The sequence below is a fragment of the Heptranchias perlo genome, chromosome 1 (assembly GCF_035084215.1).
Source record: "Heptranchias perlo isolate sHepPer1 chromosome 1, sHepPer1.hap1, whole genome shotgun sequence".
NCBI classification, from domain to species: domain Eukaryota; kingdom Metazoa; phylum Chordata; class Chondrichthyes; order Hexanchiformes; family Hexanchidae; genus Heptranchias; species Heptranchias perlo.
In genome coordinates this window covers 173,238,049-173,814,764 of record NC_090325.1, presented here as the reverse complement: position 1 = coordinate 173,814,764, position 576,716 = coordinate 173,238,049, and the positions used below count along the sequence as shown (strand labels likewise).

Sequence of the window (576,716 nt, the reverse complement as noted above, 5' to 3'; positions counted from 1 at the left end):
ATTATACCACAGAGAGTTCCATTATATACTTTATTTGTAAGATCCTCAAAGAAGTCAAGGAGGTTTGCAAGCAGAATATTCTTCTAGTTCCATATTAGTACTTTCTTATTTCTTATACTTTCATTGAGGGAGAAAATGACTGTTCTTGTTTAGTTATTTCTATATAGGTACCCCATTCATCCTACTCCTTAGTATGAGTTCCATTATTTTACCTGCTACTGATAATTATGCTAACGGGGCTATAGTTGTCCCCCTTTTTAAATATAGATAACAGTGATTTTTTTCTCTTTCCTGTACCTGGAGATTCATCATTCTTCAGGTGCAGGGAACAGATAAATGGGGCTGAGATCCATTACATCAGGTCTCCATCTTCCTTCTATTGTCCAGTGATTTCCTTGGGCTTTCCTGTAGTAGGTGCAGGACCAGCCCTATTAGTATAATGAGGTGGGAGGGGATGTTCCTGACTCCCTGCCTGTGTGTTCCCACTTCATTCGGTTGTTGGGTGCCTCAGCAGAGGGGCATCTGAAGTACCTTACTGCAGAGACCTGCTCCAAACCACCATTGGCTGGATGGGGGTCCTGGGTGCAGGACCAGAAAATAATGTGGGCAAGATACAAATTTTTAATACAACCCCACCCAGGACAATTTGAGGCATTCAGGCCTCTCCAAGAGTAGCCGAAAGGCCCCGATGTTGGCGGCCAGGCGGACAGCTGCAGTCCTCTCAGTTTTCTCCCCAGTGTTCAGGCTTAATGCCGAGCCAGAGGATAAGCCTGCATCTGGAATGTGCCCAGAACAGGCAAATGGACCAGGAGAGACAAAATGCAGCAGCTGCGTCCTCACAGGCACAGCGCACATCATGGGCGCAGAAGGTCTCCAATATCCAATGATTCTTTCAGTTAGCCAATGGCCAACAAAACACATCCATGGTCTTCTTCAGCACCCTAGGTTATGTGCCATCTGACTCAGAGGATTTGTTAGTCTGCTGCCATTTCAACCTACTAAGTACCTCCTCCACACCAATTACAAAATTTGCTAGGATATTTGTTATAGTAAAATAATTGGATGTTTTCCGGTTCATCTTTAAGAGGCAGGACTGGGAATTGAACCTGGGGACTGATCCTGGATCCATTCCTGGAATGTATGGTTGATCTACTCATTCACTAAACACACTGAGGCACTGTGGAGCTGGTGATCACATTCCATTATGCAAAGTCTTTCCTCAATGGATTTTTTTTAATCAAAGTAATGACTTAAAGATAATGGGCCTGATTTTGCTCTGAGCAGTGAGCGAACATCTCGTGGGCTTTTGCGCGGCAAGTTCCTCTTATCGGGCCCTCAATCCAGTGCGGCGTCCTCTCCTGAGCATCTGTGACCTGTGTGAATGGGGCAAGTCTACCCTTTAACCAATCAGATTGAAGCATGTTAATAAGCCATGCAGACACAGAACGAGGAAGTGTAAGTTAGAATAGTGAATTCATTATTAAATCAGTTCCAGAAAGCGAAATAAAGAGAAGGTAAGAAATATTGATTTAAAAGACAGATAAAAGAGACAGAAAGAAAAAGTAAAAAAAGTAACATTTTTTTTAAAAAAGCCCAACAACATATAAAATCTGAAGGAATGAGACTCCACACTTGAAAAAGTTAATTTTCAGTGCCAGAGAGGTAGTTTGGCAGTAATTAAGACTTACCACGCCATTAAAAGTTTGCTTAGACTTAAAAAAACTTGACATATGTTTTTCTGGCGAGATTACTTTGTTTCCATCAGGGCAGTAGAGGAACTTGGAATGCACTCATTTCAACATCCAGCGAGATCTCCTTCCCACAAAGCTTCTGGACGAGCAGGGCATCTGGTACAGCAACTTCCGGATTTCTGCGTTTAACTGTGCATGTGCGGTTGCTGGAAGTTGCTGCCCAATTTGCACTGAAATAACAGTGAGCGCTGTTAGGCTCACCTTTATTTTTAGAGCAAAATCAGGCCCAATGTTTTAATTTTTCCATGTTTTAGTGTGTTGCTAAATGTGATACAATACTTCACAATCCGTAGTCACTCCTGTTTCACTTTCAAATTGACAGCTTAAGAAGTGACAATGGACATGACACGTAAATAACAGGATTTCACTCCAATATGATATAGTTGTCCTCAGAAAAACATTCAAAAAGAAATGCAATAAAATCACTCTAAAATCAGTCAGTCATTTTAAGCAGTGACAGCTCGAGCAGTTTTGCTCAGATAGAGAGAATTGCAAGCATCTACCTTTGATTGACAGGGAAAGCAATGTTATATGATGTTTGTAAGAGAGTATGGAGATGGATACATAAATAATTGGTGAAAAGCCTGACAATAATAAACTTGCATTATTAGATAATCTCCTTTCAACATACAGTTTATGTCCATGAATCATATAAAATCGCTCCAAGTTCCTTTGAAAACTTTGTGACAACTGATTCGCATTCTAAAAAAAATACCAGCAATAATCAATGAGGAAATAAAAAGAATAGAGAGTGGAGGTAAAGCAGGAGCAAGAGGCTTGGTAGGGGAGGAACATTTTTTTTATATTCATTCGTGGAATGTGGGCGTCGCTGGCGAGGCCAGCATTTATTGCCCATCCCTAATTGCCCTTGAGAAGGTGATGCTGAGCCACCTTCTTGAATCGCTGCAGTCCGTGTGGTGAAGGTTCTCCCACAGCGCTGTTAGGAAGGGAGTTCCAGGATTTTGACCCAGCAACGATGAAGAAACGGCGATATATTTCCAAGTCTGGATGGTGTGTGACTTGAAGGGGAACGTGCAGGTGGTGTTGTTCCCATGTGCCTGCTGCTCTTGTCCTTCCAGGTGGTAGAGGTCGCGTGTTTGGGAGGTGTTGTTGGAAATGCCTTGGCGAGTTGCTGCAGTGCATCCTGTGGATGGTACACACTACAGCCACAGTGCGCCGGTGGTGAAGGGAGTGAATGTTTAGGGTGGTGGATGGGATGCCAATCAAGCGGGCTGCTTTGTCCTGGATGGTGTCGAGCTTCTTGAGTGTTGTTGGAGCTGCACTCATCCAGGCAAGTGGAGAGTATTCCATCACACTCCTGACTTGTGCCTTGTAGATGGTGGAAAGGCTTTGGGGAGTCAGGAGGTGAGTCACTCGCTGCTGAATACCCAGCCTCTGACCTGCTCTTGTAGCCACAGTATTTATATGGCTGGTCCAGTTATGTTTCTGGTCAATGGTGACCCCCAGGATGTTGATGGTGGGGGATTCGGCAATGGTAATGTCATTGAATGAAGGGGATGTGGTTAGACTCTCTCTTGTTGGAGATGGTCATTGCCTGGCACTTGTCTGGAGCGAATGTTATTTGCCACTTATCAGCCCAAGCCTGGATGTTGTCCAGGTCTTGCTGTATGCGGGTTCGAACTGCTTCATTATCTGAGAGGTTGTGAATGGAACTGAACACTGTGCAATCATCAGTGAACATCCCCATTTCTGACCTTACGATGGAGGGAAGGTCATTGATGAAGCAGCTGAAGATGGTTGGGCCTAGGACATTGCCCTGAGGAACTCCTGCAACAATGTCCTGGGGCTGAGATGATTGGCCTCCAACAATCACTACCATCTTCCTTAGTGCTAGGTATGACTCCAGCCACTGGAGAGTTTTCCCCCTGATTCCCATTAACTTCAATTTTACTATTAAACTAGAAAGAGTGCAAAAAAGATTTACTAGGATGCTACCGGGACTTGATGGTTTGACTTACAGGGAGAGGTTAGACAGACTGGGACTTTTTTCCCTGGAGAGTAGGAGGTTTAGGGGTGATCTTATAGAAGTCTATAAAATAATGAGGGGCATAGATAAGGTAGATAGTCAAAATCTTTTCCCAAAGGTAGGGGAGTCTATAACGAGGGGGGCATAGATTTAAGGTGAGAGGGGAGAGATACAAAAGGGTCCAGAGGGGCAATTTTTTCACTCAAAGGGTGGTGAGTGTCTGGAACGAGCTGCCAGAGGCAGTAGTAGAGGCGGGTACAATTTTGTCTTTTAAAAAGCATTTGGACAGTTACATGGGTAAGATGGGTATAGAGGGATATGGGCCAACTGCAGGCAATTGGGACTAGCTTAGTGGTATAAACTGGGCGACATGGACATGTTGGGCCGAAGGGCCTGTTTCCATGTTGTAACTTCTATGATTCTATGATTCTAGGGCTCCTTGGTGCCACACTCAGTCAAATGCTGCCTTGATGTCAAGGGCAGTCACTCTCACCTCACCTCTGAAATTTAGCTCTTTTGTCCGTGTTTGGACCAAGGCTGTAATGAGGTCTGGAGCCGAGTGGTCCTGGCGGAACCCAAACTGAGCATCAGTGAGCAGGTTATTGGTGAGTAAGTGCCACTTGATAGCACTGTCGACGACACCTTCCATCACTTTGTTGATGATTGAGAGTAGGCTGATGGGGCGATAATTGGCCAGATTGGATTTGTCCTGCTTTTTGTGGACAGGACATACCTGGGCAATTTTCCACGTTGTTGGGTAGATGCCAGTGTTGTAGCTGTAGTGGAACAGCTTGGCTAGGGGCGCGGCCAGTTCTGGAGCGCAAGTCTTTAGCACTACAGCCGGGATGTTGTCAGGGCCCATTGCCTTTGGTGTATCCAGTGCACTCAGCCGTTTCTTGATATCACGTGGAGTGAATAGAATTGGCTGAAGACTGGCTTCTGTGATGGTGGGGATATCGGGAGGAGGCCGAGATGGATCATCCACTCGGCACTTCTGGCTGAAGATGGTTGCAAATGCTTCAGCCTTGTCTTTTGCACTTACGTGCTGGGCTCTGCCATCATTGAGGATTGTAAACAATTTTACAACACCAAGTTATAGTCCAGCAATTTTATTTTAAATTCACAAGCTTTCGGAGGCTACCTCCTTCCTCAGGTGAACGATGTGGAAAATCGTTCACCTGAGGAAGGAGGTAGCCTCCGAAAGCTTGTGAATTTAAAATAAAATTGCTGGACTATAACTTGGTGTTGTAAAATTGTTTACAATTGTCAATTCCCAGGAAGCAGCACAAGTATTTTTAAGAACATAAGAACATAAGAAATAGGAGCAGGAATAGGCCATACAGCCCCTCGAGCCTGCTGCGCCATTCAATCAGATCATGGCTGATCTTTGACCACAACTCCACTTTCCTGCCTGATCCCCATATTGCTTGATTCCCTTAGAGTCCAAAAATCTATCTATCTCAGCCTTGAATATACCCAACGACTGAGCATCCACAGCCCTCTGGGGTAGAGAATTCCAAAGATTCACAACCCTCTGATTGAAGAAATTCTTCATTATCTCAGCCCTAAATGGCCGACCTCTTATCCTGAGACTATGCCCCCAGCTTTAAACTGTCCAGCCAGGGGAGCAGCTGCTCCACATCTACCCTACTAAGTCCTCTCAGAATTTTATACACTTGGTGATAGAAATTTGTCTTGGACTGTGTCGCACTGGCCGCACGTTATATGCCCTGCCTTTGCACAGAACCTTGGTTAGACCACACTCGGAGTATTGTGCACAGTTCTGGTCTCCATACTATAGAAAAGATATAAGGGCACTGGAGAGGTTGCAAAAAAGATTTACTAGGATGATACCAGAACTGAGAGGTTATACCTATCAGGAAAGACTGAACAGGCTGGGGCTCTTTTCATTAGAAAAGAGAAGGCTGAGGGGTGACCTGATAGAGGTCTTTAAGATAATGAAAGGGTTTGATAGGATAGACGTAGAGAAAATGTTTCCACTTGTGGGGGAGTCCAAAACTATAAGATAGTCAATGTAAGAGAGTCATTAATAAATCCAATAGGGAATTCAGGAGAAACAACTTTACCCAAAGAGTGGTAAGAATGTGGAATGCGCTACCACAAGGAGTAGTTGAGTCAAATAGCATAGATGCATTTAAAGGGAAACTAGATAAGCACATGAGGGAGAAAAGAATAGAAGGATATACTGATAGGGCTAGATGAAGTAGGGAGGGAGGAGGCTCGTGTGGAGCATAGACCAGTTGGGCGGAATGGCCTGTTTCTGTGCTGTAGACTTGATGTAACTCAATGTATGTAACACCTGATATTCAGTTCCATTGATGTCAGCCCCAAGCCTTCTCCCGGAAGGTACCCTTCCCTCACAGCCTTACATGCGATCACCTCACTAAAAGCCACACATGTACTCAAATTGTACCTGTCATCACACCCAGAATGGACTGCTTGCTAACACCTGGGTTTCTCAGACTCTCAAGGTAACCCAGAGTAATTCCAACGTTTTCCATTCTTTTTCAAGGAAAAGATAACCCATAATACCAGGATGACAAATGCCATAGGTGGGGCCCCAGCAACTTATGCCCTCTCCATCCCCCTTCCCCCGCCCCCTCTCCATTCCCCAAGACAAAGAAGCACTGGAGCTCCCTGGGAGGGAAGTACTAGAGGAAGTCAGAGATGAGGAAGTGGGAAAGCAGGTGCCAACTGCAGGTTTATCAGAACACTCTGCTTCTCTTCCATCCCATACTTGTGTGCTCCGCAACGCCTGATCATGAAACCCAGCTGACACTCCTTCTATTGAATGTGATGTGCAAATTTGGCTCCTCAGTAACCCATTCAAACTTCTCCTCTTTTCTTCCTCTAGATGTGCAGGCACCAGTGGGATACAGCCCTGCCAGAGCCTCAAACCATGAACTGTCACTCACTCTTTCAATCTCAAGCAACAGCCCTGAGACATCCACCCAGGCTGAATTAGAGAGTCAGGTAGAGAGATACAATCTATTGCTTCTTGGTCTCGAAGAACCCTGCTACTCTGTGAAATTGCAATGTCCTGTCATTGGTGCTGCTGGTTGACCATGAGGAAGGTGATGGACTGTTAAAAAAGCATACGGGATCCTTGGCTTTATAAATAGAGGCGTAGAGTGCAAAGCCAAGCAAGCTATGCTAAACCTTTATAAATCACTGGTTAGGCCTCAGCTGGAATTTTGTTTCTAATTCCGGACACCACACTTGAGGAAGGATTTCAAGACCCGGAGAGGGTGCAGAGGACATTTACTAGAATGGTAACAGGGATAAGAGACTTCAGTTGTGTGGAGAGACTAGAGAAACTGGGATTATTCTCCTTAGAGCAGAGAAGATTAAGGGGACATTTAATAGAGGTGTTCAAAATCATTAAAGGTGGGAGGGAAAGTAGAGAGTGAGGAGGACATAAAAAACCTATGAGGGGATATAGACAGGCTGGGTGAGTGGGCGGAGATTTGGCAGATGCAATACAATATTGGAAAATGTGAGGTTATGCACTTTGGTAGGAAAAATCAGAGAGCAAGTTATTATCTTAATGGCAAGAAACTGGAAAGTACTGCAGTACAAAGGGATCTGGGGGTCCTAGTGCAAGAAAATCAAAATGTTAGTATGCAGGTACAGCAGGTGATCAAGAAGGCCAACGGAATGTTGGCTTTTATTGCTAGGGGGATAGAATATAAAAACAGGGAGGTATTGCTGCAGTTATATAAGGTATTGGTGAGACCGCACCTGGAATACTGCATACAGTTTTGGTGTCCATACTTAAGAAAAGACATACTTGCTCTCGAGGCAGTACAAAGAAGGTTCACTCGGTTAATCCCGGGGATGAGGGGGTGGACATATGAGGAGAGGTTGAGTAGATTGGGACTCTACTCATTGGAGTTCAGAAGAATGAGAGGCGATCTTATTGAAACATATAAGATTGTGAAGGGGCTTGATCGGGTGGATGCGGTAAGGATGTTCCCAAGGATGGGTGAAACTAGAACTAGGGGGCATAATCTTAGAATAAGGGGCTGCTCTTTCAAAACTGAGATGAAGAGAAACTTCTTCACTCAGAGGGTAGTAGGTCTGTGGAATTTGCTGCCCCAGGAAGCTGTGGAAGCTACATCATTAAATAAATTTAAAACAGAAATCGACAGTTTCCTAGAAGTAAAGGGAATTAGGGGATACGGGGAGCGGGCAGGAAATTGGACATGAATTTAGATTTGAGGTTAGGATCAGATCAGCCATGATCTTATTGAATGGCGGAGCAGGCTCGAGGGGTCGATTGGCCTACTCCTGCTCCTATTTCTTATGTTCTTATGTATTAAGGGTTTTGATAGAGTAAATAAGGAGAAACAGTTTCCACTGGCAGGAGGGTCAGTAACCAGAGGACACAGATTTAAGATAATTGGCAAAAGAAGTGGAGATGAGGAGAAATTTTTACGCAGCGATCATTTTTTTCATTCGTTTGTGGGATGTGGGCGTTGCTGGCAAGGCCAGCATTTATTGCCCATCCTTAATTGCCCTTGAGAAGGTGGTGGTGAGCTGCCTTCTTGAACTACTGCAGTCCGTGTGGTGAAGGTTCTCCCACAGTGCTGTTAGGTAGGGAGTTCCAGGATTTTGACCCAGCGACGATGAAGGAACGGCGATATATTTCCAAGTCGGGATGGTGTGTGACTTGGAGGGGAACGTGCAGGTGGTGTTGTTCCCATGTGCCTGCTGCCCTTGTACTTCTAAGTGGTAGGGGTCGTGGGTTTGGGAGGTGCTGTCGAAGAAGCCTTGGTGAGTTGCTGCAGTGCATCCTGTGTTGGTACACGCTGCAGCCACGGTGCGCCGGTGGTGGAGGGAGTGAATGATTAGGGTGGTGGATGGGGTGCCAATCAAGCGGGCTGCTTTGTCCTGGATGGTGTCGAGCTTCTTGAGTGTTGTTGGAGCTGCACTCATCCAGACAAGTGGAGAGTATTCCATCACACTCCTGACTTGTGCCTTGTAGATGGTGGAAAGGCTTTGGGGAGTCAGGAGGTGAGTCACTCGGTACAGAATACCCAGCCTCTGACCTGTTCCTGTAGCCACAGTATTTATGTGGCTGGTCCAGTTATGTTTCTGGTCAATGGTGACCCCCAGGATGTTGATGGTGGGGGATTCGGCGATGGTAATGCCATTCAATGTCAAGGGGAGGTGGTTAGACTCTCTCTTTTTGGAGATGGTCATTGCCTGGCACTTGTCTGGCGCGAATGGTACTTGCCACTTATCAGCCCAAGCATGGATGTTGTCCAGGTCTTGCTGCATGCGGGGACGGACTGCTGGAATGCTGCAATGATCTGGAATGCACTGCTTGAGAGTATGGTAGAAGCAAATTCAATAGTAACTTTCAAAAGGGAATTGGATAAATACTTGAAAAGGAAAAATTTTCAGGGCTATCGGAAAAGAGCAGAGGAGTGGGACTAATTGGATAGCTCTCCCAAAGAGCCGGCACAGGCACGATGGGCTGAATGACCTCCTTCTGTGCTGTATTATTCTATAATTCTATGAACTGACTTCTTTTAGCAAGCAGTACATCATATTGGCTAATGTTATTAACGTTTCCAGTGGCAGCCTGGACTACATAAAAGTTCAGGGTAGTTAGGACCTTTGCAGCCACTGGCAGTGCCATGTCTGTTGTGGAGGTGGACTGTAGGTCAGGTTGAAGAGTGTGGCACAACTGATGGCTTCCTTTGTGAAGCGCAGCCTCTGCAAGCACCGCTCCTGTGTCAGTTGGAGGTAGGAGCAACTCAGTCTGTATATTTCGGTCTGATGGCAGTGGTGGCTGGGTGCCATGTGCTGCCTTCATTTTTGTTCCTCTTCTTAAAAACAAGATACAGGAGTATTCTTCAATGAGAAACCCATTGTGACCTCTTTACAAATGGTGGGGATGGTGGTGGGGGGGGAACATAAACTCAGCAGCAGAAGACACAAAGTTAGATGGCATCGCAGTAATCAGGACAGAACAAATGAAGAAAATGAGTGCATAGAAAAGCTGTGGCCCTTTAAATGTATTCTGCCTTTTTGTTGCTGCCTAGCAACGCTGGATGCTCACTTTATGCAGTTGTTCTTTATGTCAAGAATTGTGCACACCAAACCTTCATTTCAGGGACCCTCCCTCAGTGAAAAATGGATTAGGACTTAAGCCCTGTGCAATCCTGGTGGGCTGGAACTTCCCCCAATTGTCCACATTCGGCTGCCTGATTTTTGGGCAGTAAAAAATGGAAAATCTAGGCTAATACATCTATAACGCCTGTAATTACTCTCTTCTCTCATTGTTTATGAGTCTGTGTTTTTTTTTGTGCTTCTAATTGGCTATGTTCTGCTTTGGTTATCTCAACAATCGCAATGCATAAAAAAACAAGCAATCATGTTCCGTCAAAACAAATTTCAGCCGTTTTGACAGTCCCCACCCAGGTTTAGACTCAAAGGAAGATTATTGATAATGCAGTGACTTTTAGTATAATATTAATGCTTCCTGTCTGAGGTGAATGGATTATAATAAGCTCCTTAGTCAGATTGTTTCTTTTTTATTCATTCTCGGGATGTGAGCATCACTGTCAAGGTCGGCATTTATTGCCTAACCTTAGTTGTCCATTTGATACAACTGGGTGGCTTGCTATGCCATTTCAGAGGGAAGTTAACAGTCAACCACTGGAGTCACATAAAGGCCGGACCAGGTAAAGGCATCAGCTTTTCTTCCTTAAAGGACATTAGTGAACCTGTTAGGTTCCGATCGCTTCATGGTCACTTTTACTGACACCAGCTTTTTAAAATGAAAATGTAATTGAGATGGGTTAGGGTACAGATTTATTTCGCTATGTACTCAGTTGATTTTTATCAAAATTCTCTGTGATCAACAGCACAATAATTGCACTAGATTTTGTTTAGCAGTGCAACACACAGAAAGAAGTTAAGGTTTTGTTCAAAAGGCCCCACTGGAAATAATGAGACTTGATGTATCTGACATCATTAGCTCTGGATAAGATGCCACATGAACCTGTCTTTTCTTGATCTCGATCCCACCCCAGCAGCAGTTTGATAAAATTTAGCACCGCAATAATGAAGGGAGAAGGTGGGATCTGTTCTAATCTGTAACATCGCAAAATTATTTCTTTCTCCCCTCCTCTCCAACTTGCTGGCATGTGCTCCATGGATATGCACAGCCATCTTATATTGCCCGAGTGGCTATTCTTAATGTGTAAGTCCAGACTGTGAGCCTTGGCAGGCTATTTTAACTCGTATCAGTAATGGTGGCAATGAAACTACTGGATTGTCGTAAAAACCCATCTGGCTCACTAATGTCCTTTAGGGAAGGAAACCTGCCGTCCTTATCCAGTCTGGCCTATATGTGACTCCAGACCCAAAGGAATGTGGTTGATTCTTAATCGCCCACTGAAATGGCCTAGCAAGCCACTCAGTTGTAAAATCTCGCTACGAAAAGTCATAATGAGAATAAAACCAGATGGACCACCCGACATCGGACCACCAGGCACTGGACATGACAAAGGCAAACCAAGCCCAGTCGACCCTGCAAAGTCCTCCTCACTAACATCTGGGGACTTGTGCCAAAATTGATTACCACCTACCGCCCTCCATCAGCTGATGAATCAGTCCTCCTCCATGTTGAGCACCACTTGGAGGAAGCACCGAGGATAGCAAGGGCACAGAATGTACTCTGGGTGGGGGACTTCAATGTCCATCACCAAGAGTGGCTCGGTAGCACCACTAATGACCGAGCTGGCCGAGTCCTGAATGGCATAGCTGTCAGACTGGGTCTGCGGCAGGTGGTAAGCAAACCAACACGAGGGAGAAACCAACTTGACCTCGTCTTCACCAATCTACCTGTCGCAGATGCATCTGTCTATGACAGTATTGGTAGAAGTGACCACTGCACAGTCCTTGTGGAGACGAAGTCCCGTCTTCACATTGAGGACACCATCCAACATGTTGTGTGGCACTACCACCGTGCTAAATGGGATAGATTCAGAACAGATCTAGCAGCTCAAAACTGGGCATCCATCTGTAACCTCATGGCCTGGCATATTCCTCATTCTACCATTACCAACAAGCCAGGGGATCAACCCTGGTTCAATGAGGAGTGTAGAAGAGCATGCCAGGAGCAACACCAGGCGTACCTAAAAATGAGGTGCCAACCTGGTGAAGCTACAACACAGGACTACATGCATGCTAAACAGCAGAAGCGACATGCTATAGACAGAGCTAAGCAATTCCACAACCAACGGATCAGATCAAAGCTCTGCAGTACTGCCACATCCAGTCGTGAATGCTGGTGGGCAATTAAACAACTAACGGGAGGAGGAGGCTCTGTAAACATCCCCATCCTCAATGACGGCGGAGTCCAGCACGTGAGTACAAAAGACAAGGCTGAAGCGTTTGCAACCATCTTCAGCCAGAAGTGCCGTGTAGATGATCCATCTCGGCCTCCTCCGATATCCCCACTATCACAGAAGCCAGTCTTCAGCCAATTCGATTCACTCCACGTGATATCAAGAAATGGTTGAGTGCACTGGATACAGCAAAGGTTATGGGCCCTGACAACATCCCGGCTGTAGTGCTGAAGGCTTGTGCTCCAGATCTAGCCGCGCCTCTAGCCAAACTATTCCACTACAGCTACAACACTGGCATCTACCCGGCAATGTGGAAAATTGCCCAGGTATGTCCTGACAACAAAAAGCAGGACAAATCCAATCTGGCCAATTACCGCCCCATCAGTCTACTCTCAATCATCAGCAAAGTGATGGAAGGGGTCATCGACAGTGCTATCAAGCGGCACTTACTCACCAATAACCTGCTCACCGGTGTTCAGTTTGGGTTCCGACAGGACCGCTCGGCTCCAGACCTCATTACAGCCTTGGTCCAAACATGGACAAAAGAGCTGAATTCCAGAGATGAGGTGAGAGTGATTGCCCTTGACATCAAGACAGCATTTGACCAAGTGTGGCATCAAGGAGCCCTAATAAAATTGAAGTCAGTAGGAATCAGGGGGAAAATTCTCAGTGGCTGGAGTCATACCTAGCACAAAGGAAGATGGTAGTGGTTGTTGGAGGCCAATCATCTCAGCCCCAGGACATTGCTGCAGGAGTTCCTCAGTGCAGTGTCCTAGGCCCAACCATCTTCAGCTGCTTCATCAATGACCTTCTCTCCCTCATAAGGTCAGAAATGGGGATGTTCGCTGATGATTGCACAGTGTTCAGTTCCATTTGCAACCCCTCAGATAATGAAGCAGTCTGTGCCCGCATGCAGCAAGACCTGGCCAGCATCCAGGCTTGGGTTGATAAGTGGCAAGTAACATTTGTGCCAGACAAGTGCCAGGCAATGACCATCTCCAACAAGAGAGAGTCTAACCACCTCCCCTTGACATTCAACAGCATTACCATTGCCGAATCCCCCACCATCAACATCCTGGGGGTCACCATTGACCAGAAACTTAACTGGACCAGCCACATAAATACTGTGGCTACAAGAACAGGTCAGGGGCTGGGTATTCTGTGGCGAGTGACTCCCCAAAGCCTTTCCACCATCTACAAGGCACAAGTCAGGAGTGTGATGGAATACTCTCCACTTGCCTGGATGAGTGCAGCTCCAACAACACTCAAGAAGCTCGACACCATCCAGGACAAAGCAGCCTGCTTGATTGGCACCCCATCCACCACCCTAAACATTCACTCCCTCCACCACCGGCGCATCGTGGCTGCAGTGTGTACCATCCACAGGATGCACTGCAGCAACTCGCCATGGCTTCTTCGACAGCACCTCCTAAACCCACGACCTCTACCACCTAGAAGGACAAGAGCAGCAGGCACATGGGAACATCACCACCTGCACGTTCCCCTCCAAGTCACACACCATCCCGACTTGGAAATATATCGCCGTTCCTTCATCGTTGCTGGGTCAAAATCCTAGACCTCCCTACCTAACTGCACTGTGGGAGAACCTTCAACACACGGACTGCAGCGGTTCAAGAAGGCGGCTCACCACCACCTTCTCAAGGGCAATTAGGGATGAGCGACGCTCATTAGGGACGCCCACATCCCATGAACGAATAAAGAAAACATGGATGGCATCACACCCAAGCTCAATCCTGCTCTCACCCAACTGCCACATGGACAATTTCCAACAGGATTGATCAGGAAACGGATGATTTTTTTTTTCGCCCTCGCTATTCTGGGACTACTGAGGTCTATTGTAGCATCCTTACTGCTTCCTTGGTTGAATACAGTTAACTCATCAGAGACCAGTGTCGAGTCTGGGACTTTCCTGGAGCGTATTGTTTTTAATGCCACACATTATGGTATCAACCCCAATTTGTGGCATTGCAGTTGGAATAGATTTTTTGCCCTCATCATTGAGCATAAAGTGGAAAGTGAATTATGTGCAGCTAATTGGAAGAAACACTGAAGTTGTAATGTGCATTAATTATCTTTTTGGAAACTTTGAAGAAATACAGTACACCATGTACTCAGCAGTGCAAGTAATTTTATTTTTAACTAAATAAAACTCTGTAAGTTGGCTAATGATGCCAAGTCTTTAAAATGCATAGTTTAAGAATGTTCCCAGACTACGTGACTGCCTACCAACACCTCCCTCAAAAAAAAAGAAACAAAGATCTATAATGGATTTTACTTGTCACTTTGAAAATTATAACAAGATTAGAAATTTCCAGTTTTATTCTGGGAGCACTTTCAATAGGAAAATGTCTGTTGTCATTTCATACTTCATTCTGTGATAGACAACACACTTTCAGTTCTGCACCCTGCAGTAGCAATTAAGTACTTAAAGTATTAAATCTCTCTTGTAATAATAAAGCTTTCCATAATGCTGGCTGCCTGTAACACTGCAGTGTCAGCTCCATGTTTGGAAGAGGGTATAAGTTCAAGCAGAGCTGATAATTAGAAGGGGAGCTTTATAGCAGACTTCTCATGATAAACCATTTTTAATCACTGTAAATAAAAGTAAGTTAATAGTTTGGAATTAAAATTTGTGAATTTGCAACCTTGCATTTTTTTTACCTTGTCTGGGAATCTCCTCCTTGTGATATTTTACTGGGGCAGACTGTTTGTCTGTTTGCTGATTGATTAATGTTCTGGCTGCCATGACGATGAGACTGTGAGAGTCGCTGTCATTTTGTCTCTTCACTAAATATCAGGGTGGCTGTCTGATCAATGAAGAAAGACAATTTTTGGGTGGTTGCTTCTTAAGCTTCAAAGTATAGACGACCTGTGGCCCAGTGTGTGAGAGAATATTGTTGAGCAATAGGTAACAATGCAGTAAACTGAGATTTTAAAAAGGAGCATTTAGATGCTCTGCATTGCTACAATCAATCCTGTGCCACTAACTACAAGATTCCAGACTGTCGTTGTGGTCGTGTCGGCTCACAGAGATAACTTTTTTGGTGACAGTGAACATAATGTCAACATCTTTGGTGAACCAAAAAAGGAAGATTGGGTTAATAGGCGAATTACCTTGTGCCCCTACCCACCCTAGGGTTGGATCTATTCCTGGAGATTTCGTCACATGACCTCCTGCCTCCAACCAACCCGCCCCCCTGCCTAGTCAAACAGCCTTTTATTCTACTCCAATAATTTTATAACTAATAAATGAAAGTGTTCAAAGAAAACGAAAAAAACACAATGTTTTTAATGCTCCTATGATTTTTCTCTTGGGTTGCTTGCAGCAGAGTCCAGGAGATTAATCTTTAATTCCTGAAGACTCCAGGGCAATCCTGGAAAGTTGGCAACCCTACCCCACTCATTAGCTGATCGGTCTGGTCTGTTCCCAGAGCCCAGCAGTAGGATCCTACCTGCCCCCCTCTCATTTCAAATAAATCAGAAGAGGTCGTTGCTCATGTGTAAAATGTAATTGTTTGATTTGATTTCCTTCAAATTGACCAAGTGCCAATTTTTAAAAAAGGGATTATAAACGAACATACTAACTCTCTCGGTGAGTAAGCAGGGTGTGATATGTTACTAAGCCATACAGATCAGGAAGGTATCAAGATCGATCCCTGATCTCTGTTGAATTGGCACATCTCAGCAGTAGGGGGAGTGGGGGTTGACAACTGTCCTTAGTGTTCCCAGGCAAGGGTGAGGTAAAATCAACCGTAGTTCCCATTCTTGCTAACAACCTAGTGACTCCTGTTGGAAAGTGAGCATTTGTGGCTAGCAGGTCAAGACATGATTAGGCTCAGCTGGGGATTAGTGGGGTAGAATTTCCTCTGGATTGGTAATGCAAAACGAGCAGTAGCGAATCGGCAACCCGTTTTACATATTGAAGTCAATGAAAATCGGACGTAGTGTAAAACGAGTTGCCGATTCGCTAACGCCTGTTTTACACTGTTGTCCAAGGCAAATTTCTACCCCAGTATCTCTAGAAGAGGAGGTGCCAAAAATGAGAAAAAAAATATATAAATATGAATATGCTATTTGAGTTTTTTTGGCTGGAGTGTGCTGGTGCTCACACAGATTTGAGGGCTGCCTCTGATTCCCTACACAGTGAGTTCCTAGTCTCAATCATAGCATCAGGGAAGTCAGCAAACAAAAACGTAGGCCCCTTCACATCGGGAAGTAAAAGAACTGATGGATGGGGTGCTTCAGGCTGCTCTTGTTTATTTCCCACTGGTTGATTTAAGAGTAACAATGAGAAAAGCTTTGGAGTGGGTTGCCTGCCTGATCTCTCAGTTGACCAAGTTGAGTTACGGGGCACCTAAATAGAGAAACATTTTTTAAATGGAAGTTGAAATAATAAAATAAAATAGTATGCTACCAAAAATCATTTACACCATAACACATGATGCAAAGGCAGTATGAAACGACAGCAAAAATATAGATTTGACCGTAAACGTTTCTTTAATGTTTAATTTTAATTCGGGCGGCAATTGGGGGTGCGAGGGCCGAGGCATGCAGCAAATCATCCGGGCCTTCGGAGCATGAGGCCCAAGAGATTTTAACTCCCAGGCCTCATTTGAATGCTCTGATACTGACTCCCACCTGAAGCCGGCGGGCGGGAGCCAAAATTGGCAAGGGAGGGGTCAGGTCACTGCCGGAGAACCATGGAAACGGCCCCAGGCAAGTTAAGTCAAGAATGGGAGGGGGCATCGGGAAAGTCCGTGATTGGGGGATGGGGGCAAGCTTGGGGCGGGTATCCTTGTGGGATCAGAAGGAATATTCCAGCTCTTTCTGGCCCACAAGGAACCTTTAAATAGTTTTTTAAAAAAGCATTTACTTGGATCTCCCGACCTGGATAGTGCCTGCCATCATCGGGAAGCGATTTTGCCATTTAAATTAGGTCCCTGCTCCTCTGGATCAGATGGCCTTCCTGTGCCTGATATCAAGCTAGTTAAGATGGTGGGGGGGTGGGAACACAATGCACCCCCTCCCCATCTTAACCCCTCACCCACACCATTTCCGCCGGGCGGGGGTGGTTAAAATGTCCCCTAATGATACAATTCTTTAAGTACTATATGCCTGCTGTGTAGTTTTGTCAATATGCAAAAGTGACTGATGGGGATTAAGAGTATGTATGACTCACTGACATTACACTAAAGGGGTCATTCTTTCACTAGCAGTGGGGAATCTCGCCTATCAGCTACACATATTGGTGAATTATGGGCATGCTACCCACCAGATCGGTGAGCTTCCTGTCAGCAAGGGCAGCTTGCCCATAACATTCAAATAAAGCCAGACCATGAATATGGTTTGGGCCTCCTGCACGTGCCATCAGTCAGACGATGTGATCAACCTATCCACTGCCCGCCTGATGTGCACTGCATATGAAAATTGCCCCCTCATTCTAAATTGATTTTCCTTAAAAAAAACAAGTAAATTGAATTCTGAAAACAAACAAAGCCTCTTCGAGGGACACAGATAGGAAGGGAGGGGGGAGGAGGAAAATAAGTTGAGGATGAGGAGGCCTCTGAGGTGAGCGAAAGCAGAGCAAGGAGGAGGGAGGATACAGGAGTTGAGTGGTCTTAAGTAGGGACAGTGATGGAAATGAGAGGTGGTAGGAAGGGGAGGAGATGGTGGCAGGGTGAAGGGATAGGTGACATGAGGGAGTGAGGAGGTGGGGGGAAGCATGCGTGATTTGGGATGGGAATGGGAAGGGAGTCACCGCAGACCACAACCCTCACTCCAAATGCAGCTTATAGCCATTGGTGACTCCTTTCCCCATCACACTATGCTTCCCATGGCCCATCACATGAAAGGCCACAAAGGAACCCTTCTTTTGACTTGACCTCAGCCAACTATATCCATGCCAACTTAAATGATTGTGGTTAGATTTCTTTATTCTTTGGTATATTGACCTCTTGTTCCAACCTACTGCAGGTGATGCAGTTATCTTTCTCTATGATGGCAGTTGTGCAAATATATTAAAGCAGACAAGTGTCCAGAAGAGGAATAGGTGTAATTTCAGACACACTTAGGCATTCATGAAGGGGCTTGCGCAGGCACTCTCAGAGCACAGCAGTGCAAAGGCCGAGTAGCAGCAGCAGACATAATGGGTAGATATAAAAAGAAAATGATGCAATAAAAGAGATTGAGACTATCAAAGGTAACTCTGGAACACAGGCTCAGGCTTGAGCGAAAAGCTGTCAGTGAGGCTTTGTACAAAAAAAGGTGCATGAGAGATTGGTAGATGAAAGAAATGCTCCAGACAGTGTGAGAGGGGCTGGCACCTGCAAACAGGCCCTGGCTTGTGACAGGGGCTGGTAGCTGGAATGGAACTGTGTAGACCCACGACATTTGCTGTGTTGATTGAACACTGATAGGATATCTCCCATTAATCTCCTTGAATCTTTTTGTATCAAATGTATCTTAGGGTCTTAATAATGATTATTGCAATAAGGTGTAAAATCGGGCTCAAGATACTTGCCCACGAATTGCTCTGTATTCACCAGGAATGTGAGAGATTATACTGTATATAACTGTAGAAAAAAGGCATAGAGAGAATTACAGAATTTGCAGCAAAGAAACAGACCATTCAGCCCAACTGGTTTATTCCAGTGTTTATGCTCCACACGAGCCTCCTCCCTCCCTACTTCATCTAACCCTATCAGCGTATCCTTCTATTCCTTTCTCCCTCATGTACTTATCTAGCTTCCCCTTAATTGCATCTATGTTATTCGTCTCAACTACTCCATGTGTTAGCGAGTTCCACATTCTAATCACTCTCTCAGTAAAGAATTTTCTCCTGAATTCCTGATTGGATTTATTAGTGACTATCTTATATTTATGATCTCTAATTTTGGATTCCGCTACAAGTGGAAACATCTTCTCTATGTCTACCCTATCAAACCCCTTCATAATTTTAAAGACCTCAATCAGGTCACCCCTCAGCCTACTCTTTTCTAGAGAAAAGAGCCCCAGTCTGTTCAGTCTTTCCTGATAGTTATAACCTCTCAGTTCTGGTATCGTCAGGAAAAGCTGGGAATTTCCTCGGAGCGAGCTCCACTCCACAGCTGTAACTTCGGCAGATGTGTAAACGGGGTTTCTGTCGCACTTCTGGTGAAATCACGGTGGTGGAGTGGAAGCAGATCCGAGGAAATTCCTGGCTGTAATTTGATCTTATTTTTGTCATTCCACACAGAAATGTAATGGTCTATTAAACAATTAAATGGAGGGATAGGAGGAATGACTCCTGAGTTTTTGTTAGATAAGATGGACTAGATATATTTTGCGGAATTGGGCACATCTTCAGCAGGGCAGGGCATCTGCTTGCCACAAAGATATGCCCCTAATCCTGGCCGCTTTTCTGGCCTCGGGCTCAGTTGCAGTAATCTTGGCAGGATCTCTGGGCTTCTCCATAGAGCCTACCTGGAATGGGGACGGAGATTGGCTGCGGCAGGCTTCAGTGTAGCTTTGCCGGCAGTCTCAGTGCTCTCAATGTAAATGCAAAAAAAAATTAAAATGCTTCTTCTGTTGATGCCTAAGCCAATGCAATCAATTGCTCAGTCATCAATTCCAAAGATTTTGGGTGCATTTAACTTCTGCTGACAAATCCCAGCTGTAAGTCTTGACCATGATATTAATATATTGAAGGTTGGCTTGGTTCTTCTAGCTAGAAGGTTGTTACAATTGACAGAGTTTATCCATCACTGTGTCCTGTATTTGTCATCTATGACTTTGATCCCTTCTTGGGGATAGAAAGGGGAGCTTTTGGCTTTCCACTCAAGTAAGACACCAATTGACACAAAAAATTTAAATATGTGAGCAAAATTAGCAGTTAGCTCCTCCGATAGTGTTTTTGAGCATCATACATCCAAATCAAAAAAATACTGGGGAAGCTGGAAATCTGAAATAAAAACAGAAAATGCTGGAGAAGTGAGGCAGCATCTGTGGAGAAAGAAACCGAGTTAATGTTTCAGGTCAAAGACCTTCCCTCAGAACTTATTCATCTATGCCTGTAGCTTCTTCAAGATCAAACTTTTGAAATTGTCATGTAACTTTGTATGGTTCTGACTTGGCTTATACTGGTTCCTGGTGCGCCAACACTTCAAATTCAAAATTCTAATTGCGTTCTTGAAATCCCTTCATGGCCTTGTCCCTTCCTATCATAATCTCCTCCAGCCATACAATCTTCCCTAAACAATTTGGCATAAATTTTAACTGCGAGCCGGGTAGGGAGCAGGGGAGAAGATTTTTGGGTGCGAAACCCGGAAGGTAAGTGGGCAGATCGCGATCCAATGAATTGCACTTCTGGGTTTCGCGCCTGGCAGCCAGCCTGATTGACAGGCTGGCTGGCAGTCGGGCAGGAAGGCCTGCTGCATCAGGCCACAGTCGGGGATCGGAGGGATGGGGAGAAGATCGGAGGGGGGGGTGCTGGAAGAAGATTGGGGTGCCGAGAAAGAGATCGGGGGCTGAGGAAGAGATGGGGGGTGGGGCACGGGAAGAAGATTGAGGGGCCGAGAAAGAGATTGTGGTTGGGGGGAGCCGGGAAGAAGATCAGGGGGCCGAGGAAGAGATCGGGGGGATGAGGAAGAGATCGGGGGACCGAGAAAGAGATCGGGGGGCTGGGAACAAGATTGGAGGTTGTTGGAGGTCAGGTGAAGAGTTGGAGGTAGGTGGGGGTCCACCATAGGGTGGGGGGAGCGGCGTTGGCTAATCGCGGGGGTCCCAAAGGCCAGGTGAGCTTGTTGGGCCTGGAAGAAGCACTCCTGCTCCTCTGGGCCCACAAGCCGTGCAATAAAGGCACTTAACTTATGGATCTGGCCCTTCCCGCCTGCTTTCACTTGACGTGAATGGGAAGCGATGGGAAACCTGAACAGGTAAGGGTAAATTTATCTTATTATTCCAATGCACAAAATATTAAGTACCTCAGGTATCTCAATGAGGTACATTGCCCTTTTAAGTATCCGCCCTCCGGCTTTAAGTGGAGGTGGGACTTCCTGGTGTCTGCTATCCACACGCAGACAAACCTGCCTGGGTTAAACCCAGAAGTAGGAGTGTTGGAGCGTGGATGTGGTGCCGCTCTGGAAACAAAGTATTTTTACTCCCCACACGCCCCCAACCCACCTGTTCTTGGGGGTTAAAATATAGCCCTTTGTGACTCTTGTGCATCCCTCCCTCCCTTCTCCTCACCATTGGTGATCGAGCCTTCAGCCACAAAGACCACACACCCTGGAATGGCTTCTCTAAACCCCTCCACCTTTCTGCCTCGCTCTGCTCCTTTAAGATTCTCCTTAAAACTCACCTTTGACCAAGCTTTTGGCCACCCCTCCTATTATGTCCTTCTTCGGCTTGGCATCCATTTCTTTGATTACACCTCTGTGAAGCACCTTGGTGTTTCTATTTTAAAGGAGCTATATAAATGTCAGTTGTTATTTTGGCTAAAGCTTTTCACTTCATTGCCAATGGTCTGCTCTCCTAGCTGGAAACCCATCTTCCACCATCCATAAACTTGAGCTCATTAAAATCTCGGCTGCCTGTATCCTAAATCTTATTCGCCCATCACTCCTGTGTTCGCTGACCTACATTGGCTCCCGGTCCACTGATGCCTGATTTTAAAATTCTCATCCTCATGTTCAAATCCCTCCATGTTCTTGCCCCTTCCCATCCCTGTAACCTCCTCCAGCCCTACAACCCTCCGAGAACTCTGCGTTCCTCCAACTCTGACCTCTTGTGCATCCCCCACTTCCTTCACCCCAGCATTGGCAGCCATGCCTTCTGCCATCTAGGCCCTAAGCTCTGAAATTCCCTCCCCAAACCTCTTCGTCTTTCCACCTCTCTCTCTTTCTTTAAGATGCTACTTAAAACCTATCTCTTTGACCAAGATTTTGGTAACTTGTCCTAATGGGGGTTATATTGGATAACCTCCAAAAACGGGCGCTGGGATCATGGTGTGTGATTAACCAGCACCCGTTGGTTGTGATGCAGGCAGCACGCAAAATTCATGCTGCCTGATGATTTCTATGATTGCTGCGTGCAGCCAGCGCTACCTGTGCTGTTGAGTGGCTGTACACACCACCAGAAGGCCCCAATATCGGAAGTGGCTAGCACCACTTCAAGGCAGCCTGCACCCCTTAAAGGGGAGGTGCACTATGGCTGCAGGAAGTGCTTTAAGTCCATTGGGAAGTAAATCTGTGCTGGACTATAGTGAAACATGGTGATGATGGGAACTCTGGAATTTATAATGAGCAACAACTTGGCAGCTCAAAGTTTGTGGGACTCTTATATTTTCAAAATATAAGATACGGGTCTGAACGGAGTCTTGAACGGAGATGAGGAATTACACACATAAAACACAGATGCAGGTCTCGTCCTTAAAAACTTTTGTTTTATTTTAAAATATTGAGTAAAGGTTTCACAAAATTACATCCCACATCCTCCAATCTGCATGCCAGACCTCACCAATCTGCCGATCTGAGTTTGTCACGAAAGAGTGTGCACCAAGGTTCTCTGATGATGCACTAGAGGCCTTGGTGCAAGAGGTGGACAGAAGGAGGGGCATCCTATATCTGCAGGAGGGCAAGAGGCCCTCCAGACATATACTCCCAAGGCATTGGGAGGCAGTAGCAGACGAGGTCAATGCCAGGAGCATAGCACCACAAACATGGATGCAGTGCAGGAAGAAGTTCAATGATTTAACATGAGTTGTCAAGGTGCGTTGCATTAGGGTTAGGGTTAGGTTAGGGTTAGGGTTGAGTTCAATTTTCAAGTGGCATATCCTGCCAACTGCACCACTAGCCTCAACCACTGCTCCACACACTACACACCCCATCACTCACCTACAAACAAACTCTTTCAATCAGTACTCAACTCTTCCAATCAGATGCTTCATCTCACCCTCACACATTACCACTGTTGCAAGCTACACGCCCACAACTCACAGGACACACACACTGGCAGCTATTCAACCATGACAGCCATGTCATCCAAACATCTTGCAGGACACTCAACGACAAAGTTCCCACTTTCTTGCAGGAGAAGGTAGCGCATAACAGGAGGCAGCAACTGGCAGTAGCTCCATGGAACATGAACCTGTTGTCCTCTCTCAGGATGATGGCATTTCTGTCGCACCCCTGCCACTCCACCAGTGCCCTTGCTGTAGCCTGTCAGCTAGCAAGCCCACTTCCTCTAGAGTATTGAAACTTTATTATAGGAACATAGGAACAGGAGTAGGCCATTTAGCCCCTTGAGCCTGTTCCGCCATTCAAAGTGATCATGGTTGATCTGCGATCTAACGCCATATACCCGCCTTAGCCCCATATCCCTTAATATATTTGGTTAACAACAATCTATCAACCTCAGATTTAAAATTAACAATTGAGCTAGCATCAACTGCCTTTTGCGGAACAGAGTTCCAAACTTCTATCATCCTTTGCGTGTAGAAGTATTTCCAAACTTTACTCCTGAAACTCCTGGCTCTAATTTTTAGGCTATGTGCTCTATTCAAGTATAAGAGACCTCCAAAAACAGGTACAAAGCCATCAGCAGCCAGAAGCAATAATCCAACAACTAACCTGTAACTCCTGCATGATCCCTTTAAATAGTGCTAGTGGGGGGTTCTCCATGCTGTTTACGACCTGTTCAGCTGTGCGAGGTTAAAACAGTGCGTTGGCTGGAGCGTGGAGTTGCAAAATAACAGCGGTCCCTTTAAATCAGCGTTGCACACTGACTTACCTCATAATTTCCCTACTCTACATGCTGCCGGTGTTCATTAGGTGCGCATTCGCAACGGCCTTTACCAAGATGGCGTCCTGTGCATGTCATGCCGGAAGTGCGCGTCTTGGACGCCATTTTCGGGTCTTAGGTGTCCGCATAGCGCCTACAGAATGGGCACTACGAGGCCCAATTTAGCCCCCAATGTCTCCTTCTTTGGCTTGGTGTAAATTTTTGTCTGATTATACTCCTGTGAAGTGCCTTGGGCCGTCTTACTACGGTAAAGGCACTATATAAATGTGAGGACTTCTTCTTCTTCTTCTTCTTCTTCTTCTTGTTACCAATGTTGCAATGTTTATTACTTTCTTGGAATTGAGAAACAGATAATCCAAATTTCAGGGAATTGTCTACTTAATCTAAGGTAGATTATTAGGACGAATTCATATCATTTTATGTATTGATGTTACGTATTTTAGCTATGGTGTTTAAATATTTTGGCAGTAGGGTTAATTTTGTTTGGAAATTGTAACCTGTAGCTATGCAGGTTGCAATGTAATTGAAGATAGGGGGGCAGAAATTCCATGCCATTGTTTTAGAAATGCAGTGGGCTGGAACTTCCACCATGCTGTTTTGCCCTGCCACTGAACCTTTCTCAAACCCCAGGGGCAGGGTCATTTAAATAGTCAGGGTGGCCAGTTGCTGCTGTAGTGGCACAACAGTGTCAGCCAAACTAGAGAGGAGGAGCATTCTCCCTCTCCAAAAGAGGGAGCTTGAGGACCGGATTGAGGTGAGGAAGAAGGTTGGTGAAACATTTTTGAAACTTCTCCCCTAAACAACTTTCCGATTTTCCTCTTTTGGGCCTTCATTAGGCCCAGAGGATGACATTTAAACCTGCTCTCAGCGGGCAGAATCACTGGGGAAGCCTAGGAACACCTCCAGTCATGCCGCAAAACTACTGGATCAATATAACAAGGCCAGTCAGAAGCAGCACCTGCCTCTCTTGGCTTGAGATTTCTTAAATGGGGCGGAAACCCGATGGATCCAGTTCACCCCAAATTGCCGCCGTCCTCACTGGAACAACCTCCCCTCCACCCAAGGGCAGAATTTCTACCCTATAGTATATTTTCCAGCAACTGACCGATGGCATAGGAAAGGAACAGGCAAACAAGGTCCAGAAAATCAGATACAGATCCATATGACTGGATCTGTGCCACTTCCGGCCAGACTTTTAGGTCCAAAAAGGGCAGGAGTTTCATTTCATTATTATAATTTAAGTATATTATGCTTCTTCAACAGCACATGCCAAATCCGCGACCTCTACCACCTAGAAGGACAAGAGCAGCAGGCACATGGGAACAACACCACCTGCACGTTCCCCTCCAAGTCACACACCATACCGACTTGGAAATATATCGCCGTTCCTTCATCGTCGCTGGGTCAAAATCCTGGAACTCCCTTCCTAACAGCACTGTGGGAGAACCTTCACCACACAGACTGCAGCGGTTCAAGAAGGCGGCTCACCACCACCTTCTCAAGGGCAATTAGGGATGGGCAATAAATGCTGGCCTCGCCAGCGACGCCCACATCCCATGAACGAATATAAAAAAATGTTTCACCTTGTCTGCTCTCCCATCAAGGGTGGATGGGCCTACTCCATATGCAGTGGAGTTCTTAGCAGATTTTTCTTTTTAGCCTTTTTTTATTTTCTAGTTTGACCATACATTTTTAGTGCTAGTTTTTCTTAATTTTTGAGCATTTTGAATGAAAAGAATTTCACCTATGTTTTTCAAAAAAAATAGTTGTAAAAGTATATTGGCTTTCAGTTTCCCCAGCTGTTCTCCTGGTCTACAGCTTCAGAGGGAGATCAGTGGAACCCCCAGAGAAATAGCATTAATAGTTGATAACAGCCATTTACATCATTTCTCTGGGGGTCACAGCGAGAGATCAGGAGTTGCCCACAAAATTTCCAAAATGGAATCTAAAAGAAATGAATATTGTCAGCTAATCCATCAGAAGCCAATTGTAATTGAAGTATTCTCAAGACATTGGCAGAACAATACAAACTTGCATGGGAGCTCAGAGAACATCAAGACACCCAAGTGCAAGACTGTGGCAGTCAGTAAGCAAAGTTAACACTATAATGGTCTATGCTGACCACTACAGTACTGAGGGAGTACTGCACTGTTGGAGGTGCCATCTTTCAGATGAAACATTAAACCAGGTCCCTCGCAGGTCAACATGAAAGATCCCATGGCACTATTTGTAGACGAGTGGGGGAGTTCTCCTGGTGTCCTGGCCAATATTTATCCCTCAACCAACATCACTAAAGCAGATTATCTGGTCACCTACCTCATTGCTGCTTGTGGGACCTTGTTGTACACAAAATTTGCTGTCGCGTTTCCCTAAATTACTACAGTGCCTACACTTAAAAATAAAATTTCATTGGCTCTGAAGCACTATGGGAGTCCTGAGGTCAGGAAAGGCACTATATAAATGCAAGTTCTTTCTTTCTTTGTAACACACAAATGCATATCTCAATCAGCCACAATGCCTTCCTCACCAGCGAGGTCATCACCTGGTAGGTCATGTAACAGCTTGAGGCACAAGACATTACAATGAAATTTGTGACTGCATTAAAATAGGAAATACTGACTACAATGGGTTTTTCAAATAAAGTGGTTAGCTGCTAGTATATACAACAACTATACTTTGGGGGTAAAATTCAATTTTGGCAGGGGCACAAAACAAAATCTCTCAAACAATCAATAAAATTCTTTAGAACAGCAAAATAGTTCAAACCATTAAAATATGAATCTGTGAGGAAAAGTCTGCATGGGACTCACAGTTCGGTGCTGTGAGACCTTCTATTCACAGGAGAGAATAGCCCTGCGTTAGAAGTGAAAGACATACAACACTATCAAATACAATGAATCAGCATCAAACTTTATCAACACTTGTGAAGAAAAGGTGAGAGTTCGATGCCATGTTAGACAATGGGGCTAAAATTCTGCCAGTCTCCTCCGGTGGGAAATTGGTGGATCCTCTAGGAAAACAGGTTTCCCCTGGGTTGTGCCAGATCTTCACTGTTTCTGGGAGTTTCCTCAATGCCTTGTTAGGTCCAAAACTTCTATCTGTCGTTTACAAGGCAAATGGCGGGCAGAGGGAGGGACTAGGAACGGGGATCCACAAGCTGGGAGTTCCCACTCCTGACCCTCAGTCGGGTTTCGGCATTGTAGTGGTGGCCGGGATGTTCAGTGAATGGAGATGTAGGGCCTCTACAAGGACGTCTGTGGGTCCCACTGGTGGGGTCCAGGCTAGTCAAGCAGGCTGAACATCCCCCCGACCCCGAAGAAGATAAAATTTAAAAGAAAGAAAGACTTCCATTTATACAGCGCCTTTCACAGTCTCTGGACATCCCAAAGTGCTTTACAGCTAATGAAGTACTTTTTGTAGTGTAGTCACTGTTGTAATGTAGGAAACACAATAGCCAATTTGCACACAGCAAGGTCCCACAAACAGCCATGTGATAAATGACCAAATAATTTTTAGGTGTTGGTGGAAGGATAAATAGCGGCCAGGCCACTGGGGAGAACTCTCCTGCTCTTCTTCAAAATAACGCCAAGGGAACTTTTACATCCACCTGAGAGGGCAAACCAGGCCTTGGCTTAATGGCAGAGCAATTAAACAAATACTTTGGTTCTGTCTTCACGGAAGGGGACACAAATAACTTCCCAGAAATGCTAGGGAACCAAGGGACTAGTGAGAAGGAGGAATTAAAGGAAATTAATATTAGTAAAAAAGTGATGGAGAAATTAATGGGACTGAAAGCCGATAAGTCCCCAAGGCCTAATAATCTGCATCCCAGAGTACTAAAAGAGGTAGCCATGGAAATAGTGGATGCATTAGTTGTCATCTTCCAAAATTCTATAGATTATGGAACAGTTCCTACAGATTGGAGGGAGGCAAATGTAACCCCACTATTTAAAAAAGGAGGGAGAGTGAAAACAGGGAACTACAGACTGGTTAGCCTAACATCAGTAGTAGGGAAAATGCTAGAGTCTATTATAAAGGATGTGATAACAGGACACTTAGAAAATATCAACGGGATTAGACAAAGTCAACATGGATTTATGAAAGAGAAATCATGTTTGACAAACCTACTGGAGTTTTTTGAGGATGTAACTGGTAGAATAGATAAGGGCGAATCAGTGGATGTGGTTTATTTGGATTTTTAGAAGGCCTTTGATAAAGTCCCACATTAGATGTTAGTGTGCAAAATTAAAGCACATGGCATTGGGGGTAATATACTGGCATGGATTGAAAATTGGTTAACAGACAGGAAACAGAGTAGGAATAAATGGGTCTTTTTCGGGGTGGCAGGCAGTGACTAGTGGGGTACCGCAGGGATCAGTGCTTGGGCCCCAGCTATTCACAATATATATCAATGATTTGGATGAGGGAACCAAATGTAATATTTCCATGTTTGCTGACGACACAAAACTAGGTGGGGTTGTGAGTTGTGAGGAGGATGCAAAGAGACTTCAAGGCGATTTAGACAAGTTGAGTGAGTGGGCAAATACATGGCAGATGCAGATATGGATAAATGTGAAGTTATCCACTTCGGAAGGAAAAACAGAAAGGCAGAGTATTATTTAAATGGTGATAGATTGGGAAATGTTGATGTACAAAGGGACCTTGCTGTCCTTGTACAATAGTCACTGAAAGCAAACATGCAGGTGCAGCAAGCAGTTAGGAAGGCAAATGGTATGTTGGCCTTCATTGCAAGAGGATTTGAGTACAGGAGCAAGGATGTCTTACTGTAGTTATACACGGCATTGGTGAGACCACACCTAGAGTATTGTGTGCAGTTTTGGTCTCCTTACCTAAGAAAGGATATACTTGCCACAGAGGGAGTGCAGCGAAGGTTCACCAGACTGATTCCTGAGATGTCGTAAGAGGAGAGATTGGTTCGACTCAGCCTGTATTCACTCGAGTTTAGAAAAATGAGAGGGGATCTCATTGAAACGTATAAAATTCTGACAGGGCTAGACAGACTGGATGCAGGGAGGATGTTTCCCCTGGCTAGGGGGTGTCCAGAACGAGGGGTCACAGTCTCAGGATACGAGGTAGGACATTTAGGACTGAGATGAGGACAAATTTCTTCATTTAGAGGGTGTTGAACCTGTGGAATTCTCTACCACAGAAGGCTGTGGAGGCCAAATCACTGAATATGTTTAAGAAGGAGCTAGATAGATTTCTAGACACAAAAGGCATCAAGGGGTATGGGGAGAGAGCAGGAATATGGTATTGAGACAGAGGATCAACCATGATCATACTGAATGACAGAGCAGGCTCAAAGGGCCAAATGGCCTACTTCTGCTCTTATTTCCTACGTTTCTAACATCTTATCCTAAAGACGGTACTTTCCGACAGTGTAGCACTCCCTCAGTACTGCACTGAAGTGTTAGCCTAGAATCTGGTACTGCAAGTCCCTGGAATGGGATTGAACCCCCAACTTTTGTGACTCAGAGGTGAGAGGGCTACCAACTGAGCCACAGCTGATACTGCACAGTGTCTGCAGTAAAAGAATTGTGCAGATTGACCACCATTCTCTGGCGACCGATAGGTCTATAGCTGTGGTTTTGGGTGGTGGAGGCCTGGGTAACCGGTCTCCCGAAGAATGGATAGCTGCTGCAGCTTCCATGAGTATGGGGCATGATGGTGACAAAGATGTGCCCAAAGTGCTTGGCCCTGCCTGACCATGCTAATGAGGTGCCCTCCCATTGACCCTGCAAATTGTGGTAGGGTCAATGCTGAAGGGAACAGTTGGATGCGATCCCAGCTTAACCACGCGGATCGCGACCCGAGGAATTTCGGGGCCATGGTATTTATCACTTGGAGTTATTGTTTGAAAAAAACATTCTGTTCAGAACAGATTTGAATTTGCACTGAGCTGAATATTTAAGGAATTCGAGAACAAGTCTACTCTGTAGTTTAATATAGTCACTGTTTGCTGATGTATCGAATTGAAGAATTTGGAATTACAGTTAAAAGGAATTGATAATTAAAGAACAAACTCCTTTTGGAGAAATAAACCATTACTGGCTTGTAAGGAAGCAAAGGAATCAATGACAAGAGTGAAAATATATCAGATAAGAGTCTGAGACCTCTGAGAAGACAGCGTGTTAACTATATAAAAAACACAGTTTGTACCAGAGAAAGAAAAGGGACTATTCAAAGCAGAACAGAGCCAAATTTAAAAGGAATTTGACAACAGGAAGTAAATCAACTAAATAGTCATCATAATTCTGTTGTTTAAAATATATAGTCAATCGCTCATAACGCTGCACACAGGAAGTCAAGACCAAGGGCACTTTTCAGGAGAGGAGGGGTACAAGGAGAAGAGGGCAGGGTGGAAAGGAGACCATAGGAGAGGAGAGGAGAGGCTCCAACCATTTGCACCAGACACTGAGCGGCCTAACCAGTGGTCCTTAAAGCGACTGCTGGAGGTCGCTCAAAAAACGACCCAGAAAATTTAAATATTTATTTTTGTAGGGTCAGGAGGCAGAGGAGCACTCAAAAAAAACTTCTGGCCGCTGCCAGATCCCCGTGGGATCATCTCTCCTCCGTACCCGACCTGCCAGACAGCTCAGTGTGGGAACCTGCTGATTTCCAGTCCTCCAACAACCAGCGAGCTGCAGCGGGGCATCTGTTTGGTGCCAGCAGTTCACCGGCGGCATTTAACTGAGGTCTGAACTGAAAATGGTTCAGACCTCCCGCTGCAATCTTTGGGTGGGCGGTGTGGCCGATTTGCCAACTTTGTGCCGTTTTGGGCAGAAGTTGAAGATCGCCCCCAATGTATCAAAGCTGGAATCGTAGAACTGGAAAAAGGGCTAATTAATTTGCCCCGTCCCCACCCTCAAAACAAAATCGCTGTCACTTTTTGGGAAGTACAAGTTTTAAGAAAAAGAACTTTAGTAAAATATCAATTAGAACAAAAAAGAAGCCTGAAATGGAATCTGCACAGAATTGGGAATTCTGTGATGCAAGGACTTGTACACCTCATAACAGAGAAATGGTACAGTATTGGGGTGAAAGGGAGGAATAAACTCACAAAAGAAAAATAAACTTCAAAGCTAAGGACTGAGTTTTGGCTCAGTGGTAGCATTCTCGCCTCTGAGTCAGAAGGTTGTCGGTAATAGTCCCACTCCAGAGACTTGGGCATATAATCTAGAGTGACACTTCAGTGCAGTACTGAGGGAGTGCTCCACTGTTAGAGGTGCGGTCTTTCAGGTGAGAGGTAAAACTGAGGTCCCGTCTGCCCTCTCTGGTGGATGTAAAAGATCCCATAGTGCTATTTCAAGAAGAGCAGTGAAGTTCTTCTTGGTGTCCTGGCCAATATTTATCCCTCAACCAACGTCACTAAAACAGATTATCATTATCTCATTGCTGTTTATGGGACCTTGCTGTATGTAAAATGGCTGCTGTGTTTCCCTACATTACAACAATGACTACACTTCAAAAGTAATTCATTGGCTGTGAAGTGCTTTAGGACATCCTGAGGCCCTGAAAGGTGTCATATGTCAAATATCAAACCAGATGAAGATCACTGAGGAAACCTGAGAGCTCTGTGCTGAGGGTGGCCCTGAATATCAGCAGGGGTTCTTCCAGTCTCCTGACATAACTCTGGTAGGAAATCGGGAGAAGCATTTATTTATCTGGGGGTTCCACCAATCTCCTGCCAAAGCTATGGTAGCACTTTGGGAAAATCCCTGCAGAAATTCAGGGTGTGTATATGTGTCAATCACAAGCAGACATTCTCTGGAAAAGCAGACTGAACAAAACAGTGAACACTTTTTGGGTGGGTGGGTAGTGAGATCATTCAACCCTTTCCTGCACTGTATGTCAGTTCTTTGGATGGTGGAGGATGCACTGATTGTCATCGTCACCTCCCTCCAGACAGTTTGCATCACTCTGCTAAGAGGCTTCTTGCCTTCAGTGCCCATCAGGTGGTCCCTCCTTAGCCCTCATTTCTGTCAGAAGTACTTCCACAGATGCATTGGAAAATCTGGCGGCCCTCCCAGTTGCTAATACCTCAAGACTCCTTATGCCATCTTGCTAAGAAGTGATGTTGTTCTTTTAAAGGCTGCATCAGAATTGTATTTTCCTCCCTCCCAGCGATGGTAAGCCAATGAAGGGCGTATTTCTAGTTTCCAAATTGCCCTGAATGGCTAATGAGGAAATTGCGTGGGCCAGTGGCAGTTTCACATTGGCAGGTGTTAGGTCTGCCCCACTGCAAACCTGCCAATGGGAGGAAAATTCAGGCCCTCACGTGGAATGTCACGGGAGATGGACTAGGAATATACTAAAGGTATTAGGACTATATTGCAATAGAAGGCGAAACCTTAATATAACGATGCTGATGCAATACCATTTCTTGTGACCTATAACATCATGATAGGAAACTTGTGTCGAAGAGGGGCAGAACTTTTCTTCTCTTGTATGTGGTTGCTTCCATTTTTTTAAAGGGACCATAAAATTCAGCTTTTAACCTACTAGGTATCACCAAGCCCCAAGTGGTGCACAGTAGGTTTAGTTGTTTCAGTGCTCTGATTGATATTGAAAGCTAACTAATTAGCTAAAATCAGTGTTATTATTGCAGCATGTGAATGATCAATATCCTTGATGTTTTGGGTCACATTAGGTAATACTCTGCACCCAGAATCTGTTGATTTGGTTGGGGTGGGGGGCAGGGGCTGGGAGTGGTGAGAGGAGATGTTCCTCCATGTACCTCGTTTACATTATCCGTTACTGCTTTAATTAGAAATAGCTCTGTTCCTGTAGCCTATTGAGGCTCTGGGATATTGTCCTGTTTATGTTCTGAGATGAATTCTAGAACATCAGCCACAACAACAAAGCAACTGTGCTTGCATGGGATTTTGTGTGCATATTGGTGTCAAAGTCACAATTTTGACTTTCACTTTATGGCCATGGACTTTCCCTAATAGTTGGGTAAAGTGCGTAGAACCAGCAATGTGAAAACTGCTGACCTGTACTGGCAGCCTGAGTGCTTAGCTCACTTACAGCCAGATAAATGATGGCCTGCAGCATCTACAGCCACCAGGTGCAGACAATTATATTGTCCGGCAATGGCACTGAATCTCCAACAGTGTGAGGAAAAAACATCTCTTGAGATGGTACTCTATGCCACAGGAGGTACTAGTACCACCTCATTAGCCTTACAACGCTGCAGCTGAAATCAGGGCAGCGCTGTAAGGCAAATGTAGCATTAGACAATCTTATTTTTCACAAGGCCCATTATGCCTGTGTTATCGCTCTTCTTCCTAATTAGGTTACATGGATCATTGAAAGGACCCTACTGAGTTGTGTTGGAACACCATGTTTTGGTCGACACAGCAATATCTTCATCAATTTCTCTTGGGAATAACTACTTCATCAATGTCTTTAGGCACCAAAGCTACAGCAGCAGTTTTGAAGGCACATGGTACGATGAAAGCTTTGAAATCCCAATGTCCTGCACACTCATCGGTAATTTCCAATCAGTAACGTGAGTGATATGGCACAGGAAATAGTTCAGAGGCTGATGGGCTGAAGTAATGTGTTAAACCAACTTCAAACTGTTTCTATTATTTATGAAGAAAAGTCCAACAGTGGACTCCCAGCAAATAACTTGCAATCGTTCTGGTATTTAAGAATCATAAAATCTTTCTGCTGTTGCACATTTCAGAGATGGCTCAGTTTTACACTGTGGATGAGAAGACATTCAATTTCAATTTTTATTGTTTAATTCATTTGGTTGATTTTATCAGTTTCAAATATTCATTCCTTATTTTAGTAACATATATTATAACAGTGTAGATTCTACTGATATCTTTCCTGCTGCGATTTGAGTTATTTGGAACCCAATTCATCACAGTTTCATCAGTATCTACAACAACAGCTTGCATTTATATAGCACCGTTAACATAGAAAAACCTCCCAAGGCGCTTCACAGAGACATAAGGAAAATCAGATGCTGAGCCATATGAACTTGAGCAGTAACAATCCAGCTCCTAGACCCCATAGCACAAATTTAGCCTTAATTCACCATTAATTCATGTAAGGAATTTTACAACACCAGGCTATAGTCCAACAGTTTTATTTGAAAATCACAAGCTTTCGGAGCTTACCTCCTTCTTCAGGTGAGTGAGAGGTTCTAAAATCGCATAGCATATATTAGGCTGGGAGACGGTCACAGCAATCAAAGGTGTCGTTGGTGTTCAGACAAGTTAGCCACGGAAAACATTACATCCCAGTATACTGAATACACAATGGGTCAGATTACACAGACAAAGAGAGAAAGAGACCCGAAAGGCAGAGAGAGAGAGAGAGAATGTCCAGTTGTATTCGACACGGATACCACCATCACACGAGAGGACACCACCCACCAGGTACATGGTTCATACTCCTGTGACTCGGCCAACGTTGTCTACCTCATACGTTGCAGGAAAGGATGTCCCAGAGCATGGTACATTGGCGAGACCATGCAGACACTGCGACAACGGATGAACGGACACCGCGCAACAATCGCCAGACAGGAGGGTTCCCTCCCAGTCGGGGAACACTCCAGCAGTCAAGGACATTCAGCCACCGATCTTCGGGTAAGCGTTCTCCAAGACGGCCTTCGAGATACATGACAACGCAAAATCGTTAAGCAGAAATTGATAGCCAAGTTCCGCACCCATGAGGACGGCCTCAACTGGGATCTTGGGTTCATGTCATGCTACACGTAACCCCACCAGCGGGAAAGAAAAGTTATCTGTTTTTAATACAACTGGACATTCTCTCTCTCTCTCTCTGCCTTTCGGGTCTCTTTCTCTCTTTGTCTGTGTAATCTGACCCATTGTGTATTGGGTCAGATTGGGATATAATGTTTTCCGTGGCTAACCTGTCTGAACACCAACGACACCTTTGATTGCTGTGACCGTCTCCCAGCCTAATATATGCTATGTGATTTTAGAACCTCTCACTCACCTGACGAAGGAGGTAAGCTCCGAAAGCTTGTGATTTTCAAATAAAACTGTTGGACTATAACCTGGTGTTGTAAGATTCCTTACATTTGTCCACCCCAGTCATCTCCACATCATCACCATTAATTCAGGGAGCGAGCCTTTAGGTTAGTGGTAGCATTCCCGCATCTGAGTCAGATAGGTCCAGTAGTTCAAACCCCACTCCTGACAAGTGGAGACCAGAGCTCTGGCTCTGAATTCTGGGTTGAGATCCAGTGGAATGCTTGCATCCAGAGGGTGGGGGCTGTCCTACCTCCAACGTATGGGTTGTGGGAGCCTGTAAAACCCTCCTGCTTTATAGGACTAACCACACCATTGGTATAGTAATGATTACGGCCATGAAAGGAGTGCTCATGTTGCAGCCTGCCAATCTGTTAATCAGCTTGTGAATCCTTCAACTATTTCACACCACTCTCCATGGAAGGAATGTAAAGATACAACAACAACTCAGAAAGGATGATATGGGAAATGTAGTAAAAGATGAGCTTCTGTGTTTCGGACTGAGGCATATTGTTCATGCAGAGTTGAGTGAGCTTTCCTCTGATTCTACTCATGTTATATCTAACCTGGGAGTGCTTGATGTTGATGCTCGAGCCCCAATTTTAACCCCCCCCCACTCGCCGCCCAGTGGGAATGGTGTGTGGGAGGTGTTAAAATTTTAAAATTTTACCGCCCGGCTCCAACCCGCTGCCTTCCTGGCTGCTTAAAGTTTTACTACCCCAAATCAGGCCATCAATGAGGCTCCCCAAAAGGCAGGTGGGGGCCTAGTTAACATTCATCGGTGCTGTAATGTAGAATTAGCTGAACGTCAGGGGGGCGGCCCACGCTGTCGGCTGCTTGGCAGCAGATCCAAGGTGGGAGGTGCCGACTGGCCAAGGTAAGTATTAAAGATCTGGTCCTTTTAGGACTCCTTGTGGGTCAGGAGAAGCAGGAATGCTCCCCCAAGGCCCCTCAAGGAATCCTTTGGCCTCCCCAGCCTCGGCTTCCTCCCTGATCTTGCTGGAACCCCTGATCCCCGATCTCCTGCAAAGCCCACCTTCCACTGACCATCAGGGATCGTCCCCATGGGTCCCCGGCTGTGGCATCCTACCGCTAAACTTCTACTCCTGCCTGCCGGCCAGGCAGTCAATCTAGCCAGGTTGTCGAGCGGGAGTCAGCAACGAATTATTTAAATGAGGCCATGCCATTAAAATCAGCCTCCACGTCCCCAGCCTACTACCAGGCTCCCCCACATCCTTCCCACCCTCCCGTTAATATCGAGGCCGCAGTGTCTGAAATATATTTTGATGAGCACAGAATTACTCCAAAATGTGAATGAATAAAAAAGGCAAGACTTCTTGGGCATGTTTTCTCTTCAGAGAACACCAGCTTCAGTACGAACATGCATGCACCACGTTGCTGTCGGCCTTTACAGAAGAGTAGCCCACTTCAAAAGCTTTGGCTTCAGAGCGAGGCAGCAGAGAGAAAGGGCCATACAGTTCTATGGGGTTCTAATCACTCTATTCTTGCCCGGGTTATTTCCCGGCTCTCACTACAGGCAATGGGAAGCCTAATTGAAGTGTAAAAGTTGCGGCATGATGATGTCATTGGCTCTGCAATTCTATTTTAAACACAACAGGGGGTGGGGGGCTAGGAGGCCCGTCTGGTGCTAAACCCACCAGAGAAACCCAGGCAGGAGGCAGCAGAGTGGCCAGAAGAGGCCAAGGGAATCCTTGGGCTTTTCCCTGCCCCTGCCTTCCGTCTCCCTCTCCACACTGGCATCTGTTTGTAACTATCCATCAGCACTTACCTTATACCAGGGACAATTTCCATGGATCCCCGGCAGCAGTCCGACTCCCACCCCAATTCACACTTCCACCTGCCAGCCTTGATGCCATTCCCACCTGCTTTGGGTGGGAGACAGATGTCAAATATTAAACTGAGGCTCTGCCGGACCTCGTTTCATTCTCTTTTCCGGATGCGCAGCCCACTTCGGGCCCCCATGCCCTGATCTCACCCAAATTAAAATTGAGCCCATTAATAAGTCAGCACCAAATAAGTGCTCCCTCTCTTCTATGACTGTAATCTCCATGAATAACAAAGCACAATATAAGTAAGTGCACAGACTATTTTAATACAATAATTGCAAAGTGCAAACATACTGTCACCCTATTCTTTCTTACCACTGTGCGTCCCCTAGGTGTCTACATGTACCTTTCTATCACCTATTCTAGTGCTCCTTCTTACTGCCACCTGAGAGCCAGGATCGTGGCTCCTCCTGCTGTACAGAAGGTCAGTGGGACTGAGGTGGCCCTTGTCTCATGGAAGCTGGCTCCTGGCATGGACCCAGTGCTGGCTGCATCCATGGGGGGTACTCCTGAGCAGCCTGGTCTTGCCTCCCATGTTCCACTGGCATGGTGCCCTGGGGGATGACAGTATCAGGTAGATCGACTCCAGCCACTGCCATTCCACTGGGCCCTAGATCTGCAGCCCTATTGATCAGTGAGATGGTCTAATGGAAGCCATCAGATCTGTAAAGCCCTGAGATACAGCAGTCACCACAGTCTGGAAGCCACAATCCATGCTGCGCTCCAATCTGTCCACTATTGTCTCCAGGTCTGCATCTGTGTTTCCATGGAGTTGGAGGCCCTGACTGGATGCCTCTTATCTGGGGACCTGCCACAGATTTCAATGCAGCTACTGCTTGCTGCATTGGCACCAGCAAGGAAGACAAAGTTTCTGTGGTGTTTCTGCAAAGCAGAATTGTAGACTTGACAGTCATGCCTGTCAGTTGCCACACATCTTGGGTGATTTTTCTCAGAGACTGAACGCAGCTATGATGTTCCTCAAACATCCTTCTTTTCAGGTGAGTACCCATTAGTTTTGAGTCCCACAACTCTGAAGCCATAGGCAACCTTCTCCTCAGCCCCTGATGCAAAGAGGACACATTTTCACCCACTTCCCACTCCTCTGGATCCCCCATGCCTGGTGAATCATCCAGTGCCAATTTCTCACTACTACCCGCTGGGTGAAGGATTCTGAGGTGGCGTCTGGGAGAGAGGAAGCAAATGCCGACCGAAGGTGGTAAACTGGAGGGATTGGGGCAGAAGAAGATAGGACAGGATGAAGCTGCTGCATAAGATGGGTGGGCTGGTCCTCATTCTCCTCTTCATCATCATGATCAAACATGATGAAGAAGAAAAAACTCCCCAGCTCCTCCTCCTCCTCCGCCTCCTCATCATCACCATTATCATCTTTCTCCAGCTGTGCCCCCCATTGCTGTGGATCTGCAGGAGACGACAGTAAAGGTAAGAATGGCTGAGCATTATCCACTCGGGATTAAGCAGACAGAGAACGGGGATGCAAGGTTGTGTGTATGGTGCTTCACATGAACACCAAGACAACAGTGTAGGTGCTCAGTTACTAACCTGATGTTGGCAAGATGCCACCAATCTTGCCATCTCCCATAGCAATAGCCATGTGTCCAGAAGCTGCATGGACTCTTCCTTGAAATGAGCAACAGGTTTAAAGGTGGGGATGCTGCCTCTAGTGGCCTGTCTTTGGCAGGTATTATGTGCCAATTGCAAAAAGATAAGTCAATGAGGAAAAGCCTGGCAATTGAACAGTTTATAGCAAGTGGCTTTGGAGAGGTGAAGTAATAGATGTGGGGGTATGAGGGTGCTAAAGTGAAGGAAGGGGTTTTGGTGTTGTGCAAAGCAGTTCTTGTGTGTTCACAGAGCTGTGTAGCCATAATGCAGAATAGGGAGTTAGAGCCACCTTTAACCGGAATGCAGTGTATTAGGTTAGTTGTATAAATGTTATCTTATGAGGGTGCAGAATGTGCTGGTGTCTAGGGTGGGCAAGGATTGAGGGTGAGTGTGGTCAGTGTGTTACTTTGCTAGTCCTGGTCTGGTCACACCATTAAACCTTTTGAGGCACTGTTCTGCAGTCCTGGAGGTGAGGGAGTTGGCACTTGGTGCCAGTGCCATCTCCCTCCAGGCACCACAGGTGACAATACTGGCAGGGAAGGCCCACTGCCTTCATACTCCTCAAGTAGTACTCGGGGGTCTTCATCAGTGAATTTCTTTGTTCTTCTGGTGGGAACCCTGTCCTGCTGTCCTCTGAGCACAGATGGCATTTGAGTGGTCATAATTCCGCCTAAGTATAATTAAAATCTAGGTAAGCCAAGCGGTGAAGTAGTCTGAGAGAGAGATGAAAGTGCGAAGCACTGTTACTGTCTTACCTGCTTGTCCCCTGAGTGCTGTTGAAGAACGCAGGCTGAACAGTGTTTTAAAAGACTGTACAGAGGTTTCCTAGTGGTTCAGCTCCTTACACCAATTTTACACGGGGTTTACACCAATACCTGCACCAATTGGTATGCAAATGACGCACCCAAGAAACTTGCATGTATCTCCCTCTGCAGGCCACTGGCGAGCACGGTGTTTTTTCTTAAAGGGGCAAAAGCAGTGTAAAACACATTGAGGACATTCTACAGCACAGTACTTAACTGTCTGTACAAAATGCAAAATACTGCAGATGTTGAAAATCTGAAACAAAAACAGAAAATGCTGGAAACACTCAGCAGGTCAGTCAACATACATGGAGAGAACAGATAAAATGTTTCGGGTATGGACCCTTCCTCAGAGCCTAACTGTCTGTGATGCTCCTAACCATTTTCTGAAACCAAATAACAGTGTTTCATTATACTTAGAGCTCTTTTTACAGAGTCCTTTAATCTGAGTCTTTTGATGAACGTTTTATGTAAACCTACACCATAGCACTCATTATGTTCAGTCTCGTCACAGTGACCAGGAATACAGTTGATTTGAGTAAGCTAAAGATGAGCAGTAAAATCAAGGACTTTATGCCAAAAGATGCTTTTTATGCCACCAGTCCGAACTTTGAGACAACAATGGCTTCCTAACAGGATATCCTCTAATGGAATAGCCATTACAGGTGATGGCTCCTCTCTTTCTCACAGTGGTTATCTCGCATACATTTTCTGAGAATTACATTAAAACAATTTTATCCTGATAAAGGTCTGACCTTTCAAGCTAATACCTATACTCCAGACAGGGTCTGTATATTAGTCTTTCTACAACCCCCCCACCCCTCCGGGAAAAAGCTAATCAGCCCATCCTGAGTCCATGGGGGTAATTTTAACCCACCCCCCTCCCCCCTCCAGGACGGGGTGGGAGTGGGGTGGGAGGAAACCCAGCAGCTAAAGGGAGGTGAGGACTGCCAGATCCAGCAGTTACATGCTTTTCCAGCACTGCTTCTAGGCCAGGAGGAGCAGGAATGCTCCCCCCAGGCCCCTCAAGCAAACTGCCGCGGTCTTCAGACTCCCCCGCGATCAGCCAGCCCCCGCAATCCAATCCTTTCCCTCCCCCACGATCTCTCCCCCTGGCGACCTCTCCCCCTCCCAAGATCTGCCGACCCCCCCCGCGAACCGATCTCTCCCCCGGCTGATCTCTCCCCTCTGCGATCCAATCTCTCCCGCCGCAATTTTCAGACCACCCCCACGATCTGATCTCTCCGCCCCCCCCCCCCCCCCGCTATCTCTCCACCATACCCCCCGTGATCTCTCCTCCCTCCCTCCTCTACGGTCCCCGCGGGGCTGCAGCCTTGTACAGCAGACTTTGCCGCCCGACAGCTGGCTGCTGGGCGAGAAACTGAATACAAAAATTCCAAATTCAGACCTCCGCCTTTCTCGTATTTCCGGGTTTCTCGCCTGCCGACAGGCGCCCCCGCTCCCTCCCCACCTCCCCGTAAATATCGGGGTCCATGTAGGACAATTCTATCATAGACTCTTCCCCCACCCCCCCACCCACCCCCGTCACACATCAACTGTTCAACCCCTACTTTAAGGAATATCAACTTCCTTCCCTAGCTTCCCATAAAAATAAATCCATTTTGTTAAATAGCTCAGTAATCCTCATTCTCACTTTTCAACAGATCTTGCTTCTTTTTAAAGATGCCAATTGACGCCAATTCAACTACGTTCCTTGGGAGTTTGTTCCATATATCCACCATCCTGTGGGCAGAAACTTTTTTTATCCAAACTAGAACCTTGCTCGAGGCTTGTGAATTTTGTACAGAGAAAATTTATATCTTTAAACAGGACAGATCTCTATTTCTGTTACAGACACAGAGAGGATTTTCCTCTCAAATTATGCCAGTTTACCAATGTAACTCCAGCAGGCAGCTAATTGGGCAGAGACCTGTCGCACCAGGGATTCTGCTCATTTCTGCCCCCATGGCAATCTTTTGGTGTCACTTTTGTTGGATCCCAGATGTGCCTGCCCACAAATGAGCGGATGTATTTAAATGAGGCAGTTCTGATGGGACGCTACTATATGCCAAACTTTTCATCATTACCGCTTCAGCAACACTGGACCTGAGTTGTTCTTCTATGCAATACGTGTTCAACTTTTCTAGGGGGGGGGGGGTAGCACAAAGATTCCAGGACCTTATTTGGGCAAAAAAGTCAGTGCAGTCGATGGAAGATTCATCAATGAAGATCTCCTGATTAATAGATTGCTGTCATTTCTGTTGGGCAGACAATTTCCTGGAGTCATTACTGTCTCCTGCCCCTTTAACCGCTGTAGGCCCCTGAGGTGTGCAGCAGCAGCCCCTGCTCCCAATGGACTCCTTGATGCAGGCGGGAGCAATGCTGGGAGCCCACCCAAAATATTCTAATTAGGTTGACTACAGAAAATGCGCTGGAGTCAGTACTTAGTTCTTTGGGTGGGTGGAAGTCGGCTTTACCACACTTGGGTGGCAATGTCACCTGAGAGGAAAACCCTGGTCAATTGTTTTATTAAACTAACTACAGTGATGTTGTTTTGTTTCCCCGCAGACTTTTGCTCAGCGGCCATTTGGTGTTGCAAGTCACATGAAATCATAGAATCATAAAAAAATTCAACACAGAAGAAGGCCATTAAGTCTATTGCACCTGTGTTAGAGACAGCTCCCCATCAAGGCCTGTCGACTCTAATCTCCTTCTCCTGTTCTTTCTTGGTAGCCTTTAATATTTTTCTTTTAATTTCCCTTTAAATGTTGTGATTGGCTCACTTCAATAATATAATTGAAGTGGTAATACATTCTATATTCTAAAAATTTGAAAAAATCATTTTAATTCCCTTCTTTATGTTTTTAGTGCAAATCTGAACATCCTTTCCCGTTGTTGCTGATTCACCCGTCAATGGAAGCAATCCTTCACTATTTACCCTTTAAAAGCCATTCATAGTCTTCAATATTCTATTAGATTCTCCCCATAACCTTCTCTGCTCCCAACAATTCAACTCTAGTCGGTTCTCTCATTCCAACTATATCCTCTCATCCTTGGTGCCATCCTAGCAAATCTACATTGCACTTTTTCTATGGCTGCAACATCCACAGCCCTCTGAGGTAGAGAATTCCAAAGATTCACAACACTCTGAGTGAAGAAATTTTTCCTCATCTTGGTCCTCAATGGTTGACCCTGTATCTTGAGACTACGACCCCTAATTCTAGACTCTCCAGCCAGGGGAAACAGCCTCAGTGTCTACCCTGTCAAGCCCTCTAAGAATTTTATACTTTTAAATGAGATCACCTCTCATTCTTCTAAACTCCAGAGGATATAGGTAGCAGCCAGGAATGGCACTGAGGCGAGGGGAGGGGATGTGTGTGTGTGGGGGGGTGGGGGCTGTGGATATGGAGGATGCTATTGTTAAATGAATGGGGAAGATGAGTTGCAGCTTGAATTAAGAGAAGAAAAGGAGATCAGTGCCAGCTTAGACTGGGGAGACGGAGAGCACCAGCTTGAACTGTGGGGAATGGAGAGAAGTGTACCAGCTTGAATTGAGGGATAGGAGGAGAGGGAGAAGGGTGCCAACTTGAATTGAGTGGGATGAGGGAGAAATTGGAGGAGAGGGCAAGGGAAAAGAGTGGCAGCATGAACTGGGGAGTGGAGAGGAAGAGGAGAAGAATGCCCACTTGAATTGAGAGGGGAGAGTGTGCCAGCTTGACCAGATTGGAAAGAAGAGTTGCAGCTTGAACTGATGGGAGGTGGGAGGGGAGCAGGAAGAAGAGTACCAGCCTGAACTGGGGGGGAGAGGAAGAAGAGTGCCAACATAAACTGTTGGGATTTTTTTTTTATTCGTTCATGGGATGTGGGCGTCGCTGGCGGTGCCGGCATTTATTGCCCATCCCTAGTTGCCTTTGAGAAGGTGGTGGTGAGCCGCCTTCTTGAACTGCTGCAGTCCGTGTGGTGAAGGTTCTCCCACAGTGCTGTTAGGAAGGGAGTTCCAGGATTTTGACCCAGCGACGATGAAGGAACGGCGATATATTTCCAACTGAGTGAAGGTTTGAAGAGTGACTGTGATCTGGTGGGGAGGGGGGGAGAGTCACGGCATTTGGAAGAGAAAGTGCCACTTTGATCTGGGAGGAGGTTGGGAGTGGGTAGTCAGTCAGGTTGGAGAGGAAAAATGTGCCTCTGTGAACTGGGAAGTGAGGGTAGAGTATGGTGGTGAAATTGATCTATGCCAGTAGTGCGAAACTGGCTCATAGCAAATCTGCAGCCCATTTTACACCACGCCTGATTTTCTTTTTCATTGACTGAGTCCCTAAGTGAATTCTGACAATTAATTGCTACTGAAGTCATTTGCTTTACAGGAAATGATTGCATGGCCCCCGATTTTAACCCAACCTGACCAGCGGTTAATGGAGTGGGTGAGTGGTTAAAATAGGGAAAATCGTCTTACCAGCCCATTCTCACCTGAAACTCGCCAACCACCATTTTGACTCAGTAGCTGACTAAGGTAGGAAATGCACCCGCCATAAAGGGGTGGGTGCCTCAGGAATACATTCAAATAGGGGCCCGATGCCATATGGACTCCGACACGATTTTAACTGGGCAGGTCAGAAGTCACACCAGGCAGCAAACTTGCTGAGTAAAACTTCACAATCTGACTGACAAGACAGGAAGTTGCATTTAAAGGGGCACTCACCTGCAGGCACTTAGATTTGTGTGCATTTGTGTGCAATAAGTAGTGCATTTCCAAGCGAGTTCAGAGTTTCCAGTTTGCTTTTTTCTGATTTTTTTGCCCTTATCTACCCTCATTAAGCACTCACTGATTAGTGCGGGTGCTGTTCTTGCTTCGCTCCTTTGGATAGACAAACAGTTGGAGGAAGAGGAGCAGTAGCAGCAGATCGAAGAAACTGGTCAAGCAGCAGCTGGACCTGTTAGAAGATAGCAGGTGAGGAGTGCTGCCCATAGAAGGTGTTACCCAGCCCACAGGTTCTATAGGCCAAGAGTTACTTCATTGGATATTTCTGAGGAGCAGTGCAAAGGAGGTTGCGCTACACCAGCCACGCTGTCGCTGACCTATGCAGCCTCTTGGAGCAGGGCCTGCTGCCTGCTGAACCAGGGGGCTATGCTTTGCCAGTGACTGTCAAAATCATCACCGCCCTTAACTTTTTGCCACTGGCTCCTTCCAGGTTGCTACAGGGGACATCACCCTCATCTCCCGGTCTGCAGTGCATAGCTGTATCAAGCAGATCACCAATGCCTTCCTTGCCAGAGTAACCCAATACATTACCTTTGTGATGGATGCCAACAGCCAGAATGAGAAAGCTCTGGGATTTGCAATGTGGCTGACTTCTCTCATGTCCAGGACACAATAGACTGCACTCATGTAGCTATCAGGGTATCAGAAGATGATCCAGCAGCTTATGTCAACAGGAAGGGCTTCCACTCCATCAATGTTCAACTGCTGTGTGATCATTGGAGAAGGATATTGCAAGTCTGGCAGTTGCCACGACCCCTTCATTCTGCGACACTCATCCATCCCCCACCTTTCCACCCATCCAGGAATGTCAGAGAATGGCTGCTAGGTGACAAGGGATACCCTGTCCACACATGACTGATGACACCCCTCCGTAACCCCATCACATCTGAGCAGCACAAGTACAATGAGAGCCATGAGACCACCAAGAACATCATACAGCACATCACTGTCATCTTGAAACAAATATTCAGGTTCCTTGATCATCCTGAGGGCTTCCTACAATGGCCTACAGGAACATAGTAACAGGAGAAGGCCATCCAGCCTCTTGAGCTTGTTCCACCATTCAATTACATCATGGCTGATCTGTACCTCAACCGAATTTATCTGCCTTTGATCCATATCCCTTACCTAATGAAAACCTATCGACCTCAGTCTTGAAAGTTTCAATTGAGCCATCATCCATAGCCTTTTGTGGGAGAGAATTCCTGATTTCTACTACCCTTTGTGTGAAGAAGTACTTTCTGATTTCACTCCTGAATGTCCTGGCTCTAATTTTAAGATTATGCCCTCTTCTTTTGGATTCCCACAACAGAGGAAATAGTTTCTCTTTATCTACTCTATCAAATCCTTTTATCATTTCAACACCTCGATTAGACCACGCCTCAATTTTCTATACTCAAGGGAATACAAGCCAAGTTTATGCAACCTGTCCTCATAATTTAACCCATTAATCTCTGGTATCATTCTTGTGAATCTATGCTGCACCACCTCCAAGGCCAGTATGTCCTTCCTGAAGTGCAGTGCCCAGAACTGAACGCAGTACTCCAGATGCGGTCTGACCAAGGTTCTATACAACTGAAGCATAACTTCCTTCCCTTTATATTCCAGCTCCCTTGAGATAAAGGCCGACATTCCATTAGCCTTTGTGATTGCTTTTTGTACATGTCTACCAGACAAAGCGTGGCAGCATCATTGCAGTTTGCTGCATTCTGCACAAGAGGATATGAGTTGGAGGAGGCCGAGCAACAAGAGACATCGTCAGATGAGGAAAAATTAGATGAGGGAGAACCGCAAGGAGTGCCAGCAGAATGGGAAGCCAGATAGAGCCTTCAAAGCCCCTATCCATTTGCTTTAGCAATCTGTCCAAAGTAGATGTCTGCCCCTCCAAGGCGGATGTCTGCTTGCCAAGGCGGAGCACAGGTTTGAGCCCAGAGTCTGCCTGGTAGTGAACATTGACTCCTGTTATGAGGGCACATTGCAGCATTCCTGGAGATGGCCACGCTCTGCAAGGTGGACTGCAGAGTGCTGATGCCAAGTGAGATGGCACTACACAGGCTGGAAGGGGCTTCTCCAGACTTTCAACCTTAGTGGTGAAGCTCCTTGGTAGGCTTCCCTATGCAGTCTCCACCACTTAAAACGTCCACGTTTAAAATGGGCAGTCCCTTGTATCGGCCAAAAAACGAAAACCATTAACCATTTGCATTAAAGTCAATTTCAAAGTTGCTTTGTAAGTAATGGAAAGTAAGCCAATAATCGATGCCAGTACTGAAGATTATGGGTGCTCCAAACCTTCTGTGGTAAATCGTTTTATTTTCTAGTCACCCTGATGAAGCAATACATGTCCGAGCTGGACCAGCTCATGGTGAACTCCATTGTTTCAGAACAAGGTATTTTATGGACTGAACTTTAACTTTGTGATGATTAACACCACCGCTAGGAATGCTCAGCACACAGTAACAGAAACAATAATTTCAAAGCTACTTTGGCCTCTCTACTTACCCCAAATTCAAGTGTTATTCCTGGTGTTAATTGCGGATTTCCTGATATTGTGTCTCGAAGTCATTATAATTTCACTATAGTTACTATGTACAGTCAGGATGGGCAGGTGTTGAATTGAAAGCAGGTGTGTGGAGTGTGAAGTGAGGAAGGAACCATGAACGATTGTGCAAAGGCTACTGTAAGAAGAGAATAGTGCTACTGGGTGCTGTGAAGGGAGCAAGGAAGAGATGAATATGTGTTTGGAATGAGAATGAGAAGTGGTAAAGTGTCACCTTGTGTTGGGTGGTAAAGGATGTGATAGAGGGAGGAAATTGTTGAGAGTGATGGGGGAGGGGGATAGGATTGTTGCCATGTTGGCTGAAAGAGTGGTGTGGGAAGCAGGGGTTTCAATTCATGGGGCACTGGGACTGCGACTCATGCTCTTTCTTGTTGCACCTCTTCAACAACAAATCTTGCAGAAGGGAATGCAACCTCATTTGAAGAGGTGCTTTCCTGCTTTATATAGGCCTCTGGCTGACCTGCCAGAAACTGCAGTTTCCGGAAGCAGGCAGGTTTCCCAGCCGGTCAGCGAATTGGGTAGGAAATCCGCTGGTGAGATTATAATGTGGCTCCAGAGTTAAAATACCCCAGGCCTGTTTTTGGCTGTAGTGGGTCAATTTTGAACTGACACTAAACTCACCTGCCGAAAACTGGTCTGGAGTTAAAATTAGGGCCCATTCGTGTCTTTCAGTTTTCAGTACAGTATCTACTGACACCTTGTGTTTTTTTGAAGTATTGCACAATAATTAATTTATTTATTTGTACGAAAATATTTAATCTGTGTAACCTTAAGGTTAACTGACAATTTTCCATTTTACACAAAACTAGAAAAAGTAGCAACTTCCTGCCTGCAAAAAAATACAAACAAAATTGACATTGACATATAAAATTGGAGTATATATTAAAAGCAAACACAATGAAAGTAAGCGGGGTGAACACAAGCAGCTATCAGAAATATAGACAACATTTGCTGAACTGGGAGTGACAGCGGAACTGACTGTTGTTATGTTCCACGTAGCCATACACCAGCTCTAAGATTATACAGTCAAAAGGAAATCTAACAAACAGTGGGGTAGAAATTGGTTATGGCCCATTTTTGGACACATAATCAAGATCATGCAGACAGCTTGCGCTCCAAACGAAAGGCCTGAGATTGGGCCTCGGGCCTCGTCACAATATTTTGGATGAGCTGCCGGCACCTGTGACACCTCCAAAGGCAGCTCTCCCATTTCAAGAGGATGAATTTTGAGCTGCTTGCCTTTGCTGGCCGTGGCTCTCAGGTAAGTCCTAGGGCATGAGTTGGCGGGGGAGGACAACGGGGCGGGGTCCAATCACGGGCCGACATTGGCTCTCGGGAATGCGTCAAAAAAATTACACCATAGTGGCTCTCTCCTTGATAAGACAGAGCCACCCTTTCCATCTACCATGCTTTTATTTGGCCTTCAAGGGGAGTTAGGTCTCTGCATTCTTCCTAAAGGGATAAAATTGGCAGCACTTCTCATGTAGCAGCAGCAGCACTCCTTCACTGGCTGCTGGTACTCAACATTCTGGCCCCTATCTATGACGCTCATGTGCTAAGTGTCAGGAATGCCACTAAACGATGTAAATGAGCTGACCTTGTATCATAGTGAGAGGTCACCTCACAAAAGTAATTCTTTTAAAACAATTTCAAAAGACGTCACTGTGGAATCAAGTTGGGCAGGAGTGCTTCTCTGACTCCACACTACTCGCGATCGGCCTCTCTCCCCGTTGCTGCTCCACCCGTCCCAGGACATATCTTCAGACCATTGCCGGCAGGGCAAGTAGCCTGACATTCACCTTTGTAAAATAGACAAGCTGTCCGTGGAGGTGCGACAGGTGCAGGCAGCTCACACAAATACATTAATGAGATCTGAGGCTCAATTTCAGACCAGCCTCAGGCCTCCGAGTTTTTTTTTATTCGTTCATGGGATGTGGGTGTCGCTGGCAAGGCCGGCATTTATTGCCCATCCCTAATTGCCCTTGAGAAGGTGGTGGTGAGCCGCCTTCTTGAACAGCTGCAGTCCGTGTGGTGAAGGTTCTCCCACAGTGCTATTAGGTATGGAGTTCCAGGATTTTGACCCAGCGACGATGAAAGAACGGTGATATATTTCCAAATTGGGGCACGTGCTTTATGTGCCCGAAAACGGGCCGTAACCAATTTCTACCCTATGGTTTGTTCACCGTTAATGTAGGATACAATTTGATCATGAACCTAAAGCTGACATATGTTGCTTTCTTATTTCCCCATCTGTGGCACCCTCTATGGCTTGTCTCACCAGGATTTGCAGGTCTTTTTCATAGGGGTGAGAGAATTGAGGTTTTGGGGTCGTCACCTGTTGCAGCTCTCTCTCCCTCAAGTGTTATGGGCTGACTTGTCCTTGAAAATGAATCCAAAAAGTGAGAATTAGCATTTATTACTATGACAGGCAATAAAACCCAAGTGCCAGTATGCAGCCTATAATTGATGGAAGGTAAGTGAATGCAACAGGCAATTACATTCCATAAGAGGCATTTTGTGTGATGAATGCATATAAGGATGTGACTGAAAGAACATTTCCAGGTGAAGGTTGTAAGATGGAGAAGTGAAAGGCAACTCACTGCCTCATGGGCATTCGTAGTAAGCAAATAAGCTCCTTTAACACAATGTGAGGGGAGCTCATTGTAAGTGGCAGATATATATTGTACAGTGTATTCTTTGAAGGTGTGGCTTGCTTCACTTACTTCATGCTTTCCTGGCCAGCCTCCCACCTTCCACGCTCTTTAAACTTATCCAAAACTTTCCTGGCCATATCCTATCCCACACCAAGTTCCGTTCACTCATCTCTACTATCCTTGCTGACCTACATTGGTTCGTGGTCCCTGAATGCCTCCAATTTAAAATTATCTTCCTCGTATTTGAATCCCTTCATGGTCTTGCCCCTCCATATCTCTGTATCCTCCTCCAGCGCTTCAACTCCTTCCCAGAACTCTCCATTCTTCTGACTCTAACTTCTTGTGCATTCTCCCTCCCTTTGTAGTGTTTCCTACATTATAACAGTGATTCCACTTCAAAAGTACTTCATTGGCTGTGAAAGGCGCTACATAAATGCAAGTCTTTCTTTTTTCTTTCTTTCTTTGCCCCACCATTGGTGACCGTGCCATTAGCCATCTAGTCTCAACACTCTAGAATTCCATCCCTAAACTCCTTCACCTCTCCACTGCTGTCTTCACCTTTAAGGCCCTCCTTAAAATCCACCTCTGACCAAGCTTTTGGTCACCTCTCCTAATAACTCCTGCTTTGGCTCGATGTCCAATTTTTTCTAATTATGCCTCTGTGAAGCACCTTGGGATGTTTTTCTACATTAAAGGCACTTTGTGAATGCATGTTGTTGCTGTTGTTATTTGAACTGGTAAGATAATCACATTTCTTCCTGCCTGGCCATGCATGGGTGGTAAGAGTTGGCACTCACTGCAATAGCCACCTTCTTCCATTAGCATGCTGTTCCCTTTCTCTGCTTCACTTACTCTAACAACACTTCCACTACTCCATCTGAAACACAACACTCTCTTTCCTTTCCTGCAGACCTTCTAGACATTACTTATTCTCTGAATGATAGATTCATAGAATTTTTACAGCACAGAAGGAGGCCATTTGGCCCATTGAGCACGTGCCGGCTCTTTGTAAGAACAATCCAGTTAGTCCCATTCCCCCGCTCTTTCCCTGTAGCCCTGCAAATTTTTTCCCTTCAAGTATTTATCAAATTCTTTTTCGAAAGCCACGATTGGATCTGCTTCCACCACCCTTACAGGCAGCACATTCCAGATCATTACTACTTGCTGCATAAAAAAGCTTTTCCTCATGTCACCTTTGGTGTTTTTGCCAATCATCTTAAATCTGTGTCCTTTGGTTCTCGACCCTTCCGCCAATGGGAACAGTTTCTCTTTATTTACTTTATCTAAACCTGTCATGATTTTGAACACTTCGATCAAATCTCCTCTTAACCTTCTCTGCTCTAAGGAGAACAATCCCAGCTTCTCCAGTCTATCCTTGTAACTGAAGTCCCTCATCCCTGGAACCATTCTAGTAAATCTCTTCTGCACCCTCTCTTAAGCCTTTACATCCTTCCTAAAGAGCAGTGCCCAGAATTGGACACAATCCTCCAGTTGTGGCCGAACCAGTGTTTTATAAAGTTTCAACATTAACTTCTTTGCTTTTGTACTCTATGCCTCTATTTATAAAGCCCAGGATCCCATATGCTTTTTTAACCGCTTTCTCAACCTGTCATGCCACCTTCAAAGATTTGTACACATATACCCCCAGGTCTCTCTGTTCTTGCACCCACCTCCATTGTATCATTTAATTTATATTGCATCCCCTCATTCTTCCTGCCAAAATGTATCATTTTGCACTTCTCTGCATTAAATTTCATCATGTGGAGATGCCAGTGATGGACTTGGGTTGACAATTGTAAACAATTTTACAACACCAAGTTATAGTCCAACAATTTTATTTTAAAATTCACAAGCTTTCGGAGGCTTCCTCCTTCCTCAGGTGAATGTCAAGAAATCCTCGAACCTCTCACATTTATAAATCACAGAACAATACCCGGTGATTACAGATAGTCTTTTCAACTGCCCGTTGCCAAGGCAACCAAAGTGTTCAGACAGATAGGTGTTACCTACAGGGCCACCGAATATACAAACGGCCAGAACAAAAAAAAACAGAGAGAGAGAGAGGCAGAAACATCCAGAAGGAAAAGACAGCAATTGACCCGTTATATTAAAAGTAGATAACTTTTGTTCGCTGGTGGGGTTACGTGTAGCGTGACATGAACCCAAGATCCCGGTTGAGGCCGTCCTCATGGGTGCAGGTGTCCGCCCATTCCACCAGCCTGTCTATGTCCTCTTGAAGTCTATCACTATCCTCCTCACTGTTTACTACACTTCCAAGTTTTGTGTCATCTGCAAATTTTGAAATTGTGTCCTGTACACCCAAGTCCAAGTCATTAATATAGATTAAAAAAAACAGTGGTCCTAGCAACTACCCCTAGGGAACACCGCTGTATACCTTCCTCCAGTCCGAAAAACAACCGTTCACCACTACTCTCTGTTTCCTGTCACTTAGCCAATTTCGCATCCATGCTGCCACTGACCCTTTTATTCCATGGGCTTCAAATTTGCTGACAAGCCTATTGTGTGGCACTTTATGAAACGCCTTTTGAAAGTCCATATTCACAACATTAACTGTTTTGCCCTCATCAGCTGTCTCTGTTATCTCATCAAAATACTCAATCAAGTTAGTTAAATACGATTTGCCTTTAACAACTCCGTGCTGGCTTTCCTTAATTAATCCACACTTGTCCAAATGACTATCAATTTTGTCCCGGATTATCGTTTCTAAAAGCTTCCCCAACACCGAGGTTAAACTGACTGGCTGCAGTTGTTGGGTTTATCCTCACACCTTTTTTGAACAAGGGTTTAACATTTGCAATTCTCCAGTCCTCTGGCACCACCCCTGTATCCAAGGACGATTGGACAATTATGGCCAGCACCTCTGCAATTTCTACCCTTACTTCCAACATCAACCTAGGATGTATCCCATCCACACTGGGTGACGTATTTACTTTAAGTACAGCCAGCCTTTCTAGTACCTTCTCTTTATCAATTTTTAGTCCATCCAGTATCTCAACTACCTCCTCTTTTACAGTGGCTTTGGTAGCATCTTCTTCCTTGGTAAAGACAAATGCAAAGTACTCATTTAGTACTTCGGCCATGTCCTCTGCCGCCATGTGTAGACCCCCTTTTTGGTCCCTAATCGGCCTCACCCCTCCTCTTACTACACGTTTATTATTTATATGCCTACAGAAGATTTTTGGATTCCCTTTTATGTTGGCCGCCAGTCTACTCTCATACTCTCTTTTTATCCCTCTTATTTCCTTTTTCACTTCTCTGTACTTCCTATATTCAGCCTGGTTCTCACTTGTATTATCAACCTGGCATCTGTCATATGCCCCCTTTTTCTGCTACATATTACTCTCTATCCCTTTGGTTGTCCTACCTTTCCCCTTCATGGGAATGTACCTAGACTGTACCTGAACCATCTCCTCTTTAAAGACCGCCCATTGTTCAATTACTGTTTTGCCTGCCAATCTTTGATTCCAATTTACCTGGGCCAGATCCGTTCTCAACCCATTGAAATTGACCCTCCTCCAATTAAGTATTTTTATTCTAGATTGCTCCTAGTCCTTTTTGATAACTAATCTAAACCTTATGATACTATGATCACTGTTCCCTAAATGTTCCCCCATTGACACTTGCTCCACTTGATCCATTTCATTCCCCAGAACTAGATCCAGCAATGCCTCCTTTCTCATTGGGCTGGAAACATACTGATCAAGAAAGTTCTCCTGAACACACTTCAGAAATTCCCCTCTTTGCCCTTTACTATCCCAGTCTATATGAGGATAGTTGAAGTCCCCCATTATCGTTACACTATAGTACTTGTACCTCTCTGCAATTTCCCTGCAAATTTGCTCCTCTATATCCTTCCCATTAGTTGGTGGTCTAAAGAATACACCCAATAGTGTAATGGCGCCTTTATTGTTTCTTAACTCTAACCAAATAGATTCTGTCCTTGACCCCGCTCTCTCCAGCACTGCAATATTCTCCTTAATCAATACTGCCACCCCCGCCCCTCCTTTTTTCTTTCCTTATCTTTCCAGAACACCTTGTACAACATAGTCCCATGTGGCCATTAGTGCCCGAAGCTCACCAACCTTATTTACCACACTTTGTGCGTTTACACACATGGGCTAGAAATTTGGCTATATTGCACCCATTGTATAGGTGCTAGTTCCTCCCACCCCCAACGCACCCGCTCCATCACCCGAAAATTGGCCCCTTTGTGTCTGTCTTTATAAAAGAGGGGGACAATGCAGAGATTGTAGTTAAGGAGGAGGAGTGTGAAATATTGGATGGGCTAAACATAGTGAGAGAGGCAGTATTAAGGAGTTTAGCATCTTTGAAAGTAGATAAATTGCTAGGCCTGGATGAAATGTATCCCAGGCTGTTAAGAGAAGCAAGGGAGGAAATAACAGCGACTCTGACCATCATTTTCCAATCCTTCTAACATAGCATCCCTTCTCACAGCTGTAACTGTTTCTTTACCAGTATTGCCTTTATTCAATGTTTTAACATAACTCATCAGTTTGTAAACATAGGAACGGGACCTGCATCTGCGTTTTACATGTGTGATGTCTGATCTCTGTTCAGAGTCCGTGTGGACCTGTATCTTATACTTTGCACTTATATATGGTGCAGGCTGCCTTTAAGAGGTGCGAGCAACTCACGCGAGATTTGGGCCACCCCTGCTGGTGAGAAGTGCCAAAGCTGGAGAGAACGTTGCAGCTAGGCCTCCATGCTGCGCTACAATCAGGTAAATAAGGAGGCAGCTCGAATCTAACCTGCTGCCTGCGTCGGAACCACCGGGCGCAGGCTAATCACCAGCCTGCGCCCGGATTCGGGCCTTATCCAATTTAACCCCCATGTACTCTAAATCTATCTTAGACCTTCTCGTATTCTCTCTTAGTCTGATCCCACCTGACACTGTACCATTTCTTACTCCAGTGCTATCTGTTTCTCCCAATCCTTTGTGCACTTTGTTTCTCCTTTCTAATGCTACATCCTGGTCCCCACCCCCTTGCCAAATTAGTTGCAACCCTCCCCCACAGCACCTGTGAACATTGGACCCAGCTCTGTTGTGGTGCAACCTGCCCATCTTGGACAGGTCCCTCCTGCCCCAGAACTGGTCCCAATGCCCCAGTAATCTGAAGCCCTCCCTCTTGCACCATGTCTCTAGCCACGCATTAACCTGCCTTATCTTCTTATTTCTGTTCTCACTAGCATGTGGCACTGGGAGTAATCCAGAGATTACTACCTTTGAGGTCCTGCTTTTTAAGTTCCTCCCTAGCTCCTGAAACTGTGACCGCAGGACTTCATCCATTTTCTTTCCTATGTCGTTGGTACCCACACGGACCATGACTTCTGGCTGTTCCCCTCCACCCCTTCCATGATGTCCTTTATCCTGGCAGCAGGGAGGCAACACACCTTGCAGGACTAATGTTGGTGGTCACAGAAACGCCTGTCTGTCAATCTAACTATCGAATCCCCTATGACTACTGCATTTCTACACTTCACTGTGCCCCCCTGTGCAGTCCTTTGCCCCATGGTGCCATGCTCAGGATTGAACTCCTTTGAGGTGTCGTAGCCCTCACTGGTATTCAATGCTGAATACTGGTTTGAGAGTGCCACACGCCCAGAAGATTCCTGCGCTGCCTGCCTCTTCCTACCTATCTGGGTGGCCATCCACTTGCTATCTTGAACTCTCTGTGGCTGTGGGGTGCCCACCTCCTGGAACATACGATCCAGGAAACATTCAGCCTCCCTTATGCTCTGCAGTGACTCCAGCTCAGCTGCCCCTCAAGCTCAGAAATCCTCAGCTTGAGCTCAAGCAACTGGAGGTATTTCCTGCATGTGTAGCCCTCCAGGACACAGGAAGTGCACTGAAGTTCCCACATGGCGCAGGAATTGCAGGCAATGGGTCCGTTATGCCCGTCCATTATATTTAGAAACCTTTTTTTTCTAAACACCCTTTAGATAATCGATTATTATTAATTTACTTACTGTTTAGTTACTCCAATTAACCTACCCTTTTATTCCAGGTCTCTCAGAGCTCCCCCTCTCTGTTCACTGTGACCTCACTGTTAGGTTACTCTCTCTTAATGAATGGGGAAAGGGCTCCTCCCCTGGTGCTCAGCGCTGCTTCTCTCTCTTCTTTTCCTCCACTGAAATTATTCTGCTGATGCTTGCCCTTTTCAGTTGTTGCAGGCTTTTAAGTCCTACAGCAGCATGTCATTTCCCATTCCCCAAAGGGCAAGCTCCAAATCAGATGCATTTCTGACTCTGAAAACAACAATAGCCCACATTATGTCAGGCAGGTGTGAAGGGTGCTTTGCCCCATTTCTAATCAGGCTCATGTCAGCAGGCAATTGAGGTGGACCACATGTAAGCCCAGTCCTGGCATCTCCTGATGTCCACACATGTGCATTTTATTCCAGTGTTAAACTGGTATCAAAACTCATTCCAAGAGCTAGAAGGGTGGAGTCCTCTTGGTGCCGCCTAGGAATGCTCAGTTCCCAGACACTATGGAGAGCAACAGTGGGGAGAGACCTGTTATGTCAGGTCTCCAACCTCATTACGTTGTCCTGGGATTTATGGGGCTTTTCCAAATGGGTGGATGTGAGCCTAACTGCAAAGGAAATGAGTTCAGAGGGGGTAGTCCTGCCCCTTCCCCACTCAATTTCCTCCACATATATCCATGGATGCTGAAAAGCAAGGAGTCCCAAAAACTTAAGAGGTGGGATTTGTACCAGGACCCTCCTCGGTTAGAGGGTCTGAGCAGGACCCAGGAGCAAGCCGAGGAGGAGGAGCTGAGGCAGGCAAGACGGTTTTTCAACTTCCCTAACTGGATTTCGGGTCTTGCAACTTTATGGCTTGTGCTGGAGATCAGCAGCTAGAAGACCCTCAGACTGCTGGCTAGGACCACAGCTGCAGGCCTGTCTAACTGACAATTACACTCCTGTTTCTTTTCCAGTTCTTGGTGCAAGGCCCTGTGGGGGAGTGGACCTGTGCCACTGGTGCACTCAGGCTATGCTAATACCTGGCACAGCAAAATTGAGCACAGAGAAGCGTTTACTAAATATGTTCTTCGCCTGGCATGAGGGATATGGGGCAAGGTTGGCTGTTTAGTTTCTAAATGGCTTATGCAATCATGGAATAGCTTTTCAACCACAATAAAGAAGGGTGTGAGTCTATCCTTAGTGTAATACCTTAACACTTGAACCTTCATCCACAGTGCTAGCTGGGAACTGTGCATCTGTGTTGTGCTGTATATTTATATCTCAAAGCAAACTCTTTCCTAAAGGCTTTAATATATACTGGACCATGCTCCCTTTATTATCTGACAGATGCATCAAGAGGCATTGATTTGGTATGAGACTCACTTATTTAGGTCCAAAAGTAAATGTAACTGTTATGATTCAGGCACAGGGTACCAGGGCGGTCGCCCTCAGAAGCCTATCTAAGTCCTTCATTCATTTCCAGGTCAAAGACATAAGAGAGAGACTGCAATGTTTTGCACTGAAGAAAGATTTTGCATTTATATAGCGCCTTTCATGACCTCAGGACGTCCCAATGCACGTTACAGCCGATTAAGTACTTTTGAAGTGTAGTCACTGTTGCAATGTAGGAAGTCCTGCAGCCAATTTGTACACAGTAAGCTCCCACAAACAGCAATGAAATAAATGACCAGATGAGGTGGACCCAGGTGTTAGTTGAGGGATAAATATGGGTCAGTACACCAGGGAGAACTCCCTACCCTTCTTCAAATAGTGCCATGGGATCTTTTACATCCACCTGAGAGGGCAGGCAAGGCCTCAGTTTGACAATTTATCTGCAAGACTGCATCTCCGACAGTGCAGCACTCCGTCAGTACTGCACTGTCGGAGATGCAGTCTTGCAGATAAAGTGTCAGTCTAGATTATCTGCTCAAGTCTCTGGAGCGGGGCTTGTACCCACAAACTTCTAAACTCAGAGGCGAGAGTGCTACCAACTGTTTGTTAAGTAAATATACACATGAAGTACGTTGTGTTTTCTACTAAAAGTAGTACATGCGGCTAAAACGGTCTCACTATTGCTACTCCTGTGCCTCGTCAGTGATTTTTATTGGATGATGCTGTGCTAGGAAAGCCATTAGGAAACATTGGTCCAGATTTTCCACTTGAATTATGCAGATTCCCAGGTGTAACGGTATCATCTAGTAAAGGCAAAAGGTGATCTGCAAGACCACTGATTACTGTTTTCATGGAAAAATGCATGAAATTGTGGAATTTGATTCCCAAAACTCCAGTAAAAGTTTCCAAATCTCATGTAATAAAAACACCCAGTATGATTTAGTCAGTGTAAACTAGTGGCCCTGTTGATGGTGTGGGCACCATAACCTTTGAAACAAGATGACAGCAGATTAGACACTTTTATTTCAAAATGCTGATCTTTTTAATGTTAGTAAGTAATTATATAATAAAATCTAATATTTAAAGAAATTATTGGAAGCAAAAGTATTTTATCGCAATATATGCATTGTTGCGGCTGCGTCTGGTTGAAGCAAAGGGGATTAAAGGATGTGGGAACCGAGCGTGCATTTGTTTTTTTTTGTGGATTTTGTAGTGCACATGGGATTGGGACGACTGTTATTGTGGAGGATAAATATCAACACGGATTGGTTGGGGTGTATTCGTGTTGTTATTTCTATGTAAAATAACCAAATATTTAGTGTTTATGTTAGCATAGTCACCGAGTTTTTAAAGCTTTCATTTTGTTTCACCTTACCAAAAGATCATTTTTGGAGTAAATAGAAATCGTATAAAATGAATACCTGTTCATGATTAATTTTAAATGACCAATTATCATCCAATTTAAAGAAGGGGGAATGAACAAGGAGTGGGAGACCAAATGTTTAAAGTACAGGGTTTTTTTTGTTTACTTAAGCATTTTCTAAGTCATTAACTTTATGCTTTATCCTTAACCAATTTCCGGAAGAGCTAAACCCCCGTGCAGAAGATCAGGTATCAAGTAAAGGTAGCAGGTCAGGTTTCAATTATTCAGTAGTGAGCATCCATTCGGTTGAAATAAGACCAGCAGATCTTTAACAAACTATTCCAGGCTCCGGTTTATTGGTTAGGACATTGTTCGTGGTCCGGTTAAACTTTGGAAGAGTGATATGGATCAAGATGAGAGTCTAGAAGAGGACGGCGCGTTCACGACCATTTCTTTAGCTGATGATTCGGGTAATGTCGAGTTAATGAGTAACTGGTAACTCAAAGTACAAGGGAAATGGACCAGCTTTAGCGGTTGTCTACATTTTCTTTCTGATGCTTCTTAAATGGCATTGAATCAATGGTCACAATGCTTGTGTTTTTGTTTGTTGGGACCATTTTGCCTGCTTGCTTTGGACTTGGGGCGGTCTGCACATTTGGTGTCTGAATCATTAGTTCCAAGAATCAGATGGGACAAATCAGAAATGTTGTTTATGCATAAGAAAAATAAAACAGTCCGTGCGTGCATCGTATTTTCTTGTCATGACTTATTTCTGTAACCATTTTGATGCAGTAGGTGTGCTTCTCTTTGTAATGGTTTATACTGATGAGCTCTGCCTGAACATGGTGATTAGACTGTTCATGTCACAGATATGCGTGGTGGCCTCAGAGCTTCAGCTGTACTTGTTTCACAACCAGGCAGTAATGCCTATGACAACCTTTTGGCTTGTTTCCCTTCTCTTTCTAATTTGGGGGGTGGAGATTCACATGACTTTAATTGTGAAGATATAGATGGAAACTTATTTAGTTTGTGTAAGAAAAAAATGTTTTGCAATTTTATTTGTGTGAGTTAGAAAGGGGGAATGTTGGGTGGGGGTCTGCACAGTAGTGAAGTGATAATGCATGTGTGCAACTTTTGGTGCTACACCTGTAAATGAGATTTTCCAAACTGTAACCGGTTTGAGTTAACCTGGTGGGGGGAAAAAAACTAATGCGTTTGATTTTTTTAAAAAAAAGTTTAAGATTTATAGTTTATAATCTCATTTAAACATATGAGCTGTATGTTATTTTTAAAATGGCATCCCTAATAAGTGAAATTGGGCAGAATTTTTAAATTTAACTTTGTTGACTGCAGTTGGGCTTTACTGGATAGAAGAAAAGTTTCCTAATGTTTTTACGGCTGAATATCTGGTGCATTTTGTACCTTTTTTTTGAGCAGGAAGCCTATATCAGATGGATGTGTGCGCTGGGGTTTCTTTGCCTTCCTGTTTGTGCGGCTCTCCCTCTGGTGGCCATCTTGTTCATGCCAGTCCCTGATATATTTCGCTTTCTCGTTCTGTAAAGACTCGACATTTCCCCCCCCCACCCTCTGCACTGGACACAGATCCGGCAATACCTGGTACCCGGTGCGCAGAAGGTGAGTGTCCGCTTCGTGTACCCCCGGCAAGCGGCTGAAGGCAGCAGCGGGCCCACGCAGTTAGCTTTCCACAAACTCATCCCTCTCCTCGCCTAGAAGCGGCTCTTTAAAAATGCCGGTAGTGCTGTGGGCAGGGTAGGCCTTATTCAGCCTGCAGACCGAGAGGAAAAATCCAATAAGGGCAAACCCTTAGGAGGATATGGATTAAATAGGCTGCAAGACCGCCTCTGAGCTCTGTAAAGAGACAGCGCTGGTATCGGATCTGAACAGTGACTGAAGATTTAAACTGGTTACTATGTGTCTCCCTTGATATCTATATGTTTATATATACCTAGTTTCAATGCACTAAATTTTGGCTATTCACAAGGAAAAATGTCCAGTTTAAAAACCTGGTAGAGTTAGGTCCTGGCCCTGTATAATTTTTAATTTAACAATCATGGCTTAGTTCTGTTTCAATGTGTGATGGTGTGTAGTGTTTTATTAAAACCTGGAAATTGGGTGTTCAGCCAGGTTATCCAGTCAGCAGCTGAGCCATACAGACCAGTTAGGCCCAAGGCTCCATCCTTGGTTGTGCTGTTAATTGATCTCAGCCAGGGTAGTGATAAGAGCAATACAGTTGGTCTTTGGGAGCAGAGAGGAAAAATCGTCCACTGCTATCCGGTGCTTGAAAGTGCATGTACACAAATGAGGTCTCCAATGAGCTCCCAACACTTGCTTACCATCAAGATTCATGTAACTGTGCAGGAGGCACCCTGTGTCTGTAGAGCATCATTCCCATCAAGAGTTGATACTGTCCTGTGAGGAAGGGAGAAGAAAATTGGTGGTGGGAGGGAAGGGAAATCCAATATTAGAAAAAAAAATCATCCTAGAAATTGTATAGGGATGAGCATAGTTATGTTTTCCCATCTGTGATGTTGGGACTAGAAAAAGCAAGAAATTCCTTAGATCCTTTGTGGAATTTTCAATGCCCAACAGGGAACTTTCAGCATAGACTCTTTCGTCCTCCCTTTGGCCTTCCATGACTGTGACATGTTCCAGTCAAATGTATGACTATACAGTTGAACATTGCTAATCTGGTTAGACCAGTAATCTGCCCATGCTGACCTAGTGTCCAGTACATACCTTCCTGTATAGCAGTACATCTGGGCAGTCCCAAAAAATGCATATTCCCTTGCTGCCCACACCCTCAAATGTCCAATTCTGCCATAAATGTTTCTACACTATCTGCCTTCACTGCCATTCTGGGCAGTTTGTTCCACAAGTTCACCACCCTCTGTATAAAGTAGTTAAACCTAAACTGTCAGTGTAGCTTCCTTCTAAGCTTGAGCCTATGTCCTCCTGGTTCTAGAATTTGTGGCAAGCTGAAACAAAATCCTTAAGGATTTTGAAGGAGCTATCTCCTGAGCATTCTCTTCAGAGTAAACAGAAAATAGACATTTTCTCAGTAAATTGAAGTTATTGTCATGCTTCCTATATATTTGTAGTATAAGATAAAAGTTCTGCAAAATTAGTAAAAATTTATATGTTCGAGAGAATCAATAAACTTGGGCCTTGCCTACAAAAATTAAACTATCTAATCTAGTGAGCTAGAGGGTGTGTTTTTATACTAAAAATCAATACTCCAAAATGAAAATAATACACTAATTTCTTCAATACTTCTGCAACATGAATTATTGGCACTAAAAAAACTCTTGTATCTTACCTAAATGCTAGACTTTATATACTGGCCTCCCCTCCTTCCTTTAATGTGGCAGTCTTTCCAAGATGTCTCCATTTTAAGTTAACTCTTTGTTTACTGTTTGTTTTTGTGTTCTCTCTGATACTCGTATGAATAATGAATTGACCAACTTAATCACCCTATTATAAAATAAACAAGCAATGCAAAGTTTAACTTGTTGCACATTCTATAATGGAAGCTTGACTTTGGTAATTGATGGCTAATGAGGTGTTATCTCTTTACACAAATGCATTTGAACAGATTTAATATTAGCAGAGCTTCCATACAAGCCTAACTCCTGTGTTCCTGTCAGCTTACTGACCTGTTTCATACTAGGACCAGTGTTTTCTCCCAACCCACTTGCAGGCTCTGAAAAAACAGTACCACCGGATACTACTTTCTTTCCAGTGTGCACTTACATGCAGTGATTTTCCTGACTATCTGAGCCGTTGCCTGGCAGAAGGAGAGACGTTAAATTACTACCAATTTTAAAAACATTTCTCCAGCAATTGAGGGGTAAATTTTTTTTTTGGAGGAGAAGTTAGGTGAGACAAACATGGGAGGGTGGAAGCAGTGGTCAGTTCTCGAACTGTAACATCTGGGAGTGGTGGCTGTTTAGTGACTAGGACAAATTGACCAGCGTCTGATATGGATTCAAACGGACTCCAATTTTAGGCAAAGTTAGCATTTAAGTTTGATGTCCGTACTAAATAGACCTTGTCACTTTTGGATAGTTGCTGTAATAACTTATGTCATCTACAAATAATAAAATCATGACAGTCAGACTCTTCTACACAAAACCCCAGCAGTATAATTGACTTAACAGAATCTACTTCCATTATATGAATATCAAAATACTCCTTTTTTATTTTGTTAAGTTTTAAAAATCTTGTACTGTTTTTGAGGAGGTATCATAACTTTAATCGGTTGACAAGCCTATTCTGACCTGTGTCAGATCTGGAAGCTGGAATAGCCACTTGCTGGCAGATCTGCTGCAGGCATCAGCAGAACAACTTTCTTGTCTGTGCATGACCTAATGTGACTGATCTCTGGTAGGCTGCTGGTGACTGATTAAAAGTTGTTATTTTTCCCTCTTTGCTAGTTACTTCTCTCAAATGAGCGAGTAAGTGAATTATTTGATAAAATACTTTATTACCTTTTTTTGAATGGAGTAGATTGGGTTTTCCTTGCCACTTTGCTTATAGAGCCAAGGAGCTATATTGATTAACACTTGATTTCGGCTCCTATTTGGTTTTGAAAAGTGATTTTTTTTATATAAGCAAAATCCACTGATTGCATTTTCCCCCTTGAAGGTGCTGACTCATGTTGGTTCTCTGAGACATGGCAGACTTTTGGTACCTTCCCAGCTGGCATTCTTCATAGTGGGAGCCTAGATAGTGTGCGTTGACAGGCTTTTTGATATTAAGAGTGTATCATAGCTGAATAATCCTGTTCTCACCTGATACCTCTAAACAGGCACACACACTTTTCAGCAGGAGTCATTGGATAGTGATCATTGTTAATACTTTCCCCATCCTAACCTAGGGGTGCTGAGAACTGCTGTTCCAACTGATATTGGGATCAGCACTTCCACCACTGCCTTGTGCTGAAATCTGATAATTTAGCAGAGACTAGGGATTGAACCTGGGACTTTCTTCCTCTATGGTCTGTTCCCACTATTGTGGTACTTGTACCAACTGAGCATTCAGAGGAGCTGATGTAAATTCTTCTAGTATCTTTGTATCCAAGAAGACAATTGATATTTTTTTTCCCTTTTTTAGTGGATTCTGGATCAACCATCTCTGACTCAAAACTTGTCAGTGAACTGTTCACAATGAATGCAGATATGGAAGGTATGCTCTAAAATCTACATTGGCTATTATTGCATTCAAAGTGCAATCCTTTCTTCCTATAATCTACTTCCCCAGTAAGAAATGTGTTTACTGCTGCTCCATTCACCCATGCATGTTCTCATGGGGTAAGGAAATTTATACAAAATCAGCTGATCTCCTGTGCCATTCACTGACAAAAAAAATTCTTTCTGCAACTGAATCTTCAATCTGACCCCAGCTGGAGTTGTCGGTGGGAGGGAGAGATTGAGTGGGAAGCCAGAACTAGCAGCTGGCTAAGGAACCCATGGGTAATTACAGTAAGCGGAGGAGGTTAGCCCGAGAAATGAGTGTCGTAAGCTCCCAAAGCCAACATCCATGACCCCAGGCCAGTGAAGTCCAGGCAGAAGCAGGCATCAAGATTGGCTACCTTTACTGGGAAAAAAGAAATTAGGTGATTTTCTCTGGCTCTGTGGATTGGGGTGGGTGGGGGGTTGGGAGGGTCAGAGGGGTCAAAGGTTCCCATTAATCTATCAAATTGCTATAAGTGTAATTGTGCCATGGTAGGTGGACCAATCAGATCACCAGAAGAGAACACATTTGTATGGGCCAATAGAAGAAAGACAGACTTTGATTTGTTTTATCTCCTATCAATGTCTGAGATTCACATACTATTCATTACTTTGCAGTGACTGTTATATAAACCAACACAGTAAGGATTTTTGCAGTAGAAGATCTGACAAATAGCAATGAAATGAATAACCAGTTTTTGGTGTTGGCCAAGACAATCCTTGCTCTTTGAATAGTCCCATGAGATCTTTACTTATCCAGTTAGAGGAAACAAACCCAGCATTTTTAATAATCTGAATAGGTGATGTCTGCAGCAGTTCAAAAGCAAAAAAGTGAAGAAAAAAAATATGACTGAGATGCCAGTGTACAGCTAGCTCCCTTTTTTAACATTTAAGGTCACAAGGAAATTTAGTGGAATATTGCTCTCTTATTAAAAAGTCCATTTATTTACACAGTTTTCTCTGATGGCAAGAGCACTGTTGGAGAGCTAACAATGCCAGTGTGGTTGGAGGCTCAAGTTTTCCTAGAGAGGGGGTTTGTGGGATGTCTTTGACCTCTAGGTGCTGGCAGCAGCAAATAGAAATAACATTGGTGATGCCAAAGTCCAGTCTGCTATTTTGAGTTTGGCTGCAGGTGGGCACTTTCAGAATTGTTGGCCTTTAACATAGTAACAGGAGTAGGCCATTCAGCCCCATTGAGCCTATTCTGCCATTCAGTTAAATCGTGGCTGATCTGTATCTTAACTCCCTCCACCCACCTGAGTTCTATAACTCTTAATACCCTGCCTAACAAAAATCTATCAATCTCCAGTTTTTAAATTTTCAATTGATCTAGCCTCAACAGCTTTTTGGGGAGAGAGTTCCAGATTTCTGCTACCCATTGTGTGAAGAACTACTTCCTGACATCACCCTTGATGGCTGCAAAACGTCCATTTCAACTGGGAGTGTTTCCCCCAGTACGGGAAGCAGTCTCAGTTGAGTTGAAAATCCCACCCCTCCTAAAATATCATGTCAATCAGGTCTGCTAACGAGCTGAAGTAACTACTTAATTAGTTTAAGTGGCATCCTGTTGGCTTTAATTGCCGGCAGGAGTCCCACATGCGGGGGCTGCGCGCGCATCTAAGCGCGTCACTGGAGAACCCGGAAGTGGGCGGGTTGGAGCCAGGCTCTGGACCCACCCCGGGAATCCCCGATTTTCGGAGCCCCCCTTGCCACAATCCCGCCGGCTTGGAGGTCCGAAAATCAAGCCCAAAGACTGAGTGTTGTACAAGGCTGTAACACTTTGGGGTTTGAATGATTGCTCAAGCAGTTTAGGCAATTGTCTAAGTTTTGAGTGTTGCAGCTTTGAATATGTTTCCAAATTTTTATATAACCCTTTTTAAATATAAAAATATAACATGACCATTAAAGTTTAGTGTCAGTCCTAATGTGATAGGGTATGTGTGGGTGCCATTGTTGCATTGTGATTTTTTTTTTTAACAGGGTTAATTGACTTGTAGAATTATTTTGATTTATGAAATCAGTGTATGGTACAGTACTACTGAAACAGAACTCAAATATTCATTTTGACTTTAAATAAACATTGTGAGGATATGAAAAACTTTGAAGTCATAGCAGGTTGCAATTATGAAGGTCAGTGCTTCAGTCTTTCTATTAATAGGACCAATCGATGTCTGAGTTCCACTGTCCTTTTTGCTCCCAGTGAATTTGTAATTGCAGCCATGTATTCAGGGAGGTATGTAAGAGACAATACTGAGCAGAAAGCAGGTACTTCTAATCACGAGGGTAATTTGGAGCAAGTCACATTGGGTCATTCTTGCGCACATCTTAATGTCCAGACCAAGAGCTGCATTCTTGGGAATCCTTGCATCCAGTCAGTACTTGAGATCATATAAAGCCTACCACATCAAAATGCCTTTTTTGTGTGCAGTGATTATAGCTATGTGGGCAAAAGAAGTGTGGGAGAAAACGTCAACTTTTTTTGAGGCAGTGCAACCCAGTAATTAATGCGGCTCCTCATCCACTTCACAATTTCATCTATGCCAAGGAATGTATGGTATATAAGCCCAAATAATTAACAATTGTTCATTTTTCCTCTAAGCCTGCCATAGTAGTATCATCTATACAAAGGAACATAGCTAACAGCTACCATTTACACTCATTAGCTGTCTCTGGGTTTATAAGAATTTGGCTTTTAGCTTGAAAGCATCCTAAGTGATGGCTAGAAAGAGTTCATAATTAAAAAGGGGGGAGGAAAAGAATGAAGAATGCAAAATTTATTTTTAAACTGGCTTTTAATGTGTTGGACAGTTGTTTTCTTGAGCCCTGCTCTACTTAGTTTTCAGTCATATGTTTTTGATTTGTAAAATTATGTAATATTTTCATCAATTCTAGTAATTGACCCCGAGAACCAAGTAGAATTAGAAGAGAAGACACGACTGATTAATCAGGTTTTGGAACTTCAACACACTTTAGAAGGTAAATGAATTTGTTTAAATGCTGATGTGCATGCTTTTTTATACCTATGGACAGGCCTACCAATATGCCTGTACTCGGCAGGAGTTTTGTGTGAGAAGCTGTTCTCTCACCTTGCCATCTCAGGATTGTGATCTCTGGCCTCTGGTGATAATTCTTAGCATTTCTATTACTTTCTGTTCCCCTCCAGCAAGACAAAGTGAGACAAGAAACGATACTTGCAAAAGTCACAAGCAAGTAGTCTGTGAAGAGAAAGGGATAAAATGGACGAGAAGAATAATATTTTAATGCCACTTGATTATCTCCGGTTTGTTTTTAGTGAAAAGGACCATCTTCAATATACAGCTTGAAATTTTTAGTCACATTGAGGATTTATCCAATGTAGGTTGTTGTGCTTATGGGGGGGGAAAAAGATGACAATCTGATAAATGTAGAAATATTTCTACTTGTGCATCCTGTGGTAAAATAGAAGGCACTATATTTGACACAGCTCCAATGAACAGTTGGTATTGCAATGAGTCCAACTATGAATTTTGCTAAAATTCTTTGACAGCCATGAAGAGCAAAATGCACAGTTAACTGTTACCACCACCTGAGACCAGGGGAAATTGGAGAACACAAAATGGAGAAACTATATGAATAGAGTGACTTTGGACTATTTTTTGAAAAAGGAGAGCATTTGGCCTTGTTTTCATTTTTAATCATGCTTTTCTCTCCCCTGCCCCCCCCTCCTGATGCCAACAATTTGTATTTCAGAAACTTCCTTCGTTTCTTCTTTGCAGCAGGGAGGCTATCTGGATTACTAGCTGATGTCAGTCAATACTGAACAGAAGTGTAGTGACTCTGGTTCTATTTGATTTGGACTCCTGACCACCCCCCTCTTATGCTTATTAAATGCCTTGCTACTTTCTGGTGGTTTGGCTGAAAACTGACTTAAAGACTTTTTAAAAAAAAAATGAATTTGAATATATTATTTGAATACTGGTTCTACAAGCCTGCTGCCGCTCTATGGTAACCTGATTTAACAACATAAATAGCAGGCTCTTGGAATCCCATTTAAAAGAAGACCTTTTTACAAAAGTGACTTTAATTTGAGTGATCAACCCTAGAATTGAAACTTCCCCATCCTAATTAGCAGTCAAATTGTAATACTATAGGCCTAAGGCCTATAGTATTAATCCCTGTTCTACACTAAGAGATCAATCCCAAAAGTCATAGATGAAATGTGAAAAGTACTGGTTTGATTTATCAACATCATAGTTTGGCTATGTAGAATTGGAAAAGTTTACTTCTGTGCTAGTTTTAAAAATATCGGATGGTAATATTGAACTGAGATTCCATAATTTTACTGTTTTATATTCCAGTGATCAAGTACGCCTTAGTATTTTTCTTTTGCTTACTCAGAGCTGTCTGCACGTGTGGATGCTGTAAAAGAAGAGAATCTGAAACTAAAGTCTGAAAATCAAGTTCTTGGACAATACATAGAAAATCTCATGTCAGCCTCTAGTGTTTTCCAGACAACAGACACAAAAAGCAAACGAAAGTAATGGCCAGTTTGATTTGGTCATCAGATTAGGCTGTACATACATTATATGATCTCTTTCTAGACTGTCATATCTGCTTCAGTTTCTTAGAATATTACAACTAGTAAAACTTGACTGGCCTGGAATAACTGATTTTTAAAGCCGTTACATCTTTTTTCTTTTTAAATTTACCTACATGGCCTGAATTCATCCAAAGAGACATTTTTAGAAAACTTTATTGAACATAGTTTGTTGCCCCTTGTTAACAAGTTTGCACTTGGCAATATGTTGTAGCATAATCCTTCAAACCCGGTAACATCAAAATGATTCCATGATTAACTTGATTATTACGCTACACTAGGCATTTTCTTTGGAGGGGGTAGTCTATAAAGGGATGCTACAGCTTTAATACTGATTCCAGGACTTCAGTACAATTTGTATGTTGCTGTTGACACTAGTTTTAACTTGACCTAGGCACAAGGTATAATTTATATTAAGAAAAAAGTGCAATATAACATTGTCAACACTAGAAAAGTGAGTTGTCTTAACTTTGTATATGCTGATCAGCAAATGCCACCCTGTGGCCTCCTTTGTGTATAGTAATGCATATAATCCTACATTTTGCTTTATGTATTTGCCATAATAAAACATTAGCTTTTTTAAAGCTACAAGGTGACCATGTCTATTTGAATTCAAACTAAATGCATGACTTTGCTCACCAGAGGTGGCGTTTAACTAATTTCTTCTACCCCCTATCTCCAACTCCCCTTTCCCCCTAGCCAACTTTTTTTTTCCCACCCAAAATATGTTTCAATTGTTTCTAGCTGAATTTGAAGCAGATATGTTTCTACTATATCATCAAGTTAAAGTGCAAGGAATGCAGTTTTTTATAAAAAAAAACACTGGATCTCCTGTGGCATTGCCCCCCCCCATGAGTCAGAAGTTACACTGTTATAATGAGGAAGTGGTTATGGGGTGAGAGCAGGCAATAGCACACCTCTCTTGTGAAAGACTTTGGAAAGAAATTTGTAAGATTGGATCCTGAAAAATAAAGGGAGATTTTCCACCTTTGCGCATGCCAGGAGTGCACATGGGGAAATTGCACACCTATGATTTTTTTTTTTGTCCATTTCCTCACAGCTGACCATGCACAATTTCCTGGTGTGCACCAGGAATCCAGATTATTTTCCTTTCCAACTACCGGTAGATTTTAAAATTTGTTCCCTCACATACCGCACAAATAAATCTCCATCTGTAATCATAGAATCATAGAAGTTACAACATGGAAACAGGCCCTTCGGCCCAACATGTCCATGTCGCCCAGTTTATACCACTAAGCTAGTCCCAATTGCCTGCACTTGGCTCATATCCCTCTATACCCATCTTACCCATGTAACTTTCCAAATGCTTTTTAAAAGACAAAATTGTACCCGCCTCTACTACTGCCTCTGGCAGCTCGTTCCAGACACTCACCACCCTTTGAGTGAAAAAATTGCCCCTCTGGACCCTTTTGTATCTCTCCCCTCTCACCTTAAATCTATGCCCCCTCGTTATAGACTCCCCTACCTTTGGGAAAAGATTTTGACTATCGACCTTATCTATGCCCCTCATTATTTTATAGACTTCTATAAGATCACCCCTTAACCTCCTACTCTCCAGGGAAAAAAGTCCCAGTCTGTCTAACCTCTCCCTATAAGTCAAACCATCAAGTCCCGGTAGCATCCTAGTAAATCTTTTCTGCACTCTTTCTAGTTTAATAATATCCTTTCTATAATAGGGTGACCAGAACTGTACACAGTACTCCAAGTGTGGCCTCACCAATGCCCTGTACAACTTCAACAAGACATCCCAACTCCTGCATTCAATGTTCTGACCAATGAAACCAAGCATGCTGAATGCCTTCTTCACCACCCTATCCACCTGTGACTCCACTTTCAAGGAGCTATGAACCTGTACTCCTAGATCTCTTTGTTCTATAACTCTCCCCAACGCCCTCCCATTAACGGAGTAGGTCCTGGCCCGATTCGATCTACCAAAATGCATCACCTCACATTTATCTAAATTAAACTCCATCTGCCATTCATCGGCCCACTGGCCCAATTTATCAAGATCCCGTTGCAATCCCAGATAACCTTCTTCACTGTCCACGATGCCACCAATCTTGGTGTCATCTGCAAACTTACTAACCATGCCTCCTAAATTCTCATCCAAATCATTAACATAAATAACAAATAACAGCGGACCCAGCACCGATCCCTGAGGCACACCGCTGGACACAGGCATCCAGTTTGAAAAACAACCCTCTACAACCACCCTCTGTCTTCTGTCGTCAAGCCAATTTTGTATCCAATTGGCTACCTCACCTTGGATCCCATGAGATTTAACCTTATGTAACAACCTACCATGCGGTACCTTGTCAAATGCTTTGCTGAAGTCCATGTAGACCACGTCTACTGCACAGCCCTCATCTATCTTCTTGGTTACCCCTTCAAAAAACTCAATCAAATTCGTGAGACATGATTTTCCTCTCACAAAACCATGCTGACTGTTCCTAATTAGTCCCTGCCTCTCCAAATGCCTGTAGATCCTGTCCCTCAGAATACCCTCTAACAACTTACCCACTACAGATGTCAGGCTCACTGGTCTGTAGTTCCCAGGCTTTTCCCTGCCGCCCTTCTTAAACAAAGGCACAACATTTGCTACCCTCCAATCTTCAGGCACCTCACCTGTAGCGGTGGATGATTCAAATATCTCTGCTAGGGGACCCGCAATTTCCTCCCTAACCTCCCATAACGTCCTGGGATACATTTCATCAGGTCCCGGAGATTTATCTACCTTGATGCGCGTTAAGACTTCCAGCACCTCCTTCTCTGTAATATGTACACTCCTCAAGACATCACTATTTATTTCCCCAAGTTCCCTAACATCCATGCCTTTCTCAACCGTAAATACCGATGTGAAATATTCATTCAGGATCTCACCCATCTCTTGTGGTTCCGCACATAGATGACCTTGTTGATCCTTAAGAGGCCCTACTCTCTCCCTAGTTACCCTTTTGCCCTTTATGTATTTGTAGAAGCTCTTTGGATTCACCTTTGCCTGATCTGCCAAAGCAATCTCATATCCCCTTTTTGCCCTCCTGATTTCTCTCTTAACTCTACTCCGGCAATCTCTATACTCTTCAAGGGATCCACTTGATCCCAGCTGCCTATGCATGTCATATGCCTCCTTCTTCTTTTTGACTCGTGCCTCAATCTCCCGAGTCATCCAAGGTTCCCTACTTCTACCAGCCTTGCCCTTCACTTTATAAGGAATGTGCTTACCCTGAACCCTGGTTAACACACTTTTGAAAGCCTCCCACTTACCAGACGTCCCTTTGCCTGCCAACAGACTCCCCCAATCAACTTCTGAAAGTTCCTGTCTAATACCATCAAAATTGGCCTTTCCCCAATTTAGAATTTTAACTTTTGGGCCAGACCTATCCTTCTCCATAGCTATCTTAAAACTAATGGAATTATGATCACTGGTCCCAAAGTGATCCCTCACTAACACTTCTGTCACCTGCCTTTCCTTATTTCCCAAGAGGAGGTCAAGTTTTGCCCCCTCTCTCGTCGGGCCATCCACATACTGAATGAGAAATTCCTCCTGAATACACTCAACAAATTTCTCTCCATCCAAGCCCCTAATGCTATGGCTGTCCCAGTCAATGTTGGGAAAGTTAAAGTCCCCTACTATTACCACCCTATTTTTCTTGCAGCTGTCTGTAATCTCCTTACATATTTGCTCCTCAATTTCCCGTTGACTATTTGGGGGTCTGTAGTACAATCCTATCAAAGTGATCTCTCCCTTCTTATTTTTCAGTTCTACCCATATAGACTCAGTGGGCGAACCCTCGGATATATAATATGGGAAAGTAGCTCATTACCTTTACTGTGTATCTGATTGATTAGGGTATAACTTTTCATAGCAAAGGTCAAGAAAATTTAAGTTCTACTTTGAAATTTGGCTGTGCATAAAGTTTAATTTGTCATGTGTAACATGCTGTAAGCAACCACTTAAAAAAAAATAGGTTATTTTATTCAAGAAAATTACCCCTCAAAATGCCCATTCATGATTTAACTTGTTTTTGATTTTATACAAAAAAAATTCCTGTTACTTTCACTGTCTTAAAATGTTTCCCTTGGAAGTCTTCACTAATTTTCCATCGATTCACTGGAGTGGAGGAAGGGTGGGGCCAACAAAACAGGAAGTCTTGGCACACAGTCAATGGTGCCTTACTGCAAATTTTTTTTTTAAAAAGCTGCTACTTGTATGCCCAGCTGTACAATGGCAGTTGTAACCTGTTAACTTTAGTCTTAGCTAACAGCAATGCGCTGCACCTGGGAATCTGCATAAACTTGACACTACGGCTTCTTGCACAGGCCTCCAATGGAAAACATTTGTTACAGGCATTTTAAACACATATGCTATTGTACAAGTGAGTTTAATCTATTTGGTAAGTTTGTGCCTTTCAAACTGACTTACAAATCATATTTCCAATAGTTAGCGCTCAGCAGAGCAGGCAAGATGGTGGCCAAAAGGATTTTCAACAACTCTTTGTAGGGAGTTGATTGGTTTGTCTTGTTTTTATACATTGATAACTATTGCTGACTGCCCATTTTTGATCTGTAGTTTGTTTCATGATTTGGTTTTTATTCCTGTTTGCCATTTGTTGCTATTTTATGAATGATGCAATGTGATAAATTTGCATATAGACAAGTGTGACGTGATGTATACTATTTCACACCAGGGACTTGGTTTGTATCAATGTCTGACCCACCTTTTTAAATGAGCTGAGTTTAGGGCCTCTGAATTCAGTTACTAGCAGCTGTTGCCCAAAGCTGCACTACGTTAGCAAACTCACTCAACTGACTACAAGGATTGAGAAATTAAAAATAAAATACTTTTTGTGCATCTGAGTGCTGTTTTGAGGTTGGGGTTAAACTGAATTCCTTCAGAATAAAAGGTGCTTTATCCTGTTAAGCGGGTTCATCCAACAAGTAGCTGAGCTAAACAGATGAGGAAGGGCTCTGGTTCAATCCCTGCTCTTTGCTGAGCTTGCTAATCTCTACTAGGTTAATGGTAGGGGTGTTATAACTGGATTCAACCCTACTGGGCTATAAAGAACCAAATTGGCCAAAGTTTCTGTTCTTGAACATGATCCACTGACCCCTGCCGGAACTGTGTGTGCTCCATCACCAAGACTGCCTACTTCCACCTCTGTAATATTGCCTTTCTCTGTCTCTATCCCTGCCTCAGCTCATTTGCTGCTGAAACCCTCATCTATGCCTTTGTTGCCTCCTAGACTCGACTATTCCAATGCTCTCCTGGCCAGCCTCCCACCTTCCACCCTCCTGTAAACTTCAGCTTATTCAAAACTCTGCTGCCCGTATTGTAACTCTCACCAAGTCCCGTTTACCCATCACTCCTGTGCTCGCTGACCTACATTGGCTCCCAGTCCGACACTGCCTCGATTTTATAAAATTTTCATCCTTGTTTTCAAATCTCTCTATGGCCTTGCACCATCCTATCTCTGTAACCTCCTCCAGCCCCACAAGCCTCCGATCTCTGCGCACCTCCAATTCTGGCACCTAGTGCATCCCTGATTATAATCGCTCCACCATTGGTGGCCGAGCAATTCAGCTGCTTAGGCCCTTAGCTCAAATTCCCTACGTAAACCTCTCTACCTCCTTTTTAAGACACTCCTTAAAACCTACCTCTTTGACCAAGCTTTTGGTCACCTGTCCTAATAATCGTCTTACGTGGCTGTCAAATTTTGTTAATGCTCCTGGGAAGAGCCTTGAGATGTTTTACTACATTAAAGGCACTATATAAATGCAAATTGTTGTTGTTGTCTATTTATATATGGCAGTGGCAGGAACAGGCTGGTCTATAATTCCTGCCAAAACTTGCTGTCACGTCTTGCACATGAATAATGGCTGCTTAGGTGAGTTACCAGAGGGCAACCAGTATCTATGAAACCACACTCCAGGAGAGAAATCTGCACCCTTAGGAGAGAAGGCGGAAGAGAAAGAAAATTGGCATTGCGAAAAGTTTTATTGTATTTGACTTATTGTGCATGAATTTTTTGTACTTGTCAATATGTAGCTTTGGTACTGCATAACAGGCCGCAACAAATCTTTGATGCTGAAATACCTCGGTTTTTACATAAGTCCTGTTCACACTGAAAATGCTGTTTTTTTTTTTGTGATAAAGTGCTTGCCGAACAAGTTGAAGAATATTGGTACTGGGGAATAGAGCATTTTCCAGTTTGGGCACCAAATGTTAGCATTAGTTACTCCTGGGTCATGTATATTATGATTAGATACAGATTAAAGTTCCTCTAGTTTGCCCCTAGCAATGTGCCTCGGCTTCAATTGTAGAAGAGGACTTCTGCCTACACCAGTGTAACCTGTTTACTATTTCCCATACTGCCAGTTCTAAGTGAAAGTACTGATTTTAGTGCCCATGACTGGCAAATTGTGGGCAGTTTTTTGTGCGTCTATAGTCACTGAAAACTGACAGACTGCACAAACTAATTTCATGTAGGGCCCTTGCAGTCAGCAGAGAGGAGAATCTAGTATTCCAGTGGAGCCCATTCAATGGTTTTATGGTTACTGTCTTCCAATAGCAATCTACTGCTCTTAGTGAGGGAACAGCATTGCCTGTATTCTGGTATTGGTAACATCCCACATGTGGCTGGCCTACCTGTAGAGAGGAAGGAAAAGCAGAAACATAACTTTTCCTTCTGTGTTTCTCTGTTTCCTCCTTCTCCCCCACCCCGTGTCCCAATAATTTGTTGTTCACCAGATGACATGGTGACATGCCTGCCTTGCACTCAGCAATTTCACTTGGCAGCACAGCCAAGATCAGAAGCTCACCACGGGTGGTAACTAGGTGCAGGATTCCTGGTATGTGAGATGTACAATTTGGGAAGGCCATAGAAAATGTAAAAATCTTGCTTGGCATGGTGTGAAACAGAAGTGTTCAGTTTCTCTAGCACTGATATTTATCACCTATGAACATAATTGCCCAAACTTTCAAATGTTAAACTGTCCTAATTAAAATCAGGGTTATGCATCCTGTTAAGATCAAAAGCATCAAAAACTATAATAATGAGCCTCATATTTGTTACATCTGTGTAGGTTTGGAGAGAGTAGAAAGAGAAAAGATGCTGAATTGATTACAGGAAGCTCCTTAATTTGCATAGGTGGTGGTCAGACAGGTAGTTAATTATTTATCTATCTAGTTTACGTGGCGGCTGTTCAGCTCCTGATCCTTTATAATCAGATTAAGTATGTAGTTGTCAGGCTTTGAGTACATTTATGCATTTTTCAAAAGAAACTGGACTTGGCCTTTATGATTAGTAGGTTAATTAAATACACCATTGCATGGTATATTAAAAATAATTAGTTGAAATTTTTAATTCTTAAAATAGGCCTAATCCTGTGTTGGATGACCGGCGTTAACAATGGTTAGAGTAATGCTAAATATGGGTGGATCAGAAACAGGAAGAGTGGAATTTAAGGTGGAAACCACGTGCAATGAATTGCAGCTGGAGACAATTACTGAGGAAAAAACGTGGCTGTGAAAGCAAGTTTTAGTAAACACAAGAAGGGCGATGGATTGCAATGAAGGTGAACAGGGTAAAAGACAAAACAAAAATCACGTTAAAGTGAAGAACAGAACTTCTAAGGTAGGCATTCCAGGAAGAGAAGTGGCAGTGAATTAAACTAAAAGCAAAATGCTGGAATCTGAAATCAAAACAGAAGATGCTGGAAACGAGCAGCAGATCAGGCAGCACCTGTGGAGGGAGGAAGGCAGGGTTGACATTTCAGCGCTCTAGTGAGAACCACTTGTGATCTGGACTGGATCTCCGTGGCTCCTGCACATGTCCTCCTTTCTTTGAAGATGGATGAGGTGAAAATTGATTTGAATTGTAAGATACTCTGGTACGGTGAAATATTCAGAACAATGGGTATGACCAGAGTTGCTTACAATTATTCATGTAATGATACAAAATAAATAATCCACGGTGCTACCATCACAATGGTGGATTGTCTTATTTAACTTAAACAGAATAATCTCCTTGCATCCTGTTATACATCCCAGGGCAGAACCTCTCTGCCTGCAGCCTCATATCTTTTCAACATCTTCACAGTGCTTCGCTGTCTGTCTTTTTTTAAAAATTGTAAACAATTTTACAACACCAAGTTATAGTCCAGCAATTTTATTTTAAATTCACATTTTTTTTTAAAAGACCCGATAACAGTGTGCCCTCTCTCCAAGCAGAATCCAACAGCCTAAATTAGCAATAATCCTGGCTGAGATCAAATGAGTAGAATTGTTACAACAGCGATGAGTGAATGCTTGTTGGAATGTCAAACCTTCTCCCATTGTTGGCAGGATGTTGGTTTCAGCTGCTCTGTTTGAAACCTAATACACACCTGTCATCTCTGCTGTCCTGTGAATTTAAGCCCTTTTAAAATAAGCTTCAATTGACAACACCTTTTAAAATAATTCATATCTGGATCTTTTCTGTGGCCATTTTTTTTTTAAAAAACAAAGAATCCTAAAACATGAAGCATTTTACATTGAGCCAATCAATTAAGTGTGATGGTGAAAGTTATAGTGTGACACTTTTATAAGAAGTGCAGTGGGACATTTTTCTACATTAAAGCTATTATAAATGCAAACTGCTGCAAGACAAGTAATGTTATCGATGTATTAGTAACTGTTACATTTTGACCCCTTTCCACATCATTTATATCATGATACCAAAACTAGATGCAGCCTATGAAATGTAAGTTGTGTTGACATTGTGCTTTCACTTGTGCACTAATTCTGTGTTGGAGAGTGCATTCACAGTTGTGACTGATCAGATCAGTTAGTTGCCTAGCCCATAAATTGTTAACCTGTTACATTTTGAAATATATTTGTACTCGTTGCTGTACATAAACAAGTTTTTGTAGCTGGATAGTGAGGGTTAATATATTTGTACTCTGTTACCCCAAGTAATTAAATGAAGATTGATATTTTTTGTGAATACTGAAAAGTGTTCAATATGTAACAAGAGAATATTTATAATTTGAGATACAACCAATCCTCAGTAACAAAAAGGGGCAGAACTAAAGAAATTAATGTTTAATTTTCCTGCCTAATACAGCTTTATCTAATTACACCTCAAATTACAATACTCTAAATTACAAGTTACTTGGGTATTTCCTAAAGAGTACAATTTACACCAAAAAAAATTATTTGATTTCCCTGGCTTTCAGTCTGATTGCAAAATTTGTTTGCCATGGTGTTGTTGAACAAATACCTCCTTAAGATAGCTTATGTACTCATTCAAAAGTCTTTTATTTAACTAGGCAGCTACCGCACAGTAGAGGTTCAAAGAGGGTTTTACCTTGACATTTGATCTGCATCTGGGTCTCTGAAGAGTAACCTACATTGTTTTCCTGCGTTTACATTGCAAAGTGGAGCTGGACTTTGAGTAGGCTAGATCCTGAAACACAAACCTGCTGTTTCTCACATACAGCAAGTATCTTCAGCAGGCTCTCTAAGCTTTTAAGCATTGGGCATATGTAACGCCAAAAAATCAAGGTGATATTCAGCTGGTGCTGCGATTCGGCATGTTTGTGTCATGACCTGCAGTTAGATCAAAATGTAAAGACATTGTTTTTACAATGAAGGGAGTTTATCTTGCTGGCAGAAAGTCTGGAGAGCCAAGAAAATTTTAGTTTCCATTAGTCAACTGTGTGCAGGCCAGTAGGTTTACATTGACTGCATCAGGAGTTGAGAACTACTGTAACTCTTAAGGTGCCACTAACAGTTGTAGCTGTGTAACCAGTACAATTGTGAATTTTCCCCTATGCCTCATACTATTTAACGATGTGGAGATGCCGGTGATGGACTGGGGTTGACAATTGTAAACAATTTTACAACACCAAGTTATAGTCCAGCAATTTTATTTTAAATTCACAAGCTTTCGGAGACTTCCTCCTTCCTCAGGTAAACATTTACCTGAGGAAGGAGGAAGTCTCCGAAAGCTTGTGAATTTAAAATAAAATTGCTGGACTATAACTTGGTGTTGTAAAATTGTTTACAATTGTCATACTATTTAACAGCCATGCAGATGGTCTGCTACCTGGCCACTAGAAAGTCGGTGACAGTATAATGAAGGGACTTTCCCTCCATCTTAGTATAAGTGGTACTGTGAATTAGCTCTGTGTTACAGAGCATATTTGTAAACAATTTTACAACACCAAGTTATAGTCCAACAAATTTATTTTAAATTCCACAAGCTTTCGGAGGCTTCCTCCTTCCTCAGGTGAACGGTGTGGGAATGGAGGAAGGAGGAAGCCTCCGAAAGCTTGTGGAATTTAAAATAAATTTGTTGGACTATAACTTGGTGTTGTAAAATTGTTTACAATTGTCAACCTCAGTCCATCACCGGCATCTCCACATTACAGAGCATAGACATATGCAGGTTTGACTCCACGTGTTTAGTTTTCATGGTCTGAATTGTATCAGCTACAGGGACCATTGGACACAGCCTGGGAATAGACAATTCATCTACTCTCGTGTAAACATCAGAGCAGGTGGGTAAGAATACAGACTACGACGCAAAAAATATCATGGGAAATCTACCTAAGTACCATCATAAACAATTTGACAAATTGCATTCCTCCTTCACCTGTGTTGAAGTCTTGAATGAGTGCTTTCTCTTTCCTCCCTCGCTGGTAAGATTGGAATCAGAAATAAAGAACTTGCATTTATAAGAATGCCTTTCATATCCTCAAGATGTCGCAAAGTACTTTACAACAAATGAATTCGTTTTGAAGGATGGTCACTTCTTTTACAGACAAATGGGGCAGCCAACGTGCACATAGCAAATTCCCACAAACAGCAATGAAATAACTTATGAGTTAGTTAGTCATTTTTTTAATGTGTTAGTTGAGGGATCAATATTAGCCAGGACACCAGGAGAACCGCTCTCCTCTTCTTCAGATAATGCTATGGGATTTTTTACGTCCACCTGAGCAGGTAGATGAATGTCTTATCCAAAAGAAGGCACCTTTGATGATACAGTATACTCTGTGTTGCACTGAAGTGGCAGCCTAGATTATGTGCTGGAGTGGGGCTTAAAACCATGATCTGCTGACAGAGACAAGAGTGCTACCAGTGAGCCAAGCCTGACAGAGTCCAGCATATAGAGAATTGTGTGTGTAGCATATGCCCCAGCATTTCATAATGTGACACATTAACCTCCAGATGAGAAGAATGAATACAATGACCTTTAGTAGGACATTCTCTACAAGCTTCAGCCACTGTGGGTCTCAAATCATTCTGGAGAAATTCATCATTTTGCTGACAGTTAAGTGATAATTCACATTGATCTTTTATATTCACTAGTGTGAATCTGCTCTTACTCTGTGCAATTATGTTTCTACCCATGGAATAAAAGTAAGCATTGATTACAGTTAACTAATACTGAAAGCCTTATAAAATCACATCACTGCACAGTGAAACTCTGCGATCTTAGCAATTTGTTGCCCTGTTGCACTCAAGGCCTTAAAAAAAAACCTAATTTAAATGATTTTGTATTATGACTGATAGGATTTTAAACATTTTTCACTATATGCACGATTTAATTATGCATCTCCCCCGGAGCCTTCTCATCGCTCTGGGATTCTCTTCCTGAACCCCTCCAACTTGCTCAAAACTGACCTCTTCAACTATGTCTTCAGTAATTACCTTTACCTCCTGCCCCTACCCCCCAGTACATTTCATTAGTTGCTGTATCGGATGCGGTAAAGTGGTCAGTTATAGGGGAAGGATTGTGAAGACATTTAATTTCCCCCACCCACCCACGTCTTTATTGATACAATCTTGTGCACTTACCAACCACCATTTTGGTCTTTGGCATGTCCTGTCATTTTTTAAAAAAAATGGTAACTGCTTGTCCTGTTTGACGCAATTTGTGCATCAAAGACTAGACAATTTTTCTACAAAACTGATTTATTCTGAATTCTCGGCAAGCAGTTGAAGTGATCACCTTGGAATACATGCATCCACTTGAATATAGCACTCAACTCAATATATGTATAAAACACTGGTTAGGCCACAGCTGGAGTACTGTGTGCAGTTCTGGTCGCCGCACTACAGGAAGGATGGAATCGCTTTGGAGAGGGTGCAGAGGAGATTCACCAGGATGTTACCAGGGCTGGAGCGCTTCAGCTATGAAGAGAGACTGGGAAGATTGGGTTTGTTTTCCTTGGAGCAGAGGAGGCTGAGGGGGGACATGATTGAGGTGTACAAAATTATGAGGGGCATAGATAGGATGGATACTAAGGAGCTTTTTCCCTTCGTTGAGGGTTCTATAACAAGGGGGCATAGGTTTAGAGGGGATTTGAGAAAGAACTTTTTCACCCAGAGGGTGGTTGGAGTCTGGAACTCACTGCCTGAGGGTTGTGGAGGCAGGAACCCTCACAACATTCAAGAAGCATTTGGATGAGCACTTGAAATGCCATAGCATACAAGGCTACGGACCAAATGCTGGAATATGGGATTAGATTAGACTGGGCTTGATGGCCGGCGCGGACACGATGGGCCGAAGGGCCTCTATCCGTGCTGTATAACTCTATGACTCTATAGTAAATTATTGAGGTTATTTTTACTGGCTTATGTTGTTCAGTGAAATAGTTAGCCTCTTCCCATGTTAATACAGCTGCTTTTCTAATTAGAAAAATATATTTGTTCCTAAGCTGTGGATGTTTTTACACTTTCCAGACTACCAGAGGTATCAAGAAAGAAAAATGAGGAATGCCAGTTATTAACTTGGGTATTTCTATGCAAATAAACAATGGAGTTTACACCATTCAGTAATTGTGTAAATATCGCTAGACTGGTCTCATATCATCTAGAGTGGCTAAATTCTTTGGTATTTCCAGCCACAGTATCCTTTTTTGTTAATAATCTTGAACCATAAGCACTACTGAATATCTGATTTAAACATACAGCTCCTGAACAAACAAAACCTCACCTTATTCACATTGGCAAACATTTACATTTAATTTTGATTTGGGGACCTTCTGCTTAAAAAATAAAATATACTTTTAATTTACCGTTTTAACTGAGGTGATTGTATCCGACAGAGTTTTAAACTTAAAGGCTGAACAAAAGGGATGCTGCAATGTTAAATAAATGTGATTTTATTAATGCATAGTAACTGAAAGCATTGTTTTTCTATTTGTATTGTGTAAATATTCCAATATGTTATATACTTGTATGATTGGTGGTGCAGTTTGAATCATGAGATTGATTGCTCATTGACATCAAGCTAATTATTTGTCCCTTTCCCTCCCTATATGTTCTTCCCACCTAAAGAACTGCCCAATACAGTAAGGACATGGTAGAACATCAGTTTTTAGTTTAGTTTGGAGCTAAAATTCTTTGTTTTGCCGATCAACTTAATTTCTTAGCCATGATTAATTATTACTTTGGCTCAGTAACCGTGCTGTCTACTTTAAAGTATTAATTGAGTCCGTTACTTGTTAGAGCAACAACACAACTGATACAGATGAAGATATTTATTGTTTGTTTAAAAAGCATTTTAGCTTGAAAAACTCAGTTGGTTGCTTATTTCTTTTGTAAAATAAAATTAAGCTGTGTTATAATCATTATTCTATTAAAATGAAGTCAGCTTATAGTGAAGCTAGATATAGTGCAACACTTTAAATTCACAATCTTATAATGTAACCGAATGTAATGGCACATCTGTTGTATAGAAAAAAAGTACAACCTCACTGTGAAAATCTGTACACTGGTTACTGCTTTGTGCATTAGGAACAATGGAGCATATCCTGTAAGGCAATGAAAGTCAGTGGCCTAGAAATTAGATTGTGCAGCCAATGGGTTCAGGAGGGGGGAGAACAGGGCAAGAAAAAAAGAGATTACTTCACACAAAGGGTAGTAGAAATCTGGAACACTCCCAAAAGGCAGTGGATGCTGGGTAAATTGAAACTTTCAAGATGGAGATAGATAGAATTTTGTTAGGTAAGGGTATCCAGGGATATGGAACAAAGGTGAGCAAATGGGGTTGAGGTGCAGATCAGCCATTATAGAAACTGAATGGCAGAACTGGCTCAAAGGGCTGAATGGCCTACTCCTGTTCCTATGTTCCTACTAAAGGGGCTTTAATAAGGAAATAATGTTGCTGAAATTAATGTATATGGTTTTTTTGCTTTTGAATGTTTGTACTCGTTAAGAAGCATGTCAATTCTAGCAAATAGAACATTTTCTACTTTTTGTACTGAATATTAGTATGCACTAGATCTGGAACAGGGGATGGTAGTACAGTAAAACTCTTGTCAATTGCTCAGAGTGTGGCTCTGCCCCATTTATCTTATGATCTTCCCCTGTTCTAATTGTAGGCCCATTGGAGTCTGCTTTGGAAAGAGACACATTCCCAACTGATGTTGGAAATTAAAACAATTGAGTTAGAAGCACAGATTCAGCAAAAAGGGTATGATATAGTAGCCACTACAATGATCTGGCTATAAGCTGGTCATTATTGGGAGCAAAATACTCCAGGCTATAGGATCTTTAGAAAGGACATGGGAATTGGGAAATGAGGAGTAGCAATATTGATAATAGGCACAATTATAGCCGTAGAAAGAAGGGATTTAAGTAAGGGTGATCAGGTAGTGGAAATACGATGGATAGAATTGTGGAACAGCAACATTCCCTTGAGGAATAAAAACACCATGGGAAAAGTGATCTAACCGTGGCTATCAAGAGAAGTTAAGGATAGTATTAGATTAAAAGAGGCTTACAATGTTGCCAAAAAGAGTAAGCCTGAAGATTGGGAGAGTTTTAGAAATCAGCAAAGGATGACCAAGAAATTGATAAAGAGGGAGAAAATTGAATGAGAGTAAACTAGCAAGAAATATAAAAACAGATTGTAAGAGCTTCTACAAGTATGTAAAAAGGAAGAGATTAGCAAAGGTAAACGTGGGTCCCTTAGAGACAGGAGAAATTATAATGGGGAATAAGGAAATGGCAGAGATGTTATACAAATATTTTGTATCTGTCTTTATAGTAGAAGACAAAAAAATACCGGAAATAATGGGGAACCAAAGATCTAATGAGTGAGGAACTTAAAAGTTATTAATATTAATAAAGGATAAGTACTGGTGAAATGAATGGGAATAAAAGCCAACAAATCCCATGGACCTGATGGCTTACATCCGAGGGTTTTTAAAGAGGTGGCTGCAGAAATAGTAGATACTAGAACAGTCCCCATGGATTGGAAGGTAACAAATGTAACCCCGCTATTCAAGAAAGGAGGGAGAGAGAAAACAGCGAACTATCGGCCACTTAGCCTGACATCTGTAGTAGGGAAAATCCTAGAATCTAGTATTAAGGACATAGTAACAGGATACTTAGAAAATCATAATATGATTAGGCAGAGTCAACACAGTTTTATGCAAGGGAAATCATGTTTGACAAATGGGATTGGGGGTAATATATTAGCATGGATTAATGATTAGTTAACGGACAGAAAACAGAGTAGGAATAAACGGGTCATTTTCGGGATGGCAGTTTGTTATTAATGGGGTGCTGCACGGAGCAGTGCTTGAGCCTCAGCTGTTTACAATAAGAAACATAAGAAATAAGAGCAGGAGCAGGCCATATAGCCCCTCGAGCCTGCTCCGCAACTCAATAAGATCATGGCTGATCTTCTAACTCAACACCACTTTCCTGCCTGATCCCCATATCCCTCGATTCCCTTAGCATCCAAAAATCTATTGATCTCAGTCTTGAATATACTCAACGACTGAGCATCCAAAAGCTCTCTGGGGTAGAGAATTCCAAATATTCACAACCCTCTGAGTGAAGAAATTCCTCCTTATTTCAGTCCTAAATGTCCAACCCCTTATCCTGAGATTATGTCCCCTAGTTCTAGATTCTCCAGCCAGGAGAAACATCCTCTCAGCATCTACCCTGTCAAGCCCTCTTAGAATCTTTTATGTTTCAATGAGATCACCTCTCATTCATCTAAACGCCAGAGAGTATAGGCCTATTCTACTCAATCTTTCCTCGTAGGACAACCTTCATCCCAGGAATCAATCTAGTGAACCTTCATTGCACCGCCTCTAAGGCAAGTATATCCTTCCTTAGGTAAGGAGACTAAAACAGTACTCTAGGTGTGGTCTCACTAAAGCCCTGTACAATCGCAGCAAGACTTCCTTACTCTTGTACTCAAACCCCCTTGCAATAAAGGCCAACATACCATTTGCCTTCCTAATTGCTTGCTGTACCTGCATGTTAACTTAGTGTTTCTTGTACAAGAACACCCAAATTCCTCTGAATACCAATGTTTAATAGTTTATCCCCATTTTTTAAAAAAAATCCATTTTTCTATTTTTCCTACCAAAGTGAATAACCTCACATTTCCCCACATTATACTCTGTGCCGCCTTCTTGCCCACTCACTTAACCTGTTGATATTCCTTTGCAGACTCCCACCTAGCTTTGTATCATCAGCAAACTTGGATACATTACATTTGGTCCCTTCATCTAAATCATTAAAATAGATTGTAAATGGCTGAGGCCCAAGCACTGATCCCTGCAGCACCCCACTAGTTACAACCTGCCAACCCGAAAATGACCCATTTATTCCTACTCTGTTTTCTGTCCGTGAGCCAATTCTCAATCCATGCAAATATTACCCCCAATCCCATGAGCCCTAATGTCGTGTAACAACCTCTTATGTGGCACCTTATCGAATGCCTTTTGAAAATCCAAATATACTACATCTACTGGTTCCCCCTTCTCTACCTGCTGGTTACACACTCAAAAAAAACTAATAGATTACATGATTTCCCTTTCATAAAACTGTGTGGCCGCTGCCTAATCATGTTATGATTTTCTAAGTGCCCTGTTACTACCTCCAATATATATCAATGACTTAGATGAGGGGACAGAGTGTATTGTATCCAAGTTTGCTGATGATACAAAGCTAAGTAGGAAAGTATGCTGTGAGGAGAACGCAAAGAGGATGCAAAGGGAAATAGACAGGTTAAGTGAATGGGCAAGAAGGTGGCACATGGAATACAATTATCCACTCTGGTACGAAGAATAGAAAAGCAGAATTTTTTTTTAAAAGAGTGTCCTTGTACATGAATCACAAAGTTAACATGCAGGTACAGCAAGCAATTAGGAAGGCAAATGGTATGTTAGCCTTTATTGCAAGGGGTGTATAAAAGTAAGGAGGTCTTGCTGCAGTTTCATAGGGCTCTGGTAAGACCACATCTGGAGCACTGTGTACAGTTTTGGTCTCCTTACCTAAGGAAGGATATACTTGCCTTAGGGGGCATGCAATGAAGGTTCACTAAATTGATTCCTGGGATGAGGGCTGTCCTATGAATCATAGAAAGGTTACAGCACGGAAGGAGGCCATTCGGCCCATCGAGTCCACGCTGGCTCTATGCAAAAGCAATCCAGCTAGTCCCACTGCCCCGCCCTATCCCTGTAGCCCTGCAAATTTTTTCCTTTCAAGTACTTATCCAGTTCCCTTTTGAAGGCCATGATTGAATCTGCTCCACCACCGTTCACCCGAGGAAGGAGGAAGCCTCCGAAAGCTTGTGGAATTTAAAATAAATTTGTTGGACTATAACTTGGTGTTGTAAAATTGTTTACAATTGTCAACCCCAGTCTATCACCGGCATCTCCACATTATGTTTTAGAACAGACAAGGGAACTGGCCATACTAGATTTAGTGATGAGTAACAAACCAGAATTAGTTAACAATCTTACAGTAAAGGAGCATCTTGCAAATAATGATCATAATGATTAAACTTGATATTAGGTTTTAGAGGGAAAAGGGAGAGTCGCAAACCAAAGTTTTAAATGTAAGAGAATGAGAAATGAACTGATCACAGTAAACTGGGCTGAATTGTTAATAGGTAAACCCACAGACAAATAGTGGGAAGTATTCAAAAGAAGTATTTGGCACAATAAAATGCTAGTACGTTACCCCATAAAAGCAAAAGTTCGACTTGTGTCAGTAAGCAACCATGGTCAACAAATGAAGAAAGACACAGCATCAAGCTAAAAGAAAAGGCTTACAAAAATGTAAGGAAAAAGAGAAATCCAACAGACTGGGAAAGCTATAAAAAGCAACAAAGGGACACAAAGAAACTAATAAGAGGTGCAAAAAGGGAATGTGAAAAACACAAATAAGGGATATCAAAGCTAACAGTAAATATTTTAATAAATATGAGATAGGGGGATGTGGGCCCATTAAAGACAGATGCAGATGAGACTATAATAGGCAATAAGGAAATGGCAGATTTGCTGAATATATACAAAGAATACTTAAATGAATACTTTGCATCCATTTTCAGAGTGGAGTAAGAGGACAAAATGCCAGTGGTACAACAGAACCTAAAAATAAATCCAATATGTCCTTCTCCTAGCTTAAGTGAAAAAAAAAAGGTAATGGAGAAAATAATGGGACTTAAAATAGATAAATCTCCAAGATTTGATGGTTTCCACCCCAGGGTATTAAAATATATTTGTGAGGATATTGTGGATACATTAGCCATAATATAAGAACATAAGAAATAGGAGCAGGAGTAGGCCAATCGGCCCTTCGAGCCTGCTCCGCCATTTAATAAGATCATGGCTGATCTGATCCTAACCTCAAATCTAAATTCATGTCCAATTTCCTGCCCGCTCCCCATAACCCCTAATTCCCTTTACTTCTAGGAAACTGTCTATTTCTACTTTGAATTTATTCAATGATGTAGCTTCCACAGCTTCCTGGGGCAGCAAATTCCACAGACCTACTACCCTCTGAGTGAAGTTTCCCCTCATCTCAGTTTTGAAGGAGCAGCCCCTTATTCTAAGATTATGCCCCCTAGTTCTAGTTTCACCCATCCTTGGGAACATCCTCACCGCATCCACCCGATCAAGCCCCTTCACAATCTTATATGTTTCAATAAGATCGCCTCTCATTCTTCTGAACTCCAATGAGTAGAGTCCCAATCTACTCAACCTCTCCTCATATGTCCGCCCCCTCATCCCCGGGATTAACCGAGTGAACCTTCTTTGTACTGCCTCGAGAGCAAGTATGTCTTTTCTTAAGTATGGAGACCAAAACTGTATGCAGTATTCCAGGTGCGGTCTCACCAATACCCTATATAACTGCAGCAATACCTCCCTGTTTTTATATTCTATCCCCCTAGCAATAAACGCCAACATTCCATTGGCCTTCTTGTTCACCTGCTGCACCTGCATACTAACTTTTTGATTTTCTTGCACCAGGACCCCCAGATCCCTTTGTACTGCAGTACTTTCCAGTCTCTTGCCATCAAGATAATAACTTGCTCTCTGGTTTTTCCTGCCAAAGTGCATAACCTCACATTTTTCAATATTGTATTGCATCTGCCAAATCTCCGCCCACTCACCCAGCCTGTCTATATCCCCTTGTAGGTTTTTTATGTCCTCCTCACTCTCTACTTTCCCTCCCATCTTTGTATCATCTGCAAACTTTGATATGTTACACTCGGTCCCCTCCTCCAAATCGTTAATATAGATTGTAAAGAGTTGGGGACCCAGCACCGACCCCTGCGGAACACCACTGGATACTGGTTGCCAGTCCGAGAATGAACCATTTATCCCAACTCTCTGCTTCCTGTTAGATAACCAATCCTCCACCCATGCCAGAATATTACCCCCAATCCAGTGATTCTTTATCTTGAGCAATAATCTTTTATGTGGCACCTCGTCGAATGCCTTCTGGAAGTCTAAATACACTACGTCCACTGGTTCCCCTTTATCCACCCTGTACGTTATGTCCTCAAAGAACTCAAGCAAATTTGTCACACATGACTTCCCCTTCGTAAAGCTATGCTGACTTTGTCCTATTAAATTATGTTTATCCAAATGTTCTGCTACTGTCTCCTTAATAATAGACTCCAAAATTTTACCCACCACAGATGTTAGGCTAACTGGTCTATAATTTTCAGCCTTCTGCCTACTACCCTTTTTAAATAAGGGTGTTACATTAGCAGTTTTCCAATCTGCCGGGACCTTTGCCGAGTCCAGAGAATTTTGGAAAATTATTATGTGCCAAAGCTCTCTACATTTGGCAATTGTGTCTTTGGATTGTAAAATTACAAATGCCACTGCATTTATTTTAAGAAGGGAGTGAAGGAGAAACCAGGAAACTACAGCCCTGTCAATTTAACTTGTCAGTTGTGGGGAAGTTATGAGAATTTATCATCAGGGACAGAGTGACTGAGCACTTGAACAAGTATGAGCTGTTCAGAGAGAGTTAACATGGATTTGTGTAGGGTAGGTCATGTCAGACTAATTGAATTTTTTTGAGGAAGTCGCTAGCATGGTGGATACGGGGAGTATGGATCTATGGATATTGTCTATATGGACTGCTAGAAGGTGTTTGATAAGGTTCTGCACATATGAAAGCACATGGAATTCGAGGTAAACTTTGACATGGTTTGGAGATACGAGACAAAGAGTAGGGATAAAGGGAATGTACTGATTGGTGGAATGTGTCAATTGGTGTTCCCCAGAGATCTGTACTGGGGTCTCAGCTTTTTACCATCTATATTAATGACTTGGATGAAGGAGTAGTGTTGTATATTCAAATTTGCAGATGACACTAAGTTAGGAGGCACAGTGCAAGAAGTTACTAAGGGACATAGATTAAATGAGTGGGCAAAATTATGGCAGATGGAGTTCAACATGAGTAAGTGTGAGGTCATCCACTTTGGATCGGAGGACAACAATAGTTTTGTTTACGATGCTGTCGGGATCACAGAGAGAAGGACCTACTTCTTTCAATATAACTAGCGGTTGCTCACGATAAGTTAGAGATTTAATAATAGGGGTGTTATGATAAGCAGCATCGTAAGGGACATGAATTTATCAGCATTTGGAGGGGCCCTGGGGTCTAAGAGCCATATGGAGAGAGATTTTGAGAATATTGGGGCAGGTCCTGTGAACTGGGAGCAAATGTGATGATTCTTGGATCAGGGAATACCGAGAGTGTGGCCTAGAGGTATCTGTGTACAATGAGGGGAGTCCTGGGTTGGAAGATGCTGGGGTCCAGGAAGACTAGGGAGGGGGGATCTGGGAGCATTGTAAGAGGAGTCAATGACCGGCAGCCTTGAATGGAGAATTTAGCTCCAATTGCCCATGGGTCCTTTCAGGCCACCAGGACCCCCTCTTCCTCCACCCTACCACTTTCCTGTCTGTCAGCCTCCTTTTTCCGACAGCCCATTGGGTAATTATGCACTTCCTTATTGCTTTCCCACACTGTCAGCCTCTTCCTATATTAAAGCACTAAAGAACACATTTACCAACTTAGATGATCTTTAATAAACACATTTTCAGGAACAAAACTTTCAGATGCTTGTGTTTGTGCAGTTTCCAAGCTTTTATTTTAAAAACACTCTTAAAATTAACTGTTTTGGGTGCTTAAAGAAAAATGTTAACTGAATTTGGAAACATGGACAGCAGCCAAACAGGAGGAGCCCAATAATTCAAATTAATTCTCCCTAATTTAGTAGGTAAATTTAAGCACATTATTGTAAAATATGAAATTTTTGTATACAACTTTAAATAAAAGTTAGAGGGAAAAAATGGCAGACAATAGTGACTGAATTGGTTCACCTTTTCCATTCTTTTATTGGTACGTTGTCTTAACTGGTCGTTCAGGCTTGGTTATTTTCGTAAGTTCTTAGTTTCTTATTGGTACTTTTCCCAGCCACTTTCCTTACCTTTAATTCATACTTTCCCTACCTTTTCAAGTCTGATTGGTTCAAAAGTAAAACAGCAGTAAATCAACAAAGTGTGACAGCAAAGTGTGACTGACAGAAAAAAAGTGAACTATAGGAATTAAGTGTTAGAACAGGAAGTGTGCACAGATACAAGACTTTGAAATATATAATAGTTTCCTCGATAATGGATTATGGGCAACATTTTTAACTCACAATGTTGCCGTAAGGGTTACACTTTACAAAAAATTAGGTTATCAACCTTCAATAGGATTCTTTGAATTGGTTAGTTTCTTCCTGTGGTATGTGGAGATTAAGGACACTAAGTAGGCCGTGTAGCGCCTGTTGTTTTGGCGCTACGCGGCCTCCCGGAGACCCAAGATGGCGTCTTGGATATGCATGCTAGGGCACCATCTTGGTAAAGGGTTTAGTGCATGCGCAAATAACTAACACCGACATCATGTAAAGTAGGGAGAAAATGCGTTTGATCAGTGTGCAACGCTGATTTAAAGTGACACACACCATTTTGGCACTTAATGCTCTACTCAACCGCGACCATCTAAACATGTCTTAGAGTGCCTGAAGGACCCCCCCCCCCCCCCCCCGCCCGACCAGCGCTATTTAAAAAGGGACCATGCAGGATTTACAGGTTAGTTGCTGGATTATTGCTTCTGGCTGCTGATGCATTTGTATTTGTTTTCGGAGGTCCTCTATACTTGAATACTAGGATGAGGGGACAGAGCCTAACATTTAGAGCCAGGACGTGCAGGAATGAAGTTAGGAAACGCTTCTACACGCAAAGGGTGGGAGCCAAAGAATGTGGCCTAAGAATATCCCTAGGATATTTACCTATTGACACTGTACACAATGTCAGGTTGGTGTGAACAAAAGCTGATGTGCCTGTAGTTTGAAGCCATGACTTCTTGTGACCCTAAGTTTTTAATTTGCAATATTCTTCGCATTAATAAGATAGGCAAGTTATAGGACTAAATCAATCCTACCTGATCTAAGAATAGCACATTCTTTGGCTCACCACACATTCCTCCATTTAATATTGGAATTCTTTTTATCTCAATGCTATTACTTTTCTGATATTCAGCACTACGCATAATTCCTTGTGTGGATTAAAGGAAGGTTTACCTTGTAAAAGCATTTGTAACATAGCCACCTGGAATAATTTTCCACATGGACTGCTTCAAAATGAAGGCTCACCACCACCTTCTCGAGGGCAACTAGGGATGGGTTATAAATTCCGGCCTTGCTCGTGACTCCTACATCCAGAGAATACATTTTAAAAAAGACCCACCCCTCTTCACCTATAGGCCTCAGGACTGTGTCTTGACACTTAAGAGACCCCCCCCCTACTTTTCTCTCACTTGAATATGTTGCAATGGTTCTCAGCCATGGCGGTAATGGTCAAGGCCATGACTCCAGATCCACTGTGACAACAGCAATACCATCCAACATGGAGTTTAAGAACACAGCTATTGGTACACAAGACTTCCTCCTAAGGCACAAATCCCTAGTTTCTCTTACACCCGGGGCAAGATAGAAAAATAAATCAAAGACAAACAAATATATAGAGACAATGGGGGTAAAATGCAACTGCGGCAGGGGTGCAACATGCTGGCTGCAGATCGACTGCCCGTTACACACCTCGCCCGATCCGCTACCACCCGTTTTGTGCCCCCACTGAAGTTGAATTTTGCTCCCAGAAAGTGTGCAACAGCCATTGAGAGCAAGGGGACTGGTAAACAAAACCAAGCAAGACAGAAGGAATTAGTGGTACAGAGACAGACAATTACAGGAAGCAATAGGGGAAGTCCATTAAATGAATGGAACACACATTAGTTAAACTGCTGACCTCACAAACTATTGAAAAAATTGCACATTTCCTTATTCTGAAGATGTCAATTGGGGTTCTTATTGACATTATGTAGAATCATTGCAAATTATTTCAATGTAATGCATGGTGTGTTTCAGTAGAACTATATTGCAATGTAAGTCATCCACCTCTACACTGCTATTGCAGTGGCACTTTAAAAAAAAAAGTTATTTGTTGCAAATAGGACTTATTTTACTGCTCATAAATTAACCTTCACTCACCAAAAGAAAACAAACGTTTACTGGAGGAGATAATTCTTAAAGGAATCAGATGCAACTTTTAGATAGGCATTAACTAGTCAGTTGTGTAAAGAGGAGTTGTAATAGGCCACTAAGGAATGGGTGCAGCAAGAAAAAACAAAAGAATGAAGGATTAGAAATACAGGAAAGAAAAGATAGTACTTGTAAGCTGGATTCCAGGTGAGTGGAATTCTGTCTCAGCTCCTTATTCTACAATGCCAGATTCACAAAATACAAATCAGTCATTACACTTAGGTGAGGATTTAATACTTAGTCAACACAGAAACTTCCATTATATTAAATATTTATTTCAAAGAGCAATAGTAGATTTTGCAAACATCAGTGTAAACAGGGATTATGCCAACCCAGAGTAACATTAAAACTATAAAACTCCAGAAAATTCAGGACACTCCACACCATTCATCTCTTGAATTGCAGCCATTTGGTTCATTAAATCATTCATCTCTGCTTTCATAATAATGAAACTCAGACAGACGATGATTTAGGAATGCCACTGCACTGTAATACAAATTATTTACCAAACACACACGCACACACAAAAATCATCCCATCAGGGAAAAAGAGAATTTCTCACAGTTAAATTGATAATATGGAGTGCAGATGATGTGAGATGTTTTAAGTTGGTGGTAAACTTAAAATGCAATACAACTATTTGTACCACATTGGAGAGAGAAAAAAAGCACATCACCCTTTGTGTGTACCCGAACAATAATATATAATGTACAAAGAAATTCAGTGCATCTTTTTGTTTTGCTACAACAATACAATCCGATAGAGACCTATCTAGGGAAGAAAGCATTGGCACCAATGAAAAAAGAGTTGTGCTAAAAGCTGCATCATTTGAATTAATTTATATATGTACATTGGAATTATCTTCAGTATTGAGTTTTATCATACTAATTTACCCCTCCCCAGTTTTCATACTGGGGCAGAAAATTTGAACTGAACAACATCAAATATCACAGTCATAAAACATGCCAATGCTTCTCCCCTTTCAATTCAAATGTCACCGTATAACTGTAATTAGCATTCATTTTATAATATTTGTACTTTTACCCTGGTTAACACTTCTTTCACAAAATTTATCAAATACTTGCTACAATTTTCCTTGCAATAGTAGAATATGCCTTCACAACTGGTCATTTGGTGTTAGGAAGCATTCTGATACTCCTAAAGTTAAAAACCAACAACATCTTCAAAGTGATTTTTTTTTCTTGCCAGGAAGACTAAGAGGTTTGTAAATGAAGCAGGGAAGAGAAGAGTAGTATGGAGGCTAAGATTAGATAGGTACTTGGAATAGAGATTGATTTATCACCTCAAGCCATCAGCTGAGTAATCTGCATGCTGTCAGGAAGTACAGAGGGTGGTACGTCCACCTGGAAAACGAGAATGCCTCTGTCTGATAGGTATGAACACATTTACTCCTTTCTCACTTTTTTCTTACGCAGCAGTTTTGTGGGGCAGTCACCTGAGCCAGCACCTTCATCAGCTTCTTTCATCTGAAAAATAAAAGCAGAACTTAATACAAAAGGAGCAAGTTTTTTTTTTGGTAGAGACACCGTTATGTAAGTGATGTTTCAAAATAAGATTTTATTCACTCAATTATTACATTCTTAACCAGTGTGCTGGAGAGATCTAATATACATTTTTCTCCCTTCACTAGTCCACCTTCAAGCCACATGCTACTGCAGCTAGCCTATGCCCAAGTGATGTCATCTTGCTGGATTTCAAGCTGTCCCATATTGCTTGTGGACCGAGCTCTGAAGTGTGCTGTTACATTTCTGGTTTTTTTCTAACTTTCTTATCCTAGAATATCTCTCATATCCTAGATCACTCTCATGAATCACAACTCAACGCACCTTCAAGGGAAAATGTCTATCCTTGCCTTGAGATCCAAGTACGTTTTCAGTAATGCCCAGACGGAAGTGGACAGCAAACCTCTTCTGCTAATTGTGTTTAGCAACTGCAGCTACTTTATGCCTTCATAAGATGTCAATTTTCAAAAGCAATAGAGCATCAAGTTATACTCGGTTTCAAATTTAATATATCAAATGAATTTATTTTACAAAAGATGAAGCAAAGTGATGAGTTATATTATGGGTCCACCAATGCCTCAAATTTAAAATTCTCATCCTTGTGTTCAAACCCTTCCATGGCCTCGCCGCTCCCCATCTCTGTAACCTCCAGCCCTACAACCCTCCGAGAACTCTGTGTTCCTTCAATTGTGGCCTCTTGTGCAGCCTCGACTTCCTTCGCTCCACCATTGGCGGCCGTGCCTTTAGCCGGTCCCCAAACCGGTTCACACTTCTTTTTCCTCCTTTTAAGGCACTCCTTAAAACCTACCTCTGACCAAGCTTTTGGTCACCTGTCCTAATGTCTCCTTTGGCTAGGTGTCAATTTTGTCTGATTACGCTCCTGTGAAGCACTGTGAGATGTTTTACTTCATTAAAAGGTGCTATATAAATGTAAGTTGCTATATATTTACAGTAGATAATCTTCCACCTGACTCAATTGGACAAAGTAATAAAATTATTGCAACTTTAAGAACTAAGTTAATCCTTTGTGAACAACTTAAGTATTTCTCCTTTCTTTAAAGGATATTAACTTAACCTAGTAATGACTGGTTGTTTCTCAGTGTTAGTCCTTCAACTGAAGGTACCTGCTCTCTGATCGCATGTTGTTGCTCTTTTCCTGTTTTATATGCTTCCATTTCACTTATCCAATTTTGTTTTAAATATCTGCTTTCTGCCCAGTCATATGTGTCTACCCAGTCTAAAGCAACAAGACAAAGCAGCTTAACAAAAAAGGGAACTGACAGCGAGACATACCTCTTAATTCATTAGTGCAAATTTGCAGCTAATCATTCAACTTTGCAAATATTTTATTTGTTTTCAGATAGATCATTTCCTTACATGGGTTATCAATGATCATTTCCTTATTTGTTTACTGATGCCCAAGTCCACTCCCCACTAACCACAGCTCTATCTAGGACCATCTTTCCCATGGAAAATCCATGTAATTTTTCAAAATAGTGTGTCCTTGCCATTTAACCTGCTGGAACTGCCTTTTGAAAGAAATATCTTTTCTTTGCAAATCAAGCAGGGAATTCATTGAAAAGCTTAAAAAACCGCTGGCAGAATCTTTAGCCCATTTGAGGCGCATGCTTGAAATCTATACAGAGATTAGCATCTTTCACTGCACCATACCATCACTAATGCCAAAAAACAAATCGTATATAGGGATCACAGGTCATTCCACTGGAGCAGAACCTATATCACGGACTAAGAAAAAGGTCACAATAACCATAATTTACAGCTTCCTACCCAATTTCACTGAGCATTATTCTTTGGATATTTCAAGCAAGGAGGCCTGAAATTTTGAGTGACTAAGACTGACTCCTTTAGTAGGCACTGCTGGAGCATCATCCACACACCAAAATCCCATCTGCTCATTCTTAGCTCATCTCCAAGGAATATATAAATGTTACATAGTTATCTTAGCACCCTGTATTTAGCTGCGAAAAGAAAACCAACAGATGCATTTTTAGTACATAGGAAAGTGGGTCATAGAGATGTCAATATCTGGACACCAACTTCAAAAAAATGCATCTCCATGGAGTTTCTTCACATTCAACTGGAGCTCACTGTTATAATACATAGCAAATTATAGAATGAAGAAAGGTTTTTTTTTGCAATACCAACTTTATTTGCATGGAAGAGGAGTAAGCCAGTCAGCCCCTTGACCCTGTACTGCCATTCTATTACATCATGGCTGATCTGTACTTCAACTCCATTTACCCGCCTTTGCTCCATATCCCTTGACCCAGCATCCACAGCCTTTTGGGGGTTAGATTTCCACTACCTTTTGTGTGAAGTATCCAGTTGGGATCTGGCCAAGGTGTCTGTTGAAGCAGACCTAGATGGCAAGAGAAAAAGATGCAACTCTGTTCCCTCTTAACTGCAGGCAATTTGTGCGCCTCACTAAGGTGGTGGCTAGGAGCCCCCTTCACACCTTAAACCCCAAAACTTGGTTAATGTTGGTTGAGAGACTATATAAAATAATCCAGTTAGAGAAAATCATGTACTCATTGGAGGCTGAATCAGGAGGATTTTTAAAAAAGAATCTGATTCTCCTTCCTGGCCTTCTACCAGTCACTGGTCAGAACCCCAACATGACTCCCCACATAATAGACAGCACAAAAGAAAACACACTTCACTGTAACCAAATATAGTAATTCAAAAATAAATGGCACAACCAAAACCTACTGGATTATGACTCAGAGGGCAAGTGAAGTACATCTTAACACTACTGCCATTCCCAGAGACAGTTCTCAAGATCAGTCACATGCCAATCCACACTAGCTACTATATTGTACGACCCACACTGCACTTTGAATACCGTATAATCATTCCTCATTTTTGTTTGCAGAAAAATTATAATTGACCCAGAAAGTTGATTTTCTTTCACTTATATCCTGAGACTACCGTTTCCCAAAATCCTGACATACATGCTGAACATAGTGTGCTGTAGATAGATATTAATAATAGTTTTAAAACCTTGTCTTATCTGATCCAATAAAAAAGGGCAGATTTTAATAAATAGTTACTTGTCCTTCAGAGCACTGTGTACTTACCAATCAAAAGACAGCATTCATTTAAACAAAAAACACTAACCTCATCCTCTGAAGCAGATTTTGATTTATTGGCCTCTTCATCCTCCTCATCTTCTTGACTGCCATCTCCAATATCTTCATCATCTCCACTTGATTTCTCATCTTCAACTTCTATACAAATAATTTTAAAAGCCAGTAGACAGGTACATTAAAAGCCAATGGACATGGAACAAAAAGCAATCGAAAAGGTTAATGGAACATTGGCTTTTATCTCAAGAGGAAAGAGGGGTGGTGTAGGGCTGGAGGAGGTTACAGAGATAGGGAGGGGTGAAGCCATAGAGGGATTTGAACACAACAATGAGAATTTTAAATTTGAGGTGCTTTTTGATTGGGAGTCAATGTAACTCAGTGAGCAAAGAGGTTATGGGTGAGCAGGACTTGGTGTAGGTTAGGATACAGGCAGGAGAGTTTAGTATAAGGAAAGTTTAAGGAGGGTGCAGGATTGAAGGCCAGCCAGGCGAGCATTGGAACACAGTTAACAAAGCTACGGATGTGGATTTCAGCAGCAGATGGGCTGAGACGGAAGTAAGTTGTGATGGTCAGAAGCTCAGCTCGGGATCGAATAGATTGTGAACAGGATAATGAGGTTGCGAACAGCCTGTTTCAATTTGAGACAGTAATCGCAGGAGGGGAATAGTGGCGTGATCTGAAGACAATGGCTTCAGTGTTCCCAATCTTTAACTGGAGGAAATTTAAGCTCATCCAAGAATGGATGTTGGGCAAGGAGTCTGACAACATATAGAGGCAGTGGAACAGCTGAGAGAGGTGTTGGAGAGATAAAACTATGCGCCGTTAGTGTACATATGGAAACTGATATTGGCGGTTCCATTGTAATGTCAAATCTACATGATGTACCCATTAGGTATCCTATGGGAAATTATTGCCCTCCATACAATTTAAAAAGAAAGGAAATCGAGAAGCTGTTCTTTTACCTTTTGTAAGATCATTGCATTCTTTCTTCTCATCCATCACTTCCTCCTGCTCTTCATCCTCCTGATCCTGTTCTTCTCTGACATCAGGTTGCATAGCATCAGTCTTCTTATACTCAGCTGCATCATCAAGTTTCTAAAAGAGTTGTATATTTACGTCAGTTTGGTATCTCTTATTAAAATCAAATTCAAAAACCTTTGTACTTCTTGAATAAATCCAGTTCAGAATCACGTTCAGAGAGACATCATCATCATCATCCAGGAGGACATGGCCAAAACTGCCAAACACTGAAGACAGAGTTCAAAAGGTAGCCCAGTGGCACAGAAACAGAATTATAGAAGTAGGTTCATCCCTTCAATTCAAAGAAGAAAAAAAGCTGAGACCAAAAGAAAAACCTGTTGTTTGTAGTTACTAGAATGCAATTAATCTACACGTATATACACAATACTGTTTGAGGTTGAGGAAAAGCTTTACTATGAACAGTGAAACATTTATATTTCGTTGCATTTTGCCCTGCCCCAAAGACCTTTTCCTTATAGAGATGTAGTTCCGCACAAGCAGGCACCTTTTAGTGTTTGCCCAAGTAGGCATAGGCATAAGTGTCGGCAGACTACTTGACCGTGTAACAGACGCTTATGCGCATTTCCAGCAGTACTTTCTGTATAACAAAATTGAGAGTGGGAACCCTGTCCTATTTTTCTTCCATAAACCCCTGGGGGAAGGTGGGAAGGTTTGATGAGACCAACCATAGTACTTCACCACGCTGAGACCAGCTAAGTCAGCAGAGTCCAGGGATCAAATGTGGGACCTTCATGATCTGCGAAGCTTAGTTACCCACTGCCTGAAATCAGACGAGTCATTAGAGAGCCATTACAAAAGCTTTCAAGCATTTTCTTACCTTGCTTGGCCAGCAGAACAGCACAATTAACCCTAAAGGTAAAACAGCTGTCAGGATGTAAATAATCCAGAGCCAAGGACGCTCTTCTGCAGCAGCCGTCAGCTGACCCAACACACCAGGCTGAAAAGAAAAAAGATAAATCTCCTCAATCAGATCAAGCGAGCTTCAGCATTTCAACCAGATATACATGTTTGTTCTGGAAATATCAGGATCACTGTGGGTAAACTACACCACAGAGTTATACCTTCATGCAAATATGTGGTAACGATTCACTTGATTGCATCAGTGATGCAGTCAGGTCAATTAAGTATGGATTTAAACTAGCCTTTAAAACTGATTTATTTTACCAGTGGAATGCCCATTAAAAAAACACCTCCAAAATGGATGGTGGGAGGCAGGAGGAAGAAATAGAAAAAGTAAAAATACGTAGATTAGGCAGGGGAAATAAGTAAAATTAAAAGACTAATAGAAAATAGGAAACTATAAAAAAGGGCAAGAAAAAAATGCAGAAGAGATATATGACTGGGTAATCAGGACAATTGTTTAGTTAAAATGTAAGTGTGTCTTTTTAGTTGTATAGTTCATAATATTACTTTAATAAAACTACCCCTGATGAGAGTACCTTTAAAATTGGGATTTTGTTTTTTTTTGAGTTTTTAACAGTGCCACACAAAGTAAATAATAGATAAACCAGTCAGCTCAGAAACAGGAATTTCCCCCGACCCATCAGCAATCCAAGGGTTAAAAATGCTGTCATTTGATGCATTTAAAAGAAAACAAAAATGGAAACATATCAAAATCTGGAAATGCAATTGAGAAAATGGTGGGAATTCATGCAAAGCAGTCAACAGCTCATAAAAGAAGAAATACAAGAATATTGTAATCAATAAAGCCCCAAAAATAAAATATTTAAGTGTTACTACAATTATATTTTGGCGTCATTCTGTGGCACCACATAATTTTGTATTTTTTAATGACACACTATAGTATTGGTAGGAGTGACCACCGCACAGTCCTTGTGGAGACGAAGTCCCGTCTTCACATTGAGGACACCATCCAACGTGTTGTGTAGCACTACCATCGTGCTAAATGGGATAGATGCAGAACAGATCTAGCACCTCAAAATTAGGCATCCATGAGGCGCTGTGGGCCATCAGCAGCAGCAGAATTGTATTTCAGCACAATCTGTAACCTCATGGTCCGACATATTCCTCACTTTACCATTACCAAGAAGCCAGGGGATCATCCCTGGTTCAATAAGGAGCGTAGAAGAGCATGCCAGGAGTACCTAAAAATGAGATGCCAACCTGTGAAGCTACAACACAGGACTACATGCATGCTAAACAGCAGAAGCAACATGCTATAGGCAGAGCTAAGCGATTCCACAACCAACGAGTCAGATCAAAGCTCTGCATTCCTGCCACATCCAGTCGTGAATGGTGGTGGACAATTAAACAACTAACGGGAAGAGGAGGCTTTGTAAGCATCCCCATCCTCAATGATGGCAGAGTCCAGCGTGTGAGTGCAAATGACAAGGCTAAAGCGTTTGCAACCATCTTCAGCCAGAAGTGCCGAGTGGATGATCCATCTCAGCCTCCTCCCGATATCCCCACCATCACAGAAGCCAGTCTTGAGCTAATTCGATTCACTCCACAGGATATCAAGAAATGGTTGAGTGCACTGGATACAACAAAGGCTATGGGCCCCGACAACATCCGGCTGTAGTTTTGAAGACTTCTGCTCCAGAACCAGCCGCGCCTCTAGCCGAACTGTTCCAGTTCAGCTACAACACTGGCATCTACCCGACAATGTGGAAAATTGCCCAGGTAGGTCTTGTCCACAAAACGTAGGACAAATCCAATCCGGCCAATTACCGCCCCATCAGCCTACTCTCAATCATCAGCAAAATGATGGAAGGTGTCATCGACAGTGCTATCAAGCGGCACTTACCAATAACCTGCTCACCGATGCTCAGTTTGGGTTCTGCCAGGACCACTCGGCTCCAGACCTCCAGCCTTGGTCCAAACATGGACAAAAAAAGAGCTGAATTCCAGAGGTGAGGTGAGAGTGACTGCCCTTGACATCAAAGCAGCATTTGACCGAGTGTGGCACCAAGGAGCCCTAGTAAAATTGAAGTCAATGGGAATCAGGGGGAAAACTCTCCAGTGGCTGGAGTCATACCTAGCACAAAGCAAGATAGTAGTGGTTGTTGGAGGCCAATCATCTCAGTCCCAGGACATTGCTGCAGGAGTTCCTCAGGGCAGTGTCCTAGGCCCAATCATCTTCAGCTGCTTCATCAATGACCTTCCCTCCATCATAAGGTCAGAAATGGGGATGTTCGCTGATGACTGCACAGTGTTCAGTTCCATTCGCAACCCCTCAGATAATGAAACAGTACGTGCCCACATGCAGCAAGACCTGGGCAACATCCAAGCTTGGGCTGATAAGTGGCAAGTAACATTCGCGCCAGTCAAGTGCCAGGCAATGACCATCTGCAAAAAGAGTCTAACCACCTCCCCTTGACATTCAATGGCATTACCAACGCCAAATCTCCCACCATCAACATCCTGGGGGGGGGGGGGGCACCATTGACCAGAAACTTAACTGGACCAGCCACATAAATACTGTGGCTACAAGAGCAGGTCAGAGGCTGGGTGTTCTGCAGTGAGTGACTCACCTCCCGACTCCCCAAAGCCTTTCCACCATCTACAAGACTCAAGTCAGGAGTATGATGGAATACTCTCCACTTGCCTGGATGAGTGCAGCTCCAACAACACTCAAGAAGCTCGACATCATCCAGGACAAAGCAGCTGGCTTGATTGGTACCCCATCCACCACCACAAACATTCACTCCCTCCACCACTGGCGCACCGTGGCTGCAGTGTGTACCATCCACAGGATGCACTGCAGCAACTTGCCAAGGCTTCTTCGACAGCACCTCCCAAACCCGCGACCTCTACCACCTAGAAGGACAAGAGCATCAGGCACATGGGAATACCACCACCTGCAAGTTCACCTCCAAGTCACACACCATCCCGACTTGGAAATATATCGCCGTTCCTTCATCGTCGCTGGGTCAAAATCCTGGAATGCCCTACCTAACAGCACTGTGGGAGAACCTTCACCACACGGACTGCTGCGGTTCAAGAAGGTGGCTCACCACCACCTTCTCAAGGGCAATTAGGGATGGGCAATAAATGCTGGCCTTGCCAGTGACGCCCACATCCCATGAACGAATAAAAAAATTTTTTAAACATATGGAATTAAAAGGTGAAGAAGCACTTAAGCTGAACCTCAAGTGAGAAGATAGATTAATGTTATTGTTCTTTACTGTCTAGAAACATCTACTTGTAGCTGAAGAGTGCACTGAAACAGTCACTGGTGATCAGAAAAATTAAGACATGCAGATTACAACTAATGATGGACATTTGCATTATTAAAAAAAACAAAATACACCATATGAAGTACTTTCAATGTAAAGAAAATTATTTTCCTCCCACTTTTCAAAACCTGAATCTTCAAAAACAATGTTTCCCCAGACACAAGAACTCATTTAAAGAATCTGCCATCTTTTCAGGAGAGGTGACAATCCACTGATGTCAATGAGATTTATCAGGAAATACTCACTCCATCTGCATGTTCCAAGTGTTTTGGGTGCTTTACAAATATGTATTGGCTAGGATTTTTTTTGTATTCTCTGCTAACCAACACCAAATATGAGCTGGTACATATTTACAAGTAGAACCACAGCTCCCACGTATGGCACAGCAATGGAGCAAAAATTAAATAATTTCTGTTTCAGGCTAATTTTAGGCTTTACTGCCTACCTGCTTGTGCAAATCCAGCTGACAACACTGTGCTGTCTCTACCTGTAGTTTTACAGGGTCAGATCATTTGAGTAATTATTTATTGCTGCCTGCACAACTTTAGCCTTGTGCAAGGAGCTAGTCTAATGGGAATGTGGAAAATTTGGCCAGCAGCTCAAATATAAAGGGACTGGCACAATGAAACATAAATTGCTAAATATGGGGTACAATTATTGTTTCAGCATTTATAAAGCTTCAAATTGATTTTTAAAGATCTGTCAACCTTTGCCAAGAATCGGGGTAGAATGGGAAGGAAGTGCAAGTCAAAACCCAATGTGAAAGCTCGAAACCGATTCTTTTGGCAAAAAATTGAGCATTACAGCACCCGACCCATTTGATGTTAGGCAAAATGGACATGCTGCTGTGGGTGAAGTGGGAACGAGGAGGGTTGCCCTGTTTGGTATTTCAGGGCACCTACCCAGAAGATAGCAGCGCACAATTCCTGCCAGCATGTGGTCACAGGGTTCAACATTGTGTATGTTACCTGCAGAACGTGAGAACAGATGCAGAAAATGAGTACTTTGAGGAATCTAGGAAGGCAAGACTACCACAGACAGTATCATGTATTGGGCAGATGACATAAGATTGGATGCTACAAAGTGTTGCCCAAGCTGTTGTACATTTACAGCTGACCCATACCAAGCCCACTCATAGCTCTTTCATTGCATCTCATGCATACCCATACATCAGTGGGGCACTCCTTCAAGTGGAGTTGAGGTCAAAAATCAGCCATGATCTGACTGAATGGCGGAGCAGGCTCGAGGGGCATGTAGCCTACTCCTGCTCCTATTTCTTATGCAATGTGCAATTGAAAGCCTTGGTCAGGCACATCGTCCAAGGATATCACACCTCAAGTTGTTGTAACACTTCCTAGCTGCATCCAGGTTGGCCTGCAGGTTGTGCACATCTGTCACTGTGCTCTGTCAACTGGTACATCTGATCACAATATTTAACCTAAAATTTCTTCTACACTCTACCTAGCCATGATAGCCTCAGTCAGTATACCCTCTCCTGAAATTGGAAAAGAAAATCTGTGAAACAGGAGGTTTTGAAAGCTGTGGTTGTACAAAGGATGGGAGGGGAAGCAAAAAGTTAAAACTTTACAATGAATGTACCTCTCAATAACCCAATTTATTGAAAATATTTCATAATATATTGACAAGATACCTCATTTGCAGTAGCCACCATCTTCTTCAGCCCCCAACCATCAGCTGCCCACTGGTCAGACACTTCCCTCTCAGTACAGATGATAAAGTTATCAAACAAGATGTCAGAAGTCATGGACCACAGTTCCAGACCAATAGCAACGACCGGAGTCATCTTGTATGGTTGTAAGTCCTCAAAATAATTAGGATTTTGGATTTTCCGTGGATTCCATACACCCTGTATATAAAAAAACACAAAAAAGACTACCCAGCTGTTCTTCTAGCTCCATATTTATCTTATGTTGTTACACCCCCTCCACCTTATTCATAGAATCATAGAAGTTTACAACATGGAAACAGGCCCTTCGGCCCAACATGTCCATGTCGCCCAGTTTATACCACTAAGCTAGTCCCAATTGCCTGCACTTGGCCCATATCCCTCTATACCCATCTTACCCATGTAACTGTCCAAATGCTTTTTAAAAGACAAAATTGTACCCGCCTCTACTACTGCCTCTGGCAGCTCGTTCCAGACACTCACCACCCTTTGAGTGAAAAAATTGCCCCTCTGGACCCTTTTGTATCTCTCCCCTCTCACCTTAAATCTATGCCCCCTCGTTATAGACTCCCCTACCTTTGGGAAAAGATTTTGACTATCTACCTTATCTATGCCCCTCATTATTTTATAGACTTCTATAAGATCACCCCTTAACCTCCTACTCTCCAGGGAAAAAAGTCTCAGTCTATCCAACCTCTCCCTATAAGTCAAACCATCAAGTCCCGGTAGCATCCTAGTAAATCTTTTCTGCACTCTTTCTAGTTTAATAATATCCTTTCTATAATAGGGTGACCAGAACTGTACACAGTATTCCAAGTGTGGCCTTACTAATGTCTTGTACAACTTCAACAAGACATCCCAACTCCTGTATTCCTTAGAGTATTGAAACAGGGGACTCTCTGCAGAGAGCAAGAAGGAAGGAGAATCCAGTTTGATGTGTACAAGTGCCAGGACCAATTCCACACAAAGTGGGGTACTACTTAAACTAGTCTTTCAACTGGGAAACTGCTCGAGTTATCACTTCCCTCTTCTTGTGTGCAGTGTTTATATCCCCACAATAATGGCTTTGGCTCCTTCCCACACCAGTAATAGGTCTATCCCATCTTCAAAGCACATTTATCCAAATAATCCTGCAAATTCCTCTCTCAAACTGCATGCCACTCAGCAATGAGACATTGGCCTTGATTTCTGTGGGTTGGGGGGGGGGGGGGGGGGGGGTAAGAGTGCGCATGTGCCCGGTGGTGTGCGGCACATCTGGACAGATCAGAGACATGAAGGCCCTGCCTATCTTAATGGCAGGGCCTCATTTAAATAAAACTTCCCTGACTACTGCCTCCATTCACTACCTGGCCAGTGGGCAGACAGGAGCAGGAATTTGACCGCAGCTAGAGGCCCATGGGAACGGTCCCTGGCAGTCAGTGGGTGGAAGGGTTCCAGGGCAATCACAGTGGGATCAGGGAAGGCTGCGGATTCCCTTGCGTTGTTGGATTGGCAGTGGGGGCAGGGGGAGGCTGGAGCAGGGGAGACTCGAGGACTACTTGAGGGGCCTTGGGTGAACACTCCTGCTCCACAAGGAGTTCAAAGAGAAGGCAGTTTTTAAAACTTATCTTGGCCTCTTCTGGACAGTCATCTCCTCCTGCTGTGTTTCTGTTGCTGAGTAGCTGAGTGCGGTACCCAGCGTTGTCATTAATATTACATCCTAACTTCTGCATCTTGAGTAGGCCCCCGCCTGCTTTTAGTGGGAGCCTCGTCGGGGGCCCTAATCACCGCCGTTAATATTATGCCGAGGCCACTAAGTCTCTAGGACCCAAAAGACTAGGGCAAATTTGGAACTTTCAAGCTACAGCTATACAAGTAGTTGGAAACTGATTGCTACAGTGTGAAGTACAGGCAAAAAGATCAGACTTGTACTGTGCAGAGTTCTCTCCCCAGCATTTAATTATTAAAAAAATACATGTTGAGGGTCTTAGTATTCATTTTCTTATAACATTAAAACAAATATTAAGTTTATATAATGCCTGAGAGAACCAATGAGCTTACTGAACATTGTTTTCGAACCAAGTTTCCCAATGGCCTAGTGTTATACCCTGTTGATCCACTTTTGTGTTCTCAAAATCAAGTCCTGGGCTTGATTTTGCAATCTATTTTGACCCAATCTGCTTTGCATGGACATAAAAGTGGTTGTATAACTGTAGCCTTAGATATGGGGTTACCTGTGTATGGTCCAATATACATAAATGGGTAATTTTTGGCAGATGAGCAGCAGAAACCCCATAAAAATGGTATAAACGGAAATTCACTTCCATAGAGTCAATAGATGATCCTTCAACTATGTGGATTGTTAGGTAACATTAAAAATAAAACTCTAGCCTAGCACTGTTCCCTAGGAAGCTGTGAAAGTAGAAAAATGTATGAACTTGCACACCAGTGACCTTAGAATCATAGAAAAAGGCCATTCGGCTCACCATCTCAAAGCTAGCACCAGCTTTTGCACTGGAGCTATCTACAGAATAAGAGATCACATAATTGGGTACAACCATCCCCCAACCACCCAAGAGCACAAATCCAACATCTAATTCATCACTACCCCAGTTCCATTTTTCTTCACTTCCTCCATGCCATTTTGTCCATATAAATTAAAGCCTCTTCCTAGCTACATTATGAACATTAATGGTTACAAGAACTTGCTGCAGTGCCAAACAACTTGAAGACTTCCTTCCAGTACCTGGTAGTTGGGATTTTCAATCATAGGTGGCTTCCATTTTCCCTTGTAGTTAGGATTGCTCATCATAGGTGGTTCCCAAACTCCACACCCAGGTGCAGTTTCACACTTTGGATTAGGAATCTGGGGAGCTTCCCACTCACCATCCATTTCTTCATCCCTGGAAAGGAAATGACATTCTGAGTGCATTACACATATATATTATTGTAGTTCCATGTTATTTTGCCAACTTCAAAATTAACAGCTAGAGGATTGAAGAAAAACTTACATGCCTACATATCAAAAATAGTACATGAAAACTTTAACCACCATGGGCTGCATTGTTCAGATGCTACTTTCCCGTCATGTCGTTCTGACCAAATATTGGGGCAACCACAGTATTAACTTTGACCCAGTCCTAAAGCCTTAAACACCACAGAAAATTAGCTCACTAAAGAATTCTCCTGAAAAATCCCACAGTTCTTCCTAGATGTTACTATACACTGGCAGTTACCAGACGATTGTGCTGCAATATATATGCATTGTTTCTAACTTCTTAGAAACTTTTTCATGTTTATATCAATAGTATCAGCAGAAAATACCTGCTAGATAGGATATTTGTCCAACAGGCAGGGCATAGTGTACTTATGATCTATCACTTGTACTTTATTCATCAAGTCTGCTGACCATATTTAATTGGCACCCATCTATGCAGCCTGCTTTTTTTTGGCTGGCTATATATTACGTTTAAGAGCAAGATTCACATCACTTCTTTCATGGCAGATACTCTGAACTACATTTAAATAAATTGTATGCAAAACAAAAAAAAAGAAAATTCAACCGACATTTCCACAAACATACCTAAATTCACTACATTATTAATGAACTAGTTATTGTAACCAAACAGAACATAAAAGTAGAAAAGCCCCAACTTTATACAAAAATGGAAACAAACAAAAAGAAGTGCCTAATGACTTTGGTAGGCCATAATTTGTACAGGATCTACACTTTCAGAATTAATAATCCTGACAACTAAACTATTAAAAGAAAATTACCAGTCTTCTGGTTTCTCTGCACTGGGATCAGGAATATACTCTACTTCATCATGCAGCCAGCCCTCTGGTTTAACAGCATCTGGATCAACTATCTTTGATGGAGCATCTTCATCCCTGAAAGAAGATCCTTTATTTTGAAGATGTAACTGTAGAAGTATTCAAAATTATGAAATATATAAAACAAGTCCGCATTGAAAAAATGCAGAAAGATAGTTTATGACATCACACATTCCAAAATAAAGATCTGAAAATAAACATTAAATGAAAGCATTGCAGAAGTTCCTGACAAGATGGTACTCACCAGTCTTCAGGCTTGAGTGCATCGGGGTCAGGAATCTTTGGTTTTTCATCCCAGTCTTCAGGCTTACTGTCATTAGGGTCATCTATTTCTTTAGGTGGATTAATAGGTGGAGTCATATCCTCCAGCAAATTCCCTTTACCAACAACAGTTTGATCAATCAGCATCTCAAAGCTGTTATCTGGATTCAGCACTGACAGAAAATAAAAAAGGCTCGTTAATTCAGAGATGGCACTCCAGGCACATTCAACAGCGGTCATACAATGCTCTAAGCACATTCTTCTCCATGGCTGCAGTTAACTTTTCAGAACCACATCTAAAAGAAATATTTGCTTGGGGAATACATTATTACGCAAGGGACATCATTTTATGTAGCATTTTTGATATTTTATGATGCAGACATCAAGGTAAAATTACTCAAAGTACATTTTTGAAATGTATGCATGTTTCAGGGTAACACAGAATGTCAAAGAGCCAAAGCTCTGTACCACTGTGTGGTTGGCTGCCACAATTCCCTCAAATAATTATTTAATTTATTAAATGCATTTATTCCTTTTGCACAATCTACCATTCTTTGATCCAGAATGGAGACTGGTGAGCTCTTCCCATTCCGCTCCCAATGCCCATCTCCTGACTTGGCCACAGGAACATGCACAAAAGAATCATCTTCAATTTTACATCTCTCCTCTGTTGTGCACTTGGTCACCTAAACTGCCCAGTTCAGATCAGATGCTCAGAGCACAATTAGTATGTATATTGTAAATGAACAAACTGCATTCATCTTTGGGAAATTTGGAGACACATTCAATGACTTACAATCCATTTCTTTAGGTTGTCAGAATGTATATCCAAAAGATAGCCTATGATTCTACCAGCTTGCAAAACAATTTTACTCCATTTTAAAAAAAAATTATGCACATTTAGAGCATGCTGCACTTCACTGGAACATAGTCTACATAGGAAGCATCAGAAGGTACGATACCACAAAGCACAATTTCTTTAAACAATAATCATCCAGCACGAAAGTTCAGTGAGTGTTATGTCTTTCAAGGTAAATTGCAACTGGAATACTTTGTGAAGTTTCATAATGGAAAAAGATTTATTCGGTATGGAATGCACAATGAATGGATTATGATTTTGTCACATGTAGAACATGATCAAATTCTCTCCCAATATTCCTGCTGTGTCTTTGTCATCAAATGTTCGACTTACTTTTGACACATTTACCACATAATACATATTGGAAAATACAACTGCTAGAAGAAAAAGTACACAACTACAAATGCTAAAAGGAGAATATTTTGCAGAAGCAAAAAGCTAACAAAATCTGGAAATTTCAGCAAATCAGATGAATAGGTCAGCTACCCAGTGTACCGGATGATTATTTAAATCAAAGATATTTAGTATACGTGCATTTGTGAAGGGATGCACTATTATAGTAAAAAGCATAATACAAAGCCTTTATGAATACAATAAACCAATTGATGCTCTGCGATACTTCATTCATGTATTGTAGGGCAATAAAGTCAACCAGCTAAATACTCAAGTTTTATTTACATTTTTTCCCCAAACGTCTTATAAAAACCACTGTCTATTTCAATTTCTAAAATGTGCAATTTAAGTTTTGATTTCATTTTTGAAAATGGACATACCAGAGAGAAAAAAAGTGGAGAAAATGCTTGGATATTCAGTGCAAGTCAGCAAAACTGTATATAGTACCTAGAGTATACAGATGTGTGATCTTGTCTGTATAAAACTTCTTTAGATCTACATCAGGGCGTTTAGCATGCTTTTCCTCATATTCTCCAGTTATAGGGTTCTTGTGTCTGAAGATGAAGTGCAGTTTGTAATCTTCACCACATTTGTCTGGCCCAAACATGATTGAGTAAGGGGTTTTGTCAAATAATTCTTCCTGGAGAAGAAGAAAAAAAGTGATGTATGTTGTAACAGTGGCTATTAATATTGCAACCCTTCCTCCCATATGGCACAGGCTGTCAACTGGATCTGATATGACCCATATTAACAGAGAGCCCTGCCTCCCACTACTACTCGTCAGACTCAGAAAATGGTAGTTTAGTATTGGTGCCCACTGGCTTTTAGTAAATCAGGAACAAGTAGGCACCTTATGTTTTGGGAAAGATTTAGGAAAAAACATCATGCCAGTCCTTTGAATAGTGAAGCAGGTTGGTACCAAAATAAACATTAATATTTTCAATACAATATTATTGTTACCACTTTACAGGCTGACCAAACTAGCTTAGGAAAACTCGCTGGTTGTTTTTTCCACAGTTGGTAGATATTGTCATACATAGAATATAGGGCATTAGTGGAATATCAAATTTAGAACCAAGATTGTCTCATGTTGTAAATACTTGTTCAAAGGCCAAAACAAAACAATTCACTGGAGTACAATGATGACAGGTTTATTGTACAAATAAACTTTAGTGGTCAAAGTTTTATACGGTAGACAGGATGCTTTTATTGCTGAGTCCAAAAATATCAGTATGGCTAATTCCAAAGGATATGGGGCAGAAAGCCTAGATTAGAGAGTAGTGCAACCAGATTTTATGATAAAACATTAGACACCATTGAGAACAAAGTTGCAAAGAGAACATACACAATTGATTTATGGCAATTTGTATAGAATCTGGTGACATGCTGAGGCGATTTTAAAAAATGGGCCGGAGTTTACTGAAAAAATAACGGCGTGTGAACGACGCACGATGTTATTAATGTGCAAATCAGCCAGCAACTTGTGACGAGGAAGAGATACCCCATGAATTGTGAATTGCCACAAGTTGCTGGACGATTTGCGCCACTCCGCCGTTACCTTTGCAAAAATGGTATCTCGCCCTTAAACCTCCCAGTGAGTTTCATGAAGTCGCTACACTTGCACATTTAAACTTGGCACAGAAAGTTAAGACTAGTATTTAATAGCGCAAGTACCCTTTTGGTGACCTGATAATTGTTAATGACTGCCAATCAACTTCTCTGGCCCAGAAAGTGAACAATTAAAAGTGTGGAGTCTCATTCTTTCAGAGAATTGTTGATGGAGATTTTAAAAATGTCAAATTAAAAAAAAAATTTTCTTACTTTTCCTTTGTCTCTTTTTTCCACTCTCTCTTAATCCAATCTTTCTTTCCCTCTCTTTATTTCTCATTCCATACCTGATTTGACGTTCAATTCACCCACTCTAATTCACCCTCCTTCTCAATCCTTCCTTTGTTTATTTCTCAATCCTTAAATCTCATTGGTGAAGGAGATACAGTGTTGGTCCCTTCGTTCACCAAGATCCCAGATGCCATGTTGCCCTCACCCGTTATCAGCTCGCACTTCCAGCAACTTACAAGGCAAAACGTTTTTGAGCTGAAGGGTGCGGGAAAAAGCAACTGCAGATAGCCAAGATGAGAACACTGTGTAACCAGATCCTATGATAATGTAAATATGGTCCTCAAGTATGATACATGGACCTGGACGGCACAAGGCTTTAGATCAGTAGAATTTGACAACAGCACTTTTTGCCAGAATTTCAGGATATGGTATATGAGCAATGTGGCAGTTGTCAAGAAGAGGGGAGATACAAAGTAGACTGAATGGTAATACTATTAAATTCTAAATTGAGCAGTAACACCATGCCAGAGAGCAAAATTACCCAATTGTAGAATCTTCATGCTTTCAACAGCTGTATTCACATTCCACTAAAAGTAAACCCAGGTCACCAATAGGAAAAAACCCTTTAAAAGGCACTGCATCTCAGTATCATGGCATCATCAAAATGATTTTCCCTTCCCACAGCTTACGTCAGAGCCTTGCCTAGTTTCAATTATATTCCCTAGATCTCAAGCTCCTAATTCAAAAAGCAGAATGGTAAATAATTTACACAGACACACAAAAAAAAAACTTGTGAAAGGGATAGAGTGGGACCAGTTGCAAAAAGAGTGTTACTAGTTATACAAATAGAGGACACTTCATTTGAAAAATTAAAAGTTCTACAGGGCGAACATTTCACTTTCTTCTTCACTCAGGTGGACATAAAAGATCTCCAGGCACTATTCTGAAGTAGAGCAAGGGAGTTCGCCCTGGTGTCCTGGCCAATATTTATGCTTCAACCAACATCACTAAAACAGATTATCTGGCCATCATCACATTGCTGTTGTGGGACCTTGCTGTGTCCAAATTGGCTGCCATGTTTCTTACATTACAACAGTGACTACATTTCAAAAGTATTTCATTGGCTGTAAAGTGCGTTGGGACGTCCTGAAAGGAGCTATATAAAATGTAAGACATTCTTTTTTCTTTCTTCATTCCACATTTTACTCAAATCACAATTTAGTGTTATAAATTGAATAGCCAGGTGGTGAAGGGTAGAATACTAGAGCCTAGTCTTCTGTTGCTTCCAAGCCTTTATTCACAGAGCTCCACATTACACCCACACACCCTAGATCAGTGCTCATAAATGGATACATGAGAGTTCCCAATTGCTACACCACCTGAATACAATTAACACTAATTGAAATAAATCTCATGGATACAATTAACATTTAGCACCTTCAAGAGGAAGGCAAAGACAAGGCACAAACATTCAATACACATCTTCCAAAAAGCAAGCCTGATTAGCGAAGAGAGATTCAAAAGTAGTTTGGTGAAAATAAGATTAGTGTTCCAAGGGGAAGCTTTACAGATAATCTCTATATAGGTAAAGCAAGTTGAAGGAAAATGTTTCCCCAATAGTTTCCTCATTGCGAAATGGTAGCAGTACTAAACACAACCTGCTCCTCATTTGGCAAGCTTCAATTTAGAAATTGGAACCATAAACACATTCTCCGTGAAATGCAGACAACTTTCTAACTTTGCAAATCGGCAAGTACTGTCAATTCAGACAGCTAAGGCATATTTAGAATGCTCTGAGTGAAATACATGTTCAACTTTCAAAGGAGTAGATATCGTATTCTTCATTCTTTAAAAGATCAACTTAAACAAATAGAAATTCCATTTGTGGGGTGGTGGACTGTGGAGGGAAGGGGGTAAGGAGGAAAGAAAGCAGTACTTTTCCATGGATGCAGGTTGCTTTCCATAATCTTGTCCCAGCAATAATGCAAGAGCCTGGACAATCAACTGCAGTAGGCAGTTTTTAAAAAAAAATTCGTTCATGGGATGTGGGCGTCGCTGGCAAGGCCGGCATTTATTGTCCATCCCTAATTGCCCTTGAGAAGGTGGCAGTGAGCCGCCTTCTTGAACCGCTGCAGTCCGTGTGGATTCCAAGTCGGGATGGTGTGTGACTCGGAGGGGAACGTGCAGGTGGTGTTGTTCCCATGTGCCTGCTGCTCTTGTCCTTCTAGGTGGTACAGGTCGCGGGTTTGGGAGGTGCTGTCGAAGAAGCCTTGGCGAGTTGATGCAGTGCATCCTGTGGATCGGTGGTGAAGGGAGTGAATGTTTAGGGTGGTGGATGGGGTGCCAATCAAGCGGGCTGCTTTGTCCTGGATGGTGTCGAGCTTCTTGAGTGTTGTTGGAGCTGCACTCATTCAGGCAAGTGGAGAGTATTCCATCACACTCCTGACTTGTGCCTTGTAGATGGTGGAAAGGCTTTGGGGAGTCAGGAGGTGAGTCACTCGCTGCAGAATACCCAGCCTCCGACCTGCTCTTGTAGCCACAGTATTTATATGGCTGGTCCAGTTAAGTTTCTGGTCAATGGTAACCCCCAGGATGTTGATGGTGGGGGATTCAGCGATGGTAATGCCGTTTAACGTCAAGGGGAGGTGGTTAGACTCTCTCCTGGCACTTGTCTGGCGCGAATGTTACTTGCCACTTATCAGCCCAAGTCTGGATGTTGTCCAGGTCTTGCTGCATGCGGGCTCGGATTGCTTCATTATTTGAGGGGTTGCGAATGGAACTGAACACTCTGCAATCATCAGCGAACATCCCCATTTCTGACCTTATGATGGAGGGAAGGTCATTGATGAAGCAGCTGAAAATGTTTGGGCCTAGGACACTGCCCTGAGGAACTCCTGCAGCAATGTCCTGGGGCTGAGATGATTGGCCTCCAACAACCACTACCATCTTCCTTTGTGCTAGGTATGACTCCAGTCACTGGAGAGTTTTCCCCGATTCCCATTGACTTCAATTTTACTAGGGCTCCTTGGTGCCACACTCTATGTCAAGGGCAGTCACTCTCACCTCACTTCTGGAATTCAGCTCTTTTGTCCACATTTGGACCAAGGCTGTAATGAGGTCTGGAGCTGAGTGGTCCTGGCGGAACCCAAACCGAGCATCGGTGAGCAGGTTATTGGTGAGTAAGTGCCGCTTGATAGCACGGTCGACGACACCTTCCATCACTTTGCTGATGATTGAGAGTAGACTGATGGGGCGGTAGTTGGCCGGATTGGATTTGTCCTGCTTTTTGTGGACAGGACATACCTGGGCAATTTTCCACATTGTCGGGTAGATGCCAGTGTTGTAGCTGTACTGGAACAGCTTGGCTAGAGGCGCAGCTAGTTCTGGAGCACAAGTCTTCAGCACTACAGCTGGGATGTTGTCGGAGCCCATAGCCTTTGCTGTATCCAGTGCACTCAGACGTTTCTTGATATCACGTGGAGTGAATCGAATTGGCTGAAGACTGGCTTTAACAAAGCCCAATCTTGTCTTTACCTGTGTACTTTCAGCAGAGGTTATGGAATAGCAATTAAAAAGAATGGAAGAAAGAACTTGTGTTTATATAGCACCTTTCACAAACTCAAGATGCTTTTAAAGAGTAGTCACTGTTGTAACGTAGGCAAATGTGGCAGCCAAAATTTACACACAACAAAGGTCCCACAAACAGCAATGAGATAAACAGCAACACCATGTTTTGGTGGTGTTAAAGGGATAAATGTTCGGTAGTATACCAAGAAAACTCCCCTGCTTTTCTTCGAATAGTGCTTTGGGAATCTTTTGCGTCCACCTGAGAGGGCAGCTTGGAGCAGTAGTTTAGCCACATTTGAAAGATGGCTCCTTCCAACAATGCAGCACACCTCTTAGCACTGCACTGAAGTGTCAGCCTAGATTATGTGCTTGAGTGAGTGGAGTGGGGCTTGAACCCCGACCTTCTGACTCAGAGGTGAGAGTGTTACCAATGAGCCAAGGCTGACACTGGGAAACAGGAAGTCACCTGTGGACTCGTGTGAAGTTTTTAGAAGAACAGTCATTTCAGTTAGGTGAACAATCCCTATTGCCATTCTAGGTGTAATTTTTCTCCCGTCCCAGTACTTGCAGTACTTTTCCATGGATGCAAGTTGCTTTCCATAATCTTGTCCCAGCAGTAATTATTCATGAGCGAGCAGTAGGCAGCTCAAAAAAGCCCAATCTTGTCTTCACCTGTGCACTTCCAGCAGAGGTTATGGAACAGCAATTAAAAGCAAGAGCCCTGGCTGATTTACCTCTTCTTAATCCAGAAGGACTGAAGCCACTTGCAGCACCCCAACCATCACCAATTGATTATCAACTCTAAGCACTAGGGGTCAAATCGGGTACTTTCCTGAACTGTATGGTTCAGCCAGTAAGCAGATAAACTTGCTGAGCCATCATGGAAGCTGACATTGACTCATTCTAAACAGCACCCCTAGTTTTTCAGCCACAGGAGGCAGCTCTAAAATGAATTTCTTGTTGCATACATGGTGTGGTACTGAGCTGAGTCAGCTTTTTTGTATTCATTCTAGCTCATTCAAAAACAATGCAACACACAAGTCAAAAGAATTGAGGGGCTCTGCTTATGTCATCCACTATTTCTGCAGGAGTCTGGGGATGATGGAGAACTGAGAAAATGTACATAGGAAACTGGTGCTCCAAAAGGATTATAAACCCCATGAGCATCTAGGCTCTGTGGTCTTTGTCCCTGGAACAAAACCCATGAGTTTCCAATTGAAATCTGTTGTAGCAGATTCATTCCATATAGCCAATGACTGGAAAAGGAGACCCATGACTAAATCGTGGTCCAGATTGTGACAGTGCAGCAGCATCCTTCAGTGTCCACAACTGTATTGTCCACTTCAGCCAATAATCAATCTGCCAAGTCACTGCAAAGATCAACACCAAAGCAAGGAAAGTACCCTTCCGATCATTTTACCTGGATTAGGTAGGACCACTTCAACCTTTTTCAGTAGCTGTCTTTCCTATCATCCAAGGGCTCCACAAGATTTCACACAGGGTACCAGCTGCACATGTCCTGCAACTCTTTAGTGGTGCCCAATCAAATTATGTACTATCTTGAAAATGCAAAATATTATACAGTATACATGCACTGTCAATAAATAATTTCAATTTTGACATTCACAAAAAATGAGGAAAAGGGGTGGAAAGTGTTCTCTTATGGCTTATTGCATACATGGTGCGATATTGAGCTGAGTCAGCTTTTTTGTATTAATTCTTGGGATGTGGACGTTGTTGGAAAGGCCTGCATTTATTGTCCATACCTAGCTGCCCTTGAGTTTGATACAACTGAGTGGTTTGCTAGGCCACTTCAGAGGAAAGTTTAGAGTCAACCACCTTGGTGTGGGACTGGAGTAACGCATAGGCCAGACCGGGTAAGAACGGTAGGTTCCCTTCCCTAAAGGACATTAGTGAACCAGTTGGATTTTTACGACAATTTGACAGCTTCATGGTTACTTTACTGATACTGGCTCTTTATTCCAGATTTATTTGTTTTAACTGAATTCAAATTCTCAAACTGTCACGGTGGGATTTGAACTCACATTCTCTAGATTATTACTCCGAGCCTCTGGATTACTAGTCCAGTACACTACCATACCCTTTACCCTTGAGTTAATCTCATCCACGATAGTGCAGAGGGATAGGGTCGCTAAGCTGAGGAAAAAATTAAAATTAAAAGTAAAGCTAGGGTTCCTGCTTGTCATCACTAACTAGTGACCCTGTTGAAAAGTGCACATTGATATCAGGAGAGGGAAGAGCATGTGATGTTTCTGCTGTGATGTTTCGCATCAGTCACCATCTAAGCACACACAGGAAAAGGTAGTTAAGGATTGCTAGTGTCCATCAAACTGTATTCCAGCATGACTCACCGCCTTCAAGACACAACATAAGGAAAAAAAAAGCCTTTCAGATATTGATGAAATACTTACTAACTTCAGGTCCTCGGTATGAGAAAGCAACTTTAGGTACGCACCACCACAGTCAATGCCGTTTTGGAAGTTCACTTCATACCTGCAAAACAAGTATACAGAATAGTTGTGCATATAGTCAGCCGTCTCCTTTTTCTGAAATCTGCACTGATTTTTCATCAAGGAACAGTTCAAAGCAGTGCATTTTGCACTTGTTAAACCAGAAAACTCTTATTCTGACCCTCTGATTCATAGTTTTGGCAAGTGTTTCAAACCATGCTCAATTTTGTTGTGCAACAAGCACATCAAAAACTACAGGTCAGAATGTCAAGAGAAGTAAGATTAAAGCATTCTTGTCCTTTTCCTCAATTCTGTTCCTGTCAGGCTCTGTCCACATTTCTGTTACAATCTGCTTGCCAGTTCCTGTTTTACTGCTGCTCTTCATTTGCCACCTCTAAAGAGCAACAACTTCTGCCACCATCAACACAGACCACCCATCCCTTCCTCCAGCTACCCTAGCAGTGCCTCAGCTGCCTACCGGCAGTAACTCCCTCTGAACATTGCGGCACTAAGGGAGATGATTAAACTTAAACCACTTAGGAGCAGCACTTGATAACCAGACATCGGTGAACAGCATAGGAACTATCCTACCTGCCTGTTCTGCTGGCATTTTTTCTTTTCTGCCAAACATCCTACTGTATTTAGTTTTCATAGATTAGTGTAACATTACAGTAACAAAGCTATTATTGTATTAGGGAATTTGATTTTTCAGCATGCAAGTTGAAATTCTTTCAAAAAAGAGCCAACTCAGAAATTCTTGTAGCTACCAACATTCTAAATCTGCTATATTACTGACCATAGATGGGTGCTTGCACTGCCAATTTCTGACCAGTGGGTCTTATGCACGAGTCAGCAGCTCCAATGTAGATTCATTGGGTCTTCCTGGCAAACTATCTTAGCGAGTCTAGCAAATTTACTAGGGTTTTTGGGCACGTGCACATTGGGAACTGGAGGCACAAATACCCCTCCCAGGCCAATGCGAAATCAGCTTTTGGGTTACACACATCAAAACTACAGCAACAGTCCCCTTCCATACCCCTTATAGCCATAAAGATGCTCCTTGATCAGGTGAGCATATGAATTAATTGAATGAGTGAACAGAGATCCAGTTCTGGGGAATGAAGTGGGGCAGGTGGATCATGTTTCAGTGGAGGAGCATTTGGGGAACACAGTGATCATAATATCATGAGGTTTAGAATATTTATGGAAAAGGACAAGGAAGAATCAAATGTGAAAATGCTTAACTGGAGGAGGGCAATTTTCAGAGAGTTAAAAAGGGATCTTGCCCAGGTGGATTGGAATCAAAAATTGGTAGGCAAAACAGTAATTGAACAATGGGAGGCCTCAAGGAGGAGTTGGTTCAGATACAGAATAAACACATCCCTATGATGGGGAAAGGAAGGACATCCAAAGCTAGAGCTCCCTGGTTGACTAAAGATATAGAGGTTAAAATGAAACAGAAAAAAAGAGGCTTATAAGGAATGCAAGGTTCATAATACAGTAGAGAACCAGGCAGAATACAGAAAGCACAGAAGAGATCTAAAAAAGGGAATAAAAGGGGCAAAGAGAGAGTCTGAGAATAGATTAGCAGCTTACATAAAAGGGAACCCAAAAGTCTTTTACAAACATATAAATAGTAAAAAGGTAGTCAAAGGAAGTGTGGGACCGATTAGGGACAAAAAAGATCTTCTCATGGAAGCAGAGGGCATGGCTGAGGCACTAAATGAATACTTTGTATCAGTCTTCACTAGAGGCATAGAGTATAAAAGCAAGCAAGTTATGCCATTGTAGGAGTAAAGGAGGAGGTAGTAGCGATATTGGATAGGATAAAAATAGAGAAAGAGGAGGTACTTCTAAGATTGGCAGTACTCCAGGTAGAAAACTCACCTGGTCCAGATGGAATGCATCCTAGGTTACGGAGGGAAGTAAAGGTGGAAATTGCAAAAGTTGTGGCCACAATCTTCCAATCCTCCTTAGATATGGGGATGGTGCTGGAGGACTGGAGGATTTCAAATGTTTCTCCCCTTTTTTGAACAGGGATGTGTGATAAACCCGGCAATTACAGGCCAGTCAGCCTAACGTCGGTGGTGGGGAAACCTTTAGAGACAATAATCTGGGACAAAATTAATTGGCACTTGGAAAAGTATGGGCTAATAAATGAAAGTCAGCACGGATTTGTTAAAGGAAAATCGTGTTTGGCTAGCTTGATTGAGTTCTTTGCTGAAGTAACGGAGAGGGTTTTATGAGGGTAGTGCAGTTGATGTGTATATGGACTTTCAAAAGGCATTTGATAAAGTGCCATGTTATAGACTTTAGTAAAATTAAAGCCCATAGGATTAAAGGAATAGTGGCAGCGTGGATACAAAATTAATTAGCGGATAGAAAGCAGAGTAGTGGTGAATGGCTGTTTTTCAGACTGGATGGAAGTATACAGTGGTGTTCTGCAGGGGCAGTATTAGGACCACTGCTCTTTTTGATATATATTAATGACCTAGACTTGGGTATAGAGGGTATTACTTCAAAGTCTGCAGATGACACGAAACTCGGAAATGTAGTAAACAATGCGGAGGATAGTAACAAACTTCAGGAGGATGTAGACAGACTGGTGAAATGTGGCAGACACATGGCAGATGAAATTTAACACAGCAAAGTGTGATCAATTTGGTAGGAAGAATGAAGAGAGGCAATATAAACTAAATGGTACAATGTTAAAGGGGGTGCAGGAAGAGAGACCTGGGGGTGCACATACGCAAATCTTTGAAAGTGGCAGGACAAGTTGAGAAGGCTATTAAAAAAGCATATGGGATCCTTGGCTTTATTAATAGAGGCATAGAGTATAAAAGCAAAGAAGGTATGCTAAACCTTTATAAAACCCTGGTTAGGCCTCAACTGGAATATTGTGTTCAATTCCGGGCACCTCATTTCAGGAATGATATCAAGGCTTTAGAGAGGGTGCAGAAGAGATTTCATAGAATGGTGCCAGGGATGAGGGACTTCAGTTATGTGGAGAAACTGGAGAAGCTGGGGTTGTTCTCCTTAGAACAGAGAAGGTTAAGGGGAGATTTAATAGGAGGTGTTCAAAATCATGAACGGTTTTGATAGAGTAAATAAGGAGTGGCAGAAAAGTTGGGTACCAGAGAACACAGATTTGATCGGCAAAAGAGCCAGAGGCGATATGAGGAAACATTTTTTTTTAATATAGTGGGTTGTAAAGATTAGGAATGCTCTGCCTGAAAGGATGTTGAAAGCAGATTCAATAGTAACTTTCAAAAAGAAATTGGATAAATACTTGAAGGGAAAAGATTTACAGCGCTATGGGGAAGTAGCAGGGGAATGGGACTAATTGGATAGCTCTTTCAAAGTGCCGGCACAGGCACGATGGGCCGAATGGCCTCCTCCTGTGCTCTACCTACTATGATACAGTAACTATATTATGTGTTAGACACAAACTTTATTTTTCTTCCCTAAATCTTTAGGTTTACAATTTTGCACAATTGAATATTTTTTCCATTTTGGCCACATGTAAAATTAAAAGACATTCATAAATGGAAAAACTGTCAGACTTAAAATTATTTTTATAGTTTCAGCCCATGGCTCGTGCAGTATATACAAATAAAATCAAATATAGCTCAGAAGTAGAACACATGGTTAACTTTATAAATTAGCAAGTTGTAATGCCACCTCAAAGATGACCAAATAGCTACTTACTGGACAATTAAAGGTTCGCCTTTGAACACAAAAGGTTTCTTCAGCGGAGCTGAAATTGCATGGTGCTTTGCTTTTGACTTCAGCACCAAACCTTTGTCACCAGGCACTTTGTTTTCCATCAACTCCTCTACAGCCCATTTTCCTGCAAAAGGGAAGAACATCAATTAAATTAGGACAGTGAAATTTGACAGGCAAGACTGATACAAATTAACTAAATTGTACTTCCTATTTAACATCCACTTTGAATTTAGCACTCTAGCGTTCTGATTTTGTGCTATAATCTGCAGTACATGGCTAGCTTTACTTTAAACCTTGTTTTGCTAAACAAGGGAGAACATAAATAGGACATGTAATTAACTCTTGCAGGGTCAAGTTACAGAATGTGAATTCTCTCTAGTTTAAGTGTGAATTAATAAAATATGAATTCATGGATATGAGGACTCAAGACAGCGAAGCCCTTAATCTCGGGTGCACCCTGGTAGGGAAGTGCAGAACACAGGAAAGCTGCAGCAGTACAGGTAAGTGATCTTATCAATGTTCTCTGCTGTAGCCATTCTTAACAGGTCAGAAGATATATAAAATCAGAATGAGTGTAACTCTGTCAATTTTCCATTCTTTCCTATATTCTACACTTTCTCAATGGGACATAGCTAAGACCTGGAACTTAGCTGTTCAAGTCCTTGCAGACATGAATCCATATCATATTGCTTCACCCTTAAATTACAAGATTACACATTTTCTGTAACTTGAGTCTATAAGAGCTACTTACATGCTATATTTGTATTGTTTCCCTTTGTTCAGCAGGACAAGATTTAAACTAAAGCTAACCGTGTAGTTATGCAGACTATAATCACAAATTCAGAAAACTGTAACTTTATGCTTTTAGAAAACTATTTTCCAAAGATTCACACACAGGAATAATCAAAACACTGACAGAGAAAAAGGTTTCATTCTTCAATACTCAGGAGCTGAAATTAATTATTCCCTGTGTGTAAAATGCCAATCAATATACACATATAAACAAATACCTCTTTCAACCAATTGTGTATTTCACACACCAAAGACCAAGTTTTATTCTTAAAAGAATACATTATTGACTGCGGTTTCAGGTGCTCAAAACCACCATTCTTAGACATGGATGATCAAAACAAAACCAGCTTTACATTTTTTTTAAGATTTAATTTTAATGGCAATTTATATTTATACTATAAATATTAATAAAACAACCATTAATGTGAGTCAAAAAACAGATGACATATGAAGACTGCTCCACTGAAAGAAACTGAGCAGTGTACAATATGTGGAATAAACTAATGAAACCCAAGGCCAAACAAAAAGGTTATTTATGCAATAAAGATTGTGGCCTGGACAAGAGATCAGACATTTTTAAATTAGATAGAGAATACTTAATTAAATACAGCGCCATTATACTGCCATATGCTAGAGTATATCTTAAAGTACTGCACAGCAGAATATATCACTTGGCCTTGCTGTAGCCAATAGGTGTCCATGGGCTACAGCAAGGCCAAGTGACATATTCCCAAATCTCTGTAAATAGTGCTCTTAAGACAGCCAGCAGAAATAGTCCACTGTGATACTTCCTTTCCCCAAGTCTCAATTTCTTCTAGGGAATCCAGAGGACAAACCTATGTCTAAGCATTCTATGGCACTATTACAGCTGGTGCTACAGTATGCAGTGCCATCACAAATAATTTCACCTCCAGAGCTCTGTGGGAACCCTTTGTGCAACCATTTTAGTATCATGGCACACCACAAGGGAACCCCTTTAAATCGTTCAGACATGTCTATGCCACTAAACTGAATAATCTCAAGGCTTTTGTGTGTACTACTGTAAGGATATGGTTTAACACGAGCATAGAAAATAGGAGGACAAAAGTTCAGCATCCCCGTGAGAACAATGACAACTCACACAGCAGAACAATAGGGAGACCACAGAATAGATAACATTATCAGAAGGTGGTTTACACCAAAACAAGAGATGTGGTTGCTATGAAACCACCATTGGTGGGGCCGTGCAAAGCCAAATAAGGGGGGCTGTACTCAGATAAGAAGGACTCATTCCGCAGAGGAACATAACACCTTGTAAAGAGATGGAGGTAGAGGTCATTAGCTACGTTGCGTAAAACAGCTTATCTTGAGTTGCTAATGTGGTGTCAGCACGGTGGGAGGACTTACAACCATGAGATAAGACCAGCGGTGCTTACATACAGACCAACACAACCGACTAGTATGAAGGTAGGGCATGTTCCCTCCCAAAAATTAGAGCTCTCAAGAGGATACAGTTGGAAGTCCATAAGGTTGTACTGATTGCTTGACATTTAATGTAATCTGTAGACAGTAACACTGTTGAATGTAATGTTGAAGACAGCTGTATCAACTCCATCTATCAAATTTGCTATTTTATAACCACTCAGGCTAGAATCAAGTGGAAGTTATTGTTGATGGATTAACAACCCATAGTTGTGACAGAGAGACCGCCGGCAAGGTGGGGGGGGGGGGGGGAAGAGAGAGACACACAGAGCAAGAGCGAGAGAGATAACCATGACGAGCACACCGGATACTTTATGTTCTAAGCCAAAGAGGGAAAGAAATTGTGCAGGAGGACGAGGAGTTAAAATGAATCCTTTCACAGCAGACAGAGGATGTAATGGAATTGTGTAAAAATCAGTAGAGTGTTACTAGCTGCGGAATGTGTCCTTTGTTTTAAGAGCCTGTGTTAATGCTTTCATTTCACAATGTTTGCTTTGTGCTCTCTTTTGTGTAATGTTACAAAGATTTTGTTTAGCTGCGAAGGCTAACGTGTCCTTCAGTTAAAAGTGGTAGAAATTAAACTTAATCTCCCATCTCTATGACAACAATCCGGAAATGTTAGACTAAGTAAAAATATGAACAAACTGAAATATTATCTTCCCTGAATTGAAAGGTTTTTTTTTGAATTTACGTGAATGCTGCGTTGACGCACGCTGCGTGAGTTGTTTATATTTCTGCCAAGATGTTAACCTTTTCCAAGGACACCGACATCTGTTTTTAATGGCTTCACCAAGTTACGGAACAATCTTTGCTGGAGAAATGTTGGTGCAGGAACATCCAGTGGTGTTGAAAATTTAAGACTTTATCGGCAGACATCAAAAACACAAAGTTAGCATGCAGGTACAGCATGCAATTAGCAAGGCAAATGGCATTTTGGCCTTTATTGCAAGGGGGTTGGAGTACAAGAGCAAGGAAGTCTCACTACAATTGTACAGGGCTTCATTGAGACCTCACCTGAGTACTGTGTACAGTTTTGGTCTCCTTATCTAACAAAGGAAATTCTTGCCTTAGAGAAGGTGCAACGAAGGTTCACTACAATGATTCCTGGGATGAGAGGGTTGTCCTACGAGGAGAGATTAAGTAGAATGGGCCTATACTCTCTGAAGTTTAGAAGAATACGAGGTGATCACATTGAAACATTCAAGATTCTGAGGGGGCTTGACAGGGTAGATTTTGAGAGGATGTTTCCCCTGGCAGGAGAGCCTAGAACTAGGGGGCACAGTCTCAGGATGAGGGGTCGGTCATATAAGACTGAGATGTGGAGGAATTTCTTCACTCAGAGGGTTGTGAATTTTTGGAATTCTCTACCCCAGAGGCTGCTGAGTCATTAAATAGGTTCAAGGCTGAGATAGATAGATTTTTGGACTCTAGGGGAACCAAGGGATATGGGGATCAGGCAGGAAAGTGGAATTGAGGTCGAAGGTCAGCCATGATCTTATTGAATGACGAAGCAGGCTCGAGGGGCCGAATGGCCTACTCCTGCTCCTATTTCTTACGTTCTTATGTAAATATCACAGCATGGTGATGTTTTGGACTAAGACTTAAGCCCTATCAAAAATTCCTAATTACATAGAGAAGGAAAAGCAATCATCAGCCTTGACCAAGTTGCTTTTCCTCTTTTGAAAATGTTTTGCAAAAAGCAATTACAAGCACTTCTGTCTCTACTGTAAAACCACAAAGCCTGGACGTAATTTGTTTCTGAAATTGGAATTGATAAGATAAATTGATGAGTTGCTGTTCAAGCACTTGGGAAGGGAAAATTTACCTGTAGTTTAAGGGGATAATCAAATTAAATTTTAAAATATAAGGAGTCCAGTCTAAATGGTTCCTGTCCAATGTTGTCTATCAAGGAAGCAAGTATTTTGTGCGGTGGGAATAAAATTGTACAGAGACAAGTCCTGTGAGTCCAACAATTCTGCTTTCAAATTGCGATAATGAAAAGCGGTCCAAGAAGAATTTAATTAAAATAAACAAAAAAAAGTATTGAGATATTGGACCAGACCTGTAAATATTGTATTGGATGGTAAAGTTCCACCAGATCTCATGAATGAGATGAAATATAATGGGATGTGTAAAATTGGATGAGAGGAAGTGATTGAGAATATAAGTATAGACACAGAAAAATTACACCACCAAATGGGAATTTCTCTAAAGTCGTCGCTCTGGGTGATGTTGGGTAAATAAATCACTTGGGCATGATTTACCAAAAGATATCAATCTGGTATAAATGTACGATCTAGTGAAAGTCAGGAAAGTGTAGTTGAGAATAGTAAATTGATAGGTTTCTCGGAGATATTTGTGTCCTTGCCTATCCTGAACAATGAGAAAACGGCATTTGATAGCCTGGCCACTACCTGAGACATCGGGACCATGCAGTGGGAGATAAGCAAAGACCTCCAGACACCAACCCCACCCCGAACTTTTGATAAGATAACCTGAAAGCCCAAGAATGACTACAGTGGACATGAAAGATACAAATGTATGTTGCCATCAATTGGAAACGGAGACCAGGATGAAGGACTTGATTACAAAAGCCTACGGCCTGGTGAGCTATTGGAACCACTCTTTAAACAGAGCAGTTGCTCTTACAGGATTGAATCTTACTGGACATATGACATGTGAGACATCCAGTATGTGGAAATACATGATGACGATGCACTAAAGAATGGGTCTCAGACATGCTCAGTTACTTGACAACAGCACGACATGACATGGCTAATATGGCTCAGGAGAGTGAGAAAATCTTTTAAACAAGGCACTGACACATGTTCCATAAAGAAATGGACTAATTAATGAAACAATCAGGAAACACTGGTATCAATCAGAGAGAATGAAATTGAAGTAAAGAGGGACATTGTAATTCAGTTTTCCAAAACTCAGAGTTAGGTTCATTTCAGTTAACAATGAAATTGGGCTAGGGAGAAATAATACATAGCAAAAATATCAATAAAATGGATATTAGTAAAAGGAGAGATGGAGAATCTTTTATGTTTATGATTTCTTGATATTATGATATACTGTAGGTTTCTGTATTAACCAAATGAAACTTAGAAGCAATGTGTTTAGGTTTGTGTATGCTTATTTAAACTTATGATCTTGGGCAAGCCCGAAAAGAGATAATTGAGGGATAAAGTGAAAATTGAATCTGGGTAGAACCAGGAGCTAAGCATGGTCAATATCCCATCTCACATAAAGCTCCCAAACATTTAGCAAGAGGGCGGTATTCATAGGAAGGGTGTGAAGTTGTGTCTTGGTGTGTGTATGAACGACAGTTTATAAGAGTCAGAACATGCAGACACTTCAGAACTATAAACACCCAAAAGGTCAAAAGATGGCCCGTTTCTAGATGCTATAATTGAATCAGAGTGGTTCCACTCAGGTTCAAGAGGAGGGAATGTAAGAATATGATTTAAAACAAGCATAGAAAATAGGAGGGCAAACATTCAGCATCTCTGTGAGAACAAGGACAGCTCACACAGCAGAACTTCAGGGAGACCACAGAATAGATAACATTAATGTAAGAAGGTGGTTTACACCAAAACAAGAGATGCGGTTGCTATGAAACGGACATTGGAAGGGCCTTGCAAAGCCGAATTAGGGGGGCTGTACTCAGATAAAAAGGACACATTCCTCAGAGGAACATAACAGCTTGTAAACAGAGATCGAGGTTGAGGTCATTAGCTAGGTTACATAAAACAGCTTATCTTGAGTTGCAAAGGTGGCGTCAGCACGGCGGGGGGGGGGGACCTTACGACCATGAGATATGACCAGCAGTGCTTACGTACAGAACAACACAGCCGAATAGTATAAAGGTAGGGCTAGCTCCCTCCCAAAAGTTACAATTCTCAAGAGGGTACGGTCGGAAGTCCATCAGGTTGCATTGATTGCTTTTCAATTAGTGTAATCTGTAGACATTTGCATTATAACTATAATACTGTTGAATGTAATGTTGAAGACAGCTGTAGAGCAACTCTGTTGTAAATCAATCTATTAAATGTGCTATTTTATAACCACTCAGGCTAGAATCAAGCGGAAGTTATTGTTGATGGATTAACAACCCACAGTAATGGAGAAATCCACTAACAACTGCACAGTAGTGTCAGTTACGATGCACAGACCATTGCTTCCATCACTCCAGCTGATCTAGAGTAAGGTGAGATTAGTTAGATAAGAAAGTTTTCAAAACTCCAGTGATTTTACACACTCCTCTTCCTTACAACTTCAGCAAAATTCAGCTCAGAACTTTAATGCAGCTTGTTCATGGCTCCTAATTTTAGAACAGGCCAAACTTAATTCATGCATCATGTTATGCACGTGTGACCCCTCATTATGCCAACAGTTACAACAATTAGCAGTAAACAATTGAAAGCCACATGACATAGAATTTCATGATTACACATCCATCCACTTTCATAACTTAGCTGCTCCTGCAGCACTAAACAGTGATGTTACTGCATGTAGTCTAAATGATTCTTACCATCATATTTTGCAATATCTTCATCTGCATCATCTTTCTTTGTTTTGGACAAAACCCATCTTTAATGAGGAAAAAAAATTGAAGAAGGTCATTTATAACGATGATATTTATTCACGGTTAATATCAGTGCATTAGCTCAGTCAAGAGAAATGCTAAAAATAAATGTCTTAAATGAATTGAGTCTCTCTCAATAAGCTTGGTGCAAAAAAAGACTTCTTACCCATCTAAATTTCCTCGATCAAATGTGTCAGCAAAGTATACCTCTTCACTTGGCACTGGTGTCTTGTACGTTACCTGCAAGTTTAGGTCAATTTCAATAACTTATGTACAATAAATAAAAACTTTATTTATAGGGGCACAAGATTTTGTTTATATTAGAAATATACTTTCCCTAAAGTTTAAATTTGGCCTCTGCATTGTCTAAACATATTACAATTCAGAAAGTAAATATAGTTATTTAAATAGTCTGCCATGCTGATTAAAAATAAACACACATTTTTAACTTGCCAGAAAATTGACCAAAAAACTGGATCCAGATTACCCACTCATTGCCTGAATCTCAAACTGCCCATCCTAGACACAGGTTATGGCTAATATTTGTATACTGTAAACATACACATGATGGGATGGAAAGCTCTTCTTTCTGCCAGCTGAAAAAAATCCCATAAGAGTTTGACTAGCATTATTTCAGGTCCCAGTGGGCCTACCTCCACACTAAATGTGCTATCTCGCTCGGATCATTAAGATGTGAGAAATGGAAATTTCACAAAAGCACAGTAGAGGATGCAATTCCTAAACTGGACTTGAGGCTCACTGTTGGGCCATTCTGCATATTGCCATGCTATGCCTAACTTTCTCAATGCTGACACATGCCCAGAAGGGAAATAATCCCACTCCTCTGCACAGTCATCCATCCCTATGATAAGCACAAAAATGAATATATAAACTGTACAATTAGCCAGAATTTCTGTTAACCCAATACTTAGACTGGGTATCGCTAATTTTCATCTAAGTTGTCAGGATATTAGGAAGGGCAGAGATTTTAAATTCAAAATAGGACTATATTTTAATTGCTGGAATTCTGCAAAACCTATTCTGCACTCTCCTCTGCTCTCCTCCCCCCCCTTAAATGCAAGCAGCATTAAAACAGGCCTGTATTTTTCTCACTGAAACATCCCTTGAGCCATCTTTGGTAAAATATTCAAAGCAAACCTTTACCTGAACTGTAGATTTGCTATCCTTAGGTTTACTGTCAGTGTTGGTTTCTTCCATCTCCAAGACATCCACCTCTGCTTCATCATCGTCATTCTCAGCCCAGACTACGGCTACTATGAGCAAAAGCCCAAGAAAAAATTGCTCCCATTTCAGCCTCATATCGATTCCTTGCCTGTGTGGAAGATACAGAACTAATGACCATCACATACCTACATACATATATATTTTTAAAATTGCACCAGTTTTCTTCCCTCCCCTCCAGAAGGCACCAACTCCTTTTTAGCAACCTGCAATAAGTAGTCCTTATTGATGCATGAGCAGTGGAGCAGACTAGTCAACTATATAGGGAGAGGGAGAAAAAAAAAATCAGAGCTGAACCTTATTTGGTCCTCACCCAATGTCCACTCATGCATGTCTAGCAGGGGGGTTACTGCAGCAGAATAGATTTTGCCTTCCCTAGCCCGGGAGAACTGAATTCAATTGCAGGGCAGCTACTACTGCTGCAGCTGAGATTAAACAACCCAGTGCAGACCAGGATTGAACCTGGGACCTTCCTGATCTGTACAGCACAGGCATTCATCGAATTATAATTTGAAACAAGCACCTTAACTGGAGTTGATGAACTATTGTACCAATGCTGCAATGGAGCAAGTTCCAACAGGAAATATGTATCCTTCATTAATGGTGAAAAACACCAAACAAAAAAATTATAAAAAGTCATAACTCACACTAAACCACATACCAAGCATAGAGCTAATGCTATTTCTAACTAGATAAAAATATTAGCTACAATACCTTTCTTAACTTTAACAATGAATATTCCATAGTAGTATATTAATATAAAAAGTTTGGAATGACATACCAAAGTACTGTGCGATAGAGCAGTGGGGCATTACCTCCTCTGAATGTTTCCCCTTCTTTCCCCTCTCCCCAAATGACTGAGTTACCAAGATCAGCCACAATGCTGTGAAGTACAATTTTTCAGCAAAGTCTCTAAACAGGTTATAACATGTATTATGCTCAATTGTTCATATTACCAATAAGCAAGAAAATAAGGCTGGTTTAACACTACAAGTTTAAAATGATTTTATAGTATTAGATTCATCTGATTGTCAAACTGAAATGCACTAAATACAAATTCTAATTCAAAATTTAATGAAGTTTCCCCCTTACAGACTATTTGCCACAACCCATTCTCCTCTAACCAAGTGTGCAGGATAGTATGGGTTTTCAGGAACTTCTTCAAGTACAGTTCATGAATTATGCAGTGGATGGCATAATTCAAACATGACCAGGCTCCCTCTCTGACTCTATTATTGGAGGGGGGGGGGGGGGGAAGAGGCAAAGTATTTTATCTGTAGATTTGGTACTGAATGAAATTGCCACCCAAATGATCTGAGGAAAGAAAACTCAGATGACATGTTCTCTGGGGCCTAAATTGTTTGTGGGAGTCAACTGCACAACACATAGCAACTGATGTGATCCATCAGTAAAAAGTGAATTTTGTCCAGTCCACTACCAATTGAGACCTCGAATAGAAAATCCACCTGGATGAAAATATAGGTACTGTGGCACTTATAAATGTTATTGGGCATTTCTCTTTTCACTAGTCAAAGAATCCCAATGTTTTATGCCATTTTCTTTAAAAGTACCTGCATTTATATAGCATCTTAAACATAGAACAATGTTTCACGGCACCTCACATAGGACGAGAAAGGAGTGGATAACAAAACAAGGGAAGAAAATTATTAAACACCTTACTACATAAAATGATACAACTATGATCAGCAACTGCCAACATCACACTTGTGATTCCTCAAGTGGTGAGATCTAGCTTCACCAATACCACTGGTGCAAACCCAGAAGCGAGGTTAGACACTTTCTTTCTGGATGTATGTGTGCGTGTAGCTCTGAAGAACAGCATTCCTGAATATCTCCACTTACTGTGTTACTGTGGTTAGGGGGATAGCATTGCTCTCACAAATTTAATGGTCAGTTGTGCTGTTCACCATGTCACTCGTGAAGAGCACCTGGTACCTACCCACTGTCCATCTAGTGAGGGTTCATAACCTATGCCCTGGAGGGGCAGCCCTGTCATAGGAGGCTGAGGGGGTAGATCTGTGGTACGAAGTTACAACGGATGATCGGGAGAACACGCACAGAAATTCCAGGTGTGGTTATCTTCCCAGTAAGCTCCAGATAAACCTGCAATCCAATGTCCTAACTGGGGATCCCAGCTGGACAAGCAACAGGAAGCTCACCAGTGCTTTATGCTGGAGTTAGGTTTTAGCTAGTTAGGCTCCACCAGTAGCCTTATGCTCATTTGGGGATCCATAAACCTTGGTTCTGCCAACTTTTTTCAAATTAGATAAGTGGGCTCTATTCCCACAACAACCTGCAATTATATAGCACCTTTAAAATAGAAAAACACCAAGGTGCTTCTCAAGCGTAATTAGACAAAAATGGACGGCGAGCCAAAGAGATATTAGGAGTGATTAAAAGCTTGGTGAAAGAGGTGGGTTTTAAGAAGGGTCTTAAAGGAGGAGAGGAAGGTGGAGATTTTTATGGCGAGAATCCCAGAGTGTAGGGCCTAGATGGCTGAAGACACGGTTGCCAATGGTGAAGTGAGGGGGGTGCACAAGAGGCTAGAGTTCTCGGAGGGTTATATGATGGGAGAAGGTTATATAGATAGGAAGCGATTTATACATAAGGAAGAGAATTTTAAATTTAAAGTGCTGGGGTACTGGGAGCCAATGTAGATCAATGAGCACAGCGGTGATGAGTGAGCAGGACTTGGTGGGGGATAGCATATGGGCAGCAGAGTTTTGGATGAGTTGAAGTTTATGGAGGGTGGAGGATGAGGGGCCGGCCAGGAGAGCATTAGAATAGTCGACTCTGGAGGTGGCAAAGTGTGGATGAGGGTTTCAGCAGCAGGTTGAGACAGGAGATGTTACAGAGGTGGACTTTGTAATGGAGAGAATATGGGATCGGATGCTCAGCTTGGGGTCAAGTAAGATGCCGAGGTTGTTAACAATCAGTTTCAACCTGAAACCGTGGCAGGTGGAGGGGGGTGGAATCAGTCTCAAGGGTACAAAGTTTGGGGCCGAAGCCTAAGATAACAGCTTTGGTTAAACATTGGGAAGACCAAAGGGAATTGTGATTCATCCAGGATTGCATATTGGACAAGCAATTTGACAACACAGAGGCAGTGGAGGGGTCGAGAAAGATAAAACCCGATGTCTTTAGCGTTTACGTGGAATCTGACCCCATATCCGCAGATTATGTCACCAAGGGGCAGCATGTAGATGAGATAGCGGAACTGATGGACACCAGAGGTAATGGTGTGGTGGCAGGAAGAGAAGCCATTGCTGGGGCGCTCCAGCTATGATTGGATTGGAGAAAGAAAATAAAGGAAAGGAAAAAAGGATGTAATGTAGGAAACATGGTATACATGACCAGATAATCTGTTTTTGGTGATGTTGGTTGAGGGATAAATATTGGTCAGGACACTGGGTGAACTCCCCTGCTCTTCTTCAAATAGTGCCATGGTATGTATCTTTTCCATCCACCGGAGGGAACCTCGGTTTAACGTCTCATCCAAAAGGCAGCACCTCTGACAGTGCAGCACTCCCTCAGTACTGCACTGAAGTACAGCCTAAATTATGTGCTCAAGTCTCTGGAATGAAGCTTGAATCCACAATCTTCTGTCTCAGGAGGCGAGAGTGCTACCACTGAGCCAAGGCTGACACTCGAGTGGAGCAAGTGAGAGCAGCCCATTGAGCTGGACAACAGAAAGCCTTTGGAGGTAGATGGTCTGGTCGACCGCGTCAAAGGCTGGAGAGGTCAAGAAGGAATAGTGCACCAAGATCACATCAGATGATGTCATTTGCGACTTTGATTAGGACCGTTTCACTGCTGTGGCAGAAATCTGATTAGAAATTCAAACACAGAACTATGTGAAAGATGGGCATGGATATGGGAGGCGACGAGTTCATGGACAGGGAATGTGTGTGCACTGTATGTGACAAATAGAAATTCTACTGGGGTAGATTTCTCAGAAGCTTGGTTTGACAATCCTAAAACACGTATTGGGTTTCTGTCCATGTCAGATACCTGTCTGGCCAAAAACATGACAGGAAGATCACAAGTCAATAGATCCTTGCAAAACAATTAATTTAGTTTTAACAAAAAGTTTTAATTAACATTGTACATAAACAACCTTCAAACAAGTACTGTTTTGTTAGTACATTATAATGAGAATCTAATCAGCAGATTAAAATACTTCATACCTAAACACATTACATTTAATTAAAAATAAACCAACACTACTGCAAGTGCAATGCTTTCACACATCTGCAGCTAGTTGGATTGCAGATTACACTAACTAGAATAGTTATGTTGCTGTAGAAACTTTCAAAGTTGACAGTTAAGATGATCAATGTTAGCCAGAGATCACAGTACCAATTGGCTAAGCTAAGTATATAGTGCAGACAATGGAAGCTAACACCACAACCAAATATCCTACATTACTACATTAGCAGATTGAAATTCTTAATTTGATCAGGTAATGTCATTATCACTAGTCGATAAAGGAAAAACATTAGTCATTTCACTTGGATTTGATCACTAACAGGACTGGTCTACATAATCTGACCAATTATACTGACTCTGCTGTCATGCAGTGGTTTCATCTTAATTGTGAACCAGGTTTAATTTGTATTTACTGGTATTTTTGTTTACCTAATATACACAGCCACTGTGGGCTGTGAAATGAAATACAGTATAATGAGGCCTAAGATCAGTTAAAACATCCAGAGGCACATTTTTACCTTAATGAAACATTTATTAACATTAACATCCATTATTTTTCCCCCCGTTACATCAGAAATGCCGCTACAATAAATGTTAAACTCTAGTCACTGGTTTGCATTATTGTAAAAAAATGCATACATCACTAACAACTAGCTGTATTACTTGCAACAAAAAAATCCTCACAATCAGTATATATGGAGAAATGATCCTAAACATGAGGATTTTATATTCTTGTGCAGACTGTACCTTGCACACTCCTGTCCTGTAATGAATGGAGATGGAGTAACTGCGGATCTGCTGCTAATACTGCAGAAAATACTCAGCAAGAGCAGCTGGAAAGCCAGATAATTTACCTCAAGATAACAAATGCCCCTCTCCTCGGGGTTTTTCCCCCCTCTGCCCTGCTTTACCGACACGGTCTGCCAGTGCGGTGCGTATCTGCGAGCTCGGTACCGTTTTGGCCCGACTTATAACGCCTACCTAATTCTTCTCCCCTTCACTCACCCTCTTTCCCGTTATCTCTCGCTTCTTGTTCACATTTATAACCGCCAGACTTCTCTCCGCACGCGCCGTGCTAACGCAGGACAATGAGAGGCGTCACGTTAAAAGTTGCTCCCGCCGTCAGATTCAAATTGCAACGAAAGAGGGAAACAAAAGAGACCCGAACGGAGCTTGGCATCGACAGGCCGAACCTAGAGCTCGAGCGGCCTCCACACAAGGATGGGCCGAGCGCGAGACACAAGGCAGACCGAGAGCGAGCAAGCGTGAGCGAGCACAGGAAGTGAGAGCCGTTAGAAGGCTCGGCGCAAGCGCACAGTCTGGCCGAGAGCGAGCGCAGAATGGAGGTAAATAATAGATGAGGTTCAATAAATAGAGAGGAGAGGATAAAAAGTATGAGAGCGGGGATAAAGCACTAAAGAGAAACGGGAAATAACGGGCAGGGCAGATCGAATAATGAGGGGAAATAAACAGAAGGAGGAGAATAAGGGATGGAGCGGAGTAAATAACGGACAGATGTGAGCAGGGCAAATAACAGAAAGCAGAAGAGGGGAAGGTAAATAACAGTACGAGGGTATTATAATAGGGAGAGGGCAGAGGAGGATGGTAAATAACGGAGTGGACAGGTGAGGAGGCAAATAACGTGGGAGGATGGTACATAACAGGGGAGCAAGGTAAATAACAGGAGGATGGTACATAATGGAGTGGGCAGGGGAGGAGGGTACATAATGGAGTGGGCAGGGGAGGAGGGTACATAATGGAGTGGGCAGGGGAGGAGGGTACATAATGGAGTGGGCAGGGGAGGAGGGTACATAATGGAGTGGGCAGGGGAGGAGGGTACATAACAAGGAGTGGGCAGGGGAGGAGGCTACATAACAAGGAGTGGGCAGGGGAGGAGGCTACATAACAAGGAGTGGGCAGGGGAGGAGGCTACATAACAAGGAGTGGGCAGGGGAGGAGGCTACATAACAAGGAGTGGGCAGGGGAGGAGGCTACATAACAAGGAGTGGGCAGGGGAGGAGGCTACATAACAAGGAGTGGGCAGGGGAGGAGGCTACATAACAAGGAGTGGGCAGGGGAGGAGGCTACATAACAATGAATGGGCAGGGGAGGAGGCTACAAAACAAGGAGTGGGCAGGGGAGGAGGCTACATAACAAGGAGTGGGCAGGGGAGGAGGCTACATAACAAGGAGTGGGCAGGGGAGGAGGCTACATAACAAGGAGTGGGCAGGGGAGGAGGCTACAAAACAAGGAGTGGGCAGGGGAGGAGGCTACAAACCAAAGGAAAGTAAATATCAGAGAATATGGGATGGGGTAAATTAGGGAGGAGGCAGGTGAAAAGTTGAAGAGAGTAAATAAAAGAGGAGGAGGGTAAATAATAGGGAGGATGGAAGACGGAGGTAAATAACAGAGCGGGTGGGGGCAGAGTAAATAAGTCAGAGCAGGAGGTGCAGACTTATTTATCACCCTGCTCCTGTGATTTCGAATAGTATCAACGCTGATCTCTCCTGGTGGATAGGAATGTGTACTGATACATTTCTGGCGATAGAGCAGTGACCCCAGGAATTTGGGGCCCATATGTCTGCGCACACTTTGTGTCTTTAAATTACTATGTCCACATTTCTAATGGAAATTGCCCAAGTAAACTTGTCATGTTGTAACTACACCCTCCTGCTAGTGGTGGAACTGTTGTACCTCCACCTATACTGCAAAGTAACTCCTGTCCTCAAACCAACACTTTTTTGGTAAATTGACTCCCTTGTGCAATGCCATAGGAGATTGACTAGTGGAAAGGGCAGTTTTCATTACTGTATGGAGCTTGTGCAGATTGTAACTGGTAAAATAGGATGTTTGCATATATTTAGCTAGATCTTTGCAACTTTGACAAAGTAATCTGTGTACCATCATTTGCATTATGATGATCTTGTCATTTTGGCCTGGTGCCACAGGAGGCAAGATGAAGGAATCGGAGACATCCACACAACCAAATTTGCTCCAGTCACTTTCACAGTGCATGTCTGTTTAATTCTAGCAGCAGGAATGCAGATCACTTGATAATGGCAGCACACTACAAGGTTAGGGAATGCATCCAGGGCAGTTTTCTTAGACAGCACAAAGTTTTTTATGGATGTCCATGTTGCTGCTGCCACTCCGGTGGTGCCTAAGGATGGAGGCATCTATGCAAATACCTTGTAATGAAAGATGCTTGGATATTTTGTGGCTGCTGAAAAGACATTTAGCTCTATGGAGCACAGTTTCAGTGAACATCTAGGCTCTATTCAGGAGTGCATTATCTAGACATCCATAAATATTGGCCAACTGGCTAGAACCATGAAGCAGAGGTTCTCCCAGAAGCACTTTCACATGGTGCACATTACAGCATCAGCCTCTGAGACCATAGCTGCAATGTGTGTAAGGTTAGCACCTGATATGTAGCTGCTCTGGATTTGTTCAGCTTTATGGTGAAAAGAGTGGAGATCCTGAGAGGGAGCGCAGGAGCTGATGCATCCACAAAGGTTCTTGCTCACACAAGCCCAAGTACTAATTGAGGTTCTGAGTTCTGGTTTGCAGAGTGGTACCCACACAAGAGGTCACAGTTGGTACTTCTGTTGATGAAACTCCTGTGCAACTACAGAGTTCTGAGTGAATGGATTTCACAGCTGCAGGCTCTACAAGGCTCTTTGCGTGCAGAAGTAGCATGCTTTCTTTATCCAGCAGCCCTCGGGCTGCAGCAAATATGGCATCGTTTGTTGCTACAGACAATTGGGCTGGGGAACACATGGAGGGAGCGGTAGAGTTAAAAGGACTCCCCTTGGAGGGAGTATGTGCCACACTAGGTAAGTGCATTAAAAGCATTATACTTTAAGTACTTGGCCTTGTCTCTTAACAAGCACTATAATCTGTGCTTCCTCTATAATCATCATGTATGGTGAATGCATGCTTGTTTTGTGAGACAGATATTTGCATGAAATATACTTCTATCATATCCAATTAGTTGATCCTGAAGCACTAGATGTGCTGTCCAGGGTCAGAGAGAGGAGAAAGGAAAATAGTGGAAAGAGGAGGGGTGGGCTAAATAATGAACAGAGAAAGGGGGGAAATAACACTGTAAGGGCAATCTGCATAACTAAGGGATAAAGAGAAGGGGGATGGATAGGGAGGAAAGGAACAGAGTAAATAGAGTATGGAATGACAAATAATAGAAAGGGTAAGTGGAATAAATAACAGAGAGGTGTGTCATTATTAATGACCTAGACTGATGTTGGGCATCTGGTTAATAAGTTAGCAGATGACACCAAAATCTGTGCAAGGGTTAAGACAGTAGAGGAGTGCAATCAAATGCAAAATGATTTATATGTGCTAGGACACTTGGCCACACAATGGCAAATGGCATTTAATGTGGATAAATGTAGTATCACGCATGTTGGTAGGGCCAACACAGAATACACATCATTTGCAGGGAACAATACTGAAAGAGGTTGAGAAGGAAAAAGATCTAGATGTTATTGTGCACAGATCACTGAAGGTTCATGACCAATGTAGAGATGCTGTAGCTAATGCTAACATAGTATTTGGTTCAATTAATACAACAATTCAGTATAAATCAAAGGACACCATTTTGTCACTATATAGGTCGCTGGTCAGACCGCACCTCGAGTACTCTGCCTAGTTTTGGTCCCCCCACATGGTGGTTGATATAGTGGCCTTGGAAGAGGTGCAGAGGAGGGCTACAAGAATGATTCCTAGCTTAAAGAACCTCAGCTACTTAGATAGGCTTAAGGACCTTGGCCTATTTAGAGCAGCGTAGACTTAGAGGCGACCTGATAGAGATCTACAAATTAAGTAAAGGGCTGGATAGTGTGCCTATTGAGAGATTATTCCAGCTTAACAGATTGGGGAGGACCAGGGACATAAGTTTAAACTATCCAAGAGTAGGAATAGACTGGATGTTAGATGGTTTTTCTTTTCCCAGAGAGTAGTGAGCCTCTGGAATATGTTGCCAGCTGGCTGGTGGATGCTGACTCTCTGCATGCCTTCAAGAGGGAGCTGGACCGTTTTTTGACTGAGGCAGAGATTGCATCATATAGAAGGTAAGTGTCTTTATAGATAACACTTGGTCCATGTGACCTCCTGGACTGGTTTTGATCGCCTGAGGGAATCGGAGACAAATTTTAGAGAGTTTTTAATTGGCCCTGGGTTTTTTCCTGTTATTTTTGCCTCTACCAGGAGGCTGCAGGGATGGGGGATGGAGGTTATGTATTTATATGAACATACTTCAATTTCGTTTGTTCGTATAAATAAGAGGGGGGGGGGTAAATAATAGGAGCAGTGTAAATAATGGAGAGGGAGGAGGTAAATAAGGTACAGGGTGGAAGAGCAGCATCAATAATGTGCGAATTGGGTTAAATAACGTGGTGTGAAGTGGGGGCAAATAATAGAACAAGAAGATTAGAGGAGTATACAACAGCAGAGAGCAGGATATGTAATGAACAATGAAGAATGGGGTAAATAATATGCAAGAGGCAGGGGAGCAGCATAGTAAATGATGCACAAATAACGAGTGGGTTAAATGCTAGACAGAGCAAGGGAGAAGTAAGGTACACAATGGATAGAGCAAGGGGAGAAATGTGATTAATGAGAAAGTGGGGAACATAGAGAATAGCAGAATGAAGGGGAGGAAACAGATGAGCAAGAAGGAGGAAAGGGAAATAGAACAACAGATGGGACAAGAGAGAGGAAAGAAGAGGAATCAACAGGAAGACTAAAGATCAGAAAAAGGTGGAACAGTTGATGCTGGGAAGAGGAGTAAACAAAGAGCAAATTGAAGAAGACAGCGCACATAAACTTATGACCTTCATGCACAATCAGACTGTTAGAAATAGTCACAGGGCTCCTGTTAGGCGCAGTATATAAATGAATGAGATGTAACAACCAGGAAAGTTTTATTTTAGGTCTCTGGTCAGTGCAGGTTTAGCTGAGCTAACTGAGGCATCAATGCTACATCTTGAGACGTAGGATACACATATGAAAAGCATGGGTAACGATTTGATCCCTCAAACCTACTCCAATCAGACAAGTACATGATTGGCCCAGCCCTTTAATCATGCAATCTCCTGGGAGAGCCAAAAAACCCAGAAAAACACCTAAGGCCAATTTAGGAAAAACGCTAGGAAATTCCGCTTTGACTCTAAGACAATTAAGCAAAGCACGAGGAGACTGCAGTAACACACAGATGTTTTGATGACATAATAAAGGATTATATAATTGCAATTATTTCTTAATCTCTTGCTTAGACAGAGTAAAAATTAACCGGGCTTCCAGTCCTGATCTTATCCAGATGACCCCCTGAAAAGCATGTATGGAAGATGAGAACAGGATCAGGTTCAGCCACCTTACCTCCTCCCATTCTGGTTTAAAAGCTTGTTATGATTTACTATTTAGGTGAGGTACCTGAGGGTTGCCAGCATTTGTGGAGCATAAGTTGCTGTCTTCAGAATGGAGGGAATTGGTAGCTGTTTGAAATAGGAAGTAGCTATGTATGCCATCTGTCGGCATTTCACATGGGCAGCATTTTTGGTGCCCACTCGATGCAGTAAATTTTCACCCCACGAACGGGTGGGTTAGGGGTGGGTGGGAAGCTCAAAATTGTAAAAATGTAAAACCCAACCCCAACCCGCCCACTTCCAGTTTTAACAGAGACGGGTCGGGGGGGCGGGCGACCAACCCGCTCTCAGGAGGCAGGTCGATCATTAAAATCTTTTAAGGAAGCTGCGGGCCTTTATTTTTAACTCCTGAAGGCCGGGATTCCCGGGCCTTCTGATTCATGCTACGTAAGAGGAGGCGGGAAGGCCCGGATCAACAGGTAAGAGTTTTTATTGTACTGCTTGAAGGCAAGGAGGAGAAGGTGTGTTTACTCAATGCCCAACAAGCTTAACTGCCGCAATCCCTGCCGCCCCCCCCCCCCCCCCACCGCAATGTCTGACCGACCAACTGACCCCCAAACTGATGTCCAACGGACTGACCCCCAACTCAATGTCCAATCGACCACCCCCCCCCACCCCAGATGTCAGACCATCAAAATTGTACGGACTTCCAGGAAACCCATACTTCCGGGTCACCCCCCCGGAAGGGCCACTCTCCACGGCTCGGAGTGAAAATCCAGGCCCACGTGTCAGCATTTATTGACAACAACAATCAGTGCAGATTGGGCCTACCCTACCACAGCACTGCTCCTTCCCGAGTCCTGTTGCAAAGTGAATCCTGTTGCTGCATGTTGTATGCGTAGTTCTTGAGAATGGGAGTTACCGCTTACGATATGCGATGGCAAGAATCACTTTGCAGAAGGACTTGGTTAGGAGTAGGGAAGGGGAAACTAGATGGCAATGAAGGGGAAAGAGAAGGGGGCATGGATAGCAATGAGGGGGGAGGGGAGGGAAGGGAAGGGAAGGGGGCAGAATCTGGGAGCAGTGCTTTGCTGGGATATGAGGGAGAGTGTCAAACAAAACGGGAGTAGAGAGTGAGAGAGACAGCATTAACTGAAGGAGGGGGGCACAGCAGTGCCATCCTGAAGAGAGGGGATAGGGAAAGAGTGCCACTTTGAACTGAGGGGGAACCAGATTACCAGCATGGACTGAAGGAGGCGAGGGGGTTGGGGAGCGACAGAGGGAATTAGACTGGCAGCTTCAACTGGGTTGGAGGGCAAGAGAGTATCAGCTTGAATGTGGGTGGAGAAAGAATACCAAGTTGAATTGAGGGGGTAGAAGGACAAGAGTTTCTTTATGAACTGAAAGGGTTGAAGGAGGAGAGAACATCTTTGTGAAAATGTGGGGAGTTCGATGGGACACAGTGGCAGAGCAGATTGCCCACCTGTTATAGTGGAATCTGCCCAATTTTCGTTCCATTGAAATCCTGGGCCGAAATTTTTACTCGGAGCCGGGAAGACAACGGGGGGGGGGGGGGGAATTCCTGATGGGAAACCCAGAAGTATGGGTTTCCCGGACGTCTGCATGATTTTGAGTTAAGGATGTGTTTTATTTTTTTTGTCTGTTTCCCGCTCGACAGGCCAGCCTGATTGACAGGCTGGCCTCAGTCGGACGGGAGAAGGGGAAGGAAGCGGATGCGAGAAGGTAAGTCTTAGATGGGGTGGGGTGGCGGGGATCGGGGTCAGGGGTTGGGATCACCGGGGTAGTCAGGGTCGGGAGTCATCGGGGGGTTCGGTGATCGTGGGGTGGGGGGGTCGGAGATTGTGGGGGGATCGGAACTCGTTGGGGGGGATCGGAACACGTCGGTGGGGGCGGGGGGGGGGGGGGGTCGCTGCAAGTAATCATGTTGGGTCTGGGAGAAGCACTTCCACTCCTCCGGGCCTACAGGCTGTGTTATAAAGGCACTTACCTGCTGTTTCAAGCCTTCTTGCCTCCTTTTTTTTTTATTCGTTCATGGGATGTGGGCGTTGCTGGCAAGGCCAGCATTTATTGCCCATCCCTAATTGCCCTTGAGAATGTGGTGGTGAGCCACCTTCTTGAACCGCTGCAGTCCGTGTGGTGAAGGTTCTCCCACAGTGCTGTTAGGAAGGGAGTTCCAGGATTTTGACCCAGCGACGATGAAGGAACGGCGATATATTTCCAAGTCGGGATGGTGTGTGACTTGGAGTGGAACGTGCAGGTGGTGGTGTTCCCATGTACCTGCTGCTCTTGTCCTTCTAGGTGGTAGAGGTCGCGGGTTTGGGAGGTGCTGTCGAAAAAGCCTTGGCGAGTTGCTGCAGTGCATCCTGTGGATGATACACACTGCAGCCACAGTGCGCGGGTGGTGAAGGGAGTAAATGTTTAGGGTGGTGGATGGGTTGCCAATCAAGCGGGCTGCTTTGTCCTGGATGGAGTCGAGCTTCTTGAGTGTTGTTGGAGCAGCACTCATCCAGGCAAGTGGAGAGTATTCCATCACACTCCTGACTTGTGCCTTGTAGATGGTGGAAAGGCTTTGGGGAGTCAGGAGGTGAGTCACTCGCCACAGAATACCCACGTGGCATGAAGTAGAAGGCCTGGGAATCCCGGCCCCCAGGAGTTAAAAACAAAAAAGCTGTTAAAATGGAGGCCCACAGCCTCCTTGAAAGCTTTTAGTGTCCAACCTGGCTCCTAAGAGTGGGTTGGTTACCCGCCCCTCATCCCACCTCCATTAAAACCGGAAATGGACGGGTTGGGGGAGGGTTTTAGATTTAAAAATTTTTTACTCCCTCCCCACCACCAACCCACCCATTTTTCTGAGTTGAAATTTAGGTTCTGGTTACTGCCTAGGTGGCAAAGGTGAAAATGACTTCTGGTATCTTTGAACTAAATGTGGAGTGGTTCGATTGACGGGGACAAGAGATTTGGATGCGGGAGAGTGACTGTCAAGATTACTTTTGGGGAAGTACTGATCTATTGAAAATCCAAATGTCACTTTGTTTATCCATTGTTTTTAGATTAAACACTATCAATTGTGAAGTGTAACAGTACTTAAAAATAGCCAGAATGCATTATTTTTAATGTAAAAATTAAATTTTTTTCAGTGGAGCATGCTGCTGCGCCTCCCTAGAAATACATCATCAAATTTTGTGCCTTCAACATTTCAATTTCCCCCTTCAGGCTTTCTAATCCTTATGTTTTTCTCCAATACATTCAATACAAGTGAAGGAATTTTGGTTATACCTACAGCTTAAGTTACGAAGCCTGTGTAACTACTTGCATTTACATGTCATAGGCTTTTTAAACAGAACCATTTTTGAATTGCCAGCCTTCTGAGGGCAGTGTCAACTTTTTAGAAGCTGCTGATCAACTTTAGATAGCTTTCTAAGTTGGCATGTATATGTAGCAATCTATCCTTTTACTGTTGCATTATAGATATTGTACAAATTACATACGTACACTCCTGATCGCTCCAATAGGTGGAAAAATACACTGACAAATCGAGCGATTTTAGACTACACCATGAATTGTTTATTAGGAGACAGAAATATGCACAAAGCAAGTTAAATCAGCAGAGTAAAACATCAATAGAGTTCTGAACTTTCCCAGTTCATTCTACTGTTTTCTAATCTAACATTCAAAAATACTTAGTTCTTTTTCCAAAGTTTCCGATGAAGCAAAACATGACTTGAATGTGCTATTACCAAGTGAACTAAAAATCAGCAGTGATCTCAAAACCTTTTGTGTTAAAATAAGCCAATCATATCATGTATAGGTCTGGATGTTGCTATGGTTGCAGCTTCCGAGCAGGATATCCCTTAATGGGACAGCCATTACAGATCATGGTCCTGTCCTTCTCTTGCAGAGATAAACATGCTTACATAATTTGAGGAAGTAAACCAGTTTTATTCTGATAGGGGTGCATCTTTAAGTAATTAATATAAACAGGTGTGAGCTGCACTTTGATGCTGGCTTCTATACTCCAGATGGTATCTGTATATTTGCTTTCCCCCACGCACACAAAGCCGACATAAATTACCTGCAGAAAGCAGTTAACAAAAATCCGTTTACATTTGTGATTAGTACAGTGCTTCCAGACAGGATTGTGTGTATTTGCTTAAAAAAAATGGAAAGGAATAATAACATTTTTATAATTTGAACCAAGATGGATCTTGCTTTTATCACCATGGGTATTAAGTGCCTTTACAACTGGCAATTCCTTTGTAATAAAAGAGGAGGGGAAGACGAACTGGATGATATTAGGGCTGTGGCCGAAATTTCTGCCTATTGACTATAAATGGGCAAAAATCTAGCCCATCTATTAGGCCAGAATTTGCTGGCAAAATAATGGTGAGTTGAAAGCGCACCCTGTTATTGGTGTAAAAAATCCAGCAATTTGTGGCGAGGAAGAGATACGTCATGACTTGCGAATCGCCACAAATTGCTAGATGATTTGCGCCGCTCGGCCATTAGCCTCGCAAAAACGGGATCTCGCCGTCAATCTCCGCATGAGATTCAAGAGATTGCTGGATTTGCACCATAAATATGAATTAAACTTGTTGCAGATAGTTAGGGCTGGTATTTCATGACGTAAGGACCTTTTTAATGATAAGATTTATCTTCCTGCAATTCCACTCAACCTCGGAGGCCCAGAAAGGGAGCAATTGAAACTGGTTGTTCCTAGAGGTAGTAGATTGTTCCTAGAGGTTTTATAAATTTTTACATTTTTTTGTTACTTTTCATTTCTGTTTCTCTTTTTCCCTCTCTTCATCCGATCTTTCTTTCCCTCTCTTTATTTCTCCTTCTGTATCTAATTTCACTCTAATTCACCCATTCCCTTCTCTGTTGTTTGCTCTGTTTCTTTCTCTTTCCTTAAATTTCATTGGTTAAGGAGATAGATTATTTGTCCTATTGTTCACCGAGGTCCCAGATGTCCCATTGACTTCGCCGCGCCATTATCAACTCGCCCTTCCAGCAATTTGCGGCGCAAAATTAATTGGAGCTAAAGGGTGAGGACAAAACTCCAACTCTTGGTGCATGCTGCGAGATGCCCAGCTCCATCAAATTCTGTGCCAATGCTTCACAGACAGTATGAGTTGCAGTATGATTACGTGTGATTGAAAAGATCCAATTGTTGATTTCTTGATTGGAAACTTTCTTTTTAGAGATTTACAATTGTTGGTTTGGTTCACTCTCACAAACCATTTAAGAGGTGCTCTACCCTAGCAAGCTGGCTAAACTGTACACCTCTGTCGAACATCAGTTTCCTGTATTTATTTCACTCTGCTCAGCACAAACTGACTAGACCACTCATGTATTGTAAACGTCACTATTTCAAATTATCAGCATTTATTTTTTGAAAAGCTATTAGGCATATAAACAAAAGCTATTAGACAGATTAGAAACAATAGACCCTTTTCTCTTATCTTTTATACATAATCTTATCCTCTTGGTATCAGTGGTAGCACTCTTACCGCTGAGTCAGAATGTCATGGGTTTAAGCCTAACTCCAAGGACTTGAACACATAATCTAGGCTGACATCTCAGTGCGGTACCTAGGGAGTGCTGCACTGTCAGAGGTGCTGTCTTTCAGATAAGACTTTAAACCACGAGCCTGTCTGTCCTCTCTGGTGTATGTAACAGATCCCATGACACGATTCGAAGCAGAATAGGGGAATTCTCCTGGTGTCCTGGCCAACATTTATCCCTCAACCAGCATTACCAAAAACAGATTATCTGGTCATTTATTTTATTACTGTTTGTGGGACCTTGCTACATGCAAATTGTCTGCCAAGTTTCCCTGTATTAACAATCACTACACTTCAAAAGTAATTTAATGCCTGTGAAGTGTTTTGGGACATACTGAGATCATCAAAGGTGCTATATAAATGCAAGCTCTTTCTATCTCTAAATAACTGCAGAAAGCATTCTCAAATTGCAGTTTTTTTCCTCATAAGAATTGGTATACAATGTAAGGGAATTTAGCTTCTTTAACAAAAAATTAAAATAAACCTACTCGTTGGATAAGGTGATTTAAATTGGAGTTTTCTGCTTTTTTTAAAACTTTGCACACTGGGAATTTCCAGAATTGAAAAAGATTTTTGTCATGTGCCAGCATAATCCACAAATTGTTTGTTTTCTGTCTGTTCAAAGATCATGAAATTTGACTCAAACTCCAGTGAAAAGCTGATTTTTATAGTTTTCTTCCTAAATGCAAATTCATTTGGTTTTTATATTACCAGTCAACTAATACTTTAATAGTTAACTTAAGACATATCTTCAGTGTAGTAATTTTAGCACTAGTTTTAGCTATTAAATTGCCGTTTTGTTTTGTTGAGACTATGGTATATACAAGCCACAAAATTGTGTCTTATTATCCAGCTATTCATATTTCCACATTCTGTATCAAAAATTAGCAAAAAAACTAATACAAGATAAAACTACTACTGGCATGATCTATTTTCCAAAATATATCTTTTTGTGTGTGGTACTTCTGCAAGAATTAACATCATAATCCTTACATTGTCAGATGATGCTGCAACTACTGAAAAACAAAGTCTGGCCATACAGGAAGGACAGGCCTGTTTTTTTTCCTCAAAAATGCAAGCATTGAACACTGACTTGTTAGGCTCGAGAGTTTAAAATCAGAGCAGCGTCCTACTCACTGGATCCATGTCGCGCTACGCACCATTTTTGCAGGCGCCTTTTGGCTAGCGTGCGAGGCACTTGTCCCAGGCAGGTGAAGGACTTATTGAAATGCAAAGTCGGGGTCTGATGTCATTCAGACATGCTGTGCCAATAGCAATAGGCCTAGATGAGGCCAGGAATTGGGACTATTTAGATGCAATGAAAGATGCAGGTTGGATTTTTAAAAGAAGATTTGATCCATATCTGTGTGGATAATAGTGTACGGCTGTTTGCATTCTGGTAAGCAAAATAGGAGATTTGTTATTCAGTTTCTCACACTGGATTAAAAATCTGTATTGAATTAATAGACCGTGTCGATTTTTAAATATTATTAATTAAGGTATCTAAAATATATGATATAAATTATCTTATATCTACAATAAATCTAACCCTTGCTGAGCAGGTTAGCAATTTTGCTGCATAAAAGAGTTCTGAATGTTTGGGCTTCCCTCAATAGGTTAGACCTGGCTTTCATAAACTAACCAACTACAGTCCACAATGAACATATCAAGTTGCCATAATCTTCTATTTCATTCCAAAAGGTACTTTTCTTTGTACTTTACTGACTGTTTTAGCATAAAGGTTATAGCATTTTACCTCGTGTTAATATCCTTTATTATCAATATATGCTCCTGTTACTTGTGTTCTTATTGGAACCCTTTCCCCCGTGCTGTGACTTTCATAAAATAATTCTTAAGTTGTTGGCTACTGATTCTCCAGGGTATTATACATAAGACTTATTGTATGTGTAAAGCAATATCTGTTATTGTTACTATTTTTCTATGTAACTTTTAACATGTTAAGACTATATGAGATAGATCCATTTATCCAATGATGACTGTTAAAATAATCATGGATGTTCATAGCTGTGTTCTTACCCTATAACAGGGCAACATTCAATACTACCAAGCCTCATATGTGTAAGGAAAGGATTAGTCAGAATGCCTTGAAGCTGATTGATTACTCTTTAATATTAACTTTTAGCTTTTGCCTATTAAGTGAGTCTCTGTTAGAGTGAAAGATTAATTATAGGACAGGCTTGCTTTATTTTCTATACATGTATGTTTAATATAGATGCAGTGACCACACTAAACTGTTGAATAAAGACTGACCTTGAAGCAATGGTCAGCTTAGACAATAAACCTAATTAAAAGACAGTCTAGTGGCATACTACAGAGAACTGTAATTAGTTGATAAGTTCTGAGAAGGAATACATCATCCTTTTCAGAAGCAGGTGATTGTTATGGAATGGTATAAGAACAAAGTTGGGGGGTTATATCGGTCTATGAAAAATAACTTGTTAAAACTGAAGTTATTGCACAGACACAGAACAGGTAGAAAAGCTCTCTGTTAGGAAGGATTGATACCATACTTGAAGATGAACACCTACCTGAGAAAGACCATGGGCTTGATATATTAACAGCCGCTATCGGGTGCGTTCCTGGCGGGGGGGCTCCGAAAATCGGGGAATCTTGGAGCGGGTCGGGAGCCTGGCTCCAACCTGCCCACTTCCGGGTTTCCCACAGACGCGCTGACGTGCGCGTGCAGCTCCCGCATGTAGGACTCCCGCAGGCAATTAAAGCCGGCGGGGTGCCACTTAAAGTATTTATTTAGGTATTTCAGGTCGTTTAGAGACCTGATTAAGGTGATATTTTACATGGGGTGGGATTTTGCAAACAACTGGGACTGTTTCCCGTACTGGGGGAAACACTCCCAGTTCAAATGGACGTGTTGCAGCCATCAGCCTGTGGCAGCTGCAAAGGTCCATTTGACAGGTGCGGGGGTGGGGGAGACCCTCACTCATTGCAGGAGGCCACTCTGTCACTTTGGACAAAGTTTGGCCTCCACCACCCTCCTCCTAACAATAAAATTCACCAACTTGCACACTTACCCCGGTGTCCAGACACATGTACCTACCTTGCGGACCCCCTCAGATGTACATCTTCCGGATGGGGGCCGCCGTAGCTGCAGTCATGACCTCCTCGGAGGGTGAACAGCATCACCAGCCACGCCGTCCACCTCTGACATGTGGAGCTCCACAAAACAGTGCTGTGACACATCCACCTGCACAGCAGGAGGGAGGGCAACCGCAGAGAGAGATGCATCGCAGAGGGCACTACCCTCGCCACAGGGTCTACAGACCGAGGCTCAGCTTCCTGTACCTCTCTGAGCAGCAGTGCACACGGAGGCTCAGAGTCACTCGACATGTAGTCATGGACATCTGCAGCCTCCTTCATGCCGAGCTGCTCCCGGCTGGCCCGAGCACCATCTTCTTACCTGTCACTGTCAAAGTCACCAGTGCCCTCAACAACTTCTCCTCCGTGCCAGGGTGCCACCGGGGACATCGCCGTCTTCTGCACAAAAGAGCCCTGCAAATACACCTACACCCACTCTGCAGTGACACAATGGGTGGCATCAGGTGTGGGTCTTCATTGTGATCCTCAGGAAAGGGCATTATTGCACAAACCAGACAAGATTCGCAAAGACGTGGCAGTAGTGGTGCCAATATAATATGTGATGTGAGTTGCTCAGAAATTAAATATAAGTAAAAACCATGACAAACCCTCAAACACCCTTGTGCATCCCCTTCATGCTCACGATACGTTTGCCTTATGCTTCCTACTGCACATATGTGATGCATGCCCTGTGGCTGCAGCACAGGTAGTGGCAGGTTGATTGAGGCTGACAGTGAAAGAGATGCATGAGAGGGTGAGTATGAGATAGATCCATGAGATTGTATGAGGATTGGGTTGAGTGGTAGTGGCGGGATGAGTACTGGCGAGGTGAGTAAGTGCAGGTAAGACGAGGATGAGGTTTGAGTGGGTATGGGGGTGATGTGACAGAGTAGTGTTGGCAGGGCAGAAGGAGGTGTGGGGTGGGGGCGGTGATGTGGCAGACGGAGTGTAGGGGAATAATTGTACTCACTTTGGGTGACCTACTTGGGTCATTGCAGCGCCTCCTGCACTGTATGCAGGTGGGCGATATGTTGGTGGTGCAGGTGACCTCCTCTGCCACCTTGAGCCAGGCCTTCTTGGTGGCAGAGGCAGGCCGCTTCCTCCCGCCTGCCGGGGGAAAGATCTCTGTCCTCCCCCTTCCTCCTCACCCCATCCAATGATACCTGGAGTGAGGCATCATTAACCTGGGAGCAGCCTTCCCCCTGGGCTTGCTCCAAGCTATAATTTTTCCTATTTCTTGCAGCATCAGTCAGTGGAGGACTGCCCCTTTAAATAGAGCTCCTCCAGCTGACAGACCTTACTGCGCATGCACAGTCCGCCCGACGCACAGCTCAGTAGCGGGGAACCCAGAAGACCAGGTAAGTGGATCCAATCAGCCTGCGATTGCGCGCGGGGCAGACTGATTTCACCGGGCGCGTTACCCACGTGCCCAATAGACCCCCCCCCGCCGCGAACCCGCTGCCCTGGTAATATCGAGCCCCATAGATCTGGAAAGTTAGGGAGTGTGGCAAGCTAGGGAGTTCAGATCTATGGCTGCAAAGATAGGACAATCAAATCAGTGTTGAATGATAACTACGTAATGTAACTATGAAATATGCGAATTGTCACATAGAAGGGTTGGAAAAAAGGTATAAAAAATGGGTGTTGGAACATATACTTTGGAATTCGATTAAAGTCTGATAAGCCAAGTGCACTGAGCTCAGAACTGCAAATCAAGTGTTTTAAGATATCTGTTTCTCCTAAAGCCTGCCTTGTTTTCCTACTGTGGACTAAACCGTCCATAATATTTCAGCTAGCCTTGTGCATTTGAATGTGGGTTTTTTTCTGCACCTTGGGGAAAGTGACCCGGGACCAGCATTTATCTCTGTTCGGGGGTTATGATGGATTACTTAATTGTATCTCTTTTGGATTCTCCGGCTAAAAACTCGCAAGTTTTTGCTGTAAGTGCTGCTGTTATGTATGTTTAATTATTGTTAATTATTATTGTATGCTTAATAAATCTGTGAACATCTAACATTTAATGCTGTGAACCCTATTATTTTGAGAAGTAAATTATAAGTAAGAACACTCCTCCTCTAACAATATGTATACCCAGAGTGCCCACAGGACCGTGGCTGGAAGGTGAGCCTGTGCAGAGTCAAGAATGAGTTTTCTTTAGGTGCATATTTAGTCCATTTGTCAGTGATAGTTAATAATTTCTCTTCTACATCTTATATTAGTGAAAGCAATTCATTTTTTACAGCTGGATAGATAATTGAAATAATTGGATGTGAACAGTCATAAATTTAATTTCCAAAACAATAATTGCCATCCATTCATTTCTTAACCAAGTGTCAACCCATAGCGCTCTTCTTAATAGGTTTCCTAACTCAGTCACTCCTACGAGGTGCTCCCCGAGTGGACTAAACAAAGCTGGTGGAAGGCTGCTGTTGCTCATATTGGGACCTTGAGATGCTCATGGCCAGTGAGTCCTGATTGCTGGAGCCTATGAGAGCTGCTGGGGCAGTCTGGCCCAGCAGACCTGCTAGCACCATGACTGGTATTGATTGAGCGGGTGGTGAAGGAGTAAACATAATGAGAGAGGCCAACATGTACCGCTTCCATCACAACACTGCCACTGCCATGGGGTTGGGGCTCATCACTTCTACTGATCTGCGGAAGATGAGTGGCTCCTTCAAAGCTCCTATTTTTTCAGTCCACCAAGGTGGACACCACTCTGTCCAAGGTGGAGCCCAGAGCCTGTACAACAGCTGTTTAAGCTTCCATAAAAGCTGCAAAGCATGTGAATATGAACTCCTGTTGTGAGGGCCCATCTGCAGCATACATGGAGGTGGCACACTCTCCAAGGTAGACTGCATAGTGTTGATGCCATGCAAGATGACATCACAGGCTAGAAGCTGACTCCTCCAGCATATCAAATACCTGATCTGATTCCTTGTGTGATGCCAGCAGTTTTCTTTGCATGGCTGGGCACCTGAATTTCTCATCTCTCCTCAGCAAAGCTGGGAGAGGGCTTCGCCCTCCAGCGAGCTCTCTCCTGGGTTGTCCCTTCCACCAATACCTGCTGCTGCCCACTTGTGCTCAGTGTTTCACCACTTGCAGATTCCTCTCTCTGACTAACTAACCCACGCATAGTGCCAGCATCTGAGCTGTTGCTTGGGAGGGGTGGAGCATATGATGATGCATCCTCAGGAGGATTTTCCTCCTTCAAGGTTTCCAGAGAATGAAACTCTTGTTGCTGTGAAAGACCTAGAGGAGTGAGAAAAGGGACTACTTAGAGTTAGGATGGTACATAGAAGCCGGACACGAGCAGATGACATTCTTGCGGATGCAGCTTGAAGTAGTGAAGCTTAATGCATATTTGCTGAGGTGAATGAAGGGTTACAAGTAATATGCAGACACCCAGTTCTGGTATGTTGCTAGCCTCGTCTTCCCTGATGTTCATAGCATTGCCTGGGCGACTGATCTCCAGGGGCGTCTGCTCCGCCTGGGTGAGGGAACTCCTCCGCTGGTCTTATTCCTTTCCCTCATATAGTGGGCCATCTTGTCCAGCAGTGAGAGTTAGCGAATGACTGTTGAAAAGATAAGCGATGATGCCTGTGGCTTATGCATATAGTTGTAAGGAAAGGGTTAATTTTCTTTATATTGTAGTAATATTAACTTTTAGCTTTTGCCTGTTAAGTAAGTTTCTGTTAGGACAGTTTAATAAAGGAATTCTAGTCAGAGAGCTTTAGCCAATAACAAGTTACCTCACAGACACAGAACAGGCAGGGACAGTATTCAGCTGACAAGGAGGTTCAGCAGAGGCAATAGAGACTTTGTTAGGTGATGGCTGCTTCAAGCCCCATAGATCTTGCAGCTGTGAGATAGGTGACTTCTCCGGTAACTCGTATTACCTTAAGTGTGCTCTTAAGTATATGTGTAAATGTTATAAATAGTAGTTATTGTATGCTTAATTCCTATGATTGCCAATAAATGCTTTTCAAATCTATTATTTTGATGAGTATCTTATAAACATAAGTAAGAACATCCATTATCCAATATAGTTGAGAGATGGAAAAGAAGCAAGATAGAATGAGGATGGGGAAGTGATGTTCATTCTCTCTCTCCTTGTCCTGAGGATATAAACAAAGTTGAACACCTATAACTGCAAGCAGGAATGCAACCTTGCTTTGGGAGGTGCATCCCTCCTTTAAATAATGGGCAGCGAATCGCAAATGGGCAGCGAACTTGAGAGAGTTCGGCGAGCTGTCTGATTCATGCTGTGGTCGAGAGGGCAGCCTGCCATTTATATTTAAACGAGGCCCAGGCCTCAGGCCGGCTTCCACACTCACTTCTAGTCCCTGGTTAAAATTAGGGCTCTCGTGCAAAATGGCCAATAGCAAATCAGCAGCCTGTTTTACACCAAGGCTGATTTTATTTTCCATGGAAGTAAATGGAAAAGAAAATCAGGCAGATTGTAAAATGGCCTGTTGATTTGCTATCACCCCTTTTGCACAATCTCGGAAGACCAATTCCACCCCCTCGGCACACTCTGCCTTAGACTAAGGCAAAAAGTAAACGGTGGTTATTAGACAACTGACAATTTTGGTTTTGAGACTTTGCCAGCTGGACAACAGATACCAATAAGTCCTCACAAGTGACATTGTAACCAATGCTGCTCACCATAAAATGTGAGAGTGGATTTCACCATCTTCTTGACCATAGCATGGACATATACCATAAGCCATTCAATGTTGCCGTTTTGCACTCTAATCATGATGGGAACCAAATCCTGAATATATAAGTGGATGATTTAATATCCAGCCTTCAGGTATATTTTCCAGCAGTTATTATTGGCAAGCCTCAGAGTCTCCTCATCAGGTATATGATGTTCATCTGCCAATGTATTGGAAAAACTTATGCAGGACAATTTGTGATGTGCTAGCCACCTTGATCTACCAGATGTCCAAGTTCAATGCTGCCTACCAGGCTTACTCTTAATCTAGGTTCTCAGGTGAGGAGCTTCGATAGAGTAAAAGGCTTGTCATGAGACTGACTTCCCCCTCCAAGCTCCTGAATGACTTTCCTTGGAAACATTTCCTCTTTTTACTGAAAATCTGCCACACAGCTTGGTTCTGGACCTCTCAATGGGTCAAAAGAAGCCATTCCACTGTATGCCTAGGAGTTCTGAACCATGAAGGGGACATTTTTGGATATATGTTTTCATGCTGTGTGCATAAACTGCATTGGGATTTTTCTGTTGCAGCCAGGTTCTGAAGGTAAAGTTGGCACCCAACAGAACCCACAGGTATTGATATGTATCAACAATTGGGACAGATGTCCTTTGTACCTTCCAGTCGATACCTTTGAGAACCTTTTTGAGTCATGCAAAGCCACAATCCACATTTTGGGTACTTGCCACTGGTTAGCCCATTGTTTAAGATGGTAAACAGGGTACACTAAGTCTCTAAAGAGTCTGTCAACAACACAGTATCATCTGCGAAATGGGGACTGTAACTCCTTTGGAAATGTCTTGAACATACAGCCGAGGCTGTACTTCATGATGCCATTCAGCACATCTCTGATGAAGACATCGAACAGAATTAGTAACTTTGCCTCAATACTCTTTTGAGAGGAATAAGTTCAGTGAGTCTTCTATGTACCCATACACAGCAATGCCCATTTACCAAGAATTAATTAAAGAACAAACAAACGCAGATCTTGGTGCTAGATACATCCAGGATAAAATTCAAGATATTTCTATGTACTTTCATAGCTTCCAATTTCTTCACTTTTACTGAGTAGACTGAAGTAATTTCCAGGGGATCCAGTGCAAGGGATTTATTTTGTTTGTGTAGATAACACACCTATGGAGATGGCCATCAAGTGGATTTTACCAACTGAACTAAATGGCATAGTTACATGGTGGTGGAGGGGGAATAAGAAAAGTTGCACTAATGAAGTCGCTTTTCCAATTGGTTATACCTGATAAATGGGTGTAAGGGGTAAAATCAATCAGAAAAATAGAAGACCTGTTACACTAGATTTGTGTCAACTTAGTACCGTATTCAATTTTATGATTGGGTTTTGTACGGTGCTGGAAATGCCCACCAGTTTGTAAGTTTCTTATTAAAATCAGATGTTAATTTCCAGCTGTTCACATTGATACATCCACCAATATAAAACGTAACAATCACCATGTGGTACTGGCTTCATATGCTCTGAGTCAGCAAAGAAACTGAAGCAGAGATGTACCGTTTTGTACCAGGACATCTGCAGCGAGCATACACCATAGGGCTGGCACTGCCCATGATTGGCTGCATCTCAAGTTCTATTTGTCTGCCTCCTTCCAGGCGTGCAGCAATTTCTGTCCTATGGGGAGGATGCCCTAGAATGGCAAACAGAGTCACTCTCCTCACTACAATCTCATTCGGCAGCATCTTGTTCAGTGCCACCTCCACTCTGCCAGCCATCAAATGGGATTCAAGCTCCATCATTTGGCCACAGACTCAGTTTCATGCCTCCAAATTTATTGTGCCAGCTATTGGATTTTCCAGCCATTTTTGTTACCGAAACAGCCTTTGCAAAAGCTAAAGTTATACTTTAAGAATATTATTAGCCCTTGTAAGGGTTACAATATTTTTGTCATCCATATGCAGCCACTTACCCTTAAGTAGCGCATCCATTTATATTTACCCAGCAATCCTCTGTTGAGCTCCCATTGTCAGGTCAACATACAAATGGTCAAGTGGGTGCTAATAACACACCGCCTCACTAATGAACAATTAGGTGCCCGCTCAGGATATTTACCCAATGTTGTCGATGTAACCATCTACTTGTACCTTTCAACATCTTAATCTTTATTTTTCATATTTCTTGATATGTTCATTTCAAATATCATTGTGAATGATTTTAGTGATAATCTTCCAAATCCGTGCCTCCGGTGGGGAAACTTGCCTGCTGTAAGCCCATATTGGAAATTCAGGCATGCCGAGTTCAGGAAGTTGGAAAATTACCCCTCAGGTATTCATTTAATAAAGTAATTTATGGTATGTGCTGAAACAAAATAGTACCACATTACTTACTTCGGAGATAGATGGCAAGAATGCAGTGTTTGCCCGAGTTGCCTTGGACAAACAAATGGATAGTGAGTTTGATCTCTTCAGCCTTCAATGCTGACTTGTTTAGAATCTTTCTCATTCCCCAATTTTCTCTCCTTACCTCTCCCTTCTTGCAGATGGTTAGTTGCACAGATTCTTACCCAAGAAGTATTCTTAAGCTAGCAGTACTGAAAACACTATAGTCAAAATCAGCAATAAAACCTGTGTGGCTCACTGTTTCTCCTTGACAAAGATATTTGAATCATCGACAGCAACAGGTGAGGTGCTTGAAGATTGGAGGGTAGCAAATGTTGTGCCTTTGTTCAAGAAGGGCGGCAGGGAAAAGCCTGGGAACTACAGACCGGTGAGCCTGACATCTGTAGTGGGTAAGTTGTTAGAGGGTATTCTGAGAGACAGGATCTACAGGCATTTGGAGAGGCAGGGACTGATTAGGAACAGTCAGCATGGTTTTGTGAGAGGAAAATCATGTCTCATGAATTTGATTGAGTTTTTTGAAGGGGTAACCAAGAAGATAGATGAGGGCTGTGCAGTAGACGTGGTCTACATGGACTTCAGCAAAGCCTTTGACAAGGTACCGCATGGTAGGTTGTTACATAAGGTTAAATCTCATGGGATCCAAGGTGAGGTAGCCAATTGGATACAAAATTTGATTTTTTGTTTTTGTTTATTCGTTCACGGGATGTGGGCGTCGCTGGCGAGGCCAGCATTTATTGCCCATCCCTAATTGCCCTCGAGAAGGTGGTGGTGAGCCGCCTTCTTGAACCGCTGCAGTCCATGTGGTGACGGTTCTCCCACAGTGCTGTTAGGAAGGGAGTTCCAGGATTTTGACCCAGCGACAATGAAGGAACGGTGATATATTTCCAAGTCGGGATGGCGTGTGACTTGGAGGGGAACGTGCAGGTGGCGTTGTTCCCATGTGCCTGCTGCTCTTGTCCTTCTAGGTGGTAGAGGTCGCGGGTTTGGGAGGTGCTGTCGAAGAAGCCTTGGCGAGTTGCTGCAGTGCATCCTGTGGATGGTACACACTGCAGCCACAGTGCGCCAGTGGTGAAGGGAGTGAATGTTTAGTGTGGTGGATGGGGTGCCAATCAAACGGGCTGCTTTATCTTGGATGGTGTCGAGCTTCTTGAGTGTTGTTGGAGCTGCACTCATCCAAGCAAGTGGAGAGTATTCCATCACACTCCTGACTTGTGCCTTGTAGATGGTGGAAAGGCTTTGGGGAGTCAGGAGGTGAGTCACTCTCCACAGAATACCCAGCCTCTGACCTGCTCTCGTAGCCACAGTATTTATATGGCTGGTCCAGTTAAGTTTCTGGTCAATGGTGACCCCCAGGATGTTGATGGTGGGGGATTCGGTGATGGTAATGCCGTTGAATGTCAGGGGGAGGTGTTTAGACTCTCTCTTGTTGGAGATGGTCATTGCCTGGCACTTATCTGGCGCGAATGTTACTTTGCCACTTATGAGCCCAAGCCTGGATGTTGTCCAGGTCTTGCTGCATGCGGGCTCGGACTGCTTCATTATTTGAGGGGTTGCGAATGGAACTGAACACTGTGCAGTCATCAGCGAACATCCCCATTTCTGACCTTATAATGGAGGGAAGGTCATTGATGAAGCAGCTGAAGATGGTTGGGCCTAGGACACTGCCCTGAGGAACTCCTGCAGCAATGTCCTGGGGCTGAGATGATTGGCCTCCAACAACCACTACCATCTTCCTTTGTGCGAGGTATGACTCCAGCCACTGGAGAGTTTTCCCCCTGATTCCCATTGACTTCAATTTCACCAGGGCTTCTTGGTGCCACACTCGGTCAGATGCTGCCTTGATGTCAAGGGCAGTCACTCTCACCTCACCTCTGGAATTCAGCTCTTTTGTCCATGTTTGGACCAACGCTGTAATGAGGTCTGGAGCCGAGTGGTCCTGGCGGAACCCAAACTGAGCATCAGTGAGCAGGTTATTGGTGAGGAAGTGCCGCTTGATAGCACTGTCGATGACACCTTCCATCACTTTGCTGATGATTGAGAGTAGACTGATGGGGCGGTAATTGGCCGGATTGGATTTGTCCTGCTTTTTGTGAACAGGACATACCTGGGCAATTTTCCACATTGTCGGGTAGATGCCAGTGTTGTAACTGTACTGGAACAGCTTGGCTGGAGGCGCAGCTAGTTCTGGAGCCCAAGTCTTCAGCACTACAGCTGGGATGTTGTCGGGGCCCATAGCCTTTGCTGTATCCAGTGCACTCAGCCGTTTTTTGATATCACGTGGAGTGAATCGAATTGGCCGAAGACTGGCTTCTGTGATGGTGGGGATATCGGGAGGAGGCCGAGATGGATCATCCACTCGGCACTTCTGGCTGAAGATGGTTGCAAACGCTTCAGCCTTGTCTTTTGCACTCACGTGCTGGACTCCACCATCATTGAGGATGGGGATAGAATCATAGAATCATAGAAGTTACAACATGGAAACAGGCCCTTCGGCCCAACATGTCCATGTCGCCCAGTTTATACCACTAAACTAGTCCCAATTTCCTGCACTTGGCCCATATCCCTCTATACCCATCTTACCCATGTAACTGTCCAAATGCTTTTTAAAAGACAAAATTGTACCAGCCTCTACTACTGCCTCTGGCAGCTCGTTCCAGACACTCACCACCCTTTGAGTGAAAAAATTGCCCCTCTGGACCCTTTTGTATCTCTCCCCTCTCACCTTAAATCTATGCCCCCTCGTTATAGACTCCCCTACCTTTGGGAAAAGATTTTGACTACCTTATCTATGCCCCTCATTATTTTATAGACTTCTATAAGATCACCCCTAAACCTCCTACTCTCCAGGGAAAAAAGTCCCAGTCTATCTAACCTCTCCCTATAAGTCAAACCATCAAGTCCCGGTAGCATCCTAGTAAATCTTTTCTGCACTCTTTCTAGTTTAATAATATCCTTTCTATAATAGGGTGACCAGAACTGTACACAGTACTCCAAGTGTGGCCTCACCAATGCCCTGTACAACTTCAACAAGACATCCCAACTCCTGCATTCAATGTTCTGACCAATGAAACCAAGCATGCTGAATGCCTTCTTCACCACCCTATCCACCTGTGACTCCACTTTCAAGGAGCTATGAACCTCTACTCCTAGATCTCTTTGTTCTATAACTCTCCCCAATGCCCTACCATTAACGGAGTAGGTCCTGGCATGATTCGATCTACCAAAATGCATCACCTCACATTTATCTAAATTAAACTCCATCTGCCATTCATCGGCCCACTGGCCCAATTTATCAAGATCCCGTTGCAATCCTAGATAACCTTCTTCACTGTCCACAATGCCACCAATCTTGGTGTCATCTTCAAACTTACTAACCATGCCTCCTAAATTCTCATCCAAATCATTAATATAAATAACAAATAACAGCGGACCCAGCACCGATCCCTGAGGCACACCGCTGGACACAGGCATCCAGTTTGAAAAACAACCCTCTACAACCACCCTCTGTCTTCTGTCGTCAAGCCAATTTTGTATCCAATTAGCTACCTCACCTTTGATCCCATGAGATTTAACCTTATGTAACAACCTACCATGCGGTACCTTGTCAAAGGCTTTGCTGAAGTCCATGTAGACCACGTCTACTGCACAGCCCTCATCTATCTTCTTGGTTACCCCTTCAAAAAACTCAATCAAATTCGTGAGACATGATTTTCCTCTCACAAAACTAAGCTGACTGTTCCTAATTAGTCCCTGCCTCTCCAAATGCCCGTAGATCCTGTCCCTCAGAATACCCTCTAACAACTTACCCACTACAGATGTCAGGCTCACCGGTCTGTAGTTCCCAGGCTTTTCCCTGCTGCCCTTCTTAAACAAAGGCACAACATTTGCTACCCTCCAATCTTCAGGCACCTCACCTGTAACGGTGGATGATTCAAATATCTCTGCTAGGGGACCCGCAATTTCCTCCCTAACCTCCCATAACGTCCTGGGATACATTTCATCAGGTCCCGGAGATTTATCTACCTTGATGCGCGTTAAGACTTCCAGCACCTCCCTCTCTGTAATATGTACACTCCTCAAGACATCACTATTTATTTCCCCAAGTTCCCTAACATCCATGCCTTTCTCAACCGTAAATACCGATGTGAAATATTCATTCAGGATCTCACCCATCTCTTGTGGTTCCGCACATAGATGACCTTGTTGATCCTTAAGAGGCCATACTCTCTCCCTAGTTACTCTTTTGCCCTTTATGTATTTGTAGAAGCTCTTTGGATTCTCCTTTGCCTTATCTGCCAAAGCAATCTCATGTCCCCTTTTTGCCCTCCTGATTTCTCTCTTAACTCTACTCCGGCAATCTCTATACTCTTCAAGGGATCCACTTGATCCCAGCTGCCTATGCATGTCATATGCCTCCTTCTTCTTTCTGACTAGGGCCTCAATCTCCTGAGTCATCCAAGGTTCCCTACTTCTACCAGCCTTGCCCTTCACTTTATAAGGAATGTGCTTACCCTGAACCCTGGTTAACACACTTTTGAAAGCCTCCCACTTACCAGATGTCCCTTTGCCTGCCAACAGACTCTCCCAATCAACTTCTGAAAGTTCCTGTCTAATACCATCAAAATTGGCCTTTCCCCAACTTAGAATTTTAACTTTTGGGCCAGACCTATCCTTCTCCATAGCTATCTTAAAACTAATGGAATTATGATCACTGGTCCCAAAGTGATCCCTCACTAACACTTCTGTCACCTGCCCTTCCTTATTTCCCAAGAGGAGGTCAAGTTTTGCCCCCTCTCTAGTCGGGCCATCCACATACTGAATGAGAAATTCCTCCTGAATACACTCAACAAATTTCTCTCCATCCAAGCCCCTAATGCTATGGCTGTCCCAGTCAATGTTGGGAAAGTTAAAGTCCCCTACTATTACCACCCTATTTTTCTTGCAGCTGTCTGTAATCTCCTTACATATTTGCTCCTCAATTTCCCGTTGACTATTTGGGGGTCTGTAGTACAATCCTATCAACGTGATCTCTCCCTTCTTATTTTTCAGTTCTACCCATATCGACTCCGTGGGCGAACCCTCGGATATATCCTCTCTCACTACTGCCGTGATGTTCTCCCTAATCAAGAACGCAACTCCCCCTCCTCTCTTACCTCCTGCTCTATCTTTCCTATAGCATCTGTACCCTGGAATATTTAGCTGCCAGTCCTGCCCCTCCCTTAGCCATGTTTCAGTAATAGCTATAACATCCCAGTCCCATGTACCCATACAAGCCCTGAGTTCATCTGCCTTGCCCATCAGACTTCTTGCATTGAAATAAATGCAGTTTAATCTAGACTTCCCTTGGTCTTTGCCCTGCTTTCTCAGACCATTTGTCCGGTCATGTTCTGTACACTCTCCCTTACTGCCTTTTGTTTCTGTCACCACTTTATTTCCCACTGACTTCCTGCATCGGTTCCCATCCCCCTGCCATATTAGTTTAAACCCTCCCCAATAGCACTAGCAAACACTCCCCCTAGGACATTGGTTCCAGTCCTGCCCAGATGCAGACTGTCCAATTTGTACTGGTCCCACCTCCCCCAGAACCGGTTCCAATGTCCCAGGAATTTGAATCCCTCCCTCTTGCACCATCTCTCAAGCCACGTATTCATCCTAGCTATCCTGTCATTCCTACTCTGACTAGCCCGTGGCACTGGTAGCAATCCTGAGATTACTACCCTTGAGGTCCTACTCTTTAGTTTAACTCCTAACTCCCTAAATTCAGCTTGTAGGACCTCATCCTGTTTTTTACCTATATCGTTGGTGCCTATATGCACCACGACAACTGGCTGGTCACCCTCCCCCTCCAGAATGTCCTGCAGCCGCTCCGAGACATCCTTGACCCTTGCACCAGGGAGGCAACATACCATCCTGGAGTCTCGGTTGCGTCCGCAGAAACGCCTGTCTATTCCCCTTACAATCGAGTCCCCTATCACTATAGCTCTGCCACTCTTTTTCCTGCCCTCCTGTGCAGCAGAGCCAGCCACGGTGCCATGAACCTGGCCACTGCCACCTTCCCCTGGTGAGCCATCTCCCCCAACAGTATCCAAAACGGTATACCTGTTTTGGAGGGAGATGACCGCAGGGGGACCCCTGCACTGCCTTCCTACTCTTCCTCTGTCTGTTGGTCACCCATTCACTATCTCCCTCAGTAATTTTTATCTGCGGTGTGACCAACTCACTGAACGTGCTATCCACGACTTTCTCAGCATCGCGGTTGCTCCAAAGTGAGTCCATCCACAGCTCCAGAGCCGTCAAGCGGTCAAACAATAGCTGCAGCTGGACACACTTCCCGCAGGTGAACGAATCAGGGATACAGGAAGGATCCCTGAATTACCACATCCCACAGGAGGAACATGACACGGCTGTGGGATCTCCTGCCATGACTTAACCCTTAAGTTAGCTTAACAACAACTACAATGTCAAGAGATAAAAAAGGAAAGAAAAACTACTTACCATTCCCTTTAAGGAGTTTACTCCTTTAAATTGTTCTTAATTTAGAGAATGTTAACTACACTAGGGACCTTGATTCACTAAAAAATAAACGCTACTTCCTATAAGACCTGCAGACCTTCCCTTTCTTTTTACTTTAGTTACTGTAGATAAGTAGAAATACTCACCTGAACCTACTCACCAATCAGGTGCCTCCCCTGTGTCACGTCCCGATCTGATTCCTGACGTCACTTCGAACTCGGTCGCAGCTCCGCTCGGCTCGGCTCCTCTCAGCTGTTCTCAGCGCTCTGAAATCCCGCCTTTTATCGGACGCTCCCTCCGCTCGGCTCGGCTCCTCTCAGCTGTTCTCAGCGCTCTGAAATCCCGCCTTTTATCGGACGCTCCCTCCGCTCGGCTCGGCTCCTCTCAGCTGTTCTCAGCGCTCTGAAATCCCGCCTTTTATCGGACGCTCCCTCCGCTCGGCTCGGCTCCTCTCAGCTGTTCTCAGCGCTCTGAAATCCCGCCTTTTATCGGACGCTCCCTCCGCTCGGCTCGGCTCCTCTCAGCTGTTCTCAGCGCTCTGAAATCCCGCCTTTTATCGGACGCTCCCTCCGCTCGGCTCGGCTCCTCTCAGCTGTTCTCAGCGCTCTGAAATCCCGCCTTTTATCGGACGCTCCCTCCGCTCGGCTCGGCTCTTCTCAGCTGTTCTCAGCGCTCTGAAATCCCGCCTTTTATCGGACGCTCCCTCCGCTCGGCTCCTCTCAGCTGTTCTCAGCGCTCTGAAATCCCGCCTTTTATCGGACGCTCCCTCCGCTCCGCTCGGCTCCTCTCAGCTGTCAGGGATGTTTGCAGAGCCTCCTCCTCCCGTTAGTTGTTTAATTGTCCACCACCATTCACGACTGGATGTGGCAGGACTGCAGAGCTTTGATCTGATCCGTTGGTTGTGGAATCGCTTAGCTCTGTCTATAGCATGTTGCTTCCGCTGTTTAGCATGCATATAGTCCTGAGTTGTAGCTTCACCAGGTTGGCACCTCATTTTTAGGTACACCTGGTGCTGCTCCTGGCATGCTCTTCTACACTCCTCATTGAACCAGGGTTGATCCCCTGGCTTGTTGGTAATGGTAGAGTGAGGAATATGCCGGGCCATGAGGTTACAGATTGTGGTGGAATACAATTCTGCTGCTGATGGCCGGATGCCCAGTTTTGAGCTGCTAGATCTGTTCTGAATCTATCCCATTTAGCACGGTGGTAGTGCCACACAACACGTTGGATGGTGTCCTCAGTGCGAAGACAGGACTTCATCTCCACGAGGACTGTGCGGTGGTCACTCCTACCGATACTGTCATGGACAGATGCATTTGCGACAGGTAGATTGGTGAGGACGAGGTCAAGTAAGTTTTTCCCTCGTGCTGGTTCGCTCACCACCAGCCGCAGGCCCAGTCTAGCAGCTATGTCCTTCAGGACTCGGCCAGCTCGGTCAGTAGTGGTGCTACTGAGCCACTCTTGGTGATGGACATTGAAGTCCCCCACCCAGAGTACATTTTGTGCCCTTGCTACCCTCAGTGCTTCTTCCAAGTGGTGCTCAACATGGAGGAGGACTGATTCATCAGCTGAGGGAGGACGGTAGGTGGTAATCAGCAGGAGGTTTCCTTGCCCATGTTTGACCTGATGCCATGAGGTCCAGAATCAATGTTGAGGACTCCCAGGGCCACTCCCTCCTGACTGTATATCACTGTACCGCCACCTCTGGTGGGTCTGTCCTGCCGGTGGGACAGGACATATCCAGGGATGGTGATGGAAGAGTCTGGGGCGTTGGCTGAAAGGTATGATTCTGTGAGTATGGCTATGTCAGGCTGTTGCTTGACTCGTCTGTGGGACAGCTCTCCCAATTTTGGCACAAGTCCCCCGATGTTAGTAAGGAGGACCTTGCAGGGTCGACTGGGCTTGGTGTTTTGCCGTTGTCGTGTCCGGTGCCTAGTGGTCCGATGCTGGGTGGTCCGTCTGGTTTTATTCTTATTATGACTTTTCGTAGCGAGATTTTACAACTGAGTGGCTTGCTAGGCCATTTCAGAGGGCAATTAAGAATCAACCACATTGCTGTGGGTCTGGAGTCACATATAGGCCAGACCGGGTAAGGATGGCAGGTTTCCGTCCCTAAAGGACATTAGTGAACCAGATGGGTTTTTACGACAATCCGGTAGTTTCATGGCCATCATTACTGATACTAGTATTTTAATTCAATTAATTTAATTTAATTAATTAATTGAATTTAAATTCACCAGCTGCCGTGGTGGGATTTGAACTCATGACTCTGGATTTTAGTCCAGTAACATAACCACTATGCTACCGTACCCTGGATTGACAACAGAAGACAGAGGGTGGTTGTAGAGGGTTGTTTTTCAAACTGGAGGCCTGTGACCAGCGGTGTGCCTCAGGGATCGGTGCTGGGTCTGCTGTTATTTGTTATTTATATTAATGATTTGGATGAGAATTTAGGAGGCATGGTTAGTAAGTTTGCAGATGACACCAAGATTGGTGGCATTGTGGACAGTGAAGAAGGTTATCTAGGATTGCAACGGGATCTTGATAAATTGGGCCAGTGGGCCGATGAATGGCAGATGGAGTTTAATTTAGATAAATGTGAGGTGATGCATTTTGGTAGATCGAATCGGGCCAGGACCTACTCCGTTAATGGTAGGGCGTTGGGAAGAGTTATAGAACAAAGAGATCTAGGAGTACAGGTTCATAGCTCCATGAAAGTGGAGTCACAGGTGGATAGGGTGGTGAAGAAGGCATTCAGCATGCTTGGCTTCATTGGTCAGAACATTGAATGCAGGAGTTGGGATGTCTTGTTGAAGTTGTACAAGACATTAGTAAGGCCACACTTGGAATACTGTGTACAGTTCTGGTCACCCTATTATAGAAAGGATATTATTAAACTAGAAAGAGTGCAGAAAAGATTTACTAGGATGCTACTGGGACTTGATGGTTTGACTTATAGGGAGAGGTTGGATAGACTGAGACTTTTTTCCCTGGAGAGTAGGAGGTTAAGGGGTGATCTTATAGAAGTCTATAAAATAATGAGGGGCATAGATAAGGTAGATAGTCAAAATCTTTTCCCAAAGGTAGGGGAGTCTATAACGAGGGGGCATAGATTTAAGCTGAGAGGGGAGAGATACAAAAGGGTCCAGAGGGGCAACTTTTTCACTCAAAGGGTGGTGAGTGTCTGGAACAAGCTGCCAGAGGCAGTAGTAGAGGCGGGTACAATTTTGTCTTTTAAAAAGCATTTGGACAGTTACATGGGTAAGATGGGTATAGAAGGATATGGGCCAAATGCAGGCAATTGGGACTAGCTTAGTGGTATAAACTGGGCGACATGGACATGTTGGGCCGAAGGGCCTGTTTCCATGTTGTAAACTTCTATGATTCTATGACATCCAGTCTCCTACACTGGCTGTCCTCCGTGGTCCACCTGTCAGTACATCTCAAATGTTTTCTGCTCCTGTGACCCAGGTCCTGGATGAATTGTGACTTCTTGCAGCTCAACTCTGACAAAACTGAAATCATGTTAGTGTCTTACCGGCACCTACCTGGTTCTGGTGCTGACTCCATCAACATCCCAGTTTGCTCATGTTGAGCTTAATGGAGTGCAACCTTCATATTCTGTCTGCTAACCTTTCTACCCAATATCTAGTCTGTTGCTAAAACCACCTCTTCCATCTTTGGAACTTTGCCTGTTTGTATGTTTATGTCATTGCTTCTGCTACTGAAATCCTCATTGCACCTTCATCAATTGAGGATCATTTTCTCAAATGGGCTTCTGAGTGGCCTCCACTTTTCACAAACTCAGGCTAATTCGGAATTTTGTAGCCTTATCCTGACCAGCACAATCATTACAAAATCCTTGCCCAGGTCTACTGGCTCACTATGTTTCAGTGAATCAACTTCAAGATCCTCATTTTTAAATCCTCCATTTGTCCCATTCTATTTGAATAATCTTCTCCAGTCATATGTCCCTGTCTTCCCTTTTTTTGACTCTGGACTACTTGTTTTTTTGCTTCTCCAGGAGATTACATGACTCTGGTTGGGTGGGGATTGTACATACTGTGATGCATAAGGCATTACAACTGTGTGGGACAGGCTGGATGGACCAGTAGGTCTTTTCCTGTCCATCATTTTTGTGTGTTTGTATGTACTATTCATCATTCCTGCCTCTTTTGGTCCAACATCAGTGGCTGATTTTTCAGTCATTATACCACTAGAAACCTTTCTAAAACCATCTCACCTGTTACCTCTCTAATTGTCTTTGGAAACTTATCTTTTCAATTGTGTCTTTGTTCACCTTCCCTGCCCCCAATTTCTTCAGTTTCCCAACTTAACTGTCAGTGGTTAAGCAGTGAGGATAGTACAATATGTTTCCAAGTTTTCTTCTGTAAGATAGCATATCATAGTGAAAGCCTGCCTACTGAGTCTTCTGATGCATTAATACTCTGTCTTAATGTCCTGGTCACTCACGGGGTCATAGTAAATGTCCTGCAGGGGGTGTGCCTGGTGCAAGTTACATATCTCCTGTTCCTTCTAGGCTCCTGGGGCATCCTGTCCTCCTCTTCCTAATGCTCCAGTAACCAGATTCCACCAGTGCTAACTATATCCATGCTATGAACTTTAAACTGCTCAAAAGACTGCATTGCTGAGGCAATGACAATTCAAGTTTAATTATTAGGGATAAATAAGTCTGAGCTAATAACCCTGAAGGAAATCAGTAGGTGGTTTATCAAGTGATCCTTAACAAGATCTTAACAGATTTAACAATGCTTTTTCATCCAAATATATATGTATTAAAAATCATCTGTAAGATATGAATGCCCTATTCACAGACTTTACTTCCTGTTGTTACGATTTTTGGTCACACATTTGTATCAGTGTTTGCCATTGTAAATTGCTATATCAACTGTCATGACGTAGTTGCAGGCTTTGGCCACTAAATGGGCTCTGTAGAGTGAGTTTCTGAAACTTTTTCTCCCAACTTCATCACCATCTTTACATACACATAAAAAATATTCATAATTCTTTCTTTGTGAACACCTACAGTTAACACCCTCAATTAGTTCAACAGAAAGGGCTCCAACAGCCTAACTGAATAACTAGATTGCATGTGAACATGCAAAGGATCCTCCATATCAAAGAGTGATTTGCTACAAGCTGCCACAAAGCATTTATCCTTCAGAAATCAGCCATCCGTGAGCTCCTCAGAAAGAAAATGTCAACAGATGGCTTGTGGATAACACAATGTACCCCCTGCTCCATTGAATAATGACCCTAGTAAGAGTTGCATGAACAGCAGCAGAGGAGCACTACAATGAGACATATGCCTTTACCAGACTAGTCATCGAGAGGACCACTGGGGTCTTAAAGGGGGACTATAGCTGACTTCATAGTTCAGTAGGTATTCTGCGATATGCTCCAGCCTGTGCGTCCCTCATAGTTGTAGCCTGCTGATTCCTGCACAATTTTGCTATCCAAAAAGGTCTGGACGTGGACATTCCTGGGAAAATTAACTATGCTGCTTAGGAGGCAGAAATACATGGAAGAGAGCATTAGGATCACTGTCACTCAGAGGACTCCTCATTGACTGCTGCAAGGGGTTTGAGAGTACAACTGAGCAGTGAAGTCTTCTCTAACACAATTTACCTTTGTCACCACTGCCTTAACTCCTTCCCCATCTTCAAATAAAGGATTAATGCTTCAATCCAGTACCCATCCTAGAACATCACAACACACCAGACCTTGCTGCCCTTACATGACGATGCCAATAAAAATTACCTGATTGAATGTCAGTATGAATTAAGTAATTGAGCTACAAATATAGTATTTATAGAAGGGACACTTCTCCCAACTGTTTAATTGAGAGTTTGGTTATATAGGGTTTCATTGTGCTGTATAAATGCCATGCTATCCCAAACCCTCATATCTGCATTTGAATTGAAACAAAATTGATGATTGAAGTAGATCAAGTCATAGAAAAGAAAGGTCCTTGGTTAGATCCATGGTCTGTGTTGACATGGCTAATCTCAGCTCGGGTGACAATTGGCCTCTGCCAAAATCAATCAGGTTTCTTATTCCTTATTGCTGTGCAGGGCTCCCTGCTGAAAAGTGCATATTTGTGTGGTGGTTGGGAAACAACAGGATCATACTTGAATGTGATAATAGCCTGGCACAAAACGTCCAAGCTCGCACATGAAGAATGGTCACTTGGGTGAGGTACAGGAGGGGTGCAGAAGGCTACGGGTCCTTACCTCAGGATGAATCAGTATCTTCGCGAGACTGGGAAATAAGGGGAGGATAATCAGAAAAAAACTTTGGTGAAAAGCAGTTCCTGTGGAAACCGAAATACCTTCTGTAACTTTTGTGATAGTGGATTGAAATGAAGTTTATCATCCACAGAAAATTCCACGATCATTTCGCCACTCTCAGCCATAAAATCAGAGAACCTGCTGCACTGTTAATGTGCATCCATTTTGATAAATCTTACCATGAGATTAATAAAGCTTGTTAATCCTCAAGTGTTTATTGATCCTGGATTTTTTAATATTCATTCTTGGGATGTAGCCATTGCTGGTAAGGTTGGCATTTGTTGCCCTTCAGACAGTTGTGGTGGGCCTTCTACTTGAACCACTGCTGACCATGTGGTGAAGGTGCTCCCACAATGCTGATGGTAGGGAGATCCAGGATTTTGACCCAGCAATGACGATGGAACAAGTCCAAGTCGGGATGGTGTGTGACTTGCAGGGGAACATGGAAGTGATGGTGTTCCTATGAACCTGCTGCCCTTGTCCTCGGTGGTTTAGATTGCGGGTTATGGAGGTGCTGCTGAAGAAGCCTTGACAAGTTGCTGCAGTGTGTTAGGCTAATGGATGAAGTGCTGATCAAGCTTAGTCCTGGATGGTGTCGAGCTACTTGAGTATTGTTGCAACTGCATCCATCCAGGCAAGTGGAGAGTATTTCATCACACTTCTAACTTGTGCTTTGCAGGTGGTTGAGAAGCTTTAGGAGGTGAGCCACTTGTTACAGAATACCCAGCCATTGCTCTAGTAGCCATGACATTTATGCTGATAATTATGTCAAGAGAAAATAAAAATCAGTCATTGGTAAAAGTTTTGAGAATTTCACTATGAATCCAATAACAAGAACTTACATTTAGATAGCACTTTCACATCCTCAGCATGTCCCAAAGTGCTTCACAGCCAATGAATCACTTTTTGAAGTGTAGTCACAGTTGTTATATGCAGCCTATTTGCACACAGCAAGGTCCCATAAACAATATTGAGATAAATGACCAGTTAATTTGTTTAGCTGGCATTGATTCAGGGATGAATGCTGGCTAAGATACATCTCTTGCTAGTCTTCAAATAGTGCTATGGGATCTTTTATATTCATCTGCAGAGGTAGACAGCACCTTTAATAATGCAGTACTCCGTCAATACTGCACTGAAGTGTCCATCTAGATTATGTACTCAAGTGTCTGGAGTGTGTCTTGAACCCATGACCCCCTGACTCGCAGGTGAGAGACTTACCACTAAGCTAAGGCTAATCATTTTCTCATGGATTTCCCAGAGTCTCACTTCAGACCCTCGTTAACCGCTGATGTTATTAAACTGATCAGTCCTGAAATTCCTCAGGGTTCTCCTGGTTTCCTGCTATAATGGCAGTTTTCGCCTATTTGTGCTATTTCCCTGGGAGTTCTGCCATAGTTACAGAAGTAATTATATCAAGAAATAGTAACAGTCATGGATTTTCAGGGCTATCATGTTAAAGATCCTATGATGTAGGGCACCACTTATTACAGATCCAAATTCACAAAAGAAGAAATGTAATTTCGACAAAGTATCTCACCCAATTGCAATGATGTTAACACATCACCTATCATAAGTGCTGAAAAAATGTTATGAAAATTAAGAGAGGTATTTTGGAAAAATCTGAACTCGACAAAAATCTACTGTGGACTTGTTTTCCCAAGAGGTCATTATGGATTCAGGCTTTTTATTAATTGTTCTAGAAAGCAAACTGAATCAATTCACAAAAGTAACTAACTTGATAGCAATGCCCCTTTATTATATTCATAGGTTATATTTTTGAGAGATATTACTTATGTTATTCAGTTTGAACTGATGATCACATTTTGAAGATTTTTTTGTACTCTGTCATTGTATTTTGATTAGATTCCACTAATCATAGCAGTACCATTCTTCATTTGCTTATAATATTTTGATTTACCTTGGTGAAAGGTGATCTTTGTTTATATAGATAACCTATTGCTTGAATGCAATTTCCATAGGAAAGAGCCCTTTTAATGCTGATGCCGTCCAATGCAAAGCTAAATATTTTATTTGGTTGTTTTCATAACAAAGAGTGAAAAATGTATATAGTACCTTATCATGTCTCTCAGATGTCCCAAAGTGATTCATGTCTGCTGAATTACTTTTTGAAGTGCAATCAATTTTGTTATATGGATAAATGTGGCAGCAAATTTCCATGCAACATGGTCCTACAAACAGCAAATCAGATGAAGGACTAATTAATTTGTTTCTGTAATATTGATTGAGGGAAGAATGTTGGCCAGGACACAATAGGACTAATTCTGCACTCTCAGCGGGATCACTGTGAGAAATCACACAGCGCATGATTTTCTGTCTATTAATTTTAATGGATGGGAAATCACGGGCTGGGTGCCCATGATTTCCTGTGATGCACTTCCTGTGACCACTGCTCTCCATTCAGAGCGCTGAGTCAGCCCTAATAAGCACTGTGAAGTCATTCCCAAGCATTGGAGTTCCACAGTGTAATCAGAAAAGAGTAAGCCGGATTTCTTTCTTGTGAGGGATGCATGGGGCCGGTTGTGGGTTTTTATGTTTACGGAACCTACACATTGCTTTCATCAATTTTTGTAGTCTTTCAATGTTGCATTCCATATTGCCCTCAAAAAAAAATCTAGAAGCTATGGGAGTACATGGTTGAATTTTGGATTAAATCTAGTAGATATGTATTTTATCTCCAAGATCTATGTATGGGTAGATGGCACACACATTGGGCCTATCTCTTCTAAACAAGGATCAAAGCAAGGTTGTTCACTGTATCTTTTCCAGGCTTTACTGAAAAAATTGGGGTGCACTTTTCTGCAGATGATGTATTTTTGGTAGATTTGCTTGAGGCTCTAATGCACTTCACTCACCATCTTGAACAATAGGTTAACCAGTGGGATATGATAACGAATGCCCCAGGTACAGTGTTATGGCTCTACATGGCTCAAGAGCGGATCTCAGAAGTATTCATTGGAAGATACAAGGGTGTCGTCTTAATTGTTATTGGTACCTGGGAACTCTGCTGGATGCTAAATATGGCTTGGACACAGCTCTTCGCCAAGAAGGATTGAAAGTCACTGTGGTTTTTCTCATTAATGACAGCAAAGCCATAATTCAGGTTAAACTTGTGGTATATAACATGTAGGTTTTCATGTATTGATTTCCTAGGCATGCAAGAGAAGGGCTTCCTTCAGCTTATGTGGAGATCCGGGATAAAAATTAGGTGGATTTGTGATAAAAAGGGCAAATGGCAGCAGGGAATTAGGGCTCTGGACTATATCGTGCTAATGCTGAAAACCCTGGAGTGGAACATGTCTTCCTCCCAAAAACCCTTACAGGACTTGGATTAAGCACTTGATTTAAACTTCTAGCACATTAAGCTGTCTGATGGGCTTGCTGAAAGTCCTTTCACCATCCTTTGATGTCATTCTCCCTAATGTGTTATTTCTTCTCTTTTCATGCCCAAAAATGCCACGTGAATGCAATGGTATACATGGTATTCTCCATGCTGTTGTTTTGTAGAAGAATATAGTACATTAATGGCGACTTTCCCTCTCCTCCCCAAGCCAGAGTTCCTATTCCTGAGGCTGACTGAGAACCAGTTGTAGTAGTGTCAGCTGTTATGGCAATAGAGATGAGGTGTCCCTGCCTCCACAAGGGTGCATGTGGGCCCCACCTTTGGGATTCAGGCCTGCCAAGTGGCCTAGACCTCCAAAGAAGAAAAAAAGTTAACATTTTTTATCGTGGATCAGCCTTCCTGCTCAGGAACCAATCGGAGCATTGCCAGGGTCAGGAGGCATGGGCAACCCCTCCACCACCCCCCCCCCCACATGTGGGCATCCAGCTGAATTACCACTGGCATGGGGAGGTGGGTGCCAAAGATGCATCCGAAGTGGTGCTTGCACCTGGTGGTCCCACACAAATAAGGTGCCCTCCCGCAAATACCAGCAAGGGTCAGTTGAAAGGTATCAGTGGGTGAAATCCTAGCTGGGATTGCCTCCAGTGGAAATTCAGGGCATTTAGATTCTTGGTCTAGAAAAGAAACAGGTCAATCATAGGCAAGGAAACTTCCTGCTGATTACCACATACCGCCCTCTCTCATCTGATGAATCAGTATTCCTCCATGTTGAACACCACTTGGAGGAAGCACTGAGGGTAACAAGGGCACTGAATGTACTCTGGGTGGGGGACTTCAATGGCTATCACCAAGAGTGGCTCACTAGTACCACCACTGACCGGGCTGGCTTAGTCCTGAAGGACATAGCTGCCAGACTAGGCTTGCGACAGATGATGAATCAACATGAGGGAATAACCTACTTGACCTTATCCTCACCAATCTACATGTCGCAGAAGCATCTGTCCATGACAGCATTGGTAGGAGTGACCACCGCCCAGTCCTCATAGGGATCCAGTCCTGTCTTCACACTGAGGACACCCTCCACCCTGCTAAGTGGGATAAATTAAGAACAGGTCTGGCTGCTCAAAACTAGGCATCCATGAGATGCTGTGGGCCATCAGCAGCGGCAAAGTTGTTTCCCACCATAATCTGCAATCTCATGGCCGAGCATATCTCTCATTCCTCAATCACCAGCAAGTCAGATGAACAACTCTGGTTCAATGAGGTGTGCAGAAGAGCATGCTGGGAGCAGCAGAAAGCATACCTGAAAATGATGTGCCAACCTGGTGAAGCTATAACACAAAACTACATGCATGCTAAACAGCGAAAGCAGCATGCTATTGTTAGAGCTGAGTGATCCCAGAACCAATAGATCAAGTCAAAGTTCTGCAACTCTGCCACATCCAGTCATGAATAGATTTAGACAATTAAGCAACTGATGGGAGGAGGAAGCTCTATAAACGTCCCCATACTCAACTATGGTGGAGCCCAGCATGTGAGTGCAAAAGACAAGGCTTAAGCGTTTGCAACCATCTTCAGCCAGAAGTGCCGAATGGATGATCATTATCAGCCTTCTCCTGAGCCTTCCACCATCACATATACCAATTTTCAGCCAATTTGATTAATGTGATGTCAAGAAACGACTGAGTGCACTGGACACAGCAAAGTCCACGGGCCCTGAGAACATCTCGGCTGTAGTGCTGAAGACCTGTGCTCCAGAACCAGCTGCGCCCCTAGCTAAGCTGTTCCAGTACAGCTACAACATTGGCATCTACTCGACAATGTGGAGAATTGCCTAGGTATGTCCTGTCTACAAAAAGCAGGACAAATCCAACTCAGCCAGTTACCACTCTATCAGCCTACTCCAAATCATCAGCAAAGTAATGGAAGGAGTCATCAACAGTGCCATCAAGTGGCACTTACCAATGTTCAGTTTGGATTCTGCCAGGACCACTCGGCTCCAGAGCTCATTACAGCCTTCATAGAATCATAGAATGATATTACACAGAAGGAGGCCATTCAGCCTGCCATGGTTCTGCTGCCGGGCTGCAGACAGAGCGGGACACTCCTAGTTTGAAGTTAATATTGTGTTGTGGCTCGAATGACATAATTGGGCCTCCCTTTAATGGGGGTCTTGTCATAAAAATCACGGCAGCTGGGAACTTGGTGGGTTGGAGCCAGAGATAGAATTTTCAAATTTTAACTCCTCCTACGCGCCATTCTCGCTGGTTGAGGAAGATTAAAATCTCAGCCACACCCTTTCTCTCTTACTCTCTCCTTATATTCCTTCTCTACCTTAATTGATGGAAGAATGTAATTGTTTACAATCTTCATAGTATCATAGTAGGTACAGCACAGGAAGAGGGCATTTGGCCCATCGTGCCTGTGCCGGCTCTTTGAAATTAGTCTCATTCCCCTGCTCTTTCCCCATAGCCCTGCAAATTTTTCCACTTCAAGTATTTATCTAATTCCCTTTTGAAAGTTATTATTAATCTGCTTCCACCACCCGTTCAGGAAGTGCATTCCAGATCATAACAACTTGTTGCATAAAAAAAATTCTCATCTTCCCTCTGGTTCTTTTGCCAATTACCTTAAATCTGTGACCTCTGGTTACTGACCCTTCTGTCACTGGAAACAGTTTCTCCTGTGTCAAAACCCTTCATGATTTTGACCTCTTTCATATCTCCCCTTAACCTTCTCTGTTCTAAGGAGAACAACCCCAGTTTCTCTAGACTCTCCACGTAACTGAAGTCTTTCATTCTGGTACCATTCTAGTAAATCTCCTCTGCACCCTCTCTAAGGCCTTGACATCCTTCTTAAAGTGTGATGCCCAGAATTGGCCACAATACTCCAGCTGTTTTATAAAGGTTTAGCGTAACTTCTATGCTTTTTTTTTGTTCGTTCATGGGATGTGGGCGTCGCTGGCAAGGCCAGCATTTATTGCCCATCCCTAATTGCCCTTGAGAAGGTGGTGGTGAGCTGCCTGCTTGAACCACTGCAGTCTGTGTGGTGAAGGTTCTCCCACAGTGCTGTTTGGTAGAGAGTTCCAGGATTTTGACCCATCGACAATGAAGGAACGGCAATATATTTCCAAGTCGGGATGGTGTGTGACTTGGAGGGGAACATGCAGGTGGTGTTGTTCCCTTGTGCCTGCTGCCCTTGTTCTTCTAGGTGATAGAGGTTGCAGGTTTGGGAGGTGCTGTCGAAGAAGCCTTGGCGAGTTGCTGCAGTGCATCCTGTAGATGGTACACACTGCAGCCACGGTGCACCGGTGGTGAAGGGAGTGAATGTTTAGGTGGATGGGGTACCAATCAAGCAAGCTGCTTTGTCCTGGATGGTGTCGAGTTTCTTGAGTGTTGTTGGAGTTGCACTCATCCAGGCAAGTGGAGAGTATTCCATCACACTCCTGATTTGTACCCAATGCCTCTATTTATAAAGCCAAGGATCCCGTATGCCTTTTTAACACCTTTCTCAACTTGTCCTGCCACCTTCAAAGATTTGTGTATGTGCACCCCCCGGTCTCTCTGTTCCTGCACCCCTTTTAAAATTGTACCAGTTAGTTTATATTGCCTCTCCTTCTACCAAAATATATCACTTCACACTTCACTGCGTTAAATTGCATCCGCCACTGTCTGCCCATTTCACCAGTCTGTCTATGTCCTCCTGAAGTCTGTTACTATCCTTATCATAGTTTACTTCATTTCCAAGTTTCGTGTCACCTGCAAACTTTGAAATTATGTCTTGTATACCCAGGTCCAGGTCATTAATATATATCAAAAAGAACAGAGTTCCCAACACCGACTCTTGGGGGACACTACTGCACACATCCCTCTAGTCTGATAAACCACCGTACAGCACTACGCTCTGCTTTCTATCCTTCAGCCAATTTCGTATCCAGGCAGCCACTGCCCCTTTAATCCCATGGGCAGTTTGCTAACAAATCTATGATGTGGTACTTTATCAAATGCCTTTTGAAAGTCCATGTACACAACATCAACCACACTGCCCTCATCAACTCTCTCCGTTACTTCATCAAAGAACTCAATCGTGTTAGTCAAACACGATTTGCCTTTAACAAATCCATGCTGGCTTTCATTTATCAACCCATATTTTTCCAAGTGCCAATTAATTTTATCCTGGATTAATGACTCTAAAAGTTTCCCCACCACTGACATTAGGCTGACTGCCTATAGTTACTGAGCTTCTCCCTCTCTCCTTTTTTGAACAGAGGTGTAACATTTGCTATCCTCCAGTCCTCTGGCACCACTCCCATATCTAAGGTGGATTGGAAGATTGTGGTCAGAGCCTCTGCAATTTCCACCCTTACTTAGCAACCTAGGATGCATCCCATCCGGACCGGGTGATTTTGAGTGCTGCCAACTATTTTAGTACCTCCTCTTTATCTATTTTTATCCTATCCAATTTCTCTACTACCTCCTCCTTCACTGTGACATTGGCAGCATCCTCTTCTTCAGTAAAGACAGATGCAAAGTATTCGTTTAGTACTTCAGCCATGCCCTCTGCCTCCACAAGAAGATCTCCATTTTGGTCCCTAATCGGCCTAACCCTTCCTTTGACTACCTTTTATTATTTATATGGCTTTAAAAGACTTTTGGATTCCCTTTTATGTTACCCGCTAATCTAGTCTCATAAACTCTCTTTGCCCCTCTTATTTCCTTATTCAGTTCTCCCCCTGTACTTTTTGTATTCAGCATGGTTCTCCACTGAATTGTGAACTCAGCATTTATCATAAGCTTTCTTTTTCTGTTTCATTTAAATCTCAGTGAGCGCTAAATTGGGCCGTTTGCTGCCCGTTGTTTCGGCGCTACACGGCCTCTCTGACATCCAAGATGGCGTTTTGGATGCGCACGTTTCCAGCGTGACATGCACCGGACGCCATCTTGGTATAGGAGTTAACGCAGCCGCAGAGAACGAGCGCTGGAATCATGTAAAGTAGGGAGCAAATGGCTTCAATCAGTGTGCAATGCTGATTTAAAGTGATAGACACCATTTTGGGACTTAATGCTCAACTCAACGCACAGTCTTAACCCCAACCATCTGAACGTGTCTTAGAGTGCCTGGAGGACCCCCTAGCAGTGCTATTTAAAGGGACCATGCAGGATTTACAGGTTTGTGGCTGGATTATTGCTTCTGGCTGCCGAGATATTTGTAACTGTCTTTGGAGTTCTCCTAGACTTGAATACTAGGACGCGGGGACATAGCCTAACATTTAGAGCCAGGACGTGCGGGAGTGAAGTTAGGAAATGCTTCTACACGCAAAGGGTGGGTGATATTTGGAATGCTCTTCTGCAGACGGCAGTTGATGCTAGCTCACTTGTGAATGTTGAATCTGAGATTGATAGATTTCTGTGAACCAAGGGTATTAAGGGATATGGGGCTAAGGCGGGTATATGGAGTTAGGTCACAAGTCCACCATGATCTCACTGAATGGTGGCACCGGCTAAATGCCTCTGCCACTTGCTGCCTCCTGATATGCGCCACCTTCTCCTGGAAGAAAGTGGGATGTGTATCTGGGTGATGCGCCCATTACGGTTGAATAGCTGCCAGTGTGTGTGTCCTGTGAGTTGTGGGTGGGTAACTTGCAACAGTGGTGATGTGTAAGGGTGAGAGGAAGCATCTGATTGGAAGAGTTGAGTACTGATGGAAAGAGTTTGTTGGTATGTGGGTGATGGGGGGTGTAGTGCGTGGTGGAGTTGATAGGAGATGCCACTTGACAATTGACCTCACTCACCTTGACCACTCATGCCAAAGCATTGAACTTCTTCCTGCACTGCATCCATGTTCGTGATGCTGTGTGCCTGGCATTGACTTCGTCCCCCGCTGCCTCCCACTGTCTTTTGGATATACGCCTGGAGGGCCTCTTGCACCCCCCCCCCCACCCCGCGGATATAGGATGTCCCTCCTTCTGTTCACCTCTTACACTAGAGACCTTGGTGCATCAGTGGAGAACCTTGGTGCGTGCACTCTCGCAGGCCTGGTAGAAACTCAGATCGGCAGATTGATGAGGTCTGGCGTGCAGATTGTAGGATGTGGGATTTAGTAGTGCGCAACCTTTATTCAATGTTTTAACATAACTCATCAATGTGTAAACATAGGGATGGGACCTGCATCTGTGTTTTGCATGTGCGATGTCTGATCTCCATTCAGACTCCGTGCACACAGTAGACTGTTATTTTCAGCAAATAACAGATACCAGCTACCTTTAAGAGATTTCTAAGAAACATCCTCCCTTTAAGAGATTGAACACCCCTTGGTAGTGGAAAGTGCGAATTGCATTGATTACACATGCAAGGCCCGGCATGGAACGTTGATTGCAGGTGAGTCCTCGGGCCAGCTACAACTTGAGTCCTGCCTGTGCAGGGGTCATTGAGCGCGGGGTAATAGCGCATCATGCTACCCGCGCCCAAAAACGGCCCTTATTCAATTTTTTTTCCCCCAATATCTTTAGTCATCTAGTGAGCTGTAGTTTTTGATGCCTTTCCTTTCACCATCATTGGAATGTGTCTAGCCTGTACCCAAACTATCTCCTCTTTGAAGGCCTCCAATTGACTTGGTCCAAACATGGACAAAAGAGCTAAATTCCAGGCCTGCGAGAGTGCCCTTGACATCAAGGCAACATTTGACCTAGTGTGGCATGGAGGAGCCCTAATAAAACTGAAGTCAACAGGGATCGGGGAAAACCCTCCAGTGGCTGGAGTCATACAAAGGATATTGCTGCAGGAGTTCTTCAGGGCAACTATCTTCAGCTACTTTATCAATGACTTTCCCTCCATCATAAAGTCAGAGGTGGGTATGTTTACTGATGATTGCACAGTGTTCAGATCCATTCACAATTCCTCAGATAATGATGCAGTCCATGCCCTCATGCAGTAAAACCTGAACAACATCCAGGCTTGGGCTGATATGTGGCAAGTAACATTCGTGCCACACAGTTACAGGTAATGACTATCTCCAACAAGTGAGAGCCTAACCACCTCTCCTTGACAGTGAATGGTGTTACCATCGCCAAATCCCCCACCATCAACGTCCTGGGGATCACCATTGACTAGAAACTTAACTGGACCAGCTACATAAATGCCCTGGTTACTAGAGCAGGTGTATGCTGAGTATTCTGCAGTGAGTGGCTCACCTCCTGACTCCCCAAAGCCTCTCTACCACCTACAAGTCCATCAGGAGTGTGATGGAATACTCTCCACTTGCTTGGATGGGTGCAGCTGCAACAACATGGGAGAAGCTCAACACCATCCAGGACAAAACAGTCCGCTTGGTTGGCACTTAATACACTAGCCTAAACATCAATCCCCTCCCCACCACCATACTGTGGCTGCAGTGTGTACAATCTGCAGGATGCACTGCAGCAACTCACCAAGGCTTCTTCGGCAGCACCTCCCAAACCTGCAACTGCCGCCACCACCTGGAAAGACAAGGGCAGCAGGTGCATAAAAACACTATCACCTCCGAGTTTCCCTGCAGGTGACACACCATCTTGACTTGTATATCACCGTTCCTTCATTAATGCTGGGTCAAAACCCTGGAACCCCCTACCTAACATCATAGTGGGAGCACTTTCACCCTACGGACTGCAGCCATTCAAGAAGAAGGCCCACCACCACTTTCTGAAGGGGAACTAGAGATTGGAAATAAATGCCAGCCTTGCCAGCAATGCCCACTTCCCAAGAATTAATTTGGGAAAAAAATCTGATAATTAACAATGGCCAGGAATTTCCTCAGAGTTGCCCCTGTTCCACCGCATTTCCGGTGAAGTTATGGAGACGGAGCAGGAGCAGCTCCAGGGAAATTCCCAGCCAGTAGCCACACCTCAAAATTTATCTGGTGTCACAACACAACGTATTGGTGTTCTTAATTATCTGTACACAACTTGGCAGACGTTTAAAAAAAAGTTGTAATATACTCACAAATTAAGTTCTCATTGTATTTGGAATTTTGTTTTGTAAGGTCTGTTTTATGTTTGAGAAATTATAGTAGTCTCAAAACAACAAATGCATTTCTCTTCACTATATTCTTCTGAAGAAGTTGACTTTTGTAATGTGGGGCATAAACTACACTGTGCTTAATTTCTTAGAACAACATTTAAAAAAAAATAAACACATGAATAGGAGTAGGCCATTCAACCCCTAGAGCCTGTTCTGCCATTCATTTAGATCATGGCTGATCTGTATCTTAACTCCATTTCCCGCTTAGGTTTCATTTCTCTTACTACCCTTGCCCAACAAAAATCTATCAATCTCAGATTTGAAGTTTTCAACTGACCTAAGCTCAACAGTTTTTGGGGAACGAGTTCCAGACTTTTACTACCCTTTGCGTGAAGAAGTGTTTACTGACTTCATGCCTGAATGTCCATGGTTATGCCCTTTTGCTCTGGACTCCCCCATCAAAGGAAATGGTTTCTCTCTAAATACCCTATCAAATTCTTTAATTATCTTAAACACCTCAATTAGATTGCCCTTTATTCTTCTATACTCAAAGGAAAACAAGCCTAGTCTATGCAACCTGCCTTCATAATTCAACCCTTTTAGGCCCGGTATAATCCTGATGAATCGGCGCTGCACCCTCTTCAAGGCCAATATATCCTTCCTCATATGCAGTTCCCAGAACTGAGGGCAGTACTCCAAATGTGGTCTCACCAGAGCCTTATATAACTGTGGTGTAACTTCTACCCCTTTGTATTCCAGCCCTCTTGAGATAAAGGTTAACATTCCATTAGCCTTTTTGATTATTTTTTGTACCTGTCCACTAGTTTTTAGTGATTTCTGTACATGGACCCTTAAATCTCTCTGCTCCTCCATAGTCCCTAGCTTCTCACTTTCAATATTATGAAATAATAAATAACTTCAATATTATGGCCCCAAAAAGTCCGTGGGGTAGCATATCTTGGCATAAGTGCCTCTACCACTAACCACCAATGTTTCCGGAATCAGGCGGTGGTCCCTTAATTATCATGCCAATGGTAGATGCCCCAGCTGGGCCAACCTAGAAGGACTTGAAAACTTTTAACATCGATACTACAAGCTGGGAAGATGTGGCTAACAACAGGCCAGATGTAAAGCTGAGCTGTATCGGGGAGCAAAAGAGAGGTGGCTGAGAGAGAGGGGAAAGAGAAGAGAGCAAAGAGGAAAGTGTATCAGGCTTCAATAGTTAATACTGTGCAGGCTTCATCATCACTTAACCCTGTGATTTATGCCTCCACCATCTGTGGCTAGGACTGTCGCTCGAGAATTGGTCCCTTCAGCCACTCATGATGTTACAGCATGGCAAAGTAACTGAACTGCTTTGGAGTTTACAACATGTCTCTCGAGACGGATGGTTGCCATAGGTAGGTGCACGCACCAGTAGGGACATGTGGGGTGCCAGCCATTGGGATAACGCCAGAAAGTTTAGCAGAGGACCGCTGTGCTGGGAACTACGCCGTGTCTGATCAGGCATACCGACTCTACGCTGAGGCCCTGGGGCATAGGAACTTCTGATGTAGGGAGTCCCCGCTCCTGGCCCCAACCACTTGTTGGGCCTTGTAGGGAACAAACAAAGGCTCCACCCACACAATGTCATCCTGGAAAACTTGTACTTGGGTTCCTGCCCAGTTTCCGGCTGTTCCTAGGCATGCAATAATTACAGTGGGATTACACTTGAATGGCTGCTATGTTTTTAGTTCAGGGGAAGCAAAGGCACGTTTTTTTTTGCCAATTGTATGCCAATTTTCTCCCTTCTTTCCTGAAGGCATTGATTCCTGGTGTGGTGTGATTCTGTGAGCACATTCCCCCTCTGGTACCACACTTAATTGGCCATTCTTCATGTGTGAGCCTAGGTAGTGAGTGTCAGTTAACACTTAGCTGGCATTTTGGCCACACTCAATCTTATTCCCATTGTAACATCTATGATTACCAGAAAAGGTCACTGGATAGCAATTAGGAGGTGGAACTTTAGCTCAGTATGGCTCAACTACATGCTGCCTTTACCAATAGAGTCTTTGAGGGAGCCCACACGTGCATATTTTAAAACAAATGCTGTAAGAATGGTATAATTAATGTATCTATAATTTCATGGTTAGTCCTGAAATATAAATTTGCTGAGAACTATCAAATACATCTTCCAGATGACTCAGTGGGTAAAGGCACTGCCTGCTGTGGTACTGAGTCATACAGTTCATGTGGGTACCATAAGTCCTTTGCGGGGGAGTTAACTGGAGCAGCAAGTGGGACTGATATTATTAGCCTCAGTGCTTCTGAGTTGGAAGGGGCAAATCAGTCAGAGTTTCTGCTCTTGGCCACTTTCCAGTAACTTCTGCCATAAAGTGTATGAATGTGGACATTGGGTGAGGGCAGGCTCAGCTGTGATGTCCTTCACAGAAAAATAGTCTCAGAATTCACTGTTCAGGCTCACCCAGGAGGAATAACCCCTTGGGTGATGTACAAGAGGGCTGTTGGGGTTTCTAGAATCATTTCTCAACACTATACATGATGTTCAAGACAGGAAGGCTAATTGAAGAAAATTGGGGCTTTCTGAAATATCAAATAGTTGTATTGCTATTACATGATAATTCCAAAAGGTCCCCCGTAATATTTACATTACATATGCATGTTCACTTGAATGTAAGCTAAATCTCGAGCATTCTAAACAAAGTATCCACATTGATAGTAGCATTCACATATGCATAATATGCATGCCCATAGTGTGCAGTGCAAATGAGAGTGACAGAAATAATCATCAATAAGAAAAATGCACACGCTTGAGGTTGCTTTTATTTTTCCATTTTAAAAAATATTCAATTTGACATATCTATCATCCACTAACTACAAAACTATAAGAAAACCATAATTTAAAATGGAATCCACCAACATTAAGGCTAAAAATGTGCACAAGTCTTTTAAAATGTAAACAGATAAATATCCAATTTGACATTATGGCTGCGATTCTCCTTCATGCAGCGGAATTCCAATTGGACGGGACTCCTGCCCATCACTATGACCCCGCTGTAACCCCGACCCATTTTCTTGGGGTGGGGGTCATTTGGCATGCAGAGTGGGGTCCTGGTGGGATTGCTGCCACTAAAAGAGAACTAGCCACGACAGAAGAAAGCAATTCTCCTGGTGCTGCAACAGGATCATGGCTACAGCACTAGAAGAGGCAGGAGCAGCATTAAAGGGCCATAAGCACTCTGAAGATTGTAAGGGCCTTGACTAAGACCGGGGCATTAAGCATGTAAGCTTGCTAGGGACAAATTGCTCGACTCATCGATCGACAGTTCCGACGGGCCACAGCGAAAAATCGCGTAGACCTCCTCAGAAGACTAACACGGGACACAATCAACAGAGTACCCTTCGTCGTCCAGTACTTCCCCGGAGCAGAGAAACTACGCCATGTTCTCCGCAGCCCTCAACAGGTCATCAATGACGACGAACACCTCGCTATGGCCATCCCCACACCTCCACTACTCGCCTTTAAACAGCCACCCAACCTCAAACAAACCATAGTTCGCAGCAAATTACCAAGCCTTCAGGAGAACAGCGTCCATGACACCACACAACCCTGCCACGGTAACCTCTGCAAGACATGCCAGATCATCGACACAGATACCACCATCACACGAGAGGACACCACCCACCAGGTGCACGGTTCATACTCCTGTGACTCGGCCAATGTTGTCTACCTCATACGTTGCAGGAAAGGATGCCCCAGAGCATTGTACATTGGCGAGACCATGCAGACGCTGCAACAACGGATGAACGGACACCGCGCAACAATCGCCAGACAGGAGGGTTCCCTCCCAGTCGGGGAACACTTCAGCAGTCAAGGACATTCAGCCACCGACCTTCGGGTAAGCATACTCCAAGGCGGCCTTCGAGACACACGACAACGCAAAATCGTCGAGCAGAAATTGATAGCCAAGTTCCGCACCCATGAGGACGGCCTCAACCGGGATCTTGGGTTCATGTCACGCTACACGTAACCCCACCAGCGAACAAATGTTATCTCTTTTTAATATAACAGGTCATTTGCTGTCTTCCTTCCGGATGTCTCTATGTCTCTGCCTCTCTTTTTTTTTTGGGGGTTTGTATATTCGGTGGCCTTGTAGGTGACACCTCTCTGTCTGCTCACTGTGATTGCCTTGGCAACGGGCAGTAATCACCAGGCATTGTTCTGTGATTTATAAATGCGAAGGATTCGAAGATTTCATTTCCACAACATTCACCTGAGGAAGGAGGAAGCCTCCGAAAGCTTGTGAAATTTAAAATAAATTTGTTGGACTATAACTTGGTGTTGTAAAATTGTTTACAAGGGACAAATGGACGGAGAGGAGCCCGCTGCAAGTGTCCTGTTACCAAACCTGTTACCGTTACTTCCCACTCGCTGCAAGTAACGGGTAGATACCATGAAAATCCACTGGGTAGCTGTGCCCCTCTCCCTGCAGTGAGTGGGGAAGGAGCGATGGTCCTGCTTTGGGTGAGAGCAGGGGAGACAAATGCAGGTGGAGGGGTGAGGTGGCTGTAGGCCTCAACTCCCTAATTTTCCATCATTCACCACCGCTATTCCGCTTAGTTTCAGGTGGGCTATCAGTGGAGAATCCAGCCCTATATTTCAGTTGAAGCTTTGAAAAAGTGCTACTGCTGGGGAGTTGGGGGTTTACTTTACTTTGGCAATGGACAGCAACACATCAACCTCAATATCACATGTCTCCCAGCCTAAGGGGTACATTTTTCTCTGCATCTAAAGCTAAAGCATTCTTTTAACAAACTGACATAAACCGATGAAAGTTTAGTAAAGAAATTTTGCTTTTATTTAATTCACAGAGCAAAATATACCCACAAGACTTCATGTACTATCTGGTGCGAACAACATTACCACTGCCTTCGAAGCACCAGAATAATTCTTTTGGTACAAACCATGATTTAACCATTTGGTAACAGTCTAAAGACCAACCACTGCAGTACAAAACTAGAGGATAGTTGTGAAAGGTATATTTTTAAAAAAAACAAGAAGCTGAGGTAGCCTTGCATCTCAAAAGGTTGATTACTTGCACTTAATGACTATTTTATATTTATGAACTCTAGTTTTGGACTCCCCCACCACAAGTGGAAACATTTTCTCTACGTCTACGTTATCAAACCCTTTCATTATCTTAAAGAACTCAATCAGGTTACCCCTCAGCCTTCTCTTTTCTAGAGTAAAGATTCTCAGCCTGTTCAGCCTTTCCTGATAAGTATATCCTCTCAGTTCTGGTATCATCCTTGTGAATCTTTTTTGCACCCTCTCCAATGTCTCTATAACCCTTCTACAATATGGAGACCAAAATTGTGCACAATATTCCAAGTGTGGTCTAACCAAGGTTGTATATAAGTTTAACATAATTTCTTTGCTTTTCAATTCTATCCATCTGGAAATGAACCCTAGTGCTTGATTTGCCTTTTTTTAAGGCCTTATTAACCTGCATCGCTACTTTTAGTGATTTATGTATCTGTACCCCTAGATCCCTTTTCTCCTCTATCCCGTTTAGACTCTTATTATCCAAGCAGTATATGGCCTCCTTATTCTTCCTATCAAAATGCACCACCTCACACTTATCTATATTGAAATTCATTTGCTAATTACACAGCCATTTTGCAAGTTTATTAATGTCCTCTTGCATTTTGATGCATTCTTCCTTTATATTAACTACACCCCCCCCCCAATTTGGTGTTGTCTGAAAATTTTGAAATTGTACTTCCAATTCCCAAATCCAAATCGTTAATGTGAATTATGAACAACAATAGTCGATCCCTGTGGAACACCACTTCCCACCCTTCACCAATCTGAGTAGCTACCCTTAACCCCTCTCTGTTTTCTGTTTTGTCGCCAATTTGCTATCCATTCTGCTACCTGTCCCCTGACTCCACATGCTCTGAGCTTAGCCATGAGTCTACAATATGGTACCTTATCGAAGGCCTTTTGAAAATCCAAATATATTACATCTACTGCATTGTCCTTGTCTGCTCTTTTTGACACTAAGTTTGGTCAAGCATGACTTTCCCTTCTGAAATCCATGCTGACTATTTTTTATTATATTTTCGTTCTCCAGATGTCTTTCTTTTACATCTTTGTGTAAAGATTCCATTATCTTTCCTACCACTGACATTAAGCTAACTTGTCTATAGTTCCCTGGACTTGTTCTATCGCCCTTTTTAAATATAGGAATAACATTAGCTGTCCGCCAGTCCTCTGGTTCTATTCCCTTTTCTAGTGATTTTTTATATATATATGCATATAATATTGCCTCTGCTATCTCCTCCCTAACTTCTTTTAATACTCACAAATGCAATCCATCCAGACCTGGGGTGTTATCCTCCCTAAGTTTGATTAGTTTATCAATTATCTCCCCCCTTTCTACCTTAAATGTTTTAATATCTTTTTTGATCTCTCCTTCTAATGTCCTGCCCACCTTATTAGTCTCCCTAGTAAATAGTGAGGCAAATTAACTATTCAATATTTCTGTCATTTTGCTGTCGTTACCTATGAGTTCATCGTGTGCATCCCTTAGTGGCCCTATCATTATTCTGATTTTTCTTTTGTTATTTATATGTCTGTAGAATACTTTACTATTTCTTTTTAGTTTAATGTTAAATCATTTGTCTTGGGGCCAATTACATAAAGTTACCAAGCATACCTTTTGTTTCTGCACAAACTATGCATTTACAAACAGCACACAATAACATAGCCATAACCCAAATTCACTGAAGTTTTCATTAAAATGGTATTTTTCAGTTTAGTCTTGTGGTGACATTTGGTGATGGATTTATAAAGCAAGATTATAAAACAATGTCATTATCATATAAATAAATGGTTCAATTGTTTTGGTCAAAGATCATTTAAAATTTTGCATTTCTGCAGTGTCGCACCACCATGGTCTTTCCACATAAACTTGTTGATTTTCACCCAATTGCTCTTTTAATGTCGCTACACTAGGTGGCGCAATTGTTGAAGAAATCCACCTCAGGCAAACTTCATTGAAGAGGCACATTTTTGATGGGGAGTACAATTTCTTCCTTGCATTTATGCAGCTGTCTTAATGAATATCTGAGAAAACAATACAGAAACATCAAACTGTTTAATGTATTTTGTAAATTTTATTGCACGAAACCATATCCTGTTCACCTTCTATAATTTAAACAACTTGGCCTAGAAATTGGGCCATATAGCACATGTTTTTCAGGTGCTATGCGGCCACCTAAGGACCTAAAATGGTGGGATCGATGTGCACATGCACGACCAGAAGTGCACAGCCCGCCATTTTGATGTAGGAGGTAGCACTCGCATTAAGTTTGCACACCGGCAGGATTTAAAGCAGCCAGATAATTATGCAGATGAGAATCATCTGCTGCGTGCAGGACTTACTCAGTGTTATGGACTGCCCCAGCTAATTGGATGCCACATGCTGACTTCACTCAGCACAACGGGGTGCTAACCAGAATGCACTTGAATGGTGCAACTGTGATGAGGAGGTATTTGAGCAGTGCTCTGACAACTCTGGTCAAATCATTAAACTTCTTGCAGCACTGCATCCATGACCTGGGAACAATGCTCCTGGCATTGACCTCATTGGCAATCTCCTCCCACACATCCTCACCAGCAGCCTAGAGGGCTTCCTGCCCCCTGGGCGATAAAGGATGTCCCTCCTCCTCTCCACTTACTGCCTCCAGTGCAGTAGCAGAGAACCTTGGTACCTGCTCTATCCCAGCTTCAGCCATTTCAATGATAGGTATCACACAGCACTTCTTGCAGGCAGAATCTACCTCATCTTTAAGAGGCTGGCTGCCTCTAAGTAGCGTGGGCTACTCACTATCAGGCCCCCCCGGTAGGCGTGCAGGCAATGAACAGTGCGGGTAGCACTGGCTGCACACACACATCATTGAAATGAGCAGGCAGCAAGGATTTCACATGCTGCCTGCATTCTATCAACTGGCGTGGGTTAACCTCGCACCCCCTTCCCCTCCACATACATTTTACCTATTGAGTTTCTAGGCCAAATATAGCATGTTTAATGCAGTAAAATGTCCCTCGGCGCTTCACAAGGGGCAAGGGAAAAACACTTTTTAAAAAGTCTGGAAAACACTCAGCATTGGATTATTCTAATTAGTTAGAAATACGTTAACAAATCAAGACTTTACATCAAATAGAAATGATCCTTTTCTTATATCTTAATGATAATTTCAAGTTTTCCTTAACCCAAACAACCTATTCAAAGTAAATTTGAAAGTTTAGATGTTTCTGCATTTGGCAAAATCTTTTTACTAACGGCAATTTTCCTGACTGTTTAAAAGAGATGCCAGGCTGTGCTGGCACAGTAGGTGGCCTCCAGCCCCTGCTCACTACCCACACCTCCCTGTCTGCAGGTCTAAGTTGGCTGCTTCACTGAGAGATGCTTCAGAAGGCTACACTTCCCTCACAAAGCAATAACTGAGTTGTGTCAGCTGCTGGTCACCTGCATGCACAGCTCATGAGAGATCTTGAGCTGACTAAGATCTGAGACCACTGTCAAATGTGCCCTGCCATCATGGTCCTATTTTGACAATAATATCAACTTGGTCGCTTGCTGACATTGAGTTCTCCTCCACAACTACCAAGGCTCCCATTTGGAAGTCATTCTGCTACTCCTTCAGACAGACCATCCCTCCATGGCCTCACCCCTCCCTATCTTTGTAACCTACAACCCTACAACCCTCCAAAACCTCCTCTAATTCTTGCCTCTTGCGCATCCCCGATTTTAATCACTCCACCATTGGTGGCCGTGCCTTCAGCTGCCTAGGTCCTAAGCTCTGGAATTCCCTCCCTCTCTGCCTCTCTACCTCTCCCTCCTCCTTTAAGATGCTCCTTAAAACCTACCTCTTTGACCAAGCTTTTGGTCACCTATCCTAATATCTCCTTATGTGGCTTGGTGTCAAATTTTGACTGATTACACTCCTTTGAAGTGCTTTGGGACGTTTTACTACATTAGAGGCACTATATAAATGCGAGTTGTTGTTGTTGTTGTTGTTGTTGTTGTTGTGGTGGTGGTGGTGGTGGTGGTGGTGGTGGTGGTGGTGGTGGTAGTAGTAGAAGTAGAAGTAGTATTCCTCCACTTTGCCTGAAATCATTCTGCACATATCCCATCTCACTGGCAACAAATCTGACAACCTTTCTATTGTTTAAGGTCACTGTGAATCCTCTTGGGGCCTATTCATGATGCCCTTACTGACTTAGTCTCCTACTTCTCCTACAATGGCAGAAGCTTCTGGGGTGGCTGACTGATTGAGGTGATATTTCCTTGTCTTTGTGAGCAGTTTCCCTTTCAAGAAAAGAGTGTGAATGCACTCTGCATGCTATCATATGGAATGCAATCCAGGTTTCAAAAAGCATTCCTTAATGGGGGCGAAGTGGCAATTACTGCCAAGGCCAGCTCTTTCCATGGGCCTGGATCTTTCCATTTGTGGGCCTCCTTCTGTTGGGGCCAGAAAGCTGGGTCCTTTTTTTCCAAATTGCAGACAGCAATGACTCAACTGAAGGGTTTTTAATTCGTGGATCTGGTCCCTGAAGAAGCACCAGCCTCAGACATTGTATGGAGCCACATTGGTACAAATATTAAGTGGATGCCTTGACTCTTTCACCTACTGCAGCAGAACTGAATTTTCCTCCCATCCTAGAGGCGGACTACCTATAGTGCCTGGAGCCCACCATGAACACGTAATGAAGTTGCTCTGAGCAAAATTAGGCTGGTTCTTGACGGTGTAACACCGGTAGTTTGAAGAACCGTTCTAGTGCACATCTGGTAAATCTGCCGATGAGGAAAATCCAGCCCATGAAGTCAAGCCTCTGATATCCTGCAAGTCATTTGGATCCATAGAGGAGATAGATCTGATGGGAAATTCAAAGACTGATGAAAAACATAGTCTCCACTGCTGCTGGAACAAGGTAGGTTGGACAATTTACATGGGGGAGTGCTGTCAACTGCACGAGACCTGTGGTTCAGAAGTCAACAGCATCTCATTAATATAGAAATACCTTAGGAAAGGTATACCCTTTCTAAAATATTACCTCACTCAGTAAAACCCAAACAGGGGACTCTGAAAGAATGGATAATCGGATAGCCTCAATTTTTCCAATCGACGCATCGACTTCACCTTCTGCAATTCCATTCCTAAATGCACCTTAACATGTAAATAAAACAAAATTACAATTCACACAAAAGGAAAAAGAAATGTAGATTTAACTACCCACAGACTAAACTGGTAATTCATAGCTAAATTGGAAAATTTTAAGTGGACATTGAGTTATGTTTTGGATTAGGACACTGCTTTCATCTCTAGCACCATGACAGGATCAGCAGCATCTTTCCAGCAGTTGTAAGCAAGCTAATTGAAATGAGTCTGGGGCAGTTTCTGTATTTAGTTCTGAATGAGCACAAGTCCACAGCTAAAAAAAGTCACATTTTGTGACACAAATTGGGCAATTTCACTTATAGGCCATAAGCAATATTTCCTTATCTGAATGACAAATCAACCATCTACTTAAAAACTGCCACATACTACAAAATTGGTATTCAGCAAAGAAATAAATACATTTAAATGTTGTCAGTGAAATTAAATATTTCGCTATAGCAACAGTGTGTAAATATTTTGCTGAAGATGTGGAGGGTAAAATTCAACTTCGATAGGGGCACAAAACGGGCAGTATCAGAGCAGTTGCCCATTATACACCCTGCCTGATAATGGAAAGGAATGGCAGGCGAGGTGTATAACAGGCCGCTGATCCACGACTGCCCATTTTGCGGCCCCATTGAAGTTGAATTTTTCCCTCGAAGACTTCACAATTGGGAATGCCCGGAGCATATTTTCACATGTTTCCTTTTGTTAAATAACTGTTTTTAATAGCAGCATTTCTTGTTCCCTCATTGGAACATCAAAGAGCAAATGATCCAATTAAGAAAATAGATTAAAGGGGAGATGCCATGCTCCTGGTGGGAATGTACCTGACAGGAGCATGTACCCTTACAATGTTATGGCTCTAAAACTGTCCTTTGCAGATCCCCACTGCGAGTGCGTGATCATGGAATCAATTTCTACTATCATCCCTTTGAAATACAATTGTCCACCTCTAATTATTTTGGTACATTCCCATTTGTAATAGAAGGTACCAGGAATATGATTTGGACCAAATGAAGAAGTTGAAATGTTATAGGTTTGGCTATTTGAAGATTAGTTTTGAAGTCATGAAACTACCCCATTTCAGGCCCAGTAGCAGCAGCCTTTTAAAAAAGTGCACAGCATATAAAAAGGGGCATGTCTCTTTACATACCTCATCCCATTTACATTCTCCTTCTTTATCATTATTCATTATTCATTTATCATTCTTTATCATTCTTCTGTCGCGACACTACAGACTTCCTACAAAAACTCAGTACCCACGGACCAGTTGAACCAGGAACACTTCTCACCACGATGGACGTCTCGGCACTATACACCAGTATCCCCCACGATGACGGCATCGCTGCGACAGCATCAATACTCAACACCAACAACAGCCAATCTCCGGACGCCATCCTACAACTCATCCGCTTCATCCTGGATCACAATGTCTTCACCTTCGATAACCAGTTCTTTACCCAAACACACGGAACAGCCATGGGGACCAAATTCGCACCCCAATACACCAACATTTTCATGCACAAGTTCGAGCAGGACTTCTTCACTGCACAAGACCTCCAACCAACACTATACACCAGATACATCGACGACATTTTCTTTCTATGGACCCACGGCAAGGAATCACTAAAGAGACTACACGATAACATCAACAAGTTCCATCCCACCATCAAGCTCACCATGGACTACTCCTCAGAATCAGTTTCTTTCTTGGACACACGAATCTCCATCAAAGACGGGCACCTCAGCACCTCACTCTACCGCAAGCCCACGGACAACCTCACGATGCTCCACTTTTCCAGCTTCCACCCTAACCACGTCAAAGAGGCCATCCCCTATGGACAGGCCCTGCGAATACACAGGGTCTGCTCAGACGAGGAGGAACGCGATGGACACCTACAGACGCTGAAAGACGCCCTAGTAAGAACGGGATATGACGCTCGACTCATCGATCGACAGTTCCGACGGGCCACAGCAAAAAATCGCATAGACCTCCTCAGGAGACTAACACGGGACGCAACCAACAGAGTACCCTTTGTCGTCCAGTACTTCCCCGGAGCGGAGAAACTACGCCATGTTCTCCGCAGTCTTCAACATGTCATCAATGAGGACAAACACCTCGCTATGGCCATCCCCACACCTCCACTACTCGCCTTTAAACAGCCACCCAACCTCAAACAGACCATCGTTCGCAGCAAATTACCTAGCTTTCAAGAGAACAGCGTCCACGACACCACACAACCCTGCCATGGTAACCTCTGCAAGACATGCCAGATCATCGACACAGATACCACCATCACACGAGAGGACACCACCCACCAGGTGCATGGTTCATACTCCTGTGACTCGGCCAATGTTGTCTACCTCATACGTTGCAGGAAAGGATGCCCCAGAGCATGGTACATTGGCGAGACCATGCAGACGCTGCGACAACGGATGAACGGACACCGCGCAACAATCGCCAAACAGGAGGGTTCCCTCCCAGTCGGGGAACACTTCAGCAGTCATGGACATTCATCCACCGACCTTCGGGTCAGCGTACTCCAAGGCGGCCTTCGAGACACACGACAACGCAAAATCGTCGAGCAGAAATTGATAGCCAAGTTCCGCACCCATGAGGACGGCCTCAACCGGGATCTTGGGTTCATGTCACGCTACACGTTACCCCACCAGCGAACAAATGTTATCTGTTTTTAATATAACGGGTCAGTTGCTGTCTTTTCTATGTTTCTACCTCTCTATCTCTGTTTTTTTTTTGTTTGTTGTTTTTTTTTGGTGATTTGTATATTCTGTGAGACCTGGCAGGTAACACCTGTCTGTCTGCACACTGATTGCCTTGGCAACGGGCAGTTGAAAAAACTGTCTGTACTCACCAAGCATTGTTCTGTGAATTATAAATGCGATTTCATTTCGAGGATTTCATTTTCACATCATTCACCTGACGAAGGAGGAAGCCTCCGAAAGCTTGTGAATTTAAAATAAAATTGCTGGACTATAACTTGGTGTTGTAAAATTGTTTACAATTGTCAACCCCAGTCCATCTCCACATCATCATTATTCACAGTGGTGAGCAGCTGGAGTTACTTTTATTTCAAACAAAGGCCCCGATTTGGGCGGGTTTTGGTTGGGTGGATGGAAAGGTGAGTGTGAAATTCACCCGCTGCTGCAGAAATGAGACTCGGGCTGTTTTAATTCCCAGGCCTCATTTAAAAGCCTCCCTGCCCAACTTCCCACCAGGCCTCAGGTAAAATTGCAGTGGGGTCCCAATGACATTGGGAATGGAGTCTTCACATACCCTCAACAAAGCCAGTGGTGTGTTTGGCAATGTGGCTGGTGGCAGGGATTCCCAGGCTGGGATTTCCAATGGCCGTGGCCTGGGATACATGAGGAGAGCACTGGTGGCTAATATGCCAAGCCTCCAAAGAAAGAAGTTATTTTTTGAGTACAGTTTGGTCCCCCAGGGGGCAGTTTTGCTTTCATTCCAGATCCAGCACCAGTCCACCGGGGTTCCTAGCCACCTTCAGTGGACGGGTGCCCAAGATGCACCCCTTGTACATGGTCATCTGCAGGTATATTTAAATTAAGGCTCCTCCCTCTGACTCCACAAACTTTGATGGGGGTCAGCGCCAGAGGGCCTGTGCAGTTATATCCTGGCACTTACGCCAAGATACTGGTCCCACAGGTTTTCAGCCCCTCGGAGCTTTGTAGTAGTATCCTGCTTTCTAAATTGTCTGGCAAATTCATGAGTTTCCAAAACTCCATCCAACTCAAAATAAGAAATGAGGCCAGGTTTCTTGAAAATCTGCTTCACAGATGAATATATTGTAAAAACTCAAGTCCATTTTTTCTATTAGTTTTTGTTACATTTCATTTTAATTTGTGTCTGAAGCTTTCAATTAAGTTTTGCTTAAAATAAACTGAATTAATTAAAATTTCAAGGGGAAATTATTAGACAAGATAGAGGCACAGCCCTGCTTCCTGCAGGCTGGTTTTGACGAATCCAGGTGGGAGGGCAGATGTTTGATTGGTGTGTAACAGAGGCAGTGGGCATGTATGTTGGTTTAAGCAAAGTCAGATGGTAGAACTACAGCTGAAGCTGTGGGTTTTCTATTTATTTTCCAGCCTACTTGAGTTGCTTCTATTTTTGGGAAATTTTCCTGCCTGGAAAATCCCTCAGCTGGGGTGAAAAGAGTCATTGCCCAGACTCCGCTGAGGAAAACCTGGCATCACCAACATTTAGATCACAGAACTTGAGATTTTACTGAACTGTCCCCCCCTCAGCGTTGGGTTAGACTGAGTATATGCGTAAATGTTGAGGTCCTGTACCTGTGGTTTGTTCCAATGGAGAAAGTGGACCAAATGAACACAGAGGACCTGGACAGCCTGCTTTTCAGGATTATCAAGAAGTGGATGAGAGCTAGACTAAGAAAAATGGAAGCTCTGGTGTTAACATAGAGTACTGGGCACGGGATATAAAGCCCCTGTACCTTCAACCAGGACCTGAACTTCCATTTCTAGAAGGATAATCCCAGTATTTTAACATTTTCAATGTTAGTATCTCCATAGCAGGAATCATTGGACTGCAATTAGCAGCCGAAATTCCAAATATTATTCCCCTTTCTAGCCCAAGGGCAGTGAGGTCAATTGTAGTGCCCTGACTTTCTTCCCTAGTTGCGATCAGATGGGAATAAACTTGGAACCTTTTTGATCACCATGACCCAATATCAATCACACTATGTGCCCAGTGAGTAAACAGGGCAAGCTGCCCAACAGGTTTTTAAAAGAATTATAAAAAATCATTTAAAGCCATTGCTACTGATAAACTGTACCAACATGTATTGAAATTGGTTGTCAATAATTAACTATTTACTGATCATTGTGCACAGAACACATGAACCTGTTTCCAGGGATCTTTCTAGAAGCTTGTGAAAAGATGTCAGGGGTAATTTTCACTTTAGGCGGTGGCGGAAAATGGGCAATAGCGGATCGGCCGCGCATTGTACATCCTGGCTGATTTTTCTTTCCATTGACTTCATCGGAAAGGAAAACCGGGTGGGGTGTATAATGGTGGCCGATCCATTACCGCCAGTTTTCCACTACTGCCGAAAGTGAAAATTGGCCCCACTGTTTTGATGATTGTCGATGAGGCAATCTAAGCAAATTAACACCCATATTGTACAGATTATAGGGTAGATTTTCATTGACATCACCTGGGCATAAAGCATTGCGTTGGTGGAGTGCAGAGAAGAAAATCAGACATCGGGCAGGAAATTGGACATGAATTTAGATTTGAGGTTAGGATCAGATCAGCCATGATCTTATTGAATGGCGGAGCAGGCTTGAGGGGCCGATTGGCCTACTCCTGCTCCTATTTCTTATGTTCTTATCTCACACCTGTACTGGAACGAATTTTTCAGGTGGTATAGATGAAAATCTACCCGTATGTGTGTAAAGTACAAAGTTGCAGGAACTATAAAAGGAGACGGAGGCTGACATCAGCTCAGAATTGTTCTCCAGCTCATCACTTAACAATAGAATAAAAACAGAATATTCAAAGTCTGGATCAGAAATATCCCATAACAGTTCATTCAAAATTCTAACAAAACTTGAATACACAAAATTGCTGTTGCCAATAGTGGTTGATGAACACTTAACATGTTCATATGATAATGCTTTGTCCATTATTTTAACGGAGGCATTAACGCTTCTAAAATAATCTGCTTAATTCTGTGTTAAAATGGCAAGTCATTAGAACTTTTAAGAGTTGGTCTGCTGATATGACTGACAGTAATTTTTAGCCAATAATTGTAGCTATTCATTTCAAAATACATTTTCAAACCATATAATGTTATTGTTGGATTAGTTTTCAGAAGAATATATTTTAAATAACTTTTTACCTATTCTTAAATAGCCATCATCTGTTTCTTCGTATTTGGGATATTTTGTGTTACTGTTTTGCAAAGATTTCTTCTCAACCTCACTTTTCTGAAAAATTGTGAGAAAGGAGGATTCAAATCATTACAAAGGAATCATTTTAACAAAATTAAACAAACTAATTTACAATCATAGTTGTATGAACACCTCATTTCTTGATTGTCGCCAGTTCAGACTGTTTAATGCAGTGAACGCAATGCAATCATGAGTGGGATCTTTCCACTTTCTATCACAATTATTTGCATTGAGTATACCTTGCATCCCTTTTCGGTATATGCTGGGGTGGGGCGGGGGGGGGGGAGGGGAGGGAAGCTCAACTTTTTGAGGCTACAAAAGCTATCTTTGTGTTGCAATAATTTAAGTTATCTAAGTTTCACCAGCTCCTTCCGGTGTGCCATTATAAAGAAAACAGAAGCAGGAAGTTACAATGCAGGGTTTCATTCTAATGGGCCCTAGATATCCTGAGAGCGTGATTGAGGATGAACGTTTTTGTAATAAATTACTATAAAACAAGCACCTTTAATTTTGTGCATCTTCTGATTGCACAGGAAATAAGCTTGAGAGATGGTGCAAGAGGGAGGGATTCAAATTCCTGGGACATTGGAACCGGTTCTGGGGGAGGTGGGACCAGTACAAATTGGACGGTCTGCATCTGGGCAGGACTGGAACCAATGTCCTATGGGGAGTGTTTGCTAGTGCTGTTGGGGAGGGTTTAAACTAAAGTGGCAGGGGGATGCAGGAAGTCAGTGGGAAGTAAAGTGGTGACAGAAACAAAAGGCAGTAAGGGAGAGTGTACAAAACATGACCGGACAAATGGTCTGAGAAAGCACGGCAAAGACCAAGGGAAGTCTAGATTAAACTGCATTTATTTCAATGCAAGCAGTCTGATGGGCAAGGCAGATGAACTCAGGGCTTGTATGGGTACATGGGACTGGGATGTTATAGCTATTACTGAAACATGGCTAAGGGAGGGGCAGGACTGGCAGCTAAATATTCCAGGGTACAGATGCTATAGGAAAGATAGAGCAGGAGGTAAGAGAGGAGGGGGAGTTGCGTTCTTGATTAGGGAGAACATCACGGCAGTAGTGAGAGAGGATATATCCGAGGGTTCGCCCACGGAGTCGATATGGGTAGAACTGAAAAATAAGAAGGGAGAGATCACGTTGATAGGATTGTACTACAGACCCCCAAATAGTCAACGGGAAATTGAGGAGCAAATATGTAAGGAGATTACAGACAGCTGCAAGAAAAATAGGGTGGTAATAGTAGGGGACTTTAACTTTCCCAACATTGACTGGGACAGCCATAGCATTAGGGGCTTGGATGGAGAGAAATTTGTTGAGTGTATTCAGGAGGAATTTCTCATTTAGTATGTGGATGGCCCGACTAGAGAGGGGGCAAAACTTGACCTCCTCTTGGGAAATAAGGAAGGGCAGGTGACAGAAGTGTTAGTGAGGGATCACTTTGGGACCAGTGATCATAATTCCATTAGTTTTAAGATAGCTATGGAGAAGGATAGGTCTGGCCCAAAAGTTAAAATTCTAAATTGGGGAAAGGCCAATTTTGATGGTATTAGACAGGAGCTTTCAGAAGTTGATTGGGAGAGTCTGTTGGCAGGCAAAGGGACGTCTGGTAAGTGGGCGTCCTTCAAAAATGTGTTAACCAGGGTTCAGGGTAAGCACATTCCTTATAAAGTAAAGGGCAAGGCTGGTAGAAGTAGGGAACCTTGGATGACTCGGGAGATTGAGGCCCTATTCAAAAAGAAGAAGGAGGCATATGACATGCATAGGCAGCTGGGATCAAGTGGATCCCTTGAAGAGTATAGAGATTGCCGGAGTAGAGTTAAGAGAGAAATCAGGAGGGCAAAAAGGGGACATGAGATTGCTTTGGCAGATAAGGCAAAGGTGAATCCAAAGAGCTTCTACAAATACATAAAGGGCAAAAGAGTAACTAGGGAGAGAGTAGGGCCTCTGAAGGATCAACAAGGTCATCTATGTGCGGAACCACAAGAGATGGGTGAGATCCTAAATGAATATTTCGCATCGGTATTTACGGTTGAGAAAGGCATGGATGTTAGGGAACTTGGGGAAATAAATAGTGATGTCTTGAGGAGTGTACATATTACAGAGAGGGAGGTGCTGGAAGTCTTAACGCGCATCAAGGTAGATAAATCTCCGGGACCTGATGAAATGTATCCCAGGACGTTATGGGAGGTTAGGGAGGAAATTGCGGGTCCCCTACAGAGATATTTGAATCATCCACCGCTACAGGTGAGGTGCCTGAAGATTGGAGGGTAGCAAATGTTGTGCCTTTGTTTAAGAAGGGCGGCAGGGAAAAGCCTGGGAACTACAGACCGGTGAGCCTGACATCTGTAGTGGGTAAGTTGTTAGAGGGTATTCTGAGAGACAGGATCCACGGGCATTTGGAGAGGCAGGGACTGATTAGGAACAGTCAGCATGGTTTTGTGAGAGGAAAATCATGTCTCACGAATTTGATTGAGTTTTTTGAAGGGGTAACCAAGAAGATAGATGAGGGCTGTGCAGTTGACGTGGTCTACATGGACTTTAGCAAAGCCTTTGACAAGGTACCGCATGGTAGGTTGTTACATAAGGTTAAATCTCACGGGATCCAAGGTGAGGTAGCCAATTGGATAGAACATTGGCTTGACGACAGAAGACAGAGGGTGGGTGTAGAGGGTTGTTTTTCAAATTGGAGGCCTGTGACCAGCGGTGTGCCTCAGGGATCGGTGCTGGGTCCGCTGTTATTTGTTATTTATATTAATGATTTGGATGAGAATTTAGGAGGCATGGTTAGTAAGTTTGCAGATGACACCAAGATTGGTGGCATCGTGGACAGTGAAGAAGGTTATGTAGGATTGCAACGGGATCTTGATAAATTGGGCCAGTGGGCCGATGAATGGCAGATGGAGTTTAATTTAGATAAATGTGAGGTGATGCATTTTGGGAGATCGAATCGGGCCAGGACCTACTCCGTTAATGGGAGGGCGTTGGGGGGAGTTATCGAACAAAGAGATCTAGGAGTACAGGTTCATAGCTCCTTGAAAGTGGAGTCACAGGTGGATAGGGTGGTGAAGAAGGCATTCAGCTTGCTTGGTTTCATTGGTCAGAACATTGAATACAGGAGTTGGGATGTCTTGTTGAAGTTGTACAAGACATTAGTTAGGCCACACTTGGAATACTGTGTACAGTTCTGGTCACCCTATTATAGAAAGGATATTATTAAACTAGAAAGAGTGCAGAAAAGATTTACTAGGATGCTGCCGGGACTTGATGGTTTGACTTATAGGGAGAGGTTAGATAGACTGGGACTTTTTTCCCTGGAGAGTAGGAGGTTGAGGGGTGATCTTATACAAGTCTATAAAATAATGAGGGGCATAGATAAGGTCGATAGTCAAAATCTTTTCCCAAAGGTAGGGGAGTCTATAACGAGGGGGCATAGATTTAAGGTGAGAGGGGAGAGATACAAAAGGGTCCAGAGGGGCAATTTTTTCACTCAAAGGGTGGTGAGTGTCTGGAACGAGCTGCCAGAGGCAGTAGTAGAGGCGGGTACAATTTTGTCTTTTAAAAAGCATTTGGACAGTTACATGGGTAAGATGGGTATAGAGGGATATGGGCCAAGTGCAGGCAATTGGGACTAGCTTAGTGGTATAAACTGGGCGACATGGACATGTTGGGCCGAAGGGCCTGTTTCCATGTTGTAAACTTCTATGATTCTATAAATGCTCACATCAATCGTTGTTCTGTTTTTGTCATACCAAAGTGTGTAGGTATGTATGTTTGCCTCTAAATTTTGTAAGAAAGTGAATGTAGGAGGGAATAGACGATTTAAAATTAAATTATAATAGATTAAAAAAATGATATTAGCACAGCTCACCAAATAGGAGATGTAATAACATTGAACTCATTGGAATTATTGACATATTATTTCATATCATTAGTGTACAGTGATTTGGTGAATTCAGATGTGTCAGTTGTTCTGCCTTTTAGTAATGAAAGTAAAGTTCACTCTATATGATTGCACACTAGACATTCTGCTTATACTTTAAAAGTAAAAAGAAGGTAAGCGAGAACTTTTTCCTCATTCCACACTGTATTCTTTGGATTTTCTAACCTTTGAAACTAGCATTAATGAATGTCAGGCTAACCTTGTGGTATGTAAGACATGTGCCCAAACAAATCTCTTCCATGGTTCAAAATTCCTAGGCATATAATGGAAGGGCTTCCTCCTACTCAGGACCAAACTGTGAGGTGCATTTGTGGCAAGAAGGGGAAATGGTTGCAGCAAGAAAGGGCTCTGGCCTACATTGACCTGCCACTGAATACCTGATGAGGATACATCTCTTCACTAAAATCCTTCACATAAGCAACCCAGATTAAGCAGTTGGTGATAACTAATCTTGGCATATCGCATTTGCCTTGAAAGTCTAGAACACAAGATGGTTGGCACTTTGCAAGCTGCCCTTAGTGGGTTCTTCCACCGTACTGAAGGCAGATGTCTGTCGTATATTTGATGAGGAAACTTTGAGACTTGGGATGACAGCTGCTTGAAAGAGTTACCTGGGAGCCAAACATGTGCCCATATGTCCAAGATGTCAGTGTCTAGCAGGACTGGGTTGCAGGGAAGCTAACAGATGTTGCTGAAGTTCAGCACCTCCAACTGATGGTTTAATGGATATGGTACGTATCAGTGCTGTGATCAGGAGGATGATGACTTGTACTACTGTGGCTCTTCTTGGTACATGCTGACTGGCTAGTGAAGGTTCAAAATTATATTGCTCAGTTTTTCAATGACCAAATATTGACTATTCTCCTAGGGAAGGAGATAAGTGTGGTCTCTTTAAGGTCAAGGTGGCCCCAACATAACACACCCATTGATGGAAGTTCAGAACAAATTTAACTCTCTGGCAGACTCAGTAATCTGATATGTGAGCCAGGCAGGCTTGCAGAATTTATGGGTACTACTGATTAGCCAACCAGCCTAGTATAGTGATGAAATCTAGAATGATAGACCTGTAACTGGAGGTTCGCAATCTTCCTACCTAATTCAGATAACCATGCAATCCGATTTTCTAACAGTTAGGGTGGTTCTGGCTGAACAAGTGATGGGAAGCTCTCTGCTGGTAATATACACATTTTTAGCAGTACCGTCATGCACACACAGGGTCCCGAAGCCTTGACTTTGCTAACCTGTACCTAAGATCTCTGGACTTCGATAAGCAGGGTATATTCCTATAATAAGGAAATGTGCACTTATATCAGTCAGATAGATACTCTACCTGGGTGGATTTCTCAGTAGCTTGGTTTGCAGATTCATATTTCCATGTATGTCAGATACACAGCTTACCAATAACTCATATGTAAAGTAGGATGTAAATCTAAGTTTCCACGTTATAACCTATGAATTGGACAATGAACCCGGTGGATGAATTAAAGAAAGTAGGTGATAAACCCAGTTTATGAAAATTCAGCAACGCAGAATACTTTATATCAGAAAATCAAATTTGCAGATTATGGAAACAAACGTAGTAAACTGAAGCAAGAACCAACATTTGGATTTTAGAGTTATTAAATGTTATTAGACATAAATCAATCTTTTATCAATGGGGATATCAAAGGAATATAAAGGTTTTATGATCTGTTAGTGAATTTTAAAATTTCAGAGGTAAGAGGTAGATAATTTGCTAATGTTCTGACACACGTGACTAAAATTTACACATTCATAGACTTCCTCCCACCCAATTTTTTCCCATCTTCTCTTGAAGGTGGTGACTTTTGTTGGGGTACAGTTCTACAAGTACCAATCTTCATATGTGAGCTCAGGCAGCAAATGTCAGCAGGCTATTTAACTTTAATCACAGCCAAACCCATGACCACCAGACACAGTGGTCACAAGCAAGAACCCTGCCTGATTCTTCCCTTCCTTAGAACTAGTGGCATTGAGACCAATTTTAGTAGCCCTACCATTGCCTTAGCAGAGGTCAGCTAATGCAGCAGGGAACCTGGACCGTCCTGATCAATACCATCCCAATGTTAATACCTATTGAGTTATTGGGGAGTCTGCCTGGATATTTATTTTTTACCTGGGTTTTTTGACAGAATTTTTCATTCTACTTTGTCAACTAATAAACTGATGTAAATATTGGGAATATTTCATACTTTGATACATGCAAACCTGGAATGACCTTGATATAGTCAAGAATGAGGTACACTGACATCTATAAAAATTCTGCAAGAAACTCTTTCTCCAATTATTACAAAGAAGGTCGGAAGAAGCTAACATTGTCCTTACAATCTTTGACACATGAAGCTCAATTTTAAAGGTAAAAAACAGGTGGGTTAGGGGCGGGTGGGTCATTGAAAATTGCCAGTATTTCTGACCCACCCCCAACCTGCCATTTCCAGTTTTTATGGGGGCGGCATGAAGGGCAGGCGACCAACCCGCTCCTAGGAGGCGGGTCGGGCCTTATAGCCTTTCAAGGAGGCTTCAAGCTTCCATTTTTAACTAATACTCGATTTCAACCCCGGGGGGGCCGGGCTTCCCAGGCCTTCTGTTTTACACTTTGTGAAAGGAGGCGAGAAGGCCCGAGACTGCAGGTAAGTGCCTAGAAAGGCACAGCTTGTGGGCCAGGAGAAGCAGGAATGCTTCCCCCAGGCTCAACAAGCCTACCTGCACTGAGCTGCCCCTCCCCCCACCGATCATGGCCCCCACCCCGATCGCGGACCCCCGACCCCTATCATCCGACCCCGATCCTCCACCTCTGACCCCGACCCTGCTCCTCCGACCTGATCCTCCGACCCCGATCCTCCGACCCGACCCCTGACACCGACCCTGATCCTCTGACCCGATCCTTTGACCCCAACCCTCCGACCCTGACACTGATCCTCCGGCCCCGACCCTGATCCTCCCACCCCGATCCCCTAACCCTCCCCCTCAGCGATTGCGCACCCCCGCGATGACTCCCGATCCCGCCCCCCCGTGACTGACCACAGATCCCATCCCCCATGACTCGCGACCCCCATGCCCACCCATGCCCCTTGCCCACCATTTCCCCTTGCCCACCTATGCCCCTTGCCCACCCATACCCCCCGTCCGCCCCTTCATGCAAACGAAGACTTACCTGCAGACTTACCTTCAGACTTCCTCTCCCTGGCTGGTTTTCAGTCTGACTGAGACGGTCCTGTCAATCAGCCGGTCTGTCGGACAGGAAACCGACAAAAAAAATAAAAGATGTCCTTATGTAAAAATCGTAAGGACGTCTAGGAAACCCGTACTAATGGGTTTCCTGACCTCAAATTGACCCCCCTCGCCCCCTTCCCGGCTCCATTTCAGAATTGAGCCCATGTAGTGGGAGGAAAACATGAATAATACTAAACCAAAAGCAAAATACTGCAGATACTGGAAATCTGAAATAAAAACAGAAAATGCTGGAAATACTCAGCAAGTCAGGCAGCAGTTGTGGAGAAAGAAACAGAGTTAATGTTTCAGGTCGATGACCCTTCGTCAGAACTGGAAGAAGTTGAAGATTAAACAGTTTTTAAGCAAGTACACAGAAAGGGGGAGAGGAAGGAGAAGGGGAGGAAAGAACAAAAGGGAAGTTCTCTGATAGGGTGGAGGGCAGGAGTGATTAAATGACAAAAGGGATGATGGTGCAAGGCAAGGAGGGTGGTAATGGAACAAGTAAAGAAACAAAAGATGGGTCTAGAGAAGCTGTAAATGGCAACATCAGAACCATTACCAGCACTTGCTGTCCGAAAAAATGGGTGCAGTGGTTATAATCTGAAGTTATTGAAATCAAAGTTGAGTCCAGGAGGTTGTAATGTGCCGAATCAAAAGGTGAGGTGCTGTTCCTCGAGCTTCCGTTGAACTTCATTGGAACAGTGTAAGGGGCCAAGAGCAGAGAGATCAGAGTAGGAGTGGGACGGGGAATTAAAATGGCAAGCGACCGACAGGTCAGGGTCACGCTTGCAGACTGAGCAGAAATGTCCAGCAAAGCGATCACCCAATCTGCATTTGGTCTCCCCAATGTAGAGGAGACCGCATTGTGAGCAGTGAATACAGTATACTTAATTGAAAAATGTACAAGTAAATCGCTGTTTCACCGGAAGGAGTGTTTGGGGCCCTGGACGGTGGGAAGGGAGGAGGTGACAGGGTAGGTGTTGCATCTCCTGCGCTCGCACGGGAAGGCGCCGTGGGGAGGAGAGCGGGTGTTGGGCTGATGGAAGAGTGGACCAGGGTGTTGCGTGGGGAGCGTTCCAATAATACTAAACTCTTAGAGATATCAGATGCATTGATGTACAGTGAGATCAGGTAAATGAGGTTATTGTTTAAAGACATTGACATAAGGTGCAATGTCTTTAAACAATAAGCATTTTAAGAAGATACACTTACATCAGCTGGTAGAACTTCCACTGTTGTATTGAAAAGTTTATCTCCTGGATGTTCTACATTGCCACTTCTAAAAAGATATCTGTGAAGCAAAGCAGACATGCATAGTGAACAAGGCAGAATATGGAACAAACTTTTACTGCTGCTTTAAAATTGGACTGTCTGGTGCATGGTCTGATTATGTGTTTGAGATTAAACTGTGTGATACTAGCATGCAAATCCTTGGCTTGTTTCCCAGAACATCCTCTCTCTATGACTTTAGTGGAGTGTTAACCTACTTATTTAAATAGGTTAATGCCTTTGTTAAAATAGCAGAGAGAAGAATTACAGATGTTAAGCATTTATGAACTTATGTCCCAGGACACAATTTCAAGGCTCACTTTTAACAGCATGCCATTATTTCTTTTCTCCTCTCTCATTCTGCACAGGTTAAAAAATGTAGCCAGAAAGGTACAATAAACACAGCAGTGAAAGCATCATCAATCAAGTAAACCTTCAAAACAGACCATGTAATCATATTATTCAAAAATAAATAGTATGCCTGTATATTTCCCAGTTGTTGATTAATTAATAAACCGTGATTTTAACTGGGGGAGAGGGGTAAGCGCAAGAGCCCTGGCTCATCAACGTGAGGCCTGGACCATTTTAGCTCTCAGGCCAGCGTAGCAGGGGGCTGTGGCTGGGGACTGCGAGAAGGTTCCTCGGCAGCCAGGTAAGTGGTCCTGGGTTGGGGGAGGGTAGCCTGGTGCCCTAGGTTTCCTTGTGGGCTCCTGTCTCACAAACCAACCTTTTAAAAAAAATTACTTATCTTTTTGGCCCTCTTCTAGGCCTGCTGCTCCTTCGCGCAGGGTTTCCCTGCTAAGGCTGGCCCAGGTGCATTAAAATAGCATTGAGGTTTGATTGACGTCATTAGACCCCGACTTTTGAATTTTAATGAGGCTCTCGCCTACCTGCGGTGTGCTGCCTCTATTTTAACCCTCCACCCACTGTACTCGTCAAGCATGGGGGTTAAAATCGGCCCTTTAGACTTCAGCGCCGAATGTCTACATTGATTTACTATTAACTGACGTCATGTTGTACTTCAGTAATGTTGGAGAAAATATGCCTGATATACTGGGATAATGGTGAAGTTTCACTTGATTTGCTTAAACAAAATCCCCCCCCGCCACTGACTCTTCTCCCCATCTCTCCTGAAAATCTGACATAAAGTATGCTAGTTATTGGGCTGGATTTTGCTGTGAAAATAATGTTGAGGCTAACAGCGCTCACTGTTATTTATGCGCAAATCGGATAGCAACTTCCAGCAAGCGCACATGCGCAGTTAAACGTGAAAATCCGGAAGTTGCTGTCCGAGATGCGTTGCCCTTCTGTAAGCTGTGCAAAAACGGCATCTCGCCGACTGGCTCCCCATTCAAATGTATTGAGCGGCATGAAGTTCCTCTACTGACGTCGTAGATACAGACTAAATTCTCCACAAAAAGTTAGGGTTTGTCTATTCTGATGTAAGTACCCTTTTAACAGTGTGGTAGGTCTTAATTACTGCCAAACAACCTCTCTGGTACTGAAAATTAACTTTTACAAGTGTGGAGTCTCATTACTTCAGCTTTTAATTATTGTTGGAATTTTTTTTTTAAATTAAATTTAAATTTAAATTCTTTTTTAACTTATTCTTTCTGTCTCTTTTATCTCTCTCTTTTAATCCAATCTTTCTTTCCCTCTCTTTATTTCACTTTCTGTGCCTGATTTGACAATGAATTCACTATTTTAACTTATACTTCCTGGTTCAGACTCTGCGCTGCTCATTAACGATTCTTCAATCTGATTGGTTAATTGTAAACAATTTTACAACACCAAGTTATAGTCCAGCAATTTTATTTTAAATTCACAAGCTTTCGGAGATTTTCTCCTTCCTCAGGCAAATGTTTCAAGAGCTCCTTGAAGCCTATGCATTTATACATATTGAACAATACATGGTGTTTACAGACTGCCCCTGCAACTGCCCGTTGCCAAGGCAATCACCGTGTTCAGACAGAGAGGTGTCACCTGCAGAACCCCCGAATACACATTCAACAAAAAAACAAACAGGGAAAAAAAACAGAGAAAAAAAACACAGAGAGAGGCAGAAACATCCGGAAGGCAGAGAGAGCCAGCAAATGACCCATTATATTAAAAACAGATAACATTTGTTCGCTGGTGGGGTAACGTGTAGCGTGACATGAACCCAAGATCCCGGTTGAGGCCGTCCTCATGGGTGCGGAACTTGGCTATCAATTTCTGCTCGACGATTTTGCGTTGTCGTGTGTCTCGAAGGCCGCCTTGGAGTACGCTTACCCGAAGGTCGGTGGATGAATGTCCATGACTGCTGAAGTGTTCCCCGACTGGGAGGGAACCCTCCTGTTTGGCGATTGTTGCGCGGTGTCCGTTCATCCGTTGTCGCAGCGTCTGCATGGTCTCGCCAATGTACCATGCTCTGGGGCATCCTTTCCTGCAACGTATGAGGTAGACAACGTTGGCCGAGTCACAGGAGTATGAACCATGCACCTGGTGGGTGGTGTCATCTCGTGTGATGGTGGTATCTGTGTCGATGATCTGGCATGTCTTGCAGAGGTTACCGTGGCAGGGTTGTGTGGCGTCGTGGACGCTGTTCTCTTGAAAGCTAGGTAGTTTGCTGCGAACGATGGTCTGTTTGAGGTTGGGTGGCTGTTTAAAGGCGAGTAGTGGAGGTGTGGGGATGGCCATAGCGAGGTGTTTGTCCTCATTGATGACATGTTGAAGGCTGCGGAGAACATGGCGTAGTTTCTCCGCTCCGGGGAAGTACTGGACGACAAAGGGTACTCTGTTGGTTGCGTCCCGTGTTAGTCTCCTGAGGAGGTCTATGCGATTTTTTGCTGTGGCCCGTCGGAACTGTCGATCGATGAGTCGAGCGTCATATCCCGTTCTTACTAGGGCGTCTTTCAGCGTCTGTAGGTGTCCATCGCGTTCCTCCTCGTCTGAGCAGACCCTGTGTATTCGCAGGGCCTGTCCATAGGGGATGGCCTCTTTGACGTGGTTAGGGTGGAAGCTGGAAAAGTGGAGCATCGTGAGGTTGTCCGTGGGCTTGCGGTAGAGTGAGGTGCTGAGGTGCCCGTCTTTGATGGAGATTCGTGTGTCCAAGAAAGAAACTGATTCTGAGGAGTAGTCCATGGTGAGCTTGATGGTGGGATGGAACTTGTTGATGTTATCGTGTAGTCTCTTTAGTGATTCCTTGCCGTGGGTCCATAGAAAGAAAATGTCGTCGATGTATCTGGTGTATAGTGTTGGTTGGAGGTCTTGTGCAGTGAAGAAGTCCTGCTCGAACTTGTGCATGAAAATGTTGGCGTATTGGGGTGCGAATTTGGTCCCCATGGCTGTTCCGTGTGTTTGGGTAAAGAACTGGTTATCGAAGGTGAAGACATTGTGATCCAGGATGAAGCGGATGAGTTGTAGGATGGCTTCCGGAGATTGGCTGTTGTTGGTGTTGAGTATTGATGCTGTCGCAGCGATGCCGTCATCGTGGGGGATACTGGTGTATAGTGCCGAGACGTCCATCGTGGTGAGAAGTGTTCCTGGTTCAACTGGTCCGTGGGTACTGAGTTTTTGTAGGAAGTCTGTAGTGTCACGACAGAAGCTGGGGGTTCCCTGTACGATGGGTTTCAGGATGCCCTCGATGTATCCAGAGAGGTTCTCACACAGGGTTCCGTTGCCTGATACGATGGGACGTCCGGGTGTGTTGGCTTTGTGTATCTTTGGGAGGCAGTAGAAGTCTCCCACGCGGGGATTACGTGGGATGAGAATGCGTAGGATGCTTTGAAGGTCTGGATCGAAGGTCTTGATCAGTTTGTTGAGCTGGTGGGTGTGTTCTTTGGTCGGATCTGCGGGTAACCGTCTGTAGTGTTCCTGGTTGTCCAGTTGTCGGTATGCTTCTTTGCAATAGTCTGTTCTGTTCTGTATGACTATGGCTCCTCCTTTGTCCGCTGGTTTGATGACGATGTTGCGGTTGGTCTTGAGAGCGTTGATGGCGTTGCGTTGTGCTCGGGTGACATTCTGGACTGTCTTCTGAGTGCGGCTGATGAATCTGGCATTGACGCATTTCCTGACAGCTTGAGCATACATGTCCAGCTGAGGGCAGCGACCCTCCGGAGGAGTCCAGTTTGACTCTTTCCTCTTCGGTTGCTGTACCGCGGATCCCTCTGTCTGCTGTTCCGGATCGTCGATTGTCTCATTGGGTTCGCTGCTGAAATCTTGGGGTTTGTGGTAGAATTCCCGGAGCCTCATTCTCCTGATGAATTCCTCTGTGTCCGCCGCGAGACTAGTGGGGTCCATTTTGGTAGTGGGGCAGAAATTGAGCCCTCGGCTGAGAACTTCGATTTCGTCTGGTTGAAGGGTGTGGTCGGATAAATTGACAATAGACTTCCCTGTGGTTGCAACCGTGGTACCAGGGGAAGCTTGGTCGTTGCTGGTGGTGATGCCGAGTTTCTCAAGCTTCCTGCTCTTGGTTTTCATGTAGGCAGCGTAGTTCCGTTGCCTCGTCTGTTTGGCGGTATAACGTAGCTGGTCTGCTGTGTCTTGAGTACAGGTTGAGAGTATGGACTCTATCTTGGTTTCGAGGTTGTGGCGTCTGCTGTAGAGTTGGTGTATGAGATGGTTGCGGAGTGTGCGAGAGGTACGGCGGCAGAGTCTCTCAGCGTAATCCGAGTTGTATGTGGACTTGAGTGGGTTCGTGATCTGGAGTCCTTTCGGGATCTTGTCTGCTTTCTTGCAGCTCTGTAAAAACTTGATGTCTGTGTCTAAATGCGCGATCTTCTTGGATATCCTTTCCACTGTGAGCCGGCAGTTTGTGGTGTCGATGGTAGTCATGATGTGGAGATGCCGGTGATGGACTGGGGTTGACAATTGTAAACAATTTTACAACACCAAGTTATAGTCCAGCAATTTTATTTTAAATTCACAAGCTTTCGGAGATTTTCTCCTTCCTCAGGCAAATGTTTCAAGAGCTCCTTGAAGCCTACGCATTTATACATATTGAACAATACATGGTGTTTACAGACTGCCCCTGCAACTGCCCGTTGCCAAGGCAATCACCGTGTTCAGACAGAGAGGTGTCACCTGCAGAACCCCCGAATACACATTCAACAAAAAAACAAACAGGGAAAAAAAACAGAGAAAAAAAACACAGAGAGAGGCAGAAACATCCGGAAGGCAGAGAGAGCCAGCAAATGACCCATTATATTAAAAACAGATAACATTTGTTCGCTGGTGGGGTAACGTGTAGCGTGACATGAACCCAAGATCCCGGTTGAGGCCGTCCTCATGGGTGCGGAACTTGGCTATCAATTTCTGCTCGACGATTTTGCGTTGTCGTGTGTCTCGAAGGCCGCCTTGGAGTACGCTTACCCGAAGGTCGGTGGATGAATGTCCATGACTGCTGAAGTGTTCCCCGACTGGGAGGGAACCCTCCTGTTTGGCGATTGTTGCGCGGTGTCCGTTCATCCGTTGTCGCAGCGTCTGCATGGTCTCGCCAATGTACCATGCTCTGGGGCATCCTTTCCTGCAACGTATGAGGTAGACAACGTTGGCCGAGTCACAGGAGTATGAACCATGCACCTGGTGGGTGGTGTCATCTCGTGTGATGGTGGTATCTGTGTCGATGATCTGGCATGTCTTGCAGAGGTTACCGTGGCAGGGTTGTGTGGCGTCGTGGACGCTGTTCTCTTGAAAGCTAGGTAGTTTGCTGCGAACGATGGTCTGTTTGAGGTTGGGTGGCTGTTTAAAGGCGAGTAGTGGAGGTGTGGGGATGGCCATAGCGAGGTGTTTGTCCTCATTGATGACATGTTGAAGGCTGCGGAGAACATGGCGTAGTTTCTCCGCTCCGGGGAAGTACTGGACGACAAAGGGTACTCTGTTGGTTGCGTCCCGTGTTAGTCTCCTGAGGAGGTCTATGCGATTTTTTGCTGTGGCCCGTCGGAACTGTCGATCGATGAGTCGAGCGTCATATCCCGTTCTTACTAGGGCGTCTTTCAGCGTCTGTAGGTGTCCATCGCGTTCCTCCTCGTCTGAGCAGACCCTGTGTATTCGCAGGGCCTGTCCATAGGGGATGGCCTCTTTGACGTGGTTAGGGTGGAAGCTGGAAAAGTGGAGCATCGTGAGGTTGTCCGTGGGCTTGCGGTAGAGTGAGGTGCTGAGGTGCCCGTCTTTGATGGAGATTCGTGTGTCCAAGAAAGAAACTGATTCTGAGGAGTAGTCCATGGTGAGCTTGATGGTGGGATGGAACTTGTTGATGTTATCGTGTAGTCTCTTTAGTGATTCAGCCGCACTCAGAAGACAGTCCAGAATGTCAGCCGCACTCAGAAGACAGTCCAGAATGTCACCCGAGCACAACGCAACGCCATCAACGCTCTCAAGACCAACCGCAACATCGTCATCAAACCAGCGGACAAAGGAGGAGCCATAGTCATACAGAACAGAACAGACTATTGCAAAGAAGCATACCGACAACTGGACAACCAGGAACACTACAGACGGTTACCCGCAGATCCGACCAAAGAACACACCCACCAGCTCAACAAACTGATCAAGACCTTCGATCCAGACCTTCAAAGCATCCTACGCATTCTCATCCCACGTAATCCCCGCGTGGGAGACTTCTACTGCCTCCCAAAGATACACAAAGCCAACACACCCGGACGTCCCATCGTATCAGGCAACGGAACCCTGTGTGAGAACCTCTCTGGATACATCGAGGGCATCCTGAAACCCATCGTACAGGGAACCCCCAGCTTCTGTCGTGACACTACAGACTTCCTACAAAAACTCAGTACCCACGGACCAGTTGAACCAGGAACACTTCTCACCACGATGGACGTCTCGGCACTATACACCAGTATCCCCCACGATGACGGCATCGCTGCGACAGCATCAATACTCAACACCAACAACAGCCAATCTCCGGAAGCCATCCTACAACTCATCCGCTTCATCCTGGATCACAATGTCTTCACCTTCGATAACCAGTTCTTTACCCAAACACACGGAACAGCCATGGGGACCAAATTCGCACCCCAATACGCCAACATTTTCATGCACAAGTTCGAGCAGGACTTCTTCACTGCACAAGACCTCCAACCAACACTATACACCAGATACATCGACGACATTTTCTTTCTATGGACCCACGGCAAGGAATCACTAAAGAGACTACACGATAACATCAACAAGTTCCATCCCACCATCAAGCTCACCATGGACTACTCCTTAGAATCAGTTTCTTTCTTGGACACACGAATCTCCATCAAAGACGGGCACCTCAGCACCTCACTCTACCGCAAGCCCACGGACAACCTCACGATGCTCCACTTTTCCAGCTTCCACCCTAACCACGTCAAAGAGGCCATCCCCTATGGACAGGCCCTGCGAATACACAGGGTCTGCTCAGACGAGGAGGAACGCGATGGACACCTACAGACGCTGAAAGACGCCCTAGTAAGAACGGGATATGACGCTCGACTCATCGATCGACAGTTCCGACGGGCCACAGCAAAAAATCGCATAGACCTCCTCAGGAGACTAACACGGGACGCAACCAACAGAGTACCCTTTGTCGTCCAGTACTTCCCCGGAGCGGAGAAACTACGCCATGTTCTCCGCAGCCTTCAACATGTCATCAATGAGGACAAACACCTCGCTATGGCCATCCCCACACCTCCACTACTCGCCTTTAAACAGCCACCCAACCTCAAACAGACCATCGTTCGCAGCAAACTACCTAGCTTTCAAGAGAACAGCGTCCACGACGCCACACAACCCTGCCACGGTAACCTCTGCAAGACATGCCAGATCATCGACACAGATACCACCATCACACGAGATGACACCACCCACCAGGTGCATGGTTCATACTCCTGTGACTCGGCCAACGTTGTCTACCTCATACGTTGCAGGAAAGGATGCCCCAGAGCATGGTACATTGGCGAGACCATGCAGACGCTGCGACAACGGATGAACGGACACCGCGCAACAATCGCCAAACAGGAGGGTTCCCTCCCAGTCGGGGAACACTTCAGCAGTCATGGACATTCATCCACCGACCTTCGGGTAAGCGTACTCCAAGGCGGCCTTCGAGACACACGACAACGCAAAATCGTCGAGCAGAAATTGATAGCCAAGTTCCGCACCCATGAGGACGGCCTCAACCGGGATCTTGGGTTCATGTCACGCTACACGTTACCCCACCAGCGAACAAATGTTATCTGTTTTTAATATAATGGGTCATTTGCTGGCTCTCTCTGCCTTCCGGATGTTTCTGCCTCTCTCTGTGTTTTTTTTCTCTGTTTTTTTTCCCTGTTTGTTTTTTTGTTGAATGTGTATTCGGGGGTTCTGCAGGTGACACCTCTCTGTCTGAACACGGTGATTGCCTTGGCAACGGGCAGTTGCAGGGGCAGTCTGTAAACACCATGTATTGTTCAATATGTATAAATGCATAGGCTTCAAGGAGCTCTTGAAACATTTGCCTGAGGAAGGAGAAAATCTCCGAAAGCTTGTGAATTTAAAATAAAATTGCTGGACTATAACTTGGTGTTGTAAAATTGTTTACAATTGTCAACCCCAGTCCATCACCGGCATCTCCACATCCTGATTGGTTAAGGGGATACACAGCTGTTTGCCTTGTTCACACAGGTCCCAGATGCCCTGTAGAGGGCTCTGCACCGCTTGGATATTTGGCTGACAGCAACTTGCCTTGCAAAACCCCGTAGAAAGTCTATGGGCAAGTGCAAGTTTAATGAATGGCTAGCACCGTTCGTTTGCCGCTCACAGCAAAATCTGGCCCATTGGTTCCACAGGCATTAGTTGCCTTGCAATATCTTGCCCAAGTATCTAGGACCATTTCTACTACCACTATGTTGTAAATGCACACGTTAAAAAACAGATGCCTTTCAAAACAGAAAATATCAATTATTCTGCCCATGCCATGACCATTCTGAATGAGGAGGCAGGCAGGTAATCTATTCCCAAATCGTGACGATGCCACTCTGTAACTTACTGCTCAGAGATTTATGAACAAAGCCCATGGATCACTTGCCTTCCTATTTCACCTCACTCTCTGCAAAGGAGCACCAAACCTCTTTTTGGCACCAGTAGAACATGGAATACTTTGCTACAGCGAACAATAGAGGCAGAGACCACACTATGTTTTAAGGGAAGAGTAAACATTTTAGGCAGAGAAAGATGCAGGGCTATGGGAAAAGAGCAGGGAATGGGATTAGTGTTGGATTGCTCTAGCCAAGTGCTGACACAGACACAATGGTTAGAATGGCCTCCTTTTGTGCTGTAAACTTCTGTGGTTTCCCATGCCAGATCAAGATTAGAACTCAACATGTGAGGAATCATGGGCATGAACCAATTTCTTACACCACTGTGCTGCAACATGGTGGATACACCAGCATATGACATAACCCTACCACAAGCTTAAAAGTTATATTTTAGAACTTCAGCTGCTGTGTTAACTTCTAACCCAATAAAGATTACGAGTAAAATGAGCCATAGTTTGAGGTGAAGAAATTTACTCAAATAGACTGTAAAAAACTATAAAGAAAAGGTAAAATGTCAATTGATGCAGAGTAAACTATTTGCAATCTAGGTTGAAGTGGATAACATAGGTAATTGGTCTTGGCCTACCATACATGAAATACGTGTACAGAATACAATTTTATGCTGACCTTTCTACTTTCAGTGATTGGAAGAACCTGAATTTGATGAAATCCCCTGCCGTCGGAGTAAATGTCCAGAAGAAATCGTCCCCTCGGTAGGCCTTGTCCAGACTGTAATGTTGATAGATTTTCAAGCTACTTGTCAATTCTGCAGTAGGATTTGAATGTCCTTTGTATAATAGCTTTTTCCTAAAATCTTTATCCTTCATTTTAAACAAAATGATTAGAATAAGAGCTTGAAGCCCAAAAATGTTAGACATTGAACATACAAACTGATACACATTATCAGCTCCGAGATCATTGTACTTTTCATAGTGAGTACTGCAAAATATGCGATCCACTACTTTACTACCCTAAAGTTGTATTGTGTCAAGACATCTGGTTCAGTCGAGGGGCAAAGCTCTAAGCCACAGATTTCTTCATAGCAATCATTGGCAGATGTACTTGAGTGTCAGGTAGGCCTGAAACATAAATCCTTAATTGTTTGTTTAAACAGCCAGCATTGCAACTCACATGATAATTACAGCTGAGGAAGGCTATTCAGCCCATCTTGATTCATCCACCCAGAGAGATCCTAACATCCCTCCCCCCCTCCCCTCCACTGCCAATGTAGCATCCGATTGTTTCTTAAAAGATCCTAGGGTTTTTGCCTTCACAACTCTATCTGGAACTTTACTCCAAATGTTGATCACACTTTGTGTGAAGAAGAATTTCCTGGAAATCAGTCCTAAAACGATCTTTTACTAGTTTGAACCTGTGTCCCCTAGTTAAATTTAAAGTAATATTCTGCAGCCTGTTCTGCCATTCTATTAGATCATGGCCAATCTGTACCTCAACTTCATTTACCCGTCTTTTCTTCGTATCCCTTGATACCCTTACCTAATAAAAATCTGTTTATCTCAGTCTTGAAAATTTCAAGTGACTCAGCATCCACAGCCTTTAGAGGAGAGAGTTCCAGGTCTCCACTACTCTTCATGTGAAAAAATACTTCCTGATTTCATTCCTAGTTGGCCTAACTCTAATTTTAAGATTATGCCCTCTTGTTCTGAATTCCCCACCAGAGGAAATAGTTTTTTCTGTATCTACCCTATTGAATCCCTTTAGCATTTTAAAGACCTCAATTAAATCACCCCTCAACCTTCTAAACTCAAGGGAATACAAACCAAGTTTATGCAACCTGACCACATAACCCTTTAAGTCCTGGTATAATTTTGGTGAATTTGCACTGTACCCACTCCACAGCCAATAAATCTTCCTGCGGTGCAGTGCTCAAAACTTAACTCAATACTTCAGATGAGGTTTGACCAAGGCTCTGTACAATCGAAGCATCACCTCTTTACTTTTGTATTCCAACCCCCTTGAAATAAAGGCCAACATTCCATTAGCTTTTTTGATTATTTTTTGCAACCTCTGCACTGGCTTTTAGTGATTTGTGTACACGGACACCTAAATCACTTTGCTACTCCACAGCTCTTAGCCTGTCCCCATTAAGAAAGTAATCGGATTTGTCTTTCTTGGATCCAAAGTGGTTGACCTTGCACTTCCCCACATTGAACTCCATCTGCCACAGTTTTGCTCACTCACTTAGTCCATCTATATCCCTTTGTAACTGCTCCCATCCATACAATGTACTCCTAACTTAGTATTATCTACAAACTTGTCTATTTTTCTTACCCATGTGTAGCAATTTACACTTGACTGCATTGAATTTCATCTGCCATTGTTCTACCCATGTATATATTTTGTCCAGCTCATTCGATAATTTCTGAGCTGCCTCTTCCAATTCCACTGCCCCTCCTTGTTTGGCATCATCTGCAAATTTGGCCACTTTGCATTGAACTTCCTAATCTAAGTCATTTATATGAATTAGAAACTGTATTGGTCCCAGCACTAGGCCCTGAGGTACCCCACTCAGTACTTCCCTCCACTCCCACATAGCTTCTGTAATGCGTGGTTATTGTTTCCGTTCCTTCAGCTAGTCTTTTATCCATTCCCAGAGTTTACCCCAGAGCTTTGAATTCAATCAATAGCTTTTCGTGTGGAACTTTATCAAAATCATTTTAGAAGTCAAGGTCCACCACATTGTAGGGCTTACCACAGTCCACTTGAGTTGTCTCTTCCTCAAAGAAGTCAAGTAGAATGCTTAGCCAGGATCTTTCCCTTTTGAATCCATGCTGACTGCTAACCACTAGATTATTGTTGTGTAGATGATCTTCAAGTTTACTCCTGATAATTGATACCATTATTTTACATGATTATCCATTCACTTGGCCATTCACCTGCAGAAGTACAGTGGGGCAGGACTGTGCCTGTTGTGAGGTTGTGCCCTTTGATCCAGGGCAATTTTCTGATCTTGGTCTTTTAAATATTTTTGGTGGGCTCCCCGTCTTGTACCTGGAGGGGGGTGTAAATTGTGTAATATGGCCAGTGACCTTTGTGCCACCCTTTAAATTGTGCAATATGGGAGGCAATGTCTGTGCCAATTTGTAAATTGTGTAATGTGGCCACTGATGCCTGTCCCATCCTGTAAATTGTGTAATATGACCAGTGACCTCTGTGCCATCCTGTAGATTGTGTAATATGTCCATTGATGTCCGTGTCAATCTGTAAATTGTGTAATATGGTGTTGATGTCTGTGCCACCCTGTAAATTGGGGAAACATGTTAAAAGATGGCACCTAAACCTATTCAATTGATCAGTAAGGTGAATCTCAAATTTAGACGTTTGGGCCACATGGCCAGAACCTGCCAACAGTTGCTGAAGCCAGAGTCTAAAGACCTGTAGTGAATAATGGAAAAAATTCTATGGGATCTGGAGGATCCATCCCAATGTCTTTTCTCCACCCTACAAGCCGATATGTATTGTGTCTTGGTCACTGCATCCTTTTTTCGAGCATTCTTGGGAATGTTCCCTGCTGCTACCCAATTTTCGATTTGACCTGGCAGTGGAAGAATGCCACTGTGCAGAACCAGAACCTAAGGTCTCTCTACATCAGCAGAAATCTAGCTTTGATATGTTTATATCCAGAATAGCCTTTTCAGCAAATGACCTAGTTAGGCCTTGGTAGGCCAATAATGGATGCCATGATATGGAGATGCCGGTGATGGACTGGGGTGTACAAATGTAAGGAATCTTACAACACCAGGTTACAGTCCAACAGTTTTATTTGAAAATCACAAGCTTTCGGAGGCTTTCTCCTTCGTCAGGTGAGTGTTGGATTCCTTGAAAGTTACTGCATATATAGTCAGAGAACAATGCCTGGTGATTACAGATAATCTTTCCAACTGCCCGTTATCAAGGCAATCAAAGGAATTGAATAGTGTTCAGACAGAGAGACACTAGATACAAGACTACTGAATATACAAACGGCCAGAACCAAAGACAGAGAGAGAGAGAGAGAGAAACATGCAAAGGGAAGAGAAAGAGAGAGAATGACCAGTTGTATTAAAAACAGATAACTTTTTTTTCCGCTGGTGGGGTTATGTGTAGCGTGACATGAACCCAAGATCCCGGTTGAGGCCGTCCTCATGGGTGCGGAACTTGGCTATCAATTTCTGCTCGACGATTTTGCGTTGTCGTGTGTCTCGGAGGCCGCCTTGGAGAACGCTTACCCGAAGATCGGTGGCTGAATGTCCTTGACTGCTGAAGTGTTCCCCGACTGGGAGGGAACCCTCCTGTCTGGCGATTGTTGCGCGGTGTCCGTTCATCCGTTGTCGCAGTGTCTGCATGGTCTCGCCAATGTACCATGCTCCGGGGCATCCTTTCCTGCAACGTATGAGGTAGACAACGTTGGCCGAGTCACAGGAGTATGAACCATGTACCTGGTGGGTGGTGTCCTCTCGTGTGATGGTGGTATCTGTGTCGATGATCTGGCATGTCTTGCAGAGGTTGCCGTGGCAGGGTTGTGTGGTGTTGTGGACGCTGTTCTCCTGAAAGCTGGGTAATTTGCTGCGAACGATGGTCTGTTTGAGGTTGGGTGGCTGTTTGAAGGCGAGTAGTGGAGGCATGGGGATGGCCTTAGCCTTAGACGAGGAGGAACGCGATGGACACCTACAGACGCTGAAAGACGCCTCCGTAAGAACGGGATATGACGCTCGACCCATCGATCGACAGTTCCGACAGGCCACAGCGAAAAATCGCATAGACCTCCTCAGAAGACAAACACGGGACGCAACCAACAGAATACCCTTCGTCGTCCAGTACTTCCCCGGAGCGGAGAAACTACGCCATGTTCTCCGCAGCCTTCAACATGTCATCGATGACGACGAACACCTCGCTAAGGCCATCCCCACGCCTCCACTACTCGCCTTCAAGCAGCCACCCAACCTCAAACAGACCATCATTCGCAGCAAATTACCCAGCTTTCAGGAGAACAGCGTCCACGACACCACACAACCCTGCCACGGCAACCTCTGCAAGACATGCCAGATCATCGACACAGATACCACCATCACACGAGAGGACACCACCCACCAGGTGCATGGTTCATACTCCTGTGACTCGGCCAACATTGTCTACCTCATACGTTGCAGGAAAGGATGCCCCAGAGCATGGTACATTGGCGAGACCATGCAGACACTGCGACAACGGATGAACGGACCCCGCGCAACAATCGCCAGACAGGAGGGTTCCCTCCCAATCAGGGAACACTTCAGCAGTCAAGGACATTCAGCCACCGATCTTCGGGTAAGCGTTCTCCAAGGCGGCCTTCGAGACACACGACAATGCAAAATCGTCGAGCAGAAATTGATAGCCAAGTTCCGCACCCATGAGGACGGCCTCAACCGGGATCTTGGGTTCATGTCACGCTACACGTAACCCCACCAGCGGAAAAAAAATAATCTGTTTTTAATACAACTGGTTGTTGGCCAGAGGCTGCAGAAGACTGCTGAGCTGAATTCAAAGTGCTAACAAAGACACTGACCTTTTGAACTGAGGTGACCTGGAGTTCAGTCACTGGTCTGAACTGGCCAGAACCGGTTTGAATTCGTTCCGCTTCTTAGAGAGACAAAGGGACGGTGTGCTACCTGAGCCCTTGGAACAGAGCCAATCAGGGGATGACATCGGTCACTCCAGCAACTTTGAGCCAACCGGAGAAGACAGCATCGTTCGAAAAGACAGACTTGGGGAATAAAAACTGAAGAGTTGCTGGCTTGGGCTCAGTGTGTGTCTTTGTTTGTTTGTGAGCAAGAGAGAGAGAGAGTGTGTGTGTGTGTGTGTGTGTGTGTGTGTTTTTGTTGGTGTGTCTTTGTTTGTGAAGGAGACTCTGGGAGACTCTGGAAACTAACCCTCGTGGAAGTGGGAACCTTACGTCAGGGACGTAAAGACTGCGTCGAGGACGTGGAGACGACGTCGGGAGTAAGAGGGAGAATTGCCTGGCCAGCAGCGTCTCTCTTTTCTGGGTAATATAATATCCTTTCTATTCTGGGACCACTCTGGGAGTGTCGTCAGGAAACCTAGTGGGTGTGCGTTTAAAGCCTGATACTCGGGGAGTATTACTAGAGAAACCTAGTGGGTGTGCGTTTAAATCCTAGTTTGAGTATAAACCTGTATAACCTGCTGTAAACTACATGCCTATATCTAACTAGACGTATAAGCGGTATGTACATGATCTAATAACGTTAATAAAGCGAATTGAGAATTAAGAGAGAATTGACTCTTCCTCTGTGTACTAAGCTAAAACCGTTAACCGGTGACTTCCAGTCAACATGGTCATTCTCTCTCTTTCTCTTCCCTTCGGATGTTGCTCTCTCTCTCTCTCTCTGTCTTTGGTTCTGGCCGTTTGTATATTCAGTAGTCTTGTATCTAATGTCTCTCTGTCTGAACACTATTCAATTCCTTTGATTGCCTTGATAACGGGCAGTTGGAAAAATTATCTGTAATCACCAGGCATTGTTCTCTGACTATATATGCGGTAACTTTCAAGGAATCCAACACTCACCTGACGAAGGAGAAAGCCTCCGAAAGCATGTGATTTTCAAATAAAACTGTTGGACTATAACCTGGTGTTGTAAGATTCCTTACAATACACATCAAGACATTCTGCAGCAAGCTTTCACTACACAAACATTTCTACTTACCCTTAGGGGCTGAAGTTTCCCAGCCAATGAAGAGTGAGTTCCCACATGCTGAAAGAGAGATGGTTTGTAACGAATTCGCAAATTAGCCTTCTGTCTGTCACAGTGTTTCTGAAAGAAAGAAAAAAGTGGCAAACATTAGACTTCCTTTGAATAAGCAACTTCAAACCATTACTTCTCTGATCAGTTATTTTATCTTTCCTTTGTTTCGATTTACTTTGTCAATAGGAAATTGTGTAAATTGTGTAATTATCCATTGAGAACCCATAAGCTTGTTTTGTCAATACTGCATTTAAGTGCAGAATTAAAATAAGCACCACCATCTCCAGAATATTTTGGAAGCTTGGGCTGCAAACGTTTGTAAGATTTCCTCTCAGACACTGTAAGGCAAAATAATTATTTAACACAGTCCCCACCACTTAAACCATCCACGTTTAAATTGGCCTAAAATCACTAACCATTTGCCACTACCATTATTGTCAATTACAAATTGCCATTTACTGCATGTTAAGCCCGGATATTTCGGACAGAAACAGGTGTTCACTCAATAGTTCGCACCTCGTTAAGGTGGGTTCTCTGATTGGGCAGTCTAGCAAGTACTGGAGCTTAAAGGGAGCACAGGTCAGGAAACCGTGAACTGGCAATGCTTGATTTCTATCCATTTAAACAGACAGGAAATCAGGGACTGTTGGCCTGCAGTTCCTTGACTAGCACTCCCTCATGAGCGTTGCTCCTCACTGGGAGCACCTGATCAGGGAGTCAGCAAGTCAGCTCTCAGGTTCATTCCCAGTGTGGAAAGTTCCATGCCAGGAGCGCAAATTCGTGAAATCTACCCAACAATATACTTGTCCCAGGAAAAGAAACAGTTCTCAAAATATTAGATCTATAATAAAAGTGGTTGTGGAGAGTGAAAGTACAGAAGAGATAATGAAAGCTACCCATAAAACAATAAGAGGTCTTCCTGATTGTATTGTATCTATGCCTGTTGATGAAGTACTGGCTCATCAGCAGCAAATATTCACTTCTGCAGGTTACACCACAACTACAGCCTGCTGACTTTGTTGAGGGAGGAGTTATCACAGTGTGTGAAGGGTGTGTCTGAATCCTGGAGAAGCATCAAAGAGTGCAATGTAATGATCTTGCCAATTCTGCTTTTTCTGGCCAAAGGGGGACTGTTGCTATGAGAAACCCCATGCATCACTGGAACAAGTGCATGCTTGGCTTTATTGGGCTTGCAAAGGTCATTGGAGTTTGCCCCCAGATGTGGTGGTGGGGGGAACTAAAACCACAAAGGTATGTGCTTATGTAGCAATGATGTCTGGTAAGAGGATGGTAGATCTACTCAGCTTTCAAAAGCGTGCAGGCCCTCTCAATGCCAATGACATAATTAAAATTGCAACTGCATTGCATCATATTGACTATTTGCACTGGGTTGGTAAATACCTCATATGGGCAGAAATTGGGGATTAGTGCCAAAAGGATAAAAGGGAAGTTAGAAGAATTTTTTTCATAGAAAGAATTAACGGTATATAAGATGCATTACTACAAATGGCTACTGAAGCTGAGTCAATCACGGCACTGAAGAGGAAATTAAATACTTGAAGAGGAAAAATATTAAAGGATATGAGGAAAGAGCATGGATAAGAATGGATAGGGTAATTTTGACTTTGTGCGATAGAACAAGCGATTTTGACTTTGTGTGTAAAACAGGCGATAGCGAAACGGCAGTCCGTTTTACATCTCTGTTAGTGCCTGACATGTCACATGATAAACTCATTTAGCAAATCATGGCACTAACAGGCAGGGAGGACCCTTCAGCAGCACTATTTAAAGGGCTCATTCACGACATACAGGGTTAGTTGCTGGTTTGACATTTTAGGTTGCTAGTTAACTTCTGGGTGTTTTTTTAAAACCTATTTTTTGTCTTCTAGAACTGATTTCTGACTCCCGCAAAGACATTTTTGCTGCTGCTGCACTGCTTTTGTCTGCTTTCAAAACAGTTTCACTGCAGTCATGGGTGGTCTGGTAGGTCTGCCTTTGGGGCTGGAGGACAAGGGCGAGCAATGAGAAGACAGGAGAGAGCAGGAGCAGCTTGGAGAAGAGGGAGGAGGAGGAGGACCCTGCGCAAGAGGCAATACCCACAGCAGGTCTTCAGTGAGCACTTCTCACACCTTAACTTCACTGAGGAGCAATGTGTCAGGTGCCTTCGCTTCACCAAGGAGGCTGTCACCGAGCTATGTCACCTGCTACAGCCACAACTCAAGCCTTGAACAGGCCTATGGACAGCACTGCCTGTGACTGTCATGGTCACTGTAGCCCTTAACATTTATGCCACGCTGTAGTTCCAGGCTGCAGCAGGTGACCGCCAGGAGAAACAGCCACATCTCTTTCCCCGTAGACAGAATGAAACAGGGTGAGAGAGCTTGAGACTTCGCTCGCAATGCAGGCTTCTCCAGGGTCCAAGGTGCCATAGACTGCAGCTACATTGCCTTGCGTACTCCCCAGCACCAGCCTGGCATCTTTCTGAATAGAAAGGGGTTCCACTCCCTCAACGTCCAGCTTGTTTGCCACCACAGGCAGCGGCGCATCATGCAGGTCTGTGCCCGGTTCCCTGGCTGCCATCATGATTAAAACATCCATCCAGCACCAGTCCTCTGTGCCGCCTTTATTCTAACCAGGCTGTCAGGTCATAGGCTGGCTACTGGGTGACGAAAAATTCAGAAAAAAAAATTATCCTACAACTTAATTCCATCAGTGTCTAATATTTAACAGGAATAATTCAGACTGTGTGCAAGATGTGAGGTGTGAGAAAGTGAGGGTTGCAATAGTGGTGAGAGTAGGAGGTGCAGAGTGTATGAGTTTGAGGAGAAGGAGGTGGAGCGAAGTGTGGTGCAGTGATTGTAGGAGAGTGAAGGGAAGCGGGGGAGGGGACATTGTGAATAGTGAGGCTGGAGGTGTGAGCAGAGAGTAAAAGCTAAGAGTTAGGATTCTTAACTTGGCAACTCTGGTGAGGTCATTGAACTTTTTTCTACATTGCCGCCATATCCTGGGAGTTAAGTTTCTGGTATTAACCTGCTCTATAGCCTCTTTCTACTGGCAGTGTTGCCTAGCGGACTTTCTGCTCCCCGGAGGAACAGGATTTCTCTCCTCCTGTCCACTGCCTGGACCCGGGTCTCTAATGCGGCATTGTAGAATGTGGGGCATGATCTACAGGTCTTGCAGCCATTTGTTTCTTCAGACACCTTCCTTTCTATCTACAGTCACAGCGCACCGCCCCTTTAAGATGTGCTGCCTGCCTTTAAATGGCTAAGTGAAATCCTACTACTATAGCACTATAGTGTGTTACATTAGTGACCCAGGGATCATGTCCTGATAATCATAAATCACAAGGCCACTGCAGCCCTGAACTGGGGCAGTCTATCACTCATGAACATTTATATTTTGTCCTCTATTATTTTTAGTATTTTTTTTATTCACTTATGAGATAACCTATAGCTATTTTAATTGAACTTAACAGTGAATATCTGTCTTATATTTTAGAATAGCTTTAAAAGTCATTTACTAGAGCAGGCAAAATGTTCACATGCACCTTAGTAATCTAGTGACATAATCTGGCTAAAATGAATTTGTATCATCTTCTATGATTAAGGTCTTTAAAACTCAGTTAAATTATAGAAGAAATATTTATCTTCATCTTTTTACTTTGATTGATCACTTTAGCCACAAGAGTGTGCAATACAACACAACTCTTCACTGGATAAAGTAGACACCAAACCCAGCAAAATGCTGATGGATATTTCTGCTACATAATATTCATCGATCATATTCTAATATCAAAGCTGCATTAATATGATTTTAGAAGATATGATCTGAGCACTAAGCAATTGAGAAAACCATTAGAATTGAGTTGTTGCATAAAGCATACCATTCATACCTAAATCCCTAATCACCTCAGTGCTATCACAATAAAATCACTGCAGCCTTACTTACAAAGGATGAGTGCAGTAATTCCTAATGGATTACACATAGTTTGAAAGGAGGAAATCAATAGGAAGAAGCAAATCAACATTAAGGTGTTTCATGAATCTTTTAACTGATTTACACAAATACTTTTTGGGGTGACAGGTCACATTTAAAAAGAAAACCCCCTCGAACTTCTGCCCCCTTGATTAATTTAAACAGATAGAAATTGGGGGTTGTGGGCCCAGGATTTCCCAACAATCGTTCCCTGTGAATGATGCTCCTCACCATAAATGCTCAATCAGGGAATTAGATGCAAAGTCCCTTATTTGTTTACAGGAAGCTCTTGCATTTTCTGTGTGTTTGCTCTATATGCCAGCACTGAATGACAGCAGGAAATTCATACAAGCGAAGTTCCAAGCAGGGTTACAAAGACATCTGATTTACTGGTGATATCTATGAGGGTTAAGATTTCTTGGTCTCCAGATGCACAATTGGCACCTGCCGATTGTAATTTCTAGCCCCATATCTCAAATCCTACTGCTCTACATTTAAAAACAAAACTGGAACACAACAGGAAGGCACATCATGCAACAGGTCATACAAACCCAGACATTAGGAACTCACTTCATTAGAGAAAGCAAAGGTGGATTTGTTCAGGTGGGAGAATTTAGAAGGTGTTGGCAATTTGGAGACTAGACCAGAGGGCAGAATAAGTGGCAAGTACCATATTAATCATATATTTTATGATTTACACATGTCAATCTGTCCACACACCACTAGTTGTGTACATGTCCACTAGTTGTGTACATGTGCACAGTAATACATGTAAAGTTAATTACGTACCATGTATTATGTACCATGTGGTCTCTTCACAGCAAGGAGCACAGTCAACCAGTAGCCACGTACCTGAGCTTTAACTGCCAGCACCGCACTTAAAGCAGGTGCCTGGATAAATACACACACCATAGGAGAAGTAGTGATATTGCTGAAGAAGCATGGTATGATGCATTGAGTATTGCAGAGGAAGAGACAGCTCTAGCTGCCCTATTAATGTTTGGCCAACTTTTTGGTATATACTTGCACTTTGTCATCAAAAATTGCAAATCTATAATATTTGTACTGCATTTCCAGATTGCCAGTTTATGTAGAATTAGAGTTGTGGAAAAAATTGAGCAATACAGCATTAGGTTCCCCTAGTATCTGTTAACATATATCATGTTTGTTGTGAAATCATTGTTCAGTGGCATTATTTTTAGATATTTTAATTGTCTGACTAAACAATTCATAGGGCGCTAAATTGGGCCGTGTAGCGCCCGTTGTTTTAGCGCGACACGGCCTCTCCAACATCCAAGATGGCATCTTGGCTGTGCTCGCACGTTTCCAGCATGATGTGCACTGGACGCCATCTTGGTATAGGAGTTACTGCATGTACAAATACCGAACGCCGGAAGCATTTAAGTAAGGAGAAAATCGATACAATCAGTGTGCAACACTGATTTAAAGTGATAGACACCACTTTGGCATTTAACGCTCAACTCAACGCACAGTCTTAACCCCGAACATCTGAATGTGTCTTAGAGTGCCTGGAGGACCCCCACCAGTGCTATTTAAAGGGACCATGCAGGATTTACAGGTTAGTGGCTGGATTATTGCTTCTGGCTGTTGAGACATTTGTAACTGTTTTTGGAGGTCTTCTATACTTGAATATTAGGTCGAGGGGACATAGCCTAATATTTAGAGCCAGGACTTGCAGGAGTGAAGTTAGGAAATGCTTCTACAAGCAAAGGGTTGGAGAAGTTTGGAATGCTCTTCTGCAAACGGCAGTTGATGCTAGCTTAATTGTGAATTCTAAATCTGAAATTGATAGATTTCTGTGAACCAAGGGTATTAAGGAATATGGGGCTAAGGCGGGTGTGTGGAGTGAGGTCACAGGTCCAACATGATCTCATTGAATGGTGGAACAGGCTCGAGGAGCTAAATGCCATTGGCACTTGCTGCCTCCTGATGTGTGCCGCCTTCTCCTGCAAGAAAGCAGGACGTGTGTCTGGGTGATGTGCCTGTCATGGGTGAATAGCTGCCAGTGTGTGTGGCCTGTGAGTTGTAGGTGAGTGGCTTGCAACAGTAGTAATGTGTAAGGGTGAGAGCAAGCATCTGATTGGAAGAGTTGAGTACTGATGGAAAGAGTTTATTTGTATGTGGGGGGACGGGGGGTGTAGTGCGTGATGCAGTTGGTAGGAGACGCCACTTGACAGTTGACCTCACTCACGTTGAGCACTCATGTCAAAGCATTGAACTTCTTCCTGCACTGCATCCATGTTCGTGATGCTGTGCACCTGCCATTGACTTCGTCCCCCGCTGCCTCCCACTGCCTTTTGAGTATATGCCTCTTGCCCCCCACCCCCACCCCCGGATATAGGATGTCTCTCCTTCTGTCCTCCCCTTGTACCCAAGGTCTCTAGTGCATCAGCAGAGAACCTTGGTGCATGCACTCTCACAGGCCTGGTAGCAACTCAGATCAGCAGATTGGTGAGGTCTGGTGTGCAGATTGGAGGATGTGTGATTTAGTAGTGCGCAACCTTTATTCAATGTTTTAACATAACTCATCAGTGTGTAAACATAGGATGGGATCTGCATCTGTGTTTTACATGTGCAACGTCTGATCTCTGTTCAGATTCCGTGCAAACAGCAGACTGTTATTTTCAGCAAGTAACAGGTACCAGCTACCTTTAAGAGATTTTTAATAGAGAGCCTGCCTCTAAGAGATTCGGGCTCCCCCTACTGGTGGAAAGCACGAATAGCATTGAATCTTCGTGTCAATGCTGATTTCGAACACTGCTTGAAGTTAAGTCCTCAGGCCTCATGAAAGTCTTGTCCAGCTGTGCGGGGCCATTGGGCGCGGGGTACCAGCGGATCGCGCTACCGCGCCCAATAATAGGCCCGATCCAAGTTTTTCCCCCTTAGTATACAGATAAGGAATGTGTATAAATAGTACATAACCACAAGTAAAATTGTTCTGAGATATAACGAAGCTTGCTGACCTATTGTTAATAATCAGGGACAGCTCAACTTGCACATGATCTCCATTGATTGTTGTGCTTTTGGGCTGAGTCGTTTCTCTCCTTACAATCTGTCAAAATGGGCTATAAAGTTCCTTGATGATAATTAAGATATACACATGCTTATTTTTATAGACACACAGGTGGATGGGGGGTTGGGGAGGGAGGGATTTTCAATTTTGCCGCTTGGGCAGTAACCTGGCAGAGCAAATCCATCCGCCCTTTATAGACTCCCTATGGCCCCGATTTCTATAAAGGGCAGGTGATTTGCCCAGCCAGGTTATCACCCATGTGGTGAAGGTGAAAATCATCCCCACCCTGGCAGACAGTTAAGCAGATGTGGACGGTGATTCTATTTAAATGCTATAGAACTAATTCTGCGTTCCCCTGCTCCCAGGAGGGAGCTGTGCCTGCAGACAGCGCAGATTGGAAAATTAGGGCTACAATCCTGTAACGCGATCTCCATTCTGTGCTCCCTTCGACTGTGGCTTCTCCATAGGATTGTGGAATTAACTCTCATATCACACCAGGGCTTTTCTTAAAAAATGTAATAAACTATGTCTTTGGACAAGCACATTGTCAGTTATGAAACATGTGCAGTTTTTATAAGCTCTTTCATTAGTACCTTACAGCTACAGCTGCAGCTTTGCTTTGGAGTGGAAACACAATTTCTGTGAGTGCTCTGTTGAAACTTTGAAATCTTGTCCTTCCTTAGTACAACTAACTCCCAGGTATGACTGTGAATAATGAAACCAATCTTCATAATTATCCCACCTGAGCAAAACTGCATCAGTTTCTCTTCATTGCTCTTTATCAAGGGCTTAACGATTCTTAATCTTTTTTTTTGTTTGGGCTAATTTTCACTAATAAATTTCAGCATGGCAGCAAGACGAAGTGAAATAGAAGGAAAGTCCATTACAGTTTTCTACCCAGAATTGCTCTACTGTTTACTCACATCTACTTGTTTGTTAAACTTTATACAGGGAGGAAAATATCAACCTTAGTTAGAATTGTACAAATTACCACCTCATTGGTACCACCTCAGAATGAGGTAGTTCACCCATGATAAGTGATAAGGTATAAGAGAATGTTGAATTCTCACTTGGCGGTAGATCAATAGAAATGATAAGAGATCACTAAAAATGCACCACTCAGAGAACAGAATCCACACAGTGTTGGGGAAAAACTCTTCATTTGCCACAAAATCCTCTGTAAGACTTTCTCTGGAGTACAGTGTGTGATGGATGCTGGCTCCACCTGGCATTATAAGAATATTTTACGTGTTTGTGGTCCCAGCATGGAGGTTCGCTTGCCAGAAGTCCATTGCAGGAAGTTGGCACGATTTTTTGTCCATTGGGTGAGGACGGCATTGGACGCAGCTGTGCTGCTCTCCACAGCCTGCTTACACTTGAGGAATGGCTTCTTCCGATGGGTACTTAAGGGTTGCTGGAACCCCTAGAACCTGTACCCCAGTAGGAATCAGCACCTTAAGAAGAGAAGGCAGAAATCTGGGTAGAAAAAAGATAGTTGCAATTTCCAACCAAACTGAAGATAAGTTGGATGAATGAAGGACAGTAAAGGAGGCTGAGTTGGTCACTTACCCAACATACATGCAAATTACCATTGTTACTATTGAAGCACATCATAAAAGATTTTTAACATTAATTCCATATTTTAAAACTTTTTTTTTCTCAAACCAAATAATTCATTGTTTGTATAGCCCTTCTCCAACTGCCTGTGGATACATTAACGTCATAACAGTGAGATAGTTAGCTATCCTTCATCAGTCGCAATTGTCCTCAAAATACAGCAAAGATATCCTTCAGCTACTAATATTCAAACCAAGATTAATTGAAATAGAGACATCATCAGATGATTATTGCAGGTTTCATTGCTGGTGTTTGAGCTACTGACCATGAAAGAGAAATTAACTTACGGTATCTTTCTCAGGATTGCATACTTTCACCCACAGTATGTGGTCAAGTAACCAGTCTATAGGCTTGTCCTTGTAGAACATGATAATGAATTCTACGATTAGTGTCAGATCAGGAGACTTGAACAACTTTCCTAAATCAAACAGTAAACAAGAGGGAAAAAAGTTTTAATTCAACTCTCTAAACATTAGTGGGAGATTCTACTACCCATATTAGTTGAGGCATACTCATAACTGAAGAAGTCAGCAGAAGATAACAAATGAAATAAGTGAGTACAATTATATACTTTTATAAAAGCAGATGCATAATGAAAAAACAGTTGGATAAGTTTCTTCTGTTTGCTAAATCCTTGTCTGCAGTGGCAAACTTTGCTTCAAAACATGTCACTGTGCTGCAAAGATATCATTGGATTGATTGTAATGTAAATGATGTCTAGTTCTTCTGGTTATTTTTCCTCTCCAGTGAACAAAGCAGCACCTCTTTGAAACTTAGTAGCCTTTCAAAAGTAATCTAAATTTAATTAGTGTGATTTACTGGATTTCTCACTTTTAAATTAGACTAAATATATTGATCATTGTAAAATAGATAACTGTGAAAATGATACTGTAGTTTTAAGTACTGTGGTCATTTGAAATGCAGCAGCTGGTCAATATAGTTTTTTGTGGACTGACATCTGGCCCCATTTTCAATTATGTAAGCACAGGTGCTTTAATAAATGTGAAGAATAGAGAATATCTGAAAAACAAGATATCTATCGTGTGCTCAGGTTACTCAGTAAACAAGTGTCCTTTTTTTAAAAAAAAGAATGTTACATTTAAAAGTTGACTTTCCCTTGATTGTATTATTCATACAACTGGCAGTGATATCTTTATAATTTTACTGTCTATAGTAAAGGACAACTTTAATTCACATTCAGATACAAAGGAGTTACAAACACCTCCAAGATCCTGGAAACAGCATCCTGTTTGATAAGAACAGTTTAAAACGTCTCAATAGCAAAGAAAATTTAGGCAGCATGGCTCAAATATCAGCATTCCTTCAGACTGGTATCAATGATGAGCTCCTTAAAAGCTGCAAGCCTATTGAGGCTGTATAAATGTATGAAACTTGATATGGTTACTGCAAACCGAATTCTACTCCAAGTTCTGAAATACAGTAAAGCCCTTTTGTATTATAGCACAGATAATAACGTTTGGCTTTCTAATATTATTAATAGTTACCATTTTCTTTCAAGACAATGGCAAACACAGAAACATAACTGCTCTGCGCGCAGAGTTAAAGAAGAATTCTTTCACTAAATTTTCATTATAAACCAATGAAAGTTTAGTAAAGGGATCTTTCTTTAACCTTGCACACAAAGGAAAATACACCACTGGATGTTTTGTGTTTTTGAACAACAGAACAGAGATTTATATCAAACTGTGTTTTAATTCCAAACCAAATTGGAATATCCAGCAGGTCACAAATATTCAATGACTGCGAGAGACCTTATAAAGTAGAATCTAATCCTGATTAAAATTTTGGACAGTTTGAGAGCTCAATTACCATTAAATCTGTCTGATGTGTTTGGAGCATTTTTAAAAAAGCACATACCACCTCAAAATCTAGGGTTTGCAACTTCCCCTTTGTTTTTGTCGCTCCAACTCTAAAGCTACTGTTTTACAACATTCTCATCTTTCCCTTACCCACTTCTTATTTATCTGTGCCCTTCTTTGACTGGGAAAATGGAGTACTCCAGACCAGAATATATGCTCCTCCATGACAACTGGCAACAACAATCTCTTGAATGTCCCCAACTTGCTGCTGTCCCAAACCCCTCCTCCCAAAAGATTGTGTAATATGGAGTGAAATGCAATACCTTTCAATTTCTCCTACCACTCAGGCATAAATCACTACTTGTTGAGCCTTTGTTACCTCTAGACTTGACTTTTCCAATGCTCTCCTGGCTGGCCTCCCATCTTCCGCCCTCCATAAACCTGAGCCCATCCAAAATTCTGCTGCCCGTTTCCTAACTTGCACCAAGTGCCGTTCAGCCATCACTCCTGTGCTTGCTGATCTACATTGGCTCCCGATCCAGGAATGCCTCCATTTTAAAATTCTCATCCTTGTCTTCAAATCCCTCCATGGCCTCACCCCTCCCTATCTCTGTGATCTCCTTCAGCCCTACAACCCTCCGAGATCTCTGTGCTCATAGAAACATAGAAAATAGGAGCAAGAGTAGGCCATTCGGCCCTTCGGGCCTGCTCCGCCATTCAAAATTATCATGGCTGATCATCTAACTCAGTTCCCTGTTCCTGCTTTTCCCCTATATCCCTTGATCCTTTTAGCATTAAGAAATATATCTATCTCCTTCTTGAATACATCTAATGACTTGGCGTCCACTGCCTTTTGTGGTAGAGAATTCCACAGGTTCACTACCCTCTGAGTGAAGAAATTTCTCCTCAACTCGGTTCTAAATGGTATACCCCATATCCTGAGACTGTGACCCCCTGGTTCCGGACTCCCCAGCCATTGGGAACATCCTCCCTGCCTCTAGTCTGTCTAGCCCTGTTAGAATCTTATATATTTCGATAAGATCACCTCTCATTCTTCTAAACTCTAGTGAATATAGGCCTAGTCGACCCAATCTCTCCTAATACGTCAGTCCTGCCATCCCAGGAATCAGTCTGGTAAACCTTCATTACACTCCCTCCATGGCAAGGACATCCTTCCTCAGATAAGGAGACCAAAACTGCAAACAAAACTGCTCCTCCAATTCTTGCCTCTTGCGCATCCCCGATTTTAATCGCTCCACCATTGGCAGCCGTGCCTTCAGCTACCTAGGCCCTAAGCTCTGGAATTTCTTCCCTAAACCTCTCTGCCTCTCTAGCTCTCTCTCCTCCTTTAAGATGCTCCTTAAAAACCTACCTCTTTGACCAAGCTTTCGGTCCCTTGTCCTAATATCTCCTTATGTGGCTCGATGTCAAATTTTGTTTGGAAATCAATCTTGTGAAGCGCCTTGGGACATTTTACTACGTTAAAGGTGCTATATAAATGCAAGTTGTTGTTGTTGTGCTTTACTCTGTGGCATGGGACATCCACATTTTGATGAGAATACTCCAGTGCATCAAGAGCTACATTTTTCACACCATGAAACACAATTTCACTGAGCTGTTTTTGTTTTATATATAGGGGCATAACAGAATGTTCCCACTGTTTAAACTTTAACAGCCGTACCCTCTTCGTGCAACTCTTACAGAATAACTACCTACTAAACAACAAGCATTTCCCTAGCATCGACACTGCCACCAAGCTAACTACTTCAAATGGTCCCTGCAGTCACGGCCAAGACTGCAGTATCATTGTTCTTCTCACTGTTTTGAGAAGAAGTCACATTTGTCTTAAACAAAAATCTGAATGCATGATCCTGGCACAGAGTTTCCACCACTGGCAGTGCAAGTTGGAAAATCACTGAGGTACTGGATGGGCTAAAAATTGATAAAGAAGAGATACTTAAAAGGCTAGCTGCACTTAAAGTATATAACTCACCCGGTCCACATGGGATGCATCCTAGGCTGCTGAGGGAAGTAAGGGTGGAATTTGTGGCCATAATCTTCCAAACATTCATAGATACGGGGGTGGTGTCAGAGGACTGGAGAATTGCAAATGTTACACCGTTGTTCAAAAAAGGGTGTAAGGATAAACCCAGCAATTATAGGCCAGTCAGTTTAACCTCAGTGGTGGAAAAACTTTTAGAAACGATAATTCAGGACAGAATTAACAATCACTTAGATGAGGGTGGATTGATTAGGGAAAGCCAGCACGGATTTGTTAAAGGCAAATCGTGTTTAACTAACCTGATAGAGTTTTTTGATGAGGTAACAGAGAGGGTAGATGAGGGCAATGCAGTTGTTGTGGTGTATATGGACTTTCAAAAGGCGTTTGATAAAGTGCCAAACGGTAGGCTTATCATCAAGATTGTGGCCCATGGAATAAAGGGGGCAGTAGCAACATGGATACAGAATTGGCTAAGGAACAGGAAACAGAGAGTAGTGGTGAACGGTTGATTTTCAATCCGGAGGGAGGTGTACAGTGGCGTTCCCCAGGGGTCAGTGTTGGGACCACTGCTTTTCTTGATATATATTAATGACTTGGACTTGGGTGTACAAGGCACAATTTCAAAATTTGCAGATGACACAAAACTTGAAAGGGTAGTAAACAGTGAGGAGGATAGTGATAGGCTTCAAGAGGATATAGACAGGCTGGTGGCACGGGCGGACACATGAAATTAAATGCAGAAAAATGCGAAGTGATACATTTTGGTAGGAAGAACGAGGAGAGGCAATATAAACTAGAGGGCACAACTCTAAAAGGGGTAGAGGAACAGAGAGATCTGGGGGTATATGTAAACAAATTGTTGAAGGTGGCAGGGCAGGTTGAGAAAGCGGTTAAAAAAGCATATGAGATCCTGGACTTTATAAATAGAGTACAAAAGTATGGAAGTCATGACGAATCTTTATGAAACATTGGTTCGGCCACAGCTGGAGTATTGTGTCCAGTTCTGGGCCCCGCATTTCAGGAAAGATGTGAAGGCCTTTGAAAGGGTTCAGAAGAGATTTACTAGAATGATTCCAGGGATGAGGGGCTTGAGTTACGTGAATAGACTGGAGAAGCTGGGGTTGTTCTCCTTCGAATAGAGATGGTTGAGAGGAGATTTGATAGAGTTATTCAAAATCATGTAGGGTCTAGACAGAGTAGATAGAGAGAAACTGGAAGGGTCAAGAACCAGAGGGCATAGATTTAAGGTGATTGGCAAAAGAACCAAAGGTGACATGAGGAAAAACTTTTTTACACAGCGAATGGTTAGGATCTGGAATGCACTGCCCGAGGGGGTAATGGAGGCAGATTCAATCATGGCCTTCAAAAAGGAACTGGATAAGTACTTGAAAGGAAATAATTTGCAGGGCTACGGGGAAAGGGCGGGGGGAGCGGGACTAGCTGGATTACTCTTGCATAGAGCTGGCACAGACTCGATGGGCCAAATGGCTTCCTTCCATGCTGTAACCTTTCTATGATTCTATGATTCAGCGTTCTCAGCTCTCAGCTCTCCCAGTACTCAGCTCTCCCAGCGCGCAACTCTCCCAGCACGCAGCTCTCCCAGCACGCAGCTCTCCCAGCTGTCAGCACTCCCTCCTCTCAGATCTCCTATGTTTGCATTGCTTTGATTACTGCTTTTGAACTATTTTAACTTCATATCGTTGTATTCTGTATCCATGGTGCAAAAAACTTAACAAAGGCCAATTAGATGCATTTTTCATCCAAAGTGGACCTGACATCATTACATATTTGTATCAAATGCAAAATACTACAGATGCTGGAAATCTGAAATAAAAACAGAAAATGCTGGAGAAGCTCAGCAAGTCAGGCAGCATCTGTGGAGAAAGAAACAGAGTTAATGTTTCAGGTCGATGACCGTTCGTCAGAACTGGAAGAAGTTGAAGATTTAACAGTTTTTAAGCAAGTACAGAGCCAGGCAATGGTGGGGGGGGGGGGAGGAAAGAACAAAAGGGAAGATCTCTGATAGGATGGAGGACAGGGGTGATTAAAAGAGAAAAGGGACAATGGTGCAAGGCAAGGAGGGTGGTAATGGGACAAGTAAAGTCTAGAGGAGCTGTAAATGGCAACAGCAGACCATTACCAGCACCTGCTGTCCGTAAAAATGGGAGTAGTGGTTATGATGTGAAGTCACTGAAATCATCGTTGAATCCAGAAGGTTGTAAAGTGCCTATTCGATAGGTGAGCTGCTGTGCCTCGAACTTCCATTGAGCTTCGACTGTCAACCAATACTTACTGTAAGCCCACCGACTCCCACAGCTACCTTGATTACATTTCCTCCCACCCCACTTCCTGCAAGGACTCTATTCCATTCTCCCAGTTTCTCTGTCTCTGTTGCATCTGTTCTGACCATGCCAGCTTCTACACCAGTGCCTTCCTTTTTCCTCAGCCGAGTATTCCCCTCCACTGTAGTTGACAGGGTCCTCGACCGTGTCCATCCCATTTCCCGCACTTCTGCCCTCACTCCTTCTCCTCCCTCCCAGAACCACAATAGGGTCCCCCCCCTTGTCCTCACCTCCCACCCCACTAGCCTCCACATTCAACGTATCATCCTCCGCCATTTCCACCACCTCCAGCGCGATGCCACCACCAAATACATCTTCCCTTTCCCTCCCCTTTCTGAAGGGACCGTTCCTTCCGCCACACTCTTCCATCACCCCCAACAACTGCTGTCCTCCCCACGGCACCTTCCCATGTGAGCGCAGGAGATGCAACACCTGTCCTTTCATCTCCTCCCTTCCTACTGTCCAGGGGCCCAAACACTTGTCATTTTAATTCTCCGTCTCACTCCCACTCTGACCTCGGCCTCCTACACTGGTCCAATGAAGTTCAACGGAAGCTCGAGGAATAGCACCTCATCTTTCGATTAGGCACTTTACGACCTTCTGGACTCAACATTGATTTCAATAACTTCAGGTCATAACCACTGCTCCCATTTTTTCAGACAGTAAGTTCTGGTAATGGTTCTGATGTTGCCATTTACAACTCCTCTAGACCCATCTTTTATTTTTTTACTTGTCCCATCACCACCCTCCTTGCCTTGAACCATCATCCCTTTTGTTATTTAATCACTCCTGCCCTCCATCCTATCAGAGAACTTACCTTTTGTTCTTTCCTCCCCTCCCCTTCCCCCCCCCCCCTTCACCCCTTTCCCTGGCTCTGTACTTGCTTAAAATCTGTTAAATCTCCAACTTCTTCCAGTTCTGACGAAAGGTCACCGACCTGAAATGTTAACTCTGTTTTTTTTCTCCACAGATGCTGCCTAGCTTGCTGAGTATTTCCAGCATTTTCTGTTTTTATTTTACATTTGTACTTTGCTCATGTGTCATTCCCTCATAACAGCCCATTGGATACTTTTGGGGCAGATTTTCATGTTATTGAAATTGTCTGGGCGCAGAACAGATTTTCAAAGAAGGGGGCAAATCAGAGCCAAGAAATTACAGGCCCATTAGCCTGACATCCATCATAGGGACGATGCTTGAAGGGGCCCTTTATGATCACTGGGAAAGAGAAGAGCCCATTAGAGATACTTAACATGGCTTCCGGAAAAAACTTAATTGAGTTTTTTGAAGAAGTTACTAGGTTAGTGGATGAGGGTAATCCAGTTGACATTGTCTCCCTGGATTTTCAGAAAGCCTTTGATAAGGTACCTCACGCTACGTTACTTCACAAGGTAGAATCTTGTGGTATCAGTGGGAATTTGATATGCTGAATTAGAAATTAGCTCCAATTCCTCAAGCAAAAAGTTGTAGCCAACGGTTGTGGTTCATGTTACTACTGGTGTCCCCCAGGGATCGGTGTTAGGCCCACTACTGTTCATTGTTTTTATAAATTACTTGGACAGTGGTGTTGGGGATATGGTCAGTAAATTTGCGGGTGATACTAAAATTTGTGCCACGATTAAGACTGTAGAGGAGTACAATCTTCTGCATAAAGATTTAGATGCACTAGAACAATGGGCTAAACAATGGCAAATAGCATTTAACCAATATAAATGCAGTGTGATGCCTGTAGTTAGGACCAATACAGAATATACATCATTTACAGAATATACATCATATTGAAAGCAGTTGAGAGAGAAAAGGATCTAAGTGATATTGTACACAGGCCACTGAAGACATCATGTACGTGGGGCAGGCTTGATGGACCAGCTGGTCTTTTTCTGCCCGTCATTTTCGTATGTTTGGAGCACAGAAAGAAAAATTGGGCAAAGAGGACTGTGTCCCATTGTGTCCAACAAATCGCTAATCTGTCTCCTTCCTGTCTCTTCCCAGAGTGTTTCAATGGCACATTTTTACACTAGAAAGTACCTTTATCCATATCAGGGAAGCTATCAAAGATTTTCTTTTTTTCCTGTTTTCTCTCCAATTTTTCTCCTCACTCCCCTTCTGACCGCCTCACTAGGGTACTGGCAGTTACCCTCTAGTTGCTTAGTCAAGTGGCCATTTCGCATGTGTGAACTTTGACACAGAGTCCTGACTGTGAATGATGTCATAGCCAAGCCAATTCTGTCCTAACTTGGTGTCCATGCACATAAACTTCCAAGGAAGCCTGGCCAAACTTTCCCTTTCCCTAACTCAGCAACATGGACATTTTTAGCTCTATGGCTAATTGCGGGGCCCCTACAATTGTCCTAGTTGAGATTAGTTACGGTGGCTCTGTGACAGTCACAAAAAGCCAAAGATTTTCTAAAACTCTTTGTGAAACTTCTGCTCACAGGAATTGATTACAGTAGGAATTTCCTTCTGATGGTGCAAAAATCTTCAGTCAGTTATAATAGCAAGAATGGACAATAATTGCCATTGTCGTTCACATCCTGAGAACAAATAAAAAATTCGAATTAAATTTTAGTTACATTGGCCCTGAAATCCTTGGGCCTGGAAGAACATAAAGAAGACTTAGGTCCAGCAAGGAAGCTGGCATTTGGGATGGGACTTGGTTCTACTGGGTCTTTGTTCTTTTTTAAAGTGGGGAAATTCCAACTGGGAGGGTGAATAAGGCATTTTTGTCCTCATTATCCTCCCATTATGATGTTACTCAAAGAGGCGGGACTGGTGGCATGTCTTCTGCTGGCCAAAAAACCTGTCAGTTTTACCTTTACTAGGGCCTAGTAAAAGTGTGCTTTACTTTACCAGTGTGGCGGTGGTGGCCTAATGCCAGTTTCCCAGCAGTAATTGATCGCACCATTGATAGCCATTAGGAAATTGCAATGAACATTTTCAATTGCATATTTCGAAAAAGAAATTGTCCTCGAGTGCCTCGGCCTGCTGTTCCAATGGAGTGTCAGGATGTTACTCCTAAATTTCTGTCCTCCTTCGGATGGATGCCCATACTGCACTGAAAATGGCGTGGGCACTGCCCCTTTTATGCTAGTGACTGAGTCCCCAGGATGGGTCAGGGTTAAAGCCGAATGGCAGCTAGAAATCTTCCAGTGGCAGAGCATGGCTCCAAGAATTTTTCAAAATTTGTCTCATTTTGTATTTAAAAAAATTTGTCAACAGTTACTTAGAACCGATAATATATCTTTAAAAAAAATTAGCAGTGAACAGTGTGGTTTAGCACAAGGCCCTTTTACCTCTGGGGGCCTAGATTGAAATTCAGCCCAGAGTGGTAATATGAAAGTCGCTCATGGCTGGCTGTAAGGGTTACATGTGAAAAAAGTCTGATCAGTCTCAACATAGTGGCACAGTTCACAGCAATACAACTGGCCATCACATTCTGAGGTAAGAATGGCTGGTGTGTGAGGTGGAACAGTCACAATGGTGCAGTAGGGAGGATGTACACCGAGGTTGGGATTGTGGTGCATTGACGAGGCAGATTAGGGAGGAGCTTTAGTCTATAGCTGACCTGACGGAGCGAGATGCTGATACTATGTGGTAAAATTGGAAAATATATTCCATTCCAACAGCACTGATATCCGTTGCTTTAATGAACACAAAAATTCAGAATAAAATGGCAATTTTTTTTCACAGGGTAGAATAGTAAAAGTTAATGACCCTGAATTTCCTCGGATTTTCTGCTGCTGTACTACTGTAACTTCATCGGAAGTGTGCACTTCCAACGGAGTTACAGCGATGCAGCAGCAGGATGTCCGAGGAAATTCAGGGCCAATATTGATTTGCTTCATAACAGAAGGCACTATTACATAAAATACTTATGCTGATTTTACTTCAGATTTAAGCTGTACAGTTAATTTTGAACAAAAATAAGAAAATTTTAAATAAATCTAAAAAAACTGGAAGGGGAAAATCTACTTTGAACTGAACCCCATCACACAAAGTTTCACCCTAATACTAAAAAAAGGCCTAAATCAATATCAAGAGGTGATTGGCTGTCAATCACATCACAAGCTAAACCTGACCTCAAAAAATAGGAATAGATTTTTAAACAGTCCTTATACGAAAGCATTATTATAAATATTAGAGGGGAAAAGCTTCCTCAATGGCTTAAATTAGTTAATGCATTGCCCACTCTGGTGCTGCGCCATACAGACCAGGAAAGAATCCGGGCTTGATCCCGGGTCTATGCTGACTTAACTGACCTCAACTGGGAAGGCAGTGGGTGGGGCGCGGGGGGTGCTACAAATGGCCTTATCAGCCTGGATTACAAAGGGTGAAGTCAGCCTAAATTAATGCCCCTGATTGCTCTTCAATAATGTCTGCTAGAAAGCACGTGTGGCTATTGAGCTTGGCTGTGATGTGCCCATAGTGCATTAGCTTACAGACAAACACTGTCTTGGCTCTCATATTAGGAATTACCCATTGGGTAAGACACTAAAGAGCGACTCTCCCCTGTGAAACTGTACTCCTGCAATAGTCCCTTTAGGGCAGGTGACATTGCATGAAAATAACTAAATTGGGAGAAATATAAGTGATTGAAAAAGATTTCAGCTTTTCAAACATTTCCCTATAAGTGATTTGGGAATGAGATTGTATTATATCTTGACTGTAATTATGTTACTTTAAAATAAAGAACACAAAAAGGCTCTTTACATGAAGATACACCATTTGTAAATTTGAAATGTTTATCTGGTGAAGAACCTTTAAAATTTACAATTCCATAATATGTCATGCGTGACTCAACGTTAGGTCATTTGTAATAAAAGACATTAGTAAATTTGTACTTCCCCAGATATAGTTATTTGTAGGCTAAACGCATTTTGAAAATTTGTTACCAAATGAACATTTCTTTTGTGTATGGAAAATCTAATTATGAACACTTACCAATAAATCCAAGTTGGGAAAACTCCAAAACCATCCAGTCATCAGAATGCTGCTGCTGTGCAAAGTTTATCATAGTTTGCAAATAGTTGGACGTTGCTATAATATCATCCTCCAACTGTTACAAAGACAAAAAAAATGTCATCAGTCTTTATGTAAGCAATATACTTGAAGTAAACATGTAGGGGCTTAATTTCTTTGCGTAGTGCATTGGTTAACACATTCCTTTATGTCCTAAGTTAACAAGAGTTAAAATAGATAGGTCAACAACTAGTAAAATAGTGCACAAAGAATTTTACACATAGATTAACCAGTGCATTACTAGAGGAAATTCAGCAGTTATAGTACACTTGCCCATACTTCCTGTCTGCACAACCTGACGTCCTGTTGTCACTTTTTGTCATACTATTTGTGTCAGCTTTTTCCTATGACCACATTTATAATAGGTTTTGTCTACGTAAACTCATCAGTCCAATTGCAGCCTTGGTCAGACTCCATCTGGAGCACGGCGTTCAATGTTGGGCACTGAACCTCAGAAAGATATATTGGCTTTGGAGCGGGTACAACACAGATTCACCAGAATTATACCAGGACTCAAAGGGTTAAATTATGAGGGTCGGTTGTACAAACTTGGTTTGTATTCCCTGAGTTTAGGAGGTTGTGGGGTGATCTAAGCAAGGTCTTAAAATGATAAAGGGATTTAACTGAATAGATGCAGAGAAACTATTTCCTCTGGTAGTGGAATCCAGACCAAGAGGGCATATTCTTAAAATTAGATCTGGGCAATTTTTGGCATCCCTAGGTGTGCCAAACCCTCATCTCCACCTTCCACAGTTCTGCCAAACCCCGGGATGCCAGATCAAAGGGCCCCTCATGCTGCCAAACTGCAGCAGGCCCACTGCAGTACTGGCAAACTATAGCCCTGTTCTGCCAAACCTAAGGGCCATTCCCCAGTGATAACAAAGCTTAAAAATATACCCAGTGCTATTGAAGCCCAGGACTATCCCCAGTGCTACTAAAGCATAGGACTGCCCCCAAGTGCAGCTAAGTCCCATTCCCCAGTACTGCTAAATGCCAGATAACTACCTCTAATTAATGCAACTTGCATTTGTCTTGCTGAGTACTCACAGCTTTGAAAATGGTAAGGGATAAAAATTAAATACAAACGAGCATAAGTTGTGCTATAGTTGTGATGCCTAATGCATCCCAATACCCCATCCACCCAGCATGCAATCTCCTGGGAGGGGTGAAAAACAAATAAAACATATAAGAAAAGGAATATATTAAACTATAAAGGCCCCACATTTCCTCTTTTGTAGTTTGCACACAATAATAGACAGAGTGGTACAATTCAATCACTAAAGCACGAATAAAAATCCCAGAATAGATTTCAATAAAAATGGACGTTGACTTATTCAGTCACTGTAAATCACTGGTCCTGATATTCTGTTACATGGCGTAAACACCCCTATTGTTTTAAAACAACAAATTTCTCTGACTCCCCGTGAACAATGCCATATATATATATATATATATATATATAAAAAATCTTACGTGTGCACACACTTCCTGTCATCTTTCCATTATTAAATTCCTATGTCCAAATTTATAATGGAAACTACCCTTGCAAACATGTCACACTGTAATGGCCCACACCACCACTGGAAGCACTGCAGTGCCACCACAGGTGGGAGAGTAAAATTACAACTGGAAAAGTTTACATAGATGGTTTCCATTATAAATGTGGACATAGGAATTTATAATAAAAAATGTAACTATAAGGACCGAATGTATAATTTTAAGAAGGTGGACTGAATATCGATTGTGAACTCTGCTCTAATTATTCCCTGTCCTCTAACCCAATTTCAACACAAGACTACACTTGGACCCCAATATTTGGGGGGAGGCGGGATGGCAGTGGGGGGGGGGCAATTGGGCGCGTGGGTAATCCGCTCAGTAAAATCCGTCCATTCCCCACGCGATCGTGGGTAAATTGGAGCCACTTAACGTGGCTTCCGGGTTTGCCGTCCGAAAGTTGCGCAGCGGGCGGATTGTGTACCCGCATCACAGGCTGTCAGCTGGAGGAGCTCTATTTAAAGGGACAGTCTTCCAATGGCTGTTCCTGGAGGAAACACACAAATAGCACAATGGAGCAGCCCAGGGGAAAGGCTGCTCCTAGATTCAGTGATGCCTCACTCTAGGTGCTACTGGATGGGGTGAGGAGGAGGAGGGATGTCTTTTACCCGGTGGATGAGAGAAAGTGGCCTGCCTCTGCCACCAAGAAGGCTTGGCTCGAGGAAGCAGAGGAGGTCACCAGCAGCAGCAACATCTCCCGCACCTGGGTCCAGTGCAGGAAGCGCTTCAATGACCTAACTAGGTCAGCAAACGTGAGTACACTTACTCATTCTCCTACATTCCGTATTCCACATCACCGCCCCCTTCCCCCAATTCATTCTGCACTGCCAACACTACTCTATAACATCACTCCTCACACCCACTCAAAGCTCATCCTCAACTTACCTGTATTTCCTCACCACTTCCTCACCTCCCCAGTACTCACCCCACCACTACCGCTCAACCCAATCCTCATACAATGTCATGGCTCTGTCTTGTACTCACCCTCTGATGCATCTCTTTCACAGTCAGCTGCACCCAAACCAATGCATTCAGCGGTTGACCACATCACCATCACTCACTCACTCACGCGAATCTACTTTCTCCCCAATATAGAAGAGAGCCCAGAATGCACGGGAGAGGGCGAGGACCAGAGGGGGGCCGCATCAGGTGGTCGTGCTCATAGACAGGGAGCAGGAGGCGCTGAAGCTGAGCCGCACCCTCGAGTGCCTGTCCGTCGGGGACACCGAGACTGGCACCCGACAAACGTCTGGTGACAGAACATTAACATTCAGCACACACAATATCAATTGATGTTAACATGCCTTGCCATCTTCAGCACCTCAACATCTGTTATCATACTTAATATTGCCTTCTGTTCTCTTACAGGGCCTTCAGTGACCGCTGTGACGGCAGAGGGTGATTCATCAGAGGACCTGCCAGCCTCTGAGGGTGCACCGTCACATCTGAACGAGCCATCCGCCAGCGCAGATACACACACCTTGGTGGGTCCCCATCCTCAGTTAGTTGGGGTTGCACATGATGAGTTACCACACACATGTGAGCATGAGCAGACACTGGTGGCAGGGGCAGCTGTGGAGAGTCTGCCTCGGTGGGAGCACTCTTCTCCAGGCTCTGCTCAGCTGGACACAGATGCTGAACCATGGGGGCCATCCATTAAAAGGAGAATGATCGAGGGACTGCAGCACATTTGCGAGGTGCTGGAACAGGTACCACACGCACTCTCCACAATCGCGCAGAGGATGGAAGAGTCTGACTCCTGCATGAGTGGAATGGTGGCACAGGTAAGGGAGGGCAGTTCTGAGATACTGTCACAGGGTCGTGAGGGCATCTCTGAGATAGTGGCGCTGGTAAGTGCGGGGTGTCTGCGATGGAGGGAAGGCTAGCCTCCATGGAGCTTCAAGCACGGCTCACAAATGAGTCCATTCAGGCCTTGACATAGGCCCTTTGGACTCAGGATGAACAACATTCTGCTGTCTTAAACAGGCAGGCAGATACTCTGGCACTGGCCTTACAAGGCTTCACACATGTCCTCCAAACTGTCATCCAGCAAAGTGGTAGGAATGGTGTGGGCCTGGCCCAGGGGAGGAATGATGGCAAAAGGGGACATGGAAGTGGAGACGCCACTCAAAGCGCCCCCACGTCTCACCCGTTGCCCCCCTCTCAACCAGTACCCACAATGCTGCCTCCTCTCCAGGTGGTTGAGTCTGCCTCTGCACAGGTGCAGGTGGAGCAGTCTTTGGAGGGGCCCTCACGGGCACCGAAACCCAGAGGGCGTCCACGCAGAGCATCTGATCGGTCAGGGCATGGACAAGAGCAACCTGACACTACCTCTGCTGAAGCCACAGGGGTAGCACCACGTAGGGGTTCCCGTAAACGCAACGCGAAGGTTTTGTGAGCACAAAGGGAGTGCACAAGGGTGTTTGACGATTTGTCATGTTTTTTATTTATATTTGTTTTCTGCCACATGCACAATAAATCCTATTATTATCACCACTACTGCCACGTCTTGCCCATTCTTGACTGGCTTCTGTAACAAGACGCTTTCATGAGGTTCACCATGAATGCCCACACTTGATACCACCCATTGGGTCACTCTATAGTGGGTGCATGTGTAGCTGCAGGACTGTTTTGTGTGGGGGTGGGGGGGGGTGGGCTGGTGTGGCTGCTGCTCTGTCCAGGTGTTGAGGACTGGACTCTTCATTCCGTCTGATGTTAGGAGAACCATTCACAAATCACTGACTCCCTGGCCTGACGAGCAGCCAGTTAAGCCGCTGTTCTGCCCATGGGTTGCTCCTCCGCCTCCTCCATCTCCTCCTCATCCTTCTCCTCCTTCTCCTCTGCCTCCTCCTCCTCCTCCTCTTCAATGTGGTTGGCAGATATGGATGGGGCCTCCTCAAGCGGCACCCCTCTCTGTTGTGCCATGTTGTGTGGGGCACTACACACGACTATAATGCTGTCTGGTGCAAATTGAAGCACTCCCCCAGAATGATCAAGGCACCTAAAGCGCAGCTTGATCAGCCATATAGCATGCTCAATTGTTGACCTGGTAGTGATGTGGCTGTCGTTATATCTACGCTGTTGCTCGGTGGTGGGTTTCCTCAGAGGTGTCATGAGCCACGTGCGCAGGGGGTATCCCTTATCCCCAAGGAGCCAGCCCTTGCGGTGCGTGGAAGCAGGAGCGGGATGTTGGACTCCTGGAGGATGAAGGAATCGTGGCAGCTGCCAGGGTATCTGGCGCACACATGAAGGAATCCCTTGCAGTGGTCACAAATGAGCTGAGTGTTGATGGAGTGATAGCCCTTCCTGTTGATGAACAGTCCTGGCTCGTGTGGAGGTGCTCGTAATGCTATATGGGTGCAATCAATTACACCCTGCACCTGTGGGAAGCCAGCCACAGCGTGGAATCCCACTGCCCTCTCCATCTGGCTGAGGTCATCCACGGGGAAGTTGACGTAGTGCGAGGCCCTGCTAAACAAGCAGTCGGTAACCTGCCTTATGCATTTGTGTGCAGACGACTGAGAGACCCTGGCGATGTCTCCGGTGGCACTCTGGAATGATCCGGATGCGAAGAAGTTGAGGGCAGTGGTGACTTTGACAGTGACAGGTAAGGAGATGCTGCTCGGCCCAACCAGGAGCAGCTCGGCATGAAGGAGGCTGCAGATGTTTGCGACTTCTTGGCGACTGACTCTGAGCCTCTGTATGCACTGCTCCTCAGAGAGGTCCAGGAAGCTGAGCCTCGGTCTGTAGACCCTGTGGCGAGGGTAGTGCTTCCTGCGACGTCGCTCTCTCTGTTGTTGCCCTCCGTGCACTTGTGCAGGTGCCTATGGCGCAGCACTGTGTCGTGGAGCTCCACGTGGCGGAGGTGAACGCCGTGCCTGGCGAGGCTGGTGATGTTGCTCGTCCTCGGATGAAGTGATGAATGATGCCATGGCGCCCCCCCATCCTGACGGTGTGAGTTTCAGAGGGTCTGCAAAGTAGGTAAATGTGTTTGCAGAGCAAAGTTTTGGGTGGAAAGTAAGAATTTTGAGTGAAAACACAAAGGTCTTGTGGCCAAAACTTTGTCTGAAGTGTCAGAGTGCCCTGCTACAATAAATGAGGTTTTCTCCCCACCTGTCAAATAAGCATTTGCATCTCCCACTGGCTGCTGGCTGAAACACGTCTGCTAGAACAGGGAGTGTTTCCCACAGTACGGGAAACACGCTGAGGATCCTTCAAAATTGCAACCCTGCCAAAATGTCTACTCAATGAGGTATTTCAAGTACCTTAACTATCTGTCACGGTATGTAAATCATCAGCCCGCCGGCTTTAATTGTCGGTGGGAGTCCCGCATTCGGGACGTGTGCGCGCACCCGAATGCGTCACTGGGGAACCCGGAAGTCAATGGGTTCAAGCTGGACTCCGAACCCGCTCCGGATTTCTACAATTTTAGGGGCCCCCCCACCCCCAACGCACCCGCTCCGCCATCCGAAAATCAGCCCCTTGGTATCTCATTGTTATCAACAGAAGATTATCACTCAATAAACTTGTGAAAATGAGGTTACAATGTTGGATTCTTTAGTTTGGATAGCATTATCCATCCATACATTGGATAGCATTATCCGTCCATGCATTGACTGTTATGACGCAATGCTGGGAAATTTGAATAGGTGATAATGATCCAAAAAAAACTGCTGTGAAAACTCCAAGGCTTCCATTATAACAAAACTAACTATCATATGCGGACACAAACTCATTTTAGAATTCAGATGAAGGGTATATTTCAATTGAACTATTCTTTAATGGTTCATGAGTCATCTGGGGCCCGATGTTAGCAGGCCTGCAGGTTCTCGGCGGGGTTGCTATCGGGCACGTGGATAACGCGGCCGGTGAATTGAGTGCATCCCCCGCGCAATCACAGGATAATTGAAGTCATTAAGCTGTGGTTACGGGTTTTCCGCTTCTCAGCTGCGCGCCGGTGGAGCTCTATTTAAAGGGGCAGTCCACCAATGCTCCTCCTGCTGCAAACAAGAAGTAGCACACCATGGAGCACCCCAGGGGTAAGGCTGCCCCACGATTTTCTGACCACTCACTCCAGCTGCTGCTGGACGGGGTAAGGAGGAGGAGGGAGACGTTGTTCCCCAGCGACAGAAGGAAGTGCCCTGGCTCCGCCACCAGGAAGGCATGGGCGGAGGTGGCCGCGGAGGTTAGCAGCAGGGGCAACACCACAAGAACATGGATGCAGTGTCGGAAGAGATTCAACGATCTCACTAGGTCCGGCAAAGTGAGTACACGAACGCACTCTCCCACACTCCGTCTTCCACATCACCTCAAAGACCTCACAACCCCTTCTGCACTGCCACCACAGCGCTCCCGCATCCATCCTCACAGCCACTCAACTATCATCCTCACCATGCCTGCACGTAACCACCGTCCCTGTCCCCATTCGAACACTACCACACACCCCAATCCACATACAATGGGACACCCCAATCCACATACAATGGGATGGGCATGTGGCACACGCATCCTCCCATCCATCTCCCACACGCTCAACCCACCCACACCAATGCTTGAAGCGTCTCACAATGCAATCATCACTCAATCACGCATCTTTGTTTTGCCTTGACAGGAGAAGAGATGCAAGAACGCCCGGGAAAGGGCACGCACCGAGGGGGCCAGCCACACCAGGTGGTTCTGACCGACGCCGAGGTGGACGCCTTGGAGATCAGCCACACGCTACATTGCCTGTCCGTGGCGGATGGCGAGGCTGGGGCTGCAGAAACGTCCGGTAACGGAAAGCTGACACTCAGCACTCATGATCGCGAATGATCTTAGCATCACTTGGCATCTGCCGCACCTCAACATTTGTCCACATGCCTGATATTGCCCTTTGTGCTCTTGCAGGGCCGTCTGCGAGCGCCGTGTCTGTGGAGGGCGATTCCTCAGAGGACATGCCGGTCTCTGAGGGTCCATCATCATATATGAGCCAAGCATCCACCAGCGCAGATACACACACCTCGGTGGGTCCCCCTCCTCAATTAGTTGGGATTGCACATGGTGAGTCACCGCGCACATGTGAGCATGAGCAGACCCTGGTGGCAGGGGCAGCCGCGGAGGGTCCGCGTCGGTGGGAGCACTCTTCTCCAGGCTCTGCTCAGCCAGACCCAGATGCTGAACCCAGGGGGCCACCAGTCAAAAGGAGAGTCGTCGAGGGGCACCAGCACATTGCCGAGGTACTGGAAGAGGTGCCATGCGCACTGTCCACAATCGCGCAGGTGATGGAGCAGTCCAACTCCTGCATGAGGGCAATGGTGGCACAAGTACAGGAGGGTATCGGCGACATAGTGTCGCGGGTAGGTGCGGGAACGTCTGCGGTGGAGGAAAGGCTAGCCTCCCTCGAGCGTCACGCACAGCTCAACATTGAGTCCATCCAGGCCCTGACAACGGCTGTTCGGATTCAGGGTGAGCAACATTCTGCCGCCATAAACAGGCTGTCAGATACATTAGAGGTGGCCTTGCAAGGTCTCACACAGGTCATCCAAACTGCCGTCCAGCAGGGTGGAAGGGGTGATGTGGGCCTAGGCCATGAGAGGGAAGATGGTGAACGGGGACATGGAAGTGGGGACGCTACTCAAAGTGCCCCCACGTCTCACCCGTTGCCCCCCTCTCAATCAGTACCCGCAATGGTGCCTCCTCTCCAGGTGGCCGAGTCTGCCCCTGCACAGGTGCAGGAGGAGCAGTCTGTGGAGGTGCCCTCACAGGCAGCGAAACCCAGGGGGCGTCGGCCCAAAGCATCTACCCGGTCAGGGCACGAACAAGAGCAACCTGCCACTACCTCTGCTGGAGCCACAGGGGTAGCACCACGTAGGGGTTCCCGCAAACGTAAGGCCAAGGTGTTATGAACACAAAGGGAATGCATCAGGGTGTATGACAATTTGTTATGTTTTTATTTATAGTCGTTTACTCCACATACACAATAAACACAATTGTTCTCACCACTACTGCCACCTCTTGTCCATTCTTGAGCGGCTTGTGCAATAGGTCCCTTTCGTGGGGCTCATCATGACGACGAACACCTGGTCCCACCCATTGGGTCACACTACAGTGGGTGCAGGAGTAATGGCACCACTCTTCTGTGGAGGGGGCTGGTATGGCCCCTCATCTGTGCACGTGATGAGGTGTGAACGCCTCAGACAGTCTGATGTTCGGAGAACCGTTGACATATGAGTGCCTCCCTGGCCTGACGAACATCCAGGTGAGCCGGTGTTCGGCCCATGGGTCGTTCCTCCTCCTCTTGCTCCTCCTCCTCCTCCTCCTCATTGTCGTCCTCAATATGGGTGGCGGATGTGCATGGGGCCTCCTCCAGCGGCACCCCTCTCTGTTGTGCCATGTTGTGCAGGGCACAGCAGACAACTATAATCCGTCCCACTCTGAGTGGCGTGTATTGGAGCGCTCCCTCAGAACGATCAAGGCACCTGAAGCGCATCTTGAGCAGCCCTATAGCCTGCTCAATTGCAGACCTGGTAGCAATGTGGCTGTCATTATATCGACGCTGCGGCTCGGTGATGGGGTTCCTCAGAGGTGTCATAAGCCACGTGTGCAGGGGATATCCCTTGTCGCCGAGGAGCCAGCCGTTGCCGGTGTTGGGTGAGTGGAAGTGGGGCGGGACGGTGGACTCCCTGAGGACGAAGGCATCGTGGCAGCTGCCAGGGTATCTGGCGCACACGTGTAGGAATCTCTGGCGGTGGTCACAGATGAGCTGGGCGTTCATGGAGTGATACCCCTTCCTGTTGATGAACAGTCCTGGCTCACGTGGAGGTGCCCGTATTGCTATGTGGGTGCAATCGATTACACCCTGCACCCGTGGGAAGCCAGCCACAGCATGGAATCCAACCGCCCTCTCCATCTGGCTGCGCTCATCCATGGCGAAATTGATGTAGTGCGAGGCCCTGTGGAACAACCCATTGGTAACCTGCCTTATGCACTTGTGTGCAGACGATTGACAGACCCCGGTGATGTCCCCGCTGGCACCCTGGAAGGATCCGGAGGCGAAGAAGTTGAGGGCAGTGGTGACTTTGACGGCGACGGGTAAGGAGATGCTGCTTGGTCCATCCGGGAGCAGCTCGTCATTAAGGAGGCTGCAGATGTCGGCGACTACCTGGCGAGTGACTCTGAGCCTCCGTATGCACTGCTCCTCAGAGAGGTCCAGGAAGCTGAGCCTCGCTCTGTAGACCCTGTGCGGAGGGTAGTGCCTCCTGCGACGCATCTCTCTCTGCGGTTGCCCTCCCTCCTGCTGTGCAGGTGGATGTGCCACGGCACCGTGTTGTGGGGATCCACGTGTCTGAGGCGGACAGCGTGGCCTGCGAGGCTGCTGAGGCTGGTGATGCTGTTCATCCTCCGAGGAGGTCAAGGCGGCCCCCATCTGGAAGGTGTAGGTCTGAGGGGTTCTGCAAGGTCGGTAAGTGTGTCCTCGCACCGGGGTTGCGGTTCCACGTCGGTGAATCTTCTTGCTAGGAGGAGGGTGGTGGAGGGCAAGCGTTGCCCTATGTGACGGAGTGGCCTCCTGCGTTGGTGAAGGGTCTCCCCCCCCACCTATGGAATGCACCTTGCCAGCTGCCACAGGCTGCTGGCTGCAACACGTCCGTTTGAAGTGAGAGTGTTTCCCCCAGTATGGGAAACAGTCTCAGTTCAAGGTAAAATCCCACCCTTCCTAATAAAACAGCTCAATCAGGCCAGTTAATGACCTGAAATAGCTAAATAAATACTGTCAAGTGGCATCCCACTGGCTTTAATTGCCTGCGGGATTCCCACCAGCGGGGGCTGCGTGCGCACGCTGGCGCGTCCGTGCGGAACCTGGAAGTGGGCGGGATCAAGGCGGGCTCCGGTCCCGCGCCGGGATTCCCCGATTTTCGGGGCCCCCCTGCCGAGAACGCACCCGATAGCGGGTGGTAAAATCGAGCCCCTGAACTCCAAAGCAACAATCCAATTGAACAGTTAAAATGACTTCATATCATGCAGAAGCAAAGCTCAAGCTATTTGTTAGTCATCTAAACGCTGAGATTGAATTATTGTCTGCTGTAATCCTCTACTGCCTTGTATGCAATCTTATTAACCTTTGCCAGTGCTGCCTCTTCTTTTCTTCTGAAACAAAATGACACGGGACCTCTCAGAATATCAGATGATAAATTACAAAGGAATTGGCTATTTGCCTTATGTATTGCACTGTTTAATTATTTTCCACATTTTAAGTGAAGATTAACATACTCTAACAAAGCAATGCAAATAGTAAAATAGGATTGACCTTGCCTTAGCAGTTATTTCTGACAATAGTATTTTTCACAGATTAGGCATCCAGAATACTGAGACTGCAAAACTGATATCGGCTGTCCAAACATGGAGTAAAAGAAAATGGGTGCAGTTAAATTTGAGACCTGCTTAAAGCAATATGAGACTGGCAGACTCGAGTTATACTACTGATTCTGCATTACTCTCTGACCAGGAACAACAGAGCTTTGCAAGTGCATCCTTTCAATAATGTGCAAAACTTCTCTTGCATTCATATAGTTCAATTTTAACTATAGCAAAGAGTAAATGGGATAGTCAGCTCTCTACGAAGATGAAAAAGGTGAAAAATAAAATTTAAAAGTTCTGAGGGTGTCAGTCGGACCATCTGGGAACTTTTTAGGATTGCCTTCATGCCATCTGTGCTTATACTGCAGCTGGTGCAAGGCCAAAGTGATGCCTAAATTCAATGTGGCTATTTGTGCATTGGAGTTGTACTATACATTTTACATCAATGGGAAGCTGAAATCATTTCACATTAACACAAACTGTACAGTATAATGGCCTATTTGTTGTCAGAAATATGGAGCCTGTGTACCTTTTGAAACACTAGAGCAGATAGTTTGCGCTGCTTTAGAAATTAGATAAATAATCAACCAAAGTAAATAGTTTGTTTGCCCATTCCACTCCTCCTCAGAATATGTAGTTGCATGTTAACACTTGCAGTCGTCAACACTACCATATGTTTGCTGATTTAGCAAAATATACATTTGTTTTCAATTGAACTGATTAAAAAAAACAATAGCATCTGACTTGTGATGACAAGCTGATTCCGACTGGCTCAATTTCCACCCCCAAAAGAAATCAAAAGAAGAAAACCTCAACATTCATTGTGTATATCTATTAAAAGGTGTTTAAATTATAGATTTAGTTTTTTAAAGTGCCTTGAAACCCACTGGGGTAAGTTTTCATCTTCACCGTATGGCCGGTAATCTGGTGGAGCGGGTCACCCGACCATTATAGAACCCGTTTGAATTTCATTCCATTTGTAATGAAAATCAGGCGGCTTCTATAACGGAAGGACAATCTGTTCCGTCAGATTACCGTCCATACGGTGAAGATGAAAATTTACCTCATTGTGCGGTATTAGGAACAAACCTTTTCTCTTTGCTGTTTTAATGACAGCATTAATCCATTTATTTTGACAAATGCTTTGATCTTAGATTGTTTTTATCATTTATTTAGAAATCCGCATTTGCAATAATTCATTATATCGGAGATGATACTTTTAGCACAATGAAAGTTTAACTGTCCAGTTCACCATGAACACCCTTTTAACCAAGCATTCAGCTATCTGAGAGACAATGGGCCGGATTTTGCGGTCAAAATAATGTTGAGGCTAATGGCGCTTGCCGTTATTTGTGCGTAAATGGTACAGCAACTTCAAGTGAGGGGCAGATGCACAGTTAAATGCGAATACCCAAAAGTTGATGTCCGAGTTGCACCACTCCACCATTAGCTTCGCAAAAACAGCATCTCGCTGTCTGCCTCACCATTGACATGCATTGAATGTTGTGAAGTTGCTCTATTTGCGCGGTAGATACGAACTAAGCAGATATTTAGTGCTCTTAATTACAAGCATAAGTACCTTTTAACGACATGATAAGTGTCAATGATTGCCAATCAACCTCTCTGCCACTGAAAATTAACCATTATAAGAATGGAGTCTCATTCCATCAGTTGTAAATTTTTTCAGGAGATTTTAAAAATGTCAAATTTTAAATTTTAAATTGTTTTTTCTTACTTTTCCTTTCTGTCTTTCTCTCTCTCTTAATCCAATCTTTCTTCCCCTCTCTTTAGTTCTTTCTCTGCAACTGATTTGGCATTGAATTCACCCCCTTTAATTCACTCTTCTTCTCAGGTTCTTCTGCTATTTATTTCCCAATCCTTAAATCTTTTTGGTTAAGGAGATACCTTGTTGGTTACTCTGTTCACTCAGGTTCCAGATGCCCTGTTTCCCTCGCTGTGCTGTTATTAGTTCACACTTTCAGTAACTTAGTGGGCAAAATGTATTGAGCTGAAGGGTGCAGGGGCAAGTCTAACTAACAGCAGACACCATTAGATGCCCTGCTACAGCAAAATCTGGCCCATTTTAACTGATTATGGGATCTCTGAATCAAGCCATGTTAAGATGAAAGCATTCACTACTATTCTGGATTTGTAGCATTTTTTTCTTTTGGGAAGATTTTCAGTTAATTTCCTTCAGGTACTATCTCAATTACTTCTTACTGAGACAGGAGCCTATTCATATTTGTTCTGACGAAAGAAGCCAGTGTGTTAATTGTTGAATGGCAAAAGAGAACATTACTGGAAAGCCTTCAAAAGCCACAGAGAAAGAGCAAACATTTGTCAGCTCACACTCTCTGTAACAGTAACAAATAGAAGCATTACGCTTCATAAATAAGTTTGTGTTTATTACATGAATTAAGAATGAGGATGCTAAAAGCAGCTGTCATATTTGATGTTTTAAATTTTTCCTCCCTCTGTCTCGCCAAAAGCCCTGCCGAATAGAGGTTGTAACTGAACCATCTGAAACACTTTGAGCTTTACAACCACACAATTATCAGGAGGAACTGGAGATACTTTAATGGGCACAGGGAATAATAGCATCTCATTTCTTCGCAGAAGGATCGTATGACCTGCTATTATTATTGCATCATGGCTACATTATTAGTCTCTCTTGGCAGGCTCCTGTGAGACTCATGTGGCCATCTCAGTAGACCTTGAAAGGATGTGTAAAGCTACAGCATTTGGACCAGAGTAACACAGATATTAATTGCTTTTAAGCTGCTTTTTGCCTTCTATTGATAGACAAAGACATTATAGAATGGGAAGAAAACACAAAGTATTTGGGCATGTGGACACTCGAACAGAACAAACAGAGTAAATGAAAAGAGATTGTGAAAACTTGCTAAATGCACACATCCAATTTATATTCCAGTTCCTAGTATAACCCAGTTTCCTTGCTGCCAAATTGCCCTATTTACAATGCAGGACAGATTCTGCAACAACAGAATAATTGCATAGCTAATTAGTGCAAAGTTGTTGCATTTGGGACTTGGCTGAGATTATACAGGTCAGCAATGGCAAATGCGCATTGCTATAGTTTGTACCAGCTGTCTGATAGGTCACTCCACCCATGGTGGCAGATCTATTGCAGATGCCATCAGTGCGAGTGAGTTATCCAGCAGTGATGGAGTCAGTGGCGGGTCAGAGGTCATGACACCCCCAACCATTTTGATGTCGGCCAACATGGCTTCAGAGGACCTCTCCATTTTGCTCCAAGGAACCTCTGTCACCCGTCTTCGGCCTCTAGGTTTGGCCTGCATGTCTGCGGGGTTCCTGGCTTGACCTTCAGACTAGATAAGTTGGCATTCCCCAGTTCCCACCCTGCCAAGTTGGCAAAATCTTGAATTCAACTCCCCCCCCCTTCCCTAATCGGTCAAATCTAGCTCTACCACTGACACCCAGTGACACTCTCTACCACGGGGGGGGGGGGGGGGGAGGGGATTCAAAGTACTGCCACCTGGTCTTTTACCTACCAGGTTACCTTCAACAGCACTGCATAACTATAGAGGTAGTGAAAGGTAGTTTTAATGCAAAGTATCAGAAGCAAGCAAATTGATTTTCTCAATAAGGATCTGACTTTAAATAGTTTTTTCCTCCATGATAACAGTTTGCAGTTTGGCAGATTGACCTTTCCTTTTCCCTCCTAACATTGCTCAAATTATATGTCATCCAAACATGGAAATTCCATGTAGAATGATCATTCACTCTGAAAACATAGACGTACTGATCCAAGCGTATACTTGATAAATTAGTTATCAGGATTCAACTATTAAAATGTCTTACATCAGCCTGATCCCCACAGTTGTTCGTGGCAGATACAAAAGTATTGCTCAATGAATAAACAGCCTAAATTATTTACATACTGTCCAGTAATGATAACAATGCTCATACTACAAAAACACTCTGGAGTATGTGGCCACTCTATGAAGTACTGATGATCAATAACTCAGGGCTCCCAGTTTGCCATCAAAACTTTTCAGTATTGCATTTGTTTGCGTTCCTTTATTTCCTTGCTGGTTTCCTATGTGCACACACAAATCAAAGTATACTAAATATACAATAATGCAACCATTCCCATACTCATCTTGCTGTGTCTCATTTGTGTGTACGTAGTAAGATTTGGATATGAGCTTATGGTGTTTATATATTACAGTTTCTCACTTTGCTTCTCAGCTTCTTTATATGTTATTCTCCTTGATTTTCTTCTGTTTCAATTCTCTTCAGTTCACTTACTTTCATTCTCCATTCTCTCTCACTCCGCATCTCATTTTTTCATTTTCTTTTTCTTTCCTTTTTTATTTCAGTTCCCTGCACTGCTCTGAACTGACAACCAGCTCTGAGCACCGTAAAGCGCCTACGAAAACAACGTGCAATTATGGGCTGGAAATTGCTTTAAAAAGAATGGTGAGCTCAACAGCGCTCACCGTTGTTAGTGACCAAATGAAAGAGCAAGTTCCAGCGTCCGCACATGCGCAGTCAAATGCGAAAATCCAGAACTTGCTCTTCCTGGTTCGCCAGCAATTTGACAGGTTCGCCTTAAAGGGATATCACCGCTGCAATCAACAGAATCAACAGACCAGCACCAACTTCCTCTTCTGCCCATCTAGAAACTAACTAATATCGCCACTAAACAGGCACGCTTAAATTACCAGGTCTAAACTAGGTATGAACAGTGCGGTAAGTCTTAAAGACTGCCAAACACTAAAAATTCACTTTAAAAATGTGGAGTCTCATTACTCCTTATTTTAATAGTTCTTAGTCATTAAAATTATTTTTAAAAATTAAAGTTAAAAAAAATGTTTTTTACTTTTTCCTTCTGCCTCTTTTATTTAATTCGATATTTCTTGCCCTCCCTTTTATTCGCTGTCTATAACCGTTTGTACAAATGATTTTATTGTTGTCACTTTCACTTCCTGATTTTTACATTGCAGCTTGTGCTTCAAGATTTTGACTCTTCTCAGCTTTTCAAGGATGCTGCAATCTGATTGGTTGAGGGGAGAGATCGCTTCTCTCACATCTCCCATGGGTCCTAGCTCCCCTGGAGTTAACGCTGGGCTTTTCTCAGCTTCCTATTAGAGGAAGTTCCCGCAGTAAAGAGGTGAGAGTGACTGCCCTTGACATCAAGGCAGCATTTGTCCGAGTGTGGCACCAAGGAGCCCTAGTAAAATTGAAGTCAATAGGAATCGGGGGAAAACTCTCCAGTGGCTGGAATCATACCTAGCACAAAGGAAGATGGTAGTGGTTGTTGGAGGCCAATCATCTCAGACCCAGGACATTGCTGCAGGAGTTCCTCAGGGCAGTATCCTAGGCCCAGCCATCTTCAGCTGCTTCATCAATGACCTTCCCTCCATCATAAGGTGAGAAATGGGGAAGTTCGCTGATGATTGCACAGTGTTCAATTCCATTCGCAACCCCTTAGATAATGAAGCAGTCCGTGCCCGCGTGCAGCAAAACCTGGACAACATCCAGACTTGGGCTGATAAGTGGCAAGCAACATTCGTGCCAGACAAGTGCCAGGGAATGACCATCTCCAACAAGGCAGAGTCTGTCCACCTCCCCTTGACATTCAATGGCATTACCATCGCTAAATCCCCCACCATCAACATGCATGCTAAACAGCGGAAGCAACATGCTATCGACAAAGCTAAGCGATTCCACAACCAACAGATCAGATCAAAGCTCTGCAGTCCTGTCACATCCAGTCGTGAATAGTGGTGGACAATTAAACAACTAATGGGAGGAGGAGGCTCTGTAAACATCCCCATCCTCAACGATGGCGGAGTCCAGCACGTGAGTGCAAAAGACAAGGCTGAAGCGTTTGCAACCATCTTCAGCCAGACGTGCTGAGTGGATGATCCATCTCGGCCACCTCCCGATATCCCCACCATCACAGAAGCCAGTCTTCAGCCAATTCGATTCACTCCACGTGATATCAAGAAACGGCTGAGTGCACTGGATACAGCAAAGGCTATGGGCCCCGACAACATCCTGGCTGTAGTGCTGAATTACTCTCAGCCCCAGGATATTGCTGCAGGAGTTCCTCAGGGCAGTGTCCTAGGCCCAACCATCTTCAGCTGCTTCATCAATGACCTTCCCTCCATCATAAGGTCAGAAATGGGGATGTTCGCTGATGATTGCACAGTGTTCAGTTCCATTCGCAACCCCTCAAATAATGAAGCAGTCCGAGCCTGCATGTAGCAAGACCAGGACAACATCCAGGCTTGGGCTCATAAGTGGCAAGTAACATTCGTGCCTGGCAATGTCCATCTCCAACAAGAGAGAGTCTAACCACCTCCCCTTGACATTCAATGGCATTACCATCGCCGAATCCACCACCATCAACATCCTGGGGGTCACCATTGACCAGAAACTTAACTGGACCAGCCATATAAATACTGTGGCTACAAGAGCAGGTCAGAGGCTGGGTATTCTGCGGCGAGTGACTCACCTCCTGACTCCCCAAAGCCTTTCCACCATCTACAAGGCACAAGTCAGGAGTTTGATGGAATACTCTCCACTTGCCTGGATGAGTGCAGCTCCAACAACACTCAAGAAGCTCGACACCATCCAGGACAAAGCAGCCCGCTTGATTGGCACCCCATCCACCACCCTAAATATTCACTCCCTTCACTACCGGCGCACTGTGGCTGCAGTGTGTACCATCCACAGGATGCGCTGCAGCAACTCGCTAAGGCTTCTTCGACAGCACCTCCCAAACCCGCGACCTCTACCACCTAGAAGGACAAGAGCAGCAGGTACATGGGAACAACACCACCTGCACGTTCCCCTCCAAGTCACACAACATCCCGACTTGGAAATATATCACCGTTCCTTCATCGTCGCTGGGTCAAAATCCTGGAACTCCCTTCCTAACAGCACTGTGGGAGAAGCTTCACCACACGGACTGCAGCGGTTCAAGGCGGCGGCTCACTACCACCTTCTCAAGGGCAATTAGGGATGGGCAATAAATGCTGGCCTTGCCAGCGATGCCCACATCTCATGAATGAATAAAAAAAACGTAAAGACTGCAGTAAGTTAGTGGGTGAGTATAAATCTATGGAGCGGCAAGCACGTTTGTTCGCTGCTCGGAGCAATTTGCGGGCCTACACGTTTTCTGCAAGAAGCTTGCCGTTCATTTTGTCGTTTTGCCAGCCTCGATCAAATCCTGTTAAAATCTGATAGCTCTTGAAAATCATCTCCATGTCCATGATTTAGTGAAATACAAATGGCGCTAACCATTTGCCAGTACCATAGGAGTCAATTGCAAAAGCTTTGGCTATTTTGGGCAGTGACTGTGTCTGTTTAAAAGGGGTGTGCTGACAGTCCCCGTTCATTCTGTGTCTGTTTAAAAGGGGTGTGCTGACAGTCCCTGCTCATGCTGTGTCTGTTTAAAAGGGGTGTGCTGACAGTCCCCGCTCATGCTGTGTCTGTTTAAAAAACATAGAATAGAGACGAAGATGTTGCACTGCGATTGTTCCAATTGGTTAGTTGGTCAAGGAGTAACCGCGGGGACAGAATTGGAATCCAGTCAGCTCTTCGTTTCTTTATCTGTTCCCGTTCTCTCTCGGTATCTCTGAAAGACGATACACTGTTTTGGATCAGGAATCGAGTTCAGATCAGCCCTGTGATGGACAGACTTGAATTCGTCACTGAAAAACAGGTAATGCTGTTAAATCTACCCCGGGGACTCTTTCATGAGTAGTGAGGAGGCTTCATAAATGGTGGGGACTGTTTTTGGTAATACTTGTGACCAACCTATTATGGTTTTACCATCCAATGGGTACAGCGGGCTAATCGTGTTAATACCAACGCGGCCACTATAAGCAGTGGGAACGACATTGAAATGGGAGGACCAACAATTATATCACTGCAACTAACACAATGCTGCGATTCATTTTCTTACTTCAGAAAAATATATGCGAGCCATCGTTATGAATACTTAACAATAGTCATTGCTCTCTACAATAATTCATTGTATGTTAAGTGCTTTCTGGGGGACATGCTTAGATGCGACATATGTGCATGAATTTTTTTTTAGTAATTCTTTATGACAAGAATAAACTGAAAAGGGAATCAAGCATCTAACATTAGCCACAAAACAATTTCATTACAGTACAGTAATGTAGTCTGCAAAGAGATTGGGAATACTTTGTTCCACCTACCCCCCCCCACCCCACCCCACCCACCCAGACCAATCTCAGAAAATATTTTAGCTTCCCCTTGTTTAAATCTATGAATTAGTGATACTACAGGAAGATACGATTGCTGCTGCAGGAAGCATTTACAATTTGGAAGGCAGTTATAAAGGGACTCATAGGGATCTCAGGGCAGCATTATTAACTAATACTAATGGGTTTTTCAACAAGCTGCTGATCAAAAACTGACAGGTTCAGCACACTGATGACTGTAAGCTGAACTTTACTTTTCTTGGGATTTGAAACTGCAACCAAGGGAATACAAAGTAACTATTTCACTGAATTGCATTATACAGGAAATGTCGAGTGATCTGTCATCACTGAGGATGAAGTGAGAAGACATGTTTTGGTTTTATCTACTGCCAAGCCTGTGTGTATACAACTGCAATGGAGCTGCTTACTAACAGAGACCTTCACTCTGTCCCTCATACCACCTGGCTGCTGATGTCACCTGTCAGTGCCAAAAACAATATCTTCTTACATTTCTATTGTTATCTTTGCCAACAGACGGGTCGATTTTAACTTGTCACGCCTAGCGTTAATGGGTGGGGGGGGTTGGTAATGGCCTCAAAATGGGGTTGGTAACCTTAGCGCCCTGTTAACACTGACGATGCAGCTGGCAACATTCTGAAAGGGGCCTACTGCTGGGCACCCAAAGCATCTCCTGGTTTCAGGCGGTGGGCCCCTGAATATGCAATTCGAGGTCTATTTTAGGTGTGAACTGGTTGGAGTTTGCGTGATGCGGGCTTCAATCAGTTCCACAAGCAACGGAGCCGAAGAGGCCCAGCATGGGTAAGTTTAAAATTATTTTTTGTGGGGCCTGGAGGAGTAGGAGTGCTCCTCAGGGCCCCACAAAAATAATCTGGGCCATTCTTACTCCAGGCCCCTCCCCTCGCACTTACCTTGTTGGCAGCATGGACTGCCCAATATTGGTAATCTGAATTTGGTGAGCTGCATTTGGTTGCCTGTTTGGCGCCCTGCAGATTGCTGGCTCAATCCATATAAGGCTGGGGTCTCAAAATTGTGGTCCCCTCCGCATCGGATATGGGTGACCAGCAGGTATACTCCGTGGGTTGGTTAACCAAAAGTCAAAATCGACCCTAGAGAATCATCTCAAACCACTTTACAGAGCAGAGAAAATATTAAATAGGAATGAGTGGGGGAAAAAGAGGAAGAGGCGTTAGAGGATAGAGCTGAAAGCACGGTCAAAGAGATGGGTTTTTAGGAGGCTTTTGAAGGCAGGGGTGGAAGTGACAAGGTGGAAAGGTCTGGCAAGGAACTTCCAGCGAGCAGGAGCATAATAGTTGAAAGAACAGTTGTCGATAATGGAGTGGAGGTGAGGAGTAGACCGCTGCCTAAAGATCGGAGGGTGCGCACAGGGATGGGAAGTCAATGGATCTCGATAAGGGCAGGGGTAATAGGAATGCAGGACAACATGGATTGTGGCGGTTTGGATGAGTTGTAACTTCCAGCAAGAAGAAGCAAAAGAATACTATTAGACAGTGGAGCTATCCTAACATCCAGAGTGTTACTGAAAAAGCCCTATTAACTATGGTGGAACTATAATATCCACTTCTTCCCCCCCTGCTCCCCAACAAAAAAATTCTGCTCTGTTTTCCTCCCCCGCCACTTTGTGATTCTTGCTGGGTACGGCTCTAAAATGTTGGCAGCCCTCAGGTATCTTGTCTAATTGGCTACTCTTCATGTGTAAGACTAGAAAGTGAGGCTCCAAATTTCCTCAGGGTTTTGAACATACTGGGACCATTATCAGGATGGGCCAGGGCTAGCGCGGGCAGATATTGGGTGGGATCCTGTTACGCTGGGTTGCTGCCCCATTTAGGCAGAGCAGAGGTTTCCTCAAGGTGAGGGTGCTTCTTGCATCTGCCCTCTTTGCTGGTAATGTCAGCGAATGAGGCAGGAGGATGTCACCTGAAAGGTGCAAATCTGGTGCACAACTGGCTCAGCCATCCACCTTTGTTCCTCTGACCCTGGCCTCCCTTCACCCACACCATTGGTGTGGCTGTACCTTCAGCCACCTAGGTCCCACTCTATAATTCCCTGTCTAAACCCTTCCACCTCTCCACCTCTCTCTCCTCTTGTAATGCCCCCCTTAAAACCCACCTCTTTAACCAAGTTTTTAGATACCCCCTCCTAATTTCTGCATCTTTGGCTCAGTGTCTGTTTTACTCCTGCTTGCGTGAAGCACATTGGGACATCTTTCCACGTTAAAAGCGCTATATGAATGCGAGTTGTTGGTTTAAAGATTCCTAAGCATGGAAATGGGTTTCTGTATGGATCAGAATCCTGCTGACCAAAAAAAAGATACACATGGTGCACTTTAGCCACTAAGCCATCTGGTGAACCCTGAGAATATAGCTGGAATGTTCCAAGGCCCTGAGCCACCAGTGGGGCCTTGCACGCAAGTGACTTGTTGGAAGCTTTGCGGGCAGTGACACTGTGCTTTTCTGATAAACCACCTGCTGCATGCAAAGCCCCACTGGTGGATCCTCTGTCGGAAACTTTCACCCTCTAATTTTAATAGGGTTTTTTTACATTCAATCTATGGAGCTGATTTTCTGAGTTACACAATCCTGGCAGGGAGCTTTACCCGCTCGTTGTGCAAGCAATCACAGGCAACAAGTACTTGGAAAATCGTTGCTTATAGGCAATGAGGTAGGTTTGGCTCCTAAGAGTATCTCTTTCTTCCTCTCACAGGAGATTAAAAAGGGAGCAATGCTGAATTTTCATACAAGCAACTGACAACAGCAAGCAGGTGGCTTGGAGAATGGCATGGAGATACAAAGGTCACATTGCATACTTTCATACTAGTAAAATTAGCACGTAAATGCACAAGTGAATTGCAGACAGGTGAGATTCACTGGAAATCGTATGGTGGCAAAAATACCAATTTCAAAATGTCAAGCACAGAACATTAAAGTGAGTTATCAGGGATTTCTTGCAAGTCAGGGGTGTTGAAAGTAGTGACAGCTTTACAGATTTATCGCCACTGCCACAGAAAGGATGTTTTGTGGCCCTTATCAGTGTCACAAATGACATCCTACGTGACTGTAACCATGGTAAACTATTCCCCCTCATCCTTCTCAACCTGTCTGCAGCCTTTGACACAGTTGACCACACCATCCTCCTCCAACGCCTCTCCTCCGCCGTCCAGCTGGGTGGGCCTGCCCTCGTCTGGTTCCATTCTTATCTTTCCAGTCGTAGCCAGAGAATCACCTGCAATGACTTCTCTTCCTGCTCCTGCACCGTTACCTCTTGAATCCCCCAAGGATCTATCCTTGGCCCTCTCCTATTTATCATCTACGTGCTGCTCTTTGGCGACATCATCCGAAAACACAACGATGGGTCAACATGTATGCTGACGATGCCCATCTCTAACTCATCACCACCTCTCTCAACCCCGCCACTGTCTCTCATTTATCACACTGCTTGTCCAACGTCCAATACTGGATGAGCAAAAATTTCCTCCAACTAAATATTGGGAAGACCGAAGCCATTGGGCCCGATTTTACCAGGGGTGCGGGTTCTCGGCGGGTAGGCCAGCGGGCGCGTTTGAAATTAGTGGGTTGCCCGCGCGATCGTAGCAGGCAACACACTAATTGGATCCACTTACCTGCTCCTCCGGGTTCCCCGATGCTGATCTGCGCGTCGGGCGGGCTGCGCATGCGCAGTAAGATCTGTCAGCTGGAGGCGCTCTATTTAAAGGGGCAGTCCTCCACTGACAGATGCTGCCACAAACAGCAAAAATTACATCATGGAGCAGCCCAGGGGGAAGGCTGCTCCCAGTTTAATGATGCCTCACCCCAGGTATCATTAGATGGGGTGAGGAGGAGGGGGAGGACAGAGATCTTCCCCCTGGCGGGCGGGAGGAAGCGGCCCACCTCTGCCACCAAGAAGGCCTGGCTCGAGGTGGCAGAGGGGGTCACCTGCGCCACCAACATATCGCCCACCTGCATACAGTGCAGGAGGCGCTCCAATGACCTCAGTAGGTCAGCCACAGTGAGAACACGTAGTCTTTCCCCTACACTCCGCCTGCCACAACACTGCCCCCACCCCACATCTCCTTCGGCACTGCCAACACTACTCTGTCACATGACCCCTCATACCCACTCAAACCTCATCCTCGACTTACCTGCACCTACTCACCTCGCGAGTACTCACCCCGCCACTACCACGCAACCCAATCCTCATACAATCTCATGGCTCTATCCCATACTTACCCTCTCGTGCATCTCTCTCACGGCCAGCCTCACTCCACCTGCCACCACCTGTGCTGCAGCCACAGGGCATGCATCACATATGTGCAGTCGGCAGCGTAAGGCAAACGTGTCGTGAGCATGAAGGGGATGCACAAGGGTGTTTGAGGGATTGTCATGGTTCTTACTTCTATTGAATTAAAGAACAACTCACATCACACATTATATTGGCACCACTACTGCCATGTCTTCGCGAATCCTGTCCGGTTTGTGCAATAATGCCCGCTCCTGGGTATCCCTATGAGGACCCACCACTGATGCCACCCAGTGTGTCACTGCAGAGTGGGTGTAGGTGTATTTGCAGGGTTCTTCTGCGCAGACGACTGAGAGACATCGGGGATGTCCCCGGTTGCAGCCTGGAAGGCTGTGGAGCAGAAGTTCGGGAGGGCAGTGGTGACTTTGACAGCAACAGGTAGGAAGATGGTGCACGGGCCAGCCAGGAGCAGCTCGGCATGAAAGAGGCTGCAGATGTCCACGGCTACATGTCGAGTGACTCTGAGCCTCCGTGTGCACTGCTGCTCAGAGAGGTCCAGGAGCCTGAGCCTCGGTCTGTGGAAGGTGTGGTGAGGGTAGTGCCCTCTGCGACGCATCTCTCTCTGCGGTAGCCCTCCCTCCTGCTGTACAGGTGGATGTGTCACAGCACTCTGTTGTCGAGCTCCACGTGTCAGATGTGGACGGCGTGGATGGCGAGGCTGGTGAGGCTGGTGATGCTGTTCGCCCTCCGAGGAGGTCATGACTGCAGCTACGGCGGCCCCCATCTGCAAGATGTACATCTGAGGGGGTCCGCAAGGTAGGTACATGTCTCCGGACCCCGGGGTAAGTGTGCAGGTTGGTGACTTCGACCATCAGGAGGAGGGTGGTGGAGGCCAAACTTTGTCCCAAGTGACAGAGCGGCCTCCTGCAATGGCTGAGGGTCTCCCCCCACCCCCTGTCAAATGGACCTTTGCAGCTGCCACAGGCTGACGGCTGCAACACGTCCATTTCAACTGGGACTGTTTCCCCCAGTGTGTGAAACAGTCCCATGTTTATCCAAAATCACACACAGTCCCTTAATTAGGTCAGTTGATGACCTGAACAAGCAAAGTAAATACTCTCAAGTGGCATCCCGTTGGCTTTAATTGCCTGCGGGATTCCCACCAGCGGGGGCTGCGCACGCACCCCCGCACGTCATCGGGGAACCCGGAAGTGGGCGGGATCGAGGTGCGATCCGGTCCCGCACCTGGATTTCGGGATTTTCGGGGCCCCCCCGCCGAGAACGCACCCGGTAGCGGGTGCTAAAATCGGGCCCATTGTCTTTGGTCCCTGCCATAAACTCCATTCCTTAGCCACTGACTCCATCCCTCTCCCTGGTCACTGTCTAAGGCTGAACCAGACTGTTCGCAACCTTGACATCCTAGTTGACCCTGAGATGAGCTTCCGATCCCATATATAGCTCCATCATCAAGACCGCCTACTTCCACCTCTGTAACATTGCCCGTCTCTGCCCCTGCTTCAGCACATGTGCTGCTGAAACCCTCATCCTTGCCTTTGTTACCTCTAGACTTGACTATTCCAATACTCTCTTGGCCGGCCTCCCATCTTCCACCCTCCATAAACTTGAGCTCATCCAAAACTCTGTTGCCTGTATCCTAACTCACACCAAGTCCCATTCACCCATAAGCCCTGTGCTCACTGTGCCTCCCCGTCCGGAAACGCCTCAATTTTAAAATTCTCATCCTTGTTTTCAAATCCATCCATGCCCTCGCCCCTCCCTATCTTTGTAATCTCATCCAGCCCTTCGACCCTCCAAGATCTCTGCTCTCCTCGCATCCTGGATTTTAATCGCTCCACCATTGGCGGCCATGCATTCAGCTGCCTAGGCCCTAAGAGCTGGAATTCCGTCCCTAATCCTCTCCTCTTTACCTCTTTCTCCTCCTTTAAGATGCTCCTTAAAACCTACCTCTTTAATCAAGCTTTTAGTCACCTGTCCTAATATCTCTTATGTGGCTTGGTGTCAAATTTTGTTTGATAATGCTCCTGTGAAGCACCTTGGGACGTTTTACTATGTTAAAGGCGCTATATAAATGCAAAAGCAAAATACTGCAGATGCTGGAAATCAGAAATAAAAACAGAAAATGCTGGAAATACTCAGCAAGTCAGGCAGCATCTGTGGAGAAAGAAACAGAGTTAATGTTTCAGGTCGATTACCTTTCGTCAGAACTGGAAGAAGTTGAAGATTAAACAGTTTTTAAGCAAGTACAGAGCAAGGAGAAGGGTGGTGGAGGGGTGGGGGTGGGGGGGGGGGAGGAAAGAATAGAAGGGAAGTTCTCTGATAGGATGGAGGGCAGGAGTGATTAAATGACAAAAGGGATGATGGTGCAAGGCAAGGAGGGTGGTAATGGGACAAGTAAAGAAACAAAAGATGGGTCTGGAGGAGTTGTAAATGGCAACAGCAGAACCATTACCAGCACCTGCTATCCAAAAAAATGGAAGCAGTGGTTATGATCTGAAGTTATTGAAATCAATGTTGAGTCCAGAAGGTTGTAAAGCGCCTAATCGAAAGATGAGGTGTTGTTTGTCGAGCTTCCGTTGAACTTCTTTGGAACAGTGTAGGAGGCAGAAGACAGAGTGGGAGTGGGACAGGGAATTAAAATGGCAAGTGAGCAAAAGGTCAGGGTCACGCTTGTGGACTGAGTGGAGGTGTTCAGCATAACGATCACCCAATCTACGTTTGGTCTCCCCAATGTAGAGCAGTGAGCAGTGAATACAGTATACTAAATTGAAAGAGGTACAAGTAATCCACTGCTTCACCTGGAAGGAGTGTTTGGGGCCCTGGACGGTGGGAAGGGAGGAGATGAAGGGGCAGGTGTTGCATCTCCTGCACTCACCATAGGAAGGTGCCGTGGGAAGGAGAGCAGTTGTTATGGGTGATGGAAGAGTGGACCAAGGTTTTGCAGAGGGAACGGTCCCTTCAGAATGCTGAAAGGGGAGGGGAGGAGAAGGTATGTTTGGTAGTAGCATCGCGCTGGAGGTGGCGGAAGTAACGGAGGATGATACGTTGCATGTGGAGGCTGGTGGGGCGGAAGGTGAGGACAAAGGAGACCCTATCATGGTTCTGGGAGGGAAGGGATGGGGTGAGGGCAGAAGTGTGGGAAATAGGATGAACACGATCGAGGGCCCTGTCAACTACAGTGGAGGGGAATCCTCAGTTGAGGAAAAAGGAAGGCATATCGGAAGCACTAATGTGGAAGGTTGCATCGTTAGAAGAGATACGACAGAGACAGAGAAACTGGGAGAATGGAATACAGGAAGCAGGGTGGGAGGAAGTGTAATCAAGGTAGCTGTGGGAGTCAATGGGTTTTTGGTCGATATTGGTGGACAGTCGAAGCTCAACGGAAGCTCGAGGCACAGCACCTCCCCTATCGATTAAGCACTTTACAACCTTCTGGACTCAACATTAATTTCAACAGCTTCAGATCATAACCACTGCTCCCATTTTTTTCAGACAGCAGGTGCTGGTAATGGTTCTGATGTTGCTCCTCTAGACCCATCTTTTGTTTCTTTACTTGCCCCATTACCACCCTCCTTGCCTTGCACCATCATCCCTTTTGTCATTTAATCACTCCTGCCCTCCACCCTATCAGAGACCTTCACTTCTGTTATTTCCCCCCCTCCCCTTCCTCCCCCTCTTTCCCTGGCTCTGTACTTGCTTAAAAACTGTTTAATCTTCAACTTCTTCCAGTTCTGATGCAAGGTCATTGACCTGAAATGTTAACTGTTTCTTTCTCCACAGATGCTGCCTGACTTGCTATATAAATGCAAGATGCTGTTGTTGTTTTTGATGGGTTTTGAAGAGGTGATCTTTTCAAAAGATTGGCATTCTGAGAGGAGGATGTCTGATAACATTTCAAATTCAAAAGCTAGGATCTGATAAGATCCTGTATGTTGTTTTGGCAGTCTGCCTAGGACAGCAGCTAACTGTTGGCATAGCAACAGGAGGTTATTAGATAGATCTACCCCAGTGCTCAGCTTATTAGTTGGACACTAAGATATTCATATTAGGTGCATACATGCCTATCTGGAAAACCAGCAAAAGCTGACTAACGTTTCAAGAAAGCTGACAACTCAATAAGAGAACTGAAAAGAGGCCAATGACACGTGAAGACAAGTGCAGTAGGATAGGGTGTCCAAAATGCGGCCCGTAGGCCACATACAACCCTCAAGCTCTGGCAATCCAAGCCTCAAAGTCCAAGTAACTCAGTCCTATTTGTGCAGAACATCTACAGAACTGGAGAATGTTTAAGAGGAATAGCTTTCGGAAAAGGCTGGTGTCGGTGTCGGGTTTGGGGGAGGGGGGTGCATGGAAAGAACAAAAGGGAGAGGTCTGCGTTAGAGCCTTTTCCCTAGCTCTGTACTTGCGTAAAAGCTGTTCATTTCTAACATCTTCCAGTTCTGATGAAAGGCGATTGACCTGAAACGTTATCTATGTTTCTCTCTCCATAGGTGCTGCCTAACCTGTTTGATTGTTTCCAACATTTTCTGTTTTTATTTTATGACAATTATTGTTGTTTTCAGTTTCACTTCAGCTGATTGTTGTGGGAAATGGAAAATATCACACTGGAGCTGGAAACGATTTTTGTGGAGGCATATTGTTGGGGCAGATTACGGGGAGCTATGGCCTGTGCCTCAACATGCTGTACCTAACCTGGTTATGCTTCATGTGGAAAATGGATATATTGACATTCCTCACCTTTTCACTGCATATGAAAATTAAATACATTAGGAAATGATCGCCAACAAATAGGGGTAGACTTTCAACTTGCCGCCCGGGCATAAACTGGAGTTGTCAGTTATATAACAGCCTGTTATAGAAACCACCCAATTTTTATGGAAATGAAAATCGGTGGCTGATCCACAACACCAGTTTTGTGCCAGGTTGAAAATCTACTCCGTAATTTTTTTTTTACTTATTTGCTCTCAGGGCAATTTATTACATATCTATACCACCTTCTTCTCCTAAGTGAAGGGGTTGCTAGGGTATTAAGAGACAACCAGGTTGGAGTCACATGTCGGCCAGACTGGATAGGGGTAGTAAATTCCCATCTCTGAAGGACATTAGTGAGCCAGCTGTTCATTTTTCCTGTTGGTGGCCCACAAATTGCCAGACTGATAGAATTCAATTTGCTATGGTGGCATTTGAATTCCTAACCACTGGGCTATTAGGCCAGTACCATGACCATAACTACTGTACTGTCTCCTCAAATATGCTTATTTGGTGAGAAATACTTGAATAATAATTGACAATTAAATTTCCTCCCAATAAATTAAGCGCAAACAGCTAATGATGCATATACCACATATTCAACTTACCTTTTCAACTTGACTTTGCTGAAAAAATTGGTGCCAATTTGTACAAGATTTGTCTTTGTACAAGACCTTAGTCAGGCCTCAGTTAGAATATTGTGTTCAGTTTTGGCCTCTTCACATGCTGTGATTTTGGAAAGGGTGCAGAGGAGGGCCACTAGACTAATTCCCAGTTTAAAGCATCTTAGCATCAAGATAGGCTAAAAGAGTTGGGACTCTACACTTTAGAGAAGCGTAGACTTAGGGGTGATCTGATTGAGGTTTATAAGATGATGAAAGGGATAGAAACAGTTTGTTCCAATTAAATAGGTTAGGGAGGACTAGGGGGGTCACAATTTTAAGTTGTATAAGGCCAGATCTAGGTTAGATGTCAGGAGGTCCCAGAGAATAGTGAACCACTGGAACAGGCTGCCGGCTGGTGTGGTGGACGCCGATTTGCTGAATTCCTTCAAGCAAGAGCTGGACCTGTTTCTGGCTGGAGATCACATCTTATAAAAGTTAGGTAATGCATAGAATTATTGGGGCCAGGGTGATCTTCTGTGGTAGTTTTGATCGCCAAAGGGGTCAGAGAGGAATTACCCAGATTTTATTTCCCCAAATTGGCCTGGGCTTTTATGTTTTTTCGCCTCTCCCAGGAGATCACATGGTTTTGGATAGGGTGGGGAGTGTATATATTGTGATACACAACAAACATATGAACATATAAACAATGACAGAGTAAAAGACTCTCTGGTCCATCCAGCTTGTTCCACACAATTGTGATACACAAGGTATCTTTTACACTCTGTCATTGTATATAATGTCCTTTAGGGAAGGAAACCTGCCGTCCTTACCTGGTCTGGCCTATATGTGACTCCAGACCCACAGCAATGTGGTTGATTCTTAATTGAAATGGCCGAGCAAGCCACTCAGTTGTAAAATCTCGCTGAAAAAGTCATAATAAGAATAAAACTGGATGGACCACCCGGCATTGGACCACTAGGCACCGGACACGACAAAGGCAAACCAAGCCCAGTCGACCCTGCAAAGTCCTCCTCACTAACATCTGGGGACTTGTGCCAAAATTGGGAGAGCTGTTCCACAGACTAGTCAAGCAACAGCCTGACATAGCCATACTGACAGAATCATACCTTTCAGCCAATGTCCCAGACTCTTCCATCACCATCCCTGGGTATGTTGATTGGGAGAGTCTGTTGGCAGGCAAAGGGACGTCTGGTAAGTGGGAGGCTTTCAAAAGTGTGTTAACCAGGGTTCAGGGTAAGCACATTCCTTATAAAGTGAAGGGCAAGGCTGGTAGAAGTAGGGAACCTTGGATGACTCGGGAGACTGAGGCCCTAGTCAAAAAGAACATAAGAACATAAGAACATAAGAAATTGGAGCAGGAGTAGGCCAATCGGCCCCTCGAGCCTGCTCCGCCATTCAATAAGATCATGGCTGATCTGATCCCAACCACAAATCTAAAGAACACAAGAAGTCGGAGCAGGACCCGGCCACATAGCCCCTGGGCCCTCTCCGCCACCCACAGGGCATTGACCGATCCGAACTCAGCTTCATGTCCAATTTCCTGCCCGCTCCCCATAACCCCTAATTCCCTTTACTTCTAGGAAACTGTCTATTTCTGTTTTAAATTTATCTAATGATGTAGCTTCCACAGCTTCCTGGGGCAGCAAATTCCACAGACCTACCACCCTCTGAGTGAAGAAGTTTCTCCTCATCTCAGTTTTGAAAGAGCAGCCCCTTATTCTAAGATTATGCCCCCTAGTTCTAGTTTCACCCATCTTTGGGAACATCCTTACTGCATCCACCCGATCAAGACCCTTCACAATCTTATATGTTTCAATAAGATCGCCTCTCATTCTTCTGAACTCCAATGAGTAGAGTCCCAATCTACTCAACCTCTCCTCATATGTCCGCCCCCTCATCCCCGGGATTAACCGAGTGAACCTTCTTTGTACTGCCTCGAGAGCAAGTATGTCTTTTCTTAAGTATGGAGACCAAAACTGTATGCAGTATTCCAGGTGCGGTCTCACCAATACCTTATATAACTGCAGCAATACCTCCTTGTTTTAATATTCTATCCCCCTAGCAATAAAAGCCAACATTCCGTTGGCTTTCTTGATCACCTGCTGCACCTGCATACCAACTTTTTGATTTTCTTGCACTAGGACCCCCAGATCCCTTTGTACTGCAGTACTTTCCAGTCTCTCGCCATTAAGAAAATAACTTGCTCTCTGATTTTTCCTGCCAAAGTGCATAACCTCACATTTTCCAATATTATATTGCATCTGCCAAATCTCCGCCCACTCACCCAGAAGAAGGAGGCATATGACATGCATAGGCAGCTGGGATCAAGTGGATCCCTTGAAGAGTATAGAGATTGCCGGAGTAGAGTTAAGAGAGAAATCAGGAGGGCAAAAAGGGGACATGAGATTGCTTTGGCAGATAAGGCAAAGGAGAATCCAAAGAGCTTCTACAAATACATAAAGGGCAAAAGAGTAACGAGGGAGAGAGTAGGGCCTCTTAAGGATCAACAAGGTCATCTATGTGCGGAACCACAAGAGATGGGTGAGATCCTGAATGAATATTTCACATCGGTATTTACGGTTGAGAAAGGCATGGATGTTAGGGAACTTGGGGAAATAAATAGTGATGTCTTGAGGAGTGTACATATTACAGAGAGGGAGGTGCTGGAAGTCTTAACGCGCATCAAGGTAGATAAATCTCCGGGACCTGATGAAATGTATCCCAGGACGTTATGGGAGGATAGGGAGGAAATTGCGGGTCCCCTAGCAGAGATATTTGAATCATCCACCGCTACAGGTGAGGTGCCTGAAGATTGGAGGGTAGCAAATGTTGTGCCTTTGTTTAAGAAGGGCGGCAGGGAAAAGCCTGGGAACTACAGACCGGTGAGCCTGACATCTGTAGTGGGTAAGTTGTTAGAGGGTATTCTGAGGGACAGGATCTACAGGCATTTGGAGAGGCAGGGACTATTTAGGAACAGTCAGCATAGTTTTGTGAGAGGAAAATCATGTCTCACGAATTTGATTGAGTTTTTTGAAGGGGTAACCAAGAAGGTAGATGAGGGCTGTGCAGTAGACGTGGTCTACGTGGACTTTAGCAAAGCCTTTGACAAGGTACTGCATGGTAGGTTGTTACATAAGGTTAAATCTCATGGGATCCAAGGTGAGGTAGCCAATTGGAAACAAAATTGGCTTGATGCCAGAAGACAGAGGGTGGTTGTAGAGGGTTGTTTTTCAAACTGGATGCCTGTGTCCAGCGGTGTGCCTCAGAGATCGGTGCTGGGTCCGCTGTTATTTGTTATTTATATTAATGATTTGGATGAGAATTTAGGAGGCATGGTTAGTAAGTTTGCAGATGACACCAAGATTGGTGGCATTGTGGACAGTGAAGAAGGTTATCTAGGATTGCAACGGGATCTTGATAAATTGGGCCAGTGGGCCGATGAATGGCAGATGGAGTTTAATTTAGATAAATGTGAGGTGATGCATTTTGGTAGATCGAATCGGGCCAGGACCTACTCCGTTAATGGGAGGGCGTTGGGGAGAGTTATAGAACAAAGAGATCTAGGAGTACAGGTTCATAGCTCCTTGAAAGTGGAGTCACAGGTGGATAGGGTGGTGAAGAAGGCAATCAGCATGCTTGGTTTCATTGGTCAGAACATTGAATGCAGGAGTTGGGATGTCTTGTTGAAGTTGTACAGGGCATTGGTGAGGCCACACTTGGAATACTGTGTACAGTTCTGGTCACCCTATTATAGAAAGGATATTATTAAACTAGAAAGAGTGCAGAAAAGATTTACTAGGATGCTACCGGGACTTGATGGTTTGACTTATAGGGAGAGGTTGGATAGACTGAGACTTTTTTCCCTGGAGAGTAGGAGGTTAAGGGGTGATCTTATAGAAGTCTATAAAATAATGAGGGGCATAGATAAGGTAGATAGTCAAAATCTTTTCCCAAAGGTAGGGGAGTCTATAACGAGGGGGCATAGATTTAAGGTGAGAGGGGAGAGATACAAAAGGGTCCAGAGGGGCAATTTTTTCATTCAAAGGGTGGTGAGTGTCTGGAACGAGCTGCCAGAGGCAGTAGTAGAGGCGGGTACAATTTTGTCTTTTAAAAAGCATTTGGACAGTTACATGGGTAAGATGGGTATAGAGGGATATGGGCCAAGTGCAGGAAATTGGGACTAGCTTAGTGGTATAAACTGGGCGACATGGACATGTTGGGCCGAAGGGCCTGTTTCCATGTTGTAACTTCTATGATTCTATGATTCTATGTCCTGTCCCACCGGCAGGACAGACTGACCAGAGGTGGCGGTACAGTGATATACAGTCAGGAGGGAGTGGCCCTGGGAGTCCTCAACATTGACTCTGGACCCCATGAAATCTCATGGCATCAGGTCAAACATGGGCAAGGAAACCTCCTGCTGATTACCACCTACCGCCTTCCCTCAGCTGATGAATCCGTCCTCCTCCATGTTGAACACCACTTGGAGGAAGCACTGAGGGTAGCAAGGGCACAGAATGTACTCTGGGTGGGGGACTTCAATGTCCATCACTAAGAGTGGCTCGGTAGCACCACAACTGACCGAGCTGGCCACGTCCTGAAGGACATAGCTGCCAGACTGCGCCTGCGGCAGGTGGTGAGCGAACCAACACGAGGGAGAAACCTACTTTAAAACGGAAATCGACAGTTTCCTAGAAGTAAAGGGAATTAGGGGTTACGGGGAGCGGGCAGGAAATTGGACATGAATTTAGATTTGAGGTTAGGATCAGATCAGCCATGATCTTATTGAATGGCGGAGCAGGCTCGAGGGGCCGATTGGCCTACTCCTGCTCCTATTTCTTATGTCCTTATGTACTTGACCTCATCCTCACCAATCTACCTGTCGCAAATGCATCTGTCCATGACAGTATTGGTAGGAGTGACCCCCGCACAGTCCTCCTGGAGACGATGTCCCGCCTTCGCACTGAGGATACCATACAACGTGTTGTGTGGCACTACCACCGTGCTAAATGGGATAGATTCAGAACAGATCTAGCAGCTCAAAACTGGGCATCCATGAGGTGCTGTGGGCCACCAGCAGCAGCAGAATTGTATTCCACCACAATCTGTAACCTCATGGCCCGATATATTCCTCACTCTACCATTACCAACAAGCCAGGGGATCAACCCTGGTTCAATGAGGAGTGTAGAAGAGCATGCCAGGAGCAGCACCAGGCGTACCTAAAAATGAGGTGCCACCCTGGTGAAGCTACAACTCAGGACTACATGCATGCTAAACAGCGGAAGCAACATGCAATAGACAGAGCTAAGCGATTCCACAACCAACGGATCAGATCAAAGCTCTGCAGTCCTGCCACATCCAGTCGTGAATGATAGTGGAGAATTAAACAACTAATGGGAGGAGGAGGCTCTGTAAACATCCCCATCCTCAATGATGGCGGAGTCCAGCACGTGAGTGCAAAAGACAAGGCTGAAGCGTTTGCAACCATCTTCAGCCAGAAGTGCCAAGTGGATGATCCATCTCGGCCGCCTCCAGATATCCCCACCATCACAGAAACCAGTCTTCGGCCAATTCGATTCACTCCACGTGATATCAAGAAACAGCTGAGTGCACTGGATACAGCAAAGGCTATGGGCCACGACAACATCCCAGCTGTAGTGCTGAAGACTTGTGCTCCAGAACTAGCTGCGCCTCTAGCCAAGCTGTTCCAGTACAGCTACAACACTGGCATCTACCCAACAATGTGGAAAATTGCCCAGGTATGTCCTGTCCACAAAAAGCAGGACAAATCCAATCCGGCCAATTACCGCCCCACCAGTCTACTCTCAATCATCAGCAAAGTGATGGAAGGTCTCGCCGACAGTGCTATCAAGCGACACTTACTACCCAATAACCTGCTCACCGATGCTCAGTTTGGGTTCCGCCAGGACCACTCAGCTCCAGACCTCGTTACGACCTTGGTCCAAACATGGACAAAAGAGCTGAATTCCAGAGGTGAGGTGAGAGTGACTGCCTTTGACAGCAAGGCAGCATTTGACCGAGTGTGGCACCAAGGAGCCCTAGTAAAATTGAAGTCAGGGGGAAAACTCTCCAGTGGCTGGAGTCAAATCTAGCACAAAGGATGATGGTAGTGGTTGTTAGAGGCCAATTACTCTCAGCCCCAGGATATTGCTGCAGGAGTTCCTCAGGGCAGTGTCCTAGGCCCAACCATCTTCAGCTGCTTCATCAATGACCTTCCCTCCATCATAAGGTCAAAAATAGGGACGTTCGCTGATGATTGCACAGTGTTCAGTTCCATTCGCAACCCCTCAAATAATGAAGCAGTCCGAGCCCGCATGTAGCAAGATCAGGACAACATCCAGGCTTGGGCTCATGAATGGCAAGTAACATTCGTGCCTGGCAATGTCTATCTCCAACAAGAGAGAGTCTAACCACCTCCCCTTGATATTCAATGGCATTACCATCGCCGAATCCACCACCATCAACATCCTGGGGGTCACCATTGACCAGAAACTTAACTGGATCAGCCATATAAATACTGTGGCTACAAGAGCAGGTCAGAGGCTGGGTATTCTGTGGCGAGTGACTCACCTCCTGACTCCCCAAAGCCTTTCCACCATCTACAAGGCACAAGTCAGGAGTTTGATGGAATACTCTCCACTTGCCTGGATGAGTGCAGCTCCAACAACATTCAAGAAGCTCGACACCATCCAGGACAAAGCAGCCTACTTGATTGGCACCCCATCCACCACCCTAAACATTCACTCCCTTCACCACCGGCGCACTGTGGCTGCAGTGTGCACCATCCACAGGATGCACTGCAGCAACTCGCCAAGGCTTCTTCGACAGCACCTCCCAAACCCGCGACCTCTACCACCTAGAAGGACAAGGGCAGCAGGCGCATGGGAACAACACCACCTGCACGTTCCCCTCCAAGTCACACACCATCCCGACTTGGAAATATATCGCCGTTCCTTCATCGTCGCTGGGTCAAAATCCTGGAACTCCCTTCCTAACAGCACTGTGGGAGAAGCTTCACCACACGGACTGCAGCGGTTCAAGAAGGCGGCTCACCACCACCTTCTCAAGGGCAATTAGGGATGGGCAATAAATGCTGGCCTTGCCAGCGATGCCCACATCCCATGAATGAATAAAAAAAACGTAAAGACTGCAGTAAGTTAGTGGGTGAGTATAAATCTATGGAGCGGCAAGCACGTTTGTTCGCTGCTCGGAGCAATTTGCGGGCCTACACGCCCACATCCCATGAACGAATTAAAAAAAATGTTCATGTGTTCGTTAATCTTAGTGAAAAGTAGTGAAATATCTTTTTTTTAATTATGTGAAAGAAACAAAGAAGTATGCAACCTTTTTTGTTTTCTGAATTGATTTTTGTTCCCTGCAATCTCCCCATGGGCTTTTTCAAACTGTTTCCACTAAGCAACAAACCACACAACTGATTCTGATGAAACTTCAAACTAATGATCTTCAGTGCAGTTATTATAACCTGATATTTTCTAGCCGTTGCTTTTATTGCATTTGAAAGCTATTAAATCCTTGTCTAAGTCCCGTGAGTTGACCTATTAGTGGAATATACAATACTGGATGTCTTGTCTTGGGATTGAGTGCTTTAGAGACCACATTTATATATATCTATGAAAACTATGTAACATTATGCTGCTGTTACTATACCTGTAAATAGAAATTTCCTTTGGCTTGAGCGTACATCATTAAAAAGCTGTAGTCCAAATTCTGCTTTGTTCTCCACCTGAAAGCAGAAAAGCTCATGTATAAATCATTGAAATAGTCAGCACATAATGATCACAAATGATTTTATTTGTGGGAGCTAAAATAGATTAAAATAGCCATTATTCCACCATCATTTTTTGTTTCACGGTAGACGTTTATTCCTGGTTCATTGAAGTATTCAACTTGTTACTTCTCAAGCACAGTCAAAATCAGGTGGAATTCTTTCATGCTGCTTTAGAATATTATGTTGAGAGTGCACATGGAGGACCTGCAAGGTTTAGCTATGTGTTTCAAACTTTGTCTGAGGAGGGTTCCAAAACTCAATCACGTCAATTTGTCCACTTTTTCCAGACAATATTTTAACAAGATACCACAGTGCCACAAATTAGTGGCCCTTCCAATGCACTTCTGCCAGAACTCTTGTCAGTAACGTGGTGGAAGGGGCTTGGATTAAGTCATGCCGGATACGCTTCGGGAGTTTCTGCAGAACCTTGTAAGGGGCGGAGCATCTATCCACCCCAAACATGGCTAGCAGCATAGGAGAGAATTTGGCCAAGGTTGGGGAGTACCAGCTCAGGAATTCCTACATCCCTGGTCTGGCAGGGTGTCGGTGGGCCGGTATGCAGAGTGAGACCAGGCGTTAACAGCTATCAGAATGGCAGAGGTGGGACTGACCTTGGGCCTCAGACCTTTATAAGGGGGGCTGATGGGCCACTTCCTGGCATTTCCACTGGAATTTGAGACCTTTCCACAATGGCAGGCAACTGTCCCATAAGAACATAAGAAATAGGAGCAGGAGTAGGCCATACGAGCCTGCTCCGCCATTCAAAAAGATCATGGCTGATCTTCGACCTCAACTACACTTTCCTGGCTGATCTCCATATCTCTTGATTCCCTTAGAGTCCAAATATCTATCTATCTCCGTCTTGAATATACTCAACAACTGAGCATCCACAGACAAATATTCATGACCATCTGAGTGAAGAAATTCCTGCTCATCAAAGTCCTAAATATCCGACCCCTTATAAGAACATAAGAAATAGGAGCAGGAGTAGGCCAATCGGCCCTTCGAGCCTGCTCCGCCATTTAATAAGATCATGGCTGATCTGACCCTAACCTCAAATCTAAATTCATGTCCAATTTCCTGTACTCATCCCACTCATCCTGTGGGATGAGTACTGGCGAGATAAGTAAGTGCAGGTGAGATGAGAATGAGCTTTGAGCGGGTGTGAGGAGTGATGTGATAGAGTAGTGTTGGCAGTGCAGAAGGAGATGTGGGGTGGGGGCGGTGATGTGGCAGACGGAGTGCAGGGGAATGAGTAATTGTACTCACTTTGGCTGACCTACTTAGGTCATTGAAGCACCTCCTGCACTGTATGCAGCTGCGTGATATGTTGGTGGTGCTGGTGACCTCCTCTGCCACCTTGAGCCAGGCCTTCGTGGTGGCAGAGGCAGGTCACTTCCTCCCGTCCGCTGGGGAAAAGATCTCTGTCCTCCTCCTCCTTAACCCATCCAGTAGGACCTGGAGTGAGGCATCATTAAACCTGGGAGCAGCCTTCCCCCTGGGCTGCTCCATGCTGTAATTTTGGCTCCTTTCTGCAGCATCAGTCAGTGGAGGACTGCCCCTTTAAATAGGGCTCCTCCAGCTGACAGCCTATGATGCGGCTGCGCAGTCCGCCCGCTGCGCAGCTTTCCAGCGCGAAACCCGGAAGCCAAGGTAAGTGCCTTCAATTAGGCTGCGATCGCTTGTGGAGCACCCTGAATTCACTGGGCGTGTTACCCACATGCCCAGTCGACCCCTCGCTACCAACCCGCCTCCCTCCTAATATCGAGCCCTATGTCCCCTAGTTCTAGACTCTCCAGCCAGGGGAAACATCCTCTCAGCATCTACCCTGTCAAGCCCTCTTAGAATCTTATATGTTTCTCTCATTCTTCTAAACTCCAAAGTATAGGCCCAATCTACTCAATCTTTCCTCATTGGACAACTCTCTCATCTCAGGAATCAATCCAGTGAACCTTCGTTGCAATGCCTCTAAGGCAAGTATATCCTTCGTTAGGTAAGGAGACCAAAACTGTACGCAGTACTCCAGTTGTGGTCTCACCAAAGCCCTGTAAATTGCTGCAAGACTTCTTTACTCTTGTCCCTCGTCCAGGCTAACTTTAGCGAGGTCAGTTTTGGAGGCCACTGATGGGAAGATCCTAGCATTTAGGTGGTGGGTTTTTGGCCACCATGTAAATGACATGGTGAAATAGCTTGTCATGGTCTATATTATCTAGTCCCTTCAGAATCCTAAAAACAGCAATCATATCACCTCCTAGCCTTCTCTTTTGCAGTGAGAACATGCCCAATTTATATAATCACTCCTCATAATTCAATCCCTCCATCCCCTCACTCATTCTAGTGGCTATCTTCTGTATCCTTTCAATAGCTGCAATTTTGTACTATGGCGACCAAAACTATGCACAGTATTTTAAGTGCAGTCGCACCAATGATTTATAAAGTAGCAGGATTACCTCACAATTTCGGCTCAATATTGACATTCTGATACATCCCAACATCTGATTTGCTTTACTCACTGTCGCCAAGCATTGCTGCAATAGCTTTAATTTATTGTCAATCAGGACTCCCAGATCTCTTCCATTTTCCATGTACATTAATTTCTTTCCATTAAATCTTTTCTGCACTCTTTCTATTGAAAGAGTGCAGAAAAGATTTACTAGGATGCTACCGGGACTTGATGGTTTGACTTACAGGGAGAGGTTAGACAGACTGGGACTTTTTTCCCTGGAGAGTAGGAGGTTAAGGGGTGATCTTATAGAAGTCTATAAAATAATGAGGGGCATAGATAAGGTCGATAGTCAAAATCTTTTCCCAAAGGTAGGGGAGTCTATAACGAGGGGGCATAGATTTAAGGTGAGAGGGGAGAGATACAAAAGGGTCCAGAGGGGCAATTTTTTCACTCAAAGGGTGGTGAGTGTCTGGAACGAGCTGCCAGAGGCAGTAGTAGAGGCGGGTACAATTTTGTCTTTTAAAAAGCATTTGGACAGTTACATGGGTAAGATGGGTATAGAGGGATATGGGCCAAGTGCAGGCAATTGGGACTAGCTTAGTGGTATAAACTGGGCGACATGGACATGTTGGGCCGAAGGGCCTGTTTCCATGTTGTAACTTCTATGATTCTATGATTCTATAAGTAATAGTCCATTCCTGTATTTTTGGTCCCCATGTGAAGCACTTTGCATTTCTCTGCATTGAATTTCAACTGTCACCTGTCTGCCCAATTTCCAAGTACATTCAAATCCTCCTGTAGCTTAACCTGTTCAGCTTTGGAGTCTATCACCTTCATTAGCTTTGTATTGTCTGCAAATTTAGCCACTGTGCTTGTGACTCCTAGCTGCAGATCATTTATAAAGATATTAAACAAAAGAGGTCCCAAATCAGACCCCTGTGACACCCCACTGGTAACATTCTCCTAGGCTGATGACAATCCCTGTACCACTAGGTTCTATCGGTCAACCAATTACATGTTCATTTTAAAATATTTCCACTGATTCCTGCTTTCTTTATTTTCAGTACCAGCATTTCCAGATGAACTGTATCAACATCTTACTAAAATCCAAGTACACCACATTCTGTGCCTTACCCCTATCAAACTCCTTTGACACATCCTCAAAGAAAACCAATAAGTTAGAGGTGATGAAGTGGTTTTAGGATCATTTATCTGTACAGAGCTTCCCCAGCGAAAGAAAAGGGCAAGAAAAAGAAAAAGGAACTTGAAAATGATTTTAAAACATTGTACGTACACCAGGATAAAGCTGGATTCCTCCAGCATCAAAGCACAGGTTCGAAAATCCGTAGCAGGTAGAGGGGGCTGCATCCAGGCCATGTGATGGAATGCACATGCTAGGACCTCCTCGGTTGGTGCCAACAACGGTTTGTGGAGTTAGGGAGAGGGTACTTTATTTGAATAGGAATAGCAGGCATCCGTGCCACTAGGAGCACATCTGGGATGCCTGTCTGCTGAAGAGGCCTCGGGTTACAGTGGAAGAGTGGCCAGCTGAGATGGTGGTGTGACAGGATCCACCCCCCCCCCGCCCCCAGAAAGAGGTTTTGACCTGCCTTCAGCGGTCCCCTTTGTAAGAACAAATATAAAAAAATAAAGTGGGGTGCAGCAGGTGGTTGGCCTGCAATAGAGGAGTTGTAAGATTCCTTACATTTGTCCACCCCAGTCCATCACCGGCATCTCCACATCATCTAAGAGGGCAGGGTTTATATGGGTACATCCCACCCTCCCAGCTGGGAAGCCACACTCAAAGGGTGGAAGGGCTGGGGACAGGGCTACAAAACTGTAACTCCAATTCTCTGACCCACCCTCCCTTTGACTGTGGCCCCCACTGCGATCATGGGTTTTTGGAACTCTCCACAGAGGAACTGTCCAGGTGACCGTATCCTGAAGCAAACGTACTTTGCTGGAATGTGAATTCTTTTGGTGGAACGTTATCAGGGAGTAAATTAAAATTTGACAGAAAGGTCTTGTACAACATGAGTGGTGAATAATGAAAGGACAAGATAACAATTAGAAAGGAGAAAAACACAGAGGACTGCTGCTCCATGGGCACTCTCTGCAACTGCACACAAATGAGCTGATCTGGCATGATAATATGAGGTCAAGTGATTTAAGTCGTTTTCTGGCACTCCCATCATGTAGTGCTGGCGGGGGAGATGAGCCAGAATATGGGCACCTGCATACAGTGAAGGGCTGCTTGTTGCCTATGGAGGACCAACACTTTTCATGGCAGAGGGAAGGGAGAACAATGGTGGTAGTGGAGTACCTAAGCTTTTTGAGGCTAAAGTGCAAGAGTCAAGGTAAAATAGGGTGGCCCTGGGAATGTGTAGATATTTTTCTTTTATTGGGCCTCTTCTTCAGCACCCACTGGTCTGATGTTGAGTCTCATTATGGGGAGGCCCTACAATTCTTTTTGTGCATAGGCTCTTAGTGCCCTTCATGCTGGCCCGCTGCAATGGGCTGTGCTGAGTCTTTCGGGCACTTCGTAGGCCTCATACCTCCATCCCTGTCATTGCAGTATTGGCCCTAGAGACCTAACTAATGAAGAAGAAGAAAACTGGTGGACACTGACTACATTTGTGACAGGCGCAAAACTTTTTAGATAGATATTACAGCGCGTAAGTCTTGGTAATTATAACAACGAGTCAAGGGTGATTTTTGAAACTTTTACATGGAATAAGAGTGAATACATCAACTTTTCTTGACATTCAGATTATCAGTTTAATAACAGCCCTACCTTCCTGCTGAATTCTGCAGCCTTTGCAGAGAACAAATAATGAAGTAAGACATTTCAGTGGCTGTAATTACAGTCTCATCATCACTAAAGTAGCAGAGCTCAAAACAGAAGCTTTCATTAACATGTAATTTATAGAATCCTCCTGCCTGGGAGACAGATTCATAATCCATTCTCCTGTGTGAAGAGCCAACTACAATAAGAACCAAGTCATTTTTAATTATTAATCATTTCTTTTTAATAGACGGGGACCATTTCAGAAATTATTTAAGTCACACTTTGGAAAGCAATTTTCCAAAAGTCTAAAAAGAGGACTCACACGTCAGGGCAAACCCCTCAGAGCTAATTTCTTCACAGGTCAATAGGCAATCGACTCAGCTGCTTGGACCAGCACAGTCTCTTAAGTTTGTGCTTCAGTTGATAAAGAGTCTGAAACTACATCCAACTTTAAAACAAGCGCTTTATTCAATTTAATTTTGTTGAACTGTATACTCTTGAAAGCACAGACTATCCATGGAAGGAATGGAACGCCATAGTCATCCCAGGCAAAAATTTCCGTGGGATTCTCCCGATCTTCTGCCTCAACTTTGGTGGAGGATTGGCAGAAATCCTAGTGAAATGACCGTTTTGATCGGTTTCTGCCATTTCTCCTGAGGTTCTACTCTAGGAGAACCCCTTGCAGAAATTCCAGGCACCCATGTTAGTATCAAGCATTTCCAACTCAGGTAGAACACGGGCCAGATGCACAATAAAACTTCCTGTACTCTGAACCAACAGTTGAGTGCAGAAGTTGGGGGGGGGGGAATGATTTTTCTGGCGGGTTTATTGCTACTTCCCAATGTTGGTGTAATGGACATGGATCTATATATTTAAATTCAGTCATTATTTATGCCTGAAATGTGTTATGTCACCAGCAAACAGAACTGGCAAAGACATCTACCCAGCTGTTAATTAAAGATGTGATAGAATTTAAAACAAAACAGAGCTATCTCAAATCCATGCAGCTGAAGGCACAACTTCCAAATGTTTCAGCTGAGAATTCTTGAATCATTTCTACTGAGCAGGGTGGTGATGGGTCTAGATTATGCACCTATTCACAAAACTGAGTTTAGAGGTGGCCCTTGTCACTGCATCAGAAAATTGAAAGCAGGTGGTAACTTGTGCCAACTATGTCTGAATTAGTAGTAAACCATTAGTGTTTATCTATCTTGGTATCCAGCAGAAAATGGTATACCAAGAGGAGACCGTGTAGATCCACTGAAAAAATAAAATGGGCAACGCTGACACATTTCACTCAAAGGTACCTCCCAATAAGTTTTGACCCCAACACCAGGATACCAGCCTAACACAACAATATAACTGTTAAACTGCTAGCAGCTTTAAGGAATCAAGTACTCCCCGGTCTGACCGTTTTTAATAAAACATTTCAGCTCACACATTAAAATACTGAAAAATCTTCTAATTATATTTCTAATGTTGCTGAGATGTTTGGAGTAGATTTGTTGCTGTAATGTTAAGATAATATGAAATCATAAAGAAAGACTTGCATTTATATAGCATCTTTCATGACCTCAAGATATCCCAAAGCGCTTTACAGCCAATGAAGTACTTTTAAAGTATAGTCACAGTTGTAATGTAGGAAATGCGGCAGCCAAATTGCTCACAGCAAAGTCTCACAAACAGCAATTTGATAATGACACCAGATAATCTGTTTTTTAGTGATGTTGGTTGAGGGATAAATATTGGCCAGGACACTGGGGAGAACTCCCTAGCTCTTCTTTGAAGTAGTGCCATGGGATCTTTTACATCCACCTGAGAGGGCAGATGAGACCTTGGTTTAACGTCTCATCCAAAATACAGCATCTCCAACAATGCAACATTCCCCCCAGAACTGCACTGACGTGTCAACCTAGATTTTGTGCTGAAGTCTCTGGAGTGGAACTTGAATCCACAATCTGCTGACTCAGAGCTGAGAGTGCTGCTACTGAGCCAAGACTAAATCCTATGGTTAAATAATGCTAAATTTCCCCTAAACGTCCTGTGTCCCACTATCCATTCCGGAGCTGGAGGCATTTATTCCTATTGGCTCCACATTAACTTTGAAGGGGCAAGACTTCTGTCCCCTCCCCTTCCTTTCCCCCTGATCTCGGCCGATTCACAGGATCAGGATCCCTTAAATATTCTCGGTGACCTCCCAGCAGGATTCCTGCCTCAGTTGCATGTCCGGCTTGTGAGGAAGGAGGAAGTTCACCTGTTCACCCATCACCCCTGTGCTCGCTGACATACATTGGCTTCTGGTCCAGCAACGCCTTGATTTTAAAATTCTCATCCTTGGCCTTGTCCCTCCCCAGCCCTACAACTCTCCGAGAACTATGCGTTCCTCCAATTCTGGCCTGTTGTGCATCCCTGATTTCCTTTGCCCTCTCCGTTGGCAGCTGTGCCTTCGGCTGTCTGGGCTCTACAGCCTGGAAATCCCTCCCTAAACCTCTACTCCTCTCCACCTCTCTCTTATCCTTTAAGAAGCTCATTAAAACCTACCTCACCTGTCCTAATATCTCCTTTTGCGGCTCGGTGTCATATTTTGTCTGATAACGCTCCTGTGAAGCGCCTTGGGACGTTTTACTCCTCAAAGGTGCTATATAAATGCAAGTTGTTGTTGTTGAAGGGGGAAATCACTGCAGCTGGTCCTGGAGGTCCATGCAGCATTACCAGACTGGCTGCCTCTGGGACAACTGAAGAGGAGTCTCTAATTTGTAATAAAAACTGGAAAATCGCTGGGCAGAAGAAGCCCACTCCCTTGTGGACTTTCAGATATAAGCCCCCCCTTCTCACTTTGTACCCATGCTGTGAGACCAGGAACGCATGGCAGTCCTAGCGCCCAGTGTTGCTATGGTGCAAATGATGGGAAATACGTCATATAATGTACTTCTTCCATTTGCAAGCTATTTTAATATGTCTGTCCACATTTGGGCGGATGTATGGGAATACCACCATCATTTCCAGTCAGAAATCCTGGAAATGGCAGCAGGTGATATTGAGCTGGCAGAATGGCTCTGTCCAAATTTTTCCCAATTTATCTGAGTAAACGGAAAAGGAAATTTGGCCCCTTCTTCTCTAATTTGCTGAAAACTGCTCCCAAATGCTACTTTATTAACTAATCGAGTGCCAGTACATTGATGTAGGCCTGACATTTTTTGGACAGACACTAAGCACTCCAAGCACTTACCATGGTAACTTGTTGGGTGCTGCATTCTGAAGTATTTAAGGGATATTTCAAAATACCCCTTAAATACTTGAGCACTACATTAAGAACTTGTATTAATGTGTGTTTTATATTTTTTAAATTCCCATTTTTCGATTGACAATGCGTAAGTTTAATTTAATAGCAGTAGAGAATGGAATTCTTTCACTGTGTGCTGCTTTAAAACTCTTTCCAAAGCGTAGTATTGGCTAGATAGAGCACAGTTTTGCAGAATAGATGGAAAATAATCAGAATGACTTGCATCGGATGGTCTATCACAGAACTACCTCACAATTTTCTGGAAATTTTCTATGAATTGCTAAAATAGATTTTATATGAAATTTGTTGGGGACTTTTTGTTGTTGTAAGTGCCTGAATATTATTTTATTTATTTGCAGGAAATATGCTTTATAATCTATCTGAGAATTAACTGAACCACAGCCTCCTTAAGCTTCCTTATGTGTGGGGTTAATTTACATAGATATTAGTAGTTGCGTTTTAAATAACTTTGCCACCGAGTCTCCAGACAGTCATTAGCAACAGACATCCTCCTTTCTAATTAAACATCAACTGTCCCCGCTGACACAGGTCTCATGCTTGCATGAACACAGAAGATCTGTTTGGACAGATTGTGAGATTTGACTCAATCTACGCCAGGTCATATCTAACCTGTTCCAGCCAATGAAAATTTGTAACATAAACAAAGCATGCCATAGCATCTCTACTTTCCTGTCCCAAGGGCATTCTGGTGACTCATGCTGATGTATAGTTCCACAGTTATAAGAACATAAGAAATAGGAGCAGGAGTAGGCCATACGGTCCCTCAAGCTTGTGCTACCATTCAATAAGATCATGGCTGATCTTCGACCTCAACTCCACTTTCCCGTTCGGTCCCCATATCCCTTGATTCCTTTACAGTCCAAAAATCTATCGCCCTCAGTCTTGAATATACTCAACTACTGAGCATCCACAGCACTCTTGGGTAGAGAATTCCAAATACTCACAACCCTCTGAGTGAAGAAATTCTTCCTCATCTCAGTCCTAAATGTCCGACCCCTTATCCTGAGACTATTCCCCCTAGTTCTAAGCTATCCAGTCAGGGGAAACATCCTCTCAGCATCTACCCTGTCAAGCCCTCTTAGGATTTTATATGTTATTGGCAGCCATCAGGTAGCAGGTCATGTGTGAGCCTAGATGGCAATTTGACCAGAGAGAGCATTCATAGAATACAATCGTAGAATTATATAGCACAGAAGGAGGCCATTCGGCCCATCGTGCCTGTGCCGACTCTTTGGAAGAGCTATCCAATTAATCCCACACACTCGCTCTTTCCCCATAACCCTGCAAATTTTTCCCTTCAAGTATTTATCCAATTCCCATTTGAAAGTTATTATTGAATCTGCTTCCACCACCCTTTCAGGCAGTCCAGATCATAACAACACGTTGCGTAAAACTTTTTTCTTCATGTTGCCGCTGGTTCTTTTGCAAATTACCTTAAATCTGTGTTCTCTCGGTACCGACCCTTCTGCTCCTGGAAACAGCTTCTCCTTATTCACTCTATCAAAACTGTTCATGATTTTAAACACCTCTATCAAATCTCCCCTTAACCTTCTCTGCGCTAAGGAGAACAACCCTAGTTTCTCTAGTCTCTCCACATAACTGAAGTCTTTCATCCCTGGTACCATTCATGTAAATCTCTGCACCCTCCCTAAGGCCATGACATCCTTCCTAAAATGTGGTGCCCAGAATTAGCCAAATACTCCAGCTGGGACCTAACCAGTGTTTTATAAAGGTTTAGCATAACTTCCTTGATTTTGTACTCTATGCATCTATTTATAAAGCCAAGGATCCCGCATGCCTTTTTAACAGCCATCTCAACTTACCCTGCCATCTTCAAAGACTTGTCTCTGTACACTCCCAGGTCTCTCTGTTCCTGGACCCCCTTTAAAATTTTACCATTTAGTTTATATTGCCTCTCCTCATTCTTCCTACCAAAATATATCACATCACACATCTCTACATTAAATTTCATCTGCCATGTGTCTGTCCATTTCACCAATCTGTCTATATCCTCATGAAGTCTATTGCTATCCCCCCTCATTGTTTACTACATTCCCGAGTTTCGTGTTATCTGCAAAATTTGAAATTATACCCTGTATACCCAAGTCCAGGTCATTAATATATATCAAAAAGAGCAGTGGGGAACAGCACTATTGTATACTTCGCTGCCGTCTGAAAATCAATCGTTCGCCACTACTCTCTGCTTTTTGTCCCTTTGCCAATTTTGTATCCACTTAGCCACTGTCCCTTTAATTCCACGGGCTTCAATTTTGCTAAAAAGTCTATTATGTGGTACGTTATCAAATGCCTTTTGAAAGTCCATATACACAACATCAACTACACTACCCTCATCAACCCTCTCCATTACTTCATCAAAGAACTCAATTGAGTTAATCAAACACGATTTGCCTTTAACAAATCCGAGCTGGCTTTCATTTATTAACCCATATTTTTCCAAGTGCCAATTAATTTTGTCCCGGATTATTGTCTCTAAAAGTTTCCCACCACCGGCGTTAGGCTGACTAGCCTGTAGTTGCCGGCTTTATCCCTCTCCCCTTTTTTTGACAGGGGTGTAACATTTTCAATCCTCTAGTCCTCTGGCACCACTCCCATATCTAAGACGGATTGGAAGATTGTGGCCAGAGCCTCCGCATTTTCCATCCTTACTTCCCTCAGCAACCTAGGAACATCCCATCAGAACTGGGTGACTTTTTTATTTTGAGAGCTGCCAACCTTTTAAGTACCCCCTCTTTATTTATTTTTATCCTATCCAATATCGCTACTTCATCCTCCTTTACTGTGCCATTGGCAGCATCCTTTTCTTCAGTGAAGACTGATGCAAAGTATTCATTTAGTACCTCAGCCATGCCCTCTACCTCCACAAGAAGATCTCCACTTTGGTCCCTAATCGGCCCCACCCTTTTACTATTTATATGTTTATAAAAGACTTCTGGGTTCTGTTTTATGTTACCCACTAATCTATTCTTACACACACTTCGTCCCTCTTATTCCCATTTTTTAGTTCTCCTCTGTACTTTTTGTATTCAGCTTGGTTCTCTACTGAATTCTGAACCTATCATTTATTATAAGCCTCCTTTTTCTGTTTCATTTTATTCTCTATATCTTTAGTCATCCAAGAAGCTCTAGCTCTGGATGCCCTTTCTTTCCCCCTTTGTGGGAACGCGTCTAGTCTGTACCTGACCTATCACCTCTATGAAAGCCTCTCACTGCTCATTTACTGTTTTAGCTGCCAATCTTTGATTCTAATCCACCTGGGCCAGAAATCTTTTCAACTCACTGAAATTAACCCTCCTCCAGTTGAGTATTTTCACATTTGATTTTTCCTTGTCCATTTCCATAACTATTCTAAACTGAATGATATTGCGATCATTGTTTCCCAAATGTTCCCCTACTGAAACATGCTCCACCTGCCCCACTTCATTCCCCAGAACTAGATCCAGCACTATTTCCTGCCTCGTTGAGCTGGAATCATACTGATCAAGAAAATTCTCTAGTACACATTTCAGGAATCCCTCCCCTTTTACCCTTTACACTGTTATTTTCTCAGACTACATTAGGATAATTGAAGTCCCCCATTATCACCACTCTAAAGTTCTTGCATCTTTCTGCAATTTGCCTGCAAATTTGCGCCTCTATCTCCTTCTCACTTTCTCACTATTTGGTGGCCTATAGTATACAACCAGCAGCGTAATGGCTCCTCTATTGTTCCTTAATTCTAACCAAATAGATTTTGTCTTTGAACCCTCAAGTACATCATCTCTTTCCAGTGTTGTGACGGTATCTTTGACCAATACTGCCACCCCCCTCTTTTTTTTCTTCCCTATCTGCCTGCCTCATCCTACCCTGCCGGATGGCCACCCACTTACTATTCTTATGATCATTGCAGCAAAGTCCAACTCTGTCTTCACTCAATTCCATGCATGCACTTTCCAGGAGAGGAACACTGGATAATGATCGCTCCACCGAGCCTGGGGTTACTGAGCACAATTGTAGTGCTCCTGCCATGGTAAATCAATAGGGACCAGGGATCAAATCTGCTCTTCACACTAAATCAGATCTTTATGGTCAGTATGGTTTAGTACCATACCATGAGGATAACTTCTCTTATAAATAAAACTCCCCCTTTAAGGAAACCTATAGGGCCCGATATTAGGAGGGCGGCGGGTTCGCAGTGGGGGTTTGACTGGGCGCGTGGGTAACGCGCCCAGTGAAATCAGGGTGCTCCGCACGGAATCGCAGGCTAATTGGAGCCACTTACCTGTGCTTCCGGGTTTCGCGCTGGAAAGCAGCGCAGCGGGCGGACTGCGCATGCACAGCACAGGCTGTCAGCTGGAGGGGCCCTATTTAAAGGGGCAGTCCTCCACTGACTGATGCTGCAGGAAATAGGAAAAATTACAGCATGGAGCAGCCCAGGGGAAAGGCTGCTCCCAGGTTTAATGATGCCTCACTCCAGCTCTTATTCGATGGGGTGAGGAGGAGGGGGAGGACAGAGATCATCCCCCCGGCGGGCGGGAGGGAGCAGCCTGCCTCTGCCACCAAGAAGGCCTGGCTCAAGGTGGCAGAGGAGGTCAGCTGCACCACCAACATATCGCCCACCTGCATACAGTGCAGGAGGCGCTTCAATCACCTAAGTAGGTCAGCCGAAGTGAGTACACTTACTCATTCCCCTACACTCCGTCTGCCACATCACCGCCCCCACCCCACATCTCCTTCTGCACTGCCAACATTACTCTATCACATCACTCCTCACACCCACTCAAAGCTCATCCTCATCTTACGTGCACTTACTCACCTCGCCAGTACTCATCCCGCCACTACCACTCAACCCAATCCTCATACAATCTCATGGCTCTATCTCATACTCACCCTCTCATGCATCTCTTTCACGGTCAGCCTCACTCAACCTGTGCTGCAGCCACAGGGCATGCATCACATATGTGCAGTAGGAAGCGTAAGGCAAACGTGTCATGAGCAGGAAGGGGATGCACAAGGGTGTTTGAGGGTTTGTGATGGTGTTTACCGATATTTAATTTCTGATCAACTCACATAACATATTATATTGTCACCACTACTGCCACGTCTTTGTGAATCTTGTCTGGTTTGTGGAATAATGCCCTTTCCTGGGGATCACTATGAAGACCCACAACTGATGCCACCCATTGTGTCACTGCAGAATGGGTGTAGGTGTATTTGCATGGCTCTTTTGTGCAGACGACTGAGAGACATCGGCGATGTCCCCGGTGGCACCCTGGAAGGATGCAGAGGGCACTGGTGACTTTGACAGCGACAGGTAAGAAGATGGTGCTCGGGCCAGCCGGGAGCAGCTTGGCATGAAGGAGGCTGCAGATGTCCACGACTACATGTCAAGTGACTCTGAGCCTCCATGTGCACTGCTGCTCAGAGAGGTCCAGGAAGCTGAGCCTCGGTCTGTAGACCCTGTGGCGAGGGTAGTGCCTTCTGCGACGCATCTCTCTCTGCCGTTGCCCTCCCTCCTGCTGTGGCAGGTGGATGTGTCACAGCAATGTTGTGGGGCTCCACGTGTCAGAGATGGACGACGTGGACGGTGAGGATGGTAATGCTGTTTGTCCTCCGAGGAAGTCATGGCTGCAGCTACAGTGGCCCCCATCCGGAAGATGTACATCTGAGGGGGTCCGCAAGGTAGGTACATGTGACTGGACACTGGGGTAAGTGTGCAAGTTTGTGAATTCTATTGTTAGGAGGAGGGTGGTGGAGGCCAAACTTTGTCCCAAGTGACAGAGTGGCCTCCTGCAATGAGTGAGGGTCTTCCCCCCCCCCCACCTGTCAAATGGACCTTTGCAGCTGCCACAGGCTGATGGCTGCAACACATCCATTTGAACTGGGAGTGTTTCCCCCAGTACGGGAAACAGTCCCAGTTGTTTGCAAAATCCCACCCCTCCTAAAATGTTATGTTAATCAGATCTCTAAAAGACCTGAAATACCTTAATGAGTACTTTAAGTGGCACCCCGCCGGCTTTAATTGCCGGCAGGAGTCCCACATCCGGGGGCTGCATGCGCATGTCAGCACGTCATTGGGGAACCCGGAAGTGGGCGGGTTGGAGCCGGGCTCCAGAACCGCCCCGGGAATCCCCAATTTTCGCAGCCCCGCCACAAACGCACCCGCTCGGGGGTGCAAAAATCGAGCCTATAGTTTGTGTGATCTCTTAAAGCAAACTTAAATGGTCAGTTCTTGCAAGAGAAAACAATGGCCAATCTCACATCCAGCCTGGCTGGGAAGGCAGAAAGAGACATAAAGGAAGCAGACCAGGGACGAGAAAAATAAACAAAGAAAGATAGAGAAAAGAGGATAAGAAAGAGAAGAGAAGTCTATATTAATGCCACTTTGTTGCCCCCACAGCAACTTGCCGCTTTTAGTGATGTTTAGATTTTTTGGCATGAGGAGATGCCTCAAGAACTGAATATCACACACCTATGGTTTGTTCGATGTTGAGATCCATGGGTGTGACTTCCTGTGAAGAGACTGGATGGATAGTTTATAATGCAGCATCATATAGGTGATGGGTAGCAGTTGTCATCGGGGCCTGGATTCAAAGGAAGTGTTGTGCCTGTATTCAGAATCCCACCTGGATTGTGCAGCATTCCTCCTGTTTACTGGCAAATCTATCCAATGGAATGGAGATGAAGGCCTCTCTCTTCTACACTGCACACATGTGAGGAAGAAGCTCAGATTTCCCTCGATTGATCATGAATCCCAGGTGTTTCAGCAGCACAGAGTTTACTGGGTCTTCTTGTCTGGGATAACATTGGATTGTCCTGGTAATCTGCTGCAACAAGTGCCAGGGTTGATGTCCCACAGGCAAGTCCTGTGATGGGAACCATCAGCAGTCTGAAGGGGCCACTGCCAACTTAACTATGCTATCCATAAACTCTCTATGGCTGAAGACATAGCCATAAAGTTTCCTTGAGAGAGTCCCATTGAGAAAGGAAGTCTCCTCAGTTGATACCTTGCTTTTCCTCTATCCGAAAGTGTTGATGTTAGAGGGCCAGCACCACAGACTGTGCTACTTCTAGTTGGGCATTGATTTCTGAATCAACCTGGATTGACACTTGATCCAAACCAAGGTGTACCTTTGCCCATGTCAACATCTGTGGTACTGGTGATCATCTGGATGCTCTGGTCACTACGCTGGTGTAATGTCACACCAGTGTACAAATCCAGAGGCAGCATCAATCTGTGACCAATGCTACGTAAAGTTGACTGGGACCACAGGACCCATAACCTTTCTCCGAATGTGACTCAGCTGGTGTCTGTTTAATGGAGTGGTCTTGCCAGTGCTCCCTGCTCTTGCTTGATTCACTAAGTGAACTGCAGGTGGATGAGTGCCTTTGTGCCAGAGTTCTTTGCTCCAGAATTAATAAATATGCTGGCCTGACCCTCCATTCCCTGACCCTCGAACTGCTCCAATCAGCCCCCGAGCAAGGAGGCCGAATGATTACATTTTTTTCCAGAAAGTTCTTCGGGGTCTGCTAGCCTGGCCTGCTATCCTGGCCTAGCCTGTGGTGGTCAGTATGCCTCACCTCAAGAGAAATACCAGCTACAACACAATCCCAGGTCCCCTTCCTAGTCCAGGAGTAGTAACTCCTGGCTTAGGGAGTCCCTGGCCCTGGCCCCACCCACTGACTTGTAATTTGCCTTATATGGGGTGGAGGGAAGTTTATGCCCCTTACGAGGCACTAAGGAACGTCCTGGAAATGGCACAGACTGGTGTAACTGGGTTTCCACCATTTCGCTGGGGGTTGCACCAGTCTCTCACTGGAATTATGGAACCACTGAGTCATTTTGTGCCCCTCCTCCACAAATTCTGTAACCTGAGACAACTTTAGCACCTACAAAACCTGTGGGAGCAATTCAATGAGGGCCGAGCCTACTCCTAATAGTTAGAGTGATTCATGGAGGACTGAGCCTGCTGCTAATCATAGAATCATAGAAGGTTACAGCACGAAAGAGGCCATTTGGCCCATCGAGTCCGTGCCGGCTCTATGCATGAGCAATCCAGCTAGTCCCACTGCGCCGCCCTATCCCCGTAGCCCTGCACATTTTTTAGTTTCAAATATTTATCCAGTTCCCTTTTGAAGACCATGATTGAATCTGCTCCACCACCACCTTGGGCAATGCATTCCAGATCACAACCACTCACTGTGTAAAAAAGTTTTTCCTCATATCACCTTTGGTTCTTTTGCCAATCACCTTAAATTTATGCCCTCTGGTTCTTGACTCTTCCGCCAATGGAAACAATTTCTCTCTATCCACTCTGTCTAGACCCTTCATGATTTTAAATACCTCTATCAAATCTCCTCGCAACCTTCTCTGTTCCAAATAGAACAATCCCAGCCTCTCCAGTCTATCCACGTAATATAAGTCCCTCAACCCTGGAATCATTCTAGTAAATCTCCTCTGCACCCTCTCTATGGTCTTCACATCCTTCTTAAAGTGCAGTGCCCAGAACTGGACACAATTGTGAGAGTGATTATGGGGAGCCAAGCCTGCTGCTAAAAGTTGCATTACAATTGGTGAGGCACAATATACAGGTGGACACGTGCTCTGGGAGTTTCAGCTTTGTGCTTGACACGTGTTTGGGAAAAAGTGTGAACAAAGGAATGTACAAACGTAAATGGCCGGATTTACACTGCTCCATGTGAGCTACTCACACCTGGTCCTGTCAGCTGCCATGTCAATGAAGCCGAAGGCAGAAGCAGGACGGTCCAGGATTGTGACACCTTTACCATGTGGTGGAATGTTAAAGCAGCTATGAGTAACAGTTTGTCCCTACCAGAGTTGATCTGTCCAGAAGGTTGAATACCTTTTCCGCTTGATCGAACAGGAGAGGAGAAGGTGGGTTAAAGTGGTGGCAGGCAACTTCCCTCACTTCCCCACAGCCCTCATCATGATCCGATCTTCATGTTTTAAAAAGAGTTGAGAGCATGGAGTGCGGCAGGACAGAGTGAAGCAACTGTGAGTTTGTTGAGTGTGGGAGTTTAAGAGTTAATCTCTTTAAAATCTAGTGTAAATGCTATCAACTGTTTAAGTTTAATTGCTATCAACTGTTTAAGTTCAATTTTATAGTTTAAATTTTTAAGTTTCTGTCAGGCTTCAGCAGAGAGCTGCTGTAGTAAGTTAATTGGTTAGCTAGATTAAACTGGTTCCTGAAGGTGGAGCAGGCCTGACTCATCTGAGTCACAAACTGTAGAAATACAGAGGCCTGTTAGTGCAGCCAGCACAGAGTGCGGCAGGACAGAGTGATGCAACTGAGAGTTTGGTTAGTGTGGGAGTTCGGTGAAGTGGGGGAAGGAGGTGCTGCTTTGCCTTGCTTTTCCTAACTTGTTCCGCAGAGCGGCAGTGGACCTGAGCGGCAGAAGACTGAGAGTGAGGAATAAAAGCAGCAGCAGACCTGCAATAAGAGAAAACTTCTGTGCGACGTCACAGATGAGGCAAGAGAGTCCGAGAGCTGAGCGCAGTATAAAAGGAGAGACCGAGAGCGGGAGGAGAGTCTGAGAGGTGAACTCAGTGTAAATCTAAGGCAAGTCATGGCAGCACAGCTCGCACCCGTGATATGCTCTTCCTGCACTATGTGGGAAGTCATGGACGCTACCAGTGTCCCTGGCGACCATGTGTGCAGGAAGTGTGTCCAGCTGCAGCGACTGGCTAACCGCATTTCGGAGCTGGAGCTGAGGGTGGATTCGCTGTGGAGCATCCGTGATGCTGAGACTATTGTGGATAGCATGTTCAGTGATGTGGTCACACTGCAGGTAAAGATTACACAGGCAGAAAGGAAATGGGTGACCGCCAGGCAGAGTAAAAGGACTAGGCAGGTAGAGCAGGAGTCCCCTGGGGCCATCTCCCTCTCAAACAGATATACCGCTTTGGATACTGTTGGGGGAGATAGCTTATCAGGGGAAAGCAGCAAGAGCCAAGTGCGTGGCACCATGGGTGGCTCTGCTGCACAGGAGGGGAGGAAGAAGAGTGGCAGGGCTATAGTGATAGGGGATTCAATTGTAAGGGGAACAGATAGACGTTTCTGCGGCCGCAAACGTGACTCCAGGATGGTATGTTGCCTCCCTGGTGCTAGGGTCAAGGATGTCACGGAGCGGCTGCAGGACATTCTGGAGGGGGAGGGTGAACAGCCAGTAGTTGTGGTCCATATCGGTACCAACGACATAGGTAAAAAAAGGGATAAGGTCCTGCAAGGTGAATTTAAGGAGTTAGGAGATAAATTAAAAAGCAGGACTTCAAAGGTAGTGATTTCAGGATTACTACCAGTGCCACGTGCTAGTGAGTATAGGAACAGGAGAATGGACCGGATGAATGCGTGGCTGCAGGGATGGTGTAGGAGGGAGGGATTTAGATTCCTGGGACATTGGGACCGGTTCTAGGGAAGGTGGGACCTGTACAAGCGGGACGGGTTACACCCGAACAGGACCGGGACCGATGTCCTCGCAGGGGTGTTTGCTGGTGCTGCTGGGGAAGGTTTAAACTAGAGTGGCAGGGGGATGGGAACCTGAGCGGGGAGACAGAAGGGAGTAAAGTTGAGAGCAGCAAGAAAGGGAAAGACCCAGGGGAAATTTACAATTCAAATAGCACAAACAGTTGTTCAAGAACAAGTGAAAGGGAAAAGCGTAGAGCAGCAGAAAGAAAGTGTTCTTTAGACACTACAGATAAAGTGAAAACTAGAAGGCGTAAGGCGATTAACCCAGCATCAATGCTGAAGGTCAGGCTTGGGTGTGTGGCCCAACTAAGTTCTATATACAAATGCATGGAGTATAAGGAATAAATTAAATGAACTTCAGGTTCAAATTCAAATTGGAGGGTATGACATGATAGCTATTACTGAGACATGGCTGCAGGATGGTCAGGATTGGGAACTGAATATACCGGCTTATAAGGTCTACAGGAGAGACAGGGAAAATGGAAGAGGGGGAGGAGTAGCCTTAATGATTAGAGATGAAATCACTTCAATGATAAAGGAGGATATAACGAGAGGTAAGCAGCCAACAGAGACCTTATGGGTTGAATTGAGAAATAGGAAAGGATCTAAGACTATAGTGGGAATTGTGTATAGGACCCCTGGCAGCAGCTCTGAAGAGCTAGATTGTATAAATGCAGAGATTAGACAAGCATGTAAGAAAGACATAGTGGTCTTAATAGGGGACTTTAACCTTCATATAGATTGGGAAAAGAAGACGAGCAACTGTCAGAAGGGTAGTGAATTTCTTGAGTGTGTCCGGGATAATTTTCTACAGCAATATGTCCTAGAGGCCACAAGGGGGCAAGCCATACTAGATTTAGTAATGAGTAATGAACCAGATTTAGTTAACGGCTTAACTGTACTCGAACATCCATCAAATAGCGATCATAACATGATCGAGTTCAAGGTAGTGTTTGAAAGGGAAAAAAGTGAGTCAGCTGCTAAGATTCTAGACTTGGGTAAGGCCAACTTCAATGGGATGAGACAGAGAATGTCCACAGTAAACTGGGCAAATCTGTTAATGGGTAAAACGACCGATGATCAGTGGGAAATGTTTAAAGAAACATTTAACGTGATATTGAATTGGTTTATACCCCTGAGGGGCAAGAACTCTACTTGCCAAAAAAAACAGCCATGGACAACTAAAGAGGTGAGGGACAGTATAAGACATAAGGAAAGGGCATACAAAAAGGCAAAAAATGGCACAGATCCTGGCGAATGAGAACGATACAAAGATCAACAAAGGGTCACAAAGCAGATAGTAAGAGCTACAAAAAGAGAGTATGAAAAGAAACTCGCAAGGGATATCAAAACCAATACGAAGAACTTTTATAGTTACGTTAGGAAAAAGAGGGTGGTCAGGAGCAGTGCTGGCCCCTTAAAAACTGAAAGTAGGGATATTATCATTGACAATGGGGAAATGGCGGACATGTTGAACAATTGCTTTGTGTCAGTATTTACAGTAGAAAAAGAGGATAGCAAGCCGGAAATCCCAAGAAAACTAATATTGAATTGGGGACAGGAACTCGATAAAATTAACATTAGTAAAGCAACAGTAATGAAGAAAATAATAGCACTAAAGAGTGACAAATCCCCAGGACCAGATGGTTTCCATCCCAGGGTTTTAAAGGAAGTAGGTGAGCACATTGCGGATGCCCTAACTATAATCTTTCAAAGTTCTCTAGATTCAGGAACTGTCCCTCTAGATTGGAAAATTGCACATGTCACTCCGCTTTTTAAGAAAGGAGAGAGAGGGAAATCGGGGAATTATAGACCAGTTAGCCTAACATCTGTTGTGGGGAAAATGCTGGAGTCTATAATTAAGGATAGGGTGACTGAACACCTCGAGAATTTTCAGTTAATCAGAGATAGCCAGCATGGATTTGTGAAAGGTAGGTTGTGCCTGACAAACCTGATTGAATTTTTTGAAGAGGTGACTAAAGTAGTGGACAGGGGAATGTCAATGGATGTTATTTATATGGACTTCCAGAAGGCATTTGATAAGGTCCCACATAAGAGACTGTTAGCTAAGATAGAAGCCCATGGAATCGAGGGAAAAGTACGGACTTGGTTAGGAAGTTGGCTGAGCGAAAGGCAACAGAGAGTAGGGATAATGGGTAGGTACTCACATTGGCAGGATGTGACTAGTGGAGTCCCGCAGGGATCTGTCTTGGGGCCTCAATTATTCACAATATTTATTAACGACTTAGATGAAGGCATAGAAAGTCTCATATCTAAGTTTGCCGATGACACAAAGATTGGTGGCATTGTAAGCAGTGTTTTTTTTTATTCGTTCACGTGATGTGGGTGTCGCTGGCGAGGCCAGCATTTATTGCCCATCCCTAATTGCCCTCGAGAAGGTGGTGATGAGCCGCCTTCTTGAACCGCTGCAGTCCGTGTGATGAAAACATAAAATTACAAAGGGATATTGATAGATTAGGTGAATGGGCAAAACTGTGGCAAATGGAATTCAATGTAGACAAATGTGAGGTCATCCACTTTGGATCAAAAAAGGATAGAACAGGGTACTTTCTAAATGGTAAAAAGTTAAAAACAGTGGATGTCCAAAAGGACCTAAGGGTTCAGGTACATAGATCATTGAAGTGTCATGAACTGGTGCAGAAAATAATCAATAAGGCTAATGGAATGCTGGCCTTTATATCTAGAGGACTAGAGTACAAGGGGGCAGAAATTATGCTGCAGCTATACAAAAGCCTGTTTAGACCACACCTGGAGTACTGTGAGCAGTTCTGGGCACCGCACCTTCGGAAGGACGTATTGGCCTTGGAGGAAGTGCAGCGTAGGTTTACTGGAATGATACCCGTCTTCAAGGATTAAGTTACGAGGAGAGATTACACAAATTGGGGTTGTATTCTCTGGAGTTTCAAAGGTTAAGGGGTGATCTGATCGAAGTTTATAAGATATTAAGGGGAATGGATAGGGTGGATAGAGAGAAACTATTTCTGCTGGTTGGGGATTTTAGGAGTAGGGGGCACAGTCTAAAAATTAGAGCCAGACCTTTCAGGAGCGAGATTAGAAAACATTTCTACACACAAAGGGTGGTAGAAGTTTGGAACTCTCTTCCGCAAACGGCAATTGATACTAGTTCAATGCTAAATTTAAATCTGAGATAGATAGCTTTTTGGCAATCAAAGGCATTAAGGGATATGGGCCAAAGGCAGGTAGTTAGTTCACAGATCAGCCATGATCTTATCAAATGGCGGAGCGGGCACGAGGGGCTGAATGACCTACTCCTGTTCCTATGTTCCAAATGATGCATTTTCCAGCTTTTCATTTCCTTATGTAAAGAACTTCAGGGCTCTTTGGTTGTATGGTGGTGTGTGCTGGGTAGAATAAAAGACACAAGTGGTTGAATGGAAGGAGTCAGATTGGGTAGGGGGATCCCCATGACTAATCTTGCTTGGGGTCCCCCAAATTCTAATGCCAGCTCTATTACTGATCAACAACGTAGCAAATGGTAGCTTCAACTTTTTGTGGTATGGGAGAGAAGAGATAAATCCATTGAGGATTACAGGACAAAAAGAACTGAGGGTGCAATCTAGAGTGGAGGTACTTATATAGCGGAACAAGGAAAGATTACATGACTGTTCAAACAATGATCAATGCACCAGCTTTTATCCTTGGTTGGAGGATGGTCTATCTTATATTATGTGGAGGCTGAATGAAGGAGGAAGAATTTTATTTGCACCTGGAGGTTAAATTAATAAAGAAGAACAGAACAGTTCTTCCTTGGTGTTCCATTTGCGACATCAAGCCCCACAACTCCATTACCAAAACCACCTATCTTCACCTTTGCAATATTGCCCACCTCTGTGCCAACCACCACAGAAACCCTCTTCCATGCTTTGTCACCTGCAGGCTTAAGTTTTCCAATACTGTCCTCGCCAGACTCTTGACGTCCATCCTACACAAACTCCCACTTGCCCAAAACTCTGCAGGCCACTTTCTATCCTGTATTATAGTGTGTTCGTGAGCAAAGTGGAAAGTGTAATGGCGGCTTCCTGGTGTAAAGAGATCCCTTCCAATGCCTGACTCAGTTGTATCATAACATCTGTAGAATTCCTTTTGTTAGAAAATATATTGGTAAGCAGCTTCAGTTTTAAAGGGAGACTTACTTTACTCTCTTTTGGGAGTCTCCAAAAGTTTCCCTCAGATTTGAGAGCTCGGGATAAAAATTAGCCGAAGGGGAGATGATCTCGAGAAGACCTGATTGTATTTCATTGGAGTACCTGTGGGTAACATATCAATAACCCAGAATTATCCATTTTCAAAACAAGCTTACAGAAGACAACATTATTGATTTTGTTCTCTTACACAAGCAACTTTCAGAAACAATTTATTTTCAGACTCTTAAGGGTTGAAACTGCACTTTGTGATATTAGTGACCAATATCGTAATTGACAGCTAATTTAACACAACCGTTGACCAGTTTATTTAAATAGGTTAACATTGTCACTAAGATAGCAGACAAAGGAATTTCTCATAAAACACATTAACAGGTTTATTACTAGTATCCCACAGTGCAATTTCAACCCATTTATTTCACACAAAATGCAGAGTACTTTACAATATTCTTATGATAATAAACCCTTCAAGAAATATTGTGGTAACTAACAAAGTATTTAGCAGAATCCATGAAACAATAACTTTGGAATTGATCTAAGAATAAACGGAATCATGTAAGGTGATTTATACTAATCAGGAAGCATAAGAGTAGAAACGACAAATGCTTGAAGTGCATTGATATGAAATTCCCCTCTGCCCTATGTCAGCGCAGGTGTTAACTCATTAATTTTCAGTTTGGGGTTAACTCTTCTGCTAAGATAGCAGAGAAAGGAATTTGATACGAGCGCATTAAGCAACTGGGTGATAACATCTCGGACAGTAGTTGCCAGGCTCTGGATACTCCCTGCAGACACAAACCACTCTCATATCTGCACAGGAACATGTTGTGATGCAGTGTCTAAAATTGAATCGGTTTCTAATGGAGCCAATCCAAAAAGCTGACAGGTCTACACAGAAATATGTAACGCAAAAGTAGTTTTGCAGCATTCCAAAACAAAAATAAACTGGGCCTCGATTCTAAAGGGCAAAAGAAAAGACCCAAGTTTACGCCATTAGTTGATATAACTAGAATTGAGTGCAAGGTTCATGCTTTCTATAATTAAGTGTTTTGAGTTTTATAGATCAAGGAACTACCCAGTGAATTTCCTGTAAATCAGCCCAAGGAACTGTAAAATGTAAATGCAAGGGGTCATATTTTGAATTTATGGTCCCGCTGAGAGCAATATTGGAAATTCAGACGTGTGCTGCTCATGATTTTTGAACCAGTCATGTTAAATGGTTAGAAAACCACATGCAGTGAGTGTGGGCCCAAATTTCCGATATGAGAGGCTCCTGACTGTGAGTGCAAAATCTGAAAATAACCCTTTAGTGTATGGCCATGATTTCTGATTTATACACTAAAGGGCCGATCTTACAAAGGCATTACCAGCAGGAAGCCTCGCCCTCCAGCTGCACATATTGGGAAATCACGGGCCATCATTTCCAGGTACACTTGGCCTATGGGCATGGCTCCTTGCCAGCAGCGCGCATCTGCAAAACCAGCTCATGTTTAAAATTGGTTTTCCACTTTGACCAAAGTTGTAATTTTTTTAAATTGGTATGCTCCCTACATTTTCCTTCCTGTTCTTCTCTCTCAGCCTCCCAGAGTCATGCACTAACCGTAATAAGGGAGTTGGATGAGTGACCTGCTTTCAAGGTGTCTGCCAACACTATGGTAAACCGGCTGCCAGGAGGTGAGCAAGGACTCTGGGGATCTTCCTCTCCTCCTATCCTCCTATCATGGTGGGGCAGTAAACTTGCATCTCATTAATGAAATGGTACCATGAGCTGGTACTCCAATATGTTGTATTCTACTATCAACAGGTTAAAGTCATACTTACCTACTTTGTAAATTTTCTGCCAGACTATTTACATAATTTTCTTCCACCTGTATAATAGGAACGGAAAAATATATTTAACAGTCGGTACTTCACAATATTTTTTTCATTTTAATTTTTGATGACTATTGGCACACATTTTGCACTTTTGTCATGCAGTATCAATCACTCCTGGGTGAGGTATAGCTGGTGAGATGTAAGACTTAATTCCTGAGTTGGTGCTCCCAGCAACAAAGCATTGTAGCCCAAGTTCCCTGATTCATGCTTCCTGCAAGCGTGGTTCCCCGCTGGGAGTGCTAGATTGCGGAATTAGTCCTGCATAGTAAAGGTCCCTCCACTCTGCCCTAACAATTTACCTTTATTCCTGCCTCTAACCCTTCTGCAACAGTGTGCATGACCCACAACAGTCACTCTTTCACCTATCTGGGCTGTTTTGTGCTATAGGTTCAAGGCCCATTAGAAGCTGGTTGAGATAGCCCAGGCTCATTTCAAACAGGAACCCTACAGCTATCAGAAAGAGGAGACTTTAAACTCATCAATCTAGATTAGATTAGATCCCAGATCTCAAGGGTAAAAGGAAACTGTCCTAGCCACCAGTGCGCTACATTAATCCTCATCTTGCTGAATAAATAGAAATGACAATACAGTTAGGTTAGCATGATGAATGTTCTGGCGAGCCGCATATTAAAGGTCAATGTGCTGCACTGCACTGTACTGGTTTTAGTTATTATGGCAAGTCACAAATCTCCTATAGCCTAATAGATGTTCCAGAAATTCTGGTTCCAGCAATCCTGGTTCGAAAAGTGATGGTTAACCTTTCATTTGAACTTCTGCATACAAGGAGCAGAGTTCCAGGTAATGGCATTGGCTGGGACAGAGTTGCATAAGCAGGAGTAACTGTGGGGTAGATTTTTGTCTTCACTGCTTGTGTGGTAATCTGGCAGAATGGATCGCCCGCCCGTTATAGAACCAACCTGATTTTCATTCTATTGATTTAGAATGAGAATCAGGCGGGTTTTATAATAGGTAGGCGATCTGCTTTGCCAGATTACCACCCAAGCAGTGAAGACAAAAATCTACCTTTGCGTGTGAACCTTTGCTGCTGGTAAATTGATGCAGAATATTGAGGTGTAGGTACCTCAAGCAGCTAAGAAAATATTCTTAATGTATAAAAGTTTTTTAGTTTTCAAAATGTGTCAGCTTCATCATTTAGAATCGTTGAATCATACAGCACAGTAGGAGGCCATTCAGCCCATTGTGTCTGTGCCAGCTCTTTGAAAGAGCTATCCAATTAGTCATACTCCCCTGCCCTTTCCCCATGGCTCTATAATGTTTTTCCCTTCAAGTATATATCCAATTCCTTTTAGAATGTTACTATTGAATCTGCTTCCATCACCCATTCAGGCAGTGCATTCCAGATCATAACAACGCGCTACGTAAAAAAAAACCTCTGGTTCTTTTGCCAATTACCTTAAATCTGTGTCCTCTGGTTACCAACCCTCCTTCCTGCCAGTGGAAACAGTTTCTCCCTATTTACTTTATCAAAACCCCTCATAATTTTGAACACCTCTAGGAACATAGGAACAAGAATAGGCCATTTAGCCCCTCGAACCTGTTCCACCATTCAATGAGATCATGGCTGATCTGTGACCTAAGTCCATATACTCGGCTTAACCCCATATCCATTAATACCTTTGGTTAACAAAAATCTGTCAATCTCAGATTTAAAACTAACAATTGAGCTAGCATCAATTGCCGTTTGCAGAAGAGAGTTCCAAACGCCAACCACACTTTGCGCGTAGAAGTGTTTCCCAATTTCACTCCTGAAAGCCCTGGCTCTAATTTTTAGGCTATGTCCCTTAGTCTATTAAATTTCCCCTTAACCTTCTCTGCTCTAAGGAGAACAACTCAAGTTTCTATAGTCCCTCCACATAACTGATGTCTTTCATCCATTCTAGTAAATCTCCTCTGCACCCGCTCCAAGGCCTTGACATCCTTCCTAAAGTGTGGTGCCCAGAATTGGCCACAATACTCTAGCTGGGGCCTAACCAGTGTTTTATAAAGGTTTAGCATAACTTCCTCGCTTTTGTACTTTATGCCTCTTTTTATAAAGTCAAGGATCCCGTAAGCTTTTTTAACAGCCGTATCAACTTATCCTGCCATCTTCAAAGATTTGTGTAAGTAAACCCCCAGTTCCTGCACCCTCTTTAAAATTGTACCATTTAGTTTATAATGCCTCTCCTCATCCTTCCTTCCAAAAATGAATCACTTCACACTTCTCAGCATTAAATTTCATCTACCAAGTGTCTGCCTATTTCACCAGTCTGACTATGTCCTCCTGAAGTCTGCTACCATGCTCCTCACTGTTTACTACATTTCTGTGTTTCGTGTCATCTGCAAACTTTGAAATTATGCCCTTTATACCCAAGTCCAGATTATTAATATATATCAAAAACAGCAGTGTTCCTAATACCGACCCCTGTATGCTTCCCTCCAGTCTGAAAAACAACCGTTGACCACTACGCAAAAGCAAAATGCTGTGGATGTTGCAAACCTGAAACAAAAACAGAAAATGCTGGAAATCTTTCGTTAGAGCAGGTCATCAACCTAAAATGTTAATTCTGTTTCTCTCTCCACAGATCCTGCCTGACCTGCTGAGTATTTCTAGCATTTTCTATTTTTAATTCACGGCCACTCTCTGCTTTCTGTCTCTTAGCCAATTTCGTATCCACGCAGCCACTGCCCCTTTAATCCCATGGACTTCAATGTTGCTAACAAGTCTATTATGTGGTACTTTATTAAACGCCTTTTGAAAGTCAATAAACACAACATCAACTGCACTACCTTCCTCAACCCTCTCCGTTACTTCATCAAAGAAAATTTGAATAAGGATTTTGTGTCAGCAGTGATTTAAAACACAAATTTGAGTTGATTGCAGCAGTGAAAATAAATCAGCTTTGAACATAACAACATAAGAAATATAAGCAGGAGTAGGCCATTCGGCCCCTCAAGCCTGCTCTGTCATTCAATAAGATCATGGCTGATCTTCGACCTCAAATCCACTTTCCTGCCTGATCACCATATCCCTTGATTCCCCTAGAGCCCAAAAATCTATTGATCTCAGTCTTGAATATACTCAACGACTGAGCATCCACAACCCTCTGGGTTAGAGCATTCCAAATGTTCACAACCTTCTGAGTGAAGAAATTCCTCCTCATCTCTGTCCTAAATGTCCGACCCCTTATCCTGAGACTATGTCCCCTAGTTCTAGAATCTCCAGCCAGGGGCAACATTCTCTCACCATCTACCCTGTCAAGCCCTCTTAGGATCTTATATGTTTCGATGAGATCACCGCTCATTCTTCTAAACTCCAGAGAGTATAGGCCCAATCTACTCAATCTTTCCTCTTAGGACAACCCTCTCATCCAAGGAATCAATCTAGGGAACCTTTGTTACACTGTCTCTAAGGCAAGTATATCCTTCCTTAGGTAAGGCGACCAAAACTGTACGCAGCACTCTAGGTGTGGTCTCACCAAAACCCTGTATAATTGCAGCAAGACTTCCTTACTCTTGTACTCTGACCCTCTTGCAATAAAGGCCAACATACCATTTGCCTTCCTAATTGCTTGCTGTATCTGCATGTTAACTTTTTGTGTTTCATGTAGAAGGACACCTAAATCTCTCTGAACACCAACATTTAATAATTTCTCACCTTTTAAACAATATTCTATTTTTCCTACCAAAGTGAATAACCTCACATTTCTCCACATTATACTCTATCTGCCACATTCTTGCCTACTCACTTAACCTGTCGATATCCCTTTGCATATCCTTTGTGTCCTCCTCACAGCTTACTTTCCCACCTAGCTTTGTATCATCAGCAAACGTGGATACATTACACTCGGTCCCTTCATCTAAGTCATTCATGTAGATTGTAAATAGCTGTGGCCCAAACACCAATCCCTGCAGCACCCTACTGGTTACAACCTGCCAGTCGAAAATAACCTGTTTATTCCTACTCTCTGTTTTCTGTCCGTTAACCAATCCTCAATCCATGCTAATATATTACCCCCCATCTCATAAGCCCTAATCTTGTCTAGCAACCTCTTGTGTGGCACCTTATCAAATGCCTTTTGAAAATCCAAATATACTACATCCACTGGTTCCCTTTTCTCTACCCTGCAAGTTACACCCTCAAAAAACACTAATAGATTTGTCAAACATGATTTCCCTTTCATAAAACTGTGTTGACTCTGCCTAATCGAATTATGATTTTCTAAGTGCCCTGTTACTAAATCCTTAATAATAGATTCTAGCATTTTCCAAACTATTGATGTCAGGCTAACTGGCCTGTAGTGCCCTATTTTTTCTCTCCCTCCTTTCTTGAAAAGCTGGGTTACATTTGCTACCTTCCAATCCACGGGGACTGTACTAGAATCTAGGGAATTTTGGAAGATCATAACCAAGGCATCCACTATCTCTGCAGCCCCCTCTTTTAGAACCCTAGGATGTAGGCCATCAGGTCCAGGGGATTTGTTGGTTTTTAGTCCCATTAATTTTTCTAAAACTTTTTCTTTACTAATCTTAATTACTTTAAGTTCCACACTCTTATTAGACCTTGGTTCCCCCTATTTCTGATATTTTTTTGTGTCTTCTACTGTGAAGACAGATATAAAATATTTGTTTAACATCTCTGCCATTTCCTTATTCTCCATTATAATTTCTCCTGTTGTCTGAGGGACCCACATTTACTTTCACTACTGTCTTCCTTTTTATATACTTGTAGAAGCTTTTACAATCTGTTTTTATATTTCTTGCTAGTTTAATCTTATATTCAATTTTCTCCCTCTTTATCAATTTCTTGGTTATCATTTGCTGATTTCTAGACCCCTCCTGATCCTCAGGCATACTATTCTTTTTGGCAATGCTGTAAGCCTCTTCTTTTAATCTAATACTATCCTTAACTTCTTTAGTTAGCCACGGTTGGATCACTTTTCCTGTGGGGTTTTTATTCCTCAAGGGTATGGATATTCATTGGGAATTACAAATTATTTCTTTAAATGTTCACCATTGCTTACCTACCGTCATATCTTTTAATCTAATTTCCCAATCTACGTTAGCCAACTCACCCCTTATACCTACATAATTGGCTTTATTTAAATTTAAGACCCTAGTTTCAGACTTAACTACATCACTCTCAAACTCAATGAGAAATTCTATCATATTATGGTCACTCTTTCCCAGAGGATCATTTATTATAAGATTACTAATTAATTCTGTTTCATTACATAATACTAGATCTAAAATAGCCTGTTTCCTAGTTGGTTCCTCGACATATTGTTCTAGAAAACTGTCTCGGATGCATTTCATGAACTCGTCCTCCAAACTACTTTTGCCTATTTGGTTTGCCTGGTCTATATGAAGATTAAAGACACCATGATTATTGCATTACTCTTGTTACATGCTCCTCTAATTTTCTGATTTATACTCCGTCCAACAGTATAACTACTGTTAGGGGGCCCGTAAACTACTCTCACCAGTGTTTTCTGCCCTTGTTATTCCTTAGCTCCAACGATACTGATACTGATTTGGTTGGAAGTTTTAGTGGATTTAATAGTTGAGGTTGAAGTTATGTAAAATGCCAGTGTTAGAGTGAAGATTACTTGAGTAGCTTTTGTATGTAGTTTTGGATCAGTGTCACAGCCTATTGATTATGTTAGGTGTTTACTTTGTTAAGGTTTTACTTAACTTTGAATATAGCATACAGATTGAAGTCTATCTTCTACAAGTGTTTTGTTTATTGTTTGGTAGTTTTATTATAAACCAAGAATACACTACTGCCTTTTTTTCTTTGAAACTGCCATGGCTTATTTTTTTTGGTGCCTAGAAAGTTGACATGAGGATGAGCATGGTGGAATTTAAGGAGTCTCAATTAAATGCTGTAGCAAGAGGAAAGTAAATCTTGAACTGGGTTGGCTTTTTCTATAAACTGCTCCATTAGAATCTTGCACAGGATTAATTCTCATTTTCACAACAGTATCCAGTCAGAATTCATTAAGGGACAATTTTACAATATCGGGAGGCTCCCCACCAGCAGTGCATGTTTGTAAAATCAGCCCTTATCTCATGTGGTGTCTTGTAGGAATAAACAAAATCAGAGAAAAATGCTTAAGCGTTTGCTGAAAATAGAGCAGCAGCATCCACAATGGTTCAACTGATAAATTCTTGGGGGTCGATGGAGTTGACCTAACAAAACGTGAGCAGCTTCCTAGACGACTCAATGAGTAGCTAAGTGATGCAGCCCAGGTTTGATGCCTAGTGTGCGTTTAGTTAGATGATTCCTGCTGGAAGTGTGTGTTTGTGGACATTGGCTGAGAACAGGATTATGCCTTCCCATGGTCAAATGGCCTGCTGGCTGTTGCTATCAAGCCTCACGTGTGAATGACGACCACTTGGGCAAGGTATTGCATGATGCCCAGGTCTTGTGCACCTGTACACAAGGAGTCAACATCTTCAAGAGAGGAGGCAAGAGGATAAAATTGTGGAGAAAAGAAAAAGAAAAACAATGATTAAAAACAGAGCAACTTCTCTCCAGACTGGTAATGTTGGCACCTATCTGGGATTCTTCCAGTTTGTTTTGAATCTATCCTGCGATGGATAGGTTGTGTGGTTGGAGGGGGAAGGCTTTGGCCTTTAGTAGCTATAATTTTGTTGGACTTTGTCATTTGAGAATATCAAAGAATTAATAAAATACTATTAGAAGTTTGTGTGATGGAAGCAGAGTTCTTTCTAGCTCCAAGTCACAAAATTGTATCTTTTTCATATGAAATTTTAAATAGGCTGATATTTTGCAAATTGATAATAAAATTCTCTTAGCTACTTTCTGAAATAAATTCTTTTGGTTTTGCATGGAGGAAATGAGCCAATATACAAATATCGTCTAGAGATAGTTGTTTGTTTCAAGAGGAGGTATTGTGCCCTGGATAATGGGGCTGCTTTTAATCAGATTCAGACTGATGTAAAATTTTCTAGTACTTTGGGTCTTTGGAATGTTAAATGTATGCTGATCTTGCAGACACCTGTTGAATATTCAGGCTTTATTCTTGGAGACAAACTTGATGTTCTTGATGTGCTAGCCACGTGTCAAAACCAAACAAATCTCCTCACAATAGCTGGAAATCTGCTGTTCACACTCTTCAACCTGAATGGTACAATTGATTAATGACATAATTGTCTGCTTAACCAGAAAGAACGTCTTTGACCTTGTGTGTTGTACTCTGCCTTGGAGGGGGCTATGATGTGGAGATGCCGGTGATGGACTGGGGTTGACAATTGTAAACAATTTTACAACACCAAGTTATAGTCCAGCAATTTTATTTTAAATTCACAAGCTTTCGGAGGCTACCTCCTTCCTCAGGTGAACGATTTCAGAAAACTCCCAACATACACAAAAAATTTAAATTGATAAATTTCTGTGGACCATTTGTAATTGATCTAAAGTGAACTGCACGCATCTTTTTATAATTTAATATACTGATAGTTAGGAAACACTTTTCAAAGAGTGTTTACTTTAGCTATTGTTTGTTCAATCTACAAAGGCATGAATAGTAACTGTGCTGCCTAAATGATAAGGGCCGATTTTCCTCCCACCCACCCAACAGTTTCCACAAGGCTCCAGACAAGAATGGCATACCCATTGTGCGCTGCACTTGTGAAGGGAACATAGTGCCCAAATTTCATGGCCTGGGAGCACTTCCTGCACAGGTCTGCCCCCGCACAGGACCTTGTGTTTTTTAAAAATTCGTTCATGGGATGCTGGCGAGGCCGGCATTTATTGCCCATCCCTAATTGCCCTTGAGAAGGTGGTGGTGAGCTGCCTTCTTGAACCGCTGCAGTCCGTGTGGTGAAGGTTCTCCCTCATTGCTGTTAGGAAGGGAGTTCCAGGATTTTGACCCAGCGACGATGAAGGAACGGCGATATATTTCCAAGTCGGGATGGTGTGTGACTTGGAGGGGAACGTGCAGGTGGTGTTGTTCCCATGTACCTGCTGCTCTTGTCCTTCTAGGTGGTAGAGGTCGCAGGTTTGGGAGGTGCTGTCGAAGAAGCCTTGGCGAGTTGCTGCAGTGCATCCTGTGGATGGTACACATTGCAGCCGCTGTGCGTCGTTGGTGAAGGGAGTGAATGTTTAGGGTGGTGGTAGGGGTGCCAATCAAGTGGGCTGCTTTGTCCTGGATGGTGTCGAGCTTCTTGAGTGTTGTTGGAGCTGCACTCATCCAGGCAAGTGGAGAGTATTCCATCACACTCCTGACTTGTGCCTTGTAGATGGTGGAAAGGCTTTGGGGAGTCAGGAGTTGAGTCACTCGCCGCAGAATACCCAGCCTCTGACCTGCTCTTGTAGCCACAGTATTTATATGGCTGGTACAGTTAAGTTACTGGTCAATGGTGACCCCCAGGATGTTGATGGTGGGGGATTCGGCGATGGTAATGCCGTTGAATGTCAAGGGGAGGTGGTTAGACTCTCTCTTGTTGGAGATGGTTATTGCCTGGCACTTGTCTGGCACGAATGTTACTTGCCACTTATGAGCCCAAGCCTGGATGTTGTCCAGGTCTTGCTGCATGCGGGCTTGGACTGCTTCATTATCTGAGGGGTTGCGAATGGAACTGAACACTGCAGTTATCAGCGAACATCCCCATTTCTGACCTTATGATGGAGGGAAGGTCATTGATGAAGCAGCTGAAGATGGTTGGGCCTACGACACTACCCTGAGGAACTCCTGCAGCAATATCCTGGGGCTGAGATGATTGGCCTCCAACAACCACTACCATCTTCCTTTGTGCTAGGTATGACTCCAGCCGCTGGAGAGTTTCCCCCTGATTCCCATTGACTTCATTATTACTTGGGCTCCTTGGTGCCACACTCGGTCAAATGCTGCCTTGATGTCAAGAGCAATCACTCTCACCTCACTTCTGGAATTCAGCTCTTTTGTCCATGTTTGGACCAAGGCTGTAATGACGTCTGGAGCCGAGTGGTCCTGGTGGAACCCAAACTGAGCATCGGTGAGCAGGTTATTGGTGAGTAAGTGCCACTTGATAGCACTGTCGACGACACCTTCCATCACTTTGCTGATGATTGAGAGTGGACTGATGGGGCGGTAATTGGCCGGATTGGATTTGTCCTGCTTTTTGTGGACAGGACAAACCGGGGCAATTTTCCACATTGTCGGGTAGATGCCAGTGTTGTAGCTGTACTGGAACAGCTTGGCTAGAGGTGCAGCTAGTTCTGGAGCACAAGTCTTCAGCACTACAGCTGGGATGTTGTCGGGGCCCATAGCCTTTACTGTATCTAGTGCACTCAGCCGTTTCTTGAAATCACGTGGAGTGAATCGAATTGGCTGAAGACTGGCTTCTATGATGGTGGGGATATCAGGAGGAGGCCGAGATGGATCATCCACTTGGCACTTCTGGCTGAAGATGGTTGCAAACGCTTCAGCCTTGTCTTTTGCACTAACGTGCTGGACTCCGCCATCATTGAGAATGGGAATGTTTGAAGAGCCTCCTCCTCTCATTAGTTGTTTACTTGTCCACCACCATTCATGACTGGATGTTGCAGAACTGCAGAGCTTTGATCTGATCCGTTGGTTGTGGAATCACTTAGCTTTGTCTATAGCATGTTGCTTCCAATGTTTAGCATGCATGTAGTCCTGAGTTGTAGCTTCACCAGGTTGGCACCTCATCTTTAGGTATGTCTGGTGCTGCTCCTGGCATGCACTTCTACACTCCTCATTGAACCAGGGTTGATCCCCTGGCTTGTTGGTAATGGTAGAGTGAGGGAAATGCCGGGCCATGAGGTTGGGAAGAGGGCGTAGAAACAGGAATGCAGCTGTAGGCCTGACCACCAGCCACAAGGCCCTCAGGCTGTTGCCACTGCTGCTGCTGAAGAGCTGCAGCCAAGCGGCCCCAAGACCTAAAGATCGTGCTGGGGAGGGAAAAGAAAATCTTACCTGCATCTGAGACAGACTCTCAATCTGTCTGAGGAGGGTCCTGGAACAAGCCTCACTACGGAAAGTAACGTGGGACAGCGGAACTGGAAAGTGATATGGGACAGCAGAAAGTGCTCCCAACCTCATTTCAATATTAATGCTGGGCTTGCATCGATTGCAGACACAGACCCAGTTACATCTACTGGAGGTTCCCCAAGAAATCCTGGGGCAGATTAGTGGGGGGTGGGGGAGGTAGAGACCTGATGTAACAGGTCTCAGCCCCCTTTTTCTCTTCATTGTGCTGGGAATTGAGTGTTGCTCAGGAGTCGCAAGGAGCAAAATCATCCCAATGGAGTTGCTTTAGTTTTCTTTTCAAGTGAGATCTGTCTTTTATAAATGACTTCAAAATTACAAAATGGAGATCTATGACGACCTAATGATTAAAGAATTGCGTCAAACACAAGACCATTGTGAAAGTTAGTTTCACCAAAGCAGAAAAGCTTATTTGAAATATAAACATAAAATGCTGGAAATACGCAGCAGGCCTTGCAGCATTTGGAAAGAGAAAAGATGGGTTAATGTTTTGGGTGGACACCGTTTGTCAGAAACACTTGCTCTGTGTTTCAGTACTTTATAGTATATCAATTAATTAATAAACAGTGATGCAACAGATTGTCCCCTCGGTGTTAAGTGCTATTTATTGTGCTGTGTGGAGCTTGTTCATTCAACATGGTAAATGGCAATAATTAATTTACAACATGGAGAACATACTAAAAATGTTTGGCAGGTGACCAGTTCTCACAGATGTTCAAATTAAATATAAAAATATAGAAAGGGGTGTTGATGATAATAAAGTTTACTAACTCGTTTAGTACAATTCCCAAATAAACTGAAAAATTGAAAGGGTTAAATGCAACTTTAATTTAACATGAAAACAGATCAATTTGAGGCGTAGAAGCTTTTCTAGATTTAACCTCGTAAATTTGAAAATCAATTTTAGACTAACATTGCATTAGTTAAAATAATATTCAAAACTTGACTGACCTCGGCAATGAATACAACTATTATGCAATCTTTCTTTTCCTCGGGAGACAGCTCATAGATAAGGGAGTTCAGTGTGTCCAACAGGTAAGATTGCGATTCTCTCTTTACTGTGGGTACACCCATCACCATCAAGACTAAAAGAAGAAAAAAGGGGGTAAAGTCATACACCACAGCTATAGCTCTAGTTACCTGCAAATTAGGAAACTGCTGTATTGGCATATATGAAATATTTTAATTCCATTTGAATTTTTTGACCAAGACATTATGTACAGATTCACAACTGCGCTTAATAGAAACAATTGAGTCTAACTTTTATTCAAATTGAACCTTTAAAATTTTCAGTACTTGTGTCCAATTTTGCAAGTTATCAGAAAGTAGTAAACATCCAGGGGAAAAAATTGGATAGCGGCTGTTTTTGGGCATAGGTAACATGATGTGCTATTACCCTACGCCCAATGACCCCTGCGCAGGCAGGAAGCAAGTTTCGGCTGGCCCGAGGACTCACCTGCTATCAGCGTTACATTCCAGGCCTTGCACGTGGAATGAATGCAATTCGCACTTTCCACCACCAGGGGAGCTCAATCTCTAAAAGGGAGGATGTTTCTGAGAAATCTTTTAAAGGTAGCTGGTACCTGTTATGTGCTGAAAATAACAGTCTACTGTCTGCACGGAGTCTGAACAGAGATCAGATATCACTTGTAAAACATAGATGCAGGTGCCGTCACTATGTTTACACACTGATGAGTTATGTTACACTTGCTCACCTGACGAAGGAGAAAGCCTCCGAAAGCTTGTGATTTTCAAATAAAACAGTTGGACTATAACCTGGTGTTGTAAGATTCCTTACATAGAGTTATGTTAAAACATTGAATAAAGGTTATGTACTACTAAACCCATATCCTCCAATCTGCACGCCAGACCTCACCAATCTGCCGATCTGAGTTGGTACCAGGCCTGTGAGAGTGCATGCACCAAGGTTCTCTGCTGATGCACTAGAGACCTTGGTGCAAGAGGTGGACAGAAGGAGGGACATCCTGCATCCATGGCGGGGTGGGGAGGTGTTTCGGGGGGAGGGGGGCAAGAGGCCCTCCAGACATATATCCAAAAGGCAGCAGGAGGCAGCGGGGGTCGAAGTCAATGCCAGGCGCACAGCATCATGAACGTGGATGCAGTACAGGAAGAAGTTCAATGCTTTGACATGAGTGGGCAAGGTGAGTGAGGTCAACTGTCAAGTGGTGTCTTCTACCAACTGCACCACGCACTACACCCCCCATCCCCCAAATACCAACAAACACACTCTTTCCATCAGTACTCAACTCTTCCAACCAGATATTTCCTCTCACCCTTATACATTACCACTGTTTCATACCGCCCACCCACAACTCAAAGGCCACGCACACTAGCAGCTATTCAACCATGACAGGCACATCATCCAGACACACGTCCCGCTTTCTTGCAGGAGAAGGTGGCTTATATCAGGAGACAGCAAGTGACCGTGGCCTTTAGCCCCTCGAGCCTGTTCCACCATTCAATGAGATCATGTGGACCTGTGACCTACCTCCATATAACCGCCTTAGTCCCATATCCCATAATACCTTTGGTTCACAGAAATCTATCAATCTCAGATTTAACATTCACAAGTGACCTAGCATCAACTGCCGTCTGCAGAAGAGTGTTCCAAATGTCTCCCACCCTTTGCGTGTAGAAGCATTTCCTAACTTCACTCCTGCAAGTCCTGGTTCTAAATGTTAGGCTGTGTCCCCGCGTCCTAGTATTCAAGTCTAGGAGACCTCCAAAAACAATTTCAAATGTCTCAGCAGCCAGAAACAATAATCCAGCCACTAACCCGTAAATCCTGCACAGTCCCTTTGAATAGCGCTGCTGGGGGGTCCTCCAGGCACTCTAAGACATGTTCAGATGGTTGGGGTTAAGACTGTGCACTGAGTTGAGCGTTAAGTCCCAAAATGGTGTCTATCACTTTAAATCAGCATTGCACACTGACTGAAGCCATTTTCTCCGTACTTTACATGATTCCAGCGTTCGTTATGTGCGCCTGCGCAAACTCCTATACCAAGATGACACCTAGCGCACATCATGGTGGAAACATGTGTGCGCATCCAAGACGCCATCTTGGATGTCGGAGATGCCGCGTAGCACCGAAACAATGGGTGCTACATGGCCCAATTTAGCGCCCCCAATCTTTTCCTAAATTGACCCATGGCTTTTTCCTGTTTTTTTGCTTCTCTCAGGAGATTACGTGGCTGTTGGGTTGGTGGGGGTGGGGGGGAGGGGGTGGGTGGTGGCAGATGGGGGTGATGATGTGTAGAAGCTAGTACCATGACTGTATAGAACAGGTTGGATGGTCTTTTCCTGTTCTTCATTTTTATATGTTGATATATTTATCGGGGCCGATCCCTTCAGTAGTGCAACTCATGTGTTTGCCTTGGAGGTGTAAAGGTATGCACAGCCATGTCAAGAGGTTTGGGAGCCCACTGGAAGAGTTGCTCTGTGGTTGCCACCCCACTGTGTCACTGTTTCTTGAAGAATCGTCTAGCTACAAAGAAAGGTTAAAAGGCAATTGTGTGCAATGGAAGACAAGGGCAGAAGGAGGAGAGTTGAGTGAATATAAATTGTGCCGTAGGGTCAGAATTGACAACAAACCCATACCTTTGGTCTGTTGCACAAGTGCATGCATTCTTCAGGTCAGGCCTTAGAGCATCATCCCTCAGTTTCAGCCGGACCTGCAGTGGGCCTGCAGGGAATTGTGTAGGTGTGGTGCTGGCTGCTAGTGTGGGACGGTGTAATTGTGGTCAAGATTGTTGTGTGTGGGAAGGTTGAGATATTGGAGCAATTGGAAGCTGAGATGGGAATATTATTTTTTTATCAATGACTGAATTGTTTTATGTGTTAATCATGTGGTAAAGTTGATTTTTAGGGATACATAGTGGGTAAACTGCCAAGGCAGTTGTATCTTGGAGATAAAATGTTTTCACTGCAATGTGATTGGACAGAAGTCTTTTTATAGAATCATACAGCACAGGAGGCCATTCGGCTCATCATGCCTGTGGAAGAGTTATCCAATTAGTCCTACTCCCCTGCTCTTTCCCCATAGCCCTGCAAATTTTTTCTTTTTAAGTATATATCCAATTCCCTTTTGAAAGTTACTATTGAATCTGCTTGCACCATCCTTTCAGGTAGTGCATTCCAGATCATAACAACTCGTTGCATATCGATTATGACCATCTTCCCTCCGGTTCTTTTGCCAATTACCTTAAATCTGTGCCCTCTGGTGACTGACCCTCCTGCACTTGGAAACAGTTTCTTCTTATTTACTCTATCAAAACCCTTCATATAGTAGCCACTTTGAGTCTTCGGGTACACTTGCTTTCACTGGGCGTACAAACCGCCATGGATATGCCAGGTTTCTGTGAGGCCAGGGATATGGGAACTTCCGGTATTAGGAGTCCCTATTTCCTGCCCCATCCTCATCTACGCCATTGTCCTTATAAGGGACAGGCAGAGGCTCATCCCCTTACAAGGCCCCGCAAAATGTCCAGCGTAAGACAGATTTCCTCTGTCCACTTTTGTAACAACATTGTAAATGCATTCATTGTACAGATGGTTACAATTTCATCACAAATAGCGAACAGTAGCCTAGAAATTCGTTTGCGCTACACCCGTTTTACAGTTGTAAAACATGTGTAAGGATCCAATATGGCGGGCGGTGTATGTGTACACATTCCGTGCTGGAAGTGTGTCGCCTGCCATTTTGCATTGGGCTCTTATGTTGACATCCAGGACCTGCGCCAGAAGTAATAAAAAGCCTTGTTTTGAAGTGTGATCGAATTTCGAGGCGATAATCTTAGAATCATAGAAATGTTACAGCACAGAAGGAGGCCATTCGGCCCATTGAGCCTGTCCTGGCTCTTTGTAAGAGCAATCCAGTTAGTCCCATTCCCCCGTAGCCCTGCAAACTTTTTCTCTTTAAATACTTATCCAATTCCTTTTTGAAAGCCACGATTGAATCTGCATTCACCACCCTTTCAGGCAGTGCATTCGAGATCATAACTACTCGCAGCGTAAAAAAGTTTTTCCTCACGTCGCCTTTGGTTCTTCTGTCAGTCACCTTAAATCTGTGTCCTCTGGTTCTCGACCCTTCTGCCAATGGGAACAGTTTCTCTTTATTTACTTTATCTAAACCCATCATGATTTTGAACACTTCTATCAAATCCCCTCTCAACTTTCTCTGCTCTAAGGAGAAGAACCCCAGCACCTCCAGTCTCTCCACGTAACTGAAGTCTCTCATCCCTGGAACCATTCTAGTAAATCTTTTCCACCCAGTTTTGGTTATTTCCTCTCTCAATTTTTGGGAAAAAGTGCTAAGAAGGAATTTAAATGTAAACTGATGCAAATTAATGAGGTAGTGGGCTAAGGGATTAAAGGACACCTGAGACAGGGTTGTATAGGACCTCACAAGAGCCAGAATCCCTTGCATACTCTCCTGATAGTGTTTTTCTTGCTGCTAGCAATTTAGTAAAAATTAAACTAAAATAAATTATAGAAATAAGGGAGAGAAGAATATCTGAGGTACTTTGCCTGATTGGGGAGAATTAGATCCCCTTCTCCTTTATATGCAGGATTCATGCTATATTACCCAAAACATGACAACTTCCACATTGGCTGGGTAGTCAAGGACATCATTATTTCAGGGATTAAAGAATATTAAGAGGAAAAGCACTGAGTGGCTCAGTCCCTTTGAGCACTGGGTTTCAATCAAGCCTAGACTGCTGAGATCAATGGTTCCTATCTGCTGGCCACAAAGGCCTCACAGTGTGAAATGAATGTAAGTAGCCTCAACACAATTGCCTGTGGTTGTGAATCCACAGTATAAAAGGGCCAATAATTTGGCATTAGATCAGCAATCTCATTCAGAGAGGCCCTAAGAATTGGTGACATGAGAAATAGAAATATTTACATAGGTGCATTAACACGAAGAGACTTTATGCTCAGGGTTGAGAGAAACACTCCCATTCGCACCTGTCTGGTCTTTCATTATTTTAATATGATGTGGAGATGCCGGTGATGGACTGGGGTTGACAAATGTAAAGAATCTTACAACACCAGGTTATAGTCCAACAATTTTATTTGAAAATCACAAGCTTTCGGAGGCTTTCTCCTTCGTCAGGTGAATGTGGGAGTCCTTGAACGTTTCGCATTTATATTCAGAGAACAATACCTGGTGATTACAGTCATGATGTGGAGATGCCGGTGATGGACTGGGGTTGACAATTGTAAACAATTTTACAACACCAAGTTATAGTCCAGCAATTTTATTTTAAATTCACAAGCTTTCGGAGGCTACCTCCTTCACATCGTTCACCTGACGAAGGAGGTAGCCTCCGAAAGCTTGTGAATTTAAAATAAAATTGCTGGACTATAACTTGGTGTTGTAAAATTGTTTACAATGGTGATTACAGATAATCTTTCCAACTGCCCATTGTCAAGGCAATCAAAGTGTTCAGACAGAGAGGTGTTACCTACAGGACCACCGAATATACAAACGGCCAGAACACAAGACAGAGAGAGAGAGGGAGAAACATCCGAAAGGAAGAGAAAGACAGAGAATGACCCGTTGTATTAAAAACAGATAACTTTTATTCGCTGGTGGGGTTACGTGTAGCGTGACATGAACCCAAGATCCCAGTTGAGGCCGTCCTCATGGGTGCGGAACTTGGCTATCAATTTCTGCTCGACGATTTTGCGTTGTCGTGTGTCTCGAAGGCCGCCTTGGAGAACGCTTACCCGAAGATCGGTGGCTGAATGTCCTTGACTGCTGAAGTGTTCCCCGACTGGGAGGGAACCCTCCTGTCTGGCAATTGTTGCGCGGTGTCCGTTCATCCGTTGTCGCAGTGTCTGCATGGTCTCGCCAATGTACCATGCTCCGGGGCATCCTTTCCTGCAACGTATGAGGTAGACAACGTTGGCCGAGTCACAGGAGTATGAACCATGTACCTGGTGGGTGGTGTCCTCTCGTGTGATGGTGGTATCTGTGTCGATGATCTGGCATGTCTTGCAGAGGTTGCCGTGGCCGGGTTGTGTGGTGTTGTGGACGCTGTTCTCCTGAAAGCTGGGTAATTTGCTGCGAATGATGGTCTGTTTGAGGTTGGGTGGCTGTTTGAAGGCGAGTAGTGGAGGTGTGGAGATGGCCTTAGCGAGGTGTTCGTCGTCATCGATGACATGTTGAAGGCTGCGGAGAACATGGCGTAGTTTCTCCGCTCCGGGGAAGTATTGGACGACGAAGGGTACTCTGTTGGTTGCGTCCCGTGTTAGTCTTCTGAGGAGGTCTATGCGATTTTTCGCTGTGGCCCGTCGGAACAGTCGATCGACGAGTCGAGCGTCATATCCCGTTCTTACGAGGGCGTCTTTCAGCGTTTGTAGGTGTCCATCGCGTTCCTCCTCGTCTGAGCAGATCCTGTGTATTCGCAGGGCCTGTCCATAGGGGATGGCCTCTTTGACGTGGTTAGGGTGGAAGCTGGAAAAGTGGAGCATTGTGAGGTTGTCCGTGGGCTTGTGGTAGAGTGAGGTGCTGAGGTGCCCGTCTTTGATGGAGATTCGTGTGTCCAAGAAAGAAAAGGTACATTGGCGAGACCATGCAGACACTGCGACAATGGATGAACGGACACCGCGCAACAATTGCCAGACAGGAGGGTTCCCTTCCAGTCGGGGAACACTTCAGCAGTCAAGGACATTCAGCCACCGATCTTCGGGTAAGCGTTCTCCAAGGCGGCCTTCGAGACACACGACAACGCAAAATCGTCGAGCAGAAATTGATAGCCAAGTTCTGCACCCATGAGGACGGCCTCAACCGGGATCTTGGGTTCATGTCACGCTACACGTAACCCCACCAGCGAATAAAAGTTATCTGTTTTTAATACAACGGGTCATTCTCTGTCTTTCTCTTCCTTTCGGATGTTTCTCCCTCTCTCTCTGTCTTGTGTTCTGGCCGTTTGTATATTCGGTGGTCTTGTAGGTAACATCTCTCTGTCTGAACACTTTGATTGCCTTGACAACGGGCAGTTGGAAAGATTATCTGTAATCACCAGGTATTGTTCTCTGAATATAAATGCGAAACGTTCAAGGATTCCCACATTCACCTGACGAAGGAGAAAGCCTCCGAAAGCTTGTGATTTTCAAATAAAATTGTTGGACTATAACCTGGTGTTGTATGATTCTTTACATTATTTTAATAAACAGTGAACAAGGAAGAAGTAGTAATGGAGAAAATAAACTACCTCAATTAAAATAAAAGAAAAGTTATTAAAGCTGTGTATCAAAGGCGGAGGGAACAGATGACTCTCAGAATATAAGATCCGTCGGTGTTTCTAAGGTTCAAATAGGCTCCATGAATATAAGGTCCACTGGGTGGTTCAGGGGCTCACAGGCTACATGACAGAGCCAAAACAAGTCAATCGCCACAAAGCTTAAGAGCTGAAATTCTTCTGTGACTGACAGGACAATCTCAGATTTTATAAAAGAGCCATTTAAAATTATCACTCATACTCTCAGGATCATCAAGCCACTGCAGTATTTATGACATTAGCTTGACAAAAGGAAATAAATGAGGGCATCTTAGCAATGAGATACTGTACATATTCCCTGTACATAAATAGATCAGATAAGCTTGTTGAATCATTGAGTTGCATTTTAGCCCTTTTTCTAGGATTTTCATTCCATCCCCAATTACCTTTCTTCCCTTCTTTAAAGCCCTATTCATGTTACAGGACTGTTCTCTTTGGAACTGGTTCCATGTCACGTGCTGGTTCCATTGGTGATACATTTGCTTTCTATGCACAGCAGAAAAGATGCAGCACTGAAACTCCTGCGTATGCATAATATTTGTGGATATGCAGTTGCTCAAAAATCACAGTTGCAATATTTCCATGCTGGCCGTGGACTTTCTCTTACGGTATTGGAGGCGTTAGCCGTTTGTCAGCTCAGTGGTAGCACTTTCACCTCTGAGTCAGAAGTTTGTGGGTTCAAATCCCACTCTAGAGACTTGAGCACATAATCCAGGCAGACACTTTAGTGCAGTACTGAAGGGGTGCTGCACTGTCAGAGGTGCCACCTTTCCGATGAGACCCTAAACTCCTTTCATGTGGACGTGAAAGATACCATGGCACTATTTTGAAGAAGAGCAGGGGAGATCTTTCCGGTGTCCTGGCCAATATTTATCCCTCAGCCAACATCACACAAAAAAAAATTATCTGGTCATTATCACATTGTTGTTTGTGGGACCTTGCTGTGTGCAAATTGGCTGCCGCGTTTTGAAGTGACTACACTTCAAAAGTACTTAATTGGCTGTAAAGCGCTTTGGGATGTCCTGAGGGTCGTGAAAGGTTCTATATAAATGCAAGTTTTTTTTCTTTCCATACAGGCCAGCAGTGGAAAAGGAACCTGAACAAGTGTCACTGGTGGCAGCCATTTTCCCATGACATTCTTTTGACTCTAGAAGTGTGCAGTGAAACTGTCTCTCGAGGAGGGTATCACTCCCTCCAATTCCACTGGTGCCATTTGTACCTTGGTACTTGAGGCAACCTGTGGCTATCTTCAAATCATTGAGTGCAATGTACACTCATGTCTTCGTTGTAATGCAGTACCAACACAAGGAGCAGTTTTGAAATACAACACAGTGCTTTGGAATTTTCCCATTTTACACCGTGGAGCTGGAATTAGGTTCGCCAACCCAACAATTAAAGATTAATCTCCGGGACACTGCTGTGAGCAACTCAGGAGAAAATCATAGGATTACGAAAAAAGATTGTGTGCTTTTTTTCCATCATTGTTGAACACTTCTGTTTATTAGTTATAAAAGTATTGGCAATGGGAAAAATGGCAGTTTGGCGAGGGTGGGCGGTTGGAGGCGGAAGGTCATGTGATGAAACCTCCAGGAATACGTCCAACCCAAGTTCGCCCTCTAGCAGCAGCATTTCTATTGGCCTCTGTGGGCTCAGTAGGTGGATTTCTAGGCCTACATGGGCAGCAGTACTTCATTAACTTTATGGCATCGTAGCTGAAATTGGTAGTGCCGCAAAGTAAAGGAGGCATTATCTTCAGTCCATTATGGTGTCAGGCGTGGCTCAGTGGTAGCACTCTTATCTCTGAGTCAGACAGTTGTGGCTTCAAGTGCCACTCCAGAGACTTGAGCACAAAACCTAGGCTGACACTCCAGTGCAGCACTGTCGGAGGTGCAGTCTTTTGGATGAGACGTTAAACAGAGGGCCCCATCTGCCTTCTCACGTGGATGTAAAAGACCCCATGGCACCTTTCGAAGAAGAGCAGGAGAGTTCACCCCGTGTCATGGCAAATATTTATCCTTCAATGAACATCACTAAGACAGATTATCTGGTCTTATTGCTGTTTGTGGGACCTTGCTGTGCGCAAATTAGCTGCTGCATTTCCTATATTGCAATAGTGACTACACTTCAAAAAGTACTTAAATGGCTGTAAAGTGCTTCGGGACGTCCTGAGATTGTGAAAGGCGCCATATAAATGCAAGTCTTTTCTTTCTTTATTACACTCTCTCACTACAGAAAGTTACTTTGTAGATCTCGCTCATTTAATAATTTTTTGAATGGATGTTGCAGCAAAAGCAACAGGCAGCATCAATGTTTGAAATAAAAAGGAAAAAGTGCAAATGCTGAGAATCTGAAATAAAACAGTAATATGCTGGAATACACAGCAGGTCTGTCAGTATCTGTAAAAAGAGAAGACAGAATATGATGTTTTGAATGTGTGCCCTTCATTAGACTGAAAGACACTGAGGATCTGTTATATCACCTAACTTTTCTTTTAACAGTTTCCAGATCATTTAACACATTAAATTGCTCTCAGTGATTGGTGTATCTGTTGGTGCGCTCTCTCTCGGGGGGTAATTTTGACTTTGAGCGATAGTGTAAAACCAGCAATAGCGATTCAGCCGCCCGTTATACATCTTTCTCGATTTTCATTTGCATTTCATCTCAATCAGGAGAGATGTTTAATATCTGATCTGATATCTCACTATGTTTCTCACTATCACTCAAAGTCAAAATTACCCCCTCGCTCTCTCTCCTCCCCACTATTTGTATTTTCCAAACTTACAAAAATGTCTGTTTATTTAGACTTCAGTCTGTAAAGAGAAATGGCAGATTATGACCTTTCAGGTGTGAACCCTTCATCGGACTAAGACTAAGAGATAAACAGGTATTTTCGTAAATTTGGAAAAATAGAGAGAAATAGTGGGGAGCAGAGAGAAAGAGAGAGAGGGAGCACTAACAGAGACAGCAATGACTAAAAAGAACTTAATGCGTCAAATGACCAGGAAACTGCTAAATAGAAAAGTTAAGTGATATAAAAGATTCTCAGTGTCTTTCAGTCTGATGAAGGTAGGCAGCTGAAATGTTATATTCAGTCTTTTCTTTATACAGATACTGACAGACCTGTTGTACATTTCCCGCATTTACTGTTTTTATATCAATATTTTGAATCAATTTAGACGCATGGAATGTATTACAATGTAGCTAATGTAGGACACCTATGAATCCTTGACAGTTGGAGTTAATTCCTTGCCTCGATTTCACCACAGCAGCAAATTTTTAACTATTTGGACAGCCTGCAACGGGGCCTGCAGTCAATTGGTTTCTTAATGAAATGAGGTAGTGGATTCTGGAGTTGGTTTCTTTTTTGTTTGAAGCACTTCCGTAATCTTCTGCAAGGTCAGAAGTGACTGTCACAGAGAGATGCAAGCTACAAGAGGCATAGCAACTTAAATGATAGGAATGTTAATGATCAAAAATGGCACCAGATCCCATGGAGAAATTAACGGTAGAGTCAAATCAACCAAAATCAGCTTCATATCAAGTAAACTATTCCCATTATTTTTGTTTTTACAGGTTTCTCCCACTCCTAAGGTAAAAGTGTTCTATTTTAAAATGAACTCTGAGCAGGATTAACAACTCTAGGGTCTAGAAATTGGGCAGGATAACGCCCATTTTTCAGGCTCTATGCAGCCTCCTCAGTCCCCAAAATGGTGGGCAAGAAGCAAGCGCACACTTCCGACCTAAAATGCACCACTCACCACATTGGGAAAGGACAAACAAGACGTGTCCTTTACTCACAAGAAGGAATATGCAAATAAGGAGCTTTTGAGGTCCCCGCTGCAAGATTGATTTGCTCTGAGGCAGACAGCGCCATCACTGGCTGCACTCAGGAAAATCACATCTGCAGAACGCCTGCAACAAAAAAAGGTAAGTTATTTACCTGAAGGTGAAGCTGGGAGAAGTAGGAATGTTTCTTCCAGTTAAACCTCCCTCCCGAAATCCCCTCCCCCCGACCTTCAGGCTCCTCGGCCCCACCCCAGCTCCGACCTTCACGATCCCTGACACCTGATCTCCCTCCCACCCCAGCCCTGACCTCTAGGTTCCCTGAACTCCCCTCATCTTCGGCCCCAACCTCCAAGCTCCCCCCTCACCCCGATTTCCCTCCTCCCAGCCCCAAGATCCCCGAACCAGGCCTAGGTCCCACAGGCCGCTGCTAGCTGACACTACTCCTCAACCCCCTAGCCACCGATTGCTCCCCCCCCCACACCCCGATCAACCACTCCTTGGACCATACCATTCGTGCGCCGGGTAAGTATCCTGTGTGGGGTCCAGAATTTCTAGGCCTAGCAGTTTTACTGTGGGAATCACAAAGTTGGCTGTGTTTTTTTATGACCTGCAATATCGGTTTGAAGGGGTGACTTTCCAACTTTGTGCTTCCAACGGGAAGCTTTGCTGCCCAGCAGTCTATATCCTCCGACCTGAATTTTCAATATGTGCTGTCATTGGGCAAGTCTCCCAACAGAGCGTGAAATTGCTTATTACTCCTTCAGTCTCTTGAAATTTGACTGTTTAAACCTGTTGGCCCTTGTGTCACCTTACTGGCAGTGTGTGTGTGGAATGGAGCGTCTCCTACTCCTGCTTCTCTCCTCCCCACCTTGTGCAGTCATTTCTTTTTTAGTCCTATAGGTTTTTTCCTTAATTTTCATTCTAGTGTCTCTAGCTCAACAAACAAGTGATTTTATTTTTAAAATGGTCCTGAAGCATTAGACGGTTGTTTGACTGATTCCCACTGCATTCCTGCTGGCCAAAATGCTTTGCAATGCAATTCAGCTGCTAATGAGGGAGTCAGTGAAACTGCTGTTTTCTCTCACCTCACTGTCAGCGAGAAGATTAAAGGCCAGCCAATTTATCACCAGTCAGGATAGAATCCCATAAAGCTGCACTGATCAGTTTTCTCCCCCTGCCATTCAATTATTTTCACTGCTCCCTCTCACTGGTTTCAATGCAAGAAGATGAAGAAGAGAAAGATGAATGCCAGGGATATCAGATTGGCCATTAGGCAGAGCAGCTAGACCTGGCATCATGCCACCAATTGTATATTCTCTCTGTTTCCTGAATTCTTGCTGGGGTACAGTTATACGGGCGCCGGGCATCCTCTGAGAGGAGGGGGGAGAATTAGGGGAAAAGGTCTATAAAATAAATGTATGGGTTGAGACAGAGACCAGTTACGTGATGCCCATTTCACATCCTGGCCAATTTCATGCCCCATTGACTTCAATGGAGAGTAAAATCGGATGGGGTGTAAAACGTGTGTCCGACCCGAACACGTCCCATTCTCACTGGGCGGGTTAGGTTAAAATTGGGGCTATACGCACACACTTTCCAACTGGGATGACCTAACAGTGATGAAAAACTGGAACCCTGGTTTACTGTTCCCTCCCTATCATGGAGACTGCTACTCCATCTAAAGACCATTTTATACAGGTGTCAATGGGGTATTTGAGCAGCCTATGTCTGAAGCACAGGGCTTGCACAGCTGGCAGTAACCCCAAGGTAAACCTGTTGATGCACTAAATCTGGGAGACCTGGTAAAAAGCAGGCCTCCCAGGATGGATTTGGTGAATACAGCAGGATTGCTGCTGGCTGCATTGAGACCTAAGCTAGGGGAATTGGTGAAGCAAACACCCTTGTGACTTAAGAGGGCCTTAAGAGACGTGAGCTAAAAACAGACCAGGTATTGAACCTGGGACCTTCCTGGTCTGTGGCTCAGCACCATATTGGGTGGTGCATTTATCCACTGAGACATCAAAGTAAAAATGTCAACACCGACGGGTTGCACCTCAACAGAGCGGGAACGTTAATAGTGCTGTGGGGGAAGATTCAAAGTAATTTGGCAAAGTGATAAGCGCCAGAATGAAATATTAGAAAGGAGAAACAAGGTGCGCAGAGGACTGGGAGAGACAAATAGCACCAGAGTAAAGAATAGTTCAGAAATAGGAGGGAACAAACAGGGGGCAAATGTGAGGCAGTCTAAGATGAGTTTGGAGTGCATTGCGTAAATGCACGTAGCGGGGTAAATAAGGTTGGTGAGCTACAGGCACAAGTCGCCACATGGGACTATGATACAGTGGCAATAACAGAGATCTAGCTCAAAGAAGGGGTGGATTAGGTACTTAATATTCCTGGCTACAAGGTATTCAGGAAAGATAGGAAAGGAGTATTGATCAAAGAGACAATTATAGCACTGGAAAGGGATGATGGGTTAAAGACAGAATCTATGTGGTTAGAATTAAGGAACAGTAGAGGAGCTATCACGCTACTGGGTGAATATTATGGGAAGGAGATAGAGGAGCAAATTTGCAGGCAAATTACAGAAAGATGCAAGAACTATAGAGTAGTGATAATGGGAGACTTCAATTATCCTAATATAGACTGGGATAGTAACAGTGTAAATGGCAAAGAGGGGAAGGAATTCCTGAAATGTGTAAAAGAGAAATTTCTTGATTTGTGCATTTTCAGCCAAATGAGAAAGGTAGCAGTGCTGTGTCTAGTTCTAGGGAATGAATTAAAAAGGGATCTTGCCCAGGTAGATTGAAATCAAATAATGGTAGGCAAAACAGTAATTGAACAATGGGCGGCCTTCAAGGAGGAGAAGGTTCAGGTACAGAGTAGACAAGGGGGAAAGGAAGGGCATCCAAAGCTGGAGCTCCCTGGACAACTAAAGATATAGAGATTAAAATGAAACTGAAAAAGGAGGCTTACGACAAATGTAAGGTTCATAATACAGTAGAGATCCAAGCTAAATACAGAAAGTACAGTGGAGACCTAAAAAAGGGAATAAAAAGGCAAAGAGAAAGTAGGAGAATAGATTAGCAGCTCACACAAAAGAGAACCAAAAAGTCTTTTATAAACATACAAATAGTAAAAGGGTAGTCAAAGGAAGCATGGGACCGATTTGAGACAAAAAAGAAAATCTTCTTGTGGAGGCAGAGGGTATGGCTGAGGTACTAAATGAATACTTCATATCGGCCTTTGCTAGAGAAGAGAATGCTACCAATGTAGCAGTAAATGAGGAGGTAATAGCGATATTGGATAGGATAAAAATAGATAAAGATGAGGTACTTAAAAGGTTGGCAGTGCTCAAAGTAGAAAAGTCGCTCGGTCCAGATGGGATGCATCCTAGGTTACTGAGAGTAGTAAGGGTAGAAATTGTGGAGGCTCTGCCCACAATCTTCCAATCCTCCTTAGATATGGGGGCGGTGCCAGAGGACTGGAGAATTGCAAATGTTACAGTCCTGTTCAAAAAAAGGGGAGAGGGATAAACATGACAATTACAGGCCAGTCAGCCTAACGTCGGTGCTGGGGAAACCTTTAGTGACGATAATCTGGGACAAAAATAATTGGCACTTGGAAAAGTATGGGCTAATAAATGAAAGTCAGCACGGATTTGTTAAAGGGATCGTGTTTGACTAACTTGATTGAGTTCTTTGATGAAGTAATGAAGAGGGTTGATGAGGATAGTGCAGTTGATGTTGTGTCTATAGACTTTCAAAAGGCCATTTCATAAAGTACCACATAATAGACTTGTTAGCAAAATTAAAGCCCATGGGATTAAAGGGACAGTGGCAGCGTGGATACAAAACTGGCTAAGGGACAGAAAGCAGAGAATTGTGGCGAACTATTGTTTTCCAGACGGCAGCAAAGTATACAGTGGTGTTCCCCACTGCTCTTTTTGATATACATTAATGACCTGGACTTTTGTATACAGAGTATAATTTCAAGGTTTGCAGATGGCACGAAACTCAGGAATGTAGTAAACAATGTGGAGGATAGTAACAGACTTGAGGAGGACATAGACAAACTAGTGAAATGGACAGACACTTTGCAGATGAAACTTAATGCAGAGAAGTGTGAAGTGATACATTTTGGTAGGAAGAATGAGGGGAGACAATATAAACTAAATGGTATAATTTTAAAGGAGGTACAGGAACAGAGAAACCTGGGGTGTATGTACACAAATCTTTGAAGGTGGCAGAACAAGTTGAGAAGGCTGTTAAAAAGCATATGGGATCCTGGGCTTTGTTAATAGAGCTATAGAGTACAAAAGCAAGGAAGTTATGCTAAACCTTTATAAAACACTGGTTAGGTGCCAGCTGGAGTATTGTGTTCAATTCTGGGCACCACACTTTAGGAAGGATGTCAAGGTCTTAGAGGAGATGCAGAAGAGATTTTCTAGAATGGTACCAGAGATAAGGGACTTCAGTTATGTGAAGAGATCAGAGAAGCTGGGATTGTTCTCCTTAGAGCAGAGAAGGTTAAGAGGAGATTTGATAGAGGTGTTCAAAATCATGAACGGTTTTGATAGAGTAAATAAGGAGAATCTGTTTCCAGTGGCGGAAGGAGAGTCAGTAATCAGAAGACACAGATTTAAGGTGATTGGCAAAAGAACCAGAGGTGACATGAGGAAACATTTTTTTACACAGAGAGTTGTTATGATCTGGAATGCATTGTCTGAAAAGGTGGTGGAAGCAGATTCACAAGGAAATTAGATAAATACTTGAAGGGAAAAAATTCACAGAATTATGGGGATATTGCGGGGAGTGGGACTAATTGGATAGCTCTTTCAAAGAGCCGGCATGGGCATGATGGGCCGAATGGCCTCCTTCAGTGCTGTAACATACCATGATACTATGAATACCAGCTGACTAGCTGACTTGATAGTCTTCTGGCAACAACAGATCATCAAGACGCTGCTTTGCTGACAGCCATCCAGCCAGATATCATTTTGCTGCCGGTATACTACACAGTTGGGAGAGAAAAGCTGCTTCTACTGCTTCTTTGCTTGATGTTCCCCACAACCAGCCTTAATGTATCTGGCAAGTTTAGTCTGGGGTTGTCACTGTCTCTGTGAAACCTGCGTATCAGAAACCAGTGGCCCAAGGACCCCGCTTAACCCAATATAAAAGCAGCTAAACAGGAAGTACTTTTTCCACAGAAAGGGCAGTGGAATTCTGGAACTCCCAAAAGGCTGAGGCTGTGGTGCAGGGTCATTTGAAATTTTCAAGACTGAGATTGATAGATTTTTGTCAGATAAGGGCATCGAGGGATATGGAACAAAGGCGGGTAAATGGAGTTGAGGTACAGATCAGACATGATTTAATTGAATGGAGGACCAGGCTCAAGGGACTGAATGGTCTACTCCTGTACCTATGTTTCTATGTTTCTAAAATGTGATGAGGTCAGCTTTTCTCGATAAGCAAGTGTCACGGTGTGATTGTGGTCCATTAGAGGTCAGACAGTGCAGGCAGTAAATAGGATTTAATAGCTCTTCACATTCTGCTCAGCCATCACAGGCGGGAGGACAGATAGATGAGCTGTGCCTATGACTCTGTTTATTCCACTCAATAAAGTCAACATTATGAGGTAAGAAAAAAGCAGCCTCAGAGCAACTCTTTTAGTTATACTCAAACCAAACAATCTTTAAATCTGTATCACACTTTTTCTTTGGTCTTCCTGTCTTTATTTTGTTGTGATATGAGCGTTATCAAATATGAATTAGATCATTTCAAATGGCATATCTAGCAGCTTACTTAGGTTACCTGGAAGTTAAGATACAAAGAAAAAGCACACACTCTTTAGGTAAGGTTTACTCATGTGTCATGTGTCATGCAATTAAGCAATGCAAGAGGAGATGGTTCGGGTACAGTCTAGGCACGAGGGAGAAAGGTAGGGCAACTAAAGCCAGAGCTCCTTGGATGACAAAAGAGATAGTGAGTAAGATGAAACGGATAAAAAGGGCGTATGACAGATGTCAGGTTGATACCACAAGTGAGAACCAGGCAGAATATAGAAAGTTCAGAGGAGAAGTGAAAAAGGAAATAAGAGGGGCAAAGAGAGAATATGAGAATAGACTGGCGGCCAATATAAAAGGGAATCCAAAAATCTCCTACAGACGTGTAAACAGTAAACGGGTAGTAAGAGGAGGGGCAGGGCCGATTAGGGACCATAAAGGAGGATCTACTCATGGAGAGAGGGGATGGCCGAGGTACTAAATGAATACTTTGCATCTGTCTTTACCAAGGAAGAAGATGCTGCCAGAGTCTCAGTACAGGAAGATATAGTTGAGATATTGGATAAGCTAAAAATTGATAAAGAAGAGGTACTTGAAAGGCTAGCTGTACTTAAAGTAGATAAGTCACCCGGTCCGGATGGGATGCATCCTAGGTTGCTGAGGGACGTAAGGGTGGAAATTGCGGAGGTACTGGCCATAATCTTCCAAACATCAGTAGATATGGGTTGGTGCCAGAGGACTGGAGAATTGCAAATGTTACACTCTTGTTCAAAAAAGGGTGTAAGGATAAACCCAGCAACTATAGGCCAGTCAGTTTAACCTCAGTGGTGGGGAAACTTTTAGAAATGAAAATCCAGGACAGAATTAATAGTCACTTCGATGAGGGTGGATTGATTAGGGAAATCCAGCACGGATTTGTTAAAGGCAAATCATGTTTAACTAACCTGATAAGAGTTTTTTGATGAGGTAACAGAAAGGGTAGCAAAAGGCGTTTGATAAAGTGCTGCATGGTAGACAAGATTGCGACCCATGGAATAAAGGGGGCAGTAGCAACATGGATACAGAATTGGCTAAGGGACAGGAGCAGAGAACAGTGGTGAACGGTTGTTTTTCGGACTGGAGGGAGGTGTACAGTGGTGCTCCCCAGGGGTCGATGCTGGGACCACTTCTTGATATATATTAATGACTTGGACTTAGGTGTACAGGGCACAATTTCAAAATTTGCAGATGACAAAAAACTTGGTAGAGTAGTAAACAGTGAGGGGGATAGTGATATACTTCAAGAGGATATAGACAGACTGGTGGCATGGGCAGACACGTGACAGATGAAATTTAATACAGAAAGATGCGAAGTGATACATTTTGGTAGGAAGAACGAGGAAAGGCAATATAAATGAGAGGGCACAACTCTAAAAGGGGCAGAGGAACAGAGAGATCTGGGGGTATATGTACACAAATCGTTGTAGGTGGCAGGGCAGTTTGAGAAAGCAGTTAAAAAATATACGGGATCTTGGGCTTTATAAATAGAGGCATAGAGTACAAAAGTATGGCAGTCATGATGAACCTTTATAAAATACTGGTTCGGCCACAACTGGAGTATTGTGTTCAGTTCTGGGCACTGCACTTTAGGAAAGATGTGAAGGCCTTAAAGAGGGTGCAGAAGAGATTTACTGGAATGATTCCAGGGATGAGGGACTTTAGTTACGTGGATAGACTGGAGAAGCTGGGGTTGTTCTCCTTGGAACAGGGATGGTTGTGAGGAGATTTGATAGAGGTATTCAAAATTATGAAGGGTCTACATAGAGTAGATAGAGAGAAACTGTTCCCATTGGCGGAAGAGTCCAGGACCAGAGGACATAGATTTAAGGTGATTGGCAAAAGAACCAAAGGCGACATGAGGAAAAACTTCTTTACACAGCGAGTGGTTAGGATCTGGAATGCACTACCCAAGGAGGTGGTGGAGGCAGATTCAATCATGGCCTTCAAAAGGGAACTGGATAAGTACTTGAAAGGAAAAAAATTGCAGGGCTATGGGGAAAGGGCAGGTGATTGGGACTGGCTGGATTGCTCTTGCATAGAGCCGGCGTTGACTCAATGGGCCGAATGGCCTCTTTCCGTGCTGTAACCTTTCTACGATTCTGTGTAGAAATGCTTGATCTAATCCTACCCCTTGAAGAAGTATTGAATCAATACACTTGGTTTGCTTTCTATTTAAGTTCTCAATGTATTATAACAGAACTGATATATAAATAAAGAAGTAGCAGGGAATTGCAATGCAAGTTAAGTTGCCATTTTATATTAGATGTGACGGGAGGTATCCTTTAATATAGATAAATGCAGCATTATGCACTTGGGGGCTACCTTATTTCCCTACATTACAACAGTGACTACACTTCAGCACTTCATTTGGAATGTCCTGAGGTCGTAAAAGGCGCTATGTAAATGCAAGCCCTTCTTCTTCTTCTTGGGTAGGGGCAACGTCAAGCATGTGTACACCCTGCATGATCAAGGCTGCTGAGTGGGAAATGGGCCTGGGTGTTATGGTGCATGAATCATTGAAGGTCAACGACCAGTGCCGTGAGGCTACTGCCAAAGCAAATAGGTGTTGATTTTAACTTTTGGGCGCCCGCCGGCAGAGCGCGCCAGCTGCTCGCACATATCTGCGGCGAAGAAGCGGCCGCGATTTTGAAGCACCGACCTCATTAACATCGAAGCAGCGAGCTGCGGTGGGCCACATGGGTGTCTCAACGCAGCTCGCCAGATTGAGGCCTCCCAATATCACTCCTGTGCCTTTGGGCCCCGCAAAACTAATTCTAAACTTATCTTGGTTGGGCTGTTTCCATCCTGTTAACATCATGCGTTAGAATGTATTGCCAGGATGATTAAATATAAAGCAAGAAATACTATTCCATCCCTGTTCAAGGCCTCATTTAGAATACTGCTTCCAGTTTTGGTTCCCTCACATGGTGAATTTAGAGAAGGGCCACTAGACTGATACCTAGTTTAAGGACCTTTAGTTACCATGATCGAAGCAGAGAGCTGGAGTGTTTGACTCTTGAAAAGCACAGACTTTGAGGAAATATGATTGAGGTCTTTAAAATAATGAAAGGATTTGATTTTAAAATAATGAAAGGATTAGTCCATGTAGATAGGCTTTTAAAGCAGATAGGTTATCGAGATCCAGGGGATATAAGTATAAGTTAAGTAAGCATTGAACAAGGTTAGATGCTAGGAGGTATTTCTTTTCACAGAGAGTTGTCGACCTCGCCAACAAGTTGTCGGCATGTGCAATGATATTATGGGACATGTCTCCCAGTTACCGTGGAACCTGTTTCACGGCCTTTGTGGGGGTCAGAGAGGAATTTCTCAGAGTTTTTTCCTAAATTGGGGTTAGGTTTTTTGCTTCTCCCAGGAGATTATGTAACTGATGAGTGGTGGATGGGGCAGCTAAGGGTGATAGTGTGTAGAAGTCTTACCGTGGCAATATAAGACAGGCTCGATGGACCAGCTGGCCTTTACCTGTCTTTTATTTTTGTACGTTAATATGTTTGTATATAATCTGGCATCGCATGAAGTAAAATTGATCCCGGAGTGAGACATAAGACCAATGTGTGCCTCGTTCATTGATCCCAGTGACAATGCAGAACTAAAGTTTGGGTCGTTTATAATATTGAGTTGAGGTTGAATTTCAGAATGAATCTGACCTCCTTTTGCAACTATAAAATGGGTTATTAGAGTCACACTCAAGCCTGAAACTGAAGAGTGAGAAATGGAAGGGCAACTGTGTTACTGAGGTCCATTAACGTTTCATGCCAGCAGGATTAAAAAAGTATATAATTACAGTCAAAGTTAGTAGTCTGTGCTGACTTAACTGATCTCAGCAAGGGTTGCTATATCAGACGTTTGTGGCTTCAGGGACTTGAGCACAGAATCTAGGCTGACACTCCAGTGCAGTACTGAGGGAGTGCTGCACTGTCGGAGGTGCCGTCTTTCTGATGAGAAGTTAAACCCTCTCAAGTGGACGTAAAAGATCCTATGGCACTATCTTGAAGAAGAACTGGGGAGCTCTCTCTGGTATCCTGGCCAATATTTATCCTTTAAATAACACACGAAAACAGATTATTTTGCCATTATTACATTGTTGTTTGTGGGACTTGCTGTGTGCAAATTGGCTGCCGCGCTTCCTACATTACAACAGTGACTACACTCCAAAAGTACTTAAATGGCTGTAAATCACTTTGGGATGCCCTGAGGTCGTGAAAGGTGCTATATAAATGCAAGTCTTTCTTTTTTTCTTTTACATTTGAATTGTGCTGCCAGTCATGCAAAAATCCAAGGCTTTGACCATCCTGACCTAAGTGGAAGCAGCAGTTGTCTGGCTGCAGTATTCTGGGAGACGAAAAAGGGAGAGTTTTAAAAAAAAACTTGAGAAAAGGAGACAACTTTTAAATGCTGAACTGTTTCAAGTACCACAGGAAAAAATGAAAATCATACCTTTAAATGCAGACATTTAAGGTAACCATTCAGACTGACACATTAGAGAGAGTATTTTATAGTATGTTTAAAATCTGGTCATTTTAGGCAGCAGTTTTAAATGTTCCTGGTTGTTTCTTACCTCCGGTCCTTCCCTGTCCTATCAGTAATTTTGGATGAAGGCTGTCCTCATTAGACATCAGATGAGGAAGGTAATAGAAGATATTTGATGGCTGAACATTATGCTTTCTGGTAAGGTTTAATGCTTTCATCTTCATTGCATCTGAAATCAGGGAAACAAATGTTAAACAAATGCTACGTGCAACCATTCTTATTTTCTAGATTGAGATACTCTAACAGTTTGCAGTATCTGTGTTAGCTGAGCACAGTTTTTAGTAGGACGTGGGTTCAAGCCCTGCTTCAGGACTTTAGCACATAATATAGGCTGCTTAATTGGTAGAGGTGCTGTATTTTGGATGAAGTTTTACACTGAGGCCCTGTTTGCCTGTTTAGTTGGATGTAAAAAATCCCATAGCACTACTTGAAGAAGAGCAAGAAGCTCTCCTGATATCTTGGCCAACATTCCTCGTTCAACCAGCAACACATTAATTGGCCATTCATCTCATTTCCTGTTTGTGCAACCTTGCTGTGTGAAATGAGTTGCCACGTTTGCCCACATAACAGCAGTAACTACACTTCAAAAGCAATTCATTGGCTGCGGAGTGCTTTGGGATATCCTGAGGATGTGAAAGGTGCTATATAAAGGCAAGTTCTTTCTTTAGCAATTTGTTGCTGCTGCAATTTCGCATTTAGTGTCACACAAAGCATAATCGTTTCTACAAATAATGCTCTGCTGGGAGCTGCAGGTTATGTAAAGCTGCAGGCTCTTCCATAGTGATTCCTGAGAAACACAGTGGAATGTAAATGTGCAAAATGCCAAATAACTGAAAGTCTGTAGTGCTGAAATGTTAAAAAGCACTGTAGAATTCTGTTACGTTAAATAATAGTTTTGTGCAAATTCATGACAACAGGCACAAATCTGGATAACTGCTCAGGGGGGTACTGCAAAGCTCCTCCAGAACAGTTCAGATAGCAGAAGCCGATTGTTTGCTCGATGATGTTCCTTGTGGCAGCATGGCTCCCGTTGTTGGCCTCCTCTGCAACTGTGCCCAGGGTTCTGACAGGAGTCATGGAGCCAAGTCTGAAGAGGATAACATTTGTCATCCAGTAGCCAGCCTGTAACTTGATGGTCTGGTTGGAACAAAGGCGGCACAGAGGACTGGCGCAGGATAAATGAATCATGACCGCTGCCAAGAAACCGGGCAGGGACCTGCATGATGCGCTACATGTGGTCACAAAAAATGCTGAATACTAAGGGAATGGAACCCCTCTCTATTCAGAAAGATGCCAGGCTGGTGATGGGGAGCACACAAGGCAATGTGAGTGCAGTCTATGGCACCTTGCACCCTGGGGAATCCTGCAATGCGGTGAAGCAACAAGTGTAGGACCCTTATTTAAATATTTTAATTAGCCCTTTAAATAGCTCCGTGTTACTCCCTCGATGCCTACAGAGCAGCCCAATCCGATATGGCAGGCAGTGCACATCCCGCACATAATGAGTGCCCATAACCGGCTGTATTGAATGCTTAGGTACTTGTTTTGCGCTTGAAGAACAGGCACAGCAACATCAAATTTCTAGGTCGGCCACTCCCAAATTTTACTGGTATTTCACTGCTAATGATGAAGGCTGTGTCTACTATTGAAAGGTGTTTGAGGCCTTTGGCAAAATACTGTCTGTATAGAAGCATTCACTTTGTTCAGCTCATTACTGATCTGTGACAAGGAAAACAATCTTGTGCAACATACGTTGAAAGCCAGCTTCTATGTTGTAGAATGTGGGAGGAATTCAGCCGCTTGTGCTGCTTTCATAATTTGGATCTTCCTGGCCTGCAGCCGAAATTAAACCTGCAACTTTACTTTGGGGTTGCCTCCTGCTGGACAAGACCCAGTTGTCAGGAGCTAGCAGCACTAGCATGGTACTTAACCTAACATAAATGGAACTTCTGACTGATTCAGGAGGATTCTCTTCCTTCCTCCCTCCGTCCCACTCTGGTAAAAGAATTGCAAGCAGGTTTCCCTTTTGTATCTGTAAAAGGCATATAGGCAGCAAAGAATTTCCAGCTTCAGCTGCAAACCAGAAAGTACCATTTATATTTTAAAAAGACTGCTTGTGGCAGCACAGTCTAAGACGTGGCTCTGTTTCCTTCCTGTGTTAGAGTGTTTTTAACCAAGAGTCGTCAATTTTGTGAGACACCTGTTCTTATCAATCATTTCCAGCTGCACCACATCACTATCACAGCTCATATCCAAAAACAAACACTACAAACACAAACACATACCTATGCACCATTGCAGAAGAGTCACTGCAGCTGCCAATGATGAGCAGTCTGAGACTATGGCTTCAGACAGGCGAACACTTGCATTTTCCCAAGTTTGGCTGTAAAAACTCAACTCCGTCCAGGAATCTCTACGGCTGGCTATGGCTGCAATGAAACATGGTCAGCCAAAGAGAAACTTAGAATGTCCAATCTTTAGTACTGTGTGAAGCACAGGAAGATTTGGAATATATAACCCGTTTGGCTATTTTTTTTGCAAAGTCCAAAGCTAAACAGGGACAGGATAGGGGTGGGGAGAAGAAGTGAGATTATGGCTTGAGTTCTGATGCTTTCTTTGGTGACAGTTAAAATTCATTGAATGGCTCTAATTAATAAGACACAGTAGTGGAAAAAATAGATCTCTGTCTTAGAAATCAGGCTTTTGGTGTCTTGATTACAGTCTGTGAGTTAGACATATTAATGTTACTGATTGGATTACACTATATCAATCAATTTCAGCAGTAAAAGGATTAAGGCAAGTACCAACCCATAAAGTCTATCCACCTTTTGGGGGACTGAAGCAAAATAGATAAGGTACTAATTGTCTTTTGTACAACACTTATGCAAATTAAACCAAACAATTTGCTTAATAAAAACAATGGGGATCTATTTCTTCAACCACTCCATTAGACTCTCGCCATAACTCCACTGGGTATCCAGCAGAACAGCTTGGAAAAAGGCCGGGACTCATTGTGCTTGGCCTCGCAATGGATGGATCCTCCACCCATAACTTACATGGCCAACCGTGTCAGAGGGAACAGGAGTGACAACTGGGGCTCCCTACGCTGGGAGTGCTGCTTCCCCAGCCCATATGGGACCTGTAAGACTGGAGATTGGACAGTAAGTCAGCTGAAGCATACTGGCCTCCAGAAGGGTGCAAGTGGGCCCCATAAAAAGGTCCAGGCCACGAAAGCAGCCTTTAAAATGGGAAAAATTAAAACTAAGATACGTTAGTATTGAGAAACAGAAAGTAAGTCTGAATGAGAGACCAGGGCCTGCAGGATTGTAAGGCCAAACCTAGTGAGAGAGAGAGGCGGCGCCTGAGGAGATTGAGGAGTCGAATTGAGATTGGCGTCTGAGCGAGAGAGAGAGAGAGAGACCGCCGGATGAATCCTTTTACTGCTGAAATTGATTGATATAGTGTAATCCAATCAGTAACATTAATATGTCTAACTCACAGACTGTAATCAAGACACCAAAAGCCTGATTTCTAAGACAGAGATCTATTTTTTCCACTACTGTGTCTTATTAATTAGAGCCATTCAATGAGTGGCAGACAGATAAAGCTAAATATTATTTAAGTAGTTATTCAGCTAAGCTCTAATTTATAGTTTTTACTATAGAATGGCTTCATAGAGTAAGAACATAAGAAATAGGAGCAGGAGTAGGCCATACGGTCCCTCTAGCCTGCTCTGCCATTCAATAAGATCATGGTTGATCTCCAACCTCAACTCCACTTTCCCACCCGATCCCCATATCCTTTGATTCCCTTAGTGTCCAAAAATCTATCTATCTCAGTCTTGAATATACTCAATGACTGAACATCCACAGCCCTCTGGGGTAGAGAATTCCAAAGATTCACAATCCTCTGAGTGAAGAAATTTCTCCTCACCTCAGTCCTAAATGGCCAACCCCTTATCCTGAGACTATGCCCCCTAGTTCTAGACTCTCCAGCCAGGGGAAACAATCTCTCAGCATCTACCCTGTCAAGCCCTCTCAGAATCTTACATGTTTCAATGAGATCACCCCTCATTCTTCTAAGCTCCAGAGAGTGGGTAATAATAATAATAATTTAGAATAAGTAATAGAAATAATTCGATGAACAATAACTTAAAAAGATTCTCTGCTGGATTAAATTTATGAAAAGGTATGGCAGGATTGGAGTCTAGAGTGATGTGTACAAACTGCATGATGTGGACCTGCCTGGACTCTCATGCCATGCAGGATGAATACATATGCATGAAGTGTACGAAGCAAGAAGCTGCACAGCTCGAGAGTCAGCCGGACACACTCCACACCATTTGGGAGGGAGAAAGTTTACTGCAGCTGGTGTTCCAGAAGGTGGACACCGCACAAGTTGCTAGGAGTAGAGATGCCAGTAAAGAAGACAGGATGATCATCGGCAGACAGGGCCGGGAACGACAGTTGAGGGTAGAAAGGGAATTGTCTGTGGAGCGGGATTTGTCTAATAGGCATGCCTGTTTAGGCATCAGTGATATGGGCAAAAAGGGTGACACTGAGGAGGGTAACCATGAGCGACTACAAGGTACTGAGCAGCAAGTGGCTACCCATGGGGTCAACAGTACAGGTAGTAAGTATACAGGAGCAATGATTGTGGGAGATTCTATGATCAGAAGCTAGATAGTTTCTTTTGTGGACGTGATCCCGAGTCCGGAATGGTTTGTTGTTTCTCAGGTGCTAGGATTCGGGACATCATGGAATGAATACAAAAGATTCTAGAATGGGAATGCGAGCAGCCAGAGGTCATGGTCCATGTGGGAACCATTGCATACATAGGAGTAGGTTTGAGGTTCTGCAAAGGGATTTCAAGGAATTAAGTGCTTTATGAAGGAGCAGAACCTCGAGAGTAATAATCTCTGGATTGCTCCAAGTGCCATGCGCTAGACTAGACAGAGAGAAAGATTAGGATTGTCAACATGTGGCTGGAAGGGTGGTATATAAGGGAAGATTTTAGGTTCCCGGGACACTGGGACCACATTTGGGGTCAGGGAAGGCTAGACCTAAACCAGAGAGGAACCTACATCCTTGCAGATAGGGCAGAAGAGGGAGGAGATTTAAGGTAATTAGGGGTGGGAAGGGAAAATCCATACTGTAAAGACCAAATAAAGACCAGCTGGGCATTTGGGCAGGGTGGAGGTAGTTACCTAAATAAAAGTTGTGTACACAAATACATGTAACACAGAAATAAAACAAGAAGTTAGAAGCACAAATTCAGCTTAAAAGGTATGATGTAACAGTGATTACAGAGACCTGGCATGATTGACAGCTAAATATTCCAGGCTGTAAAATCTTTAGAAAGGACAGGGAAATTGGGAAACACAATTATGCAGTAGAAAGAATGGATTACAGTTAGGGTAAACTGACGGTGGAAACACAATGGGCAGAATTATGGAACAGCAAAGTATGCAAGACTCTGGTAGGAGTTGTCGACAGACCTGCTGATAGTAGTGACGTAGTGGGGGATGTATAAATATAGAGGCCAGTGATGTAAGAAGAAAAACAATGTGGTTATAATAGGAGATTTTAATTTTCACAAACTGGGAGAAGCAGAACAGCTCAAGAAGTAAAATACAATGAATTTCAAGAATGCATTCAGGGTAATTTTCTCGGAACATATGCTTTAGAATCGTCAAGGGAACAGGCCGTTCTAGATTTAGTGATGAGTAACGAACCAGAACAATCTGATGGTAAGGGAACATCTTGGGAATAGTGACCATAATATGATTGAATTTGATGTTAGGTTTGAGAGGGAGAAAGGAGAGTCACAAACCAGGGTTTTCAAATTTTAGTAGAGCAAACTTTGAAGGGATAAGAAATGAATTGACTGCAGTAAAGTGGGCTGAAATATTACTGGATAAACCTACGAACAGTAGGCTCCTCATTTACACATTGAAGGCACCTAGTGCCTGTTTTAGGTGGCCACCAAGGCTGTTTGAGAAATGGCCCGACTCAATTTTGGTTTGGACGATTTTCAGGTGTCCTTGGGGTGCAGGACGTTGGTCCCTGAGACTGGATCTATTGCATCTGTTTTATGCCTGTAAGTTTGGGCTCATTAAAGACAAGTGCAGGTGAGACTATAATGGACAATAAGGAAATGGCAAACATGTTAAATAAATACTTTGTACCCATTTTCACATGGAAAAAGAGGACATAATACCAACGGTACAAGATAGCCTAGAAATAAGACTATTTCTAGGCTAACTTGCACGTGGAATCAATGCAATACACACTTTACACCACCAGATGGAGCTCAATCTCTTAAAGGGAGGATGTTTCTTAGAAATCTCTTAAAGGTAGCTGGTACCTGTTATTTGCTGAAAATAACAGTCTACTGTCTGCACGGAATCTGAACAGAGATCAGACGTTGCACATGTAAAACACAGATGCAGATCCCATCCTATGTTTACACACTGATGAGTTATGTTAAAACATTGAATAAAGGTTGCGCACTACTAAATCACACATCCTCCAATCTGCACACCAGACCTCACCAATCTGCTGATCTGAGTTGCTACCAGGCCTGTGAGAGTGCATGCACCAAGGTTCTCTGCTGATGCACTAGAGACCTTGGGTACAAGGGGAGGACAGAAGGAGAGACATCCTATATCCGGAGGTGGGGGTGGGGGGCAAGAGGCATATACTCAAAAGGCAGTGGGAGGCAGCGGGGGACGAAGTCAATGCCAGGCGCACAGCATCACGAACATGGATGCAGTGCAGGAAGAAGTTCAATGCTTTGACATGAGTGCTCAACGTGAGTGAGGTCAACTGTCAAGTGGCGTCTCCTACCAACTGCATCACGCACTACACCCCCCGTCCCCCCACATACAAATAAACTCTTTCCATCAGTACTCAACTCTTCCAATCAGATGCTTCCTCTCACTCTTACACATTACTACTGTTTCAAGCCGCCCACCCACAAATCACAGGCCACACACACTGGCAGCTATTCAACCATGACAGGCACATCAGCCAGGCACACGTCCTGCTTTCTTGCAGGAGAAGTTGGCGCCTATCAAGAGGCAGCAAGTGGCCGTGGCATTTAGCCCCTCGAGCCTGTTCCACCATTCAATGAGATCATGGTGGACCTGTGACCTAACTCCATATACCCGTCTTAGCCCCATATCCCTTAATACTCTTGGTTCACAGAAATCTATCAATCTCAGATTTAACATTCACAAGTGAGCTAGCATCAAGTGCCATCTGCAGAAGAGCGTTTCAAACGTCTCCCACTCTTTGCATGTAGAAGCATTTCCTGACTTCATTCCTGCACGTCCTGGCTCTAAATGTTAGGCTATATCCCCGCATCCTAGTATTCAAGTCTAGGAGACCTCCAAAAACAGTTACAAATGTCTCGGCAGCCAGAGGCAATAATCCCGCCACTAACCTGTAAATCCTGCATGGTCCCTTTAAATAGCGCCGGTTGGGGGGTTCTCCATGCACTCTAAGACACATTCAGATGGTCGGGGTTAAGACGGTGCGTTGAGTTGAGTGCAAGACACCATTTTGGGACTTATCACTTTAAATCAGCGTTGCACACTGATTGAAGCCATTTTCTCCCTACTTTACATGATTCCAGCGTTCATTATCTGCACCTGCGCAAACTCCTATAGCAACATGGCGTCTGGCGCACGGATCGCAGGAAAAGTGCGTGCGCATCAAAGACGCCATCTTGGATGCCAAAACAACTAAAGTTCCATCAGAAACTACAAGTGAATAAGCATAAGCTGCCCACATAAGATCATGGTGCTGGTGCTGAGAGCAGATTTAGTGGGGTAAATAGAGGAAATGCTCCTGACTTCATCTATGATTCATCTTAAAATAACAGAGGATACCTTCCCCCTAGATGTTAATGGAAATTACTACTTGGGGGTTAATTTCCTCTGGTAGCACATTGGTTAAGGAGTCCACATAAAATTCTTGGTGCACTACTTTAAATGCAATCATTAATCCTGCTAGAGGAAATGAAACTCCTGAGTGGGGTTTGTAAAACACCGGGTCAAAAAGAATCTGACTTTATTGCCTCACCTTAGTTTGGGCATTCACAGTTTATATTTGGTTAACTGAAGTCATCCATTCAACTGGGGGAAGATTTCTTCTGTGTACTATATGTTACAAATTGTCAATCCCGCATTATTGTTTATGTTGCCCCCCCCCATTGTCTTTACGCACCATTCTTATCTCATGATGGCTGAAGATTTTTGCTGGTAGCTATAAGAAATCATTCATCGGTGTATAAAGAAGGTGTTTACGGTTTCGCTATAAATAGCAAACAGCAGAAATCTTCCCTCATTTTTTTCTGCTTGAGATACCTGTAACAGACCTCCTTTGTTAATCCTGCCCTCTTGTCTTCTTGTTAACTCAAGCTAGACTACTTTGTTTTGTGTCTTCTGCTAAACAGTCAATCAGCTTCTTTAATTTCCAAATTATACTGAACACGTACCGTTTCCTTACTCCTCTGCTGATTTTTCTGTCCTTCCAGATTATCCTGTATCCTTGTATAATGGGAATTCATTCCTATTTCCTTGAGTGAGCAATATTTCCATAGCCTGGAAATTACTGCATTTTTAATTGTTTTTGGAAGTCACTAGGCATGCTCGTTAACCCCTAATTTACTATTTCTTGAAGCTGTCCGAAATTACAAGAGCTATTACATAGTGACTACCCTTCAAAAGTACTTAATTGGTTGTAAAGAGCTATGGGACCTCCTGGGGTCATGAAATTGCGATATAAATGCAAGTATTTCTTTCTTTATCTTTTAACAACCACACCAAAGGCCATTCATTAAAGCTGCAGAATTAATAACATGAACAATCAGCTATGAACCTTATTTTTATTTGTTATCAGGATGTGAGTGATGCTGTCTATTGTTGCTCATCTCCAGTTGCCCTGAGACGGTGGAGGTGGACTTTCTCCTTTGTTGGCTAGGGGCTGCAGAAAGTAACCTGAGATGTCAGCTGCTGATACACGCAGGCAGGAACAACATTTGAACTGAAGTAACCTGAGTTCAGTCACTGACCTGAGTTGGCTGGAACCGGTTTGAATGATCTAAGTTTTGTGAAAGACAAAGGAAATGTGATAAGACACAAGTCCTTATTTAGAAAAGGAGTAATGAGGTAATGCTACCTAAGTACTTGGGACAGAACCAATGAGGAGAAGACACAGGGTAACCGAGGAAGCCTAAACCAACGAAATAGAGAGACAGCACAGCTTGAAGAGATAAGATTCGGAATAAGAATGAAGAATCTGGGGCGTGGAGCCAGAGCGAAGACTCCAGAGACCAACCATCGCGGAAGTGGAAGACCCTACGTCAGGGACGTAGAGACGACGTCGAAAGACAGCGTCAGCTCTGATCACTCAGGGAGTGTCAGAGAAACCTAGCGGGTATGCGTTTAGATCTTAGTTTGGGTATAAAACTGTATAACCTGGTGTAAACTGCATGCCTATATCTAACCAGACTTATAAGCTATATGTATATGACCTAACGGCGTGAATAAAGTGAATTGAGAGTTAAGAGAGAATTGACTCTTCTCTTTGTACTAAGCCAGTAACCGTAACCGGTGACCTCCGGTCAACACCTTAAACTGTCACAGTCCTTGTGCTGATGTCCCACACTAGTGTTATGTAGGGAATTCCAGGACACTAACCCAGCGATATATGTCTATGTCAGGATAGTGTGTGAGTTGGATGGAAACTTAGAGGTGATGACATAGCTGCTTTTGTCCTTCTCGGTGATGGAGGTTGCAGTGGGAGAGGTGTTGTTGAAGAAATCTTGGTGAGCTGCTGCATGGCATCCTGTAGGTTAAACATACAGCACCAAGTGTACCTAAAAATGAGGTGCCAACCTGGTGAAGCTACAACTCACGACTACATGCATGCTAAACAGTGGATGCAACATGCTATAGACAGAGCTAAGCGATTCCACAACCAACGGATCAAATCAAAGTTCTGCAGTCCTGCCACATCCAGTCGTGAATGGTGGTGGACAATTAAACAACTAACCGGAAGAGGAGGCTCTGTAAACATCCCCATCCTCAATGATGGCGGAGTCCAGCACGTGAGTGCAAAAGACAAGGCTGAAGTGTTTGCAACCATCTTCAGCCAGAAGTGTCGAGTGGATTATCCATCTCGGCCTCCTCCCGATATCCCCACTATCACAGAAGCCAGTCTTCAGCCAATTCAATTCACTCCACGTGATATCAAGAAACGGCTGAGTGCACTGGATACAGCAAAGGCTATGGGCCCCACCAACATCCCGGCTGCAGTGCTGAAGACTTGTGATCCAGAACTAGCTGCACCTCTAGCCAAGCTGTTCCAGTACAGTTACAACACTGGCATCTACCCGACAATGTGGAAAATTGCCCAGGTATGTCCTGTTCACAAAAAGCAGGACAAATCCAATCTGGCCAATTACCGCCCCATCAGTCTACTCTCAATCATCAGCAAAGTGATGGAAGGTGTCGTCGACAGTGCTATCAAGTGGCACTTACTCACCAATAACCTGCTCACCGATGCTCAGTTTGGGTTCCGCCAGGACCACTCGGCTCCAGACGTCATTACAGTCTTGGTCCAAACATGGACAAAAGAGCTAAATTCCAGAGGTGAGGTGAGAGTGACTGCCCTTGACATCAAGGCAGCATTTGACCGAGTGTGGCACCAAGGAGCCCTAGTAAAATTGAAGTCAATGGGAATCAGGGGGAAAACTCTCCAGTGGCTGGAGTCATACCTAGCACAAAGGAAGATGGTAGTGGTTGTTGGAGGCCAATTATCTCAGCCCCAGGCCACTGCTGCAGGAGTTCCTCAGGGCAGTTTCCTAGGCCCAACCATCTTCAGCTGCTTCATCAATGACCTTCCCTCCATCATAAAGTCAAAAATGGGGATGTTCGCTGATGATTGCATAGTGTTCAGTTCCATTTGCAACCCCTCAGGTAATGAAGCAGTCCGTGCCCGCATGCAGCAAGACCTGGACATCATCTAGGCTTGGGCTGATAAGTGGCAAGTAACATTTGCACCAGACAAGTGCCAGGCAATGACCATCTCCAACAAGAGAGAGTCTAAACACCTCCCCTTGACATTCAACGGCATTACCATCGCCGAATCCCCCACCGTCAACATTCTAGAGGTCATCATTGACCAGAAACTTAACTGGACCAGCCATATAAATTCTGTGGCTACGAGAGCAGGTCAGAGGCTGGATATTCTGCGGCGAGTGACTCACCTCCCGATTCCCCAAAGCCTTTCCACCATCTACAAGGCACAAGTCAGGAGTGTGATGGAATACTCTCCACTTGCCTGGATGAGTGCAGCTCCAACAACACTCAAGAAGCTCGACACCATCCAGGATAAAGCAGCCCGCTTGATTGGCATCCCATCCACCACCCTAAACATTCACTCCCTTCACCACCGGCGTACTGTGGCTGCAGTGTGTACCATCCACAGGATGCACTGCAGCAACTCGCCAAGGCTTCTTCGACAGCACCTCCCAAACCCGCGACCTCTACCACCTAGGAGGACAAGAGCAGCAGGTACATAGGAACAACACCACCTGCACGTTCCCCTCCAAGTCACACACCATCCCGACTTGGAAATATATCGCCGTTCCTTCATCATCGCTGTGTCAAAATCCTGGAACTCCCTTCCTAACAGCACTGTGGAAGAACCTTCACCACACGGACTGCAGCGGTTCAAGAAGGCGGCTCACCACCACCTTCTCAAGGGCAATTAGGGATGGGCAATAAATGCTGGCCTCGCCAGCGACGCCCACATCCCATGAACGAATAAAAATAAAAAAATATATACAATTTGCTGGTGTTGGAGGGGATGGATATTGAATCCAGTGACTGATCCAGTTCATCTTTTGGGCAATAATGACCTCCAAGATGGCAATGATGAGGGATTTGACAATGGCGGTGCCATTGAAGATCAAGGGGAGATGGCTGGGCTTTCTCTTATTCGAGATAGTCATTAACTGAAACTTAGGTAACGTGGATGTTACCTACCAACCCAAACCTAGATGCCATCCGTGGCCATGCAGCTTAGCGGTTCCAGCGGAAGCAGAACTGAGCATCGATGATTGTTGGTGAATAGGCAATAGTGCTTGATGGCACGATCAATGATTCCTTCCCTGGGTACTCCTTCCATCACTTTACTGATGTTTAGGAGGAGGCTGAGACGTGGGCGGTAACTGGGTGGGTTAGATTTATCTTGCAGTAATGAGCCACTTAAACAACTGAAATAGCACTGGGGATTTCAGTAGGCATATAGGCATATGCAGTGTCCAGGATCCATAGGAACTGGCAAGATATTAGAAAAAAGGGACTAAAATTCCTCGGCTGTTCTGACGGTCTCCCATCGTTGCTTTGGAGGGAGTCCACTGGAACAGACACAAGCCTGGATACACCAGCTCCCGGCTGCGGGGCTTAGTTTCCAGGATGGATTTGTGGGGGACGGATCCTCTGTCTAACCCTAAAGGCCATTAATGTAAGGGATGGCTGGCAGGGGGGGGCAGGGACTCCATTTGTCGGGAGTTCCCATGTCGCGTTCTGACAGGGACCTGATGTAAGGTTGGAAGCTGGTACTCTGAGGGGGAAGAAGCATACTGGCTTCCTGATGGGTGGAAGTGGTCCAGACACATCCCCCACCAGAGCGGTCGAAGACGCCAGATTTCCCAGCAGCTTGGGCCAGTCAGGTTCCCACGATGCACCTGTAATGGCATGGGTGCCCACTGGCCTCATGTAAATTAGATGCCCTCTCCCTTACCCTGCATACTCCAGGGGTTGGTCAGCATTGGAGGACACCAATGAGCGCAATCACAGGGTAGTATCAGGATCACGGCCCATGGAAATCCAGCCCGACAATGTTAGATATGCAAGAAAGACATCTCTGATAACATTTTAATTCTTTCATGCTGAAAGATATTAAGCAGTAAGAGAATTATTGTGCACTATTTACACAATGCAACCAAGGTTTGTTTTAATGGGCACTCTTAGGATGTTTACTACAGTTACAATTAGGAAGTGCATATGGCAATCTGTGTGCACAGCAACAATTTTTAAATGGGCTTCGCACAAGGAATATGTATCATAGAATCATAGAAAATTACGGCACAGAAGGAGACCATTCAGCCCATCATATCTGTGCTGGCCGAAAAAGAGCTATCCAGCTTAATCCCACTTTCCAGCACTTGGTCCGTAGCTCTGTATGTTACGGCACTTCAAGTGCTCATCCAAGTACTTTTTAAATGAGTTGAGGGTTTTTGCCTCTTCCACCCTTTCAGGCAGTGAGTTCCAGACCCCCACCACCCTCTGGGTGAAAAAGTTTCTCTTCAGCTCACGTCTAATCCTTCTACCAATTACTCTAAATCTATGCCCCATGGTCACTGACCCCTCTGCTAAGGGAAATATTTCCTCCCTATCCACTCCATCTAGTCCCATCATAATTTTATACAACTCAATTAAATCTCACCTCAGCATCCTTTGTTCCAAAGAAAACAACCCCAGCCTATCCAATATTTTCTCATAGCTAAAATTCTCCAGCCCTGGCAATATCCTCGTAAATCTCCTCTATACCCTCCCTAGTGCAATCACATTTTTGTGTAATGTGGTGACCAGAACTGTACACAGTACTCAAACTGTGGCCTAACCAATGTTTTATACAGTTCTAGCATAACCTCCCTGCTCTTACATTCTATGCCTCGCTAATAAAGGAAAGCATTCCGTATGCCTTTTTAACCACCTTATCTATCTGTCCTGCTATCTTCAGGGATCTGTGGACATGCATTCCAAGGTCCCTTTGTTCCTCTACACCTCTCATTTATTGTGTACTCCCTTGCCCTGTTTGCCCTCCCCAAATGCACTTCTCTGGATTGAATTCCATTTGCCACTTTTCTGCCCACCTGACCAGTCCATTGATATCTTCCTGCAGTCTACAGCTTTCCTCCTCACTATCAACCACACGGCTAATTTTTGTATCATCTGCAAACTTCTTGATCAAGCCCCCCCACATTCAAGTCCAAATCATTAATATATACCACAAAAAGCAAGGGACCTAGTACTGAGCCTTGCGGGACCCCACTGGAAACAGCCTTCCAGTTGCAAAAACACCCATCAATCATTACCCTTTGCTTCCTGCCACTGAGCCAATTTTGGATACAACTAGCCACTTTCCCTTGGATTCCATGGGCTTTTACTTTTTTGACCAATCTGCCATGTGGGACCTTGTCAAAAGCCTTGCTAAAATCCAGATACAATACGTCAAATGCATTACCCTCATCACCCCTCCTTGTTACCCCCTCAAAAAATTCAATCAAGTTAGTCAGACATGACCTTCCCTTAACAAATCCATGCTGACTGTCCTTGATTAACCTGTGCCTTTCTAAATGACGATTTATGCTGTCCCTCAGAATCAATTCCAATAATTTGCCCACCATCGAGGTTAGACTGACTGGCCTATAATTACTCGGTCGATCTCTTTTTCCCTTTTTAAACAACGATACAACGTTAGCAGTCCTCCAATCGTCTGGCACCATGCCTGTATCTAGGGAGGATTGGAAAATGATGGTCAGAGCCTCCGTTATTTCTTCCCTTGCTTCTCTTAACAGCCTGGGATACATTTCATCCGGGCCTGACGGTTTAACTACTTTCAAAAATGCTAATCCCCTTAATCACTTGGAAAATGTTGGTAAGAGCCTCCAAACTGAGTATCCTTAGTTTGTAGCATGTGTGAATCTGTGTGGCCGTATGACATTATCTCTGTACTATGCACTTTCAATACTTCTGTATTATTCTGTTTGCAGGACAATATGGCCATTAATTGCTGAGAACTGACCTGTACAGGAGGTGGCCCAAACAATTTAAGTCCTTGATCTTTTTAAAGAGGCCAAAATGGAAATCATAGGCTGGGACAGCATCAAGGGAGTGGGGTGTGGTGAAGCTGAAGGTTTACCCGAAGTTCGTGGCTAGTACCGTAACAGTCATGTCATATAATGGTGTCCCAATAGAGAGTCAAGCACACACTCACAAAGAATATCATTTAGTGAAAGTAGCACTTAAAGGTGATTATTCAAGACAGCATTTTGACATTTTGTTTTCTTCTGCTTTCATAGGAATGGAAGAACAGGCTGCAGCCACCTTAGTGTCCGAGAGCAAGGTTGTACCTCACAACACATGTATCACTATTACCTTCTCTGCCAAGCTATACTCACTCTGGAGGTTATAGATAGTGAGGCTGAGGAGGAGTTACAGTGCACAAGTGAGGAACAGCAAGTGAAGTTGGTCAAGCCAGGTACCTGCTGATAGAAATATATAATAGTGCCTGAGTCTGCTATCGCACCTAGGAATTCAGACTCACAGAGCCTGCTTCCAAATGGAGATGCTGTATGAGCAGGATCATCTACATGAGTTAGATGTGTCCATGTAAAATACATTGCAAGGTCTGGGGAGAAGTATGGGGGACTTCACTATCTATATCGGCACAGCATCTGTCCTGAAACATGTGGCAACTCCTGTGGCATCTGCAGCAGGGCCCCAGCTCCCAGTGGGGAACCATGCTCGAAGGGCATGACAGTGTTTTAGCCCAACCTCGGACTTGTTCTCTCTTCAAGTGTGGTTCTCTGCTAGGACCGCAGGATGGGTAAATTTACCCGTCTTGTTCTCTTTGGAAGGCACCTTGAATCCATGCTTGGAACACCAGTCTTCCTTACTGCATTGCTGCTTTAGCAGCTACTTCCTCGCTGTCATTCTCACCAATTGGTCTCACCATCCTGTTCTTCAACCGTCATGGTCACTTTGTAGGGTGAAGTCATGGAGCATGCAGCAGATGACAGTTAGATGTGACGCCCTGAGGTCTTATACAGTAATTGGGTGCTTCAAGATCCCAATGGTATGTTCAATAACCATTCTATTGTACCATGAGCTTCATTGTACCTGAACTCCCTGTTTCTTTCTGTGGTTGGAGCAAAAGTGTCATTAGCTATGGCTACATAGAGCAGCCTTGGTCTCCCACATCGTCGCTGGGTCAAAATCCTGGAACTCCCTTCCTAACAGCACTGTGGGAGAGCCTTCACCACACGGATTGCAGCGGTTCAAGGCGGCGGCTCACCACCACCTTCTCAAGGGCAATTAGTGATGGGCAATAAATGCTGGCCTTGCCAGCGACGCCCACATCCCATGAACGAATAAAAAAAAACAAGAACCACTCTTCTACTCCTCATTTCCTCTCAAATAACAGTGGCAATGATGATTGCATTAAAAGAAAGGCATTGTGTGAGCTCCCAGGAAAGGGGGTATTGACCTAATTGATTCTGCCCTCTAGGCATTGATTGAATAAAATCCCTTTCAGTTCATAAAGGACACAGCATTGCGTACAACAGCTGGAATGTCAACATGGGTGCAATCAATTACTTCTTGGACTCTGGGGCAGACCTATTGGATTGTATTGCTCTATCATTTTACTGCCAATGCTCAGTGACAAAAGTGAGTGCCAGTGACAAAAACTCTGCACTCAGTGTTATCCAGTGCTCGAACCCGATTTGACATTGTCATTTCCTGCGGTTTTCTTCCCGCTTTTCTGAACTGTAGCCTGCTCCCTGTCTCCTCTGTCAGCCTTTTCCTCCACTGTTGCTTTCCTATTATGCCCCTCTGGCATCCATACTCAGCTGGTTCTCCTATTAATTCCAATACCAGCCAAGTAGCATCTGTGAATCTTCCAGGCTCATCAATTTCTCTGAGGACATGAACCCTACTCCCCAGTGCCATTATCCTCTCCTACAGTTTTTTGACTAGCAAACAGCATTCACAATTGCCCTGTAAATTCCTCAGCTGTGATGACTGTAAACATTGTACAGCATATGAAAAACATTCCTCCCATTTACCTTTCATTTCCCGTGTAACTAAAGCTCTAATCAACTTTAAAGTATCCTCAAAAAACTTTAAATATTATTTACACAACTTGAAGTATTTTCCATTTAAAATATTTTCTACTGAATTTAAAGTATTTGTTTAATTAACCTAAAATTGTTTTTTTACTTACTTAATGTTGTTTTTTCTCTTGCCAGATTGAATTGCTGCTGCCCCAGATAGTTCTGTTTGAACTGCCACTCAAATGATCAACTCGATCACTCAGCTCACCAACACTGATGTAGTGGTTTCACTTGAATCTTTTTGGGATCCAGTCTCACACACAACCAACTTTCCTGACTAACCTCCTCTGACTGTATACAGATTAGGTTTTTAATAAAATATAGAAAGTTCCATAGATCTGAGAACACTGTGGCCCCTAAAGTCAGCGGGTCAACACATTTTGGTGTAAGTGCCAAGATACGTCTGCCCTTGACCTCTGCTGATGACTCTGACAAAGTTCACCAGGTCAGAAGGAGATCACACAACGTACATAGCTTTGGTGGGCTAGGCGTAAATCTGTGGCACTCCCCTTGCCGAAGAAGCCGGAATGTCCAGTGGAGAGTTCCAGGCTGGGGAAGAGTAGGGTCCCCCCTCCCCCCGGAAGAAAATTTTAATTAGCCCCATAGTCCCCGTACAAAGGGGACTGTGATCCTGGTCTGGAACCCCAAATGGACCCCATAATCGCCAGTTGGTCAGATACTACACATGGTCTTAACAAGCGCACCAGTGCTGGATCCCTGAGTAGGCTGGAGGCACGGGAGCTGCAACCGTAAGAGGTCCGCCCTCGTAAGGGGCAGGTGAATGCTCTGCCGCCACAAGACCATCCAAGAAACTTGGGTGCATATTAGGACTCAGCATAACTACCTCCAGGTCTAGTTTCCGACGATACCTCCATCTCTCTATAATGAGCTGGAACAACTGTTTACTGTACTGGAAACCTTGCTGACTCAGGGACTGAACAACATAAGAAACATTGCTCCACAAAGCTCTGACTTCTGCTATGTTTCACATGAGGTCTACTATACAAGAAAATCTGAAGTTAGGCTTAGTTTTGGAGAAAGAATACTTTTAACCATAAGGGATGCTTTTTCCAACCTTGTAAGTGCACATTGTTCCGTCATCAGAAAGGTCAGTGGCAGCCTTGAGGAAATGACTAGGGATAGCGTTGAGGCAGGAATGTTGAAATCATGCCAGAACCTTGTCCTCAATGGCATTCTACCATGGCCAGCCAGTGACAACCGTTCAAGGCATTCCTCACACTTGTACTTCACCTTCAAGGAGTCCCAGTGATCCCTCCATTATTTCCTATGATCAATCTGAGGGTCTACCATTGGATTAACAACTTTCCACCAGTGGTACGGCTACCAAAAGGGGAAATCAAGCATATACTCATAGAATGAGAAGTACACGGTTTGCACAAGAAAAGGCCATAAAGTACACACACTTATTTCATTTGTGCAAAGAACACAGTAAATATGTTTATGTCATCATTTTTGCTCGCATCTTCTAATTCAGCAATTTCTGATTAAGGATAGAATGGCAATTACTGCTGGTTATATTAGTGCACAAACGCGAAAAATATTCATGTGACATTCCCTGTTCACTATTTTGGCATTTAAAATAAATGAGCCAATGCTTGTATTAAAATAGGGACAGCAGAATGTCCTATGGACGTTTAGCCTAAATTTCCCGAGCTTGGTCTGCGGTGAGGTACCTGTATTGGAAAATGCTGCCAGTGATCTCTGTTCATTGAAATCAATGGACGGTTAGCCACAGGCAATGTACCTAAGATTTTACAATAGGCACTGCTCAGAAAATTTACTCCATTAGTATCACTGTGAGTAATTTCGAAGTAGCTGCTGCCAATAGATCATGTAATGGAATGATTGTTCTTCCCGACAAAAGGAGAAAGTTATGTCCAATGATTTTGTTGTAAACTCCAATGATAAGTTGTAAGTCTGTGTAAAGTTTGCTGTGGGTGCGAGATTGTCTCCATGGATCAGCACGTGGCCTGGTATCAGCCAGACCAGTATAACAGTATTCAGCTTGGCATGACACAAATCCCCTTAACTGAAATGGGTAATATTCATGTTCTCACCACCGCTCCTCATTTGACAGGATGATAGGAGCCACCATGGGTAGGACATAAGAAATCAGTGTGCATGGATTTTTCTTGGAAATTGCAGGCTTTTCAAGCCACTGTGTGTTTCTCAGGAATCTTACATAAAATTCTGCAGTTTGTTAGGAAAATGGAAACAGTGGCACAATGCGATTGGCAGTCTGGAATTTATATTTCGTGTCAGCAGGGCTCAAAAGACCAGTGGGAGCAGGAGTAAAAAAATGCATCAGTTGCCTATCTTGTAGTGTCACCAAGTGCATTGCTCTGACCGTACTTCCCCCAAATAGACAGCTGCCAAGTGTACTACTGATGAGTGTACTACCACTGATTGTACTGCTGTCAAGTGTATTGTTGCCAAGTGTACTATCAGCAAGTGTACTACTGACAAGTGTACTATCACTGACAGTACTGCTGCCAAGTATACTATTGGTAAGTGTACTGCTGCCAAGAGTACTATTACTGACTGTACCATTGCTGAGTGTGCTACTGCCCAGTGTACTGCTCCCACTCTTCTGCCACCAAATCTACTGCCATTGAATGTACTGCTGCCATGTGGCCTATTGCCAAGTGCACTGCTGCCAAACTTCTGCTGCCAACTATATTGCCATTAGTGTAATTCCACCTTTGGAATACTACCTTTGAGTGCGCTGCAGCTGATTTCTCTCCAAGTCTCCAGCTTTGCAGTCAAATGTGAAGCAAAATGTGTAGAAGTATTGAAGACAGGAACTGTGGGCCATTTGTAGTTTTTAAAAATTGTTTTAATTTATTAAAGTCCTTCTGAAGTACTTGCCTCCTTTTTGAGAATGTTTCTCAAGAATTCCTCCCAAACACTAACTTAGATTTGTTTTTGCCCAGATTTGTTTTTTCAAACTTGTCTCCTGACTACTTAACGGTTGTCTTGCAGTAAGTGCACTAAAAAGTCCCAACAATGAACAATTGAAGGAACTGTAAAGTGAAAGTCCTCGTCTACCGAAGATGGAAATACAGACATGTTTCCTAAAGGATCTGTGCTGCCGATCATGCCGAAATGTATCGCAAGGATGTGTACAGCAGAGGGAGGAATGTCACGCTGTTATTTTCTGCTGCCATAACATTCATTTAATTTGAAAGCAAGCTATGGATGAGTACCTCAGCACTGAAAAATCATAGAGAAAAGAATCAGCTTTAAAAAAATAAAACTGAGGGGGCATCCAGCCTGCAACCCATTGTATTTTGTTTGAGAAAATCCAGAGTCAATAATGGAACGGAAGTCATTTGTCCTGGAGTTTGTAAAGTTGCTGACAAGTGCAAATATTCCAGCGAAAAAAGCAAAGTACTTCAGTGACTTCCTTTGGTAAATATGCCAAGCAGGGAAATCGTTGCCTAGTTCTAATGCAATCCAACTTACCAAACCTACTTGCTTGAACTTTGTCCACAGCAGAAGACAACTGTTTGTGAACTAATCCTAGCAGGACTAGAGTCTATGGACCTCATAAGCCATACCATAATTTCAAAGACTCTTCTCAGTGTTTTGAATGAGAAAAGAAAAGCTCATTTTCACATACTGTTTGTGGTTTCCTCCATCAATGCTCCCTACATTTTTAAGGTCTTTAACACCATACTGGTAGTTGTGCAAGCAAATCCCATTCATGTCACTTGCGCAGCACAAGAGGTGTGGCCCAACATTTTAGATGATCTGACCAATATGGTAAAGGAAATACAGCCCCCCAGATTGTGATCCTGGCCTTTACGCCTGGTTTGTACCCAATGGTGCCCTCCAGCACTGACTCCGTCAAAGTTTGCAGGATCAGCGGGAGAACATCTCATTAGTATCGGGCAGATGGGTGAAAGAGGCACTACGGGTGCATCTCTGGCATCCACCTGCCTCATACCCACGGAGATTTCGGCGTTGCTCCACCTGTGGGGGTTTGCCCAAGCCCCTCCCTGACCCAGGTAATCCTCCTTTCGGCCCCTTGAGCAAGGCGCCCGATCTGGATACATTTCCCCAAAAAAGTTTCAATTTTTGGGATCCAGGCCACATGCTGTAACTGAATACTTGCAATCTTGCATGTGCCTCATGCATTTCTTCCTATCTTCCGGAAGGATGGACTCATAAACACTCTGGTGAGATGAGGCCAGCTGGAAACTGGTTTATTTTACACAAAAGAGATGTGTGAACAGAACATAGTTTTCAGTGAAATTCAATCTATTTCATATTGATCCTTGTAACATGAAAAATAACAAAGTATGTCACTCTAACCCTATTAAAATTCACTTTACAGACTATCAATGTCTGAAGTCAACCAGCACTAACCTTAGAAAGAGCGTTCTCTTTCTCTCTGACTATTTGCCAGTGAAACCTACTTCAGACTCACTTTATTTCAGCTTGAGAGGAAGCCAAAGACCTGACCTCTGACCCCTTTCTCAGTTCTCAGTGTTGAGGATTGGCTTAGTGCGCTCCCATCAAAACTATTAACTCTAGTGAGAAGGCTTCCCACCTCTCTGTGACAGCTATGCTGTCTGGCCAGCTAAACTCCCACCTGTTGGGCTCAGATGAATGAGACCATTCCAACATTATATGTGGGAATATCACTAGAATGTATTAATAATTCCCAGATGCGTGTGTGTTGCGGGGAGTTAACACCCTGTGGACTGAATTTAACTTGGCAGCAACATCTTAATATAAATTAGCCGAAAGTTCCTCTGAGGGCAAATAGGCAAAAAATCTTTAAACGTGACAGCCGGATATGATCCTTCACCAGGATCCTGCTATGGAAACTTTATGAGATATCTGTGTCTGCAGCCCAAGCAAATCCAGAGAGTGGAAAGAGAGATGCAAAAGTATTTGAGTATGAAAATATTTAACTGGAGGAGGGCAAATTTCAGTGAGTTAAAAAGGGACCTTGCCCGGGTGGACTGGAATCAAAAATCGGCAGGCAAAACAGGAACTGAACAATGGGGGGGCCTTCAAGTTGGTTCAGGTACAGAGTAGACACATTCCTACGAGAGGGAAAGGAAGGGCATTCAAAGATATAGAGATTAAAATGACACAGAAAGAGGAGGCTTGTGATGAATATAAGGTTCATAATACAGTAAAGAGCCAGGCTGCATACAGAAAGTACAGATGAGAGCTAAAAAAGGGAATATGAGAGGCAAAGAGAGAATATGAGAATAGGTTAGCGGCTAATATAAAAGGGAACCCAAAAGTCTTTTATAAACATGCAAATTGTAAAAGGGTAGTCAAAGGAGGGGTGGGACCAATTAGGGTCAAAAAAGATGATATTGTGGAGGTAGAAGGCATGGCTGAGGCACTAAATGAACACTTCGCATCTGTCTTCACTAGAGAAGAGGATGTGCCATTGTAGCAGTAAAGGAGGAGGTAGTAGCGATATTGGATAGGATAAAAAGAGATAAAGAGGAGGTGCTTAAAAGATTGGCAGTACTCAAAGTAGAAAAGCCACCCGGTCCAGATGGGATATATCCTGGGTCACTGATGGAAGTAAGGGTAGAAATTGCAGAGGCTCCGACCACATTCTTCCAGTCCTCCTTAGATATGGGGATGGTGCCAGAGGACTGGACGCTTGCAAATGTCACATCCCTGTTCAAGAAAGGGGAGAGGGATAAACCCGGCAATTACAGGCCAGTCAGCCTAACATTGGTGGTGGGGAAACTTTTAGAGACAATAATCCAGGACAAAATTAATTGGCGCATGGAAAAGTATGGGCTAATAAATAAAGTCAGCACGGATTTGTTAAACGAAAATCGTGTTTGACTAACTTGATTGAGTTATTTGATGAAGTAATGGAGAGGGTTGATGAGGGTAGTGCAGTTGATGTGTATATGGACTTTCAAAAGGCATTTAATAAAGTACCACATAATAGACTTGTTAGCAAAATTAAAGCCCTTGGAATTAAAAGGACAGTGACAGCCTAAAGTTGGCTAAGGGACAGAAAGCAGAGAGTAGTGGTGAAATATTGTTTTTCAGACTGGAGGGATTTATAAAGTGGCCTTACCCAGGGTATTAGAATCACTGCTCTTCTTTTATATATTAATGACCTGGACTTGGGGATACAGGGCATCATTTCAAAGTTTGCAGATGACACAAAACTCAGAAATGTAACAACATGGAGGATAGTAACAGACTTCAGGAGAACATAGGCAGACTGGTGAAATGGGCAGACACGTGGCAGATGAAATTTAGAGAAGTGTGAATTGATAAATTTTGGTAGAAAGAATGAAGAGAGGCAATATAAACTAAATGGTACAATTTTAAAGGGGGTGCAGGAATAGAGATACCTGGGGGTGCACATACACAAATCTTTGAAGGTGGCAGGACAAGTTGAGGAGGCTGTTAAAAAAGCATATGGGATCCTGGGCTTTATTAATAGAGCCATGGAGTACAAAAGCAAGGAAGTTATGCTAAAACTTTATGAAACACTGGTTAGGCTGCAGCTGGAGTATTGTGTTCAATTCTGGGTACCATACTTTAGGAAGGCCTTAGAGAGGTAGAGAGGGGGCAGAAGAGATTTACTAGAATGGTACCAGAGATGAGGGACTTCAATTATGTGGAGAGAATGGAGAAGCTGGGGTTGTTCTCCTTAGAACAGAGAAGATTAAGGGGAGATTTGACAAAGGTGAACATGAACAGTTTTGAAAGAGTAAATAAGGATAAACTGTTTCCAGTGGCAGAAGGGTCAGTAACCAGAGGACACAGATTTAAAGTGATCAGTAAAAGAGCCAGAGGCAACATGAGGAAACATTTTTTTACACAGCGAGTTGTAATGATCTGGAATGACCTGCCTTAAAGGGTGGTGGAAGCAGATTCAATAGTAACTTTCAAAAGGGAATTGGATAAATACTTGAAGGGAAAAAAATTACAGGGCTATGGGGAAAGAGCTGGGGATTGGGACTAATTGGCTAGTTCTTTCAAAGAGCCAGCACAGGCTTAATGGGCCGAATGGCTTCCTCCTGTGCTGTACCTACTATGATACTATGAACATACCCCATTGTCTCAAAGCGATATGGTATGTCAAAAACACAATTCTGTTAGACACTTCATCTGGCCCAGCAAACGGGCCTAATCAAAATTCCCAGGTGCTTGTGTATTACGGGGGGTTAACACCCTTTGAACTAAATTTAACTTGGTAGCAACATCTTAATATAAATTAACCATAAATTCTTCCGAGGCCAAATAGGCAAAATTCTTGAAACATGACAGCTGGATATCAATCTTCACCAGGATCCTGCTATGGAAACTTTATGATATATCTATGTCTGCAGCCCAGGAAAATCCAGAAAATGGAAAGGGAGATGCAAAAGTACATGTGTAATACCCAGACTAAGGAAGGGGCAGATTTTGAGTGGCACTGTTACCACTGGCTTTCAGAGTCTGTATTGAAGAATTTGATATCTACATGTACAGGCAGAAGAACTTGTAATTCTTTGTACTGACAAAAGATGTGCTTGGCTCCTAGTGACAGCTATTGATGTTGAATGGAAACAACAAATGCCAAAGTCTAACTAAGGACAATGTGAGGCTGCTTCTGATACTGAGCTCACACAAGCACCATGAACTTAATTTTTTGAGAGGATAAATATAATAAAACTTTTGCATGCAGTAACACGTGTACTTCATTTGACTCCCAACACCTTTATAATTCTGAGGAAGCCTACAGATGTTGGGACAAAATCTCTGGGGGTTTTGGCTCAAATTTCTCCAGATTTCAGATGCCCCTGGCATAGGACAACATTAATGTTGTTTGTCGGAAATTTCCACGAGGAGGTCTCTCAATCTCCCGGCTGTTTATGCCGTCTGTCCAGGGTTTCTGCTGATCTACCGCTGATCTAAAGTTACAACAGGAGATCGGGGAACTCCTTTTTTAAAAATTCGTTCATGGGATGTGGGCGTTGCTGGCTAGGCCGGCGTTTATTGCCCATCCCGAATTGCCCTTGAGAAGGTGGTAATGAACCGCCTTCTTGAACCGCTGCAGTTCCGAGTGGTGAAGGTTCTCCCACAGTGCTGTTAGGAAGGGAGTTCCAGGATTTTGACCCAGCAACGATGAAGGAACGGCGATATATTTCCAAGTCGGGATGGTGTGTGACTTGGAGGGGAACGCACAGGTGGGTTGTTCCCATGTGCCTGCTGCCCTTGTCCTTCTAGTTGGTAGAGGTCGCGGGTTTGGGAGGTGCTGTCAAAGAAGCCTTGGCGAGTTGCTGCAGTGCATCCGGTAGATGGTGCACACTGCAGCCACGGTGCACCCGTGGTGAAGGGAGTGACTGTTTAGGGTGGTGGATGGGTTGCTAATCAAGCGGGCTGCTTTGTCTTGGATGGTGTCGAGTTTCTTGAGTGTTGTTGGAGCTGCACTCATCCAGGCAAGTGGAGAGTATTCCATCACACTCCTGGACTTGTGCCCTGCGGAAATTCTACCGCGTTGTGGGTGTTATTGGGTTTGGCAAATACCTTACTGCATCAGTCTCAGCTCTGAACTGGACTTAAAGGCGACAAGTCCGCAGTCCCCTAAAAAATGCAGAAACTGCAAGGAGGCCTACTTAAATGAATTACATCACTAGTTAGAGAGCTTAATTGATATCTTTTATGACAGCTTCCACATGTTAATGACCTGCCTGACCATATTCAGGTGCTATTGGCCGTGGACAGGTGTAGTACACTGCAAGCATGCTGCACCTCTCCAGCGCCAGGGCAGAGGGGATACTGGAAAATTGGCCTCATGGAGTTAAACCCTTACAACTGTGTTGAACAGCAATGTTAATAATAGTGGGCCAAATCATTCCGGTCACCATTGCCCCAATTCTTTCCCCACCTGTTCTGACTCTTGGGTTACACTTCCCATCTACTCCGAGTGGAGTTACTCTCCCTGTCTACCCTGAGTGGGGTTACTCTTCCTGCCTACCCTGAGTGGGGTTACTCTTCCTGTCTACCCTGAGTGGGGTTACTCTCCCCAGCTGCCCCTGTCTTGGGTTACTTACCCTACCAGCCCTGAGTAGAGTTACTCACCTCATCAGACCCGATTGATGTCATTTTCCACATCTGCTGTAACGTGGGTTACTCGTCCCACCTGCTCTCAGTTGGGTTACTCTCTCTATTTGCGCCAAGTGGGGTTATTCTCCCTGCCTGCCCTGAGCGGAGTTACTCACCGCTCCTACCACGAGTTGGGTTAATCTCCGCGCCTGTAACTGGGTTACACACCACACCTGCTACTCAGATTAATCCCCTTGCCTGTCCCTACTTGGATTAATCACCCCAGCTGCCTCAAGCAGGGTTACTCACCCCACCTGCCCGACTTGGGATACTCTCCCGTCTGCCCCAAGTAGAGTTACTCTCCTCTTGTGCCCCGAGTTGGGTTACTCTCTCCACCTGCTCCAAGTAGAGTTACTCTCCTCTTGTGCCCCAAGTTAGGTTACTCTCTCCACCTGCTCCAAGTAGGGTTACTCTCCTCTTGTGCCCCAAGTTGGGTTACTTTCCCTGCCTGTCCTGAGTGGGGTTACTCTCTTCACCTGCCCCAAGTAGGGTTACTCTCCTCGCTTGGCCTGAGTTGGGTGACTCTCGTCGCTTAGCGTGCGTTGGGTTACTCTCCTCACTTAGCATGAGTTGGGTTACTCTCCCTGCTAGTCTTGAATCTTGTGCTTATCTCTCTGTCTGCCAAGAAACTTGAGCACTTTGTCCTTGACTGATATTGTGTTGCTGTATCTAATTGTTGCTTGCAGAGCCAATGTGGCAGAAAATCTGGACTAGCAGTTTGGATTGCAGAAACTCGAACAAATTTCCTGAGACGTAAATTTCCCAAGCTTTGAAGAAATTAACTATAAATCGGCAAATCTACGGCTTTTCTGTTGCTAACATAACTTGCCCTTGAATGGCGAGCACAAGCCTTTTAAAAGCTGCTGCCTCACCGCAATTTACGCTCCCCAGTTAAATGTGCGACAGACTAAGCAGCAGTGAGGCGGTATCAGAAGTTTAGTCCCAAATTAATTTTTGTCACTAAATGCTGATAATTGAGCACTATGGTGTCTGGGTATGGTGCAACCCAATGAAAAACTGAGTGGACTGGTTGCAGACTGATGGAAGGGAGTATAGCGTGTTTGTTGACAGGAGCTGGGACCCGGGCCTGAGCAGAGGCTTATGGAGGGAAGGAAACAGGGAAAAACATACCAATGCATTCAGCAGCAACTTGGCAGCACCCAAGCATAAAATTTGTTACGGTGTTTCTTTTGTGATTAATGTAATAATCGGGCTGTTGTGGATGAGTCTTTTTCATGTGTTTAACAAAACAATCCTGTCAACCATGGCTCAGTGCAGGTGCGCGTTTTATTTTTGAGAGTTGTTGGCAGGCTTGAGATATGTTCTTGTTTGTGCATGAAGAATGATCACTGTTCATTAAAGCCAAGAATGACTGTGAAAGATTCACCTTTGTGTCCCTGGCACCTATTGTTACTAATGGCTTGAAGAAGGGGAGGAGGGAGTAGATTTCAATTGCCCAGTTTCCCTACTGCAATCAGAGGGGATTGATTACTTCTGAAATCACGGCCTTGAGCTCCCTTAGGAGTTGAAGAATAAATTTGCTGCATTTATTTGCGGCCCCTCTTGGGCCTCTAGGTCTCCCCGTTGGAGCAGCCTGATGCCACTCGAACTTCCGTTGGCAAAACGAGGGCGTGGGTCTCTGACGTAGAGGCGTGGACTGCCCACCCCAATTTTGGTAATTACCCCATCCCCACGATTTGGGGCAGTATCTGTGTCCAGGTCCCTCTCTGCCGCACTGGTGCCAATAGAGAGGGGCTCCTGGAATGCCTTAAAACTTACAAAGAATTACAAAGAATATACAGCACAGAAACAGGCCATTCAGCCCAACAGGTCCATGCCGGTGTTAATGCTCCACGTGAGCCTCCTCCCACCCTACATCATCTAACCCCATCAACATATCCTTCTATTCCTTTCTCCCTCATGCGTTTATCTAGCTTCCCCTTAAATGCATCTATGCTAATCGCCTCAACCACTCCTTTTGGTAGCAAGTTCCACATTCTTACCACTCTCTGGGTGAAGAAGTTTCTCCTGAATTCCCTATTGGATTTGTTAGTGACTATCTTATATTTATGGCCCCTAGTTTTGGACTCCGCTGCAAGTGGAAACATCTTCTCTACGTCTACCCTATCAAACCATTTTATAACCTTAAAGACCTCTATCAGGTCACCCCTCAATGTTCTTTTTTCTAGAGAAAAGAGCCCCAGCCTATTCAATCTTTCCTGATAGGTATAACCTCTAATTTCTGGTATCATCCTAGTAAATCTTTTTTGCACCTTCTCCAGTGCCTCTAAATCCTTTTTACAGTATGGAGATCAGAACTGTTCACAGTACTCCAAGTGTGGACTAACCAAGGTTCTGTACAAGTTTAGCATAACTTTTCTGCTTTGCAATTCTATCCCTCTAGAAATGAACCCCAATGCGTGGTTTGCTTTTTTTATGGTCTTATTAACCTACGTCGCTAGTTTTAGTGATTTGTGTATCTGTACCCCCAGATCCCTCTGCTCCTCTACCCCGTTTAGACTATTATTTTCCAAGCAGTATGTGGCATCCTTATTATTCCTACCAAAATGTACCACCTCACACTTACCTTTTTGAAATTCATTTGCCAATTACATGCCCATTCTGCAACTTTATTAATGTCTTTGTGTATTTTTGACGCAGCCTTCCTCAGTATTAACTATATCCCCCAATTTGGTGTCGTCCGCAAATTTGAAATTGTACTTCCGATTCCCGAATCCAAATCGTTTATGTAAATGGTGAGCAATAGCACGATCCCTGTGGAACACCACTTCCCACCTTTCGCGAGTTTGAGTAACTACCTTTAATCCTCCCTGTTTTCTGTTTTGTAGCCAGCTTGTTATCCATTCTGCTACTTGTCCCCTGACTCCACATGCTCTGACCTTAACCATGAGTCTACAATGTGGTATCTTATCGAAGGCCTATTGAAAATACAAATATATTACATCTATTACATTACCTTGTCTACATTTTCTGTTACTTCTTCAAAGAATTCAATAAGGTTAGTCAAACATGACCTTCCTTTTTGAAATCCGTGTTGACTGTTCCTTATTATATTTCCAATTTCTAGATGTTTTTCTATTACATCCTTGAGTAAGGATTCCAGTATCTTTCCTACCACCGACGTTAAGCTAATTGGTCTATAGTTCCCTGGACTTGTTCTATTTCCCTTTTTAATATAGGAATTACATTAGCTGTCCACCAGTCATCTGGCACTATTCCCTTTTCTAATGAATATTAATATATATATATGTAATAGTTACTCTGCTATCTCTTCCCTAACTTCTTTTAATATTCGTGGATACAATCCATCCGGACCTGTGGTTTTATCCTCTCTAAGTTTGATTAGTTTATCAATTATCTCCCCCCTTTCTATCTTAAATGTCTTTATATCTTTTTTGATCTCCTCTCCAAATGTCATGTCCACCATGTTAGTCTCCTTGGTAAATATTGAAGCAAATTAATTATTTAATATTTCTGCCATTTCGCTGGCATTGCCGGTGAGTTTATTGTGTGTATCCCTTAGTGGCCCTATCCCTATTCTGATTTTTCTTTTGTTATTTATGTGTCTGTAGAATACTTTACTTTTTTTTAATATTCCTTAAAAATTTAATTTCATGGTTTCTTTTTGCCTTTCTAATTGTTTTTTGACTTCTTTCCTATCCTTTTGCCATCCTCTCCTTTATTGTCTATGTACTTAGTGTTTGTTCTTGCTTTTTTGTGGGAAATATTTCTCCTGGACTCTATTAATCACCGTTTTAAATGTTTCCCACTGCTGTTCTATTTCATTGTTTGTCAGTAAATTTTTCCAGTTTATTTTCCCTAGTTCCATTCTTATCCTCTCAAAATCAGCTTTTTTCCAATTTATTACTTTGTTCTTTGTCTTACTTACGTCCTTCTCAATCTTTATCTTAAACCTTATTATGTTGTGATCGCTACTGCCTAGATGTTCCCCTACGCTTACTTCTCTTATCTGTTCTGGTTCATTTCTCATTATTAGATCCAGCAGTGCTTCCTCTCTTGTTGGGCTTTTTACATACTGGGTGAGAAATGAGTCCTGCACACATTGTAAAAACTCCTTTCCCTGTACCCCTTTACGTACCTTTTCATGACGGTTTATTTGGGGGTAGTTAAAATTTCTCATGATTATTATTCTATGCCCTTTACTCGTTTCACATATTTGTTTATATATCTCTTCCTCCATCTCCTTTCCACTATTAGACAGTCTGTAGTATAACCTATTAGCGTGATCGATGCCTTCTTGCCTTTATTTGGTTCCATATGGATTCTGTTTCTATCCTTCTGCTGGTTATGTCCCTTTTTTCTACTGCCATTATGTTATCCCTAATTAGTACAGCTACTCCACCTCGCCCTATCCTCCCCCTTCTTCCTTCCCTATCCTTTCTGATTATGTTATAGCCTGCAATATTTAGTTGCAGTCCTGGGGGCCGATTTTCGGATGGCTGAGCGGGTGCGTTGGGGGCGGGGCTCCTAAAATGGCGGAATCCCGGAGCAGGTTCACAGCCCGCTGACTTCCGGGTTCCCCAATGACGCATTCGGGTGCGCGCGCAGCTCCCGCATGCGGGACTCCCACTGGCAATTAAAGCCGGCGGGATGCTGCTTTAGATCGTTGCTTAGATACTTGAGGTAATTGACAGACCTCATTGACTGGAGATTTTGGCAGGAGTGCAATTTTGAAGGCTCCTCAGCATGTTTCCCGTGCTGTGGGAAACACTCCCTGTTGGAGCAGACATGTTTCAGCCAGCAGCCAGTGGGAGATGCAAAGGATTATCTGACAGTTGGGGGAATACCTCATTTATTGCAGCAGGGCACTCTGTCACTTCAGACAAAGTTTTGGCTGCAACACCTTTGTCTTTCCACTCAAAATTATTAATTTATACCCTAAACTCTGCTGTGAAAACACATTTACCTACTTTGCGGACCCCCTCAAACTCACACTGTCAGGATGGGGGGTGGGGGCGCCATAGCTGCATTCATCACTTCATCCGAGGACGAGCAACATCACCAGGCACGCCGTCCACCTCCGCCACGTGGAGCTCCACAACACAGTGCTATGCCACAGGCACCTGCACAAAATAGTGGTGCAACTACACATACACCCATTGTAGAGTGACCCAATGGGTGGCATCAAGTGTGGGTGTTCATGGTGAACTTCATGAAAGGGACTTATTACACAAGCCAGTCAAGAATGGCCAAGATGTGGCAGTAGTTGTGACAATAATAATATTTAAGATGCCATTAACAAAAATCAAATATAAATAAAAAAACATGACAAACCGTCAAACACCCTTGTGCATCCCCTTTGTGCTCACAAAACCCTTGCCTTACGCTTACGACTACTCCTACGTGGTGCTTCCCCTGTGGCTGCAGCAGAGGTAGTGGCAGGTTGCTCTTGTTCATGCCCTGACCGATTAGATGCTTTGGCCCTACGCCCTCTGGATTTCGGTGCCCGTGAGGGCCCCTCCAAAGACTGCTCCACCTGCACCTGTGCAGGGGTAGATTTGACCACCTGGAGAGGAGGCAGCATTGTGGGTACTGGCCACGGGTGAGACGTGGGAGCGCTTTGAGTGGCGTCGCCTCTTCCATGTCCCCTTTCGCCATCATCCCTCTGCTGGGCCAGGCCCACATCACTCCTACCACCCTGTTGGACGACAGTTTGGAAGACATGTGTGAAGCCTTGTAAGGCCATCGTTAGTGTATCTGCCTGCCTGTTTAAGGTGGCAGAAAGTTGCTCACCCTGAGTCCGAAGGGCAGTTGTCAGGGCCTCAATGGACTCATTGGTGAGCCGTGCTTGAAGCTCAATGGAGGCTAGCCTTCCCTCCATCGCAGACATTCCCGCACATACCCGTGACACTATCACAGAGATGCCCTCACATCCCTGTGACAGTATCTCAGAGATTCCCTCCTGTACCTGTACCACCATTCCACTCATGGAGGAGTTGGTCTCCTCCATCCTCTGCGCGATTGTGGAGAGTGCGCGTGGCACCTGCTCCAGCACCTTACAAATGTGTTGTTGTCCATCGATCATTCTCCTTTTAAAGGATGGGCCCCAGGGTTCAGCATCTGTGTCCAGCTGAGCAGAGCCTGGAGAGGAGTGCTCCCACCGACGCGGACTCTCCACGGCTGCCCCTGCCACCAGTGTCTGCTCATGCTCACACGTGTGTGGTGACTCAACATGTGCGACCCCAACTAACTGAGAATGGGTACCCACCGAGGTGTGTGTATCTGTGCTGGTGGACGGCTCACTCAGATGTGATGGTGCCCCCTCAGAGGCAGACAGGTCCTCTGAGGAATCGCCCTCCACCGTCACGGCGGTCGCTGAAGGCCCTGTAAGAGAACGGAAGGCAATATTAAGCATGATGAAAGATGTTGAGGTGCTGAAGATGGCAAGGCATGTTAACATCATTTGCTGTTGTGAGTGCTGAATGTTAAAGTTCTGTCACCAGCCGTTTGTCGGGTGGCAGTCTCGGCGTCCCCCAGGGACAGGCACTCGAGGGTGCGGCTCACTTCAAGAGCCTCCTGCTCCGCGTCCGTGAGGACGACCTGATGTTGCGGCTCCCCTCTGGTCTTCCCCCTCTCCAGTGCATTCTGGGCTCTCTTCTCCTATAAGGGGAGAAAGTAGAGAGGCGTGAGTGAGGGATGGTGACGTGGCCAACCACTGAATGCATTGGTTTGGGTGAGGCTGACCATGAAAGAGATGCATCAGAGGGTGAGTATGAGACAGAGCCATGATATTGTATGTGGATTGGGTTGAGTGGTAGTGGTGGGATGAGTACTGGGGAGGTGAGTAAGTGCAGGTAAGTTGAGGATGAGCTTTGAGTGGATGTGAGGAGTGATGTGATAGAGTAGTGTTGGCAGTGCAGAAGGAGTTGTGGGGTGGGGGCAGTGATATGGAAGATGGAGTGTAGGAGAATGAGTAAGTGTACTCACTTTGGCTGACCTAGTTAGGTCATTGAAGCGCTTCCTGCACTGGATCCATGCGCGGGAGACATTGCTGCTGCTGGTGACCTCCTCTGCCACCTCGAGCCAGGCCTTCTTGGTGGCAGAGACAGGCCACTTCCTCCTGTCCGCTGGGTAGAAAATATCCCTCCTCCTCCTCACCCCATCCAGTAAGACCTGGAGTGAGGCATCATTAAATCTGGGAGCAGCCTTTCCCCTGGTCTGCTCCATGCTGTACTTTTGGTTGTTTGCTGCAGGAACAGCATTGGAGGACTGCCCCTTTAAATAGGGCTCCTCCAGCTGACAGTCTGTGATGCGGGTGCACAGTCCGCCCGCTGCGCAGGTTGATGATGGGAAACCCGGAAGCCACAGTAAGTGCCTTCAATTTACCCGCGATTGCATGGGGAACAGACAAATTTCACTGGGCGGGTTACCCACGTGTCCAGTCGCCCCCCTCCCACCCCGGCTGCCATCCCGCCTCCCTGATAATATCAGGGCCCTGATCTTTATGTAGCCATGTTTCAGTTATTCCTACTACATTTGGTTCCTCGCTTCAGATTATTGCCTCCAGTTACCCATTTTATTTCGGACGCTGTGTACAGGCAGTTTAATTAATGTTTAATAATTGTTCCTTTTACTTTTACACTTTTTACCGTATGATTTTTCTTATTTATCACTCCCGCTGTGTTTATTTCAGTTATTTTATTGTTTCCCAGACCTGGAGTATTTATGGTTTCTATAACACAGGCCTGGACTTTACGCTTGTCCTTTTTTCTTACTCTTGTTTTAGCTTTTGTACTAATATTTTTGCCTGAACCCTCCCGCCCCCAGCTCCACCCCCCCCCCCACCCCCACCTTTATCGATTTAAAGTCTTACTAACCCTATTGATCCTTTCTGCTAGGACCTTGGTCCCAGCCTGGTTCAGGTGCAGTCCATCCCAACAGTACAGCTCCTTCCTGTCCCACTATTGGTGTCAGTGTCCCATGAAAAGGAAACCCTCTTTCCCACACCAATCCTTCAGCCACATGTTTACTTTCCTGATCTGTTTGTCCTTATGCCAATTCACACGTGGCTCAGGTAATAATCCTGAACTTACTGCTTTAGAGGACCTGCTTTTCAATTTAGTTCCTAACTCCTGCTACTCCCTTAACAAGATACAAAAAAAATGTTCACAAGGATGATACCAGAACTGAGAGGATATACTTATCAGGAAAGACTAAACAGACTGGGTCTCTTTTCGCTGGAGAAGAGAATGCTGAAGGGTGACTTGATCGAGGTCTTTAAGATAATGAAAGGGTTTGATAGCATAGATATATAGAAAAAGTTTCCACTTGTGGGGGAGTCCAAAACTAGAGGTCATAAATATAAAATAGTCAATAATAAATCCAATAGGGAATTCAGGAGAAACTTCTTTACCCAAAGAGTGGTAAGAATGTGGAATGCACTACCACAAGGAGTAGTTGAGGCAAATAGCATAGATGCATTTAAGGGGAAGCTAGAAAAGCACAAGAAGGAGAAAGGAATAGAAGGCTGATAGGGGTAGAAGACAGAGGGAGGGAGGAGACTCGTGTGGAGCATAAACACCGGCATAGACCAGTTGGGTCGAATGGCCTGTTTCTCTGCTGTAGACTCAATGGGCATGATTTTAGCATGAGGCCGGGAACTGAGTGGATGTGTAGATTATTTTGTGGGAAACCCGGAAGTCAAGTGAGCGCGCTCGATTCTGCGATCGCAACTCAATTGAAGGCAATTGATTTCACTTCCGGGTTTCCTGGGCAACAGCCAGCCAGATTGACAGGCTGGCTGGCTGTCGGGAGGGAAAGCAGCTGGGAATCTACCAGAAGAGGTAGAAAGTGATGCAATGGTGGTGCTATGGGGGAGAGATTTATTTTCATTGTTTGCAGTTCTTGCTACTTGATCGCCCATGGCATTGCACATGAGGAGTCAAAACCAATGAAACTTTTCACGTCAACCAAGGGAGATATTTGAACCAAGACAGGGAGGGGAGGGTTGAGAGAAAGGGAGAGGGTGAGAACAGTGAAGGCAGACTGAGTAAGGGGGAGAGGAAGGACAGGGAAAGGAGAGACAGCAAGGGGGAGGAATGGGAAGGGAGAGAGGGTGGACAGATGGTGAGGATAGGAGAGGGGTTGGGTGTGGGAGAGATAAGGGGAGAGGAGGATGGTAAGGGAGAGAAGAGAGGAAAGATGAAAGAGGAGGGGAGGAATAGAGAGGGAGCAGGAGGATGGGGAGAGGGAGAGAAGAAGGTGAGGTGGGGAAGGAGAAAAGTGATTTCATGATCAGTGCAATATAAGTAACATTCATTTTTTGAACTTCCTAACAGCACCAGTACTAGCACAAGCATTAAAAGATGAAAAGCATAACAGATGTCCCTGGCAGTTATATTCCGCTGCATATAGGAAATGTGGTGGGGTCAATCAAAGGGCCTGTCAACCATTGCTGGTGGGAAGACTCAGCTGAGGAAAAAGAAGGACCTTTAGGAACTCTGGTGTGGAAAATAGATTTATTAGAACACATATGACAGAGGAGAACATTAGAGAAAGGGATAAAGTATTTACTGGAAGTGGGGTGGAAAGAAACACAATCCAAATAGTTGTGGGAGTCCAAGCTTGTAATAAATATCTATGGAAAGCCTAGTGCCAAAGATGGAGAGACAGAAAGCCAGAAAAAGAAGGGAAGTGATGGAGCACACAAAGGCAAATAATGGATGAGAATTGGAAATACATTTGGAGTTCTACAATTTTTATTAGCAAAGCAGCCAAGTTCTTTTAAAATGTTATGATTCTTTCAAGCAACTTGACTGTAGAATCTTCCAATATTTCAGACACTGTCATCATTCTTAAAAATATAAAGTTTGTGGACACACTCAAAATTGATTCAGGACATTAACAATTGATTATTTTCAGTTTATTTAATTTAATTGGGTGATGGCCGGAAGAGTGAATAGAGACCCAACACAAACAACCCTCAACCAAATGTTTGTCTGAAAGAACTGAGAGACCAGCTGTAATCCCTGAGCTTTTCTTGAGATGTGTCACAGGTTTAAAGGGCCAAATCAACTTCTGCATGAATCTCACCTCTGTTTCACTGGCAAGTTTGAGAAGCCATGGGAAACCAGTGCCGATAAGGTAAAATTCATTTCAGGTTCAGAATCCACAAAAAAATTAAGTACCTCAACTGTTTAAATGACCTACATTGCCCCTTTAATAAGCCGGCCACCGGCATTAATAGCGGACGCAACTTCCGGGTTTTGGCTGCTTGCTTACATCCAAATGCGCCTGCGTTAAACCTGGAAGTGGGTGTGTTGGAGCCGGGTTGAGGTCCCACTGAGTAAATCAACAATTTTTACTACCTAACCGCCCCCAGCCCACTTGTTAAAATTACCCCCAATGTAACTCAATGATAAAAGACCAATCCAAAGTAAAGTTGTGACCCTCTGTCTAACATCACAGTGAAACACAACAATTCACTTTTAAGTTTCCAGCATCACTCTCGTCTTTAGCTGCTGTTCCAATTTTATAGTGGCATTACTTAGATTGACGGATCGTGGGGTGGAAATGACGGAAAATAGGATTGGTGATGTCAACCTGGCCTACACCCATCATTGGCATGGCGGCAGCATAACTAAAGAGGCTCTATCTTGCACCCTCCCTCACGTTCAGTGGAATTTAGGGCATAAATTAAATGGGCTGTCAAACTGTTGGATCCTGTCTCCTACCTGAGTGTCACCTCCCCCAAAAGGTCTGCTGGGATTATGTCCCACCTAAACACTGGACTTTTGAGGGTCTTTGTCTACTTCCATGCTTGGTATATTGTTCCAGACATTTATAACTATTTGCAGGAAGAAGTTCCTTTTGGTATTTGACCCAAATTTATTTTTCACTACTTTTAGTGAGAGCTCACTGGAAGAGGCAGAAAGGAGGACAGGACACAGATACACCAGGTCTTGGCATTGCTATGAAGACTCTATGATGGTGGTTCCTCCACCTGCCCCAAACATGACCATTGTCGTAAGGGAGGAAGGGCGAGAGCAGAGGAAGGAACTCCCTATATTGGGAGTTCCGATGCTCCCGGCCATCACCGAGACCAGCATATGGTCGGCTGAGGCACGCTTGGTCGAACCAGGCATACTATGCTGCTAACTGGCGGTTGTGGGGCCTTTTTGAAGGTTCAGGGCTTAATCTTGGCCTAGGCCCTGAAAGAGGAGCAAATTTTATTTTTAACGGGGCCACTAGTGGCACCATCAACTTGTTTCCGGGAAGAACCTAGCACCCACCCTCCCAACCTGGCCACCTCCACCGAACTTTCTGGCCTTATGCCTATGGCAGTCATCCCAGCTGTGTCCCTAATGGTATGGGCTTCAACCATTTGTATGACAATTAAGGATCCTCCCCCTGACCTGTGAACTTTCCAAGGTCAGCAGCAGAAGTCCCTGGCGGAAGAATGCTGGCGTTTATCTACAGATTTTTAGGTCATAATCTTTGGTCCTACTATCAAACTTATTTTAAACTAATATTCTGGATTTATATTATCAAAGCAATTCAATATTTATATACCAGGCCTTTAGTCACCTGGATCAATTTTGTTTCCATTCTGGTATAAAAGTATCACATGAATCGGCTTCTAAACCTGTGGTACAAAATGAAAGTAATTCTGGAGAAACTCCATCAAACCCAGGTGACTAATTATAGTGCAGTCTTTTTTGTAGCACCAAGTGCTCTGTGACTGATTGGAAAATCATATCATGTAAAGCAATTAAAATACTTTCAGAGAAAAATAGGTTATCTCTTTGATAGACAAAGAGATAGAACAGCAGTGGGAAATATTTAAAATGGTGATCAATAGAGTTCGGGAGAAATTTATTCCTGTAAAAAGCAAGAACAAACTAGCCAATAATGAAACACCATGGATGAATAAAGAGATATAAGGGTAAAATTGAAACTGAAGAAAAAGGCATATTCTAAATACATAGACAATAAAGGAGAGGATGACAAAAGGGAATACGAAGAGGTTAGGAAAGAAGTCAAAAAACAATTAGGAAAACAAAGAGGAACTACGAAATTAAATTATCAAGGAATATAAAAAGAAATAGTAAAGTATTCTACAGACACATAAATAACAAAGGAAAAATCAGGATAGGGAGAGGGCCACTAAGGGATACACAAGATTAAACTCACAGGTAATGACAGCGAAATGGCAGAAATATTGAATAGTTACTTTGCCTCAGTATTTATCAGGGAGACTAACAAGGTGGGCAAGACATTAGAAGAAGATATCAAAAAAGATATAAAGACATTTAAGATAGAAAGGGAGAGATAATTGATAAACTAATCAAATTTAGAGAGGATAAAATCGCAGGTCCGGATGGATTGTATCCACGAATATTAAAAGAAGTTAGGGAGGAGACAGTAGAGGCACTATTACATATATATAAAAAATCATTAGAAAAGGGAATAGTGCCAGAAGACTGATGGACAGCTTATGTTATTCCTATATTTAAAAAGGGCAATAGAACAAGTCCAGGGAACTATAGACCTTAATGTCGGTGGTAGGAAAGATAATGGAATCTTTACTCAAAGATGTAATAGAAAAACATCTAGAAAATGAAAATATACTAAAGAGTAGTCAGCACGGATTTCAGAAGGGAAAGTCATGCTTGACCAACCTTATTAAATTCTTTGAAGAAGTAACAGAAAGGGTAGACAAGGGTAATTCAGTAAATGTAATGTATTTGGATTTTCAAAAGGCCTTCGATAAGGTACCTCATAGTAGATTCGTGACTAAGGTCAGAGTATGTGGAATCAGGGGACAGGTAGCAGAATGGATAGCACAAAACAGAAAACAGAGAGTAGGGGTTAAGGGTAGCTACTCAGACTGGCAAAAGGTGGGAAGTGGTGTTCCACAGGGATCGGTGCTGGGACCACTGTTGTTCACAATTTACATTAATATTGATTTGGATTTGGGAATCAGAAGTACGATTTCAAAATTTGCAGACGTCACCAAATTGGGGGGTATAGTTAATATAAAGGAAGAAGGCAGTAAAATGCAAGAAGACATTAATAAACTTGCAGAATGGGCGTGTAATTGGCAAATGACTTTCAATATGGATAAGTGTGAGGTATTACATTTTGGTAGGAAGAATAATGAGGCCAAATACTGCTTGGATAATAAGAGTCTAAATAGAACAGAGGAGCAAAGGGATCTAGGGGTACAGATACACAAATCACTAAAAGTAGCGACATAGGTTAATAAGGCCATAAAAAAGCAAACAAAGCACTGGGGTTCATTTCTAGAGGGACAGAACTGAAAAGCATAGAAGTTATGTTAAACTTGTATAGAACCTTAGTTAGACCACACTTGGAGTACTATGCCCAATTCTGGTCTCCATATTATACAAAGGAGATTGAGGCATTGGATAGGATGCAAAAAAGATTCACAAGGATAATACCAATACTGAGAGGATATACTTATCAGGAAAGGCTGAACAGGCTGGGGCTCTTTTCTCTAGAACAGAGAAGGCTGAGGGGTAACCTGATAGAGGTCCTTAAGATAATGAAAGGATTTGATAGGATAGACATAGAGAAAATGTTTCCACTTGTGAGGGAGTCAAAAACTAGAGGTCGTCAATATAAAACAGTCACTAATAAATCCAATAGGGAATTCAGGAGAAACTTCTTTACCCAAAGAGCGGTAAGAATGTGGAACGCACTACCACAAGGCATAGTCAAAGCAAACAACATAGATGCATTTAAGCTAGATAAGCACATGAGGGAGAAAGGAATAGAGGGGTTTGCTGATAGGGTTAGATGAAGTAGGGAGGGAGGAGGCTCTTGTGGAGCATAAATGCCAGCATTCACCAGTTGGGCCGAATGGCCTGTTTCTGCACTGTAGTTTCGATGTAACTCGATGTAAATTCCTGTGGTAGCCTCCTGCCTAGAGGGTGGGGTGGAGCTGACCATCTGTCTGTCCCACAGATGAGCCTCAGCCTCTGCCCAAATCCTGGAGTCAGGAGCATTAGTCTAGTGTGAACAGGCACTCATGCGGTTTACGACACTATTGGCGTGCCTACCTCAGCTAGGGGGAGGGAAGAGATATCACTGTGGCACCTTACTGCATTGCAAATGGGTGGTCAAAGATCATAAGATATTTTTTGAAATCTTACAATTTCATAATTTGTTGGGCAGGAAAAAACCAGTTGGTCCATCACTGCCTGTCACCATGGCAGGCGGAGCACCACGATTAAACATTTCCTCCCTCCCTCGCACTATAATGCAAGGTCAACAAATTGAAATATATTTGTGGTGCTCCCGGTACTAAGCACATGATTTGCTGGGAGTGGCATGAGGTTGGGGACTGAAATATTAGGTGCCAGCAACTATTCCAGGGCCATTGGCTGGCCTTAAAGCTACAACACTTTTTGGGGACCAAAAATGGCCAATTGATGAATTGGCCTGTGGAGGCAAAGCAACAAGAAGGCCAAGAATGAAGCATGAAGGAGAGGGCAACCTATGGGAAAAGCCATAATTTACTTAGAGGTGTCCATTGAAGCACCTGAGCAACTGGAACCCATTTTAAATGCTGCAGCTGCATTATGGGGCTTTGCTCCAATGTGAATAAATTTTGAGGCCTTAACGAATAGTCAAACATGATTTTCCTTTAACAAATCCCTCCTGACTTTCATTTATTAGCCCATACTTTTCCAAGTGCCAATTAATTTTATCCTGGATTATTGTGTCTAAAAGTTTCCCCATCACCAACGTTAGGCTGACTGGCCTGTAATTGCTGGGTTTATCCCTCTCTCTTTTTTTGAACAGGAGTGTAACATTTGCAATTCTCCAGTCTTCTGGCACCATCCCCGTATCTAAGGAGGATTTGAAGATTGTGGCCAGAGCCTCCGCAATTTCCACCCTTACTTCCCTCAGTAACCTAGGATGCATCCCATCTGGACCGGGTGACTTTTCCACTTTGACTACTGCCAATCTTTTAAGTACCTCCTCTTTATTTTTATCCTATCCAATATCGCTACTACCTCCTCCTATACTGCTATAATGGCAGCATCCTCTTCTCTAGTCAAGATGGATGCGAAGTATTCATTTAATATCTCAGCCTCCACAAGAAGATCTCCTTTTTTCCCCCAATCGGACCCACCCTTCCTTTGATTACCCTTTTACTATTTATATGTTTAGAAAAGACTTTTGGTTTCCCTTTTATGTTAGCTGTTAATCTATTCTCATACTCTCTCTTTGTCCTTCTTACTCCTTTTTTTAGATCTCCTCTGTACTTTCTGTATTTAGCCTGGTTCTCTACTGTATTATGAACATCACATTACATAAGCCTCCTTTTTCTGTTCCAACGAACTCTAGCTTTGGGTGCCTTTCCTTTCCCCCTTGTAAGGATGTGTCTACTCTGTATCCGAACCAACTCCTTCTTGAAGGCCTCCCTTTGTTCAATTACTGTTTTGCCTACCAATGTTTGATTCCAATCAACCTGGGCAAGATCCCTTTTTAACTCACTGAAATTTGCTCTCCTCCAGTTAAGCATTTTCACATTTGATTGTTCCTTGTCCTTTTCCGTAACTATTCTAAACCCAATGATATTATGATCACTGTTCCGCAAAAGCTCCCCCACTGAAACATGCTCCACCTGCCCCACTTCATTCCCCAGAACCAAATCCTACACTGTTTTTTTTCTGGTTGGGCTGGAAACACACCCGGAAAAAATTCGATAGGGCCTATTATAGGGAGTAGGTAGCGTGATCCACTATTAACCCGCATTCAATGGCCCTGCGCAGGCAGGACGAGAACCTCATTCTGCTTCAGTGCTCAGCTGCAAGCTGCATTCAAATCCAGGCCTTGCACTTTCCACCAGTGGGGGAGCCCCAATCTCTTAAAGTGAGGATGGCTTGTCAAATCACTTAAAGGTAGACGGTACCCGTTATTTGCTAAAAAATAACAGCCTGCTGTCTGCTCGGAGCCTGAATGGAGATCAGACAAAACACCTGTAAAACACAGATGCAGGTCCCATCCCTATGCTTACACACTGATGAGTTATGTTAAAACATTGAATAAAGGTTGCGCGCTACTAAATCCCACATCCTCCAATCTGCACACCAGACCTCACCAATCTGCCGATCTGAGTTTGTACCAGGCCTGTGAGAGTGCATGCACCAAGGTTCTCTGATGATGCACTGGAGACCTTGGTGCAAGAGGTGGACAGAAGGAGGGACATCCTATATCCACGGGGGTTGGGGGGGGGGGGGCGTAAAAGGCCCGACAGACATATGCCCAAAAGGCAGTGAGAGGCAGCAGGGATGAAGTCAATGCCAGGCGCATACCACCACGAACATGGATGTGGTGCAGGAAGAAGTTCAATGCTTTGACATGAGTGGTCAAAGTGAGTGAGGTCAACTGTCAAGTGGCGTCTCCTACCAAATGCACCACTAGCCGCATCCACTGCTCCATGCACTACACCCCCCATCACTCACATACCAACAAACTCTTTCCATCAGTACTCAGCTCTTCCAATCAGATGCTTCCTCTCACCCTCACACATTACCAGCCACCCACAACTCACAGGCCACACACACTGGCAGATATTCAACCATGACAGGCACATCACCCAGACACACGTCCCACTTTCTTGCAGGAGAAGGCGGCTCATATCAGGAGGTACCAAGCCCCTCGAGCCTGTGCCGCCATTCAATGAGATCATGGTTGACCTGTGACCTAACTCTATATACCCGCCTTAGCCCCATATCCCTTAATACCCTTGGTTCACAGAAATCTATCAATCTCAGATTTAGAATTCACAATTGAGCTAGCATCAACAGCCGTTTACAGAAGAGCGTTCCAAACTTCTCCCACCCTTTGCGTGTAGAAGTGTTTCCCAAATTCACTCCTGCACGTCCTGGCTCTAAATGTTAGGCTATGTCCCCGCGTCCTAGTATTCAAGTATAGGAGACTTCCAAAAACAGTTACAAATGTCTCGGCAACCAGAAGCAATAATCCGGCCACTAACCTGTAAATCCTGCATGGTCCCTTTAAATAGCACTGATGAGGGTCCTCCAGGCCCTCGAAAACATGTTCAGATGGTCAGGGTTAAGACTGTGCGTTGAGTTGAGTGTTAAGTGCCTAAATGTTGTCTATCACTTTAAATCAGCGTTGCACACTGACTGGGCCCGATTTTAGCACCCGCTCTCAGGTACGTTCTCGGCGGGGGGGCCTCGAAAATCGCGAAATGGAGGACCCCGACTGGATCCCGCCTCGATCCCGCGCGCACGCAGCCCCCGCTGGTGGGAATCCCACAGGCAATTAAAGCCAGCGGGGTTCCACTTGAGAGTATTTATTTAGCTATTTCAGGTCATTAACTGACCTGATTGAGCTGTTTTATTAGGAAGTGTGGGATTTTACCTTGAACTGAGACTGTTTCCCATACTGGGGGAAACACTCTCACCCCAAACGGACGTGTTGCAGCCAGCAGCCTGTGGCAATGTGCATTCCACAGGTGGGGGGGGGGGGGAGAGCCTTCACCAACGCAGGAGGACACTCGGTAACATTGGGCAACGCCTGCCCTCCACCACCCTCCTCCAAGCAAGAAGATTCTTCGGCGTGGAACCGCAACCCCTGTGCGAGGACACACTTTTCTACCGTGCACAACCCCTCAGACCTACACCTGCCAGATGGGGGCTGCCTTGACATCCTCGGAGGACGAACAGCATCACCAGCCTCAGCAGCCTCGCAGTCCACGCCGTCTGCCTCAGAGACGTGGATCCCCACAACGCGGTGCTGTGGCACATCCACCTGCACAGCAGGAGGGAGGGCAACCGCAGAGAGAGATGCGTCGCAGGAGGCACTACCCTCCGCACAGGGTCTACAGAGCGAGGCTCAGCTTCATGGACCTCTCCGAGGAGCAGTGCATACGGAGGCTCAGAGTCACTCGCCAGGTAGTCGCCGACATCTGCAGCCTCCTTAACGACGAGCTGCTCCCGGATGGACCAAGCAGCATCTTCTTACCCGTCGCCGTCAAAGTCACCACTGCCCTCAACTTCTTCGTCTCCGGATCCTTCCAGGGTGCCACGGGGGACATCACCGGGGTCTCTCAGTCGTCTGCACACAAGTGCATAAGGCAGGTCACCGATGGGTTGTTCCACAGGGCCTCGCACTACATCAACTTCGCCATGGATGAGCGTAGCCAGACGGAGAGGGCGGTTGGATTCCATGCTGTGGCTGGCTTCCCACGGGTGCAGGGTGTAATCGATTGCACCCACATAGCAATACAGGCACCTCCACATGAGCCAGGGCTGTTCATCAACAGGAAGGGGTATCACTCCATGAACGCCCAGCTCATTTGTGACCACCGCCAGAGATCCCTACACGTGTGCGCCAGATACCCTGGCAGCTGCCACGATGCCTTCGTCCTCAGGGAGTCCACTGTCCCGCCCATCTTCCACGTACCCAACACCGGCAACGGCTGGCTCCTCGGCGACAAGGGATATCCCCTGCACACGTGGCTTATGACACCTCTGAGGAACCCCATCACCGAGCCACAGCATCGATATAATGACAGCCACATTGCTACCAGGTCTACAATTAAGCAGGCTATAGGGCTGCTCAAGATGCGCTTCAGGTGCCTTGATCGTTCTGGGGGAGCGCTCCAATACACGCCACTCAGAGTGGGACGGATTATAGTTGTCTGCTGTGCCCTGCACAACATGGCATAACAGAGAGGGGTGCCGCTGGAGGAAGCCCCATGCACACCCGCCACCCACATTGAGGACGACGATGAGGAGGAGGAGGAGGAGGAGGACGAGGAGGAGTACGAGCGAGAGGAGGAGGAACGACCCATGGGCCGAACACCGGCTCACCTGCATGCTCGTCAGGCCAGGGAGGCACTCATATGCCAACGGTTCTCCTAACATCACACTGTGTGAGGCGTTCACATATCATCACGTGCACAGACGAGGGTCCATACAAGCCCCCTCCACAGAAGAGTGGTACCTGTACTCCTGCCCAATGGGTGGGACCAGGTGTTCGTCGTCACGATGAGGCGCACGGAAGGGACCTATTGCACAAACCGCAGAAGAATGGACAAGAGGTGGCAGCAGTGGTGAGAACAATTGTGTTTATTGTGTATGTCCATTCAAGGACTAGAAATAAAAAGATAACAATTCGTCAGACACCCTGGTGCATTCCCTGTGTGTTCACAAAACCTTGGCTTTACGTTTTCGGGAACCCCTACGTGCTGCTACCCCTGTGGCTCCAGCAGAGGTAGTGGCAGGTTGCTCCTGATCGTGCCCTGACCGGGTAGATGCTTTGGGCCGACACCCCCTGGGTTTCGGTGCCCATGAGGGCACCTCCACAGACTGCTCCTCCTGCACCTGTGCAGGGGCAGACTCGGCCACCTGGAGAGGAGGCACCATTGCGGGCACTGGTTGAGAGGGGGGCAACGGGTGAGACGTGGGGTCACCTTGAGTAGCGTCCCCACTTCCATGTCCCCGTTCACCATCTTCCCTCTCATGGCCTAGGCCCACATCACCCCTTCCACCCTGCTGGACGGCAGTTTGGATGACGTGTGTGAGACCTTGCAAGGCCACCTCCATTGTATCAGTCAACCTGTTTATGGCGGCAGAATGTTGCTCACCCTGAATCTGAACAGCCGTTGTCAGGGCCTGCATGGACTCAATGTTGAGCTGTGCATGACGCTCGAGGGAGGCTAGCCTGTCCTCCACCGCAGACATTCCCGCACCTACCCGTGACACTATCTCAGAGATGCCTTCACGTCCCTGCGACACTATCTCGGCGATACCCTCCTGCACCTGTGCCACGATTCCCCTCATGCAGGAGTTGGACTCCTCCATCCTCTGTGCGATTGTGGAGAGTGCGCGTGGCACCTCTCCCAGTACCTCAGCAATGTGCTGGTGCCCCTCGACGACTCTCCTTTTGACTGGTGGCCCCCTGGGTTCAGCATCTGGGTCCGGCTGAGCAGAGCCTGGAGAAGAGTGCTCCCACCGACGCGGACCCTCCGCGACTGACCCTGCCACCAGGGTCTGCTCATGCTCACATGTGCGCGGTGACTCACCATGTGCAATCCCAACTAATTGAGGGGGGGACCCACCGAGGTGTGTGTATCTGCGCTGGTGGATGGTTGGCTCATATGTGACGATGCACCCTCAGAGACCGGCATGTCCTCTGAGGAATCGCCCTCCACAGACACGGTGCTCGCAGACGGCCCTGTAAGACAACAGAGGGCAATATCAGGCATGTGGCCAAATGTTGCGGTGCGGCAGATGCCATTTGATGCTAAGATCATTCGCTGAGTGTCAGCTTTCCCTTACCGGACGTTTCTGCAGACCCAGCCTCGCCATCCGCCATGGACAGGCAATGTAGCATGTGGCTAATCTCCAACGCCTCCACCTCGGCGTCCGTCAGAGCCACCTCGTGTGGCGGGCCCCCTCCGGTGCGTGCCCTTTCCCGGGCGTTCTTGCATCTCTTCTCCTGTGATGGCAAAACACAAAAGCGTAATTGAGTGATGATTGCATTGTGAGACGCTTCAAGCATTGGTGTGGGTGGGTTGAGCGTGTGGCAGATGGATGGGAGGATGCGTGTGCCACATGGGGATTGGGGTGTGTGGTAGTGGTCGAGTGGGGACAGGGACGGTGGGTACGTGCAGGCACGGTGAGGATGATAGTTGAGTGGCTGTGAGGATTGTTGCGGGAGCGCTGTGGTGTCAATGCAGATGGGGTTGTGAGGTGTTTGAGGTGATGTGGAAGACGGAGTGTGGCAGAGTGCGTTAGTGTACTCACTTTCCAGGACCTGGTGAGGTCATTGAATCTCTTGCGACACTGTATCCAAGTTCGGGTGGTGTTGCCCCTGCTGCTGACCTCCGACGCCACCTCCTCCCATGCCTTCTTGGTGGCGGAGCCAGGGCACCTCCTTCCGTCACTGGGGAACAGCGTCTCCCTCCTCCTCCTTACCCCGTCCAGCAGCACCTGGAGGGCGTGGTCTGTGAAGCGTGGAGCAGCCTTACCCCTGGGTTGATCCATATTGCGCTACCTCTTGGTTGTGGCTGGAGGGGCATTGGTGGACTGCCCCTTTAAATAGAGCTCCACCATCGCTCAGATGTCACTGCGCATGCGCAGCCCGCCAGCGCGCAGCTGAGAAGCGGAGAACCGGTAACTGCCGGCTAATTACCTCAATTATCCTGCGATCGCGCGCGGGACGCACTCAATTCGCACGCCGCGTTTTTCACGCGCCCGAAGGACCACCCGCCGAGAACCCGCACCCCTGGTAAAATCGGGCCCATTGTATCCATTTTCTCCTTACTTTACTTGCAGCCGGCGTTCGGTATTTGCGCATACGCTAACTCCTATACCAAGATGGCGCCCAGTGCACGTCATGCTGGAAATATGCTTGCGCAGCCAAGACGCATCATGGCGCCTCAAGAGGTCACGTAGCGCCGAAACAACGGGTGCTGCATAGCCCAATTTAGAGCCCACTGTTCCAGAAAGTTCTCTTGAACACATTTCAGGAATTCCTCCTCCTCTTTACACTATTCCTGACCCAATCTATATTGGGATAATTGAAGTCCCCCATTATCACTACTTTATAGCTCTTGCATCTTTCATTAATTTGCTGGTATTCTGTGTTCGTCCTATCAACATGCATGACACTACATTTATCTAGGTTAAATATCAAGGGGTGTTTTATTTGTATAACAGGTAGTTCTGTTATTATGGATTCTAGTTAACATCCAAAGTTGAAGCTGAAGGATTGCTGTGTTAATCATCTTATTTTAATGGATATTATTTCAGCTCCCTCATACAATCGGACTCAAAAACGTTTCCCAGACAGCTGCACTATGATGAGGTTATCAGTGCATAGCTTAAACAATAGATAAAAAACATACAGATTAACAATCATTTTTTGTAATGTTTCTATAGAAGGTAATGATTGTGCCACCCCACAGATTAACTTTTAAACAAGACCATTTCCTGGCAAATTAGTCACTTGGTAATCAGAATTAAATGCATGTTAGTTTAGAAACAAATGTAATTTCAGGGTTTTTTTTTCCGATTATCACCCTCAACAAAAGCCATTGCATTGTCTTTTTTCTAAGCAGGACGTAGAATCAAAACAAGCTGACATTTAGATTTGAGTTATTTGTTTGCTGTACTACTTGCTCAAGAGAATTTTCTTTAAGTTACAAATGGATCAAAGATGAGTGAGCTCATCGGGTAATCAGAGCAGTGATTGGTGTCGATCCTACGCCAAATTGCCTGGGGCCACAGATAATCTAAAGTCGCTTTTCTCCAGGGTTTGCTAGGTCACTTGGATTACTTATTTGGTGAAAATTGGCCTATATATAATGTTCAGGTAAACAGTAACAAGGGTGGCTGCCACTGAGTCATCCATCAACTAGAGAAGTCAGCTAAGCTCACATTCCAGAGGCTTTCCCAATAGGCAATGAAGACATGTAACATATGCCTTTGGCTTACTTTCCCCCTCCCTAATCACAGTACTGAGGACAATTGTAGCACCTAATACTGTCTGAGATTACACTTCAAAAGTACTTCATTGGCTGTAAAGTGCTTTGGGGCATCCTGAAATCGGGAAAGGCCTGACATAAATGCAAGTCTTTCTTTTAAATCTGTGTAGTCTGATCTTCAGTGCTGTCATGACACACACAACAAATATAATTTTTATTAACACAAAAAAAAGGCTTTCATTATGCAGCAGTGAAGTGAAGGCATTCTCGTCATGACAGCACTGAAGATTCTTTTTTAAGATAACACTAAATATACTTCTATCAAAACACTTCTTTCTTCCATCACAATGCAGTTTACAAAGGATAATATAAATGGAGCAGATTCTTGCAGAGACAGTTCAACCCAATTCTGTCAAACCTGCATTTTTTGGTCTACTACCAGTTTGTAGACAAGCCAGTGAAACAACTTATTTGTACCTTGCGATGACTTGTTAACTATTTCAATGCATATAAGTATGACTAAAAATTTGCAATAACTGCTAATTTAAGGAAAAACCTTTAAGTCTCTGTAATATTATACAAGGCATGTGCTAGTACACAGATTTTACGCAGCCTGCTTCAACCCAAATGTACAATTGCCAGGATTTACTAAGACCTGCTGCCAGAAAGACCCCCTCCTTTTAGCAGGTCTCCATGGCATGCCGGTATTAGTGAGTCCAGATTGGTTCATGCTTGGTTTGTAGTTGGCTGCACAGGGCCCGCCTGTGCTTTGGGAATGTAGCAGTGCTAGCACCTTTATTAGAAGGGCAAATAAAAATCTTGCAATTGGCAATTGCACCCAGGAGAGCTCGGTGCTGACACTGGGTGAAGAGTATCCCATTCCTCTGCAGTGACATTAGGGTTGCCAACTTTTCCAAAACCAGACAGTGAATGGGTGGGACTGGGGTCAGGGGCAAGGCATGGCTTAGAGAAAAACTTCTAAAAATTTGTATTCAGGCAAATTTTGTTCAACTGTGGCATGGCCTCAACATTCAACTGATTAAAAGTACATTAATTCAAATATAGCCCCCTTTTTTCTTATGGGAGGTCCTAGCCCCTCACTCTTTGCAAAGCTCTCGCTTTAGCTGCTGCAGATTTAGATGCAGTGCTTCTGCCTCCTTATTGCTATTTAGTATTTTTTATTATAGTTTGTATTAATTTGCAGGGCCATGGGGAAAGAACAGTGGAGTGAGACTAATTGGATAGCTTTTTCAAAGAACTAGCACAGGCAGAATGGACCGAATGGCCTCCTTGTGTGCTGTATGATTCTATGATTCTACAACTTTTGTAGCTTAAGGCATTTATTTGGACTCTTTCCTTCCCCGTTTTTTATACATCTGTAGCTGAAAGGCTGCTCCCCTCCCTGCTGGTGCCACTGCACTTCATTTCAAGGCTTATTTGTTTTGCGGCCACTGGAATAATTTGAATAGATCCAGTTTTGATATCTTACTGGTTATGTTACAATACCAGAACAAAAAAAAATCTGCCAAAAATATGGCCAAAGACTCAATAAAACCAGATGCTCCTGCCCAGTTTCTAGTAAGAATAAACCACAGTCAGTCCGGTGAGAAAGAATAGGCCTCGATATTAACCCTCACCCTCCTCCCCCCCCACCACCACGACGAGTGGGAGAGGGTTGGGGGGGTTAAAGAGTTAAACACAGGGAATGCATCGCCAGCCTGCCGCGTGCGCGCCCGCCGCCTTTAATACAGCGGTGGATATCGGGACATCCGAGTGTCCCGCCATGGAGAGGGATTAGGAAACTTGGCAGTGAAAGGGAGGCGGAAGCTGCTGGTTCCACAAGGTAAGTGTCTATTTCAACACTCCTTGTAGGCCAGGAGGAGCAGGAGAGCTGCCCCCAGCCCCAATTGTGGACCTCTCCCCCCCAGCCCCGCCCGCGGGCCTCTTCTCTCTCCCGATTGCAGGCCTCTCCCTCCTCCCAATCATGGGCCTCTGCCCCCAGCCACGATCGTGGGCCTCTCCCCCTAGGCCCAATCGCGGACCTTTCCCTCCTCCTGATCGCAGGCCTCTCCCTCCAGCCCCAATCGCGAGGGAGCCTTTGGCCTCCCCTCTCCCAATCGCGGGCCTTTCCCTCTCCTGATCGCAGGCCACTGCCCCCAGCCCCGATCGCAGGCCTCTCCCCCCTCCAGATCACAGGCCTCTCCCTCCTCCCGATCGCGAGCCTCTCCCCCCTCCTGTCTGCAGGCTTCTCCCCCCAGCCCCGATCACGGGCCTCTCCCCTCTCCCGATCGCAGACCTCTCCCTCCTCCCGATCACAACCTCCTCCCCCTAGCTCTAATGATGGGCCTCTTCCCCCAGCTCCGATCACAGGCCTCTCCCCCTCCATACCGTGGGCCTCTCCCCCCAGCCCCGATCGCGGGCCTCTCCCTGATCATGGGCCTCTCCCCTCAACCCCAATCACGAGCCTCTCCCCCCAGCTCTGATGATTGGCCTCACCCCCCAGCCCCGATCACTGGCCTCTCCTCCCTCCCAATCGCTGGCTTCTCCCCCCCCCAGCCCCAATCATGGGCCTCCCCCCCCAGCCCCGATCACGGGCCTCTGCTACCACCCGATTGCTAGTGACCATCCCCAAAGGTCCCGCTGGTGTAACCTCCCACCCACCTGCCACGCTGTCCATTTGGTCGGCTGCTTGGCGGGAAACGGAGCTAAAAAATGTTAATGAGGTCCTGCCATTAAGATCAGCAGGATCTCCACTTCCCCAGCCTTACTGGTTTCTTCAGCCGTTTTCGGCCTCACCCACACCCTCCTGGCCACCCTGTAAATATCGGGGCCATGTTATCCAGCCAGAATCTGGATGGAAGCTAGGTGTCAGCCTGAGCTCAGTGGTAGCATTCTCATCTCTGAGTCAGAAGGTTGTGACACTGAGCACATAATCCAGGCTGAGACTTCTTGCAGTACTGAGGGAGTGCTGCACTGTCGGAGGTGCAGTCTTTTGGATGGGACGTTAAACTGAGATCCTGTCTGCCCTCTCAGATGGACAGAAAGATCCCATGGCACTATTTGCAGAAGAGCAGGGGAGTTCTCCTGGTGTTGTGGAGAACATTTATCCCTCAGCCAAATCACTAAGACAGTTTAATTGGTCATTTACCTCATTGCTGTTTGTGGGACCTTGCCACAATTGCTGTTTCCCTACATTACAACAGTGACTACACTTAATTAGCTTTGGGTCGCCCTGATATTGTGAAAGACGCTATATGAATACAAGTTCTTTCTTTCTTCTCCTGAAGGCACAGACTGTTGCTGGGATTTGGTTCATCAGGTGCTATCAATCCTAGATAGGGTTGAGAAGCCTCCGGGATTGCCCTGGAGTCTCCAGGAATTAAAAACTAATCTCCAGGATGCTGCTGGGAGCAACCCAGGAGAAAAATTATAAGGACATTAAAAAATTGTGTTTTTAAAAAAAAATTCTTTGAACACTTTGGTTATTAGTTATAAAAATACCTGAGATGGGAAAAAGGCTGGTTGACTGGCAGTCAAAAATCATCCAATCGGGTAATGAAGAGTATTCACTTTCCGATTGGCGTGGGAAGTATGGACGTGTCAGGGTGACCAATGGCAGGAGTGTAGGGGCGGGGGCAGTTGGAGGCAAGAGGTCATGTGATGACACCTCAGGACCATGTCCAACCAGAGTTGGCAAACCTAGTCCTCTGGTACCTTGCCTAGGTGGCTATTCTTATGTGAGCGACAAGTATCAGGAGGTTGGGTGTCCTCAGCAAGCTTCACTGCCAAATTCAATCCTGTCTTTATCCAATGTTCTCACACATGCATTTTCCAGCAGGAATCACTGGATAACAATCAGAAGTTAAGAGCTCAGCTGACATTTCCCCTTCCTTTAGCCTGTGAATGCCAGCTATAACAATCTTACTATTGGCCTGGCTTAGATCAGTTAACTCAGCACACACCAGGAATAGAACCATTGACCTTATTCGTGTTTTTGGTTCAGAGCCACATGTTTTTCAAGAGAACACCACAGAATGGCACACTGTTTGGAAAAAGTGAGATTTACTTCAATGTTTCTTACTCTTCTACTTAAAAAAAGTGGTGGTATATCAATAAATCAGCTCACACTCTGTCCATCTTTTTGAAATAAATCTCACTCTCAAAAACATCCCACTGTAACAATTGTTAGAGACAATTGATAGAACTCAACACTGCCTTCCTACCATCTCACCAATAATGTCAATCCCTTCTCTTTCCAGGAACAAATCTAACTGCCTCTTGAAATAAAAACAGAAAATGCTGGAAACACTCAGCAGGTCAGGCAGCCTCTCATCTAGAGAGAAACAAAGATAACAGATGCGGCCTGACCTGCTGAGTATTTCCAGCATTCTCTGTTTTTATTTCAGATTTCCAACATCCGCAGTTTTTTGCTTTTGTTTTAACTGCCTCTTGCATCTATTTGCTTCAGCATCCTACCTTGGTTACTTATTCCACAAGATTCTTAATCTTGCAAACAAATTCCACCTGTTTAATTAATGTCATTCCTAATAACAATCATCATCCCACCCTACCCCCAAGCATTGTAGACACTTTAGAGGAATCAGATCAGTGCCATTTACCACTTAAATGGACAAAGGAGAGAAAATAAGCGAGTTTACCATGAATTGTACCTGAAAAGTCGGACAGGTTCTTAGATGTATTATTCATTGCCTTCTTCTCCACAGCTACTGCATGCTTAATCTCATCCAAGACAAGCTTCAGCTCCTTGGAGCGTTTCAAATTTTCTTCCTCGGCTTTGCGGAGTCTGTTATTGAGTTCCAGAAGTTCTTGTTGGTAAGCAGTTACTTCATCTTCATCTTCTGCAAAAATAAGAAAGTCTGATATTATATCTCTGCATTTCAAATAAAATCCGTTAATTTTTGTTTATCAAATCTCCATTATGATTTTTGGTTTGCACTAAACCCAATGGTGCAGGGTCCCCCAATGGCTCAGTAATTAAGACGTACCAGCTGGTATGATACTTAACCAAAAATGTCCTAGTCTGTGCTGATCTCAGCTGAGGCGGGAGTTGGGACACCACAATCGGCTTTGAGCCCCTGGGTTTGGTAGAAGAAAAATAAAAATTCAGCCAGTGTTCTTTTGTTCTTTTCAATATTTTTTTGACCAATGTTTCTTCCCTCCTCCTCTCCTGATGTCTTACAAACATAAAAATATACGAAAGTGACAGGCAGAGAAAGACCAGCTGGTCCATCAAGCCTACCCCGCACTCATGATAGCCGGAGTATCATGACTAGACACTTCCCACAACCCCCTCATGTAATGTCTTGCTGGCGTACCAGTCCACATGCACCTGGCCAAGTGTCCATTATTCAAGAGTGAACCTTAACAATGTCTGCCAGCAGGCTACTGAACTGTGGAGGGCACCTCAACCAAGATCAATCATATCTTCACACAGCAGCCACACACACACATGCTTCCGGCAGGTAGCACTTGCTAGCTGGCAGAAATTGGAACTCTGGGGTGCTAAGGTCAATTGTTGTGTCCCAACTGCTAGCCCAGCTTAGGTCACCTAAAATCTGCACAGACTAGAGATCAAATGTGGGACCTCCCTATACAAATTCACTGAGACATCAGGGGAGCTGCAACTTTAATTGTAATTACAGTGAGGATCGCAATGCTATGTAATTGCTGAGGAGAGGAGGGGAGGTGTGTTTTTGCATTGGTGGGTTGAAGCTGTAACGACTCAGGAGAATAGTCCTCCTGTTAGTCTATAGTGACAGGACTCTATGGGCTCGATTTTGAAGTGACCGCTTCCATCGGCTGAAGGCAGGCAGAGCGAGACCACTACCCGCCTGATTGAAGTGGGTGGAGGCCCAAACCATTTTCCTGGTTGAGCCTCATTCGAATTCCGCCAATGTGCTGGTCGTGCAGTTAGAGCAGCTTGTCAATCAGGGAGGGGGGGAAATCCAACAGCTCCTTCACGAAGCCAGCCAGTCCAGGTAGTTCCTGCCTAATGGGGGGGATAGATGAATGAAGTAATATTACTGTGGGGGTTGATGTATGAGGCAATGTTATTGTGGGTATTGATATATGAGGCAATGTTATTGTGGGTGTTGATATATGAGGCAATGTTATTGTGGGTACTGATATATGAGGCAATGTTACTTTGGGTGTTGATATATGAGGCAATGTTACTGTGGGTATTGAATATACAGATGAATAGGAGGTTAGTCATGTAGCTATGGTTGCTCTATGTCATTAACTACAACCAGTCTACTGAGCTTCTAGCAATCGATCAGATTCATATGATAGGTGTTGGAGCCAATTTTATGAATATGTGGTACAGTGGGCAAGGCCTGACATATGAGGAAATCACAGGTGTCCCACCCACAATTTCCCATCCATTAGAATTAAATGAATAGAAAATCATGGGCAGCCCTCCAATGATTTTCCCATATACAATCAGCCCTGTCATGTTCTAGCTCAGAGCTCATTCATTCCTGTGTAACCTGCGTTCTATAGAAAACTTTTATGTTCAAAAAGGAATGCTCTTTACTATATTGTTCAAAGAGCAACTCACTCATCCCCTTCCCCCCTCTCCCTGCTCTGTAGGGTGTAATTTTAAAAACAAATCTTAAAAATTGATTTAAAAAAAAAAATAGGACCATGTGGCTTCCATCCTGCAGGTTCTGCGAGTCTCCAAATGTATCCTGTCTTGAATTATTTTATTTTTCAAATGATAGGGACTTTAAAAAAAAATGCAATATATACTTTAATTTGGTAGCATGGTAGTGGAAGAGTCATATCAGCAATGCATTGGCAATTCTGCAATTTTGCTGTGGAATTCACTGTAGTAAACAATTTTACAACACCAAGTTATAGTCCAGCAATTTTATTTTAAATTCACAAGCTTTCGGAGGCTTCCTCCTTCCTCAGGTGAACGTTGTTGGAAACGCAACATTTCCAACAACGTTCACCTGAGGAAGGAGGAAGCCTCCGAAAGCTTGTGAATTTAAAATAAAATTGCTGGACTATAACTTGGTGTTGTAAAATTGTTTACAATTGTCAACCCCAGTCCATCACCGGCATCTCCACATCACGGGAATTCACTGTAGTGTTAGCAGTGAGCAACCCAAGGCTTTTAAAATAACCTTTTACTTCAATATTCTAAAGGATTCTGTTCAAAATGAGGACTTCAGTCCTGCCAAAAATGAATAACTCATTATCCTGAATCACCAGAAAGTTACGTTATTTGGCGAATAAACAGAAACCACGATGCAGGGCTCCTTGATAACTCAGTGGGGCCCATTTTCATCCCTCCATCAAGTGAGAACAAGGTAGCACGATGAAAATGGCAGTGCAGCACTCACTGCCCCATTCCCACCGACGTCCAGGACATCGCCATTTTGGTGGGGTCTTGAATTTGGCCGCCCATAGTCCTTAAAGGGGCCACTGCAGGCATCTCAAAAAAAAAAGGTAAGAAAAAGGTTTTTAAATGATTGCTCCAGCCCCACAAAAGATCCAGCCTCCCCAATGCACAACCCTCCTTGGCTCTCCCTCAGGATCGCCTCTCCCACCCACTTGCTCCGAGTGCCTCCACCCAACGGATGTGGTCACCTCAAAGTCGAGCCCGTAGAATCCCACCTACCCACCCGATTGGAACAGGCACATCAAAATCTACCCCACTGTGTGTTATCACATTGCCCAAAATGGTACTGAGCCTTACAGACTAGGAGGTCTCTGGTTTGTGCTGATTGGGCTGATCTCAGGAGGGATACAGGTAGACAGACCCATTGGCTTCAGTGTCCCCTGGCCACAGAGGAGGACAAAAGAAAAATCTACTGGGTTCCCACTTCTGATTGTTATCTGGTGATCTGTGCTAGAAAGCAGATGGATTCAATTTTGACTTTGTGTGATAGTGTAAAATCAGCAATAGCGAATTGGCTGTACATTTAACATCTCTCCCAATTTTCATTTCTGTCAATTGGAACAGCTGTAAAACGGGCTGTCAATTTGCTATCGCCCGTTTTGCGGTCTCTCACAAAGTTAAGATTACACCCGATGTGTGTGCATGTTAGGTCAGAGTGGGCTCAACCATGACAGCTATTGACACTCATTGTCCAGTCTCAGATAGCCATTTACATGAGCTACTGTAATGTCTGCTGCTACCCAGAGAACCAAAAACCCAGTACAAGTCAATACCTTCAGGAGGAAGGGAGAAAATAAAAATTAAAATTCCACCATTCCAGATTTCATCCAGTGCATAAATCTTGGTCGATATGTCCCCCTCCTGGCATAGGAGCATCTAGGCCACTTGCAGCTCCCCTATTGCTGCACCTGGAATAAATTTTGGAAATTGCAGCATTCCTGCCTGAGAAGAGAAAACACTTGCTACTACAATAGAGGGCCTTAATACCCCAGATTCTAAGGGGGTGATTTTAGGAGGCAATTACGGGTGCATTGGGGGCGGGGGCTCCGAAAATCGCGGATATCCCGCTTGGGTTCGGAAACCGGCTCCAACCCGCCGACTTCCGAGTTTCCCAGGGACCCACCTGCGTGCGCGCGGGCGACCCGAAAACGGAAGTCCCGCCAGCAATTAAAGCCGGCGAGATGACAGTTAAAGAGCCAAATGTACCTCACTGAGGTACTTAAGGCACTTTACCTGTGACAGATTAAGCACTTAGAAAGATTTTTAAACTTACCTGGGCGATTTGCCCAACACCTCCGATTCACGCCTGGGCTGGATCAGGGAACAAGAAACTAAATAAATTAAATAAAAAACCATAGACGGAAGTGGAAACACTAAATGAACCTACCTTTGCACCCTGTTCTGATGTCCGATGTCTCCCTCTCTGACGTCCCCCTCTTCACCCACCCCCCCCCCCCCCCGATATTCCCCTCTTCACCTCCCCGATCTTCCCCCGATGTCCTCCCGATCTTCCCCTCTCCCTACCACCTCACCCCCCGGTCTTCCAGTCCAGTGCCAGATGCCGTCTGTCTCTCTCTCTTTCTTGCAACCCCCACTCCTCCAACCTCGTGTTGCAGCTCCTGACGGCGGCTAGCCTGTCAATCAGGCGCGAAACCCGGCGAGGACGTTAATCATCAGCAATCAACATGCGATTGCGTCGGAAACAGTAAGTTTTGTTCATGTGGGTTTGCCACGTGCACCTTCACCAACAACCCCGCCCCCGCTGGCAACCCGCCACCATTGTAAAATCGAGCTTTAAGTATCATCTCCTCTAATGTTAATAAAGAAGTTCAGTTTCTAATTTTTATTTACTCATTTGTCTAAAAAAGGAACGAAAATAGGATCATTACTGCTATTCTATTACCTGTAGAAGTCCAATGTAATGTTTGACTGTGTCTTTTTGTGCGTGTCATTGCGCCTTCAGCCAAACTTAGATTCTAATGGAGCGGAATGACACATGAAAAATCCAAATCAGCTGTAAGATTCTACTGCCAAAAGTCATTGTGACCCAAATGCGGTTTTTTGAAGTGCAGTTGTCAACTATTGATGGATGTTCTCAAATATTTATTTTGCACTTAAAAGAAATCGGATAATGGGACCAAAAATCTGCAGCTCTTCTGGTGCACTCCCACCGTAACTCCAGCAGAAGGTGGGGACCTGGATATGTTGGGTCCCAACCTTACTCCATAGTTCCCAATTAATCTATTGGGCACCCACCCCAAATAAGGCCATCAACACAGGCAAAGGTGGAGCTGCAGGCAAAGATTTCCAATACTGGGAGTTCCCATGTCCTAGAAACATAGAAACAGAAGTAGGCCATTCAGCTCCTTGAGCCTGTTCCGCCATTCAATTAGATCATGGCTGATTTGTACCTCAACTCCATTTATCTACCTTTGCTCCCTATTCCTTAATACCCTTACCAAACAAAAATCTATCTATCTCAGTTTTGAATTTTTCAATTGATCTCGCCTCAACAACTTTTTTGGGGGGGAAAGAGAGTTCCAGATATTCACTCCCCTTTGTGTGAAGAACTTCTTCCTGACATCGCCCCTGAACGGCCTAGTTCTAATTTTAAGGTTATGCCCCTTTGTTCTGGACTCCCCCACCAGAGGAAATAGATTCTCTCTATCTACCCCATCAACTCCTTTAATCATCTTAAACAACTCAATGAGATCACCGTTTAATCTTCTATATTCAAGGAAATACAAGTCTAGTCTATGCAACCTGTCCTCATAATTTAACCCTTTTAGTCCCAGTATCATTCTGGCACTGCACTCTCTCCAAGGCCAATGTATTCTTCCTGAGGTGCAGTGCCCAGAACTGAATGCAGTACTCCAGATGGGGTCTAACCAGAGCTCTGTACAGCTGGAACATAACTTCCACCCCTTTGTATTCCAGCCCTCTTGAGATAAAGCCCAACATTCCATTAGCCTTGTTAATTATTTTTTGTACATGTCCACAAGCTTTTAGTGATTTATGTACTTGGACCTCTAAATCTCTCTGCTCCTCCAAAGTTCCTAGCTTCTCACCATTTATAAAATATTCTGATCTATCTTCCTTAGGCCCAAAGTGGATGACCTCACACTTCCCCACATTTAACTCCATCTGCCAGTTTTTCCCACTCATTGAATCTATCAATGTCCCTTTGCAACTTTCTGCTCCCATCTACACTATTTACTGTGCCAGCTAACTTAGTGTTGTCAGTCAACTTGGATTATATGGCTCTCTATTCCTTCATCCAAGTCATTGATAAATATAGTGAAAAGCTGAGGCCTGGGCCTCTCAAAGACCCAGCGCAGCATCAGCAGTTAGTACGACTGAGGTAAAGCATGCCAGGGCAACAAATGGAAGTTGTGGGTCCACCTTATGGCCCAGGCTGGGATTGTGGCCTGATCCCACATTGATGGAACAAACGTTTCTGCCCAAGAGGGCAATACTCGCCTCTTTTTGGGGGGGGGGGACGGGGACAGGGTGGAGCCGACAGCTCCCTCGACGCCCCAGTGGCATGGGTGCACTTCAAGGCCATGCAAATGGGGTGAACTCCACTGACTCCAAAACTTCCAATGGAGGGGCAGTGTCAGTGGTCACTAGTGGACATCTTGGCACTTACACCAGATGTCGGCCCTGCCGGTTTTCGACCTAAATGTGTTTTCTTTTTGGGTCAGCTCGGTGTTTGAAATGCACAGAAACCTATCAACATGTTTAAGAGTTGCCAAATCAAGCCATAGGGTTTCTGCTTGCCCAATATGGAGTGCACAGCCTCTACCAGAGGGACATATCTCATTTATACAAGTCCAGAGAGCTTTGGTGCAAGGTGGTAGGAGCAAGGCTTAGGTCCCTAACTGCTGATGCTGCGTCTATATGCTAGGTCCTGCTGGAGTTTAACCGGCTAAAACCCATACAGCCTACTGGTAAGCTTCTTGCTGCTTATCCAACTAGGACCACACTACGCATTAGGGCATTGACTTGCAGGGTTATCTGTAGCCGAATGGGAATTACTCTGGCCCCGGTGACAGGTCTATGCCTCCAGGTTCCACTAGTGAGCCAGGCTGGTTGGTCAATCGTTACCTATGCCATGGAATACTGATACGGGCATCTAATTACCAAATTTACCACAGAGAATTGACTTGGTTCGAAGTTTCCATTGTCAGGGTGCGTAATCCTGAAACCACCTAGACCCCAAAGAGACCCTGCTTACCTCCTTGTCTGGTACATATAAACACTGGCTCTGCCACCAAATGTCACAACTTTTAGAAATAAAAGAAATAACTTGCATTTATATAGCGCCTGTCACGACCTCAGAACCTCCCAAAATGCTTTACAGCCAATTAAGTACCTTTGAAGTGTAGTCGCTGTTGTAATGTAGGAAATAGGCAGCCAATTTGCTCACAGCAAGGTCCCACAAACAGCAGTGAGATAAATGAATAAAATGATGAATCTGTTTTGGTGATGTAGGTTGAGGGACAAGTATTGGCCAGGATATCAGAGCTGAACTCTCCTGCTCTTCTTCGAACAGTGCCATGGCATCGTTTATGTCCACCTAGAAGGCAGACAGGGTCTCGATTTAATGTTTCATTTGAAAGGTGGCACCTGCTGACAGTGCAGCAGGCCCTCAGTACTACACTGAAGAGTCAGCCTAGATTATGTGCTTAAGTCTCTGGAGTGGGACTTGAACCCATGATCCATCTGTCTTAGAAAGCAAGAGTGCGAGCACTGAGCCAAGACAGACAGCCACAGTTCAACTATGCATTTCTTCCGTTTTAATCACAAGAGTGAAAATGTTTGTTGTATTGCTAGGTGGTTAAAAACTACAATAATGACAGCTGTTCTTGGTGTCATCCATGCCTCTGTTACCTCTACACTCGACTATTCCAATGCTCTCCTGCCCGGCCTCCCACCTTGCACCTTCCGATAACTTGAGCACATCCAAAGCTCTGCTGCCCATATCCAAACTCGCACCAAGTCCCATTCACCCATCACTCCTGCGCTCGCTGACTTACATTGGCTCCCATTCTGGCAATGCCTCTATTTTAAGATTCTCATCCTTGTTTTCAAATCCCTCCATGCCTTGCCCCTCCCCATCTCTGCAACCTCCTCCAGCCCTACAATCCTCTAAGATCTCTGCGTTCCTCCAATTCTGGCCTCTTGAGCAGTCCCGATTTTCTTCACTCCACCATTGGCAGTCGTGCCTTCAGCTGCCTAAGCCCTAAGCTCTGGAATTCCCTCCCTAAACCTCTCTGTCTCTCTAACCTCTCTCCTCCTTTATGACAATCATTAAAGCCTACCTCTTTGACCAAGCTATTGTCCTAATACATCCTTAAGTGGCTCGGTGTCAAATTTTGTTTGATGACCTCCTGTGAAGCCCTTGGGACATTTTGCTATGTTAAAGGCGCTATATTAATGCATGTTGTTGTTGTTGTTGAGTTGCACACTCATGCCCCACTGCACTTTCAGTATAAATACTTGTTTCCAACAGTCAAAGCTCTTTTCAGGGCCATTATTGAGTGAGCTTTTTTTTGTGTGTGGGGGTGGGGGGGGGCTGTGTAAGCTTTTTTCATAGGTTTTGCGAATGTTATAGGTTGGTATATTTGCTAGCAACAAGACACCAGTACATCTAGACCTCTCGTCATCGATGACGACGAACACCTCGCTAAGGCCATCCCCACACCTCCACTACTCGCCTTCAAACAGTCACCCAACCTCAAACAGACCATCGTTCGCAGCAAATTACCCAGCTTTCAGGAGAACAGCGTCCACGACACCACACAACCCTGCCACGGCAACCTCTGCAAGACATGCCATTGATACCACCATCACACGAGAGGACACCACCCACCAGGTACATGGTTCATACTCCTGTGACTCGGCCAACGTTGTCTACCTCATACGTTGCAGGAAAGGATGCCCCGGAGCATGGTACATTGGCGAGACCATGCAGACGCTGCGACAACGGATGAACGGACATCGCGCAACAATCGCCAGACAGGAGGGTTCCCTCCCAGTCGGGGAACACTTCAGCAGTCAAGGACATTCAGCCACCGATCTTCGGGTAAGCGTTCTCCAAGGCGGCCTTCGAGACACACGACAACGCAAAATCGTCGAGCAGAAATTGATAGCCAAGTTCCGCACCCATGAGGACGGCCTCAACCGGGATCTTGGGTTCATGTCACGCTACACGTAACCCCACCAGCGAATAAAAGTTATCTGTTTTTAATACAACAGGTCATTCTCTGTCTTTCTCTTCCTTTCGGATGTTTCTCTCTCTCTCTCTGTCTTTTGTTCTGGTCGTTTGTATATTCGGTGGTCCTGTATGTAACATCTCTCTGTCTGAACACTTTGATTGCCTTGACAATGAGCAGTTGGAAAGATTATCTGTAATCACCAGGTATTTTTCTCTGACTATAAATGCGGTAACGTTCAAGGAATCCCACACTTCACCTGACGAAGGAGAAAGCCTCCGAAAGCTTGTGATTTTTAAATAAAACAGTTGGACTATAACCTGGTGTTGTAAGATTCCTTACATTTGTCAACCCCAGTCCATCACCGGCATCATCTCTTCAAAGAACCAGACTTCCTACTGACACAGTACATTGTAAAAGCAGTAGATTTTTTACCTGGAATTAATTTGTACTGAACCTGTCACAACACAGCGGTAAAAGGATGGACATTGACTCAGAGCAGGTTTCCAGCGATAAACCGCTTTGGCGAGTTAATTTTCTGCCCACCAGAGGCAGGAGGAGGCTACGGCAATTTTAACCACCCAGCTTCATTTAAATACAGTTTGTCTACTTCCTGCCCGGAATACGTGGGAAGAGGACGTAGAGCGGCTGGTGGCAGGGATAGATCGACCGGCCCTTGGCAGCCTGCAGACCCGACAAAGGAAATTGTTCGACTTACGTGGAGGGTCTCCTCGTCCTTCCCACCAGCTGCTGATCTGCCTCAGCCTGCCAGGATAGCCTCAGCGTCTTCCCCGCTCAGGCCCCGGTTAAAATGCCATCGGGGTCCTAGCAATGCATTAGGACCCCCATTTGCATAAATATCTGAGGGTCCCACCTGCGTGATCCAGTAGGTTAATATCGGAGAGTTCCGTGCAGGTAGGTAACCTACTCATTTTTAACCACCCACCTGCCAGTTGGGTTAGGTTAAAATCGACCCCCAAAAGTGTCTCATCACCAGAATAAAGAATTACAGTTACAAAGAATTACAATTAACCTTAAATGACCTTTTTCCTTCTCCCCAATTGTTTGGTTGTGTTTCCACCCACACTAATGTTTAAATAACAAATACTGGGGAGGAGGAAGAGGGGATATTGAGTCTGACACGGCAAGGTAAGTGATTTAACAGGCAGCTGAAATGAGTCAATCACTAAAGCACTCCAGGTTGATGACCATCTCTGTTTTTAATAATTCAACTGCATCATGCTAATTAGACTCAAACTCTAAGCCAAGGTTTCTTTAAAAAGAAACACACCAACAGGACAATTCAAAGAAAAATTGAATGAGAAATATTTGCCGGCCACTTTTGAAAGGTGCTTTTGCTCTCCTGGCCAGCATTCCTTCCTCAATCAGCACCACCAAAAAATCAGATTAACTCATCATTTATCTCATTGTTGTCTTTAGGATCAAGCCATATGCAAATGGTTGCTATTTGTCTACATAACAATAGTAAACAATTTTATAACACCAAGTTATAGTCCAGCAATTTTATTTTAAATTCACAAGCTTTCGGAGGCTACCTCCTTCTGGAGTTCACCTGAGGAAGGAGGAAGCCTCCGAAAGCTTGTGAATTTAAAATAAAATTGCTGGACTATAACTTGGTGTTGTAAAATTGTTTACAATTGTCAACCCCAGTCCATCACCGGCATCTCCACATCATACATAACAATAGCCACTGCACTTCAGGAAGAAAGTAATCTGGCAGAACGCCCGAGGAAATTCAAAGTCTAATTATAGAAATCAAATGAACTATAACTAAAACTATTGTCGTTTCTAACAAGTGTGGTTCCACGCTGCATTGTTTTTAACATCACAGCTACTTAATACGAACAGATTAACATTTCTAGTAGGTCCCTGAATATGAAAAACTGCAAATTGCAACAATTATACTGAGTGGCAAATAATGGCACACTTTACAGCTAAATCTCTTTATTTGGGATGGTGAAAAGAAACTGCAGGTTAAAGGGCAAACAACAGAAAATTATTCTGTTCCTATTGTATTCTATGAAACTGTCGAATGTGGAAAAATAGCTCTGTAAAAAAAGTTGAGGTGAGGAAAATTTGGTGGCTATGCCTTTGGGGCTTCAGTTTTTGCAAACTTGTTATGAATTAATGTGACATGAGGTGTGGAATGGTTTACTTTGAACCACCTGTAAATGATTAGAAAGGAAACAGGGCTGTCTATCGAGCCTCATTATGCAGAATCATTTATCTTAGAGAAAGAAAATAATAGCAGTGGAGTATAATTGATAATCTTTATATTTTTTTGCCGATACTTCTGTAGAAGTCAAGTTAATGGATTCTGCTTTAAATAATTGTTAGTTTTACTGAATGACTGAGCCCAGGCCTGATAGGAAGGAAAAGGCAATCTTTGGATTAACCATACTCACAATTTTGACAAATGTAAGGAATCTTACAACACCAGGTTATAGTCCAACAAATTTATTTTAAAATCACAAGCTTTCGGAGATTATCTCCTTCGTCACAATTTTGACAGCAACAGACATGAAAATTCTTTACCGTGGACTTTGTAAAGGCACTAGTATTGATCCGTCTGCACAGACAAATGTAAATTCAAACCATAATCTGCTTTGAATGCTTACTAACAATAAAATGGGTTACAATTTAGGTCCTCCAACTCTGTCAATGGCCTAGTGTGTTCATTTCATTGACTGACTTATACAAGGTAGCTTGCAACTTTACAATGAAATCCTATTGTGGACAAACGGGACCATTTTATGGCATGCAATTGCAGTTATCCAACTAAATACAAAGTTCAGAGGCTGTGAGGTTCAACTCCCAGTCTTTGCTGAAGTTGCTGATCTTAGCTGGGGAAACAGTTAGGTTGCTACAGCTGGCCTCGGTGCCCTGGGCTGGGAAGGGGGAAAAAAAATCTCAGGTGAAAATGGAAAAGCACAGTTGGTCTGACCACATTTGTGCATGTTTTTATCTTTCAAATAGAAAATTATTAATGTTTAAAGGAAAAAGTAAGCTCCTAACTGATCCAATTAGATTAGCACCTCCTTAATGAGGTTTGTGGCCAGTAGTGAGATAGGATAGGTCTTTCAAGTCAGGCTGGCAACTCATGAGAAATGATATCATGATATTGCCTCCATTCATAATTTTCTTCTCTCTCCTGTAGATTTGCTGACATGTGTTAACTGCCACCTGATATCGCTCCCAAGTGACCATACTTTAGGATATAGTAGTGTAGTGGTTGTAGTAGTAGGTTAGTAATTTAGAGGTTGTGAGTTCAAACCCCACCCTGGTGTGTTGTGAAATTTTACTGAACAAACCTGATAATTTATGGGCTATTAGTAGAAAAATAAACATGAATGCTGCCAGATTGTCGTAAAAAGCCAACCGGTTCATTAATGTCCTTCAGGGAAGGGAGCCTGGCACCCTCTACTTGATCTGGTCTACACCTGACTCAAGTCCCACACAATGTAGTTGACTCTTAAGCCCAAATTTTAAATTGCGGCGGGAGTCGGGCCGGCAGGAGCCGAGGGGGTTGGCAAACCGTCAGGCCCTTTGCAGCGTGACACACGGGATATGAGAACTGGCCTTACAGTGAGTCTCCCGCCTGAACCTGGAGGAAACACTAGCCAACGGCTGGGAGCTGATTCGGATGGGAGGAGGCCGCCACAGGGGACCCAAATGAACGGTCCTCGGCAGTCAGATAAGTAGTTAGATCGGGAAGGCATCAAAGTCGGGAGAGGGGGAGGGTAACCCGGGACAGAAAAGACCCGAGGTTTCCATGTGGGGCCCAAAGGAGCATTCTTGCTCCTCCTGGCCCACAAGGAAACAACAAAAAAAAATTAAAATAATTTACCTTTCTGGGCATCTTCTGGCCCTGGATCCACTTGCTGCCAGGTTGGCCTGTCCCACGCCAGCCTGGGGTTAAAACTGCAGTCAGGCCCCGATGACGTTATCGGAGCCTGTCCTGCATATTTAAAGCGGGAGGCTGGTGCCTTCCGGCAGGTATCCCTCATGCTTTATAAAATTAGTAGGTTAAAGTTACATTACCCAGGAAGGCAATAGGATTGCCCTAATTTTAACTTCTCACCCGCCTGGTTTCCGGCAGGCAGGCAGAGTTAAAATGGATGGCCTTACAAGCCTCTCAGTTGTAAATAACTGACACACAGTTCAAAAATAAGCAAAAATTATCTCAGTAGTTCACCAGAGACCTAGCTGAAGGACGTAGATGCCAGGTGATGAGGAACCAACAAGAGGAAGTAATCTATATCACCTAGTCCTTACCAACCTACCAGTCGCAGACATATCTCTCTATGACAGCAATGGTGATCACCATACAGTCCTTGTGAAGATGAAGTCTCATCTCCACAGTAAGGATGCCTCCAATGTTTAGTGTGGATTTACCATCATGGCTACAAGAGAAGGGCAGAGGTCGGGTACTCTGTGACAAGTGACTTCTGATCCCTCAAGGCCTTTCCACCATCTCCAAGGCTTAAGTCAGGAGTGTGTGCAATACTTACTACTTGCCTGGATGGGTGTGGCTGCAACTACACTCAAGATGCTCAACACTACCCAGGACAGAGCAGTTCGCTTGATCAACATACAACAACAACTTCTTATGCAGAACCTTTAATATAAAAAAAATCCCAAATTGCTTCACAGATCAGACAGATTGCATAATCAGACAAAAGTAGATTTTTTTTTATTCGTTCATGGGATGTGGGCGTCGCTGGCGAGGCCAGCATTTATTGCCCATCCCTAATTGCCCTTGAGAAGGTGGTGGTGAGCCGCCTTCTTGAACCGCTGCAGTCCGTGTTGTGGTGGTTCTCCCACAGTGCTGTTAGGAAGGGAGTTCCAGGATTTTGACCCAGCAACGATGAAGGAACGGCAATATATTTCCAAGTCGGGATGGTGTGTGACTTGGAGGGGAACGTACAGGTGGTGTTGTTCCCATGCGCCTGCTGCTCTTGTCCTTCTAGGTGGTAGAGGTCGTGGGTTTGGGAGGTGCTGTCGAAGAAGCTTTGGCGAGTTGCTGCAGTGCATCCTGTGGATGGTACACACTGCAGTCACAGTGCGCCGGTGGTGAAGGGAGTGAATGTTTAGGGTGGTGGATGGGGTGCCAATCAAGCGGGCTGCTTTATCTTGGATGGTGTCGAGCTTCTTGAGTGTTGTTGGAGCTGCACTCAAAAGTAGATGCTGAGACAATAAAAGAGACATTAGGAAGGGTGACGAAAAGCTTGCTCGAAGAGGTGGGTTTAAGAGGAGAGCCTTAAAGGAGGAGAGGGAGGTATAGAGGCAGAGGGTTTAGGGAGGGAATTCCAGAGCGTGAGGCCTAGATGTGAGGCACAAACACCAATGGGGGTGAGAAAGGAGGGGAAATGTACAGCAGGCCAGAGTCAGAGGAATGGAGAATTTGAGAGGGGGTGGGGGGGTGGGTTATAGTGCTGGAGGAGGTTACAGAGAACAGAGATAGGGAGAAGAAAGGCCATGAAGGGATTTAAACACAAAGATGAGAACTTTAAATTTGAGATGTTGCAGATGGAATCCAATGTAGGTCAGCGAGGACAGGATGGTGGATGAGCAGGACTTGGTGCAGGATAGGATATGGGCAGCTGAAGTTTAAGGAGGGTGGAGAATGGGAGGCCGGCCGAGAGAGCAAAGGAATAATCGGGTCTGGTAGTGACAAGGCTTGAATGAGTGTTTTAGCTGAAGATGGACTGAGGCAGCGGTGGAGGTGGGGTGAGGTATGCATGCTTTGTGATGGAAAGGATATAGGGTCGGAAGCTCAGCTCAGGATCGATTAGGATGCTGAAATTGCAAACAGACTGGTTCAGCCTGAGACAATGGCTGGGCCGGGGAATAGAATCTCTGGCACGGGATGATGGCTTCAGTCTTCCCAGTGTTTAACTGGAGAAATTCGCAGCTCATTCAAGACTGGATGTCGGACAAGCAGTCTCACAACACAGAAGCAGTGGATTGGTATAGAGAAGTGGTGGAGAGGTAGAGCTGGGTGTAGTCAGTGTGCATGTGGATGATGTTGCCAAGCAGAAGCATGTAGATAAGGAGGAGGAGGCGGTCAAGGTTAGCGGAGGTAACGGGTGTGGGGCAGGAAGAGAGGAACCATTGCTGAAGACGCTCTGGCTACAATCGGATAGGTAAGAGTGGAACCAAGAAAGGGCAGTCCCGCTTAGCTGAACAACAGAGGAAAGGCGTTGGAGGAGAATGGTGTGGTCGACCATGTCAAAGTTTGTAGACAGGTCGAGGAGGATGAGGAAGGATAATACATCACAGTCACAGTCATACAAGATATCACTTTTGATCTTGGTTGGGGCCGTTTCAGTGCTGTGGCAGTGATGGAAACCTGATTAGAGAGATTCAAACATGTTCTTTGTTTCATATTTATCCAATTCCCTTTTGAAAGTTACTGTTGACTCTGCTTCCACCACCCTTTCAGGTAGTGCATTCCAGATCATAATAACTCATTGCATAGAACAATTTCTCCTCATCACCCCTCTGGTTCTTTCGCCAATTATCTTAAATCTGTGTCCTCTGGTTACCGACCCTCCTGCCAGTGAAAATAGTTTCTCCTTATTTACTCTGTCAAAACCCTTCATATTTTTGAATACATCTATCAAATCTCCACTTAACCTTCTCTGCTCTGATAACAATCTCAACTCCTCTGGTCCCTCCACATAACTGAAGTCCTTTGTCCCTGATCTTTTATAGCACTATAGAATTCATCTGAACCACCAAGACAGGCAAATGGGAGGTGGTGGGGGCGGAATTCAAATTAACACCTTATCTGAAGGACACTAGCCAAATCTGGCAAAGCAGCACTCCCTCAGGATTATGTGCTCAAGTCCTGAAGTGGGCTTGTATACAGAGCTTTCTGACACAGATGCAAGATTGTTACCAACTGAACCAAGCTGAAATTACTAAAATGAAACTAAAAATGATTACACCATGATATCTGAAGTATAATCTAATTTATGACAAATAGGAGAGTACTGTTCAAGCAAGATCCATATCTATAAACATTGAGGTCAGTAAGATAAGTTTGATGCTGGCAACATTTGAACTGCAAGACATCCTTCACCTTGAACACAAATTTAATTTGGATTGAGCCTCCATTTCTCCTCTCCATGTTTAATCAATTAGTTTGAATGCACTGTAATCCATTAAAGAGGAGCTTTCCCCAGCATATAAAATTGAAATAGATTTACGCATAAACAATATCCTTATGTTACCCATGTACTGTTTTACTATAGAAATCCATTTTGTCCATCACAAAACTTCAGTCAGTTTATTCATTCGGCCGCCGAGCCATTAAAACTAGGAGGGTTCCATGTTTGATCTCTGTTCTCAGCTGGGGCAGCAGTAAGGATCCTACAGTTGGCGTACAGGAAGTGGAAGATTGGTCAGATGCAGCTCCTGATAGATAATCAGAGAGCCATGCTTAAGGCATGCATGTGTGATCAGGATTGGGCTTGGGTGTGATGTCACCCTCTGGTAGAATAGCCTGCTAATGTTCACTGTCAAGGCTCATACGTGAACAATAGACATTTAGTCGAGGTAATAGAGGCAACCTCCATAGCAAGAAGTCAATGCCTTCACGGGAGAAAACAGATGAAGAAAAAAAAAGAAATGCAGTTGGTAACACATTTTCCACTGTTAGGAGTGGGGAATGGTTTACTCTTTCCTGCAGTGCCTTCTTGATAGCATGACTGGCGCAAAATGGGAAGCGCGATTGGAACGCATGAAAACGTAGGCCTGAGGCCCAACCAAAATTGGGCTTTGGGCCTCATTTACATTAAATAAGTGAGCTGCTGATGTCAATCGGGCGTCCCGATGCAGTTCGTTGGTTGGAGCCTGACCAATTCCAACTGGCTCCAACGCCAAGCTAAGCAGGTAGCTCCTTGGGGAGAGGCGAAGCGGAAGGGGCAGCAAACCTGCGATGGCAGCGGTCCACTGTATTTATGTGGCGCCAAGAGGAGCACTTCTGCTCCTTCTGGCTCCAAAGAACCTAAACTGCTAAGACGTTTTCTGGCCATTTTTTGAGTGGCTTTAAAGACCACTAGTTAGGTCGTTCAAGACCCGGAACAACAGTAGTGTAGTGCAAGTTCCACCCATTTGCAGACCAATTTCGATTGGGGTCTTACAACCGGCATTAGGACCTCGATTTGCATATGCAAGGCGCCTAACGCCAGTTACAGGTGAGTGCCCTATTCACCTAGAAATCGCTGGCTTCCAATTTTGCAGTCAATACACATTAGGGGAAGATTGGTCGCAGGATATCATTCCCCCAAATTACTCCCCTCAATGCTGATTTTACACCCACAACACAGACATAACAATATTGAATTTCTCCCCCACAGTTTCTCTTAAGTCTAACTTTTACCTTTGATGGCTCTACGTTTAGTCTTTTTTCATTCATTGACATTTTTAGCCTCACTATCTCCTTGACCTCAAGTGGAGATCCCACATCTCCTCCATTGCTAAAGCTGACTCCATGCAGCTTGGTTTCTTTTATCCATTTCCATTGGGGATGTTCTTCTTGCACCCCTGCACAGGATACAAGATGCCACTCTCATTTCTGCCTTCCAAACTCTTTCTCCATTGTTGCCTTTCTTGTCTCTGAATATTTTACTGATACTACTATGCTCTGTGCTTGCCTGAATTTTTCTCATGCTATTCCTAAGCCCCCAAATATGTCATCCTCCACACGCTCTTACTCCTCCCTACATCCTCTCTGTGTTGAAATCAAGACTAATTGCACAGCCTCTTCCTTATTCTTTCCCAGAACCTCAATACTGTAGAACTCCTTACATCCCTCATTCAAGTCTAGAATTAGTTCGAGTCTAGAACTAGGGGACAGAGTCTCAGGATAAGGGGTCGGCCATTTAAGACTGAGATGAAGAGGAATTTCTTCACTCAGAGGGTTGTGAATCTTTGGAATTCTCTACCCAGAGGGCTGTGGATACTGAGTCGTTGAATATATTCAAGACTGAGATAAAAAGATTTTTGGACTCTAGGGGGAATCAAGGGATATGGGGATCAGGCAGGAAAGTGGAGTTGAGTTCGAAGATCAGCCATGATCTTATTTAATGGTGGGGCAGGCTTGAGGGGCCAAATGGGCTACTCCTGTTCCTATTTCTTATGTTCTTATGTTCTTATGTTCTTATTCATTTCTTCCTGCTGCAATCTTTAAGCTTTGAAAGCACAAGCTTGATGTTGCCTAATCACTACTTCCTGATTTACCACATATTCTCTTTTATTCTTTCAACTTGGTGGTATCCCATACTTTGGGCCTTGGCCCGTCACCTTGTTTTCTTAACAAACAAAAAAGCTTCAAAGGTTATCTTACCTAGAATATGCTGGATGGCTGAAACTCAGCCATCTTGAAAAAATGCATTACATGTCGTATTGTTCTACAACACACTATAACAGTTTTGAATTTCAGCAGATCTGTCAAGAGGATTTTGTTCACTAGCAAGCTAGTAATGTGTATTTTAAAATCTGAGTAGTGGTCCTTCACTATTAATGAAATTATCAATGAATCTTTGATACTGTGAATGACTACACTGATATGTCAACTTTTTGTCAAACTCTCCCCCTTTGGACTAAAGAGTTAAAAATCTCAATGTACAGATGCTTACCACAGTTATTTCTTTTATAACTACTGTCTAGTTCAACACAAAAAAGTATTATCCTGAAGCAGTAAGTTGAGACTCTCAAGGATGCTGTCTTTCGTGATCTTATGCTGTAGCAGATGCTCTCAACTTGTGAAAATTCCCAGTGGAGGAACACTAATTAATTTTTCCATTGTGCTTGTTTGTGTTGAATTTTTTCCCCTCCTGCCTTTGAAAGCAAATTCTAAGGAATGCAAATGTTATATGCTCTAGACTTTGTTGCTCGTTTACAATACAACTATAGGCATGAACACACATATCAGGGAATGGTGCTGGGGAAGGGAAGGAGAAATAGCTATTTAACAGTCTCAAATCAACTAGATATAGGAGTATGGAGAAATATACAATAAAGCACTTTGATAAAGGGCCTGATAACCATTGGTTCATTGAAATCAAGAGTTAGACAAGCTTGCCATTGCTGACTAATTATTACATAGCTTTCATCAATTGAAAAATTGAATTAACATACGCATTAGTCTTGGGGGAATACTTTCTTACTTTGCAGTTTTCCAGTTATTAGCAGCAAAGCTGTGATTTCATTTCTGCTCTCCCTGTTAAACAGAATAACAATGCCAAGAAAACCCGCCAGGAAACATCATGCAAAATGTGCCACTGGTACAATGTGCGACTTGCATTAATTACCCAAAATTGCCTTGTGACCATTCAAACGAAGTTTTTGCACTTCTTTTTTAAAGAGTCTTATTAAAGTTCAGAATAACAGGCTAACAATTGTTCTTAACTTATGGCTGAATGTGGGACATTGCTGTTGCAGAAAGGCTGCCACAATTTTCCTACATAACAAGTCACCGCATGTTAAAAGCAACACATTGTGCATGAAGCGTTTTGAGTCATTGGAGTAGATCTTGATTTCAATGGAAATAAAAATCGGGAGAGATGTAAAACAGGCTGCCGACTCACTATCACCCATTTCACACTAATGCACAAAGTCAAGATCTACCCCCCTCAAAGTGATGAGTGCTATATAAATGCAAACTATTATTAACAGATATGTGCACATGGAAATTATACCATGGCTAACAGCTTTAATAGAGAATAAATTTACTTTTTATCTATTAACAAACCAACAGGTATTTGCACAAATGGAAATTCAAGATATTCAATTATAGCAGCCAACTAATTTTGTATATATTGCACTGCACCAATGTGAAAGATCAGGAGTGCCACAATAGTTCACACTAGTGGGCTACTGTGCATTATACCTATTATTCTTGGATATTACCATTCTTGAAAAAGGACAACATTCAAAAGATTAATTTTGCTGAATTTTTGCTGGAGGAAACCTGTGTTAGCAGACTCTCTATTTGAGGTTCAAGATCCTGCCATCCCATTGATTGCTGATTGTTTCTATGACATCACTGGAACACTAAGTGCTGTGTTGACCTACCCACCCCCCCGTGTGTGCTATTATCAACAGGTGTCAAACACTGAATATACCAGTACAGTACTCAACTTGTCAAGTTTTAGTGTTGCAATAATTGGTGCTTTGAAACTAAAGGTTTTTGTTCCTCCATTTTCACCTTTTGAGGAAAATGGGGTAGGGAAGTTTGCTTTTCTCATTATTCTCTGTTTGTGAATGCAGAAGGGCCTAGATTAAGAAATAATGGGCTGGAAATTCTTGTAGCGCCTGTTGTGTAGGTGCTACGTGGCCTCCTGAGGTCCCAAAATGACGTCCGGAATGTGCATGTACGCTTCTAACGTGACGTGCGCCGGACGCCATCTCGGTAAAGGGGTTTGCACAAGCGCAGATAACGAACGCCAGCAACATGTGAAGTAAAGAGAATATGCGTTAGATCAGTGTGCAATGCTGATTTAAAGGATAGATAAAACGCTCCAGCCAATGCATTGTCTTATCCACAATCAGATGAACATGTTGTAGACGGCCTGGAGGACCCCCCCGCCAGCCCTATTTAAAGGGACCGTGCAGGATTTACAGGTTAGTTGCTGGATTAGTGCTTCTGGCTGCTGATGCATTTGTACCTGTTTTTGGAGGTCTCCCATACTTGAATACTAGGACTAGGGGACATAGCCTAACATTTAGAGCCAAGACTTGCAGGAGTGAAATTAGGAAATGCTTCTACACGCAAAGGGTGATGGAAGTTTGGAACGCCCTTCCGTAAACGGCAGTTGTTGCTAGCTCAATTGTTAATTTTAAGTCTGAAATTGATAGATTTTTGTTAACCAAGGGTATTAGGGATATGGGGCTAAGGCAGGCATGTGGAGTTAGGTCACAGATCAACTATGATCTCACTGAATGGCGGAATAGAATCAAGGGACTACATGCCACTGCCACTTGTTGCCTCCTGTTATGCACCACTTTCTCCTGCGAGAAAGCGGGACGTGTGTTGGTGAGTGTCCTACAGGATGTTTGGGTGATATGCCTGTCATGATTGAATAGCTGCCGGTGTGCGTGACCCGTGAGTTGTGGGTGTGCGGCTTGCAATAGTGGTAATATGTGAGGGTGAGAGGAAGCATTTGATTGGAAGAGTTGAGTACTGATTTAAAGAGTTTGTTGGTATGTGGGTGATGGGAGTGTAGTGCGTGGAACAGTGGATGCGGCTAGTGGTGCAGTTGGTAGGAGATGCCACTTGACCTCACACAGCTTGACCACTCGTGTCAAAGTATTGAACTTTTTCCTGCACTGCATCCATGTTTGTGGTGCTTTGCGCCTGGCATTGACTTCGTCCCCTACCGCCTCCCACTGCTTCTTGAGCATATGTCTGGAGGGCCTCTTGCTCCCCTCCTTCTGTCAACCTCTTGCACCAAGGCCTCTAGTGCATCAGCATAGAACCTTGGTGCATGCTTTCTCGCAGGCCTGGTACAAACTCAGATCGGCAGATTGGTGAGGCTGGCATGCAGATTGGAGGATGTGAGATTTAGTAGTGCACAACCTTTATTTAATGTTTTAACTTAGCTCAACAGTTTGTAAACATAGGGACGGGACCTACATCTGTGTTTTATGTGTTCAATGCAATTCACGCGATATCTGGGCCCCCCTGCTGGTGAGAAGTGAGAAGCTGGTGAGAACATTGCAGCTAGGCCTGGCTGCTGTGCTACAATCAGTAAAAATGTCTTGGCAGCATGAATCTCACGTGCTGCCTGCATCGGAACCACTTGGTGTGGGTTAATCACGCGCCACGATGCCTGCGCCCAGATTCGGGGGTTAATCAATTTAACCCCCAATGTACTAGCCCAATGTGCACATGACTTTTAAACTCAAGTTTGTGTCAGACGCCTATTGCAGCCTCACATGAATCTCCTGCTTCAGAGCACCAGACAAATCAGGATGCAGACATGAAAGTGGTAAGCATTAGCGGTGACTCAGTGGTTGCCTCTGAGACAAAAGGTCATGGGTTCCAACCATACTTCAGGAGCGGAGCACATAATCTAGGCCTACAGCACAATGCAGTATTGAGGGAGTGCTGCATTGGTAGAAATGCCATCCTCTGGATGAGACATTAAACCGAGATCCTGTCTGCCCTCTCAGGCAGATATAAAAGATCTCATCACACTTAGAATCATAGAAGAGCAAGTAAGTTCTCCCAGTGTCCCAGCCAGCATTCATCCATCAAGCAACACCACCAAAAGTAGATTAACTGACCATCTGTGCTGAACCAGAACTCAGAATGCTTGATTTGAAAATAGATGAAGAAAGTAGAAATATTTTCCTTTGTTTAGGATTAATGGCTCAGAAATTGCTCAGAACGGCGAATCAACAGTGCTCACCGCTCCATAGGTTTCTACTAACCCATTAACTTGCCACAATCTTTACTGGGAGCACTTCCTCTAATAGGAAACAGTGAAGAGCCCAGCATTTGAGTGCGATTGGCCAAATATCAGTCACACTGTACAAAACAGTTGACTCCTGTTGCTGATTCATTGTACAGGGAAAAGTCTTTAGGAAGTAATAGTAAGCAGGAAACCAGTATTGTCCAAATCACCTTTGACTTTTGCTGCAATTATCCATTGAGATAGTCAGTGAACTGACTCAGTGTTATTCATGTACCAGTAAAACATTCTATCCAAAAAGTTTGAATAAAAACATAGGACCTGAAAATGCCCTGGCTGGCAACCCTGACAATTATGCCGGGATTGTGCCCATTGGGACCATCTGCTGCTAACTCTTCTGGGGTCAGGGGGAGGTTCCCACATTTACACATCAGTGACAGGTGCCTGTGAGCACACTGGAGGCTCCTGCCTGCCCTGGAGGCTGAAATTTATGGCATTCTGTGCCCGGGGGAGAGCTATCAGTGCCACCTTTCTGGAAAGAATGGTGACCCATACCTAGCAGCCCCATTTGTAAAGGGCCCACATTTAAATAATAAAAACAATTTGCTTGCTTTTTCTTCGTGGGGGCCATTACCAGTATTTGATGACTTGTTATGCTTGGTCCCACCCACCACTACTGCTCATACGTCGGGTCCCTTTGAACACAGGAACCCATAATGATGGCAGTCCTCACTCCTGGCCCTTCCAGAACACTCTGCAGCAAATTCCTGTTCTTCTTCGAATCGTACCATGGGATCTTTTAGAGCCAATTTAACAAGCAGACGGGGCCTCGGTTTAACATCACATTCAGAAAATGGATGAGTGCATTGAGTCATCAGGGGAGTTACTACCTTGTGTGCTTGACAAGGAAGCCAGAATATTGCAATAGGGAAATAGTCAGTAAAGACTGGCCATGCATTTCCATGGGGTTTGCCCTGATCTCCTACCATAACTTCTGCTGCCATAACTTCTCCCCTATGGGGTGATTTGATTGAGGTTTTTAGGATTTTGAAAGGAATTGACAGGGTAGATAGAGAGAAACTTTTTCCTCTGGTGGGGGAGTCTAGGACAAGGGGACACAACCTTAAAATCAGAGCCAGGCCATTCAGGAGAGAAGATAGGAAACATTTCTTCATGCAAAAGGTGGTAGAAGTGTGGAACACTCTCCCACAAAAAGCAGTAGCTGCTAGCTCAATTAATAATTTTAAATCTGAGATCGATAGATTTTTGCTAGCCAAGGGTATTAAGGGATATGGATCCAAGGTGGGTAGATAGAGTTAGGATACAGATCAGTCATGATCTCATTGAATGGTGGAACAGGCTCAAGGGGCTGAATGGCCTACTCCTGTTCCTATGTTCCAATGCCCTCTCCAAGGCATCTGGTCCATGAGATCCATCTCCTGCTCACTTAACCCCATTCCCATTAAACTGCTGAATACCCAACATCCCTTACTGGCCTTCATGCTAGCTGACATTATAAATTTTACCCTCTCCTGAGAGATTGTTCCCTTCATCAAAAAAAAACTCTGCCTTTGCAAACAGGCCTTTGGTGAGGGTGCAGAGGAGATTCACTAGAATGATACCAGGGTTGAGGGACTTCAGTTGCGTGAAGTAACTAGAGAAACTGGGATTGTTCTCCTTGGAGCAGAGAAGGTTAAGGGGAGATTTAATAGAGGTCAAAATCATGAAGGGTTTTGATTGAGTAAATAAGGAGAAACTGTTTCAAGAGGCATGAGGGACGAAAACCAAGGACACAGATTTAAGGCAATTGGCAAAATAACCAGAGGCGAGATGAGGATAAGAAATGTTACGCAACGAGTTATTATGATCTGGAATGCACTGCCTAAAACGATGGCGGAAGCAGATTCAATAGTAACTTTCCAAAGGGAATTGGATAAATACTTGAAGGGGAGAAAATTTGCAGGGCTATGGGGAAAGAGCAGGGGAATGGAACTGCCCTGACTTGGTTCCATTCTTACCTATCCAATTGTAGCCAGAGTATTTCCAGCAGCGGCTTTTCTTTCAGCCCTCAGCCCATTACCTCTAGAGTCCCCCAAGGATCTGTCCTTAGCTCCCTCCATTTCTTCATTTACATGCTGCCTCTTGGTGACACTATCCACAGACATTGACGAGATTCAGCTCAACCTCTCGACCACCTCCCCACCCTCTACTGCTTCTGTGCTGACAGACTGCTTCTCTGACATGCAATCTTGGATGAGCTGCAAGTTCCTCCAACTAAACATTGGAAAGAATTAAGCCATTGCCTTCAGCCCTGTCACAATCTCCGTATCCTTGCGAACAGCTCCATCCCCCTCCCCAAGCATTGTCTCAGGCTGAACCAGACTGTTTGCGATCTTGGCGTTCTGTTTGACCCTGAGCTGAACTTCTGACATCATATCCTCTCCATCACAAAGACTGCCTATGTCCTGTAATACCACCTGGCTCTGTCCCAATCTCAGCCCACCTGTTGCTGAAACCTTCATCCATCCTTTTTTCGCCTTCAGGTTCAACTATTCCAATAATCTCCTGGACGACCTCCAATCCTCCACCCCATTTAACTTCAGCTCATCCCATTCTCTGCTGCTTGTATTGTATCCCACATCAGGTCCTGCTCACCTATCACCCCTGTCTGCACTGACTTATATTGGCTCTCGGTTCCCTAGTGCCTCCAATTTAAAATTCTCGTCCTTGTGTTTAAACCACTTCATGGTCTCTCCCTTCCCTAACTCTATAACCTCTCCAGCCCTACAACCCCCCACTCCCCCTCCGAACTTATCGCTCCTCTCACTCTGGCCTCTTGTGCACCTCCTCCCTTCACCCCACCACTGGTGGCCATGCCTTCAGTCACCTAGGCCCCACGTTCTGGCATCCCCTCCATAAACCCCTCCACCTCCCCATCTCCCTTTCTTCTTTTAAGATTCTCCTTAAAACTGGCATTTTTGGCCAAGCTTTTGGTCACCCCCTCCTAATATCTCCTTCTTTGCCTCAGAGTCTATTTTTTTGATTATGCTTGATCATTTTCCTACATTAGAGACGCTATATAAATACAAGTTGTTGTTATTTTCTCTCTCTACAGATGCTATGTATTTCCAGAATTTTCTGCTTTTATTTCCATTTCCAGCATTTGCAGTTTTTTTTTACTTTTTATGTGCAGATTTTATTGTAAAAGTCCTTTCTGCGCACACGTGAAACTGTTTTATTATTTCTACACCTTGCTCTCATTATGGTGCACTCGAGTGCACACAGGAAAAAACAAATTGTATTACAGGAAAATAGTGCGACCTACAAGAAAATTACAATTGCGATATCGGAGTGTTTCATATACCATAGCCGCCTTTAAAGTACCATCATTGAGGAACAATGTGCACTCTTGATTGTAGGAAAGAAAGAATATGCAATTATACAGCACCTTATCCTAGAAATGTTTGAAACTGCTTCATATACAATGAATTCTTGCTCTAGTCTTAGGACAACAATCAAAGAAAGAAAGAAAGACTTGACTACATAAAACGCCTTTCACAACCACAGGACGTTCCAAAGCGCTTTACAGCCAATGACGTACTTTTGAAGTGTCGGCACTGTTCTCATGTAGGAAACGTGGCAGCCAATTTGCGCACAGCAAGCTCCCACAAACAGCTATGACATAATCAGATAATCTGTTTTAGTGATGTTGGTTGAGGGATAAATATTGGCCAGGACACAGGCCACACCAAGTCCTGCTCACCTAACACCCCGTCCTCACTGACTTATATTGGCTCTTGCTTCCCCCAGTGCCTCCAATTTAAAATTCTCATCCTTGTGTCATGGGACAGGATATTAATGTGCTGGCGGGATGTCAACGGGAGGGTCAATGGGCGAGCGGGAAACCCCCAAAAAAATTCCTACCTTTCCCATGCGATTGTGACCTAATTGATGGTCCTTAACGTGGCTTCTGGGTTTGCCATTTGAAAGCTGCGCAGCAGGCAGACTGCGCACCCTCATGATGTGCTGTCAGCTGGAGTAGTTGTATTTAAAGGGCCATTGATGCAATGGCTTTTGTTGGAGAAATTAGGAATTCTGAACACAATGGAGCATGCAAGGAACAAGCCTGCCCAAAAGTTTAGTGATGCCTTACTTGAGGTGTTGCTAGCAGGGTGAGCAAGAGGAGGGAAATATTCTATCCGGCGGACAGGAGGAAGCACCCTGCCTCTGCCATCAAGAAGGCCAGACTCGAGATGGCAGAGGAGGTGACCAGCAGGAGCAACATCTCCAGCACCTGGATGCAAAGTCAGAAGCATTTCAATGACCTAACGAGGTCAGGAAAAGTGAGTACTCTTACTGATTCACCTGCATTCTGTGGTGCACATCAACCCCCCCCTCACATTCCGCCTGTAAAGCCTACTCCATCACATCATTCCTCACACCCACTTATGGGTCAACTTACCTTCACTTCCTGAGCACTTCCTCACCTTCCCATTTGTGAACCCACCACTACCATTCCTGATCCAATGTGATGCCTCTGTCTGATAGTCACTTTCTGATGCATCTCTTTCACGGTCAGCCTCACCCAAAGCAATGCATTCACCAGCTGACCATTTCACCCTCACTCACTCACACGTCTGTACATCTGTGATGATTCTTAAGATGGCCTTCTGTTCTCTTCCAAGCCCTTCAACCATTGAAGTGACGGGAGAGGGTGATTCCTCAGAAGAGCTCCCGGCCTCTGAGGGCACACCATCACATCTTAGTGAGCCATCCACCAGCGCAGATACTCACACCTTAGTGGGTCCTAGTAGTCAGTTAGTTGCGTTGGCACCCGGTGAGTCACTGCACACAAGTGAGCACGAGCAGACACTGGTGGCAGGGGCAGCTGTGGAGTGTCCGCGTCGGTGGGTGCACTCCTCTCCAGGCTCTGGACACAGAGCTGGACGCAGATGCTGAACGCATGGGGCCATTCTTTGAAAGGAGAATGATTGAGGGATAGCAGCACATTTGCGCGGTACTGAAAGACGTGCCACGCACACTCTCCACAATAGTGGAGAGGATGGAGGAGTCCACCTCCAGCATTAGTGGACTGGTGGTACAGGTAAGTGTGGGAATGTCTGCGATGGAGAGAATGGCAGCCTCCATTGAGGTTCAAGCACGGCTCACAAATGAGTCCCATCAGGCCCTGAAAATGGTATGTGGACTCAGGGCAAACTACATTCTGCTGCCTTAAACAGGCTGACAGAGACATTAGAAGTAGCCTTATATGGCATCACACATGTCTTCCAAGCTGATGTCCAGCAGAGTGGTAGCAGTGATGCGGCCCTAGCCCAGGAGAGGGATGATGGTGAAAGAGGACATGGAAGTGGGGATGCCACTCAAAGTGCTCCCACATCTCACCTTTGTCCCCCTCTCAACCAGTACTCACAATGCTGCCTCCTCTCCAGGTGGCCAAGTCAGCCCCTGCACTGGTGCAGGTGGAGCAGTCTCTGGCGGGGCCCTCACGGACTCCAAATCCAGAGGGCATAGGCCTAAAGCATCTCAGCAGTCAGGGCATGAACATGGGCAACCTGCCACTACCTCTGGTACTGCCACAAGGGATGCACCACGTAGATGTAGTAGGAAGCAAAAGGCTAACGTTTTGTGATCACAAAGGGTATGCACAAGGGTGTTTGACAGAGTGTCATGTTTTTCATTTATTTTTGATTTTTGTTCTACGCACATTAAATCTTATAATTGCCACCACCATTGCCACGTCTTGTCCATTCAATGTCCCTTTTGTGATAGCGCCCTTTCCTGTGCTTCATCATGAACAGTGAGACTTGATGCCACCCAGTGGGTACGTTTACAGTGGGTGTATGTGTGGTGTGGAGGGCGGGGGGGGGGGGTTTTCTGGTGTTGGTGGTGCACGTTCCAGGTGGTCTGAGGACTGGACTATCCTCACTTTGCAGATCTCCTTCGGAGAATTTCTCAAACATGAGTGACTCTCTGGCATCATAAGCGCCCAGGTGAGCCGTTGGTCTGTGGATAGGTTGGTCGTCGTCGTCGTCGTCCTCCTTCTCCTCCCCAATGTTGATGGCAGATGTGGATGCTTCATGATGGTATGGGGCCTCATCCACCGGTAACCCTCTCTGTTGCTCAATGTTGTGCAGGACGCAACAGGCGACTATAATCCTACCCACTCTCGCTGGTGAGTATTGAAGGGCTCCTCCAGACCGAACCAGGCACCGAAATCGCATCTTGAGCAGTCCTATCACATGCTCAATGACAGACCTGGTGGTGATGTGACTGTCATTGTACCGACACCGTGCCTCATTGGTGGGGTTTCTCACAGGTGTTATGAGACATGTCTGCAGGGGGTATCCCTTGCCTCTGAGGAACCAGCCCTTAAGTCTGTTTGGTGCTTGGAAAAGGGCCGGGATGTTGGATTCCCACAGAATGAAGGAATCATGGCTGCTGCCAGGAAATCTAGCGCACACTTGTCAAGAAATCTTTTCCGGTGGTTGCAAACCAGCTGCGCATTGATGGAGTGATATCCCTTTCTGTTGATGAACAGTCCTGGCTCGTGTGGAGGTGCTCGGATTGGTACATGTGTGCAATCAATTGCACCCTGTGCCCATGGGAAGCCAGCCAGAGAGTGGAAATCCACTGCCCTCTTAGTTTGGCTGAGGTCGTCCATGGGGAAGTTGACGCAGTAGGACGCCCTGCAAAACAATCCATCCGTGACCTGTCGTATACATTTGTGTGCAGACGACTGAGAGACCCCGACAATGTCACCGGTGGCGCCTTGGAAGAATCCAGAGGCAAAGAAGTTGAGGCAGTGGTGACTTTAACTGCCACGGGCAATGCGACGTCACCAGGCCCAGCCGGGGGCAACTCTGCATGAAGGTGTGCGCAGATGTCTGCAACCATCTGGCAACTGACTCTCAGCCTTGGTAGGCACTGCTCCTTAGAGGTGTCCAGGGTGCTCAGCCTCGGTCTGTAGACCCTCTCACAAGGATAGTGCCTCCTGTGACACAGACCCTCTATTGTTCCCCTCTCTGCTCTTCTGCACGTCCCTGTGACGCACCTCTGTCTTGTGGAGATGCAAGTGCCAGAACTGCATGCCGTGCTTGCCGCAGATGGGGATCCTTGGATGCACTGGTGAATGCAGCCATTGCGCCCCCCATCCTGATGATGTCAGTTTGAGGGGGTCCAAAAAGTAGGTAAATATGTGTAAACAGAAGAATTCTGAGTGTGAAACAAGAATTCTCAGTATAAACACAAAGAACACCCAGTCAAAAGTTTGTCTGAGAGAACTGAGTGCCCTGCTACAATAACTCACCTTTTATCCCCATCTGTCAAACAGGAATTTAAATGGCTAAATGGCTGCTGGCTGCAACCTGCCTCAATTGAGGAAGAGTTAAAATTGTTTCCCTGCCTCAATACACAAAATATAAAATAGTTTAAGTACCTTAATTGTGTCTTTAAATATCGGCTCGCTGACTTTAATTGCCGGCGGGACTTCCATCTTCCTGAACCGCGCGCACCCAGATGCGTCCGGGCCATACATGTTTTTCGGCGGGTTGGAGCCGGGATTCGGTCCCGCTCCATGAAATTGTGATTTTGATTGCCCCACCGCCCCCAATCCACCCGGACTTGGGGGCTAAAATCGTGCCCATGGTCTCTCCCTTCCCTAACTCTGTAACCTCTCCAGACCGCCTTTAATCAACTTCACCAAAAAGAAACAAATTAACTGGTTATTCACCTCATTGTGTGCAAAAAATGGCTGCTACATTCATCTACATAGTGACTGGTGCTGCACTTCAAAGTAAATGGAAATTGAAGTTGTACAAATTGCAAGTAGATACCAATAAAGGTACCGATTCAGTTGGATGGTTGTCCTAAACTTCTTTAGAAATGAGCTGCTATGGGGAACTTGGTGGAGCAGTCAGTCAGGCACTGTCCTTCTCCCTCGGGGATCGGAGTTCAAATCCAGCCTGGCCTGATGGGATAAAAGTGTCCTCTGTCTGGTGGTTAGATGTTAAATGGTTACAATCTAGTTCCAAGTACAGCACAAACTGGCACTGATTGACAGTTTCAGAGAGGCCATAGGCCACAGGATGGCTTGTGGTGGAAATGGGGAAAAAACGTTGCACTGGTGCAGTATGTGTACTGTCCTGAATTTCAGGTTTAGGCACCCTGTTGGGACCAGGGTACAGGATGTTTAACTTTGCATGTGGCTGTACGATATCTGATCTAAGAGTGCTTAATGCTGATAATGGAAGAGTTCCATATCTTAATAAGTGCAAAAAAACCCTGGGCGGGCTTACACCCAAAAGGCATGAGTTGTTCTGATAAAAATAGATATACACTTGAATTGAACTTGCACTTATATTAAAATGGGCATCATAATCCAAGTTCCAACTACAGAAATCAGAATGGCTGATTTTCCTTTACCCTGATCCCAAATATTGCCTTAAAACTGAGTTCTGATGCAGCATCATACTGAAAGATTAACCAGTCTTTCTCGTTTTTAAATATAGATCAGCCTGCTGTATAGTTCAAATATTTTCAGCAGCTGAAACATTGAAGCACACATTGCTCTTAAAAGGTTTATTTTCTTGCAGTGGAGAGGAAAACCATTTTATGCTGCATTGTTACAGAAACATCCCAAATTACACAAAAGGGCAGTTGAAGGAACAGGCCCAAGGAATTGAACTTTGCACTCTCAGATGGACCTGCCTGACAGCCTTTTGCTTGGGGTTTAGTTTGTAGTTTATGTCCCCACATTTCCCTGCAGACTGTGCAGGCTCTTTCCACGATCACTGCATGGTGACAAACGGACTTACACCTCAAACATAAAAACAAACTGAAAGCAGCTTTCAAACATTGGGGACCCAACTGGGTGCTGTAACACATACAATCAGATCAACAACCTGCATAACAGAACTACACTGGAATGGAATCCTGAAAACATTAATCTCAGTGTAATATTTTAAATTAAGTGCAATTCTTCACCACCCCAACCCCCCTCCCTATTTTATTTCCATACTATGGCTATTCTGCAGATGCAGTGGCAGGAATGCTTAAATAAAGACAATGGGGGTCATTATGATTGGGGGGGAGGTCTGCTATCGGGGTGGGTGGTGGGGGGTCGGTGCAGATAGGCTTGTTGGGCCTGGGGAAGCACTCCTGCTCCTCCGGGCCCACAAGCTGTGAACTTCTAGGCACTTACCTGCAGTCTCGGACCTTCTCATCTCCTTTCACGAGGTGTAAAACAGAAGGCCCGGGAATCCCGGCCCCCTGGGGTTGAAATGGGGAATTAGTTAAAAGTGGAGGCCTGAAGCCTTCTTGAAAGGTTTTAAGGCCCGACCCGCCACCTGGCAGCAGGTTGGTCGTCTGCCCCCTCATCCCGCCCCCGGTGAAAACCAGAAATGGGTGGGTTGGAGGCGGGTTTGGGGAGGGTCTGAAATGGGGACAATTTTCAATGCCCCCCCCCCCACCACCCATCCGTTTTTTTTACTTTGAAAATCAAGCCCATTACTCTTTCTCTCACCACAAACGCTGCCTGACCCGCTGAGTGTTTTCCAGCATTTTCCACAAAAACTCAACTGCTGTACTGCCATGTTGGCTGCTCGGAATAACTTACGTTGTGGAAAACGCCATCTACTCTGGTGCAAACTTTAAGGAATAAATTACAAAAACACTGTAAATTTTTATTAAAAGTAAAATTTATAACAAAATGTGCGAGGCAGAAAGATCACTGTGACACTTCATCGCTAATCAACTTATTGCACACTCCTCCATTTATCAGCATGGTAGAGTGTCTTACAAGACACTGTACTGTGTGGGGCTTAATCAGTGATTGGGAGAGCAGATGCTCATTTGGTCCAGCGGGTCTGCTGAATTGGGAGATCAAGCCCTGCGTTAAATTTCCTTTTGGCCTGAAATTCTGCATCTTTCTATTTTTAGCGAAGTGTAGTGTTTGTTGCATGAGCCTTATTAAGGCCCAGATTTAATGCAAAGATATTTAAATGAACACCTAACAGTGGGCCCCATCATTTTCTGATGCATTCTTGCCACATCTGATGTACTTCACTGCATTCAAGAACTCTGAAAGTCTAACCTCTTGTGTGCATTTTGACAGTAACAGCCAAGCCTGATTCAGTCCTCAGACAGATTCACTGGACAGTTATCAGAGCAGGAAACCTTACTGATTTTTCCCATCTCTAACCCAGACTGTTGAAGCCAAGTGTAGCATCCTTAATGCCAACCTAGCTGAAGTCAGCCAACGCAACACATACCAGGGTTCATATCTAGGGTCAAAGCAAAATACTGTGGATGCTGGAAATCTGAAATAAAAACATGAAATTGCTGGAAACGCTCAGCAGATCAGGCAGCATATGACCAGGGCTCAGGAGGCTAGGGACCGCCTTTTTCCTGGCTCTGTACTTGTTTAAAAGCTTTTCTTCTCTAACATCTTCCAGTTCTGATGAAAGCTCATCGACCTGAAACATTGGGTATGATTTTAGCACCCGCGATCAGGTGTGTTCCTGGCGGGGGGGCTCTGAAAATCGGGGATTCCCGGGGCGGGTCAGGAGCCCGGCTCCAACCCGCCCACTTCCAGGTTTCCCACAGACGCGCTGAAATGCGCGCGCAGCCCCCGCATGTGGGACTCCCGCAGGCAATTAAAGCCGGCGGGGTGCCACTTAAGGTAGTTATCTCGGTACTTCATGCTGGGGGAAACACTCCCAGTTCAAATGGACGTGTTGCAGCCATCAGCCTATGGCAGCTGCAAAGGTCCATTTGACAGGTGGGTGGGGAGACCCTCACTCATTGCAGGAGGCCACTCTGTCACTTTGGACAAAGTTTGGCCTCCACCACCCTCCACCTAACAATAAAATTCACAAACTTGCACACTTACCCCGGTGTCCAGACACATGTACCTACCTTGCGGACCCCCTCAGATGTACATCTTGCGGATGGGGGCCGCCGTAGCTGCAGTCATGACCTCCTCGGAGGGCGAACAGCATCACCAGCCTCGCCGGCCACGCCGTCCACCTCTGACACGTGGAGCTCCACAAAACAGTGCTGTGACACATCCACCTGCACAGCAGGAGGGAGGGCAACCGCAGCGAGAGATGCATCGCAGAGGGCACTACCCTCGCCACAGGGTCCACAGACCGAGGCTCAGCTTCCTGGACCTCTCTGAGCAGCAGCGCACATGGAGGCTCAGAGTCACTCGACATGTAATCGTGGACATCTGCAGCCTCCTTCATGCCGAGCTGCTCCCGGCTGGCCCGAGCACCATCTTCTTACCTGTCGCTCTCAAAGTCATCACTGCCCTCAACAATTTCTCCTCCACATCCTTCCAGGGTGCCACCGGGGACATCGCCGGCGTCTCTCAGTCATCTGCACAAAAGAGCCCTGCAAATACACCTACACCCACTCTGCAGTGACACAATGGGTGGCATCAGTTGTGGGTCTTCATTGTGATCCTCAGGAAAGGACATTATTGCACAAACCAGACAAGATTCGCAAAGACGTGGCAGTTGTGGTACCAATATAATATGTAATGTGAGTTGGTCAGAAATTAAATATAAGTAAAAACCATGACAAACCCTCAAACACCCTTGTGCATCCCCTTCATGCTCACGACACGTTTGCCTTACGCTGCCTACTGCACATATGTGATGCATGCCCTGTGGCTGCAGCACAGGTAGTGGCAGATTGAGTGAGGCTGACCGTGAAAGAGATGCATGAGAGGGTGAGTATGAGATAGAGCCATGAGATTGTATGAGGATTGGGTTGAGTGGTAGTGGCGGGATGAGTACTGGCGAGGTGAGTAAGTGCAGATAAGCTGAGGATGAGGTTTGAGTGGGTGTGAGGGGTGATGTGACAGAGTAGTGTTGGCAGTGCAGAAGGAGATGTGGGGTGGGGGCGGTGATGTGGCAGACGGAGTGTAGGGGAATGAGTAAGTGTACTCACTTTGGCTGACCTACTTAGGTCATTGCAGCGCCTCCTCCACTGTATGCAGGTAGGCGATATGTTGGTGGTGCAGGTGACCTCCTCTGCCATCTCGAGCCAGGCCTTCTTGGTGGCAGAGGCAGGCCGCTTCCTCTCGCCCACCAGGGGGATGATCTCTGTCCTCCCCACCCCAGTAAGAGCTGGAGTGAGGCATCATTAAACCTGGGCGCAGCCTTCCCCCTGGGCTGCTCCATGCTGTAATTTTTCCTATTTCTTGCAGCATCAGTCAGTGGAGGACTGCCCCTTTAAATAGAGCTCCTCCAGCTGACAGACCTTACTGCGCATGCACAGTCCGCCTGCCGCACAGCTTAGCAGCGGTAACCCGGAACAAGAGGTAAGTGGATGCAATTAGCCTGCGATTGCGTTCGGGGCAGACTGATTTCACCGGGCGCGTGGGTACCCCCCCCCCCCCACCGCGAACCCGCCGCCCTGGTAATATCGGGCCCATTAACTCCGATTCCTTTTCCACAGATGCTGCTTGACCTGCTGAGTGTTTCCAGCATTTTCTGTTTTTATTTAATATCTAGGGCCTTGATTTGTTTGGCTCAGCTGCCCAATCACACCACCAACGAAGCCACTGACATTTTTAAACATCAAAACAACAATATTGATCCATAATTTTACATTTGCTTGAAATAATTTGATTGACCACATCTATGAAAACCAGCCTAACCGTTTACTGACAGATACCTTTCCAGCTTGCAAGACTGATATTATGCTGGCTTTAAGGAAATCATTGTTTCAAGGCCATAAGCTACTACATATTAACACTCCACTGCTCACTTATAGCATTTACAGTGTACAGCTTCACTTTTGGCTACTTTAGGATAAAACATTCAACACTGTGTCCCTCACTCCTGTGATCTAATTGTCATTAAATTGCACTGTCTAAATATAACTTCTGTATTAATGTTACTAAGGAAATACTTTCAGATAAAAGGTCTGAAAAGAAAGGATACGCAGATTCTGAATAGCCTGCTTTCTTACTATAGACATTTTTTTGTTGCATCACTCCTGTAATCTAAGCCGATTCAGTATTCTTGAATGGGATCTGCTACATTTTCTTCCAGCAGATTTTTCTTGTGATTAGTACACAATTAATTGTGCAACTCATTGTTTACAATGCATAATGTACAGGTGGGTCACTTATACTCTATTCAAAGCACCATAAGTGGATCACTCAATCCAAATAAACTGTGACTTTTTCTATATTCCATGTCCTAATTTAATGACCAGCTGCTTCTACAATCCACTAAAGGACAAAAACATCAGACAAGTTTCTCCCATCCTTCCCACAGTAATCGTTGTAAAATAATCTGTGAAAATACCAAAAGAAAAGTGCTCAGCAACTCTTTGGTTTTGTTTGGGGATGGAGAAAAACGCAGAAAAGCCATAAATCATTTATGTAACAAGATGCATTTTATCACAGATAATTTCATTCTGTCACATATTTGCACATTTGCAAATAAATAATAAAGGGTTTGCCATACTTTTGTTGAAGACAGTGCCTATCATAGATGATGTACGCCTTCATTCAACATTCTTAAAGTAGAATCCTCAATATTGCAATACTACTTATCTACCTATTTATCTACCTTTCTGCATGCAGTCCTGTTTGTCACACTCTGGCATCACACTTTGTTGATTGGCTCAAACTAACACATCAACAAATCAGAATTGGGGAGATAGGGAATGCGTGAATCAAAGGGGAGGAAAATGGCTAGAAAACTAGCAGAGAAACGGCTAGGAGTGAAACAACCAGTTCTGAATGACCAGTCAGGAGGGTCTAAAAAAGAAAGGAAAAGGCAAACCAATCTAATTGCTCAAAATACCTATTGAACATTTACTTGTCCATTTTTTTCCTTCAGTCTACCAACTATGGGCTCAAAGTAGGGTTTCTTACATAATGAAAACATTAATAACCTGATTAAATGTACCTATAAAATTGTCTTTGAGTTACCTCTTTAATGATTCTATGTGGGTCTCAGCCTCTCAGAGGTCTTGCCTTGCAATTTTCCCAGAGTTATCACTTCTGGCAGCTAAAGAGAGTTACCAACTACATTTGTGCCCACAATTCTAAGAGTGCCACAGTCTGGGTGCATACAGTGAGAAAACCTCCCAGGATGTATCAATATGACTCTCAATGCAACTGGAATTATACTTTTCCTCATGTTGTAACAGCATTTCTGAGGAGCTTTTTTCAAAATGATTTGAAAGCAAGCTGGAATATGAATTTTAAAAGTTTTTTTCAAGTTAAGCTTCAGATTTAAACTATTATCAAATGCAATTTTTTTAATCAAAGAAAAAGCCTAGCTCAGAGAGAGAAAGAAATAGTGAGAAGTGAGTGATTACACCAATTCTGATTACTTTTATTTATACTGAGAATGAATAATTGTTTACAGACAATGACCCAAATCTTGCTGAAAAAATAACAGCGAGTTCATGACGCATGCCATTATTAATGCACAAATTGGCCAGCAAGTTCAGGCAAAGAAAAGATACATCGTGAGTTGTGAATCACCATAACTTGCTGGTCGATTTATGCCACTCTGCCATTTGCTTCATACAAATGGCATCTCGCCCTTAGCCTCCCTGTTATTTTTAACAACTTGCTGCATTTGCACATTAAATTCAAATTAAACTCGCTGCAGAAAGTTAAGGCTTGTACTTAACAGCGTAAGTACCTTTTTAACAATGGGATAATTGTTAATGCAATGCAAATCAACCTCTCCAGCCCAGAAAGGGAACAATTTAAACTGTTGAGTCTCATTCTTGCATGGGAAATTTCTTCTTGGAGATTTAAAACATTTAACATTTTTAATTTTTAATTTTTTCCTTACTTTTTCTTTCTGTTTCTTTTTTTTTCTTAACCCAATCTTTGTTTCCCTCTCTTTCTTTCTCTTTCTGTACCTGAGTTGACCCTAATTCAGCCTCTTCCTTCATCGTTCCTGTTTCTATCTCAATCCTTAAATCTCGTTGATTAAGGAGATAGACTGTTGGTCCCGTCGTTCACTAAGGTCCCAGATGTCCCATTGCCCTCGCCCCTCGCCCGTTATCAGCTCAAACTTCCAACAATTTACAGGGCAAAACGTTTTTGAGCTGAAGGGTGCATGAAAAAAATCTAACTAAATGTCCCACTCCAGCAAAATTTGGCCGTTGTATTTATTTTCCTCAGTACAAATGTCAAAGCATGTCTTTCCTTGCTTTATAGTAATATTTGTGTTTGTTGTTTTCCAAATGATTTGAAACAAGCTGGATGAATTTATCTAAGTAAAATTTTTCATATCAAAACAATTCTCAACTTCTTGTCTGATGATTTTTAGCACTTGTACTCTCTACTTAGAATTCCAAAATAATTATTGTTTACATATATATTTAATTATACAGCCATACAAGCTATTTCACAATATGTCTGTCATGCTTTATCATCATGGTTCCTGTGTCACACCTTGTTGTCACAGTTAAATACAATTTTTACATGCTGATTGGATTAATTTCATATTTATAAAGAAGGGCAAATCAGAACTCTGTAACTATTATGACTGAAGAAATTCTATCATTCTATCTGAAATTCTATCAGATCATTCAAAAAAATTAAAAATCCTTTTGACCACATTGAATTAGAAATCTGAAACAATCAGTAAAAAACGGAACTGAACCAATTAAGTCGCTCAAACTATTTTTTTCCAAAACTCTTTCATGTGCCACCATTTTTTGTCACAAAGTCAAATATATCCGGCTTAAAATATGGTTTCTAACATAATAAAAACATTAAAAATGACATATTTCACAATAATATGATTAAACTTATTATAAAGTTTGCTTTTTATCTTTGATTTCCTTTATTAATGTTTTTATTTGGAGGCTAGCAGCCTTTCTGCAAAGCTTGATCTTGCAGTTAATAATTATCCCACAGCTATCACTCTATTGGCTGAAGGACCAGCTGAAACAATTAATTTGTACTTTCAATTCCAAAGATGCCACAGTCAGAATATCTGCAGTGTGTAGAATTTCCCAGCATATGTCAGTGTGATTCTCTCAGCAAAAGCACACATTTCCTCAATCTGTATCAGGATTTCTAAATGATATTGTTTTTCCAAATGATTTGAAAATAAGCCGGAGAATAAGCTTTCAAAGCTCTTTTTCAAGTAAAGCTTCAGATTTAAATTATCAAATGTGTGATGCTTAATCAGAGTCCAGCTCAGAGGCAGAGAGGGGTTAGGGGAGATATAAGGCGGCCAATTTTTGTATGGAGCATACATTGGGCAAGCAGTGGCCAGGGTGTCTGTCAGTGGGAGGCTTGAGCCATTTTTATGGTTGGGTCTCATTAACATGTAATCGTCAAGCTGCCAATGTTAATCACACTCCTTATTGGCAGCTTGCTAATTGGGAGGGTGGGATAGCCAACAGGGCAACCACTATTTAAAGGTAACCTGCACCTTTCAATGGTGGCTAGTGGAAAGTGATTTTCAAAAACAGCAGGTGGCATGACTTCATCGAGAGCACCAGATTCTCTAATGCAGCCATGGAGGCGGCAGGAGGAAAGAAGCCCCCTTCCTCTTCAATGGGTGATGGGTGCTCAGACAAGTAAATTAGCAGCAATGGAGTCAATGCCACCAGAATTATTCCCAGGACCTGGCTACAGTGCAGGAAGAAATTTAATGATCTCATCAAGACTGCCAAGGTAAGATGATAAAGGGGTTCAATAGGGTAGGTAAAGAGAAACTATTTCCATGGTGGGACGTAAAAAAAATTTCCATGGTGGGGAATCCGGAATATAGGGGAATAATTTTAAAATTAGAGTTAGGCCATTTAGGAGTGGAATTAGGAAGCAACTTTTCACGCAAAGCATAGTGGAAATCTGGAACTTTCTCCCCCAAAAGGCTGTGGATGCTTGGTCAATTGAAATTTCCAAGAGTGAGATCGATAGATTTTTGTTAGGCAAGGGTATCAAGGGATATGGAGAAAAGGCAAATAAATGGAGTTGAGTTATAGATCAGCTACCAACTAATTAAAAGGCGGAACAGGCTTGAGGGGCTGAATGGCCTACTCCTTTCCCCATGAGTGCAAGCAGAAGGAGGTGCAGTGAAGTTTTAAGTTATGATTGAAGGAAAAGTATGGGAAGTGGGGGAAGAGAAGGAATGATAGTTCTGGGACTAAAGTAGGATGTTGTGGAGTAAGAGATATGTGAAAAGAGAATCTTCACTTCTTTTTCTCTTTCTAATTAACATTCTCACTCACACACTTAGCATGGCAACCTGGTGGTGCATTGTGCTGCCATTCATCTGCTACTGCTTATCCTTGCCACTATGTGCTAACCCTTCGGCCCCAATCTTCTTTCTAGGTCCATCAGATGTCTATAGATGCACCATCATTCCCCGCACCCTTCCGAGCACGAGAACAGAAATTGCACCCCCCCCCCAGGGGTCTACACTGGGTGATTCACCAAACATAAGTGAGAAGGAACAAGTTCACAGGGAAAGGACGGTGCAGGAAACTCACTGAAGCCCAAACTTGTGATCTAGCTCTGCTGAAAAAGACACATATGCAGACTTCAGGGGCACAGCCTTTAAAGGAAAAATACTTTTGTGCACCAGAAATTGCTCAATGCATCAGGCTATCTGCCAACGAGCTTTCCAAACATGCCAGAAAGTGTGGAAGAGTCCACTACCAACTTGTGTGGGATTCTGGCATATGGCTTCAACACTTTGCAGTCAACCGTGGAGTGTGTGGCCACTTCAATGGATGTTGTAGTTGGGGCCTTCCTGCTGGTGTCTCTGGCACCAATAATAGCATCTCGCAGGGATGCTCATACAGAGACCATGGAGGCCCTGAGCTCAATCATCTTGTCCACCTTAGACAGGCTGGGAGAGCGAATGGATAGAGGCTTCAGACAGATCACGGATCTCCTACAGTCTGCTTTCCTGCAGATCGGTGGGAGTGCTGAGCCACAACTTGATAGCAGAAGCAGTCGTTCAATTGGAAGGGAAAATGTTGCATTCTATCAGAATGACAGTACGTCTGGACCCTCGCCACCCCATAAACCAATGCCTGCCCTGATGCCAGAAAGTCAGGTGGGCCAGATTGCCCCGGCAGATGGTTGCTGCAGACTGTTGCCGGGCCCTCTCAGGCCCGAGCTCTACAGGTCGCCGACCATGATTAACTCAAGAACTGTTGAATGAGCCACAGCACTGGGGAAGGACCTCATAGGAGCACTAGAGCAGGTAAGACGGCTCTTAAGACAGACAATAGGGGCTCACACCATGGTGATAATTTGTGTAAGGCATGAAAATCATAATCCTTTTTGAAATCTATTTGTGCAGACAGTAGTAGCAGGTGACCCTGCAATAGTAATTGACATGAATATCAGTGTTGATCTTTGGACAGGTGTAATTTATTGGAGGGTGGAAAGCCTGGGACAGATGTTGGATATGCCTGTCAATGCAGGGAAACAGGGATTGTTCAGCTGAAGTGCTCTTCAATGAGTTGCTGCTGAAGAGGTGTTGGAGCCCTCCCGCTTCCCCTCCATCCTCTTTGTCATCAGTGTCCTCTCCCTCATCATTGTTGTAGGTCCTTGTCCAATGGTGGCTCCATGCTTTATCCTGGTTGCAAACCAAAGTTATGCAGTATACAGCACTCCACTGTCATATGGTCCACTCTTTGTGGGCTATTTTGCAGGCAATGGAATTGTTGCTTGACGACTCCAATGGTGTGCTCGATGAGGGCTCTAGTTGACCCATGGATCTGATTGTAGAGTAGTTTGGTTCTTCAAGTGTGGGTTCCTGAGTGTGTAGAAGATAGCTCTTGTCCCAAAGCAGCCAGTTTCTCACTTGCTGTGCAGGTGAGGGGCAGAGGGAGGGTTGGAGGATTGGAGGATTGGCACAATATAAAAATGTCATGGCAGCTTCCAGGAAAGCAGACACAGACCTGCATGATGCACTGCTAGTGATCACACAGTGGAAGCCCTTGCAATTCATGAAGGTAGTGGGGTTGCCTAAAGGAGCCTGCAGGGTAATGGGGCTGTAGTCAATAATGCCCTGGACTTGGGGCAAACTTGCAATCTGTCTGAATCCAACCTGCCTGTCCTGCTGCTTCCAGATATCCATGGTGAAAGTGATAAGAGGATTTACTCTAGCAAATGTGGCATCAGACCCCTGGATTTTTAACCTCAGGGGACTTGGATTTTTAGCATGGAGAAGCTTGAATTTTTATTATGGGGCAGGCTTCGACTTTTAGTCATATGTGGCTAACTCAATAGTAATGTCATGTAGATCCAGGCCCCTGTTCCAACAGGTTGAACATCCCCACACTAAGCCATTAAATAAAACTTTTGAGTCAAGTGTGGTCTGGGATCTAATTTTTTTGCTCCACCTCACATGACTGCAGGCTTTTTTATGTTGCAACTTTAGTTTATTAAACCAACAACAATAATAACTTGCATTTATATAGTGCCTTTAACGTAGTAAAATGTCCCACAGTGCTTCACAGGAGCATTATCAAACAAAATTTGACACTGAGCCACATTAGGAGATATTAGGACAGGTGACCAAAAGCTTGGTCAAAGAGGTAGTTTTTAAGGAGCGTCTTAAAGGAGAAGAGGGAGGCAGAGAGGTTTTGGGAGGGAGTTCCAGAGCTTAGGGTCTAGACAGCTGAAGGCACTGCCACCAATGGTGGAGCGATTAAAATTGGGGATGCGCATGAGGCAAGAATTGGAGGAGTGCAGAAATCTGGGAGGGTTGTAGGGCTGGAGGAGGTTACAGAGATAGGGAGGGGTGAGGCCATGGAGGGATCGCGAGCCAACGTAGGTCAGCGAGCACAGGGTTGATGGGAGAAAGGGACTTGGTGCGAGTTAGGATATGGGCAGCAGATTTTTGAAAGAGTTCAAGTTTATGGAGGGTGGAAGATAGGAGGCCAGCCAGGACAGCATTGGAATAGTCAAGTCTAGAGGTAACAAAAGCATAGGGATGAGGGTTTCAGCTGCAGATGAGCTGAGGCAGGGTGATGTTACAGAGGTGGAAGTAGGCGGTTTTGGCGATGGAGCGGATATGTGGTCGGAAGCTCATCTCAGGGACAAATAGGACGCCAAAGTTGCAAACGGTCTGGTTCAGTCTCAGACCGTTGCCAGGAAAAGTGATGGAGTCAATGGCTAAGGAACGGAGTTTGCGACAGGGTCCAAAGACAATGGCTTCAGTCTTCCTAATATTTAGTTGGAAGAAATTTTTGCTGTCGGCCAAGCAGTGTGACAAATCAGAGACAGTAGAGCGGTCGCGAGAGGTGGTGAGGAAGAGCTGGGTGTAGTCAACATACACATGGAACCTGACTTGTTTTTGGATGATGTCGCCGAGGAGCAGCATGGAGATGAGAAATAGGAGGGGGCCAAGGTTAGATCCTTGGAGGACTCCAGAGATAATGGTGCGGGAGCGGGAAGAGAAGCCATTGCAGGTGATTCTCTGGCTACGACTGGATAGATAAGAATGGAACCAGGCGAGCGCAGTCCCACCCAGCTAGACGATGGAGGAGAGGCATTGGAGGAGGATGGTTTGGTCAACCATGTCAAAGGCTGCAGACAGATTGAAAGGATGAGGAGGGATAGTTTACCAAACAGGCCATCTTTTTATTAACTGTCCTGGAGAGGAAGGGAAGCTAATTATTTACCCAGCTACAGTAAATAAGGAAAACAATATTTATTTTCTAAGAATCAAAAAGCACTTGTCTGTCTCTAGGGATAGGCATCTTATAAATGTCTTTATAAATTCTTCCACTCCCCACTCACATTCCAGCACCTCCACTGGAACAATGTAACCTCTGACCCACCATTAGTTAAATCACAAAGGATCTGCTAGTTTACATATAAAAGCCTTGCATCCAGTGCCAGTCCTAACACTCCAGACATCACACCCCCGATGTCACAGTTCAAAGTGTCACACTTTTTTTCAGATGCAAAGCAATGTTTAGTGGAAAAGAGAATGAAAACCAGTCAATGACGAGAAAACAGAAATTTACAAGTTATTTACTGACCTCCAATTAACTTCAGCCAATCTACAAGCAGCTACAGTTATCTGGATTCCCACAGGCAGTATGCATGCATTGACCTTAAGGAACAGACTAGGTTAGCAGCTAAATTTCACAATTGCGCTCCAGACTCTAAACAATAGATCTGCTAGTTTTTAAAACATGCAAGTTAAGTTACAAGTGGTGTAGTGCTCACTGGAGCTGCCATTGTGAAAGTTCACCCATCGGTCGTCTAGGTCCATATTCCAGGTTGCAACAGATAAACTCAGTCTTTCTGGTTTGGAGGGTGGCACACACCGTTGAATTAGGGAATAAGTTCCTAATTGATTTTAAGAAATATCAGTGCTTTAGTGAGACCTCACCTGGAGTACCGGTGGAGTACAGTGTACAGTTTTGGTCTCCTTGTCTAAGGAAAGATATATTGGCCTTAGAGGCAGTGCAACGAAGGTTCACTAGATTAATTCCTGGGATGAGAGGGTTGTCTTATGAGGACAGGTTGAGTAAAATGGGCCTATACTTTCTGGGGTTCAGAAGAATGAGGTAATGTCATTGAAACATATAAGATTATGAGAGGGCTTGACAGGGTAGATGCTGAGAGGTTGCTTCCTCTGGCTGGAGAGTCTAGAACTAGAGGGCACAGTCACAGGATAAGGGGTCAGCCGTTTAAGACTGAGAATGAGGAGCAATTTCTTCACTCAGAGGGTTGTGAATCTTTGGAATTCTCTACCCCAGGGGGCTGTGGATGAGATAAATAGATTTTTGGACTCTAGGGGAATCAAGGGATATGGGGATTGGGCAGGAAAGTGGAATTAAGGTTGAAGATCAGCCATGATCTTATTGAATGGTGGAGCATGCTCGAGTGGCCATATGGCCTACTCCTGCTCCTATTTCTTATGTTCTTATGTTCTCATCAAAAACAATACCCTTATGGGTAATATACATTATATCCATTACTACTAAATATTGGATACAGTTTTTGATTTGCTTTTCAAGTCAACAACAGAAGCAAACCTCCCTGCTTATCCCATCTATTTCTCCCCTCCCCCTCACTTGAAGCTGTTGATTCCTTGCTGAGGTATAGTTCCACGGGGTCAGTTACCCTTTGCTACTTTACCCAAGTAGCCATTCTACATGTTAGTGGGTTATTCAACCACACAGAACATCACAGTTGATCCTGTCCTCACCAAACATCCACAGATTTGCACTTCCTGGAGAGGTTGCTGGACAGTGATCAGGAAGGGGAACTGTGGCTGGTTTTCCCCCTTACTAACTCAGCACCGGAGGTCATTTTTTGGCACTTCTATCCACCTCCCATCTAATATCTGTGTGGATCAGCTACTCACATTCTGCCCAAGGGGGTTTTTCCCTGATTGCAGCTCCTCGGTATACAATGGCGGGAAGGCTCTAAACGGTTGCCTTTCCCCACAGAGCCTTTGCGGCGGCCGCACCCATCCTCAGTGCGTCCCTCAGCACGTAGTCCTGGACCTTGGAATGTGCCAGTCTGCAACACTCGGTCGAGGACAGCTCCTTGTACTGGAAGACCAGCAAGTTTCGGGCAGACCAAAGGGCGTCTTTCACCGAGTTGATGGTCTTCCAGCAGCAGCTGATGTCCGTCTCAGTATGCGTCCCCTGGAACAGCCCGTAGAGAACAGAATCCTGTGTTACGGAACTGCTCAGGACGAACCTGGACAGATACCACTGCATCTCTCTCCAGACCTTCTTTGCAAAGGCACATTCCAGAAGGAGATGGGTGACGGTCTCGTCTCCACCGCAGCCTCCTCTGGGACAGCGCACGGTGGCGCTGAGAGTCCGGGAGTACATGAAGGATCTGACGGGAAGGGCCCTTCTCACCACCAGCCAAGCTAGGTCTTGGTGCTTGTTTGAAAGCTCTGGCGATGAGGCGTTCTGCCAAATGACATTGACAGTCTGCTCGGGGAACCAACCGACAGGATCCACCATCTCCTTTTCCCGCAGGGTCTCGAGGACGTTACGTGCGGACCACTTGCTGATCGCCTTGTGGTCAAAGGTGTTTTTCTGCACAAACTTTTCCACGAAGGACAGGTGGGACGGAACGGTCCAACTGGACGGAGCGTTCCGTGGCAGCGTGGCCAGGCCCATCCTTCTCAACACCAGGGACAGGTAGAACCTCAGCACGTAGTGACACTTTGTGTTTGCGTACCGAGGGTCTATGCACAGCTTGATGCAGCCGCACACAAAGGTGGCCATCAGGATGAGGGCCACGTTGGACACGCCTTTCCCCCCTTTCTCTGGAGATTTGTACATCGTGACCCTGCGGACACGGTCCATTTTTGATCTCCAGACAAAGCGGAAGATGGCTCGGGTGACTGTCGCGGCGCAGGAGCGAGGTATGGGCCAGACCTGCGCCACGTTCAGCAACACCGAGAGCACCTCGCACCTGATGACCAGGCTCTTGCCCACGATCGAGAGGGATCGTCGATCCCACAGTCCCAGTTTCTGCTTAACCTTGGAATTACGCTCCTCCCAGTTTTTGGTGCACGCCCCGGCCCCCCCGAACCAGATCCCCAACACCTTCAGGTAATCCGACCTGACGGTGAAGGGGACAAAGGATCGGTCGGTCCAGTTCCCAAAGAACATGGCCTCGCTCTTGCTACGATTTACCCTGGCCCCCGAGGCCAGTTCGAACTGGTCGCAGATGCTCATCAATCTGCGGACCGAGAGCTGATCCGAGTAAAAGACGGCGACGTCATCCATGTACAGGGAGGCCTTGACCTGAGTACCTCCGCTGCCTGGGATCGTCACCCCTCTTGTGCCCGCATCCCTCCTGATGGACTCGGCAAAGGGTTCGATGCAACACACGAACAAGACGGAGAGCGGACAGCCCTGCCTGACTCCAGATTTGATCGGAAAGCTTTCTGATTCCCACCCGTTGATTGAAACTGTGCTACTGATGTTTGTGGAGAGCAGTTGGACCACCTACTTAACAGCTGAACCATTGGGAGAGCACTGGAGAGAATTAAGTCCAGCTGTTACTTTATTATCTTGTGGCCAGCATATTCTCTGTTATTTCCTCCTCTTACCTGTAAATTGCTTTACAGTGCAATTTGAATTACTGCGCATTGCTTTGAAGTTTTTCTATTGGTTAATTTCATGAGTAATTTAACTGAGTTACCTACAAATAGCTCAACCAAAGGTAACAAGGGCAACCATTCAGTAAATGATCATGGGACAGATTCTCTTGAGTCTGTTTTTATTCACACTGCTCAAATCAAGGCATATTCTTGTGATGCTACAACCAAGAAAGGAGTTTACAGACTACTAGTATGACATATATAAAAAAAAATGAAAGAACTTGCATTTGTATATCATCTTTCAGCTCCTCAAGTCATCCCAAAGTGCCTTATAGCCAATTAATTATTTTTGGTGTGGTCACTATTGTTTTTGAAGGCAAGTATGACAGTCAATGTGCACACAAGGTCCCACAAACAGCAATGATAAAAATGACCAGGTAATTTGTTCTTTATATGTGTTGTTGGTTGAGGGATAAATATTGGCCAGGACACCAGGAGAACTACCTCGCCCTTCAAATTGTGCTGTGGGATCTTTTATGTCCACCTGAGTAGGCGGATGGGGTCTCGAATGGAAAAAAGGAATTTGATGGGGCAGCATTTGAGCATGCTAGTCGATCTCCCGTGACACCGCATAAGGGGAGTCAAGACTAAGAGCTGTATTCATTTAAGCAGGGTTAGTGGGTGGAGCGAATAATTGGGCCAAGGCAGGAGAGGGGAAAAGGTGGTGGGGAGGGGGATAGGAGAGCAGATGAGAGGGAGGAGGAAGACTGGGGAAGGAAGAGAGGGAAGGGAAGTGGGGGAGAGCAAGGGAGAGGGAAGGGGCAGGGATTGATGGGCAGTTGCGGAGGGAAGGAGGATGCGGAGGGAGAGAGACAAAGTGGATGGCCATGTGGGATTAGGAGGAGAGGAGAGAGCGCAAGGGAGTGGGGAGGGGTGAGAGTGGAGTGGTGTGCGCGAGAGAGGGGAAGGAGACAGGAGAAGAGGATGGGGTGGAGGAGAGGGGGATAGAATAGGCAGAATAAATTGTTACATCTGTATCATTATCCAGTAAGCCCCGTTGGAAGTGCTTGTGTGTGGATTTTAGGTGAGGACAGGAACAAGCTCAGCTACGATGCCCCCACAGTCTAATAGCCTGGCAAGCCTCACACTTGAAAAAATGGATACTTGGATGAGATAACAGTCTTTGAAACTGTATCCTAGCAAGGACTGAATGGCTTCAGGAGAGGGGGAGTAGAAGGGAGAAAATTAATAGAACACTGAGGAGTAAGAAAAAATAATAGGCTTTTGGTGTACTGTTTGCATTTTAGAAATGTCCAAACAGCTCATTGAAAAAGCAGACAGCTGGAAATCCAAGATGTCAACCATCACTAAATGTTATAATATTACTGATCGGACCCTCCTGTATATCATTTAAGAAGTATGCAAACAGTGTTAGAGTCAAAAAAGATCTCTGCAGAACTCCACTACTTACTGTCCCCAGATAAGTGCTTCTCCACTTTTCATCATCTTCTTTCCATTGCTAAGCCAGGTTCCAATCACTCACTGCTACGCCAGTGAGAAACAATGATATGTGATTGGCTGTTTGATAGGTCAGGAAATTTCACTTTCAGTGTCAAGTGTCAGGACTAGTGGACATTTTCAAAGTGTACAAATCATTTCTGCCACTTTTAACAGCATCTGCACTTAACATCCACATTCAAGCCCATTTTGCGCAAGGTAATCAGGGTGATATGGATTCTGTTTAACAGTTCATTGCTTTTCAAAGTAACTTCGATGTATGTGAAATGCTTTGAAATGTTTCTGAGACAGGGTGAGGTACTATATAAATGCAAGCTTTTACTTCTTTTTACATATGCCCCCTGAATTTCTATGAGCGTTGTCCCAATCTCCTGCAGAAAACAGCTGTTTATGCTGATTCTCTTTGGGGGTTCTGCCGATCTCCTGCTGAAGTTACAGCAGGAAATTAGGACGTTCTTCATGGAAATTATGCAATGTTTCTGGAGGAATACACCTACACTCTGATCCATAGCTGGTATATTTGTGAATAATGAGGAATTCTCAAGAAATGCTCCATACAGTTGTGAGATAGCTATCTTGACCAAAATCTCTAACTTAAATTTTATAGGAAATATGTGAAAAAGTTCCCCATCAAATCTACTTCCCTTATGAAGCCCAGACAGATCAAAAGGAATCAAATATTCTGATTACCTGACAGAAAATCCATCTCCCCACCATGTATAAAGAACATATGCATTAATTCTCCACATAATTCTGAATATTGGCCAAATCCAGTGTCCTTTGTACAAAGTCTAATAACTAGAATTACCACTAATTGCAGTGCAAGATTTGAGGAAGTGGCCTGGAGGAATTCTCAGACATGAGTCATAGAATCATACAGCACAAAAACAGGCCATTCAGCTTGTCGTATCTGTGCCGGCTCTTTAAAAAAGTTATACAATTATTGTAAATAATGGGTTTATCCAGTTACTGAATGTTACTGTTCACTTTGGCTGTGGAGACGCTTTTTATATGAAATAAACTTACATTTGCTTTTAAAAAGTTAAAGTATTTTTCTTGAAAAAGTGCTAGTGACATAGCTGTACCTGCCATTGTTGTTTTGATGGCCCTTCCTTTTGTTTTTGTAAAAATCTCAGATTTGAAAACTTATCAAATGCCTTCTGAAAAATTACATCCGCTGGATTAATTTAGTTACCTCCTCTGAGATTTCCAGTAGAATCTTGAGCAAACCTATTGCTCTAAAACCATGCTAACTAATCCCTTATGGGAACCATACGCTTTAGGTGAAGGTTGATAACATCCGTTACATCATCAAATTAAATGAATACATTTGGGAACTCCTCCAATTGCTCACTGAGTCAATGCGGCCCAAAGCAGAACTATCAAGAGCAGGAAAGGCTGCTTTGATTGCTGGTCTGTGCTGGGTGAGCTGATTTCAGCTGAGGTGACAAAGGGAGTGCAATAATTGGCTTCAGCTTCCTCTGGTCTAAAGGGAGAAAAATCAGCTTGATAGTCACAGTCCAGTGCTGGAAGGCAGCAAGTAAAGATGTTGGGTGAGGACGACAACAACAACAGCAACTTGCATTTATGTAAGTGCCTTTAACATAGTAAACCGTACCAATGCATTTCACAGGTGCATAACCAGACAAATGGACCTCGAGCCAAAGAAGGAGATATTAGGACCTGTGACTAAAATCTTGGTCAAAGAGGTAGATTGTAAGGAGCATCTTAAAGGAGGAGAAAGAGGTGGACAGGCAGAGAGGTTTCAGGAGGCAATTCCAGAGCTTAGGACCTAGATAGCTGAAAGCACGACTGCCAATGGTGGGGCGAAGGTAGTAGGTGATGCACAAGAGGCCAGAGTTGGAGGAACGCAGAGTTCTCGGAGGGCTGAAGGGCTGGAGGAGGTTGCAGAGATAGGGACGAGTGGGGCCATGGAGGGATTTGAATACTAGGATGAGAATTTTAAAATCGAGGCGTTGGTGGACCGGGAGCCAATATAGGTTAGCAAGCACGGGGCAATGGGTGAATGGGACGCGGAGTTCTCAGTGGGTTGTAAGGAACATATGCACTTATTGTTTAGATTCATTCATGAAGAATGGTGACTGCACAAGTCACGGGAAGGCCGCTGGTGTCATGCAACTGTCATGGGGAGAAAACAGAGGAAGAAAAAACTGATATTAAGCAACCAGGCTGCAAACTGACAAATGAGAGTAGAGCCTTGCATTAAGGATACTGCTGTTAAAAGCTGTTTTCATTCTTGGATGCAACCAAAATTCCACCACACAGGAAGTGTGCAAAAACAATGACAGCATATGTGGGCTCTGCAAGTACAAAGTCTGCTTTGACATTATAGACACCTATCTGTAAATACCTAAAACTTTTGATCATCAACAAAAATCATAAAGTACAGTGGCTCTATTTAACATGAGTCTCTGAATCAGGGACTTAGTTCTAATGTTTATAGCTGTAGAACAAGTGCAGGTCAGAATGTTCCGAATGATGCAATTATCTGTTGAAACTGCAAAGGAAGTGGGTTAGAAGAATATAAATGGTAAGAAACAGATGATAGATTTAAAATAAAAATGAACCAGTGCCAGTCTGTGCAGTACGGCCTGTGAAAGTGGGTCCTGTTTATACCTTTCTGCTCTTTATCTCCCTCTCTGTGCAAGTTTTTCTCTCAAATCCCATACATCTAACATTCTGTGCTCTTTTTGTTATGGGGTATAACTTTCAACCTAGCATTCCTGGCATAGAACTGCAAACATCAGGAGAACGTATCGCAATTTGGACGCAAAGGTCAACACCTCTGATTCGCAGCTCAGACAAGTTACGTCCATTAAAAATGAATGGAGGGAAAATCCTGCAGGCTGTGAATTGGGCTCACTAACCTCCTTGTCCAAATTCTCAATATGTATTCCCATCATGCAAAGCTCTGTACTACAAATGCTAAATCATAAAATCTATACAAGATTTATGTCACCTCTTTTTAACGCTGCGCTGGTGCAGATCAAAAACAAACCTTCTGTTTTACACAGTTCAATCATATATCAAAGGGACGCTGTCTCATTGAAAATAAGTGTTTGCAAACCTATTTATTTTTAGCGGGGGGAGAAAAATCAGTAGAATTGTACACCATTTTCATTACTTATCACATGCAAGTGATACAGCACTTTCAGGTAATGTACTCCATTGGAATGTGCATTTGCAAACAAACAATTTGGAAATATCTATCAACTTTTTTTTTAAATCTCTATAACTGTCAGTGTTAAGGCATCACCACAGCTGAATTGGATCAGTTTCTATCACTATGGTATTGTTAGATGAAAATACAATGAATTATAACATTATAATATTCTTCCCTTAGCCCTCCTCTCCTGAAGGTGGTAATTTGTGTGGGGTACAATTCCAAAGATGGTACCAGAACTGTACATTCCCAAAATGGTCATTCGGCATATGTGAGCCTCACTGTTACAGCCAAATCCAATCCTGCCTTCATTCACTTGACATCTGCAATTGTGCCATATCCAGCAGGGCTCATTGGGCAGTGATCAGGACAAGAGCCATAGGTAAGTTTTCCTCCCTGCATGAATCCTGGAGACCACTGAAAAAATCTGTTTAAAATCTGCTATTTGCAGTGCCAACAAGCCCCCATTGCTACGTTTCCTCAGGCCTCCCTCAGCCAGACACACTCTTGGGAGGAATGGGCTGCATGTAGTCCAGAAGGGATGTGGGTTTTCAGTATAAATTAACAGAATAACCACTAGCAATGAAGCTTCCCCAAAGGCTTAATGCATGATCTGGTGGGTACAGAGACAAACAGACCAGGAAGTTCATTCATTGGTTGCATTCCCAGTTTGTGCTGACTTAGCTGATCACAAGATTACATGATAGTTAAAAATAAGGAAGGTCATTCGGCCGAACTAAGTTAATTCATGCAAAATGACCCTAAAGTCCCCTTATTGAAACATCCAATTGGTTCTTCAATGATTCCAGGGTCTTTGCCTTCATTACTGTATCCATTATGCTAAATTATACACTCCAACAGCCATCTCCTTTCCCTCGCTCCAGCAACGTTCCATTGTTGAGAACTTCCAAAATCAACCAGCAACAACAACAAATTGCATTTATATAGCACCTTTAATGTAGTAAAACATCCAAAGGTGCTTCACAGGAGGGTAATAAGACAAAAATTGACACTGAGCCAAAAAAGGAGATATAAGGACAGGTGACTAAAAGGTTGGTCAAAGAGGTAGGTTTTAAGGAGTGTCTTAAAGGAGGAGAGAGAGGTGGACAGGCAATGAGGTTTATGGAGGAAATTCTAGAGCTTAGGACCTAGACGGTTGATGGCACAATCGCCAATGCTGCAGCGAAGGAATTTGGGGATGCACAAGAAGCCAGACTTGGAGGAATACAGAGTTCTCACAGGGCTGTAGGGCTGGAGGAGGTTACAGAAATAGTACGATCCAATTTCTAGGCCCTAGAGTTGGCAAAGTGGTAAATCTTTTCTGATTCACCTGAAAATCCATCCACTTTTGTCTGCCTTTGTAAGTTCATGTACACTCCTCTTTAAAGCCATAACCCTTTTCTCAAGATTATTGATCAACAGACAATTTCCCCATGTCTTTACGCATATCTGGCTTTCTCCTTCATAATTATCCCTCAGCAAATACAACTCATAGCCTCCATCTTTATTATACTTCTCTTGGCTGATCTCCTTTTAATCTTTCTTCATCTGTTTCCCCTTTTTTAATTTTACTTCCCTTGGTTACTCCCTTTTAAATCAATTCTCTCAGGCGTTCCCTCAATAATTCTCAAGGGAAGACATGGGCAATATGTTCTCCACAAACAGATCCAAGGCAAAATTAATGACTTCAATATAAGTGAGATGGAAGTACTAGATAGGCTAAAAGAGCTCAAAAACAATAAATCCACAGGGATAGATGGCGTTGATCCCAAGTGCTAAAGGAGATCAGGATGGAGATTTGAGTTGAGGGAGCCACTGAACACTGGGGAGGTACCACTAGATTGAAGCAGGCTATCATGGTTTCCGTATTCAAACGGCCAACAAATTTGACTCAGGCAATTACAGATCTATTAATCTTTCTTCAATCCCATGTAAAATAACGGAATCTATTATCAGGTGTAAACTTGAAGATGACCTGTACAATAATAACTTCATTAACAGCAGTCAACACTGATTTAGAAGGGGAAGATCCTGCCTGACCAGCTTTCTTCACTGAGCAAGTGACATTTCAAGTTGTCTGCAGTAAGCCCTGTGATGTGTTGCACCTAGACCGCCAGATGGCATTTGACAAAGTTCCTCACAAAAGGTTATGGGTCAAATTTTAAACCATCTCTCCAGGCGGGAATAGGGCTTGCGAGGAGTTAAAATCTCACTGCGGGCGGGAGCCTTACGAAGCTGATGCAAATCAGGGTCCTATCATGCAAGTACAACTCCAAAGAATTTAAACCCAAAAAAACAAAAGTCCCAGCCCTCGCTCGGCCTGCTAGGTTCCACCTAACAGGATTGGTTCAGAGTCAGCAGGCTGCAGGATTTAAATAGCTTGGGAGCTGCAGGCACTCAGATTAGTGGCATCTGTGTGTTACTGAGCTTGTTGTAGTTGGAGTGAGTTGTGGAAATTTGTGATACTTAGTTTTGGTTAGTTGCTCTCAATGACGGGGGTGCTCTTGCTGTACTGCACTGGGTGAGGGAAAAGGAGGAGGAAGAAGAGCAGCAACACCAACAGCAGCAGCAGAGACCTTAACAAGCAGGGCAAGCTGCAGTTGGACCTCTGGGAAGGCAGCAGGTGAAGAGATCTGCTCATAGAAGGCCTTACCCACCCAACAGGGTCTACAGGCCAAGGGTTGTTTCTGACCTTTGCCACCTACTGCAGGAAGATCTGCTGCATGCCGTGCCTGAAGGCCATGCCATGCCACTGGCTGTTAAGGTGACAACCGCCCTGGACTCTTTTTGCCTCAGGATCGTTCCAGGGTGTTACTGAGAAGGCAAGTGCACACGTGTAGGGTTTCTGCATGCAGGGCATAAGCTGGGAGCATAAAGAAGCAAGATGCTAGGAGAAGGGGGGTGTTTTGAGTGGGAAGTAAGTGCCATGTGTGTGAATTGAGGAAGGAGTCATGAGAGAAAGTGGAGGTTCAGCAACTGACGGCAGATGAGAAGAGTATGCCGTTAGTGGAAGCAGTGAAGGCAGCAAGCAGCAGGTGAGTGTGTGTTAGGAGTGGGCATGGTAGAGTGTGAGGGGGTGGTAATTTCCGTGAATGCTGAAGGATGGAGGGGAGAGACTGTGACCAGTTGCAGTGCAAGCGATGGGAAAATGAGAAGCTCTATGCCCCTTTATTAACCTAGTGAGGTGATTGAACGTCTTCCTACACTGGATTCAGGTCCTTGGAGTGATGCTCCTGCTACTGACTTCCTCTGCCACTTCTAAGCATGCTTTCTTTGAGAGGTTGTTGGGCATCTTATTTCCACATTTTAGGAAGAGCACTTCCCCCCTGTCACTGACCGCTGCCAGCAACGTCTCCAGTGAGGCGTTTGAAAATCTGGGAGCAACCTTTCCCCTCCTTCCAGCCACATTCACCGTCCTGCACAAGAAGAAATGTAGATGGAAAGGATGATGAACATCAGTGAGAGCAACCTCCCTTTAAGAGGTGCATTCACCCTTTAAATATCCTAACTCGCGGCTGGAAATTTCACGGTAAAGGCGGGCGGGTGGCCTGCCGTGATTCAATTGGCTGGTCAGCCCGCCAAATATATAAAAATGAGGCCTGGCTGTTAAAATCGACTGGGCCTCACTCCGATTTCCTCTTTCGGGTCCGCCGTCAGCCTCGGCCCCCTATACACTAATCCCGCTCTGGGTTAAAATTGCCCCCAATTTGTTAAACTTAAAGCTGTGAGGATTTAGAGTAAATCTTGGGATTGGATAAAAAATTGTCTGAATGGGTTGAAAACAATGAGTATTTGTTTGAGGAATTACACCAGGGTAGGTAGAGTCCTAAAAGGGGTGCCCTTGGGATCGGTGTTGGGATCACTACTGTTTCTACCTTACATCAACAATTTGGACTCAGAAACCCAATGCAAATTGGTCAAGTCTGCAGACAACGTCAAGTTAGGAGGGTCAGTGGAATTGGAGGAGCCAGCTCAGAAATGACAGAATGAGCTGGACAAATTATGTAAGCGGACAAGCCAGTGGCTGCTGAAGTTGAGTGCTGGTCAGTGTAAAGTACTGGAATTGGTTTAATTTACTCAGGCACTTGACGTTGAGTATGCTTCTGGTCAGCAAACCATGCACTCTTTCCTGCCACATTGTGCAGCTTAAACACCAATAGTGTTTTTGCAGCTGTGCAGATAGGCAGCACTGATGAATGTGAACAAATTCATCACTACCCCATTTGATCTAAACCTATTTATTTTTTACAGAAATATTTTCTCACACCTCTCTGAACTCTGATACCTCACTAGAGAGTTTCTCGCTTTCATTTAAACAAAGGTTACTCATTTAATAGCTGTTCCCTTGTTAGAAGGAATTAAAGACAATCAAATCTGGAGATTTTACACCAACCAGACAGGAGTATCTCCTTTGGGAGTCTTGATGTAGTTATATTGCACCTAATGATTCTGCAGAAGTAGCATTTTTACAGCTGCCCAGATAGATAGCACTGATGTACATCAGCATTTTCATCACTCCCTCATTAGGCAAAGCAGAGCTCTGTGCATGTGTACAAACATATGCGCAGAATTTTGCTCGTTGGCCTCAGTTGCCAGTGAACATTTTAAAGCTGTAAAACATCCCATAGAACCGTCAGCTCTTTTCCAATATTAGAAACTTAAACCTCTTTTTACATTCAAATTTTAACGTGCTGAAACGTCTTTTAAAGAGCATTTAACTGCAACCAGTGCAAATTTAAAGCACTATGAGACTTTCCCTTTGGTGGTCTCACATCTGACAGAAATATTAAACCGATGGTAATTCAAATATCATTATGCTGCTTATCTTGCCTTGCTGTAACTTAGGGGCCACGGCCTGGAAATTCCGTGGGGATTCGCCCATCGTAACTTTGGTGAGAGATCGGTGGAACGCTCAGAGAAACTGCATAAACAGCCATTCGCAACCGGAATTCCAGTGTCCAGTTTCCAGCAAGGTGTGCAATACGATTGTAACTTTCCGGGTAGACACTGGCACTGCGGAATCTCATCCGTCAACAGGTCATATCAGAAAATAGTGGATGCATTTTTTCTTCCGTCATGGATGGGAAACCCTTGGCAGCGGGCCCGTTAGTTTCCGCAATACGGTGGCAGACAGCTGAGCATGTGCTTGAAAAATAAGCCCCTCCCCGATAGTTGCACTATTAGTTTAATTATGCCTCACTACTCATGCACTATGGCAGATTTAGGAAACGTCAATTTTTGCTGTACAATACTAACTAACATCAAGGTGGAAGGAGCCTTAAAATATGGGAGAGGGGGAGTGGAGCCTACATTACAAGGGTGAATCCACAATCCCACACTTCCAGTGGGAGTCACCTTCACAGAGAACACAGGACAGATTATTGGGGACTCAATGTTCACCAACCCAATGCTCCAAGTGAGTGCAGCTCCCTGCTGGAAGAATGGGATTGCAGAACCGTCCTTAAGAAGCGTAGATAAATATGAACAATAATTATGGACTAGATTTTCGTCTTGAATCCCCCTGTTTTCAGGCTGTCCCTCAAGCAGTGCTGGGAGAAAAATGGGGAGGGGCGCCTACTACTGCCTCCCCACCCTTGAAATAAACCACCAACATTTTTTTCCTCTTCCCCCTGCTGCGTCTGCTACCGATGTTGGCCGCCCGCCCATCGCCTACCATACCATGTGTAAATGATGACAAGGGAGCAGGGCTTGGGACTCCAAGCAAATTTCCTGCTTTGCCACCTCTGTACTACCATCAGAGAGAAAGGTAGGTAAGAAGGATCTAGGATTGCAACCGGACCTTGATAAATTGGGCCAGTGGGCCGATGAATGGCAGATGGAGTTTAATTTAGATAAATGTGAGGTGATGCATTTTGGTAGATCGAATCGGGCCAGGACCTACTCCGTTAATGGTAGGGCGTTGGGGAGAGTTATAGAACAAAGAGATCTAGGAGTACAGGTTCATAGCTCCTTGAAAGTGGAGTCACAGGTGGATAGGGTGGTGAAGAAGGCATTCGGCATGCTTGGTTTCATTGGTCAGAACATTGAATACAGGAGTTGGGATGTCTTGTTGAAGTTGTACAAGACATTAGTAAGGCCACACTTGGAATATTGTGTACAGTTCTGGTCACCCTATTATAGAAAGGATATTATTAAACTAGAAAGAGTGCAGAAAAGATTTACTAGGATGCTACCAGGACTTGATGGTTTGACATATAGGGAGAGGTTGGATAGACTGAGACTTTTTTCCCTGGAGTGTAGGAAGTTTAGGGGTGATCTTATAGAAGTCTATAAAATAATGAGGGGCATCGATAAGGCAGATAGTCAAAATCTTTTCCCAAAGGTAGGGGAGTCTATAACGAGGGGGCATAGATTTAAGGTGAGAGGGGAGAGATACAAAAGGGTCCAGAGGGGCAATTTTTTCACTCAAAGGGTGGTGAGTGTCTGGAACGAGCTGCCAGAGGCAGTAGTAGAGGCGGGTACAATTTTGTCTTTTAAAAAGCATTTGGACAGTTACATGGGTAAGATGGGTATAGAGGGATATGGGCCAAGTGCAGGCAACTGAGACTAGTTTAGTGGTATAAACTGGGCGACATGGACATGTTGGGCCGAAGGGCCTGTTTCCATGTTGTAAACTTCTATGATTCTAAGGAGGTGGTAGCCATATTGGCTCAGGCGATATTCAGGCGTCCCTGGCGGCTGCCTTAAACAGACATTAGGGCCCTTGCATATGCTAATGAAGTGCCTAATACTTGTTTAAGGACCCCACTGTGAAATTGGTCAAAACCTTGACGGAGCTTGTAAATGCGCAAGTTCTGAGTAGCTTTTCAGGCTCCACAGTGGCCTAACCAGCGGTCCTTGAAGGGACTGCTGGAAGCCACTGAAGACAAGGAGAGTAACCTTGTTTTCACTTACCTGAATGTGGAACCAGGGGGAGCAAGGAGCAGAAGTCTCCTACCGGCTCCACAGAAATACTGCGGGTCGCTGCTGGTACTTGATCAATAATATGCACAACAATAAACTAGGGTGACTCCAAGTTAATAAAAATGCTTAAGACATGGTTTTGTCTTTCTATATAGAGTGATTCACTGTTTACCACCTAGGTATGAGGAAACACCCAATAAAAACATAATTGTTCCGTCCATTACATTTTTTGGGTTGGTCGCCCTGAGGACAAGCTGGAGAATAAATGTTGTAATTCTTCTGTTTTTTACCCAAGCAGGAGGAGCACACAATAATTTTGTATTAAGAGGGCAGAGATCCATATTACACCAGATCTCCGTCCATTTGGCTCCCTTGGTGAATTTTCCGACACGATTTTTGAATGGCACAGGAACAACCTGACAGTTTGCCAATAATATATATAAATTAGCTGAAAATGACAACCTTTTGACTGTAATGTAATTTCCCAGCATTTAGGCAGCACATTGTTGGTTCATACAGCCACCAATATGAGATGGGTGACCACAGTTGCTGGGACAGCATAGTTTACATAGTGGATATAAAGAGCAATATAGTAAAATTGCTGGGTGCATTTTGAGGCTATTTTTATTTGCTGTTTGTTTTATTCCCGTTGCCATTAAGGAGCCTTTGTGCCAATTATTGTGTAATTTTGTAGTGCTTTTGCATCTCTTTTTACTGCTGTAATGTTGGTTTGTTTTAAAGAGCTGCAAATACAGTGTTTCATGATTGAGGTGGTGTAGAATGAAAGAAGGCATGCCACGGAGATCAGCAAGCAACAGATCAAATTTGCAGACCTTGGCACACCTACCTGACCAAGGACAACTGCCTCTGGGTTAGCAGGAAGCCAGTTGCAGATCTTTACCATCTGCACCAAGGACACCTGTTACCAACTTGCAACATAAGGATGGCACTGCCATTGTTTGCCAAGGTCACCACTACCTCAACTATTATCCTTGGGGCTCATTCACAACTAACAGCCAATATGCTGCTCATATATGTATCAAACAAGTGACGGATGCATCAGTCAGCATGGCAAGCACTTTCATCTTCTTTCCCATTGAATTGTATATCCAATGTAACTGCTTTGGTGTATTTCCTAAAGGATGGGAGGTATCACTAATAAGTGGGATATGCCCAATCTGAAGCCCATCCGTGGGTATCAATAAGTGACCATATTTGCATTACAATGGCTTGATTTGTGAAGCTGTGACAAAAACAAACTCTTTGTCTATGTTGAATTTTTAATTTGTATTCTGTATTGCTAGAAAAAAGCATGTAAGGAGTTAGCACCCAAAGTCACACAAAGTATCTTTTCAACAGAAATCCATTACCTCAATCTAGACAAGCGGAATAGAAAGGACTCCACAAGATCTGGGTTCTATGACCAATACAATGAGTGGTCACGTGAACTACCCAATTGACTGAAGCCATTACATTTAATCACAAATATCCATACCATTCTCAAAGGTTAACTATCCATTCAATATTGATGAATATCTCTGTGATCTCATTTAATTCTGAAAGATGCAGCCATTTTATTCCTTTTTGTTTTTTATACTTCGAAGGAGGTTGGATTGTACTATTGGAAGCCTGTTTTATTTGAGAGTCACTCTGCAGTCAGGATTTGAGGTGTGCAGCCAACAGCTGCAGAGCTGTGTGCTTTAAGTGCCAAAGGTGTTGGGCTAGATTTTTATTATTTTACACATCGTGGAGAGTAGAGAAATGTGTATTTCACTGAGTTATACTGCTTATTGTTCATTCATCTGTCATACCTAAATAACGCCACTTGTTGGTTCAAAGCCTGATTTTCAGTACTGTAAGAGTGTCTGCTTTCAAACAGAAGAGAATCACGTGGCAGAATGTGACACATTCTAGTAGCCAGTGTGCAGACTAAGGGTTTTCTCTCACAATCTCTGAGTCTCGCTATCATTTACCTAAATATTGGGCAAAAAAAGTGCACTCTGGTTCATAAGGGATCCAAGATCTGCTTATAAGAGAGCTGTTGACATTGATCCCAGGAAAATATCTGGTGTACAAACCCAAAATCATCAGAAGCCCTTGGAAGATATGAGTGTGGCAAGGCTTTCAAGTGTAAGTTGCCGTTTGAATGTGTGCCCTGTTGAAGTATGGGTATGCATGAGTGCAATGAAAGAGCTGTAAGATGATGTGAGAGATAAGCAAGGGTGAGCAGCACACGCGGAACAGGTTGACGGGCAGTATTTTGTTGCACACAATCTTGGGCCATAAAACTATCGGGTAGTCTTACATTGCCAGCTAACTTAAAGAATACCACCTTCTCCTGTATCTGTTCCCAGGTACTAATCTGACTACCACCTCCTGCCAGGCATGGTTGACTGCCATCCCTTTAGGAAGATGCCCTGGATTTCCAAATGGGCAAACCTTTCTCGCAGCCACATCATACAACAGTACATCTACGTTGCCAGTCATGGATTGAGTGCTGCACCACTCCACCACTTACCCATAGACTCTGTTTCTTATCTCTACATTACGTTTTTCCTTCCTCTACTTTTGGAATGTCACTTTTCCCCTCTCCCAGCCTTTGGAAGAGCTAGACAAATATTTTATCACCATTTTTGGCCCTGCTAAAGGCTATAAGGATTTAGTTCCCTCCCCACCCCACCTCACCCCACCGTCCCCATGCAGCCACTTATCTTAAAGTGGCATCAACCCTTTAAATATTCTCAGCAGTTTTAAGGGAATCCAGTGTGTTCTCTGTGCTGGACCAATGTGCACAGGAAGTGTATTCTAATCATTTAAATGACCTGACCTCACCAACTCAAGCGAGGTCAGGCCACTATGTTAACAGCAAGCTGTGCACAAGTGTAGTGGTCTGATGGGATCCCACAATCAGACCCAAATAGTCTTCATATACTTAAAATAGCCAGATACCCAACAGATATCCTCATTGTATAATTATAGCCACCTAAGAAAGAAAGACTTGCATTTATGTAGTGCCATTCACAACCTCAGGACATCCCAAAGAGCATTACAGCCAATTAAGTACTTTTGAAGTGTAATCACTGTTGTAATGTAGGGAAACGTGGCATACAAATTCACGATGATAATAAAAAATAAAATAATGCTAATAAAAGTATTGCATAGGACCATATTTATTTCACAAATGAAGGAAAATGCAGACTCCCATGAATTATTAGGGCTTATTTTGTCAAACCCTACTGGTTGAGCGGGGCCTCAGAGGCAATGGGTAGGGTTTGTAAAATTAGATGCAGGACCTTGCACACCCAATTCACAAAACACCCAACCTTCTGAAGGCCAGTTTAAGATTTGAAAGTTACCCTGTGCTCCCAGCTTAAGCATGTTCATATAAATATTGAGATGAAATTATGAAGTGGCTGATGACTAATTTGATGTCTTCAGTCAAGGCTCCGCCCAGAACAGAAGCTTTGCCCACATAAATTAGGCGGATGGGAGTTCTGGGGCCTGGCCTGTTGCAGCAGTCTTCTTAATGGGAGAAGGCATGTTTTCCATGACTTTGTTTTATGCATTTGCTGCATTTTGTTCCATGCATTAGTTAGTTTTGCTGGGTAGTCCTCTATTTTTGCATTGCTTTCCCTGTCAATATTTTTCTTCATCATTCTTAGTTTCTGCTGGTGTTTAAATCACACCCTATTAAAAAGTGAGGATGGCTATTCCTGTGGGGGTTCTGAACGTGTTACATAATTGAGATGAGAGAGGGGACTTCACGAGGGTCTGGAGGAGGGTGGAACTAAGTCAAGGTCTGGGTAGGGAGATAAATCTAAATGGGAGCAGGTAAATCCAGATCTGGGAGAGGGAATCAACAAAACAGACAGTAAATTATCAAATCATTCAAGACAGCTAACAAATTAGCTGTTACGGGAACTGAAAATAACCAAGAACCCCGAAAATCCATGGGCCGTGATCCCAACAATTACACCAGGATTGCACCCACTGGTGCCCTCCAGCACTAACTCCTCCAGAGTCTGCAGGGCTAGGTGGGCGTGTACTTCATTTGCATGGGGCCGCCAAGTGCACGCATTGCTGGAGTCCTCCTGCAGCCAGAAAATCAAGCACATGCCCGCCATTGGACGGGATCGTTGCCAAGGCCTCTGCCCCCAAGACCCCAGCTATCTATCTTCCCAGCAAGTGGACAATCCGATAATTATTTTTTTAAAAACACTTCCCTTTTCTTCAGGTATCCAGGCTGCTCCACTTAACTGGACCCTCCCAGTGGCACCCACTTGCAACCATATGGAGGTCAGTATACTTCATTCCATTCTGTGTATTGGTCTCCAGTCCCATGCTAGGAACTGACTGAGCTGAGGAGGTGGGAACTCCAGGTGTAGGGAGTCCCTGCCTCCAGCTCCGCCCCTCATGTTATTGGCCTTGTAAGGGCAGGTGGAGGTTTCTGCCCCTTACAAAGCTGACTGGAAAACCTCCGAATCATAACCTGGTCCCTGCCAAATACTAGTGAGTTCTGTTAGACTCCTGCCAGAGTTACAATGGAAGTGCAGCAGAACTGGGCAAAGAATTTGGGCTATACATGTTTTGAAGATATAATACAATCCATATTCCATAAACCTGAGATTAAAGTACTTATTGCATGTTACACTGGAGCATGTACATTGTGTAAGAAGATATCAGTCAATAAACATGAACCATTGACTTTCATTGACACTCCTCATATAGCTCAGGATACTGTAGGAAGAGTCCTTTAATTTTTCGGTGCAGTTGGGAATGAACAGTTATATCTCCTCAGTTCATTTGCTACTCAAATCCTCATAATTACCAGTCTGTAAACTTAAATTTAACAAAAAGCATTTCATTGCTCACACGTGTGCATTTCATAATAGCAATATTAGTCACGGAGATATAAATACACAAGATATGTAAACAAGAACACACAAAAAAAATCACATCAGTCTGAAGAAAAAGACTGTGTTCAGATACTTGAATTCTAACTCTTCAAAAGAGATAAGCATATTTTTGTTGTAATTTTAGAAATAACCGTTACGATTCAGGCTCTCACGAGATACTTATCTCACATTCAGTGTAAAAGCTTTCTCCCATAAGCTATGAACTGAACTAAGACATTGTGTACAAAGTATCTGATAATGTAGCATGACCTGGTGAACAATAAAGCTCTGATGCTGTTAATGTGCTCACTAGCAATAGTAAAAGATGTCTTGGGATCTCCTGGTTTTCTTAACTAATGGACAAATAACACTCTGGCAGACAGTGTATGTTAGACCACAAGCTTCAAATCAGGTTTACTACAAAATAAAATGACAGGAGTAAAGCAAACACAGTAGATTTCACCAGATTACAACCAGTTTACTTAAACCTAGGGGATGAATTTCCGTGGGGGGAGGGGGCGGAGGATGTGGGGGGTCTCCCACTTGCCCGGCGTAACTTTAGATTTGACAAAGTGTAGCTACAAAGCCAATCCGAGTTAGGAACAACTCATCAGTTTTACCCTTTGTACCTCAGACCAACAACCATGAAGTTTCCATATGATTCTGGCCATTCACAGAATTCTCCCTACTGCCCAGTGGCCTGACAAGAACTTAACTAACTAAAGGTGGGCTGTTCGTAAACATATATGCACAAGATCCCTCTTTGTACTAAGAACTGTTTCCTTTAGCTAATTCTCTGCAGAGCACTCTGATGACAATGGCAAGGCAGACACATTTATTGCAAACTAGTCAGATAAGCTGATGAGCTTCAAAAAATGGATACTTATGCAAATAGATAGCAGGATGCATCCTGGTAAGACATCGACACTGACAGCTTTGCAAGTAAAATATTTGCATGTTAAAGATACTTTGGCCTAGAAATTTGGCATAAATTTGGTGGGGCAAGTAACCTTTTTGGCAGCAAAATGAGACAGAAGCTGTTTACGCTGGTTTTCCACCACCAAATTGATCCTTCCAAATTCTCTTGCGCTTTCTGGTCGTTTCCTGCAATGCACCTGCCGAACCCCAGGTGAGCTTATTTACATGTATCATAATGAAGGCCAGTGGCACTGCAGCACTGAGCTTCATGTTTTTGTACTTGCAAAGCACTCGGGGTAAGTTAGACTGAGAATTATAAGGCTCAGCTGTTATCAGTTTGCAAGCCTGAAGATTGTGCAGAGTTTCAGTAGATATTTCTGCAGCTGGGGGTAACTTTTCGGCTGCATTTTTTTTTGACATTTGGCTTACACAGACCTGAACTTGCTTCTCACTGCTTGTGAGAGTGTGAGACCACAAGGAAATTTTCACCTCACTCCACCCCTCACCAACAGTGAGGACTTCTCAGGAGCAGGTATGGGATTCTCTATAGGCATATTCTTGTGTGCCATCATCACAGGATGGAGCTTCGGCGAGTCAGGGAGCATTTAAGAAGGATGGATCCCACCAGATATTATTCCTCCCCCAACGAATATATTTCTGGGGGAAGCACGATACTCCCCCAAACAGAAACACCACATTTTGCAACCTTCTGGGGGTGGTAGGTAGATGCCTGGGATGCACCGTAGCAGCACGGGCATCCACCAACCATCCTAATTAGGTGCCCTCCCCCTGACCCTGCATACTCTGACAGGGTCAGCACTAGAGGGCACCGGTGGGCGCGATCCCGTATCTGCTGCCCCAATAGAGAAAATCTGAGCCAGTTCATTGAAGGGAGAAAGATTGCTGAACCATTGGGGATGGCAGTATTAAAGAAATGGTAGCAAGGAAGGATCTGATCGGGTGCAATCAGCAGGCAGAATCATTATGGGGAGAGGTATAGAAAAGGAAGGATCCGAAGCAGCTTTTATTTAAGGTTTAACTGGGGTGCTTGGGGGCGATCCCACCTCCAATGCAGTTGGTGGCGACCCCAAAATAAACTTGCCAGTTTCAATAAGGCTATCCATTGAGAAGACCCGGTAAATAGCAAAGGCCACTCCTTCTATTAGATTTGTAAACCTGTTACACTCTTTGCCTAGTTATTGGATCCAATGTTAATATCCTGTTAACTGGATTGAATATACAAAGGAGAAATATTAATAAAGATCTGTTTCTCCAGTTTTAGCTCTCTCTCCTATTTAACCTGCTGGACCAAGTCTGATTTTAAATCTCTCCTTGTATTTAACCTTTTGGGTTGTCTCTGAATTTAAATCTCCTCTCCTTGCATACGAACATACGAACGTACAAATTAAGAGCAGGAGTAGGCTATTCGGCCCCTCGAGCCTGCTCTGCCATTTGATAAGATCATGGCTGATCTGATTGTGACCTCAAACCTACTTCTCCGTCTACCTACTATAACCTTTGACTCCCTTGTTAATCAGGAATCTATCTAACTCAGCCTTAAAAATATTCAATGACCCTACCTCGACCGCTCTCTGGGGAAGGGAGTTCCACAGACTCACGACCCTCTGAGAGAAAAAATTTCTCCTCATCTCCGTCTTAAATGGGAGACCCCTTATTTTTAAACTGTGGTCCCTAGTTCTAGTGTTTAACCATCTTGGCTGTCTCTGATTTAAAATCTCCTCTCCTTATATTTAACCTTAACGGATGTCTCTGATTTAAAATCTCCTCTCCTTATATTTAACCTTAACGGATGTCTCTGATTTAAAATCTCCTCCCCTTGGGCCAGAGATCGCGCAGAGCGGTGAGGCAATGCTCACTGCAGCTCCTGCGAATTTAACTAACGGAAATACTTACTGCAGGCTCTGTGGCGTCGAATTGCTTGAATTTGAACTTTAAACAAAATGTGCGTTATCAACCCAGCCTCTGAGCAACGTGAGTTGCCGCGTGGCTGGAAACGTGTGTGAGGAGAAGACACGCCCACAAAACCTGTCAGGAAGAGAATTCACACCACAGATTCAGGCTGCATTGCTCAAGCAGGAAAGCAGACTTCATTCATTTAAAGTTAGTATTCTGGATGTCATTGTAAATAAAAATTTTACATTTTTTTTATGAAAAGCCAAAGAAATAATTGAATTAAATTAAATAGATGAGGGAAAAGTAAAACATTTTAAAATATTTTTTAATTTTTAAATTTTTTTTAATGAAATAATCCTTATTAAAATAAGGAGTAAGATGAGATTTCACATTTTAAAAAGTTAATTTTTAGTTGTTTGGCGGTCATTAAGACTACCTCGCTGTTAAAACTTAGTTTAGATCTGGTATTTTTAGGCGTACCTGTTTGGTGGCGTAATTAGTTACTTTCCAGCTGGGCAGATAAGCAAGTTGGTGCATTTTCAATGATTTCTCTGATTGCAGCGTGCGATGGCCCTTTAATTCGAAGCTGCCATATTGTCGGCGAACCACTAGGAGCAAGTTCACGATTTCCGCATTTTACAACGCATGTGCAAATGCGGGAACTTGCTCTTTCAATTCACCACTAAAAACTGAGAGCGCTGTTGAGCTCCTCCGTTATTTCGGGAACGATTTTTGGCCCCTTATATCTATCCTGCTGGACTGTCTTTCAAATCTTTCTTTTACCTTGAAATTCCATGGGGGTTCTCTGGTGGGAAGTTTTCAGAACACCCAGAGTCATAGAGTCATAGAGTCATACAGCATGGATAGAGGCCCTTCGGCCCATCGTGTCCGCGCCGGCCATCAGCCCTGTCTACTCTAATCCCATATTCCAGCATTTGGTCCGTAGCCTTGTATGCTATGGCATTTCAAGTGCTCATCCAAATGCTTCTTGAATGTTGTGAGGGTTCTTGCCTCCACAACCCTTTCAGGCAGTGAGTTCCAGACTCCAACCACCCTCTGGGTGAAAAAGTTCTTTCTCAAATCCCCTCTAAACCTCCCGCCTTTTACCTTGAATCTATGTCCCCTTGTTATAGAACCCTCAACGAAGGGAAAAAGCTCCTTAGTATCCATCCTATCTGTGCCCCTCATAATTTTGTACACCTCAATCATGTCCCCCCTCAGCCTCCTCTGCTCCAAGGAAAACAAACCCAATCTTCCCAGTCTCTCTTCATAGCTGAAGCGCTCCAGCCCTGGTAACATCCTGGTGAATCTCCTCTGCACCCTCTCCAAAGCGATCACATCCTTCCTGTAGTGTGGCGACCAGAACTGCACACAGTACTCCAGCTGTGGCCTAACCAGTGTTTTATGCAGCTCCATCATAACCTCCTTGCTCTTATATTCTATGCCTCGGCTAATAAAGGCAAGTATCCCATATGCCTTCTTTACCACCTTATCTACCTGTTCCGCCGCCTTCAGGGATCTGTGAACTTGCACACCAAGATCCCTCTGACCCTCTGTCTTGCCTAGGGTCCTCCCATTCATTGTGTATTCCCTTGCCTTGTTAGTCCCTCCAAAGTGAATCACCTCGCACTTTTCCGGGTTAAATTCCATTTGCCACTGTTCCGTCCATCTGACCAACCCATCTATATCGTCCTGCAGACTGAGGCTATCCTCCTCACTATTTACCACCCTACCAATCTTTGTATCATCAGCGAACTTACTGATCATACCTTTTACATTCATATCCAAGTCATTAATGTAGACCACAAACAGCAAGGGACCCAGCACCGATCCCTGTGGTACCCCACTGGCCACAGGCTTCCAGTCACAAAAACAACCTTCGACCATCACCCTCTGCCTTCTGCCACTAAGCCAGTTTTGTATCCAAAGTGCCAAGGCACCCTGGATTCCATGGGCTCGTACCTTCTTGACCAGTCTCCTGTGGGGGACTTTATCGAAGGCCTTACTGAAATCCATGTATACCACATCCACTGCGTTACCCTCATCCACACGCCTAGTCACCCCCTCAAAAAATTCAATCAAATTAGTCAGACATGATCTTCCCTTGACAAAGCCATGTTGACTATCCCTGATTAATCCTTGCTTCTCCAAGTGGAGACTAATTTTGTCCTTCAGAATTTTTTCCAATAATTTTCCTACCACTGATGTTAGGCTCACTGGCCTGTAGTTCCCCGGTTTTTCCCTACTCCCCTTCTTGAATAATGGTATTACATTAGCGGTTCTCCAGTCCTCTGGCACATCCCCTGTGGCCAGAGAGGTTCTGAATATATGTGTCAGAGCCCCCGCAATCTCCTCCTTTGCCTCACACAGTAGCCTGGGATACATTTCATCCGGGCCTGGGGATTTATCCATTTTTAGGCCTGCTAAAACCGCCAATACCTCCTCCCGCTCGATGTTAATATGTTCGAGTATATCACAGTCCCCCTGCCGTATTTCTATGTCTACATCGTCCTTCTCCATAGTGAAAACAGATGCAAAAAATTCATTTAGAACCCCTCCTACATCTGCCGGCTCCACACACAGATTGCCATTTTTGTCCCTAATGGGCCCTATTTTTTCCCTAGTCATCCTCTTACCCTTAATATACTTATAAAACATCTTAGGATTTTCCTTTATTTTGCTCGCCAGTGTTATTTCATGGCCCCTCCTTGATCTCCTAATTTCTTTTTTAAGTATCCCCCTGCACTTTTTGTACTCCTCTAGGGCTTCCTCCGTCTTTAGCCTTTTGTATCTGCCAAAAGCCCTCCTTTTTTTCCTAATCCATTCTCGTATATCCCCTGACATCCAAGGTTCCCTGGAGTTCTTGGAACCACCAGAGAAACAGTGTGAACAGCTAAAAGCCATTTGTGTACTCCGTTTCTCCTGGATTTCTGCCGATCTGCCACTAAAGTTACACTGGGAGATCAGGACAGTACCACTGCTGCTGGCGAGATCTGATTTCAATATCGATGCCCCGATGTCGGGGACAATGTGGTTCGGTGGCACTCACCAAATGCCCCTCTGCCCACCGCGGACACGAAAATGCTAAAAATGATAGCGAAAGAAGTGGGCTCATTCGATCCCAATGAGTCAAGTTATGATCACGCCACTAAATTAGTCAATTTTGGGATCAGTGTCAAATTTTCAAGGAAGACCAGATTTGCGTCTTAACGATGACTCTCCCATTTGGAACATGGAGAATTCTGCCAGCAGAATACCAGCAAGAAGGTAGAACCTTTCCAGCAGTTATAAAGAAATTACAACGGCTAGTTCAGCCTGGCTGTACTGGATTAAGTTCTGTAGTGAATACTCATCGGGAAGCTAATGAGCTCGCTCTGGAGTTTTGTGACCGACTGTGGTCCAAATGGACCATCGATTGGGAACTTCCTCAGGAAAACAATGGAGGAGCTGCATTCTTGAAAGAGATAATGGAGGGACTCCTGCCATTCCTACGGCAACAGTGGGGACATCTTGGGGTAGATCTTGACTTCGTGCGATAGCGTAAAATGGGTGATAGTGAGTCGGCAGCCCATTTTATATCTCTCCCGATTTTTAGTTAAGTTGACTTCAAAGGAAATAAAAATTGGGAACGATGTAAAATGGACTGCTGATTTGCTACCACCCGTTTTATACTATCGCTCAAAGAACATAAGAAATAGGAGCAGGAGTAGGTCATTCGGCCCCTCGTGCCTGCTCCACCATTCAATAAGATCATGGCTGATATTCGACCTCAACTCCACTTTCCCACCCGATCCCCATATCCCTTGATTCCAATGGAGTCCAAAAATCTATCGTTCTCAGTCTTGAATATACTCAACGACTGAGCATCCACAGCCCTCTGGGGTGGAGAATTCCAAAGATTCACCACCGTCTGAGTGAAGAAATTCTTCCTCATCTCAGTTCTAAATAACCCACCCCTTACCCTGAGACTATGCCCCCTAGTTCTAGACTCTCCAGCCAAGGGAAACAGCCTCTCTGCATCTACTCTGTCAAGCCCTCTAAGAATTTTATACGTTTAAATGAGTCAAAGTCAAGATCTAACCCCATGTGATTGGACGATACTGACTGAGCTCCAGCCGAAAACAACTTTAACAGACCTATGGAATGCCTGATGTGCTCCGGGTAAAACAAAGGTCGCAGCACTTAGAGGCTCTCCCTACCAGAATTAGAAGCAGAAAAATCAGGAATAAAAGCAGAAAGTGCTGGAAAAACTCAGAAGATCAGGCAGCAGTCGATTTTCGCACCCCCGAGCGGGTGCATTCGTGGCAGGGGGGCTGCGAAAATCGGGGATTCCCGGGGCAGGTCCGGAGCCCGGCTCCAACCCACCCACTTCCGGGTTCCCCAGTGACGCGCTGACATGCGCGCACAGCCCCCGCATGTGGGACTCCCGCCGGCAATTAAAGCCGGTGGGATGCCACTTGAAGTAATTAACGAGGTACTTCAGGTCATTTACAGACCTGATTGACCTGATATTTTAGGAGGGGTGGGATTTTCAAATCAACTGGGACTGTTTCCCGTACTGGGGGAAACACTCCCAGTTGAAATGGACGTGTTGCAGCCAGCAGCCTGTGGCAGCTGGAAAGGTCCATTTGACAGGTGGGGGAGGGGAGACTCTCACTTATTGCAGAAGGCCACTCTGTCACTTTGGACAAAGTTTGGCCTCCACCACCCTCCTCCCAACAATAAAATTCACAAACTTGCACACTTACCCCGGTGTCCAGACACATTTACCTACCTTGCGGACCCCCTCAAATGTACATCTTCCGGATGGGGGCTGCTGTAGCTGCAGTCATGACCCCCTCGGAGGACGAACAGCATCACCAGCCTCGCCGGCCTTGCCGTCCACCTCTGACATGTGGAGCTCCACAACACAGCAGGAGGGAGGGCAACCGCAGAGAGAGATGCATCGCAGAAGGCACTACCCTTGCCACAGGGTCTATAGTCCAAGGCTCAGCTTCCTGGACCTCTCTGAGCAGCAGTGCACACGGAGGCTCAGATTCACTCGAGCTGCTCCCTGCTGGCCCGAGCACCATCTTCTTACCTGTCGCTGTCAAGGTCACCACTGCCCTCAACAACTTCCCCTTCGCATCCTTCCAGAGTGCCACCGGGGACATCGCCGACGTTTCTCAGTCATCTGCACAAAAGAGCCCTGCAAATACACCTACACCCACTCTGCAGTGACACAATGGGTGGCATCAGTTGTGGGTCTTCATTGTGATCCTCAGAAAAGGGCATTATTGAACAAACCAGACAAGATTCGCAAAGACATGGCAGTAGTGGTGACAATATATGTAATGTGAGTTGATCAGAAAATAAATATAAGTAAAAACCATGACAAACCCTCAAACACCCTTGTGCATCCCCTTCATGCTCATGACACGTTTGCCTTACGCTTCCTACTGCACATATGTGATGCATGCCCTGTGGCTGCAGCACAGGTAGTGGCAGGTTGAGTGAGGCTGACCATGAAAGAGATGCATGAGAGGGTGAGTATGAGATAGATCCATGAGATTGTATGAGGATTGGGTTGAGTGGTGGTGGTGGGATGAGTACTGGCGAGGTGAGTAAGTGCAGGTAAGATGAGGATGAGCTTTGAGTGGGTGTGAGGAGTGATGTGACAGAGTAGTGTTGGCAGTGCAGAAGGAGATGTGGGGTGGGGGCGGTGATGTGGCAGACGGAGTGTAGGGGAATGGGTAAGTGTACTCACTTCGGCTGACCTACTTAGGTCATTGAAGCGCCTCCTGCACTGTATACACGAGCCAGGCCTTCTTGGTGGCAGAGGCAGGCCACTTCCTCCCGCCCGCCGGGGGGAAGATCTCTGTTCTCCCCCTCCTCCTCACCCCAATAAGACCTGGAGTGAGGCATCATTAAACCTGGGAGCAGCCTTCCCCCTGGGCTGCTCCATGCTGTAATTTTGCCTATTTTCTGTAGCATCAGTCAGTGGAGGACTGCCCCTTTAAATAGGGCTCCTCCAGCTGACAGCCTATGCTGCGCATGTGCAGTCCGCCCGCTGCGCAGCTTTCCAGCGCGAAACCCGAAAGCAAAGGTAAGTACCTTCAATCAAGCTGCAATCACGTGCAGAGCACCCCGATTTCACTGGGCGTGTTACCCAAGCGCCCAGTCGACCCCCCGCTGCCAACCCGCCTCCCTCCTAATATCGGGCCCAATTTTTCAGGTCAATGACCTTTCATCAGAACCATTCTGATAGTTTTCACCTCTTATATGCAGCGTGTACTAAGGGATTTCGTCTCGCCAGGAAATCTATTCCAGTACGTGGACGATATTTGTCTCGCAACTGAAACGCGAGGATGGCATTGCTGCGAGAGCTCCTATCACTGCTGTCGTAGGCTGGTCTCAAGTGTAAGCCAGCAAAGACCCAATTCATGAAATCACAGGTCCCATTTCTGGGAGTTATACTCTCCAAAAACAGGAAAGTTCCCCAAACCGTAAAAAGTCAGCATTATTTGTAGAATCCCTTTACCAAATTCCATTAGATCATTTTTAGGTCTCATAAACTGCCACCGAGATTTTATTCCTCAGTTTGCTGTGATTTCCGTTCTGTTGTACAATCTACTTCGGAAAGGGGTCCAATAGACTTGGGGCAAGAGGCAGACTAAATCAGTAGGTCAATTAAAAATGTCAAAATTGAGATTGACAGATTTTTGTTAGGCAAGGATATTAAGGGCGACAGAACTAAGGCGGGTAAATTAGAGTTAAGGTACACATACAGAACAGCCATGATTTAATTGAGTGGTGGAACAGGCTCGAGGGGCAGAATGGCCTACTCCTATTCCTAAGTTCCAAGTAGAACTTTTAAAACAAGCAGATGTCTCAGCCCCAGCGCTGAGAAGTCCTGACCCATCTTTACCCTTTCACCTCAAGGTGGCTGCCAGTGAGACGGCTGTTGCATCGGTCCTCGCTTAGAAGAGCCATGGCAGGCCTACGCTTCCCAATTCCTGAAGGAATCGGGTATTAAAATCTAGATCAGCAAGGAAAATAGTAAGGATTTGTTCAATAGAAAGGTTAAAGGATCCTGCCAGCCTCTCCTCAGGTGGTCATAACAGACCTTGCTGAGACAGCAGGAACAGAATGAACATGATAACCGTAAACAAAGGCATAGTCTAAAAGGGGCTTCATCAGGATATCGCTGCAGACTCCGCATATTAGTCAGACAGCTTCAAAACTGCGATGAGACAATGGTCTGCAGTCAGCTCCAAGTGAGCAGATTGGAGAAGACAGTTGCCCAGGAAGAGGTGAAAGGGTTTTGACCCAATCAGTCCAAAGCTAAAGAAGAGCATAGGTATAAGATTGTGTGTTGCCTGGAGAAGGGGCGCAACCCAGGATCCCAAAGAGACGTCAGGGACGACAGGGTACACCGGTGGAGAAAGTTTCACCTTCCGCTATGAGGACTGATCACCCTCCGTGGTCGAGTCGCATTCCCTGCTTAAAGGTTGTATTTGTTTACTTCTGGGTTTGGGCTATAATAAACTTGAGTAAAAAGGAACAATTCTGTGTTAGTGCTTCTCATTTCAACAACAACAACTTGCATTTATATACCGCCTTTAACCGTCCCAAGGCGCTGCGCAGGAGCATTATCAAACAAAATTTGACACCGAGCCACATAAGGCGATATAAGGACAGTTTAGAGATAGGTATTAAGGAGCTCTTAAAGGAGAGGGAGGTAGAGAAGTGGAGAGGTTTAGGGAAGGAATTCCAGAGCTTAGGGCCTGCGGCAGGAGTATAGGAAGGTCGAGGAGTGCTGAAGAGTTGGGGTAGGGATTTGGGGAGGCAGAGTAATTGAGAAGGGGGAAAGGAAAGGAGGCATGATGATAGGAGGGGCCTACGAGGGGTAAAGAGAAAAGAAATAAAAAAGGGGAAATAGAAGTGATCGCCTGGGGCCCGGAGTGGCAGCCGAAACATGCACGCGAATGGACACAGGGAAGCTCAAGTTACATATGCATGGTTACATAATGATTAGGAAAAGATATAAATAGGGAATAGAAAGGAGACAATAGGAGGGAGTCGCAAGTTAAAGTCAGAGGTCCTGTGGTGGGATAAAGTAGACGTAGATAGGGTGGAATCAGCTTGGAGCATCGACGAACTGATGTCCAGTTTCGGAGACAGGTGTGGAGTGTGAATGAGCCCAGAAGCTATTTGAAGGGTAGAATATGGGAGGACTCAATGCTGGAGGTATATCAGTGGAATGAAGAGCTGGGAGGTGCCTAACAGTAAATTGACTAATTAGTTACTGCCAGATTACCACCCAGGTGATAAAGGGAAAATCTACCCCTTATGTTTCTTATTGGAAAGGAGGGGGGTATCTTATAGCTGTGCGGAGGTCACCCACATTTACGCAAAGCTGTGTGCGCAAAATCCTGAATGATACCTAGCCATATCGGCACTTTATAAAAATGACTGTGACTTTTTATGTAGACATTTAATAATATCATCACATATGTACACTGTATAGCCAGCCATTAACTTTAGAAATCTGGGTGAAGATTTCCTCTTTGCACCATGTAACAAAATAGTAAATGCATTCTTTCAATCTTGTAACACAAAGTAATTCGAACTTTTACTACATTTTTATAACAGGGTGAATAACAAGCATTTCATATAGCAACAGACTACAGGCCCACAGTAAATCAAAACTTTATTTGCACCTTCATCAGCTCAATATATTACTGTGCTCTCTGATACACCTCCAAAAGCACTATTACAGGTTTTAAGTATTCCCTTAGTCTCTTGGGCTCAGCAATGCTAATAAATGCCATAAGCTGTCTGAGTGTCTTATGTTTATGAGTGTGCCCTTACTGTCCAATATTTAACTATACAATAGTGTAACCCACAGGTGCAACAATAGTATCCCCATGTGATGTGAACTGAATATTCATGTATTTCACACATATACTTACTTCTTCAATCTTTTCAAAGGAAGACTGAAATGAAGCTAGAAATGAATTATTAAGTTGTTTTACTTCCCAGCAAGTGAACATACATAACAAGTTATTATCAGATTCACTTAATTCAACCAGTATAACTTTCTTTTCATATAACAATACAAAAATAGCTAAAATACCACACCACTCCACATCAGTGAGTCATCTTGCTCAACTTAAATAAAACTCACCCTCCTGCATTATTCTTTAGGGCCTGGCGAAAGCTTACTCTTGCAACTTCAGTTTAAAACTGACTTTTTTTGCTGAACCTGACAGCCTGTGTTTCTGTCTCAGTTTTTTTCTTATCTTCCTTTGTTCATAGCCAAAAAATGAAGGCCCGCCAAACCTCCCCTGCCAAGCAGTCAGGACCAGAGACTCCCCAACAATGGGTATGATGTATTTATTGATTACCAAAACAGTAATTATTGATTATAGTCTTTGGGGAAAACAAATGTCATTAGTATATTAACCACCTTTCATGCTTTTGTTTTGGGTCTAAACTTTTGTGAATACACTTTGCTTTAAAAACCCACCATTTAAAATTAACTTATTTTGCAAATCCTTTCGGTGGAAAAATAGTCCCAAAAAAAATCCTGAAATGATGCAAGCGCCAAACACAACATCACATCCGGGCTGCATTCATACTGCCACATTTGTGTCCAATGCAAAGCAGTTTTGGAGGAAAAAGTTGCAGTCTTACTCGACTACTGTGATCATTAACAAAGGGAAAGTCAAAAATAAGAAAAACTGCAAATGCTAAGCAGAAAATGCTGGAAGTACTCTTCCAGAGAGAGAGATGATTACATCCAGAACCTGTGTGCAATTTGATCTAACCAAATCTTTGGCGATTTTCTTGACTTAATGCTGATGCTACTCATTCAGGATAACACAAGAGTGGCGGTATGACTCTTGAAGACTAGCAAACACGTTAAAGCTGTGAGATGTGAGGCATTCAGGGCCCCCCTTTCGCCACTTTGAGTTCCCAAGGAGTGCAATATAAATCCAACCTAGTAACAACACAATCAAAACCCTCTCCCTTGGAGTGTAATTCCAACAGTGTTTGTATTTATGTCCAGCATTGATTGTTTCTTTTTATTTTGACTTTCGGTTTACTACGAGCGAAATCAGTGAGTGGCAGTGGTTGAGCGATTACAGTGTAAACCCACAGATACACACAAAACAAGCGTGCACATTACGGTAGCATGTTCTTTGATCCAAAACAGGAAATATTAACTAAAAACCAACTAGTGTCCAGAACCGATCGGTGTAGTGTAGCTTCAACCACTTAGCAACAGCGAGGGACAATGTGCCAAGACAGAAAAGCCTCACATACCTTTCATATTCAGCCAGGAAGCGAACCAGGACACTGAAATAAATGCACCTAGGACGAGCACTGTTAAAACACTTCCATTCCTGAGCCTCATTTCATGTCATCTCAGAACCGTACAAATCGGACAGATGCTGGGTATCGCCTGGTCTGAGCGGGCAGGCTCTGTGCTATTGATCCAGGTAAACACTATCTCTCACTCTCTCCAATAGCCCTGCTTTTACCTTCCTTCTCCCACCTCACTCTTCAGATAGTGTCCGCTGTTTCCCCCCCTACAGTATCTAACAGTGTTACACCTTGTCATTTATTTCCTCTCACATCTCTTCCCTGTTCCATGTCTTCACTCTCTTCTGTTCCCAGCTCTTTATTTTTTTTCTTTTCTCCTAGTTTTACTCTTTCAATTCATTTCCACTCTTTATTTCTTTCCAGATTTTCCTGACCATTTCTCCATCACTTTCTTCTCAGGCAGGTCCGCTCTTTATCCTGGTTTCTGATCAGTTCAGTTGGACATGCCGGATTCCCACTAGGTCTCGCTCGCCGCCTGCCAGGTTTGTCTCTCCGCTCAGACCATTGTGACTGTTTCAGCAAGTTTTTTGAGTCAACCCCGCCCGTCTCCGCCTTACAACCGCTTTCCTTCCTTCCTCTTGAGTGGTTCTCACTGAACTATCTGCTTTCTCTCTCACGCATGCACACACACACAAGTTCCTATAGTCTGTTCCACTTCTCTATCTCGCTCAGGTATTGGCAATACCGTATTGCTCCCTCTGTCTCCCTCAGGTGTTACTCCCTGTGTGTGTCTCTCTCTCAGGTGTCGCTCCCTGTTAATGTGCCCCTCTCTCTCAGGTGTCGCTCCCTGTTAATGTGCCCCTCTCTCTCTCAGGTGTCACTGCCTGTTAATGTGCCTCTCTCTCTCAGGTGTCACTGCCTGTTAATGTGCCCCTCTCTCTCAAGTGTCACTGCCTGTTAATGTGCCCCTCTCTCAGGTGTCGCTCCCTGTGTGTGTTCCCCTCTCCCTCAGGTGTCACTCCATGTGTGTGTCCCTCTCAGGTGTCGCTCCCTGTGTGTGTGCCCCTCTCTCTCAGGTGTCTCTCCCTGTGTGTGTTCCCCTCTCCCTCAGGTGTCGCTCCCTGTGCGTCTGCCCCTCTCCCTCAGGTGTCTCTCCCTGTGTGTGTTCCCCTCTCCCTCAGGTGTCGCTCCCTGTGCATCTGCCCCTCTCCCTCAGGTGTCTCTCCCTGTGTGTGTGTGCCCCTCTCTCTCAGGTGTTGCTCCGTATGTGTCCCTCTCCCTCAGGTGTCGCTCCCTGTGCGTCTGCCCCTCTCCCTCAGGTGTCTCTCCCTGTGTGTGTGCCCCTCTCTCTCAGGTGTCGCTCCGTGTATGTGCCCCTCTCTCTCAGGTTTCTCTCCCTGTGTGTGTGCCCCTCTCCCTCAGGTGTCTCTCCCTGTGTGTCTTCCCCTCTCAGGTGTCGCTCCCTGTGTGTGTGCCCCTCTCTCAGGTGTCGTTCCCTGTGTGTATGCCCCTCTCACTCATGTGTCTCTCCCTGTGTGTGTGCCCCTCTCACTCAGGTGTCTCTCCCTGCGTGTGTGCCCCTCTCACTCATGTGTCTCTCCCTGTGTGTGTGCCCCTCTCACTCAGGTGTCGCTCCATGTAATTGTGCCCCTCTCTCTCAGGTGTCTCTCCCTGTGATTGTGCCCCTCTCTGGTGACTCTCCCTGTGATTGTGCCCCTTTCTCTCAGGTGACTCTCCCTGTGCGTGTGCGCCCCTCACCCTCAGGTATCGCTCCCTGTGTGTGTGCCCCTCTCTCTCAGGTGTCTCTCCTTGTGTGTGTGCCCCTCTCTCTCAGGTGTCTCTCCCTGTGTGTGTGCCCCTCTCCCTCAGGTGTCGCTCCCTGTGTGTGCCCCTCTCCCTCAGGTGTTACTCCCTGTGTGTCTTTCCCAGGTGTTATTCCCCGTGTGTCTCCCTCTCAGGTATTGCCCCCATGTCTCTCTCAGATGTTGCTCCCAGTGTGTCTCCCTCTCAGGTGTTGCTGCCTGTGTGTGTGTTTCTCTCTTGAGTGTTACTCCCTCAGTGTGTTTCTCTCATGGTTGTTACTCTCTGTGCCTCTCTTTGGTGTAGCTCCCTGTGACTCTCAGATTTTACTCCTGTGTGTGTGTTTCAGTTGCTGTACCCTATACCTGTTTTGTACTTCTGTTTTCAGTCCCTTTTCTCACAACAATAACATGCCAAGAGAAAGCTCACACTACAAGAGTTCTGCAGCCTATAACTGTAAGACATGTCATTTCACACTATCCTTGCCTTTGGTTTACATAACTAATATGATGTGTTTTACCCCTTCATTTATTTGTAATTCTGATGGGCTTACGTTTTGCAGCAATTAAAAAGGAAGGTTACCAGGATTTTACGAAAGGGTTAGTAATAATGCAATATCTAGGAAAGGGTTTCCCCATGTACCTCCATCTCCATAAATATAATGCTATGTACACAGCATCAACTGCTCGGTGTTTTTATCCAATGAGAAGCTGAGCTATATAGACCATAAAAGTTTCTAAAATGGGATGAAGAATGAATGAATATATTCATGAATGTATGAAAAGAAAAGGTTTAGACGCCACCTGTTGATGGCCCTCTGTAGTGCAACGCTTGCAGCAGGTGAAGTCAATAACAGGCTTTATTTTACAGCGCACATGGACTTTGTGAGCGCCTTATTTACTTAATACAGTGCGATGTGCAATCAATCCTGTGTTTCTGTAGATTTTTAAAGAAGAATCTAAAGCTGTTTAATAATAGTGGGCTACAATTTTGTTCTCGTTATTTCCGGAAAAAATGTTAAATATCAGCAAAAGTGACACTGATGGTAAGGAATGTAGAACGGGGATGTTACGAAATGCAACTCAATAGATGATTCACTTCAATAATTTGTAAACCATCTTTCCGATGTCTGACAGACATTTTTTATTCTCAACGCATTATTTCCCAACCTTCCTATTGAGGAATACTAGTTTTGTTTTGGCACCAGGCAAATGGATTGCAGTCTTTTCAAATCCCGTACTTTCCATTGTGTCTAATGTAACATAGTCATAAAAAACTTATGCCTTGAAAATGTGCTATGTCATATTAGTAACAAATGTGTTAAAATGAACGGGATAATACGTTAAAATAACAAAGGAATTTCATACAACTCAGTATCAGCTGTGGCTCAGTGGTAGCATTCTAGCCTCTGAGTCAGAAGGTTGTGGATTCATAGTCCCATTCCAGAGACTTCAAATACATAATCTAGGCTGACACCTCAGTGAAGTACTGCATTGTTGGAGGAGTTACCTTTTGGATAAGGGGTTAAACTACAGCCCCGCCCGCCTCTTCAGGTGGACATAAAATAGCCCATGGAATTATTCAATGAAGAGCAGGAGAGTTTGCCCAGTGTCCTGGCCAATATTTATCCCTCCAACACCACACAAAAATACTGATGATCTGGTCATTTATTGCATTGCTGTTTGTGGGACCTTGCTGTGTGCAAATTGACTGCCATCTCTCCTACATTACAACAGTGACTCCACTTCAAAAGTACTTCATTGGTTGTAAAGTGCTTTGGGACGTCCTGAGGTTTTGAAAGACGCTATATAAATGCAAGTCTTTCTTTTTTTCTTTCAAATGTGGTATTGATATCGCAAAGGTATCCATTTTATTTTATCAATGAGTAATTTTTAAGTTCTTTCATTATACCTGCAATCAATTTTGTAAAATTGGTTGTAGTTTATCACCTTAAAATGAAGAGAAACATAAAACTGATGGACATTTACGAAAGTGGTATGTCCATAATTTCAAATTGACATTTTATTTCGATCACATTCTTTACAGAAAGGCCCAGTAAGTATTTCAGAATGCAAAGTCTGTTACTTTTTTAAAAATCAAAACTTAATTTAGATTCTGTGATTTCCCCTACCCCCCTTTCTCAATGTGTAGTATAACTGCAACATTCAGATGTCAATTCAGGTTTTGGCATTGAGTTTAATCTTGTACTGCTTGGATTACAGTAAAACTGAAACTGGTGCATAGTTTAAAGTTTAAAAGGCTCCCAGGTGGTCTGTTCTTCAGTAACATTAGAAATCCCATTGGCATTTGGATATCAGACAGCAAAGCTTGTGTTTGTCCCTCCACAACTTTCTTCCAGCGATAGTTCACAACTTTAGGAGGATATGCTTCCACAGCAACATCCTGGAAGCATGCTCAGTTAACCCATGTCTGAGCCCAGTGATGTCAGTGGGCTATTCCACTGTGGATAGCATTAGAGTTGAACCTGGGCCTGTCCTCACTTGATGAACCACACATTTCCAGCAGGAGTTAATGGATAGTGATCAGGAGATGAAACCCTGTCTGATTGCTTCCATCTCCCAAACTCAGGGACAGTAAAGCCAATTGTAGCACCCCAACAATCGACACTTTCTCGGGCTCCTTGCAACAAGCACTGTCTGTGGTGTGTGACCTTCTCCCATACCTATATTAATACCACTGTGAAACAGGGCACTAGGAGGTATGCTACCAGAGAACTGTTTGAGAGCGCCTTGGGAATGGCTCCCCTCCAATTTTGCCCTCCCATTCTGTGGGAAGCTCGTGGGCTCTCCTTGCTAACATCCCAAAGCAGCACAGTTGGGCTCAGACACAAAACCACATCTAACCACTTTGTGGTAGAATCATAGAAAATTTACAGTACAGAAGAAGTCTGTTTGTCCCATCGTGTCCGCACCGGCCGGAAATGAGCCACTCAGCCTAATCCCACTTTCCAGCACTTGGTCCGTAGCCTTGTATAGAAGGTAGTTGGTGTTGATGCTCCAACTTGCCAGCCTTAAAATTGCCATCCTTCTGGTTATTTCTTTTTGTAAATTTTACTAACATAACGGTTGACATAAAAGTTATTTGTTTGACAGATATTAAAGGAAGTCACTAAATGAATCTTAGTAAAACCCCAGCAATAAAGAAGGGGAAAAAACTGCAAATGTTCAAAATCTGAAATAAAAACTGAAAATGCAGTAAAATACACTGCAGGTCCATCAGTGTCGGAAAAGGAATAAAAAACAGGTTAATGCTTTGGATAGAAACCATTTATAAAAAACAAAATGTTTACTGAGCACTGTTAGTCTTTTGCTAATATCTTGCAGTATAGCCAGCGGCAGTAGCCACAACCTCAGTGTTAAGTGCTGAGAGCTAAATAAAGGAGCACTATTGTCTTTGGCAACACAGAAATCAATCTCAAGGCTCCAACATTAATAGCAAATGTAGACAGTGGCCAAAAGCCACCACCTTGGTGCTACAGGTGGCCTTAATAAAAAGACAAACAAGGCCCCTTCTACTTGAGAGTGACTGTACATAAGATAAACAGAGTATAGGGCAAGTTTCCCATTTTTGTGCTCCTGACACAGAGCATCGCATGATCGGAGCACATATGGGAATATCGAATATTGAAGCTACTGTGCCTGTTACACAGCCTTGCCTGATTTTCCTTTCCATGTTTCACTCCTGTGAAAACAGAATAGTAACACCAAATGCCAAAACCTAAAACAGAAAGCAAATCTGGCAAGGTGTGACTGACGTTTCTATGTTATTATAACTCATTATTTAATGTTAATCTGATCTCCAAAATGTAATTCAAACACCGAGCATTAATGAAGTGGAAGAAAATGGCTTGCGGGATTTACAGAGCCCAACAGTGTGAGGGGGCTGAAAAACACACCGAAAGTTGAAGATAGACCAATGATGCACATCTAACTCCTACATTATATGTTCTTTACACTCACGATGATACCTAGCACATAGTAGCGTACACTCCTGGCGGATTTGCATATGGGTCAGTTTTTTTTAAAAGAGTAGAAATCCATCTACTCATACTGTTTATATTTTCACATCTGGGCTATGTCAGTTATGCAAACAGGACTGCACAAAAAATGTTAATTATTGGGGGAGGTACAGAAGCTGGTAATTAATGTTTCCGAACACAAGGCCCTCCACACAACTGTATAAACACTCGTTTAAAACTATTGCTGAGAGGATTGTTTCAATTACACATCCCATCCCCAGTCATTTATCATTATGAAACTTAGTATTTTTCATTAATTTTTAATTAGATTGCATTCCAAAGCCATATTAGCAGCAGCAGGCAATTGCAATGCACTAGAGTTTTTTGTACTTATATGTAACTCTGCCAGCTGTCTTACTTCATGTGTGACGCCTGTACAGCTGCAGTCTCAAAAACACAAACTAGGTTACAACATTAATACACTTGCACCAATCTTAACCCATTAGTAAATTTGGCTAAAAAGTAATTTGCTGAATGTGCCAATGGTTCAGTAGGTAAAGCTGCCATCTGGTGTGCATTGAGCCACACTGACCAGGAAGATCCCACGCTTGATTTTAATTTGAGCTAAGTTAGCTGATCTCAGCCATGGAGGCACAACACAATTGTGCTCAGTGTCCCTGGGCTAGAGAGGGGAATCATGAGTGTTTGTCCAGTTCTGTGGAGGAGCTTGTGGTTGTAAATATTAATTACCAGCCTCTGGTTTCCCCCTCCTGGTCAGGTGAGGGCAGGTTTGGCTGCGATGCCTCCATGGTTGAATATCATGCTAAAACACCCATTGTCTAGGCTTGCACATGAAGAATGGTCACTTGGGCAAGATAATGGAGGGCTTATGGTGGAACTATACCTCAGCAGGTCCTGAAGAGACAGTGAGAGAGAAGCAGAAATTTAGAAAAAGAAAAATATGCTGATTTTCTTTAGCTTTTGAAATTTCAGCCATATTGTGGTGAGAAATCATTAACAGGAGTGGTACACATCACCAGACAGGGCTAGCTGCATGTAAACATCTCTGAATCAGTAGTAAAGAGCTGAGTACTCAACAACTAACAATCTGTAACAAACCTGCAGAGGAGTTTTTTTTAAATAGTGCCAAATACATACTTTTTTAAAAAGTCAAGTTATTACCCCAATGATTCAGCGAGTTCATTTAAAAAGTAGATGAGCTGTACAGAACAGAGAGCTACAAGGTTTGATTCCCAGTCTGTGTCAAGTTAGTCAACTTCAGCTGGGGCAGTGTGAGGGATGCTGAAATTGGCCTGAGTTAGTGAAGGAAATATTGGCCAGTGATCCTGCTCCTAATTGTTATCCAGTGACCCTTACTGGAAGTGCACGTGTGGAGATCGGTTGAGGCCAGGAATGGACTTGGCTCTAATGTCTAGCCTACCAAGACATACTGTCAAGGCTCACATGTAAATAAAGGCTATTTGGATGAGGAATCAGAAAGCAACACATGCACTTCCAGCAGGGGTCACAGAATGACAATCAGGAAATGGAACAAGGGTCGATTTTCCGCTCACTAAATCAGCTCTAAGGCCAATTTGTAGCATTTGTACTAGCCCCCTGGCTGAGATCAGGTATTTCAGCACAGACTAGATAACTGAACATGGGATCTTCCTAGCTGGGAGGGACGGGAGCCCTTATTGGTCAATTTCAGTATTGGCAGATGTAGAAGAGAACATCACTCAGTCATTTCTTGACCAAGAACGATACACAGTGCATGGATACCGAGAAAGGGGAATGATAGAGAATATCCTAAAAATATATACCACTAGCTCCCCCTGATGGCTCACTCTTAAACACAGCTCCATGTGTTTCAAAGGGCATGATTTTAGCCTGGAAAAACGGGTGGGTTGGGGATGGGGGGGCAGTAACAATTGCAAAAATCGAAAACCCGCCTCCGACCCACCCATTTCCGGTTTTCAGGGGGGTGGGATGAGGGGCAGGTGGCCAACCCACTCTTAGGAGGCGGGTTGGTCAGTGAAAGCTTTTAAGGAGGCTACGGGCCTCCATTTTCAAAGCTTTTTTGATTTTAGCCTCTGGGGGCCAGGATTCTCGGGCCTTCTGCTTCATGCCACGTGAGAGGAGGCAAGAAGACCCGAAACTGCAGGTAAGTGCCTTTATTGCATTGCTTATGGGCCCAGACGAGCAGGTGTGCTTCCCCCAGGCCCAACAAGCTTACCTGCAGCGACCCCCCCCACGATCTCCGACCCCCCCCCCCCACGATCTCCGACCCCGTGATGACCCCGACCCTGACCCTCCCAATGACTGACAGCCCCCCGATGACAGATCCCCCCCAATGACTCCCAACCCCCCCATGACCCCGACCCCCCTGCCCCTGATGACACTCCTTTCCCCCCCCCCCCTCCATCTAACACTTAAATGAACACATCCTCTTCCTGGCTCTTCTCCCGTCTGACTGAGAGCCAGCCTGTCAATCAGTTTGGCCTGTTGGGCAGGAAACTGGCAATAAAGAAAAAAACGACATCCTTACGTCAAATTCGTACTTCCAGGTTTCCCGACAGGAATTCCGCCTCCCCCACCCCGCCCCAGGCTGAAATCATGCCCAATGGCTGTGATCTGTTTCAATGGGTGTGATCTGTTCCAATGGAAGTTAATCTTCGTGACATACATGGACACCCATTGTCATGCTTAGAAGAAGGGGTGTAGGCAGAAAATTTCAAATTGTGCTTACTTCTTCCAAATGGTATTCTTCCCCCCTGCCCTTACCCCATGTTGCTCACTTGTGCATACATTACTTGGGGGATCTGAGGGCATGTGCCCCTGGAAAATGTTCAATTTTTTACATTAAAGATTGTGCATTCTGATTTATTTTAAACACTTTTCCCCTATCTAATTGATAATTTTTTAATTCAAAATGAAATAGGAAAATAAGCAACATATGAGTATGCAATACACCAATTGGCTCATCAATTCCTCAAGGCTTTCTGAGTAGCCACTCTTCCGCGCCCCCCCCCCCCCCGCCCCCCGCCAACACTTCTTCAAAGATGCCCTCTCTGACTCATCTCCTTACCTACGCGGCTTCATGCCTTCCTGTTGCTTTTTTAAAACTCTGTAGCGATTACGTCTCATCTCTGATGTATCTCCCAACCCATATCTCAAAGCCATTACCTAAAAATGCAACCTCTGGGCCCTCCCCTCACCCCCCTGCTACCACCTGCAGCCACAAAAGAAAGCCAACCCCAAGAGTTGCCCTGGGACACACATGTATACACACACACACACACCATACATAGATACATATGGACACCAGGAAGAACTCCCCTGCTCTCCTTCGAAATAGTGCCATGGGATCTTTTACCTTCACCTGAAAGGGCAGGCGAGGCCTCAGTTTAACGTCTTATGCGAAAGGCAACACCTCCGACAATGCAGCACTCCCTCAGTACTGCAGTCGTGTCAGCCTAGATTTTGTGCTCAATTCTCTGGAGTGCCACTTAAACACACAACCATCTGACGCAGAGGCAAGAATGCTATCACTGAGCCATGGCTAACACACACACACACACACACACATATATATACATATACGTGCACACATACGTGTACACGTGTTTAAGATTTAACAGTTATTAAGCAAGTGTGGAACAATGGAGGGGGAGGGGAGGAAAGAGCAAAAGGGAAGGTCTGAGATAGGATGGAGGACAAAAGTGATTAAATGACAAAAGGGATGATGGTGCAAGGCAAAAGGGGGTGATAATGGGACAAATAAAGAAACAAAAGATGAATCAAGGATCTGTAAATGTCAACAGCAGAACTCTTAACAGCACCCGCTGTCCGAAAAAATGGGAGCAGCGGTTATGATCTGAAGTTATTGAAGTCAATGTTGAGTCTGGAAAGTTGTAAAGTGCCTAATCAAAAGACGACGTGCTGTTTCTCGAGCTTCTGTTAAGCTTCATTGGAACAGTGTAAGAGGCTGAGGACAGAGGGGTCAGAGTCGAAGTAGGATGAAGAATTAAAATGGCAAGTGACAAGAAGCTCAGGGTCACGCTTGTGGACTGAATGGAGGTGTTCAGCAAAGCGATCACCCAATCTGCGTTTGGTCTCCCCAATCTAGAGGAGACCACATTGTGAGCAGTGAATATAGTATACTATATTGAAAGAGGTACAAGTAAGTTGCTGATTTGCCTGGAAGGAGTGTTTGGGGCCCTGGATTCTATTCTATGGATGGTGGGAAGGGAGGAGGTGAAAGGGCAGATGTTGCATCTTCAGCGCTTGCACGGGAAGGTGCCATGGGAAGGGGAGCAGGCGTTGGTGTTAAAAACTGTTAAATCTCAAACTTCTTACAAGTTCTGAGGAAAGGTCATCGACCTGAAATGTTAACTCTGTTTTTCTCTCTCTACAGATGCCGCCTGACCTGCTGAGTGTTTGCAGCAATTTCTGTTTTTATTTGAAGATTTCCAGCATCCGCAATATTTTGCTTTTGTTTTAGTCATACACATACATATATATATATATATATACACACACATATGTGCAAAGGGTGAGCAGTAGCCTGTCCACATACACATTACTGCCCTCTAAGAAGGAATGATGTGGAGATGCCGGTGATGAACTGGGGTGGACAAATGTAAGGAATCTTACAACACCAGGTTATAGTCAGGTGACGAAGGAGATAATCTCCGAAAGCTTGTGATTTTAAAATAAAATTGTTGGACTATAACCTCACGTTGTAAGATTCCTCTAAGAAGAAGTGTAAACAATTTTACAACACCAAGTTATAGTCCAGCAATTTTATTTTAAATTCACAAGCTTTCGGAGGCTTCCTCCTTCCTCAGGTGAACGTTGGTGATTACAGACAGTAATAGGACGGCCTCAACCGGGATCTTGGGTTCATGTCACGCTACACGTTACCCCACCAGCGAACAAATGTTATCTGTTTTTAATATAACGGGTCAGTTGCTGTCTTTTCTATGTTTCTACCTCTCTATCTCTGTTTTTTTTTTGATGTGGAGATGCCGGTGATGGACTGGGGTTGACAATTGTAAACAATTTTACAACACCAAGTTATAGTCCAGCAAATTGCTGGACTATAACTTGGTGTTGTAAAATTGTTTACAATTGTTTTTTTTTTGGTGATTTGTATATTCGGAGACCTTGTAGGTAACACCTGTCTGTCTGCACACTGATTGCCTTGGCAACGGGCAGTTGAAAAAACCGTCTGTAATCACCAAGCATCGTTCTGTGATTTATAAATGCGATTTCATTTCGAGGATTTCATTTCCAACAACGTTCACCTGAGGAAGGAGGTAGCCTCCGAAAGCTTGTGAATTTAAAATAAAATTGCTGGACTATAACTTGGTGTTGTAAAATTGTTTAAAATTGTCAACCCCAGTCCATCACCGGCATCTCCACATCTAAGAAGAAGCGCAGCTCATACAACCCAGGCCCCGCCCCCAGTCCCTCGCCCCGCCCCCAGCGCCGCGCGCCTTCTGCTTCCCCTGGTGCTCAGTGCGTAAATTCGGAGGCCTGGTGACGTGTTTCCGGTAGCTGTTGGCCTGGTGACGGCGATTCATTGAGGAGAATCTGTGAGCTGCGGAGAAAGTTGATTGGAGCCGCATGCCCTTGTGAGTAACAGACCGGTCCCCGGCTCGGGGGATGGCCGCCTCCCGCCACTGTTATTGGAGCTGTGAGGGACCTTCCACCTGGCCCGCCGGCTCTCGGCCTCCGGAGTTTACACATCAGCAGCACCTGGAGAGGAGTGGCCACTTGTTGCACTCACGCTCCCGCTTATCGCTGCTCCCTCCCTCTCTCTCTCTGCCCGGTTAATCCGCGGGCTGTTTGCACCGAGCACCACCCGTCATGGGGGAGTGTTTCTGATAATCACTTGCTTAAATCAAGTGACTTCGTATTGACTGCATGCCCCAAACGACGGAGGTTTCTGGCACTGGGTAACTCAGACCCATACATCGCCAGCTGTCCCTGCTGTCGCCTGCACTCACTAATGACTTTTGCATTATTTTTTCAAAACCTTTTTTTTAAGTGTTCGTTTCTTAATATATTTTCATTGTCGACCTATCCCGGGGACAGACTCGTTTTTTAAAACTTAAAAAAACAAATCTCCTGTTTACTGTCGCTGCAGCTTTATGCTACAGAAGGATGGACAGACTGGCCTGGAAGTCAACTTGACTCCTGAAAATTCTTACCCGTTCACCAGCGAGACACTTTTCATTTGTGACTAGTCATTTAGGAGGCAAACAGCTCTCTAGTGTTGCACTATGATTCCCAGGACTGTGTTTCAAAACTTGTCATTTTAAAAAAAACTGAAGAGATTACATGTCATTTGAATGGTGTATAACATATGGGGACAAAACCCCTTGTTTGTTTTGTTGCTAGTCCAGTGGTGTGTGGAGCTGAGTCAGCTACACAGGATATGCTGCTACATCGCATAGCTCTTTATTGTTTAGTTACTTTTCCACCACTCAGCTTTTCTCCTTGTGGTGGTGTGAATTCTAAATTCGTACTACCTAAAATGATTGAATAGTAACTCACCAAAATGCAACCATTGGTACAGGACTGAAGGACCAAAGCAGCACTGTCATTGGTCCTTTCACTTGATACTAATATAGGACTACTGCTCATTTAGTATGAGGATAGACATGTACTGAATGGCTTGAATGGCCTGTTTTTATGTTGCAATTTCTGTGTAAATTTATGTAAAAGCTGTGACTGCCATTATTTTATGCAAAGGTGGCAGATTAAAAACTAGAAGCCTCATTACTAGGTGATTACTGGTTTCTTGCTCTCAAATTGGATATGTTGCATATCTGCATTATAATTTCTTATTCCCTCCAAGTTTTCTCCCATTTCGTGAAGGTGCTGATACATGACATCATTTTGGACGAAGAAGGGCCTGTGGGCTATTTGATTTCCTTCTGGAATACCAATCCTACCAGCTTCCTGTTGCAAGGTCTAGTGTTTAATGAATGAGTCAGGTGTCCCGGCCTCAATGATGGAAGCCATTTAAGCTTTAATTCCACTGTGTAAGGTGGTACGCCCTGACGTGTGTCCTAAATTTGCTGTTTGTTTCCTTGAATCTATGTTCTCTTAGGTAGCTGCTCTGGCATATCTGAAGGCATTGTTCTGGGTTTATTATATCTTCTACCCTGTACCTCTGAGGTCGTTTCACCCCCCCCCCATCTGTTTCTGAGGTTGAAGAGCCCATTATCTAATCGTTCCTCAACTTGTGAGGAAGCTGTGAGAGAGGATCAACATCTACGTTTTTCAGCACCATCTCCACAGCCTCGTGACAGTCAGAACTGCACACTATACTTCAGGTGCAGCCTGACCAGAGCATTTATACAGCTTTGGCTGGGACAATCCGCAGGTACTGGCTGCTATTTGGTATCTCACCCAAGTGACCTTTATACACGAGTATTTGCTGGCTGTTTGACTGTGAAGGCCAAACCGGATCCTGTCCTCACCCAACACTTATGACAATTTGCATTTATATAGCACCTTTTTAACATACAAAATATCCTGAGGTGATTTAAGAAGCATAATAAAACAAAAATTAACACTGAGCCAAGAAGGAGATATTAGAACAGGTAACTCAAAGCTTGGTCAAAGAGGTAGGCTTTAAGCCACATTTTAAAGGTGGAGAGGTTTTGAGTGGGAATTAAGGAGCTTAGGGCCTAGACAAGTGAAGGCATTACCTCCAATGATGGGGTGAAGGAATTTGGGGATGCACAAGAGGCCAGAGTTGGAGAAACACAGAATTCTCGGAGGGTTGTATGGCTGGAGGAGGTTACAAAAATAGAGAGGGGCAAGGCCAAAGAAAGATTTAAACATGGGGATGAGAATTCTAAAATCGAGGTGTTGGTGGACCGGGAGCCAATTTACGGCAGCAAGCACAGGGGTGATGGGTGAACGGGACTTGGTGTGAACTAGGATATGGGCATCAGAGTTTTGGATGGGCTCAAGTTTATGGATGATGGTGGAAGATAGGAGGCCAGCCAGGAGAGCATTGAAATAGTTGACTCTGGAGGTAACAAAAGCATAGATGAGGCTTTTAGCAGCAGATGGGCTGAGGCAGGGGCTGAAATGGGTGATGTTATGTAGGAGATGTAGAGGATATAGGGCCAGAAGCTCAGCTTAGGGTCAAATAGGATGCTGAGGTTGCGAACAGTCATGTTCAGCCTGGGACATTGACCAGGGAGGGGGTTGGCATTGGTGGCTATGGAACGGAGTTTGGTGAGGGCCGAAGACAATGGCTTCGGTCTTCCTAATATTTAATTGGAGAATATTTCGGCTCGTCCAGCACTGGATGTCAGACAAGAAGTCTTGACAACACCGAAGTGGTCGAGAGAGGTTGTGGTGTCGTCAGCATACATGTGGAACCTGACATCATGTCTTCGGATGATGTGGCCGAGGGGCAGCGTGTAGATGAAAAATAGGAGGGGACTCCAGAGATAATGTGTGTATGAGAAGAAAACCCATTGCAAGCGACTCTCTGGCTGTGACTGGATAGGTAAGAGTGGAACCAGGTGAGGGCAGTCCCACTCAGCTGGACAGTGGAGGAGAGAAGTTTAATTAGTATGGTGGTGTCAATTGTCAAAAGGCTGCAGATAGGTTGAGAAGGATGAGGAATGCGAGTGCACCATAGTCATAGACACAGAGGATGTCATTTGAGACTTTGATTAGGGCTGTTTCGGTGTTGTGGTAGGGTGGAAGCCTGATTGGAGAGGTTCAAACATGGAGTTGCTGGAAAGATGGACACTGATTTGGGAGGTGACAACGCATTCAAGGACTTTGGAGAAGAAATGTAGGTTGGAGATGGGGTAGTTTGCAAGGACAGAGGGATCAAGGGTGAGTTTTTTGAGTTTGATGATGTGGGCAGATTTGAAAGGGCAGGGACTGTACCTGAAGAGAGGGAAACATTTATAATGTCTGCTAGTATGGGGGGGCCACAAAGGGAAGTTGTGTGGTCAGCATTTTAGTGGGAATAGGGTTTGGAGAGCAGGAGGGGGTCTCGAGGAAAAGATGTGCTCAAAGGGCATGAAGGGAGCTAGGAGAGAAACTAGAGAAAGTTGCGAGATCATGGGGGTGGGGGGGGCTTTGGGTGAAGCTTGGCTTGTGGGCAAGGGAGGGATGCGGCAGAGAACGCTGAATGGATGGTCTCAATCTTAGTTACAAAGAAGTCCGTGAGCTACTCGCACTTGTTGGAGGTGTGGGTGGAGGGGGCAGGGGAGAGGGGTTTCAGAACACGGTACGTAGTGAAGAGAAGTTGGGTGTTATCATTGCATTCCAGTATGATCCTAGAATAGGGAAGCAGTTTTGGCAGAGGAGAGTGGGGCCCTATCGTGTGGTTCATCCAAGATCTGGTGACGAATGACTAAACCAGTTGTGTGCCACTTACATTCAAATCTGCGTTCCTTGGACTTAAGGGAGTGAAGATGGGGGTCATACCAGGGGGAATGACCAGGGTGGGGGAGAGTAAGGGTTTTACTGGAGACAAGGTCATCAAAGGCAGAGGTGAGGGTATGATTCAGCAGATCTGCAGAAGTATCGTGGCGAACGGAGGGCCAAAGGTCATACAGTTGGGAGTGTGAATGTGCCGTTGTAAGTGACTTGGGCGAGAATTTTTGGGAGGGTCAGATGCAGAAGAAAGTGGGGTTGGAAGCAGGAATGGGTATGTGAGTGATGAGGGATACAAGGAAGTGATCAGAGATGGCCTTGTCTACGATCCACACATACTTTACAGCAGCAGTCACAGAAGAGTGATCAAGAATGGGAATTCATTCTGATTTCTTTGCCTCTTTTTCAAAACAATTGTGTGTAGCAACCAATTTTCTACGTGGCCTTTCATCCATTCCTGCTGTTATTACCTCCCTGTTTACTGTGCAGTCAGTGTGTTAGCAGCAGGAGCAGTTCTGTACTGTACAGGATTAGAATGGCTTCAGTAGTTTTGTGGATGCTTGTTACCGTTAAGGTGGCTGCTTCAAATTTAACGGTATTATTGCAAAATATAATGAAGGTTGCATTCAGATTAAGCAATTTCTGTTTAGCTGTATGATAGCTATTTACTGGTATTTTTAGTTACTCTGTTTTCATGAAAATAATTTTTATAGCAAGGATTAACATTTAGCCATAAAGGAAAATAAAATGGATTAATAGGACAATTGGCTAGCACTCCAGCACTGTCCTTTCATATCTGGTACTTGGCATTCAAATCCATTCCCACCATTGTGCTTAGTACAGCTTGAGATTGAAGTGCTGTAATTGGGAGGCAGCTTTTAGTTTGCATCGGAAAGTAATATCTAAAATTGATGTTCAAATAGGTCCCTTTTAAATATTGGAAGGTTCTAAAGCTCAAAACAAGTTTAACCCCCCCGCCACCACTTCTGTAGTGAGGTCATCTTTATTTATTTTTCTCTCTCCAGAATATGATTGGTTTAATTTGGCATTACATGTACAGCTCTTTTCTGAGGTCTTGGGTGAAGTGGATTTTAAGGAAGATCACCGGAAAATGTGAACTACAGCGTATTTGTGCTAATACCGTTCAAGGAGCAGAGCAAACCATGAAAATAGGTGAGTATTGGTGCAAGCTATTTCCTTAACTTATGAGTTAGGCAAATTCATCCACTGATGCAGTTGGTCTGCTTTCTTGTTGTGATATGATGTCCATATGTTCCAGGCTTACTATTTGCATCCAGGGACAATTGGTATTCCTGTGATTTGTGTGAGCCATTTAAAATAGTTAGAGATCAGATATACACAAAATCAATACGTATCAGTTTCCCACACTTTGCAATTTATGGAATGGAAGTAGAGCAGGTGTGGCTATCGGTGACAATTTTATTAGGTTGAATCAGTTTTTAGACGTTTTAGATTTGATGTATGAATTGGATGCCACATATTTATGATGTGGAGATGCCGGTGATGGACTGGGGTTAACAATTGTAAACAATTTTACAACACCAAGTTATAGTCCAACGATTTTATTTTTAATCCCACAAGCTTTCGGGGGCTTTCCCCTTCCTCAGGCGGTGTGGAGATGACAATTTTGAATCCTTCGCATTTTAAGATCACATAACAAAGCCTGGTGATTACTGCCCGTTGCCAAGGCAATCACAGTGAGCAGACAGAAAGGTGTCATCTAAAAGGCCACTGAATATACAACCCCCCAAAAAAAGAGAGACAGAACGAAGACAGTCAATGACCCGTTATATTAAAAACAGATAACATTTGTTCGCTGGTGGGGTTACATGTAGTGTGACGTGAACCCAAGATCCCGGTTGAGGCCGTCCTCATGGGTGCGGAACTTGGCTATTAATTAAAATCGTTGGACTATAACTTGGTGTTGTAAAATTGTTTACATATTTATGAAGCACTGAATTAAATATTTTGGCTTGTGTTGTTGATGTTGGAGGCTTCGTCACAAAGAAGCTGTGTAAATAATTGTTACTTACCATCTGCTGTAGTTAGAATATAGAGTAATCTATGAAGTCTGACTACTATATTTGTTTTGTACACATAATTTAACAACCTTTTATAGTTTGTAGGCTAATTATGTATTAATTTTGTGAAAGGAATAGAAAATCTCAAGGCTAGAAGAAACCATAGAACCACGTAGGCCACCTTCATGTCGTCCTATAGTTGTATCCAATAATATATTTCTCCAAGATCATTGTCCAATTTTGCCTGCTAAATTACTTGCCCCTACAACCTTGTTTGATAAGCTGTTCCAAAAACTGATCATCCTGTCTAAAGTAATGCATCCCCTCTGAATCTACCTCTTAATTTGTAGTCATCCTCTAATTTTTCTGTCTTGTGCCAATACTATTAGTCTGACTGATCCTCTACGTTTCCTAGCCTTATTTATTTGAGAATGATATTCCCTGTCAGTCTTTTCCTTTCTCATGAAAAGTCCCAGTTCTGTGAGTCTTACCTCATGTTTAATCTCTAGCCCCCTTATAGTGAGCGTTTCTCTACTTTTTACAACAGTGGATTGCAGAACTACACAATACTCTAGGTTGATTTATGACTAATGCTCTGTATGATGGCAGGCTTACTTTCATTGATCACTCCATTTCTCTTTATGCAACTGAACATCCCATAACTTTTTTTGATCCCAGCCACACATTAGTTTGTATCTCGCTAAGTGCTCTACAACCTTATTATTGATAACTAGAATTTTATTTGGTATTTGTGACATTAAATGTCCACAGTTATCCAGATCCTTCTTGGATCCCTTTTCAAATATTGCCTGGGTCTATATTTGTAGATATTAATGTTAAAAGCAAGACCATAAACTTCAAATGAAAAGTATTTTAATCTTTTGAAGCAGTTAGAATAATTGTCAGCCTCTGCGCATTTTGGTATCTGTCTTAATATGCTTGTCTTGCTATTTGGTCAAATTCATATGATATAAACATATTTCCTGAAAGTGGTTTTAAATGAACTAAATCAAAATATTTAACCAAAATACTAAATGTAATACATCTGTTTTATTTTTGAATAGAATATTCTTTGGAATCCTCCAGAATTGAAGTAAGTGAAGTTCATTTTTTGGGAGAAAAAAATTAATTGAATAATTAAAAAAAATCATTTTGCACTGAGTGCATAATAGTCTCTTTAAAGTTTTTTTTGTCTGTTTCCCAAAGACATTCACAATCCTTATAATCCAATTATAACTTTGTGCTGAATAATGTTTGTCTCCATTGTTTCTCCTTTTTAGGTTTTAAAGAAATCAGTGACCATCAGTGAAGAGAATGTGGAGCAACGAGTCCGTGACATAATGGAGATCAAAAAAGTTTCCATCCAGAAAGATCCAAAGTAGGTTTGTGTTGGTTTTCTTAAATCAGTTCAAAATCTTGTGCTCAACACTCATTTACTACCCATTTAACCTCTTCGGTACTTCCTATGGTTCTTTGTACGTTTAAATGTTCTGACTTTGATTGCTAACAATGTTGATACATGAATCATTTTTAAAAATCCTTTTGTTGCTGTTTGCATAGAGTGCAGAGGGATGAAAATAAGTTTTTTAAAAATCATTTTTAAAATGACTGTCTTTACAACTTATGTTTTTTTAAACAAAGTAAACTTTTTATACTCTAACTGTACTCATCTCTCATGACACTGTAGCGATTCCCAATGCAACCCTTCGAATTAATTAGATTTGTGCTAACTGTAATCTAATTCAAATTAAGCTTTTTCCCCCCCCCCCCCCCCCCCCCCAGTCTCCTTGCCTCTTCTTTCCTGCACATGGTAACTCATGCTGGGATGGGTCCCTTCAATGCCTTAACCAAGTGAGCATTCTTCATAGGTGAGCCGAGACGGTATCTGTGTGCAGATTGCCCAGCAGCAGTTACTGGCTGGGGATCAGCAATGAGAATCCTGTCCGACTTTCAATTTTTCTCATTTGCTCAAGGACACCGAGGCCCATTATAGTGCCCTCACCTAAGGTTGGCTAACTCAACACAACACAACACAAAGTAGGGCTGGAACCTTGTAGCTCAGCAACATAGCATATGGTGCATTTACTCCCAAAGGTTTATTTCTCTCCATTTTCCACCAGTTTCCTACTGCCACCTCCTTTTTCAAAGGCATTGATTTGGTGAGATACAGTTCCATGGATGCTGATTACCCTCTGTTACCTTGCCCAAGTGGCTGTTCTTTGTGTGAACTGAGATGGTAACTGTCAGTAGATCATCGATCGTGGGAGCATTACAGATGAGTCTAATCTGGTGCTCACCTGACATCCTTATACTACATGCTTTGCAATACGTGTCACTGGATAGCAATGAGAAATGTGGCCAGTCTCCCCTCCACAACACAGGCACTGAGACCAACTGTGGTGCTCCTACCATCACCCCAGCTGAGTTCAGTGAACATAGTATACACCAGCAATTGAACCATTGGTATTCTTAAGCTGTATGGCTGAGCTGCTCACTGGTTTAACTAGATGAGCCATGGAGGGAGTCAGTTCAACTAAGTAATGTTCAGTGTGCGTTTAGTGATATCCGCATTAACATGGTGATTAGATATCACTGGAATCCAGTGGATTTTTAAAGCTTTGTTACCTGTTTTAATTGAGTGACAGGGCTGTTGACAGCCATTTCAGTCGCACCTGAGGAAACAGATTAAGATTGTGTTAAATGTTTGTATGTAGGCCAACACAAGACTTGCAAAGCTGCTATTTTAACTTCAAACTTGAAGCAGAATTAAGTAAACTTTGAAGCTCCTGATCTTTCTTATGCCCCCATTTTGCAGTAGACCCCCATTCCAGTGAACCCTGGAATACCTAAGCCAGAGATAACAAAGGCCTAACATTCTAAAAACATGTCTGCTTACCTGAGTCATTATGCTTTCTAAAGAGTTTCACCAGAACTGTAACTTTAACTTTAATATGCTTTAAAGTTAGTGCTGTGCCAGTGTCTGCTCATTTAACCACAAAGGAGGTTAACAGTCAGTGTGGTAACCCGTTATTGTTAACATGCTCCACTATGCTCACTCACGCTTTTAATTCAGACTCTAATTTTAAAGAAAGCAAATGAGCATAGTGGAGTGTGTGGTTATTGTACCACTTGGTAACTTTCTTCATGGTCAGGTGGGTGGAGAATAAAAGCACCAGCACTTAGAAATCATCTTATAGTATTTGACAAACAAAAGTGTATAGGCATATGGTGTCATGGAACATTAGAATGCAAGTATACATTAGCAGGGTTGAGTTGTTGACCTAGCTTTGGCAGGAGACTGAAGGACTTCTCCACATAGAGAATTAGAGGGTGAGTCACTAGGAAATTATAGGCCTATTTGTCTAACATCTGTTGTGGGGAAGTTACTAGAATCTGTTATTAGGGACAGAGTGACTGAACACTTGGACAAATATGAACTAATCAGAGAGAGCCAGCATGGATTTGTAAAAGGTAAGTTGTGTCTAATGTACCTAGTTTTTTTGAGAAGGTAACTAAAGTGGTAGATAAGGGAGTGTCTATGGATGTTATTTATATGGACTTCTAGAAGGCATTCGATAAGGTTCCACATGAGATTTAACAAAAATGAGAGCACATTGAATTGGAGGTAATCTATTGACATGGGTAGGGAATTGGTTAGGAGGTAGGAGATAGTGTAGGAATAATGGGTATGTACTCCAATTGGTAGGATGTGACTAGTGGTGTCACCTCAACAATCTGTACTGGGGCCTCAGCTTTTCACTATTTATAAATGACTTGGAAGAAGGAATAAAGAGCCATATATCCAAGTTTTCTGACAACACTAAGTTAGGTGGCACAGTAAATAACGTAGATGGGAGTAGAAAGTTGCAACGAGACATTGATAGTTTAAATGAGTGCGTGAAACTGTATGAGATGGAGTTTAATGTGAAGAAGTGTGAGGTCACCCACTTTCTATCTAAGAAAGATAGATCAGAGAATTTTCTAAATGGTGAGAAGCTAGGAACTGTGGAAGAGCAGAGAGCTTTAGGGGACCATGTACAGGAATGACTCAAAGCTAGTGGATAGGTATAAAAAATAATTTAAAAGGTTAATGGAATGTTGGTCTTTATCTTAAGGGGGCTGGAATACAAAGGGGTAGATGTTATGTAACAGTTACATAAAGCTCTGGTTAGACCCCACCTGGAGTACTGTGTTCAGTTCTGGGCACCGCACCTCAAGAGGGAAAAATTGGCCTTTGTTAAATTATGAGGACAGGTTGCATAGACTTGGCTTGTATCCCCTTAAATACAGAAGATTAAGGAGTGATCTAATTGAGGTGTTTAAGATGATTAATGCATTTGCTAGGAAATAGTTTCTCTCTATTTACCCTCTGGTGGGGGAGTCTAGAACAAGGGGACATAGCCTTAAAATTAGAGCTGGGCCGTCAAGGGGTGATGTCAGGTAGCACCTCTTTCCCCCCCCCCCCCCCCCACCCTGCAACAAAAAAAACCATTGTTGAGGCTGGTCAATTGAAAATGTCAAAACTGAGATTGATAGGTTTTTGTTAGGCAGGGGTATAAAAGGCCATGATCTAGCTGAATGGCCTACTCCTATTCCTATGTCACTTTCAGCTACTCATGTAAGAAACTTGGAACATAAGAACTGGGGTAGACTATTCAGCCCCTTGAGCCTGTTCCATCATTCTATTAGATCATGGTTAATCTCAACTTCGTTTTCTTCATATCCATTGATGCTCTTACCTAACAAAAATCATTGATCTCAGCATGTTTTTCTCCCTACACTTTCAACTCTGTCATAGTTAGTGAAGCAAGGAGACCTAAAAGAGGGAAAAGTAAGAATATTAAACAAAATAGTTTAATTTTTTTAAATCAGTTTGTAGCAAAATACTTTGATCTTTAGAGTTAAAATATTATAATACAACAAAGAACATTTCTAGTGTTTTTGACACAATGTACTGCAGCAACCAACAAAATCCACCTTGTAATCAATTTACATCATAAAATGATCAATGCTACTGATTTTGTTTCTCTTTCAAATCTTGTTGTGTATTTAGTTGGATCACTGAGAAACGAGGTCTTGTGTAAAATGGAATTTAAAAAAAGCTGACCAGTTCCTTTTTTTTTGTAGGTTCAAGTTAAGTTTACAGATTTGCTTGCTTCAAATCTCCGGCTATAAAAAACTCTTTGTTGATGTAGAAAACCTACGGAAGCAGCCATTTGACTCTTCAAACAAGCAACATGAAGATATGCTAATAAAGGTATGTTTTTCTTACTTATTTTCATTCTCGCAAGACAAGGTTGCCTAAGTGAATAGCAAGAGTGCCAATGACAGCCTTCATCTATTCAAAAGAAGTCTCCTAAAATTTACAATGAGTTACTGACTTCTTCCCTCTTTTGCTGAAAGAAAAGAAAGCTTACATTTTGCTTGCTGAGTGCCATTTTATGTGCAATGCACCAAAAATTATTCCAATGGGTGCAAAGTAAAGGGTGGAATCATTTCCCAGGTTTTTTTGCTGGGAATGTGCTGACGTTGTTCAGACCTCGTTTCGACTGTGCTTAAGAGAAGCATGGATCAGTTATTTTGTGAGTGTGTTCGAAAAGGTGAGTGCCATTTGTACCTTTTGTAAGTTGGTTTTCCTGCAGTAACAAGTAACAGTAATTTCTACAGTGCTCATTACATGCAGAGAAAAGTTTACGTGCTTTACAGGCCAGTGGATAGTGAGTGGACAATGAGGGAGAGGGTAAATCGGGTCAGTGGAGATATTACAAATTTGAATCTGCTGTAGGTACCTTCTCAGTTTCATTGGTGTCATTTGTTCCCTTAATTGGTCTGTGAGCCGGCCTTTTACAGACATTGACTCCCACAATTGGAGCTAATGTAGGTTAGTGAGAACCGAGGTGATGGATGAGCATGACTTGGTGCAAGATAGGATACAGGCAGCAGAGTTTTGGATGAGCTGAAATTTACTGAGTAGAAGATGGGAGGCTAGCCAGGAGAGCATTGGAATAGTCCAGTCTGGAGGTGACAAAGGCATGTATACAGCTTTCAGCAGCAGATGAGCTGAGGCAGGGGCGGAGACAGGCAATATTATGGAGGTGGAAGTAGCCAATCTTTGTGATGGACAGGATACTAGTTTGGAAATTCAGCTCATGATTGAATAGGGCGCTGAGGTTGAAAACAGTCTGGTTCAGCCAGAGACAGTGGCTGAGGAGGGGGATGGAATTGGCGATTATACAGCATATGTAGTGGGGGTGAAAGATGGTGACTTCATTCTTACCAGTGTTTAGCTGGAGGAAATTGCAGCTCATCCCAGACTGGATGTTGAACAAGCAATTGACAACATTGAGGCAGTGGAGGTCCAAATGACTTGCTTCTTTGCTGCTACCCCATACGTTTGTCATAGATACTCCAGGATATTTAACCAACAATCAATGCTTCTACCATCAAAATCAAATTTTAGAATTCATGCACCTCTGAGAACAAAAAGGATCTTACTTTCCTCTTGGATGGAAAGTGGTAATTTTATTAAAATTTATCCAAAGGTTCAGGAACTGAATGAAGCTTGGTTGTGGCCTGGTGTGATTGAGCAGCTCAGGATCAAACAAGTGCGACTTTCTGGAACTGTTTGGTTATGGGTGACAACAGATCCGCCTTGAAACAGAAGCTATTCTGTTTAAACTCCTCCATTTTCCTTTTAATAATTGCAGTTTGCACTGAGGATTTGCTTTGTTGCAGTTTCCTAGTTCAGTGGATTATCAAATTTACTATTTACTTTACTTATTTCTTTCATGACTTTTAGCTGTGGAATTTGCTGATGCCTCATGTACACCTGGAGTCAAGAATCACCAAGCAGTGGGGTGACATTGGTTTTCAAGGTGATGACCCTAAAACTGACTTCAGAGGCATGGGAATGCTGGGGTTGTACAATCTAGTGTAAGTCCTCATATCTTTGTATAGTGTATAAGTAGCCCCAAACATTTTAAACGCACGTGCCAAGCAGCCCCATACATCTTAAATATGCTGGCCAGTAATTTATGTTCTAACTTTTAACTGGTTTAGACTTAAGTTATTTTTAAAAAATTGGCCTGCTAAATAAATCTTTCCACCTAGTGAACAGAAGGACTTTGATACCAGTCTGTGCACTTCAGCAATAATCTGATCTGACGATTATGTGCGTTGTGCCTTAGAATCTATTCTGTTTAAAGTCCTCCAGTTTTCCTTTAATAATTAAACAGTCATTATAGCCCCACTTTTAACTTTTCTGCATCTGACAAGAAAGGGTGTACTGGGGGGGGTTAAAATACGGGCAGAATACCGACCTCCCCCCTTGGTGGTACACTCCCACCGGCCACTATTTTAACTTGTGTGAGGCCCTCCCCACAAGCAGGTGAAGGCCTCATAAATATTCAACAGCCAGGTCTGATAATATCATTCAGTCCCTGATTCTACTTTAAACCCAGGAGTGTTTACACTCCATAGTGCTGATCATGCCCAGGAAAGCTGGCATCAAAAGGCTTCAGGGCCAGAAGTAGTGTGCTCCTCTGGGTCTTGCAAGGAGATCTTGGGCCACCTCTGCCCTGGGCTTATCTCCTTCCCCACCCCCCACATTCCTGACTGCAAAGCCCTCCCAAGCGCTCCTCCCATGCATCTCTTATAAAATATCATACCATGTAAGGTTTTTGCAGTGAATTGATGTTAATTAAGAGTACATTTATTAACCTTTTTTAATCAATTTTATTTAGTGGCAAAAGACTTGATTGGCTGTTTTTTGGGAGGGGAGGGGGGAAACCTCCTTTGATAGCAAAGTAGATGTTTTGGTTGAGATACAAATGGTATCACTCTTATTGTTACAATTATTTAGCCTCCTGTATATTTTTTTAAAAAGTCCTTGTACATTGATTGCCTATTATACACCTGGGAAAGCAAGGTTTCATGTGTGATGTTCTGATGTCAAAAATGAGTTACAGATTTTTCCCTGTTGATAAGTCTGTGCTAACTCTTGTGATGTACAAGGCACTTTGTTTCAAAAAATGAAGAAAAGCTAAACTGTCAGATTTTGACACTGAATAGTGTGAGATTTCACTTAACTTACTATCATTAAAACCCTTTTAGGTTCTTTGGGGAACAGTATACAGATACAGCTCGCCAGACTCTTTCACATTCAAATCACCCCAAAATGGGGTAAGTGAAAGCATGTTATGTTACTCCATCTCATTCATTTTACAAGGAAAAGGTTACCAAAAATATTTGGACACTTAACTTGGGCATGATGGCTGCTTTTGAGGCCTGTTTAAAACCTCACTTTCAAAATCGTGAGGAAATTCAATCTAAATATAATCTAAAATGACTACTAGTAGCACTGATTTCTTACAATAGCTTTAACTGAGCTTTTAAGAGTTTGATTGTTGTACTAGAAAAATCTCACTTCATTTTAAAAGTAGGTATGATTTTATGAAATCCTTCGTTTCAGTATCTCTTAAATTAAATCCAGGATGAGTGCTAATTTCCTTCTATATAAGGAAAAGAATGAAATCTCAAAATTATAACTTCCAAACTAATCATTTGATGGTCGTATTTTGGGTGTGGATTCTTGCTGTAAAAATATCACTGAATTTGGAAACTGGGTGTGATTAAGTCAAAATCAAGGTGTCTGGCAATGGCCCTTCCATTTATTGTTATTAATTGTTTAATTACATAGACAAAAAAAACAGAATAATTCAACTGCTTTTACTAGACCTTGGAAAAATGAATCTTAAATTATTTTATCAGCCTCTTTGAATTAACTTTTGTTTTTCAAATGCCGTATTGTATGTGTGAAATGCAGCTTGCAGTGTTTTACCATTTTAAGAGTTTTTTTAAAAATGGCTATGCCTGGTTTTACCATCGGTGGCCACTTTCATATTGACCATACAGCTTGTCTGAAGCACCTTCTCATAGAAATGAATAGAAAGGGCTCATGCCAGGTGCCCCAGTAATGTATGTAACCAGAGCGATTCAGGATGAACAGAGAACTGAAATAAGTCTCCAAAGCATAGGAAATATGTTAATAAAATTTAAGATTAAAAATCTTAGTGGGTAAAAGATTAAAAATCTCTTAATGGGTAGAAGTATTCAATTCTAACTTTGTACACCAAGTAATTTCTATTATAGTTGCATATTGCACCTGCAATATACTAAGTTTGTTTCATAAATTAAAAATATTTTCCTTTTGTGAGCTTCAGAATATAGTTTGACAGCTAAAGCTATTTTATGATGTTCCCAATTCCAGATATTCCTATGCTATAGTTGGAATAAATCTCACTGAAATGGCTTACAGTCTGCTGAAAAGTGGCTTATTAAAGGCTCATTTCTACAACCTGGTTTCTGGAGTTCCACAGTTACATCATTTCCATCAGTTTTACTGTAAGTGTTTTAAAATGTTTCCTTCCACGGTTTAATACTTACATTCTGCACTAGTGAAAACGTGTTTTGTTTGCTGCAATGTAAATTTGACACTCTTCAGATACCAATATCTAATCTCCAATTTGTGTAAACTCTTTGAAATTAAAATATGCCCTGTGTTAATTTAATACAGCTATATGAAAATAGTTAATTTCTAGCAGTAGTAATGTATCTGACTATTGCAGCATATCCCTGTCTTTTGATTGACAGTGTGTTTGTAAAAATGGGCCATGTTTTTGATATCTACACATCTTAGTGGCAGATGAATAACTGAATATTTTTGGTTCCCAAAGAGACATCCTTGTAATTTGCACATTCTGACCCTATATTGGGCAGTTTTCCATATCTGACATCAGATATTGGCTTTTCTTCATTACCAGTATGGTCAACTCACTCTGACCTTGATCTGGATAATTTTCGTAAAACCTCAACTGAGATTGGGAACTTATTGCGTAGGAAATTGCTGGGAGAAATCCATTGTGGTGCCAGCGGCTAAATTAAACCATCATTCATTTTTTAAAAAGTGACCCACTCTGCTTTTGACAATATTTGGGTGGATAAATAAATTGAAAAAAGGCTCAAATCTGCAGATTACACTTTTAAAATTTTTTTATTTTCTTTGTGAAAATTTATTTTAAGTGGCTATACTTCCAGATGTGTTTGATGCCTTTCCGAGACTACTGTGTCTCACTCTATACCCTAAGTTGCTATGGTGTCAAAAATGTAGGTTGGCTGAACTATATTTAGACAGTTTGTTGTGCATAAAAATTGATTTTCCTCTGTTTGGAATTTCTAATCATATTGCAATAACTGGCCTCCATAAAAGATTAAAATATGTTCCATGCTAAGGAATTGAGGATAGGCAGATTGACTAAGTACTACCCTTCAGGCCATCTGCCATTTTACAGTCCTTCACTAAAGCTGAAGTGAGCATCTATTATTGAAAATTACACCAGAAGCAACCATAAGAGTATTGCAGATGAATCACTGACTTTAGCATTGCTGTAAATGAAAGTTTGCTCCACTTTAAATTGCTGTCTGTTGTTTTGAGCATCGCTATTTAGTGGCTTGTTTTTTATTGCTTCTTGTACATTGGCTGGATTTTGGTGTGAGCAGAGAAGCGCCATTCGTTAGACTTGCACTTGCCCATAGGCTGTCTATGGGGTTTTGCACAGCAAGTTACTATAAAATAGAGATCCAAACAGTGCGGAGCCCTCCACAGGGCATCTGGGACCTGTGTGAACAGGGCAAGCAGCTGTGTATCCCCTTAACCAATCAGATTGAAGAATCGTTAATGAGCAGCGCAGAGTCTGAACCAGGAAGTGTAAGTTAGCATAGTGAATTCACTGTCAAATCAGGTACAGAAATCGAAATAGAGAGGGAAAGAAAGATTGGATTAAGCACTTGTAAAAGCTCATTTTCAGTGCTAGAGGTTGTTTGGTAGTAATTAAGACTTACCTGGCCATTAAAAGGGTACTTAGACGGGAATGGACAAGCCCTAACGTTTTGTGGCGAGTTTAGTCCGTATCTCCGATGTTAGTACGGGAATGTCACGCCGTTCGATACATTTGAATGGTGCGCCAGACAGCGGGAAGCCGTTCTCGCGCAGCTTGTGGAGGGGCAGTGCATCTTTGACAGCAACTGGCTTTTCGTGTTTAACTGCGCACGTGCACTCGCCGGCAGTTGCTATCCGATTTGTGCATAAATAATAGTGCTGTTAGCCTCACCGTTATTTTCACAGCACAATTCGGCCCAATATGTGCAGTATTTGCTTGCGCATTGTTTAGTAGTCGTTAGTACATTCAGAACTGAAATCGCTGGGTAGTTTTGTTTCTATCTTTTAAACGTTGCACCAGAGATTTTACTTCAAAATGCTGTATCTATGGGTTGATTTTTTATGCATTCCAAAACTGGTACAAATCATGCAGGGGTTTGAAGTGCTGACACTTTCCAGTATAATCTGGCGACAGGCACGAAATTGAATTCTTCCTCCTTTCCCAGTGACACGTTCTTGTGTAAAACTTGAAATTTTGATTTTTTTAAAAAAGTATAGAAATGTTTGAATAAACCATTCCTTCACTTAATCTGTCCTCTTGGATTTCAAATGCTGAATGCAAATTACACAGCTGGATATTTTAACCATAGTAACAGAGGATTGTACACCTAGGCAGATTACTATAGGTATGAGTACATACGGATTTTTAAAAAGTAGTAGTAAATGGACAGGGTAAAAGAGAAGCAGTCTGATGTATAGCCAGTCTTTATGATTTAATAATTTCCATCTTGCTATAGGTTACCTGATGTATGAGTTTGATAAGTTCTGGTTCAAGGAGGAACCATCCAGCATCATGGAATTCAACCACTACAGAGAGCAATTTCATGAAAGGGTAAAAGAACAGTTACAAGATCCCAACTCAGTGCTTACCCTGAACTTCAATAAATAAGACAGTAAAATGCATGAAACCTATGAAGTAGCACTTGGGAGTAATTGGAAGAATTGAGCTGATGCAGTGGATCTGTGGTCTTTCAGTGGATTTCTTACTTGTAAATAGAAACCTTATTAACATTATGTGACTGAAATTCAGGATGGGTCCAATATAAATATACCATCAAAATGTTCAGATTGCCTTGTGTTTAATAGCATGAATATGGATAATTTATTTAGTGATATCCATAATGTAGTGATTGAAATGGTACTTCATTATTGAAGGAACCATTGAAATATATTTACATTTGATTTGAGGTTTTCCGATTTTCTCTTTTGGAGCACAGCATGTGACATAATTTCAGAATTTATTCCTTTAAAATGTTGTTTTATTACAGTTTGTCTTTTTGTTGCTGCTGCTGCTAATGCACACAGTTTCATAAACCCATCAACAAAAGTCTAAAGCAGAATTTGTTTTTGAATTGTCACCCAGTGACTTTAATTTACTGTAGTGAAATAGTGAATAGGGCTATTTGGGAGTAATTATAAGGCTGTAATCTTACCAACTGAGAGCAAAGCATGAGTGTTTTCGATTAACCCACTATCTGAACTTTGAGTTGAGATTACTGTCGTGGAAACTATTTCCATGAGTCAGTTATTCATTATAAAATACAACATGGAGTTGGAGGGAAAACTGTTCTTGATGGCATGGTAAACCTCACCAGGATGTTCCATGTATCTAATGTCTTTGAAGGGTTAATGTCTGTGTGTGATGTAAAACTAAATTTTCCAGCAATAATCTGTCTATAGTAAATGCCAAAAAAGTAATAAAATAGCAATTTATTTATTTAATAGTCTGACTCTTGGACCTATTTGTTTTTTAAAAATCCTCAGTGTATTATAAATAGATTATTGATTGCAGATAAATTTATATTGATTACATTATAAACTAATCTTTCCATAAGAACATAGTCTGTCAATTAGAGTTTGACTGAATTCAAATTGTTGACAATCTTGCTTGACAGTACAATTGTGCTGAGGTCCTCACCTTTCATTTTTGAATGCTTTTGTCACATTGTGTGAAGTGTAAACCAGCTGGTACTACATTGGAATGCCTCCCATCATCCACAATGAAAAATTAAGTCTACCAAAAAATAACATTAAAAATTATTTTTTAAAGACTGAATATCAAAATTCCAAAATTAGTGTTATATTGTCAGTACAGTATTCGAAGAAGCTCAAGGAAAAATGTACACCATCTTGTGATTTGGAGCCTCATTTTTCACTCAGGAAGGCAGCAGTAGGTGTGTTTTTCCATGCACCATTCCTGCTTTTTATTGAGGATCCCTTATTAGTGTATGATCACCAGTGGGATGTTTTATATTTATTACTGGTGTGATTATTCCAGATAAAACATTTGTACCTGAACGTTGATAAGTTTATTGGATGAAATGCTTCTTTCCAGAAAAAGATGATATTTGAAGTTTATATAGATTTCTACTGGATGGCTTTCCATATAATGGGTGGCGGGGGAGAAGCTTTATTTTATGAACTTTTGCTGAAATAAATAGTATAAATGCAACAACCAAGTGTACCTTGTATTTATTTTCATTGGGTTGGGATTTTTTTTTTTTACTTTGAATTTTGAGTTTTTAATTAATCACTAACTCTCTCCTGCGTCTACACAAACTAATGTTACCACTTTAAAGGCGCTATATACCATGGGGGAGAAATTGTTTTTTGTACCGGTTAATGGCTCAAAGTGAGCAGCATCTGAAGACTCTGGTCTCATTTTTATAATTTTGTCTGATTGATGTCTGCAGCTTGCTGATATTATGGAAATAAGGCATGTTTGCAGATTTCTGTAAAACCTTGCATTATTTAAAATTAATTGCTAGAGTTTGTACCACTTCTGCAGTTGAAGGAAGTCAGAGGCTGATTGGACTGCCCAGTGTGTTGGAGGATGGCCTCTGAGCTGCTGGTCTAATGCAGTTCAGATGGCCAGATCAAGTTGCCTCTTCTAGTGAATTTTCTAGGAAAAGTGCCCACATTAGCTTGCTTGTTAGATGTGCTGCAACATGTGACTGCCATTGGTTCTATCGCAGGTGCATAGTGTGTCATTGCTACATCACTCATTCTCAAAAAAAAAATCTCAGTATGCCTCTGACAGAATGGGCTGCAAATTGCTCGTAAAATAATGGTGAGCCTAACAGAGTTTACTGTTATTAATGGGCAAATCGAAGAGCAAGTTCCTGCGACCGTACATGCGCAGTCAAACGCGGAAATTCGGAACTTGCTCGGCCCGATTCACCAGTGATGTGAAAGCTGCACGATAAAGGGACCTCGCTGGCTGCATTCAATGAACCAGTGTGTACTTGCTGCTCTGCCCAGCTGGAAACTGACTAATTGCACCACAAAAAAGTATGCTAAGTTTTTAAATCTTACCCTCTCTTTATTTTGCTTTCTCTCATTTTATTGTACATTTACTAACCTTATTGGGCAGTTCCTGGTTTTTACTCTGTGCAGTTTGTCAATTGAGTTCCACTTTCTGGTTCTCGTTGCGTGACTTGCCTCAAGCTGATCGGTTGAGGGGACATAGAGAGCCTTTCCCCGCTCACAGCCCGGGAAAACGCTGCTGTTTTTTTAACTAATTTCAAGGAAGTTGCTGCCAAAAAGAACGTGGTAACTTAGTGGGTGAATTTAAATCTCATGAGCAGCAAGCACCGTTGGTTCACTGCTCAGAGCAATTTATGGGCCACTACGTCTTAATTGCAATTCCAAGACATCAATAAAGTGACTAGCTTTGTGTTCAAATCACTTGATCACCAAGTACATCCATCTGTCAAATGGAATTCATAATGAGCATTTTCTAAATGTTACTTGAAAGTTATTTAAACTCTAGGTCCTCTCTGTAAAGGCAAAGGAGTAATGTGATGAAGTGGAACTTTCTTTGAGATTTTTAATAGAATGGTGCCTTTCTCTGCTCTCATGACCATTTGAGATTGATGGTTTTTCAACCTTTCAGGACTGAGTCAGTTTTAATGGCTGGTTGCTGAGAAAATCAATGCCAGAAGCTTAGCTCTGTGGACATGGTTTCAATGCTGGGGAAAAAGCTCAATGACCTTACCAGAGTTGTCAAAGTAAGAATCTTGCCTTTCACATCAATTATTCACACCTGTGCCCTCACTACTCACAACACTCCCCTCCCCTGCATTCTCCTACAACCATTACACCACAGTTCACTCCACCTCCTTCTGCTCATACACAAAATTTCCTACTCTTGCCACTATTGCAACCCTTATTTCCCCACACATCTGCACTATTCAACAATGCCAATCACATTCTCAAAGCAGCTCACATGGTTGTCACTAGCACGCTCCTTTTTTTGTAGGAGAAGGTTACACACAACATGGGGCAGGAGCCAGCAACCGGAAGAAGCCATGCCCGCCTACACACTCGGTGAATAGCAAACTGCGATCTGTCACTGATATCACTTGCTGCAGCCTTGAATGAGCCTGTGGCATAGAGGTTAAGGGCCACAGTGACCTTGGCAGCTACTGCCAGTGCTGTCCATGCTCTGGTTTGGTGCTCTAGTTGTGGCTGCAGCAGCTACCAAAAGTTTAGCGACAGCCTCCTTTGGTGAAGTGCAGATATCTCACACGTTGCTGCTTGGTGAAGTTGACGTATGAAAAGTGCTCCTTGATGGCTCGCTATGTGTATGGTCTCCTCCTCCTCGCTACTCCCTCCACCCTTCACGCCCAAAGGCAGACCTACCAGACCAACTATGGCTACAATTAAACTGTTTGCAAAGCAGATGAAACTAGTCCAGCACAAGATTGGTCCCAGAAGTCAGAATTAACTTGTGGAATGAAGAAAATAGCCAAAAGAAGGCTCAGAAGTTAACCAGCAACCGCAGAGGACAAACAAGCAACTAACCTCTATGGACTGGATGAGCCCTTTTAATAGTGCTGCTGCAGGGTCCTTACTGCCTCTTAGCTGAGTGGGTTTATCACCTGACGAGTCAAGGCTGGGGCAAATCAATTTCACAAAAGGGTCCTGCAAAAGTGGAGGGCCCTTATTTAAATATTAATAAGGCTTTTAAATCCTACTGCTGTGTGCCTTGGATGCGTACTGAGCAGCTCATTCCAAGAGGGTGGGCGGTGCACTTCTGGCACAGAATGAGCCGTGCCCGCTGCCCGCCATATTGGACCCTTAAATGTCCATTTTTGCCACTGTAAACCAGGTGCAGCGCGATCAAATTTCTAGGTCATTGTATCTTTAGGCATTTTTAGGACTGAAATAGCTTTCTCCTATTATTTCCTTTTGTTATCATTCAGGCTTTCTTCCAGCTTGTTAACATTTACTTATGGTAGAAGAAGAGTTTCCATGTGAACTGAAACCTGTGCCTTACGCATGCTGAGAGCATGATAATGTACCACAGGACCAACCATTATCTCTTAAATGTATAATACCCTGTCAATCACACAGGATGCCCATTACATTATCATGCCTTCTCTAAAAGATGTTAACAGTCCAAGCTTAAACAAATAACATTTATTTATGAGTAAAATAATACACCGAAGTGGTAAAGCAAGCAACTGAAAGTACAATACTTAGTGCTATAGAATTCATCAGTCAGAAATAAAATAGCTTTCTCTAGAATGTCTTTCTCTCACAATTTATCATGCAACAAGATTTTTAGAAGAAACTGTCTTTCATAGACTTTCCAGGATGTGACATGATTCCTATGTGAACCCATGAAGTCCAGAAGTTGATGAGTTTAACAGTGCTCGCCGTTATTAATGTGTAAATCGTCCAGCAACTTGTGGCGAGGAAGTGATACCCCGTGAATTGCGGGGTAATTGTGACTTACCCCGCAAGTTGCTGGATGATTTGCACCGTTCCACCATTAGCCTCACGAAAACGGTAGCCACGTTATTTCTCTCTCCTTATCCCATTTGACTAATTCATCCTATTTCCCTCTCCACTAGTCCTCTTTCTTTTTCAATCCTTAAATCTCATTGGTTAAGGAGATAGATTGTTGGTCCTGTCATTCACCTAGGTCCCAAATGCCCTCTTGCCCTGCCCTGCCTGTTATCCAGCTTCTTGCAGGGCAAAAAAATTTCAAGCTGAAGAGTGAGGGGGAAAAAATCTAAACTAACGATGCCAATCTCCAGCAAAATCTGGGCCAATGTGAAAAGTCTCCAGTAAATGACTAAAGGCTCTGTGGAGCCAGAGCTACCAATCATCAAAGATCATGGACACAATGCATCAGGCTATTGCATAAAATGATTGATGAGGCGTTTGCATGTCACCTGGGATCAGTTAATACTTCAGCCATGTACAACGTAATAGGCACCCAAGCCAAAGTTTAAATATTAATTGACTTGGCAATGTCTTCCAGACAGCTGGGCTTTGGTTTCCAGTTTAAAATGTGGTCAGGAAAGACCCCCTTTATTTTAACTGGCTAAGCATATTTACCCAATCTATAGTCATGTATTTTACAAGCATCTTATTTTGCGTGCAGTAACTAATGGACAGTGCCATCAACAGTTACTGTGGACTTATTAAATATTTTATATAAAGAAATGCAGAAGAATTTGGTTATGGTAACCTGTCTATATCCCTTTGCAGACTTTTTGTGTCCTCCTCACAGCTTACTTTCCCACCTAGCTTTGTATCATCAGCAAACTTGGATACATTACACTCGGTCCCTTCATCTATGTCATTAATGTAGATTGTAAATAGCTGAGGCCCAAGCACCGATCCTTGCGGCACCCCACTAGTTACAGCCTGTCAGCCTGAAAATGACCCATTTATCCCTACTCTCTTTTCTGTCCGTTAACCAATCCTCTATCCATGCTAATATGTTACCCCCAACTCCATGAGCCCTTATCTTGTGTAACAACCTTTTATGTGGCACCTTATCGAATGCCTTTTGAAAATCCAAATATATGACATCCACTGGTTCCCCTTTATCTACTCTGCTAGTTACATCCTCAAAAGACTCTAATAGGTTTGTCAAACTCGATTTTCCTTTCATAAAACCATGTTGACTCTGCCTAATCACGTTATGATTTTCTAAGTGCCCTGTACTACTTCCTTAATAATGGATTCCAGCATTTTCCCGATGACCAATTTCAAACTAACTGGCTTGTAGTTCCCTGTTTTCTCTCTCCCTCCTTTCTTGAATAGCAGGGTCACATTTGCTACATTCCAATCCGCTGGGACCATTCTAAAATCTAGGGAATTTTGGAAGATCATAACCAATGCATCACCTCATATCTCTGCAGCCACCTCTTTTAGAACCCTTGAATGTAGACCATTAGGTCCATGGGATTTATCAGCTTTTAGTCCCATTAGTTTCTCAAGTATTTTTTCTCTACTGATATTAATTACTTTAAGTTCCTCACTCTCATTAGACCATTGGTTCCCCACTATTTCTGGTATGTTTTTTGCGTCTCCTATTCCCTTCTCCCTCATGTGTCTATCTAGCTTCCCTTAAATGCATCAATGCAAGTTGCCTCAACTACTCCTTGTGGTAGCGAGTTCCACATTCTTACCACTCTCTGGGTGAAGAAGTTTCTCTTGAATTCCCTATTGGATTGGTTAGTGACTATCTTATATTTATGGCCCCTAGTTCTGGGCTCCCCGACAAGTGAAAACATCTTCTCTACATCTAATCTATCAAACACTTTCATTATCTTAAAGACCTCTATGAGGTCACCCCTCAGTCTTCCTTTTTCTAAAGAAAAGAGCCCCAGCCTATTTCATCTTTCCTGATATGTATAACCTCTCATTTCTGGTATTATCCTTGTAAATCTTTTTTGCACCTTCTCCAGTGCCTCTATATACTTTTTAAAAGTGTGGAGACCAGAACTGTTCGCAGTACTCCAAGTGTGGTCTAACCAAGGTTCTGTACAAGTTTAGCATAACTTCTCTGCTTTGCAATTCTATTCCTCTAGAAATGAACCCTTTATGGCCTTATTAACCTGTGTCACTGCTTTAATAATTTGTGTATCTGTACTCCTAAATCCCTCTGCTCCTCTACCTCATTTAGACTCTTATTTTCCAAGGAGTATGTGACCACCTTATTATTCCTACCAAAATGTACCACCTCACACTTATCTGTATTGAAATTCATTTGCCAATGACAAGCCCATTTTGCAAGTTTATTAATGTCTTCCTATATTTTTTCACTGTCCTCCTCACTAGTAAGTAAACCCCCAATTTGGTGTTGTCCACAAATTTTGAAATTGTACTTCCGATTCCCGAGTCTAAATCGTTTATGTATATGGTGAACAGTGGTCCCAGCACTGATCCCTGTGGATAACCTTTTGCCAGTTTGAGTAACCATCTTTAACCCCTACTCTCTTTTCTGTTTTGTAGCCAGCTTGCTATCCATTCTGCTACTTGTCCCTTTACTCCACATGCTCTGACCTTAGTCATAAGTCCACTATGTGGTATCTTATGGAAGGCCTTTTGAAAATCCACATATATTACATCTACTGCATTGCCCTTGTCTACCCTTTCTGTTACTTCTTCAAAGAATTCAATAAGGCTGGTCAAGCATGACCTTCCCTTTTGAAATCCGTGTTGACTATTTTTATTTTATTTTTGGTTTCTAGATGTTTCTCTATTACATCTTTGAGTATAGATTCCATTATCTTTCCTACCATTGACATTAAGCTAATTAGTCTATAGTTCCCTGGACATGGTCTATCTCCCTTTTTAAATATAGGAAGTAACATGAAAGGCAACATACAGTATGTTGTAAAATGTGCTTTTATTAAAACTGATTTTGTAAAAATACAGACAAATAAATAAAACATTTACTGAATTGTGGCTAGCCAAGGTTCATTGCAAACTAATGGCAATTGCCAAGAGACAGGACTGAAATGAGCTTTTCAAACTATGTGACCGATAGTTTATCCCTGGTTTTGAAATTGCTAAATCTCAGCAGTAAAGTGCATGTTACTCACTAGTGTTTTTTTAAAAACGCAATACAAACCCCATCAGATAGTATTAGTTGTTTTACACAGGTATATCCCATGAAAATAAAGTGCTTCATTTTGACCATTCATATACTGGTTAAAAACATTTACCCTGAATGTGCTTTATAAAATTTCCAGTAATGAATATCAACAGATTTTGAATTGCAATATGGAATCTCATTTCACACAAAATAGCTTTTGTAAATATTGGAATCCTATGTTGAAAATGATCATATTTATAATAACAGTTCTTCATGTCCATAAGGCAGACTTGACTGCAGAGAAGTAGCTCTGTGATCTAGGTGTAATGTGCACTCCATGGAGAGAATCACATGGCACAATCCAGGTTTTGTCTGGCCATCATCATTGCCCTTTTCAGCTGCTCATAAGACACGAACATTACCACATTCCAGGAACCAAGGCGCAGAAAAGAGGGAACAAACCTACAAGAGAAATGAACATTTATAGTGAAGCCAAAGTATTTAGCATGTAGTGGTCAAGGAAGACGACACGGTTAGTAACACCCCCAATCCCATGAGCCTTAACCTTGTGTAACAACCTCTTGTGTGGCACCTTATCGAACGCCTTTTGAAAATCCAAATATACTACATCCGCTGGTTCTCTCATCTACCCTGCTAGTTACACCCTCAAAAAATTCTAATAGATTTGTCAAACATGATTTCCCTTTCATAAAACCCTGTTGACGCTGCCTAATCATATTGTGATTTTCGAAGTGCCCTGATACTACATCCTTAATAATAGATTCTAGCATTTACCTTACTACTGATGCCAGGCTAACTGGCCTATAGTTCCCTGTTTTCTCTCTTCCTCCTTTCTTGAATAGTGAGGTTACATTTGCTACCTTCCAATCCAAGGAGACCGCTCTAGAATCTAGGGAATTCTAGAAGATCAAAACCAATGCAGCCACTATCTCTGCAGCCACTTCTTTTAAAACCCTAGGATGTAGGCCATCAGGTCTATGGGATTTGTTGGCTTTTAGTCCCATTAATTTCTCCAGTACTTTTTCTCTACTAATCATAATTACTTTAAGTTCCTCACTCTCTTTAGACCCTTGATTCCCCCTATTTCTGGTATGTTTTTTGTGTCTTCTACTGTGAAGACAGATACAAAATATTTGTTTAACGTCTCTGCCATTTCCTTATTTCCCATTGTGATTTCTCCTTGTTACGTGCTCCTCTAATTTCCTGATTTATACTCTGTCCAAGACTGTAACTACTATTAGGGGGCCTATTAACTACTCCCACCAGTGTTTTCTGCCCCTTGTTATTTCTTAGCTCCACCCATACTGATTCTACATCCTGATTTTCTGAGCTAAGATCCTTTTTCACTACTGCCTTTATCTCATCCTTAATTATCAGGGCTACCCCCCCTTCTTTTCCATTTTGCCTATCTTTTCTAAAAGTCAAGTACCCTGGAATAATTAGTTCCCAACCTTGGTCACCTTGCAACCACATCTCAGTAATGTAAGGATAAAGACAACATATTGGGGTCATTTTCTTGAGAGAAAATGGAATACTTCGGAAACAATAATGTTGAACATACAAGGTCATATAGCCAAGAAAAATAAATGCAAGCCAAATAAGAGTCCTCAAAAAAACAAAGTATACAAAGCCTGCAGACAAATAGAAGTAAGACATCTCTGGGAGAAATGTAGGAAATTGCTAAAATGGGTTAAGAAGGATAGTAGAGATATAAAGAGGTGCATAGAAATGAGTTTAGATAAAGATGTTAAGCATGATTTTAAAAAATTGTCCTGTATCATAATTGTAAAAGAGCAATTAGAGAAGTTAGATCTCTAAAAGAAAAGAAATGGGAGATAAATAGTTGAAATATAAATGAATATTTTGTAGAAGTATTCACCAGAGAGGGTAATATTAATCTGTTATCCAATTCCTGTAGTATACCTATATACTTGAGGATTATCAAAGCTATATAGGCAGAGGTACAAGAAAAGTTGACGGTCTCTAGACTAGCAAATCCCCTGGGCCAGATAGTATATATTGTAGGGTGCTGATGGATACTAGGGTAAGAAATTTATGGGGCACTGGTGGTTATCATGGGAGAATTGCTAAGCATTTGTTAGATTCTGCAGGACTGGAAGCAGTCAAACAGAGTACTGATATTTTAAAAGGGCAACAGAAAGAGTACAGACCCATTATCCTAACATCAATAAAAGGCAAAATAATGGACTTAATTGTAAAGGCCAGGCTGGAGAAGTTCCTGTATAGCAAAAACTTAAGAAACAACCAGCATAGATTTAAAATGGGATGATCCTGCCTGTCAAACCACCTTTACTTCTTTTGGAATGTAAACAGATCAACTAGATAGCCTATGATATCATTTATTTAAATTTTCAGGGAGTTTTTGACAATGTTCCACATGAAAGACTTCTAATTAAACTAAAAGCCACAGTGATCTAGGATAGAATATGGAATGAGAAAATAAACCTGTTAGAAAATAGAAAACAAAGAGTACACAAGCCAGATGTAATATCAGACGTGGGGGGAGGAGAAAGTAATGAGAGAAATCCAAAAAGACTCTGTGTTTGGATGCTTATTGTTCCTCATCCATATAAGTGATCTGGATGTCGAAACCAAATGTAAGCTGCTCAACTTTTCTGATGACATATAAATAGGGAAATCACAGAAGATGCAGCAAAAGGTTTTAGATTGGTTATTCAAGTAGGCAGATACATGGCAAATGGAATTTAAAACTGATAAATCTAAGTATTACACATAGGTTGAAAAATGTGGGACATGATATATTGAATGAATAGGATTGAAGTGGCACAGAAAGGTGTAATAAAGGGGCTTGGGAATAATAGAGACATGTCACTTTCAATGTCCACCCAATGTACCAATTGAAAAAAATACATCAAACCTGCTAAGATAGTCAGAATGGTAAACGTTTACCGCAGTTACTCTAAATCTTTACAAGTATTCATCAGACCTCACTTAGAATATGGTGGTCAATTTTGGTCAACACAAAAGAAAAAATATACATTTTTTAGAAAGGGTACAGAAAAGATCAACAAGACTGACGCCAAGTGTAATGGGGATGAGAAAAGATTGGAGAAGAAAGATAGTGGTTAATAGGGGAGAACCTCACCAAAATTTATTAAATATTAAATGGCTTAGGTACAATGAACCCCGATAACCCACTTTAAAGCACACTAAGAAAATAAGCCCAGAGGACATCAAATGGAAATTAGTGAATAATAAATTTAGAACAAACATAAAGATAACTTCCTTTTACTCAGAGTGATGAATATTTTTGGAATCATCTACCAAGCAAAACTGAAGATTGTTGTAAAGGGATGAGTACTGATGGGCTAGCTGGTATTTTCTCAAGTCTAACTGTCCTCGATTTATGGGGGTGAATTTCCACTGACATTCTCCTGCTCACGCGCCATTACTGACACAGACACCCTGGAAAAACAGTGTAAATGGTAATCATCCCATTCCTTCCTTGGATCTTCCACCGAAGTTACAGCGGACAAGTGGGAGAACCCCTGCAGAAATGTACCCCCCGCCCCCCATATGTTTTAATGTAACTACTACGCCAAGTGGTATCAGACGGTTCAGCACAGAACCTCTAGTTTATGTGGCTGAGTACCACATCATGCAGTGCATTTGTTACGCACTAAGCTGTGAGAGGAGCTCATAACAACATTATGATTGAACCCTAATTCCGTTTTAAAGCATATTGTTGGTATTGCTGAATGTAATTATTATTCATTTTATCTTTTTACCCATATAGATCTGTGCAAAGAGCATACAGGTGTGGGGTTATAAGCTACATTTTCCATGAATGTTTATCCCAAATCTTTCAAATTTTCAACCTGAATGAAGCTTACAAAATTGGTATACACCAAAGTATTTCTAGGATTGTCTCTAATGTGGTTTTCTAAAAATGACCCCAATAAATTGCTTTCAGTGTACTTTAATGTTAAAATTCTCAACTTCAGACTTGGCAAAATTAAGTGAGGTTATCTGGGTTTGAAATGTCTCTTGCTTTGATTAAAGCCAGGAAAATATCTAATACGGGTCAGTAACCAGAGAACACAGGTTTAAGGTGATTGGCAAAAGAACCAGAGACGACATATTTTTTTACGCAGTGAGTTGTTATGATCTGGAATGCATTACCTGAAAGGGGGTGGAAACAGGTTCAATAGTAACTTTCAGAAGGAAATTGGATAAATACTTAGAGCGACAAAAATTTACAGGGCTGTGGGGAAAGAGCAGGAGAGTGTAATTGGATAGCTCTTTCAAAGAGCCGGCACTGACACGATGGGCCGAATGGCCGCCTTCTGTACCTACTATGGTACTATGATGTAGATATTCCCCTGATGCCTCAGCTGGTTGAGCCGGTGAGTAGTTGATCCAGAAAGCAGGAAGATCCCAGGTTTTGATCCCTAGTCTGTGCTGAGATAGTTGATCTCAGCCAGGCCAGAAGGAATGTCAGTGCAATTGGACCTCAGCACCCCTAGGTTGGGAAGAGGAAAATTAGCCAGGGTTCCTGCTGGAACTGTGCGTGGATTGTTGGTATGGACAGGATCAGGTTCAGCTGTGATGCCTTTGTGTTTGAATCGTCTACTGACACTCAGTAGTTAGGCTCACATGTCCCTGTGCAACCATCCCCCAGCAAGGAGGAGAGTGGAGAATATCAGCAGGTAAAGGAGGAAGAAAAGAAAAAACAAATGTAGATATACCTTACTGTTAATTAAGTTGAGGTAGATGAACTTACCCTTTGTAAAAGGCTGTTGGTCCTTCTTTAACCAGCATGGTACAGGCACAATTTAGTGCACTCTTGTAATGCCCAGGAGCAGAGTTCATATATCTTGTCTTTACTACATCAACAGGAGAAGCTGCTACTGTCGTACAAAATCCTGCACCAAAGGCCGAGAGGAAATGGCATGGCAAGTTATCTGCAAATTAAGAAAAATGTTTATCAATTTCAAACTTTGAGTTTGTTCAAGTATCATAGTACGGTTCAGCACAGATGGAGGCCATTCGGCCCATCATGCCTATGCCAGCTCTTTGAAAGAGCTATCCAATTAGTCCCACTCCCCTGCTCTTTCCTCATAGCCCTGTAATTTTTTTCTCTTCATGGATATATCCAATTCCCTTTTGAAAATTACTATTGAATCTGTTTCCACCACTCTTTCAGGAAGCGCATTCCAGATCATAACAACTCGCTGCGTAAAAATATATTTTCCTCATGTCGCCTCTGGTTCTATTGCCAATCACCTTAAATTTGTGTCCTCTGGTTACCGACCCTTCTGCCATTGGAAACAGTTTTTCCAGGTGAAGGCATGAAATTAGTTTCAGCTTGTGCCCCCTATGTAAGGAATTAAAATGACGTGATAAGGAGTTTACAGGGTTGTTAATGTGAATGGTGTGTTAAGCTATCTGGATGTAATTTGAGATATAGGAAATTAGTGGCTATGTGAAAGCACATTATCAAAGGTTCTGGCTAAAATGTAGTCAGATAACTTTTAGGTTTTGATGCAGAAATTTTGTGAAATGGAGATTTTGAGTTATTTGACACCTGAACAATTTTTCTTCAGTGACTTCAAATAATAAGCATAACCTGAATATCAGTGCTAAAAATGGGGGAGAGAAAAGCTCATTCAGTCCATACATTGTTTCCACTAGTTCCACCATGAATCAAAGTTTATGCCAAAACCCCAGATACTGTGTATACTTAAAACAGCTACTACCTACAGGCATTTAAACATAAGCTCTTTGTTAGAAAGAGAGCTTGGGGAAAAAAAAATTGGATACAGCCTATTATTGGGCCTAGGTAGCGTGATCCGCTACTACCCCGCGCCCAGTGGCCCTTGCGCAGGCAGGACAAGACTTTTGTGAGGCCTGAGGACTTACCTTCAAGCAGCGTTTCGAATCAGCATTGACACGAGAATTCAATGCAATTCGGACTTTCCACTAGCAGGGGGAGCCTCAGTCTCTAAAATGCAGGCTGTCTCTTAAAAATCTCTTAAAGATGCAGCTCCCATCCCTATGTTTACAAACTGCTGAGTTATCTTAAAGCATTGAATAAAGGTTGCACACTACTAAATCCCACATTCTCCAATCTGCATGCCAGACCTCACCAATCTGCCGATCGGAGTTTGTACCAGGCCTGTGAGAGTGCATGCACCCAGGTTCTCTGCTGATGCACTAGAGGCCTTGGTGCAAGAGGTGGACAGAAGAAGCGACATTCTATACCCACGGTGGGGGGGGAGGCGGGGGGCAGAGGGGAGCAAGAGGCCCTCCAGACATATACCCAAAAGACAGTGGGAGGCAGCGGGGGATGAAGTCAATGCCAGGCGCACAACATCATGAACATGGATGCAGTGCAGGAAGAAGTTCAAGGCTTTGACATGAGTGGTCAAGGTGAGTGAGGTCAATTGTCAAGTGGCGTCTCCTACCAACTACACCACTAGCCGCATCCACTGCTCCACGCACTGCACCCCCCATCATCCACATACCAACAAACTCTTTCCATCAGTACTCAACTCCTCCAATTAGATGCTTCCTCTCAACCTTACACATTACCACTGTTGCAAGCAGCCCACCCACAACTCACAGGTCACACACACTGGCAGCTATTCAACCATAACAGGCACCCAGACACATGTCCCGCTTTCTTGCAGGAAAAGGTGGCGCACATCAAGAGGCAGCAAGTGGCAGTGACATTTAGCCCCTCGAGCCTGTTCCGCCATTCAATGAGATCATGGTGGACCTGTGACCTAACTCCATATAGCCGCCTTAGCCCCATATCCCTTAATACCCTTGGTTCACAAAAATCTATCAATCTCAGATTTAGAATTCACAATTGAGCTAGCATCAGCTGCAGTTTGCAGAAGAGTGTTCCAAACATCTCCCATCCTTTGCGTGTGGAAGCATTTCCTAACTTCACTCCTGCAAGTCCTGATTCTAAATGTTAGGCTATGCCCCCTAGACCTAGTATTCAATTATAGGAGACCTCCAAAAACAGTTACAAATGTCTCAGCAGCCAGAAGCAATAATCCAGCCATTAACCTGTAAATCCTGCACGGTCCCTTTAAATAGCACTGGTGGGGGTCCTCCAAGCACTCTAAGACACATTCAGATGGTCGGGGTTAAGACTGTGCATTGAGTTGAGTGTTAAGTGCCAAAATAGTGTCTATCACTGGAAACGTGCGTGCGCAGCCAAGACCCCATCTTGGATATTGGAGAGGCCATGTAGCGCCGAAACAATGTGCGCTACATGGCCCAATTTAGCGCCCCTTGTGTTTAAAACAATTCTCTGTCTGAAAGAAATATCAGTCAACATCAGGCAAATCCCAGTGTGAGATTTTTAGTCACAAGTCAAGCACACATCCATGGTGTTGCCTCACATTAAAAATTGTCTGCTTTCCTCAGCTGGCACCTTTGGGATAGGGTGGTGGGGATGGCCTGGAATACGAAAGCAAAGCTGGCTCCTAATAGTGGTGTAATGATAATTCTGTAGCGTATCTAACCACCAGATAAAATGTTTAAATACAGCAGTGTGAAAATGTGTGTTAAATGTCAACTATAAATGACACAGGCAGCAATAAACTTGGAGTTAGGTGGTTGCGCCTGATCCTACCTGTGATAACGCTCTCTCATATTATTTTATTAAGCCAGCATAGACTTGCATTTCCTTGTCTTTTTTTCAGCCCTTTAAATGCAAACATTCTCCTGGTTTCTCCCCAGCAAAGAGCATCCATAATAAATACTTAACCTGCCTAAGAGCCTAGGTGCAGCTTTACAACGTTTGCTGGGAGATCCCTGTGCATGTGAAAATCTAACAGTGCGCAGTGTAGGGCTGCTGTAGACGGAGCATGGACACTAATTAAAAGAGAAATAAAAAGTTGAGGAGCCTGCCTCGTCCTTCTTTCCTGCCATTTTCTTTCAATCCACTAAAATCTGTGGAGACTCACAACTGTTCACTTCTGTCACCGCTTCCAAACTTTCTTCCTTAAACTCAAATCCAAAAAGTAAAATACTCTTTTTGATTGAACTGAGCAGTGGCAGAATACTATAGGAGTTTCTCATCAATGACCGTAACAAAAATCGTCCCACCCCCCACCCACCTCACCTTATTTTTCATTAAAGTTCTTTTGGAACAGTAGGAGTAGGCTTTCTACCAACATTATACCTACTTTTTAGCTAAAATTAACCAACAGCACAAAATGTAGCCCAACACCTTCATCTTGACTTCAGTTTGCTCATGAGGCAGAGGCAATTATAATGTGACACAACGGGTGCACTTTCTTGTATTTGTCTATGCAGAATTCAGCGAAAGGAGAAAAACAGATGTGAAATTAAGTTTGCCAAGAAAGCCATGGCTGTCAGCCCACCTGTCAACAGTTTGTTCCTCAAAATGGTTTCTTTAATGATGTCGTAGGTTACAAGCTCTGAACAGTTGACAATGGCATTTCGAGTAATGTTGGGGAAAGTTCCTAAGGAAAGACAAACATGGTGCGATTAAAGTAACTGAAATACCACTAAATTCATGATGAGTCAGACTGATCAATGTTACACACATATGCACCTTTCCAAAGTCCTCGAACTCCCTCCTCTTTTGCTATTGATTTATAGGCCTGAAGGGTGCCATTGTATCGTTTCTCAACACCTCGGAGGTTCCTTTGTGCCTGAAAACGAACTTTAACCACGTCCGTCGGTTGAGCCAGTGCCACTGCGAGTCCTCCTGTAGTACACCCTGCTAGGAGGCGGGTACCTATACCGGCATCTGGAGGGAGAGACAGGGAGAATCAGCATTCCACACCTCAGACCAAGACATAAGCATACAAACAACTTTTTTCCAAACTGTTTCATGGTAAAATCTTTGTGTTATTCAACAGCAGATATAATTACCAGTTGCCTATATTCCATACCTTATTTTAAGCATTATTAAAATGGAAGAACATGCACTTCTTATTGAACAAAACTGAAAACAGCAACTGAATTTCTTCCATTGCCGTACATTGAATTCTAAACCAATGTCTACAAAGGGCATCGGCTTCACAGAGCACACTGACTGTGTTAATTATCTTCTAATCCCGAGATATTTGTACACTCACTGTGTTAACTATTTTCTACCCCAGAGATATTTATACACCCATTCACTGTGTTAACTATCTTCTACCCCCAAGATATTTCTACACTTACTCACTGTGTTAACTATTTTTTAATCCCAAGTTATATGTACACTGTAAATATTTATTTAAATAATGTTTCCGCTGTTCAATTATTACTTACGGTCATTCCCTCTGGCGTAAAACTGTTTTACAGAGTCGTAGAGTCCGATTCTTATTGAAGCGAAGCTCATCTGTCTCTGAAGCCCGGCCACCAGTCCACTGTATAAACTCCTCGGTCCTTCTGTTCTGATCATTGTGGCGACTGTCCCAAAAACCCCGCGATATTTGATACTTTTGGTAACCACGGTTCCTTGGCGTCCTGTAGTTTCTCCTTGAATCTAAACCAGACACGTGAGTTAACCGTGGGCAACTATGAAAGTCTTTAAGGTGGAAAGAACTGATAATGTCTTGACTCTTTGAAACTCTGATTTATGCTAAATTCCTTAACTTTGCTTTCCCTCCAAAATAATTAATATTATGCAACGATTTTTAGTTATTTAACCAGACATACAATTGGTCGTAAACTGAGTTTCGGAATATATTTCAGAGAGAAAATAAATAAATTAAATTCGTTATCCTTTGTTTTGTTTTTCTCTTGTTACCTGTAATCGGACTTTAGCCGTGTCCAAGGGGAATGTGATGAGATCAGCGATACAGGCTGCCGTCCCAGCACTCAGGAACTGCACACCTGGAGTTGGAGCAATGCTTGAAGGTTTCAGTCCCACCATCTTGAACACAGGCAGCAGAACTTTGCAAAGTGCTAGAAAGAAATAATATAATCATGTTGTTGACAGTACTGGTCAGGTTGCAATCCTCCTGATTTAGATGATGCAGGTTTTGTTTACATTGTTTTCTACATTTAATTTGAAACAAAATTTGTCCCATTTCACACATTGTACCTTGTCCTTGGATTCCTCAATTAACCAGTATTAAATTTATCACAAATGCACAATCCTATCCATAAATCCATGTAATCCCCAGCACCATATTTTCTTTATTAATAGTCTCTCCGCCCACCCCTCTTCTCTTGAAGCCCTTGATACTTGTTGGAGTATGGTTCCACGGGCTTAGCTATCCCCTGCTACCTCCTTCATACAGTAAACGTGGGCCAGGCTTATTCGGTCCTTGCCAACATCCCCGCGTGTACATTTTCTAGGTAGAGTGACTGGATAGTGATCGGGAGCCAGGACCTTGTGTTATTTCCCCCCTTTATAGCCCAGGGCACTTAGGTTCATTGTAATGCCCCAAACGCAACACTGGCTGAGATCAGCGCAGAATGGGAATCCAGCCTGGCAGTTTGCAGTCCACGCCATCCATGTGCTTACTCATTGAGCCGTGGGGGAGTTTATTATTCACTTCTGAATCTTTTGTAACCAATTCTATGTCAATGAGGGTGTTTTCCATGCGCAAGTTACTTTCTTAGACATTGGTAAAATGTAACTAGAATTCGGAAAAAAACTGTTGGTCACAATTAAAAATGCAATAAATACTAGTTTCTTTCCCACTGCAAACGAAAATAATGAGAAATGTTTGAGATTTATGACTAGTGCATTAAAATATATCAAAATTACCTTCAGCCGGTGTGTGCTTGCTTACACTGTCCAGTAAGGAGTAAACCTCTGAGGAATTCTTCTCCCACTGTCCACCAACTGTTCTTTTCTTGGAATGACCAGGACTTTGTGTCGTGGTTTGTTCCGTAACAGCTCTGGGAGATTCGGTTCTTTTATAGCTAAGCCAAGTTCAGGTGATGCAACCAAAGTACAGCCAAAATTGGGCGTTCCTAAATGGGAGGTGTGTACAGATAAAACGATTACCTTTACCATCTATGTTTTGTCACTGTTCCACCAAAGAAGCTTGGCTACCACTTTATAATTCTAACCTTCACCTTGTAGAACATGTATCTAAATATCTCATGATATGGCTCCCAGATAGAACAGATCCCTAGCAGAAAGACGACGTAGACAGCAAGTGTGATTTTGGAGCTGCTGCAAGAGGTATAGAGATCACGGTGTTATGATTTTTGTTCTATGCTGATGACGATAATGTGCCAGTAATTTTAGAATTACAGTAAAAATGCAATTACTGTGAGCGCTGTTACTAAGAATGAAAAGCTCAAACAAAATAAAAGGGGCAGACTTTCCAACAGACCAACTTCTTGCAAATGGTGCAATGTGTTTTAAAACTTTTTTTCGTAGACTTACACAAACGTGGATTGACTGCAGCCAAGGAAAACCGCAACTCTCGATTTCTCAACAATAACTCGATGGCAACCGGAACGTCAAGATGATATGTTATCTTAATCACTTTTATATTCTGCCTGTTATCTGACAGTCATTGGTACGCAATAAAGTTTGTAGCCTACGTGGATGTTATCAAAGTCCATAGACTTCTCAAACTAGAATGGTCTCTCCTGCACAATTAAGTTGCAACGAGAAAAAGAATAAATAGGAAAACATAAAGAAAAGATGCGTCAACCAGGAGATGGGGAGCAACATTTCATAACGTGGTATTTTCTGCAATTGGGAATTGCTGTTAAAATAAAATCAAGGTCTTTTCTGGGCGGGCGACTGGCTGTGTGCATTGGCTGCACGCCGACGGGGTGTCGGCTCGGGTGACTCCCCGGTGACGCTCCTTCCCAGGGCTTGTCTCGAGTTCGCCTTTTAGTTCGATTTGGGGGCTCGAGCCGGCGGACCAATAACCAAGTGGCGATCCGACAGGTCGGGCCCAGGGCAACCAATAGGCAGAGGGATCGGCGCCGGGGAGTGGGGCTCTCGCCCAGGCTGCGTCACCGCACGCGGCCGCCGCTGGGCTGAAGGTTTCAGCAGCTGGTCAAGGGCTTCCAGGGAGCTGGGTTCAGGCACACGTCGGATGCATTTGCAGTGTGAGATTATGCAATAAAACTAAAAGAGTTTTAACGGCGGTAATAAACCACAACCGCGCCTGCTGATGAATACCTCCGTGAAATACCGTGGGCAGCAACTTTCCCAGATCCAGTTCTGACCAAAGCTCTTCGACCTGAAAGGTTCATTCTGTTGCTTTCTCCACAGACGCTGCCTCACTTGCTGAGCTTTTCCAGCATTTTCTGTTTTTATTCCAGATTCACAAGATGCCAGCTGTATGCAAGACGAAACTGATGTATTTTTTTTTTGTCTTTTTTTTCTCAGTGACTTAAAATCACAATAAGTGTAGGACCGCTGAATCCCTTGTCCATTATAACCCTTCGCAGAGATCCGTTCTACCGCCTTTCGCAGTATAATTACTTGACCACAGGTGAAACTGTCACAAATTCAGTTTTATTATCGTGCATTGCAGTGACCGAATAACGGACACAAAACAAGGTGCCTCGTATTATCCCTGCACCTGGCTCATCATAACAAGGCATTTTCTGTTGCTGCATCATAAGACATAAAGGGTTGGTTGGTTTAAAAAATAAAACAGACAGCTTTATATGAACATAAGAAATAGGAGTAGGCCATACGGTCCCTCGAGCTTCCTCCGCCATTCAATAGGATCATGGCTGATCTTCGACCTCAACTCCACTTTCTTGCCCAATCCCCATATCCCTTGATTCCCCTAAAGTCCAAAAACCTATTTATCTCAGCCTTGAACATAGTCAATCACTCAGCATCCACAGCCTCGGGTAGAGAATTCCAAAAATTCACAACCCTCTGAGTGAAGAAATTCCTCCTCATCTCAGTCCTAAATGGCCAACCTCTTATCTTGAGACTATGCCCCCTAGTTCTAGACTCTCCAGCCACAGGAAGAAACCTCTCAGCATTTACCCTGTCAAGCCCCCTCAGAATCTTGTATGTTTCAATGAGATCACCTCTCATTCTTCTAAACTTCAGAGAGTATAGGCCCATTCTATTCAATCTCTCCTCATAGGATAACCCTCTCATCCCAGGGATCAATCGAGTGAACTTTTGTTGCACCGCCTCTAAGGCAAGTATATCTTTTCTTAGATAAGGAGACCAAAACTGTACGTAGTACTCCAGGTGAGGTTTCACCAAAGCCCTGTACAATTGTAGTAAGACTTCCTTACTCTTGTACTCCAACCCCCTTGCAATAAAGGCCAACATGCCATTTGCCTTCCTAATTGCTTGCTGTACGTGCATGCTAACTTTTTGTGTTTCTTGTACGAGGACACCCAAGTATCTCTGGATACCAACATTTAATAGTTTCTCACCATTTAAAAAATATTCTGTTTTTCTATTCTTCCTACCAAAGTGAACAAGTTCACATTTCCCCACATTATACTCCATCTGCCACCTTCCTGCCCACTCACCTAAACTGTCTAAATCCCTCTGCAGACTCTTGGTGTCCTCCTCACAGCTTACTTTCCCACCTAGCTTTGTATCATCAGCAAACTTGAATATATTACACTCGGTCCCTTCATCTAAGTCATTAATATAGATTGTAAATAGCTGAGGCCCAAGCGCTGATCCTTGCGGCATTCCACTAGTTATAGCCTGCCAACCTGAAAATGACCTGCTTATCCCTACTCTCTGTTTTCTGTCCATTAACCAACCTCCTATCCATGCTGATATATTACCCCCAACATCATGAGCCCTTATCTTGCGTAACAACCTGCACATTATCAAATGCTTTTTGAAAATCCAAATATGCTACATCCACTGGTTCCCCTTAATATACCCTGCTAGTTGCATGCTCAAAAAACTAATAGATTTGTCAAATACGATTTCCCTTTCATAAAACCATGTTGACTCTGCCTAATCATATTATGATTTTCTAATTGCCCTATTACCACTTCCTTAATAATGGATTCCAGCATTTTCCCAACAACTGATGTCAGGCTAACTGGCCTGTAGTTCCCTGTTTTCTCTTGGCCTCCTTTCTTGAATAGCAGCGTTACATTTGCTACCTTCCAATCCGCTGGGTCCATTCTAGAATATAGGGAATTTTGGAAGATCATAACCAATGCATCCACTATCTCTGCAGTCAACTCTTTTAGAACCCTAAGATGTCGGCCATCAGGTCCAGGGGATTTCCTGTTAGTTTGTCCAGTACTTTTTCTCTAGTGATATTAATTGTTTTAAGTTCCTCACTCTCATTTACCCCTTGGTTCCCCATTATTTTTGGTATGCTTTTTGTGTCTTTGACTGTGAAGACAGATACAAAATATTTGTTTAACGCATCTGCCATTTCATGATTCCCCATTATAATCTCTCCTGTCTCAGCCTCTAAGGGACCAACGTTTACTTTTGCAACTCTCTTCCTTTTTACATACTTGTAGAAGCTCTTACAATCTGTTTTTATATTTCTTGTTAGTTTACTTTCATATTCTATTTTCTCCCTTTTTATCAATTTTTTGATGTAAGGAATCTTACATTTGTCACAGTTGGACTATAACCTGGTGTTGTAAGATTCCTTACATTTGTCAACCCCAGTCCATCACCGGCATCTCCACATCATCAATTTTTTGGTCATTCTTTGCTGGTTTCTAAAACTCTCCCAATCCTCAGGCTTATTACTCTTTTTCCCAACATTATCAAAGGAAAGAATTCCATACTAACCACTGTAGATAAAAAGAAAGCCTACTTTCTAATTAAAGGTGAGCATGTGATTCAAAATAAAAAGCCAAAAACTACAAGTGCTGGAAATTTGAAGCAAAAACAGAAAATGCTGGAAACTCTTAGCTGCCAGTTAACCCTTCATCAGAACTCGAGATTGGTCTCAAATACATCAAAAACCTAACCGTTTTATTTTAATTAACACTGAGGCATTTGCTGTCACTTTTCATCATTCATGGTGGATTTACGTTACACTTTTTGGGCACTCAAAACAATCTTAAAAATCCTTCTAGGGAAGGAGGTGTGGGGGTGGGGGGTGGATCTCACACATCAGGTCTTTATTACACTCAATAGTCTTCTGAGTTACAAAGCCTGTTTTGCATTGATACCCACCCAAAACTGCTTTGCATGGATGCAAGTGGCAGTACAAGTTTAGCCTCGGAAATCAGCTTTGCAGCCATTTCCTCCAACTGAAATATAGGCACATGGCTTGAAAGTTGCAGGACCACATCTTTGCAATAACAGAGGTAAAATGGAACTTATGTTGAATTACATAGATTTTACACTACAGATACAGGTCATTTGGCCCAATTGGCCTATGCCAGCATTTATGCTCCACACGAGCCTCCACCCACCCCTCTTCATCTAACCCTATCAGCATATCCTTCCATCCATTTCTCCCTCATGCGCTTAGCTAGCTTCCCCTTAAATGCAACTTCCTGGGCCACACTGTGAAAAAGGCAAACTGGAATCATTATAGACTCCAAATATGCAAGAAAACTGACTATTACGTGTAGTTTTTAGCTCCAATAGGTCTCTCCAGTTGGCTACCAACAAAGAGCTGGTACACGATTATAGTTGGAGTGGAATTATCCTGTAAGATCTTCTGCTGTTGTGAAAACAATTAAAACCTCAGATTCCAAAACAGTTGCTGTTTATCACACGCAACAATCTACCATTATCTGGTTCCACTTCTGTATGTTTTAATCTTTCAGTCTACATAATAAAAACAAAGTTCAGAATAGATATTTTCCATTTACCAGGGACACTTTGACACCAGGTGATGATGTCACTTTGATTGCAGTTACTGAGTAAAATATAAACATTGCTTCACCGATGATTGAATAGAAGAAGTATTTTCTTTAAGTAAATCACCATTCCAAAATCAGTTCAAATAAAATATAAAATTGGAATCATATAGTTGAGCTAATCAATGAGATGGATTTTAATGTGGATAAATGTAAAGTGATGTACCTTGATGCAGGAAACATGAGCAATAAGTGAGTTTCAATTGGAGGGTTGAAAGGAAGAAAGAATTGGGTGTGATTGTTGACTGTTCTCTGAAAGTGTTCAGTCAATGTGAACATTAACTGCACACTGATTAGTCATGTACATGAAATCAAAGCATCTAATTTAGTTACTGGTACAAAACATCATTGTGATGACTTCCGGTTCCTCTCCCCAAAAAAGTCAAAACTTTTGATAAGTAAGCACAGACTTAGGTTTTAATGTCGTTTGGTCAAGGAACATTGCAAATTAAAAAGTGCTGGCCAGTTTCAGCTTCAGATCAGAAGTAGACAGGCATTAAATAACTGGCTTTTTAAAAGATTGTCTTGTAACAAAATGTGACATTCACAGTGTGACATCTGCAATGTAATGTCTGCAGTCTGATGTCTGTAGGCACTGATGTATCATTTTTAATCTATTGTTAGTGAATGTGCTTCAGCATTGCTCATGATAAGTCAGCAGATGTGCTATTTTATAAGGTGATGGACATTATACTGAATTTGTTATTCTGATGCTAAAGGATAAGTATGCCCCTTTAAAGGCTACAAAATATAAATCATGTTAAATAATAACAAGGTGAGTTCATACACAGCTCAATTGAGAGCCTGAATACATTTTGGCTCAGTTGCTGGACAGTTTGTCTGCACATTCCAAACCACTGTCTTTGTTTTGTTATATTTTTAAAATGTATGACACAGAAATTTGCATTAGATAGTGTACAATGTCTTAAATGTGACAGACTGGACATGCACCTTTGTGTAAAGTTTTAATTAAAATAGTAGCAAATCAAATATGGCATTGCTCACATTGAGTCAGAATATGTTGTTTTATAATGATAGTTGTGTTATACCATGTAATATATATACCATATTATACTATGTAATAGATCGGGACCACTGATTTACAGTAACTAAATATGACATGTTATGTTTTTATTACATGGTATTATGGGACTTCTGCTAAAATTTTGGGGAACAAATTTTAGGATTCTGTCCATTTTTCCATGAAAAATATAAATGGCTGACTTTAATTATGATGATTGTATTGGGACAGATTTTGCTGTGAAAATAACGGTGAGTCTAACAGCACTCACCGTTACTTCTGTGCAAATCGGTCAGCAACTTCTGGCCACACGTGCACAGTTAAATGCAGAAATCCGGAAGTTGCTGCACGAGATGCACTGTTCCTTTGTAAGCTTCGTGAGAACGGCATCTCGCCAGCTGGCTCCCTATTCAAATGAATGGAACAGCGTGATGTTCCTGCACTGATGCCATAGATACGGACTAAACTCGCCAGAAAAAGCTAGGGCTTGTCCATTCTTAGTGACTGCCAATCAACCCCTCTGGCACTGAAAATTAACTTTAACAAATGTGGATTCTCATTCCTTTAGATTTTAATTGTTGTTGGACATTTTTTTTAAAAAGTACTTTTTTTAACTTTTTCTTTCTGTCTTTTTTATCTCTGTCTCTTAATTCAATCTTTCTTCCTCTCCCTTTATTTTGCTTACTGTACATGATTTGACATTGAATATATTATTCTAACTTACACTACCTGGCTCAGTCTCTGCGTGGCTTATTAACATGCTTCAATCTGATTGGTTAAGGGGGTAGCCAGTTGCTCCTCCTGTTCACACCGGTCCCAGATGCCATGTAGAGGGTGCCGTTCTTTTTGGCTGTCTAATTTTCAGGAACTTGCCGTGCAAAAGCTAAAAGAAAGTCTATGGGCAAGTGCAAGTCTAGCGAACGGCAGGCTGCTCACAGCAAAATCCAGCCCAATAGTTTGATTCACCTATCTATTTAATTTTTACCTCACCTTTTTAAAGCCCAGGGTAAACGGGAAGATGGTAGGCAATATATAGCAGATTGGAGATAGGTTTGTGAGGAAGTGGGCATGGGGCTGAGGAATTTAACAGTACTTGTAGAGGGGGAACCAGGGGTTTGGTAGCACTGGGGGAGTGGGGTAAAATGTGAGATTTGGTTTGCTGGAATGATTGTTAGAGTCTACCAGTAGTGAGTGGCATCCCAGTGTGACAGGACTGGGGATGGAGCCCCAGGCCTGTAGCACCAGGAAGGAGGATTCCACAGTTTAGGAGCACTGAGGTCATCGATTCCTAAGGCTGAGAGACATTGGGAGAGAGTCCTAGGGTCTCAGTACATTGAAGTAGGTATGGTGACCTGGCAACACTGACCACTTGGGGTATGACGACATTGAGATGCCCCATTCACTCCCAACCTGCCTTAACCATCAGATGGCCCTGGAGAGTTCTACGCCATCAGCCCACGTATCATCATGAAGATAGTTTTTAAAGTGGAAAACCTGCCATCACTGTTTTTGCCAACTATATCCTCGCGCAGAGTACAGAAATACAGCGACAGTAGGTTCTGTGCTTAAAAAGTGGCTTCACTTTAGGAACTCAGAAGGAGAAATCATCTGATGGTCAGGAAAATGCCAGGGATGATCTGGTGGAGGGGACTAAAAGCTGAAATGGCTTGCTGAGGGGGAGCGGTAACTGCTTTCCAGAAATGGGTCAAGTGGGGTGGTAGGTATGCATGGGCTAGGAATGCACTGTGGGCTTGGTACCTGGCAGCAGGTCATATACTCTCTCACTCTCCCACTCTCGATCTCTCTGTCCCTCTCTCTCTCTTTTCCTCTCTCAGGGGTTGAAATTCTGATCTGACACTGGGCACAACTTGAGACCTCACAATGGGGGACTGATAATTGGAACAGAACTGGGTTCCACCAGGATTCTGTCCCATTTATGCTGCTCAGAGAAATTATGGTTGGGAAGTAAAAACTGAATCTTGCACCCAACCCCCATTCAGGTTAAGGTGAGTGTCCAGGGGAGTTCCTGGACTATCTGAGAAATCCCACCCGTTACGTCCTCAGTAGGCCTGAGCGAAATGTTATCTAACTGACAGCTAGCTTGAGTGTCGCTTAGGCCCTAGGAAAGATCACAGAACTTTTGCAGGCAAAGGTCTATTGATCCCTGAAGAGAATGATTGGCTTTAATTTAAAACCTTACGGCTCCTTTAGAAAGTTTTGTAAAATTTTGCTGATCTTTTCTCTTCAACCCAGGAAGGGTCTCAGGGTCACCCCAGTGAGCGACTGTAAACTGATCCCAATTACGTCAGTGGATTGGGAAGGGCGCAGACGATGCATCTTTATTAACGTGGGCCATCTACCCCAACCATGCAAGTGACCCCATCCCTAGAAGTTGGGAAAGGGTCTTGGTCTCCCAACATTGCTGGACTTAAAGCCCAACTCCACTGCACTTCTGCCAGCGGAGCAGTCTAATCGGAATTTCGGGTCGCCTGTCTTTTTCTCACTTAAACTGTCTCTCTGCCTCTCTCTATCACTCTCTCTCTCTCTCTCTCTCTCACACACACACACACACATACACACACACACTAATGCTGTCTATCCCTGGAGGTGCGGTCACATGAAATTCAGGCACATGAAATTCGCTACAGTCTACAAATGTTACTTAATGGCTTGGTATTGGTGTTAGCTGTGACTCAGTGGTAGCACTCTTGCCTATGGGTTAGAAGGTTTGGGTTCAAGTCCCACTCCAGTGACCTGCTCATAATCCAGGCTGACACTTCAAGGAAGTACTGAGGGAGTGCTATCTTTTGAAAGAGATGTTAAACTGAGATCCGGGTCTGCCCTCTCAGGTGGACATGGCACTATTTCAACAAAGAGTAGGGGAGTTCTCCCTGGTGTACTGGCCAATATTTATCATTCAACCAACATCACTAAAACAGATTATCTGCTCACTATCACATTACTGTTTGTGAGACCTTGCTGTGGGCAAATTGATTGCCCCGTTTCTACGTTATAACAGTGACTACACTTCAAAAGTATTTAATTGGCTGCAAAGCGCTTTGGACATCCTGAGGTTGTGAAAGACTCTCTCTCTCTCTCTCTATATATATATATATATATATATATTTATGTATATATCTATCTGCCTTTCTTTCTTTCATTCTTTTTTTCTTTCTTTCTTCCAATGACTGTCAGTGAAGGTCATAATTTTAAATGACAGAGCTGAAATGAAAATCGGGTAGCCTATCTGCAACGTTAGTTTTAGGCCCAGGCAGCAAGCTGAAAATCTACCCCCTTATTGTGAAATATGTAATTCTTGTATGTTTTTATTAAAGGGCAAATGGTACGCTGCTCACTTGATGGGAGAGAATATCAGAAAATCGCTGGTGCACTCCCCACAATTTTCCATCCATTAATTTTCCAACTTGTGCTTTTGTCTAGTGAGGCTCAGCAATCAGAGCACAGTAACACTGACATTGCTCTTAGGTTTAAAACCTTGTTTTCGATATTAGAAATTTCAGTTATTGAGGAAAAGCTGGCAGCCTAAAGAAGTTGGAATTTTCTTTTGAGTGAATTGATTGGGGCACTTGGGTCTTCTGCTCTAACAACAAATTTATATGTGAATAAATTTGCACACCATCCAAACGAACGGAAGAAATTTGCAGCTTAGATTTGTAAATGTGAATACATTCAATTGTGATTAAGTGACACAGAAGCCTTATACAAAAAGTGGGTTACAGGTAGTGTGATGGTGCACCATATGCAATCTATTTTAGATAAAGACAATGGGCCAGAAATTCTTGGGACTGAGAGGGACCATTTGCTCGGCAGGGGAGACTAGAATTTGACATGGGGTCCAGTTCTGGCAGGTCTATTGTTTTTGCACAATGAGAAATTCCCAAGGGAGTGAGGAGCAAGCACTTCTTGTGTCATCTCCTTCAGAAGAGAGGCAGGACTGGCAAGATGATATCACCTGCCAGAAATCCCACCAGTTCCGGCTCCTTTGCCCAGAACGCAAAGTATGCCTTCATGATGCAGGTGTACATGAATGCCAGGCTATCACAAAGTGATCAAACGCTCTCAAGAAGGTGGCAATCTTAAAGTAGAACTTTGTCTTCAGAAACCCTGCAACCTTTAGCTGGAAAGGTTTGTCTGCTGCCTGACAGAGTAGCAAGGTGCTGCCCTGAAATTCCTGACCCTCCCACAGGGTAGATGCCCAGGGAGTACCATAAATGTGCAGATCCGTACCCACTTTATACAAATAACTTTGTCCTCGGGATTTAGGATGGGGTCTGGAGTGGAACAGACTGGCAGCTGGAAATTCCACCCTATCTTGCTTCTGGCTTCAGAGTGGGGCTCCAAGAACTTTGGGCTCATTAGCTTTGAAAAAACTTAAAAATATCGCTACAAGATTCTGTATAAATTTGACATTGACATTTGGCATTGAAAGTAACCTAATAAAGTTAATAAGAACTAGTGATGACAAATCATATGCACTAAATAATACTGGCACTTAGATATCATGCCCAGTTTTTCAGGCTTATATATTAACTAGTCTGAATGTTCTTTGCACAGGTTACACAACCTCATTTACTGCTTTACTAAAGTGCCTGTGTAGATAATTTCAAAAAGAAGATAAGAGGGACAGAGCTGGGGTGATCTGAATATTGCTGCCATCAGCAGCTTATTTTTTTTGTGTCTAATTTCAGGCTTCAGGGCTGTCGCCTTTCTGTTGGTTAATCTGCCCTGTTTATAGTATGTGGTGGATTTACCACTTTCAGTGCGTTCCTTTCTTGTTCTTGCAAATACACCATTCTCCATGTTCTTCCTCCTCGCTACATCTTCACCATTTTGAAGCAAAGATGCAACACACTGGGCTGGATTTTGCTGTAAAAGTAATGGTGAGGTTAACAACGCTCACCGTTATCTATGTGCAAATCAGACAGCAACTGCCGGCAACCGCACATGCGCAGTTAAACGCAGAAATCTGGAAATTACTGTCCAAGAAATGCTGCCCCTCCAAAAGCTGCACGAAAACGGCATCTCGTCGTCTGACTCACCGTTGAAATGTATTGAATGGCGTGAAGTTCCTGCGCTGACCTCATAGATACGGACTAAACTTGCCAAAAAAAGTTAGGGTTTGTCCATTACAGTGTAAGTACCCTTTTGACGGCATGGTAAATCTTAATTACAGCAAAACAACCTCCGGCACTGAAAATTAACTTTTACAAGAGTGGAGTCTTCATTCCTTCAGGCAAATGTGGGTTCCTTACAGACAGAAACAGGAGAATTTATAATGGGGAATAAGGAAATGCAGAGAAATTAAACAAATACTTTGTGTCTGTCTTCATGGAAGAAGACACAAATAACCTCCCAGAAATATTAGAAAACCAAGGGTCTGACGAGAATGAGGAACTGAAAGAAATTAGTATTAGTAAAAAAGTAGTACTAGAGAAATTAATGGGAAAATCCCAAGGACCTGATGATCTACAACCCAGAGTTTTGCAAGAGGTGGCTATAGAGATAGTGGATGCATTGGTTGTCATCTTCCAAAATTCTATAGATTCTGGAATGGTTCCTGCAGATTAGAGGGTAGCAAATGTAACCCCACTATTTAAGAAAGAAGGTAGAGAGAAAACGGGGAACTACAGACATGTTAGCCTGACATCAGTAGTAGGGAAAATACTAGAATCTATTATAAAGGATGTGATAATGGGACACTTAGAAAATAATAATAGGATTTGGCAGAGTCAACATGGATTAATGAAAGGGAAATAATGTTTGACAGACCTATTGGAGTTCTTTGAGGATGTAACTAGTAGAATAGATAAGGGGGAACCAGTGGATGTGGTGTATTTGGATTTTCAGAAGGCTTTCAATAAGGTCCCACACAGGAGGTTGGTGAACAAAGTTAGAGCACATGGAATTGGGGGTAATATACTGGCATGGATTGAGATTAACAGACAGAAAACAGAGAATAGGAATAAATGGGTCTTTTTCAGGTTGGCAGACTGTGACTAGTGGAATACCGCAGGGATCGGTGCTTGGGCCCCAGCTATTCACAATCTATATCAATAATTTGGATGAGGGGACCAAATGTAATATTTCCAAGTTTGCTGATGACACAAAACTAGGTGGGAATGTGAATTGTGAGGAGGATGCAAAGAGGCTTCAAGGGGATTAGAGACAGGTTAAGTGAGTGCGCAAGAACATGGCAGATGGAATATAATGTGGAAAAATGTGAAGTTATCCACTTTGGTAGGAAAAACAGAACTGCAGAGTATTTTTTAAATGGTGAGAGATTGGGAAATGTTGATACTTGAAGGGACCTGGGTGTCCTTGTACATGAGTCACTGAAAGCTAACATGCAGATGCAGCAAGCAATTAGGAAGGCAAGTAGTAAGTTGGCCTTTATTACAAGAGGATTTGAGTACAGGAGTAAAGATGTTTTACTGCAATTATATAGGGCCTTGGTGAGACCGCACCGGGAGTATTGTGTACAATTTTGGTCTCCTTACCTAAGAAAGGATATACTTGCCATAGAGGGAGTGCAACGAAGGTTCACCAGACTGATTCCTGTTATGGCGGGATTGTTGTATGAGGAGAGATTGAGTAGACTAGGCCTGTATCCTCTCGAGTTTAGAAGAATGAGAGGTGATCTCATTGAAACATACAAAATTCTTACAGGGCTCGACAGGGTAGATGCAGGGAGGATGTTTCCCTTGGCTGGGGAGTCTAGAAACAGGGGTCACAGTCTCAGAATAAGGGGTAGGCCATTTAGGACTGAGATGAGGAGAAATTTCTTCACTCAGAGGGTGGCGAATCTTTAGAATTCTCTACCCAAGAGGGCTGTGGAGGCTCAGTCATTGAATACATTCAAAATAGAGATCGATAGATTTCTAGATACTAAAAGCATCAAGGGATATGGAGATAGTGCAGGAAAATGGCGTTGAGGTAGAAGATCAGCCCTGATATTGTTGAATGGCGGAGTAGGCTCGAGGGGCCGGATGGCCTACTCCTGCTCTTATTTCTTATGTTCTTATGTTCTCAATTATTGTTGGAGATTTTTTTAAAAATTTAAATACTTTTTTTAACTTTTACTTTCTGTTTCTCTCTTAATCCAATCTTTCTTTCCCTCTCTTTACTTCGCTTTCTGTACCTGATTCGCCAGTGAATTCACTATTCTAACTTACACTTCCTGGCTCAGACTCTGCGCTGCTCATTAATGATTCTTCATTCTGATTGGTTAAGGAGATGCACAGTTGCTTGCCCTGTTCACACAGGTGCCAGATGCCCTGTAGAGGGCACTGTGCTTTTTGGATGGTTGGCTGACAGCAACTTGCTGAGCAAACGCTCATAGAAGGTCTGTGGGCAAGTGCAAGTCTATCAAATGGCTAGTGCCGTTCTTTCGCCACTCACAGCAAAATCCGGCCCACTCTCTCTCACTGTGTCTCATTCTTTCCAAGGTCCTCGAAACTGTAGAATTCCTTCGCTGCCTGTATCTGTCCTGCCTCCAACAATCTACAAGCTTTTCAAACCCAAGATTGGCATCACCTAACCACTACTTCTTGGTATACTTTTTCTTCTTTCCTATTATTTTCAACCTTGGCTGTGTCCTAAACTATGTATATTCACCTAGGCTTTAGCTTTAAAATTCTTTACCCTGCTTTCCTCCCCGTGCCCTCTGTTGTGCTGTATACTCTCACCTCACTGTGCTTTATTCCCTAGCTTCATACCTGCACTCTGCACTGTTCTCTTGCCTTCCCCCCTATTCCCTGCTGGCCCCTCTGTTCTCTATTCTCAGCCTCCACCACCCCAGTTCCTCCTTCCCGCCAAGAATTGTCACTGTGCCGAAAAAATGCATACCATTCCTTAGTGGCATCACCCATCGTGCATTGTTATGACAATACATTTTTAGTGCTCCCTTATTTTCCTTAAACAATCTCATTCCCCTTTAAGAATCAATTTTAGAACATCTATATCCTTACATTCCATACATAACAAGAACACCATGGGGTAAGATATCTTCTTTTGCCTTTTGGAGCAAAACTGTCAGTGTGAGTACAGACAACCTGTTCAAGATTTGCTACAACTAGTGAACAGAAGTCTGTTTAAGTCTCAATGCCAGGGCAGTATGGGACGAATGGACAGCTGCAAGCTTTTCATTCTCACAAATCGGGAACAAACAATTCCACCGAATCTTCCAGAAGATAGTCCTGCTCTCCTAAGAATCATCCAATCAGTGCTTCTTCTCCTTCAAATAACTTTGGTACTTGACCTGCTGCTTAATGGAGGCAACATGGCTGCTTCCTGGATAACAGTCATTGATATGCAAAATGATGTTTCTGTGGTCAGATACCGCTTGTATAATAATTGAGCATAAACCCTTGTGTTTGTGAAAGTCATGGGGTTGATGTGAAGAGCTCTGGCGCTCACATGGGTGCTTTCTTTGACGTCTTGCACCTGAGGGAACCCTGCCACCCTATCCAGTTAACACCTCCTTTTCACAGGGAAAGTGATTGAAGTGTTACCCTTTGAAAACACAGTATTTGCCATTTGCTTAATACATGCAAGCATTACAGATTGCCCAAAGTGGTAATTGTCTCGTGGAAGAATCTAGTAGCAAGAAAACTTAATGCTGTGGAAACTTTCACTTCTACCAGAAGAGCCATCTCTCTTCAGGATGTTGTCTGCCACAAACTCCGTTGCCTAGCCATCGATTCCATCCCGCTCCCTGGCCACTGCCTGAGGCTGAGCCAGACTGTTCACAACCTCAGCATCCTACTGGAACCTGAGCTGCGTTTTCGACCCCTTAGCCACTCCATCACCAAGACCGCCTACTTCCACCTCCATAATATCGCCCGTCTCTGCTCCTGGGTCTCAGCCCATCTGCTGCTGAATCCCTCATCCATGCCTTTGTTACCCCCAGACTTGACTATTCCAATACTCTTCTGGCCAACCTCCCATCTTCCACCCTCCGTAAACATGATCTCATCCATAACTCTGCTGCCCATATCCTAACTCGCACCAAGTGCCCCTCCCTATCTATGTAACCTTCTCCAGCCCTACAACCCTCCGAGAACTCTGTGTTCCTCCAATTCCGTCCTCTTGTGCATCTCCAATTTCCTTCGCACATCTATTGGCAGCTGTGCCTTCAGCTGTCTAGGCCCCAAGTACTGGAATTCCCTCCCTAAACCTTTCTGCCTCTCTACCTCTCTCTCCTCCTTTAAGATGCTCCTTAAAACCTACCTCTGGTCCAAGCTTTTGGTCACCTGTCCTAATATCTCCTTATGTGGCTCGGTGTCAAATTTTGTCTGATAATGCTCCCATGAAGCGCCTTGGGACGTTTTACTGTTAAAGGCACTATATAAATGCAAGTTGTTATTGTTGTTTGCATGCCGCTCTGCGGCAGCCTCTCGTAAAGTGGAGGCAGTGAAGATAGGTCTCCTCTGACATTTCCAAATACGTATAGAGTGGTTTATAAACGTGGGTCCCGGGGTATTGATGGGTGCAGACAAAACAACTCAGGGGTCATTGCATCTACATTTGTTAGCCCCAGACAAACTTTTCTTTCTCATCTCAATCCAGCAGCATATTTGTAACGCCAAAGGAATACCCGACTTTATCATTTTGTATGTTGAGATTTAAATGGCACCAGGAACCAAAACTATTTGAAGGAAAGCAATGGCAAGGAAAAAAATCAAAATATGCAAAAATTGGAGGCTACCCAGCAAAACTAACCAATGCATGTAGCAAAGTCTCAGTAACAAGGCCAACATTTACATTTCCACCATCTGCTTTAAGAAACCTACCTGTGCAGGCTTGATCCTGGGACTAAGCTTAAATGGCAACACACTGTGGGAAGAGTCTTTTTGAGGAAGTGGCAGAGTGAATGGGAGAAATACAGTGGATGTGGTGTACATGTACTTTTAGAAAGCCTTTGACAAGGTAGCACACAGGAGACTATGGAGAAGATTAAGGGGTATGGAATTGGGAGGGAAGGTAGAAAATTAGATTAAATACTGGTTACAAGGAAGGAAACGGAGGATAGGAATTAAAGACAGTTTCTCATAATGGTTAGAAGTGGGTAGAGGTGTCCCACAGGGTTCTGTTCTGAGACCATTAATGTTCACTGTGTAAATCAATAATTTGCATATAGGTCTAGAGGGAGTGGTGTCCAAATTTGCAGATGGTACTAAAATAGGAGGCATAGTGAAGAATTCTGAGGACCAAAGGAGATATTGATAAGATAGTGGTATGTTCAAATAAATGGCAGATGGAATTCAATGTCAGTAAATGTGAGGTGGTACATTTTGATAAGAAAGAAGTAATATAAACTGAGCGAAGTGGAAGAGCAATGGGATTTGGAGTTCAGGTATACAAGACATTAAAAGCAGTGCCTCAAGTGGATAAGGCCTTAAGAAAAGTGCATGGAATATTGAGTTTTATAGCAATAGATATTGAATGTAAAAGTTAAGTTGTAATGGTGAATCTATATAAAACTTTAGTGAGGCCACAGTTAAAATACTGTGTGCCATTTTGGGTTCCACACTATAGGAAGGATGTTGAGGCGATAGAGAAAGTACAGTGCAGATTCAGTAGGGTCCCGCCTGGTATGAGAAATACAAATACAAAGAAAGCCTTGGAAAAATTGGGGCCTTTTTTGTTAGAACAAGAAGGTTACAGAGTGATGCGATAGATGTTTAAAATAATGAAGGGATGGGATAGTGTAGAGAGAAACAAACTGTTTCCAGTGACTGAGGGGTCTAGAAAAAGGGGGCATAAAAGATTAAATGTAAGAGATTTAGGAAGAGACAAGAAACTATTTTTACACAGAGCTTTGGGAGGCTTTGGAATGCCTCAGTTAGTGATTAAAGCAGAGACCATAAGAACATAAGAACATACGAAATAGGAGCAGGAGTAGGCCAATCGGCCCCTCGAGCCTGCTCCGCCATTCAATAAGATCATGGCTGATCTGATCCTAACCTCAAATCTAAATTCATGTCCAATTTCCTGCCCGCTCCCCGTAACCCCTAATTCCCTTTACTTCTAGGAAACTGTCGATTTCTGTTTTAAATTTATTTAATGATGTAGCTTCCACAGCTTCCTGGGGCAGCAAATTCCACAGACCTACTACCCTCTGAGTGAAGAAGTTTCTCCTCATCTCAGTTTTGAAAGAGCAGCCCCTTATTCTAAGATTATGCCCCCTAGTTCTAGTTTCACCCATCCTTGGGAACATCCTTACCGCATCCACCCGATCAAGCCCCTTCACAATCTTATATGTTTCAATAAGATCGCCTCTCATTCTTCTGAACTCCAATGAGTAGAGTCCCAATCTACTCAACCTCTCCTCATATGTCCGCCCCCTCATCCCCGGGATTAACCGAGTGAACCTTCTTTGTACTGCCTCAGGAGCAAGTATGTCTTTTCTTAAGTATGGAGACCAAAACTGTATGCAGTATTCCAGGTGCGGTCTCAGCAATACCTTATATGGTGGGGGTGGAAATATTCTCAGAGCTTCTCCCGCTCCACCACCGCAACTTGGCAGAAAGCCCGTTTACTGTGTGTAAGTGGGGTTTCCGCTGAAACTCCGCAAAGTTACGACAGCGGAGCATGAGAAGCTCTGAGGAATTTCACATCCCCCTCCCACCCAGTTAGATAGGTGGTTGAAGGGGAATAAAGGGATACAGGAACGCAGCAGTCACATGAGATTAAAGCAACTGCTCGTGAGGAGGATAAACACCAACATGGACTGGCTGGGCTGAATGGCTTGTTTCTGTGATGTCATTTCTGTGTAATTCTAGTTGTTAGATTTGGCGTGGAACCCAATTTTAATATTAATTCTAAACACAAAAGGCATCAAGGGGCATGGGGAGAGAGCGGGAATATAGTATTGAGATAGAGGATCAGCAATGATCATATTGAATGGCAGAGCAGGCTCGAAGGGCCGAATGGCCTACTCCTGCTCCTATTTTCTATGTTTAATGGCATGTTAATGAAGCCCACACATGCTTGTGGTGCTGTTTAATTTTTCTGCCAGAGTTACGCACTGAAAAATGTGGTGCACAGCAAATTGGGCATACTAGGTTATAAGGCCTTGGAAAATCAGGGTTGATAAATGGTCTGAAGAAAGGATAGGCTTGATGAGCAGAATGGCCAAATGGCTTTTATCATGCTATTCTTTTTTCTTTCCTTGTACCCCTGACTTAAGCATGGAAACTTTGGACTCTTGTCTATATTGACATGCCTCATGATTATTCCCCAAATGCTTCCGAGGGTTCTCTCCACTCTTACTACTCTCTCTCTTGATTGCCTCCAATCCCTCCCTTCACACCTTTGACTCCGCCTGATAGGTTGAAGGTATGTGTTCTGAGTGGCAACGAGAACCTCAATCAAGCAGCATATGCCAGTCAGAGCAATATTACCATCTAGTGTTGTCAGGAGCCAGCAAGAGTAAGTTATTAAGCCTCCAGGACATTGTCCAAATACGACCCTACCCCACCATGGGTGATGTAACAACTAAGTGGCCATTTAAATAGCTCAGCTGCAGGAACTTCCATTACATTATGTAGGAATGGCTACACTGGGTCAGTAAACAGGTACTATTCTATCCATGCACTCAGCCATGACCTGGTCCTCTCTGTTCTTTCATGCAGTACAGAATTACTGCACTCAGAATAGCTAAACAGTATTTGGTTACTGATTTTCTCTGGAGAAAGTTATTTATATTATTACTGAGAGGAATATCAGTTAAAACTGCATGTTATGCTGTGTTTGCAGTAGTTAGAGCCAACATAAACATCAACTATATTCACTGGTGAGGCAATCGACCTAATGCAGTTTCAGCTGAATTCACAGATGAATGAGTGCCCTATTGTCGCATTCAGTAGGTAATTGCTTTGTTATGTGGTGAAATGTTGGGTCATATTACATTGCAGTTATTGCAGAAATAGCTTATCTGGTACCAGCTAATGTGAACTCTGATCTGGGGTCAATTATATTGTGACTCACACAATAGTTTCAAAAATGGATATAAAAATCTATGAAAACATTTTGGAACCATATTTAAGAGGAGCAAGTGCAGTCAGCTCCTGAGGAGAAAAGCCTTTTGTGCATTGTCACAGTTGTAACTGCAAAATGAATTAAGTTTTAACAGTTTTATCTTAATGGGTTTGATAGGGAAGTAATAGAACTCAAAGATAAAAGTAAAAATAAAATATTTCTTCAGGTTCAAATATCAACTATAAATGAGCACAGGTCTGGCAAAACAGCTTCACTGGGAACATACTCATTTGTTTTTCAAGGTAATATATGCACCTAACCTGTCCAAAAAAAAACCCAATGAAAATGTTTAATTCAGAGGTCAAAAGTATAAACATAAGAATCTGTAAACTCCAAGCCAATGACTGGGGTCGGTCACTGAATTGAATTGCTACACAGTTTAAATGGGAGCTAACATACAGTAACCCGGATTCTCCTCCTACTGGTGGGTTTGAGGCGGGTGGTACTAATGCCACTAACCTGCTACAATTTCCGCTCAGAACTTTCATTAGCATGGAGGGTGGTTTGGAGGCTATAAAATCGCTATTCATTGGCTTACTGCCTCTGGGGATGGGGGTGGGGGGGGATACAGTTTTAGTGCAGCCAATTAAAGGGTAACATCACTTTTCAGCATGGCGGCAGAAGGAGCGGCAGCCTCAGGGTATCAGATGGAAGGGCCCCTCGATTTTCTGATGTGTCCATGGAAGTACCGCTGGCAGAAGTGAGGACCATGAGGGGCTTTATTTTTTTTTATTCGTTCATGGGATGTGGGCGTCGCTGGCGAGGCCAGCATTTATTACCCATCCCTAATTGCCCTTGAGAAGGTGGTGGTGAGCCGCCTTCTTGAACCGCTGCAGTCCGTGTGGTGAAGGTTCTCCCACAGTGCTGTCAGGAAGGGAGTACCAGGACTTTGACCCAGCGACGATGAAGGAACGGCGATATATTTCCAAGTCGGGATGGTGTGTGACTTGGAGGGGAACATACAGGTGGTGTTGTTCCCATGTGCCTGCTGCTGTTGTCCTTCTAGGTGGTAGAGGTCGCGGGTTTGGGAGGTGCTGTCGAACAAGCCTTTGCGAGTTACTGCAGTGCATCCTATGGATGATACACGATGCAGCCACTGTGCGCCGGTGGTGAAGGGAGTGAATGTTTAGGGTGGTGGATGGGGTGCCAATCAAGTGGGCTGCTTTGTCCTGGATGGTGTCGAGCTTCTTGAGTGTTGTTGGAGCTGCACTCATCCAGGCAAGTGGAGAGTATTCCATCACATTCCTGACTTGTGCCTTGTAGATGGTGGAAAGGCTTTGGGGAGTCAGAAGGTGAGTCACTCGCCGCAGAATACCCAGCCTCTGACCTGCTCTTGTAGCCGCAGTATTTATATGGCTGGTCCAGTTAAGTTTCTGGTCAATGGTGACCCCCAGGATGTTGATGGTGGGGGATTCGGCGATGGTAATGCCGTTGAATGTCAAGGGGAGGTGGTTAGACTCTCTCTTGTTGGAGATGGTCATTGCCTGGCACTTATCTGGCGCGAATGTTACTTGCCACTTATGAGCCCAAGCCTGGATGTTGTCCAGGTCTTGCTGCACGCGGGCTCGGAATGCTTCATGATTTGAGGGGTTGCGAATGGAACTGAACACTGTGCAATCATCAGCGAACATCCCCATTTCTGACCTTATGATGGAGGGAAGATCATTGATGAAGCAGTTGAAGATGGTTGGGCCTAGGACACTGCCCTGAGGAACTCCTGCAGCAATGTCCTGGGGTTGAGATGATTGGCCTCCAACAACCACTACCATCTTCCTTTGTGCTAGGTATGACTCCAGCCACTGGAGAGTTTTCCCCCTGATTCCCATTGACTTCAATTTTACTAGGGCTCCTTGGTGCCACACTCGGTCAAATGCTGCCTTGATGTCAAGAGCAGTCACTCTCACCTCACCTCTGGAATTCAGCTCTTTTGTCCATGTTTGGACCAAGGCTGTAATGAGGTCTGGAGCCGAGTAGTCCTGGCATTGGTGAGCAGGTTATTGGTGAGTAAGTGCCGCTTGATAGCACTGTCAACGACACCTTCCATCACTTTGCTGATGATTGAGAGTAGACCGATGGGGCGATAATTGGCCGGATTGGATTTGTCCTGCTTTTTGTGAACAGGACATACCTGGGCAATTTTCCACATTGTCGGGTAGATGCCAGTGTTGTAGCTGTACTGGAACAGCTTGGCTAGAGGCGCAGCTAGTTGTGGAGCACAGGTCTTCAGCACTACAGCCAGGATGTTGTCGGGGCCTGGTGGGGACTGAGAGCAGGAGGCCCCATAAGACAGTGATGCAGGCTGGCAGAGGCAGAAAGTGCAACCTCCACCACCCCAAGAACTGCCGCACAGTCTCAGAAGAGGTTCAATGACCTCACAAGGGTGGCCAAGGTAAATCAAGGCTCTGGTGCCAATACACATCCTCTATGACTCATATCTTCACTCATTCCTTACTGATCATATTCTTTTTTTCTTTAAGCATCTAGGAGTCAGGCAAACTCACTTCAGGTAAGGGCAACCACTCCAAACATTCAAGTACCTAATTACTCAAAAACACTCTCTTTACTTGCTACAAGGGCTTCTGCTAGTCTTCCAGGACATTTCATTTAAACGAACAAGGGGCCTTCACCTTTCATCATCATGACATTAATGACATTATATTGGGAAGTCTCAATTGTCCATTTTCCCCCCAAAGAAAAAAATGGCTTCTGGCAGGCCTTAAAAGGAACTGCTAGCTTTTTGGGAGTGGAATGCGGTGCAGTTTTTTTTATGGCAGAGTTGAGATAGCAGCCTTAAAGAACTTATTTTACTCTACCACTGCAAATGTTCCGCAAAATGCCCAGCAATTCAGCGGAGAATCCAAGTCAGTAAATTGTCTTTTGAGGAACATCAGGAGGTTAGTAAATAGAGGTGATTAGTAAATAGTGACGTGAAGATTGGCAGGCTAATCGAACAATGGGCGACCTTTAAAGAGGAGATGGTTCGGGTACAGTCTAGGTACATTCCCATGAGGGGAATAGGTAGGGCAACCAAAGCCAGAGCTCCCTGGATGATGAAAGAGATAGATAGTAAGATGAAGCAAAAAAAGAGGCGTATGACAGATGTCTGGTTGATAATACAAGTGAGAACCAGGCAGAATATAGAAAGTACAGAGGGGAAGTGAAAAAGGAAATAGAGATTATGAGAATAGATTGGTGGCTAAAATAAAAGGGAATCCAAAACTCTTCGATTAGGGTCCAAAAAGGAGATCTACGCATGGAGGCAGAGGGCATGGCTGAGGTACTAAATGAGTACTTTGCATCTGTCTTTACCAAGGAAGAAGATGTTGCCAAAGTCACAGTAAAAGAGGAGGTAGTTGAGATACTGGATGTGCTAAAAATTGATAAAGTGGATGTACTAGAAAGGCTAGCTGTACTTAAAGTAGATAAGTCACCTAGTCAGGATGGGAGACATCCTACGTTGCTGAGGGAAGTAAGGATGGAAATTGTAGAGGTGCTGGCCACAATCTTTCAATGCTCCTTAGATACAGGGGTGATGCCAGAGAACTGGAGAATTGCAAATGTTATACCCCTGTTCAAAAAAGCGTGTAAGGATAAACCCAGCAACTGCAGGCCAGTCAGTTTAATCTTGGTGGAGGAGCTTTTAGAAATGATAATCCGGGACAAAGTTAATAGTCACTTGGACAATTGTGGATTAATAAAGGAAAGCCAGCACAGATTTGTTAAAGGCAAATTGTGTTTAACTAACTTGATTGAGTCTTTTGATGAAGTAACAGAGAGGGTAGATGAGGGCAATGAGGTTGATGTTGTGTATATTGACTTTCAAAAGGCGTTTGATTAAAGTGCAACATAATAGGCTTGTCAGCAAAATTGAAACCCATGGAATAAAATGAGTGACCATAACATGGTTACATTCCATATCCAATTAGAGGGTGAGAAGTTTGGTTCTCAAACAAGCGTACTGAGCTTGAATAAAGGAGACTATGATGGTATGGGAGCGGAATTGATTAAAGTGGACTGGGAAAATAGATTAAAGGGTAAGACGGTACATGAGCAGTGGTGTTCATTCAAGGAGTTATTTTACAACTTTCAAAAAATATATATTCCACTGAGGAAAAAAGGGTGTAAAAGAAATGACAGCCATCCATGGCTAAGTAAAGAAATTAAGGGCAGTATCCGACTAAAAACAAGGACATATAAGGTAGCCAAACTTAGCGGGAGGATAGAAGATTGGGAAGTCTTCAAAAGACAGCAAAAAGTAACTAAAGGATTGATTAAGAAAGGGAAGATAGATTATGAAAATAAATTAGCAAAAAATATAAAAACAGATAACAAGAGTTTCTATAGTTATATAAAAAGAAAAAGGTGGCTAAGGCAAACGTAGGTCCCTTAGAGGATGAGACCGGGAAATTAATGGTGGGAAACATGGAGATGGCAAAAATGCTGAACAAATATTTTGTTTCAGTCTTTACGGTAGAGGACACTAAGAATATCCCAACAGTGGACAAACGGGGGGCTCTAGGGGGGGAGGAGCTAAATACGATTAAAATCACTAAGGAATTGGTACTCAGTAAATTAATGGGACTCAAGGCAGATAAATCCCCTGGACCTGATGGCTTACATCCCAGGGTCTTGAGGGAAGTGGCAGTAGGGATTGTGGATGCTTTGGTAATAATTTTCCAAAATTCTCTGGACTCGGCAAAGGTTCTGGCAGATTGGAAAACTGCTAATGTAACACCCTATTTAAAAAGGGTAGTAGGCAGAAGGCTGGAAATTATAAACCAGTTAGCCTAACATCTGTGGTGGGTAAAATTTTGGAATCTATTATTAAGGAGACAGTAGCGGAACATTTGGATAAACATAATTTAATAGGACAAAGTCAGCATGGCTTTACGAAGGGGAAGTCATGTCTGACAAATTTGCTTGAGTTCTTTGAGGACATAACGTACAGGGTGAATAAAGGGGAACCAGTGGACGTAGTGTATTTAGACTTCCGGAAGGCATTCGACAAGGTGCCACATAAAAGATTATTGCTCAAGATAAAGAATCACTGGATTGGGGGTAATATTCTGGCATGGGTGGAGGATTGGTTATCTAACAGGAAGCAGAGAGTTGGGATAAATGGTTCATTCTCGGATTGGCAACCAGTAGCCAGTGGTGTTCCGCAGGGGTCGGTGCTGGGTCCCCAACTCTTTACAATCTGTATTAACAATTTGGAGGAGGGGACCGAGTGTAACGTATCAAAGTTTGCAGATGATACAAAGATGGGAGGGAAAGTGGAGAGTGAGGAGGACATAAAAAACCTACAGGGGGATATAGACAGGCTGGGTGAGTGGGCGGAGATTTGGCAGATGCAATACAATATTGGAAAATGTGAGGTTATGCACTTTGGCAGGAAAAATCAGAGAGCAAGTTATTATCTTAAAGGCGAGAAACTGGAAAGTACTGCAGTACAAAGGGATCTGGGGGTCCTGGTGCAAGAAGATCAAAAAGTTAGTATGCAGGTACAGCAGGTGATCCAGAAGGCCAACGGAATGTTGGCTTTTATTGCTCGGGGGATAGAATATAAAAACAGGGAGGTATTGCTGCAGTTATATAAGGTATTGGTGAGACCGCACCTGGAATACTGCATACAGTTTTGGTCTCCATACTTAAGAAAAGACATACTTGCTTTCGAGGCAGTACAAAGAAGGTTCACTCGGTTAATCCCGGGGATGAGGGGGCGGACATATGAGGAGAGGTTGAGTAGATTGGGACTCTACTCATTGGAGTTCAGAAGAATGAGAGGCGATCTTATTGAAACATATAAGATTGTGAAGGGGCTTGATCGGGTGGATGCGGTAAGGATGTTCCCAAGGATGGGTGAAACTAGAACTAGGAGGCATAATCTTAGAATAAGGGGCTGCTCTTTCAAAACTGAGATGAGGAGAAACTTCTTCACTCAGAGGGTAGTAGGTCTGTGGAATTTGCTGCCCCAGGAAGCTGTGGAAGCTACATCATTAAATAAATTTAAAACAGAAATCGACAGTTTCCTAGAAGTAAAGGGAATTAGGGGTTACGGGGAGCGGGCAGGAAATTGGACATGAATTTAGATTTGAGGTTAGGATCAGATCAGCCATGATCTTATTGAATGGCGGAGCAGGCTCGAGGGGCTGATTGGCCTACTCCTGCTCCTATTTCTTATGTTCTTATGTTCTTAAAAGGGGCAGTGGCAGCATGGATACGAAATTGGTGAAGTGACACGAAACAGAGAGTAGTGGTGAACGGTTGTTTTTTGGGCTGGAGGAAGGTGTACAGTGATGTTCCCCAGGGGTTGGTACTAGGGCCACTGCTTTTTTGATATATATTAATGACATGGATTTGGTTGTACAGGGCACAATTTCAAAATTTGCAGATGACACAAAACTTGGAAGTGTAGTAAACAGTGAGGAGGATAGTAATAGACTTCAAGAGGACATAGACAGGCTGGTGAAATGGGCGGACACATGTCAGATGAAATTTAATGCAGAGAACTGTGAAATGTTTCATTTTGGCAGGAAGAATGAGGATAGGCAATCTAAACTAAATGGTACAATTCTAAAGGAGGTGCACAAACAGAGAGGCCTGGGGGTATATGTGCATAAATCTTTGAAAGTGGCAGGATAGGTTGAGAAAGTGGTTAAAAAAGCATACGGGATCCTGGACTTTTTTTTATTTGTACATGGGATGTGGGCATCGCTGGCAAGGCCAGCATTTATTGCCCATCCCTAATTGCCCTTGAGAAGGTGGTGGTGAGCCACCTTCTTGAACCGCTGCAGTCCGTGTGGTGAAGGTTCTCCCACAGTGCTGTTAGGTGGGGAGTTCCAGGATTTTGATCCGGCGATGTTGAAGGAATGGTGATATATTTCCAAGTCGGGAAGGTGTGTGACTTGGAGGGGAATGTGCAGATGGTGGTGTTCCCATGTGCCTACTGCCCTTGTCCTTCTAGATGGTAGAGGTTGTGGGTTTGGGAGGTGCTGTCGAAAAAGCACTGCGAGTTGCTGCAGTGCATCCTGTACATGGTACGTGCTGCAGCCACAGTGCGCCGGTGGTGAAGGGAGTGAATGTTTAGGGTGTTGAATGGGGTGCCAATCAAGCGGGCTGCTTTGTCCTGGATGGTGTCGAGCTTCTTGAGTGTTGTTAGAGCTGCACTCATCCAGGCAAGTGGAGAGTATTCCATCACATTCCCTTGTAGATGGTGGAAAGGCTTTGGGGAGGTATAAATAGAGGCATAGATTACAAAAGCAAGGATGTTATGTTGAACATTTATAAAACACCGGTACAACCACAACTGGAGCATTGTGTCCAATTGTGGGCACTGCACTTTAGGAAGGATGTGAAGGCCTTCGAGAGGGTGCAGAAAAGATATACGAGAATGGTTCCTGGGATGAGGGACTTCAATTACGTGGATAGGCTGGAGAAGCTGGAGTTGTTCTCCTTAGAGCAGAGAAGATTAAGAGGAGATTTGATAGAAGTGCTCAAAATCATGAAGGGTTTAGATAAAGTAAATAAAGAGAAACTGTTCCCATTGGTGGAAGGGTCAAGAACCAGAGGACACAGATTTAAGGTGATTGGCAAAAGAACCAAAGGTGACATGCGGAAAAACTTTTTTACGCAGCGAGTAGTTATGATCTTGAATGCGCAGCCTGAAAGGGTGGTGGAAACAGATTCAATCATAGCTTTGAAAAAGGGAATTGGATAAATATTTGAAGGGTAAAAATTTGCAGGGCTACGGGGAAAGAGCGGGGGAATTGGATTAACTGGATTGCTCTTACAAAGAGCCAGCTCGGGCTTGGTGGGCCGAATGCCCTTCTTCTGTGCTGTAACCATTCTATAATTCTATGTTTGATTCAATTATCTCATTATATAATTGACTGTAATCATTGCTAAACGCATTCAAAAAAATATAATGAAAAGGCAATAATGCAAATTCTGCATTACAAACGTTCTCAAATCAGGATATGTAATTCTTCTTGATAATAATGGTAAATCATCCACTGCAGAGCAAATTCTCCTCAGCACTGTGGAGACACTGTAATGAAAAGAAAGACTTGCAGTTATGCATCATCTTTTCATATCTCTCAGAAATGCATTAAAAGTGTTTCATATATAATAAATTACTTTAAGTGCAATGACATAGGCAATTACAGCAGTCACTTTGCATGCAGCAAGCTCCAACGAGCAGCAATGAGATGAATGACCAATTAATCTGTGCTTTGGTGGTGTTAGTTAAGTGAGGAAATGATTAGCAAGACACCAGGAGAGCTCTCTGCTCTTCTTTGATTTTTAATGTACATATGAACCAGGGTAACAGGAAGATGGAGCTTCAGTTTAATGTTTTATCCAAAGGATGATGTGTCCAACATTGCAGCATTCCCTCAGTACTACACAGAAGTGCCAGCCTAGATTATGTGTTTAAATCCTGGAGCGGGACTTGAACCTACAACCTTTTGACTCAAAGGTGAGTGCTACCAACTGAACCAATAGTCTCTGGAAGGGCTGTTTTCATCTTTGTTAGTAATTAACACTCCTCATTGAGGGGAAAATGTGTTAAGGGAGAAGAAGGAGAGGAGAAAGGAAGAAGGCAGAATGGAAGAAAGAGGACGCTTGATCTGTTTTGGAAGTGACAACAGTTATGGTTGCCTCCTAAAGAAGGTAGTTTTCCAGTAGAAAGGTGATGAATTAGTCTCAAATATAGTGTGAAAAGTTGGGTCTACAGTACAAATGGGATGGCAATAGGACCCCATGAATACCTATAATAAAGGACAGTTATTTCTTGCAAGATGGGTGTGCTATTTGGAAGTTAAAAATAACACAAAGCTATATTGTAGTTTGAATAATAACCTCTGAAAATGTTTCCTTTGTTATAAATTCTGTAATGATTTATATTTAAAAAGTGACAGATGACTGGATCAGTGGATCCAAGGAACAATGATGTTGCACTAACCACAATTAGCATTAGCATCTTAGCAATGAAGACTTGCAGTTGTAATTTGTCCTCAGTTTTTGTCTCCCTTTCTTCTGAAGGCACCGACTCGAACTAGATTAGGATGATTCCTAGGCTGCTGGCAGCACTCCAGTACCTCACCCATGGGAGATTCTTCCTATGTGAGCCTAATCAGCGGTTATTGGCAGATTTCTTCAGCATTTAGGACATCACAGCCAAGTCTTATCCTGTCCTCACTTGACATCCACACACATATTTTCCAGTAGAGGTTACTGGATAGTAAACAGGAGCAAGAATTTTCCTTGATTTCTCCCTCTCTATCTCAGAAGTGTTCAGGTCAATTATTGTACAGCCACTAATAACCCAGCCTCAGCGAGCAGGCGATCAGGGTTCCGGTGTCTGAATACTGGGTTGACATCCAGCAGGGTTATCTTATGAGGAAAGATTGAACAGGTTGAGTCTATATTCATTGGAGTTTAGAAGAATGAGAGGAGATCTTATTGAAACATACAAGATTCTGAGGGGACTCGATAGGGTGAATGCTGAGAGGATGTTACCCCTCATGGGAGAATCTAAAACTAGGGGGCATAGTCTCAGAATAAGGGTTGCCCATTTAAGACGGAAACGAGGAGGAATTTCTTCTCCCAGAGGGTCGTGAATCTTTGGAATTCTATGCCCCAAAAAGCTGTGGAGGCTGAGTCATTGAATACATTCAAGGCTGAGTTAGACAAATTTTTGATCAGCAAGGGAGTCAAAGGATATGGAGAAAGGGAGTCGAGGTAAAATCAGATCAGCCATGATCTCATTAAATGGCGGAGTAAGCTCGAGGGGCCAAATGGCCTACTCCTGCTCCTATCTCTTATGGTCTTATAGGGTACTCAACTCCAATGGGAGGGGAATGGCGACACCGTACGTCTCATCTAGCTGGTCCTCCTGGTATGGGATTGTGAGTCAGGCTAGTGATCTGCCCACATGAAAAAAGGGGCTTCATTATGGGAACAACCCAGAGCTCAATCTGTTGGATGTAAAAGCGGTGGAAGAAATTGATTTGCCACATGTGCTACTTGGCACGGAAGAGAAAGAAAATAACTAGTGACCCAGCTGGGATTAGTTAACTTGAAACCTTTCTGGTCTATGCATTAAGCCATTGGGGGTGTTCAGCAGTGGTAATTATAAATTAGAATGGAGAGATTAAATGATAGAATTGTTTCTATTCCAAAGCATAAATGACCTATCGAAATGTGAGAAAAGAAAAAGCATATGGAAATGGTGAATGAAAAAATACACAAAAAAAAAGTACAGAGTGGATATATTGGGCCCTAAATTAATATATTGCATTGGGCCAGCACATTTTGAGATCATGGGACATAATCAAGAGACAGAAAAGCAGAGACAAATTTCACTAAAGAAATTGTATTTCTCCAGCTTCAAAATGACACATGGGGAAACACTGAACTGAGGTGAGGTGCAATAAAGATATTGTAGGCGATATCAACCTATGCAGCTTTCACAACACTAGTGGCGAACTCAAGTACTGCATCAGAGGCCTGGTTCAGAGTCACCCAACTGCTCTGTTGTTAAGAAATGGTCCACGTTATAACAGATAGAATAGAAAAAGGTATGTGCTATAGCCATAAGTCACATAATGGGCTGGAAATTGCTTTCAAAGTAACAGTGAGCCTAACAGCGCTCACCATGATTAATGGCAAAATCGAAGAACAAATTCCGGTGACTGCACGTGCGCAGTCAAACGCGGAAATCTGGAACTTGCTGTTCCTGATTCACCGGTGATCTGACAGCTTCGCCTTAAAGGGACATCGCCAGCCGCAATCAATACAATCAAAGGACCATCGCCAACTTTCTCTCCTGCCCAGCTGGAAACTAACTAATATCACCACAAAACAGGTACGCTCAATTTTTTAAGTCTGAACTAAGTTTTAACAGCTTGGTAAGTATTAATGACTGCCAAACAACTTCACTGGCACTAAAAATTAACTTTTAAAAATGTGGAGTCTCATTACTCCTGATTTTAATAGTTTTTGGATATTTAGAAAAAAAATTTAAATTAAAAAATTATTTTAAAAAAAATTTTCCTTCCGTCTCTTTTACCCAAGTCTTTTAATCTTATCCTCTCTTTATTTCGCTTTCTCCATGTCATTTTATAATACCTTATCAGGCACATCTGGGTTTTTAGTCTGCGCTGTTTGTCTATGAACTGCACTTCCAGGTTCTCCAGCGTGGCTTGCTTCAAGCTGATTGTTTGAGGGGCCTTAGTGATCCTTTCACCTCTCACACAGCCCGGGAAAGAACGATGACGTTATTTGAACTCACAGCTCAAGGAAGTTGCCGCCAAAGAGAACGCGGTAACTTAATGGGTGAATTTAGATCTAATGAGCGGCGAGCACTGCTTGTTCACCATTCGGAGCAATTTACAGGCCAGTATAATTTTACTTCATAATCACATAATATAATTTTAAAAAGAAATTAAACTTCTACCCTTAATATACAGCCATACCTGTGCATCTACCAGATCTGTGGAATCCAACTCAAAAAGACACTATTGTGCTCTGATTCAATGAATATCTGAATTTTACATCTTCAAATGCTTCTTTCACAGTATCTCTTCACCAGTAAATTATTCTAGAATTTCAGTAATTCTATCCAGTCTGTGCAACCATAGAAATAAAACTGTTATGGGATCCCATTTCCATAACAGCACTTGGAATGAGGATCCACAATGCGAATTGTACCCTAGGGGAAGTTTGCAGTTTGCTGAATTTTCCAATTGATAAATTGGTTCATTATATGCCTGTCATGTACAGCAACAAAGAAATGCAACCCGCCGCTTTTTTAAAGGTATCTCTCACTGAAAGAGACACTCCCAGAGGTGTTGGATTTCAAGATACTTTAATATTGATAAAACTGCAGGATATTATTTTTCATGAACACAATCGAAGCATTATTGAGCTAAATACCTGAATAAAATTTGATTCCACACGGATAGTGAACACTTCAATGCTACTTGCATTCGTATAGGAACATAGGGACAGGAGTAGGCCATTCAGCCCCTCAAGCCCGATCCGCCATTTGATAAGATCATGGCTGATCTGTGATCTAACTCCACATACCTGCCTTTGGCCCATATCCCTTAATACCTTTAGTTGCCAAAAAGCTATCTATCTCAGATTTAAATTTAGCAATTGAGCTAGTATCAATTGCCGTTTGCGGAAGAGAGTTCCAAACTTCTACAACCCTTTGTGTTGAGAAATGTTTTCTAATCTCGCTCCTGAAAGGTCTGGCTCTAATTTTTAGACTGTGCCCCCACTCCTAAAATCCCCAACCAGCGGAAATAGTTTCTCTCTATCCACCCTATCTGTTCCCCTTAATATCTTATAAACTTCGATCAGATCACCCCTTAACCTTCTAAACTCCAGAGAATACAACCCCAATTTGTGCAATCTCTCCCTGTAACTGAACCCTTGAAGTCCGGGTATCATTTTAGTAAACCTACGCTGCACTCCCTCCAAGGCCATTATGTCCTTCCGAAGGTGCGGTGCCCAGAACTGCTCACAGTACTCCAGGTGCGGTCTAACCAGGGTTTTGTATAGCTGCAGCATAACTTCTGCCCCCCTGTACTCTAGTCCTCTAGATATAAAGGCCAACATTCCATTTGCCTTCTTAATTATTTTCTGCACCTGTTCATGACACTTCAATGATCTATGTACCTGAACCCTTAAGTCCCTTTGGACATCCACTGTTTTTAACTTTTTACCATTTAGAAAGTACACTGTTCTATCCTTTTTTGATCCAAAGTGGATGACCTCACATTTGTCTGCATTGAATTTCATTTGCCACAGTTTTGCCCATTCACGTAATCTATCAATATCGCTTTGTAATTTTATGTTTTCATCTACACTGCTTACAATGCCACCAATCTTTGTGTCATCGGCAAACTTAGATATGAGATTTTCTATGCCTTCATCTAAGTCGTTAATAAATATTGTGAATAATTGAGGCCCGAAGACAGATCCCTGCGGGACTCCACTAGTCACATCCTGCCAATGTGAGTACCTTCCCATTATCCCTACTCTCTGTCGCCTTTCGCTCAGCCAACTTCCTAACCAACTCCATACTTTTCCCTCGATTCCATGGGCTTCTATCTTAGCTAAGAGTCTCTTATGTGGGACCTTATCAAATGCCTTCTGGAAGTCCATATAAATAACATCTATTGACATTCCCCTGTCCACTACTTTAGTCACCTCTTCAAAAAATTCAATCAGATTTGTCAGACATGACCTACCTTTCACAAATCCACGCTGGCTTTCCCTGATTAACTGAAAATTCTCGAGGTGTTCAGTCACCCTATCCTTAATTATAGACTCCAGCATTTTCCCCACAACAGATGTTAGGCTAACTGGTCTATAATTCCCCGATTTCCCTCTCTCTCCTTTCTTAAAAAGTGGAGTGACATGTGCAATTTTCCAATCTAGAGGGACAGTTCCTGAATCTAGAGAACTTTGAAAGATTATAGTTAGGGCATCCGCAATGTGCTCATCTACTTCCTTTAAAACCCTGGAATGGAAACCATCTGGTCCTGGGGATTTGTCACTCTTTAGTGCTATTATTTTCTTCATTACTGTTGCTTTACTAATGTTAATTTTATCGAGTCCCTGTCCCCGATTCAATATAAGTTTTTTGGGGATTTCCGGCATGCTATCCTCTTTTTCAACTGTAAATACTGACGCAAAGTAACTGTTCAACATGTCTGCCATTTCCCCATTGTCAATGACAATATCCCCACTTTCAGTTTTTAAGGGGCCAACACTGCTCCTGACCACCCTCTTTTTCCTAATATAACTATAAAAGTTCTTTGTATTGGTTTTGATATCCCTTGCGAGTTTCTTTTCATACTCTCTTTTTGTAGCCCTTACTATCTGTTTTGTGACCATTTGTTGATCTTTGTATCTTTCCCATTCGCCAGGATCTGTGCCATTTCTTTGCCTTTTTGTATGCCCTTTCCTTATGTCTTATACTGTCCCTTACCTCTTTAGTTGTCCATGGCTGTTTTTTTTGGCAAGTAGAGTTCTTGCCTCTCAGGGGTATAAACCGATTCTGTATCACGTTAAATGTTTCTTTAAACATTTCCCATTGACCATCAGTCATTTTACCCATTAACAGATTTGCCCAGTTTACTGTGGACAGTCTCTGCCTCATCCCATTGAAGTCGGCCTTGCCCAAGTCTAGAATCTTAGCAGCTGATTCACTTTTTTCCCTTTCAAACACTACATTGAACTCGATCATGTTATGATCACTATTGGATAGATGTTCACGCACAGTTAAGCCGTTAACTAAATCTGGTTCATTACTCATAACTAACTCTAGTATGGCTTGCCCCCTTGTTGCCTCTAGGACATACTGCTGTCGAAAACTATCCTAGAACACTCAAGAAATTCACTACCTTTCTGACAGTTGCTAGTCTGCTTTTCCCAATCTATGTGAAGGTTAAAGTCCCTCATTAAGACCACTTTGCCTTTGTTACACGCTTGTCTAATCTCTGCATTTATACAATCTAGCACTTCAGAGCTGCTGCCAGGGCTCCTATATTCAACTCCCGCTATAGTCTTAGATCCTTTCCTATTTCTCAATTCAACCCATAAGGTCTCTGTTGGCTGCTTACCTCTCGTTATATCCTCCTTTATCATTGAAGTGATTTCATCTCTAATCATTAAGGCTACTCCTCCCCCTCTTCCATTTTCCCTATCTCTCCTGTAGACCTTATAACCTGGTATAATTAGTTCCCAATCCTGACCATCCTGCAGCCAAGTCTCAGTAATAGCTATCATGTCATACCTTCCAATTTGAATTTGAACCTGTAGTTCATTTAATTTATTCCTTATACTCCATGCATTTGTATATAGAACTCTTAGTTGGGCCACACACCCTAGCCTGACCTTCAGCTTTGATGCTGGGTTAATCGCCTTACGCCTTCTAGTTTTTATTTTATCTGTCGTGCCTAAAGTACACTTTCTTTCCGCTGCTCTACGCTTTTCCCTTTCACTTGTTCTTGAACAACTGTTTGTACTATTTGAATTGTAAATTTCCCCTGGGTCTTCCCCTCTCTTGCTGCTCTCAACTTTATTCCCTTCTGACTCCCCGCTCAGGTTCCCATCCCCCTGCCACTCTAGTTTAAACCTTCCCCAACAACACTAGCAAACACCCCTGCGAGGACATTGGTCCCGGTCCTGCTCGGGTGTAACCCGTCACGCTTGTACAGGTCCCACCTTCCCCAGAACTGGTCCCAATGTCCCAGGAATCTAAATCCCTCCCTCCTACACCATCCCTGCAGCCACGCATTCATCCTGTCTATTCTCCTGTTCCTATACTCACTAGCACGTGGCACTGGTAGTAATCCTGAGATCACTACCTTTGGAGTCCTGCTTTTTAATTTATCTCCTAACTCCTTAAATTCACCTTGCAGGACCTCATCCCTTTTTTTACCTATGCCGTTGGTACCAATATGGACCACGACTACTGGCTGTTCACCCTCCCCCTCCAGAATACCCTGCAGCCGCTCCGTGACATCCTTGACCCTAGCACCAGGGAGGCAACATACCATCCTGGAGTCACGTTTGCGGCAGTAGAAATGCCTATCTGTTCCCCTTACAATTGAATCTCCTATCACTATAGCCCTGCCACTCTTCTTCCTCCCCTCCTGTGCAGCAGAGCCACCCGTGGTGCCCCGAACTTGGCTCTTGCTGCTTTCCCCTGATAAGCCATCTCCCCCAACAGTATCCAAAGCAGAATATCTGTTTGAGAGGGAGATGGCCCCAGGGGACTCCTGCTCTACCTGCCTAGTCCTTTTACTCTGCCTGGCAGTCACCCATTTCCTTTCTGCCTGCATAATCTTTATCTGCGGTGTGACCATCTCACTGAACGTGCTATCCACGATAGTCTCAGCATCGCGGATGCTCCACAGTGAATCCACCCACAGCTCCAGCTCCGAAATACGGTTAGCCAGTAGCTGCAGCTGGACACACTTCCTGTACACATGGTCGCCATGGACACCGGTAGTGTCCATGACTTCCCATATAGTTGCAGGAGGAGCATATCACGGGTGCGAGCTGTGCTGCCATGACTTGCCTTAGACTCTCAGACTCTCCTCCCGCTCTAGGTCTCTCCTTTTATACTGTGCTCACCTCTCGGACTCTCCTGTCTCACCTGTGACATCACACAGTAGTTTTCTCTTGTTGCAGGTCTGCTGCTGCTTTTATTCCCCAATCTCAGTCTTCTACTCTCAGGTCCACTGCCGCTCTGCGGAACAAGTTAGGCAAAGCAAGGCAAAAGCAGCACCTCCTTCCCCCACTTCACCGAACTCCCACACTTACCAACCTCTCAGTTGCATCACTCTGTCCAGCCGCACTCTGTGCTGTTGGACTGACAGGCCCCTGTATTTCTACAGTTTGTGACTCAGATGAGTCAGGCCTGCCCCACCTTCAGGTACCAGTTTAATCTAGCTAACCAATTAACTTACTACAGCAGCTCTGTCTGCTGAAGCCTGACAGAAACTTAAAAATTTAAACTTTAAAATTGAACTTAAACAGTTGAAAGCAATATACACTAGACTTTAAAGAGATTAACCCTTAAACTCCCACACTTACCAAACTCTCAGCAGTTCACTGTGTTGTCCGCACACATCAAAACATCTCAAAACACTTCACAAAATTAATTCTTTTTGAGGTCCACTATTATGTAGACAAATGCAGCAACATCCAACAGGTAGCCACGAGATGACTGGACAGTTCACCTTTGGTGTGATTTTTTTTATTCGTTCATGGGATGTGGGCGTCGCTGGCGAGGCCGGCATTTATTGCCCATCCCTAATTGTCCTTGAGAAGGTGATGGTGAGCCGCCTTCTTGAACCGCTGCAGTCCATGTGGCGAAGGTTCTCCCACAGTGCTGTTAGGAAGGGAGTTCCAGGATTTTGACCCAGCGACGATGAAGGAACGGTGATATATTTCCAAGTCAGGATGGTGTGTGACTTGGAGGGGAACGTGCAGGTCGTGTTGTTCCCGGCAAAATCAAAGAACAAATTCCGGCGACTGCACCTGCACAGTCAAACGCGGAAATCTGGAACTTGCTGTTCCTGATTCACCGGCGATCTGACAGCTTCGCCTTAAAGGGACGTCACCAGTCGCAATCAATTGAATCAAAGGACCATCGCCAACTTTCTCTCCTGCCCAGCTGGAAACTAACTAATATCACCACAAAACAGGTATGCTCAATTTTTAAAGTCTGAACTAAGTTTTAACAGCTTGGTAAGTATTAATGACTGCCAAACAACTTCACTGGCACTAAAAATTAACTTTTAAAAATGTGGAGTCTCATTACTCCTGATTTTAATAGTTTTTGGACATTTAGAAAAAAACATTTAAATTAAAAAATGATTTGGTTCAATGTTGACCAGGACACTTGGAGAACTCCCTGCTTACTTTTTTTTGAAGAGTGTCACAAGCTCTTCAACATCCACCTGAACCATTAGAACAGGCAGATGGCACCTCAGTTTAATGTCTCATCTGAAATACAGGCACCTTTGACAATACAACACTCCCTAAGTACTGCACTGGAAAAAACCCTGAAATAGGGCTCAAATCTAGAACTGTCCAGCCCTGTGGGAAATGACGACTGAGCCAATCTAACACACAAGGATCAATCAGAACTGGAATGCTATGCATGATGAAATTTTAGTCAAATTGGGTCAATCATATTAGTTGCATTTTTATTGACAGCCTTTAAAATGAAATGGATTTGATGAAAAAACATTTGGCAATCCTTTATTTGGGAGAGTGGGAGATTGTAAGAAGAGCCATGAGCCCCGTCATTTTTGTCACAACCAAATCACACACACCTGATGCATTTTGATATCAGAGTATCATAGTAGGTACAGCATAGGAGGAGGCCATTCGGCCCATCCATCCTGTGCCAGCTCTTTGAAAGAGCTATCCAATTAGTCCCATTCCCTTGCTCTTTCCCATAGCCCTTTAATTTTTTTCCTTTCAAGTATTTATCCAATTTCCCTTTGAAAGTTACTATTGAATCTGCTTCCACCACCCTTTCAGGCAGCGCATTCCAGATCATTACAACTCACTGCGTAAAAAAATGTTTCCTCCTGTCATCTCTGGTTACCGACCCTTCTGCCAATGGAAACAATTTCTCCTTATTTATTCTGTCAAAACCATTCATGATTTTGAACACCTCTATCAAATCTCCTCTTAACCTTCTCTGTTCTAAGGAGAACAACCTCAGATTCTCCTGTCTCTCCACATAACTGAAGTCCCTCATCCCTGGTACCATTCTAGTAAATCTCTTCTGCACCCTCACTAAAGCCTTGGCATCCTTCCTAAAGTGTGGAGCCCAGATTTGAACATAATACTCCAGCTGGGGTCTAACCAGTGTTTTATAAAAGTTTAGCATAGCTACCTTGGTTTTGTACTCTATACCTCTATTAATAAAGCCCAGGATCCCATATGCTTTTTTAACAGCCTCCTCAACTTGTCCTGCCATCTTCAAAGATTTGTGTGTGTGCACCCCCAGGTCTCTCTGTTCCTGCACCCCCTTTAAAATGGTACCATTTAGTTTAATATTGCCTCTCCTCATTCTTTCTACCAAAATGCATCACTTCATATTTCTCTGCGTTAATTTTTATCTGCCATTTCACCAGTCTGTCTATGTCCTCCCAAGTCTGTTACCATCCTACACATTGCTTACTACATTTCTGAGTTTCACGTCATCTGCAAACTTTGAAATTATAGCCTTTACACCCAGTCCAGGTCATTAATATATATCAAAAAGAGCAGTGATCCTAATACTGCCCCCTTGAGAACAGCACCATATAGCTCCCCTCAGTCTGAAAAACAACCGTTCACCACTACTCTCTGCTTTCTGTCCCCTGGCCAATTTTGTATCCACGCTGCCGATGTCCCTTTAATCTCATGGGCTTTAATCTCACTATCAAGTCTATCATGTTGTATTTTATCAAATGCCTTTTGAAAGTCCATATACACAACATCAACCGCACTACCCTCATCAACCCTCTCTGTTACTTCAACAAAGAACTCAATTAAGTTAGTCAAACACGATTTACCTTTAACAAATCCGTGCTGACTTTCATTTATTAGCCCATATTTTTCTAAGTGCTAATTTATTTTGTTCCAAATTATTGTCTCTAAAAGTTTCTCCACCACCGACGTTAGGCTGACTGGCTTGTAATTGCCAGGTTTATCCCTCTCCCATTTTTTGAACAGAGGTGTAGCATTTTCAATCCTTCAGTCCTCTGACAGCATCCCCTTATCTAAGAAGGATTGGAAGATTGTGGCCAGAGCCTCTGCAATTTCCACCCTTATTTCTCTCAGTAACTGAGGATGCATCCCATCTGGACCGGGTGACTTTTCTACTAAGTACTGCCAATCTTTTAATAATCTCCTTTTTATCTATTTTTATCCTATCCAATATTGCTACTACCTCCTCCTTTACTGCTACAATGGCGGCATCCTCTTCTCTAGTGAAGACAGATGCGAAGTATTCATTTAGTATCTCAGCCATGCCCTCTGCCTCCACAAGAAGATCTCTTTTTCTGTCCCTAGTCAGCCCCACCCTTCCTTTGACTAGCTTTTTACTATTTCTATGTTTATAAAAGACTTTTGGGTTCCCTTTTATGTCAGCCACTAATCTATTCTCATACTCTCTCTTTGCCCCTCTTATTCCCCTTTTTAGATCTCCTCTGTACTTTCTGTATTCAGCCTGGTTCTCTGCTGTATAATGAACCTTACATTCATCATAAGTCTCCTTTTTCCGTTTTATTTTAATCTCTATATCTTAGTCATGCAGGGAGCTCTAGCTTTGGATGTCCTTCCTTTCCCCCTTGTAGGAATGTGTCTACTCTGTACCCGAACTCATTCCTCCTTGAAGGCCTTCCATTGTTCAAATACTGTTTTGCCTGCCAATTTTTGATTCCAATCAACCTGGGCAAGATCCTTTTTAAATTACTGAAATTTGCCCTCCTCCAGTTAAGCATTTTCACATTTGATCGTTCCTTGTCCTTTTCCATAACTATTCTAAATCTATGATCACTATTTCCCAAATGCTCCCCCACTGAAACATGATCCACCTGCCCTACTTTAGTCCCCAGAACTAGATCCAGCACTGTTTCCATCCTGGTTGGGCTGGAAACACACTGTTCCATAAAGTTCACTTGAACACATTTCAGAAATTTTCCCCCTCTTTGCCCTTTACACTGTTACTATCCCTGTCAATATTGGGGTAATTGAAGTCCCCCATTATCACTGCTCAATAGATCTTGCATCTTTCTGTAATTTGCCTGCAAATTTGCTCCTCTATCTCCTTCCCACTATTTGGTGGTCTATAGTATACACCCAGTAATGTAATAGTTCCTCTATTGTTCCTTAATTCTAACCAAATAGATTCTGTCTTTGACCCCTCAACTACATCATTCCTTTCCAGTGCTATAATAGTTTCTTTGATCACTGCCAGCCCCGCCCCCTTCCAACTCCTTTCTTTCCTTCCCTATTTTTCCTGTATACCTTGTAGCCAGGAATATTAAGTACCCAACCCTCCCCACTTTGAGCCAGGTCTCTGTTATCGCCACTATATCATAGTCCCATGTGGTGACGAGCCTGCAGCTCACCAACCTTATTTACCCCGCTACGTGCATTTACCCTCATGCACTCCAATCTCATCTTAGACTGCCTCGCATTTGTCCCCTGTCTGATCTCTCCTATTTCTGAACTGTTCTTTATTCTAGTGTTACTTGTCCCTCCCAATCCTCTGTGCACCTTGTTTCTCCTCTCTAATGTTTCATCCTGGTGCCCATCACCCTGCCAAATTAGTTTAAACCCTCCCCACAGCACTAGTTAACCTCCCTGTGAGGATATTGTTCCCAGCTCCGGTGATGCAATCCATCTACCTTGAACAGATCCCTCCTGCCCCAGAACTGGTCCCAATGCCCCAGGAATCCTTCCTGCACCATTGCTCCAGGCATGCATTAACCTGTCTTATCCTACTATTCCTATACTCACTAGCGCGTGGCACTGAGAGTAATCCAGAGATTACTACCTTTGAGGTCCTGTTTTTAACGTGCCCCCTGGCTCCTGAAATTCTGACTGCAGGACCTCAACCTTTTCCCTTCCTATGTTATTGGTTCCGACATGGACCAAGACGTCTGGCTGTTCCCCTTCCACCCTCAAAATGTTTGGCATCCTCTCAGTTATGTCCTTTACCCTGGCACCAGGGAGGCAACACACCTTGTTGCCTCCCTGGTGCCAGGGTAAAGTTGGCAGCTGCGGAAATGCATGTCTATTCCCCTGACTATCGAATCCCCTATAACAACTGCATTTCTTGTGCCCCTCTGTGCAGCTGGGTCTCCCACGGTGCCATGGATTTGCTCCTGACTGCACTCCCCCAAGGTATCAACACCCTCACTGGTATTCAACACTGAATAACGGTTTGTGAGTGCTGCACTCCCGGGGGACTCCTGCACTACCTGCCTGTTCCTCCTCTGTCTGGAGGTCACCCACTCCCTGTCCGCCTAAACTCTCTGTAGCTGCGGGGGTGACCACCTCCTGAAACGTGCTATCCATGAAATTCTCAGCTTCCCGTATGCACTGTAGTGACACCATCTGCCCCTCAAGCTCAGAAACTTTGAGCTTGAGCTCGAGCAGTTGGCAGCACTTCCTGCACATGTGGTTTTCCAGGACACATGGAGTGTTCTGGAGTTCCCACATGGCACCGGATGTGCCATGTGCAATGGGCCCCAACTTTCCTGCCGCGTTAGCTAATAGTTATTTAAACTGTTTGTTTAGTTTTAAGGCACTTTACTGTTTATCAAACACTATAACACTAATCACTAAAATACACTAACCAATGAACTAAATACTTACTAACTTACCCTCGATGCTCCTTCTTGTGTTGTTTTGATTCCTCGTGGGGCTCCCTTTATGCTCTGCTCAGTCTTAGTCTATAGTTCTTTGGTTTAAATCACTTAGCATCTCCTTCCCCCTCTGCATCTAATTCTCACATTCACCAAATTCCCAGTTGAAAGTCCTCACTCTGTTAGCACTTCACTCCATTAAAAGTTCACTCTCTGTCTTTCCCAACCTCTGTGCTCAAGCTCATGATTTAAATATGTATTTTTGTTGACAAAAAAAAAGTTTACCAAATATTACTTTCATCAAAGCTGTGACCTTTAAACATTTGAGCTCCCTTGCAGTTCATGGAGAGATTAATAAAGATCTACCATCAAATTTGATTGAGAAGGGTGGAATGGTAATTCAACTCCTCACTACTCCAGGGCACTGAGAGAGGCAGCGGCAGGACACAAATTCATGATTATGATTCCCCACAGATTTTTGCCTTGTCATCAAGGCTTGGTGGGTGGAAGATAGGTGTTTCCCCTTTAGGGATGGGAATCAGAAAATGAATCAACCCAGTCACCCTCAAGCATTGGTAATAAAGAGGCATGAGCAGATTGCTGAGTAGATCCAGTAAAATAAAGTGGGCAGTATGGATTCAGTCAAAACAAATTTTATTCTGCCAACTTAAGTTTAATCCTTCTTAGATCTTGGATGGTCCATAGGGTAGTAAAGAAGAAATGTCATCAATTTACATCAAGTTACATCGAGTCGACAGCAGAGAAGCAGGCCATTCGGGCCAACTGGTCTATGCCGGCGCTTATGCTCCACATGAGCCTCCTCCCTCCCTACTTCATCTAACACTTGTCTGTCTATCCAGCTTCCCCAATTAGTTTAATGTTGGTGGTAGGAAAGATAATGGAATCTTTACTCAAAGATGTAATAGAAAAACATCTAGAAAATGAAAATATAATAAGGAATAGTCAGCACGGATTTCAGAAGGGAAAGTAATGCCTGACCAACCTTATTGAATTCTTTGAAGAAGTAACAGAAAGAGTAGACAAGGGCAATGTAGTAGATGCAATATATTTGGATTTTCAAAAGGCCTTCGAAAAAGTACCACATCGTAGACTCATAACTAAGGTCAGAACATGTGGAGTCAGGGGACATGTAGCAGAATGGATAGGAAGCTGGCTACAAAACAGAAAACAAAGAGTAGGGGTTAAGCGTAGTTACTCAGACTCCCAAAGGTAGGAAGTGGTGTTCGAAAGGGTTCGGTGCTGTTATTACTGTTGTTCACAATTTACATTAACGATTTGGGAATCAGAAGTACAATTTTAAAATATGCAGATGACACCAAATTAGGGGGTGTACTTAATACAAAGGAATACGTCAAAATGCAAGAGGATATTAATAACCTTGCAGAATGGGTGTGTATTTGGCAAATTAATTTCAGTGTAGATAAGTGTGAGATGGTGCATTTTGTTAGGAAAAATAAGGAGGCCACATACTGCTTGAATAATAAGTCTGAATGGGATAGAGGAGCAAAGGGATCTTGGGGTACAGATACACAAATCACTTAAAGTAGCGATGCAGGTTAATAAGGTCATAAAAAAGGCAAATCAAGCACTGAGGTTCATTTCTAGAGGGATAAAATTGAAAAGCAGAGAAGTTATGTTAAACTTGTATAGAACCTTGATTAGACCACACTCGGAGTATTATGCACAGTTCTGGTCTCCATAAATTAGAAAGGATATAGAAGTATTGTAGAGGGTGCAAAAAAGATTCACAAGGATGATACCAGAACTGAGAGGATATACTTACCAGGAAAGGTTGAATAGACTGGGGCTCTTTTCTCTAGAAAGAGAAGGCTGAGGGGTGATCTGATAGGGGTCTTTAACATAATGAAAAGGTTTGATAGAGTAGATGTAGAGAAAATGTTTCCACTTGTGGGGGAGTCCAAAACTAGAGTTCATAAATATAAAATAGTTGCTAATAAACCCAATAGGGAATTCAGGAGAATCTTCTTTACCTAAAGAGTGGTAAGAATGTGGAACGCGTTACTACAAGGAGTAGATGAGGCAAATAGCATAGATGCATTTAAGGCGAAGCTAGATAAGCACGAGAGAGAAAGGAATAGAAGGTATGCTGATAGGGTTAGATGAAGTAGGGAGGGAGGAGGCTTGTGTGGAACATAAATGCTGGCATAGACCATAGAATCATAGAAGTTTACAACATGGAAACAGGCCCTTCGGCCCAACATGTCCATGTCGCCCAGTTTATACCACTAAGCTAGTCCCAATTTCCTGCACTTGGCCCATATCCCTCTATACCCAACTTACCCATGTAACTGTCCAAATGCTTTTTAAAAGACAAAATTGTACCCGCCTCTACTACTGCCTCTGGCAGCTTGTTCCAGACACTCACCACCCTTTGAGTGAAAAAATTGCCCCTCTGGACCCTTTTGTATCTCTCCCCTCTCACCCTAAATCTATGCCCCCTCATTATAGACTCCCCTACCTTTGGGAAAAGATTTTGACTATCTACCTTATCTATGCCCCTCATTATTTTATAGACTTCTATAAGATCACCCCTTAACCTCCTACCCTCCAGGGAAAAAAGTCTCAGTCTATCCAACCTCTCCCTATAAGTCAAACCATCAAGTCCCGGTAGCATCCTAGTAAATCTTTTCTGCACTCTTTCTAGTTTAATAATATCCTTTCTATAATAGGGTGACCAGAACTGTACACAGTATTCCAAGTGTGGCCTTACTAATGTCTTGTACAACTTCAACAAGACATCCCAACTCCTGTATTCAATGTTCTGACCAATGAAACCAAGCATGCCGAATGCCTTCTTCACCACCCTATCTACCTGTGACTCCACTTTCAAGGAGCTATGAACCTGTACTCCTAGATCTCTTTGTTTTATAACTTTCCCCAACGCCCTACCATTAACGGAGTAGGTCCTGGCCCAATTCGATCTACCAAAATGCATCACCTCACATTTATCTAAATTAAACTCCATCTGCCATTCATCGGCCCACTGGCCCAATTTATCAAGATCCCGTTGCAATCCTAGATAACCTTCTTCACTGTCCACAATGCCACCAATCTTGGTGTCATCTGCAAACTTACTAACCATGCCTCCTAAATTCTCATCCAAATCATTAATATAAATTACAAATAACAGCGGACCCAGCACCGATCCCTGAGGCACACCGCTGGTCACAGGCCTCCAGTTTGAAAAACAACCCTCTACAACCACCCTCTGTCTTCTGTCGTCAATCCAATTTTGTATCCAATTGGCTACCTCACCTTGGATCCCGTGAGATTTAACCTTATGTAACAACCTACCATGCGGTACCTTGTCAAAGGCTTTGCTAAAGTCCATGTAGACCACATCTACTGCACAGCCCTCATCTATCTTCTTGGGCTGAATGGCCTGTTTCTGTGCTGTAGTTTTGATGTAACTCGCTGTAACCCTTAAATGCATCTATGCTATTTGCCTCAACTACTCCTTGTGGTAATGCGTTCCACATTCTTACCACCCTTTGGGTAAAGAAGTTTCTCCTGAATTCCCTTTTGGTATACTGAGATCTTCTTAGCATTTCATTTGTATAGAGATTATGATTGTTTACATCTCTCAAAATTATTTGATGCCACTTATCTCTCAGCCTATCAGGATACTTTCTTCCTTAGATAGACTTGTTTAGATAGACTTCTGTCATTTATTCTTGCTCCTTGACCATTAAATTACCATTGATGGCGACTCATCTTTTCTACCAAGGAAGATTATCTCCTCTTCATTGTTACTGTCTCTTCAATCATTTGTTGTTTCCTTTGCATCTTCAAAATTCTCCTCTTACATTTGATTTTGAATCATTGAAATTCCTCAACTTCCAGCACACACGATACTGATTTTAATGCTTTTGAAGATCCCAAGCTTTATCTTCACCGTCAGAACACCAAGGCCTAGAAATTCCACGTGTTGAGTTGGACCACTTTTACACCAGTGGAAAATGAGTTGTGCCCGCCGATAGTCCGGGGTCAGCTCATTTGCATATCCAGTGGAGCAGTAACTAGTATAAAACTTGTGTAAAATGGGAGTAATCTGCTAGGGTGCATAGAAATTAGATTGCAGCCTTCAAAAAGCCAGTTCTAGCTAAAGATTTCAACAGCAGGCTGGGGGAGCAGCAGTTAAGTAAGGAGTTGGCTGTCAGCTGGTTTGACTGTTTTTGTGCCATGTTTCAAGAACGTTTAACACAGGAAAAACGGTCAGAGACAGCCAAAGAAAGGACAAGGGCATGGTACAAAGGCAGAGAAGAAGATGCCACAATTTTACAGAGTCTGACATGCAAATCCTTCTCAATGAAATAGAGCAGAGGAGACTCAGACAGTTGGGTGCCTTTAAATGCTGCCTGACTCTCTTTTGCTCCATACTGTGCTGCTCCTCCTTCTCCTCCATCTCCTCCATGACCATACCTACTCCTGAGAAATCTGGTGGTCTTACACTGTCAGAAGCAGTGAGAAGCAAGTCCAGGTCTGTGTAGGCCCAACTGTCAAAACAAAAACAAAGAACAATTTTTTTTTAAATTGCTGCACAAAGTCTTTTCAGCTGTACTTCACCAATCCCTTGGCTGTAAGATAAAGAAGCTCGCAACAGCAAGGAGTGGCCATCAACTCGAGGGGGCACCACCAACCTAAAGCCCAAGTCCCCTAGAGGAGTCCGCTCTTGATATCATGGGCCACCACTATGTGGAGCTAATTGGAGAGGGTCGTGCAGGCGGCACTCCTGTATCTGCAGACCAGTACCCATCTTGCAGGTTTCGCTTCCCTCAAGGAATGTGTCACTCAGGCATTCTGTCAAAAGGCAGCTTATCCAGCACCACAACAGCATATCATACTATATGTTGGCTACTGAAATGTCTTACTAGAAGTGTCATGCAGATTGCAATATATGCTTGTTCCTATAGTATTTCCATGGGTTGGGTAAGGAGTAGCAGCTTGTGGGACCTTAGACTCAGAGCTGAACCACCTCATATGACACAGCATCACTCACTCCACCTGCAGCAAGCACCAACCCAGGAATATACACCCTGGGGAAGATGTAGATTTAGAGATATAGCAGGGAGCAGCAGGTGAGACACACAACCTGAATGAGGAGCAGCAAGTACAGGTGGCAGCAGATGTACAGGAAGATGTTGGCCAGCTCAAGGCCACCTCATATGCTGAGCTTTGGGACTGGTGCCTTCCAGGACCTACCTATAAAAGACAGGCACTTTCTGAGCATCATTAATTCGCTGAAAACTCCCAAAGGAGCCAAAGAACCTTGCAAAGTGTAACAGCTAGTATGGAGAATTCCACTGCTTGGATCAGTACAGTGCTGTTTGACTGCTTCACAGAACTGTAGTTCAACCTGGAACATGTTGCCCCTGTAGGGCCATCTGCAGGGGAATCACTACCCCCCATCTTAGGCATGGACCGAAGTACAGCTATGGGATCTCTCAGGAGCGGTATACTTGATGCTATAGAGAACTTGGGCTCTGATTCAGTACTGGGGAATTGTATGGACATGACCTTGACGCAAGGCTTCAGTGACTTCTGCAGCTTGTCCCCACACAGATGGCAAGAGCGTCCAGTCTGGCAAGAGGAAGCATGGATGAGGGAACTGTCTCTCAAGGGAACTTATTTTCCACAATACACAGCTGCCCCACTCAAATGAATCATGCAGAGCCAAAAAGCAAGCAGGTTACCAGTGTAGCAGATATAATGCCTGGGTTGGAGGAACATCTTCTGACCCTACAGAAGGAGGTAATGGGTCACTAGCATCTCAGAAAGCTCTTGGGGGATGAACAGCCAGCACCTAGTTTCCTACTCCTACTAGGATAGCTCCTATAAGGCGATATAAAAATAATTAAAATGAAACCCTCACCATGGGTAAGCACAAAGGTCCCGATATTATCAGGGAGGCGGGATGGCAGCGGGGGGGGTGACTGGACACATGGGTAACCTGCCCAGTGAAATCGGTCTGTTCCCCACGCGATCACGGATAAATTGCTGTCACTTACTGTGGCTCCTGGGTTTCCCATCGTCAACCTGCGCAGCTGACGGACTGCGCACCCGCATCACAGGCCGTCAGCTGGAGGAACCCTATTTAAAGGGGCAGTCCTCCAATACTGCTCCTAGCCAAAAGTGCAACATGGAGCAGCCCAGGGGAAAGGCTGCTCCCAGATTTAACGATGCCTCACTCCAGGTCTTACTGGATGGGGTGAGGAGGAGGAGGGAGATTTTCTACCCGGCGGAGGGGTGGAAGTGGCCTGCCTCTGCCACCAAGAAAGCCTGGCTCGAGGTGGCAGAGGAAGTCACCAGCAGCAGCAACATCTCCCACACACGGATTCAGTGCAGGAAGCACTTCAATTACCTAACTATGTCAGCCAAAGTGAGTACACTTACTCATTCTCCTACACTCTGTCTTCCACATCACCGCCCCCACCCCCCAACTCATTCTGCACTGCCAACACTACTCTATCACATCACTCCTCACACCCATTCAAAGCTCATCCTCAACTTACCTGCACTTACTCAACTCCCCAGTACTCATCCCACCACTACCACTCAACCCAATCCTCATACAATGTCATGGCTCTGTCTCATACTCACTCTCTGATACATCTCTGTCAGCCTCACCCAAACCAATGCATTCAGCGGTTGGCCACATCACCATCCCTCACTCACGCCCCTCTACTTTCTCCCCTTATAGGAGAAGAGAGCCCAGAATGCACGGGAGAGGGCGAAGATCGGAGGGGGGCTGCAACATCAGGTCTTCCTCACGGACGCGGAACAGGAGGCTCTTGAAGTGAGCCGCACCCTCGAATGCCTGTCCGTCGGGGACACCGAGACTGCGACCTGACAAACGGCTGGTGACAGAACTTTAACATTCAGCACTCACAATAGCAAATGATGTTCACATTCCTTGCCATCTTCAGCACCTCAACATCTGTCACCATGCTTAATATTGCCTTCCGTTCTCTTACGGGGCCTTCAGCGACTGCCGTGACGGCGGAGGGCGATTCCTCAGAGGACCTGCCAGCCTCTGAGGGGGCACCGTCATATCTGAGCGAGCCATCCACCAGCGCAGATACACACACCTTGGTGGGTCCCTGTGCTCACTTAGTTGGGGTTGCACATGGTGAGTCATCACACACATGTGAGCACGAGCAGACACTGGTGGCAGGGGCAGCCGTGGAGAGTCCGCGTCGGTGGGAGCACTCTTCTCCAGGCTCTGCTCAGCTGGACACAGATGCTGAACCCTGGGGGCCATCCTTTAAAAGGAGAATGATCGAGGGGCAGCAGCACATTTGCAAGGTGCTGGAACAGGTGCCACGCGCACTCTCCACAATAGCACAGAGGATGGAGGAGTCCAACTCCTGCATGAGTGGAATAGTGGCACAGGTACAGGAGGGAATCTCTGAGATACTGTCACAGGGACGTGAGGGCATCTCTGAATTGGTGTCGTGGATAAGTGCAGGAATGTCTGCGATGGAGGGAAGGCTAGCCTCTATCAAGTTTCAAGCACGGCTCACCAATGAGTCCATTGAAGCCCTGACAATGGCCCTTTGGACTCAGGGTGAGCAACTTTCTGCCACCTTAAACAGGCAGGCAGATACACTAACGATGGCCTTACAGGGCTTCACATAGGTCCTCCAAACTGTCGTCCAGCAGGGTGGTAGGAGTGATGTGGGCCTGGCCCAGGAGAGGGATGATGGCGAAAGGGGACATGGAAGTGGGGATGCCACTCAAAGCGCTCCCACGTCGCACCCATTGCCCCCCTCTCAACCAGTACCTGCAATGCTGCCTCCTCGAGGCTGCCCCTGCACAGGTGCAGGTGGAGCAGTCTTTGGAGGGGCCCTCACGGGCACCGAAACCCAAAGGGCGTAGGCCCAAAGCATCTGATCGGTCAGGGCATGGACAAGAGCAACCTGCCACTACCTCTGCTGCAGCCACAGGGGAAGCACCACGTAGGAGTAGTTGTAAGCGTAAGGCAAAGGTTTTGTGAGCACAAAGGGGATGCACAAGGGTGTTTGATGGTTTGTCATGTTTTTTATTTATATTTGATTTTTGTAAATGGCCCGTTAAATATTATTATTGTCACCACTACTGCCATGCCTTGGCCATTCTTAAAAAGGTCCTTTCATGAGGTTCACCATGAACACCCACACTTGATGCCACCCATTGGGTCACTCTACAGTGGGTGTAGGTGCAGTTGCACAACTATTTTGTGCAGGGGGCGGGGGAGGGGACTGGTGTGGCTGCTTCTCTGTCCAGGTGGTGAGGACTGGACTCTTCACACAGTCTGATGTTAGGAGAACCGTTCACATATCAGTGACTCCCTGGCCTCACAAGCAGCCAGGTGAGCGCTGTTCTGCCCATGGGATGCTCCTCCTCCTCTGCCTCCTCCTCTTTGTCCTCCTCCTCCTCCTCAATATGGGTGGCAGATGTGGATGGGGCCTCCTCCAGTGGCACCCCTCTCTGTTGTGCCTTGTTGTGCAGGGCACAACAGATGACGATAATGCGTCCCACTCTCTCTGTTGCATATTGAAGCGCTCCCCCAGAATGATCAAGGCACCTGAAGCGCATCTTGAGCAGCCCTATAGCATGCTCAATTGTAGACCTGGTAGAGATGTGACTGTCATTATATCGACGCTGTTGCTCGGTGGTGGGGTTCCTCAGAGGTGTCATGAGCCACATTTGCAGGGAGTATCCCTTGTCCCCGAGGAGCCAGCCCTTGCGGGTGTTCGGTGCGTGGAAGAGGGGCGGGATGTTGGACTCCCGGAGGATGAAGGAATCATGGCAGCTGCCAGGGTATCTGGTGCACACGTGAAGGAATCTCTTGCGGTGGTCACAGATGAGCTGAGTGTTGATGGAGTGATAGCCCTTCCTGTTGATGAATAGTCCTGGCTCGTGTGGAGGTGCTCGTATTGCTATATGGGTGCAATCGATTACACCCTGCACCCGTGGGAAGCCAGCCACAGCGTGGAATCCCACTGCCCTCTCCGTCTGGCTGAGGTCATCCATGGGGAAGTTGATATAGTGCGAGGCCCTGCGAAACAAGCCGTCGGTGAACTGCCTTATGCACTTGTGTGCAGGCAACTAAGAGACCCTGGCGATATCCCCGGTGGCACCCTGGAATGATCCGGAGGTGAAGAAGTTGAGGGCAGTGGTGACTTTGACAGTGACAGGTAAGGCGGTGCTGCTCGGCCCAGCCGGCAGCAGCTCAGTATGAAGAAGGCTGCAGATGTATGCGACTACCTGGCGACTAACTCTGGAGCATCTGTATGCACTGCTCCTCAGAGAGGTCCAGGAAGCTGAGCCTCGGTCTGTAGACCCTGGGGCGAGGGTAGTGCTTCCTGCGACGCCGCTCTCTCTGTTGTTGCCCTCCCTGCTGTTGTGCAGGTGCCTGTAGTGCAGCACTGTATTGAGGAGCTCCACATGGCGGAGGTAGACGGCGTGCCTGGCGAGGCTGGTGATGTTGCTCGTCCTCAGAAGAAGTGATGAATGCAGCTATGGCGTCCCCCATTCTGACGGTGTGAGTTTGAGGGGGTCCGCAAAGTAAATAAATGTGTTTGCATAGCAGAGTTTAGGGTATAAATTAATAATTTTGAGTGGAAAGACAAAGGTGTTGCATCCAAAACTTTGTCTGAAGTGACAGAGTGCCCTGCTGCAATAAATGAAGTGTTCTCCCAAGTGTCAAATAATCCTTTGCATCTCCCACTGGCTGCTGGCTGAAACACGTCTGCTCCAACAGGGAGTGTTTCCCACAGCATGGGAAACACACTGAGCATCCTTCAAAATTGCACCCCTGCCAAAATCTCCAGTCAATGAGGTCTGTCAATTACCTCAACTACCTAAATAATAATATAAATTATCATCCTGCCGGCTTTAATTGCCGGTCGGAATCCCGCATGCGAGAGCTGCGCACACACCCGAACGCGTCATTGGGGAACCCGGAAGTGAACGGGTTGGGGCCGGGCTCTGAACCCGCTCCGGGATTCCACCATTTTCGGAGCTCCCCCCGCCCCCACGTATCCGCTCAGCCATCCAAAAATCGGCCCCCAAAGACACAAATTCTGCAGAGCTGTTGTGGGGCTGGAAATGTGATGGGGTGGAACTTCTGCCCACCACTTTGGCCTGGTGTCAACTCTGTCCCAAACGAAGGGATAGGATAATAAATAATAGGGATATGCAAACGTGCCTGTGGTGGTGCAACAGTGGCCCTCGCCCTGTGAGCATATCAGAATCGCAGCATGGCAGAGTGCCCTTCTAAAGGGAGAGCCAGAGACCTGGATCGTGCTGAAGATAAAAGTGAGACAAAATTTTAAACATTAATTTATATTTATAGAAGTCCCAGTCTGTAACAGTAATTGATCTTTCTTGGGTCAATAACCATTGGATTGTGCACTGTTGGGGCCTTCACTAAGTCCTGCTCTAAGTAGATGTACATCCCACTAGGACTATCTGGATGCATCTCAGGGGATTTCCAGGCCAGCCTGAGAATGTCCCCAGACATGCCCTCAAACTGCTTGCAGATCATAAGTCGGGCAGGCAGAAGAAATGCCCTTCCCCTCAAAAGGCAATTTGGAGTTTGTGTGTGAATGGGTCGCAAACTGGCAGATCCAGGTTCCATTCTATTTTTGACCCATCCCATCGCAATTACGCCAGAACTGTGCTAAGAAGACCACACAATTTCTGGGCTTTTTTTAAAAAAAACTACTTTTTCCAGGATCTTATTACCTAAAAGGAGGAATCCTGAAGTGGCTGCTTCCTGCTCCATTTCTTCAGTCTGGGCAGTGGTTTACTGTCCTTTAGTTGACTTAAATATACCAAGGTTCCCCTTTCTCACTAAACTTGAACCAATTTTTTTTACACAGCTAATTTCTCTGCTGGCCTTTTATTGCATAGACAGACATATGAGTATGATTTTTTTTTAAATGTAAATTAACTAAACCTGTAATAACTGCTTCTACTTAGTTTTGCCAAGTTTCCAAGAAGAAAAATTAATTGAAAAATGTTTTTAAATGAGAACTCCTGAAATAAAAATGTTCAAACAATTGCAGAGATATAGGGGGTAGTTTTAACCTAACTCGCTGGGCAGGAAACTGACAGGATCGGTGGAACGCTGGTTTTACCCCACGCACAATATTACTCTACATTGACTTCAATAGAGAGTAAAATCGGGCAGCTTTGCACACCATTCCATCAGTTTCCCAACGACGGATTAGGTTAAAATTGCCCCCATACAGTTTTAGAACTGGAAAGCTGCTTTATAAATGACAGCACATGTTTGCTGGTGGAGAGTACTGTATGTCAGTGTACTGGAAATAGCAGTTTATTGCTCAATATTTACTTTGCAGGTCAAAGCTGCTTTCCTCTGAAAGTTCACTCAACTGGGATTGTGCAGCACCATCGGGATGGGAGTTACTGCTTCTGAGCAAAGAAACAGCCAGAAAACCTCCCCCACTTTAGAAAGGATTTCAACACCAACTGGCATTTATACAGAGCCTTTTAAGATAGAAAAAATGACCCAAGGCACTTCACAGAAGCGTAATCGGACAAAAAGCTAAGCAGAGCAAAAGAACGGGATATTAAGAGGGGTGAAGCTTGGACAAAGGTATGGGTTTTACCGAGGGTTTGGGTAAGGTGAAGTGGAGAGGTTTATGGAGCGAATTCCAGAGTATACGGCCTAGATAGCTGAGGGCACGGCCACCAATGGTGGAACAAAGGGAATAAAGGATGCACAAAAGGCCAGAGTCAGAGGAACACAGAGTTGTCAGAGGGTTGGAAGAGGTTACAGAGATAGGGAGGAGTGAGGCCATGAAGGGATCTAAACAGGAGGGTGAGAATTTTAAATTTGAGGCATTGGACCAGTAGCCAATGTAGGTCAATGAGCACAGCGGTGATGGGTGAGTGGGACGTAGTGTGGGATAGGATAGGGCAGCAGAGTTTTAGATGGCCACCCCCTCGACCATTCCATCTCACGTGGCCTCTCAACTCCCATTGTGTCAATCGCAGATAAGACCATCTCCAATCACTTTCTTGTATCTGTCTCCACTCATATCCCCCTTCCCCCTTCCAACCCCACTTCCTTCTGTATCCACCCTTGGAAAAATCTCTCCCCCAAGTCACTTACTATGGCGCTTTCAAATTCCCAATTGTCTAGCCTTTGGCCCTCAATTCGTCACCTTATTTCTGCAGCTACCACTGTCTGTTCAATTACACCCTCACCTCCACCTTTGAAATCTTTGTCCCCAGTATAACCCTTACTCTCTCCCACCCTGGCCATTTCCCCTGGTACTGCCCCCATCTCCCCTCCTTTAAGTCTATGGGTTGCAGACTTGAACGTTTATGGCAACTGGTTTAGCCAATCTTCGCCAGATCCGGCTGGTCCACACAAAGCACTATCTGGTCCTGCTCTCATCTGCCAAAACTGATTCATTATTCCAGGACCATCCTGGAATGCAAAGATTAACCCCCCGGCTTCTCTTCTCCACTACAAACCATCTTCTTAAACCCCTCTCCCTTGCTACCTCCACCCTCACCTCCAACAACAAGTGCGAGGAGCTAATGGACTTCTTTGTCTCTAAGATTGAGACCATCCGTTCAGCTGCCTCTGCCGCTTACCTCCCTTCCCCAGCCCAAACTTTTTCCAAAGATCCCCCCTGACCCAGTCCTGAACTCACATCTTTCTCTGGTTTCTCTCCATTCTCCCCTCATGCCCTCTCAGAGCTGATCTTGTCCATGAGACCCACATCTTGCTCTCTCGACCCTATTCACACTAAACTGCTGTGCAATCAACTTCCCTTCCTGGTCCCCATGCTAGCTAATATAATTAATTGTTCCCTCTCCTTAAGTACTGTCCCCCAACTTTCAAATCGGCCATCATCACCCCCCTCCTCAAAAAACTCACCCTTGTCCCCTCTGATCTTCTGAACTACCGCCCTATCTCCAACCTTCCATTCCTCTCCAAAGTTCTTGTACGTGTCTTTGCCTCCCAAATCTGTTCGCATCATTCCCGCAATTCCATGTTTGAACTTCTCTAACCAGATTTCTGTCCCTGCCACAGCACTGAAACAGCTCTTAGCAAAGTCACAAATGGCATCCTATGTGACTGTGACCATGGTAAACTATCCCTCTTCATCCTTAACGACCTATCTGCGGCCTTTGACACGGTTGACCACACTACCATCCTCCAACATTGTCCTCCTCCATTGTCCAGCTGAGTAGGACTACCCTCACCTGGTTCCATTCTTATCTATCCAGTTATAGCCAGAGAATCTCCTGCAATGGCTTCTCTTCCCACTCCTGCACCTTCACCCCTGAGTACCCCAAGGATCTATCCTTGTCCCCTCTTATTTCTCATCTACATGCTGCCCCTCGGTGACATCATTGAAAACTCAATATTAGATTCCATATGTTCGCTGGTGACACCCAGCTCTACCACATCAGCACCTCCCTCGACACCTCCACTGCAACTAATTTGTCACGCTGCTTGTCCAACATACAGCATTGGATGAGCAGAAATTTGCTGCAATTAAATATTAGGAAGACCAAAGCCATTGTCTTCGGCCTCCGCCATAAACTCCGTTCTCTAGCCATTCCATTCCATCCCACTCCCCAGCTACTGTCTGACTGTTTGAAACCTTGGCGTCCTATTTGACCCTGAGTTGAGTCTACAGCCCCATATCCTCTCCATCGCCAAGACCGCCTACTTCCACCTCCGTAATATCACCCATCTCCGCCCCTGCCTCAGCCCATCTGCTGCTGAAACTCTTATCCATGCCTTTGTTACCTCCAGACTTGATTATTCCAACATTCTCCTCGCCGGCCTCCCATCTTCCACCTTCCGTAAACTTAATCTCATCCATAACTCTGTTGCCTGTATCCTAACTTGCACCAAGTCCCATTCCCCCATCACCCCTGTGCTCACTGACCTACACTGGTTTCTGGTCCAGCAACGCCCCAAATTTAAAATTCTCATCCCTGTGTTCAAATCTCTCCATGGCCTCGCCTCTCCCTATCTCTGTAACCTTCTCCAGCCCTACAACCGCCCGAGAACTCTGCATTCCTCCAATTCCGGCCCCTTGTACATCCCCGATTTCCTTCGCTCCACCGTTGGCGATCCTGCCTTCAGCAATGTAAGCCCCAAGCTCTGGAATTCCCTCCCTAAACTTCTCCACATGTGTACATCTCTCTCCTCCTTTAAGATGTTCCTTAAAATCTATCATTTTGACCAAGCTTTTGGTAGCCTGTCCTAATATCTCCTTATGTGGCTCAATGTCAAATTTCGTCTGATAATGCTCCTGTGAAGCGCCTTGGGACATTTTACCATTTTAAATGCGTTGTATAAATGCAAGCTGTTGTTGTGGTTGAGAAGTTGATGCTTTTGGTTCTGTGGGGTAGACTTTGACTTTGTACGATGGGGTAAAACGGGTGACAGCAAATCGGCAGCCCGTTTGCCATGGAATTAAAAATCGGGAGAGACGTACAATGGGCTGTCGATGCACTATCACCCGTTTTACACTATCCCATAAAGTCAAAATTACCCCCATTGTTTTTAATATTTAATAGATTTATTTTTATTTATATATTAAAACTTACTGCATGAAGAAAGAAGTTAGTGGTAATGGAACTGAGTGGTAATATCCAAATTTAGAAAAATAAAGATAGAATAACTTCTAAGCATCACATGAAATGGAATCCAGCGTGATATTTAAAGAAAGAACTTGCATTTATTTAGTGCCTTTCATGGCCTCAAGACTCCCCAAGGTGCTTCACAGCCAATAAAGCCATGGTACTTTTGAAACGTAATCACCTGTAATATAGGGAATCACACCAGCTAAATTTGGACACATTAAGGTCCCACAAACCGCAATGAAATAAATGACCAGATAATCTATTTTTGGTAATGTTGGTTGAGGGATAAATATTGGCCAGGACACCCAGAGATCTCCCCTACTCTTCTTCGAATAGTGCCATAGGATCTGTTATGTCCACCTGAGAAGGCAGACGGGGCCTCGGTTTTACGCCTTTTCTCAAAGACGGCACCTCCGACAGTGCAGCACTCCCTCAATACTGCACTGAAGGGTCAGCTGAGATTATGCGCTCAAGCCCATTCACTTTACCATGCTGTCACATCTTCAATGGTAGTGCAGTAAACAGCGCGGCCTCCAAACAAAAGTAGCTTCTAATGATTTCAAGGCAATTGCTGCTCCTGCTGGATGTATAAACACTACCAAAGATGGAGACAGCCATAAGGTATTCTGGCTGCTGTGGCATCTGCCTCACAATATAAACCGGGTCCTTAGACAATACTGTAGAATCACTTTTCAGACAATACTGCAAAATCATTTTTGCGTGAGGTGAGAAATTAATTAATTATTTATCTTTGACTGAAGGAAATACTGTGTTTTGTATAAATTAGTGTGAATTGCATACTTGCTCCCACTGTAGCATTGATAGACAGGTTTAATTTACAGGACAGGGAATACTTTCTAAGGTTTTATTGAGTGGTGCTGTTGGAAAAGCCAGCCTGTTCTTTTACTGCGTTTCTGAGAGAACCAGAGCTGACCAGTTCTCGCCAGTTGTGTGTTTTGTGACCCGCGCTGGATTGCAAGAGTGTGCATCTTGATAAATCCTGTTTATAGTGTCAAAAAGTCATGCTTGTCTCAGAATCCAACTTTTGTCTGCTGTAATTAATCACCCGAGCTTTCGAATTCTGTGTTGGCATGAACTGGGCTGACCTCAAGGATAGATCTCTCTCCGATGTCCATTCAGATGCGTACAGGCACTTGTCATTGTGATCAGGAACCACAATTCAAATCTTTGCTGGCCCCTTGATAGTGGCCATCACTCCTGTTGTCCTGTCCATTATTTCCAGTTCTGATCTGCCTTCTCCTGCTGCTGATACCCCCTCCTATCCATAACAGCAGATGATAGAATTTTCATTGCATTTTTTTGAGGGGGGTGGTATAGCACATTGACCCTTTTACCTATAGGATCTGGCTTTGAATCCAGCCAGTGGGATGAAAGACAGGAGTGAAAATCGGACAGTTTCCCTCTCCCTCGGCCCCTGCCTGTACGACTCAAACTGCTTGTCCGACCTCCAGTCTTGGATGAACCACAATTTCCTCCAATTAAACATTGAGAAGGCCAAAGCCATTGGGCACTAAATTGGGCCGTGTAGTGCCCGTTGTTTCATTTCCAGCGTGATGTGCGCCGGACGCCATCTTGGTATAGGAGTTAGCGCAGGTGCACATAACGAACACTGGAATCATGTAAAGCAGGGAGAAAATGGCAGTATGCAACGCTGATTTAAAGTGATAGGCACCATTTTGGGACTTAACGCTCAACTCAACGCACAGTCTTAACCCCGACCATCTGAATGTGTCTTAGAGTGCCTGGAGGACCCCCCCACCAGCGCTATTTAAAGGGACGTAGAAACATAGAAAATAGGAGCAGGAGTAGGCCAATCGGCCCTTCAAGGCTGATCTGCCATTCAATATGATCATGGCTGATCCTCTATCTCAATACCATATTCCCACTCTCTCCCCATACCCCTTGACGCCTTCTGTGTCTAGAAATCTATCTATCTCCTTCTTAAATATATTCAGCAACTTGGCCTCCACAGCCTTCTGTGGTAGAGAATTCCACAGGTTCACCACCCTCTGAGTGAAGAAATTTCTCCTCATCTCAGTCCTAAATGTCCTACCCATATCCTGAGACTGTGACCCCTCATTCCGGACACCCCAGCCAGGGGAAACATCCTCCCTGCATCCAGTCAGGCTAGCCCTGTCAGAATTTTATACGTTTCAATGAGATCTCTATCCTACCCGTGCAGGATTTACAGGTTAGTGGCTGGATTATTGCTTCTGGCTGCTGAAACATTTGTAACTGTTTTTAGAGGTCTCCTATACTTGAATACTAGGACGTGGGGACATAGCCTAACATTTAGAGCCAGGACGTGCAGGAGTGAAATTAGGAAGTGCTTCTACATGCAAAGGGTGGGAGACATTTGGAACACTCTTCTGCAGACAGCAGTTGATGCTAGCTCACTTGTGAATGTTAAATCTGAGATTGATAGATTTCTGTGTACCAAGGGTATTAAGGGACATGGGGCCAAGGTGGGTATATGGAGTTAGGTCACAGGTCAACCATGATCTAATTGAATGGTGGTACAGCTTCAAGGGGCTAAATGCCACTACCACTTGCTGCCTCCTGATATGCGCCACCTTCTCCTGCAAGAAAGCAGGACGTGTGCCTGGGTGATGTGCCTATCATGGTTGAATAGCTGCCTGTGTCTGGCCTGTGAGTTGTGGCTGGGCAGCTTGAAACAGTGGTAATGTGTAAGGGTGAGAGGAAGCATCTGGTTGGAAGAGTTGAGTACTGTTGGAAAGCGTTTGTCTGTATGTGGGGGATGGGGGGTTGTAGTGCATGGTGCAGTTGATAGGAGACGCCACTTGACAGTTGACCTCACTCACCTTGACCACTCATTTCAAAGCATTGAACTTCTTCCTGCACTGCATCCATGTTCATGATGCTATGCGCCTGGCATTGACTTCGTCCCCCGCTCCCTCCCACTGCCTTTTGGATATATGTCTGGAGGGCCTCTTGCTTCCACCCACCACCACCCCCACCCCACCACGGACATAAGATGTCCCTCTTTCTGTCCACCTCTTGTACCAAGGTCTCTAGTGCATCAGCAGAGAACCTTGGTGCACGCACTCTCGCAGGTGTGGTGCAAACTCAGATCAGCAGATTGGTGAGGTCTGGCATGCAGATTGGAGGATGTGGGATTTAGTAATGCGCAACCTTTATTCAATGATCTAACATAACTCATCAGCTTGTAAACATAGGGATGGGATCTGCATCTGTGTTTTACGTGTGCGACGTCTGATCTCCGTTCAGACGCCGTGCAGACAATAGACTGTTATTTTCAGCAAATAACAGGTACCAGCTACCTTTAAGAGATTTCTACGAAATATCCTCCCTTTAAGAGATTGAGCTCCCCCTGGTGCTGGAAAGCGCAAATTGCACTGATTCCACGTGCAAGGTCCAGAATGGAACCCTGATTGAAGGTTTGTACTCGGGCTGGCCGAAACTCGGGGCCTGCCTGCGCAGGGGTCATTGGGTGTGAGGTAATAGCGCATCACGGTACCTGGGCCCAAAAATGGCCCTTATCCAATTACCCCCCCATTGTCTTCATGCGTCGCCACCGACTCAGGCTGAAATACATTGTTCGCAACCTCGGCATCTTATTTGACCCTGAGCTGAGTTTCCGACCCCATATCCTCTCCATCACAAAGGCCTCCTACTTCCACCTCCGTAACAAAGCCCATCTCCACCCCTGCCTGGGCTTATCTGCTGCTGAAACCCTCATCCATGCTGGGGAGTCAGAAGGGAATAAAGTTGAGAGCAGCAAGAGAGGGGAAGACCCAGGGGAAATCTACACTACAAATAGTACAAACAGTTGTTCAAGAACAAGTGAAAGGGAAAAGCGTAGAGCAGCGGAAAGAAAGTGTACTTTAGGCACGAGAGATAAAATAAAAACTAGAAGGTGCAAGGCGATTAACCCAGCATCAAAGCTGTGGCAGGGGGTTGGGAACCTGAGCAGGGAGACAGAGGAAAGCGTGTCAGGAAGGGACAGAAGGTATGGAGTAAAAGGTAAAGTGTTAAAAAAGGAAAAAGCAGGAACTAAGTGTCACAAAACATATTTGAAAGTTCTTTATCTGAATGCACGTAGCATTCGTAACAAAATGGACGAGTTAACGGCACAAATAAAGACGTATGGGTATGATCTTGTGACCATTACAGAAACATGGCTGCAGGGTGACAACGACTGGGAATTAAATATGCCAGGGTATTTAACAATCAGGAAGGACAGGCAGGAAGGAAGGGGAGGTGGGGTGGCTATGTTAATAAGGGAAGGAATCACTGTAATACAGAGAAAAGATATTGGGACAAAGGATCAGGATAATGAAACAGTTTGGGTAGAGATAAGGAATAATAAGGGGAAAAAAACACTCGTGGGCGTAGTATATAGGCCTCCTAATAGTTGCAACTCTGCTGGAAGAAGTATTAATCAGGAAATAGTCGGGGCATGTAATAAGGGAACAGCTATAATTATGGGGGATTTTAACTATCATATTAACTGGACAAATCAAATTGGGCAGGGCAGCCTTGAGGAAGAGTTTATTGAGTGTATTAGGGATGGATTTCTTGAGCAGTATGTAACTGATCCTACAAGGGGGCAAGCAACCTTGGACCTGGTCCTGTGTAATGAGCCAGGATTAATTAATAATTCCTAGTTAAGGATCCCCAATGGAATGAGTGACCATAACATGGTTACATTCCATATCCAATTAGAGGGTGAGAAGGTTGGTTCTCAAACAAGCGTACTGAGCTTGAATAAAGGAGACTATGATGGTATGAGAGCAGAATTGATTAAAGTGGACTGGGAAAATAGATTAAAGGGTAAGACGGTACATGAGCAGTGGTGTTTATTTAAGGAGTTATTTTACAACTTTCAAAAAATATATATTCCACTGAGGAAAAAAGGGTGTAAAAGAAATGACAGCCATCCGTGGCTAAGTAAAGAAATTAAGGGCAGTATCCGACTAAAAACAAGGACATATAAGGTAGCCAAACTTAGTGGGAGGATAGAAGATTGGGAAGTCTTCAAAAGACAGCAAAAAGTAATGAAAGGATTGATTAAGAAAGGGAAGATAGATTATGAAAATAAATTAGCAGAAAATATAAAAACAGATAGCAAGAGTTTCTATAGTTATATAAAAAGAAAAAGGGTGGCTAAGGCAAACGTAGTTCCCTTCGAGGATGAGACTGGGAAATTAATGGTGGGAAACATGGAGATGGCAAAAATGCTGAACAAATATTTTGTTTCAGTCTTTACGGTAGAGGACACTAAGAATATCCCAACAGTGGACAAACGGGGGGCTCTAGGGGGGGAGGAGCTAAATACGATTAAAATCACTAAGGAATTGGTACTCAGTAAATTAATGGGACTCAAGGCGGATAAATCCCCTGGACCTGATGGCTTACATCCTAGGGTCTTGAGGGAAGTGGCAGTAGGGATTGTGGATGCTTTGGTAATAATTTTCCAAAATTCTCTGGACTCGGCAAAGGTCCCGGCAGATTGGAAAACTGCTAATGTAACACCCTTATTTAAAAAGGGTAGTAGGCAGAAGGCTGGAAATTATAGACCAGTTAGCCTAACATCTGTGGTGGGTAAAATTTTGGAGTCTATTATTAAGGAGACAGTAGCGGAACATTTGGATAAACATAATTTAATAGGACAAAGTCAGCATGGCTTTACAAAGGGGAAGTCATGTCTGACAAATTTGCTTGAGTTCTTTGAGGATATAACGTACAGAGTGGATAAAGGGGAACCAGTGGATGTAGTGTATTTGGACTTCCAGAGGGCATTCGACAAGGTGCCACATAAAAGATTATTGCTCAAGATAAAGAATCACTGGATTGGGGGTAATATTCTGGCATGGATGGAGGATTGGTTATCTAACAGGAAGCAGAGAGTTGGGATAAATGGTACATTCTCGGACTGGCAACCAGTAGCCAGTGGTGTTCCGCAGGGGTTGGTGCTGGGTCCCCAACTCTTTACGATCTATATTAACGATTTGGAGGAGGGGACCAAGTGTAATATATCAAAGTTTGCAGATGATACAAAGATGGGAGGGAAAGTAGAGAGTGAGGAGGACATAAAAAACCTACAAGGGGATATAGACAGGCTGGGTGAGTGGGCAGAGATTTGGCAGATGCAATACAATGTTGGAAAATGTGAGGTTATGCACTTTGGCAGGAAAAATCGGAGAGCAAGTTATTATCTCAATGGCGAGAAACTGGAAAGTACTGCAGTACAAAGGGATCTGGGGGTCCTGGTGCAAGAAAATCAAAAGGTTAGTATGCAGGTGCAGCAGGTGATCAAGAAGGCCAACGGAATGTTGGCTTTTATTGCTAGGGGGATAGAATATAAAAACAGGGAGGTATTGCTGCAGTTATATAAGGTATTAGTGAGACCGCACCTGGAATACTGCATACAGTTTTGGTGTCCATACTTAAGAAAAGACATACTTGCTCTTGAGGCAGTACAAAGAAGGTTCACTCGGTTAATCCCGGGGATGAGGGGGCGGACATATGAGGAGAGGTTGAGTAGATTGGGACTCTACTCATTGGAGTTCAGAAGAATGAGAGGCGATCTTATTGAAACATATAAGATTGTGAAGGGGCTTGATCGGGTGGATGCGGTAAGGATGTTCCCAAGGATGGGTGAAACTAGAACGAGGGGGCATAATCTTAGAATAAGGGGCTGCTCTTTCAAAACTGAGATGAGGAGAAACTTCTTCACTCAGAGGGTGGTAGGTCTGTGGAATTTGCTGCCCCAGGAAGCTGTGGAAGCTACATCATTAAATAAATTTAAAACAGAAATAGACAGTTTCCTAGAAGTAAAGGGAATTAGGGGTTACGGGGAGCAGGCAGGAAATTGGACATGATTTTAGATTTGAGGTTAGGACCAGATCAGCCATGATCTTGTTGAATGGCGGAGCAGGCTCGAGGGGCCGATTGGCCTACTCCTGCTCCTATTTCTTATGTTCTTATGTTCTTATTGTTACCTCCAGACTCAACTATTCCAATGCTTTTCTGGCCAACGTCCCATCTTCGACCCTCCATAAACTTGAGCTCATACAAAACTCTGCTGCCCGTTTCCTAACTCTCCTAAGTCCCATTCACCCATCGCCCCTGTACTCGCTGACCTACATTAGCTCCCGGTATGGAAGGCCTCTATTTTAAAATTCTCATCCTCGTGTTCAAATTCCTCCATCACCTTGTCCCTCCCTATCTCTATAACCTCCTCAAGCCCTACAACCCTCAAAAAACTCTGCATTCCTCCAATTCTGGACTCTTGAGCATCCCCGATTTCCTTTCCCCCACCATTGGCAGCTATGCCTTCAGCCATTTAGGCGCTATGCTCTAGAATTCCCTGCCTAAACCTCCCTGTCTCTCTCCTCTTTCAAGACACTTCTTAAAACCTACCTCTTTGACCAAGCTTTTGTTATGCATCCTAATAACCTACTATCTCCTTCTTTGGCTTGGTGTCAATTTTTATCTGATTATGCTACTGTGAAGCACCTTGGGACATTTTCCGATGTTAACGGCGCTGTATAAATGCAAGTTGCTGTTGTGGTGTGCTTGAATATCGGAGATGTAACACTTAAGTTATACTGCCACTTTTCACATCGATACACAGCTGTCTTTGTATTGATGTGGATGGGCAGACATCTTAGATTGACATAGAATGCTGATATGCTTGTGATCTTGGTATAAACTTGGAGGTTATGGGTTAAACACCAGCAACTCACTTGGTCCTTCTCTGATTTGAATCTTGTTCAGGGCTGACAGCTCTGGAGTGTTAAATGCTCATTTAGTGTAGTTTGCATCGTTTTAGACTGTAATGAGTCTGGAAACAAGAGGTGGCCTTTCTCTGCAACCTTCCAAACAAGGTTGCAATATTCAACGGAAAGAGGCTTTGTGGAACACTGAAATTATTGAGAGTGACAAATAGAGCTGGGTTGTTTTGGGTATTCCTATTCTTCCATGATCTCATCGTCACCTCTTGTTTGTGATGTGATATAATTACCAAGAAATTTCTAGAAAGCGAGAACTTGCATTTATTATAGCACCTTTCACAACCTCAGGACATCCCAATGAAATACTTTTTGAGGAGTAGTCATTGTTGTCACATAAGGACACTGGGAGAACTCCCCTGCTCTTCTTCAAATAGTGCCGTGTGTTCTTCTACATCCACCTGAGAGGGCAGATGGGGCCTTAGATTAATGTCTCATCTGGAAGACAACAGTGCAGCACTCCCTCAGTACTGCACTCAAGTACCAGCCTAGGTTATGGGCTCAAGTCTCTGGAATGGGGCTTGAAACCATGACCTTCTGACTCAAAGGCAAGAGTGCTACTGCTGAGCCAAGGCTGACACCTAAGTACATGCAAGAGAAAATGAAGATGCAAAAATGATTTCTTCGCCTGCAAGATGTTCCCTTTCAACATTATTATTTTAAAACTATGAACTGTTTAATGAAAATTAGGGTTCAGTTTGTAATCCCAGTGATGCAGTACACTGGTGCAGTAACGCGCTACATTACAGAATGATCGAATGTGTAATTCCGTTCCCTTGGAGTACCTGATCTCAACTGGAGCATTTGTTGGAATTTCCAACAGGAGTAAAATGTTCGGGAAAGAAGAATAGTTGGAGGAAACCCAGGTGTGTAATTGCTTCTGTATCTTTGCTCCCATCAGGGGCCCTCTAGTGTTCAATTACCAATATGAATGTACAATATGGATCAGATTTAATATTTCTATGATAAATTGAAGGTAACATCATGCAAAATTAGCCACACATCGGCACAGCCATTGCTGTTTATGAAGTGTTCTGGTAGGTGATACCATTTTAACCTACTGGACTGTTGACATAAAGGCTAGGCAAATGCTGGAAAAGTCTATTTTTTTTATTATTAGGACAAGCCAAGAGGAACCAAACAGATTGCTTTCAGTATAATCTTTCCAATCTAACGTTTCACTTCATCCTGCTGCCTCTGAAACATCAGTGGTAGGAAGACTATGGCACAAGCGCAGTAAGTCCCATCATGAAATAGTAGTGAATAAATCACATTAAAGCTGTCACTTAATATTAATGCCCACAGCTTATACAGTATTTACTGTGGTAAGCTCTTGCTCACTGGGTATTTGCTGTTACTTTAATTGTTAAATAGCATGCATGCATTATAATTGCTCATGATTTTGTATTATGAAAATTATTAACAATGCCACATACTCAAACTTATTAAGATCATTGTTTGGTGCAACTAATGAAGTTTGCTTTTTGACCTTTTACGCACCAAGATCTTTCGGATGAGACGTTAAACTGAGGCCCTGCCTGTCCTCTCGGGTGGATGTAAAAGATCCCATGGCACCATTTCAAAGAAGAGAAGGGGAGTTCTCCCCAGTGTGCTGGCCAGCATTTGTTCCTCAACCAACATCACTAAAACAGATTACCTGGTCATTATCACACTGCTGTTTGTGGGACCTTGTGTTGTAAATTGGCTGCCGTGTTTTCTACATTACAACAGTGGCTACACTTCAAAAGTACATATTTGGCTGTAAAACGCTTTGGGGAGTCCTGAGGTCGTGAAAGGTGTTATAAAAATGCAAGTCGTTCTTTCTTTCTAAGGGTAAGCTGAGAATTTAGCCTTGAAACTACAGAATGGGATATTGGTGTATCAATGGTCAATGTAGCTGTCTGAAATCCCCCTCTCTACTATTTTTGTAGAGACATTAATCCATTTAAAATAAATATGTTATGGCCTCCTCTATAATTAAATTGAGAGGAATTTCAGATGAACATGATAAGCTTTTATATGCTTTATCCCATGGTGTTAATCCAAGTCAATTTTTATTAAGGCCTATTATCAAGGCCTTTGTGTTTTGAAATGTCAGAGACTGGGGCCAGATTGTTGTTGTGTTTATTAAAATAAAGATGCTGTAGATGGCCACTTGCACCTATTAAACTGCCACTGCGATTGGTTTTAAGAAATCATGTAACGAGGCAGTAACAAAGGTGATGAAATTGGTTAAAGTCCGAGCCATGATTTGGGAAATGGAGGAAGCAAAGGATCATTGTAAAACCGATGTAATTTAATGTATCGGATGTGTAGCATAAGGGAGTAGTGGATAAGGGAGTATGGAGCCCTGATGGGGAGAATGTTGCTTTGTCAGACCCTCTTTTCCAGACCCCCACCTCAATGTATTACATGAAGTAGTCCTCATACAAGATGGTTTCACAACAGTTCTCAGCCAATAAGAAACATTCTTTACTTTGGCACAAAGGTAGGTAGTTAAGCAGTTGGCATAACCAAAAAAAAAAGCAAAAAAGAAGACCAAAAATCACACAAGAAATCAGCTTACTGTGCCGCCTTTATTCCAACCAGACAGTCAAGTTACAGGCTGGCTACAGAACCACAAGGGCTATCCTCTCTGGACATGGCTCCCATGACTCCTGTCAGAAACCCGGGCATAGCGGTAGAACAGGTTCAATGTGAGCCAGGCTGCCAC

At 44.0% G+C, this 576,716-nt stretch overlaps 5 protein-coding genes and 1 long non-coding RNA gene across 10 annotated transcripts; 3 read left to right on the top strand and 3 right to left on the bottom strand.

Annotated features, from left to right (window-relative positions):
* Positions 1 to 58,168: 58,168 nt before the first annotated feature.
* On the top strand, positions 58,169 to 68,379 carry LOC137327961 (short coiled-coil protein). Of its 3 annotated transcripts, none has more exons than XM_067993985.1 (4): positions 58,169 to 58,430; positions 63,094 to 63,165; positions 66,105 to 66,188; positions 66,376 to 67,536. In XM_067993985.1, exons 1-4 carry the CDS (start codon positions 58,364 to 58,366, stop codon positions 66,471 to 66,473), a joined length of 321 nt encoding a protein of 106 aa, XP_067850086.1. In that variant the 5' UTR covers positions 58,169 to 58,363; the 3' UTR covers positions 66,474 to 67,536. The 3 variants fall into 3 exon arrangements, with proteins under 3 accessions (XP_067850086.1, XP_067850078.1, XP_067850094.1); XM_067993977.1 differs by lacking the exon at positions 66,376 to 67,536 and adding an exon at positions 67,590 to 68,379 and having other exon boundaries at positions 58,184 to 58,430; XM_067993993.1 differs by lacking the exons at positions 58,169 to 58,430; positions 66,376 to 67,536 and adding exons at positions 59,453 to 59,595; positions 67,590 to 68,379.
* Positions 68,380 to 91,972: 23,593 nt separating this feature from the next.
* LOC137327956 (calnexin-like) lies at positions 91,973 to 133,793 on the bottom strand. The gene is made up of 15 exons (XM_067993965.1): positions 133,526 to 133,793; positions 128,213 to 128,381; positions 127,215 to 127,288; positions 126,995 to 127,053; positions 120,187 to 120,328; positions 116,440 to 116,521; positions 109,049 to 109,241; positions 107,333 to 107,522; positions 107,032 to 107,145; positions 106,001 to 106,157; positions 103,240 to 103,455; positions 98,207 to 98,326; positions 97,311 to 97,443; positions 96,380 to 96,489; positions 91,973 to 93,205 (listed from the first exon to the last, which is right to left on the bottom strand). Exons 2-15 carry the CDS (start codon positions 128,366 to 128,368, stop codon positions 93,125 to 93,127), a joined length of 1,827 nt encoding a protein of 608 aa, XP_067850066.1. The 5' UTR covers positions 128,369 to 128,381; positions 133,526 to 133,793; the 3' UTR covers positions 91,973 to 93,124.
* A 47,888-nt stretch (positions 133,794 to 181,681) lies between these two features.
* LOC137327949 (alpha-1,3-mannosyl-glycoprotein 4-beta-N-acetylglucosaminyltransferase B-like) lies at positions 181,682 to 463,206 on the bottom strand. Of its 2 annotated transcripts, none has more exons than XM_067993941.1 (15): positions 462,646 to 463,206; positions 386,471 to 386,671; positions 333,267 to 333,407; positions 311,723 to 311,856; positions 300,702 to 300,748; positions 298,872 to 298,985; positions 275,554 to 275,629; positions 239,003 to 239,117; positions 228,188 to 228,318; positions 219,236 to 219,343; positions 213,165 to 213,358; positions 203,437 to 203,515; positions 194,991 to 195,078; positions 188,987 to 189,099; positions 181,682 to 185,992 (listed from the first exon to the last, which is right to left on the bottom strand). In XM_067993941.1, exons 1-15 carry the CDS (start codon positions 462,734 to 462,736, stop codon positions 185,969 to 185,971), a joined length of 1,656 nt encoding a protein of 551 aa, XP_067850042.1. In that variant the 5' UTR covers positions 462,737 to 463,206; the 3' UTR covers positions 181,682 to 185,968. The 2 variants fall into 2 exon arrangements, with proteins under 2 accessions (XP_067850042.1, XP_067850052.1); XM_067993951.1 differs by having other exon boundaries at positions 386,483 to 386,671.
* Positions 463,207 to 473,973: 10,767 nt separating this feature from the next.
* elmod2 (ELMO/CED-12 domain containing 2) lies at positions 473,974 to 492,613 on the top strand. 2 transcript variants are annotated; one of them, XM_067972241.1, is made up of 9 exons: positions 473,974 to 474,063; positions 478,879 to 479,026; positions 480,960 to 480,988; positions 481,176 to 481,273; positions 485,023 to 485,152; positions 486,695 to 486,828; positions 488,008 to 488,076; positions 489,164 to 489,297; positions 491,629 to 492,613. In XM_067972241.1, the coding sequence occupies exons 2-9, from the start codon at positions 478,882 to 478,884 to the stop codon at positions 491,778 to 491,780; spliced, it is 891 nt and encodes a 296-aa protein (XP_067828342.1). In that variant the 5' UTR covers positions 473,974 to 474,063; positions 478,879 to 478,881; the 3' UTR covers positions 491,781 to 492,613. The 2 variants fall into 2 exon arrangements, with proteins under 2 accessions (XP_067828342.1, XP_067828412.1); XM_067972311.1 differs by having other exon boundaries at positions 473,987 to 474,063; positions 478,914 to 479,026.
* A 6,915-nt stretch (positions 492,614 to 499,528) lies between these two features.
* On the bottom strand, positions 499,529 to 510,642 carry ucp1 (uncoupling protein 1). The gene is made up of 7 exons (XM_067993918.1): positions 510,496 to 510,642; positions 509,527 to 509,684; positions 509,046 to 509,262; positions 508,339 to 508,536; positions 508,145 to 508,246; positions 504,523 to 504,703; positions 499,529 to 500,198 (listed from the first exon to the last, which is right to left on the bottom strand). Exons 2-7 carry the CDS (start codon positions 509,650 to 509,652, stop codon positions 500,084 to 500,086), a joined length of 939 nt encoding a protein of 312 aa, XP_067850019.1. The 5' UTR covers positions 509,653 to 509,684; positions 510,496 to 510,642; the 3' UTR covers positions 499,529 to 500,083.
* LOC137327946 (uncharacterized) lies at positions 508,790 to 516,540 on the top strand. The gene is made up of 3 exons (XR_010964575.1): positions 508,790 to 509,275; positions 509,544 to 510,918; positions 511,120 to 516,540. It is a non-coding gene; the product is annotated as an uncharacterized lncRNA (long non-coding RNA).
* The last annotated feature ends 60,176 nt before the right edge of the window (positions 516,541 to 576,716 follow it).

What these genes read in the sequence shown, in the direction of transcription:
- LOC137327961 (XM_067993977.1), top strand. Translation starts at nt 58,364, where the DNA reads ATGGATCAAGATGAGAGTCTAGAAGAGGACGGCGCGTTCACGACCATT. An exon ending in TTCTTTAGCTGATGATTCGG is followed by an intron (nt 58,431 to 63,093) that starts GTAATGTCGAGT and finishes TCCCTTTTTTAG; the next exon opens with TGGATTCTGGATCAACCATC. An exon ending in AATGAATGCAGATATGGAAG is followed by an intron (nt 63,166 to 66,104) that starts GTATGCTCTAAA and finishes CATCAATTCTAG; the next exon opens with TAATTGACCCCGAGAACCAA.
- elmod2 (XM_067972241.1), top strand. Translation starts at nt 478,882, where the DNA reads ATGATTGGTTTAATTTGGCATTACATGTACAGCTCTTTTCTGAGGTCT. An exon ending in TCCATCCAGAAAGATCCAAA is followed by an intron (nt 481,274 to 485,022) that starts GTAGGTTTGTGT and finishes TTTTTTTTGTAG; the next exon opens with GTTCAAGTTAAGTTTACAGA. An exon ending in CTGGGGTTGTACAATCTAGT is followed by an intron (nt 486,829 to 488,007) that starts GTAAGTCCTCAT and finishes AAACCCTTTTAG; the next exon opens with GTTCTTTGGGGAACAGTATA.
- LOC137327949 (XM_067993941.1), bottom strand. Translation starts at nt 462,736, where the DNA reads ATGAGGCTCAGGAATGGAAGTGTTTTAACAGTGCTCGTCCTAGGTGCA. An exon ending in GCAGAAAATTTACAAAGTAG is followed by an intron (nt 298,986 to 300,701) that starts GTAAGTATGACT and finishes TGTTACCCACAG; the next exon opens with GTACTCCAATGAAATACAAT. An exon ending in GGAAACTTCAGCCCCTAAGG is followed by an intron (nt 213,359 to 219,235) that starts GTAAGTAGAAAT and finishes TTTAAAATGAAG; the next exon opens with GATAAAGATTTTAGGAAAAA.
- LOC137327956 (XM_067993965.1), bottom strand. Translation starts at nt 128,368, where the DNA reads ATGAGGCTGAAATGGGAGCAATTTTTTCTTGGGCTTTTGCTCATAGTA. An exon ending in ATACCGAGGACCTGAAGTTA is followed by an intron (nt 109,242 to 116,439) that starts GTAAGTATTTCA and finishes CTTCTTCTCCAG; the next exon opens with GAAGAATTATTTGACAAAAC. An exon ending in CACACATCTGTATACTCTAG is followed by an intron (nt 107,523 to 109,048) that starts GTACTATATACA and finishes ATTTTCTGTCAG; the next exon opens with TGCTGAATCCAGATAACAGC.
- ucp1 (XM_067993918.1), bottom strand. Translation starts at nt 509,652, where the DNA reads ATGGTGGGACTGAAACCTTCAAGCATTGCTCCAACTCCAGGTGTGCAG. An exon ending in AGTTCGAGGACTTTGGAAAG is followed by an intron (nt 508,247 to 508,338) that starts GTGCATATGTGT and finishes GTCTTTCCTTAG; the next exon opens with GAACTTTCCCCAACATTACT. An exon ending in CCAACAGCCTTTTACAAAGG is followed by an intron (nt 500,199 to 504,522) that starts GTAAGTTCATCT and finishes TTTCTCTTGTAG; the next exon opens with GTTTGTTCCCTCTTTTCTGC.